The sequence below is a fragment of the Phyllostomus hastatus genome, unplaced genomic scaffold, assembly GCF_019186645.2.
Source record: "Phyllostomus hastatus isolate PE091 unplaced genomic scaffold, TTU_PhHast_1.1 phas_scaffold_78, whole genome shotgun sequence".
NCBI lineage: Eukaryota > Metazoa > Chordata > Mammalia > Chiroptera > Phyllostomidae > Phyllostomus > Phyllostomus hastatus.
In genome coordinates this window covers 109,847,591-110,424,306 of record NW_025334041.1, presented here as the reverse complement: position 1 = coordinate 110,424,306, position 576,716 = coordinate 109,847,591, and the positions used below count along the sequence as shown (strand labels likewise).

Below are 576,716 nucleotides of genomic sequence, written 5' to 3'. Positions count from 1 at the left end.
GGGTTACCTTAGGCCCCAAAAGAACTAGGTGCCACTGGGGATTCCAACCTTTCCTTCTCACCTTTCTTCCTCAGTTCCTGCCTCTCTTTTCCACCTGCAACTTGTAGGCACGCTGGAAGCGTCCAGTGTGAATTGCCTTCCCTTTGCTTCAAACTGGAATCAGGACCACCACAGAAGTCGATTCCTCACTTAATAAGTCTCTTAAATGAGCTCTTGTCACAGACATCATTCTGCTTGTCCTCCTTAGATCCCTGTGTGGTACATGGGAACTGCTGTCCTCATGCCTTTGTACATAGACAGAAACATAAAGTCCTTGAGCTCTCCAGACTTCTCCTGTTTGGCTGCGGAGCAGGAGCTGGATTAGAGGGTGCATTTGTCTTACTCAACAGTTGATTGTGTGATTTCCAGTGCTGAGTAGTGACTTCCTTGGTATATGGCCTTCCTCGCTTAGCCTTTTGCCGGCCATGCTTCCTCTAGAGGCCTCTCTGGAACCACTGGGCTGTCATGGGTGAGTATCCAGGACAAGTTATATAAGAATATTTTTTTCAAGAAAGACATATTTTAGCTTGTTTAAAATTTTATTCATGCTATCTCATAAAGCATGCCGCCCCATTAAAATTTTTAAGTATACTTGATATATAATCTTATATCAGTTATATTAGCTTCAGGTGTACAATATAGTGATTTGACATTTTGGTGCCTTGCAATGCGATCACTCCACTAGGTCTAGTAACCATCTATCGCTGTGCAAACTTATAATGGTACTACGTTCCCCTTCACCTTTCCCACTCACCCTGAAGCCCCCTTCCTTCTGGTAACCATCCCTCTGGTCTCTGCTTCTATGAGTTCTGTTTGTTTTTTGATTCCACGCATAGTGAAACCATGTATTTGTCTTTCTCTGACTTATTTTACTTAGCATAACGCCCTCTAGGTTCATCCATGTTGTCACAAATGGCAAGATTTCCTTCTTTTTTGTTGCTGTGCAATATTCCATTATGTGTGTGTATAATACATCTTCTTTATTCAATCATCTGTTGATGGGCACTTGGGCTGCTTCCATATCTTGGCCATTATAAATAATGCAGCTATGAACCAAGGGGTGCTTATATCTTTTCAAATTAGTGTTTTGGATTTTTATGGCCCAGGATATTGTCTGTCTTGATATATGTGCTGTGGGTGCTTGAAAAGAGTGTGTATTATATTGCTTTTAGGTGGAGTGTTCTATAAGTGTTTAGGTTCTATTAGGTTTTATTGGGTAATGATGTTATTCAGTTGTTCTACATCCTTGCTGAATTTTGAAGTAGTTGTTCTGTCAATGTTGAGAGGTATGTGGAAGTGTCCAAGAATATTGTGGATTGTTGCGCGTGGGTCACCAGCCAGCAGTGACCACGGAACGCTGTGGATGGCTCGCCGAAACACACGCGAGAAATAACAACACATGCACAGAGACAGACTAGTTTCTGTGGGGAAGTAGGGACAGAATGGCCACCCCCCCCTAGTGGGGAGCGCGCTGATTTACCGTCCATACCTGCTTTTATTAGGCTCATTTTGCATAATTCAGGTAAAGTACAGTACTCATTAGGGGAAGTAAGGAACTACAGAAAACAAAGAACTCTGCTGATCTATTGAGTTGGGGGTCAAAGAGCTGTAAGACTGAGGAACAAACTAACTTCTTCCTAAGACCCTTCTCATTCAACTGAGAGCATTCTAAACAAAGAAGGTTTCACAGTAATTTACATGTTCTTTCTTAGGCCTGATCACCCTGGGGAATCCGCACTTCTCAGTACCGAGCTGCACCACCCTGTCATTGTTTCAGGCTTAGGTGGAGCAAGGGAACTAAGGCAACTGAGAGATAAGGAGATTTTCTTCCAGACGCTGAGAACTCAGGCTATGTCAAAGCCGAGGAGCGAGGGTCCATCACCTGCTTTCGCTGCAGCCCCCCAAGTCCTTCTTTTGGGGGCCTCCCAAAGTGATCGTGCCTGGCTTAGGTCGTTCCCCCCGTGGGGAATCTTACCCATCTTTGGCTAACCGACCAAGCTTTTGGGGGTTCAGTCATGAATAAAGCAGCAGAAGCAGCATTCCTGCCAGGGAGATAAGCTTTTATCTCCTTGCTGGCTTACAGTTCCAAGGGCGTTCCCTTAGCTTTAGCCTAGGCGGGGGTTTCAGCCTCTGATACCAGTCAGGGCGGTTCCCAACAGTGGATATGTCTGGGAGTTTTTTCTCTCAGTCTGTCAGTTTTGGCTTAACATATTTTACAGCTCTGTTGTTAGGTGCATACATATACATCATAGCTATGTATTCTTTGTGAATTGTCTCCTTTATCATCATATAATGTCTCTTTTTGTCTCTGGAAATTGTCCTTGCCCTGAAGTTGACTTATTTGATATTAATATAGCTATTCCTGCTTCCCTTTGGTTAATAATTGTATGATATGTCCTTTTTATTTGCAATCTGCCTATTTGTCATATGAGAGTTCTGTAGATAGCATATAATAGGATCATTTTGTAGAAACCTACTCTGCCAGTTTTTTTCTCTCATGATTTTATTTTCTTTAATTCTTGTTTATCCTATTACAGTTGTCCCAATTTTCCCCCCATGCCCTCCTCTGTCCAGCCCACACCCTGCCTGTCCAAGTCTGTCTTTTTAATTGACATTTTTGGACCATAATATCTAATAATTCTTTATATATTAGGCCCTAAAAGTGCTGTTTACTTTAAGTTTTATTTTTCATTTCTCTTTTCTGTTTCCAGCCTTTTTATGGGTTACTTGAGCAACTTTTCAGACTTTTGAATCACCTATAGTGTTTTCGAGTGTCTTTCTACTCCATTCCCATCAGAGTCTTTTCACGTGTGTTTTATATGCAGTTCCCAGGGGTTTGGTCACACTTGGCAGGAGGAACAGGGAGAAGTGTGTCTGTACCGTCTTTCCAGAAGGGGAAGTACGACCCTGTTTTTACTAACAGCTTTACTGAGCTGTATTTCACATACTGCACGATCTATCCATTTAAGTGTACAGTTCAATGGTTTTTAGTGTATTCACAGAATTGTGCAATCATCACCAAAATAATTTGTAAAACATCTTTCTCACCCCAAAATGAAACCCCATTCTCCTTGGCCATTATCCTTTAGTCTCCCTCCCGCAAGCCTTAGGAAACTATTTTGTTTTTATAGATTTTCCTGTTCTAGATTCACTGTAAACAGAATCATATACTGTGTAATTCTTTACAACTGACTTCTTTCACTCAACATGTTTTCAAGGGACATTCATACTGTATAGCATGTATCAATATTTTGCATTATTGTCATTAATATTCCATTGTATGGATATGTTACCACTCAAAAACATTTTTATAATCATATTTTAACTATAATTTGATAAAACAAAAATACAAAGTTGAAAAATTGCACTTGAGAAAGTGTAAATTCTTGTTTTAGTTTACTAAGACCAAATGCTTTAAGTTAGTTACCTACAATTTCCTGTCTGTTGCCCTCTCCCTAGTAGTATCTGTGTCATATTTATCTCACACATGAATAACTGTCCAATCCAGTGGAAGGCATGCATCATAATATGAACTTCTGGGTGTGGAGAGAGAAAATAGTTTATTTACTCCCCACTTACCGAGGTTCTACTGTCCTGGGGACCGAGCTAGATAGCTGGGGAGGGGAGCAGCAGTGGTAAAGCTAGGATGTCTCCCTGCAAGTGGCTGCCAGTCCAGGTGGGCAGAGGAGCACTCAGTGTGATTTGGTCTTTGACTGGGATATGCACATGTAGCTCTGGGGATGTAGAGTAGGGACACTGAACCAGGATGGCTTTCCAGGGGATGTCATGCATGTTATTTGCAAGTGTGTGAGCTACCCAGAGGAGAAGAAAGAGGGGTTGGCAGGAGAGAATTCCAGGGAGCACATTCTGAGGCACAAAGGAAAAGAGAACACAGTGACTCTGGGGAAAGTTTTGCTGAGGTCATTAATCTTGGTTGCTCTATGTTGTCTTCCTTTTACTATTCAATAAACAGTTGAAGGAATTTACTTCCATCTCACTAGTATTAGGTACTGTATATGTCTCATCCTACACTGGACTCTGTGGATGATAGTAAACTTTGAAAGACATGGGTTGAGTCATTAAAAACTGATGCCATGTCCTTTCAGCAAGAATAGAAGGTGAAGTAATGCAGGGACATTGGGCTGTCAATAAAAGACCAGCGATCTACTTCTCTTGGCTCTTCTACATTGGGCAAGCAATGAAACTTTTCAGGATGATGTTTTGTAATCCAAGGGAGTTGGATTAGGTGCTTGCATTAGTCTCTAGCTGAGTTTCGCAGAGGAAAAGATGAGAAGTTTGTGTTGGTCTGAGAAGGCTTTATGGCAGAGGCTGGGTTTGAGTCTGGCCTTGAAAGATACACCAAGCTGACCACATCAGTGCGGTAGGCTGAGAACTCATCAGTGCTCTCTTCTCCACCCCACAGGACATCTGAAGGTAAGCAAACTCCCCAGAGGGGAGAAATACTGAGTCAAGACCAAGCTGGTAGTGCTCAGCCTGCATGTCCTGCAGGGCCTGCTACACTCACTCCAGTGCCCATGCCCTGTCCCTCCCAGAGTGGCCACTACCTCTCCTGCTGTTGCACCTTCTAAAAATTCTCTGAGACTCATTCTGAGTCCTTGTCCTCCAGAGATGACCTTCTGGACCTTTATGTTCTTAGGACTTTTATTTGTGACACTCATATTGTTCATACAACCTATATAATACTTAGCTTGTATTGCTTTGTTTGGCTTTTACTTTGTAATTATAGTTCAAGCTCCAGGAGGGCACAGGCTATGTCTTCTATCTACCAAAGCCCTAGAGGAGACTTAGAAGATCACTTAAGACAGGTGGTCCCCTAGCTGGATTATCAGTATCACTGGGGAGCTTTTAAAAGATGTAGATTCTCAGACCCCATCTTCTGTGTAATGAGTCAGATCTTGTGTTTGTGTGTGTGTGCATAAGTGTTCAGAGAGGGCAGAGTGGGTTAGAGAGATGCAAGGAGCAGCCCTTTTTTTGTTTTGGCTTTGTTCTACAACCCTTACCATCCGCAAAGACTCTACAAAACATATAGTGCCTCAGTATATTTTGCATAACACATATGATATACAGCTTACTTCCTCATTCTTCATTCAACATAGGACCCTGCCGTTTCTATCACTTCTTCATGACCCTCACTCAGATTCAGAAAAGATGGATAATTTTGTGTCCTGGGAACAGACAGAAAGCCCAGCCCAGTGCCATGTCGTTCTCCCACAGAGCTTACACTCTTTGAATTGTGCTCTTGTGGGTCTCTGGTAGCTTGCTCTGTACGTCGTGGGCTGGAGAACTGCCATCCTGAGTTTTACGTTGTTCTTTCTATATAGGAGGTTAGGAGGACCACAGTAGCCTGAAGATTCAGTGTATTATAATGCATATCCAATATATGCTTTGCTAAAAAATTTGATAAAGCATATAGTTACATTGCAAAGATAATGTACAACTAAAAATCTTCAGTTGAAGAAGGCAACTTTTCCCCCCTTGCTAAAAATTAAGGCGTAATTTCAGTATTTAGTCAGGACTTACTCAGAAAATACAAGTGAAACTTTTATAAAGAGAGATTTTTATTGCTTTGTAAGTCTAGTGGGAAATTAATCATACAAAATATTAAGGTGCCGAGAAAGCATTTGCAAGAGTGCAGATGCGTGACCATGAAACATCACAGTTTTCTGGTCAGTGCGTTTCCGGTAGAGTGGGCTCCTCCGTGACTGACGCGATCGTGACTCGGCAGTGCTGGGTGACAAGGGCTAATGTTTTCCCATGTTTTTAAGTCATTCTCTGGGACTGACTGTGGAAGCAGGAAATGCAGGGGGGAAATGCCCCCTTGCTTTGCAGTGCACATTGTACACAACTGGGACATTTGGGTGTCTGTCTCTCCAACTTGCTTCAGGGCTGTGTCTCTATAGACTGGGCTGAATAGTGAGATATTTGGTGTGCAGCATTTCTGCTGTCCTTCTAATGAAGTCAGTTGTCACATTGACTAGGATGCTTTGGTGCTACGGGAGAGGTGGAAGGAACAGAAGCTCAAAAGGCCTGGTCTACCTCAGACCCTTTAGGATAGACTCAATTTATATGGCGCCTCAATTTATACGGGGCAGGGCCAGCCATGCACAGCTCCACTGGGCACAGCTGGCATGGTGGCATTTCATTGGCTTCCCCAGGACAGTCATTGCCACTTGTCTACCCAGGAGATTTGTTCAAATGTTACCTTCTAAGACATATTGAATTTCAATATATATGGCATTTCTAATGACCACAAACTAACTCATATTCTATAGGTTCTATAGGTTCCTTTTTATTTTTAGAAATACCTCCTTTTTTTATTCCATTCAAACCTATTTTATTTTTAATAATTTCCTGAAATATTCCACTGGGATCAATTTGTAATTGGGTTCATTGCACGTTTTTATGCATACCAAATTTTACTGATCATAGCTTTTGTCACTGTGATTTTTTTTTTTAACCAGAACTTATTCCCATTATAACTGGAAGTTTGTACCCTTTGTCCTGCATCCCCCTCACCCCTACCCCTGCTACTGCTGTTTCCTCAACCCCACCCCTGGTAACTACCACTCCACTCTGTTTCTAAGAGTTTGACATTTTTATATTCCATGTATGTTCAAGGGAGACCAAATAGTATTTGTCTTTCTCTAACTTATTTCACTAGCATAATGCCCTCCAGGCCTACCCATGGTGTTGCAAATGGCAGGATTTTCTTGTTGGCTTTGATAATAGGGTCATGGTGGCCTCCTAAAATAAGTTTGGGGACATTTTCTCCTCTTTAAGTTTTTTGGGACGAGTTTGAGAATGATTGCTTTTAATTCTTCTTTAAACATTTGGTAAACTTCACCAGTGAGAAATCATCTGGTCCTGGACTTTTCTTTATTGGGAGGTTTTAAATTACTGATTTACTCCCTTTACTAATGATTGGTCTTTTCAGGTTTTCTGTTTCTTTATGATTCATTCTTGGTAAGGTCTGTGTTTTTGTATCCATTTCTTTTAGGTTGTCCAATTTGTTGGCATATAATTGGAACAGTCTCTTATGATCCTTTGTATAATATATGTATATTAACAGTTGTAAAGTCTCCCTTTTTAATTTCTAATTTTATTTGAGTCTCCTCTTTTTCTTAGTCTAAAGATTTGTCAGTTTTGTTTTTCAAGAAAGTAGCTCTTAGTTTTGTTGGTATTTTCTATTAGTTTTAGCCCTTTTCTTTTATTTCATCTCTGATCTTTATTTCCTTTAGCCTGCCAACATCCTCTTAGCTTCAGCGTCGCAGCACAAAGAAAACATTAAAAAAAAAAACTGGTAGAAAGATCCTGGAGAGGGTCCTGTTTGGCTTGGCTCCATTCAGAGACTGATCCTTGCTGCAATTATGGTACTTAGGGGAAAGGGAACTTTTGATGGGCCAGGACTGATCTCATAATCATCTTTGGAGGTGAAGATAGGGTCAGCGCCATCAGAATAGGAAAGATGCACTTTAAGGCTAGTGAAGAAGAAAGGGATTATGGGAATATCTGTACATTTGCTTTTCATTAGGCTGCTCTTTGCCTTCATTTTGGCATTGGACCAGAACATTGGGAGATTCATGAAGACCTTCCCACCGTTTTTTTTGGGGGGGGGGGGTGGAGCCTTGCTGCCCACCACACAAGTCTCTCTTTCCTGGTGTGAATACCACGGCTGTGCCTGCTAGTAGTTTTCTGTCTTGTCTTCCTTCTTTTTCCCCCTAGGAATTAGAGCTTGGGGTAGAGGTTTATGTGCTACTTCTTTATTAGGGAGTAAAATCTCAGGAAACAGGAGGGAAAGAAAATGGAAACGAGCCAGGAAAGGAAGGAAACTTGGTGTTAATTTTTCTGAACTTCTTGGGTAGGCGTATGTGGGCTCTGCAGCATCTCATCTCAATATCAACAGGAAATCTTTGGCAGGAGGCAAAAGGTATTGTACTTGGTGGAGCAATGAGGAGAGGCATTATATTTGGCTCCTAAATTACAAACAGATGTCCTCTTTGAGGGGGAGATACAAGTCTAGTCAGTCAAAGAGGCTTCTTCAAGGTCATGGTCATGTGCCCACTTCTGAGTGTTCTTAATGAAAAATTGGTCCCTTGGTCTAAGGCAATGAATGTTACATGGAATTTCATTTCAATAGAACAGACATTCTGTAAGTCCTTGGATGGTGAGACTGGGAGAGGCTCTGTAGCAGAGAAGGCAAGCCCATATCCAGAGTAGATATGGATTCTGGTTGGGATAAACTGCTATCTCCTCCAGGATGAAATAGATTTGGTATAATCCATCTGCCACTAAACAGCTGGCTGTTCCCTTCAGAATGGTGTCACAGAGGGCTCAACATTCATTAGTCTTTACTGCTGGCAGTTTGTGCATTCAGCAGCAGTAGAACTGGACTAGTCTTGTAGAGAAGGGAGTGCATGCCGTGGGGTCCTCCCACAGCCTCCCTTCCTGTCCCCATGATCACTCTGTTCATGGCCCCATTGTGTCAGCTGGAGGTGGTCGAGGAGACAGCCTGGCTGACATCCACAAGACAAGTCACTCTTAACCGCTTGGTTTGTGAGCATCTGTTCTGTGATTAGTGCCCTCCATAGGACATGACACAACGTTTGCACACTTTTTGTCATGCTCCTGTGTCCATCATTATATTTCTCACACAGACCTTTTTCTCTCAGTCGTCTAATCTGTTCCTTCTGGGACCCTGGCCAACCAACCATTTCTTTCACCATTGCCCATGATTCCTTGTACGTCGGCACTTCAGGCCACCCTTCTCTCCACTACAGAGTAAATGATCAAATGTACTGCTCACACCTCTGCCCACGAGGATTTCCTTAACCACTGCCCTTTAGGGCCCTGCCTGAGGGGACCGGAAATCCCAGGAAGCAGGGGTGAGGGAAAGGGGGAGTAAAGCAAGGGAGGCAGAAAATCTAACACAATGGTGTATTTCCAAAGTGGTATCAAGTGATATGGGTCTATAACTGACCATTGCTCAGAATAATCTGTTTGGGGAGAAAGGGAGGAGACTTTGTCCATTGGTCAGAGTTTTATTCCATATGCTAATTCTTATGTACTTCTGGATTGCATTTGTGTGGTTTCCAACTGGTTTCTATGGAGTTTCCTCTACTCTTCTACCTCAACAGGAAACCTCGATGGGGATGTGATATGGGTGTGTGGTGAGATGTGTTTGGGTTGTGCCCATGTGAAATAGGTCAGATTTCCCACCCAGTTGGTAGCCACTGAGATTGGGATAACCGGCCAAATGCTGTGCAGATAGGTGACTATGAGAGGATATGATGTGGGACATAGGGGTGCCTGGTTTGTCTGACATTCTTATAGAAAACTTACTTGCAGGGTGATGGTGCAGTTTTCAGAATACCCCATACACTATGGTTCTCCGAAACACCATGAAATAGGCAGGTACGCTACTTACTGGGCACATATAACATATCCCCAGGTGAGACTGAGGACACAGAGTTGAATTAGACTGTGCCCGATTTTTCTCTCTAGGAGTTTTTAAGTCAGTTATCCCCTCCTGTGACAGAGGAAGAAAATCACCATCTCCTTTTTCATTTTTTCCCAAGTCATTCAAGCAGAACGTGGCAAAGCTGGACCTATTAACAACATTTTATGACTCTTATTCCAAATGAACTGTACTGCCTGTACCAGTTATTGGAGTATTAAAAGCAGCAAGTGACTGGCCAGCACAGATTCATGACTCACTGTAGATCTTTAAGATCAAACAATGCCTCACACTACTACATGAGATTTGTAAGTTCTGAGATAATACCACATTGCTGAAGGTAGATCTGGGGCATTATTTTTTTAATGCTATATTTGCAGCAGGTGAGAAGACTGATAAATTTATTGTCAAAGAGTGTTTATCCTCTGATTATAGAAACAAAGTAGTCATACCAAAAAAGACAAAGAAAATAACACCTTATATAAACTTTTCAACCTTCCTATGTTGTGACTTCCTTCCTTCCAATATCATTTAATATTTTACTACGTGCCTAAGGAAAAGGGGCAGGGTGAGGAGACTCTGATTTCCCGTGTCCTGCTGGCAGGTCAGTGGGCAGTCAGGTCTTCTTGATGACCTCCTCCAGCAGCGTGTGACTCACTCTGACCAACAGCATGAAGCAAAAATGGTTCATCATTTCTGAGTGTCGGCCTCAAGAGGCTTCACACACTTCCATTTGCTGTCTCGGAACCACCGTTTGAATAATCCCAGGCTGCCTACTGGGTAATCAGACACATCACTAGATGCTCCGACACCCCAGCAGCTGTCAGGTCAACCCCCAGAAGCAGAGCAGTGCAGCCAATCTGTAGCTGAACACAAATGTGTGAGTGCATCCAGTGAGATCAGAAGAACCCATAGCCTGAATTGCTGATCCTTAGATTCTTATTTTATGATACCACATTTTGGGATAGTGTGTTACCCAACAAAAGTCAGATGAAACACTCATGATACTTTTTCAGTGGAGAAGATGCATTCATATTTGACGAAAAACGATCTTATTTGAAAAGTAGAGAGAATGCTGTTTCAATGACAAAAAGATCAAATCATTAGAAGCACAGTATTATAATTTATAAAAAGATGAAAATGAAAATATCAAGTTATAACCATGGCTCATTATTAAATGTTTATGAATCCATTTCTCTTATAAATATCCGCTGGAACTGTTAAGCAGGTAATTCTGAGAGACTGTATAGTTTAATAGAAAGGATGCTTTACTGAGAATATGACTGTATAGGGTTTATTTTAATTCTGCAACTAGAAAATCCTGTGGGTAGAGAGATGAGCTACATCTTTGTGGTCCTCATTTTTTTTTTTTTTTTACAGCTGCAAAACAAAGAACTTGTAACAACAACAGCTAAGGTTTATTGACTTTATCATATGACAGGGACTAGCCTGTAGACTTTATGAATTATCTAATTTCTTATAGTTGTGCTTCAGATTTCTCATCTATAAATGATATATAATAATACAACTTTCCTTGTTGTGAATAGGATCTTCTTTATTAAATAAAATGACCCTAGGTAATCTCTGGAGTTTAATGGTCCTAACAGTCTCATATTGATTTTTTCTTTTGTCTTTTTTAAATTGTTGTTCAAGTATGGTTGTTTCCATTTTCCCCCCACCAGTTCCCCTACTCCACCCATCCCCACCTCCCACCCTCAATCCTACCTCCCTTTGGTGTTGTCCAGGTGTCCTTTATACGTGTTCCTGGAAACCCCTCCCCATCTCCCGCACTTTATTCCCTCCCACTTCCCCTCTGGTTACTGTTAATATTTTCTTTATAAGGCAATGCAATTAAACACAGTAGTTTTTGTCTTTATTTACCAAATTTATTGCTAAGTAATATTAGTAGATATTTTTTAAAGAATTCTTTTTTCCCCTAAATTATAGAAAAAGTTTATTTAGAAAGCTACAGAGGTAGTGGAAGTGAGCCAGCTGGGCTATGTAGGCTCAGGAAACGAGTTAACAGAAGCAAAAGAAGGGCTCTTGGAGTTTAGGAAGAGAGAAAGGCAAAGGTAATGCACTGGGGGAAGAAGAGGTGAAAGGAAGAAGCACGGGCATGGGCATGTTCTTGAGAGAGAGAATGCAGGCTGGGTCCTTCGTTTTAAAGCCTGGGAGTTTACAGGAGATCTTGCGGGGAGGATCTCAATAGAATAGCTGATGTACCAAAATAAGATTTATTCCCTTGACTTCATCAGTCTTTGGGTGTGGTTGGTACAAATGGCACTAATTGGGCTGTTGTTATCTATCTCCCTGTGTAGGGTGATTTAAGCTATTTACTCCCTGATTGGGGAGAAGTGCAAGCCATTTACTCTTAAGAGTTCTTGGTTAGGGATAATGAATTCTTTGTTAAATTCATTGGGGATCTTTTTAGATTGACTTTCTTAAGCCAATGTTGATAAATCTTATACGTTTAGGAGAAGATGTAAAGATGAATAGCACATCAACAGTATGGAACTTCTCTTCATCAGCAGACACTATTTATGGAGTGATAAGGAAATTAGAGTAGGGGGAGATTTTTGAAGTACCTACAAGTACAAATATTCAGGACACATAGGAAACTCCCACATACCAATAAAAAAGATTTATAAATAGAAAAATGGGCAAAAGACTTGAATGGGCATTTATAAAAACAAATATACAAAATGCTGATAAGCATATTCAAAAGTGCTGGAAATCATCAGGCATCAGGGGAATTACATTAAATCAGAATAAATGGAATGGCTAAAATGAAAAAGACAATACTAGGTGTTTGCAAAGATGCTAGACAATTGGAATTCTCACACACTGGTGATGGGAGCGTAAATGGCACAATGCTTTTGGGAAAATTTCACATCTGCTAAAGGTGAAAGTGTGTACACCTTATTAACCAGTTATTTTACTCTTAGTTAGATACTCAGAAAATGTATATACCATGTTCACCAAGACATGCACAAGGACATTTACTGTAATACTCTTGTAACAGAGCAAAATTGGAAATCAAATGTCCATCAAAAGTAAATAAATATTGGCATGTTTATACAATAGAATATTTTGTTGTAACAAAACAGACACTGCATGCAACAGTGTGGATGAATCTCATAAAAGTCATGTGGAGTAAAAGAAGGCAGGCACAAAAGAATACATACTGTGTGATTCCATATATAAAGCTCAAAAGCAGGGAAAACTAATGTTAAAAGTCAAGAAAATCATTTCTTTGGGGAGGTGCATAATGACTGGGAGGAGCAAAATGTTTATCTTAGGGATTTTAATGACTGGGAGAGGGCATGAAGGGGCTTCTGAGATGCTGGAAATGTTTGATTTCTCCATCTGAATGGACTTTATGCAGATATGTTCATTCTGAATATTTACTGAGCTGCTTCTGACTCATATACTGAAGTATAATAAATATACAGGAAAGTACATGTGTATTTTAAAAAATGAATCCAGCTTGGGAACTGTTGAGCTTCCCATAGGACAGCCAATGGTGGTAGGTTAACAATAGCACCTGGACATAGCAAGAGTGTGCTGTTTCACAAGAAAGACCAGCATGTTGGTGCTCAGTACTAGGTCTTGGGAGCTAGTGACTCAGAAGAGACCAGACCCAGGCATTTTAGCACTGATTGGTGATGCAGCATATTGGTGAAGATACCACTGGGGAGCCTAGGGGGTTGTGGAACTACTGGGTGAAACCTTACAGGCAGGAGTTCATGCATCAGGAAACAGGTGTTAGTGCTTAGAATAGGACAGCGTGTCCCTAGGTATAGACAGTATGTAATTCTCAAGCTGTCCTTTTCCTGTTGACCCATGGGTGACAGCTGTCTTTTCTGGCTGTGAGACATTTCCTTCTTGGTGATGATAGGCCTATTTTGCTCCTCAAAGCGATGCAATGTTCACTGGGGACCTGGTTGTGGAAGCATAGGAAGAGGCTGAGAGCTCTCTGGGGAGAGCTCAGTTCTAATGGTTGTAGTGTGATTCAGGAAGGAAGGATAGTTATTTCTTATAATTCTGTTAGTGGCAAGGGAAAACCTGCTGAGTGGGTGCTGTGCAAGATAATTAGAAGCAAAACCATATAATTGGAAGATGTCCTACCTTAGCTGCTACAGCTTCTAGTATAAGAACAAACAACAGTTGGTCCTCAAATGCAAATCGTGATATGGCATGAATTCATCTCACTAAGCATGAACCAAGCATGTGGTAGGAAATGGCAAGTAAATACTAATGCTTAAATAATACCTCATTTTATGCAGCACTATTGTCTTTTCAGAGAACTTTCACAAATATAATACCATCTGAAACTCAAAACATCCTTAAGGGAGGCAGGGCTTGTATTCCTTCCCATCGAAACAGATGAGTCATCTGGGCTCCAAAGAAGAAAACGTGATGTGTTCCAGGGCCTGCAACTCAAGAGCTTAGGCACTGGTTTCCAAGTGCAATGCTTTTCTGGCTCAGCTGTGATGCATGCTGGCAATGGGATGCTAACTAACGGCAGCATGGCATATTGAGAAAAAAAAATTTAACTTAGGCAATTTCACGTGTTCCTGATGTAGGACTTAGTTGTCTAGGTGTCAGCCTTCCATTCCCTCCCTCCCTCCCTCCCTCCCTCCCTCCCTCCCTTCCTTCCCTTCCTTCCTTCCTTCCCTGTTTTCTAGGAGCAGGCAAAACCTGAGTTTCCTGGATTCCAAAGACTGGCTTATGCTTCCACTTACAAGACTTCAGAGCCCTTTGCTGGAAACTTGTTATGCAGGATAGTGCTTCTCAGACTTCCGTGTGCATAAAACCACCTGGGGTGGCAGTTGTGGTAACATGCACATTATGACTCTTTGGTTCTGACATGAGAATCCAGATCTGCATTTCTAACAAGTTCCCAGCTGATGCTGCGCGTGCCTGCACCGCACAGTAATGCGGACAAAAGGTAATGCTCTTGTGGTTATTGCAGACTGGGAGCTTCAGTGTGGAGTTTTAGAGACTAAGGCTTCTAGAAATCGGCATCTTTGTCAAGAAACTTAAAAAGGTTCCCCCATACAACTACATTTAGTCATCTTTGTGAGTCCTGGATCCACTATTAAAAAATGTTTGGAAAATGTGCTTTTGCCACCTCACCCCCTGCCATTCTATTCTGTTTCACAGGAAACAGGACTTAGAGTTCAGGTGCTTAACTCATTTGTTCCTTTTTGAGGGGCCTGCTGTGTGACAACCACAATTCTAGACTCTGGGTATAAAGCAGGGGGCACAATGGAAAATGCCCCTGCCCTCATGAAGTTTCTAGTTTAGTGGGAGTAGAAAGAAGGGGAGGGGGCAAGTCAGACAAAAAGTAGGATGATTATAAGTGACACAGAGAAAAATCTTTTTAAAAAAGCAGAAAGAGGGAGATAAGGTAGAGGGCGAGGACTTGCAGTTTTAAATAGAAAGCCCTCCTTGAGCAAGGGACCTTGGAGCAAAGAAGAGAAAGGAGGTGAAGGGGTGAGCTAGAGGGAGAACATTCCAGGCACAGGAAACCACAAGCACAAAACCCTTGAGATGGAGCTGGCCTCGCATATTTGCAGAATAGCAGAAAGCCCAGTGTCATGGATGTGGAGGGGCGGGGGACAGTGGTGAGGTGGAGACAGGGGGAAAGGAGGGCAGCTCAGACACAGCCCCCCAGGCCATTGTGGGGACTTCGGGCTTTTTCTCTGAGTACTATCAGTTGGCTTTGGGTGGTTCAGCGTAGAGGAGCGAGAGTGGCGGAATCTCATTTATGTTATAAAAGAATCATCTGGCACCTGTGCTAGAACTGTAGAGGTTAAAGGTAGAAGCCATGAGACCAGGGAGGGCAATATTAGTCACCCAGGTGAGAGACTTGGGGAGAGAGAAGATGGCTTGGGCCATGGTGATTGCTGGTCCAGTGATGAGAGGTTGTCAGATACACAGGGGTTTGGCACAAATAACGCCCCTGTTTTATGAGCTGGTAATCTATACCAAATTGTTTATTGCAAAATCATAAGCATGTAGTTCTGTAACATAACAAGACATGCAAGCGCACCATATGACATTTTAGGCAAAATGTTCAAATTGCTGTCCATCTCCTGTGAGATATTCACGCACCCTACCAACCACACTCACTGGCAGTACTTCTGCTGGACCCTGTACTTAGACATGTGATTTTCCTGTGTTTCCCCGGATCAGTGGGAAACAGGGATTGATTCATCTGGGTGCTGGAATCATGAAACTCCTAGCAGTTGGTTGACAGTTATGAGATTTTTTTTAAAAAACTATATCACTCTACTTTGTCTCTGCTGCTGGATTATTGCTTCTTTATCATTTTAAAATTATAGAATATTGAAAGAAATGTTATTTGAGGTTAACCCTCAGCATTGCAGACTTCAGAACAATTTAGCAGCTTGTATTCCATTTTTAAGTTCTGTATCACATATGGGTATCTTTCCATTAAGAAGTAAATCAGGAGTGGCAGCAATTGTCAATGTTATTTTTCTTCATGTAATTCTACCTCGAGTGTTAAAGATAGAAACTCTCCTGAGAATTCACTGTTCTGGGGATGGCAAATACGTAGCGAATATCGTCACTGCCACTTTCCCGCCAGTGGCAGACATTGCTAAGTGACCCCAGCACTCTTTCACTGAGCCCTGATGGAGCATTGGAATCTTTATCAAAACAGCCACAGATAGATTACAGTTGGCATCAGTTAAAACCTATATGCCATTCCGTGTATAATCACTCTTCCTGACAGCTTAATAGCGTTGGACAGGAAACTGTATTGCGCTGATGTGCAGCTGGAGCCAGACTTCATCTTTGTCCTGTCAGATCCTGTCTCCATCACTTGCTAGCTCTGTATCCTGGATGAAACCTCAGTCTCCCTCTCTACAAAATGGGGGAAATAATAGTACCTATCTTATAGGTAGCTAGGAGAATAAAATAATGTACATCAAGTGTTTAATACAGAGCCTCACCTGATTCATTTAAACACTTAGTGAATCTCAAACATTATTTTTTGAATTAGTTTAATTAATCCTGGCTTTGCCACCTTGTTTTGTTTTTCTTTCCCACCCCCCCCACTCCTTCTCCCTCCTCCTCCTTCCTCCTCCCCCCCATCCTCTCTCCCCCGTCCTCCTTTCTTCTCCTTATCTGTCTTCTCCTTCTCCGCCTTCATTTGCAAGTGTTCCCACACCTTCTCCATAAAGGAGACCTTCCTTGCCCACACAGATATTATTGCAGCCCTTCAAGTTGTTTTAGCCTCCTGTGGCTTTGGGTTCAGTGGGGTTTAGTGTCCAGGAGCAGGAGGGCTGGTAGATGCATGGCGTAGGGAGAGCCACGGCTGGAGAAAGGGCCTTTGGTCTTGCAGTCCTGGATCTAACATTTTATGTTGGATCTGGACATGGACATTACCTTAGGGGCAGACATGTTAGCGACGAGGTACCCAGTGATATGTGTTCTAGTTCAAGTTAACTCTGGGCAATGATTTCTGCTATGTTGATGTAAAAGCTAACCACTCTGTTATACTGTATGGGAAGATAAACCCCAGGTTCCGTAGTATTTTAGTCATAAAATCCATTTCCTTAATTTGGAGCCTGCCTTCCAAAACCAATTATAATTAGGCTGTACACTTATGCACATAAATGCTGGCCATTGTCAAGGAAAATGAAGTTAATTGGGACAGTCTGGTACCAGTTCACGTGTGTTTCACCTTCAGTCTTCACGCCATAGCAACCAGCTCCTTCGGCCGAGTGGAAGGGGGCATGACTGGGTCACAAGTACAGGGGCTCCACGCACGTGGGTGAAGATCCTTGCATCAGTGTTATCTTCAGAATTAATCGCCATTCTGCTTATTGAATACACATCTTCTCAAAGATATGTTATATGTATCTCAGCTTGATTCTTGGAACAACATCATTAGTTAAACTTAAGGTGCTTTATGCCTTCTTTCTGGCCATAGAAAGGTATTTTCTGCTGTGGGGCAGTAACATTTTCCTGGGCCTCACCATGGCCTGGATCTTGGATGGATGACATGTACGTACTGGAGCTTTGCTTGCCCATCTGCCAATGACAGATAATTAAGAGACATTTTTCCCACTGAGACTGAATAGAGATAAAACCCTTCTAAGAAGACATAGCTAGGTGATGGAGAAGGGCATACAAAATAAAACCTTTATCATCTTTGGCCTACGTTAAACTTACTTTTAAAATTCATTCCAGCAAGATTTTACTCTGGTTCCTGTTTTTTGACAGAAGTCTGCTGGCAATCTAATTGTTGCTGCTTTTTAAGGTATTTTAATGTTTTTCCTCCCTTGATTACCTGTAAGTTTCTCCTTACATTTGCAGTAAGTTTTTCTTCCTGCGTTTGTTTTCTGCAGTTTCACTGCAGTGTCCAGCTGTGGGTCCAGGGGTATTCATTCTTTTGGGGACTCGCTATGATTTCAGATGCCTTTTTTCTGTTTGAGGCCATGCTCAGCTGTTACTTCCTTGAAGTGACTTCTCACCATCTAGATGTAAATTCGAATAATTTATTTCTCTTCCATGCCTCCTAACTTTCTTTTTATATTTCCAGTGCTTTATTTCTGTTTCACTCCTTTATTTCCTCAGATGTATCTCAGTTTATTAAGCCTCTCTAAAACTGTGTTTTATTTGATACTAATCTGTCTCTTGTTGTTTAATTTCAATGCTTAGATATTTTTTACTTTGAGACATTATGTTGATTTGTTTAACTTTTTAATTGTTTTACATAGTCTCATTCTCTTCTTTGCCTTCGACTTTTTATTTCTTTAATTTGCATAATATTAGCTGAAGTGCTACTGTTGAATTTTATTGCAGCCATATTCATGGATTTTATTATCCATTATTTTTTATAGTGTCTTATTCTTTTCTTAGGAATTTGATTTTCCATTAGTGAATTTAATACTTAAATATTTTCTTTCAAATTGCCATACTAGCAGCCAAAGTTTTTAGAATACTTATGCTGTCTCCAGCTCACAGCATTTTGTTTCCTTGTGTATTATTATTTTACACCACAATCCACAGTGTGGATTTATGGATGGAAAGCTATAACTCAGGTTGTGGGCAGGCCCCTTCAGAGCAGTCTTTGCATATATTCTTGACAGGCACTGTAGGGATATCTTGAGTCTGAAATTAATTTCTGTTAGTTTGTTGATCGGAAAATTCTGGGCAACACACATTTGAATTATAAACCCAAGGAAGTTCAGGCCTGGGTTTTAAGTGCTTACAGAAAATTTTTGTTTTTATCTAGCGTCTGATGGAGAAAGATAAATTTCCCTCTCATTTCCCAGCACTGGGGGGAATTTCTTTTCTTGTCAGAATTTTCACTGAAATAGTAGCCCTTCAAAGGTGCCAACTCAGCCTCGCCCCTTCCTTCTGCGTTGGCCCAAGGCCTCATCTCCTGTTTCTGTGTGGGCCTTGGAGCCCCGCCACCTAGCTTGCTTATCGAGATTGTTACCTCCACCTCTCACCAACTCTCCTAGGGCTGGTGGGACGTAAGCAGAACCCATTTCTCTAGTTTTCAATATTGTCTTCATTTCTGATGTTTGGGAATTCCCTTTCTTGTAAGCTCAGCTCTGGATCTCAAAGAATGTTTCTTATGTTTCAGCAAGCGTTTGTAAATGTTTGTCGTGGGAGGGTTTTCGAGTTATCTTACTCTGATATCATCCCCAAATCATAAGCCCTTCCACATCATTCATTTATTGAGTGCTAGTTAATGTGAGACACAGAGGCACTTTGTACTCGGGATGCAAAAATGTGTAAGACGTAGCCCCTGCTCACGAGATAGTCATCTAGTGAGGTCAGCACCCATGTATTTTTGAATGATAGTGTAATTGGCACAAAAAGGATAGATGTGCAATCCTTCTGAAACAATCTAGGGCCACCAAAGCTATGGGTGAGGTCGGGTCAGAGAAGGCTGCCTGGAAGAACAGATCCTGATCTGTTCCTGATCCTGAAGTGTGAGCACAGCCAAGCCAGGTTAAGGTTGGGGAAGAGGGAAGAATGTGCATGGAAAATCTGAGAGGACTGCAAACATGTCAGAACTACTGGAGGATGGAGTTCAAGGAAACAACCACATCTTGCTGCTGCACTCAATAGATTTCCAATTACTGATTGAGGTCTTCTAATGGCCTTGATAACAAGACAAGCACGATGCTGTACAGACGTAACATTCTACTTATAGAAAGGGAATGGTTCCTTGGGACAGTCAAGTCCTCTGGGAAACAGATGCCAAGAAAGAGTAGAAGTAAAATAGATTTGTTGTGGGTGATGTCTATACGAGTTGAAGGAGCAAAAACAGGAGAAGGTGGGGAGAGAGTTCAGGCTGCAGTGCAGGTTTCACACTTGTGATAGGAGACGGAAACAGAAGGACCGCTGATTGGGTAGGCAGAGCCTGAGACTGTGGTGCAATTCGGAGAAATTATTTGCCAAACTCAGGGGAGCTCTAGTACAGAGTCTGCAGTGTGCAGAAATTGCCAGGCCATTGCTCTGTGCTGAGTTCAGTAATTGGCAGGGGCTGCCAGGTTTAGAGCATAGCAGTGGCTCAAATGCAGTGGTGGATCCCAGGGGTTTATGGCAAGTTCTCTCTTGAACGTCTGTGTCTATCACATGCCTGATGGAAATTTCATAAACTGGCCTTTTGGTTCATATACAAGTCTAATGTGAATTTAATTATTGTGTACCTTACTGATACAGTAAGGAGGTATTAATTTCTGAGTCTCTAGGACCTAGGCCTGTAAGAGTGAAGATAAGAGCCAGATCATGACAGAATTGTCTAGTATAATGTCCAATGAGCCTCAGGTCTCTTGGCATTTTTTCTACCTGCCCGTTTCTGGCAACAACCCCTCTGTCTCATCGTGCGTCACATGCCTGCCTTTTTCGTCCTGAATGCAGTTCTTTTCCCTGGATTGTGCCTCCTGTTCTGGTGTTTCAGACATCCTGCTCACTCTAGGTGCATTTATGGGCCTCTTTCCATCTAGACTAGAGAAGAGGGCTAAAAATCCCACTGTTAGAAAACTTTGGGAATAATTATCCATAAAGAAATTTGAGCAATTTTAGAATAAGGTACACCAATATGAAAATACTAACAGATTTCTATCCTACTCTTCCTCCTAGGAAACTTTTATTTACTGAGAACTTTCTGAACATGTCATGGAAAAATTGGTCACATAATTTGAACCTTTAAAATTATATGCTGTTTAAAAATTTTTTTGAGAGAGAATGAGAGTGGATCATTGAGAGTGAGTCTTTTATGTTCCCTTTGTACACTAACCACTTCATCAAAGTTTAAGTTCATTTACATCTGTCCTTGAAATTCTTAGGGTATAAAGGCAAGGGAATGTCTCTCTGCCTTTGCGATTTTCATTTTCTTTATTTTGGGGCACATTCAGTGGATGGGATGAACAGTGAATCTGGTCCAGTTACACACATCTCGATACTTCTATGGCCCCTGTAGAGAATGTCACCTTCTGGCATATTCTGTCCCTGGGACTATTTATTCATTTCTTACATTGCAGAACAACATTTCCTAGTGGCAAGATTTTTTCTTTCTCCCAAAGAGAATTTGTTTTATCAAACTGCATAAAATATTCTTGGTTTTCACTTGACCTCAACTGGCATATTCTTGAAAAAAAAAAAAAAACAACAGATTTTAAAGCAAGTGATTTAGGCACACGTGAATCAAAAGCACTTCTTCCTTGCGAACTGAGTCAAGCCGTCAAATAACTAAGCAATTAGGTTCAAGGAAAATATATCTATGGTTTCTGTGTGAGAGGATGGAAAAGAGGAAGGATGTGAAAGAATATTGAGAAAATAAGGTCAGAGAAATTACTCCTTCTTAAAGATTTTCTTTTACGCTAAAGAAATGGACCCAGAACTGCAAACAGAGCTTCTAAAATCACAGGACGTTTTTATTTATAGTTAAATGCTGGAGGTTTTCCTGATGACCTAATGTGCATGCAGCTGAAGGCCCATTTAGGAATTGAATCTGAGACCTTGTGCCTCCCCAGGGCACAACAGGTCTAACTCCAGACAGACTCCCCCTTGCCTTTACCTGTTGAGGTCCCAAAGTGTCCTATGCGACACCCCACCTACGTTTCCAAGGCTCCTGGACATATCTCTGAACTGAAATTAGTGTCAATGAGCATGAGTGTTGACACCTAAATGAGAAAACCGTTCTATGGCATCTAATTAAAGGAAACTAATAAAACATGCAGAAATCAAAGAAGAACATAAGGAAACAGATAGTAAAGGCCACCAGGCCTGCACCTCAGGATACATGCATATGCAGATTAGTTCTCTAACCAGGCTAAATGCTAACTGCTCTCGCTTTATAATTGTTCTGCTCCAAGTGTTTATATAATTACTCCACTCTTTTTCTTGGTGTGTTTTTGTTAGATAATTCAACTAAATGTTAAGACATCAAATGAATAAATAGAACTGCAATTGACTGGGGATGATGCCAGCAATGAATATCATTATTAAGGCTACAGGTTTTACAAAGATTGGATTAAATGCTGATTATATCTAAATACTCCAGTGGGAATGTTATTAAAAGGTCTTTGGAAGGACTTTTTTTTTGACATGTGGTATTTGTTGTTGTTGCTCTTAATGATATTGTTTCCAAGTGGCTTACTCAAAATGTGAAAGGGACATTACCATGGGTTTAAGACTTTTTTTCTGGGGGAGGTGGGTGGGAAGGAAAGTTTAAGGAAAAGAAAATATCAGCAACATAGTTTTAGAAGAACATTTATACAGCAAAATAAATGGAAGATGTTTATTCGATTAATCTTGTTGGTGTCAGCCATCCAACTGAGATGACTGGGAACATTTCAGCCCAAGGACTTTGCTGAAAATCCTAAGACTCAGGTGAAAATGTCAGTGTGTAAATGTAGATATAAGAATAAACACGGTGGGGATGAGAGTGGAAGCTGAAAGTATAAATGTTATATATTGTGACCAAGTAGGAATAAAGCAAATGAGAAGTGGGAGGGAAAGGGAGAGGGAAGAAGAAAATAGAATAAGCTTCTTGATGGTTGTATAAGCAGTAGGTGTGGATTAAAGTAGGGTAACAAAAACTGATGAACCAGACAGTCAAAGGCAAAATCCAAACAAAAAAATCTGAAATGATTAGAGGCCTTAAAAATGTACAAGTACCATGGTAATCACCAGAACAAAAATACATAACATTTCTAAATACCATTTTTTTCAATTGAGTACAGAATATATGAATTATAGAGAAAGAAACATAAATTTAACAATACATATAATTATAAATATTTTGTCACAGTTAATACCAGAGACATCAGTCATATCAATAAATGTGAGGAGGTTTAACTTATACTAAAATAAAAGATATTAAAAGAAGAAAAGATATTCAATTTAGCTCATAAAACATGAACTAACTATATAGATGCTAAATAAATAAATAAAACCAGCTAACTTGATAAAAAAGGGGGAAACCACTTATTTATAAAATAAAAATGGACAAGGGGTGAATAACCTTTGAAACAGAAGAAATTTAAAAATTATTAATACAGCAGACTTCAATGCAAATTGAGCAGATTATTAATAGAGCAGACTTCAATGCAAATAAATTTGAAAATCTAAGTAAATGGATAATTTTTAGGAATATAGATTATCAAAATGTATCCAACTAGAGTTAGAAAGTATAAACAGATTGATTTCCATAGTAGGAATAGAGAAAAGTTGTTACACTACCCCACCAAGAAAGGACCAGGCCCAGGTGGTTTCGAAGAGAAATTATAGTAAATCTTCAAAGACCAAGTAGTTTTAATGTTATAATAAATTATTCCAGAGTTTTAAAAATGAACAAAAACTCTATAACTTCCTTTATGAAGCATATATAATATTCACATTTAATTTTGGTATATTACAAATAGGATATAAATTATAGACCAATGTTATTTATGAATATCGGTATAAAAATAACAAACATAAACTCAACACTGTATTAAGAAAATAATACATTCTGACCAAGTGGAATTTATTCTACATTTGCTTAATATTAGGAAAATCCATTAATAGCACATATCATATTAATAACTCTAAGGAAAGAATCATGTGAATATTTCCATCAATGGTGATACATTGATGAAATTCAGTAATTATAATAAAATCATTCAATAAAAAATGAATCAAGGGATACTTTCTCAATGTAATAAAAGATGTCTTTGTTACAAAAGCAGTATCTTACTAATGGGGAAGCACTGGAGGAGTTTCTACTGAGACGAAGAGTGGATGGCGTGTGTCTTCTCATTCACTGAACTTCAACCTTTTGCTAAAGGTGTTAGCCAATGCATAAGAGGACAGAAGTCAAAATATAAGAATGGATAAAGGAGAAATAGAATTATTTCAATTTGACAAACTCAAGAGACTCAAAGATACAGTCCCCCAAAACCCCAGAATTTATTTATAAAAAATTGTGTATTCTTACATTTTTAAACTTCAGTCATCTTCAAAGTACTCTCCATTTGATGCAACACACTTACTAAGATGTTTTTTGCACTGCTCAAACCAGTTTTTGAACTTGTCAATTTTGATGCCTTTCAGTGCTTCTGCTGTTTTTTTTTTTTTCTAATTTCATCTCTTCCACATGAGCAAAATGTTTCCCTTTGAGGACTTTTTTCATCCAGGAAAACAAAAAAAGTTACTTATGGGCGAGATCAGGTAAACAGGGAAGGTGGAGCACAGAGGGTCATGCTATTTTTGGTCAAAAACTGCTGAACACCCACAAGGCATGGACAGGTGTACTCATATATCACCCCTCATGGTATGGGTAGACATGTTGAAAGAGTCTTTCAAAAAATTAACTGAAGCTGAATTCAGCCTTTCATAACAATGCCAACTGGTACTCCAGAACAGAAGGGTTTCTAGAACAATCATCTAGCAGGGGAAGCCTGTATTATTACAAAGGGTCTACTCTACAGAAGATAATTCCATTTTGGGGGGTCCCCCTTGGTAACTCAAACACATCATTATAAAGATGTCAGTTCTTTCTGTGAATTTCTAAATTTACCACAATACCAATAAAGTATAAATATCCTTCTTTATGGAATTTTGAAAATTGATACTGACATTCTTATAGAAAGCCAAATGTAGAATAGCTAAACACTGAAAAAGAAAAACTGTAAGTGTGGTTTAATCCTATCAGACATTAAAACATATCATACAACCTCTATAATTAAAACTATGAAGAATTGGAGCTTATATAGACAAAGAGACCAGTGAAACAAGAAAAACTCAATAATAGATCAAAATTCATATGGAAATCTGGCATATGATAAAAACTAAAGAACTTGTTAATGAGGAAAACTTAGAATACCTGGTAGCCACATGGAAAAAAAATTCATACTTCACACTACACACAATGTAGTTTAAAATGCATCAAAGATCTAAGTGTAACGACAAAACCATTTAGTGCAATAAGAAAACACGAGTGAATTTGTCTTCAATCTTGGTGTTGGAAAAGTCTAATTACACATCAAAATCTATAGGCAGTAAATGAAAAAAGTGATAACTTTGACTACATAAAGTAAAACGTTTTTAACATATAAAAAGACTAACTGAAAAATTAGAAGAAAATATTTGCAATATATATTTTTTGCGTGTAAAGAATACTTAAACATTGAGGAATGAAGGGCCAAAACCCCAAAAAGAATATAGGAAGGAGAGAATGATCAGCTAATTCAAATTAATAGGTAGAAGTAGCCCTTTAATTTTAAATGTTGATGTAAGAAATGTCAAACCTGTAGAGAATTTTTAAAAATTTTTATTGAATGTATTGGAGTGATGTTGATTAATAAAATGATATAGGTTTCATGTGTACAATTCCATGGCACATTATCTGTATACTGTATTGTGTGTTCACCACCCAAAGTCAAGTCTCCTTCCATCACCATTTATCCCCCTTTACTCTCGTCTACCTCCCTCACCCCTACCCCTCCCATAATCACCATATCGTCTTTGTTGAAGACTTGTTTTTTCCTTAATCTTTTACCTTTTTTACCCAACTCTTCAACACCCCCTCCCCTCTAACAGCTGTCAGTCTGTTTACTATATCTATATATCTGTTTCTATTTCTTTTTTTCCTTTTTTTAAAATTACATTTTATTCATTAAGCTACTACAGTTGTCCCAAAGTTTTCCCCTTTGCCCCCCTCCACCCAGTACCTGACTCCCTCAGGCAGTCAGGTCACCATTGTTCATGTTCATGGCTCATGCATATAAGTTCTTTGGTTATTCCATTTCCTATACTGTACTTGGCATCCTCATGACTATTCTGTGGCTATCTATTTGTACTTCTTTTTTAAAAAATTTTATTTTAATTGTTCAAGTACAGTTTTCATTTATTTATTTTGTTCATTAAATTACACATATAAGTGAAATCATGTGATACTTGTCTTTCTCTGGCTGGCTTAGTTCACTTAGCATGATACTCTCCAGATCCATTCATAAGATTTCCTTCTTATTTATGGTGAGTGGTAGCCCATTGTGTAAATGTATCATAGTTGTATTGTCTACTCTTGTACTCATGGGCACTTAGGCTACTTCCAAATCTTGGCTATTGCAAATAACACTGCCATTCCCAGAGGGTCACATATATATGTTCGAATTAGTGTTTCAGGTTTCTTCAGATATATCCCCAAAGTGGAATCTCTGGATCAAAAGGCAGTTCCATTTTTCGTTTTTTGAGGTAACTAAACACTGCTTTCCAGAGTGGCTACGCCAGTCTGGATTCCCATCAACAGAACATAAGGGTTCCCCTTTTTCCACATCCTCACTAACACTTGTTTGTTGATTTATTGATGATAGCCATTCTGACATGTGTGAGGTGCTATCTCATTGTGGTTTTAACTTGCTTTTCTGTTTATTAGTGATATTGAGCATCTTTTCACAAGTCTATTGGCCATCTGTATGTTCTTTTTGGAGAAGTGTCTATTCAGGTACTTTCCCCATTTTTAAATGATTGTTCTTTGATGTACAGTTTTATAAGTTCTTTATAAATTTTGGGTATTCTCCCCTTATTAGATGTATCACTGCAAATGTGTTCTCCCATTCAGTGGGTTGTCTTTTCATTTTGTTGATGGTTTACTTTGCAAAAAATTTTTTAGTTTGATGTAGTCCTATTTGCTTATATTTTCTTTAGTTTCCCTTGCCCAAGGAGACATATCAGAAAAAATATTGCTATGAGAAGTGTTCAAGATCTTATTGCCTGTTTTCTTCTAGGATTTTATGGTTTTGAGTTATTCTTGTGTATGGTGTGAGAAGGCGATCTGATTTCATTTTTTTTGCATAAATTTTCTCAAACACCATTTATTGAATAGACTCTCTTTACCCTGTTTTATGTTCTTACCTTCTTTGTCAAGTATTAATTGACTCTAAAGGTGTGGGTTTATTTCAGGTTCTCTTTTCGGTTCCATTGATTTATATCAGCAATTTTCAACCAATGTGTCATGTCAGGCATAGTGGTTTACTGCAAGGGTTTTTTAAACATGCAATACCTGACTATTTAGTCAGGGGCACTGACCTATCTTCCCTTAGATTATCCATGGAAAATGACAACAGCCAAGACAACAAGAGCCACCCAGTGTGAATGAATCAAAACTATATCAATTTTTTTGTCAGATTGGAATATTTTTTGATGTGCTCCAGAATTTTATTAATTAGCTTATAAGTGCCATGAGATGAAAAAGGTTGATAATCATACACACACACACACACACACACACACACACACACACACACACACCCCCCCTCTGTTTTATGCCAGTACTATGCTGGTTTGATTACTATGACATTATAGTATAGTTTGATATCAGGTAGCATGATTCCTCCAATTTTGCTCTCCTTTCTCAAGATTGTTGTGGCTGGCTATTCGGAGTCTTTTAGGATTCCATATACATTTTTGGAGTGTTTGTTCTAGTTTCTTCAATTAGTATCTTGGTAGGAATTGAATTGAATCTATAGATTGCTTTGGGTAGTATGGACATTTTGATTTATTCTTCCTATCCATGAACATGGCATATGCTTCCACTTATTTGTATTTTCTTCAATTTTTTTTTCAGTGTCTTACAACTTCCTGAGTATAGGCCTTATATCATTGGCTAAATTTATTCCCAGGTGTTTTTATTTTCCTAATGCAATTTTAAACAGGATTGTTTTTAGTTTCCCTTTCTGATAGTTTATTATAGGTGTATAAAAATGCACTTATTTCTGGATATTTATTTTGTACCCTGCTACTTTACTGAATTCATTTATCAGTTCTAGTAGTTTTTTGGTGACATTTTTAGCATTCTTTATATACAGTATCATGTTATCTGCAAATAATGACAGTTTTACTTCATCCTTTTCAGCTTGGATATCTTTTAGTCTCATTACTGGGACTAGGACTCCCAACACTATGTTGAATAAAAGTGATAAAAGTGGGCATTGCTGTCTTGGCCCTGATCTCAAGGGACACAGTTTTAGTTTTTGCCCATTGAGTATGATGTTGGCTGTGGGTTTGTCATATATGGCTTTTATTACATTGAGGTATGTTTCCTCTATTCCCACTTTGCTGAGAGTTTTTATAATAAATGGGTGCTGGGTTTTATCAAATGCTTTTTATGTATTTATTGGTATGATTGTAATTGTTAGCCTTCATTTTTTTAAATGTTGTGTTATGTTTATTGATTTTTATGGATATTGTACCAACCTCACATTCCCAGAACAAGGCCCACTTGATCATGGCATATAATTTTTTAATGTCTTGCTGGGTCTGGTTTGCTAATATTTTGTTGAAAATTTTAGTGTTTATGTTCATCAGGGATATTCACCTATAATTTTCTTTCTTTGTAGTATCTTTATCTGGTTTTGGAATTAGGATAATGCCTGTCTCCTCCACGGAGGGCTCCCTGTCCCCTGTTGTTCCCCCTCTAGGGAGGGTCCCCTGTCCTTCCAGTTCCCTCCCAGAGTTCCCTGTACCCCCTGCTCTGCCCCCTTTTAGAGTTTCCTTCCCTCTGACCTGCTCCTGCTATGGAGGGCCCCTTTTTCCCCCTGCTCCACCTGCTCCATGGCGGTTCTTCTGTGTCCTTTCCCTCTCCTGTCACTCACAGGCCTCTGAGGTGTGTGTGCTCTGTCTCCAGTCTGCATGTCTCCTGCCTGCAGGCCACATGTAGTGCCCACTGTGTGTTCCTGAAGCACATTTCTTACCACCTTCGTCTGTGTAGATCGTACCTGTGCTCTCTAGGCACATCTCAGCTATTTCAAAAGTCACATCACAGAGTGATCTTTAAAAAATAGAAATTAGATCATATTTTCTCGTGCCTGAAAGCCTTAGTGTTTCAGGTCGCATTTTCAATCCTCCTGAGGAAAGTGGATATGCACCTGCTCATTTGTGCAAATTACAGAAAGGTTACATCAGAAGCTAATGAGAGGGTCAATTTAAAACTGATACTACAAACCCTGGCTTAGATTTTTCCCCTTCCCCTCCCCCCACAGTTTGTATAAGTCCTTCCTGCCTTCTTTCACTCCTAGCAGTAGGAACATTTAACATGAGAGCAACCCTTTAAATGATTACCAGACACACAGCATAGATTACCAAGTCATGGGAAAGCAGAGGTGGTTCTCATTTTGTGGATAGAGCTAGAAGGTCATTGTTTTTAACTTGATGGTTTAGATAATAGCTATAAATTATGACTCTATATCCTCCAAAACTGTTTCTCAAATTGTAGGTTTCAACCCATTATTGGGTCATGGAATCAATTTAGAGTTGTCACCAGGATTTTTTTCCCCTTATAGGAACTGAACAAAATAGGATGGAATCCAATACGATTGAAAATATCCAACTGTGTCTCACATTGCAAGGCTACAACTCTTTAGTGAGAAATTTGATATTGTCTACACGCACATACATACACACTTCAGCAAAGAATCATTAGAAATGCCAGATGTGTTTCTTAAAATGGCTTGCAGTCAACATTTGAAAAACTCTCCTGTAGAGATTCAGTGATAAATTATACTCAGATCTTTATCTCTTTCTCTTACATTTCTCGTAAGCCTCACATTTTGTATTCTCAGAATGCCTACTGGACATTTTCTCTGGGTTGTTTAGCTTTTATCTAAAATGGCTAATCCAAAAACTGAACTTCACTTTCAAACCATTTTATTCTACTAAAATTTTTATTTCTATTTAGTCTTCGTCCTCCCAGTTACTCTTGGGTCGAGCCTTTAGTAACTTTCAGCTCTTGCCTCTCTCTCACCATTCTTCCCCATCTCTGATCAGTGGGGGTAAAGAGTGTGGAACTACCATTAACCGAGTGCCTGGCATTTAACAGGCATCTTGCCACACGTTTTATATGTGTGGTTTCATGTAATTCTCACAATGCCCTTATAACAAGGCTCAGAGAGATGGAGTCCCCTGCCTGACATCACCCACACTGTGTTTCTGGACAGCAGCGGCTCTTTAGCTCTGTCTGTCAGGCCCATGTGACACCAGGTACCATAGCTTCTCTTACATCCTGCCACCTTCCCAAACATGCTTTCTTTAAAATTGTTTCTTCAGGAGCTTCGAGTGCTGTTGGAACAGTTACAGCCCAGGATAATAATCACTACATGATTTGGGGCTATCAGGGCCCATATTGCTGAAAGGACTTCAGAGCTCTAAATGCTTAATTAAAAAAAAAAGATTTATTTTTGGAGAGAGGGAAAGGGAGGGAGAAAGAGAGGGACAGAAACATTGATGTGAGAGAGAAACATTGATTGGTTGCCTCTCTTACATGCCCCAACCAGAAACTGAACTTGCAGCCTAGCCATGTGCCCTGACTGAGAATTGAACCAAGACCTTTTGTGGCACAAGATGGTTGCCCAACTGAGGCACACGGGCCCGGGCAAAACTCTTATTTTACAAAAAACATAATTAAGACACAATGCCAACTGGCTTGACAGAAGCCACAGGCTAATTTGTGACAGATTCCCAGCCAGAATTCAGATCTTGATTTTAGCGTAGTGCTCTTTTCATCTTTCTTATGAGCCTCTGGAGCTAGAACAAAGGGTGAAAAGGTGAAAAAAGAGATCTATAGAGTAAAGAGTTCTTAAGCTCCCCAAGGTGTCAGTCTTTAGATGCATTTGACTCCTAATCAAATGCTTAGGTTCACAAATTCTTTGAGATATTCTTCTGAATCCTTGCAGGTCCATACACTCTAAAAGCCCTTTATTGGCCAATGCTGTGCACACTTGGAATCCTGTCATGGAAAGAGAATATACAAGTTCTATGACTGGGCCCTCTAGTGATTTATGGATTTCAAATATTGGAAAACATAGGCTCACTGAGCCTTGTGTTTTAGTCTTCCCTTCAAAAGTTCTAGCTGGTCAAGGAAGGGTAGGGTTTAAGATAGTCAAGGTCAGAATTGTAGAAACAGCAAGTGGGTTTTTAATAATTGCCCTTCATCCTCACACTTGATCTCTTGATATACTCAGTTATTGCAGCCCAGGTACCCCGACTCCTTCATTCATCTCGACTTTTGGTGGATCTGTCCTGGCCTTGAGTTTGGCTCAATTCAGGATAAAACCACCTTTACATTCTTAGAAATGTGCTTTTCATTTACTTTCTTTGTTGAGAGTTAGGAGGTTGTTCAGGCTTCTGGCAGTTTCTCATGCAGCACTTGGTTGAGGACGGCATAATGATTAAATAATCTTTTTAGTATTGGGCTCCCAGTCTTCTTGAAACAGATAGGAGTGATGTATCAAAGTGAAATCTTTATTTGAATGCATTCTTTATGACAGAAACCACTTCAAAATGTGAAGGAGTTTTGGATTATTGATGGATTTGCCTGAGTTTTTAGATTGAGGCACACCCTGTAAAGAGAAGATTTTAGCAAACACTGAGTGCGGATTAGCCTAAAGTAAGCATATAGTTCTTTGGTTCCTTGTGGTTTAAAATCATTGATCATTTCAGAAGAATAGACCATTAGATACGAGACCATGAAAAATTGTATTTGTTCAGTGAGAGACCCCATTGATATCCAGAATTCAACATTTGTTTTTCCTTAGAAGGAAAACAGCATTACCTTTCACAACAAACAGGGAAGCTAGTCCCGGCTCCACACTCTTTGCAGTGATCTTTCCACCTCCATGCTTACACCTGTGCCCGTCCCTCCCAGTTCCCATCTGAATTCCTGCCCAGCCAGCTCCTCTTCTGTCAGTTCTGTCCAGTAAGATAGCACGTTTCTTTAGATGCCAGAGTCCTCGTCAAATCCTTATGAGATGTTCTCCTGAATCATCATGAGTAATATGTCTCTAAAAGCCCTTCTTTACTGGTCAAATGTTGTTACTTGTCTGTAATTACGTTAAGAAGGGAGAATAAAACTGTCAAAATTCCAGGCTACGCTGTGAAAATTAACTACACTGCACTAGCCCACACACATAGCTTGGCATTCTCAGAACTGTTATAATTGAGTCCACACAGTTTAGTATTTAATTGTTTTCTAATTGTTTTGAATGTTATTTTTTGTATCCACATCTAGACAAAAATCTATATTTGTTAAGCATCCATTATGTAAGGCACTGCTTAGAGTTGGCATAGATTTTTTTTTTTAAGTGAAGAGACAGTGACCTGAAATTATTGACCCATCCATTCATCACATACGTGTTTATTGAACATTTTCTGTGGATAGGCCCTGCATTAGGTACTGGGGATATTACATTAATGAAAAATCACTTACCTATAATTAACAGGAGCACTGACCAATACATGCTTAAACCAGAGGTCAATAAACTTTCTGTAAAGGGACAGATAATTATTTTGTATGATTCTTATTGAAACTATTCAACTCAGCCATCGTAAGAGCAGCCAGAGATGATATATAAGTGAATAGGCATGGCTACCTTCCAATAAACCTTTATTTACTGAAATAGGAGGTGGGCCAGATTTGGCCCAAGGCCATAGTTTGCTGGTTTAAACAGATAGGACTTCATTATTTTCAGGTAATAAAATGCCCATAGTCAGCTGCTATTGGATTTGAGGTTCCATCACATTAGTGCTCCTGTCCCTGAAGTTTTCCTGATTACTGCTGTCCTCCAGCTATTATTACACCAAGATAGGAGTAACAGGGAAAGGAGAAGGGATAAGCCACTGAAGAATGCTGCTTTTTAATGGAAGTCCTCACAGCAGACTTTTCCTAATGTCTCATGAGCTGCAACTCCTAGCTGCAAGGAAGGCTAGCAACATAAGCATTTGACTTTCTAATCTCTATTGAGAAATGTGGCAAGGGAGAGGGCTCACAATGGCTTTGGAGGAAGCCATGTCTACCACAGATATCATTGTCAGGACAAGCCCTGTCTTTGGGGAGATAGTTTGTAGAATCGCAGATAATTCTATGAATGTGATGTGCAGTGGAAGGGTCCGCAGAATTAGCAGCAGGCAGAAAGGGCATAACATCACTTTGGGTGGGGGTGAGGTTTTGGGGGTTGTCGGGGTAAACCATATTTAATTTCAGTTGTCAAGAAGAGGGGGATGGCATGTAGAGAAAAGTATTGACATTAAGTAGCATAATTATGGTAGAAACAGGAGCTGTAAATATTCAGAGGGAAAAGAGCTCAGGCCGGTTCTCCTGGATAATTTTGTCATTTTACTTGACAATTGCTCAAGTCTCTCAATGGATGAGGATGAGGGAGGAAGAGTGTTTTCAGCTGGTGGGAGCATAGTGCACTGAGGTATGGAAGCGGAAAAGGAAATGTGTTAGAAAAATAGGCCTAGCACTTCCTGTGACAGCAAGAGTCAGCCTTCCATGTGGAGAGCATGGCCAGCAGTCACTAAGGGGGAGCAGCAATACACGACCGTTATTCAACATGCTGTCCCACTTGGCTATTGTAACAAAACAAAGAAATAAGCAAAATATAACCAAAGATGTTAAAATATAGAACAAACTGACAATAACCAGAGGGGCAGGGGGAATGGGGGAAAGAAGGGGAAGGGTCAAGTCAAAGAACAGGTATAAAGGACCCATGGACAGACCCAAAGGGGGCAAGGATTGAGGGTGGGAGGTGGGTGTAGGTGGGGTGGGGGGAAGTGATGGTGGGGAAATAGAGACAATTGCACTTGAACAACAATTAAAACAGACAGACAAACATGCTGTTACAGCCAGCGGTGGCTGCTGATTGGCTCCAGGTCGGGGAGACCTGTTCACAAAACATGGGTCAAGTTGCTGCATATTTGAGACACCAAGGTCTATCTATAAAGCCAAGAAATGAATTGGACAGTGAGGTGGCATGGAAAGCAGAAGTCCAAGCAAGTTTAAAGCTAAGAGCAGATACTGTACGAGGATACACATTATAGGCAGGGATAAGGGCAGATTCCCAGCTGCTCTAGTCCAGGGCCAAGGACAAGACAATGGACCATGTTAAAAAACAGATACTTTAATCTAGGGCTCCTTTCCAATTTATAGTCCCGTTATGGGATGTTAGAGAAATACTAGAAGAATATAATGAAAGCAAAAAATAAAAACCAATGATAATTTGAAGACACAAAGAACTGTTATTGTTTTTATACCCTCTTATACAACTGTATGTAGATTTTGTCTATATTTTTATCTAATGCAAGCATTTTCCTTGATATTTAAGATTCTTTATAAACACAGTTTTTAATAATTATATAATATTCCATTGGCTAAATATACTACAACTTATTTAACTGCTGGCCCCAATTGCCCAGACCTGGCAGTGGGCCTTCCTGCCCACCTGCCTGCCCCAGCCGATGTCGCATGGAGCGGAGATGAGCCGTCCCTGCAGAGCCTTGCCCACATCATTCACTTGTGAACAAAGTGTGGGTGGCTGTTGTTTTAAGCAGCTACATTTTGGAAGATTTGTTACCCAGCAATAAATAAACCACAGAACATTTCCAGTTGCCTTCTAAGAGTAGAATCCTAGAAAAGGAAAGACTGTGTAAGAGTATACATGAAAAGCTCTTGGTACATATTGCCTTGCAGACCTCTAAAAGGGTTGTATCAATTTCCATTCCTCTTATCAGTTAATGAGAGTATCCATTTTTCTGTATGCTTGCCAGCATTGGATATTATAGTAATAATCACTTTTCATTTTTCAATGTTGACTTGTGTATTTAATGTATTTTTATTTACTTTTGTGCAAACTGTTTTTCTTTTGGATTTGTATAAATCTTTTTTTATTCAAAACACATTTTGATTTGTCCTTTAATAAAGGACATTATCCTCATATATTTATGCCACATTTCCCCAGCTTACTTGCTTTTAAAACTCATATCCTTTTAGTTTTGTTCGCCAATTTTTATGTAAGTAAATTTATTATTACACAGTCAGGTTTGTTTTTATTTTCCTCCGTGGAAGAGCAAGCAGAGGAGACAGTCCACATCGAGTGCCCAGCCTGCTTCACGCTGCAGCGCGATCCGTAGCTAGCACATGCATGGGGACAGCAGCGGTGAGCACTTGCCAAAGGCAACTGCTTGTGGCTGTGAATGTGTCACCAGAGAAGGACCAGTTTCCTTGAGGACTGTCAGCAAATGAAACTGTGCCAGAAACATAAATGGAAAAAGGCACGACATTGCCCAAGTCTGTGGATTGATGAGACCTATATCACCAGATTATTGCTTCTCTAATACGCTTCTCCACATAACAGGGCGTTGTTATGGAGCAAACACTGCCTTCATATTTAGAAATTTGAATTTTAATAGACTCCTCTGATACTATAGAGAATGAGGCTTAAAAAACTCAAGCATTTATTCAAGTTTTATTTTTTAAATTATAAACTTAGAGTGTAAAGTTAACATTCTCAAAAGAGAAGCATATGATACATTTTCATCACTCCCATGTGCGGCAGACTCCGGCCACCAGTCTGCATACTGTGGCTGAAGACGAGATATGCACAGACCACAGCAGTCCTGTGGAGAAAAAGGGACGGTGTGGTGTTCTCTTAGAATGAGAGTCCTGCGGCCACTTCTCTCAAGGGGAGAGCACACTGACCCTTGCCTGGATAGGCTTTTGTTTTCCTCAGGTCTTACATTAAAGAAGGATTTATTATCCTTCTATTCCTTCTATCCAATATCCTTCTATTACATAGAATATTGTTACCTACATTTTAGGTACAATCATGGAAATGAAAATAACAAATGCAGAAGGGAAAGGTGGTGAGCTGTTTAGCTCCGTCCTTGGGAAAATTCACACAGGCTTTGGAAATTACTTTGAAGATAGACAATAAATGTCTACTGTTTCAGACCAGGGTGAGGGAGCTTTAGCAAGAGCAAGTCGTAACAGTCTGTATGCATTTTCTAGGCCTGGTTCCTACGGGAAAATTGGTTTGAGGGTCTGGCTCCTGCCCACCATTTCACTTCTGTAGGTTTTCCATACAGAGCTGAGTCACATTTGCCAGATTTAAAACAAACCGATTCCCTACACCATGTGTCACTAATTAAAATTTTGGTAAATTTGCCTTCTTTTCTAAGCATTTTGAACATTTGAATTCTTTCTTTGTAAACAAGTATGTGTCCTGCTCTTCTTCCTTAATAGTAAATAACAGCACTTGCCTTTGTTGTTCAAACTATTCATAAATATTTTAATGACTACATAATATACTATTATGTATTCAGTTATTCTTTTTGTAGCATATTTATCTTTTTCTCCATTTTTCTCACTGTTACACGTAACCCTGTGAGGAACATCTCTGTGCCTTTTCCACCCTTAGTATTCCTTAGGTTAGCCCCGAGAGGTGAATTTATGGAATCAGAGCATGTGAAGTTCATTAAGTCTCTTAATGTATGTGGGCAAATATACACATGTACTTCTTCAGAAAGAAAACTTTGCTGTTTTCCATATGTTTTATTTTGCCTGGCTGGCTCAATTTCTGGTTGAGGCTTCAGAGCTTTCGGTTGCTGTGTCATTGCTAGCTGCAGACCTTATCAGAGGAAGCAAGGAAGAGGATAAGCATGGCAGTGGCCCAGAGGTAACTGGGTTGCAGATGAGCAGTGAAGTGTAGAAAAGGGAAGTGTTTAGAGAGATTAAATGCCCTTCAAATATTTGGCTGCTCAGTGGGTGTGGAGCTGGGGGCTTAGTCATTGACCTCCCAACGCTTCCTTATTATACGAGGCAGCGATTTAGCTGGATTGTATTATTAATATATAGACTCTTCAGAAGCAATAAGCAGTCTGAGAAAGACAGACAGAAATGAGCCTGAGGCCCTTTTTTGTTTGATGAAGCAGCCTTTGCCGCATCAGGCCTGCCAGGCCGGTGCTGATGTATTGGAAGACTTGCAGCCTTCTGGGCGTCTGTGGGCAGACACACTGGATGGATGGCCAGTTGCAGATAATGCATCCACACTCACAGAGGAAAATCCTCTTCCAGGAGCAGCCAGGGAGCTGAAGAAAATTTATCTGAGGCAGAAATTTACTTTGTACATTACATTGAACATTGTGGGATTAGTACCAGAAACTGGAGTTTTTTTTTTCAAGTTTCCACTTGGTTGGGCAGTGAGCTTTCCTTTTTTTCTCATTTGTATAGCTCTTTTCAGTCTTCAGTGTGAACCAGGATCACCCACAGAGTTTACTTAACTGCGTACTCTCAAGACTTACCATTAGAGACTCTGATTCAGAAGGCAGGAGTTGGGTCCCAGGAATCTGCCCCTTTTGGGTTGTCTGACTACAGGTAGTGAAACACTGATCTAAGGGCTGTGAGGGATGGCCAGGTGCGTTGTCCAAATCCCCCTTCCAGGAACAACTGTTGCTGGGAGTGCAGGCAGTGTTCAGCTCTCAGCCCTGTTAGGGAATGCCTCAGCTAGCAAAGCCCCCCTGCCAACATCCTACATCTGATGAATTGGTGAAATACAAAGACTCAGCCACCACTCACTTCATAGCCCACCTTCCACCAGAGTGGGTCCCAAGGGTCCTTTCTAATGAATTCCTGCACATCAGATTCTATCTCAGAGTCAGCTTCCTAGAGAACCTGACTATAAACAGGTTCTCATTCAGGCTCTGCAGGTGTATGAATCCAAAGCACAGGACAGAGGAGGAGAGACCTGATTGGGACACCCTCCACTCCATTTGCAACCCCATCGACACGTCTCCTTACCCAAACCACCACCAGCTTGCCCTTTCCCGTGTTACGTATCCTCTCCATTCCTTTCTGCAAACTTCTCATTTTTTAATTACCCGAACTGTATTCTCGGTTCACTCACTTGTAGTTCAACAAAGCTTTATGAGATCAATTTTAATCAAATTTGTCCTATTTGAAAACATTACGGTCTGAAAGAAATATGGAGTACACAGGAGATTTGTTCTAAGATCCCTTCCTCTCTAGAGAGATCATGGTTTGTGTCTCTTACTCTGAATTTATGATATGAATCCCAAAGGGAACTGTTACAAGGTTTGAGTCTATTTGTTAATTTTTTTCCATTGTTCCACCTTCCACCCATCCACCCTCATCTCCCACCTCACCTACCATCCATCATCCAGGATGCAAAATAGAGCAATGATTATGAGCAGAGACTTCAGTGTCAAAATAGCCTAAAATACATAATAACTCAATAATAATTGCACTAATATTTATAGAGCATTTATTCTATACCATGTTCTGTTGATTGAATCCTTACACAATCCTATGAGGTAGATACTATTAATCCCACACTACAGACAAGGAAACTGAGGCACAGAGAGATTCTATAATGCCCGGATCCCATAGCTATTACATTAAATGGCAGAGTTGAGATTCAAATCCAATTGTCTCTAAATGTAAGCTATCAAATGAAATATCAGCAATCATTTATTAATAAAATTATGGAATCACCACAATTATTGTTATTATGTGGAAAGCAAGTACCTTTTTCTCCTATCAAACATCTCTCAGTGCCCTCAGAAACACTCCTAATTTCAAAAGTCAGTGATGGAGGTCCAATACAGCAACACCCATGAGTCACTGAGCAGTGCCCTTGGCCTATTTCCAGGAACATTGGACATGCAGTGGTGCTTCAGCAGGCTTTATTCATATTACCCAATCTATTAACGTTGTTTTGAGAAACATATGCAATTAGTTTTTTTACAAAACTGTTGCTTCAAAGCTCCATCCGTGACACAGGTTGCTTTCTGCAGACCAGCAGTAATGGTCCTCTACCCAACATCTAAACATTCCTGGAGAATTGGTGATGGGTTGGAATCCCGGAAGTGTTCATAATGAAAACAGACTTCAGAACTCCTTAGATTGCTGCTGTTGCTTTACGTTTCCATTCTCTTAATCCATGTCCTTATTTATACCAGGCCTAGGGAAAAGGGAAAAAAAGCCAAATTTTGAAGCAAAACATTGGAAATGAGAGAAATTCCAGCTGCTTCAGCAAAAGGAAGCAGCTGGATTAAAGCAATAGAAATATAAAAACTAGATTACCCTCCATTGCTGAAGACTGAAAGACCTTTAAAATGTTTGAGACAAAAATGGAATTATATGATTTTAATTTCAGTTTAGATTAAGGAATCCTCTAAAATGTAGATTACTTTAAATGTCATAGTGAAATTTATTCTGAATGTTAAATGTTAATGTTTTCCAGGCAGTGGATTGGTTATTTATATCTGTTGAAATAATTAATAGGCTATTGAGAAATAGCCATTTTGCCCTCAAAGCCAACATTTCTGGAGCACATACTCTTTCCACTCCCAAAATCCTCCCCAGAACTTTGAGCTCTTTTAACTGTTTCTGCTAATATAGAGCTTGATATTTATAAAGTGCAGATATTTTAACTTTAATTATTCTCCCACCAAACTATGATGAAATGGTCTTTTAAAAAAGTGACCTTCAAAAGTATGTGGAAAGAAGAGAAGATGAAGAAAGTCACTGGACAGTTTTTTTCTTTATATCAGAAGCGAACAAATGTTTTCATGTACCGAATTACCACACACTGGACTCGCTGTCATTATCATCATTACAATGACTGACTATCATTTATGGAAGGGAAGCTTTTTGAGAGGAGGAAGTGGGCATTGCTGCTAGGCAGGGATTTTGTTGTGTCAGGGATGCCTCATGGGAGAAGAGGAGGAGGAAATGCTGAATTGGTTTTTTGTTTTAAAGTGTATTTTATTGATTATGCTATTATAGTTCTAGTTTTTTTCCCTTTGCCCTTTCTGCCTGGTACCCCCTTCTCTCCAGCAATCCTCCCCCCTTAGTTCATGTCCCTGGGTCATGCATATAAGTTCTTTGGCTTCTTCATTTCCTGTACTGTTCCTAACATCCCCCTGTCTATTTTGTATTTACGAATTAAGCGTCTTAATCCCTGTACCTTTCCCCCATTCTCCTTCCCCCTCCTTACTGATAACCCTCCAAATGATCACCATATTTATGATTCTGTTCCTGTTCTAGCTGTTTGCTTAGTTTGTTTTTGTTCTTGTTTGAATTAGTCTCAAATGAGCAGAAGTTTTCTAATTTTTGCTCAGAGCTTGATTTTGTCCAGTAGGCCTTGAACACTACTCAGACATTTTGGGAGGTATCTGTCTAGCCCATCCCCCCACCCCCAATGGTAGGTTATGTTTGTGTGGCATGACTTCACCTCCTTGTCATTACTGATTGGACAAAGAATAAATCTCTAACTTGAGCTGTACCAATAAGATTCTCCTTTCTTTTAGGCTCTTAATAGACATAGATGCCATAATCGGGGAGTGGAGGACACCAGAGCCAAAAGATCAGGACTAAAGTAACTTCAGGAGGAAGTGGGAAACCACTCTAGATGGTGTGGTTAGGGAAGGCCTCTACGAAGAAGTGATATTTCCATTGGAATGTGCCAGATGAGAAAGAACAGGCCCTGACCAGGTAGCTCAGTTGGTTAGAGCATTGTCCCACATACCAAAATGTTGCAGGTTTGGTCCCTGGTTGGGGAACATATGAGAAGCAACAAATCTCCCCACTCATTCCATTCTCTCTCAGATTTTAAACATATCCTCAGGTGAGGATTTAAAAAAAAAAAAGAAAAAACAGGCCATCGAGTAATGAGGGCCAATGCGGTCAGGCAGGGGCAGCAGCAGGAGCACAGCTCTGAAGGCAGAGCAGCATGGACTCAGGAATGAGTGCGAGGAGGAGAGATCTAGGCCAGATGCTGCCGGGACCTGTGGGCATTCGGGATTCTAGTCAAAATACAACCAGCAGCCGTCAATGAGTTTTAGGCGGAGCATTGACACTATCTGATTTAAGTAGTACAATGATCTCGAAGTAGACATTTCTAGCATATGGTACAAGCTGGCATGGTCAAGGTATTACACTACATATGTTTGTGGACTTAAATAGGATTGAATCTGGCCCTTTTGGGGACTACACCTATTACCTAAATAGCCAGAATTCAGTGGCATAGGAAGTTAATGATAATCATAACAGTAATATTTATAGATGTCTTTTTATGTGCCAGGCTGTAAATATTTTTAAGATAACTAATTCTATTTAATCCTCATGTTTTAGGTCAACTAAGTATTAATGGATAATTGGGGGTCATCATCTTTCCCAAGTAAACAGAAGTTCTGTAATTCATCCTAGCATGCAGACAGTAGGTGGCAGAGCTCAATTCAAATTCAGCTTGGTCTGACTCTAAAGCCAGAATAGTTAACAGACTTCTATCTTGTCTCTGGTTCTACTAGAGCTGACTGGGACTTCTGAACCAAGTCAAGTCCTACACTCATATTTTAGAAGTGAAGCATAAGTGTTAAGTGGTCTGGGCAATGTCAATCAGCAGCTAATTGGTGGCATACAGCTTGTTCAAGACTCTGTACTTATCATCACAGAAAGCATTGAATAGCATATGCCCTTGTATTCTATGTTCTGGTGTTACTTACATTTTTTCATAAGATTTTGGTTTGGTGACACTGCCAGATGGCCCACTCTTGCATTAGTGACAAAATGAGATTATTTCACTGAAAAATCAGAAAGAAATAATGATTATGTGTGGGGAGGAGGCCAGATAATATGCCACGCAAAAGTAGCTGAAAATCCATCCATGCTGTCACAAAGGGTAGGAGCTCCTTCTTTCTTTCTTCTGTGTATTCCATCGTGTAAATGTACCACAGTTTTTGATCCATTCATTTACTGATGGGCACTTAGGTTGCTTCCAGCACTTGGCTATTGTAAATTGTGCTGCTATGAACATTGAGGTGCATAGGTTCTTTTGGATTGATGTTTCAGGGTTCTTAGGGTATAATCTCAGCAGTGGAATTGCCAGGTCAAAAGGCAGTTCCATATTTAGTTTCTGAGGAAATTCCATACTGTTTTCCACAGCACCTACATCAGTTTGCATTCCCACCAACAGTGCACTAAGTTTCCCTTTTCTCCACATCCTCTCTAACACTTGTTGTTTGTTGATTTGATTATGATGACCATTTTCATCGGGTCTTTTGAGTCTTTTATTCACCTTGAATTTATTTTTGTGTATGGTGTAAGTTGGTGATTGAGTTTCATTTTTTTCATCTAGCTGTCCAGATCTCCCAACACCATTTGTTGAAGGGACTATTTTTACTCCATTGTATGCATGTGCCCCCTTTTTCAAATATTAATTGACCATAGAGACAAAGGTTTATATCTGGGCTCTCTTTTCTGTTCCATTGATCTTTTAGGTGTCTGTTCTTGTGCCAACACCAGGCTGTTTTGATTACAATGGTCTTGTAGTATAGTTCTAATCAGGTATTGTGATCCCTCCAACATTATTCTTTTTCAAGATTGCTGAGGCTATTTGGGGTCATTTTTGGTTCCATATAAATTTTTGGAATATTTATTCCAGATCAGTGAAATATGCCATTGGTATTTTAATTAGGGTTGTGTTCAATCTATAGATTGCTTTGGGTAGTATGGACATTTTAATGATATCAATTCTCTTTATCTATGAACAGGGTATATGCTTCCATTTATTTGTATCTTCCTCAATTTCTTTCTTCAGTGTTCTATAGTGTTCTGAGTACAGGTCTTTTACCTCCTTGGTTAATTTATTCCCAAGTACTTTTTCTTGTTGCTGTAGTAAATAGGATTTTTTTCTTAGTTTCCCTTTCTGATAGTTCATTGATGGCATTTTTTATACTAACAATTTCTGAATATTGACTTTGTATCCCAGTGCTTTGCCAGATTTATTAGGTCAAGTACTTTTCTGGTAGAGACTATAGGGTTTTCCATGTGAACTGTCATGTCACTTGCAAAGAATGACATGATTTGCTTCTTAAAGTCCTCTAATATTTTCCTTATATATTTTGGGGGTCCTATGTTGGAGACATATATGTTAACAAAATTTATATATTTTTTGTTGGACAACTCCCTTAAGTATTAGGTCATGACTTCATTTGCCTGTTATGGCTGTTGTTTTGAAGTCTATTTTGTCTGATTATGTATTGCCCCCCAGCTTTTTTTTTCCATGTCCATTTGTTTGGAATATTTTTATCTACCGCTTCACTGTCAACCTGTGTAGATCTTTTGTTCTGAGGTGAGTCTCTTATAGATAGCATATGTGTGGGTCATGTTTTCTTATCCATTCAGCTGTCCTACGTCTTTTTGTTGAAGTATTTAGTCCCCTTACATTTAAGGTTATTACTGATAGGTTTTTATTCATTGACAGTTTTTCCCTTTGTGCCTGTGTTCCCCACTCCTGCCTCTCACTTGCTCTTTTTCTTCATCTTCTTAAAGCAGTTCTTTTAGCATCTCTTGCAATGCTGATTTGGTAGAGAAGTACTCCTTTAGCCTTTGTTTGTCTTGGAAGTTCCTTATTTTGCCTTCCATTTTAAACAAGAGCCTTGCTGGATAGAGTAGTCTTGGTTGTAGGTCTTTGCTTTTCATTACTTGGAATATTTTATGCCATTCTCTTCTGACTTGTACTGTTTCTGTGGAGAAATCAGCTAATAGCTTTATCAGAGCTCCCTTGTATATTACTAGCTATTTCTCCCTTGCTGCCATTAAGATTCTCTTTGTCTTTACATTTTTCCATTGTAATTATGATGTATCTTGGAGTGGGCCCCTTTGGATTCATCTTGATTGGAGCCTTCTGTGCTTCCTGAATTTATATAACTTTTCCCCTCACAAAGTTAGGGAAGATTTCTGTCATTTTTTCAAACAGGTTTTCTATTCCTTGCTGCTTTTCTTCTCCTGCTGGAATATCTATGATGTGAATCTTGTTATGTTTCATGCCCTGCAGCTACCTTAACCCATCTTTGTTCTTTTTGAGTCTTTTTCATGTTGTTGCTCTGACTAGGTGTTTATTTACTTGTCTTCCAACTTGCTCATTTGATCCTCTGTTTCATCTAGCCTGATATTAATTCCTTCTAGTGTATTCTTCATTTCCTCCTGGTTCTTATTCATAGTTCTATATCCTTTTTCTTGCTGATGTAGTTCCTACTAAGTTTCTTATAGTTCTCACTGAGTTCCTTTGGCATCCTTATAATTATTACTGAACTCTATGTCTGATAAATTGCTTGCCTCAATTTCATTTAACACTCTTTTAGAGATTCCTTCTTTCCTTTCAGTTGGATTTCCCCCCCATTTTAGGTGGCTCTTTTTGTTTGTTTCTGCATATTATATTGATCTGCTTTGACTCACTTCTTCATAGGGTAGCCTTCTGTGGTAGGAGTCTTGTGGGACTCAGTGGTACAGTCTCCCTGAACTCCTGAGCTGGATACTCTCGGGATGCCCTTTATGCAGTTTATGTGGGCCCTCTTATTGTAATTGGGTTTTGGTTGTTGTTGGCTCTTTCATTGGTGGATTTTACCCACTGGCTGGCTGAGTGTCACATCCTCCACCACATCTTGTATGCTGCTGTACAGGAGCTGCCTTTGCTGGCAGATGCTCATGATCTCTCAGCTGCAGCAGTTTCCAGAAGTTGGCAGAGTCCCAGCCATTAATTTCACATGACAGGCTCATCAGTACTGAGAGAATATGGGATCTTTTGATGTCATCTCTGGGTCCTGTGAGTGTGGAGAGGAGTCCAACTGGAGGCAGTGTGTCCTGCCCAGGACACACTCAGGAATGCAGGCAGGCAGAACTCACATTTTTTTTTCCTTTCTAGTAACAGAACATGGCAAAAACTTAAAAACTTAAAAATCCAATTTATGGCTCAGAGAAATACATAGTCTGTGTCATCACTTTAGACGCACAGAAATGTATGCTTGCTCAAAAATATCTGAATTTCACTGTAGCTCATTACCTGACTGAAAAGATATAACGATTCATTTTTATAGCCATATTAGTATAGCATAAAGAATATCTTATAGCCATTGATAGTATCTGGTGAATTAAGATTTTCTAATTCTCTACTTGTTTACCCCTGAAAGGTTTTAGAGAGAGGGCTTTGAGAAGGGTAGGGATGCGGAAGGCTGTTGCACTCTCCTACCTGCCAGCTCTGCCCTTCCTTTATTGGGGTAGTCCTGATTCCTCTTGCACATGGCTTTAATTCTGGAAACCCCCACAGTGTGTACAGTTTGGAACTTAGTGAGTGTTCAACAAGGCAGGTAAATAAATCTTTGTGTAAATTCACCCAGCATTTTGGTTTTGTAGGTCAAACAGTAATAGTAAGTATAAAAACAGTAATACCAGTTTGTTTTGATGCTGCCTTACATGATACTTAAAAGTGGCTGTAATCATAGTTAAATATGCATTTGAGCATTGTGCCTCCTTCCAGGGGTCTTTAGGATGTTGTTAGGTAGCTAACAGCTATGAGAGTAGATGGACATTTGACTCAGTTGTGAGCTTCTTGGCCTCTGGTCCCACTATGCCCAGATCAAGAAGGAGGGAAGGGGAGAGCAGGGGGAAATGGAGCAACTAATCTTGGAGTGGGGTAGGAGATTGAGGAATTAGCTGTCCTATCTCATGAAGACATTGAATCTCATAACATTGAGTCCAATTGCTATTTTTAGAGAGGAGTCGAACAGACAAGGGAGAGTAAGTGACCTTACTAGTCACTAGTAAGAGTTTGGATCTGACCTCAAGCCCTGTGCTCTCTCATTGGACGACACTGCCAATAACCTAGGCTGGGTGATGTCAAAATAGTGGTGAAGCCAGAACAAAATGTGGGCCAAGTGGCTTCTGTTTCTCTGCCACCTCCATTCTCTCACTGCCCCTTTGAGCACTCCCTTCTTTCACATTTTTTATTTCTTTTTTCCCTGTTGGTTATAAAACCAGTCCTCTCTTCTCCTGCTAGCTACTTCTTTGCTTCTCTTTCTTTCTCACCTTGGTTCTTCACTCTTTTTTTACATTCCTTTATCTTCCCAAAATTTTAGCTGTTAACTCATTGCTGTTCTACACTTTGAATGTTTCTCCCCTAGGTGTCAATTCCTGCAACTTCAACTGATTTGCTCATTGCTTCTTGGTTGCATGTAAGGCAGCTGCAAATGGCCATTGTCTGAGTACTGCCCAGTTTTGGGGGTGCAGTTCCCCAAAATCTCAGAATGACTAAGGCAGTCCTCTTATCCCATCCTGAACCAAAGATTTAACTTACATGTAACAAAATTAACAAACTTCTAATTGCTATGACAACTATTCTCTAAGGAGGGTGGAGCTTGCTTGTTCCTGCTGAAGAGTTGGTTGGTTTTGGTGAATGAGGGTGACCTGAAGCAGGATTTTGCTGATTTAAATTGGGAGAGCTGAATGGCTTTGTATAACTAAAGGAAAGGAATTTGAAATTCCATGAAGAAGAGGGTGAAATGCCATAGGAGGTGGACAAGAAAAATGAAGCCAGAAAGAGGGGATGCAGCTGGTTTCATAGGAGTAGGCCTGGAAACTGCCCAAAGTGAGGCAACTAAAAGAGATTTTAAGAATAAGGATGAATAAAAGTTGTGGTGTAACACCCTCTTCTGTCTCTCCTGCCCTGACTCCCTGAATCTTAAGTTCATTGAATTATAGCCATCCAAGTTTTCGGTATATGTTTAATTGATTGATTGATTGATTGTAAGTTGCTTATAAAGATAAGTTTGACCTTTGGGGAAATTCATTGCTGAGCAGAGAAAGCAAGCACATGAGAGAGAGGAGCCTGGAGCAGAGATGACCATGACCATGGGAATGAGGCTGCCCAGGAATCTGAAGGAAAGTTTGGGAGGAGGGCAGATGTGTTGGACTTGCACTGGGCATGGAACAGGGATTGAAGTTAATTTTATCCACATCTCAAGAGGCCAGGATTTCTTGGCCAACATCTGGTTTACACATATATAATTGGAACACTGATGGGTTTCCCTGGGTCCAAATTATAAGCACATTGCTCTGCTCCTCATAAATTGCTAAGAGAAAAGGTCAAAGAGGCTCTTATCCAAGGACAATGGCATGTTTACTTTTCATTTATAAAGAAGACCTTGGCAAAATCAAATGGATAAACTTGTTAATACAGCAAATGTAAAAAACCTGAGAAGAGTCTCTTCACTCAAGAGCTCATTGCCAGCTGGTGCTTTGCAGTTGCCTGAAACCTTGGAGAAGGGCTGGCTTGGGAGGAAGATTAACAACCATTTCCACTCAAAACTGAGAAGGGGTGCCAGGTAGGGAAATTGTTGACTTCCACAATGGGAAGACACTTTTCCTGTTAACATAGGATTGTTTTGTCCCTCTGGAATCAACTTAAATGGCTTTGTGCTCAATATAAACCATCATCATCCCCTCTCTGATTAGAATAAAACGAGTGTTGAGAAGAAGGTGATGTGAGCTAGGGTGCTGGCAAGCAGGACCCAGTGGTCCTCAATTCTGAGCAATGGAAGGGTTTCCAGAGAAGAGGGTATCTGTAAATAAAAATGCCTACCAATAGGGAGCATTTATGTGCCCAGCACTGTGCTCAGTAAATGCATCACTTGTATCACTTAATTCAATTTAATTCTCACCACAGATAGTAAAAATGTGTAGTTGGTAGAAGTCCTGTGGTGGCCCCACTTGAGCAAATGTTGACTTTTTAGGCCTCTGGAAGTGACTGAAAGCAATCTGTCACTACCCCTGTTGATTGATTAAATGTCAATTTAATTTTTACTGTGGTGTCCTAGTGCAAAGAAATTAAGTACATCACCTTTTATAGCTGGTGAGCTGCAAGGGTTTGCTTTTGGAAAAAAAAGATGGGCTTCTTTTTTTAGAAAACCCAGTGCTGGGGCAAAGCCAGGAAACTTGGGCTCTGTTAACTTGGATACATAATAATATTTCTTAGTCTCGGATTTCTTATCTGTAAAATAAAGGATTTGAAATCTTGTCTGGCCTCTCCAGCTGAAATACCTGTTTTGGTGTTGTAGAGCCCTGGGATCTACTGCTTTCTCTTCTACACTGATTCCTGACACGTCACTTACAAATAAGGGGTCAAGTGTGGACTGAATCATTGAACCCAGGATCAGGACACCCAAGGTTTTTGAAAGGTGCCCAGTAGTTGTGTCTTTCTGTTGCTCTCTCTTCCTAATTGGAAATAGAAACTATCTCCACTTTTTCTCAGTAACAGTAAATAGAACACCCTCAAATTTCCTCAAGTTCCATAGAACAGTCCATGTAAACAGGACATTGCAGCTAACACGGGAAGTCCTGCACATATTGTTGAAGAAAACAAGTTACAGGATATGAACAGTGTAACACCATTTATGTGACTCACAACAATTGTGTGTGTGGGTGTGTGTGTTTAGGCCTATAAATGCATAAAAATGATTAGGGGAATTTTAGGTTCACCTATATTTACATTTTTTATAAGAGAAAGGTATTTTTATTTGAATAATTAAAAGCAATAAAACTACTAGAATTTTTGTTGGTGGTGTGGTGATTTGCCATGTTTAGACGAAAACCAGGATATTAAGTCTCCAAGCATAGACCAGAAAAAATCAGTCACCTATGTGAAGAGATCTGATTGGTGTTTGTACGGTGGGAAGGTGGGTGGGTGTGGAAAGATGCTATGAGATGGGCCCAGTGATGTAGAGAAATGATGCAGGTGTGTGTTGTTGTATTTTGGAGAACTTGAGTACCAGCATCTTTTTTGGTCTGATTCTTGCTTAGTCAGCTGAACTAAATATTTTTCAATAGCTTATTGTATTCATTATTTCATTTCATCCTTAGCAAGTATCAGGGAGAGGAATCTGGGGCTCAGAGCAATGAAATGATTTGCCAAAGAGTATGCCAGCTGCACTTCTGTCTCCTCTCACCTCATCACTAGCCTGCTGATACATCCCCAGCTGAAGGCTCCCAGGGCGTGGCCCGATGGCGCAGTGGCCTGCATGGGATTGTGACAGTAAAAGGAAGAAGGATACAAATAGCGCTGAGTACCCTGCTGGTCGTGTGATTGGTCCACAAGAAACAGCAAATGGTATTGTTATGTAATGCTCCCACTATATGAATTTTCAATAACAGGGAAGGACAAGCCTCCCAACTCTAAGATGCACTAACACGGTTCTGCACTGCCCCCTCCCTCCAACCACTCCTACACCTCCTGGCTTTGCTTTAGGTACCTTGACAAGCGTGATTTACATTTCAGCACTGATCGTGGGGACAGGAGCCCATCATTCAGTTGCCCCAATAGTTCACAGTCCCTGACAAAGATTGAGGGCCTCAGCCTTGGCTGTTGCAGGAGGCAGAGGGGCACATCTGAATAAACTTGGCTTAATCACGGAGTGTCATGGTTGGAGCAGTTTATCAGTGACATAACATCAAATAAATAAATGACTCCTGGAAAACAGCTCATTCTAAAGCCAGCTGCTTTTATGGCTGAGCTTGATTTCCCTGTGATTAATGAGAATGTGCTGCCTCCTCTTTGCAGATCAGAAAAACAGCTTCTCAAGGCCACCCTCTTCCCAGCACTGTCTTGCCATCACTCTCTAGGACTCAAAATGATTCCATGTCACCCTTACTCCTTGTCTTGGGAAATGACCATCCTGTATAAATAAATAGGATGACAATAATTCGTATGTCATCCTAAGTCTCAGTGTCCTGCTGGGAGAGCGCAGCTTCAGGGTAACGCTGGCAATAATTCCCACCCAGGAGTGCCTTATGTTCGTTAGCAGTCTTCGGTGCCCTGGAAGGAATTCACTGGTATTGCAGAGAGATGTTCCTCTCAAGTAGGGGTGTAGCTTTTCTATGGAATGGAGGCCTAAATTCCACGTCCTGTGGGTTTTGCCATTGAGTGTTCCTCTGGACTCAGTCCTGTTGTATTTTCTCTTTATTATAACCCAAGTGTAATATTCTCAAATGAAAGATTCCAATAACACAGAAGCGTACGGAGGAGCTGTGGAAGTCTAGCCTCCTAGGACTCCTTTTTTTGAGAAGTCTGTATGCATCCTCCTGGCCTTCATTAATATATGACATATAGGCATAAATTCACACTTCTGTTTATTTTATAGGAATGTGTGATCATTCTGAATGTGATATTCAGCAACATACTCAATACTCAGATCTTTTAGAAATTGTGAAATATTCAGGCACCTAGAAAATACCCAAAATAAAAAAAAATATCCATATGTCTGCCACCTAAACTTTGTGAATGGTTATAGTTTGCTTTATTTGCTTCATATATTTTAGTAAAGATACACATTAGAAAGTTATATTAGTGCTTCTACTATACCTTTGGTTTGTCCTTTCCCTCCTTCAAAAGCAATCTTTTCGAAATTTGGTGCTCTTTATCCCTAATACATGCTTTTATACTTTGACTAAATTAATTGATGCATAACCTTATACAAGTTTCAGGTGTTCAATGTAGTTATTTGATATATGTATATATTTTGAAATGATCAACACAATGTTTAGTTAACATCATACATAGTTATAATATTTTTGTTGTGTTGAGAACTTTGAAGACCCACTCTCTTAGCAACTCTGAATAATACAATACAATGCCATCAACTATAGTCACCATGCTGTACATTCATCTGAATGACTTATTTATTTTATAACTGGAAGTTTGTATCTTTTGATCCCTTCACCCATTTCGCCCACTCCCTCACCCTAGCAATTGGTTATCTGTGTCTGTGAGCTTTTTTTTTCTTTTAAGTTTTCACATATGAATGAGATCATATAGTACAGTATTTCTTTGTCTGACTTCTTTCAGTTAGTATAATGTCCTCAACATCCATTCAGGTTGTTACAAAAGGCCAAATTTTATTTTTCATGGCTAAATAATATTCCATTATATGTGTGTGTGTGTATATGTACATGCATATATGCATGTACATATACACACACATAACCATACACACACACATAACCATATATATATTCACATTTTCTGTATCCATTCATCCATTGATGAGCACTTAGGTTGTTTTTATCTTGGCTACTGTAAATAATGTTGCAATAAATGCAGGAATATGTGTACACACACACACACACACACACACACATGCGCAAATGCGAGTTAAGGATCCTGGCTCCTGGGGTCCACGGCATTATAGATGAGATGAGACAAATTCACATGGACTATTGAGTCCTGTGGAGGAAAAGGGATGGCATGTCTTCTCTCTCAAGAGGAGAAAAAGCCTCAGAGCTCCTCACCACCCTCTCAAGAGGAGAGTGCCCTGACCCTTGCCTTGACAGGCTTTTATTGGATTCAATTTGCACAGGAATATGGGGTGTATACATAAAGCTCATCAATCATTGTCAGGCAGAACTGATTAAACAATAGATAACATTTAAAAAACTCTGAGGGTTTATTTGGAGTCAGGGTCAGATAGTTAAAGGGCCATAAAACGTTGGGGAACAAACTCACTTCTTGCTTGGACCCTTATCATTTAAATTGAGGATATTAGCAAAGTAGGTTTCATAGGATTTTATGCATTCTTTCTTAGGCTTGATTGCCCTAGGGAACCCGCCCTTTCCAGCACAGGACTGTACCCACTTCCAGCATTGTTTCAGGCTTAAGGCATTGTTTCAGGCTTAAGTCAGGCAGGGGAAGTAAGGCAGCCAAGAGATTAGGAGACTTCTTGCAGACAGAATGAGTACTCAGACTATGTAAAAGCTGAGGGGTGAGGGCCCATCACCCCCTTTTTCTGTAGACCCCCAAGTCCTTCCCTGAGGGCCCCTTCACAACCATGCCTGTCTTAGGTCATCCCTCTTTTGAGGACTCTTACCCATCATTGGCTAACCAGTAATCCACCCAGGGCCAAGCAGGGTGAAGAGAAAGGGAAGAGGTGGTGCCCCTACAAGGAAGATAAGCTTTGTCTCCTAAGTGGCTTATGGTCCCAAGGTCCTTTACTCAGCCTTAGCCATGGGGGATTACGGCTTCTGAAACTAGGCAGGGCAGTTCCCAACACATATATCTTTTTGAGTTAGTGTCATTTTCTTTGGATAAATAATCTAGAAGTGGAATTGTTGGGTTAAATGGTAGTGCTATTGTTATTTTTCTTGAGAAACCTCTATACTGTTTTCTGTAGTGGCTATACCAATTGGTAGTTCCACCAATAAACAGTGCACAAAGTTCTATTTTCTCTACATTCTCACCAACACTCATTTTGTTTGTTTTGTTTTTTTAAACAGCCATTCTAACCAGTGTGAGGTGACATCTCACTCTGGTTGTTACTTGAATATCCCTGATGATTAGTGTGATGATGAGTATCATTTCATGTACCTGTTGGCCATCTGTATGTCCTCTTCAGAAAAATGTCTATCTAGATCTTCTGCCCATTTTTAAATCAGATTTTTTTGTTTTTTTTCTATTGAATTATATGAATTCATTTTTTTAAAGATTTTATTTATTTATTTTTAGAGAGGAAAGGGAGGGAGATAGAGAAACGTCAATGTGCGGTTGCTGGGGGTCATGGCCTGCAACCCAGGCATGTACCCTGGCTGGGAATCAAACCTGCGACACTTTGGTTCGCAGCCTGAGCTCAATCCACTGAGCTATGCCAGCCAGGGCGGAATTATATGAATTCTTTATGTATTTTGGGTATTAACCGCTTATCATAAATATGATTTGCAAATATTTTATCCCATTTAGTAGGTTGCCTTTTCATTTCATTAATGGTTTCCTCTGCTCTGCAGAAATTTTTAGTTTGATGTAGTCTCACTTGTTTATATTGATTTTGTTGCTTTTGCTTTGGTATTAGATTAAAAAAGTCACCAAGACCAGTGTCAAGGAGCTTCCCACCCATGTTTTCTACTAGGAGTTTTAAGGTTTCAAGACTTACATTCAACTCTTTAATCTATTTTGAATTAATATTTTTATATGATGGAAGACAGTAGTCCAGTTTTGTTTCACATGTGGCTACCCAGTTTTCCCAACACCATTTATTGAAGAGACTGTCCTTTTTCCATTGTATATTCTTGTTTCCTTTGACATGAATTAATTGACCATATGTACATGGGTTTATTTCTGAGCTCTCTATTCTGTTCCATTGGTATTTGTGTCTGTTTTTATGCCAGTACCATACTGTTCTTCTTATTGTAACTTTGTATTATAATTTGAAATCAGGGAACATGATGGCTCCAGTTTTGTCCTTTTCTCTCAAGATGGCTTTGGCTATTTGGGGTCCTTTGTAGTTCCATACAAATCTTTATTGTTTGTTGTATTTCTGTGGAAAAAATGACATGAAAATTTTGTTAGAAATTTCATTGAATATGTAGATTGCTTTGGATAGTGTGGACATTTTTACAGTATCAATTCTTCTAGTCTATGAATGTAAAATATCTTTTATTTTTGCCTTCTTCAATTTCTTTGTCATTGTTTTCAGTGTAGAGGTCTTTCACTTCCTTGGTTAAATTTATTCCTAGGTATTTCATTTTTGATGCGATTATAAATAGGATTTTTTTAAAAATTTCTGTTAATTCATTATTAGTATGTAAATACAATAGATTTTTGTGTATTAGTCATACCTGCCACTTTACTGAATGTATTTATTAGTTCTGACAGTTTTTTGGTGTCTCTAGGATTTTGTATATATATAATATTATGTATGTCATCTGCAAATAGTGACAGTTTTACTTCTTCTTTCAAATTTGGATGGCTTCTATTTTGTTTTCTTGCTTAATTGCTCTGGGTAGGCCTTTCCATACTTTGTTGAATTAAAGTGGCAAGAGTGGACATCCTTGTCTTGTTCTGATCATACAGGAAAAGATTTCAGCCTTTCATCATTGAGTATGATGTTAGCTGTGGTCTTGTCATATATAGTCTTTATTATGTTGAGGTACATTCTCTCCATATCCACTTTCTTGAGGGTTTTTATCTTAAATTAATTTTATATTTTTAAAATACTTTTTCTGCATTTATTTAGATGACGATATAATTTTATACATAAAAATATGTATACCCTGGCCAGGTGGCTCAGTTGATTGGATGTGTCATCCTATACACCAAAAGGTTGCAGGTTTGATTCCTGGTCAGGGAACATACCTACGTTGTGGGTTTGATCCCTGGTTGGGGTGTATATGGGAAGCAACTGATTAATATTTCTCTTTCACATCAATGTTTCTCTCTCTCTTCCTCTCTCTTTAAAAGCAATAAACACATATACTCAGATGAGGATTAAAATACATATGTATAAATATGTTTTTACACATGTGTATAAAATATAGTTTTATTATCATTTTGAATGTAGTTAAAAGTATATAAATGGTATACTGTACATATTTTTCTACAACTTATTTTTACTCTTATGTTTATTCATGTGGCTAAATGAATAAACATAATGAATGAAATGAATTAACATAATGAATAAACATAAATGAATGAAATGTGACCATTCATTTCATTTATTCTATTACTGCGTTATGTATTCTATTGTGTTAACATATCACAAATTTAGTCATTCTCCCATTTTGGAACACTGATAGAGTCTCCAATGCTTGCTGTAACAAAGTTGAATAATTGTTGAATGATTGTGTGAATCATCTTCTGCAGGAGCTGAGGGTTTTTTAGAGTACTCACACATGAGTGGAATTTGGATTGTAGCTTATGTGCTGTTCATTTCAACCAAATATTGCCAGATGTTTTTTGAAGATGCTGAAAACGTTTTGAAGTTTTAAGAATTACTTTTTTCTTCACAATTTCCTTAGTTCATAATATTGTCAGACACTTTCATTTTTGGCTATCATTTTTTTTTCTCTAACTTGTATTTGTTGCTAGGGAGGTTGACAAAATTTTTCATGTTTGCTGGACATTAAAGTTTCCACTTCGGTGAATTGTTTACTTACATCATTTGCTAATTTTTTATTTTCATAATAACACTTAACATTTACAAAGCACTTAGTGCATGTCAGGCAAAATTGGAAGTGTTTTTAGCTTAAAACAAGAATAAGGTAAAAAAAAACAACAAAAAACCTCACCTAAGCCTGTGTCTGGCTCCAGAGTTGATGTACTTAACCACCATCCTATGGTGCCTGGTCAGACAGCGATCCTACCCTGTTCCTACTCTCCTTCTGTTTGTTTCTAATGGTTATTTTTGGCACTCTGTGTTTGCATCTGCACCTTAGGATCACATGCTTGTCAGATTCCAAGTCCTGTTGGAATTTTTAATTTCACTATGTGGAAATTATGGTTTAATTTGGGAAGACTTGGTACTTTCACACTACTGTTTCTGCCCATGAGTGGATGTATTGTATCTTTCCACATAATTATATCCTTTATTTGTCTCCTTTAATGACTTTAATGGTTTTTGAAATTTTCTCCATGAAAAGATGGCATTTCTCTTATTCTCTCTTTAATTTTTTTTTCCTGAGAAATGTATTGTTTTTGCTGTTACAGATGGCATCCTTTAACAAATTTATTTGTGTTTTTTAAAATGTCTAATGAAAATACAATTATTATACATTTACTTTTTTAGCCAGGAACTTTTTGGTATTTCTCATTTGTTTTAATAGTTTGAATATAAATATTTTAGATTTTCTAAAATCTACAACTATAATTTCAGTGAAGGGAAGGTTTTTATCTAAATCTTAAACCTTTATTTAATTTTCTTATGATTTCTTTTTTTCTCTTCTGGTCCTTGTCTAATAATGGAAGCCAGTATTTACCCGCCTCCTAAGAAGAGTTAGGAAGAATTTCTCCCCCCAAACACTCCCCCATAATATCTGGAATACTTTGTATAATATTAGGATTATCTATTCTTTGAATATTTAGTAGCACTTGTTTATAAAATTCCCTGGGCCTTTTTTTCTCTTAGTAGGTAGATTTTAAATTACTGGTTCATTTCTTAGAATTAAAAAAAATATATAGACCCAAAATTGTTATTTCTTTTTGAAAAATTACTTGTTCTTTAGAAAAGTAACCATTTGTTTTGTGTTTATATTGTATAAATTTTACTTTAAAATTTGAAACATTTTAAAGACATTGAAAAGTGTAGAAAATTATCTAGCAGTTATAAAATTTCAGCAAGTTAAATAGTTTTTAACTATTTGCCGTATTTGCTTTAGATCTTTCTCGAAGAGGTGGAAAGGGTGATAGAGGGAGAGAAGAAGGACGGAAAGAAGGGAGAAAAGAAGCAAATACAGGGTGAGGCAAAGTGGATTTGCAGTTGTTCTTATGGAAAATAATATTATGATTAATAATAATGCAAGAATAAACTCTGTGTTTCACATACTCACAATTATAAACCTACTTTTGCCTCACCCTGGATTACACATACAGCTAAAGATACCCCTTAGCATTTCATCTTTAGTTTGAGATAATCACTAACCTGAAACAATTGTATCACATTTGTTATTTTCATACCTTAACTGTGGTTCATATATATATCTTTTACTAATGCATTCTGTTGTTTTGTGTGGTAAGTTGTATTTACATAAGGAAGAGCTAGAAGTAGGTTACAGCCCTGGCTGGTGAGGCTCAGTGGATTGAGCACCAGCTTGTGAACCAAACCAATTCTATTCCCAGTCAGGACACAAGACTGGGTTGCAGGCCAGGTCCCCAGTAGGGGGTGCTCAAGAGGTAACCACACATTGATGTTTCCCTCTTTTTCTCACTCCCTTCCCCTCTGTCTAAAATAATTAAATAAAATATTTTTTAAAATAAAAAATAAATATGGTACTCTTCAGGGATTTCTTGGAACCCAAATTAATATTTTAAATATATTTTTTAATCACATGAGTGTAATCTTAATGTACTGTTTAGTTTCCTTATAATTAGGCTTTGGTATTATGCTGTGTATAGTTTTCTGCAATATGCTTTATTCACTCAACTTATATTTCTAAGAACCATATGTATTTTTTACGTAGCTGCATTCATTTTTCACTACTAAATCATATCTTTGTGTCATACTACAATTTCTCTGCTCATATATTGACAGATTTTTTTCTAGCTTTCTGCAACTATAGATAATTCTGTCTTTGAAAGATTTGATTTTTTAAAAAAAAGGAAAGAAGGAAGACAACTTATCAAATACTCATATGCCAGGCATGCTTCTAAAACCTGGGGGCATAACAGTGGACAAACCAGACAAAGATCTGTCTTTGCCCTCTAGAATCTAAGCTACAAACAGCTAACAAACAACACAAATAAGTAAAATGTATAGTGTGCTATATGATAATAAAAACTAAGGTAAAAAATATCAGAGAGAGGGCAGAAGGAAATCTTGGGAAAAAATACCGAGGAAGTATGCATTGAGAAGATGTTCTTTGACTAAAGACCCAGTAACATGAGGGAGTGAGCCATGCATGCATCCAGGGAAGGAGAATTCCAGGCAGAAGGAGCAGCAAGTTCAAAGGTCATAGGGAAGAAATGTGGCTGGTGTACTCAGGACCCTACACTGTGGCGGGGACGGCAGTGTGGCTGCAACACTGTTGGAGAACTAGGGAATGAAGGTGAGAGGAGAAGGTGCAGATCATGGAGGGCCTTATAAAACATAGATGGATATTTGGCTTTTACCGTGATAGTGAGTCCTTTCATTTCCTTTTTGGATAGGATCCCTTTAGCTGCTGTGTTGAGACAAGTCTGTAAAAGCCGGGATAGAAGAAGAGATCAGTTAGGAGGTTGTTTCAGGAACCTAAACATTAATATGATGATTCCTTAGTGAAGGGTATATGCTTTATCTCACTTATTTCTCACAACACCCCGTTGAGGTAAATATTATCACACCCATTTACCAGTGAGGAGCAGAGGCTCAGAGGAGGTCCGTCAGCTCTTTATCTAATTGTCTAACAGAACAGGATTTGAACCTGTGTCTGACTCTACTTCACTATGTGTATCCCCAGTTCACAGTTAACAGCAAAAACTACATTGCCTAATTTAAAACCTGGGTCTTACAATGGACTAGATTATTTATACCTGGAATTTTGCACAGATTGTCAGCTCTACTGGTTCAGCTCTCAGATAGTCATATCAATATAAGAAAGAGCTATTATTGAAAGGAAAATTTTAGCCCAAAGCACATGAAAGACACTATTGGAATTGTGGCAGCTGTAGTGTAGTTGTCTCCTGTCCCAGGCCTCAGAGGTGATGCTGTGATTACATGACTACAGTTAGATCCATTGAGGAGCATTTTTTTTTTCTGTTGACTACATTCCAACCTTTCAGAAGGACCATGACAACCTGTTGCCCTTTGGGTTCAATTTTTATAATTGCCTATTGAAAGTAATTGCTAGCATAACATTTAATCAATAGATTATAAACAAGATTTTGTGTTTCAGGATTTCAAAAGCTTCTACAAATCCTAGGAAGCCGTGTGTATTGATTGGACAGTGTGGTCTTCAGCTGTGCAATTCACATGCTGTCATAAAATTTCAAGCAAGACGGGGTCAGAATTACTTAGTGTACTACCTTTATTTTATAGGGGAAAAACTGAGGTGAAGAGAAGCTGTTTGTTTAAAGTGATTCATTGATCCAGAACTGAGCAAAGATGTACTCAGAGGTACTGCAGTGTCTTTTAAAGGCATCAGGCAGACATGTCTCTTTTACTTCTGGCTGTGTGACCTTGGAAGTGTGACTTAACCTTCCTAAGCCTCAGGGTTTTCTGTTTGTTGTTGTTGTTGTTGTTGTTGTTAGTTATCCAGTTTCACTAAAACAATTTTGCATAGTAGTTGGGAAAATTTACAAATGTGTCAAAGCTCCTGGGCTGTGTTTGGTATAAGATAAATGCTAGCTCTAAATTTATTTTTGTTGGGTTCAACAGTTTCTTCAAGTATAATTTTATTAAAGTACTGGTCTCCAAGTCTAAGTCCAAGTCAAATTTTAAGCCTTCTCTGTATTGACAAATAAAGCAGCTTTAACCTATCAAGATACTTATGCAGATACAAATTTCAAACTCATCATCATGAAATGATGTATTTTGTGAAGGGCCCAGGGCTCTAAGGACAAGGATAAAAGGTGGCTAGCACTACTATTACTTCAGAGTATCCAGTGAAGGAACTGTGGATGACTTTTTTCATAAAGAAATTCTGTGATTTCCCATTTTCAAGGGCCTGAAACACCACTCGTGCACCCAGCAAAGGTCTTTTGCCTCAGAGCTGCAAGTGCTTGAACTACCTTGTTCTTTCCAAATGGGTTTTCAGTGTGCTGGAGGGCATTTGATCGCAGTGAGGTAGACTAGGTGCATTTCCTTTTGGTGCTAGAATGAGAAGTGATTGAATTTGCAAGCTTGAAGTATGTTTATCCAGTCTTCACAATAAAAACGACTCCTTGTTGTTCTAACATCTTCCTTCAGAGCTACTATTTGCCAGAACAAAATATAACTGATCGTGGGGGATGCATTTGAATGATCTTTCGAGAGCGCGCAGTGCTATTGGAAGAAAATTGCAGTGTGTTAGGCACACTTTTATATTTTGTCTTTTCTGCCTTTAAAAAAATGTGCTGCTGAGTGAAGTCAGATGTAGCTCAGCTAAAGCCTCACTAGGTGTTCCTCGGTGGGGATGCTGTGACTCAAGGGCAAGTGATGGCTTTCTGCATTCCATTTCCCCAGAGTTCCTGAAGCTCTTTGATACCGACACACACTAAATAACCCCCCAAGAAAAACACGGTAGAACCGGATGTGGGTGTGTTGTTTCACTGTGGGGCGAATGCCATTCCAGCGATGGGAGCAAAGTGCTCAGTATCCAGAACATCTTCTTGATGTCATGGAATTGCCGCAGGAAATCACTGAAGGAGTCACTTTGAAATCATGGAGCCAGAACAAAGGCAAGCAAATTGTCCTGAAAAATATTATATCCACATTTTAGAGTAGCTTTATGAGTGATGAGCCATGCCTGTTGTACCATAGATAAGCTGTGGCTATTGACTGGGAAGCACCTACCAAGGGATACATTTTTAAAAATCTCTGTGCGGACCACTCAACTTCTTTAACACATTCTGCCTTCAGACGGTTTACAGGACGAATGACCCCTCCATAACTTTCATTCACTATTTCATTCACTTTCAGATTCTGCTCATCTTCATTCCCTCAGCACAGACATGCTCCATTCCCTCTTACCCTCTTTCCTTTCCCTCACACTAGGAGACAGCAAAAATGTGAACACCCCAACAGAATTTGTATATACTTGTTAAACTCACTCAGTGCAATCAAAGTGTTCTCTTTAGACTCCTGCATAACCGCAGCAATCAGCAGCCACTGGACTTCTATCCTGGAAGCTCAAGGCACAAGTTCATATTCTGGCATTGACGTTAGAAGGAGGAGAGCCTCAAATGATAAAATAATGCATTTTGTAGAACACGAACTCATATAATTTTACTGAATGGAAACTGGACACCTTATCTTGAATTTTTGGAGTTTGTGCCAAAGAATTTTAGTTCATATTAGTTCAGATTTTATTCAGTTCATGAGGAAATTATTGAAACATTAACCTTTAACATCAGCCAGAACTTATAACTGCTTTAACTCATTTTCTAAGAATTTCTTTGGTACTTGCAAACTTATTTGAATAGTTTTAAAATCAGTATATCACAAGCTTCCTAACAAATTATCTGACTGGATACAGTTTTGAGATTATGTTTTGAAATTAAATAGAATCCATAAGTATTGTATTTAATGTCTGGACATTGTAGGAAATGCTTTGTGCTGGTTTTGAAGTACAGGGGCTAGTTGGAGCTGGAGCGTACTTGACCTTCATGGGGTAGATTCATTGTTTTTACCATTAAATACAAATTTTGACCACCTCAATAGTTATTTTTAAAAACTTAATTGTTTGATTCATATATTCTAATTTTCTGATAAAGTGTTCAGTAATAATTTGGTTATTTTGGCTATACAGAGTCAATTTAAACACTATTGTAAGATTTTCATAAGTATCCATTACTTAATTTAATTATTTTCAACTCACATTCTGATATGGTAGAATATTAGTAAAAATATCATTGAGGACTTATGTTATTTGAGTTTTCTTTTTTTAGTATGTATATTATTCATCTATTTCCTTATCTACTTTTTCCAAATTTAGATTGAGTTAACACACAATTTTTAGAATTGAGAGATTTGATGGTGAACTACTGTACAATAACTTCCTTGAAGAGATGTGCCTTCTTGGGATGCTATTGTAATATTTTAATTAGTCCTTAGATGCCTATAAATACAGATTGGATTGAGTACATCCTACCCGGTCTATTTTCATGTAGGCAGAGCCTCCTTAGGTTTCTGGGCACGAAGCCCAACCCTTTGATTACACACAACCCTTTGAGTACACACACATTGGTCAGTACTCTTATGAGATTTGCTTTTGGGGTCAGAACTTAATCAGATCAGTTTTTAAGAATAAGAAGGGCTAATAGAAGGACAAGCAAGGACTCGATAGAGACTGAAAGTAGTAGGCTTCTAAGGAGAAGTGTGAATCTCTAAGCATGAAATAGAACTCTGAGAAAGGTTAGCTTGGTCAAGGGCAAGCAGGACACTCCTTCTGGCTGAGAATGACAGGAACTTTTCCAAGCCTGCAAACAGGCAGAGATGTAAGTGACCTGAAGAAGAAATGTCATCAGTAAGGCTCCAGGACTGCGTGACTTGGATGCCCAAATTTGACAGCTTGCATAGTCTATTCTCCTTAGCAGTTATATTTCTATGGTAAAGTAAAATATTGACTTTCTGACACATAAGTTTCATTTTCCTTCTGTGGCTTGGTTGAAGCAGGATTTGTGATTCCTTGAAGATTCTCAATTTGTAGCCTTGAAAGAATACCCCCGGGAACTGGCTGGCCCTCCTGTCAGCGCAGTGGCAGAGGGCTCTGACTGATTAGGGTAAGGCTCATCGATGATACGTTTAGCCTCAGCTATGGAAATGTCAAGATAATTAGTATTTGATGATGGCAAGTTTTCCCTTTTTAATAATGAGACTGAAAGCACACTAAAAAAGGATGTTAGTGATGGAAAAATGAGAAAGAACTAGGAGAGCTTACATAGAAATACAGCAGGTCAGTAATTTCGATCATTTAAACTCTGCAATTTGTGTGGTCCCAGTTGTCTTCACCATCATCAGATTCATCGGGAAATGCTCATTGTGAACTTGCTTTGAGCAAAGCATATGCTAGTCACTGGGATAGAGAGAAGTAGAACTGCAGGGGTGGGTAAAAGTAGGTTTACAGTTGTGAGTACACAAGTTTATTTCTGTTTTATTTATGTATTGTATTATTTGTCTTATTATTTTGTATGCTTATGATTTTAAAAGATTTTATTTATTTTTAGAGAGAGGGGAAGGGAGGAAGAAAGAGAAGGAGAGAAACATCCATCCGTTGCCTCTTGCACACTCCCCGACTGGGGACTGGGCCACGACCCAGGCATGTGTTGTGATTGGGAATTGCTTTGAGAGCCAAGTCCAAGCAACCAAGCTATACTGGTCAGGGCCTACTTATGATTTTAATGGCTGCTAATTTAACCTACTTTTGCATACCCCTGCCTTCTTGGGATGACACTCAGGGGGACAGGCTCTATGAGCAGTGACTGTGATGTAGTGGAACTGCATTTTGAATGACACAAGTACTCAGTCTCCTTTACATCCCTTCTCTCATGACTCTTCAAAGATGACTCCCATTTTTGTAGGATCAAGCATGAGGAATCCATTGCATCTAATTCCTTCCTACTGTAAGACACATTTCTCTGTCTTAGAGGGCTGGTGGCAGATAGAAAGGTTTAAGAGACATGGGATGGGTTAGTATCTATGAAAAGAGAAATGATATGCAAATATATGAGGAAGGAGAAGTAATCTTTTTTCAATTGTTTGAAGAGTACTCATACTAGTTTATTACAGGTGGACCCAGTAACAACCTTGGTGGGGTCTTAAAGTGATTTATTTCAGTTATTATTCATTTACCTGATTGTTCCCAAGACTACAATGGTCTAAATCAAAACAAGGGGAAAAAAATCTTGTCAGTCATCTGCTCAAAAATATTAAACTACTACTCATTGCCTACTAAGTCTGGAAAACATAATGTTGAGAGGAAAAAACGCAAGCTGTGGAAGTGATATTCACAGTAGAGTGCTATTTACATAATTAAAAAGCACAAAAAGAATACTATATATTACTTATGGATTATAGATATGTGGTAGAGTGTCATGCATGAGAATGCCAAACAGCAAATTCAAAGTAATCTTTAGCTATAGGGGTAAGGGAGGGAGGATAATGCAAATGAGAGAAGCTTCATATGTATTTATAATATTTTATTTCTCAAGTTCATTTGTGAGTGCACAGATGGCCATTATATTATTCTTAAATTTTTTTTTGATAAAATTCGTTTTTTAAAAGTTTCACTTAGAAGAGTAAGAATTAGAGATTGTGTTCTTTTTATGCATATGTTAAATCTTTGCATAAGTCAGTGTTATCTTATTTTTCTTCATCTCTCCCAGAGGTTCATGTGAGGAAATACAAGCCTAGTTTGGGTGGCTCCGAGAGTTCTCAGCTCTGGAGGGTCTGGTGGCCTCCTGTCAACCTCGGGCTGAGGACGGTTGGCCATGCACATGATACTTCTGAACATTTTCTGGACAGCAGCTCCCTGTGCACACGGTGTCTGCTCTTTTTATCTTGCATCTGCTGTCCCATGGTGAGGATTTACTTTGTTTGGCTGAGAAACTGCAGCGGGCCTCAAAAGCATTTTTTGAGAATAGAATTTTGAGCTGCTAAATCCATCCCGGGGCTTGGCAATTCTTTCCTTTGATGGCGGATCGACAGTGAGAAGGGCCTGAGCTGGTGCTTCGTAAATTGAAGAGCGTGGCTGACATCTTTTCCACTGAGACTTTTCATTTTGAGCAGTTTCTGGGAATTATTACTCATGGATACGTGACTGATCCAGGTATTGCAAACTGAGGAGCAAAAAAATGTTTTAAGTAAATTTATGGTTTTGTGTTGGGCCATATTCATAGCCATCCTGGGCCGCATGTGGCCCATTGGCCACAGGCGGACACCCCAGAGAGAACAGAAATGACTTGAAATGTACTTTCAGATCAAATGGGGAGAAATCAAATTAAATCCATCAGTTTTAATTAGTGTTTGTGTATTTAATGTGTGGCCCTAGACAACTCTTCTTCCACTGTGGTCCAGAGATGCCAAAAGGTTGGACACTCTTGCAAGTTTGCTAGTTATGAGAAGCAGGTACAGTCTTGAGATATAAGGAATTTACATCACAATAAGTTGTTGCCTGTGGATGGTATGGATGGATGTACAAAGGGAAACCCCTAAAAATAAGCCAAGAAAGGGAAGGAGTGATGAAGCAAATGCACAGGCCATAACCCATCAGATGGAGCACAGATCATCTATGTCAAGCGACTCCATCAGAATTTTCCTTAATAAAAGTGTTATATCGCCAACAGGTAAATTTTTGTCTTAACTGAGAAAAGCTTGCTTTCCTTATTAGCAAACATACAGCATACATATATATGTGTATATGTGTGTGTGTGTGTGTGTGTGTGTTTATCAGTATCTGTCATGTCTCTTTAAAACTCTAAACCAACTTGTTTTACGTGCTACAAAGATTGGAATCTAAACCAGATGAAGAACAAGTGCTACTCTGTCATTCAGAGTTTCTGCCACTGTTTCAGTGAAAAGGCTGTTCCCTCTCCTCAAGTTTTCTCAGGCAGGAAGTACTACTACTCTACTGCCCCTACATGGAAAAGAATGGGAAGAACGCTTGGCCTCTCATTAGCTCTCATTGTCTTCTCAGGGGGATGAGGGACAAATGATTGGTGAGAGGAAAAGGACAGGATTGAGCACAGAGGGCTCAGCCTTGCCCAGGTGTCTCTTGGAATGACCAGTTCTCAGCAGCTCTGCTTTGCTCATAACTGTGATGAACTTTCTAGATCAATCCTGCCTCTACAGGAGGTGGGGAAAAGTTCCACTTGGTGGGGCAACATACAACTTGGAGAGATTAGGAAGCTCATCTCTGGCCATAGATCAAGCCAGACTCTTTAGCTTAGCCTCATCAGAAATGATACTGTCATTTTCATTGTCATTTGTCCAATTCCTTTGTCTAAATGGGACCAGACTCATTACAAGGAGAAAAATGTGGTTAATGATTACCTCCCAACCCCAGTGACTCCCATGTGGTTTCTGTACATGAGAATATGTGTAGAATGAAGCAGGGAAGGGACGTGGCACTATATGTGGTTCTTTTCCTGGACCAAACATTACAAAATAGTCCTAAACACTTTACATAGGACAACCCCCTGCAACAAAGAATTATCAGGCCCAAATGTCAATAGTTCCAAGGCTGAGAAACTCTGACCTCAGCCTTTTGATCTAGAACACCTGGTAGAAATGTACTGATTGCGATGAAATGCTTGTTTGGAAAAAATTCCCTTTAAAATACAGTTGAACCTGATAAATATGTACATCAGATATCATGTTCCTCATCCTGTACCCTTTTCTTGGAATATTGTAGGACATTCTACAAATCACTCCATACAGTTTTATACAAAGTGTTATTTTCTCTCATAGTTTTTAAAACTTCTTCATGCTTTACATTCCCCCTTCCTTGAAAATAATGACTAGAATGAGTTATATATCCTTTTAGCCCACTCGCTCAATGATGTCATCAAAGTGGTATAGTCTTTCATCTCCAAAGCCTGTTCTCCATGTTGGCTTCATCCTCAACCTTGTCGCTAGATGGCTGCCTCAGGTCTAGGTGCCGCTGTTAAACACAGAAGCATCCGGAGGAAGAAAAAGTAAGCCTCTTCCCATGGCTGTGTTTTAGGAGCTGCTTAGGGGAGACTTGCTCTCACATCTCAATGGCCAGAGCTGGGTCATGTGGCCACCACTGTCCTAATTTCTGGCCAGGGTAAGAGGATTAACTTTGGATGGATCATACTCATCCCTGGAGTTGTCAGGGGGAGAGGGGTGGTCAACTTCCCCTGAAGCTCTTGACTATGGGTGAGGAGGTTAGATACATGAACAAAATTAGGGTTCTGTTAAGAAAGAAGGAGCACTGGGTGTTGGGTAGGCAGCTCACGGTGTCCACACACAAGAGTATCCCTGTCTGCCCTGAAGTAGCTCAGTGACCTTCTATTCAAGGGCAAGCTCATCCTGATAACATCATAGTAAGCTGAGTTAGTTCTGGATCATAAACTTGAGAACAGGGATAGGGATCTGTTCATAGATTTATTTATTACTTATGCCTTGACTGCTTTCAAACAGGACTTGAAGTGACTTACAATCAAAATATGTACAATAAAACTTTAAAAAAAAAATTCCATACCTGAGGATGTATTTGATTTTAGAGAGAGAGAGAAGGAGGAGGAGGGGAGAGAGAAACATTGATGTAAGAGAGAAACATCAATCAGTTGACCCCCATACCCACCCCAACCAATGACGGAACCCACATCCTAGGTAAGTGCCCTGACCAGGATGAAACCCACAACCTTTTGGTGTGTGGATGACGTTCCAACCAACTGAGCCACCTGGGCAGGGCTACAATAAAACTCTTAAAACCATGGTAACATAACTATGCTATGAAAGGATGGGAATAAGATTCATCTTTTTTTTTTTTTTTACTTCCATATCACTTATGTTAGTACTTTCACATTAAAAAGGCTTGAGAGTAAATATTTAATTAAATAAATGCCCAGCCCCACCCTTCACTGGGAGTATAAACTCTATAAAATAAGGAGAGAATCATTTCACAGTTAGCAGCCATGCTCCCTGAGGAAAGGCATCAGACAGAGCTGCTTCTCAGGCTGAGCTTGAGCAGAGTTTTCATGCTAAGGGCAGGCAGTACCAATGACGGTTGACCTTGCCATTGGCAGCCACCAAGGGATGGATTACCTCACACTGGTCTCTTCAGTGAGGCTCTCTCTGCAGCAAAGAACCATCTAGACAGCAGCATCTTCAAAACTCCATGGTCAAAAACGTATGTTTAGATTAATGTGTATACTGGTTTCTTTCTGATACCTGTATATCCAAGACACTAGAGAAAATCTTTACAACCAGCTAACCTGTAACTTAAGGCACCCAGCAATTTCATGTATGTTCTTTATCCCTCACCACACCACCCAGGAAAGGATAAATACAGGTATTTCCTTGAAAATGTAAATGAGTGACAAAACTTAATGCACTCTCTGGTTCTATGTTGGTGTTTGGATTTTAAATAGGAGCAAAGCCTACAGCCTAAGAAACTCTCCAATGGTTAGATCCAGGCACTAGAGCTCCACTTCTGGCAAATGTGAAGTGGGTCATTAGGGCCAAACTTTCCACTGGGAACAGTGGAAAAGCTGGATCGAATAGGATAGATATTTATCCTGAGGCTTAAGAAAGTAGCAGGACAGTGACAACTTATGGATGACAGGTATGGGGAAAGAGTAAAACCACATGAAGTGAAGGTGGCCTTTGGGGCTGCTCTTTCTCTTACAGCAGCAGTCCCTACCCCTTTAGGCACCAGGGACCGGTGCTGTGGAAGACAATTTTTCCATGGATGGGGCAGGTGGTTGGGCAGTTCTCTTACTCACCTGCCGCTCACCTCCTGCTGTGGAACCCGGTTCCTAGAAGGCCATGGACTTGGACTGGTTCATGGCCTGGCCTGGGGATTGGGAACCCCTGACTTACAGGCTTCTACCATTTCTGCAAGAGAATTCAAAGGCTAAGAAATTTAACCTTTGACCGATAAACACCAGAGTTAAGGGTCCACCAAGGAAAGGGCTCTGCCAAACCCCTCAGAGTCCTTAACAGTGCACTCCTTAGGAGTGAGGGTGAATTGGAAACAGACGGCTTCTGAATCATGTCAAGCCTTGATTGAACGGTGACAATCTGGAATTGCAAGTGCCCATAGCCTGGATCTAGAAGCAAATTTTAAGACTCCTGAGGAGAAAGACACCACAGTGCAGTCTGAAATTTTCTCCACATTTTTTATAATATGAGGAAACAAGAATTTGTGACCACGAGCAAAAAGAAACAAACAAAAGGAACAGACCCATCTTCTAATGGAGTTATTAGATCTGGATTTTAATATATACCTATGCTTAATATTTTGTAGAAAATAAAAGGGGAGAGTAAGAGACTGTGACAGTAACAATACTTTAAGAGATAAGGGTACAGAATTTTCCAGGACAAAAATCTTCAAGTCAGAGACACATACCCCAAGCAGGACTAAGACAAGGAAAGCAAGATAATCAAGAAGAAAATAGACCAAAACTAATAAATTCAGTAAATGTGAAGGAAGCTAAGGTGGAGGGAAGGGAAGGGGCAGAGAGGCAGAGACTGTCAGAGACAGAACAGATGGAACCAATAGAAAGTAAATGATAACATGGTAATTTAAACTCAAATACCGTAAGTAATTACATTTGAAGTAAACGTGCCAAAAATGTTGCAATTTAAAGATGAAGATTGTCAGGCTGGATTTTAAAAAAAAACCCAAAACCCAATTTTATGCTGTTTGTGAGAGATATATCTTAAATATGTATAAGGGTACAGAATTTCAGACAGTAGAGCTAAAAACAGCAGGGTTTGTGATAGGAAACACTCAGTATGCAGGAAGTAACTAACTGCAGAAAAGCTGCCTCTTCTATCTGGTGGACTGGGTCTGTGGCTAGCAAGTGATTATGAGGACACTGAGTAAGCACTGGCCGATTTCTCAAACATTTTTACCCCAGACTTGGCTATGAGTTTTAGCAGGAGTATAGATTAAGGATTTCCAAAGTTTTCATAATGAGATAGTTTTTCTGAGTTCTTTAAAGTCTTATGTCATTGGATAATATACAAGACTGGAGGTAGTGGTGGGAAGGTGGGGAAGGGCTTTTTTTCTCTTCTGTCCTTGAATCTCTTAAAGCAGTGGGTGAGCACTGAGCGTGAGCAGTTAGGTAGACTTGGAATTAGCCAGGGGAGTTGGCTGTGTCTTTTCAAGTTGCAAGAGTCAGTGAATTGCTTGGTCTTTTTTGGAGCGTGTGAGATTTTTGGGAGGGTAGATGAGGAAGTGAGAAAGTACAGGAAATCATCTTCAATAGTCAGATATTAGGGAGAAGTACCGTATTTTTCCGACTATAAGATGCACATTTCCCCGCCAAATTTGGGAGGAATAATGGTGGTTAATGCTGCTGTTCTGTTTATATTTACATTGGTGAAATGTTATGTTATCTATTAAATATTTAAATATGTTTTATGTTATTAAATATTTTACCACATTTTTTGCTTCAAAATTTTTTTTCCCATTTTCCTCCTTTAAAATCTAGGTGCGTCTTATGGTCCAAAAATACAGGTAGATCCTTTTTCAGTGCCACTTGTAGGAGTATTAAAGTGGTCACCTTATCTTTTCAGAAGTCTTTCTCCAGACTTTCAAATATGTGCCTTATTAATCCCTACCATTGAGAGAATCCCTAGCTGTTGGAGGATAGGAAAGCAATTTCAATTGCATTATGATTGCTGTTAATAATTAAAGCTAGTCTTTAAGATTTACTTCAGTAAAGTAATCATTGCTGTGATATGATCAGAAGTATCGTTTGATATAATTAATGCTTTATAATTGTTATAATAATTGCCCCTGGTATCATTATTACCATGATTATTTTTATCCTGACAGGACACTGACGTCCCCCTTGCGTACCACTGCTGGTTTTGTGTGCTTCAGGGTAGAGGGCACGAGAGGAAAGGCAGCTTTGGCTTTAATGGCGCTTCCTCTCTCTTCGGTTCCAGCTCATCTATGCTTCAACTTTAATTAAGCTCTGCTTTCATGTTAGTGAATGCCCCATCTAGTGTGTTAGAACAATAAGGTTAATTCATTTGGGGGTTCTTTTAAATTGCGGTTGCTGGTCTTGGAATCCAAGACAGCTTGGAACAAAAGGAAATCATCTTTTTGTGTCCCTGGCAAGTGAGGCAACTCACTGGTTCTACACTGACTTCCCGCACCTCCAGTATTTACCAGATCCAAGCCCTCCTTGTGAGGTTCTTGAATTGAATCCAGAGGTCAAGTATTTAAAACAAGCAGCCTTGGGACACTGTGTCACTATCATCTATGCCATCAAATCCTATCCCATATTTTTAAATGGTGCATTAATACATTAAAGGAAACCTTCAGAGAATCTTATGTAATAGGAAAAAATTATTTTAGTAATTTAATAAACCCTCCACTTCTTCCTTCAACCCATCATTTATTTACAGATTTTGGACTGACATCATAGAATCTTATAAATTGGATTTTTCTTGAAATGAGCTTAAAATGTTGCCCAAGAGACGATTCTCTCCTTCATGCCATTTATTTATTACATTTACCAGTATTTTGGCAAAAGACCACACATTTTGAAATTGGATAGAAAATGGAAGAAGGTGTATAGCTGGTCATTGTCGCATCTCAGTATCCACATGCAAGAAAGAGAAAACTACTTTTGACCAACAGTGAGGGTAAACTAGTTGACTTATGCTATCTGCACTGAACCCAGAGTGATATCCCAGTGTTACCACACTGGCCACCCACGGAGGCCCGGGAGTATCCTGTATGCATGGGTCAATGAGAAAACTTCATTTTCTCAAAGCCAGCTGTTGATCAGAATAGAGAGAAGCCACATTCAATTTAATGCTAGTCTCTCCAAGGCTACTCAGATAGTCCTTCACTTCTTCGCATTGTAGGTCAGTGCCCTCTAAGGTGCCATGGTTGGGACCAAGCAAGCACCTTGATATAATTCCCCCTGCCATCAAGTGTTTTAGGTTAATTCCTTAAGTCTTCATGAGCATCCTCTAACCTGATCTTCCTTTCTCCCTAGACTATATAATAATTAAAAAACCTGTTATATTCAATAAACATTTATAAGGTTTCTGTTGTACAAATAATTGTGCCTGGAGATGGGCAAGTACAACAAATACGTTTAAGACTGGCACTTTTCTTTATTGAACCATCAAACTTCCCATACGTGAAGACAAAAAGAAAAATTATGCTTTTAAAAGAATTCTTTAACAAAAGGATTCCAAAGCTAAGGGGAAAAATCTCATTTACTATAGCAACAAGAAAAATAAAGTACCTAAGAATAAATTTAACCAAGGATGTAAAAGACCTGTACTTGGAAAACTATGGAACACTGAAGAAAGAAATTGAGGAAGACACAAATAAATGGAAGCATATACTGTGTTCATGGATTGGAAGAAATGACATCATTAAAATGTTGAAAACTACTCAAATCAATCTATAGATTCAATGCAATTCCTATTAAAATACCAATGGTATATTTCACAAATATTCCAAAGATCTATATGGAACCAAAAAATTTCCTGAATAGCCTCAGTTGGAGGGATCACAATACCTTACAGGAAAAACTATACTATAAGTTTCATATAAGGCACCATAATCAAAACAGTCTGGTGCTAGCATAAGAATAGACACATAGATGAATGGAAGATACTGGAGAGCCCAGAAACAAACCCATGTCTCTATGTTCAATCAAGAGTTGACAAAGGGGGCACAAGCATACAATGGAGTAAAAACGGTCTCTTCAATAAGTGGTGTTAGGAGATCTGAACTAGTACATGCAAAAAAATGAAACTAGACAATCAACTTACACTGTACACCAGAATAAACTCAAAGTGGATAAAGGACTTTAAGTCATGACACCACAAAAGTCCTAGCGGAAAACAGGCAGTAAAATTTCAGACACCCACATAGCAATATTTTTGCTGATATATCTTCTAGGACAAGGGAAATAAAGGAAAAAAATAAATGAGACTACATCAAATTAAAATGTTTCTGCACAGCTAAAGAAACTATCATCAAATAAAAAGGGAACTGATTGTATGGGAGAACATATTTATCAATGATACATCAGACAAGAGTTTAATTTCCAAAATATTTAAAGAACTCATGTGACTCAACACTAGGAAGGCAAAAAAAACCAGTTAAAAAATGGGCAAAGGACCTGAATAGACACTTCTCCAAGGAGGACATTCAGATGGCCCACTGACATATAAAAAAATGTTCAGCATCACTAGCCATCAGAGATGCAAATTAAAACCACAATGAGATATCACCTCACTCCTGTCAGAATGGCTATCATTAATAAATCAAGAAACAAGTACTCATGAGAACATGGAGAAACGGGAACGCTAGTGCACTGTTGGTGGGAATGCAGACTGGTGCAGCCACTGTGGAAAACAACAGTATGGAATTTCTTCAAAAAATTAAAAATAAAACTGCCTTATGAACCAATGATTCCACTGCTGGGAATATACCCTAAGAATCCTAAAACACCAATTCAAAAGAACTTATGAACCTCTATGTCCATAGCAGCACTATTTACAGTAGCCAAGTGTTGGAAACAGCCCAAATGCCCATCAGTAGATGAGTGAATTAGAAAACTGTGGTACGTTTACACCATGGAATACTATGCAGCAGAAAGAAGGAACTCACTCCTATCTTTTGTGACAGCACGGATGGAATGGAGATTATGTGTCTTTTGCTGACCAGCTTATTTCACATAGCAGATACCATATGATCACACTTATAACTGGATCTAATGAACAAAATAAACTAATGAGCAAAGTCGAACCAGAGACATGGAACAGACTGGTAGTTGTAGGAAGGGAGGGGGGAGAGGGGAAATGATGGAAAGAAGCGGGAAGGGACTAGTCAAAGGACATGTATGAATGACCCATGGACGCGGACTACGGAGAGGGGGCTGACTGCACGAGAGGGAGGGGCTGGGTGGTAGGGGGAAAGGGGAAAAAATTGGGACAACTGTTATAGAATAAACACTAAGAATAAATAAATAAAAGGACTCCTCCTTTTATATTCTGTGGCCTCCCAGTAATAAAACAATAACATTCTCAACCTAACTTTATCCTGGAAGTCGAAGGAGGAAGGAGTTCTGCACTTTGCTGCAGGGTGTTCCCGCAGGGCTGGCTGTCACATCTGCTCTTCTGCTAGAGTAGCCAGAGCTGTTGGAACAGGCTCCATGAGAAACTAACATAACTCAGGAAGAAACTTTTATTTTTTGATAAAACAGATAAATTTAATGGACACCAGTAGGGTCAGGTGGATAGGAAAAACTGTGGTGCTATGAAATCTAAGATGGTAAACTAAAAAAAAATATATTTTTCAATTATATTGACATTCAATATTATATTAGTTTCAGGTATATAGCACAGTGGTTAGATATTTATGTAACTGCAAAGTGATCTCTAGTATGGTAAATTTTTGAGAAAACATCCACTGGAAAAAGAAGACTGCGACTCCTGAGCCAGTCTCCGGGAGGCAGTGCAGTGTTCTTGGAGCAGGATTGGGTTAGATTTCTGGCTACACTGCTTAAGATTTCGGGGAGCCTTAATCATTTCAGCTGTAAAATTGGGGTGATAATGCATACCTAAGTGGGAATAGGATGGAATAATATAGTACAGAAACATCCTGAAATAGCAATGATGATGATGAGAATGATGACTATCGGTAACGTCAGCCTGGAAACAGATGAAGAAGCTGACATCAGTACATATGACTCCATGGATTTATGCCCACTCTTTCCTGTAATTTGAATTGGACTTTCTCAGAGACACCATTTACGACTTATCACAGGTCATCTCATTCTGCTTTCCCTTCCCCAATTCCTCATGACTTATTCACACCCGCTTTGCCCATCATGATGTTGTGTTTGGAATATAACCAATTCCACAGTCTCAAAGCTTAACTGTTCATTCAATGAACAAATATTTATAGAGGCCCTGCTGTGTGCTAGGTGCTGGCAATTCAGTAATAAGTAAAAAAACATGATTTGATCTTTGGCCTCTACCAGGTCATACATGCCAAAACAGCAAAGAGGCCAATCGAAAAATCATCTAAGTCAATATAAAAATATAACCATAATACTTGCTATTAAAGGCAAGCTACATGTTGCTATGAAAGTAAATACATTCTGGGATGGGAGCAGGCATCTACTGATGGGGAAGTTATAAATTAGTGGACATTTTCAAATTGTTTGGTTGCAGTAGAATTTCTGACACCAGTTACTCTCATGTGGGAATAAACAGGAGGCAAGGTAATATACATTCACTAAATACCATTCTCTTGACATCTTTCAGTTCTTACGTAGACTTTTCTAAGTATAACCTTTAGACAGTGAGAGTTAGTCACCAGTCCGCTATCAACATATCTTTTTCTTCATTTCTGTGGAGAATCAGAGGACACATTTGCATTAGTCTTGTTTCAAGGTTCTGACACCAAGTATATGCACCATGGACCAAGCGCTGCTGCTTTCAAGTCCACATCGCCCCCATGATGCTTACTGGCTTTTAACTGAGATAGCCCGGGGAAAGTGCTAAATTAACCTTAGTTTCTTGAGCTTTGGTAAACCTATCACAAATGTTTAGCACTGGAAATTGTTTCAAAAGGCCTAGCCCTCTGACACGTTCATTTAACATTGTCGGCACATTTTTCTGGTTTAGACGAGCTTGCCTTTGTGCACCTTCTGGTTTATGAAGCTCTTTTGCCACCTCTCTGGATGTTTTCTTCCCTGGCACTTGCAATGTCTTTTTATGCACAAGTTTGCTCCTTTCAGAGTCTCCTGCTTACAAAAAAAAATCAGCAAAAGTGGAAATAAAGATGCTTTAGCTTCCTTTTAAACCCATGAAATTTTCAGACCCACAGGAGTAGAAGAGGAAAGCTCACTTGGTCAAATGTTAGCAGGCCGCCCATTTGTTCTCTCTGCTGGTGGAGAGGTTTGTTTTGTTCAGTGCTATATCACAGTACCTCGAAGAGGGCCTGTTATGTAGTGGGCACTCAATGAATATTCCAAATTTGACTTAATCTTGTGTTCTTTTGCAAGGTTCCTTTGGGGCTATAGAACTGTCTTGGCTCCATTCTATTGTCTGCTACCCATTCACTTCATATCCTTATGTGTGAATCATGTCAGACTTCCCATTGTCTTTAGTTGCTTTACCAGCTCATTCCCTATTTCCTCATTACACTCTAATTTCTCAAATTGAGCTGAATCTGGCGGCATTTCAGGCTGGCTTAACTGACCTATGAAGCCAGAGGATACTGGCTTCTAAATACCATGTTGAGAGCAAGGGTGATTGAGGCAGGAAGGTGCATAATCAGGCTGCCACTGCCTGGAGAAAGCTAGCCCGTCGGTGCCTTTGAAGACAGCTCTAGTTAAGGTTCAAGAGTGGCCACTGCTGTTAGAGTAATTACTACCAAGGAAAGTCGTAACACCCATGGTGGATGGGGCCTCGTTTCCCAGAATAGCTGAGATTCTAATTGATAACACACAGAGAACACAGCAAATCAAGATGGAAAGAAGAAGGCTGTTAATTTTAAGTATAAACTTCATTAAACAAAAACAAAGAGAAGGAAAATGAGTGTTAAGAGAGAGAAATAACTCAGTGCTCAGAATCAACATCTTTTTTGAATAATTTATTATGTTTTAGGATTGTTTTACATGCATTAATCTGTCATTTTTTACTAGTACTATGTCGTAGCATTATTATGTGTTCCTATAATTGATAAGAAAACTGAATTTTAGAAAGTAGAGATTGGTGGAACCAGGCAACCTAACTTTTTTTTTTGTTTCATAAATTACTTTATTGTTGTTCAATACCAGAGACATTGAAATTAAGAACAATCTAACCAGAGCCAGAGGGGAGGGGGGAGGGGACTGTGGGGAGTAGGATTTTCGGGAACTACTATAAAGGACACATAGACAAAACCAAGGGAAGGAGGGGAGAAAATGCAGGCAACCTAACTTTAAAAGAAATGAACTATTCTGACATTCTGAGTGCCTTATCTATGTACTGATCACAGTTTAAGTAGTACTTTCCTCTCAACTGTTTCTTGTTGTTCATTGAGTTGCCCTCGGGGTTGACCTAAAATTGGGTATTTGGTCAAAGGAAGTACAAGAGCATTTTTACTAGTTAACTTCGATTACTTCCTCTTAATAATTTTAGGTAGAGAAAATAGCACTAACTTTGGAAGAAGGAGAACTGGGTTTGAATGTAAACAAAGGCACTAAGGTATGACATATGAAAATGACCTGATTGGTGCTTGGAACATAATAAATGGGTCATCCTTAAATGTAAATACAGGAGAAAGAGATTTTAAGGGTTTTTTATTTTCTTCCACATCCATCTCTTGGAAGGAATAGAGATGGGAAATAAGAATAGAAGACGGAGACAGTGATGGGAGCAGGAGGGAGAGAACGTGTCCAGAGATGTATGACGCTGTCAGGTAGGCGTCCAGCGGCCGTCTTTGTCTCCCTTCACCTGCTGCCCTCTCCAGCTCCCATCTCAAGTCCAGTGTAAACATGAGTGAAACAGGAATCCCTGGCTTTATCTCGAAAAGATTCACAGCAAGGTCAGATTTGGAACTAAACTCCTGATGAAGGCAGGGCCTGTGAGCAGAGTTCCAGATTTGTATTTTCCATCCTTGACCGGGAGACACTCAAGAGTGAGAGGGAGAGGAGGGCTGAACTGGGGAACAGAAGTGAGGAGAAACTTTCCTGACTTTCCTTTGGCAAGATCCGTCCTAAATGAATCCTGTGCTTCGAGTGCAGTGTGGGATAATAAGCATTTTCTGGAAGTTATAAATGCCATCAAGTGCCTGAGACTTACTTCTTGGTATTTTAAAAAGGCCCTGAAAATCATGCTCACTTCTAATTGTCAAATAATCTGTTAGATCATAATGAGCTAGTTTAAATATGGAAGCAAAGATCAGACTTGAGTGTGACTCCAAAGTCAAAGCTACTGTGGACTACACTCTCCTCCACAGAGCCTCCTTCCTTGCTTTCAGGATGCCAGGCTGCAAGACTGGAGCTGCACACTCGTCGTGAGGCAGAGGGACAGTGACTTCAGGGATGAAGATGACTGAGTTTTGTGTGCTTTAGATTGCTCAGCACACGCAGGGGGACTGCTGTTAATAAAATGTCCGGGTTATCTGAGAGGTTGCCCTTAGATGAACTGCCAATGCTTGAAGAATGATACTACAATTAAACAAACTTAATTTTTCTTCGATGATAGCACTTGAGGATTGTGCAATTAGTGCTCCTATCTCTTCATTATGGGCATAAATTCTCATCATAGCAGCAAATTGTGGAAGCAATGGCTCATGGAGCACTCCTATTGAGAGAATGTCAGTGGGCCAGTATTTACTCTCTAAGGGTACTCACCAATTGTGGAGATACTGCTGGTGGCAGAGGATGTGACTATTCTGGAGGGGATGGGCCAGGGAAGCCTCCTCTAATGTGCACCACAGCATCATTGAGATGGTGCCCACTTGAACTGATTTATGAACTAATAGCATTGACGTCAGCCATCTGTGTTCCTGGAAAACAATAATATTGTAATATGTGTGGCGCCAGGTGGATGCTTGAACTATACATCAGGGCGACTGCTCTGTAAAGTACATAGTGCTTAGACAATCACGTATTGCACCTGAAACCAATACAGAATCGTATTGAATATAAACTAATTGAAAAAATTCAGCTTGATTTTTTGAATTTTCGTCAACTGACTCATTACTCTCTGAGCAGGTATTTGTATTTCTTAAGGACTTTATTTAAGTAGCATGCATAGAAAGAGATTTAGAGAATAAAGATAAAATTAAATGGCACAGAGATGGCATAGAGACTTAAGAAATGTATCTGAAAAATTAAAAAGTTTTAATTTGTCATCTAAAAAACCCCTAAAACAGAAGTATTAGTGTGAGCATATAAGTACTCCCAAGCAATTTTAATGTCCCTGTATTTTGTTTATAATTAGATTAGAGCCAATCATTCACCTAAAGTATTGGAAAATTATTTGTTGAGTTGATATGTTTACTTACTGAAGGCAGTAACCAAATGTATGAGCCTCAGTTTCTCACATTTATTGCCACTTATTTTGCATGTAGCACTGTTTTGTAAATATTTTAATCTTCTGCAACCATGATTATGTCTCCTTATCACATCTAAGCTAGCCTATTTTTTGCTTCTTTTCTCTCTCTGCTCTGACTTGTTTATTTACCAGCCCATCCTTCTGTAATCAGGCCTGTTGTGCCTTTTTCATATGAGTCTGCATAGCCGTACATCCCAGATTCATCTTGGCTTGTGCTGGTGATAAGGGGTTAGGAGGTGACGGACGAGACAGATGCTTCCAAGGGGCAGGGAGTGACCTTGGCAGTGACCTTGGTAAAGTGAAGGAGGCAAAAAGTTAGCTTTGTGTCTGTGGTGTGTGAGCGTGCACTCCGGAGGATGGGAATTCGGGCGGGTTAGTACAAAGCAGTTCGTCACTTAAGTTTATGGTGTTGGCAAAACATTAAGGTGGAAACAGACATCCTGTGGCCTTTTAGAAATGCAGAACTTGAACTTCTGAAAGAGTTTGTTCCTATATTTAGGAACTACTTTTTGAAGAGAAGTTAAAAGGGATTGAGGGTAGCACAAAAAAGATCCCTCAGTTTAAGGTATGGAGAGAATGTAGGAATTAAGTAGGAGAATAGAGAGCAGGGCCATGGTGAGAGGACACTGCTCTGAAAGTTAGGGAGGGAAAGTTCCATGCAGAGTGCGTGGTACACACTGAACTTTTCGGACTGTAAGACGCACCGGACCATAAGGGGCACCTAGGTTTTAAAGGAGGAAAATAAGAAAAAAATTTGAAGCAAAAATGTGCTAAAATATTTAATAACCTGTGACCCTATTCCACTGCCACCCCCGCCCCCCACGAGCCAGGTAAGCTACATTCAGACTATAAGATGCACCCCTGTCCTCCCAAATTTGGGGGGTGTGTCTTGTAGTCCAAAAACGACAGTAGATGCTGTGTGTCTTCACACATAGACACTAAATAATTCATTATTAAAATAAGTGGATAGAAGGGCATTCGACCCTGCTAAATGGTATGAGCTATTTAAAGAGAGTGCAGTGCAACCAGACCCTCCCTTGGCTCTATTTGATTCTTTTGTATTCACTTGTTATTTCTTGTTTGTTTGGTGTACCCCACACACCCTTAGTTCTAATTTATTTTACCTTGCTGTCTTAACTCATTTTGGAACAAAATAAGATATATATAAATAAAAGCAATTTTTCCTTCAGCAATTCTAAATTAGGAGGATATGAAAAAAAAATTGAGAAAATATTTACTACTCCAACCTCACCAGGAGATTTCTACCCCAAAGAACATTACTGTGAAGCTGAGTAAGCACATTCTCATGAGGACTCTGTCTCAGATGCATCTGGATATCCGTCATCATTATAAAAATAGATTTTCATTCATAAAATATGTCCATGTAATTTCTGTTCCTATGAATGACATAATGAAATTACATAAGGGGTTATACTTGATGCTGAAGAAAAGATGAGTGTGGATGACAAACGATATTTGTGGTAACTTCTATATATATATATAGTTATAAATTCTCCACTCAGAGCATTTCTGCAGTAATCAGGATGTGACTGCTTATTAAGAGCTTCACAGTTTTCCTTCCTAGATATTGAAGAAGTTAGGATTTAGATTTTGGCTGCTGTCACCCCAAAGCTTTCCTAACTCTCCACTCCACAAGCAGCCGCTCCTGGCTTTCCTCTGACTTCAAATCAAGGACCTGGCCTCCAACCTGCCGGGGCTGCAGGCTCAGCCATTTCCATCCCCGGCTGCACACAGGTGGCAGCGCCACCGCCAGAGGCTGTTGGCCATCTACCTCCTGCTGTCGTGCACCCTGCATTTTGCTACTTAGAAGCCAGCTTCTCTTTCTGCAGGCTTTCTGCTCCTTGGGCAGCAAGACCCGGAAGTAGAATGAATTTGGTAGTGGGCACGAAGTGAGAAGGGGTGGGAATGGAGTCTTTGGAGAAAGTTTCAGCTGTACTCACAGAACCTCTAAGCATGAGGCTATTTCCATTGACTTGGCTGTTCCCATCTATGTCTTTCATAAACAGATCAAACTGGAGAGATCAAACTAGGCAGAGCATATTCCTTTCATACTGCATCTCTGGCCACTTGATTTCCAGAATACTATTGACAGATACCAACTTAAATAAATTACTGCTTCTAATTTGACATGAGTCAATGCTAAAGCAAACAGACATGGTTGAGTAGGTTCGGGAGGTAGGCTAAAAGTAAGTCTTTTACAGGGTCTCAAGGTATGTCTCTCCAATTTTATATTTTCCCCATTTTGAGGGGGGAAGCACCCCAAATAAAAGAAACTCGATTGAATTATTGTTAGTTCCAACCTTAAATCCCTTAGGCCTTTTAAGGATCTTCCTGTGTTTCAGAATTCATTTATAGCAGACAATTTATGTACCACTCACATAATTTCATTCACATTTAATGCTGAGAAATTTTAAAATGGAAATGCAAGTAAATATTATATAACTAAATGATTTCAGCTATGAGTTCCCAGAGTTCTATAGTGGTGGGGCTTTGAATGTGGTAACTGAGCAGCCCCTGTTACTATTTAATGTACAAAAATTCCTTACCATTGGCCGGGATCTCTCTGTGGTGCCTAGGATTGTCTCATAATCCCAAATAATTTGAATTAAATATCAGCTCCTTTTGATTTTATCTTCCAGGTTTTTTGGATATTTTTTCATTGCATCTTTCTTTTCAATGACCCTGTACCACTGTTAATCCCTATAAATTTCTATGACAGAGCTGATTATCCAAGATAATCTAAATGGTTAATATTATAGAAAGAATGTATTGTGCATTAGAGTATAATTTTGTGATTAAGATTGAATTTCCGTGCCTGGATTTCTTGGAATTCTCAGTATTTCCACAGAAATAATGCTGTCACCTGTGCAGAAGAATGCTAGGAAATAGCCCAGTTCTCCTATCTCACCATTCCTCCTCGGTACAACCATTTTCTCTCGCTTGTGCTGGGAGTAGATGGCACTGTTCCCAGAAACAGTGTGCAGAACCAGTCCTAGTTCTAAGTGATCTATTGCTGCAAAGCCAGCTTAGTCCAAACTAAGCTGCTCTTCATCCACATCTGACCCATTTGATCTCTCAATTTCCTATACTTTGGTCACAGTTGCTCAAGATCCTGGTCCCAGAGGCAAGCATCAGACTGAGGTCCTGTGAGTTTCCATAGGAGGAGTCTGCAGGGAAAGGTGGATGTTGGAAATTATCTTTCCATGAGACACCATGGAACAGGGTATTCTCCAAAGAAGGATAGAGTGCTGTCGGAAGAGATACAGATAGGATGGTAGATAGCCATAAATAAGTAAAGAAGTCAATATCTGATAAATAACTGCCATATCAACTAAGAATAAAGGCAGAATTACATTCAGGAGCAAAAGTCTAGCAAAAATAATATTTGAGAAAAAATAATCTGAACTGTGCAGTGTGCACTCAGAGAGAGTTGCAGCCGGCAGCCCAGAAAAGAGCTTCCTTCTTCAGGGCTGATACACACTCGGGACTGAGCCCAAACTGCGGTCCAGAAAGGCAGAGGAGAATCTTGCCCGTTCATAACGTGCAGGATATCAAGGTTCATGTGTACCCATTTGAACGCCTGCCCCACTGCTCCTTTGTTGGACCAAGAGGCACAGGAGCCCCTCACTCCATTTCAAAGTCCCATGGCCTCTGCCGACGAACTATGTAAGGTCTGGCTTCCCACCATGCACCCATCTTGGTTCATATCACTATGTATCCAGGGCATCCTCCCAAAGACAGTCCTCTGGATTGCTGTGCTTCCTAGCAGAACCAGATTAAGGGGCATGTTAGAATTCTTAGAAATGTTGCAAATGTGAGGCTACTTAAATCAGATTTCCTTATAGAAAACACACATTTGCCCTATGTCAGCCAGGACCCCCAAGTAATAAACTTCATTTCTAAAATACATACTTTTTCATCTCTACCAGTGTCATTTCTGTGCCTACACATTATATACATCAGCCAGCTGGCACCTTGTGTCTTAGTTGGCTGGATAAACTGAACAATGTGTGGACCTGTTCCATGTACTGAAAATGAGTGATTTATTATTTAAAATCCAAATATTTTAATATTGTATTCCAAGAAATTGTCTGGTGTAAAAAATTATGAAGAAAAGCTAAAGAGAATGGTGGAGGAAGAAGAAGGAGAGGAACATAGACAAATAGGAGAATTTTTCTGAACAAAATGAGGAAGAATGAAAATTGTACTTTTTTTGAGCCCTGGGTGGATGCTCAGTTGGTTGCAGTGTCATCCCATAACTAGAAGGTTGCAGGTTTAATTCCTGCCCAGGGCACATACCTAGCATGAGGGTTCAACCCCTGATTTCTGGTCCAGGCATGTATGGGAGGCAACCAATTAATATTTTCTCTCTTACATCAATGTTTCTTCTCTCTCTCTCCACTCATTGTCCCTTCCTCTCTCTTTAAAAAGCAATGGAAAAATGTCCTTGAGTAAGGAAAAAAAGATTTTAAAAAGAAACTTGTGCTTATTTTGAATGCATCTCTCTAAAGATGACTTAGAAAATGGGAAAAAGGCCCTTGATCTTCTCTATTGTTGTCACTGTGGCATTGTCCAAACCACAGTGATTCCATGAGGGTTGGTGGTTCTTTTTCTATACATTCCCATGGGCAATGGGAATCTTTTCTAGGTCTGGGATCCCTGGTGCTGAGGTCCCACCTCCCCAAGGGCACACCTACCCACCGCTTCCTCCATATTCACAGGTGAGCAAAAGGTTTCTGGCTGACTTCAGAACACACAGACCTTTTCTTTCACTTTCCGAGCTCCAAAAACCTCCTGTAAGGCTGGAGCAAATTTCTCTAACTTCATTTTTGCCTTCAAGTACTCTTTCTCTTTAAATCTTCCAAGTCACCTAGCAAAACCTCTGCAAAGGATTTAGGCTTTTGGAAACAAAATCTGGGAAGCATGAGGTTGTGCAGCTAATGCTACTTCTTGCCCTTCAACACCTACCTCCAAGTAGGAAGCACTGAGCCTGCAAAGGGGGTATCAGACAGCCTGTAACCTGTGGCTCTCATGAGGGAAATCACCAGCATTATATTTTCAGGGTCCGTCCATGTTGTTGCAAATGGCAGTATTTCATCGTTTCTTATGGCTGAGTAGTATTGCATCGTATATATGCACCACATCTTTATTCAATCATCCATTAAAGGACACTTTGGTTGTCTCAATGTCTTGGCCACTGTTATGCAATAAACATATAGATGCATATATCTGTGAATAAATGTATCAAATTTTGGGGGTAGAGAGGTCATATGGTAATTCTATTATTAATTTTTTGAGAAACCACCATATTGTTTTCCATAGTGCCTGTACCATTCACTGCCTACCAGCACAGTGAATGAGGGTTTCTTTTTCTCCACAACTTCTCCAACACTTGTGATTATCTGTCTTGTTGATAATAGCCATTGTAACAGGTGGGAGGTGGCATCTCAGTAGTATGTAGTACTTATGTAACTTGTGGCCCTTTAAGATGCCCACGCCCTACTCCCTGGAACTTGAGAACTGCAGACGGATGAAATGGTAAATTTGTATTGTGTTAGGTCACTAAGTTTGTTATGGTAGCAGCATGGAAATAAGAAACAATCTATATTTTTTCTTCCTGAGTTTGGATCCATCTGAGAAATGAGACACAGGAGACAAAAGAATGGAGATAAAAAGTGTTAACTTTCCTACTGAGGAAGGTGATTTGAGAAAGTGGCTTTTTATTTGTGTTATCATGGACTTCCTAATACTTTACCCCTGAATTAGAAAGTCTTAATTCAGCCAGCCACTGGCAGAGCTCTGCTAACTCATTCTCCAGGACCCTGTTCCAGGGAGCTTTGCCCTAGGCAGAGAGCAGGTAATGAGAGTGTATACATCCTGAGGGTGGGAAGACCAGAGGGAGAAAACTTGGAAGTCACTAAGTCATACACAGCGACTGCTGCTATGTTCACCAAGTAGGCGTGTCACTCTCCCTTGGGAGGGGATAGTAAGGGAGCCAGAAATGCCGGAAGTGCTCTAGCAGAAGTCCCTCAGTAAGAGCAGGAAGGCAGGGGTACCTCCTCCAATACTTCCTATGTTCCTTAATTGGTGAGGAGAAGGAGAAAATATTGGGAGAAAGTTTATATCTCAAAATAAAAACCATCCTGTCACATGTTCAAGGAAAGTACTAGCTTCCCGTATTTTGAACATAAAAACATAATTTTTATCAATAGAAAATCAGATTTCCCCTTAATCTCTTTAAATAAGCATTGAACCAATATTTAAAGAAGTAGGATTGAGTCCTGACCAGTGCAGCTCGGTTGGTTGGATGTCGTACCACAAAGCAGAAGTCATTGATTTGACCCCAGCTGGAGGCTAGAGCATGTGTCTGGGTTATCGGGTCTGGTCCTCATTGGGGTTCACGGAGAGGCAATGGATTGATGTTTCTCTCACACAGCAATGTTTCTTTCCCTCTCCTTCTCCCTTCCTCCCCCCTTTCTAAATATAAATAAAATCATAAAAAAAGAAATGGGATTGAAAGGGTATAAAATCATTTATTCTCCTCCATACTGCATGTCTCAGCACGTCCCTGCTTTATAAACTCCCTTTCCTGTGTATTTTTTGCACTGCCTCTCCCCTGAAGTAATCTCCACTCTACTTTTTCTCCTTGTCTCTGTTAATCATTCAGAATTCCTGCCTAGTGATTAACAAAACCCCTTCTGTCTTCTAGCTACTGATTTAATACTCCCTACACCTCCTGGCTGTAGCAGAAACCTGGGTCTCACCTGAGGATGCTACTTACTCCCTGCTCTGAGGCTCATTCTGCTGCCTGCTGTGGTTTATCTCAGACTCCATGATTGCACAGAGAGATTTGCATTCCCTGAGGCTTCCAGATCATGATTCTGCCATCTTGCTTCTCTGAGGCTCATGAATTTTGTTTCCATCACTCCCTAATCTCTTTTTTGCTATTATCTACCGACTACCCAGTCATTCCTCATTGAACGTCCAATCCCAGTTGTGACTTGCCTCTGCTCCTGCAGTTCAATCATCATCCAGGGTGATTTTCATGCTCTGTGGACAAGCCATCCAATACTTTGGTCTCTCGGTTTCTTTCTCTCCAAGGACCCCTTCCTCCCTTCAATTTCATCCTTGTACATCAGCCCAGACTGTTCATAATTCAGACCCATTGCTCTGAGCCTGCTGACTTGGTTTTTCTCATTCCACCATATCATTGACTCCTCTGCCTCGGGCCTTTATCTCACTCCTCTCCAGCTTCCATGCAATATTCCATCACTTCAACTTCTCTCGTCTAATAACCTAACCCTTCTGTGTCTCATGTTCATTATGCCTACGTGGAGAAACCCTGAACCCTGGATGAATTCAACCACTCACTTTTTCATATGTCTGTACCTGATTTATTGGGTATTACTTGGGGAAATTACACTTTTCTATAGACTGACATGGCCATAAATTTGTGGTCATCATCCCACTCTGTGTGTGATATTATGCAGCAATCTTTAATTCACTCATTTCGAATTGCCCCGCTCTTCTCTAAGTTCCAAACCAAATGTGCCCTTGAATTAAGCTGATAAATCTGGCTTCTTCTACTAAGAAAATAGATGTCACTAGACAGAAACTTCAACTTCGTGCTACCAATTTCATAAATCTACTTTTTCAAATCATATTTTTCTCCTTATCTCCTGCTGAAAGATAAGCTCCTCTTAGAAAGTCTAAGTCCTACACTCTGTTTTGAATTTTACACCTTCCTCATTTTTCAGGAGATAATCCTTTTGTGAAATCCCTCCTAATTCCAGCTTTAATTTCTTGAAATCTATTGACTTATTCCAAACAACTTTTAAATAGTCTCAGATTTCTGCCCTTGGAGTGAGGGGAAGCAAGTCGTTGGAGTAGAGATGAAAGTGAAAAACCAGTGCAATCGACCAAATCTTCAGGGGGTGATGAGCTCTGGAAGGGTGCCTGAGGACCCTTCGCTGGGTGTCTTTCATATTGGAGCTTTTAGCTGGGCCTGCCTTGATGAGATTAAAAAAACAACTATTTATTTTGACCAGGCCCAGCTCATATCTTGGTTTCCTGCATTGCCTCACGTCCCCTCCCAGCTCTTTCATAAAGTTATCCTCACTGATCGTCTTTATTTTCCAATCTCACATTCACTCCTCCACCCACCAAAATATGAGTCTGCTTCCACCACTGCTCTGCAACTGCCTTCATCAAGGCCACCAATGAGTTTGATGTGGTTAAATCTAATGGACAGTTTTCAGTCATTAATTTACTTGGCCTCCTGAAAACATGTGTCATCACTGACCACTCCTTTTTCAGACTCCACTTATTCTGGCTTCTGTGGTTATTCCTTAGATGCCTTTAGCAACTCTTTCTCTCGGTGAGCTGTAAGCATTGGAATTTCTTAGGGCTCTATTTTTCACTTTCTGTACTCTTCCTAGTCAATTTCATATGCTTTCCTGGTTTCACTGACTAACCAAATCCATCCCTGACCCCAGCCAAGACCTAGCTGTATCTATAAAACTTCTTATTTGATTTCTCCACTTGGGTGTTTCAACACACCTTAAAATCTTTTAGATGTCCAAGACTGAATTTATCTACACCTCTCAGAAGCTTGCTTATCCCTCAGGATTTTTTTTTATTGCATTTCTATAAATAACTTAAGACAAAGACTTGGCACTCATCCTAATTTCTCAGACCTCCCTGCCTGCCGATCTTGGATATATTGTCGCATTATCACTAAATCTATGGAGGGTCACACATCTTCTGTTCCTTATGCTAGCATCCTAGTCCCTGCAGCTGTCTCATCTGGGCTGTCACTTTAATCTCCTTTTTGATGTTTCTACTATAATTTTTTTCTGCTATGTCCTGATGTCTAGAAAAGTATTAGCTGTATAATACATAATCAGTGAATGAATTTAGTTATTCCTGTGTTTGTCAAATCCAGTCTCTAGTCTACAATAAAACATTCTTCAAAACAGTCTAATTATAATTAATTACTCCTCCCATTGCTGTAGCTTAAATACCTTCAACAGCATATATTTGCTCCTAAAATTAAATCCAAAACTTACAAAGACAACCTCTCACCTCTGCTACCTTGCCAATGTTATGGTCTCCTGCTTCCCCTTGTCCCCACTGAGCATATTCCATGTCATCTGTCTCCAGACATCTCAACGTGCTCTTACCTACCACACTCTTCACCACACTCTTTCTCCTTCGCTAACTGCTATTAATTCTTCAAGTCTGGTACTGGTTGTCTCTTCCTCAGACAAGCCCGATCTGACCTCTGGGTAACTTTTCCCCTTTGATCCTTTCATAGCACTCTCTGCTGCACATTTCATAGTATTAATACTTTTCACACTTCTGAAATATGTTATATGGTGCCTGTGTTCCACATGAACATCAAAGATGGGGCTCTTCTTGTTCACCACAGCTCTCCCAGCACATGTAATAGAATGTCTTTGCTGAATGAAACAATGAATGAATGTGACAAACATTCACTAATATGAATAATTCATACCCTTCACCCCATTCATATAGTTAACTATGTAATCTTTTTGTTCTTTTTCCCTGTCTATATTTGATTTCTGAATTCTCATTTTGTCAGTTTATAGAGTAGGAGATAAGATGAGTTGAACATAGGAGATGGAGATGTTTCCCTATTACGGGCCAAGATTTCTTTGGTTCTTTGGAAGTCCTCCGCTGGGACTAACTCTTCTGACCTTGGACGTAATCAGATCTGGAAGACCCTGGAGTCTCTGCAGTCATTCCTAATGCAAAGCCCCTTCTAATCCTTTAGTTTGCCAACTGTATACAAAGGTTAGTTCTCAAGAACACTTTTGAAAAAGTCCCTTCATTTTCAAAGTAGTTTAGATTAAATCATGTCCTGAGGGTTTCACTTTTGCTGCTGGTTTCATTGGCAATTGGCAAATTTGTCCTTATCTTAAACCGTGTTAAAACAATTCTACAGGAACTGACTCAAAAGGCCATTTTAATATTTTTATGGGAAGAAATAATTGGCTACAGTAAACAAATCAACATCTCTACTTAATGTATATCTCCAGCATTATCTTTGGAACATTTTAAAGAAGAAAAACCAGAAAAATCTCTTCTGTATGTCATGCAGAGCTCCTTTTAGCCTCTGGGAAATGATAGTGAAAAAGACAAATTGGAAAGAGAAATCAGAAAGTGTGGGAAGATAAAAAGATTATTTTTTCTTTATATATTTATTAGTTTGCTAAATAGCTTAACCTGACATCCTAAATCCTCTTTCCAAATGTATGGAATATTACCAGTAGTGGGTTTTCAGGAGGAAAAAATTGCCTATCCGGGGCCTGGAGGGACTGATAAATCTTTCCCTCAGGCTTCAGGATAAACACAGACGTTTCGGGCTGTTGCCAAGGCTAGGGATCAGTTATGAGATGTGACTTCAGGGAAATCGCCTATGAGCAGATTTCCCCCCCAAAATAGCTTCATCATGAACCTATCATGGTGCCAGGAATTTTGCAATTAATTATTTATTCCTCTAAGCTTAAGGGATTGTATGCTGAAGAGTCTTCTATGAAAATGCATTGTTTTCCTGAGAGGTCTCTGACACATGCGCACATCCCCGCCCCCCACCCTCCCCCCCCCCGGCCTCCCGCAACTCCCCACTTACCAGTTATGAATCCTAATTAATCAAATACCTATCCTTATGGGAAAGAAACACAGGGAAGGACACTCTGATGTTGAGACCAGTACATGCCAGTAATGGTTCTTTGGATGTAAGCCAAATAAAGTGATCTTTATTAATAACTTACTGGAAGGACACCTGTGGTACCAGGTGTCAGAGGAAAAGGCAGCCAATCGGGCTGTTAGAAGGACAGTAACCTCTTCATGCCTCAATTTCCTTGATTTAGAGATATAGTGCGGACTTCGTGAAGTTGTTGTGAGGATCAAATGAGTTAACAGTCATGCAATGCTTGGAAGAGTGGCAAGCCAGTGGCTTGCACTTAGTAAGAACTCAGTAAAAGTTATTTCTTAGTCTGAATGCAGAAAATGCTCAGGGGCTGTCAAGGGAAAGACCCTGATTAATGGAGAGATGATGGTGGCTTGGGTCAGGGAGATAGCCAAGGAGGTGACGAGAAATAATCAGACACTGGACTTACATAGAAGCTAGAATGCCAACTGTGTTTGCCAATAGACTAAATGTGAAGTGAGAGAAAAAGAGGAATAAAGAAGGATATCATGGCTTTGGACCATAGCACATGGGAGGTCATAAGTTGCCATTCACTCAGGTGGAGAACAGTGTGACAGGTGAAGAGTCTGTTTTCAGACATTGAGTCTGAGATGCCTGTAAGACCTCCAAGGGCAGCTGCATACAAGAGTGTGGTTTCAACCAGAGAGGCCCAGCTCGAGTGGTATGTGTGAGAACAGCAAGAAGAATACATGCAGAAGCTAAAACCATTATTTTCTCTTCTGATATTATTTCTATATGCTCTTTGCCTCTAGCCAAAGCTTCAGCTGTTTGGGTTTCTTTGTTTAATGAAGTGATCTAAGGCTTTGTTCCAGAGCTTCCTGAGTCTTTGGTAGCACATCATCTGGAACCTTCCACTAACCTTTCCTGTTAGATGTGGTACGTCAAGGTGGTACCACAGGATTGCCTGGTCGGACAGGCCTTGAGGGACTAGGGGAGCCACGTGGAAGAACTTGCAGGGAGAAAGTGCTGGGGTGAGGAAAGGGCGAGGAAAAATTGAGAAGGGAATTTTGTACAGAAAGGTTTATCTGCTCTACTGGTCCTCTCTCTGCGTCTTTCTACGGGGAACGAACAGAGCTCAGACTCCACCCAGGTCATTTCCCTCCCCCAACCCCTCGCACTCAGGGAGACACAGCTGAGAGCACCTCAGGTGGACTGCTGCAGCCCTCCTCCATGTCAGCACAAAAGGTCAAAGGAGATTATCCAAAGAGTCATTAAATGAAACTCAGCCCAGCTTTTTTTCTATTCAGTTTTTATTACCACCACCTGACTAATTACTGCACACAAGCAAGCATCAATTAGCTGCAGACACATACATGACAATTACTCTGGGGAGACACGACAGGGTTGAACAACACCTCCCCCTGGAGTGCATGGTAATCTGGCAGCGACCAGAGCGCTGCGGATAAGCAACAAATGCATCTAATTGACTTCATGGGAAACGAGGTCCTCACGTCAAAACATCTGGGTACAATTTTCTGGGCATTTAAACAATTCCCTGGCTCTGGAGAGGCCTAGAGTAGGCCCTGGGCTGCATCTTGACTAGATTTAAACAACCCCCCTGTACTCTATCTATCTCCACTCCCTTCCACTCCTTGCCGCATATGCCTGCCTTTCAGCTCTTGGCCAAACCTACTTCCTGCGCTTTAAAGTGACAGCCTTTTCCACCCACATCTCGTCACCCAGTCCTCTGCCACGTGGACTTTCGGATGTTTTATGGACAGGATAGAAGGGTCAGATGAGACACTTTGCACATATTCTTTGCCTCTTGTTTTGCTGAAAAAATGTGTACTTATCATTCAACTCCTCGCCTAAGGTCACTGACTTAACGTCACTTTTACTGAGTGTCACCAAGAAGTCAGCTGCTTTGGCCCTGGCCAGGCTGCCCATTTGGTTGGAGCATCACCCTCCAGCTTCTTGGAGTTGTAAAGGGTTGTAACTTCTCTTTCCAACCAGGGCACATACCTAGATTGCGAGTTCAATGCCCAGTTGGAGTGTGTGCAGGAGGCAAGAATTGATCTTTCACTTGTCTCTCTCTCCCTGCCCCCACCAACTCCCTCCCTCTCCCTCCCTCTCCCTCTCCCTCCCTTCTAAAACATCTCTGCTGACGAAATTAAAAAAAAGAATGTTAGCTGTTTTATATTGTTTTCCCGCTTCCTACCTCTGGAATGGGACTTACCAGACTTACAAGATTACAGATTTGTACTGTAATTTAACTCCTCACCCATCTGCTGGAATTTAGGAAATGTGTGCTTCTGATTCTGTCACCCAGGATCCAAGTTCATGAGCCATTTGCTGAATTTGGTAGCCTTAATTAATTGATTTTTGCTTTGCCAATTATAATAATTAGGTTAGAAAATATGACTGAAATAAGTTTTTATTCAATAGTTGGCACAGCTTTCCTGTAGTTAATTGCCCATGAATAAGAAATACGGGTGGGTTGTATTTACTCCCCAAGCTTGAGGAGGAGTGCTGGGCAGCCCCTGTGGCATTTGACCCCCGAGTAGCGGTCAGAGAACCATCAGAATCCCTGGCAGCACTTGGTGGGCATGCGGATTCCTAAGCCCTCCTTCAGACTGTAGAGTCAGATTCTTAAAAAATTGGGACAAGGCATCTGGATGTACAAAGAGTTCCCTCAGTGAGTCTTACAGACATGTTAAGTGCGAAGGGCACTGGAGTAGAAGAAAGGGAGATAAAATGTTCCTTCAGAAACATAGCCAGGATGTACTGTGGTATGAAATAGAACCATTAGGCACAAGACAATACTGAGAAGGTGAAACTGCACTTCATTTTGTGACAGAAGAGGGATGTTCTTTCATCCTCCACCTCTTACCTACATTCGTATCTGCCTTTCATCCCCGATGCTCTGCACACGTCCCCAGGCCTCTCTAATTTATAAAATTGTTCATTGCTGCCCCTACTGAAAAATAGTCAAGTCATACTTCTGGGATTCTGGGAGAATAACCGAAAGCGGCCTACTAGCAAGAATAACACCATAAAGTTGAAGACTTTAGAGAGGTGTTATTTTATCCATACAATGGAATATGGTTCAACTTTAAAAGGGGAGGAGATCTATTACATGCGACATCTGTGATCTTGAGGACATTTTGCTATGTGAAATAAGTCTGCCACAAAAGGTCATATACCGTATGATTTCACTTACCTGAGGTGACAAATGTCAAATTCACAGAAACAGAAAGTAGAATGCTTGTTCCCAGGGACAGGAGAGGGGGAGTTGTCATTTAATGAGTGTAGTCTCAGTTTTGCAAGATTTAAAAAGTTCTGGAGATCTCTTTCCCAACAATGTGAATGTACTTAGCACTACTAAACTATACGCTTAAAATGGTTAAGATAATAAATTCTACATTGTGTTTTTTAACCGATAAAAAAGGATATGTTTGTGCGTGTGGAAATTAGGCTCAGAGAAAGAGAGCGAGTTGTTAACAGTCAGCCAGCTACGTTCACAGGAGACTGAAGGCGGAACTCAGCCGCCGGCCTGCAGAGACAATGTCCTGCGCCTTCACCTCACTCCACGAGAGTGGGCACGCTCATCACTGTGGGGTGTTTGGGCCTCTTGTGGGTTTCTACACTGAGAGAAAGGGCCCCTTCCTTGAACTTCTGTGTATTTATCCTGTTTTCTGCCTCTACTCTGATGACATCTGCTTCATTCATCTTGCCTGGGAGTGATTTTGCAGGCATTTTTAGACTTGCCGGTACATACCTTCAAGCATGTAGTCTGTTTTGTCTGATTTGGGTGACCGAGTAAGTGGGGGCGCCACCCAATGTCTCCTGAAAATGTCTGTGTTTGCCCATTTCATGCACTGGGATTCTGTGTTAGTGTTTCATTTACAAGAGACAAAAGGGTGCCGATGCCAGGATATTAATCTGTTCCAACCACCCATAGATGGGGAAACTGAGAGGGGGATGAGGGAACTAGCTAGTGAGTAGTAAAGCCAGAATGAAAATTAGGATCTCTTTCATAATTTCTACTTTACTCCGCTGCTCTCTGGGGCTCTGCTTGCTAAAGAAGTGTAGCCCTTTGCCCATGAAAGCAGTTCTATTGAATTCTTTTCATCCTGATGTGTGTGTATGTGTGTGTTACTTCCTTTCCTGGAGTATGATGTCTCTGAGAGCATCTCACTCATCTTGGTGTCTGCCGTTGTCTGTGTTAGGACACAATGCTTGCACATCCATTCATTCATTCCACATTGCAGCTGCTGGGTATATACCTGCCAGTTACATGAATAAAGTCAGCAGTTCTCTTTTTCAAACTCATGGAGTCATTAATGTTGATCTCCTGTTAATGTGCTTTTCAGGGGCAAAATGTAAGTAAGCCTTGAAGACTGGTTGCAAAGGTAGAGACTTTTCAAAGCAGTTTTATTGTTTAAAAGGTAGAGACTTTTCAAAGCAGTTTTATTGTTTAAAAGATAATAATACATTGGAATATACTCTCATGACGCTGGTCTGTATGGCTCTTGGTGAAAACGGGACCACGAGTGGCCGATGGGGCCCCTGGGAAACCAGCGGCAGGGGCTCGGAGCGGGCGAGCTGCAGCTGTGCTTCGGGCGCTCCACCTGGTGATACCTTTTCCAGTGTTTCAGGTTCAGTGGGCTCAGGATGTATTTGCAGACTGCCTTTTCCATTTGCTTCTCAACCCCCTGTGTACTTAAGTGGCAATTTGATCCATCTGCTTCAAATTCATTTATATTTAAGTCATCTGAATGTTATTTGGAGGGAAGGAAATCGGAGAACTCTTTCTTTTGGATTTAGTTAACACAGGTTGATCCTCAATTCCAGGAAGGAAAATCGTAAACTAAAAGTACCATGATGGTTTAGCCTAATTCGTAACATAGGAGTCCTCTCTTCTAGCACAACATTGTGAAAATAAGTATCTAACCTTTCAAATTCTCGTGACTTCTACATTCCCATCATTCACCTTTCTTTGCTGCCCTTCCACGTGCCCCTTGGTGCCCTGCGGTCCTGAAGTAGCCGCCCAACCTTATGGGACCTGACACAATTCCTCATATTTTTAAACTCTCGCCTTACTCACTAGCAGACTGTTTATCTGATAAAGAAATTTGTAAGATGTTTATGGAAACTATTGGGATGAAACTAGCAATCATGAAACTTTATTTTCTTTTTAAAAAATATTTATTTATTTTTAGACAGAGAGGAAGGGAAGGAGAAAGAGATGGAGAGAAACATCGATGTGCGAGAGAAACAACTGGTTGCCTCTCACACGCCCCCAACTGGGGACTTGGCCCACAGCCTAGGCATGTGCCCTGACCAGGAATTGAACCAGTGACCCTTTGGTTTGCCAGGTCAGCACTCAATCCACTGAGCCACACCAGCCTAGGGTGAAACTTTATTTTCTGAAAGTAACTAATGCTGGGGGCTGGATTAGTTCATTGTATTCTCATAACCATCCTCGAAGGGAAGTTTTGATAGTATTGTCCTCCTCATTTGAAAAATGGAACTTAGGTCTAGAGAGGTCGAATGACCTGCCCTTGGTCATACTGTGTGCACATTGTCTAGAGAGGTCGAATGACCTGCCCTTGGTCATACTGTGTGCACATTGTTTAGAAATGGAAACTCAGGCCATCTGATCCCAAGGCCTGAGTGCTCACTGCCTCCTGTTGACTAGCCACCTTGTCAATGTGTTTGCATTTAAGGGCAATTTCTAGGATACCTTAACTGTAAGGAATGACTCCGACGGATGGGAAGAGGAAAAGGCTTTGGGAGCTACAAAACAATCCCATTGGACTCTTGGACCATAAAAGCTGTTGGGTGTATGAGAGAATTATTCCACTTTCATCTGAGGCTGACTCATAACCTGTAAAATATTTCCCTTTGTGAGGGTTCAGATATAAATGTACTTGCTTCAAGAACCTGTCCTGCTACCTTCAATAGAGAGAACAAACAAACATTAATTTAAAATGCGGCAGTACAGTGGAGTACAGAGAACGCCGTATCAGGGACAAAGGATGAGAAGTGGATCTTTATTCTCTGAGCCTCAGTTTTCTTGCCTGTAGAAAGAGAATAATAATTCCTACCCTACCTCCTGAGATACTGTGAAAAGTATCTTGAATTGTGAACTTTGCCGACAGCAAACTCTATAAACCCTGCAAGAAAATCACACGGAAGTACCAAAGGCTGGTGGCAACTTAGTGAGCCCTCCCCCATCCTCAGTCCCCTCACACTCCACAGGGGTTTTTTAAGGGATATTGAGGTTTTGTACTAAAATATACCATACGGTGGGAGTATGGGTATGAATGGATGGGACAGGGGCCCTCCTTAGAGTGCAGATGTTTGCCCTGCTTCTGGACCTCTTGAGAAGCCGTGGAGAGCCAACCAAGTTGTGGGGGGCAGTGCCAGAGAGTGACATCTCCTGCATCACCGGTGTTTCCTTACCCCAGAGCGCCCTGACCCCTTCTGATGGCCTTTGCCCTGGAGATTGGACTCTATACTTGGGCAACAGTTGCTCAGGACAACTGTGACTTATCGACTGTTTCAGATTCCCATCAAATGTTTCAGACTGCCCCTGAGAGAGTAACAGTCCTGCTCTCTATTCCTCTAGGGATTTCTCTGAATTTTACTTTGCCTCTTGTGGAGAGACACCAGCCCTCACGACAAACTGCCTCTTCTGCTATAGGCCCGACCTCCTCAATGCCCTCTTTGCAGGATTTAGCTATTGCATTTTCTCCAGAGACTTAGATCCCGCTCCAAAGCCTTCAGGTACCACACAATGTCACATGGGAAATGGCATGGTTGTGCTGCTTCCTAAATTCCAGGGCTCAGATGATCAAGGCTGTCATTTCTTAGTGCCAGCTGGCTGTCCTGAGGCTAATACTTGTCCCCTCTGCTTCCAGCATTCACTTCTTCCCTATTACTGCTCCCCGCACGGTTTCCCTCCCACCTTTTCTCAGTGAGTTTTCAACATGTAAGGTGGAGCTGATACTGACTACTGACCTCTGGAGTCGTGTGTGGCAGGGGTGATGATACAGCAGGTTTTAAATAAGAGACAGAGCAGGGGAATAGCATCTGACTTTGGAATCCTGGGTTTTAATCTTAACTCTGCTACTTGGTAGCTGTGTGACTTTGGGTAAGTGACTCAAACTCTCTGATCTGAAATTCCAGGTTTTTAAGATAATAAATAGTATGTTTTATACTTAATGAAGTTATTGTGATGGTTAGGTGAGAGAATGTGATGGTTAGGTGAGAGAATGCAAAAGTAAAGCTTACATGTAAAATCATTCATGTAAGAGGTAATTTGGTGATACCTATTTAAGGTCAGCTTTGGCCACTGAAAGGTTTTCTTAGGCTCTGCCGAGGAATAAATGCTAATCAGCCACAAAGTTAGGCAATATAGAGCTTTATTGGGGTTTGTGCACCCAGGTGAGGTTTCTGGTCCACACGATGGGGCCGAGGAAGTCGCACCCAAACAGGGAACATGGCGGGGTTTTATTTTCGGTTGGCTGTCTCCGTGGGAGCTGGGGATTGGTGCCTTTTGAACGAAGCAGCAATATATTATTGGTGGTTCTCTTTGGGCTCAGGTTGCCATGTGGATATCCGTTTTGGCAAAGCCCGCCGTTTTGGCTCCCTGGGTTGACGTCAGCCGTCTTTTCTGGGTTGTAGTTCGGCCGCCACTTTGTCCTACCCTGCCCATCCTGACAGTCACAGCTGGTGCAGTCATCTCGGTTGTTCGAGTCTGGTCCTTACCTTGCTATTCACCATAGGACTGAGCATCATCACTGCTCATCATCCCTTAGCTAAGGCCCCTGTTGCCAAAAGGGATCTTATTCTTGGCCCTGCCCGAGACAAAGCAAAAGCTGAGACTGCTCTTTGGCCTGAGATGTGTCACTAACCTTCCAGTTTGTCTTTCTGAGGGTCTGCAAACAACCCACAAACCCAGAGGCTGTCCCTGGCCACGCAACCACTGCCAGTTCTAGCTGTGGACTCCTGTCTGCGAGCCTCCTCTGGGAAGGCCCAGATATCCAGGGCAACGACAAAGGCAGGGGAGGAATTTGGGTGACAAGAGGGCAGCACGGGGCCCTCTTCTCCCAGTGCTGGTTTCTAGCCATGAGGCAGTGTTAGGCTGTATGAAGCTAGCCAAAATGTAGAAGAAATGTGGCTTCTTATTACCACGACTTCTACCAGGAAGAGGCAGAAACAGCAGGTCTCTAGTATGGAGGGTCTGTCTCTCTTTTCCTAAGAGCAAGTTAACCCCTTTTTATAATCGTGGTTTGCATTGCAAATTTCTCCTGGAACTGCCTCCAAGAGGCAGTGACTCTGCCCCTCATTGCTGTTTCTTTCATTTGCATGCAGTTTTTCTCATTTAAATCCAGTTGGCCTAAGACGCATGTGCGATTGCCAGCGCAGTGTGCGCACAGTGCAGCCTACACAGCCGCAGCCCTCCTTGGTCTGATCCACGCGGCAGTCTTGGTCATCCTCGCTATTGTGGTTCGGCTGCTTTACCATTCTCCTTTTCTCTCTCCCCTTATTCTCTTCCTTTCTCAGGGTCTTCTATGCAGTTTCTTCTGCATTCACTAATAACTCAGTTTCCATTAGCTAAATTTGATTTGTTCCTCCTCCTTTGTATCACAGATTACCCTTCAGGTCAATATTTCCCTTTGATTCCAGCACGTAACTCAATTTCTTTAATCACCAGCAACTGAGGGAGGGAGCAATGAGCTTCACTTCGGGCAGCAAGGACAGCCTGGGGTTGGCTGTGGCCATCACAGTCTTAGTGGCGGTGGCGAGGGGACAGAGATGGTAGGGAATTAAGATGGCCTGGGTCATCCAAGGAATTGGAAGGCAGGGAAACCCTATTCTTTCTGCTAGAAAAACCTTTTCATTATCTTCTAAAGGCTGAAAACGAGGGCTTTTCCTAGTTATAGGGCTACATTTACTCACACACATGCATACAGATGTATGTAGTGGGGGTTGGGGGTTGTATGTTAATGGCAATGATTCGAAACCAACCTTTTGCTTTACTTGACTCATAAAGAGTGGATTTCACCAGGCTCCGCCTCCACCTGGCATCATGGTGTCTCCACCCACCTCACAGGACTACAATATAGTATGGCCAAGCCTGCCTTCGGATGGGAATAACTGGTCACCTCTAAAGGATGCCATCGCTGCTGTCTTCCTTCTTTTTCCACTTTGTCATTCATCTGGCACTTTGACACTTTGTCATTCATCTGGCACTTTGACAAATTCACAGCTGTTCTTCCTCTGCCAGGGGATGTTCGGCCCAAACAGCTCTGTCTTTAAATCTACCACGAGGAGAAATTGAGAAGGACCTGAGTGTAGTCGCCAGAATTGTAGGCTGCAGCTCCGAAGGAGCAACCGGCCCTTAGAAGCTCAAATGTGGCTGGCCAATTCTCTGTGCTACTTTTCCACCTCCAGTATATCAGCCTACCCCGTTCTTCACAAGAGACCGCGAGCAAACGAGTGTCAACAGTTACTCAAGAACAAACCGTGAACCATGTGGTACGGCAGGCCCACTCTCAGAAAATAACAAACCTCTTCTCCGTCCTCCTTCCTCCTCTAGGAACTTTTCTGAATTAAAGGTTCTGGTCTAATCTGGGAAGAGTCACAAAGGAGGGCTTTAATTCTAGCTCTTTCACTTACCACATTACGTGATAAAATGCAAGAGGAAAGTAACTTCTCTGAGACAGTTTATTTGTAAAAAACCATAAAGGTAATATTTACAGACTGGGTGGTTACAATGATGAAATAAGGTAGTGAACATAAATGCTGAGCAGGGTGCCTGGGCACCTAGAGGACACTCATGATATTGGTCAGATGACTAATATTATGCCTTTCCTAAGTGGGAGCCATGGAGGGATCTGGAGCACCTCCCATCCAGGTGCCAGTGATAACCTGGAGACCAGGAGCACTAAACATAGGGAACTCCACCCTTCTCACTCCTTGCACAGTCCCCCATCCCTGATTTCCTTTGAAGGGAGGTTCCAGTGTGAAAGAAAGAAAGAAAAAGAAAGAAAGAAAGAAAGGAAGGAAGGAAGGAAGGTAGAAAGGAAGGAAGGAAGGGAGGAAGGAAGGAAGAAAGGGAGGAAGGAAGGAAGAAGGGAGGAAGGAAGGAAGGAAGAAGGGAGGGAGGAAGGAAGGAAAGAAAAGAAAGAAGGAAATAAGGAAAGAAAGTCATGTTTAAAAGCTGCAAGTCTAAATCAGATAAAGACAAATGCCAGGTGATCTCACTTATACGTGGAAACTAAAAGACAAAATAAACAAGCAGAACAAAAACAGGCATACATATAGGGAACATTTGACAGTTGCCAGTTGGAAGAGGGCTTGGGGGAATGGGTGCAAAAGGTGAAGGGATTAATAAGTATAAATCGGCGGTTACAGAATAATCATGGGGATATAAAGTACAGCAAAGGAAATATAGTCAATAATAAGTAATAACTGTATGGTGTCAGATAGGTACTAGATTTATTGGGGTGATCACTTTGTAAGTTATATGAATGTCTAACCAGTGGGCTGCACACTTGGAACTAATACAAGATTATACATCAACTGTAATTGAAAAATTATTTTTTTAAATCATCAGTCTAAGAATAATGACCAAGTATCATTGAAGAAGGTAGAACACTCAAGGTTGTCACAAATGAAACCACTTGTGTTAGGAAATTTGACACATGACAAAGTAAAAACAAGCCACACACAGAGGGCCGCAACTGTGGCAGAAAGCACGGGGCCTCATCATTGGCAGACCCCGGTTCTGTGTCAGAACTGCTCTTCTCAGGTTGTGCATTGTGCACTATAGCTCCCACCAATTCCAGGAAGAGCTACTGGAAATCATGTCCCCAAAGGAACGTACTGTAAGAAGGAGCAAGTGCCACGTGCCAGAGAGATGAGTGTAGTCATCTGCCCACAGGGAGCTCTTTCATATTGAAGAGTCCCTTCGTGGTGGACTATCTTTTCAGGTTTCTAGATTTCCCGGGAGTGGAGAGGGCCCATCACCTACTTTTGCCTTTACTCAGCGATTACTCTGTGGCTGAAAGAAGAGAAAGAACAAATTCAGAAATGTCTGAAAGGACACAGGCTCATTATTAGATGAGAGGCAAGCAAGGGTTGTATTAGCAGGTGAGGTACTATCAATTATACTTGGACTTAAACGAGAGGATCTTAAATAAGAGCATGGACCTAAGTCCATGAAAGCAGTAGGAATAATGAGCTTTCAGAATCTCCGCCCTTTAGAAGTGAAGGTCACAACCATGGCTTATATATAACAAGGCTCATTTCATGTAATATAAGAAATAAAAATATACTTTCAGGAAATGACAGGAAACTGGGCAGAAAATGCAACTGGTTGTGTTTTGGGGACTATCTTAAAATTTTAAATGGTACTGTAAGAAGGGGAAAAAATCAAAGACTATGTAATAATAGAATTAGGAAGGGCTCTGGCTTAGGGGTGCACCTTAGTTCATTGCTGCCCAAATGTCTTGATTTAAAATCTTTTATCCACTGGTCTGTCTTTCCCTCTCCAACTCTTTTCCTGACAGATGCAGTGACCAGAGATGAGATGGCTCATTCTTGCCCAGCTGGTTAATATTAGAGTTGACATTAGAAGTAAAATCTCCTATTAAAATATATTTGGAGTATATTGTTAGTGTAAAAAAGTCTTTTATTAAATAGCATATTTTAACATGTTTAATGAGAGAGAGAGAGTGTGTGTGTGTGTGTGTGTATGTTCATTCCTGGATGAGCATAGTTGATTTCTATTCTCTTCTTTTGACCATCTGTTGTATTTTCTTGATATACCTACTGGAAGATTGGTTGGTTTGAATAAAAAAGGATATTTAGTGGCTTATTTGACTGGGAACTCTAGGGACATTACTTCAGTAACACCCAGACTGAGGGGCTCACAGCAGGGTGCTCTCCCTCACTAGAGTTCTTGACTCAGTTTCTCTCTGTGCCTTGGTGTTACGTCCATCCACCAAAGATGAGCTTCCTCTACATGGCCAGGAGACGCGGCCAATGGAAACACTAGCCTTTGCTGTTTCCACTGTGTAACCCCAGGAGGAAGAGAGTTTCTCCAGAGGACTCTAATTGGCCCCTCTTCGACCATGTGTCCCTGGTAGACTCATGAGGGCTTCAGGAGAACAGGGCACTCATGGACCTGCCCAAGTCATGTGCTTCTACTGCAGACTAGGGCATAATCCCATGGTAGACATACCTGACGGTGGAGAAAAACTAGTCCACAAAGGAAAGAAAACATAATCCACAGGTTTACCATAATATGTTACTTTTTCAGTTTAAAAAACATTATATAGAGTAGTAGGAGGGAAATGGGGACAACTGTAACTGAACAGCAATAAAAAATAGTGTAGAGTTATTTTAGGGGGCAAAAAGCCTTCTGACTTTTCTGGTCTCTTCCCATCATCCCAGAGAGCTTCTCAACTTGCTGTCCCAATAAAATCAGTGTGGGACCTATGTGGTGACCTGGGTTCTAGTCCAGCCTCTCTAGTCCAATCACTTTATGTAAGTCCTGACTCTAACACTCTCTCCTTAGGCCTCAGCCTCTGTAATTATGTGAACATGTGAGTTGGGGAGAGATTCACATGGCTGATACACAAGTCTGAGAGACTCCAACTAAAATGTCCGCCGTTTTCCCACGGGCAAGTATCCTAGGGACACACAACAAATCTGTTCACCTATAATAGGTCAACTTTTCAGGATGCAAATGAATGTCTCAATATAATTATTTTTAATGTATATAATTATACAGACATTAAATTGTGCATTTTATAGAACATTATTTAGTCATATAGTATTTTGTCCTCTCATGTTTTATAAATAATTTTTATTTAAATACATAAAGTATTCAGCATTAACATCATCATCAGTGGAGCCATTTCTGAATTATTTGACTTCCAGAGTATGTCATCTTCATTTTCATCTAAGCTTTTTAGACATGGTCCCTTTTGAATTTGTATGTGATACTCATTCAAAAAACAATAGTATGCATGATTTTCTTCCTTTTAAAAAACATTTTATTTATTTATTTTTGGATAGAGGGGAGGGAGAGGGAAAGGGAGAGAAACATTGATTGTTGCCTTTCACATGCCCCCAACACAGGACGTGGCCCCACAACCCAAGCATGTGCCCTGACCAGGAATGGAACCAGCTACCTTTCTGTTTGTGGGACACTGCCCAACCCACTGAGTCACACTAGTCAGGGCAATTTTAGTTCTTTTTAAGTGTGCGTTTATGATAGCCACAATGTAGCTTATTGTTATATTGATTTTTTAAAATGATCTTGAAAAGTCTTGTTTACAATGACATCTGGCACTCACAATTATGAGCTCATACCTCAAAAATAATGACTATATCTTTAATAGATTTCTTGTTTCCTTATTATTTACAGATTAACTCATCATGTGACCTCTGTAAACTCCCAAATTAACATTGATTATGGGCATTTTAAGCTAACATGTTTAATCCAAAAGATACTTTATTATTCCAAATAAAGTTATATTGTGCCCATGTCTTGAGACTTTTTAAGCATGTGGATAATGCGAATCCCTCTTTACTCAGGGAAAATTTGGGGGGAAACCCTCACCTTAATACTTGTGATGGAAAGGGAGGTAAGAGGAATAGATGACTAAAGCCAGCTTTTAAAATTGTGCACGTGGTAGTAGAGGGAGGCAGGGATAATGCTGGAGAAGGACTCAACCACTGTCCAGAAGTAACCTTGGGTGACTCGCCTGTGGCCCTGGTACAGAGGCAGGTGTGGGCTGTGCTGAGCCGCAGAAGCCTGGAAGGGACCACTGGCACCTGGAAGCATAGTTCTAGGCATGAGTTAAAGGACAAAGAAGAGAAGGTAATTTTTAGAAGGATCCCTATGCCTGGAGTGATAGCAGAAGGAGAAGTCACCTGTGGAACTTTAACTCACTTCAATATTAACATGTTACACGACTTCCTCAAGGGCATGTACTTACTGTTCATGGAATGTCACGTTTCCAATCTGAAAGAGTTTGGAAACTGTTGATAACCACCACTGGAGTAAAGCTGAGAGGCAGATGACTAGTGAGTATAAGGCGTGTGATGAATAATCACCTCTTCTTCTGAGAGGCTGTATGACACACTCACTGGGTGTGGGGTGAGACATGATGATCATCCTCAGATGTCTGCTGTGTTAGAAGTGAAGGCTCGGAGGTATCTAACAGAAAATGAGAGAACGATGAGCTGGGCTTGTCTCAGTTTATTTGTACAGGCAAGGAACACACTCTGTGTCATCACTGTCTGATGACATGCTGGTTGGACAAGTAAGCTAATGTTTTTGAGAACGGATTTCAGGGGTCTAAGTGAATACAATGAATGATAATAACCATGAAATGTTACATGTTTGTTGATGAAACATATTCATGAACCTGGTTTCATTTGACCACACAGACCTCTGAAGGAGGTGGGCATTGTTTTCATAAATCCTCCTGAGAGAGGAACACAAAACAGGTGTGGAGTGGTTACATGCTTAGTGAGGAGAGCCAAAGGAATGCTGGACTTTCCTAGTGACGTGTTCCTCTTATGCAGAGAGTTCTGAAATCATTATACAGCTGGCATCCAACATAAGACGACAGCAGCATTTTCCACACCTCCCTTGTTCAACAAAGTCAAGGTAATCTAGCTGCTAGGATTATATCCCTACTCTTAGGGGGAGATGCCCAGATGGTGATTCATCCAGATTCAATGGCAAGAGAGATTATTTGGTTTCAGGGTTTCTTGTTGTTGCTCCTGTTGGCTTGATAAGACCACAGATGTAGCACATTTCAAATAGTACAAAGGGTTATAGTGAGAAATATGTTTTTGTTTTATGTGCTCCTGATGCTTAATCTTTCAGTTTTCATCCCAAAAGGTTACTCTCAAACCACACTCTATGAATCCTTCCAGAGAAATTCTCTGCATATCTGAGAACATCATTGCTTATCTCTCCTGCCAATATTTTAAAACACGAATAAATGGTACATTGAAATGTTTACCTTCTGATGCACCTTGGAGATTGTTCCAAATCATTACACAAAAATTGACCTTATTCTTTACAGGGGCTACTTAGTATTCCATTGAATAGATAGGGTGATTTATTCATGGACAGGTAGGTTTTATAAATGTTGAACCAAATATGTTTTATGAGTCTGTGTTTATATGTGAACATATAGTTGCAGAAAAAAAAAGTCTAGAAGTATGAACACTGTACCAAAAAGTCTGTGCATTTAAAATCTGGAAGACCTTGCCAAGTTGCCATTCAAAGACAGTAAGTAAAGTTACACCCTACCAGTTATGAATGAGTGTATGTACCTGTTTCCCTCATCAGTGTGGCCACAATCAAAAGATTCATAATATGCCAATTTCCTGGGTGAAAACTTATAGTTTCAATTTGTAGTTTATATATTAAGATCAATATGTCTGAAGATATGTTCCACAATTATGTGAATCTATTTTAAACTACTGAACTGTACACTTAAAAATGATTGCGATGGTACAGATGATATGTTGTAGAATTGTACACCTGAAAGCTGGATAGTTTTGTTAACCACTATCTGCCCAATAAATTCAATAAAAAGGAAAATATTATTATGTAATGAGCATTATTGCATGAAAGCATGTGAGAATCAACTGAAAAATATTACAAATAGAATTTAGTACAGTGATGGGGAAATAACATGCAGAAATAAATATGTAGAAATAGGAAATTAAATAATTTTTAACATGACTCAATAGCAACAAAACAGGTTAACAAAAACCTGGGAATAAACAACAATGTACAAGATCTGTATGAACGAATTGGAAAATGCTATCCAATAACAGAAACGTTAACCAAAAAAAAAAGGGAAATATTAAAAATGGTTAAAATGGGTTTAAAAAGTATAAATTACTAAATTTTAATATATCTAAACCCTATTTGTATTGTTTGTTCCTGTCCTCAGTCCATCTTTTTCTATTGGCTTGATACTCTATTCCTTACTGGTTTTTCAGAGCTCTTTTTATATTAAGGGAAATAGCCCTTTGTCACTTGCTGTAAAAATTTTTCCCAGTTTTAAATTTTTATGAGGTTTATAGTATTTTCCCCACACATTTAAAATTTATGCATGAGCATTTTAAGGTGCTATTTATTATTTAAAGACATTTGAGCTCTCTGTCTTATAAAATATTTTTTCTTCTGTTATTATTAACAGCTTTCCTTTGTTGGTGCTTTAATTTTACTTCCATTTAAATCCTTAATTCATTCAAAATATTTTTGTAGTAGGGAGTGAGACAAGGACCTAATAGTTTTCTGAGATGAATTAATAGTTGTTGCAGTATTTTCTATTAAACAATCGGTTTGCCCCCCACTGAATTAGAATGCCACCAAATTCCCTCATGCAACTGAGTCTTTTTCTGGACTCTCAATTCTGAATTTATCATTCTTTATTTGTTTATAAAAGTCTCAGGCTATTTTTATTACTGTGATTTTATAACATATACACTTAAAATTTATTTATATTTATTTAATTTATTTGTATTTATTTAATTTATTTATATTTATTTTTGCTACCAAGTTGTTAAACATTTTACTATTGATACAGAGAAACCAAAATAAATTCCACAATTTGAGTAGCCTTCCTAAGCCAATCACCCATAGCCACATAATCACAACCTCAAGTCATGATTTTCCTGAAATGCTAACTATGACCTCGATCAGTAAAGCTTTCTTCATGTCAACATGACCTTGCAGTTTTCTAGCCAATCAGCTGCAATCAAGTGAGCTTACACAGTACTGCTACCTGCTCGCCCAAAAGGAAGTTTTTAGTAACCAATCACATGAATGAGCAAAACAACGCAGCTCCTCATTCCTGCTTTACAAACTGACCTGGGCCTGCTGAGAGCAGACCTTCTGACCACTTTCAGTTCTGAAGTCTCCCTGTTCGCTAACAGCTTGTTTCATGCTCATAAAACAAAATATTTACGTCAGGGAAAGCTCTCTAAATTTTCTTTTGACAGTATTATTTGGGAAGAACATCACTATTCTGAACTTTTTAAATATCCTGAACTATTCTATATTTTTCACATGAATTTAAATATTATCTGTTGACCCTGCCCTTAACCTAAAAAACTGTTTGTATTTGGACTGTAGTTATATTCATAGCTGTAGATTAGTTAAGAATAATTGACATTGAGTTTTCCTATGTAAGAATAGGGACTTTACATTTAAGCAAATCTTCTTTTAGATCCCTTCATAATTCTTTAATTTAAAAAAACTTTTCATTAAAATATAAAATATACCGAGAAACATAAAATGTGCATAAATTTATCAGAAAGTTAACATACCCACTTAACTATCACCAGATCAATGATACAACATTAGTAGCACCCCCCAATATTCCCATTTTATCTCTTCCCAATTACCAGTCCTGGCCTTCCTCCAAAATAAATACTGTACTGGTTCCTACCATCAAAATTCTTTCACTTGTTCTTGGACTTTATAAAAATGAAATCATGCAAAATGTATTCTTTTATGTCTGACTTCTTATATTCAACCTATGTTTCTGAGATTCATGAAATGGTTATGAATAGCTGCAGACTGTTTATTTTTACTTCTATATTGTACCCATTGAATAAATATACCCACTTTATTGAACTGTTGTATTATCACACATGTTTTCCCAGATTGGGTTATTAATTTACACTCATGAGGTTTGGCCAATATTGCACACATATCTGTTGAAGACTGAGGAGTAAAATTGCGAGGCTGTAGAATATGCATATTTGTCCATTTAATAGATGATGCTGAGTGATTTTCCAAATTGACTGGACTAATTTACCTTCCCACCAACAGTGTCTGGTCATGTTCCAATTACTCATGTCCTCACCAGCACTTTACATGGTCTCTTTAATTTTAGCTATTTTGGTGGGTGTGCAGTAGTGTAACTCTGTGGTTTTCATCTGTGTTTTCCTGATTCCTAAAGTGGGTAATGCCTTCTTATGTTTTTGTTTGTTTTTGGCAACTTGGATAGTCTATTTTGCAAGTGCTTATTCTACTCTCTTGTATATTTTGCTATTAATATCTTTTTTCATATTTATGCATAGAAATTATTAAAGTTTTTTAAAGATATAAGATTATTCCTATATGTGAAAACTGGCATTCCAAATGAGATATATTCTACTATAATATTTTCTAATTTTTTTTTGTCAGAGTACCTTTGGATTTTTCTAGGAAGAGCAAGACTCCTTGAATCTTTTTTTCTTTGACAGTTCCATTGATGTCAGAATCTACCTTTATTTTGTCACCTTCAGTTCACAAAAGGAAACTCTTTCAGGTAGTAACTGACATTTATCTTGCTCAAGTCTTGCCCTTAATGCTATTTTCATCTGGCTTGTTGCTTTGACATAAATGCTGGTCAATAGAAGTACTTTTGCGAGTTATTGATGTGAATGCTGGCTTATTCGCTGACTCTGCTGCCGTGAAATGTCAGCCTTCAGTCCAAAAGGCCAGTCACACAACTAAGGTCACTTCAGAACTCGCTTGAAATTACACATCTTATGCTCTGAGATAAACTCATTTCTTGGCAGAGAAAACACCAGGTCTCCTGGGCCCATAATTTGGTGCCAGAGGAAAGAATTTTGCCTATTTGTGCATTCTGTTCTCACCTTCTAACTGAGTTTCCACAACAGTGTTCCGACCATCCAAAACCCCAGAGTGCATCATAGCAAACAGTTTGGGCTCTGTCTTGTTCACTTAAAGTGAATTTCTGCCTTGGCTTCTGATCAGATGCCCCAATTTCTTTGAAACTGGGGATTTACTTCCACCGCCGTTAGTCTTCCCAGCTAGAGTACTGCTTCTGAACCTGTGTTCCTACTAGTGGTTGCCAAATGCTGGGATTCTTGGATGTTCTAGTTTGCTACTGTTCTGTTTTCTTGATGCCATGCTCCACCCACTTGTCTTAGCTTAGTGGAATTCACTGGTTCTCAGTACTGTATGTTAGAGTATCTGGGGAAATAAAATTATCAGATATAATAAGGACTCCTAGTTAAATTCAAATTTCAGAAAAACAGTAAATAATTTTTTTTGGCAGAAATTAACATTTAACTGAGTATCCTGTATTTGTATTTGTAGGACCTGCCAACTAGAAAAAGTTTTGAAAAATACTTTTGCTTGAGCTCTACTACCTACCCTTTCATGTAAAGATTTTGATCTAATTGGTCTAGAGTGGGTCCTCAGCCAAATTTTTTATATTAAATGCTCTCCTGGTGCCAGGGTTCAAACCACTGCTCTGATTTCTTGGAACTGAAATCTTCCCTGTAAAGTGACAGACCACCTCAGTGGTCCTATTTAATCTTCAGACCCTGATTCTTCCTGGGCTTTCTAGTCATCTATCTTCTGTATGAACAAATATGGAAATTTAGTAAAATTAACTTCCAGAAGAAGTCCACAAGGATTTCTATACTCTGTCATATGGGGGCAGGGGGACGAAAGTAAATCGTATTTTCTATGGGTTCTAAAATCTTTTAACTCATCTTTAATTCCACTTAATCAATTACATGCAGACAATAGTTTATTTCATGGTTCTAATTATAAGTAGGTTAAGAGGAAATGCCTAACCTGGCCATTGGAGATTTCTTCTTAAATTCTTAGAGACGGTCTTTGATGCAAAGTAATTACCCTTAAAGCCCTCCACCGATGAAGCACGTGTTATTCCTGAGAGATTCTCATATGCATCGTGTAAGTGATCATTTGTCATCTTGCCAGTTGGAGGAAATTAATCCCAAGCTTGGTCAGTGACCTGCTCTTTTATGCCTACCCTGAGTATAGTGCTATGATGTCATTGCCCGGGAACAAAGAGGACTTCGTGTGAGTTTCCTTGGATGATTAGTGACCCTGCCTCTCTCTCTCTTGGGGACTCTTCAAAGATTTCTGTAAAATTTCTCCCCTAAACATACTTCGTGAATTTTATGATCACAATAAAAATGTTCTTTCACCTTCTGACCTGTTGCTATAAAAATATTGAAGGAACTATGAAAGAACTCATAAGATAAAACTTTGTCAGGTATGCTCTGATGCAATGTCAACTTCAACATAATTTCCTGAAATTCTATTGTTGGTTTCCCTGTGAAAAGGATTTTTATGCATTTTAGAAAACTTTATGCATTTCAGCTTAGAAAACTTGATGTATTTCAGTCTTCTGGAATGTAATAGTTTATCAAACTTAAGTGCTTGTGGTTGTAAACCAAATTTCCCATTTTTCACATTTTTCCCCATGTGGGAAAGTTAGGATTGATTTGTGATATTATGATGTGGGGGCTTATTAAAAAATAGACTCAGATTACTATTATTCTGCCCATAGCAGAGGCCTGGTTCTGCAAATATGCAACTTTCTGAAGCAGTGCTGTTTTTTGTACAAACATACAGTAACGACAGTAATGAATCCATAAATTCACTGACTAACTCCACAAATAGCAATAAGCTCTACTCTTGGATAAACAGTATAAAAGTATTAATATAACATGGAAAAATCTGCAAGGAAGAGGACAGAAGAGAAGATCTCAGGAACAGGTTTCTTTATGGCTGTTACTGTTCCCATCCAGTTCAACATTGGGGGTTTTTCAGAGTCGAACCCCTGTCCTGACACGTGCGGGTGTGAGTGCAGCACAGCGGAGGGTGCGCGGCCCCAGGAGTCAGACCATCTTCATGCTGGCTCTGCCCTGCCTGGTCAGCCGTGTGAGCCCCAGCATCAGGGACTTCTTTTAAGTATTTTTCATTTGAGAGATTGGGATGATAATAACTGATTCATAGTGGTGGGGTGTGTGTGTGCGCGTGTAGGCTAAATGAGATACTGTATGCTAAGTGCCTAGCAGTGTCTGGTACTCAATAAATGTGAACTAACGATATTATTATGGTTTATAGCACAGTAATAAGAGTACTTCGGCCGGCAGCACTAACTCAATCAGTATTTTAATCCACCAATATTCCTTTCTTACTCCACCCCTATTTTCTTATTCTGCAGTAAAATGAGTCACTTTCATGTCCATTTTCATGTCACTACTTTCATTTTTGTATTTTTCTTTTCCCAATTGTGTCTCGGTGGCTTCTCTTCTCTGTTTCTATTTTCTTAAACATAGAGTAAGAATCAAGTCATACTTCACTATGGACAGAGACCAAACAGAGATGTCTACCTTATGGCAGTGATGATAGCATGTGATATTTACATGGAATTTGCTACAGGCCATGCACTAATTTCATCTTTTTTTTTTTAAATTTTATTTTAATTGTTGTTGCAGTACAATTTTCTATCTTTTACTCCCATCCCAACCCACCTACCCAGCCCTCCCCTCCTCCCTCCCATTTCCACCCACGCTTAGTTTTTATCCATGTGTCCTTTATACTTGTTCCTGTATCACAGCTCCATGAGATGGGGAGTATATTAGCACCTATTTCACTGATGAGGAAACTGAGGCACAGACCATGTAATAATTTGCCTGTGATCATACAGCTTCACAGAGCCAGGATTTCAAGCCACGCAGCCTGGCTCCAGAATCTGTGCTCCTCACCTTTACTCTCTAGCACCCCTCTGGACGGGTATGAGGAGTTAGGCAGCTGTGATGTAGTTCAGCCACACATAGACTCCTAACATTTACCCTATGCTGTGAGATCAGAGGCATGGTGATTTTTCAAAGGTCACAGCAGGTCAAGTACTAGGTCTCCCGTGACTACCAAACATGTTGCTCCATCTCAGCCTCCCTCTGACTCAAATAAAATGAGGTTCCCTCGGTGACTGACCTTAAACGGTCTGTCATTTGCCTGTGTTTTTTTCTATTCAACCTTCATTCGTTCTAAAAAACCTCTGGTGTTTTCTTCGTTGTTCGTGCAGCCATTGTGTGTGTTCTAATCATTTTCTGACAACTGGATTTTATTTTTGACATCCGGACTTTGCTTTAAATCATATTCAGAAAGGCACAGGTGTTCTAGTAATTCGTTTCTATTGAATTGAAAAGCCTTTGGGAAAGGGTGTTTGAGAGAAATCTCTATGCTCTGATTTGTCAACAGAAGGAGATTAGTTAGGACTTTTGAGTTAATCTTCTGCTAGGAATTTATGGAACTCCGACTTAGTGGGAATCCTCACTACTGTGTGAGCAGTGAAGCACATGGTGGCTTCAGTTACAAAATATAGATTTTCTATATGAATAACAGCAGGGACCACAATTTATGCTTCGTACTGCAGTGTCCTCAAACATGAGTGCCCTCAGGTTAATCAAGGACAAGATTTTTTTTTTCACTTGCATCTTTGGGTCGAGGCTTCTATAGGCCTGGGACTTACATACACTTGGAATTTTTTGGCTAGAATTTTAGAACAGATGGCCACATGGTTTTTTTCCTCTAGGAAACTTGCTTGTTGTTTGTCCTCTAGTTCTCATGGTAACCAAAGAAAATTGTTAACATGTTTTTTCACACAAACTGAAATCAGAACTATCAGAACAGGTGCAGCTATTTAATAAGGGTCTGAGCTTTTGTTGTATTTTCTAGTTTATGTTACTGGATTCTTACTATACTTGTACCTTCTTTTTAGTAACATATAGTAAGAAAAAGAACCCAGAATGAATCCTTGTTGTGTGTAGCCTACTTAATACTTTTTCACTGCTCTAAGAAAATAATAATTTCCCTACAACATCACACCTTCGGTAAGGAAGGCCAATGTTATCACTCAGATGAAACGATTTCCCTTTCAATAGATAGGATATGACTGGGACCATTGTAGATAACCTTCATGTGTTTGGATTCATCACCTCAGATTTTTGAAAAACTTTCATAGCATTTTGTTTTTTAGCCAACAGATGAGATAAGGAAGCAGAGGAATTTAAGAAGGTCTGGCTCAGGTGCCAACCAAAGATTGAAAGTTAACTTTTACTAGTTATATATTTTCAGTGTGTGCACCGTTATTCCTTGAAATGGGCTGATGCTCACTGCCACTGCGTGTCTAAGCACAGATCCTAGGAAGTGCTACCAATAGTTCTGCATACATAATCATGTGAAGTTGTAGGGTCCTGGGAGGCTACACTTAGACCCCAGTAACTGAGCGTGGTTAAGTGAAAAGAAAAGAGTTCACTGGCAAATCTCTGGATCTGATTATGTTGTTTTCCCCTGTCTGGGTTGACCACATGGTATGTAGTCAATGAGCAGAGAGACTAGGCACAACTGGAAAATCTGAGTTGATGAAAATATGTCTGCAATGAAGCTAGTGTTATGGATAATCTTAGAACAGAGTGGTCATGGCAATAATGGAGAAATCCAGGTGCACTGAAATCCATTCATGGATTATCTACCACAGTCACATCATTTTTGCCATTGTTTTGGATAATCTTGTAATTTTCTTTGTTCAGATGTATACAGATAAGGCAGGACAAAACAGCAAGAAGGAAATATATCTGTTCTCCGTGGTTGTCTGAAATGCTGACAGTGGTGTTGGATGAGCTGTTTCCAACGTGACTTTGATGATGCATGAAAACTTATTTAGCGGGCTTTCCATATGTCTGGGAATATTAGTTAGTCTCTTTACTGATTTGACAGCCTATATAAGCTCTTATCACAGATTATAAGATCTATGATAATGATGAGGACTGTTGCCATGGGGTTGTATTCAATACATCAAATGTGAGTGGAACTTGTTTGACTAACCTGGAGATCATGATGATTGCATAAGTTGTATATATTGGTAGACATTGCTATCATTTTATGTCATTTTGGGAGTTTGCTTAAGCCTAGTAGATGTTTTCAAGATTAATAAAGAGAGGCCCAATAAATAACACAATGGTCATAGGCTTAAGATTTGGAATCACACAAACTGGAATCCAAATTCCAGTTCTGCCACTCAGTAGCTATGTGATTTTGAGCAAGCACTTAAATTCTCTAAATGCTGAGTTATTGTATGTACAAAGTGGCAACAATTGTACTCCTTTCAAAAGGTTTTTGTGAGGATTTGAGATATAGTCCAAACAAAGTGCTTAGTATACTGCCTGACAGCAAGCACCCAATAAATGTTGCCTAAACTATTACAATGAAGAGAGTTCAAATGTAGCTCATTTGGTCTTTTCATCTTTGAGCCTGGAAGATGGTGGTGGTGTCAAAGAAAATTTGTTCAGGTTCTTGTTAAAGACAGCATGGAATACTTTATTCAAGAAGAGAACTGCTGCGATGGTCCAGAAAGACTGAGCTCAGTTCTGAATAGAATAAGGACAAGTGGGATTTATAGCCAGGGGGCTGGATCGGGGTCAGTGGATGGACACCTACTAAGAGGAAAAACATCAAGGCTAGCTGAATTTTTGCTTGGCTGACTCGGCGTGATTTTTGCTGAAAGCAAGCCAGGGTGATTAGATAGCGGGAGCTGGGGATGAGGAATTTGATTGGATTTCAAGGGTAGGGAGGTTTTTACTAAACTGACTCCAGAAGATTTTTGTGAGAACTGAATGAAGCTGACCAGGGCCAGGGCTTAAGGTTGGGGTCTGGTGGAGAAGAGGTCTCCCGAGAAGCCTGACTCGGGTTTGGTCAAGGAGAGTTTTTGTCACTGGTATAAGAGGTTTTGTCTATAAGGACTTTAGTATCAACAAATTATTGAGTGTCTTATGAGTAACAGGTACTGTGCCAGGTTCTTTTTTTTTTTAATTTTTTAAGATTTTATTTATTTATTTTTAGAGAGGAAAGGGAGGAAGAAAGAGAAAGAGAGAGAAACATCAATGTGCGGTTGCTGGGGGTCATGGCCTGCAACCCAGGCATGTGCCCGGACTGGGAATCTGGGAACCTGCAATGCTTTGGTTCGCAGCCCGCACTCAATCCACTGAGCTGTGCCAGCCAGGCCTGTGCCAGGTTCTTAATAAATGTTCATTGTTTTACTCAACCCTTAAGAGAATCCTAAAGAGTAGATGTTATGAGTCTCATTTTTATACACAAGAAAATTGAAATTTAGAATGGTGAAGGAATTTTCTCAAGATTACCTGGGTGGATTAATAGAGCTGGCATCTGAATCTAGAGTTTTCTGACTCAACAAACCAGCATTGTTCCATCTTGAGCATGTGTAGCTGTGTGGGTAGGTCTAATTTTTACCTCCAATGCTTAGCAAATATTTACAGTGAATTAATATCTGTGTGAAAGGAAAGTTATAATTTTTTATACAAGTTCAAAGGAATTACAAAGGCTACAAAAATTATTTTGTGTTACCAAAGTCAAGGTATGGACCAGTGGTCAACCTCATTACCCTGAGCACTATAATGTCCCAAACCATGAAGTTTTATGTGGTGGGAGCTATGAACCTTAGTACGAGTGCATGTGTGTGTACAAGCACTTAACAAAGGTTGTAAATAGACACTGTCCATGTAAGGAAATCTATTATTGAGGAAACAGCCTGTGTATATTCCCTTCTGTGGTGTCTATGGGAGGTCATCCTTTCACCGGCCATATTTCTCCTCTTTCACAGGATTCCTTGCTTAATTGCAGGGGTGCTGTTTTAGGGAATGTGATCTGATGCTGCATTTTATGTGTAGCAAAGAACTTTAAGATCAATGTTTTAAAACAGACACAATACATAATTTTCAAGAGGGGTTCTTTTAAGAGTTTTTTCCAGAGTTAGAGTCCAGTCTCTAAAAATGACCTCTAGTTTATTTTTAAATTTGACTTTAAGACAATATTTCTGTGAATGACAGTTGCATTTTCCTTGGCCAAACGTATTTTACTTAATCCTAGAATCTTCCTGGATAATTTCTTTCTTTCTTATAAGAAAAAAGAAAGAAAATAACTTCTTAATTCCATGGAAGTTACAGAAGAATAGTTTAGAGGGAGTTCTGAAATCCTCACTGGGAGTTATAGGTTTGTGATTACTCTGGTTCCCCAGAATTCTCCCAATATATAATTTACAGTAGATGCTTAATCAATATTTATTTGATGAGTGAATGAATTTTTGCTATAGCTGAAATGTCCCTGATCCTGGCCTGGACTATGATATGGGAAAGCTCTGATTCTCCTTTGGGTTAGTTAGTTGGATCACACTGAAGATACATACAAACCGATAAAAAATGAGTGACTAATATACAAACATTTATATTTAAGTGTTAGGAAATATGGTAAGATTAGGAAAACAGTTAAGACAATGATTTGTACAGAACTGACTAGTTCCAGCATGAACATTTCATGGATCACAGTTTAACAAGTTAAACATCACATATAACATATATGTATGACAGACAATTCTGATTTTGATATTAACATACCATCGATTATATGCATGATAATTATTGTCAGTTCAGTTGGGGCTGTGAAATATATACTTTTTTGATAAGACATTTCAAAATACAACATATCTCAGGCAGCATGCAAGAAAAGTTGTTTATTGTACATTTGTTAGGACACGCCTTGCAGTAAGCTTCCAGTTTTTGGTAGTTAGATCAAGAATACAGAGACCACTGAAATAACAGTGTGGTTGAAATCAGCAGTTGTATTTACTGACTGAAAGAGAATTTCTGGTAAAAAATAAAACTCTCAGAATTCATTCATTAGGAAAATGCACAGTGATCATAAACTCGATTCTTTAAAAATTGTTTTTCACAAGTAATTCTCATTTATTGATAACAGCAGCTGCAGGAAATCTGAATTCTGAGAGCTGGTTGTGCATAAGAGCAGGAACTTCTTCTGTGGGCTCACATGGTTACAACAAAGATGCTTACCATTTGAAATCACATATTATAACAACTTGGGTGCTATACAAACATCACAAATATTTGGTGTTTCAGAGTCTTAACAAATATTAGGCTGTTGTTATTTCACAAACAGACTAGATTAACAGGCAGTGTGAATCACATATATCTTAAGATTTTAAAAATACATTTTATACAATAGGCTTCTCATTTATTCACTAGCATTTAATTTCAGTGGGTCTGTTTGGTTTCATACTGAGAGTCCTTAAAGAAATGATGGATATCTGGCTGACGCCAAGAAAGTCGGTAAGATCTATGTTTCCCCACAGGGATATGGCTGAGTGTACAGTGAATCACGTAGTCAGTAATGCAACATCCACCTTATAACAGATTATTTTAAAAATTCAAATAAAATCTAATTATTTTAAAAGATAGTAGTTTGAACAAAACTGTAGAAATCAAAAATTTTATTTACAAAATATTTGAATATCTTTTTTAAATGGCTAGGTCTTGCTAACTGCACAATTTAAATGTCCTTGGTGTATGTAGTCTGATGACCTCCATACAACATTGTTAGACCTCTGAGCTAACTTATAGGACACGGCTCGGTGGGAAAATTACTTGAGGGTAATTTCCATCCACTCAAGGTACTGGAAAAGGAATGTTTTAATGTCTTCCATGTTAGACAAGATCTGTCAGTAACGATGGTGCCTTTAATTTGAAAAGATTAGCTGAAATTCCCAAATGTAATTTTTTGCAGTGTAAGAATTATAGGAAAGACAGGTAAATTTACCACTGGATGTTGGGATTCTAATTTCACATTATGAAACTGACCCAAGTCTTTGTACCTCTCATTTCCAAGGTGTCTGTGTATTACATTGGCTTAAAAAATATTTTCCTTGGTCCTTAGAAATACAAAATACTGAGTTTTCAAAAGACAGAGGATGATAGAGTGAGCATTTCTTGTAGTCACATTCATTATAAAAGAAGTTAATCTACATTTCACAGATCATTGAGCAAATGTCTTTGGCAGAAGACTTTATAAACAACTTCCTCCACTTCCAACATTTCATGTAGGCCATTTCTTTATGGTGAAATCAGTCGTGTGGTCACTTGTTCGCTACTATCAGTTAATAGGAAAACTCCACAGATATAAAAACATTTGAGTTTAGCACATATTCTTTTTGAAAGTTATATTCAGAGTGTATTGATTCACTAACACTAGAGAAGATACTTTACACGGGCATTTCTAACAGTGTTGCTTAAGGTCATAATTTTAACAATGTGGTCAGTGAAGAGGGTACGAATACCTTTACACCCCACAAAATGGTATCACTGAAACACACCGAAAGGATCCACTGGTATCTTTTTGATTATTTTATACGTGCTTCCCACAAAACGAGATATATATGATGCATATGCCTTTATATATGTGTGTGTTGTAGCTGTGTAAACTCAGAACGACAAGTTTTAGCGATTACATTCATCGGCATGAAAGAATAAAAACTGAAAAACTCAGGTATCCAAATGTATTACTGACACCCACTACTCAGGAATTTCGAAGTGCAGTGAAGTTATTTGTAAAGTAGCTCTAGATGTGTGACCGTCAACGAGAACATTAGAGTGGTTACTTCATTTTCAAGGTCACATCACCTTCACTCCATTTCGGCCTCTCTTCTTTCCACTGTCCCTGTCTCTGTCTCTGATGGCTATTTGGGATGGGTCCTTTAAACTGCGCACGTGGAATGTGAGCAGGCTGTTCTTTCGTGTGTGTCCTGTGCAGCAAATTCACGACCACCTCTCAGGAAGAGGCGGATTCTGGCACAGTGACCTGCCACCCTTTCTTTATGAATTGCTTGTTGCGCTGGCTCAGAATGAGTTCAGTTTACTATCCAAAGTATGCACCAAGTTTATTCAGTGGGAACAGTCGCCATCATAACAATCAAAGGTGAGAGAGGAGTTCCGAGTTTGATTTCTACCTGGACCCTTCCTTCTCGCCTGCCCCCACAGAACATGCCCAGTGGCATGGAGCAGGTTCCGTGCAGATACACAGTGTGTACAGTATGCTCGTTCCTGCTCTTGCCCTTGTCTAGGAAGCTGCAAATGTCTCCTCACTATGAGCTTTGTCCTGTCTACAAAAATTAATAGATGAAACCCAGAGAAGTCCCTGTTGTAGTAACAGTTGTGCCAACTATTATTATTATGGCTTCATAGTGTTGAATTGCACCACTGACCTATGAAAATCACCATGAATGGCACGGAAAGGTGAAGCTGTTGGGAGATCAAGACCATGACCTGTTACCTTCTAATGTCAAGGTTTTTTTAATGTACCACGTAAATAAGGGCCTTTGGAATATTTAACCTTATATTCTAAGCTTTCTGAGAGAAAGTTTAAATCCAGTTTTATTTCAAGATTTGAAGATTTGAGGCAAAAACACAAACCATGGGTTGTGCACAAAACCACAAGCCACCGTGGTGACTTTGCCTTGTGCTTAAGAGTATTAAAAAAAAACACTGTGTACCCCAAAGATCTGGAAGGGGGTCAACTTTCCAGATCTGAGTGAATCCCAGTCTGATCCAGCTGCTGGTCCTGCAAAGGAATACTTCCCATCACCAAAGCACCTTGACATTGGCGATTGTTCTATGAAGTGTCTTCTTGGGGAGGCTTTAACATTGAGTAAAAGAATATGCAAATGGAGATGGACACACGGTGGAGACAGAGGAAAGAGGAACTGAGTCCTGGCTGGAGCTATTTGGTGATCGGGTGAGTGAGAGAAAAATTGGACAATGAAGAAAGAGCAAATATGAAAATGCTCTGAGACAGGAAATGGACACCCAAACGCTCAAACTTTGACCCATAACAGGAGGGGAATACAGACTCTAGAGGAGCAGGTAGAATGCATTGTGATATAGTGATTATTCTTTTTCAGTAATTCCTAAAAAAGAACAGTCATTCCAAAATATCTAACAAGATTGGCTCCTCTAAGGGAGATGCAGAGGGATAGTTTTAGCATTTGTCTCCAGAAAAATCATTGTCGAGCTTCCATTTTAGGCCTCTTTTTGCATTCTTTGACTTGGGAAACATCAGAATATACATGGATGTTTTAAGTCCCAGTAAATATGATATGTAAATGTGATATATTCAGGTTAGATTTAAGGAAGCATGTGCATTCACACACACACACACACACAACTTACAGTCTTAAATTCCCTTTCCTGGGCCATTTTTATAAGTAAGTCACTTGCTGATTCTGCGCTGTGGTTCTGCACCAATTTGTACACACCTAGGAAGGGCTCCCAGTGGTCTTGGGATTGATGTCCCTATTGTCTGTGGTTTCCAGGTTTTATAAGCCATGTGACCTTTTGCAACTGTCTTCTAAAACCAAAAGTCACTCATAACCACAACCCAGTCAGTCCACATCCACTTTTCAAACCAGTGTCACTTAATAGAATTCAGTACCGGTACGTGATGGTTTATCATTAAGGCAAATGGGCCAGAGCAAAGCAAGAGAAAGGTGTCGAAGGTCATTGTCTGGGCCCTGGGCAGTCAGGCAAAGCAGATTAGTTGTTGATTTTTAAAAAGGACTAGGAAAGCTGATTAGAAATCTGACTGGAGAGACTGCCTTGAAGCTCAGTTATCCAGTAAGAAATATTTTGCAAGAATTAACTTTCCTTCAAATTACATTGTCAGTCCAAATGGTGGACATTTCTGCCCACTTATCAAAATGTGTTGGGGCCCTGGCCGGTGCAGCTCAGTCGGCTGTACTGTCACCCCATAGACTGAAAGGCCGTGTTTTGATTCCCGGCCAGGGCACATGCTTCGATTGTGGGTTCCGTTCCCCATTCCTCCTTGAGGACACATACCAGAAGCAAGCAACTGATGTTTCTCTCTTACATTTGTGTTTCTCTCCCTCTCTCTCCCCCTCCCTTCCCGTTTCTCTAAAAGCAATAAACATGTCCTCAAGTGAGGATAAAAAACAATGTGTCGGGCCTAGATGGAACCTTCCACTTAAGCTTCTAAGCTTTTTCCTGTAAGGAAGCAGTGTTGAACAGTGGGTGACATTAGATTTTCCTCACCACTTTGGAGCACTATTTAGTCGTTCTCAACCCTGAACACATACCGGAATCACAAGGGTTTGTTAAAACCCACATTGCTGGGCCTCCTCCCAGAATTTCTGATTCATGGGTCTGGGCTGTGGTCCCAGGTAGGACAAGAGAACTTGCTACTGCATGGTCCCTGGCAAAGCAGCATTAGCAACGACTTTGCAATTTGTTAATATGCAATCACTATCATCGGTTATTCTAAAACACATGATAGCACCCGCATCACCTTAATGGCATCCCCAGTAGAGAACTTTTCCCCCAGATGTTCCTACAGTGTAGGTGAGGGGCATATTTGGTTTGTGCTAGTTTAGTTATAGAGAATCTAGAGATTCAGAAGTTTAAGTATCACACCAGCACGTACAGCAAACCTGTAAGTGAAATGCGACAACAGCTCATGCTCTAAGCTATCACCTTCCTCTGAAGGGAACACGATTTTTCTGTATCATGAATTTGAGTCCCTAAAAGCCTATTGGTGGGAGACTCTACAGCCTCTCTTCAGGGCATTGTTTTAACAGCAGCATTAAACTTCTCTCTTACCACAGAGGCTGACAGTCTCCCTGTTGCCTCAGGATAATCAATATGATAGCAGCAGTATCTATTCAGTTTCTTCACTCAGCACAAAGGTTGGTTGACATTTTTCTAGTGAAAATCCTTTTTAAAGTATGTCAAATGCAGGAACCTCCATAGCAGTGTTAACAGGGGGCAAGAAATCCAAGGGCCACCCATGCAATTCAAATGATGAGGGATTAGGTTGACGCAGCTGTCAGCACACATCCTTATGTACAGACTGTTTGGGTGGTAGGTGGACCTAGGTCCATTCAAGAGGCTGGACTGGCACAAGGAGTCGAGGGAAGGGGAGATGAGTTTGTGCGGATGAGCAGCTGCGTGTGCCGCAGGAAGGCTCAATCTCTTCATGGGTCCCCTGCTGTACACCAAGTGCCTCCGGCTGATTGACAGCTGCCAGGAAGGCGTAAGGCAGTCATCTCCATAAAATGCTTATGGAGTAGATTTGTTGTTGTTGTTTTTAAAGAAAGATAGAAAAGAAACATGCCTTTCTGATGTAGAATTTCCTAATCAAATGTGAAATGGGGGTCAAATTCAATAGGACCAACTTACCATAATTATAAACACACTGCCGACTGCACATGAGTGGCAGCGCTATATAAGGACATTGTGAGAGAAGGGCAAGTAAATTTATCACTAGGTGGAGGTCAAACATGATGATAGTTTTCACAAAAATACTATCTATTTTAATTTTCTTAAGAGTGAGGCTCACAAGATCACCCTATTTGTTGCAATGCTGGAAATTTGTGTTTACCTTCCCCCCTGACAAATTTGGTTTTGTGCCTCCGTGCTTGTAAAACGGGAATGCATTACCGCTGTGATGTGGAAACAGTTTTGCCATTTTCGAGGACATTCTAACTGGGATTCCTTCAAGAGAAAGCTTACATGTGTTCCACTAAAGCATTCTTTGTTTATACAAGCAGAGTTCACCATGGTTGCTTGTTCTGTTTTCTTTCTCTTTGCCATGGAAACATCTACAGCCCTCCTGGTATATTTTCTCCCACTGGGTGCAATTTCAGATTGCTAATGGGGCATCTGGTTTGTGGCAAACCAGATGATTGCTAGGGGTCAGGTTTAAGTCTTTTCGTAAAATCTTTTTGAGTAGTAGTCGTCATTTTCTCCACAACGGGGGAGGTGTTTAAAAGACAGCTGAATTTGTAGCAAATGCAATTCTTTTTCCATCTTCCTTTAGAGTGCTTGTATCTTGGAATGTCTTTCTGCCCATTCAATGCACATCCTGTTTGTGTTCACATGCTTTGGTGTAAAATAAGTGCCGTCTCTTTCTCCTAAAAGGTTGTCATTAGGTACAAAGAATGGAAAATAAAAGTGGAATTGTTTACATTTTGCAGAACAGTGAGTTTAGCCTTACAAAGGTCACTGATGTGGAATCCATCCCAAGCCTGCTAAATTTGTTCTTGTAGGCATCCCCCAAAGGGAGAAACTTTTCATTCCTCTTAGGGAAGGGATTTTTTTTTTCAGCAGCACACAAAGAATTATCTCAAAATAAATCTTTAAATTCCTGCCAGACTTAGTGTGGTTTCACTGCACTGGTAATTAAGTATTGTGAGGAATGATTGGTTCACACCATAAAGCACCTTCAGCCCACACCCAGTGGTTGATAACTGGGAACCACGGAGCATGCGGGCCTTGGTGTGTCCTGGAAAACCAAGGTAAAGGTGAAGTCCCTCCATTTAACGATGAGGGAGTTCACGTCCAGAGAGAGTGAAGGATTCATAACTCTCTGAGAAATTTCAATACTGATTTTTCAAAAGAGGAAAGACCTGGGTCTCCGTTTTAATGTCAGAGTCACCAAAGAGAAGAGAACATTGTGCTCCCAGATGCCAGGGCCGAGGTCTTCTCCTCCATGTGGCCACGAAAATGAGACAGCTGGGGCTGTAGCTCAGTGAGGTACAGCCAGATGCCTCCAAGTCAGAGGAGCAGCAGGCAGAGTTAATATTAATTCATCAAGAGATTTTCTTATCATCCAATAGAAAAAACAAAGCTTCACTAATGGAGAGACAAATGATCTTTGGAACAAGTTTTTACCAACGTGGAATGTTAAATAAAAGACCGTTTGTCAGCCTCACACAGTCTCTGCCGTGTTGTAGGCTCTAGATGTGTCAGTGGGGCCGGAATCATTGATCTCATTGATTAAGGGCAGAATGTGAAGAAAATTAGTATTTCTATTTCCATTAAAAGAAAGTTACTTGATAAGCTTAAGAATGGCTCCAGTAAGCAGTCTAAAATTGATAAAATGTTGCTAGGCCAAAAAAACCCCCAACAAACCAAAAATAAAACAGATTAATTTAATTGGTGTCATAACTGGACTCTTCCTAAATTCAGGCCTAGAGTTAGTTATCTTGAAGTTACTTTTGCCTTAAATTCTTCACACCATCTTAGGGCACCTAGTTTAACACTGTACAAAATAAATGCTTGAGGTTTATGAAATTGGGTAATTAAGAAAAATAAACTCTTAGATTTAAAAATTGCTCCACTGCCTTGACTGTGTAGATGTTTTTAAAAAGTTTTAATTGAATATAAAGTGAGTCAATGATCCTGGAAGACACACTTGCTAAATTGACTAATTTTCAGTCCTCTTAGGTTTAACTTCTTTCAGGTTCTTTTTCCTCAGGTTAATTTTCCAGTTGATATTTACCTAGCTCCAGTATCCAGATCTGAATTTTAATTCACGAGCCCTGTCCAAACATTTTTGGAGTCTTGTAACTCTCCTGGATTTGTGAAGGCTGGGCAGGAAGGTAAAGTGGCTTTTAAGATCCTGGCATCAAAGCAGTTTCTGACTTTGCATTAGTAGTTGAAGATATTTATTTCCTCAAATATTTTTCCTGGGTTCCAGTCACTTAAAAAAGTGTCATTTTGTGAGTAAATTATTACTATGGAGACAATCAGAATGGTCTGCGTTTTGGTACAACACATTGACCAATGAGACACCTGTCTTTTTTTTTTTTCTCTCTTTGATATGACAAGCCCTGGAATGGCTGTGTCTCCTGAGAGAATTAGGAAATAAAAGGCTGAGCCCGGAGCTATGTCAGTCCCCTGGCTGAGTGGGTGTGGGAAGTATTCCACTGGGAACCGGGACGGATAAACACTTAGAAAGAGGAGCAGAACATCAGGAGATCCTGTCAGAAGCCCTACTCTCTATAACCCAGGAGCCTGTGCTGAACCCTTGTCATTGTTTCCAAGTGTTAGGAAACGTTTTGTCAGGTGCTTTAAAAAGACCCAACCCAGTGCTGGTCTCTTTGCAAAACAAATCAGGCCTTTGGGTAAAGCCATGCTAACACTCCCGATGGACCTCATTTTGGTATGTGGAAGCTTCAAGCTCTGAAGAGGTGTGAATTAATTCTAAGCAGTGACAAAGCAATTATTTTCATTTTATTAATGAGATCACTTTTAGGGTTGGATAGTCAGAACATTGGATAGGAAGGAAAAAATCCAAGTTCAGACTCCTCATTGCTACACCCAATCCACCTGGCTATGCTGTTTCTTTAATGTTTTTAAAAATTAGTTCCATGACAACCAGTTTGAAAAGGTGGTTTGTTCCCCACGCAGGCAATAAGCATGTGATTGTGCAGCAGGACTGTTGGCAAAGGTTCGAATAGAACAAAATAACCTGGCTCAGAGCTGAAAGGAATTGCTGTAGGTAACGGTCATATCAAGTGAAAAAAAGTATTTCCAGAATTGTTCTAATGTTCACAGACCATATCCGTCAGGAGAGTAAGGGTGGTGGTCTGGCTCAAGGACTAGGGTTCACCCATCTACTTTGCCTAGTTCTTGACCTTATCTGGTAATGGAATGAATCAGGATCTGTCTCTCTGGCCCCACTCACTGCTTGTTTGCTTCGGGATAATGTGTGAATGGAATGGTGGGAGGGCAGTGGTTGAGCACTGATGTCATTAAATCCCATGTCTCAACAATTAATGCACATTATCTTTATAGCTTCCAAAAATGCCAATTTTTTTTTGCTTCACTTTGGTATTTAAAAGCATCTCTCTTTGGCTTGCATTTAAAAGTTTAAAAATTTAACAAAATTTTAAAGGTGATAAGCAGCAGATCTAGCCCATTTTGAAAGGGAGGACAACTTTTCTCCTTTTCAGTTTCTCTCGCCATCTGCAGCTGCTTCTGAAGGTTGTGCACAGGGACTCAGAGTCAGAAGTAGGAAAAGGGGACAGAGAAGCCGAGTCATTGATGTCACCTACGGCTCCACAGCTTTGGTGGCTGCCAGACTCACTTCTCAACAATGTGAAACCCGTTGTTGGGAAAATTCCCAACCAATCTGATGAGGAAGATACTCATTTTTTAAAAAGTAAATCTATGCAGAACTTGTGAGAACAACCTGAGAATATCACAGATTAAATGTAGGCATCATCTGTCGCAAATAAGATTCAGTGTCAAATTTCCTATAGGGTTACCAATGGCAGCAAAAACCTATTCTTCTCAGAGTTTCAGGCTGAAACATCAAAGAAATACTTTCTTCCAAATTGTAACAATAATAGTTGTAGCTAATAAAAATAATTTTGTGTTTCCACAATGCTATCCTTTGCTTAGATCCAATACCACAACAATTTTGATGAAATTACAATAAAATGAAGTCCTTCCAGTTTTTCCAGTAGTAAGTGTCCCAAATAGGGTCCATTATATAACGAGGCAGTTGGTTAAATAGTCTCCAATGACTTGGCATCACCATTATGCCCCCATCTTCCCATTCCTCATCCTTCCTCTTGAAGGAATCCCATGTACCAAATGGTCGAAAGGGCTAGTTTGCCTGTTAGTAAGATCTCGGCAGGAAACTGCTTGCGACAAGACCACTATGAAAATTAAGTCGGTTCAGTGGACAACATCTAAGCTAAATTACAGATAGTGGAGTAGCTACGTGGCGCTAGATGATGAGGTATTTTGGCAGAACTGGGTGGGGCTCCCATTCCTCTTCTCCCAAAATGTTAAAATACATTTCTAGATAATGTCAGCCACCACTGAAAAATATAAAATCTCAACCTTTTAATCCCCCACAATTTGACCTAGACAAGAATATTTTTCCAACACCTTTGAAAAGGGAGAGAGGGTGATCAGAAAAATCAGAAAGGAGCCCTAACTGACCCTAAACGCTTGATCAGAAATGCTTGCTAAATGGAGGAAAGAAAATGAATTCCTTTAAAAAAATCTAGTTGTGTTTAGAAAAATACATATAATTAACAATATTCTAAGTAATTTCAAACAACTTTGAATTGCATCTTTAGCTAAAAAGGAGAAAAAACATCTCATCCCCTTCCATGTCTTCTTCCATCTCTTGCCCCCTTTTTTTATTTAAAAGAGAGATCTGATGAAAAGGAACACTGACCTGACGTGGGCTTTTCTGGCAATCCTAGACATAAAAAAATGCAATTCAAGTTATTTGCCATGCATTATCTATTTTTGTATTTCTGTGTGCATCTCTGTGCTCTAGGGAGCAGTGGGATGGAGGAGACAGTGCTGAAACCGTGTCTGATTCTCACAGAAATAGTCTTCAAACTAGCATTTCACATCTTTTTTTTGTTTGTTTCTATACTAGTTGAAATAGCCATTTTGGTAGGTAGAAGATAGAAAACAACAATTCTACTTGCTGTGCATGAAAAGGCCTGTGTTTCAGATGACTTTCACCTACAGGTATGTCTGGCTGGGCTTTATCATTTAATTGGGCTAGACGCCAGCTCAGTACCCCATCTGATACTGACTCTTTTAAATAATAAAACAGGTTTGGAAAGATAAACAACATCAAAATGGAATCAGCCATTTATCAGTGAAATAGTCAAGGTATTATGTTATGAAATTTAGGAACTTCACGGCTTAAAAAAAGAAGAGTGAAGTTATTGAAGGCATTATCGTGAGGTCCAGTGTATTTCACAAAATAACTCGATAACATGCGAAAGTGTGCCAAAAGGATCATTGTTTATTTCTTGGTTGCCAAAGCCAAAAGCTATGTATGCCCATCTTTGATTTTCTCATAAAAACTGAGAATCCAAGTTTAAGTTGTACTGTTGTTGCTGGAAACTGGTAATCCCCTTTTTAAGGGTAATGCCTTTCAAATATCTTAGACAAGGGCAGTCAGTGATGAAATAGTGACACATTTTCTTCTTGTTGATTCTCTCATTTTAAGATACATTTTGACAATCACATAAATAATTCTCACCCAAATCATTATTTTAGCTGTATTACTCAATTATATGAGCATTATGAGAATGTAAAATCTTTTAAGATTTCTTCCTTGGAGTATTTTTCAAAGTTTAATGTTAAGATGAGTATAAGAAGGTAGGAAGTTTCTGACAGAGCAATTAATTTTTCTCAAAACTAGACATGTGGGTCATATTACTTTTAAACATTTATGCAATTTAGTTTATTTTAGGTTAAATATTTTGAGAAGTGTTTATATATTTGGTTATTTCATAGGATTATTCCTTCCATTTGGAAAGACTGGGATCTTCCTGTTAGAATCTAGGCCATTACAAACCTAAAAATCACATTTTTAGGAAAAGTCTACTTAGAGAATTTTTCTATTGTCCTCCCACATGGCTTCAAGGGGTCTAATAAAATACTATTGTAATAACTATGTGTGGTGCCAGGCAGGTCCTGGAAATACCAGGGGGAACACTTTGTGAAGCATATGATTATCTAACCACTATGCTGTACCCCTGAAACTAATACAAAAGAATATTAAATGTAAACTGTAATTGAAAAAAAATAATTAAAAAATTTTAAAAATGAGAAAACAATTCTGTAAATTAACAATGATTTGTTTCAATTTGGGAATGTAGGAAAAACGTTGTTAAAAATCTCTGGGCCAGATCCTTCCAGGTAAATGAACAATTTGTAATAGAGAGGGGCTATAGATCAATGTCCCCTCCCCACGACACACTCCTGGATTTGGCTGGGTGGCTCTGTCTTTGTCATCAACGAAGTGGGACTGCTAGGCTGACACTGACCATCCACATTGACCCTGTGACATCGGAGTTAACTAATTTCTCTTCCAGTGTGTTTGCTTATTAACATGAAGTTTCCCACCATTTGCACAGAGGCAAGCACTTGGCGCACACATATTTCTTGGTGGCATGGAAGCTGTGAGGGATGCTTTCCTATGTTTACATACTTCACCTTAGCGGGTGTACGTGGGTCCTTATCCTTGACCCATACCCACGAGTATTGATAGAAAAAGCTAAAGAGATGGGCACTGAAGCAGGCAAAATGTGCTCCAAAGAGGAATAAAACCAACAATCTGCCAGAGCATGCCACTGTGACCTACAATGACTGATCTAACGACTCTTTTATAGGTGAAATTATATTTAATTTTTCCTGTGACAAATTCACTTTCAGAATAACATGTCTATGAGCCTTTCTCCCTTGCTGAGAGGCAAGAGTGAGCTGAGAGTGGAGGATGATGAATATAATGCAAGCAGCCCTGCAAGAACTACCAAGGTTAGAGATAGAGAAAAGAGATTAAGATGGCACATTCCCAAGGGGACACCTCTCTGGACCTTTGATAAAGGTCAGGGCTGCACGACTGTGAAGAGCATGGGCGGTCAGGCGTCTGTGAAGTAGAGCAGTGATTACAGACAGACCAGGCCGTCTGGGGCAGGCAAGCGTTCCTGCCAAGATGCGGGTCATAGTTTTAACTAGGAAGTCATGTTGAGTTTTGAAGTTATGAAGTGATGCTTTATTTCCTACAAATAAATACATAAAATAATAATAATTTATACGATGACCACTGATTTAAATGTCCTATAGGGGATTAAGTCAGGGGAACTCTGACAAAACTGAAAACTGGGAGAGCCTCCGAGTGCGCCATTTTCGACACTGTGGCAGGCAGGGGGGAAGTCGTGGGAAGCTAGATACTCACCATCTCCTATTGGCTGGAGACAGACACACTCACTCCCTTAAGAGACCCACATCACAGTGGTTGCCCCTCTTTTGGATAACACATCGTCTGCTTTGGGAGGTGATTAATCCTGACCTAATTAAGTACCAAAGATGAAATACACAACTTACAATTGCTTCCCCTTATGTTATCCTTGTCTATGAAATACCATCAGGACTACCCAACACTGGAAGTACAGTTGGTGGAAGACGACGAATGTGGCTAGAAGTAAGAAGGACATATGCTTAAAATGAAGAGCAGAGATGCGATCCATTACTGAAAGTTTGGCTTTCATTCTGACCTCCCTACAATGAATCCACTCATAATGGCCTCTTTCTTTCTCTGTAAGATAAATATGATTTTGTAGGTATCTTCTGCATAATGCACTCATTTATGGATTGAAATGCTAATGTTTTACCAACAGCTAGAATGCCTTGACCCAGGGGAGTGATGACTGCAACAAACGCCAAATGCCAGTTGTAGGTCAGGGTGAGATACAGTATTGTATATGGTCAATAGTGAAATGGTCAAATGTTCCTGAAGTTATGAAAGTATTCCTAAGACTTGCTCCAGCTGTAATGCCCCAGATCAAAGACAGAAAGCGAGAATCAAAAGAGATTCTCTACATCTTGAGCCAGGAAACACTGAAAAAAATCTTAAAGGGACTGATTTGAGAACATGAAGTTCCGTGGCCGTTAGAAGATGGAGGGCTTTATTTGCACCCAGAGGAAATCTGTTGTTCTTCTAATTGCTTCCACAAAGTTCTCAGATGTACACAGCGCAAGTAAGTCAGCTCACTTCATTTTGACGGGTTAGGGTCAGGGGCTTTGGTCTAGGTAATCAGCAGGGAGTCCTGAGTGGAAAAGGCAGTGTGGCCAGGGAGCTGTTGTTAGTAATGAGACCATTGGTGGAGAGGTGTTGCACTGGGTGTGACAGCCACCTAACCTACCAGAGTGTCTTCAGGGTTGCTTAAAACAACATATGTTATACATTTCTTTCCTTGAAAAGCAATGAGAAAAAACTTAGTGTGTTCGTTTATGTTGTTGACCTCAGAAACCAAAGCTCTATACAATCTCCATTTGTGGCAGGCTTAAATTAGAATCTTTGAGAGAATTTGAATTAGCTTATAAAGGCTGAGCCTCATTGGGCCACGGCAGTTTGCTGAAGGGATGTTTAACAGTCAAGGCTTCGCTGGTCATTTAATGACTCTTTTTGCCCTTTAAAAAAGTAAATGTTGGCTGCTCATCTTATGATACACCACAGGTTGGGTTCCGGGAAACATTAATTGTTGATCCAAGAAAATATTTAAATTATACCTTATTTCCTTCACATATGGAAGTGTTCCACACATGACCACATAGGAGTATAATGAGGAATTCTAAACATTTTAAAGATGGTCAGGTGAACAGAGTATCATTTGCATGCACACAGTGGACAACTAGGAAAGCCATTTGGTGATCAGTTACATTGGGATTGATTTGACGTAGTGCACCATATGCTAACATGTGATGTGTAACTGTTTTGGGGCTCACGTCCTTGGATGCAGAATAGATGTAGATAACGTAGTACTATGTGATGTAAGAAAACAATGAAATGGAGAAATGTCCAACGTTTATCTCAACACTCTCAGATAATATTCCGACCCTGGGCTCTCTTGGGACATTAAAAAGGAAAACACTGAGTAACCAAAGGATTGACATTTGCAAGAGTTGAATACTATTTCCTTTCTTTTGGATGAGGATACCAATTGCACAATAATACCTTTTGGGTTTTTATTTCTTTAAAACATGAAAACAAAAAATGAAGTGGATGACAATGAGGAGAGAGAATGTTCCATACAGAGTATACTGTATCACTAATGATTAAGTCAGAAACAATTAGAAACTTTATTTGTCTGTGTCAGTAATGTGTACCACGAATAAGGAACAGCACAGTAGTGCATTTCCCCCTACAGCTGTGCACAAGACACACAAAATAAAATAATCAAACAAAATAAAATAGTTTTACACAGCTATGATTATTAATAAACCCTGAACAACCAGAATCATATTTTCCCTATAACATAAGAATTTAAAAAGCAAACAAATCCAAAAGCTTTGAAATTGAAATTGACCAATGGCAAGAATTTCTCAAAAGTCCTTTGTAACAATTTGCTACGGGATCACCGACATTCCAAATATGGCTGAAGATGAGTACAAAAACCTTTCCAAAGTTTAAATGCATAATCCTTGACAATATTTACTTGGTGTTTCTAGGCTACCTTTCCATTTAGCAAATCTTCGAAAAGGGGGTTTAGAATGTGTCCCCAGAGGAGTCAGGCCACCAGTGTGTGGGGCCACGACAGGCCAGGAGTGCGTCTCCAGGAGGTAAGAATTGTAGAGGTGTGGGGCATAGGGAAGAATCACGGTCAAACCAAGATAAAAACTGGGGTTTATTGGGCCTCCTCCGTGAGATGCAATCCCAACAGGATGGCCTTCCTTGGTGTAAGATGAGGAGAGGTACCCGCCTGCAATACTGGCCGAGGATACCTGGGATGCTATCCCTACCTTATGCTTATACCCTCTTAATGAACAAATACATCTTAGGTATTTTAACAATTGTATTTGCACAGTTTCAATGTGTTTATTTTTAAAGTTTCATAATTGTGTTTTTCTTTGCAAGATAAATCTTGTTTCCACATGGCTGGGTTGATTTTTACTCAAGATAAGAGCAAGCACGTTAACTGTGAGCCCCCTGAGGGCAGGGACCTGGGCTGTCTGATTCATGGTTTAGACCCTGGGAGGTAGCAGAGTACCTGGCATATTGACTGGGTAACCAGCATTTAATTATTCATTCAGATGAATGTTTACTAAGTAATGAATGATCATGATCAATGAGTGGAAGAAAAAAAAATAAGTAAGAGTTTTTATTTCTTAAGTATCTTGGAATCAACACAGAGCGCTAGGGGTTGTCTCCAGCCAGGGACTCTGTAGATCATCTCAGAGAGGGGACCAGTATCCTTCCATGTTCCTCGTTAGCGGACTCACTACTTTGGAATGTGGGTTTATCCACGCTCTTTGGTATTTTTAAATAGAAAGAGCCATTTCTGTTTCAAGGTTAAAAACCTCCTAGTGCAATCCTCCTGGAAGGCAATCATCTCATTTAACTGCTGACCCTTAGTCCCAAATAGAGAAGATTCACTTTTAAAGACGCATCGGTCAGCTTGGCTTCCTTCTTACTCAGGAACTGCAGATACAACCAGAGGGGTCTGGATGGTGAAAGAAACAGGGCTCAAAATAGCCTTTCACATAAAAAAATAAAATGAACAAACCAGCACTATCTACCTTCTGTGCCAGACAGAGCAGATGTGAAAATAAATACTCCGGGGGCGGGGGGCGGGGGGTGTTGTGAGAACGGAGGCTCTCGAAGCCCAGGCGCATCTAATGCATCCACTTCTCTACACCTCTCTCCTTGGCCTTCCCGAACCAACAGGTGAGTTTTAGAGGCCTCTGGTGTGTTCCACATGGCTACTTTTCCATGAAGAGACTCTGAAGTTTACCTGTCGTCCTCTCAGTAGCTTTAGCTTCTTCCCATGTGACAGTTATTGCTTCTTAGAAATGAATGTGCAGCTCCGTAAACGATGACGCCATTTTCTCCTTTTATCCCTAGTCATAAACTCAGTAACAACACAACGGTTACAACTCAGGTGAAAAGAAAACTCACTTAGGTCTTCAATGTCCAATTAACATCGCTGAATGGGAGAACAGTATATGCTATACTCTACTATATACAGATAACGCTTTGTTTTGTTTTATTTGTTTTCTTCCATGCACTGTGTAACAGGTATCACAACAACATTCCCAAACAGGCACATGAAGAAGGAGCAAATGTTCAGTCACGACCGAAACAGGATTGTGCAAGCCATGGGTGCTTGTGAGAATGAAACCAATAGATGATCCCAGGCAACAGCGACATGGGACTGGGACACATATTGATGCAAATGGAAAAAGATGATATGCTTTTTGAATGAGGTGATTCTTTCTGTTTGCATGAGGACTGGAGGGCAGGAGGAGAGGGGTGGGGGTGGGGGACCGGGGGCGTTAGCTGGGCTGGGACACCAGAAAAGGGCCTCGCTAATCACAATCCAGAGCTAAAGAGATAAGAACTAAAGGATTCTGCATGTTCCTGGGAATCCAGGCAAGTTATTCCTGTACCTGTTGAACAAGAGTGCCAGGCATTGTATCTTTAAATATCAGACGGTGTCTAGAACTATCAGCTTTCCTGGCTCCATTCCAGCTCCCACGCTTCTTCTTGGAGACAGCTTCACCTCTGCTCACGTTCCAGAGATAAGCTTGGGTTTAGCAACATAGTGAAGACATGCTTCTTTCTTCTTCCGTGCCCATATCCTTTCTTAATCCAAAATAATTTTTAAAGTGTTTGGGGGAGGGAGAGTAGTCTTAATGACTTAAATTTTGACCAAAAATCCATTTGCATTGAGATTGGCCATCACCTCTCACGAGAGAAGCAAAAACCCCATTCTTCCCAACGAAACAAAACAAAGCAAAACTAAAATAAAAGGCAAACATCAACCACCTCCCAACCCCCATCAAAAACAAGCCAAAACAGAAAACAAATCCAAGACCTAATGACTTATGAACCTGGAGAGAACACAGCCTTCTAGGCCGAGCTGCAGAGACGGCCCTGCCTCCGCGCCTTGTTCAATGTGGCGATGCCCCTGGGAATGGGAGGTGATGGTTTCTCACTTCAGCCCTAGCAAGTATGCTCTTGAAGCTGGATTCCATCAGCAGGTAAGTGAACATGACAAATGTCAGTTTCCTCTGTTCATTGTACATAATTTTTTATGTATATATATGTATATATATATAAATTTACTACATCTGATTGTTCCTTTAGAAGCCTTTTATGTGGCAGTAGGCCTCCAGGGAGGAGAAGAAAATGTACAAGAGCCACAGGAGCACAAAGAGGCAGGATGTGAGCAGCTTGGCAGTCCGGGGCCCACCCAGCTCACCTCCAATTTCTGGCCTCCGCCGATACAGCAGCACCCCCACATTGATGAAAGCAAAAATGGTGAAGAGAGTGACAGAGAAAGCTAGTGTGCCAGGGGACACTTTGAACTGTTCCCCATTGGCCGCGTGGTAGATGGCAGCGATGGACCAGGCCACACCAATTCCCAGGAAGACATTCACCGCGTTGCTGCCAGTGACGTTACCGATGGACGCGTCCGCGTACTGGTCCTGGGTAGCTGCCACTTTGCTTGCAAATGTGTCTGTGGAGGAAGAACAAAATGAAACTTAATCAGCCTTTTAAAGATGTCTGTGGAGTGCTGTGAGCTTCAGCTGTGTACTCCAGAATCAACCCCCCGTGGAAACCCAGTGAGCACAACAGGGCTGTGACGTCCTCGGGAGTCCCAATGGTGCGGTCGGAACAACCGGATCCAGGAGTCAGGACTGGAGGACTAGGTGCTGGCTGTGTTACAGGTGATCTTGACCGAGTTCTTTACGCACAGATGCCACAGGGCAGCGTTGAACTTACAGGGCAGCATTTTTCAGAGCCATCATGGCCCATTTACATCTGAATCTGTGAGGTTCTTCTTAAGAGGGACTATTACGAGGCTCAGGAATCTGGCTTACCAACATGCCAAAAGATTCTAGGTCACTCAAGTTTAAAAACAGCTGTGGAGGGAATTACTAAAAGATGCTGAGTCATCAGATCTAGCTTATAGATGAGAAAGTTAAGGGGTCAGGAGATAGTTTCAAAGATTTAAGAGCGATTCAATAGTGGCACTGAAGCTAATTGAATTATAATAATAGCTGGCATTCGCCTACAGCCTTATGAATAGGAGAGCGGACTCACCTGTATTGCTGCATCAATTGTGATAATTCTATGGGGGGAGAAAACTTTATAGGTGAGGACACTAGGCTTAGAGATGGGAAGCAAGGGATGCAACATCTTACAGTGAGGAAGAAGCACATCAGGGCTGGAGCTTGGGCCTCCTGCCTTCAAGGCAAATGCTTGTTCACTGTGCCATCTTACCTTTCGCTGGGCTATGGGTACCAATGACCATCTTCAGTTCTTCCACTAACAGTCCTGAATGCATCGTTTTCTAAAGACAGGAAAGTCGTGGTGCATACAGGGAGTAGGGCAAAGTGACTTGTAGGCTTAATGAGTAGAGCGCAGGTTCAGAGCACCAGTGAGCCAGAGGGTCTCAAATCCTGCCTTCACAACAGAATGTGTGACCCAAGCAGATGACCTCAACTTCCTCATCTGCAAAATGGGCCTAGTGACACTCACTTCAGAGTGTCATTGTTTAGTTGAAATAATACATGTGAAATGTTTGTTTGGTACAAAAGTAAGAGGAGCCCTTTTTGTTGTTTGGAAAAGATAACATGAATAGAGCCAGCCAGATCAGTTTACTAAAAGTTGAGGTAGGATCTGAAATAGCTCCTTTAAAACCATGTAAACAAAGCTTGCAAGATACTCAACTTCTTTTCTGTGCAATTGCCTGCTTACTGATATCAAAGTCCTTTCAGCTGCCTTTACAAAATACCGTGGACAGTAGTTTATAGTAGACAGTAGTTTATAGTAGATGTTAATAACTTTCAGACTGAACTCAGATTTGCAAAGCCAGCAATGGCAGGTGTGATGTTACCACAAGGTGTCATGGCATGTGCTCTGGTCCTCTTGAGTCCGCTGGCATGCTCTGAGCATGCATGTGGTTGCATGATATCTGGACTACTTTCTCCCCTTGGTTGCTATTCTGTTGCCACCACCCTTCTTTGGTAGATCTCCAATAGGGATGACACATGGAGCATTTCAGTTTAAATCAGCCTGTGGATGCTTGTGCTTTACAATGAGTGAGAAGGTTATTTAGGCTGCTGAGTGGCTACTGAACCTGCAGTATCACATTCTCTCTGAAAGGGAACTCATTAGGCCTTAAGGGCCCATCTCGCTGACTCTGGCCTTTGTCTGTGATGGAAAGCAGGTTTTAGTTGCTATTTTATACATAAGCAAACATGCTTCCTCTGTGCTCTATTCATTTTACATGTATTGTCTCATTCAACCCTCTTAGCTCTATGGAGTAGATGTTATTATTCCTTATTTAGCAGAAGTGCCATTGGACTGGGTGTCAGTCAAAAGATAAGGATTTTAAAGCCAAATCTGTTGGATTTCAGAGCCCATTCTATGGGTCACGCCACACAGCCCCTCCAGGAAGGCTAAAGTCTTCCTTTCTTCTGGGTCCATTTCACTCAGGTTCTCGCACAAGGCTCTTCCCTTTCCTCTGCCAGTGGCGGCAAAGACTGAAGTGGCTGTAGGTAGTTTGCACCCCACCCTCCCAGGGGTGTGCTGCTTTGTGTGTTTAGATCCCACACTGCAGCCCAACCTGGACAATCACAGAGGCTGGTGAGGAAAAGCCAAGCAAGACTAATCTTAATGGTCTCCTGCACGTCATCATTAAGAGTTATTAGGAGCTGTTGCAGCAGCCTCAAAAAAAAAAAAAAAGAACTTGTTTTGCTCTTCTTTTTCAAGGACAGGCAGTTGAGCAAGGAAAGTAAAGGAACAGAGTCCTAGGCAGGAGGAAGCAGCTTATAGCTCGGCCTCTGCCGAGGGCACCTGAGATGTTCATCTGTGCTGACGTGGCTGCCACAGCAGCTGGCGGTGAACAGATGGCCACCTCAGGTGGACTGTCAGTGGGGGAGCCCCCCAACCCCCATGCTGCAGGGGCAGGTGACCTGGTGCTGTGCTGCAGCACACACCTGTTTTCTTCCCCAGGCCCGTGGTGCAGGGCATGCTGGACTTTCTAGGAGTCCTCTCCCCACACAGAAACCCTAGCTTCTGGGTGGCACCCCGCCACTGTGCCAGAAAGCAGTGAGGTATACAATCAAAGATTACTGGGTCTGAGGACCTCGAACACCTGTACCAGCCCTTTTACCAGAAATGAAGGACACACCTGGGCCCATAGGGGTTCCCACTCCCTCAAGCCATTTTTCAATAGCTTATTGTGAGCATCGCATGAGAATTCTTGTAATGGTACTTCTCCTGTTTGCAAGCGTCTTTCTCTGGATTCCTTAAAAATGGGTAGCCAAAGCAACTAGCTTATCACATAAATAAAACACATTTTGGGCCTCTTATTTATCTGGGTTATACATCAGGCCTTTTGCCTGTATACATCAGGGCTGTTGTCTGTCTTCAGTACAAAAGCCATGTAAAAGAAGTTGCAGAAATCCAAACCATTAACCTTAGCTCCAACAGACACAACTCTGTTTTCCAAATGAAGTGTGATGGAATCTCCTCGAAGTCCCTCCTTCTATGCCTTGCTGCTTAGTGCAGAGAGCCCTGCCCTGAATGCTAAGCCTGTAACCCACTGATGGCTGAACAGCGCAATAAATCATTCAAATGACACCCCCAAAGTAAAGCCCAAGAAATAACTACTGCCGTGGTCTCAGAACGGGTTGTAATCACACTCAGAACTTGGCCTCTTAAATACAAACATGTAAATCAGATTTTCAATGTGATCGGCACCAGCCAAGTCATGGGAATATATGTGTAGACATATCCCTGCAAGTATACTTCAGGCCAGATTTCTAAAAGAAATTTTTGCTTTTAACTGCCACCTTGAGGTTTAATAAATTTTAGATTAGTCGTATGGTCCTGCCTCCCTGGTAGCCATGACTGTGAGTCCGTAACAGGGAAGATGTGTCTGGGAGGCAGCGCGGCTGGAAGGAGACAGCACGCCACCGAGTCAGGTCATAGTTATTCCCCGCAGATCTGTCTTGAGTTCACTATATATAACCTTGACCAAATCATCTGGTTGGTATGCAGCAGGTCAACCCACTTCCCTTTCCTCCAGAAATTGTTTTTTATCTGAATTTCTCAGACTTTGTAGCTCCATGTAGATGTAGCCTTAAATGACTCTTTTGTGAAAAGGATAGTTCTTACGTTCCTGCAGGAGACATATTTATGTATCGTCTGGAGCACGCATTTCACCCCAGGTGATTTATCTTATTCTGACTCTTGGCATACTTTGGGGGCCAGCTGTTTACTCTCAAGCGACTTGTGCTCAGGAATCGACAGTGACAGTGACTGTAACTGAAGCCCATCTGCTGATGGAGACATGCCCGCATGCCCCCGGCATCTGTGATTACTGACAACACAGGAGACGGACGAGGGTGTGTGGAGCTTGGTGGTAGAGTAGTGGGAGAAGCCTCATCAAGGAGACTCTTGGCTTTTCTAACTCTGTGTGTGTTCTTGGGCAAGACACTTCACTTATTTAGGTTCTGGTTTCAATGTCTAGTACATAGAACCTCTCTCCAAGACTTTCCACAACTTCACTGTTTGGATGCTGCACAGGATACAAAGGGCTCAATTCACAGATATGATTTCAGTGTGATTTTTCTCTTTCGTAGGAGTTTGTACATGACCACCTTGCTTCATCTGAATTCACTGATGATAATAAAATATCCTCTCCTTTTAAAAAATAAATGACCTTCTCTGGCTGGTGTAGCTCAGTGGACTAAGCACAGGCCTACGAACCAAAGGGCCACTGGTTCAATTCCCAGTCAGGGCACATGTCTGGGTTGCAGGCCAGGTGCCCAGTAGGGGGCACATGGGAGGTAACCACACATTGATGTTTCTCTCCCTCTCTTTTTCCTTTCCTTCCCCTCTCTTTAAAAATAAATAAATAAAAATAAATAAATAAATAAATAAATAAGTAAATAACCTAAATGAAATATTTGAAGATCATAGGAAGAAAGATCTATAGATTTGAAGATATTGCCATTGATCAAATAGTGGCAATATTTATGAAATGAAACCACACAGCACAGAGTCATTTACATTTTAAAAACAGGTAAGAAGTGTTGGAAAATTATTTGTTCAAATCCTATTGGCCAGCTATCCATTTATATGAGTTAGGCCATGTAATAAATGGTAGTAGCGATGATTGCGTTTCAAACACCGTGTGTAATATCAACCAAGCTTGCAATACCACTGACATCGGAAATACTGGGAGAGTCCAGTTAAAAAATGGTAATTTGGGGCTACACCCTCAACCCACTTAATCAGACTCTCTGAGGAAAAAGACACAGGGATGTGCTTTTAACAAGTGCCTTAGTTTATTCTTTTTTGTACCAAGGTTTGAGAACCAAAGATCTGTAAGGCATGTAATAGACGCTATTGCTCCAAGTGCTCACAGTTTGGGAGCCTTGCTGGGAGGAGTAGATCCTGGAGGTTCAGGGAAGCAGCTAACTGGGGAGAGGCACGGAGAAGCTGATTTCTCTCACGGACTGCGATGCCCTCAGAGACAGTGGTCATTTGCTCATGAAACAACCTGGGTGGGCTTGGTGGAGGGGCTGGAACCGCTTAACTCTAAAGTTCTCCCACTCTCAAGTTAAGCTCTGCTTATTTTTTTAAAAACCTGTGCCAGCATGCATGCATACTATGAAAGGCCAAGGGAGGAGGAAAGTTAAATTAGTTGAATTCTGGCTCCTCCACTTGCCAGGTAAGAAGCTTACCTAATACGTCATAGGGTTTGGAAGGAAATGAGTGAACGTGAACAGCACTCGGAGTAAGGCCTGCCACTTATGAGTGCTCAGTATTATTGGCTATTTTTATTCTACGACAGCTAGACCCCAAGAGCACACACATGTAAGTAAGTGGTAAGGAATTCTGATTTGATGCAATGATCTAAACTTTTGGGGAGTTATAAACCCTTTAGAGATGTATTAACATTATGATCGTCTGCATTTAAAAATATAATAGAGCATAACATTGTTCTTAAAAATCAAAGAGGTTCTTTATTTTGAAAATCCCATATAACCCAAGTCATAAAAAGACATGAGATCTTCTGGTTTAAGGTCCTAATCTCACGAGTGGCTGTAAGGCTAGGAGTTTTGCTTAAACAATGCACGCATTCCTCTCTCTATTCTTTCCTCTCTTCCATGCACTGCTTGCCTTGCCCTTTTAGAAACGAAATGTAGGTATTATTTATTTATGTACTAATTCTGCTGTCACTGAGGAACTTAATGAGAAAAACCACACCCCCTCACTCTCATGCACACACTAGCTTCACTGGTCTATGAACAAGGGTCCTTGTTTGGCTTCCAAGCGAAGTTTAAGAGATCATGGGATTACAGATGTTTGATCGATCAATGACAAGTTAGGAGAGGGGTTATAAAAACCTGAAAAAGGGAAAAACACAATTTCTGCCCATAAAAACTGTCCCAGAAGAGAATGAAAAAGTAATGGAGACAATGACATGACTTATTTCTAGAAAAGAAGAAAACAGAAGAAAGAGCTCAAGACGACTCACGTTGGCAGGTCAGAACACCTGCTTCTACTCATTTTTGTCCTGAGTTGTTAATGAGAATCACCAGGGCAACTTTAGAAAAATACCATCTTGCTCACCTCACCCCAAGTTTGTGCTTTGTTGGTCTGGGATGGGCCTGAGCACTGGCATTTTTTAAAGCTCCCCCAACCAGACTGAGACCCTCACTAACCACTCAGAGCCCCCGTTCCATCACCTGTGTGAGGACAGCGGCACTTCCCTGGTATGGAATAGCTCTGACACATATAGATCAACATAAACAACCATTTTTGTTATCAAAACATGAATTATTTTTTATTTTCATATAACTTAAGTGTTGGCAGTTTGTTCCCTCTGGGAGTTAGTTTTTCCTATTATGAATCTGAAATCCTGATATATTTTAAATTCAAAGAAAAAGATTAATTTTAATTAAAAGAGAAAAATAATAGGGGAAAAAACAATCCCTATTATTTTTCTCTCTTAATTAAAAGAGAATGAAAACCAACAGTTCTATTTGATCTGCCTTCCAAAGTCTAATTTGATAGATGTTTTCTTTTAAAAAAATGATAACACTCCTCTCTTAAACATTCCCAGAATGGAATTGTTTTTTCAGTACGATGTTCACAGATGCTCTGAGAAGATCCAAGTTTCCCCTGCCTTGATCAAACCCCAAGCTTCATGGAGTTCGTTAAAATTTTCTAAAAATCCCTGGTTCTAAATCTTTGATGTAAAAAAAAAAACAAAACACACAACACATTTGGAGCCTTATTTGGCGCCTTTGAAAGGACTCTGAGTTTATCTGAGACTTCACTCATTCTATTCAGTTGCTTGGTCACTATTCCCCCTCCTAACCTTGGTCCGAAAAGAGCCCTAAACCACTGGCTGGGTGTGGAGCAGGGAAGCAGTGTTCTGACCTGGGTGTCTCAGGGTTAATGTGATCCTGGACTAGATCAGAATATGTATGATTGGCTCCAACATGATTGGCTAACTTTACTTTAGGAATCTAGCTTGTTTACTTCCCCGTCCTATCTCCCAAAAGGCTTATGCATATTATAGTGGTGGAAGTTCCAACGTGTACCTGATCGAGCAAGGGCTACAAGGCTGACTGACTGACTGGAGCCAAGCCTCCTGACTCTGGTCAACCTCATGAACAAGCAGCTGGGTGATGACCGTGGCCTCTGGCAGGTCCCAGTAGGTCCATGTGAATTAATGGTACTGCTGGGCATAGAGATACTTAGTAAGCTGAGGCCACTGTAAGAGGTTAATTTGGCCACCTGAGCCTGTGTTATTCTGTGGGTAACCACTATTATTACTGAAGAAAGCCAGTCCTAATTACTGTGACCTGCATACAGCATGTAGTTCTGGTAGCAAGGGGGCTAAGCGATGGAGTAGAACCCGACCCTAGTCTCCCATTCTCTATGTACTGGCTGTGTGACCTCAGGATAACTAACCTCTCTAAGCCTTTGATAGCTCATCTGTAAAAGAAAGAGAAAATATGTCCTCATTTGAGGCTCTAAAGATGATTAAAACAAGTAATGCAAAGAGGTTTAGCATGGTGTCTGAAGAGAATTAGTAGGTGCACAACAACTGTTACCTATTATCTATCAGAATTCTTTGTTCTGATGACAAAAGAACTGGTGTTATGTTGCGCGTGGGTCACCGGCCAGCAGTGACCACAGAACACTGTGGATGGCTCGACGATAAACATGCGAGAAATAACAACACATGCACAGAGACAAACTAGTTTCTGTGGGGAAGTAGGGACGAAATGGCCACCCCCCCAGTGGGGAGCGCGCTGATTTACCGTCCGTACCTGCTTTTATTAGGCTCATTTTGCATAATAATTCAGGTAAAGTACAGTACTCATTAGGGGAAGTAAGGAACTATAGAAAACAAAGAACTCTGCCGGTCTATTGAGTTGGGGTCAAAGAGCTGTAAGACTGAGGAACAAGCTAACTTCCTCCTAAGACCCTTCTCATTCAACTGAGAGCATTCTAAACAAAGAAGGTTTCACAGTAATTTACATGTTCTTTCTTAGGCCTGATCACCCCGGGAAATCCGCACTTCTCAGTACCGAGCTGCACCACCCTGTCATTGTTTTAGGCTTAGGTGGAGCAAGGGAACTAGGTAACCAAAGAGATAAGGAGATTTTCTCCCAGACGCTGAGAACTCAGGCTATGTCAAAGCCGAGGAGCGAGGGTCCATCACCCCCTTTTGCTGCAGCCCCCCAAGTCCTTCTTTTGGGGGGCCTCCCAAAGTGATCGTGCCTGGCTTAGGTCGTTCCCCCCGTGGGGAATCTTACCCGTCTTTGGCTAACTGACCAAGCTTTTGGGGGTTCAGTTATGAATAAAGCAGCAGAAGCAGCATTCCTGCCAGGAAGATAAGCTTTTGTCTCCTTGCTGGCTTACAGTTCCAAGGGCGTTCCCTTAGCTTTAGCTAGGCGGGGGTTTCAGCCTCTGATACCAGTCAGGGCGGTTCCCAACAGTGTTAGGAATATTAAATCTTTCGTTATGGTTTCCTTCAGCTAGGTTACCATAGCTGAGGGTTAATACATCTTTTGCAGGATTATGGGAGACTGTTTGTCCTTGATGTCCAGAAATGATGTTGGTGATAAGACCCCCCAGTAGAAGTGTAAAACTGCAGATAGTACCGAACTCTATATGTACTATATTTTCCCCATATATATAAACCTATGATGAAGTTTAATTTATAAATTAGGCACAGTAGAATATTAGCAACAGTAACTGATAATTAAAAAGAACCATTACAACAATACACTGTGATGAAAGTTATGTGAAAGGCTTTGGAGCCATTACTAAGTAAAATAAGGGCCACTTGAACACAAGCAGTGTGACATCATGACAGTTGATCTGATGATCTAGGTGGCTGCCAAGTGACTAATGGGTGGGGAGCATGTGCAGTGCGGAGACGGGGAATGAAGGGATGATTTGTGTCCTGGGTGAAAATGGAGCGAGAGGTGTGAGACTTCCTCATGCTACTTAGAATGGCATGCAATTTAAAACTTAAAAATTGTTTATTTCTGGAACGTTCCTTTTAATATTTTGGACTGTGATTGACCATGGGTAACTGAAACCATGGAGAACAAAACAAGATAAGGGGGACTACAGTATAAGAAATGTTCCCAAAGTTATATAGCCAGTAACAGGTGAAACTAGGATTCAGACCAAAGGAGGGTGGCCTTAGTTGAACTTTATGTTGTTAACTGCAAGTCCATGGGGTGCTGACCGTGACCTTATACATGAGACCATGTGTACAAAACAGCTGATTATTTGAAATAAAGGGAATAAATTGTTCTATATAGAAACATCAGCCTGACTCCTTTAGCAAAATATTATATTTGTATGGATCGGAAACATTAAGGAAAGGCTGTTTTTATGGAAGACCTCTCGTTCTCTCAGAAGTGTTCAAGACCATGGACTGATAAAAACATTTGTTGATTCCTTAGTTCCTGGCTTCTCCCGGCATCACATATACAGTCTCTGTGGTAAGTAAAAATAGGCTTGACTGAACCTAGTTTGAAAATAACATCAACTTCTTTATCTTTTTCATTTTGACCTGTAATTTTATTCCTTCTATAATAAACCCTTATTTTGATAATACCGAATCCATGAGAATAGAATGATTGGTAAGATTCAGTCAAGCAGCACTTTTGCTAATTTTGAAAAGGAAAAAAGGAAGGGCAGATGTGGGGCTAAAACAGCTGAATTAATTACCACCTTTCCAAGCAAGGGGGTTTGTTATTAGATACAACTGAAATTCTCTTCTTGCCTCAAAAACAGCCCAGGGCTGCCCTGCACGAAACAGTGTCCTCCAGCTCACTTCTCCTTCCTTCCCATTAGTCTAGCCCTGCTCCCATCTCTCTACCCTCCTAGTATTTGAAGCCTGGTTTGTTCTTCTCTGCTTTGTTCTACTTATGGAACATCCGTATCCTATCTGAGTTTTCTCAAATCCTCTTCCTCCTTTTCTCAAGTCCCGCATTAGAAATACCCGCAAGCCAGGTGAGAGTTAGAGATAGCTGAGAAGGACCTGATAGAAAGACTGAGAGAAAAATTCAAACAGAACCTGCCCACTCTCACCTCCAGGTCGCCTTAGTGAGCTACAAAGGACTCTAACCAAGCTATGCATGATGCTGAGACTGTGGACCCTGAAGATCCGCTGAGCGATACACTAAAGACACCCAACATGTGCCTTGGCCCTGCCCACATCTCCCCAGTTACTCATTCCACACAGACAGTCCCTTTTTGAAGGGATTGCTTTATGCAGTATAAATTCGGGTAAACAAGAGTACTATTAAAAGTGGACAAATAGAGGCAACTCAAGCCATCACTGCATACAACTTCAACCAAGCAGTAGAGGCAGCAGGTGACGGGTGAGGACAGGTAAGACCTGAGGGAGTTCTGGAAAGTTAAAATAATTCTCCCGTTTCTGCTTCCACCTTGCATTGCCTTGGAGTAAAATTTCCCCCATTTGCTCATTCCACTGGATTAATCATATGGTGCAAAAAAAGGCATATATGTCTCTCAAAAGTCTCAAAAATCCACACAATCTACGGTCCAGCAATGCTACTAAAAATCTAGAAGTAATTGAACCAGTGTGAAAGTTATGTGTGGCAATGGTAAGAGCTTTTATGTTAGAGAATAATTAGAAACAAACTGTCCATCATTTTTGGTCAAATAAATTGCAACTTCATTTAACATTGTGCAACTGGTGAAGTCATGATGCGAGGGGCACTGATGGAACAAAATATTCACAACCGTGAAATGAAAAAGCAGTCAATATAATGATGCCTAGTTGAATCCATTAAAACGTGGATACATATTATATATTCTTTGCAAGCACATTTTTGTGCAATTTATTTAAACTCCCCAGGATTTTAAAATTTGAAAGATAGATGAATGCAAGTGGGTGGTGAGCTTGCATAATTTCTTTTTCACTCTTTGCTTATTTCAAATAGAATTTTATTTACAAATAAAACATAGAGAATATATTATTTATGACTTAGGTTATTAAAGGCTACTAAACATACATTTAAAAGCAGTCTCATGTAAATGATAGGGTCTGTCTGGGAAGGGTCTGTCTGATTTTTTGCCTTTTCTGCTCTTTTCAGTAGGCACATGCAGAGTAGCTGGATCCTCAGTGGGAGACATCATGCATTCTACATACAGAGCAGGCATGTTTCAAACTGTGTGAAGGGTGGGGAAGATGAGCGATGAAGAGGACCTTCTCAGGACATTACCTGGACATCAGGGGCTGGCCTAGAGTCCAGAGTCAGGAAGGTGCCTGGGACAGGCAATATAGTGGAACAAAATCCCGAAAAACACACTTCACCAATTATAAAAGTTTGCCCAGGACTGGCTGTGAGGCAAGATGTGTGTTTGTCTGTTTCCCTCCCACCACGCCTGTCAAGCAAGGAGGGACTGCAGGGCAGAGCCAAAATCCTCTCTTCATTTTGTATTTTGTGTTACAGCAACATCAGATTTTATTTACCAACACAATGTTTTATTGACTTCAACTCACAATTGGTTTGTATGTGCACTTGTTCTGACAAATACTTTTTACAAGCTCATTAAGAGATTTGCACCCTTGAGATATCTGGGAAGGGATGTAATATCCAAGTCTTTCATCCTTGTGCTTAGGCTCTTACTGGGGATGCAATTTGTAATTCAAAGACCAGAAAATAAGGTGTAGAGTTTCATCTAAGCTGCTAAGAATATGCTATGAGGCTGAGCTTCAATGTCAAGTTTAGTCCTTGTCTCTCTCCCCCAGGCACCAAGCACAACTCTTAGTAGACAGTAAGTTTTTTGACAGGTACCTCTTATTTTTACAATAATCTCACAATTATCAGAGCAATGCCATCGATGTTATACTATTTGTTCTGCCTGACACTTGAGATGAACAGAACCCTCGGTCCCTTTTCTTCAGGAGAGAACACGGAAGCTTCCTGGGGCTCAGATGGAATTTGAGTGGGGTGGGGTAATACTCCACATTCGGTGATTTCTGACGCCCAGGTCCTTACACTGCAGGCTCCTCTCCAGGATCCTTTATCAAATCCTGCTTTTGCCAGATGTTACCCCATGCTCCGAATATGACAACATGCTGAGCTGAACTAACTCCCAGGGCTGCTGTAGATACCAAAGAGATAAATTATACAAATGCACCTTTTAAACAATGAAGCTATGCAAATGGGGTTATTGTTGAAACACTTCTTGTATTAAATGCAAGTGCTCTGCCCTTAATGAAATCATCATTAGTCACGGATGCTTTAATGTGGATCATTTGTTGAATATTCCAAAGTCATAACTAACTTGGGATATTTGCATTTGTAGAACAAGTGTTGGGGAGGAAAACCCAGGGCAGGAGAGTACTAGATGGTAAGAATTGAGGGGGCCATAGAAGCACCCCAGCTGCCAAATACATTAGGTCCTCACTTAGCATCATCAATAGGTCCTTGGGACTTTGGCAAAACAACAAATAAGGAAACCAATTTTACCACAGGCTGATTGAGATAAACAAGAGTTCAATTCCTGAGGCAACTCATCAGCATTATAATGAAAATAATTTGAATGAAAAAAACATTATTCAAGGGCTTGCTACCATTCAAAGGCATTATTGTTTGAAATGGGAGCCAGAAAAAGTAACACTTATTTTCTAAGACTGGAACTGCCTGGGTAAATTTGCGTTGGGAGAACCAGAGGTCTGAGTGATTTAGGTAATTTGCCAAAGATTAGCAGTACAAGCAGTCACGCCCCCTATTAAAACACCCCTCCAAGTAGACACACTCTGTCCCTTGATGCCATAATCCTGTTTTATTCAACAGTGTTCATCCCTGTTGCTATCTGAAATTTTGTCATATTTTTAAGTATCTGTCTTCTCCTTCTGGAGTGTGATCTTCATGGGATTAAACATAAAATATCTATCTTGTTTATCCATCCACCATGTAGAACAGGGCCTAGTACCTAGTCGGTGCTTGTAAAATGTTTGTGGAGTGACTGAATGAAAACAAGTGCAGAATGGCTCTTAAGCCTATGCCTTTCCACTGCATCCTACTGCTTCCTTTGTTTTAACTTTCAAACAATGGTGTTACTGCCCTTTTTAGTGCCTCCTGACTGGTGTAGAGGGAAGATCCGCTGAATATCTGATGATCAAAAATGCCACATTGCCTCAGGGCCTGGGTTCAGGCTTCCTAGTTGGAGGTTGGCATCGTGTGTTGGAACACAGCGTGTTTGTATTCTGAATATTACCTGACACTAATATATTGCTGTAGACTTGACCTTGGTGTAGAAGTTGTATAAGTCAGGGCTTAATCCTTCCTCTCAGAACAAGAATACTTGACACAGCAGAAGTCACTGATGTCAGGTCTGTCCCTTTTCTTCCTCAAAGTGAACCTTGAGAAGCACAGGACAAAAGGGCACAGTACCTGGAACTACTCCTGCTGTCGCCTGGCACTGAGCACTGACCCCTCCAGGGGCTGGAGCCGAGGGCCTCTAGTTTGACAAGCCAAAACCCCTAAACTAATCCGTTGTCACAGTTCAGCCGCTGGGAGCATCACCACGAAGAGAATCCTTCAGAGAAGGACATGGCTGAGACCCTTTTGCACATTTATGGTCATTTGTTATCTTACAACTCTAACTTAGGAATGAAAAGGTACAATTAGTCTTCTGCTGGGCCCATTTGAGACTGCAGTGGGGGTCATTTTAGTTCAGAACTATAGCAAGTCCTGCCTGTTGTCTCAAGCCACGATTTTTCTTACAGTGATAACCTAATAGTAGCTTCTAGTTTACGGAGGAGGACCTTGTCCGAAAGCCCCTTGGGCTCCAGAGGGCATGGGGGTGGTAAGGGGTGGGGATGGAGAAAACAAACACAGCATACAATGTTGTGATTGTAAATAAAAGAACCAAAATGAGCTACTTTCTCCTGGTGTACAAAAGACAGGATTTTCACATGTGCTGAGCTAAACAAAGCTTATCGAATACCATCACCAACAGCTTTAGCATTTCTGGGTCACATGCTAGAAAAGGTGGCTGAACAATGCGAAGGCATTTTATAGATTTAAATCCTTTTCTGGAATGAAGCAGAGTATAAACAAGTAATATATAGCTTATGTTCATTCCTGGGAAAAGGCAGGAAGTGAGGCTGTGCGCCGGGGAGTAGCGAAGGCATTCCAGCTGGCACCGAGCATAAATGCCAGGCAGCATGATTTCATATCTATAATATGCATTCTCCCCAACAGATATTAAAATTCTTTCATAGTCACATGTAAAATTTGCCTTTTAAATTGACTTAGCATTTTATTTGCCTTCTCTGCTAAAAATACCAGTGGGCCTTAAATTCATTTTGTTGCTCATGCAGTGGCCCCGACATGGCAATTAAGTGAGGCTTTTTTATAGCCCGCACTTATTCTTTTGAATTCAGTGTGTGTCATAACAAGACCGTGTCATTCTTTATTCAGGGAGACCGTGCACGTGGCCTCTGTTCAATAGGCCTTGGTCTCGGTTCTCTTCCTAATGGCTTCCATAGATTTGTATTGATCCACAGCGACACGCCGGGGTCCTGTATGAGGGTAAGAAGCTGAACTTGTGAGAGTTGCTTCCTTCACACTGTGTTATGGTCAACTGACCGAATTGACCAAGGACATTTAGCATTTATAGATCATTAAACGTGGGGTGCTACCCCAAGATTCACAGGGCTAATTCTGTGTACCACCGTACAATATTTCCCCCAGCAATTTCGATGACGTGAGCCAAGGTTACTTCTGGGGGAGGGTTGTGAGCTTGTGCACGTGTGGATCTTTATGCCTTTTAAAACAAAGCATCTGGTACAATACCAAATATACTTTATGTATACTTTTGGTTTACAAATGTCTATAGAGATTTTGTAATTAATAAACTAAAAACTATTTTAAAACCTTATAGAACCCATGGCAAAATCCTAACATTATGTGTTATTCGAGTGAGTACAAATTACAATCATGTCGAGAATCTATGACATTAGTATATTTAAAAATTGGTCTTTGAGAAAACTTGAGAAAAGACGCATGTGGAGAGTCAGAAAGTCCATCGGTGTGGACCTGGGGCTGGAGGTGGAAGAGGGGGTTTCCTGCAGCTGGCCAGGAGGGGTCTCACCGGGGTGATGGAATGTTCTAACACTGCATTAGGGTGATGGTGGCACAACATAGTGAGTTTACTAAAGAGAAATCCCTGAACTGTATTCTTCAAATGGGCGAATGTTATGGTAAGTAAATTATACAGCAATAAGGTTGTTAAAAATGCAGGCTGAGGCGTGAATTTGAAAGAAACAGAACAAATCAGTGGGCCTTGACAATTTTTCATCTTCAAATGTTTCGAATGTGAACAGGGAGAAATGAAAGTCATCATCTCAACATTTATGAGTCACTTGCTAGAGACCCACACTCTTGTTAATCCCTCTGGAGCAAAAAGGCCTAATTAGCGATCGCTGCACTCGGCGCTTGCTCTCTTTAGAATACACTTGAGACTGAAGAGAAGAGGAAATTTACATTCATACTCATCACACATTCTTAACAACAACTCTTCAAACACAACACACATACCCCCCTGTATATATGATGTTCCCGTCAAGCGCCCTTGCTCTGGCTCACCTAGAGTATGCAAGAAGGCCCAGACAAAGACTAGAATGAAATATTTTAGTGCCTCTCCTCTTGCACTGTGACTTTTGTGGGATGGAGTGAAGAAGGTAGCTGGTGTGGAATCGGGGCACTTATCCTATGACTCTGCTCTGCGGAGTTTCATGGCGCAGGCTTGGTACCCTACTCCCCCCCCACCTCCTGGTGGACTGACTTTGTTATCACCCTGGTCTCCCTCCAGCCCTGTGCTCGACGCCAGGCACCCTTGCAATGTGGCCCTTTGAGAAAGTAAGTCAAACAAAAAACCTTAAAAATACAAACTCTTCTACTGAGCAAAAAGGATGCTAATAGTTTTGGAATGAATCTTTCCCGGAATTTTACAGAATGCCCTTGGCCTGTTGCATTCAGTCTAATCCCCAGTGTTTCTTCATTTGGGCAGTTCTTGTGCCATCTGTGGAGCAAACTTGTGAAATCAGTGTCTAGCTCTTCTTCATTTCGCTCTGTCCTTATAAATGTTTGCTGTTGTGGGCTTCCTTCAATGCTGGTGACATCACATGTCCATGGGAAAGTGCGCTGCAGCGGTTCAGCTCCAGACAGTTCCTCACTGGCATGAAGTTAAGATCAGGGCCCTTGGAGCACCATCTGGGTGATTAGGCTGCCTGTGCCACTCCTATGGCCGTGTCCCCAGGTGGCTTTGCCTCTTGGCCTGACTGTAGACTAAAGGGCCTGTCTTCAGCAGCCCTGACCTCTCTCGGTGGCAAAGAAATTGAGCGCTTAGTAGAGTCTCTGGAAACAAAATATTCATGCCCTTTAGGATCTGTGGCACCACAGTCACACATTCTCTGTGAGCCCTAATTTTCTCGTGCTGAGGACACTGGTGCTCCATCTCCTGTATGCTACCAAGTGACTTTTACACAGGGCCACCACTCTATACATCCAGGGACGTGGTACTTCGTGTGTCTCCTGGGGCATCACTAAGGTTGCAGTATGCAACCTGCACAACCACTGGAGTTATTTTAGGATCCACTGAGAAATAAAGCAGCAGGACATAATAAATTGAGGTGAACTTGTTAAGTATACTCAAGAATACCTTAGTTACAGAATAATTGGAAGTCAGAAAATTAATAGATGAAAAATTCAAACCATCAGTAGCTAATGATTTTTTGTCACAAAAACTAATATATTTTCTAGTGGTAACAAACAGAAAATCTCATTTTTGAAAGAATCTAAGGAACAAAAATGTTTGGAGGAGGCAAAATAACTTCACATCACTTAATGATATAGCCTAAAGAACTTAATAGATAATGTAGAAAATAATTGTCACTAGTTACACTGAGAGCAATTCTCAAAATGTCAACAGGAATAGATAATTATTTCCTGCTTTTTCTACCAATTGTCAGTTGACAAAATGCTCTGAGATCCATATTACCAATCTTATCATCGACTCTATTTGAATGGCCCTGTATCATTATGCCTGTCTTACAGAGAAGAAAACCAAGGCTCAGAGAATCGATAAGTCAATTCCAGCCACACAGTGAATAATGGTTAGAAGTCCACTTTTCTGAATTCAGCTCCAAACCTCTTGTTACTAGACCCCCTTGGTGCACACTCATGAACGCTACACTAAGAGAAGGAAGTAAACAGCTAGTATAACTAGTCGTATACAAATTCCTTCCTATGGTATTTAGAAGTCCAGAAATGATGTAATTTAAAAATGACATGCATTTTCTCTGAAACAAAGTATTATTTTCAAAAAAGTTTCTATGTATACAGTTGGAAAAAAAACCCTAAAATCATCTATTTCTTTTCAATTCATGCCTTAAAATCTGTAGCATGAAATAATTCCTACTTGACAGAATCCAAAAGATATTCAAAACACTCCAAGCCAACCGAAGATCCGACAACGCCAGAGGCTGAGGGACAGGCTAGAACACTGAGTTTCCGGCCCCGGGAGTGCACAGGCAGTGAAGGGGAGAGGTAGGCAGCAGCAGACAAGCTTCAGCACAAGCTCAATCAAGATGTATGGACAAAGGCCAAGGACAAAGGCTTAGTGAGTCTATGAAAATATTCTCAACTCATCAGCATCTAAGAGTTTCCTGTGCAATTAAGAAAGAATTCGTACTTTGTTTTGAATCCACTAGGAGCAAGAAATAAAAGTAAAATCCATATTTGGAATCTTGTATAGAAGCCAGAGTGTCTTGACTCCATGTACCCAAGTTTTACCCAAGCAAGTAACCGTAGGCTGAAAGAAGGTGCCATTACAGGTGGTTCTTAGTATTGAAAAGGCTGGGTGCCAAATGTTCCTTCTGACATTTTCTTCCCTTGGATTTCAAAACTTATTCCACAGAAGCAATGTGATATAACGGTTATGAACCCATGCCAAGCTATTGAAAAATGCCTATTTAGCACTCCGCAGAGTATGCCTAAAGTTTTAAAAGTTCTGGGTCTTGGAAGCAGGAATTCCTGCAGAGAGAAAAATAAAGTTCCCAGTGTAGTTAAAATCATGCAAAAGGAAAAATGTTTCTGTTCTTAGTTACTGTTGCCCTGTCTTACTATAATACCTTGCTCAGATATATTCTATTCCTCAAAAATAAGACACACTATAGAAGTATCATCTCCCTCAGTTGTAACTTTAATTCTTAGCTATCTCTAGAAGGTGCTAGGAAGAAAGCAGCCTGACTGGACCAACTTATACTAATGTGTAAATGACTTACTTGAACATTCATTTATATGTACAACACACACACATGCACACACAGCTGCATTACCTCTGTGTTAGTTAGACAGCTAAGTGGCTGGATTTGTCCCTTAAAACAATGTGTAGCAGAAGCACAAAGACAGAATAATGATTCTAGCAGCCAGGGATAAAACAGAGGGGAAAAAAGGGCAGGATTTGTTTTCCCATGAAGTTTACATTTCAGTGAGGAGAGTTAGACAATAATATTTATTTGAATAAATGTATATACTGTTCAAAAATAAACCAAAAAATCCAGAAAGTAATATAGAAAATAAGGTGGTGTAATAGAGCAGAACTGGTTGACCACTTCACATTGCATGATCTCTTTGAAGTAATATTTGAGATATAATTGAGACAAAGAGCCAATCTTGTATAAAAGAAGGAAAGAGCATTTTGACAAGCTAGGACAGCCCTGAGAAAGGAATGAACTTGCTGCGAGGAGGACAGTAAAAAGGCCAATGGAGCCACAAGATAGTGGGCAAGGAGGACAACACAGTGGAAAGAGAGGCAGGGGGAATCGCATAGGTTTCTGTAAGCCAGAGCGCTGCTTCTAAAGTTTATCCCAAGTGAAATAAGCAGCCTTGAACGGTGGCTGGATTTGTCCCTTAAAACAATGTGTAGCAGAAGCATGAAGACAGATGGAAGGCTACGGCGGGTCTGAGAGTGTACTGTCCAGACCAGAGGGGCAGTGGTGGAGAGACAGCTAAGTGGGTTCGATCGAGAGATACTTTAGAGGAACAATCTGAAGAGACTGGCTGCAGGGATGAGGAAAAGGAACAAGGACACCTGGGTGGATGATAGTGCTGTTTTCCTGAGAAAGGCGAGATCTGCGACGAAATGGTTTGGTTGAAGGACAAGGCGCTTAGGCAGTGGAAATCAACAGTTCTATTTTGGACATGGTAATTTTGAGCTGCAAATTACACATCTGGCATCAGTACAGGGAAGGCAGTTGTTACATGAGTCTATAGCTCAGGGGAAAGTCGAGGCTGGGGATACACATTTAGTGATCACTGGCATATAGACAGCGTGTCAGCCACGGAGACCGATGTGACGGACCAGGGAGTGAGTTTGGACCCAGAAGAAAAGAGGGCTGGTGGCCAGGCTCTGGCTCACCTCAACTGCAACCCACATTTCATTTCACAGAAAATATTTTAGTCATATGGCTGCCACACTTTCAAGAGTTTATGAATAACAAAGATGCAGAGGTGGAAAGAGACTGTCCAGAATTCTTCTCCAGACAGACAGCTCTGTAAAAGGTGATTCAGGAAAAGCAGGCCCTTCCTCTACAAACCTGCTGGGCCTTTAGGCTCTCCTGTGTATACCTACCCAAAGGTTGAGGGGGCATGAAGGCCCTCAGAAACCTTTCTTTGCCAGTAGGTTATAATGAGCATTTGCTACCAGTTCTATGATGAAGAAGAAGCTCTCTCTCACTTAGAAAGTCCTAAGCACTTTTCCCTGTGGATTTTGAGCAATATGGTAAGAACCCTTCAAATGATCTTTAATTCTTCCTTCAGGCAGGGCACATTTCCAGTGACCTTCAGGCCATCATCAGCTAAGAATCTAAGAGTCTCCCTAGAAAGGGGCAGCGGTGTATCAGTTACCGGCCAAGAGCTCTTCTACTTTAGGGAAAGTGTCAAGACGTCAGCCTAGAGGAAAAGCTGGGCCCTGGGCCAGTGCCAGTTAATGGCAGGCTCTCAGTGAAGAGGACGAGTTTTCCTCATTCTTCTTCTGCCTGTAGCAACTGGGCTTCGGGAACATTAGCATTATTATTTTTTTTTAAGTCAGGAGATAAAATAAAGCACTGCTCGCAATTATCAGCATTGAGGAATAAGGTCAGAAATATTATGTTCATTCAGCATCTTGTTGAATTTGCACAGCTCATTTTTGAAAAAAGTTGCTATAGATAGGATTATTTGCAATTACCTATGAATATATTGTTTGGGGACCATGCTGCATAGTTAATGTTGTGTCAAATTACAGGAATTCTCCCAGTAACAGAGGAAAGAAATCTGTATCCCAACGGGAAGGATTTATGGCAGTGTAGGGGAACCATTTTGACAACAAATGATTCTGTTGTATTCTTCCCAGTAGGCTTCATTCCCTCTTGATGCCTCTCCCTGGGAACTGAGGTGGTGTTAAGTGGCAGAACAAATGAGTCCTCTGAACACTGAGGCTTACTGTAATCCACATTTTATGTTACAGAAAAATATTTTTAATCATATGACTGCAGACTGCTCAAAAGCACTAATGCAAAAGATGCAGACAGCCATTTTGCAAGATTGGTATCAGAGAAAGGAGCCGTTTTTAGATATTGAGATGAGTTTGGAAATTAAACAACAACAACACCACATTATTTTGGAACAAAGATTTGATGTAGGAAAAACATTTTAAAAATCCTTTTGAGAGCCAGAGATGCATTTGCTAGGACCAACTGCTGACTTTGAATAACTGATGAGAGGCCTAATTTCGCCTTCATTATCACAGTTTGAACATAGTCTCCTCAAGGGTTAAACCCACAGCCAATAGTAAGCTCATGTGGGCACCATTTGACACAGTGATTTAAGCCTGAGGCAAAGTGGACCCCAAAACATTTTCTTATAATAATTGCAGACAAAGCAATGGATAACCATGATGTTTAGTTCCTCTCGTTGTGTATGCGTATGTTCTCTAAACAAAGCAACTTAAAATAGGAATATTTTACATTTTTCCTCCTACTTGGTAAATTTCTGGTCATTTTTGAAAAACATTCAAAGTAAAGACAAATGTGGGACTGCTGGAGGAGAGCCGAGGTGAAGTGGGAGCCTGCTCTGCCCCGAGGACAGGCAGGCAGCCGGAGACTGCGCGTGGCCCGGCTCACTCAGGCGGGATCGAGCACGTCCCGAACCCCTGGCACCTCCATCACCAGAACCACGCCATGTGCTGTCGTCAGGACTCCCGAAGGGTCCATCTGTTGGGTGGCACCATGTAAATGGCCGACCAGAGTAAATCTGGGCCCTTCATCCCTGGTTACTCACAGATGAAGTGTCCAGATTTATACTGGTCAGGTCCCCCTAACCTATTCGACATAAATCATCACAAAAGCTACTGTTTTATCAAATTCCTTCTATATCCCAGATGCTCTACTGGGTGCAGAATTTATAGATGTTTCCTCCAGTCCTGACCACAGTTCTGCAAGTTAAGTATGGTTGTCCTGATTTTACAAATAAAGAAACTGAGGCTCTGAGAAGAGGCTCACTGAGATGGTAAGTATCTGAGTGGAAAACAACTAGAGGATTCCAGGGAAGAAGTAGACGTGATTTCAACTGCACTTGTTTTAGACTCAAAACCAAAAGCCAAGGTTGCCAACGATGGCAAATGTTAGTAGTAATCGCAGCAATTACCTAAATGCTGTGGTAAATGTGGGATGTTGAATGGTACCATCAGCGGGGCTGTATGTCCCCTTACATCCTGCCTGTCCCCCAGGTTGAGGATTGTAACACTTGACCTTGAATGCAGGTTGCTCAGAGTTAAGACTGCACATTTGTCAAGATGTCAACTAGTGCTGGGGAATAGGCCCAGAACTTCAGTGACAATAAGCTCTGATGTGTAGCAGAGTCACTTGTGAACTCAAAACACACATTTCTGGGCCCTTCCTCTAGATCTTCTGATTCTGTTGGTCAGTGGCAGGTCTCGGGCATTTGTATTTTTTTTAAAGGAGCCCAGGTGATTTTGATTACCCACCAAAATTTGAAAATTACTTCTGTCAGTGTCATGTTGGAAGGATGATGTCTTACTCAGAAGTCGGAGCAAACCATAATGAGCTGAAGTTGTAGGGTGGGAGAAAAATTCAGCTTGTAGGAATGCATGAAGGGATGTCCACGAAGTGTGTGCTTTGTGAGGTTACTTTTTCCCTCTCCTGATCAATGTCTTTCTCATTTTATTTCCTCCCACAAATATTTGGGTCAAGAGAATATCAGACCTTCAGTAAGGATTTATCTCAGTTATCCCATGAATACAGAGTTTTGTGGAAATAACCTAAAAGACAGAAGTTCTGTTCTTGGAGATGATTCTGTAATTTTGTTTTGTATTTTTGGAAGTGCTGATTGTATTGGGGAGCTCAGCTACAGATCCATCCATCACATCATCCTGTTCTGTCCTCTGGCCATGTAGTCCCTCTAGGGATGCCTTCCTGTCATCACAATGATCCTGACCAGCTTTCTAACCTTGAAAGATGCCATGATAATGTCTTGGCAGGGACATCATTCATATCTGTGGGCTCTTGTCTTTCAGAGGCCTGGTTTGTCATCACAGTCCTTTAAACTGTTAGGTAAGGTAAGGTCATAAGGCAAATGGGCTTTCGTAGAGGGGGTGGGGAGGCTCATACGTGAACGTATCCTCTACCTGGTACTGAAGTTCCAAGTGCGACGAACACCACTGCGGTCACAGAATCTTTCAGGCCAATGGTGCAGCCGAAGTGGGAAGCCAGGTCGCCAATGAAAGCGGTCAGTATGCCGATCATGAGGATGGAGACAATGAAACACGCCCAGCCATTCCAGTATTCTGTAGGGGGCACGAAGGCAAAGAGGACCTTCCAGAACACAGTCAGAAAGTGCATCACATAATCGAAACAGGAGGGCAGCTTCTCCTCCCCACACTCGTCGTCATCGTCATCTTCCCCTGGAAAGAAAGAAGTGAAGCGTTTCATTACAACTTGTGCTATTGGGGTCTCCCTCTCAACCAATCCCTCTTTCCTAGGCCTGTCACCTGTGCCCTCTGAGTGACCAGGAGACCATTAGAAGTGGGTGAAGTTTAGGGTTTTCCAAGAGTCAATCATCATGAAATAATTATTGTTCATGCTCAGTGTCATAGGTCAATGGCGAGAACTTAACTACATACTAGTTATGTGTAATGAACACACTCTCCTGTCACCTCTGGTGAGATCTGTCACTTCAGAGAAGCAACAGGGACTTCTTCCAAAAGTCTGGGAAGCCCTATGCCTGGCTCAGAAAGAAGCCTCTTTTGAAGGAAGGTAACTGTGATAGAGTTCTTCCACCAGGATTCTTTTCTTGGAACACATTTTCGTTTTCCAACTTCAGCTCTGGGCGGTCACGCTCCCGTAATCAGCTACAGGACAGTGCTCACACAGGGCCCTCCACTGTGGCTCTGGGCCCTGCCTATTTCTCCAGCATTATCCCCTGTGACTTCTTCAAACTCAAACTTCTTCCTAGCAAAACGGAATTATGATTTGCATCCTTCTACAAACCATATGTACTTTCTTCGTCTATCCTTTAGAACTAAATGTACTTGGCATATCCCAGTCCTCCCCTCTCTCTGCTTCCTGCTTGTCCTTTAAAACTCATTTCCTTTAAGAAACCTTCTCGGAACCCCCTTGCCCTCCAGCAAGAGCTGGAAACTGCTCCTCAGAGCTTCCCCAGCCCCCAGCACTTGTAACACTAGATTGGTGGATCTCACAGTGTGGTCCAGCAGCAGCAGCAGCAGCAGCAGCAGCAGCAGTGTTACCAGGGAACTCCTTAGAAACATTTCTGGCCCCACTGAATCAGAAACTAGGGCAGTGGTGGGTGGGGGATGGGAGGTGGCAACCACTTAAGCTACAGCCAATAAAATCATTTCCTTACTTTGCTTTGGTGTCTGCTCTACAAAAGTCTTTCTCCCAGTTCCTGCTGGTGGAGCACTCGAAGCATTTTTGGTTTGACCCTGCCCGATTTGAATCCACATTCACACAAATAAACTTTAAAGAATTTTAGTGAGCCTCAGTATATCTTTTAAAAACCATTTTCTACAGCATTCATGCTGTATGGTCGTTCCATATTTCTAATATTACCCTTACCTGACAGCAGAAGATGCTCGTAAATAAAAGTAATACATGTTATAGTTTGAATTATGTTCCCATCAAACTCATGCTCTAAGCCCCTAGCATCCCAGAATGTGACTGTATGGGAAGACGGGGCCTCTAAAGAGATATTTAAATTACAGTGAGGCTGTCAGGGTGGGCCCTAATCCAATCTGACGGTGGCCCTCTAAGAAGAGGAAGTTGGGACGCACAGAGACACAGACAGCACGGATGTGAGCACACAGGGAAGGCGGTGTGAGGACCCAGCCAGAAGGCGCCCTTCCCTCTCTCCCAACTCAAGGAGAAAAGCCTCAGGAGGAACCAAAGCTGCCAACACTTTCGAGCTTGGACTTCCAGCCTCCAGAAGTGTCAGAAAGTAAATTTCCATGGTCTAAGTCACCCAGTCCGTGTATTTTGTTACGGCGGCCCTAGCAAACTATCACAGTAAGTGCCCACTCGGAAGCCTTCTGCGCCCTGACCTTCATGAATGGAGAGAGTCATTCAGTGCTTCTATTGCCCACTCCCTTCTTCTGTCTTTTATCCATTTCTTCTTACTTTCTTTTGCTTTTCTTCCCATTTTCCTTTTACCCTACACATTAGCTGCAGGTAAAACTCATTGTGAAAGCTGCAATTGTCAGGGCTTATTGAAGGGAGTGAGAGAAAGAATTAATGTGGTTCTCTACTTCCTATTTTCTTCTTTCCCCACTCCCTACTCCAAAGGAGGGGGTGCTTCCCATACCCCAGGAAAGCTCCACCAAAGGACTAGACTTTCAAGTTATGTTTATTTTGTATCTGATCCTTTTAAATTTCTATATTGGTGGACATTTTATAATTTCATAGGGTATATGATCAAAACAGTTTGGAAAACACTGAATCTTAATCAGTCATCTATGAAAAACAGATTATTTTGGGTGTCTTAAGTCCATATGGTGAAGATGAGCAGGAAAACAAAAAATGAAACTTCTCAGAAGGAATGACAATTATAGAGAGTAGATATTATATTTGTCTTCAGGATGAAAATAATAACACCTTTACCAGGAGGGAGTGCAGGGGAACAATTAGATCACCTCTACAGTATTTGAGGATATTTCAAGATAATAGTTATTATGGTAGCTATTATTTTCCTATACTTTTAAAGATAGTGACTGTATTTCCCTACCATTATTTCATTGCTTGATCAATATGTTGGGTCCTAAGTTTACAGTCTAGGCCTTTAAAAAGAAAATGTAATCTAGCCCTCTGGGATTAACTTCACAATCTATAAGTGTGCAGTGCAAAATGAGGTGGGGGTGGGGGGAGAGAGAGGTTGAGATTTCCTTCTGGGGGCTTCTAGTATTACAAAGAATCTTAAATATTTGAATGCTCATGTCTGGAATGGGAGACACATCTGTTTTATTACATTTGAAAGCAGCGGTGGCTTCCCATCCTTTTTCCTGGGATCTCGCCACTCTTTACAAATTTTAATCTCCAACTCAGATGTCATGAAAATATTAAAAGTGAACACCAACTGCCATGCGTGATGCACAGTTAGCCTGCCTTGGGGAAGGACAGAGAAATATGCTCATCCATCACCATCTGGACTCGACTTAAAAGTCTGCTCCTTGCAAAGATCAGTGGAGCATCTAAAAAAACAAAATAAGCCTGGGAGCATCTTTGATGTGACAACAAAGTTGATGGTGACCTGCTGGGTGTATGTTTGCCAGCCCAGGGTTACTAGAGGCTTCGCAATTCTTCCGAGCCCCTCCCCTCCATTAGCAAGGAAACGGCAGGCTGGTGGGTTTCCTTGTATAGGATCCCAAGTCAACGATCCTCTTATCTCAGAATCCTTCTTTTCAGCTTAAGGGATTCTACAAATAGAAAGATAACACAATATATTTGATTAATCTGCCCCATGGCCTCTAAATGATTTCCTTGATACAGGTTGTTTGGGTGTCCTAAAAATATAACCACAAAAATAGCCAAATTATTAAAACCACAAAAATAGCCAAAGTATTAAAACTGCAAATAGTGGAGAGGGGATCACTTCATCTTTTGATGTAACAGCACTTGAGCTGCCGCTGCCGTGGAGCTGAGCACAGGCCCGTCATCAGGACTAGTGATCATGAAGGGCAGCCCCTGGGCTTGGCACCTGAAGATAACACAACACCTAAAGCGAACCAGAGATTGGTTTACATCCCTCTAGAGATGCTCAGGGTTTGGCCTCAGGGAGAGCTTTGAGAACCAGAAAAGGAGGCTGCTGGAGTATAGTAGTCAGGTGGGTTAGAAAACTTCAGTCAATTTGTAGTTCTGATAGCTTGTTTTGAGGGAAGGCACTTGACCTTCCTGAGCTTCAGTTCCTCATCTGTCCAATCAGTTTCCTAGCTCCCACATCACAGAGCTGTGGTGAGGACGAGAAGAAGTGTCCAAGTCCTTTGTGTTACTGTGAACCTCTTTGCAGACAGATGTACCATTTTCTATCACTGTTACTTGTCAGGGGGAAGGCAGTGAATCAGTATGACCTGAGCTTCCTGATTTCACAGCATCTATATTGTGTTTGAATGAAACATTTATTGCTCCAGCTTCTCCAAACTGCTGGATTTCAAGAAAAGAAAAGAAGGAAGAAACAGAGGGAGAGAACATGACACTAAGTGATAGGCACTGATCTAATTTTTTCTCCATGCTTCATTTCATTTGATCCTTACAATAACCACGAGAGATGGGCAGTATTAATCCCATTGCACACATGAAGAACCTAAAGTTCAGAGACTTATGCAACTTTCTACAATAATTACACAGTTGGTAAGTGGCTGAGTGGGGATTTGATCTTACAGTCTATTTACGGCACATAATGTCTTGTTGAAGCAAGTTGAGGACTGTAGCATCTGTTACATATTGATTCAAAGTTTGAATCTGAGAATCCCTCCTATGCCTAAATGCTGTAGAAATACAACATTGCTTTTTTAAGGAATTCAACAACACTGATCAGTAATGTTTGTTCTAATTTATTTTCTAGATATGATATATTTTTAGTAGTCAGCCATATGTTCTTTTCCAAGCTCTTGGGGGCCAAGTAAACACAGGAAAGACAATAAATGGAGAGCATCCCAGTTGTGATTATTTAGAAATCTGTGATTTAGAGTATGACAAGTTCTTATTTCCATAAGTCAAAAGTCAATCATCTAGTTTGGAATCAAACGTCCTGGTTTGCATCTAGCTCTTCGCCCTTGAATTTGGGAAACTGGCCTACATTATCACAAATCTGTAATGGGAAGTACTTTGGGGAATGTATGATGCTGATGTTACTCAGAGGGAGTGTCTGACTTTCTATTCCTTCCAGGTATTCATTTATATCTATAATTAGTCCATTTTTATTCTGCGAGAGAATCCTCCATTATGGACGAGTGGGAATGATCAGAACACTTTCAGGAAGTATGACAGGGTGACTTCTGTGGCCAACAACGCTGTCATCCATGTGATTTCATGAGCCTGACAAGTGTTACCGGTACTTAGCAGCCCTGTGCATTGTACAAATCAGTAGCTGTGAAGCTGGATCACTACAGTGGATTTCTACATTCTATGCACATTGTTTTGGGCATAATTTCTTTCTCAAATATTGTTCCTTTTTTTTTTCCAAGCAGGATTGAGTTCAATTTTGTGTCTCTTTAGTTTCTAAGCACCAAGATTTGTTGTCTTCAAACAAATTAACAAGGTAAGTTGGTTGAATGGGCTTTTTCCTTCACATATATCACTTTCTTTTGCAACCTGATACATATAGTAAATGACAAATCAAGTTCTACTCTTCTCTTTTACATTTCCACTTCTCTTTGTTTTCTAGAGTTCTAACAAAATCATAAAATATTTAAGATAAAAGAAACCTTAGCAACCAGCTAATTTACCCCTTCTCATTACAAGAGAAAAATCAAGAACTGTGATTTAATGGATGAATTTTTGTTCTCTTGTTTTCTTGCATCTGTGTGTGTGTGTGTGTGTTTGATATGTAAAAGCTTGAATTAAACCTCGTGGCTTTTATTGTTGTGTTCACTCAATGATCTAAAAACTTTTTTCCTTTTCCCTTTAACATGCTTGTATCTTATTTCTAGTGAGAAAATATTTATCCATCTCTTCCAACCCTTAATGATTTCTATATACCACTAAGTTTAATAACCTACAGATTCATTCCCAAACAAGAATTTAATCTCTTGCTCTGGATTTGGGAGAAGTGCTATAAACATCTCCTTATAACCCAATGGGCAGGAAGTACTTACTTATATATCCTCTGATGAAAAGTAGACATCTGCAATTTTTTGACCAATTGTATTACAAGGTAAGTCCTTAACAAGGGAGACCTCAAAACATACTTTACTCAAATTTACAGATACAGGTTGCCAAAGCAGAGAGAAAAAAAAAGGCAAGTATTTGATCCCATCAACGGAAACTTGTAGGTATTACTGTAGAAAATAACTGAACTTAAACCACTGGGAGGGTGTCAGAGCTTGCCAAGGTCAAGTCTCTATTTAACATGAATTCCTTTAAAAGCTCCACCCAATGGTCACTGTGCTGCACTTGAGTCTCAGCTACCAGGGCATTCGTGATCTCACAGTCCACGTTTCAGAAGCTCAAGCTGTCAGCTCGGGCTGTTAGGTTCCAGCAATTTACCCAGGTCCCGTCGCTCAGGCCGTGTGGCATAAATCCAGTCTGGCTCCACATGACATTCCTGCAGGCACTTGTCACCGGTCACTTGCCCATCACTCTCAACCCCCTCAGGGTGCTTTGTCAGGCTGGCCACACTCCTCTGAGCTGTCTCTCAGCTGGTCATAACCTCCCTTTGTAGAACATGGTGCTCGGAGCTGCATGTGACTCCAAGAGGCACTTAATCTGTCTGCTCTGGGGAAGGTCGTTCTCCTTTCTCCTTCTGGACACATGTACTGTCGGTAATGTACACATGGGGCTTTTGGTGGCCACATTACACATTGCCATACATACAGCTTACTTACACCTATACATTGACAACAACCCCTTTTCAATGCCATTTCTAGCTCCTGTGTTTCACTTCCCACACTAGCGTAACTGATTTTTGAGATACAACTGTAGAATCACTCATCTATCCTTATTAGGCTCTTCAAGAGCAATGATCCATTACTATTTTTTCAGTCCAAGTTAAACCTTATCATTAGGTTGACATCATTATAATGTCAAACCTGTATTTTGACATTATAAATGTTCTTTTTAAGAACTTTCCTTCTGCAAGACTTCTTCAAAATGTATTTGGACTGTGGAAAAAAGACTCTTGGTGTGGCTGGTTGTCCTTGGGGAGAATGGGAGCCCTGCTGCTGGTGTCTAGTCCTGCTGTCCTAGTCCTGTGCAGCTAAAGGCCTGAGGGCAAGGCTGGTGGTTTGCTGAAAGGTCCTTTGTCACTGGCTAGTGGGGAACAAAATGAGTGTGGGGGCTCCATGCCCAGAATCTGCTGTGCCTGGGCACTCACATCTAGGAGATCGAGTTCAAGATTGCTGTAGACTTGCAACTTGGACTGCTGGCCCGTTCTTAGAGGATACTGTATAGGTCCTATGAATCATGCCCCACACTGTGCTTCCAAGCTGGTGACAGCTATGGGTCATTCTGTCTCACAGTATCAGTGCTCGTTCTAGTCCGTACTTGGGGCATTAGGCACAGATGACATGTGACAATTCTGAGAAGGATGCAGGAAGGAACTCAGCTCTGTGAATGAATAACTTGCAACCCTGTCTCGGTGAATGGACTCCTGGGTGAAACGTGCCAAACAACAGAATGTTACCAGCTCAGGCCTCTGTCGTCCTTGTTAGGATGGTTAATACAGCACAAGAAATATCTAATGTGACAGGAATATTTCTCAGCAAATGCAGCCACTGTCAAAATGAAAAACGGATTCACTAAGGAGTTCTAGCCCCATGGAAGTTTGATTACTGGCAAAATGAATCAGTTTAAAGCTGTAAATTGACTGCTTAGCCTCTCTCTCTTTTAAAAATTCCTCTATGTGTTCTGAGCATCCCAAATGAGCCTAAGTTGACACAATTAGCCTTGTAAGTTTTTGCCCCAAGCTTTTTTTTTTTTTTCAAAATAACTCCACATCAGGCTGAGAATCTTGGAATTGTCATCCCTTACCACTTATTGATCGTAGGATTAGCAGAAATCCAAGTTTCTGTAATAGGTGCTCAAGTCTGTAGGGAATGTGCTTTTCTAAGAAATAAACCCTCAGCAAGTAGGTACCCAGCAAGAGGAGACACCTCCTGCTAGTTTAGATGGTTTGGTTACAGTGGGTATTATGTGGGCACACTGGGTTCTAAGATTGGCCTGAGGGCTCCGATAGATAACACTGTGTAAATATCAGCAGCTGTGTGGATTAGCCTCCTGCAGTGTGGGAAGTTGAGCCTTGGAGGAGCGGTTTGGGCAGCAGTAACCCTTTAGTTTTCAACAAACTGCTTAATGCTATGGTCTAGGGAAATGCTGAAATTTATATGAAGGGTTGAGTTGATGTGTATCAAAGGCTGCCCCCCATGCAGAGGAGTATAAAGACTGTCTGGATTTTAAGATGCTGCTGTGGTTGGTTAATCCAGGAGTTTGGGTTTACTCACTGAGTGCTTACCTTCATGCACGTGGGGAAACACATACATCTCACTTAATCTTCATCTTCCCAGCAAACTGCTAAAGTGGGCAGTGTTTTCTCTGTTTTTAAGGTGAAGAAACCAAGTGACGCTTGTGAGATCTAAAACCCTTTCCACTACTTCACTGCAATTACCTGACTCACTGATTCCAGTGAGGAAAATCTCTGTGGTTTGTCCAGCAAAAACCCATTCTGATAGACCAATAAACTTAGATGTTGTCTTATGAAACGTGTAATTGGGAAATAACCACCCTCCTTGAAATAACCCTCTGCATATGGTGTCATATAGAAATTACTGAATGTTTTTGGGGGTAAATGAATGGATTGTCCTACCTCCTTTCTTCTTCCTAAAGAGTCTGATTTTCCTTTCGTCTTTGTGAAAAGTTCCTCTTAGTGGTTTATATTGGCCCTGCTGGAAGTGGGATTCTCTCATTTAGATGGCAAGGATCTATCTCTCTGTGTAGCAAATGGGAAGGACTCTAGACCTTCAGCAACGGTGACTCCCCTCCTCTGTGACTGCTTTCCTGGTCTCAGGATCACTGGAAGGGACTTCGTTCTGACCATGGGGTTTGTGAGTTGGTTTGCTGGCAAAGTGGTGATAGAAGCTGAGAACCTAAGATTATAATCATGGCCTTGGTTTGCACAAAGTGATTGCAGTTACTCAGGACACCCCTCATCTGCTTGCCTGTTTTGTCCTCTCTGCCATGACTTTCAATGAGATCCTAGGAAACTGGTCCTCCTCTGAGAACAAAGGGGCTTTGATGAGTTACGTGTTCTTGGGCACCTCACAGAGATGCTCCTTGTGCTTCCGTTTCTTGTCCTGGAAACTGAGGCTACCCTTCGTTACCTCTCTCTTTTTGTTGTTAAAATGATAATTGAAATTTCTAAGGGAGCTGTGACCTTATATGTAGTGATATCAGTGTGCAGGGGGAGGAATGGCTCATTAGTGGAATTCAGATGGAACATCTCCATTCCCTCACTGCTCACGGACACTCTTTTTTGTAGAGAGTAGGCTGGCTGAGGTGGGCGTGACAATCGAGTTTGTCTGTCTGCCAGTGGCTTTTTAGTCTTTCACAAATAATAACCCTGCACCAAGCTGTTGTGATGCTTTTCTTCCACATAAACCACCCTAAAAAGATCTCTTTCTCTCTCATTGCCAGTTAAATTTTCGGCCTGTTTTCTTTACTTGGTTAAGGCATAGTCCAAGTGCCATTAAGTTGATAGGTCTGAGCTCTAAAAATATTTCAGGTCACTATTTTGTACCACAAGCCTAGGCTGAACCCCTAACCTGGGCCCATATCTGTAGGAAATCTTCAAAGGGAATGGAGAGGTTAAAAGAGGGACTTTATTTGTACCATTCATTTGTTAAGTGAATATTTATTAACTGTTTCTGTGTTGGGCATTGGAAATGTAGCCAAACAGACCCCATGGGACTTCCAAGGGTGAGAGATGGTGATCAAATAAAACAAATGATCAAACACGATGATTTCAGATCCTGATATGGGCTGTGAGGACAATGAAGTTGGGTGATACAGTCAGGCGTGACTGGGTACTGAGAAACTCTGTGGAGGTGATCTGTGAGCTGAGACCTTAGTGATGAGCAAGTCCAGATGTGGAGGGGGTGAGCCTTTCACCCAGAGAAACAGCTCATGTGCAGACTCTGAGGCAGGAGCAGAGCACCAAGAAAAGAATTAGGCCTGTTGCTTGATGGCCTTAAACTCCAGGAGGCACAATTGTGACAAGATGGAAAGGGGTCTGACCTTGGAATAAGAACCCCAGGCTGGGTTGAATCCTCACTTCTGTTTTCCCATCTTGCAAATGGGTTCATGAGTACCTACTGTACAGAGTTGTGGTGAGGCTTGTGTGAACACAAAACGAGTATTCACCAGTGGCAGAGCCACTCATCTCCATGTAATGCCTCTGAGTTTTGGGCCAGGAAAGCTTGGGTCTGTCCTTCGCCTAATGCTGAAGCATCACATCATCAAAAAGCCCAGAGGTCCTTAGGTAGTAACATCAGGGGAATAAGGGCTCAGGTACTGGTTCTACAAATGCCTGCTCTAAAAGAAAAATGAGAGTGATGCTGTACGCTCCAGCAAGAACCTCAGATTCTGAAACAGCCTCTTTGTGATCTTGGATGAAACTCTCTTGTTCTCTGGTCTCAGATTCTTGTTTACCAAAAACTGGAGAGATTGGAATGGCTGTTCTGTTAGCTCCTTTTCAGCTATGAGCTGGGATTCTGGTCAAAGATGCTCTCATGGGACCTCAGACACAACAGCCAGCCAGACATGACCAGGCACAGGCTGGGAAGTGTGTGCCGAAGCCTGTTGGTTCAGGCGAGGGGCTTTAGATTGCAGGAGTCAGAATGACAAGGTTTATAGAGAAAACAGGCTGTGAGTGGTAGGAATTAGTGCTGTAAGTCACTTTTATAGTTTTTCTCTGCCTTTGGGGCGCATATGTATGTGTGAGCGTGTGCGTGTGTATGTCTGTTGGTCATGTTTTCTCCTCTTTCTCCCTCTTAGGATTACCCTGAAATGTTTCCCTTGCTATAAACTGTGTACACAGGCTCCCTCCTGGAGGTGAAAAGCCCCCCACATCTGGTACATTGATTAGTAAGCGACAACTAAAACTATGTTCACAACGCTAACTATATTCACGTCTCAGCAGCCTCGCCAACAAAACAGCTCCTGGGTCCAATGATGGTATATTGTTTGCAGAGAGGAGCTGCTGCCTCTCAGGACAAAAGCTGCGTCACGCATGTGACTTCAGGCTTAAATGAGAAGAGTGCCGAATCATTCTGGAGCCTTCCAAAACAGTGTTTTCCTCAAGACTTTGTAATAAGCAATTTCAGAGAAAAGCAGCCCAACAAGCCAATATTCTTTTCATTAATACCGGCTAAAGCATATCCAGGGGCCAGAAAATAATTGCTTCCTTCTCCTGCCCTCTGCCCTCCCTCCCCGGTGTAGCTGGCTTGCCGCGTTGCGAAATGGGGATGGAGCTACCTGATTCAGCATTGTATTCTGCGATCACTGACATGTTTCAGCTGACGGACACCTTCGATTCGCATCATCTCCCTACCAATATGGCCCTAGTGCAGTTCCCACACGCAGTGTTCTCTCTGGAACTTCCTGTCATCCTCTTTCTTACTCATGCCCTCGGCTTTTCCTTCTTCTCAGTCAAGATCATGATTATTAGCTACATAACAGTAAAATTCCACTAGAAAATCAACAGTGCCATCTTAAGTGTAGATTTGCACTTGTCAAAATGTTTTATGTATACATGCATACATAAAACATAAATCCATGCATATGTGTCCCTGCATGTCCTGTGTATATGTATTTATTATTAATGAATTATATATCTCTGAAACTTTCTGAAACTTGGCATATGTGTGTGGGTATGTATGTATTTATATAGATTTTTTTCTTATATCAGACATTACAGTATGATATAGTGAAAAAATGCTTTTTAATACATTACATTTAGATTGAAAAGCATTGATTCACACATAAATTCATTTTTTTCAACAAATACTTATCATTGCTAAACACTGTCTTAGGTATTAGAGAAATAGTGTAAAGAGGACAGATTTGCTGTCATTTAAAAAAAAGGATTTTAATTTTAACTCTTCCTCCTTCTAAGAAGACATGAGCAGATCTGTACCTATTATAATAGAACATAAAATACTTTAGGATAAAATTAAACAAAAAAAAGTTTGAAGAAAGCAGAAATAAAGAATGCTTTCAGGCACTTGAGCTGAGTAAATTTTAAACATTTGGACAAAAAATGATTGACTAAACCTCCTGATGGCCAAGGTAAATAAGAAAACATTGAATTATATAGTTATTCTTTTCTAATTGCAAAGGTGATAAAAATTAATTTACTGGGAAAACAAAACTTTAAAGTGGAAATTTATTTTCAAAAAGTATAGTGTGCAACACCATGAATACTTACTCTAACTCCAAGGAAAGAGAGAATAATAATTCTCAACTATTATGCTTTAAAGGTAAAAATTAAAATTATAACTAAATTATAATCCAATGAGGGCAGTTTTGAAGTTGAAACTGAATGAGATATCAGAAAGCAAAGCTTTTTTAACTTCTTACCAAAGTGAGGAGGAGCAGGTACTGTATTTAGTGAATGTGACCGCTGGACGGTGTGTCCTAAGTATTAGATGTCTTAAACAAGCCTTTGCCAAATTACCCAATTTGTCTGACTTGTGCTCTGAGGCAGATATTCCATTTGATTAAAGTCAGAGCCCTACCTTTCAAATAACAGGACCAAGGAAACAAGTTGACATTTACTGCTGAAAATGCAGGGTCCATGAGAGAAGCCTTTATTAGTTCCATGTTCCGACCACAGTGGTCACCTATTTTAAACCCCTAATTTCATGGGTGAGGTTAGAAGACTTGTCCAGAGCTACACAACTGGTTGGTGGCCCTGAAAACATTTGGACTAAAATCCCCAGAGAAACCAAAGATCCCAACGTAGGAGTTCTTACATTAAATGGTTTATTTGCCATCCATATTAAACCCATCTTTGTCAGAAAAATGTGAATATTTTAGCTGCATTTTGAAAAAAGGAATGAGAACTCAGTTGGATGACAGCAGTACACTTCACATCTCCTGTTTAGAGTTTAAAATAATTGCTATTCTAATTAGTTCCAGCATGCTAGTGATTCTAAGCATGAAAACCTACCTGAATAGCTAATCAAACCAATAGGAACTAGCAGGAGCTCAGAGAAAAAAAAATGGGGGCATTGATTCTGTTTTGCTTCAGAAAACCTGACGTTTTTTCTAGCAGCAGATATAATAAATACAATTCCAAGATCAGAACAAGAATTTGGAAGTCCCTCTGGGTTTGTCACGATGGGATTAAGACTCAAATTAGAGTTGTAAGAAAGACACCTAGGGTCGTGCTGCCAGCTTACTTGGTTTGGACTCAGATGGGTTTTTATATCAACTGGCCACTTGTTAGTTGTGTGACACTAATTAACCATATTGGGCCTTAGGATTCTCAATTGAAAACTTAGGACAAAAAATACTTACAGTATTTTTTTCGGACTGTAAGATGCACTTCCTCTCCAAATTTGGGAGGAAAATGGGGGTGTGTCTCATAGTCCGAATATAGCTTGCCTGGGTCACTGTGGGCGGGGAGGCGGCGGTGGAGCAAGGTCACAGATTATAAAATATTTTACCATGTTTTTTGCTTCAGATTTTTCCCCTATTTTCCTCCTCTTAAATCTAGGTGTGTCTTATAGTCCTAAAACTATGGTACCTCATGATATAGTTGTGCAGAACAGAAATATAAAGCAGTGGCCATGCAGTAGACAGCCAATAAATGATAACATTACTTAAGCATAAAGTGAGCCATAACTTCATAAATACAGACTTTTGAAAGACTTTCTTTAAGGCAGTTGTAACTATTTTTTTTACGGAACCACATCATTTTTCATGAACCTCAGTCAGCTTATAATTTATAGACAAAGGATAAGTAATAATCATTATAGCTGCATAGGAAATGGCAAAATGAAAAGTCCCAATCTCTAACACCCCCCCTAAGTTGCTACCTTTTTATTTTGATTGTCTTATAATTAAGGAGGTTCTGTCACACCTAACACAGCAGGATTTTTTAACTGCTTAAATAGGATTTTCACATGACCCAGGGTTAACACATTAAGTGATGAGAGTGTCTCCTCAGTAATGATGCTCATTAATAGGGGAGATGCTAGAAAGATACCTGCTTGGACCAGATGGCCTGGTGATTCACTGAAACTCATTTGAGGTACTATTTTTATTATTGATTATTTAGGGCTTGTGGAATGGATCAGTCTTCAGGTTGACCATACTTTCAAGTGAATTATCATCCGGGGCACCCTAGGGTTGACAGCTTTTGCTGTTAAATAATTCAGTTTAATGGAGAGCACGTATTACTCTACATGGGATGCATGGATGAAAGACTGTTGACAGACATGCCCCCCAAACCAAACAGGTCTTCATATTTGCTTGGTAGCATGGGAGACCATGTCCTCCACTCTTATTTAGCAATAGTCCGGTCTCTGATTGGAAGCTACTGTGAAGTGCAGTGAGTGTGGACTGACCAGCCGCATCTACCAGCCTGGTCTCATGTACAGTGCCTGCTCTTCTACTGCAGAGGATTCCACAGGCACTTCTGAGCTCCAATCACAGAGCAGGGAGAAAGTGGGCACTTTCAAAGTGATCATCTCAGTTTCTTTGAGGCTACACTTAAAAAATTAAAAATATTTTTTCAATTATAGTTTCCATTCAATTTCATTTTGTATTCATTTCAGATCTATAGCATAGTGGTTACACAAGCATGTACTTTACAAAACATTCCCCCCGATATTTCCAGCCCCCACCTGGCACCACACATAGTTATTACAGTATTGACTATTTTCCCTATGCTGTACTTGGAGGCTATGCTTTGAAGAAAATCCTCTCATTTCTTTTCTTTTTGGAGAATAGATTGGACTATATGCTATAATTGTGCTGAATATTTCATTTAAGCAAGCCAGGTATGGGGCTTGCTAAATCAAGCACTTCTTTGTTGCCAAAATTACGTGGTTCATGAAGCTCAATGCCATGAAGGATACTGCAGGACTATAATGGCCTCTGACAGAGCCCCCACATTTTAATATTGAATTCTGTCGTAGGACTGGCCCAGGCCAACCCTCCCACTCTACTGGTGACAAAACTAAAGTTCAGAAAGGCTAAATACTTGGTTGAGGTCATTCATTTGGTAAGACACAGGACCAAGACTATGAAAAGGCTTTTTTTTTTTTTGCTACCTTTGAGTGTTCCTTCATTATGACAATGCCAGTAAACACCATGTCCCATGCTACCCAAAGCAATTTACAGATTCAATGCAATACCTATTAAAGTACCAATGGCATATTTCACAGACATAGAACAAACACTTCAAAAATTTATATGGAACCATAAATGACCTTGAATAGCTGCGGCAATTGTGAGAAAGAAGAGCAAAGTAGGAGGGATCACAATACCTGATACCAAACTCTATTACAAGGCCATTGTAATCAAAACAGCCTGGTATTGGCATAAAAACAGGCACATGGACCAATGGAACCGTACAGAGAGCCCAGAAATAAACCCAAGTCTCTACGGTCAATTAATATTCGACAAAGGAGGCAACAAGATAAAATGGAGTAACAATAGCCTCTTCAACAAATGGTGTTGGGAGAACTGGACAGCTACGTATAAAAAAATGGAACTCAAGTACCAACTTACACCATACACAAAAATAAATTCAAGGTGGATAAAAGATTTAAATATAAACTGTGACACCATTAAAGTCCTAGAAGAGAACGTAGGCAGGAAAATCTCAGATATTTCAGGCAGCAACATTTTTACTGATATGTCTCCTAGAGCAAGGGACATAAAGGAAAGAATAAACAAATGGGATCTCATTAAAATAAAAAGCTTCTGCATGGCTAAAGAAAACAGTATTAAAATAAAAAGAGAACCAACTTTATGGGAAAACATATTTGCCAATGATACCTCAGACAAGGGTTTAATCTCCAAAATATACAAAGAATTTACATGACTCCACTCTAAGAAGACAAGCAACCCAATGAAAAGTGAGCAAGGGACTTAAACAGACGCTTCTCCAAAGTGGACATACAGAAGATCCAGAGACACATGAAAAGATGCTCAATATTGCTAACTATCAGAGAGATGCAAATTAAAACCACAATGAGATACCACTTCACACCAGTCAGAATGGCCATCATAAACAAAGCAACAAATAACAAGTGTTGGAGAGGTTGTGGAGAAAAGGGGACCCTAGTGCACTTTTGGTGGGATTGCAGAATGGTACAACCACTATGGAAAGCAGTATGGAATTTTCTCAGAAAACTGAAAATGGATCTGCCTTTTGACCCAGCAATTCCACTGCTGGGACTATATCCTAAGAACACTGAAACACTAATCCAAAAGAACCTGTGCACCCCAATGTTCACAGCAGCGCAATTTACAATAGCCAAGTGTTGGAAGCAACCTAGGTGCCCATTAGTAAATGAATGGATCAAAAAACTATGGTACATTTACACAATGGAATTCTATGCAGCAGAAAGAAAGAAGGAGCTCTTACCCTTTGCAACAGCATGGGTGGAACTGGAAAGCATTATGCTAAGTGAAATAAGCCAGGCAGTGAAAGACAAATGCCATATGATCTCACCTTTAACAGGAACCTGATCAACAAAACAAAGGAACAAGCAAAATATAACCAAAGACACTGAAATAGAGAACAGGCTGACAGTGTTCAGAGGGGAGGGAATTTCAGAGGAATTTCAGGGGGAAAGGGGAAGGGTTTACAAGAACAAGTATAAAGAACACATGGACAAAAAGTAGGGGTGGGTGGAAATGGGAAGGAGGTGGGGAGGGCTGGGTGGGTGGGCTGGGATGGGAGTAAAAGATAGAAAATTGTACTTGAACAATAATTAAAGTTAAAAAAATACCATGTGAAAAAGAAAATAAAACAAAAAAAGAAAAAAACAATCACACCATGTCAAATATGTAAAATCTTTGTCAGGAGTAAAAAAATTTCAGAAAAATCCTCAGTCCTAAGTCTTTAAAATTGTCAGGTGACAGGACAGGGTGTTGACTTTCTGAAAGAATGTCACAAAGTTCCAGGCAGGAGGAGCCTGTGGATGCGGCCAGGCAGACAATTACTTCCTTTGTTTTTTACAGAACTGACCGCCATCCTCCCTAAGGGACTACGAACTAGGCTTTGGGAGACTTAGCAAATATTGAGGGAAAAAACCCTTCAGATTTCAAGCTGCAGCTCAATTATCCAAATCAATGAAGGCACATGCCATATAAGGTGCATGTGCACATCTATCTGTGTGCATGTTTAGTGAATATATGGGTGTGTGTATGTGCACACACTTGTGAATGTGTGTCTTTGTGTTTGCACACAAACATGCATGTCTGTGTGTGTAACAATTTTTATAGACACACAGGAAACGGGGCAAAATGAAAACTCCCAATCTCTAACAGCTTCTCCCCCAACCTTTTATTTTGATTGTCTTATAGTCACACTGAGACTCTGTCAAACCTGACTGAACAGGATTATTTTTTAATTGCTTAAGTGGGATTTCCAAATGACCCAGGGTTAACACTTTAGGTGATGAGAGTGTCTCCTCAGTAATGATGCTCTGTAATAGAGGAGATGCTAGAAAGAGACGTGCTTGGACCAGATTGCCTGACGATCCCTTGAAACTCATTTGAGGTGCTATTTTTATTATTGATTATTTAGGGCTTGTGGAGTGGATCAGTCTTCAGATTGACCATATTTTCAAGTGAATTATTGTCTACATATGCGTTCGTGGTCATGTGTGTTTGTGTGTGCGTGTTCATGCCCCAGGCACAGCGAGTGAGTGCACTGTTCATGCTGGAGTGAACCCTGGGTGGCGCTGTAGCCCTGCACTGCCATTCACCAGCTTTTCTTTCTGAGCAAGTTACATTGTTTTTCTGAATCGCCATTTTCTTATATATAAATGGTACATGTTAACACTATAAAACAAAACAAACCTGCGGTGTTTTTAGTCACTTAGACATTTTCATAATTAAACTGACTTGGCTTCATTTACACAAAATGTAGTTATAACTTATTGTAGCGTCTTCCATATGATTTGCCCCTAAGCAACCAAATGTGGTATGCAAAAGTACAGACAGCCCTTGTGGAAATATGTATGGCCTTGATGACCTTAGAGCAACTCCATGAGTGTGGAGCACTGGTCTCCAGTGTGCCTATGAGTGAACTGAGAGGTGAAGTCATCTGCCCAGAGAGTTTCTGGAAGCCTGAGACACAACCCCCATCTGCACCCCATGCCAGAGTTACAACCACTCTCTAGGTGGCCCAAGGCAGGCGTGGTGAACAGCAGTTCATCAGCAGTGGAACCGGCACTGTCATCTGGTTCTCTTGACCCAGCACTTCTCTTTGCCCTTCTCCTTGCCCTTCTCCTGGACACAGCTATTCTCCCATGTATGCCAGCCGGTACCCAGTTTCTTAAAGCCAGCCCTCCCTTCTGCCCTAGCAGAGACAGTGGAAAGAAGGAGGCATTGGGGGAAATTCAAACTGGACACACAGTGCATGCCAGCTTCATGTAGTCGTATACCGGCTGACTACTCTCAGAGCACCTGATGGCTGGCGGGTGCTGGCCTGGCCTTGTACGTTTCTGCCAGCCACTTAGCTGCGGCAGGCCACGGCTCCAGGTGTTCCGCCCAGGAAATGATAGGAGAACCGTTGGGGTGTGACTGCTTAATCCCTTCCTAGTCTCTGGAGTCTCATAAATCCTTTAACTCTTCAAATATTGAACAGTAAGAACTTGATTTACAGACACATTATGGTCATAGGAGGCCCAGCTACTGAGCTATGAAATTCAGGGTAAACAGGGGAACAGAAAGACCACTAGGGGCTACCTTGAAACTAGTTTAAATATAATCAGTGAGACACAGAAGCAAAATCCTACTTACAGAATTATTATTTTTTTGTTTAAGATCTATAGACTTAATTTTGCACAGAAAATTGCACAGGAAATAACCTCTCAGTAGGGCCATTGAAAAGCAATTTAATATTTTTAATAAGGCAAATCTTTCTGATTCCCAACTTTTTAGCCATGAAATCTTAAAATCCAATCAGAGCCTGTTTTTAATAAATGCAGCTTTACCAATTTTATTGTCCATTTCACAACCTGATGTGAATGTAAGAAAATTAACATTCTTTAGAGCTTAAATTTAATCCTAATGACAAACATTCAGCTCGCTAACTGCCCTTCAGTAATTTCATGCCTGTAAAATATGGGTATGTTTTTCTGATATTTGGTCTCAAAATTGTAAATAAGGTCGAGTTACCCAGCAGCCTGCAAATTTCTAAACAATTTTTTTCTGACTCTTTAACCATCATTTAGAAACATAAAAATGCAATATATTGCATGACAAATAAACACTCAAGAGGCTTTGCATCTCATTCATTAACAGTTCCTCAAAGGGTCCGGATGGGAGTAGGTCCCATCACAAGAGGGCTAAAAGCAGGGCACCAGGACAGGTGACAAGACGAGTGTCACCCAGTGAGAGGGGAGTGGAACAATTTTCTTACTCTGATGGTTCTCTCTCTTTGGGGCCATGGAGAGCACATTGGACTAGTCTTTAGTGGGGCAGTGCTCTGAGTTACGTAGTAAAGTGGTGTTGCCTAGCTGAGGCTCAGATTCTTCCTTAGAAGGTAAGAATAATCTTAACACATCCACTTCACAGGATTTTCAAAGGACTTAATTCAACCTAATATATAAAAATATTTGCAAACCCAAATCTTCCCGTTTGTAAAGTAAGGAAGTAGAGCATCCTTATGGCTGTTTCTCTGAGTACCTACTCTGACCAGGATCAGATGCACAACTATGGCCATGTCGGCGGCACAATCTCTCTCACTGTTTAAAACAACCCTTTTCCATTGCCATAAAACAACCCTTTTCCATTGCCATAGACTCATCATAAAATGGTTACCCTGGTCCCCGAGAGTTACAAAACATGTGTGAATGACCCAACACAAAATCACGCCAGTGCTAGAAAAGCAAATTTGGCATCGAAGCGTCTACTGACCGTGTCTCCCTGGCCATGGTCCAATGCAGCTCCTACACATGCTTCCTGTCTCTCTCCAAAGCCTGTTGTTCTCATGAGAAGCTCAACATCGTACGTACTTTCTATTTTACTTACTTGCTGTCTCTACTATTATGTAAGCTCCACTACAGCAGGGGTATTTGTTCCATTCACTGTCATATCCCTCTCACCAAGAACAATGATTGACATATAGAAAAATGAATGCATCATGCCCAGCACATGACCATTGTGCAGATGCTCACGTATCTTCAGCCAAAGGAAACCTGGGAACTATTAGGAATGGCTCCTTAAGATTCAGGTTGCTTTTAATATTTCAATTCTGATATGTCAAAGTCCATAATAAAATAATTTGGTCATCTTTCATTTTTTCTACCATTGGCCTCACCAACAGTTTCTTATTCAGGTTAGCTTCAGTCCTTTTAGTTTTTCTCTCTGTGAAGGGGGAGTATAATTCATGCCTCTTAGATTTATAGAAAACACAAGCCATAGTGAGGGAGTGCTATAAGCTGAAGCTTTGTGTCCCTCCCAAATTCGTATGTTGAAACCCAATTCCCAACATGATGGTATCTGGAGATAAAGGCTTTGCAGGATGGGATTAATGTCCTTAGAAAAGAGGTTCTAGAGCTCCCTCACCCCTTCCCCCACCTGAGGACATGTAGAGACGATAGCTGTGTGTGAACCAGAAAGAAGGGCATCATCACCAGACACCAAAACTGTCAGTGCCTTGATCTTATATTTCTTAGGCTCTAAAACTGTGAGAAATAAATTTCTGTTGCTCATAGACTGTCCAGTCTATGGTATTTTGTCGGTAGCCCAAATACTGAGAGTCTCCCCTTCCCCCATTAGAATTTACATGTGAATTTCAAATCTATTCTCCTAAGCAATGACTCACCATTTAATATTCATAAATGTCCATTGTAGACTCAATTGCAAGAAAACCAAGTATGATTATAAACAACCCTAATAATAAACAAGCACAAAAATTTTTACCACCCTCTGTTCCCACTGTGTTTGGGAGATCTGTCAAATTGTTCTGTGGCAGATTGGAAGGAGGGTGTCGTGTGAGATGTCATAGCCCAGCTGCCGGCGGTGCCATTTCCGAATTTTACAGTGTGGGAATCACTATTTAGAAAACTCTAGCTCTGTTCATTAGCTGTAACAGAAGATGAGCCTTCAGGGACCTTGAAAGAGAGAAGTCAGGGGGGATGGAGCAGAAGAACTTAAAAAAATCCTAGTACACCGTTGCTTTTGTGAATCTGCTAGAGGGGCTTTCCTCTAGCTTTCTACAATCACAGGGTGGACAAGGTTTGCCAATGCAGGAAAGGGATGCTTCTTTTCTGTATTTAATTCCCTCAGGCCTCTGGCTCCTTGAGTTTGAAAAATACTTCATTTGTAGGATTTTCCTAAATAAAACTCTGCACTTTGCTTGTACAGGAAGAAACAGAATGTGATTCTATTTCCACTTCTAGTGTGAGTACAGACACTTATTTGTCAGACGTTGTTGAAGAAAGTGTAAAATGACACAGATGGTCACGGCGGTGTCTTCAGGTCGGCCTGCCCCACCTACGAGTTTGCTGTGTCCTTTCTGACCTTCCCATGGCCACGTCTGCTTTCAGGGAATTTTCCAGACAAAGCCTCATGATTGGCTACCCATGAGAGAGAGCCACAAAAGGCTCATAAATTTATCTTGTCTATTTCCAGAGAGAAAGAAGCAATGTAGATGAGAAGAATGTCATGTTTGAGGACATCTCCTTCATCTAGAAAGCCTAAATTAGTCTCCAAAATGTGTGTATATGCTACACATACATTTATTTCTCTTTGAATTTTTATCACGGAAGTTCTTGGGTGCTTTGACATAGACAAGTCGTCACAGCAGGAAAGGTCAGCTCAGCACAGGTCATCGTAATTGATCACATGCAGAGAAAGGCACTCACCAGCACTGACGGTGATAGCTTCAATGAACTGCTCTCTCCAGCTGTTTGTCCCGACCACAAGGGCTAGGTTTGTCTTCTTAATAAGTTTGTCCACGGTACTCTGGAAAGGTTGAAAAGGGTAAGAGAAGAACTGCTGGGTTAGTTTAGGCCTTGGAAAAGCTAAGACCTTGTTGATGTCGAAACCCCAGGGTTATGTAAAGGGTAGCAGATGTTCGGCTCAGCACCACCGTATTGACATCAAACACTGTTATGATTATGCAAACAGGCATAGTCCTCACTTGGAAACATAACTGGGATGGAAACCTCTTTGTGGGAAATGCAAGCCTCCTCCACTGCCTAATGGCCAATGAAGAATGGCCTCAGTGTTCAGAATAGCAGATGCTGCAAAAGCCCACCCCTGCCCTCGAATGCCTTATGAACTTGCTTCTTGACTAGCTTTATCTATGGTATGCTGTCTGCAACTGAATTAACATGTGCTTTGCTCAGCAGTTACAAATCTGTGAATAGCCAGATGTGGAAGATAGATTATAAAACTACAAACTGTAATCATACTTTTGTTTACCAATAAATTGCAGCCAGACAGCAGAACCTCAAAACTGCTGCTATATGATCATCCATAAACGGATTTTTATCTGGCTACTGATCTTGTCAGCCTGGTGGCAGTCAGGGAATTTGCTGTCACCCTACTCCTACTGCAAACAAGAAAGTCCCAAACAAGGTATCAATCCATATAGTTTAGGGCACATTGCAATTCACCTTGCAGGAAACCTTCCCAGCCCCACCCCCACCCCCACTTTGCTAACACGGAACCTCTTCTTTTTCTTTTGACCTTTTGAAGCACTTGGTTTTTACAATGAGCACTTTCTAGTTTTCTAATTGTCACTTAATGTAACAACAGGAGCAGCCAGGCATTTGTAAGAAAACTAAGTAAGCAGATGCATCCAAAGCACAACCACACGTCACAGCCACTACAGGGAGCAGGGCATGCCCAGGGCCTGAGGCTGCTCTTCCCAGAGGAACTACCAAATTGGTTAGTCTACCACACATCCACACTTACAGAGCAGCCTCCAATTCCCACTAAGTGCAAAGAAGCAGAAAACACATATTATTTGTCTTAGGTCAAAGTCTCTATAAGTTTAATGCAGTGTATCTGAATTGACAATGGTTTAAGAGCGAGGGAGAGAGTGCACATTGTCAGCTAACTGGTACCAAAACAAAACAAAACAAAACAAAACAAAACAAAACAAAACAATCCGAGGGCCCTGTACTGAGGGCCAAGGCTAAATCAGAATGTCAAGTGTGTTAGTTCAACGAGTCTTTCGTACTGACTCGGAATGTGGAGATAACATGAGAGGGCCCATCTCCAGCTGGCCCGCTCTGTATTTCCAAAATTATTCTTTGCCAGCTTGTTTGTCCTTAAAGTGGTGACCTTTCAACTTCTACCCTGGTGTCAAGAACTGCAAGTGCTCCTGATGAGAGCTGTCACCATCACTGCTCTTGGCCACCACAACTTAAATTACATGACAAGCAACTGCCTTTTCTTTCTTGACTCAGCCACATCTCATCAAGCACTCTGAGTGTCTTGGTTGATGCCAATTCAGAATTCTGCATAGAATGTAACAAGAAATGACCTTGACTTTTCCTAAGTGTAATGAAAACTTGGGACAGGCCTCTCTCCTAAGGAGCCCTCTTTGTTCTGAAGCCCAGGCAGAGAATCCCAGGTTTATCACCTGGAGAGAAACTGTTGAACAGATAAATTGGTCTAATAGTTGAATGCAGACTTGCCTCAAGAAATATCTCTAAAGAACAAAGTTTTAAGGTAAGCCAAACTTAAAATTTATAAATATGTAATACTCAGGGTATATTATAAACTTCAGTTCATGTTAACACTGGGGAACTATGGGATAGCTTGGGTTCTTCCTAGGACTTCATTTGCATGTGTGTCCTCCTTTGACCTATGGGAGGAGGTGGAGTGAATAAGATGAATCTGAAGTTCAGACACTGGAACCTGGACATTGCCATCCATATTTACCTGGAGGTTTCCCATATGCCAGTGATCCATTCTGCATTGCCCTAGCCTTGTAAGCGACTGTTATAACCTCGCCCTTGGGGGTGGGTTTCAGGAAAGCCAAGCCCTCAGTCATGAGTAAACCAGAGTCCAGTGGGCAAAGCAGCATGGGACATTGTAAGGTGTCACCCAGATTTGGGACTTTACTGCAGTTTTGAGACCTTTAAACAAGTTCTTTAAAATACCCGTGGTCTAGAAAAAGAAGTTTCTTAAAGGAATAATATAATATCAAAATTGACACTTGAGGGCACTCCAGAAATCTGCCCCCAAGCTGCCCTTTACTGAGAGCAGTAACTGCACAGATGAACTTGGACGAGAAGGGAGGAAATAGTCTATAGAAACTGTTCTAGGAAGATTATCCAAAACAACTAGACTTATGGAAAGGGACTTTAAAGTTTTTTTTAATTCTTGCCCAAGGATATGTTTATTGATTTTAGAGAGAGAAGGGAGAGAAACAGAGAGAGAGACAGAGAGAGAGAAACATGGATGGATGTAAGAGAGAAACATCGATCAGTTGCCTCTCGTATGCAACCTGACAAAGGACTGAATCTGCAACCTAGGTATGTGCCCTGACTGGGAATGGAACCTGCAACTTTTCGGTCTATGGGAAGATGCTCAAACCAACTTAGCCACCCAGCCAGGACTTGCAGGACTTTGAAATGCTCAGATCATTTGGGTGGTTACCCGAGAGAGCTTTGGACTCCAGAGAGCATTGCTGTCTGGGAGACTGCACTGCCATACCCGACCCAACACTTCCTATAGGAAGTTACTTTGATGGCTCTTCCTAGTCACAGCCCACAGAAGGAGAGGGTTGGGGGTTGTCCTGTTAAGGGCAGAACACACAGTTCCTCACCAGAGATCTGGGAGGGGTGGGAGACAAGCTCACACAGAAATGCCGAGCCACAGAATCTCTGCTGCAGCAAGGGGCACCTGGCCCTCTAATTCCAGATGAAAAGAAGGTGTGTGAAGAGGAGTAAGGCTGGACACATCTGGACAGGCTGGTCCATAGACATGGGCAGCCTGAGATGTCTGTACTCTGGAATTACAGGGAGCTTGGGTGTGTGGAAGTTGTGTGCATGTTGTAAGCCTGGTTCCACATGGAACCACAGGTGAGCTATGTTGGTTGGGGTCTGCCTAGAAAGCACTGGTCCTGGAATTGACCCCTGCTGGCTCCTTGTTTAGGGGAATGAGTGAAAGGAAAAGTTAACAGATAGCGCTTCAGTTACCTGAAGGGGAAAGCTTAATTGCATTTTATCATTTAAAAAACCCACTTTAATTGCAAAAGCATTTTTTTTCTCTCTACCTGTCTTCTATCAGCTACCTCAATTTATGAACTAAATTTTAACAAAAAATGGGCTCAGCTCAAGAAAAAGAGGCCACAGAAAAGGAAAATCCTGATAAACTGCTGAGACTTCTAAGTTGGTGGCCTGATTCTCCTTTTTGGAATCCTCCTTCTGGTTTCCCAGACAGAAGCAGAGTGCTTTTAAAAAAATGAGTGGAGAAAATGCTGCTGTGTTCTGGATTTGTAGTCCTGGAAAGCCAGAGGAAGGACGCCCCTCTTCATGTCCTACCACAGAACGAAGTTGTGGCCGTGCTGGAGTTTTCACAGATGTTAGGGCTATGTGCATGCGACGGGATGGGAGGTGGGCTAGGGGCAGAGGGAGCAGCTACAGAATGACAGGTGTTTGTACCTCAAAGTCCTAAGCTCACCTCAAGGCCCATTTTGTTTAAATTCTGCAAAATAAGTGTCATTATCTAGAGAACTGGGAATCCAGTTTTATCAGCACAGTTATAAGCTCTTTGGCCATAGGCACTGTACCTTCAGTGTAAGGATTGTGCTAACATGTCCTGGGATCTTAAGGGGATGACTAAATATAAATGGGAGTTAGCTGATGGGATGTTCCATTGGGAGAGCTTACCATCTCCCCTTCAAAACAAAAGCCTCCTGCTTTGCTGCACCTAAGGAAAGCCACCTAAATTTCAGTGTGATTGTTTTGCTTCTAATAGATTTATTAGCTTTTTCAAATACAGCTTGCTTTCTTCCACACATAACACTCTCTTGGAATCTGCCTGTGCTTCTGCCTTGCTACCTTCTCAGACGAAGCCCTCCCGTTGGGCCACCTCTGACTCAGTGATTCATGCCACCCCCACGCCCTGGTTCTGATGCTGCTTGGTTTGTGGGAACTCTTGATTCCCTACTAACTCTCTAATTCCGACTCTGCTCTTAAGGCCTCTCCATTCATGAGCCATTTCCTGAGATTACATCTGCCTCTCTTTCCAGATGGATCTGTCACTAGGAACAGTTTTAATCCCAGGACAGCCCTGGCCTCCCGGGTGGGCAGCGTGGGTGAGCATACCTTGAATTCATAGGATTCTTCAATGATCACTTCCAGCTTGGTGTGCTCTCCCAGAATGGGGCGCCCCATTTCTGCAATGCGCCTCTCCTCCTCCTCCTTGCTGGTCAGCGGCTGCTTGTCGTCACATTCCTCTGTGAAAGGGAAGGGCAAGGAAGTGAGCAATGTGCTCCGTTTTACTTGGAAATCCCTGGATCAGGAAACCAAGAAGGAAGGAAGGCCTCATGACCTACCAAAAGTCCCTTGGTGAAATCATAAGGCTGGAGGGGAGTATTGGATAGCTCTTGGTGTGTCAGGCAGCATATCACTACGACAGCATGTGATCATATATAATGTCCCGTGTGTGCAAGTGCAGGCCAAAGCAAACAGCTTATAGGGGCACATCACCAAGAAAGACTCTGCCTGTAAGTTGCCTGCATTGTGGGGGTCATCAGCTTTCCCCTTCGATGCCGGCTCACCTAGCTGTTCGTACACATTCCTTTAGCATGTGACCAAAAGGAGACACAATTAAAGGAGTGAGAGTGACTCAATGGACAAAGGAATCTGGCCTCTTTCCCTCCATTTTCTAGAGGCAACAGAGAATGCCCCAGGGCCAAAGAGATGATGGAAGGGAAATTCTGACCTTAGCCTGTCCCTTGCCAGAAGCCCCTGTTGCAAGTTGAGAAGCAAAACATCATCATGTGCTTCAGTAAGATGCCTGCTCCAGGGCTTCCTGTCTGTGATGCGAAGCTGAAATGTGCTAGGAAGACCTTGACCATGTTAATCTTAAAGTAAACAGGGAGGGTGAAGGTGAGGCCTTTGGGGAGCGAAAACTACTCACCATGTGGGCATGATTATTTCCAGAACCACCATGTAGCTTACACTCCAGGAGGCTGAGGGGTGCTGAGAAAATGTTAATGGACTTGAGAGTCCATTAATGAGGGGAAGCTCACAGTTGGTTGCTCTCTGTGTGAAGGTCATTAGAATAAATCCCAGACTGAAAAGGCCATGCACATGTGAAGGACAAACACTACTCCTGTAATCATTTAGCCCCTTTATCCTCTGGGCCCAGGATGCTACAGCAAGACAGGCCACTTTCCCTCAGAGTCAAGTTAAATATACCTCATCTCCAAGGAGGTAGTAACGGCAGTATAGATTGACCTCAGCTCTGATACACTTGCTTTTAGAACTATCCAGGCAAACTATCCAGGCAAGCTGCCTGCAGTGAGAGTCTGTTGATGGAGGAGACAGCAGAAAGGGAGGGACTTCTGGCCCAGGTTCCTTTCCTTTGCATTTGGGCATTAGCTTCTGCAGGAGTCCACACCTCCTACTGCCTCCAAAGACACGTGGCTTTCCTCTGCTGAGGGGCCTGCTCCGGTGGCTCCATTTGATGCTCTAGCAAGTGTTGCAACAACTGGTTCCTAGGCCAGTCATTTCCCTGCTGGGGCACAGAGCAGATGGGCTAGAGGCATGGCTAGCATTTCACACATGCCATGTGTCAAAACCAACAGAAGTCCAAAGCAGAATGTGGCATATCAATGAATTCTTTAGTATGCACTCAACAGTGTCTTCCTGAAAGGGTATTTGAAAATCTGCTTTCCTATCCCCAGTGATTACAGGGTCCTTGAAGAAATGTGATAAAGACTAAAAAGAAGTGATTTTGGACTGACCAGAAACTGCTGAATGTTAGCAGATGCAAAGGAGAGGTGCAGGGGGATGAATTTTAGCTGTAAAGTGGTAATCTTTTTAAAAGTCAGCTTGGAAAGTTATGACCCAAGGGAAGGCAAAAGGTTCTGACTGGTGTCCCTAAGATTTGTCTTTGAACTTATGTGTGGGTAGTCAAGGGCGTGGGCTGAAATACGTGCTGTCCAGTTTACCCAGGGCACAGATCAGTGATGTTTTGATTACTACTGCCGTCTACTCCTTGATAAAGCTATTGTGTGAAATAACTTTAATGACTCCAGGATAAAGTTACTGGCAGTTTTCATAACAGCAGTCATATTAAGGTCCTTGTTCAAAACCTTGGCTGAACATGGATGCCTTGAAGACTTACATCAAGTTAGAATTATTTTTTTCAGAAGAAGAACTACTATAACTTAGATGTTTATTTGAATTGCAAAGCCACTGGGGTAGAATATTTATTATGCCTCCCTGCCTTTTCTATAGTTTACTTATAAATAGCAAGTTGCTTTTAATGGGATGCAAGGCAATTTTGGTAGAAAAAAACGGAGAAATTACGAAAGAAGGGTGATGTGGAGGCATTATTTAATGTCACATTTCACATAATGAAATGATTTGGAACATGGCACTGACGTGAGTACATGGACGTGGTAGGAAATGAAATTGAATCACACAGTGAGTGAAAATAATTATTCCCTTTTTAATCATCCTGCAGTCCTCCCGATCAAGAGGAAGTGCTTAGTTCGGTGCTGTGATGTCTGCACCTAGTTCCTGACATTTGGGTTTCCACCATGTAAGAAAGAGAAAACAGTTCTCAGGCAAAGAGCATTTGTCATCTTTATATACAAATACCCAGCTTGTAGTTAGAATTTAATACCTTTTTTAAATTTTAAACTTTTTAAAACCTTATTTGCCACCACTAATGATGAATAATGCTAGCTTTCCATTAGTGTTAGTGACAACATTTTCTTTCAAAAACTGATCTAGTAAAGAACAAGCATGAGGCAATTTTTAAAAATTACATTAAGTAAATTAAATAACAGTAGAGTTGTACAGCAAAAGCAAATATGATAAAGGAGGCATGAGAATGATGAAAATTTAGGAAATACTCTCTTAACAGCTTTCATACTAACCTAAAGGAAAGCCAGGCTTGTTGTTTCCATGACTTCCCACTCTTGCTCCAAATCTGACTTGAATTAATGCCAAACTTTTACCTATTGTCTACCTACCTGGAAAAGCTTCCCTATTTCCATCCAGCTACACGCAATTTATTTTTCAAAACCCCACCTCTTCTTGCATGAAATATCCCAGTTGACCTATTTAGGAACAATGGCTCTACCTTCAGATTAATTCCTTAATATCTGTGGTGTGTACTGAACACAGACCCTGCTAATATACTTCTAAAAAATTTTTAAGTCATCTTTATACACAAACATCCAGCCTGTAAACTTACCAAGGCAGAACAAGATGTCTACTGCTCTTCAAACTGTCCTCACGACCCCCAGAGCCTAGTACAATGTATAAAATGTAGTAGGCGCTCAATAAATACTTGTTGTGTGACTCTCCAACTCACTGTTAGTAAAGCCTCTTATTTGTTTTTGGTATATAAAGATGATTTGTTCATTTAACACACATCATTGCGCTCCTACAATACATCAGCACATCGAAGCCCCCTGCCCTCCCTTTTCCAGGGGCTCCTGGTCTAATGGGAAGCAAGGCATACAGATGGCACAGCTTCTAGGGCGGCCAGGTAAGGGCTGAGGACAAGGACGCAGGAGCAGCTCACTCTGCGGAGAGAATAGGGGCAAAGAGGAGATGTTTGCTCTGTGAAGAAGGTACCAGCAAGGATGGCTGGGTGGTGGTAAGGCCAGGAGGGGCAATCCAGGCAGACGGAAGTCAAAGCACAAAGGAGTAGTGTCCTGGAAGGGTCACGGCTAATTTCATTTCATAAATGTCATGAACATTTAAGAGATTATACTTATATGTAACTGAGAAAAGGCAGCTGGACAAATTCTATTAATGCTCTTGAATGATACTGATAAACTAGTATTTATGGTGCAGATTTTGGACATGCAAAGGAGAGAGCTGAGTCAATTTTTTCATGTCCTCTTTTAGATACCTTTTATTGAAAAGGGAACTAGTTTAACAGCATTTTTTGATCACCCATTACGTTTGTTTCCTTTCTACTTTGAGGGTTGGACCAAATGCAACCCATTTACTACGGTCGAGTCAGTTTCATTTCCTTACTTATGCAGAGTGATGACATACGGTGGTTTTAGTTTTGCTCCTCAGAGAAAATTAATTCTCTCTCTGTGTGTGTCTCTCTATATACATACATACTTTTCAAACTCGCCCTGTTTTATTGACAAGTTGATAATAAATCATATAACGTCATGGTCTTAACCAACCTACACAACATAAAGATCACGGGCATAACTAATAGCCACTATTAAAATCAGTATTGATAGGACATAAAACAGTCCTGTGATAACATCACCAGTATGGGAACCTCCCTTCTCCTGAGTAATTGATTTTGCAAATGATAAATAACAAAAGCTAGCAGGTGCCTGGGATCTGGACAGAGCAGGAGTGGGCCAAAGCTGCTGTTGATGATGCTTCCTGGCTCAGGCTGCATTTCAAAGCAGTGGCACCATGAGCAGCAAAGGGATGGGAGTGATCCCTGTTAGAAAACAACAGACTCCACGGGAGATCTGTGCCTGAGGAGCTACTGTGGATATTCTTTAATGTATTTGCAGTATTTAATCATAACAAACAACATCAAATTTGGAAAGGATTACCACGCTGGGGGTGGGACAGTTTGCTCCAGGTTATTGTAGTCCTTGACTCAGATCTGCACTGAACCTCTGAGAGCAGAGACCTCTTGATAGTTTTCAGCCCTAGGCTGGCCTCTCTGGTAAGAGTTTAAGGAGACCAGTAATTTTGTTTCTGTGAGGAATATTCTGAAACGACTCTGTAGTCAGGGCTGGGGGTCATGATTATTGAGTCAGGGCATGGGAAGTGGGGACGAGGAAGGCTCTACTGGGGCAGGTAGAAGCGTTTTACTGCCATGGCTGACAAGGGGCCGTGGAGATACAGAGGAGCGACTATTCATGTCCTTGTCCAGAGATGCGGTGCGGTAGATGGTTCCTGGGCCCTGAACCGAAGGAGATCTGGGATAGCTGTGGAGTTGTCTAGCCCCCCTGTCAACCTTCCCCTCTGGAGAAACCCCACAGATGTCCTATCATCTGTGCACATATGGCTATCATCCTGTTGGCTGAAGGCAGGAAAGGCAGGCTCTGGGTAGCAGTACTCCCTGCTTTCAAAGAGACTTCATTACACTTGAAAGACCCAGGCTCGAGCAGCAAGGTTTGCAGGAAATACGGTCTCTGATGGCCCATACTGCTCCCTCTACCATGCCTGCCTCCCGGCCTGTGCTGACGGGGCTGTGTGTTGTTGCTGATCTGCCATAACCCCCAGCTACAGAGAAGCCACTGCATTATTTAGCAATGTTTTAGAGGGACAAGGGCTAAACAGTGTCACTTCGCTGTCTACAGACCTAAAGAACACTTGAAGGCAGTTAACTTCAAATTAATTAAATTGGTTTTCCAGGACCACAGTGAAATGAGTACCTGCAATGGTGATTACGGTAGAGGGAATCGGATGTTCTCTAGCATGAACTTTCCTGAAGACAGGTTGGCCTAGCAAAAGGACAGGCAGAAAATGAGCAGGATAGATCGCACCGGTTTGCTAGCAGAGCGTTGTGGAATGAGCAAGCTAAATATCACACTGAGATGCACACATCACAAGCAATGTTAGGGGGTTGAGTGGTCATAGGTTACAGAAGTGAGAAGTGAGTGGGGCAAGTTCTCTATGAGCCAAACCAGATTATACGAATAAACCATACACACCAGAGTAGGGGTATAGCCAGATTGCTGCCAGTTTCTGGAATGGAATATTCATGTCCTTTAAGTTGCTACTTCCAGAAGCATCATGAAACAATGGAAAGCACTGGATGTGATGAAAGGTAGCCTGGCTTTCCTATTGGTGTCAGCAACATAGCCTAGAGCAGGCCAGTGCCCCAGTTTATTCACAATGGGAAATGGGGCCAGTAGTACCTGCTATATCTACATCACAGATTTGAGGGTCAAGTACATGACATCTGAGAACATGCTTATATATTTCCTGGGCATTCTGAGTGAGAGAATGAAGTATTCACTGGCAGGCTTTGCAAGGGTACACCATGGTCATAGCAACTGTCTGGATAACCTAGGCCTAGGGTTTTCATCAAACCCCTGGTTCAACTGAATGCCACATCCACCTGCTATTGGCTTCTACCAGGAGCTACCCAGACCTGACCTGGGAGTCAGGAGATGGGGACTTGGTGCCAACTCTGTCATAATGCTTGCTGTCCAAACTCGGCCAAAGCACTTCTCTCCTCTGAGACCCAGTTCTCACCTGTAAAATGAAGCTGAACTGGAAGGGGATTTGTTCCTCTAACTTATGTACTGGAGTGACTAAAGTGTTTTTGTTTAACTAGAAGAATTTTCAGTTTGGTTTCCTTCCATGTGCCTTGTTTACTCACATGATGAGCATAATGTGATTGGAAGAGTAACTTAAAAGAGGTATATTCGCCCTGGCCAGATAGCTCAGTTAGAGTGCCAATGCAGTATGCCAAGGTTACGAGTTCAATATCCAGTCAGAGCACATACAAGAATCAACCAATGAATGCGTAAATAACTGGAAAAAGAAATTGATATTTCTTTCTCTCTCTCTCAAATCAGTAAGTTAAAGAAAATGAAAGAGGTATATTGGCTGTTACATAGTTTTACACAATTAGGGAACTCTACAGCTGCCCATTTGGGGAAACAAACATGTCTCTCTCCTCTCCTAACTGAGCCAGGACACTTAATTGTATTAAAAATACCCAAATTAATGTGCCATAGTTTCCTCATTTTGGGGTCCCCTGGTTTCTCATTTGAGTGGCATTCACACTGATGGTATTCATGAGATAGCTGGCTTTGAATTGAAAAGGAGTAATGATGCAGGACAGAATGAAGCAGTTCAGAGAAAGGAAATAAAAGTGCTTGGATTGGAACAGTCATCACATGGCCTTGGACTTGAAGTCAGAAGGCCAGGCTCTGAGTCATGAATGGGTGATATGGGAAGATTCATCAATATCTTTACACCCTCATTTCCTCTCCTTTAAGTGAGAACAGTAACATCTTATTCCATAAGGCATAAGGTTGAGGATTAAATGATACAATAAATAAGAAATGCTTTACAAACTCTAATGAGCTATAGTGTATAGGGGGTTAATCATGTTGGATGTCTAGGGTCAAAGGGGAATGAGATCATAGGTCCAAACAAGAGCCTTTCAATGAGACAAGCTCTAGGAACAACAGGTAAAGATTTACAAATTCCAAAAGTACCTGCAGAACTTAATGGCCACCACTGATGAGATTTCTGAAATATAGGTACTGGGCTGAGGACCAAACAATTTCTTCAATCTCCATATACCCTGCTTCAATTTTAGATTTTTCACACTCAGCTGCACAAGACCACATAAGAGCTATTGGAAAAAATCCAAAGACTAGATTAATTCCTCTCCACTACCCCTGCACCTCAAAGCCTTGACTTCAGTGCCTCAAACTGACTTCAGAGAAAAGTTCTTTGGGACTTAGAACTGCTTTGGCTGTGTAGACCTGAGTTCCAGAATTTTCCTTGGTAGCATCTACAGAGAGTGGATTCCAGGCATTCCCACTACTTCAGGAGAAGAAAGGCCATGCAAAATGAGAGGGCAATGTCGAGATTCCCAGAAAGTTCTGGAACTTTCTCTCCTTCTAACAGTATCAATTTCAAGTCTTGGGAAGAGCTAACATCAACAGAAAAACTACTTTTCAGCTGAAAGTTTCCAACATAAGAAAGAACTTGATGAAGTACATGAAATGACAGAAAGCTCTAGAAGTGATTCTGTCCTCTTGGATGCAAGGTGTGTCCAGGGCAGCAAACGTTGGACATTCCCGGACAGATATCCTAGAAATTTATAGGAACCGTTTCTGGGAAAAGAACACTGGGATCCAACTACCTAGAAACTGAGAGAGATGAGGTTTCAAGTGACATGGGAGGACGGCCCTAAAAGCAAAATCCTGACATATTCAATGGTAAAGAAAATAGGAAGACATTTAAACACCTCAATGCATGTTAACAAGGCATTCTACAGCCAGAGATATTTACTTAAGGTCTCATTACCAGGCTGTTTAGGGCTGAAGTGCTGCCAGATACCATATTACTGGTACAATGGTAGACTTTTTAAAAGGAAAATACTTCGAGGAAGCCATGAAGCTCAACTTGCCAAAATTCTACTTTCCTCAAATTTCCCAGGGACAACTACCTTAGTGGGTGACAGAATCAGAACATTTCCAAGAAGACTTCAATGAGTTAAAATGATGGATGAGAGACAAAAGATTAAGAAAATTTAAAAATAAACGGAAATCCCTGCCTCTGGATTTAAAAACAGGGCAAAACGGGGCAGACTTGGCCTGGGAGAGAGCTTCAATTGAGTCCAAATGTTGAACAGTGACACGTCCTGTTCAGCATTTCTATCCTTTTCAATTTCTGCATCTCTGAGAGTCTGTGAGTCACTTTGTCATTAAACGTTTTGTCTGGAGTGAGGCAGTGGAGAGTAAGAGTCTGTGTGAAATTTCTTGTTTTCAGAACATTCCACTTTGGACAGAATCAGGTCAGAAGTACTTGATCATGTGTTTATACTAACAGCGGGTTAAGCTCACCCCAACTCCCACCCCAGCATTTTCAAAATTAGAATAGTTGGAGATATTTCCTTTTTAACTTTTGTGCTCAGCTCTCTGACTTCAGGAGAAAAAGAACTAGAATGCTGATATCTGCACGGTGTATTGGACGTGTGATGTCTATCTCCCACTCTAAATCTGCAGAGACGGGTTCGAAGGGTGAGAAAATATTAAGAGAGAACATTGTAAGGAAATACCTTCCTTCTGTTCACAAGAAAGCAGCTTCAGAGCTGTGTTGAACAATGCCATCATCCCAGGCTGAGCATGGTTCTGAATTTAAGGGCTTTAACCTTTCTGATGGGCATTTTGAGTTTTCATAGAGCATTTCGTAGTACCCTTCAAGTGGCAGAAATATTACTCATTAATCTGTAAGTGTTAATAATACTAAAGCATAAGTCCCCAAAAAGGGGTTTGTTCACATTGGCGAGGTGGGACGATGGGGAAGGACTTCTCTGTCTTCTCCCAGCAGGGTGTTATTCACTATTAGTATCCCAAATGTGGGCCACGGAGGAGCCTTGGATGTGACCTCCTATGTTTCCTGGGGGCCAGCATTTGTCTTATTTATTCTGGTACTTTCTGAAACATCTAGCAGGGTACATTGTACATCATCAGGGCTATGTGAACATTTGTAAAGTGACCAATGTCAAAAGGTGGACAATTACAGGTTCTCCATCTAAATTTGTGTATACAGAAACACAACACACACACATTGTTAATGTGCAAAACGTTAAATGTGTGAAATTAGCAAGAACACACCACGGGCTACATCTAAATGTTAACACAGGTTACATAAGATATGGGTTTGGTTGGTTTTTAAAGGTATTTGAAGAAAATAAAGGACATTAAAATATTTCTTACCATACAGGCATTTTCCTTCATTAAAAGCAAATAAAAATAAAATATTATTTTTTAAAAATGTATACAAAAGATGGTGAGAACAGACAGTAAAAAGTAAAATTTGATGTCGTTAGACTTTAAAAATTCATACCTGTTATTGTGAAGCCACCTAAAAAAGAAAAAAAAACAAATGTTATAATTTATTTAAATTGCACTCTTAATAACACACACTAGTGAGTGACATCAGACTACCTGACAACCCATGTGAGGGGCAAATATGTGCCAATTTATATTTATAATTAAGAAAAATTTAAAAGCATGGGTTCATGACATAATCATTATTTTTTTAACTATGGGATTTAATGCACAAATTTAATTCTGTGCATACCTAAGAAATCACTGATTTTTTAGAAAAGGTTATACTAAACTAAAACTGGAATATAAACTATCTGACCTTAACAAAAATGAGGCCAATGGCCCTAAATAACAATCTCGTTAGTAAATCAATAGAAATAAAAGTCAGAAAGCTATTGTATCACTTGACAGAAATGGAAATTAACCTAGAAAAATGGAAAGGAAATGCAAGAAATGAAATGCTTACCAAGCTCATTCAATAACAGGGCTGTGAAGGAAACAGACAAAGACAAACACAGAATAAGAGACCAGATGAATAATGAAAGTAAGAGGAATATCAGCAGAAAGAAATCCAGGCTGATCTGTAGACAGTGGTAGGGAACCACCGGTAAAATATTGGTGCAGCCCAGAGAATTGGGGCATTGGGAATATTTCCAAATAAATAATCCCAACACTAATTTCTGTAAATGTGCCATATATATATATATATACATGTGTGTATATATATATATATATATTTCTGTATATTATTTCTTGACATTTAATGAAAATTTCTACTATATATGTTTACACATAGTATATATACCTAGTTTACAAAATATAGTAGAAACATCTTATAGAGTTAATCCTAACTGTATCGGAGTGGGTGTTTTCATGAGATATTGCCTGGGAGTTAGTTAATTCAACATAAATGGAAGTCTTAAATCATCCAGGATCTCAGGTATTATATCTTTCATTAAAAAAAAACAGATAAAACCTCTTGTGAAATTTTATTTTGGCCACCCTTCCTGGAAGGACACTTTGGATAAGGTAAAGTTCTCTCTCTGTAGGTTCTATTGGCATGATGTTTTGGCCATCGAGGGATGATTTTTTGTGTTTTGTTTTTAATCCTCAAAACTCAAGTTCCAGGAATTAGTGCTTATTTGTCTGTCCTTATCTATGACTTCTGCACATTATAATTGGACAACCAGAATGCTTCTGTGGACACAAAGTTCCATGGAAACTGACATGGCACGGTGGTGGGGGCGGGGGTACATAATTTCTCTTTCAGGTCCTGTGCTTTGAACTCAGACTATACTGTGCACAGCACTTCATTTTGGTGAAAGCTACCTGACTGAATGTATCAAATAAAGGACCTCAGGAGTTGTAGAGAGGAATGTTACAATGACTTTCTCAGGCCCAATTTTTGCTCTAATAGTGGTGGCATTAGAGGACACTTTCTAAAACAAGTCAGTAATTTTATTTATAGTGATAAGATTCCACTTGGCTGGTGCAAAACTGGATAGTGCTATCGAGGAATTTCAATTCGCTCTTATATGAGGGCATATTTTATTAAAATGACAACTGAAAGGGCTGTATCCAAGCTGCTCTCCTTTTAGATAAAAGACAGTGCTTTGGAGGAATTCATTTAGAAGTTAAGTGCTTTTTCTTGTATGTTAATGAGGCATTGTTGATCCCATCTTTGTAAGAACTCAGCACAGTTCTCTCAAGTTCATTTTCCTTCTGCCCACGGGTCTACAGAGCATATGAAATAGGCTGAATTAGAATGGGTCCTCAGTGTTCCCTTCTCCATCATTCCGAAGGTGCCTGTTACCATTTTGAGGGTGATCAAGTCAGGAATGTAATTTCTTTTTTTCTGGTGGACTCTGAGGCCGTTGAGTTCTTATAAATGTGGGATTAGTTCAATTCCCCCAAATGCTGGGTCTGTATAGAAATTAGTCCTATATATTTGATTTTTTTACATGTAAAGGTTTAAATTTCTTCCAAAGTGGTCCATCTCATCAATTGTTTTTATGCAATTAATAAGAGCTATTAATATGTAGTATGCTCATTTTGTGCAAGTAGGATTTCTTTTAAAAGGGCCACTATATAGGATAATTATAGGAAGTCATAATAACTCAGAATAAAAAGTTTTCTTTAAAGCTGATAGAAAATTCTTACCCTTCCTTATCAAATAGTGGCCACATAGAATAGATATAGTAAAAAAAAACACAAAAAATTGTCTTCTTTATTCAAATAATTCTACAACTTTAAGTACAAATCAACCAAAAAAGCCTAGCTATTGAGGATACAGCTGCTTATTTTTTCCTTTTCATTATACATGTTAGGAATTTGTGAATTCTATAAGGAAAGAAAGATTTGGTACATAAGACTAGTTAGGCCTTAAGCAAGGACTAAATTCTAACTGAAGGACCATAGCCTTCCTAAGAAAATTGACTACAATTTCATACTTATGGTCCCTTTTAAATGTCCTATTTGATTATATAACCAATGTCGTGTCTAAATGAACACTAGAGTACTGATACCAGTACTCTTTAAGGATCTTTGTTCTTATTAAATATTTTTTTGAAACCTGGGTCCTCTGAAAATACCTAGTTATTTAATTCTTTTGAAATTTCCTACCAGTTGTCCTTGAACTCATCTCCCCCTGCTAACAGGAATGAAGTCGTCTTTATCACTGACATTTTGGGGGAGATTTAATAGTTGGAACCCAATTTGAGAATGATCCCTGAACTAGTGAGAAACTAAACGCATAAATCATTCTTTTAGATCATCATTTCTGAGTTCCAGAAATCTCTTCCAGTATTTACTAAATCTGGTTTCAATCAAGGTTAGTTGGCATTTCCTGGAGAAAATGGGCAGAGCTTGGTGCACTTGTGAGTCAGGGAAGGGCCATGAAACTGCTAAAGCTTCAGAGGAAATGAAGGATAGTACTTGGAAGCCGAGGAAGAGGAGAGAGTTAAGTGTGAGAGTAGGGAGACACGGAGAGAGAAGAGTACAATTTCTCGCTGGTATGTCTTTGTATACTCTCACACCTTTCATTCCTCTTCTTATCCATTTTGGTTCCTCAAGCACAAGGGAGAAACTGCACTCTTTCTCATATTCCTCACGGTCAAATATTCTAATGGTAATGATCTTCCTGTGGGAACACAAGACAAAGGCAAAACAAATGGTTGGAGTCACACGCTCATGCTGGGTGTTCACCAGGCCGAATGTTACTATGTGATGTTATGGAGGGAGAGCTGGCAACACATGGACCTCCCGAAGTATGTAAAAGGGCATCTGGGGTGCTCTCAGCTGGCCCCCAATAAGTTTGCTTTGCTAATTATCACATTCACAAATTCCTCCTGCTCCAATGAGCAGTCAGAAGGTAGCCCGAATTAGGAAGCGAAGTCAGAAAGGTGGCTTCATTTTGGCATAGCAAGCATCTGTCTCAACTTTCCCAGAAATGGAGGCTTGCTGGGCGGCACTGGAGATTAATAGCTCAGACCTGTAACATGCAGAGTGGCCAAAACCAGCTAATGGAGCTACAGGCCGGGCTCACGGCACCCCGGGTGAGATCTATGCCCTGTTACATAGGCGGAGGGATATGTGTGCTGAAGTCACATTGGAAGAGTGCAGGCATCCAGGGTGCCACAGGCCAGCAGAAGCTGTTGGGCTTGACCCCAGAGCAGCTCCCCCACCTTTCTTCTCACTCATCTCCACCAGGCGGGGCTCTCCAATCTCAAGGAAGAAGGTCTTGTTTTTCTCATACTCCTCATCATCAATTACCTTGACTGATATTGTTTTGCTGAAACAGAGAAGAATAGAAATTGACGAACAAGGGGAAGAGGAAAGTGAAGAGAAGGAACATAAAGAAGAGGAAAGCAAGGTTAATGAGCTGCACTTCCATACACAGAGCAACTGAGAAACTTCTGGACTGTGAGTTTTTCCTTCAAGAATGAGTATGGAATAGGTTTGAAAGATGGGAGAGGTCACCCAAGGCACAGCACCCCTGCCCAGGGCTACAGACTGATTTTAGGCAAAATACAGTACTCAGTACTAACAGGTTTATCATCATCATAAAAAGGAAGAGCAGAAGAGCAGAGACCACAGTAATAAGGAAAAAAAATTATTTATTCAGTAAATGCCGTAACCATAGGATTGTCTGGGCTGTGCCCTGGAAATCACTCTTTTACAACAAATCAATTAATCACATCAAAATATTAACAGAGTAATCTCTGGGTGTTAGGCTAATGGATTACTTGTGTCTTCATTGTGCTTTATTGTATTTTCAAATGTAATATTTTTAACATAAGATTTTATTGAAGTAATAAATGTATAAAAGCACCACAAAAGAAGATACAAAGTCCTTTATGTTACCCCACCCAATGGGCTAGAATTAAACTCTTTCCAGGTCAGATTTCCCACCTAAACCACGAAAGGAAGTTGTTCGTGCTTTGTCTTTCTAAAGGTGGAAGGACGCCTCCCAATAGCTGTCTCAAAAAGTGAGGGGTGAGGAGTTATGATGTCACAGTTATTTTCATCCCTCCCAAAGTCGAGTTTCAACTTTGACAAAATACATTTTACCCTTCTTTCAAACTCTATTGATACACTAAAGAATTTTGTTAAGAATTCTTCTTGTAACCCATCCTTTAGCACTTCCTGCCTTAGGGTCTTCTGGTTGTGAGTGACTGACAGGCAGGGGGGACAAATGCAAATATTATGCAAATCTCAACTTCCCATAAGCCTTGATGGCTCTGAAAAGAAATCTAATGTTATTTTCTAATTAATAACATCTTAATCTGTTTATGTATTGCAGCTTACTCAGAGCTCCTAAACACTCGTTTCTGGGAAAATATATACATTTTTAGTAACATTGGCCAAAAACATTTCTGACTAAAGTTTCTGAAACAATGAGTTTGTATAGACACACAGTTTTAATGGTATAGATATTATTTAGTTTTGGTGGAATTTTCTAGGTTTTCTGGAAGGAAACTGATATACACACACGTATATATACACACATATATGTATTTTAACTTTGTGAATTCAAATATGTAATCAAGTTTCATTTAGACCTATGCATGCCAAAGAGCATCCTACTATGAAGGAAGCTCTAGGCTTATAGGTAGGAGTTGCTTTCAATTTTCGAAGGTTCTCAGTCCCTGATGCTAGATGCTTTAGTCCTGCTTTCCTGGTCAGCATTGCAGGAGTGGGATCAAGTGGCTGGTTCCGGTCCTTTGGAACCCATAACCCACTCTCTGTTCCTTAGCTACAGAACATCCCTACATGATGCTCGAATCTCAGTTCTTCTCTATTACGGAGCTGGAGCTCATGACAATGCCTTTCCTTTCCCAGTTCTGTCCTCAAAGACTGAAATACCAAAGCTAGATGAGCAGCTGCAAATGACTAATGCAATAATTGTGATTTAGAGTAGTTAGATATTTACCAACAATGTGACAAAGGCAAACGTATCAGTGAACAGTTTCGGTCAGACTTTCAGAACAATTTTCTTAAATTCATCTATTTATGTGACTTATAAGAAAAATCAAGAAAAAGAACTCATGGACACAGACAACAATGTGGTGAGTACAGGGGGTGGGGAATGGGGTGGGTGGAGATAGCAGGAGGTATGGGGGGATAAAATGGTCATGGAAAAAACAATACAAACTGATGAAAAAAGAAGGATAAGAAGGATGTGGGAACTCATAGCAATTCTGAACATTAGAAGGTTTACTGTTTCTTTAGTAAATGCATAAGGAAACACGTGCATGTGCGTGTGCTCACACACACACAGACAAACCAGCCTGCTCTGACTGAACCAGGCTAATTCCTCAGTATCCCCAAACACAAAGCATTAGGGACAGGACACGAAGACGTAAGAAATAATGGGTGTGGTCTTTATTTCAGAACTGAATTTGATGTTATAAGTGAGATACAATTTACTCAAGAAAAACCTTCTAATTGTCTGCCCTCTATGTCATCAAACTTATGTATTTGAGGTATTAATTTCTATCCCATTGCCTTGTAATCATTAAACTATAGCATCAGTACGACCGTGTGTGGGAAAGTACTGGAGGGCAGTAGAAGGGCCACACTACCATTACCTGGACCTGCCAGTCCCAGACTCATTATCAAAGCACCTCATGATTGTGGACATTAAACTGAATGGCATGTTGCAGTGCTTTTGCTCACAGGAATTAAAAACATTTGATTTACCTTTCTTCATCTTGCACTCCCAACCCATCCTGCATCTCATCACGTATTTTATTAGATTGTAGAAATAAAGAAAGCACAGTGGAGATGGCTGGGGTAGTCGTGCTTAATGGGGCAAGTGTTTGTTTAGGAACAGCCGCCAGTGTCATGCTCAAGGGCAACACAACCACATTTTCACAGATAAACGAGAACAACCAAATGACATATTGTTTCTTATCCTTGATGAATTCAATCCTCCGTCACTGTAAGAGCTTGATTTTCTCTACTCTGAGTAGCTTATGAGTGTGAGAAATGCAGGGCTCTGCACAGTTTGTATAATAAAATAAGCACTTCGAATGTATCATTAGAGTATCACTATTCACGAGGGTCACGATTCTTAAACATCGTTTCGGCATGTGGTAGCTGATGCTGGAAAATCAAAGATGAGGAGGAAAAAGGAAACAGTCCCTCTGTGGGTGCTGGCAGAGTTACCTAAAATAGATAGGATTTGCATAATGGCATATCATTTCAAAATCATTAGTTATACAATCAATAGTGCCCCTGACAGAAGGAACCATTACATTTTATATTGATTTTGCTCTACTTGTGCAGTGAAGCTATTCATTGGAAACGATTATTAAAGGACACATCAATCCACTGTGAGAGGCAGGATGAAGTCAAGCCCTATGAATTGGCCCTCTGGGTCAGGAGAGGCAAACATCAAAAGGGACTGGTCTGCCTCCCTTTTGCTTCAGAGCAGAACTATTTCTCCCCTTGGCGAAGGTAGCAAAGGTAAAGCTGTCAAACAATTTTTAAAGGGATGTCTTTTGCTCACTTTCCAAGCCTCATGCACAAAAGAAACTGTTAGCACTTCTTCCACCACCAGGGATGTCGCCCAGGGTAGGGCTCATGGGGTGCAGACTCTCGCTACACTGGCCTGATGATCAGCACAAGCCCGCCTCTGCTCCTCCCAGCGCTGCAACAGAAATAGAGTCTCTCGGGCTGAGGGGCCTCACACGTCCCCTGGTTTGCCCCATCGCCACACTCCGATCCCGTGTTCACGGGGCTTCTGCACTGTCACAAGGGTCCTGCCTGCGAGCACAGGGTCACGTGTCTGTGCTTTCGTCCTGTTTGCCAATGGGAAATAACCAGATTGAGTGTCGATATTTCCGTAAACTGACAGGCTAATCAAAACAAGACTAGTTACACAGACATAGCCCTCCATCCAGTGGCAACTCCTGCACTATTATCACACTGATAAAGAACAAACAGAATTTTTCATAATTATTATGAAGAAGGTAAGGAGAATTTTTTACTTTATTTTTTTTTTTACTATCTCTCTAAAGTTGAACACTGTAGGATAAAAACTATGTTTTCTGGAAGCTAGTAAATCAGGATACATTAAATAATTTTCCCATATGGCCAACATTTTTATGGAAATACCTTTTGGTTCCATTTCTAGGGGGGCAAAAGCACTTGGTTAAGAAAGATCAATTCATTTAGTGGAAACACACAGGTTGTTCCTTTAGAGTTTTGCAGTGCCTTTTTTTTGATGACAGAAAACCAACATCTGTACTTGACGTGTCAGTCTCTCTCTCTCACCCGATGGGTCTCCAAGGACCTGAACACCCGCAGACACTCTAACAAGGAGTTCTTACACCAGGTGGTGACTAACACAGATGGTGAGAAAGGAAAGAAAGGTGGCTTTATCAGAGGGAATTAAAAAAAACTCTTCAAAGTATGTTCTAGTCTCTCATCATTAAGCCAATGTTGTATCACAGTCTTTTTTTTTTTCAGTTTCAGCTTCAATTTGTCCTTTTGCAATTTCTTTTCCCCAAGATTGCCCTGCATGTCTCCAGAAGTGAGAAAAAGATGAATTGGAGATGAGTTGGAGGATTAAGCAGGGAAGAATCTTCCTAAATCCTCATGCAAAAGATTTTAGTGAGGATTTCACATACTGAGATATGGCAATGGCTTTTTAAAATCTTACTTTATTCTAAGATTCAATTTCTCTTTAGGCATACTCAGAGGTCAGTGGACTGGTGGGCACCTTTCATGTCTTATTTCACTGGTCTTCCTAGCACCCCTAGAAACACCTTATACTACTTCAAACTGAGGGAGGACACAGCGACTCTGAGAAGTGAAGTGATTTCCAAGATGGCAAAGCCCTGTGGGTGGCTGCAAAGACCAAGACCCACGAGGTCCCGTATTTATTCAGTTGTGCAGTAGTTTTATGACCACTTTAAAGGAGCTGGATCATTATTTTAAATTAATATAGAAGTTTATTGCTCTATCTTTATGTTACCAAAGACTGCCTAGATGGACAAGGATAGATTATCAATTAATTCTCTTTTTAAAAGAAGTACAGCACATAGTAGATTTCATGATGGCTGTCTTGATGGGTCAAGTCCTCAAAGAGATAAAGGTCCTATTAGGATTAATTGAAAAGTGACATGGACATGTAGAGGCTCACCAACTCTGAGGACTTTGAGCCACCAACCAGTAGTCAGGGTTTCAAACGTAGCTTGTTAGGATTCCAGACTCCCAGGGCCCACCCCACACCCACCAAATTAGATCTGCATTTTAGAAGATCCCCAGGTGATGCCTATGCACATTAAAGTTTGAGAAGCACTGATCTGGAGAGGACAAATCTGGAGTGGCTTCTGCTATTAAGTCAGATAACGAATTAAGAGTCTGGTGATAGTGGGCTTATGTTTTGGAACTGTCTACATCTTAGAAGTATGCACAGAGCTTTGAAAACTTGAAATGCCTGGGTTGTGACCAAACTTTTGGGTTGTGGGACCCCAACATGAGTATAGTTTTTCAAAGTTTTTCAGGTGATTCTAATATGTAGCCAGGAAACTGGCTAATGGACAGCCAGAATGTATGGCTCAATGGTTAAAAGAATGCATTAAATAAAGAATAAATAGAATGTGAGGAAGTCGGAATCACAACTAAATTTTAGATCAAACTAGCAACCTAGGTTGAAACATGGGAGAAACATCTTGTGCTTCACCGATGCTCTTCTCTGGGTAACACAAAGTACCAGAAGTTGTTGTTTCCTCCTCTTAGGACATGCTGGTCTCTGCAGACAACATTAACAGTATAAGTGAGAAATCATTTTAGCATTCAGGCAATGGAGTTTACACTCATACAGAGTGATTTTCTTAACAAAGTGAAAGGAACTCTGGTTCTATTTGGAGACTGAAAGAACTAAGAGTGCCAATTGCCACAGAAGACAGTAATGCCTCATTGCCTCCAGGCCCCTGCCTCCCCACACACCCGGAGAGCCTCTGGGCCATGCCAGCAAAAGGTGATGTCCATGGGACCAGGAACTTTTCACAAGTAAGCCAGCACACCCAGACTCAAGAGAGAAGTGATTCAGGTTGGACCACATATGAAGGAAGAAGATCTGGCAACTGCTCTGAAAACAGAGTGATGTCTTTAGATAAGGCAAGTTTGAAATTTAATCTCCAGTAGCCCTGATGTTAAAAGCATCAGGATAAACTCCAATGATGCAAAAAGACAAATAAGTCAACTTAAATATGGGCAAAGAATCTGAATAGACACCTTTCCACGAAAGAGAAATAAATGGCCAGCAAGTACATGTGAAGATGCTCAACATCACTAGTCATCAGGGCCGTGCAAACCAAATCCACAAGGAGATGGGAACCCACACCCACTGGGACAGCTGCAGTCAGGAAGGGACCAGATGATGTAGAGAATGTAGACGGGGATCGGAAAGAACTTTCTCACATGGCTGGTGGGAATGTGAAATGGCGCAGCAGCTTTGAACACGTCCAGCAGTTTCTCAAAAGTTAAAAAATAGAGTACCATATGACCCAGCAATTCCGCTTCTAGGTATATACCCAAGAAATATAAAAATATGTCCTCTATATGAAATATCATGTCCAAGAAATACCAAGAAAACTTGTACATGAATATTCATAACAGCCAAAAAGGAGAAACCACCTAAATGTCCATCAACTGATGAACAGATAAGCAAAATGTGATCTATCCATATGATAGAATATTATTCCACCACAAAATGAGAAGAGATTCGGGTGCATGCTACCCCAGAATATGCCACCTCAGTACATTGACTATTTTGAACTGTAGGCACTTGAAAAACAGCAAATGCATTGAGAGGCTTTCTCTGTACTTTCCCGTATCTGTGTAAAGACTGATCCTCCAAAAGGAACTCAATTGTCATAAATCCTCTCCCGGGAGTCTAATCAGCCAGGGAAGATTGACTCTTATCACAGGAGAAAAGACTAGAAGTCAACGCCAAATCCAGACAAACTATGACACAAGCTGTCATATCTCCGGTCCATTCTTCTGCGGGCCCATTCATCTTTCTCCCAAATCATTACTCTTCCCTAAGAAGCCACACCCATGGCCCCTCTCCCTGTTAAGGCGATATTTAAGCCACCTCAGAGAATGACACATTTTTCCCAAGTATCTCTCATGTACACATGAGTTATTTTGTTTTTCTCTCGTTAACCTTTTTTAGCATATGGTCTAAACTAAGAACTGAAGGGCAGAGGGAAAATTACTTTTCCTCTCTGACACTATGACATGGATAGACCTTGAAAACATAATGGTAAGTGCAAGAAGCAAGATACAAAATTTCACATATTGCATGATTCTACCATATGAAAATCCAGAATAGGCAAATCGATAGAGACAGAAAGCAGATCATTGGCTGCCTAGAGCTGGGGGTTGGGAAGTACATGGGGGTGAGTGCCAATGGGTAATGGGGTTTCATTTGGGGCAATAAAATGTTCTAAAACTGATTGTGGTGATGGTTGCACAACTCTGGGAATACACTAAACTCCACCGGATTGCATGTTTTCAATGGGCAAATTGTATGGTATGTTGATTATATTTTTTTCCTTTTTTGTTGAATTTATTGGGGTGCCATTGGTTAATAAAATTACATAGGTTTCAGTGTACAATTCTATAATACATCATGTCTATTGTATTGCATGTTCAATTATATTTTAATAAAGCTGATAGTTAAAATAAAACAAGGATTAGGATGAAATGTAGTCTTTAGAAAGGCTGTTCTTTGGGTGAGAAAAGGTTGTTAGACTGTTCAGGGGTTTCAATAAGGAGTTTCAAATTTTGCTGGTGCTGCCGGACAGAACACTTGACATCAAAGCCAAGTGCCACCGCCGTGTCTGTCAGCTCCCACTGCCCTCAGTCCCTCCCTCCCCTCCGGTCCCCTCAGAAAGCTCCCTGCCTCCTCCAGGTCAGGGCTGCTGATGCTGGGCTTTGACACGCTAAGCATTTCTGGCAGCTGTTACTTCAGGCCTGGCTTCCTTGGCTGGTTTCTTTTCCCCAAAGTATAGAGTTTTATGGCAAATGTCAGAAACAGCATTTCCTTCACAGAATTTATGTAAAAAGGGAAGGACTGTAATTGTAAGTTGTACCTGCTGCTCTGGCTGTCACCAGCTCTCTTCCCATCACCGTGGGTATTACCCAGCACCCTTGTTGCCATGGATTTGTGTTCACCTGCGAGGTGAGATACACTTGCTACGGGTTGCCTTTGTACTACTTGGTTTAAATTCCTGGACCATTTTAAGCTCCTTCAAAAATTGATTTGGTGGGTTGCTTGGTGATTTGGAGTCAGGGGAAGAAAAGGGCAGTCAGAGAAGACCCATGCATATATGGTCGGCAGTGTCCGTAAGTAACTCGAATCAACTCCCCTGTCTAATTAACATTCCAAATAGGATAGGACAGGCTGTTATTTGTATTAATTCTAATAACATTTTCACATCATTTTTAGATTGTTGGTGAGAAACTTTGGGCATGGATTCGCTTGGGAATTTGTTCTAGGTTCCGTGCTCAGATGGCCACAGAAAAGAAAATAAATCATGACTTAGCCCTGCCGCTCCCTTTGTGGAGGTGTCAGCAGCACCAAACTGGGACACAGATGACTTGAGTTCATAACGTGGCTCTGCCACTGTCTAGCTGAGGCATTTGGGCCCATTCTGGCACCTTTCTAAACGTCGATGTTACTATCTATCAAATGGGGATAATGAACCTCATTTCACAGTGATTTTGAGGTTCACAGTGTTGATAGGATCTAATAATGGGATCTACAGGATCTAATAGGATCTAATGATGAATGATGATTCATCAGGTGTGGAAAATAAAATTTCATGGATGGTTTCAAAGATCAAGTGATATAATGCATGCAAAATAATTTTGCAAAGGACTGGAACTATAAACTGTTAGAAACAGTTATGATTAGTTGAAAAGCAGTGGCTTACACTGTAGTTCTTACTAACCTATTCACCCAGTCACTAAAAGGGGCAATTGGCAGATGGTGAAAGGGGTGGGAGGGGTCAAGATATATTTGATTGAGTAACGGGTAGTACTCTAATTCACTCATATGTGGCTTGGATCCCATCCCACATAATGCGGTATCCAAGTATAGAACCTTAAACTCAGCGAAGCAAGGGGTGTAAGACTACTGTTCAGCTTCCCAGTCCCGGCTCTGCCTGGTTCCCTTTTGCCACATTAGCTAGATACACAGAGGGGAGGGAAGCCATACTTTTCCGGGAGCTCCTGCTATGAAACAGAGCCTGACAAGCCCGGATGGTGCTATTCCGTAATTTAAATAAACTCCAAAGATGAGAGTTGCTAAAGTAGCTAAACCAAAGTAATTCTCCAGGAGGCCTTGTCATCTGTGCACTGATCTCTTTGCATTATCAAGTGGTAATTGAAATCATTGCTTCAAGCAGGGCAAGAAGCAGGAGCAGCTTACAATCCTGCTGCTCTCCAGGGAAAGCAGGGGCGTTTTGCAGAGCACTGGAGTGGGGGTTTTCCAATAAAACCTTGCCCTATTTTATTTTCCTCTGTTTACTTTTGAAACTGAGTGGCAATTAATTCATTTTTTTTCCCAATGTGAAAAAGAAGCCAATGCAATTCTTTTCTGGTCTCTCTCTTTTTAGCAATCAACTGTCAGCTTTAGTCTGATATAATATTCTATTATGGCAGGCTAATGGGAAAATCACATGAGTAAAGTTCACTAAGAGAAAATGATATGGATGTACTGAAAAGTGATTATAATTTTGTGATTTATAAAATCCATACCTTACCATTGCCTCACTCCTCTGTAGTCAATAAACTTCAGGCTTAAGGAGGGGAAAGTAATAAGGATCCTGGGTTTTGTCATCTAAAAGTGCATGCTGAGACAATGTGTTAATTTTGTGAAAAATAAAGCATTGGGCACCATGTTGAAATGCACCAAAATAGATCTTGGTCTAGATTTTTTAATTGTTTCATCATATTAGCATTGTGCAAGTTCCACAATAGCAGCCCTTTTTAGCAAAATGACAGAGAACTGTCATCATCTTAAAACTGACTCCATTGTTTGGTGGGGCTACACATTTGTCCGTAATCTGAGATCTTCACTATGCTCCTTAAAGGGAATGAAAACGGCCAAATGCTCTAGAAAAAGCTGTTTTAACACATTCTTCAGAGCTAAGGATTATGTTAAGAGCACTCTGTGGCATTGAGAATTTTTCTATGAACTGAACATATAATCATCTTGGTTCAGTTTCAGGGACTTCTGATAAATCCTCCATTTGCCACTGCCCTTTAGAAGAATTTGGAATTAAGTGAAATCAATATTGTTGAATTCCAAAGAAATTATTGGTTTTCCATCCATTTCAAGTGCTCCTTTCATCTTGAACATTTTAAACATTCTTGGGTTGTCACTAGACTCTCTGCAGAGATATCTTTGGTCTTAACAACTCTGTCAAGATTCGTGGTGCAAAGTGAAAAGTTACCCTGGAAAACAAGGAAGAGATTTCACTCCTAGAATGTTACAGGACAGCAGCTAGAAGATGCCAAAAGTATCTCTATCCGAAAGAGGCCAGCTTAAAAATAGAACACCGAGAAATAAAGCTGGCTTTCTTAAGTTTTTAATTTCATGTATCTCTCTCTGTTCCTTTCTTCCTACCTTTCTCCATAGCCACAATAGCCAATGGCAAATCAATCTCTCTGCATGCATCCATATAAAACATTCTAAAAGACAGGATGTCAGACACTTTCTTGAACATAGCTAAACAAAATCAATACCTAATGAATCGATGCTGATTTTTATCACTCACATTTCTATTCCACGCCTAATATTGAATTGTTACTATACATTAAATTGAGTAATTGATCCCCATGTTTTCATACTATATGAGGGGGGATGCAAAAGAAACCCCAGAATTTATTTATTTAAAAAATTGTGTATTTATTCTTACATGTTTAAACTTCAGTCACCTTCAAAGGACTCTCCGTTTGACACAATACACCTATCAAGACATTTTTCCTGCTGCTCAAAATAATTTTTTTTAAAAGATGTTTTTTAAAATTTATTTTTAGAGAGGGAAGGGAGGGAGATAGAGAGAGAGAGAGAAATATCAATGTGCGGTTGCTGGGGGTCATGGCTTGCAACCCAGGCATGTACCCTGACTGGGAATCAAACCTGCGACACTTTGGTTCACAGCCCGTCACGCTCAATCCACTGAGCTACACTAGCCAGGGCCTCAAAATAATTTTTGAATTCGTTGATTTTGATGTCAGACTTCCCAATTTTCATATTCAGGAAGTTAGTGAGACTAGGCTGGTGGTGGAATAAAACGGAATCCATACAAGCACAGACTGAGTCTTCAGAGCCCCAATAACGTACAGTCTTTAGGTGAAACCATCTACCCTCAACAGTCGCATGTTGACAAAGGCCAGGACATGACTAGGTGCTTCAAGTGCCTTTTCCGCCCCAGCGAGCATGGTGCCTGCAGAAGGTATTTGCTTAACAGATGTCTGTGAATGACTCAGCTATTCTCCTTGTCACAATTTGTACTTGAGTTCGTGCTGATCCATCAAGGCCTCTCAGACTTCTCAATAAAAAGCAGCCCACATAGTTTTTTAGATGAAAAGGTAGGCTTCTGAGTGTACATTTGGCCATGAGAGTGAGCAAAATAAGCAGTGTGTAGGTGATTCAAACTCATGCCTTGGGCCTCATTAGGGAGGGGCCAACGAACCTATTGGACACCCTTCAGATTCCTACAGCATGTGCTTTTGTCCAGCTATTCCACAAACCTTTACCGCGTACCAACTATGCGGCAGGCCCACGCTAGGTGTCAGGGATAAGAAGAGGAATGTGAACTCACAGCTTAGGGGTGACAGGCATGTAGACCAAAGATCACCTACCTCCACATGTGCTAAATATAAGTACGGGCTCTGTGCTGTGGGAACTCGGAGGGTGAGGAACTTTAAAAGGGCAGAATTGGGCTGGTTCCTGAAGAAAGAGTACAGTTTGCCAGGCACAAATGTACTGAAGGCTCAATGATGAAAGAAAAGGAAGGAAGGAAGGAAGGAAGGAAGGAAGGAAGGAAGGAAGGAAGGAAGGAAGGAAGGAAGAAAACAAAACACAAACTGGATCCAAATAACCGAGAAATGAAAAGGCAGGGTATATTTAAGAAATATCAAGTTCTGTCTCGCTCATGTTACGGGGAGCACGTATGTGGAGGAGGGTTAGTGGGAGGTAAGTCAAGAAAGAGAGCTTGGGGTCAGAAGAAATGTTAAATTATGTGGGCACAATTTTGTAATAAAGAGCCAATGGGCCTTTTTGAGTTTTGGGCTGCCATGATCCATTTTGACCTTTAAGAAAATCAGTCTAACTCTGAGATAAAGCTTATGTTACAGAAGAAAAAGAAGAAAGCGAAGAAGAGGGCAGGGAAGCCGCTGTGGAGAAACTGCTGTCTCCTGGACCAGTGGAGCTGCAAGTCCAGACCAGAACGTCCGGCGCGGTGCCCCTTCAGCTTTCCCGGCCCCCGGTCTAGACCTGTCAAAGCTGAAGAAATGAAAGAAACTGCTGTAATGCTCTAAATCCTTTTCTGCAACTTTAATTTCTTTCCGGCAGCTTTTCTCCTTCCTGAAAACTTGCCTGTGGGTTTGGGTTAGAGGAAACAAATTGAAATTCCATGAAACGCTCTCTCTGAGCGCCTCCTTTTGCCTGCAGCGATCAGCTTCTCATAGCAAGAAGGAGGCAGAACCTACACATTCTGCTGGAGAAACGTCATCCTTGTAAACTGACTTGATCTTCACGAACGGAAAATGTAATTATTGGCCATCAATGGAGGGCTGAGCACCTATCTCATTTTATTTTTATCAACCATGAGTGCCCTTGGCAAGGTCTATGACTGAATGATATCTAGATGTATACACTGTTTTTAAATGAAAGTATGAAAAACTGAAGTCTCAGGTTAATGAATTACGTGGACAATTGCTATCACATGACATTATCTTCTACAGTATTATACAGGAGAATTGGTGAGAGAATTACAACCAAATGATATAATGAATTGGAAATTTACATGTTGGGGTGTGGGAAAGGATAAAAAGAATATCATTCATTTTCCTGATACAGCGAGCAGTCAGTCACTAAGAAAAGTGACTCGTAGGTTACTGAGCAGGCAGCATGTGGTGGGGTGGGGTAGGGGGAGAGAGAGAGACAGAGACAGAGAGAGAATAGAAAACATCTGGGGTCTATGATGAGAAATAGTAATTTACTATGGGAGGCAAATGAGATGTAAAAAGATCAAAGACATGAATAAAATGACATCTGCTCCTTGCTCTTCTTTGTGTTAGGCAGACAGGAGCAGTGAGAGGTTGAAGGCAAAAGAGATCACAAGAGCCCAGCAGCAGCAGCTGGTGTTATGTCAGAGGGCCCGGCCTGACCCATCATGGTGGGAGGTCACAGGCTGGACGGGAACAAGACTGGGATGCAACCTCCCCACTGGACTAGAGCAGGGAGTTGGAAATGAGGGAGGCTGGAGAAGGTTGATGAGAGCCTTCCCAAAGCAGCCAAACACAGCGCTCAGGAAGTATGGAAATATGTGATCGATGGAAGCTGAGTAAACCAGTGGGTGGGATGGGCAAGACAGCATGAAGATGGATGATGTGGACTCAAGAATATAGCAACACCAGAAAGCCTAAGGACTACTATAAACAGCATCATGCAGCAGAACCCTGTTCTCACTTGAGAAAGGCACCAGTCCTCCAAGGGGCCTGATTACAGGATAGATGTGCCTTCATTTAGGATGAACTGAAGTCCTGAAATCAAGACAGGAAGGTAGATGCCAGGAAGGACATCAAACCTGACTTTGAGATAGATTGCAGAAGTCCATCAGTTCACTGTGCTGTAGGATGCACAGAGATGACATAGTGTTTGATCAATGACTGATTGGACTATTGCAGCTGGAAGAGAGGGCAGAATCTGACAGTTGACAAGCCTGTCGGGAAGGTGAGGCCCAGTCAGCTGGGCTAGTGCTTCTGAAATCCTTCCTACTTAAGGTCAGGGTGAGTGGGGCTCAGGAAGCTGGTGGGTGTCAGTCTGGGATTGTGGAGACACAGAGGAAAGGGATGAAGGTAGAAAGAATTTGAAGAAGATATTGCAGCCACCACAATGCCTTTTTCCTTGGACTCTTTCTACCTGCTCCCTTCCCAATCTCTTTCGTATGGTGATGTTTTTCTTTATGATTATCTACAATGGCTAGATATATAACTAAATGGTTTTTCCAAGGCTCTGCTACACCTGTGAGATATTTAACATAATAATATGAACGTTAAAGAATTTTATGGGGAGAAGATAATAAACACTGCTCTTGATATATTTCATGCACGCCAAGCTGGGATACGTATGGAATATGGGTTGTCAGTGAAGGTGAGAGGTCTCTATACATTTGTCATGCATATTGAAATGGAAATTGAAGCCACTCATTTGAGCTGATAGACTTTCTGCAAAGGCATGACCTTAAAAAAAATGTCAAGGCACATGGAACTTGATACTGCAACATTTCTGGTAACAGTGCAAAAAAGGAGAGGGAGGGAGGGAGGGAGAAAGAGAGACATGCACACACCAAAGCACCAGTTATGGGAAAGCTGAGGAATTGCCAGATCCTTGAAGCTTAGGGTAGCATGTCCTTTAAAAGAAAGGCTCTAACACGTCCAACCAGAAGCCCCATAACTGCAGAGAAAAAAAAGGGAATCATTTGGGCTAAGAGGTGACTGTTGGAAATAAAGCCAAAGAGCTGATTTGTGTAATGATTTGAAGGGAGGTAAGATTTTGGGGAGTAATGCTGTTGATAGCGCATTCAAAGAATTCTAACAGACAAGAGAAAGTGAATGAGATGACATACAGCAGGGGCAGTCGTAGTGAATGGTGATTTACCATGTGAAGCGACCTGAAAAAACCTATGCATTTAAGACTTAAATGAATCCCTAGTGAAAACAAGACTCGTGACATCTTGGGAAATCAGATTCTGAATCTGTGAGTCATGAGAATTATGGAAGGAACGTGATATTGTCCTGTGGGTCCTCAGAGCCAACAGGCCACCAGAATTTTCTGCAGAGCTTTAGAAACAAATATACAGGCCCTGACTGGTGTGGGTCAGTGCGTTGGGCATCATCCCACAAAGCAAGGGGTCACAGGTTTGATTCCCAGTCAGGGCACATGCCTGGATTGAGGGTTTGGTCACCGGTCAGGGCGCATACGAGAGGCAACCAATCAATGTTTCTCACCCTTTCTTCCTCCATCCTTTCCCTTCTCTCTAATAATAGATAAATAAATAAGATATTTTTAAAAATCTATAGATTTCTTGTCCTCACCATAGATTCAGAATCTCTGGATGCATAGGTGAAGGATGAGTGGGAGGAATCTCGAGTGTTAAAGAAACTCCCCTAAAATTCTACGGCAATGGCCATCAATTGGCATCAGGAAAACATTTCAGTAAACCTGCTCCTATGCTCAGGTTAAGAGGCTCAACAGCAAATATTAAGAAAGGGCACTTAAAAAAACCCCATCTTTCTTATCTGTTTAATTTTCCACATTAAACGGCTCATGAAATTTGTCCCTTTTCTGTAACACTTTTTAGATTGATGAGATATCACACCATCCATTGTTCAGGGTAAAAGAAAAGGAGGTGGTTCTTTGTGGCCTCTGTGGGCCTGTGAATTTTCCATCAAATCAACTCTCAGTGCATTGATTAGTGGTAAAAATCCATTTATTATTTAATAGAATTACTAAGTCTGTAAAGCGTTCTGCACAGGGGTTATTCTTCATGGCAGATCGATTTGTTCTTTAACCTGTATACCTCTCCATTAGAAGATCTTATAAAAATGCTCCTGGACAGACCACATACATCAGTGGCTACAAATAAGAGGGAGACTGGCATTTGTTACTGTGGCATTAAACCAGGTGTGTCCAGCACTACTCCACACACAGTTATTAGCCCCGGTTCCCATTTGGGGGCCAGAGGAAATAATTTTCAGTGCATTTCAGTAGTGATGGCCTTCCTGATAAATTCGCATTTACTGAGGGATGCACTTTCCATGCATGGGGGTACCTGTGCTATTTTCTCTGAGATTATTGGCAGGAATGATAGCTGGTGCCTCGGGATGCAGCTATAATTTTATGCTGCAGTGTCTAAGGCTGGGGATGGAACTAGTAGACCACGAATGCAAACAGCATCATAGAGAAAAATGTGCCTTAGGAAGTACTTGCCAATTTCTGAGCAATCAATTATTCCCTAACCTACACACTGACTTTTATGAATAAAACAGCCCAGGAAATGCATTTAATTAAGCAGACAGTTACAATAAAATAAGCTGTTTTCCCTCTTTAGCAAGAGATCTCTCTTTCATCCCCTCCCCTGTCCTGCACCCTTGCCCTCTAGTGGGTGTTTTCGTGGGTTCACTTCCATTTTCCAAACTCTCTTTCCTAAACAAAGACTGTCAAGCAAAATTGAGTGCCCTGAGTGAGAATGGGAGGTAACTGAATATTCAGAGTGAAGCTGGTTGCCTCCAAGACTCTTTCCAATTAGGAAATTTTCTCATCCTGCTACATCTTTTTTTTTTTTTTTCCACCTCTGTGGAGCCAGGACAGTGGTGTTGCCTGTGACGTTCAAGATTGGATCTGTTGCCACAGTTCCAGGAGAGAAGGACCTCCCAGAATGCCCCATGGGGATGGCTTTGTGGAGGAAAAGCAGGGCCTGTCTCCTGCATCCTTAGTTCTCTCAGTTGCCTATGGTACCAAACGGAACATAGGTCAGAAGGACCCCAGTGACTGCCAATCAGAAAAGGCCAGATGGAGAACAGCAGAGGACCATCAGCTCTGAATTTCTAGGAAGGCTTGCCAACTCTGGCCAGGCAGAGGGAATTATTAGATAATTAGATAATTAGGCATCTATGAGACTATTTCTCTGTAAAAATATAAAGAATTGAAAAAGTCATTGTGCATATATTAACTTCTCCAATGAATCTGTGATAGTTTAAATAAAATCTTTAGGGACAATGGAGTCATATAAACCTGGGTAAAATGCAGGGATTAAAAACAACAGGGTTAGTGCTAGGGGAGATAATGATAGCAAAAACCCTCTTCACCTGGGAAACCACTGTGTTTGACATGGTGCATTAGTCCCACACATGTGGGCTCCATGAACAGGACATTCTTTCAGGGAATGCTACTAACCTGAGATCTTACTTATATTTCCCCATCTAGAAAGAGGATATAAAAATGTCAACACTATATATTTATGCAGTATGATCTCTCAGATATCCAAAACACTTGGTGACGTATCTAACTCATATAATTTTGGCAAAATATTTCAAATGTTATTACTTTAATTTGCTATGAGAAAATTATATATTGATTTTTTAAAAAGACTACACTTAGTAAAACGGACCCAGGGTGTTAAGACAGAATGGAACTCAAAGTGAAAAATGAATCAATAGGTATGGAAAACAGGAGGAAGAAGAAGAAACCCCAAAGTCAGAGACCTTGGAATGTGACCTGCTCTCCAGGTGCGCAGACAGAATGTTTGTGAGCACAATACGGGGTAGGTTCCCCCGTTAAGGCACTAACTACCCTGAGAGTGTCTCTAAAATGTGGTCCCCAGGCCCTTATTACTACGCCAGCATGCACATCAAATCAGTCATCAGTCCTTTTCACCTTGGAGACGGGGTGCAGGGATTTCTCTGTGCCTGATGCTGTGAGCTTCCGGAGGGATCCCGCAGCCTTACAGAAAGTTAACTGAATAAAAACATATTCGTAGGAGTTAAGTTGTTCTAGGGTCCATAACTTGATTCTCCTTTGTACATTTCTAGATAGAAGGCATTATATTTTAAAATTCCTTGGTAATGCACTTAATAAATACAGAAATTGCAAATTTGCTTAATTTTATGACTCTAAAAATCAATATGATCCTATTTTAAAGTGCAGCTAGGAACGTTTGTATATTTTCAGTCATCAGATTTAGGGTATGTGATGGCGCCTACTCACAGTCCTGGAAAACAGAGGAATGGAATAATGTAATTTGCATCATATGGCCTTCCTGCAGTGCTGCACATGGAAATTACTCACGTGGGAGCCTTGACTGCGTACATGTTGGAGCACGGGCTTGCTTGGGATGGAGGTCAGAGGACAGGGGCGGTGTGCTCCCCTGGAGCAGCTCCCCTGGACCGACACATGCTACTCTTAATCCACCATCAGGCTACAGAGAATAGACCTCCGTCAGGATCACAGGTGTTGTCGGTCTGTACTATTCACAGGTGATCTGCATGCTGACAGGAACAGGGTTTATATTCTAAAGACTAGATACTACTCCAGAGCAAAGACTAAACAACAAAGGCAGGCTTTGTTGTTATGCAAAATTGTTTGAGGTACAAATCCTTCTTTGCCTTTCCCTGACCACACGAATTAGGAATCTGGGAGGAAGCAGAGCAAGTTCCCCTACACTACTGACCAATAAAGGATGTCCTCAAAATTCCTCTCCTCGTTTAGAAAAGGCACAGCTACAGAAACGCAGCCCCATCGTTTGTGCGTTTTGGCAGCGCTGCTGATTCTGCATGGTAATTGATCACTTGGAAATTGACAGGACTTACATTAGGCTCTTGTTCTTAGTTCCAGTCTTAACAGGGGAACTGGGAGAGGAATAAAGCATTACTCATCAGTGGCCGTATTTGGCAAAGGAAGGTCTCTCTCCCCCAATTACCATTCATCCTGATAGAGCTGTGACAGAGACCAGATGTCATTCCAATGTTAAAATTACATTGTTTTCATAACAAAGTCAGCTTACATCACTCTTAAATAGATCACACTAGTGTTCCTCTGTATACTGTCAAGGACGGGGTGAGCTAGATCTTTCCGGAGGACTTGCCAAGCACAAACTATAGGAGAGGTTAAGATTTTCACAGGGCACTCACTAGCTGGCTCCCAGCCTACATATCTCCGTATCTCTTTGCAGCATATTTCAAGTCACTGCAACATAAAATACCCTTTCTAGTGATTCCTGGAGGAGATTACAGGCTTGCTTTTGTGGTAGGGAGAAGGTCAAAGATCTCATTGGCTGGAGCTCTTTTCTTGACTGTTTTCTTTGCCCTTCCTTCTTGGGCCCCGGTGACCTTGAATTAATTGATGGCTTAGTGCTTAAGGGTATCCTGTGCACTATCTTTCCCATTTAACGTTTGGAACTTTGCAGATAATTCCAAATCCAGGGTCAGCATCCCTATAGACTCAGCACCTGTAAACCATAAATTTGTCCAAAGCCTGCTCAATCTATGATACAGCTACCAGGCCACCTCCTCTAAAAAGCCATCTATGAGTCATCATTCAGAACTACCTCTTTCTTTTCTGAATTTATCACCCACTTTTTTTTTGGTAAATTCACATGGCATATATCATGTTCTGATTCACATGATGATTTTGTTCCTGTCTGATCATCAACATCGGGCTGTTAACACTTCGAGAACAAATTCTTTCTCTGCTTCAATGTTGCATTTCAGAAGAGCAGGGGGAAGTAATCCTAAAATATGTATTGAATCAAAATATATATTAATGTCCATATATATTTTTCTTCTAGGCCAACACCATTCCCCTCACTCTAAACAAGCACTTGCAGAAAGCGCTGTGACCCACATGGAAGGAAAAAGGCTGCGAAGGGCACTGGGGCCCGACTGTGGACACCCACACAGGTGGGGAGAAGCTCCCTTCGTGCAGCCCACAGAGTCATGGTGCTCCAGACAGCCAACACGTTGCATCAGTAAAAACTCACTCTTCATGAATTGCAATTACCCTTGGTTGGAGGGCCTGTGTTTGCGACTAACAAATTATCTCTAGGTCCAGACAGAGTATCTTGCTGGCCTTCCTAGAAGATGTCAGTGCCAACCAGAATGCCATCCCTGTAAGCCACTTCAGACATGCTTTAAAAAGTGCCCCGTGATGAGCCCAGAAGCCGATAGGACTCAGTGACTGAACAGCAACACTGCGCTTGGAGCCCACTCAGACAGCAACAGGGGGCTGCTGCATTTTATGCCAATGGCTCACGGTCAGTAAAACAAAGGGATTACTTTAGGCAGCCTTCCCTTACTCTCACTAATTGGCTAATGTTAGCACAGCTTTGCTCAGACCCCCTTAAAGCATGTTTACTTGCAATTTCTTCCAAATGTCACTTATTAGAAACTCTGCATTCCTGATCCTGGAGGTAATAAACCTGGAGACACAGCTTTCATTAGCAAATGGAAAGAGGCTCCAAGTACCTTCAGAGATAAACAAATGAAAGGGCACGGAAGATTGGGATAGTTTAGAGCGGAGAACTTCGCTGGAATATATTCAGAGCACAGGTCTTCTGTTCCCCCATAACAATGCACTACTTTTGGCTCTTTCCATTTCCCAGGTTTGGGTTCCAGAAAAACCTAAACAGAAAATGTTCCAGGTTCATGAACTATTCCCAAAGCACAGGACTGAAAAAATCCCCTTCCATAGTAGGCCTACGGCTAAAGTTTCCATTGGCTGCCCAAGAGCTGCAAGAATAGCTCAGAGGAGTCTTGGTCAAAAATACATATGTAATTACAACATATGAGAAAACCGACAGAATAATACATGGAAAAAGATGAAGAAATTTAGTGCTGCTCATGCAGGAGTCTCCTTCAATCTAAGTTCCTAATTCTAATTTAGTGAGGGTTGAAAACAACAAATCACGTTTGAGAGGGGAAGAGAAAAAAACTGTGGAAAGATCTGTGTGTTCTTTAGATGACATTTGAAGCACACTTCCATGCTTTTAAAAGCCATTTGTTGCTGTTGCTCTTTGGGCGGTATGCTTGAATGCCTGTTCAAAAAGCATCCTAAATTTGGGATGCATTGTTCTCTTTTAAGACCACATTAGACTGCTACTTGCTACTTACTTTACAAGAACTGCAAAATTATTCCAGGTGCAATGTTTACAGAAAATTCCTATGAGCCTCTAAGGATGTTTCGAATCTATCATTTCCACCGTAATCCATGAAGAAAATCAGCTATAGATTTTCAGATTTTTTTCATCCCGACTCAGGGTAACCTCAACAACAACTCCATACCTCAGTCGTCAGCAGAAGTGACTCCACATTTTTGCCCTTAACTGAAGGAAAACAACCATATGGGCCTTGTTCTTAGCCAGCACTCCATTAGCTAATTGAATTGACAAAGCTCCACCAGTGAGAGACCATGAATTAACCCCATTTAAATGACTCCATCCCTCTGGCAGAGCTCAGGGTGCCTTGTTTCAGGGCCCACCACACGAGTCCGCCTCATTTTGAATGGGTTAGGCAGCCAGTGCAATAAAGATGCAATGCAAGCCACATACATCATGCTTTTTAAAGTAAAAAGGAAGGGAAAAATTAATTTTAATAATGTTTTCTATGCCTGATATAATAAAAATATTATCACCTTAACATACAGTTAATACGAAATTTAGTAATGAGAGGCATATTTTCTCATACTGGATCTTTGAAATCTGCTGTGTGTTTTATAGGTATGACATCCCTTAACGGGTACTAACCACATTTCAATGACTTAATAGCTCTGTGTGGCTACGGCACTGAACAGGCAGGACTGAGGGATGAGATCTCCTCTCCGTCTTCTTTCCACTGTCCACTGCTCACTCATAGCCATCGACAAGAGTTGGCTGCTTCGCTTTAAACACCTGGACATTAGCTGGACACACAGCCATTCATGACTGTGAATTACCCTAAAGATAAAAGAATAACAACTCCCTATTTTAAAAAAATCACCTCTTGCAAACCATGATCACTTTTTAGGTCTATAAAGTACTGGAGGTGGGATAAGGCCCAACCCTTTAGTAAATGATCACAGGAGACACCAAGCCTATCATTCTCCAAAATTTTGTCAACTCCCTACTTCAGTGCACGCTGTCTATGCTGGCCCACGGGCCTGGGGGTCCTGTCTTCCCACCCAGGGAAGTGAAACTTCCTACCAGAGAAGGGAAACATGATTGGACAAGGGAATGAGCTGTACTTGCATGATCTGTTGACATAAAAATTCTCACTGAGACATGGAAATAAAATGTATTCAATGAAAGATCTCATTGGAAAAATACAACTATGGAAAATTTTTTACAGGTTATTTTCAGGAACTCACTAAACGTAAGGGGAATAAAGAAAAAAGCTTCTACTTTGCAATTAGACAATGGAACCCATGAAAAGATTGAGGCTACAAAGAATGAATGAAGAACCGATTCGGTTGTGCCCTCACCTAATTTATAGAATGCCAGTGTGAATAAGCCTGTGGTATTACAGTATCAGAGTAGTGAAAAATTATTGAATTTTAGTCCTAAAATTAGGGTATGTGTCACTTTGCTCAATACCTACTTCTAGAATCAAAAGATGTCACTGTATCACCTTGGGGCATTTATTTTAATCTGTCCTGAATGTAATTATTCCATCAAGCTATTGTCACAAAATCCTATTAACTCAAAGAGTAATTGTGTTATTCACTCCTTATGCAGACCTTGATTTTGGTGCTTATTAAGCGCAACTTTCAGGCAGCCAAAATGAAGGATAAGGATTCTTATCTTTCAATTAAGCATCCTTACATCTTTTTGATTTTAGAAATTGTTTCCTACCTTACGTTATGAATATCAGTCTCAAAATAAAAATATGCTCACATTGTACTTCATCATAATGATACACACAGGCTTTAGAAATTCAGAGAAGAGTTGAAGGGTTTCATAAAAATTAGAATTAGCTAATGAATGCTGAGTAATCAAAGCATTATTGTCGTTTCTGCACCCACACCGGGAAATCGTTTGTGACCTTCAGCACCCCCTACTCTGCTGAATAGCTTCTCATTACCTCCTTCCCACTCACTTTACTTCTTGGAAAGCTTGTTGACCTTTACAACCCTCCCCCTCTCTTACCTGATCTTCGTGTACTCATAATTCTGTGCTTATTTTTTATGTGCAGTTTCTTAGAATGGACAAGTTTATAAAGCACCATTAACACCGTGAGGCCACATGCAGTTACAGACAGATGGCCAGGGCTAGCACATGCATGACAGAGTCCTCATTAGGTCTGATCGAGACCCGGACTTTCCTCTCCAGCGGCCTATCCATCTTTGGAAAAATCATGCCTTTCTGAAGCCAATCTTTTCATTGTCTCTGCAGTCTAGAAATAACTGTCAAGTTCAATAATAAAATCAATGGCTGCCTTTGACTGAGGGCCTACACTGGGGCATGGAGCTAGTGGGCATCTCTCTAATCATGTCACAACAACCACGCTAGCCTTTCCCCCTTCATTTTTTTTTACTGTGAATACTCCTTCGACCTGAAATTCATATAGATTGGCACCTCTCAAATAACTATAGTAGTTTGCTCTATTAAAGTATTTTAATGATGCTGGGACTTTTAAACTCAATTTTTTTGACATTTTGTTTGTCAAGTTGAAGCATCAGTGGATCTTAGAGTTGGGCTTTTCCATAGACAGCTAACAATGTGGGCCTGCAGTTTACATCAAAAATTGGGGGCTAAAGAGATAGATGGGAAAACCATCAATGCTGAGATGGTTTGGGTCTTATGTGTATGTTTCACAAAGGAGTGAGGTCCTTGGAGACATGAGCAGTGGCTGGTGGCGGCAGCTCGGGAGATCTTTGTATTTAAGCAGTGGGAAGAGAAAGAGACGCCATATGACGATTCATTATGGGCAATGGGAAAAGCTACCCAGCAGACTTCTGAGTGTTAGAGACGCCACAGGAAGAGCTCTTTCGGGCACCTCAAATGGTCAACACTATAGGGGTCCGCACTGCAGAACTCCTGCAGCTCTGGAACTTGGGGGGGATAATCAGTTGTCCTTAAGAGGCTGAATTCAGCAAAGTGAGGGGTTAAAAAGCCAGGTTGCAAGGGGCTGGTGACCCTGTTTTATTTACTTCATGGGAGTGGACAAAATCTTGACAAGTGGGGGAGTGTTCGTCTTGCAGGAAAAATGACTTTTCTGAAGGATTGAAGGGTGGAATGATGCACGAGTGTAACGTGAAAGGCATAAGTAGTGACATACGAATAAAACACGGAACAGTACATAATGCATGATCTATACTTAATCAAAACTCAATGCAGCAGAAATATAAGGAATTTTGAGTGAATTCATAATATATTCTCCAGTACCTTGCATCTGTCTTAGCTTTTTAAAATCTATACGTATTTAATATAATTTAAATAAGCAATAAAGAAGAGGAGAAGTAGAACAAGGAAGAACGTCAAGATGGCCCAGGGAAAGGGCAGAGGAGAGGACACAGTTCCTAGGCAACCTGAGGGAAGGCCTGCCAGCGACTGCTTTTTCTGGTGACGATCTGATGCTTATCAGCCACAGCTAGAGGGAGGGGATGCAGCATCTCGAAGGCATCACAAACACCTCAAGAAAGGAAGGATTAAGCATTAAAGAGTGAAGACATTCTGGCTCCCTTCTTTCCTCCAGGAAACATTGACATTTTTCAAGATCTTGGGCAGAGTGCCTTGAACTCAGACCTCCTCTTTAAGTGACACTGCTGACATCTTCCAGCAGCCACATGTAGACGTTGGTCGGAGAGACCCATGGATGGATCCATGTATTTGAGACAACAAGTGCATATGCGGAGGCAGAGCTGGGGGCAGGCAAAAGGCATAAGGCTAAGTCAGGGCCAGCAGCTGCCTACAGGGAACTCAACAGCACATCCGCATCTGATTTGTGGAAGTGACATCCTCGTTAGCTGAAAGCTAATACTGTGGTACGCTAGCTTTAAATCTTTATAACCTAAAGTAGATGACCAAGTTGATTCTTTCCTGCAGCTTTCCCCTCCAACTTTGACTTCAGAAAAGATGGCACATTTTCATTTCTAATTTTCAGCCTCACATTCCAGTTACTGGTGACATCAGCTTCCATACATAATTTTCTGTGAAGATCACAGAGTGACTCAGGAACCAAACCTACCATTAAAGATGTCTATTAGAATTGCATTCCTCTCCTCCCTTCTACCCTACACACAGGGTCCACAGGGAAGGGTCAGAGCCTTTCTCTGGACAGAATGTGTTTGACCAGTAGATGGAGTACGTGGTCCCCAGAACCTTGTTCCTGCTAGTTAACGCTGTAGTCTTTCAAACAGGGACAAAGCCACCATAACCACTAAATACTGAGCTTAATGTACAATGGCAGCTGGTACATGTAAAGAATGACGTGGATGGCTCTTACCAGAAGTGTTTTATAGGGATAACTGAGCAGGGGCATTCGTTAGCAGTAGGTGAGCAGTAGGACACACAGGAGTCTTAGATTCCTGAAAGTCCCTCTGCATCTTCACAGTTTTGCTTAACACCAGCCCAGCACCTGGGAAAGAATCTCAAATGCAATTTTTCCCCTTCTTAAATTTCTTTCAAAATTGATCATTTTACTCTGTGGTTTGTTAGGAGAGCGGGATGGGGGGTGGCGGAGAAGTCCACTCTGCAGCTGGTACGACAGGGAAGAGAGCTATGTCAACTCTCGCAGGCTGCCAAGCCTTTGTTTTGGCAGAAGCGCTGGGGATATTACAGTGGGGATAATTTATCACGCTTGCTTTGGGTGTTCCAAATTTGCAAGCTGTGGCTAATTTCCAGAGGCAGCAGGGCAATAAACTCCACTTTCCTAAAAGAAAAACAGTAACCACATCACCTTTCAATTAAATGGGCCATGGAAAATGAACAGCCACAGACAATCATGGATATTCAGAAGTCCCCAGGAAGCCCGAGTGTGGCTGCCAGTGGTGGGACAATACTGTGTGGTCCAAGCAGCCTGGTTTTGGTTTGATAGATATTAGGAATCAGCCTACACATCTACTCCTACATCTGTCCATCTCTGTACATGTTCATGTATGAATATGCATACACATGCACACGTGAACTCTCACATGCTCAACACCAAAACACACCAACTGTTGGAAGCTCACAGAGGAACTGAAGCCTCTTCAGCGATGACTCAGGTGAAGTTCTCCTCACAGTCCCTGAGGCTGGCTTCCTGACTCCGTCCTCACTCTCCAGGTGCCCTGACAGTGCTCTCTTGGGGCAGGGACCAAACGGCACCCCTCCACGTCAGTGAGCCCTGTCAGGTGGTGTCCTCAACCACGCCTCCCCCTTCTCCTGAAATATACCTGTTGCCTTTCATGCTGTCCAGGCCAGGTGTTCAGGAGCTGCTGGGCCTACCATCTATTTGTATATGATCTTATATAATGGATCAGTATTATATAGGGGATTTCCAGGTCACAATTCAAAGGAATAACAGATGACGGGCATTTTGAGCAGGCAATTAGTGGGGAAAAGGAGGGATATTTGGGGCTGAGAGTTTCATCCTGAGTTGCCTGTAGATGCTCTTACTAGTTTTGTGGTCCAGGATCACATCATCTATTTCTGCAGACATCCCAAGTACCTGTTCATTACAAAATCCAGACCAGGACCACACATGGTGCCTCTAACTTTACAGAAAGCAAGCTCAGCAGTTGGGATTTGCAGGAAAGAAGAACACAGAAGCCAGCTAGGAGTTCATGGTTTCCCTTCCTCTCCAGTTCCTACAGAGCAGACCACTAGCTCTGTTTCTGTGGCAGGACTTTGGTGTCCATAGATATGTTAATGGTTTTACAGGACCAATCCCTGTGGCTCAGAGAACCAGCTGGGGCCAGTCTCTACTTTCACATTCAGGAGCACTGTAAAGTCAGACACGGTCTTAGGAGTTTTGTAATGCACTAAGAATACTTTCCTATTTTTTGTGCGTGCTAATTCATATGAGAATTTCCAGTTTCCTTCCCTTGTTCTGCTAAAACATTCAGAAGAGTGTGATACACAGGAAGAACTTAACATATACCGGCTCTTATTATTTTTATCTTATAATTGCTGAAGTTACCTTTCTTGAAACCTATTCCAATCATATTCCACCATTCCCAGCCCCCAAGCCAGGGGAAGTCCCCTTTCGTCTCCCATGACCCTGTCAAACTGCCCTGCCCCGGCCTGATGCCTGACACAGGAATCCGCATGTAGGTACTAAAGGGTGACAAAGGGTTGACATTTCCCAGTGCAAGTTGTTTCTTGACCCGAACCTGCCCTTTGGGCTTCAGCCTTTATCAGGCTCTGCTCTGTCCCCCATGGATTCTCAGGGGCATCTCTTCCCTGCCCACAAAGTCGCTCTGTTTAGGAGGCTCCAGGCCATCTTTCCCAAGGCTTCCCGATGCGGCCCTGGTGTCTGGAGCTCAGAGGATGCTCAATGGGGAGTGACCTGGGATCCCAACCTCTGCCCTATATGCAGAAGCCAGAAGAAATGAACAACAAGGTAAGGCTTTGCTAAAATTATCCCACCTGTCAGTCTGTGCAATGACGAGTTTGAAGATTGTAATCACAACATTGACACACATAATGCTAATTTCATCCAGTTATATAACTGGATAAGCCCATCAAAGTTATATTTGCATGGCAACAGAACTGGGGTTAAAGAGTAAAAAAAATGTTAAGTATCACATACTTAATCTGGATTTTACCTAACAGCGAACATGTCTGTATTCTGAAATAAACAGGTGGTGAAGGGGAGGCACGAGGGCGAGTCTCCACATCCAGGTTTACAGGACCAGTGTTGGGGGCAGGTAACTGCTAATTCATCTCAGTGGTTAGTGAAGGGCACAGCTTTCAGCGTGTCATGGTAAATTTAGCTGTATCAAAACCAAATCCTATTTCCACCTGCAACCCCAAATTACAGTTAACTTGCAAATCTGGCATTAATGAAAATTTCAACAAATGACTACTTTGGATCTGAATTTCACTTTACCAGTATTTCTTCCCTCTGCTATTAGGACACCTGGACTAGTAGGCTTACTTTAGAAAATGTCCTATTTTCTGTATCTAGGTGTGTTTTGCTTTGATGAACTCATTACAAACAGTGTGTAATTACTTCATTGCGAACAAGGGCATGCCAATAAATTAGGCATAGCACTTTTGAACAAAACATGAGCAGCTAGGAAGACTATTTCTGAATGACAACATATCTGGGATGACCAAGTAGGTTGAAATTATAATACTATTATACATTTCCATTTACTGGATTGTATGTATACAGAGCCAAGGGAAACAAGAGGAAGCGCACGCTAGGCCTTCAGCCAATGTACTTTTCTGATTTTACAGATGATTCCATTTATCTTGGGTCTACAATGCTCTATAAAAGATGAAAACATTCTCCTGGGAGGAAAAATCAATTAACTTCCTGGCTTCCAGAGACTGGTAACCTTGTTTCTTCTCTTTTCGATTTCGGCAGGACACCCCCATCTTTGGACGAAAAATGCTGACCGGGTGTTCTGGGAACCTTGGCTCATCCCGAGGCTAATAAACGCGCGGTCCTGGCGGTGTGCCCAGCTTTTGTGGCAGGGAGTTACCCCCAAGTGTTTTTTTAAAAAAAACTTATACCAGAGTTTTATTTAGAAAGCAAGAGTTGCCTGTGCATTAGAGGAAACTGGTCGTCTGTAACTATCCAATTCAAATCCTCTTTCCACCTGCAACCTTGAATCAGCCTCCTCGGTCTGATATAACATCATAAAAATTTTTGTTGGGGAAGTTAAGGGGGGAAGAGTGCCTGTAAGACTCTCCTCGTTTGGAGGCACCCAGCCTATGTGCCCCTTTCACCAGGGATGCAGGGGAGGGGTGAGGTTGTGGAGATGAGTCCTGAGGGGGTGGTGCACAGAGGAGGAACAGCACAGAATGAGAAGAAAGGGCAGGAAGAAAGGGCAGGTGAAGAGCAGCTCTCACTTGACCTTGCAGGCTTCCCGTATGGAATTAAAATTCACAAACTAGCTGAGGCTAACAAGAAGTAATCATGGCAATTGCCTCATCTTGTACTGTCAGCACATGGCAAAGCTTGCTGTGGATAAGCGAGCAAGGAGTCCTTTCCAAACATTTCAAAATATTGGTAATGTGTTCTGTAATTTCTCTTCACCCCTCAGGAGATCACTGGAGACATTAGAAATTCTCAGTCCAATTTGGTGTTGCCAAAGTATTCCAAACCAGAAGAAACAGAAATGAAGTGGAAATATCTCCTTGCAGTCTCCCTCAGTGATGCCTTCTGATATATAACAAAATGTATCAACATTTTTGAAAAGGCCTTAAACACCACAATTACAATGTATTTTTTCCTCTTTCATCCTTTCAGTCTACTAAATTGTTAACCTATTTAACAGTGAAAGTCTTTTAAAGTCACTTCAGCTTCTGTTACATATCATTAAAATATATTTTTATTTTTATTTATTTATGTTTAAATCCTCACCTGAGGATATGATTATTGATTTTAGGGAGAGAGGAAGGGAGAGAGAAAGAGAGAGAGAGGAACATCAATATGAGAGAGAAACATTAATCAGTTGCCTCCTATATGCACCAACCAGGGATTGAACCCACAACCTAGATATGTGCCCTGACCAGGTATTGAACCCACAACCTTTTGGTGTACAGGATGATGCTCAAACCCAGACACTCGGCCAGGGCATGATGTTTTTATTTTTACCTTTTGTTAATAGTGATGTAGGAGTTGAATCAGTATCTTAATGAGCACGAAGTGATGTGATTACAGTCCAGTTTGGCATCCATGAGACATCATGAAAAATGTGATTTAGCCTCACTGGAGCTTCCCTACTACACACCAGTTTTATATATATATATATATATATATATATATACACATTTATGTATATATACACACACACACACATATATGTATGTATATGTATGTATGTATGTATATGTATATAACACACATATAACATACACATATGTATATATGTGTATATAACATATATATTACATACATACATATATATATATATGTCAAAGTTTGATTAGGCAGAGTATGACTGAAATTGCACCAGGTAAATAAGATTATTTTTATCTTTCTGATGGGTGGATCACTCTTTCGTTTGTTTCAATTTTTATCCCAGGTAAATGAGGCCAAAGTTGCTTGGCTCTTGTATCTTTGAAGCCATGTCCTTGTCACAGGCTAGCCTGGGGGAGACAATATTCATGGCTTGACCTAATAGGTTTTTCCTTGGAGAAAAAGAAAAAAAAACAGAAAGAGATGAATGAAGAGGAGAAAGACAAGGGAGGTAGGAGAAGGAAAATAAATAGTGAAGAAAAGAAGATGGAGAGGGAAAGGAGGTAAGAGAGAAGGGAGGCTAGCAAGGAAGAGAAAAAAATAATTGTGCTCCACGGGGCGTCCAGGGGTGCACCAACTCAGACAGCCGGACGTCTCTGACTCGGCTCCTTCGCTCCCAAGCGAGGGAGGAACAGCACCCTTTCTGCAGGAGGTCATTGGAGAGTCAGGCTTAAGCTTCATACTCCGCCATTACCTTTTAGGTGCTCATTGGGAAGGTCCAAGCCTGGCGGCCCCCTGGGCACGGGTCTTCATCCATTTGGTTTGCCACTCACTGGCCAGCTCGCCTGCAGATGGGTTTAATCTGCAGCTCCTCCTTCCTATCTTCCTGACAACGCAGTACTTCCATTAAGAAAAAAGCACTCAGCTATTAATTTCAGCTAATTCTTAACCTGGCCAATGAAATATAAGCATGTGCAATTTTGCATCTATTTTAGGGCATGGCTGTGGGGGCGGCTGAAACTCTGCTTGGCTTAGAGCTCTCTGCATTCATCTGATTTTTCCCAGTTCTGTCTCCTTTGTTCATCCTTCTCCTAACAGGCTGCCTGATGGTTACAAAAATGATGCAGAACTGAAATAGGCTCAGACTGGATGAAAGAGGGAACAGCCCCCTTTCTGCTTAACAGTTTTAAAAAATATAGCATTTTCTTAAGAGAATGTCCGAGTGCTCTTAAGTATTAGTCATTGCTATTTGAATGCTTTATTTTCCTAGGGGAAAAATTAAAACTCTCCATACCTGCTCTCTCAACCTGGGTCTTGGAAATTAATTGGGGTGGGAGGGGTTTGAGACCCAAACGCAACTAGTCTCTGGTGGCCTATTGATCACTGCGTCACAATATTTCACATATTGAATGTCGACCTCAGGAAAGCCAGCAGCAAGAAACGGGCTATCTAGACAAATGATTAAATATTTGTTTAACTCATTTCCATTAAGTAAATATTTTTATCACAAGAACATCTTTTTCCTAAATCCATTGGGTTGTCAGTATATTAGACGTGAGCATATCTTACAGTATAATAAGAGAAGCAGGGGGAAGATGAGCAAGAAGTGTGCCCTGTCTCGGAGACCATTGGGGACAAAGCAGGCACAAGCCTCGAAGAATCAGAGCAGGTCTTGCCCAGAAACTACACAGGGAGCCAAAGTGACGTGGACCTGGCATAGCTTAGCCACAAGTATGTCTCCCACAGAGATATTAAAGGGGCTGGAATTTTCACTTGCGGGGACTCAAACATGATGTTCTTTGGCAGGGAAGTGATAGCTAATTATCTAGTGAGATGGGGTTGTTCTAGCTTCTCACAGAGCACCTTACTCTTTTCACTGAACAGTGAAGGTGCAGATTAGAACGAGATCAGACTGTCTTCTCCTAGAGGCTCTTTGGGGTCCTGGGGAGGATTGAAAGGATTAAGACTGTTAATGAGATGTTTCAAAAGACAGAGTTAGAGAAGCCAAAGCTACACCTTGCCTCTCTTACAGATGTGCTGGGACTCAGGTCTCCTAAAAGCGCCAAATTCACTTCGCTATTTGGAACTGGAGGATACCAGGAACTGGAACACCACCACTTTATGAGAAAGAAAGGAGAATCCCTCCAGCTGCCAAGGAAGTCACAGCTGGAGAAGAAGAATGTGTTAGTATGTGCTTGGCACTGTGTTCGGTGGTTTGAGGTTCACATACCTCATCTAATCCAATGATTACCAGCCATGGCTGTGCATCTCAATCACCCATAGAAACGAAAAAATACAGTTACCTACATGTTCCAACCCACCACCCACCAGAGAATCGGATTCCTTTGGCTCTGGGTTAGCACCAGGAAAGTGTAGTTTTTTTTAAGATTTTATTTATTTATTTTTTAGAGAGGGGAAGGGAGAGAGAAAGAGAGGGAGAGAAACATCAATGCATGGTTGCCTCTTGCATGTGCCCCTACCGGGGACCTGGCCTGTAACCCAGGCATGTGCCCTGACTGGGGATTGAACAAGCAACCTTTTAATTTGCAGGCCGGTGCTCAACCACTGAGCCACAGCAGCCAGGGTGCAAGTGTAGTTTTTAAATCTACCTGGGTGATTCTGAGTCACTGCAGGTTTGAGAACTATTTAATCCTTACAACTCTTTGAGGCAGGAATATTACTCTATCTTCACCAAAAGATGAAAGCGAAGTTCATGTTTGACCGACCTCAGGGGAATAGAACATGGATCTATAATTTCTGGTTCCATAGTGTTTCCATTTAACACTACAGCTTCCCTGGAGGGTTGAAGTCTTAGGTTTTGAATAGGTAACTGTAAGACTTTCACCACATTCTCCTTGATCCTATAAGTGATTGTTCCGAGAGAAACTGAGGAACGTGTTTGTGGAGGTGGATATACGGAAAAGCACATCGCAGTCTGCATTGCTCTGGTTTCCACTCGGGTTAGTTGTGTGAGTGTGGGTGTGCTGCCTTGCTAACCCTCAGTTTCCTCATTTGCATGGTGGAAATGATAGACACCACCTCACATTGCATTTGGGTGTTAAATGCGAATATATATGTGTTAAGTAGTGCTCGGTGCATAGTAGTACTTAATAAGCAGCAGTTCTGTCTGCCATGTTTACAGCGACTGACAATCTTCTCTTGGCCACACAAGGGCATCTGTCCTATTCTTCTCTTCTTTCCCCTTGTCTTTAAACAAAAGACTGTGGTGCCTGGGGGAAAGGCCCTGAGGGAGGGGTCGATTCAAGGGTGATACTGGATCCTGCAGAATCTCCGTTACACCCAGTGGGGGAATACATAATGCCGCAGAGGGGGCTCAGAGTGAGAGTCAAATCGGGGACTTCACTGTATTTTGCTGTGTGTAATGCTCCCACGTTTTTGGCCCCAACTGACAAGGAAAAATAATCCTTTCTTTTAATTTAAAAAATTCCATTATTTATTTATTTATATTTAGAAACAAAACTGATTCTCATATTCCCGGGTATTATTTTGCATATGGATATCATTATTGCTTTCTAGAATTACACTTTCAATGCATAAGCATAAATAAAAGAATTAAAGACATTTATAGAGATATGGAATCAGTACTACCCATGTATAATGCACACATTTATTTTTCCCTCAAAAATTTGGGCAAAAAAGTGCATATTATACATGGCAAAACACCGTATCCTGAAGCCACATTTGCCTCTGACTACCACACCCTTTATTTTCCTCAGTGATGCTTTAGCGCAGTTGGGGCAGCTGCTGCAGACTGGCGAGGGGAGGTGAAAGCCCCTCCCAAAGATGCCTCTTGGTGAGGCTGCTCCCTAAGCATGGCACTTTACCTTGGCCTCACTTGGATAAACAGATTCATCTGGTGTAATTCTGTGAGCTGCTAGACAGAGACAAGTACGTTTAGCACTTGAATGGCGAGCTCCAGTGCTAGAATCGCTCTATTTATACTTCACTCTTCAGACAATCCTGAAATCTTTTACATAATTGCTCAGCTCCTGTAGCTTAGCAAACAAGTAAATAAGATGATAAGCAATACTCTCTTTTCCGTGCAGGTTTATGATGAATTCACAAGTCAGCTTCACTCCCCATTATTCTGGCTAACTTACCTGATGTACTTACTTTTAAAGTACATCAGAAGACAGTTGGTTTTATTGTTTTCCCTTTGGAAGCTGGACCTTGATATTATAGTTACTTTGTAAGCACAGTAGAGCCTGCTGGGTGATGGGCATGACAAAGGATGGGAAACCAGGCAGGTTCAAGTCTTGGAACACAATTATCCAGACTTAACCTTGCTGAGTCTATCTGGCTCGTCTATAATTACATAATGCTCCGAAGCTCAGGAGAGGATGGAGGTTGGGAAGCACTGTGTACCCTGTCTGTGTTCTCGTACTGCAAACTTCCACGATTCTAAGGGTCAGCTTTGTGGGCCATAGGAAACTGAAATGGCGGCTTGGAGACCCAAGCTGCACACGGGGGCCGCACACCTGCTCAGGCACACGGAAGGCCTGGAATGACCAGGTGCTTGCAAAAAATCTGGTTTCTGAACCACCTTGCTTCCAGGTGGTTCTTCCACAGATGGGTTAGCTATAGACCCGTCAGATTCTGGAAAGGGCCTGGATTCTCCTACCGCCCCCCCCCCCCACTCTGGGGGCAGAGGAGAACCAAACATGTGGGTTTTAGACTGAGTTTCATTTTGATTCATTCCCAGAAGAAGCCGTTCACACGGGAATGTCTGCAAGAGTAACAAATGAAGGCATTCCACTGTTAATGAGTGATCTAAAAGATTACATGGTAGATTTTTACTTGGTATAATCTTGAACTTAGTTGATAGAAGCGTCACTAATGAACACCTAATAATAGAAGGCAAGTGTAGGAAAACTGCTAATGCAATAAAATGTGGACAAAACAAAACTAGCACTGGTAACTTTCCTGGAAAGCATAGGGCTAGAAAGTGATTATGACTAAGAGAACTTTTAACTCTAGGGCGTCACTTGGGGAGGCTCACTACTGAGTTTTAAACAGGGTGGTGGACAGCTATACTTTGAGAATAACAGAGAATATCCTTTCTCGGTTATTCTGATTGGGTGTCAAAGCTCTGACTTTTTCCCCTGAACTCTTATTAATTATATAACGAGGACTCCATACGTTTTCATTCAGCATTTAAGTTTGCACTTCTTAGGATTCTTAGTTTTATGGGGATCAGTAGTAGTCTCCACAGCAAAACTTAGCAATAGAAAGCAGGGACCTTACATACAATACGACACCTTCCCTAACGTTCTCCTTACCAACTCCAGCTAGGGGTTGAGCGAATCTCATATTCTGTGATCTTGCAAAAGTGTTTTGTTTCTTTCCTTACACCCTAATCAGACCTTAGTGCTAAATGACCATTAATTTATCTCCTTGAGGAGGTTTCTGGAATTAGGGTTTGCGTCTTTTGTCTGATTCCCTACTCCCAGCACCAGGCTCTCTGCACAACCCCAGGGCAGTGCTGAGGATTGTGACCAAGGAGATAACTGTTGTTTTAGACTCAGTTTGTTCCTGTACCTTAGGCAACTCAGAGGACAATGAGCCGTTCTCTGCCTTCAAAGGGCTGAGAGTCTAGAAATGGTTATTACTCACATTTTATATACGTAGAATTCAGATCATGCTGGTGAATGAATACCCCCAAGAGGACATGTAATTAACATATTTATAACGGGTGCTTAAAATGACTTTTCACTTTCCAAATGTAATCATTTGATTCACCAAAACAACTTGCCTCGACCACTGGCCACAGTAAATAAGGCTGTTGACAAAGCCCTATTCCTTGTATGAAATACAGAACTTATCTAAGTTAGTCATTCGTCACATATCTCCTTCACATGATTTCACCTTAGTGTAAAGCCATGGCAATATGTATGTGATGCCGTTTTTCTTTCCTGCAGTAGATACGAGCTTTAATCCTTCTTAACAAGATCTAGATATGCCTGCATGAGAATTCGCATACATAAAGCAGCAAAGTGGAGTTAGTTTTAGCTCTCAGGAATGCGCGATGATGTGGCGAAGGCTGCGGAAAATGCTGCTGTCTCCATTGGCCTGGCGCTGGAATTACAGCCAGTTGGAGGCAGCTGCAGCTGCCCGAGAAACAGAGTTGGGGGTTTCGACAGCAGTGGCAACCGGCTGCAGCCCTGAGTCCTGGGGCATCAGAGGCCCTGGTGGGGCCTGGCATAGGCAGCAGTGGACTGGCATCACTGACTTTCGCTTAATGACAAGACCCCTAGGTCTTTATTTTAGGCCAACTTCATTACTGCCATATTCTAGTCTTCATTAGAGGTTTGGAAGGCAGAGAGATTTTTACATATGGTATCTGCTGCCATCTGTGTGGAAAGCAGAAATGTGTGGCTAGAAGCAATTTAAAACATAATTATTTTGCCCTTGCTGGGTGGCTCAGTTGGTTAGAGTGTTGTCCCATGCACCAAAACATTGTGGGTTCGATCCCTGCTCAGGGGTGTGCATGGGAAACAACCGATCCATGTTTCTCTTTCTCTTTCCCTTTCTCTCTCTCTCTCAAATCAATAAACACATCCTCAGGTGAAAATTAAAACAAACAAAGAAACAATACCTGCTTTGATGCACAAGGGGTCAGACTATCTCACCAAACCATGGGGGAGGGGTAGGCAGCAGTGGTGGAATCATGCAACACCTATGGTTACGGAGCTTATTTGCTCAATAATTTGGTTACGTGAAAGGTGCTCACTTTTCAGTTCTTGCAAATAATATATCTTGCTTGACTGCATCTCTTTTATTGACCATAAGGAAGAGAAAACAAATTGTTCTTTTCATGTATTTAAGCCATCATGGATTGAAAGGCTACTAGGTACCAGTCATGACTAATTTCAAATGTTCATATGCTAAAATGTTCACATGCTAATAAACCGTATTTATTTCATGCATAATCCAATAAGCAGAACCATAAAGCTGAACTAATTTCTACCTTCCATTGTGACTATGTTGCAAAGAGCTGTTTACCTGGCTGCTGTTCATATATAAACTGAATTCGTTCCACGTGCAATTAACAGGGATAAAACTTGAGTAGAAAAGGTGCCAATTAGAGATAGCTAATGGCCTCTGACCCCAGTACATTTGCATGAGTGTGATTTCCATAATTATAATTACAAAAACTGGAAAGTGAGAATGCTACTTCAAGAGAAATGTATTTTCTCATAGTGTTATTTGTATTTAAGAACATAAATCATGTAACTGGGAACTAATTAGATGGAGAAAATACTTCCCCCAAAGAGCCAACTGTCAGAGAAATCCCTTCTTTTCAAAACTGATAGAAGTTTTCCTTGTGTTAATCTCTCTTTTGTGTTTTCTGTGCAGCTGCAAAACTTCATCCATTTGGTCAGTCAAGAGTTGATGTTATTTGCAAGACTCTACGGACAAGTCCAAACAAACATTTACAGCTCTCCCTATTTCCACAGCACCACGCTGCCACTGTTGTCCGTGGGCCTCATCTCCACGTCCTTTCCTGGGAGGGTTCCCTGTGATCCTCTGAGCGTAACCCTGCAACGTCTTTTTCTAAAAATGCTCTGGGGATGCCTGGCCACCTTTGTGTTGTGTGTCATACATGTTATCTTTCGCCCTGTTGTATTCTGGGTTTGGTTCTTCAAGGAGCTGCTATTCATGTAAAAGTACAAGTATTAGGGAAAAGTATGTATGTTGAACCTATGAAAAATACAATCTAAGAGAGTCTAGATACTAATGACTAGGCATCGGTCCCAAGGGCTAGGTTGGTTCCTGTCTTATTTGAAAGACAGGAACTAACCAATTACAGCCTTTTGTCCTTTTGTGTTGTTTGTTGATCTGTGAAAGATCTTAGAGATCATCTACACTGAAACTTGTATTCAGATTTGGGTCTGAGGCCAAGAAGATGAATCGATTCATTACATGTTCCAGCGCTGTTCCTGGAGCTGTGGCTACAGTACATTCTAGATCTCCAGCTTGGAGCTTTTTCCCGGAGTTTTCCCGGAGCTTTTTCCCAGGCTCAGAGGCCTGGACATTGTATGATGAGAAGGCTACTGGCTTATACTGTGCTCTAGCCAGTCCAGAAACATTGCAGGTCCCTCAAAAGACTCAGTTTTTGCTAGATTTGCCTGGTCACTCCTGTTCTTCTGTACACAAATCCTCAGCTCCAGACGAAGCCTGGACATGCCTGCCTTCTTGCTGTTGGGACTTTGAGCCTTTCCCACTTCTTAGAATGCGCTGACCCTCACTGCCTCATTCTGATCCCATTAGTTCGCATCCCAGAGGGTGGCTTTCCTCCTAAGCGCTCACACATTACATCTCAGGTCAGATGAGAAGCACCATTGAGATCCACACATAAAAACAATATAAACACTCGCTCTCACCTCTTTTACACCCTTAATTCAACAAGTGAGGCAATTATAACTTTCCATCTCATCCTTCAGTGATCGCTAAAAGGACATATATATATATATATAACAGGTAGGAGCACGTTATGGATGGTTCAATGAATGGGAAATGTTTCTGTATTGTTCAATTTTCCCTTAAAATTATAATTGAGTGTTGTTTATAAGGAGTGATCCTATGTAGATATTGAATATAAAATTTAATGCAAATTTGTATGTAAGTCAAGTTCAGATCTTTACCATATTTACTTTATAGCCTACAAGAACATGAGCTAAATGTACTTTCATAAGCAACTTCAAAGAATGGCTCTGTTTGCTCTCTGTTTGGAAGAGCCCCTTAGTCTTTTTTGGAAAGCTTACCTCACATGGGAGGGGGTTGTCCACAGGCAGGTATCTGTGGCCATTGATGTGGGAAGCAGAAGTGTGAGTGTGGCTAGAAGCAGATTAAAACAAACCTGTTTTGATGCACAAGAAGTCAAATGCTCCGATGATATCAGCAAAGCAGGAGAGGGTAGCCATCAAGCTAGCCCTTTAAGGATCTGCCCCCTCTCTCAAGCCTTGCCTGTTCCTCTGACCTGGACCCCTTGCTCCTGGCTGCAATCTCTCTGTCTGAGGACACACGATAAGGAATACTCAGTATTTTCAGAAGATTGGCAAATGCCATTGATGAAAGAGCAGTACTGGTTCTAGGCACACTTTTTTTCCTGAACTGGAAAAGATAGTGTGAACAATATATAGACAAAATAGAGTTAAATTTTGATGATTCCAATACATGTATAGATATAAGAAATGAAAAACATTCATCCTTTCAGCATTAACATCTAATTTGGGTGCGTGTATTGCTGATAATATATCTATAGATCTTTACTGTTGCCCAGAATTCCAGATCTTCCCATTTTATCACGACAGGTGGGACTTTGGAGGGATGGCTGTCTAGTTGTCTATTTTGACTTCTACTTTTTTTGCCTTGATTCAAGGTCAAACCACTCGTTCTTTTCTGCCAGAACTTACTTCACATGGGTTTTCCTGTTGTGAACCCAGTGGTCTCACTATTCTTTCTAAATTAATTCTTCTGCAGAGCTGTTTACACTGATTTCCCCCTGTGAGCTCTGGGTGATTATATTCTCCCATGTCTTTCACATGAATCTTCCTTGGAAGACAAACGCATCAGGTTAAGCTGCTGTAGGGTGTGTGCATTTCTCAACCAGAGCCAGCAACACCTACACCAATAGCATCCACCTTCACCAACACCTGTAAAAGCAACTTACTTTGGAAACCAATTTTTTCCCAGCATTCTTGTTTGAATGTGAATCTGGTGCAGGACAGGGACACCGGAGCCAGGCCTGACTGTCTCTGGACTCTGGCCTGGGATGGCTATAGTGTGGGAGGCACTGGGCTACAGACCAAAGGGGATGGATGCACAGGCATAAGATAAAGTTGCTGAGAGGAAGAATCTTACCATCTAACAGATAGAGAAGGCCAGGTGAGTTTTGTAGGCAATGGGTCAGGGTCAAAGAGCAAAGCCAGGCTTGAGAGGCATGGTAGATTATTAAAGTCAAGGTAGACAAAGGGTCAGAAAGTAGTTATGAGTTTGTGGAAGTGGAAACCCCAAGGAGACCTTGGACTTGACCTGAAAGACTATTTGCACTCTGCCTTCTTTTGAATCCTCCACTCTGTGTGGGCACCTAGGTCCTAGGAATGTGCTAATGGAAAGCAGGGGAAATCAGAAGCGTATAGGCAGGTGTGTCCTCTCTCACATCGTTGCTCTGAGTACAGATAGATAATGTTGTTTTAAAAAAGACCACAAAAAAGGGCGGGGGAGAGATGGAGTATGTGAATGTGGTACAGCTTCCCACTTTTTGGTCTCCAAGTTTTTTCAAGGAATGACAAGGTTTATACACTCAGGGTGATGTGCCATTTAGACAGCACCTATCTGCCCAAAGAGTTTGGAGAGTAGGAGGTTAGGATGAAAAAATGGAAACTTAATCCTCACATTGAATGGCTCATGCAGAAGCACCCCAATAACTTTCTGTTACCTTCCAACTTTCTCTTTTCCTTCTTGCTGGCACTATCCCCCATGTTAGAGCTGTGTGGTAAGTCTTCTAAATTCCTGAAGTCTATGTATTCTATGAAGTTACATATAAGTTTCTATTATATAAAAATAACTCAGATAGTGTTCCAAGCTTAATGTGTAAGTTTTATGAATACATTTTTTATGAAATCTTTTTCTTCTGGAGGAAATTAATATATATCATTATGTACAAAACTAGTCTCCCCTAAGAGTAACAATGTAGGTACTTAGATGCTATTTGCAATAAAGTTTACCTTTGCCGTGATAATGGCGGTAACCTTTCAAGCGAACACATGCATACACCAGAACTTGCACCTGTCACTGTCACCATGGAAATGGCCCCAAAACATAACACACGAGTCTATTATTGAGGCAGTGTAGTTTCCCAAGTGAATTTTAATGAAATTGTAGCAGAAAAAAATATGGAAGCTTCTAAATTATTTAGTGAAGTTTGCAACTAAAATCTGACTAAAACCACACGGTGGTAACCTTCATTTAAAAAAGAAACAATAGTTACCAAATGCCAAGCACACAGAAGAGAACATTCAGGTTTATTTAGAGATAAATGAGGCACCCAAAGGCTAACTCTTTCATGTTTATCTTTAGCACTGACCATTTCAATCACTATTCCTGTCGTTGGTTAAGCACATTTGAGCATTAGCTGCCTGGGGGGTATATACTGAGATCACTGAGTTATCTGGGGATTTTTCCTAGTGTTGGTCATCTTTGGGCTCTCTGTTGCTATGATGTAAACAAATTTAGAATCAAAATATTTTTAATTTTTTAATTTATTGATTTAGAAAGAGAAAGAGGGAGGAAGGGGGAAGAGGGAGAGGGATGAGGAGACAGAAAGAGACCGCTTTTGTTGTTCCACTTGTTTATGCATTCATTGGTTGTTTCTTCTATGTGCCCTGACTGTGGATTGAATCTGCAACCTTGGTGTATGGGGATGATTCTCTAACCAAGTGAACTACCCAGCCATGGCTAGAGCTATAATATTTTTGATCTGAGAGACCCAAAGTGCATATATTCAAGCCCCTTATTTTACAGATGAAGGAACCAAGGTCTAAAAAGGTAAGTGATTTGTCCAAGGTACCAAAGTGGATGTGGCTGGCCTAGAAATCCGGCCCCTGACCCTCCTCACACAGAAGGGCTGGGCTGCCTTGTGAATTACAGCCCTCCTCCTGGGGTGTTCTTTCATGAAGGGAGGAGGTCAAGTTCTGCATTTGAATATCTAGACTTCATGGATCGTTTACGTCTTCAAAGGAACCAGTCCAATTTGCTAAATGAAACAAATTTTTAACTTCTTCCTTGAAGTATGTATCTCCTCCCTAAATATATTGATTGCAATGGGGATTACTACTTTGTGCCTTGGAAACTGAACTAATACCTTAATGTAGTACAAGAAGGGAAAGTTTTCTCGATTTGCCATCATTGCCTCACCTCTCTGTACTCTGAAATTGTGTGAATCAAAAATCCCCAGGCTCATAATAAAGCCAACCGTGAAACCAGCTTCACTTCCAACAGCCTGGGAAACTCATCGAGGGGGCTTAGCTCAAAGCCATCGGTGATGGTTGGGACACTGGTGTATGATTTTGAGCACACAGTTATGGCATTATACTAGGGGGAGGGAAGCCCTCTTGCTCATAAATTGTGACTGGGACGTGGGTCCTTCCGGAGACAGAGAGTCTTTATTATGTAACTCTCGTTAAGGGCCGACGGTACGGCAGGCTTGGTGTTGCGTCTCTGGCCGCGCTGAGGACTCCCCGGGCTCTCGGAGGTCCCCGAGACAGTGTGTCATACAGTGTTGATGGGTGGAAAATGCTCTCACTGATCAAGATGTGATTGCTTTGGCTTCCTCGGAGTTCAGCTTTTGGCACTTGAACTGGGCCAGTGTAACACTGTGGCTGGGAAATGACATTATTTGGGTTGGTTAAGAGGAGCCTTTGAATTGAACTCCTCTGTAGTAGTAAAGGAGGAAACGGTTCCCGCCATGTTCAGCAAGTCCCAGAGGAGCCCTCTTTCTTTCATTGCACGTGAGTGTGCATTATAAATACTTTTGTGTAAACATACAGATATATAAGATATGTGAAGTTTTTTGTGTGTGTATATATACACACACACATATATATAAAAGTAGAATAATTCATTCCATAAACATTTCTTGAGCACTTAACTAAATTGCCAGGCATACCATTCCAATATGTATGTCCACACACACACACACACACACATACACGTGTCATTTTAAAGTGGAGATGATGCATTCCTTCCTTACATGTAGTAAAAGGAACAACATGAGTAAAACACACGGGGTACAGCAGGATATCACATTTTCACCCTCTACACCCCTTCTCTGCCATCCCTCAGCTTTGAGATATGAATAACCTTCCTGCCCTTCAAATTCTGCAAACTACCCTCCACATGATGGAGAAAGAAGGTGTGGAGGTGGTCCATTGTAGGCCCAATTCAGAGCCTGTGACGGGGTGCCGAGCCCTCCACTTTTAAAGAAGGACTCCACAGACTCTGAGAAACCCTGTCACCTTTCATATCCAGCAAGGACTGGAGCTTTGGCATCATAAACATCCATAAATTTGTCCAAATCTACTGTAACTAGACAAATAGGTAGATGTAGTTTATTTTTATGATTATAAAATCAATATAGTTGTGTTGTTGAATATTTGGGATAAAAGATGTAAAGAACAAAATGGAAAGAGTAATTATATACAATTCTATAATTCCAGCAATGTTCTACTCAACAGTTTGGTCTATTTTCTGTAGCTTGCTATTGACTTTGGGGTGGACTCCCAAGAAATGAATATAATGGGATTTTGATGTCTCAACTGACTACATATATTGTTATATACAGAAGCAATGCCTTACAATTTCCTTTAACAGTGAAAAAGGGATGTATGTGTGTGTGTTTGAGGGAGAGAGGGAGGGAGGGGGGAGAGAGAGAGAGAATATACATAAGAATATTTAGAAGAAATGAGCCCACCAGGATTTCACTGCAAGCCAGAACTAAAAACATCCAAGATGTTTAAGTAGGCTTGTTTAGTTCTTTGTAAATATCATTTTAGAAAACAAACAAAAACAGAACAGTAAAAAGTTTGCATTGCATCTCATATTTGCAAATAGAGCTTATTTCATCCACAGTAAAATTGCTTGGTGTAATTTGTAATCTCATTATTGTTCCGGATTTTCCCCTTCCCCATCATGTTGCTTGTGTTTATATAGCTTCTCCCTGTGTCATGCGCTCTGAGCAGAAAAGGGCATAATTATAAGTCTCCATTCGCTAACAGAAACAATGGCTGCACCCAGCAACTCAACTCTCCCTTTGTAAAGCTCTACATAGAAAACATAATGGTGCAGATACTGTTTTGAATCTCAATAGCCTAAACATGTTAGGAAAACAGCTACCACAGGTTCTTTACATCAGGCACCTGTTTCAACACTTACTCTTGGTATCACTTATCCATCCACTCAAGAGCAAACCAACGGCCAGAGATTTTAGGATGCTGTGCCTACAATTACTCAATGATAGCAGGAGACATGGGAGATACAATCACAACTTGTAGTTCAAGACTTTCCAGGCTTCTGTAGAAGAACAAAAGACTAATTTGTGGTACTGAGAAAAGTTAGCCAGACTGTGAAGACAAACTTGAAATGCAGAGTATACCTTGCGCCATCTCCATGCTTATAGAAGCAAAGCTACTGAGGCTCTGCTCTTTATTCCATGGTTACTAAGATTATTTTCCCCAATCGGGGGTCTTTGCGAAGATCTACAGTGTCATTACAATGGATCAACCATTCCTTCCTTCCACAAACATGGACACAAGTGCCTACAGAATGTCAAGAAGGCAGGACTAGTGACACTGATGACTCATTTCACAGCCCCTAGTTTCCACATAGGGCAGCTGTGATGCTTTGACATGAAGGACGTCCCTAAATCTTTAGACTGGTAACTTAGTACTTAGTGGAGTTGTTTTCAATCTCTGCAAAGAAAGCAGAAAGATGTCTGAGCTCTAAATTCAGTATTTCAAAAGTAGTGACATCATGGATTCAAACGGAGCCTCACTCTAGGAAACCGGACAAAGGAAGGTGATATTACATCAGCACCACAGATGTTCTGAAGAGCGTTGCATTTCTCCTTTGGGATGGACTGGCCTGTGCGCTTGAAAGTGCATTCACAGAGAAAGGGGCACCGACTCTGCTGCACATTTATAGTGAAATCTATATTTTTTCCTGGAAGATAACAGATATTCAAGTGGGGAAAGAATTCCATCCGATGCCCTAGTGCCTTCCTCTGATGAGACTTAAGTTCTGGATAAACAAATACCGATTCTAAAACCTCAAGGGGACACTTGAGTCAGGAGCAATGTAAGAGGAAAGCAGGTAGAATACGGGGGCAGCCTGCAGGCAGATGGCGACATTTCTGAGTAATTGCGGAGCGCAGAGGGTTCTAGCGTCAGAGGTCCAACTCTCCATGGGCAGCTCCCCTTCTCCAATGTAAAAAATGAACACGAGAGTTATTTAATAAAAAGTGCTGTGAAAACACAGCTGCACACATTACATTCCAACGAGACTGCTTCCTCTACGCTTTCCCATGGAGAAACTTTGAAGCCTTCCAGACCTTCTCACTAGTGGGTTAGCGAGGAAGTAGAAGCTCTGGGAGTTTGGATTGAATGACGGGAGGTGAATAAGGAATGAGTCCATGCTAATGAACAAAGCCACAGGCTAACCACCTTCATTTATTGAGCACCTACTATGCGAGAGTCTTGTTCTGAGCCCCTTCATGTCTATTATCTCTTTAAATTTCCCAACCACGTTAAGGTAATGTCAGCCTTTCCTGCCAACCTATGAAGCCCAGGCTGGGAGTTGCCCAATGACTTTTCCTGTATAATCTCGCCCTCAGGGAAGACGTTACTCTGATTTTTCCACCTCATGTTTTTCCCTGGCAATTGCTGTGAGAGAATGTTGTTTTTGGAGCTGAATAGACAAGTGTTGTACATGATATGAAAAAAAATTTTTTTTTTTCCTGACAGAAAGCACTCGTCAATTTCAGTCTGTCTACGAATGATCGAGCCTTTTCCTACTGCTGGGTATTTTTAAATGAACAGATTTTACCTCAGTTTTCAGCAAACTTTTGCTCTGTGTGGAGTGCCTCCCCAGCCAGCCTTGGAAAAATTGGCAAAGAGGATCAGTCACACTGGAGCAGCCACAGGGGGCGCTGCTGCTGAAATGCAGAAGCTCAGGCCCCAAGCAGAGCTGTGGGAGTCCCAGCAGGAGCCTGTGGGTTTGTTCAACACAGGGAGGGAATGTCTGCAGGATAAGACTCTCTGCGCTCATTCTCTGGAGGATGTCTGCTGTATATATTTGCCAAGTGATAAGGATTCTAGTAAATGAAAGACCACTTGACTATTTACATAGTTCAAAGGTAGCTTCCTGGCTCTTGAGTTACATAAACGGCTATGTTAAAAACAGGAGACCAATATAACTGAGCAACCTAAAGTGGGCCATGATAGACACCATATGTGAGGATCACAAAAAATTTAAAAGACGAGGAATTCAGCATAAACTGAGAATCATCCCCACTCCAGTCAACACGAGTCTTATGCGTGTGGCACACAGAAGAGGCTGGAATCCTGCCCTCTGTGCTGCTGTCTGGACAGGCCTGTCTCCAGGGGTGACACCCATCTCTTCGGTTGGAGGGTCTATGGCTGATCCCTCTGATACTCCTTTCCAGACACACACACTACACAGTCACATTAAGTGTCTATAGATTAAAAAATATGTTCAAGGCATTTTTTTCCTCTTGTGACAAAATTGTTGGAAAAAGGCTAAGGGTCCACCTAGGAAGAACAGTGTGCAAATCTGAAGTGGATTAGTGAGCTTTTCTCAGGACAGAGAGTGTCTGAGAGGACAACTGAGCAAGCATGGAATCTGACAAGGTAAAATTTTCGCATGCTCTGACTTCATGCTGTACGCACCTCTTCGTTCCTGCCTGGAGAACAGCCTTTGGTGTACAGACTCGCTTGAGCCAGCACATTTAGCAGAAGAAGTCAAACCATAGCAGACATGTCCTTGCATTTATATTTTCATTTGATTTCATCTTTCTTACAAAGTTGACTCTAAAAATAACCACTCCTCCCCCACACTATTTGCTGCTCTTTTATTATGCACATCATGATAACTGTGTTAAGCAAGAAGCTTAACAAATAAAAACACAAACAAAAGATTTTAAAATCATGCCAAATATCCCCAGTTAGACATCATCTCTAGTTCCTAAGTTACAATATTTCACATATTATTATATAATAGGTAATATAATTATATAACTATGTGTCAGAGATATGTTGAATGTTATATATGTACATATAAAACCTTATTTTAGTCCAGAAAACCTATTTTGTGAATGAATAAATGGGTGTTTGTGGAGGTTAGGCAACTTGTTCAAGGTTACACAGTTAGTCAGCAGCTCAGCCAGCACTCATAGGGTCTGTCTCAGCAACTCATGACTTTAATCATTTGGCTATATGACCTATCTTGGACTGGTTTCTAAAACAGCTGTTTAATCTCTCTTCTTTTAAGAGTTTTAATAGATTTTAACTCTTCCTTTTCCTGGCTAGGCACTAACTTAAATTTTAAGCTGCACACACACAAGTTCCAATGAGGAAAAACAAAACAAAACAAAATGAAAAATGAAAACAAACACTCTCCATAGAGACTTCATAGCTGCACCCCTTGGCTATGGGTGGCTTCACCCACACCACAAGCACAGGATACACATCCCTCCAGACCTTGCTTTAGAAAGATGTTCTGAACAGGAGAAACCTGAAATACGCAGACCATAGCCTTGACTCTCCCTAAGAATGCCTGCTCTTATTAGGGTTACCCTGTTATCATGCAACTTTTGGCCAGAGTCAAAATAGGGAGACATCATTTTTCTCCTTGGGTCTTACTTCATGTGGTTCACTGTACATGTTTCCAATCAGTCCCCAAGACAGACTTTCTTCGCTGCAGTTCTTTCTTGAGTCTCATTCGGCCGAACCTCAGATAGCAGTGGCGTGGCCCAGGTGTTGGGCTGGCCAATCTGTGCAGGAGTCGATCCCTGCACAGCCTGCCTTTAAGATCTGCCGGTTGAGTGTGTTGTCTTTCCAACACTGCCCTTCACACAGACCTTTTATAGAGAAAGTCACTGCTCTTTGTTTGCTTCAGAAGGCGGATGGTGAACATGTAGTGCTTTGATACGCTTTCACATTAAGGCTGTTCATGGGAGGTTTGCACTCCGTTGAATAAACAGTTTTTAAAATTCTATTTGTTCACAGGCTTCTCTTAGGACATCTCAGGGGAAATTTTTAAATGTTTTTAATTTTATCACTTTAAAGGAAAGTGGGCAGAGGTGATTAGGGTTGTACAAACACAGTCTAGCTGCCAGTGCCCAGAAAAGCTGGAGCTCCAACAGGTTTCTGTTGAAGAAAAAAGTGAGCATTTTCCATTATTGCCTCAGATTCTTTCACCTTTCCCTACACTTTCTGAAATGAAACGTAATATCTGAAGGATGGGAAACAAGCATTTTAGTGTGAAAACACGCTGGAGTAGAAGGAAAGGCCTCGCATATTTCCTACAGACTGAAGCTGGAGGGGAATTTGGCCATCTTCCTGGGCAGAACTGGGGAGTTGGTACCTTAGCATTGACCCTTAACTATGTTAAGGCTTTGAGCCTTGGGGGATTTTCCAAGCACAGGGCACTGGCTTTCTGCACCCTGGAATGGAGAGGCCCAGACCCCCAGAGAGCATCAGCGGCACGGGCGAGGTGCACTGCTGAGCTGAGGCCCACCGTGTCCTGGCCTGTCAGATGCCTAACCAGGCCAAGTGCAGAGGGGCCTTGCTTCGCTTCACTTGCCACGTGATTGGAAATGCTTAATTGCAGAATATGCAAGAAGCGTGACTGAAGCAACGTTAGAACACAGCAAAGTGGTGTGTGTGTGTGTGTGTGTGTGTGTGTGTAGAGATGGGTGTAGCGTGGATTTTACTAATGTGATTATTGAAATAAACTCTCCCATATGCTAGAGCACCAGATGGTGCTACAAAAATGAGGGAGAGAAAAGGCTTAGGGCATGTATGTCACGTCAGCTGTACTGGCCACCTTACAAACGACAAACATTCTAATCATTTTGGCTTATAACTCTGTTTTAATTTTTTTGTAATGTGTTAGAGAAAATATAAATTTACACACAGAGTTCTCATAAAATGTATAAATAATTAGATTTCACAAGAGAAAAGGACCTTAGGGATTCCAGCGGTACCTTGGTACTCATTGTTAATTCGTCTCAGAACTCGTGACCAATACCAAAACTGACAAGTATCGAACAATAAAGCATTTTCTCTCGTGGGAGGGCGTAGTGACTCATACAAGTTCTAGCAAGTGCGATGAGTCCCAAACAAGCACGGAGTGCTGAAACACTTTTTTTCTCCTCAAAATGCAATGAGGACAAGGTTTAGGAGTTTTGAACTGCCGAGTACTGTGGTATGACTATATCTCCTCCAGCCCTCATTGTGCAGATGACGTCAAGAATTAAGCCAAAATACAGAGAAGTTGAATGATTTGCAAAGTCTTATAGGTAATCAAAGTCAGAACTATGATTAGAATATAGATTCCCTGTTTCCACGTTCAATGCTATTTCCACTATCTCCTGTAATGGACTGAGGCAAAAATAACTTATGTCAGTTATGCTCAATTCTCAATATTTTGTTGTTCCAACAATATTTTGTAAGTGTGTGTTCTCTGACCTCAAACTTGATTGAAGGTAGTGATTCTGAGTCCCTTAAAACAAGTGGCTTAATTTTTTATCTTAGTTCTCTATCACACCAAAAATATTTATAGCATTTTTAGAAATAGCATTCCAAGGGATAAATAAATAAAATTTTTCAAAGTTTTTAATGACATGAAAGCACATTAAGAGAACTAAATGTTCCAGACTGTGCATTATAAATAGAGTCCCAATGCTAAGGTGCACTTTTCCACACTCATTTGAAATGGATTTTAAGGTTTCCCTACTGAGGCCTTTTTGAAGGTGATAATAAATACCAGTTTTTTTATTCTAGGTTTAAAAACCTATATTCAAATTTCCTTTAGTGATACAAGTTAAGGCATAAATGAATTGGTGTTTCTAATCAAAACAAGACTAAACATGAGACTACTAGCTATTGATAGAGAAAATCTAGTTCTAATCTTTCAAATCTTAGGTCATCTCTGATTTTGAAGGGGTTGTGTTGTTTGTCTATTCATTGTAAACAAACATTTAGGCCATAAGCAATTTCAGAGAAAACAAACAAGCAAATCTACAACTAATGATGTGTTTTACTCTGATTCTACTGCACCAGAGACAAAATGGATTTTTATTTCTAGGGACATTCAGTGAGAACAGAATGACTGGCAGAGTTGATGATGTGATCATCCAGCCAATTGTCACAAGGTCCTTTGTGTCCTGCTATAATATCTTCTAGGAAACGAGCACATGATGGAAAGCCTTCCACAAAACTCTCTTGCTCCAGGGATGGAATTATGGCTCCTTCCAGTTTTCCTCATGTTGTTATAAGCAGCTGAAGTTCCTTTTTTAAAATCAAACAATGTCTGCTGAAGGGGACCAAGCTAAGGTCTGCACTATCATGCTGAAAACGTAAGCAGATCAATTAGTTGGGTGTTAAACCTCTCAGAGCTGCCATTAGCTCATTACTTATGTCTCTGTTATGACATCTGTCACATGGAGAACAGCCTCATTCACCTAGAGATGTCCGTGCATTCTAAGGGAAGATACTCTCCAAACCTGTTTAAGTAAATAGATCCCTGGTCACAAAAAATCTTAAGCACTTGGGATAACTGCTGAAAAACAATAGTAGTTTTCAAAATTCAGTCATGGTACTGTTCATTTGCATAATTCACCACGTTCCATAAATTTTCATAACTCTCTGTGCTTTTCAAATGGGGGGAGAGGCCTGGGCCTTACCCTGCCAGTCTCCAGGAAGGTGACAGGAGAGAGAGGAGGTGTCCCCCTTATTCCCACGCCTACCCTGGGAAGGGCAACTCTAGATAATTCCTCCAAAAATATTCAAGCTTTTAAAAACTTGGCTTTAATTTTTTTTTTTTTTTTACTTAAAGCCAGGGTATTACCATTGTTTTGAATAACTGTAATATATTTTTCATGTTGTAGGTATTGTAGTAAAAATCGCCAAAGAATCATTTAAATTTTGTGAGTATCGACAAATTACAATATATAAGGTGGCTCAAAACGCTTCCAGGTCTGATTATCTACCCAGACCTAACTTAAGAAAAGGGTGGTGACTTCACTGGAAATGACTCATTGATATTCAATCTGTAGATTTTAGTTGAAAAAACAAAACATGTTTTGATAAGTAGCAATGGTTGTCTCAGAGAAAGGTATTGCAGTTATATTAAGAGGTGAACAGGCAAATCTATTGATCTGCTTATCTATTCTCAAAGCCTTTGTGTTGTGAATGAGTGTGTACGATGGCACATGCATGTTCTATTTACTATGTCCGTCAAACCAAGCCATTGTTCTGTTCTTTGATTTAACAACCTAGAAACAATTCTTTAACTAAAGTTGTGAAATGGACATGTGATCAATATTAAAACACATTATGAGAATAAAAGATTTCTGGAAATATGGAGAAGTGTCCCTTAAGTATTCCTTTATTATTTGGAAGGAGGAAAAACTTAATATAGTTTAAGGAGATTAAGATTTTGGAATGAGTCTGAATTAAAATTCTTGCTTTCCCACCATGTGACAGGCAATGTTTTGTACTTAGCATCTTTAAGGTTCCGTTTCTTAATCTAGAAAATGGGAATGATATACACATTATAAAGAGATTCTTAGTACTAACTGGAGAAAACAATCTAAGACCTTGGCAAATCATAGATGCTTAACATTACCACTGCCATTTAAATCAGTGATTATTAACTGGCACTTTCCAACACAAATGATCTGGAAAAACTTTCAACATACACATGCCCTGATCCCATGATAGGAGAATCTAAGTCCAGAGTGGGACTTGTATGTTTGGAGAAAGCTCCCCAGGTAATTCTGAAGCACAACCCTGGTTAAGAATGACTGGTCTAACCCTAGCCAGGTGGCTGAGCTGGCTGGAGCACTGTACTGTACACCAAACAAAAAAAGGTTGTGGGTTCGATCCCTAGTCAGGGCACATACAGGTGGCAACCGATCAGTGTTTCTCTCTTATATCAATGTTTCTCTGTCTCTGTCTCTCTCTGTCTCTCTCTCTCTCAGAATCAACAAACATATCCTTGGGGGAGGATTAAAAAACAAAGAATGGCTGGTCCAGTTAATTTTAATTTTTTCAGTAGGTGTACTTAGGGAATATGACTTGGTTGTCACTGTAATGCTCTTCTACTGAAGAAACTCCCCCTAGTCAAAAGTACCAATATGGTTCAAATCTGTCCATGGCCCATATTTAATTTGGAACTCGGGGAGAAACAGGATGTTTCCCTAGTGTACTTCAGCACAATATAGCTGACATAACTGAAGTACATTTGCATGCAAAAGAGTGCCTATGGGCGTTCAGCAGTCCACTGACTGGATCCCAGGACTAAGGGAGGTGAGTTTGATCCTCACACCAACCTTTTAGTTTTCTCTGCCTTGTGGTCCCGGGCCTCTCAAGCCATCGGGTGAAGGTATCAAGCAGGCATGTATACAGATCTAGAGAACCTACCGAAATTGCGAGGAAGAATGAAATATTAGCAAGTTTTCATAAAGAAATGTTTTATTCATTCATCATTTTGAAGTTTATTTTTAAGAAATCCCCCCCACCCCTAAAATACTGAGTGTCTGAATAGGACATTGCTAAAATAACTAGGGTGTGAAATGATTCATTTTAAAATTACAAACAAAAATCTCACTAGAAAAAAACTCAGCGTATGAGGTGGGTAAGCTTTAGACAAAGGGAAAACCAAACCTGCTAGTCAGAGATAAAAAAAAAAAGCCTCCTTCTACTTTATGTTGCCAAGGAGACTATATAAACAGACAAACAAGGAGAAGTGGCTGGCTGGCAATAAGGCTAATGTGGAAAACCTCTTCATTGTTGTGTGGCATGCTTCTTTTCAGAGGAGCAGGAAGAGGTGGCTGGCAGACAAGGAGAGGAAAAAAGAATAGAAGAGTCTTTCTTCTAACGAGGGCCATCTGAGTCCCTGCAAGATGAACCCAGATGGCCCAGGCTGATGTTTTGGTAAATCACTTGGAAATAAAGTTTAGCAGCCCTACACGCATTGCCTCACGATTCCTTTGATACTTTACCCCTGCACTTTGATAAGCTGTATGAGAAAGAAGTCTCACAGGAAATCTCTTCATTCAGATATTCAACCTACATTGACTTTGTGCTCCCCAGGTGGGGGCAATGCCTGGAAGCTGGGGGAGAGAATGGGCAACTGAGTCTGCCTCACTGAGGTCACACTGAATAAGTAAATACACACACAAGTAAACAACTTATTACTTACATCTCCTTACTCTTTTAGTAGTATATGTAACCCAACCACGTAATGAAATGAAATGATTTCCCTTTTATTTGCTCCATTCACACAGAGCACTACAGGTAAATGCAGTGGATTTACAAGTAATTCCATTCCTCAAGATATTCATAGTGCATGGTATAAAAAATATACTCATTATAAATTTAGTAAGAACAATCTTTGTACTTTTATACTACTATACATGCAGTATGATCGATTATATAAAGGTGTAAAACCACAAAATTCTTACAAAAACTCAAGCAAACAATAAACAAACAGTGGTCATTAATGATGGATATGAAAACTATGGATTATTGGTTTTTCCTTCTTTTTATGTTTATCTCTAAATTTTCTATAATGTGCCTGTATGAATCTGGTTTCAGATGTTGAACTTTGCAGAGTTTGAAATGAGAATGATTAAGTTTGGCAAAACCAAGATATAAAACAGCTCTTTCTAGATCTGTAAGTTTGTTTCTAAGTTTCTTCTTTTTTTTTAAAGAAAATGCCTGTTTTAATGCATCTCTTCAAACCTATGACCATAAAAGTTGATCGTTTTGCATGGGGATAAAACAAAATTGCAAACCAGCTCTTATTTCATTGGAAAGTTTTCACTTAACTAGAAGGCAAATGTTAACATTGCTCATTACACACTAAAAGAAAAAAAAAGAGTTCTTTCCAATTGCTAAGTCATCAATAGATTTAAAAACAGAAATGAGATTGGGGTCTTAAGTCATTTCCCTACATTGTAAGGGTCAAAAAGAATACCACTTTGTGAAAAGGCAGCCAACACTCTGAGCTCAGAGTTGGCATGTTGCATTAACAACACCCCCTTTTTCTATCAAACTGTTCCTGATTTGAGCTGTTAAACATGTATTTTTCTTCGCAGGCTGTTGTAATGCTTCATCAAACAGAGAGCCTATTTGAAAAGGTCATTAGAGAACACGACGCTAAATGCAGCAGAGTTATTGTTTGCGACTCTCAAAAATATCACTTTCTTTAAATGGTCTAAAAATTTTACTTTTTTTTTTTTCCAAATTTCCATCCAGAAAATCATGAAGTTTTAATCTATAAGTTACAGTCTGCAAGGTCATGTCACACCAATGCCAGTCTAGTCGGTATGAATAATTGGTAAATGTATCAGCTCCACCAAATTCTCAGAAGACAATAAACTTCTGCCAGCATATTGGTTTCTGTTCATTTTCACAAGATTGACAGGCTCATTATGGTAATATTGACATCTCCACTTGTGAGCTCATACTGTGCAACTGTAATTTGGCATATGTTAATGAGGAGATAATTATATCAAAGAATGAACATTTGGACTGATGTGCAAGGCACCATTTAATTATAAGGACATTATGGGCTGGAGTCCTGTTATTGATTCTTCCCTTCCTTCCATCTTGTCTCTTTCCAACTCCTATTTCTTTCTAGATTTCCCTTCCTTGCTTTCTTTGCCCTCTTTCCTTCTTAATAAATGACAGATTTTTTTTATGCTATCTCTCTATGGCTGCACTTGAGAGAATTCTTTCCTCCTAGTTGTTGGTTAACATATGCAAATGTGACAGAATTAACATGACAAACAAGAAGGAATTCGAAATAAACTGAAATGAACTAGTGTCTCTTCTCTCTCCCACTTCCACGGTGGAAATGATGATATCCTCACCATCTGCACCCTAGCAGGCTGTGAGTGGGCAGGAAACCAGCTGGGGAGGCAGCCGCGGCAGGGCTCCAGGTCCTCAGCTTCTGGGAGGTCCCAGAGCTCATGGTGCCTCTCCCAGCTATTGGACTATATCTCCTGTCATGCCCATTCAAAGGGAGAATGGAAGCCATTTTTTCCAAGCTATTTTGTCTAGAGAGGATGTCTACTAAAAAGAGGGCTAATGTGGAGGAGGGGATAGCAATTTGGACGGGGTATCAGGGAACCTCGGTCTTTCGGGTCCTCTCATTGCAATTATGGGATCTTAGTCTGTCATGTTACCTTTCAGGAGTTTGGTTTTCTCATTTCTAAAGTGAGGGCTTCTAGTTTTAAAATTCCATGATTCCATTATGGAAAATATGTGCAGAATTAAGAAAAGAGTGAAAATAGTTGGAGGATGTCTTTTTTTTTTGCCTCAGTGTGCAAATTATGCTAACAGTAGACTGTCACTGCAATCCCAGGACATGGCTAAGAGGCAAGACTTGTGCCCTTGAGGTTTTCCCTGAGATGGTGGCCATGGCTGCATCCGGTGCCTCTGGAGGTGCCACCCTTGCGTCCAAGTGTGTATCGACTGAAATTAGGGTCGCGATGTAGTCAGCCATTTACAAACTGGAAGAACATGCAGATAGGTCCTGGGAGCTGCTCCTGGTGCTCTGCAGGAGCTCTGCAACACAGCACAGGATGGGTGACCACAGTGGGGTACTGAGTGCATCAAGAAAAATTATATACACTATACATGTGTACTATACATAGATATACTGTATATGTATGCTATAGATTACGTATATACTATATACCTCATAGGTACATATATATTCATAATTCTCAGCCTGACTCTTCCAGTCTGTTACAATCTTTTTAGCTGCATTTCAGCTAAGGACATAGTGAACTCTACTTGCAGAACCTAGCTCATTTGAAATGAACTCTACTTGCAGAACTTAGCTCACTTTAAATGAACTCTAGTGTACTATAGAGGTTTCCTGACTCACCAGCACACACCCATATATTTCAAAAAACTTCTTTAAATATACCAGAGGGGACAAGCTTTTAAACAAATTCTCAACATGCAGCTCCTAAACAGATGATGGCATTTGACTCACTATGTCCCTGTGCCACTATGGCCCCTTCACTTGCTCTCAGCTACTGGTGGAAAATCAGATGGGCCGAAATCAGAGGAAACCTGAGCAGTGATTATGAAACCCCTGTAAAACATCAGTGACAATTACTGACTTTTCTGGGACCTCTCCTCCTTTTTCTGACCCTCTTCACAGGAGCCCAGTTTATAGCCAGAACATCATCCCTAAGGTCCCTCAGAAAGGAACATGGTTACGGAGACGGCGACTCTTTCCGACAGCATATCAGACATGGCAAAGCTCATTATGTCAACACTCCCCCTGCGACAATCTAGTTTATACTTGAGTTAATTGAAGCAATTAATTCCCTTTTCAAAGCAGGGTGATTACATAAATACACAATTTTCCAACCCATACCCGTAAGGCAAGTGATTTCTTCGCACTGCCCTCCGTGTGTCAAAGAACCTTACTGAACTGAACTGTCCTTTGTTCTTACACAAGCTCTCAGAAATTCTCTAGCACCTCTGTCTGCTTCGTTCTCTGATCTGGTCAGATGGCAGAACCACATCGCCGCATGGGCGCAGGAATCCAAGGTTTATTAGGTATTTTCACACCACGACGATTGGTGATGCCTGGCCTGTGGCCCCAGGGACAGGAGTAGAGAGGAGGGCCAGAGAATGGCACGTGCACTCTGACAGTCACTGCTCAGTGCTCTGCTACGACAATTTGCCAGTGTGGGTGATGCTGACAATAATTAGGCAAACGGGATGCCAAACAATTGTAAGAAAAGCTGTCAAACATTTTGTGTTATTATCCCCTGCATAGGCCTGTGATTTATCATCACAGAAAAAGCACATTAAAAAAAATCTCTAAACAGTGACATTTTGTTCAAATTACAACCCTCGTCTTCACTGACTGCCTGCAGACTGACATCTCCAGGGTTGGGTGCGATGCTCAGCAACTTGCTCCATCATTAATCGAGTGGGTCTCTGGGGCAGGTTCCAGTCACTGTCAGGACACTGGGGTGCCAAGCGGGGAACAGTGTACCTCTCAGCACATGGGAAGCCACTTGCCTTCAGATGTCAAAGTGAAATAAAATAACTGATATCCACATTTCCTTTTCAGATTCTTAGTCACAATTGGCCCTAAAACTTGAACTAGTGGTCTTCTGCATTAAGACTTCTACCATCACATATTCACCCCTTTCCAACCAAGCCCTTATTTGCGATTTTGGCCTTGGTTAAAGTGTTTTTTAAGGGCTGTGATCTTTTCAATATAATGTCACATTTTCTGATGATGTCTCCAATGGCTGTAATTGAACCAGAAAGAAAAAGAAAGAGAAACAATACTTTTCTAATCTCTTTTTTAAGAGTCGGGCACAGTTTTATGAATAAATTCCTGTAAATTGAGGGAAGCTTTGCAAGGAGACATACGTTCAGAGATGTTGAGCCAATGAGACAGATGGAAGATGTTAATGTTACTATTTTGTACAAAGTCCATAGGCAGTCTCTAATGAAATGTCTGGGTTGCTAAGTGTTGAAATGCTCCCAAGGGGCTATAGGGTCTATATTTTGAACTTCTTAGAGAAATCCCGCCTATGATATTCCTGACTGATATTCTGGGCTGGAATGCTTCCGAGGATGAGGACGAGGCAACACTTTCATTACAAATACCTGTTCGCTGAGAGACCTAAGACTTAGATCTTCACTGTCTTCAATAGCCACCCCCTAGCTCCTGTCCAGACATCAAGATCTACTTAACAGTAGGAGCTCCCTACCTTCTAGATATTGCCTTGTTTGAAGAGCCATTTCTTTCTACCACTTGTAGAGAGCTTCTTCCCACTCCATCTTCACCCTCTTCTCAATCTTTAAACTCACAAGAGAACCTCTTCTTCTCATGATCCTCTTTTGTTAGACAGTCATTGAGTATCATTAGTATACTAAATCTTCATTGTATTTAGATAGATTTCCATTTGTAGAAACAGCCAGTAGTCGTTTTACCCAAAATATGACAAATTGTCCAGGTTAGCACACAGAGTAAATGAGCTCTAATTTACCACTGACCATGTATCTTCTGCTGGCAAACTTTGCACAAGGTATTCAAAACCTCCATGCTGACTTCTGGTCAGGGACTGTCTCACTAGATTAAGCTTGACTGGATGGCACTTAGACCTTTTCCAACCATCTTTCTTACCCAAATGCATGGGTCCTATGTCTCACACCTAAGAAAGTGGATAGTGAATTTAATGGGCTAATTTAATCTAGAGTGTTAACAGCTTATATCTGAATACTTTAATGTACTGCAACCCAACTAACACACATAAACAAACTCATTTCCTTAGGCCAAGAAAGTGAACAGAGGTTGATATTCTCTCTCATTCTCTCTCCCCTTTGTATGCAAATGTGAATTAGCCCCCACAACTTATTCATCTAATGCTGGAAGCTGTTTCTCATGGGCAAACCAAAAGGGGGGACCAGGTGAGGGATGTATGGAACTCAATGAAGACTCATCTCAGTTGCAGAATGAACAACTCAAAGACCTACAGCCTGTGAAAGCAAGTCTGTGGTGTCAACTCTGAAGATAAAGCACAGCTTTCTGACCAACCTCACCAAATCAATTTTTAAAACCTCTTTGTCTCATGGGTTTTCAACCTACTCTGATTGATTTAGGTTGATCAGAAATGAAAGCATTAGGGGTAAAGACCAAAATAAATGAACTTCCATCCTGCTGGAGTAGCTCAGTTTGTTGGGCATCCTCCTGTGAACTAAAAGGTCACCAGTTTGATTCCAGGTCTGGGCACATGCCTGGGTTGCAGGTTCAAGTCCCCTGGGGCACGTAGGGAAGGCAACCAATGAGAGTTTATCTCGCTCATATCAATGTTTCTGCCCTCTCTTTCTCCCTTCCTTCCCCTCCCTCTAAAATAAAAAATAAAATATTAAAAATATATATATTATTAAAAAAATTAATGAACTTCCTTTTAGAAGTCTTCTCCTTTGCCAAAGCTGATGACTGAATAACTTCAAAGACACTTCAGTTTATATCTGTTATACCCACACTCACTGGAGGAAAGGTAATATGAATTCATGCTTCCAGTAAAGCAGAGGCTGAGACAATAACCCCGGTTCCTTTGGATCTCAGTTGTGGTATGGTCTACTGAAATACTATTTCTCCTCTCTGAGAGAAGTTTGGTTTGTTTTTTTAAATTTATATTTAGATCTCCCACATGTATCCACAGTTTCTGAAACAAAGAGGCTCATTTTACATATCTGGACCTTTTCAGGCAAGAAAGCCAGACATACGGTTTTCTCTCCCTCATAATCAGACCCAAGAGTATGTGGCAAACATTTCAGAATTCAGTTTTTTTCAAGAACTTTTCATCTTATTTCCATTCACACTTTAAAAGGGGTGAAATTACTCAATGTAGCCACAACTGGGAATACAGTTTGGCTAAGAGTCAGGAAGGAAGAGAGATGGAAGGGTTCCTATAAATTTTTCTTTACAATCTAAATATGTTGAACACATGAAGACAGTGACAGAACCAGGTCAAAGTGGCTCTTGCTGTGCTTTGGGAAATCTTAGCTGTGCAATCTTCTGTAGTAGGAAGGCAGAGCATTCTGTCACCCTGACTGGAAGGCCAGGCTGGGGCGTGCTCACTGCCTCTGTTGAGATCAATTCCCCACAAGTCCCCAGGGAGCCTCTCTTCCATAGGAAACAGGGGAAGCCCAGCCCATCAGTATTCCGCACACACACTAACAGCTTGTGCTTGCAGAGGCAAACACTTCTCAGCTCCTTTCAGACTCTATTTGTCATTCTCCACCTTGGCCGGCAAGGTTTCTCCTTCATACTAGGCAGAGACACCAATCTAACAGAATGTATTAGTAATGGTCCTATTGGTATTTTGTTGGGGGTCTACTAGGGCTGAAATGTCCAAACTAAATGTGATGAAAGTTTTAGTATGTTTTGGGTGACTTCAAGCCCAAAGTCTCACTTGGCTGACTTGACTTCTTATGCTCGGAGGTTTAGGCAATGCTGCTTTTAAGAAAGGCGGTCTCATAGACTCTGAAATGAAGCAGCTTTTACATAGGCCATTCAATGGGGAAAAATCCTATGCTTGCCTGGATGTCAAGGTAGCATGCTTTCATTTGCGTGTAGGTATGCATGAATTTTTTAAAGAGGAAAATGTGAGCATGAGCCCTGCATAGCCATGCAGCTCAGACTTTGCACTGGGTTTTTCAGTAAGTACGTTTTCTTCTCACATCTTCCTGTTTAAGACAAAGACAGAATGATTGTGGGGTGGATGTAAAGTGAGGTGTTGGGGTAGGTAAGATTATCACTCTCATCAAAGTTTACATATGTGTCTTCTTTTGCACAGTGTTTGCTTAGTGCTTGCTCTACAAATAAATTTCCAGCTCCATGGAGACACAGAATATATCTGCCATGTTTAGTACTATATCACTGACATGTACACCACAGTGTTCAGCACACTATAAGAAAGGACAAATAAACACTGTGTCTCCTTTAAACCAATGGTTCCCATTCCTTCTCAGGTGGGAAGTTAGTATGGATCTTCCTGAGGCCCGCTGATGACCACAGCCAGTGATGGAGTGAAGAAGGTTAGCTGCTGACATGGTCTTTGATTCATCGGTGATTCCAGCAGTATCTGACTTGAAGATTAAATGAATCAAATTCTAATATTTCCTAGTACATTTTGGTACCCTGGTTTGTAAACTATTTTTAAGCTTTAAAAGAGAAACACTATCTTATTTTTAAGAGACAAAATGTAGCATCCATTGATTCACTCAAGAAATATGTTCTGAGCCCTGGCATTGTGCCAGGGGGTCATCTTGATTCCTGGGTGGACAGGGTAGACAGGTTGCTCATGGAGCCTTCCCTCTCATGGACTCCAAAACAACAGTTCTAGGCCAAATTTCTCTAAACACATGACATGGATACTATGTGAGACTTGTTCAAATTTCAATCCTATTTAGTTCTCTTGCCGCCTCTCTCACCAACTACGTGAGAGAACGAGGTGCCTGTGGAAGCACAGAATGAAGGGGACAAAGAGGTACCCAGGCATCAGTGCAGTGACACTGTTCAGAGCAAATGGTCCTTCTGTAATCCCAAGCAGGCAAGATATTTAAGCACTGAAGTGACTCCACAATACGGCCATGCCATCTCGGACGTGGTTCCACAATGTGAATATCCCTTTGGTGAATGATCTAATGTTTAAATAACCTATGGCATGGGGTCAAAACATAGGTTATGGAGTCAGTTAAATGTCATGACAAAATTATTTAACCTTTCTAAGCATTAGTTTTATCTCTAGAGTAAACACCAATAATACCTAAGGTATGGGGTTGTTGCGAATACAAAATAAAATGAAACAGGGCATTGTTAGCATGGTAATTTAAGTGACACATAACAAATGAATAAGTGTTATTATTATGTAGTAATTGTTAAAACTGTTATTCAACAGAAATAGAGCATACATTTCATTAATGACTATTATCACAATACTCAGAGAAGTATATATAATTTGCATGTAAGAAAATTGAGTATTAAAGGGATAGAACATTAATACTTTCAGTGCTTCTGAGCACAGGGGAGGATTACACCTCATCTCTGCCTTGAAGTTAGATGTGGCCACGTGATGTGCTTTGGTTAATAAAATATAAGTAAGATAGGCATGTATTACTTTTGGGTTGGATCCTTTAAAGCCATCTTCCCTCCCCTGTATCACCACAAACAACATTCCAGAAGGAGGATTGTCCAGTATCCTGTGTCCTGAAGTGAGGACAGCACAGAACAGAGCCCCCTGCTAATGATGATGGAATGCAGCATGAGCAAGAAATCTCTGTTGTTTTGTCGCTGAGATTTTTGCAGTTGTCTATTATTGCAGCAAAGCCTAGCTTATCCTAACCTACCCAAGATTGAAACTATAGGATTCAAACCTAGGCCTTACAATTACAAGGCCAAATGCTTCTTGTTCCACCTTACAGATACCCTCAGTGCTTATTAGAAACAAAACACTCAGTGGAGTTAACTTTTACAGGAGAAAAATTGACTTTCCTGTTGCTCTTATTCTTGAACTGGAAAAATACTAATTTTTTTCTACACACATACAAAGAAAATTCCCTGAGCAAAGGTCAATGAAAGGTAACTAAACAGCTGGAGAGAGGTGGGTAGAAAGTTACACTGGTTGAAATAATCCATTAGTTTTGCAGAACTCTTTATTTCCCTCAGGTTCATGACCTGAAGATTACATGGGATGAAGGGAGGGCCTTAGGAAGAGCTTGCAACTCTAGCTACAAAATCAATTTTTAAATGATTTATGTGATGTTCTTCAGAATGAAAGGCAGTAATTCATTCCCCATGTGGCACTCAGGCTGCTGCTTAGATGTTGAAAATGATTAATTTTTATTTATGGTGTGCCTGTCCTCATACATTACTGGAAACAAGATTTGAGAGCATGACATTTCTATAGCATGTGATTATTTACAGAAGGAAGACCCAGGCAAAAAGAAAAAAAAATATGTGAAAAATCAAGGATCGCAACATGCACTGAAATACTGAAAAACTTTCCAAGACCAAACTTTCCAATCTGTTCAGTTCAATCCATTTAACATAAAGGGTCCAAATCAATTCCCCAAAAGGAGCCATTCATATATCACATCATACTCTTCACTAACTTCAACAATGAGAGGGTAAAGAATTAGAATTCTTATGGTGTTTGTTCCCCCAAGGCTGAATTTGAAAAGTTTCTTGAATTCAGTGCACATAGCTTATTTCTACTTAATCTGAAATGAATGCATTAAAACAATTACTATCAATGTCCCTTCTAGGCCACCATATGCAGGTACTTCTTTTTTTCAAAACTACAGAAGAACTGTATTCCCAGGGCTCCTATTCTTCAGCATGTCAGCCTGAGCCCAGTATGTTCATCACAATCTGAGGGCCAACCCCCTCCTAGAAAAAGGTTCCCATTTTTCCTATCGACCATATATCCTAGAACTCCTGATTTAGAGCCCACAATAATTTGATAAGGGTGGGTTATTTGCATTTCCTTTGTACCTTGTATTTTTAGAGTTGGGGTAAAGACCTTGAATCACGAGGAGGAACAGTATCAACTCTGAGGCCATTGGAAAGCAGCCTGCCCATTGCTTGCAGATACTAGAAAGCTGTGAAGAGAGGTGCCTGCCATTTTATCCTCTACCATTTTCTAGGACAAAATTTCCCAAGGGAACAGTTAGGAGAGCCAGCTCGGTCAATTACCACCTCCATCCTGGAGACCATTCACAGACGTGTGCACATTTTGTACCATCTCCTTCTCCTTGGATCATTGCACACTTTCCCCTCACGGGGCTAATGATTGGTTAAGCTGCAGGTTGATGCCTAGAGACCACTATTTCCTGAGTCATTAAGCATGGCCATATCCCTCTAGTGGGTTGTAAATAAAATTAATACTCTCTTCTCTTCTCACTAACTTGAGTTGTTTAAACAGCATGACTAGCTCATCAGTAAGTGGCTAGAATGGTATGACTAAGGATAAGTATCTTGTCAATACAAGTTATTTGTTAAGTCCTCTGGAAACAAAAGATGTAAACCCAAAGAGCAGAGAGTGAGGTTTTTCCCCTCCTGTTTGTAGTTTGCTTTGTGCGAGGGAGTCATCACGTACCAGCCACCTTTGAAGGCCCAGTTCATGCAGTTTGCCGGGGAAAATGGTGGGCAAAGGCATTCATAACAGAATAGGAAAGGTCAGCATGATAACTTCGCTTTCAGGATTAAATGTGATAACATATGTAAAACACCCACCACAAACTACCAATTGTTTTTTCCTTCTGTCTCCCACCCCATTACTAGAACTTATTATGCTGATCAGTTTGTAAGGTATATAAATGTTGAATCACTATGCTGTATACCTGAAACTAATACAAGATTGTATGTCAACTATAATTAAAAATAAATAAGTAAAACCTAAAAAACTGAGTAGGAAAAGAAAAAGGCTGTTCTACCACCGTCAATACTGAAACAATTTTATTACCTGGAACACAAAACAGGAATACAAAAGAGCAAGGGCTCTGCTGACCCAGGGCAAGATCTTGGATCATTCCCTTGGAGGAGAAAGACTGCATTTGCCTGAGTCACCCAGAGAGGTCTTATGTCTCCAGACAATTTCGGCTATAACCTTTACCCTTTATAAGGAACAGAAGTAAAGGAAGGTGGGCAGGGAGAAGATAAAGATTGAGATCCTGGAAACTTAACATTTCCTCTGTAAATGGGCTTGTAACACATACAAATGACTGATTTCTTCATTAACATTTTCCTGTCATGACCCTATTCTTCCTAGTATGCTTTCCTTCTTCTTGAGTCCTGTGGTAGCCTCTAAGAATACAAGTCCTGAGAAAGATACTAAGTACCCAACACGGTAGTCTGATTGTCTGCTTGCCTAACTCAGTTGTAAGCTCAGTAAAAGCGAGAAGCATGTATGTTGACCATATCCCAGCAGCTCTTGCAGTTCCTGGTGTGCCGAAGGTATTCGGCAACTATGTGTTGGATGAATGAACAAATGAATGAATGAGAAAAATGTTAAAGTCAGTCATTTATTCAGCACCTTGGGGCAGAGATGCTAGGCATCTCACTGGTCATATTGAATTCTCATAACAACTCTACAAAGTAGATATTATTTTTCTCATATTATTAGAGAAGAAAGAGCTTCAGTGAGTTTCATGTGAGTGTCCTGGACACAGGGAATTGTTTTGCAGTGGGTCCTTCCTATGTGACAATGAGGATCCTTCCCAAATATATTCCCAAGTCTCCTGTGTCCAGTCAACAGAGTAGCATTAGGAGGGTTCCTTAATGACAGCTTGCCTTTCCTCTTGAGCACTTATAGTCAGTGGGGTGGAAGAAAGAGGGAAAACACAATCACTGAATTGTGGTGGGTGTTTTACGTATGAGTATATTTAATCTGGAAAACAGACTTACCATGCCGACATTAGCAGTCTCATAATCAAATGACTAATAAAAAGTCAGGAGAGGTACAGTGACTTTTCCCAAGCTCCAGTTCACAGTGAACATGCGAAGGTGATAAAGACGAAGGGTCCTGGGCCCTGCCCCAGATGCATTAAAGCGGGCTTCCTGAAAATGGGGCCCAGGAATCTCCATTTTTGGCAGCACACCAGATGGTTCTAAAGCAAACTACAGTTGAGAAGTGTACTATGTCCATCTGCCTCTAAATGCACTCTCTAAGTGCAAGAAATTTTTCATGCACTTGCACAATGGTCTAGAGATGGAGCAAATGTCCCTTTAACAAGCATTAGGATTGCATTTGCAGCTTGGAATATGGAGGATGCCTGGCACCCCCCATTAATGTTAATGGGAGTCATGTGGTTAATTCTCTATATTCCATGCTGGAAAGTATTCCCTTTAGAACCAGGAGAGGCTATATTTAATCAGACCATCTGGATTCCTATCCACATGTATAAGGGCAGAAAATAGGTCACAGTTGGTAAGCTACTTTCTGGAAACTATTCCATTGTATCAACAAATTCCATAGTCCTGAAAGGACTCCTGCTCTCCTGCCTCCTTCAGTGAGTGAAAGCCCCAGAGTGAAGAGGTCAGAGAAAGTCCAGTGTTTAAGGAAAAAGTTTCAACAGCAAGAAAACACATAAAGCAAATCATCCCCCAAAGATACCATGTGGAATAAACTTGTTTAAAGCTATTAACCTCCCCACAACACATTTGTATTCCAAAGTAACCTGACTTGAAGTTCAGAGAACAGTGTGAGATTAAGAAACACGCACTGAAACACACAAGAACTCCAAATGTGAGCTCACAATGTCCATGAGGCTTGGAGACATTCATGTTCCTAGAAAATCATGAGGCCTAAGCCTATGAGACCTAAGAGGGTCAGGGAACCTGGTGTAAACAGAGTAGTGAGCACTCAAAGGCTTGGAGGACAATTCAATTACTGACTGTTTCTATTATAGGAGAGAAGTTCTAGAACTGCTTGAAGAATTTTAAAGCAAGAAAAAGATTTGTCAAGCTTGGAATGGCTGTGAACCTCAGTGAAGTCTTGGAGCCAGAGCTACTGATTACAAGGGAGCAGGGGCTGGTGGGTGCTGGGATCAGCAGGAGTTATAGGTTGTTAGTCCCCATCACCAGGCTGCCAATCAGTTACATCTCATGGGCCACTTTGATTGTTGCTGCTTGTAAAGCACCAAGGAAGCAGAGGCATAGAAAAGAAGAACACTGGGCCTGTGGCATGGAAAATGAATGGCATATCTTACTCTATTTGCCTTTTGATATGTCTGAGGGTCTGAGAACTCCCTAATTAAATAAGGTATTGCAGACTCCCTAGTCTAGAGTGGACAATAGTACAAAAACCCTCATGATAAATGATCATTAGGTTCTCAGGCCAGCACCCACGTCAGCCATGCTATCCTTGAAGCACAGAGAAGGGTGTAGAGCCTCAGAGTTACTATCAGTATTTATGAGGAAAAGCAAGAACCCAATTTTTTAATGCCGGGATCTTTCTACTTTATCCTAGCATTAGGCACCTTCCAGCTCTATTCCTAGGAGTTCTAAAGGGGGCTGGCATAGGAGGTTGTATTCATTTTTTAAAAAAAAATTTATTTATTTATTTTTAGAGAGAGGGGAAAGGGGGGAGAAAGAGAGGGAAACATCAATGTGTGGTTGTCTCTTGCATGCCCCCCACTGGGGACCTGGTCTGCAATCAGGCATGTGCCCTGACTGGGAATCGAACCAGACACCACTTGGTTTGCAGGCCGGCACTCAGTCCACTGAGCCACACCAGCCAGGGCTGTATTCATTTTTATTGCTGCTGTAACAAATTCCTCAAATTTATTGGCTTAAAACAACATAAATCTCTTATAGCTCTGTGGGTCGAAAGGCCTAGGCAGGTCTCACTAAGATAAAATTAAGGGGCCGGCAGGGCTGTGCTCCTTTCTGGACGCTCTAGGGGACGATCTGTCTTGTTGCCTTTTCCATCTTCTAGAGGCCACAGCTCACGGCTCCCTCTTCCATCTTCAAAGCCAGCGACGCTGCATCTCTCTGACCAAGTCTTCCACGGCCTCTGACTCCAGAGGAAAGGTTTTCTGCTTTTCAGGTCCCAGTGTGATTAAATCAGATTCACTGGGAAATCCATAATAATTTTCCCATCTCGACGTCCTTAACTCAATCACATCTGTCAAGGCCCCTTTGCCAAGGCAGGTAACATATTCGTAGGTTCTGGGAAAGGGGATGTGGACATCTTTGTGTGTGTGTGTGTGTGTGTGTTTATTATTCTTACCTCCTGGGGCAAGAAGTACTGAGGAGGGTGGTTCCCAGGGTTCAAAGAATCGTAGCTAAGAAGCTAGAGGCTAACTTTGTGGGGATTCAGGTAGGCACTACCTTTCCAGGACCCTTTAAATAGTTGAGGCTGGTTTTCTAAAGCTACATCTTCCCCGCTTTTTACCACATTCACTGCTACCACCCTCATTCTGGCCCATCCCTTCTCACCTGGACTGTACCCCAGTCCTTCCTCACTGATCCCCTATGGACCTACATCCAAACCTGCCCTGCCCCAGGCTTATAACCCACCTAACAACCAGAATTATCCTAAAAAACGCAGTCATATTATGTTATGCCCATGTTCAAAACTCTTTAATGACTGCTCACATTTAGAATGCCCCCTGCCGTGGCCATCAAGCTCTACCTGGCCTGGCCCAGACACCTCTCTGATCTGCCCTCGTGTCCACCCTTCCGCTCACGGGGCTCCAGCTGCACTGCCTCTGCTGTTCCTCCAGCTCCCTGAGCCAGCTGCTGACGTGGCCCCTGCTGTGCCCGTTGCCCAGAAGGGTCAACCCCAGAGCTTTGTGTGGTTTGTTCCCTTTTTCCAGACCCAGATGAAATGTGTCCTCCTCAGAGAGCTTCTCTGGGTCCCCTCACTGAAGTGCCAAACCCTTCCTTCACTCTCTGGCCCCAAACCGTGTGCATGTATTTAGTTTTCACGTTCCTCACCACAACTTGCTATTACATTTCTCTGCTTGTGTTTCTCATTATTTGTCTCTGTCACTAGAATGTAGAAAATTCCAGAGGGCAGGCAACTCCTCGAGCCAAGAACAGGGCCTTACACAGTAGAGGCACTCACATATCTGTTGAAGGAACAAACTCACCACATGTGTCTTCAGCACCACTTATGTGAAACTCACCATGACGGAGCACTGACAGACAGCCACAGCCTGCTCCTTCCCCTAAGCATCCCACTAATTAACTGGTTTTCCTCTGCAGACTCAACTTTTGCTGATGACCAAACTTTATTTTTTAATTCCCATTTCCATTACAAGGCTCTGTCCTGTTCTCACTCACTGTTGTATTCATTCATCCAATGAACATTTATCAAGCCCCTAAACTAGATTCATAGTAGATCCCTATTCCTGTAATAAGAACATCAGCATTTTGGGACATGTCCCACCATTACGGTGGCCTCGATGAGAAACAGTTAGGGGTTATGATTATTTTTCTCCTCTAATCCTACATGCATCCTTTTTTGACATATGAATTTATTTGCAGACAAAGATGAAAGCATCTTAAAGCAATGACAGAGACTCCCTAGATAATGAAAAGACTTCAGTCACATAAGAGTCAAGAAACATGGTCCTCACACCAACAGTGCAGAGGCTGTGGCGTGTGGACCGAGTCAGGTCCCGGAGCCCCTGCAGACTCTGCCATGTGGGTCTAGAAGGTCACACTAGTTTACTACGGCCAAGTCAGATAAGGCCGTAGACGTAGTCAGATTCCCAACCCAGCCTAGGGAACACACACCAGGCAATGTCCTTTTAAACATTTTCCACTTTTTGTTCATGACTGTGCTTGCAATTTTGTTTTACTTTGAGAACATATGCTAAATAAATGGTTCTAAATCAGTCTGAGCTAATTTCCATCTTGGGCTGACTCCCTGCCTTTGGCCCATGAGATGGGGAGCACTGACACTGGCCCTGTATGTACTACAAGACGTAATATGCCACCCCACCTGGTATGGCTCGGTGGATTGAGCACTAGCCTGTTCACTGAAGGGTTACCGGTTTGATTCCCAGTCAGGGCACATGGCTGGGTTGTGGGCCAGGTTCCCAGTTGGGGGTGTGCAAGAGGCAACTGATTGATATTTCTTCCCCTCTTTTTTCCCCCATCTCCCTCTCTAAAAATAAATAAATAAAATCTGTAAATAAAACATTGATATGCAGAGGGAGTCTGGACTCTGTGTGGGGAAATGCACTCATTCTACATATTCTTCACTGTTAGGAAGCATAAGGAGAAGCTTCCTATGAACAGACGACCCAAGAAGAAGCTACGAAGGCATACAAATCTTAGTCCTGCTCACTGATTTTGGGCAAAAAGAATACTTGATGTCAGAAACTTTATTTAAAGGAGAAGTGCCGTGGAAAGCCCCAAAGTACTTTAAAGGGTATCCAAAATTAGATGTTACTTATTAGTTCTAATAAGGGTGAATAAGGCTCAGCATAACTCTGTCCTTTGAAAGTGAGGCTGAGCGCTGACTGGCGTGGCTCAGTAGGTTGAGCATCATTCTGCACAGTGAGGGTCGCCAGTTTGAATCCCGGTCAGGGCACATGTCTGGGTTTTGGGCCCGGTCCCCGGTTGGGGGGTGTGCGGGAGGCAGCAGATTAGTGTTTCTCTCTCTCTTTCTCCCTCCCTTTCCCTCTCTTTAAAAAATAAATAAAATCTTTTAAAAAAGAAAGTGAGGCCCATTCATCAGTATGAACTAAATATAGTTGTTAACTGACCCCACAATAGTTCTAGGTCAGCCTGAACTTTTCCTCTCTGGTTTGATGCCTCGGGATGAAGTGAAGTTCCTGTCTCCCTCTGAGGTGCACTTGCACAACAAAGAGGGGAAGGAGTAAGAAGTAGTTAACACGCCACGATCCTCCCTCCATTTCAGCTTGGCAGGACAGACAGTCTTCTGTCTTAGCCAGAGCGCAGAGAGGTGGTTCCACTTCTCTGAGGGGCTCTGTGTCTCCCAGGACAGCTGGGTGTTGGTACTCAGGCAAGGGGCTGTGCACCTGTCCATGCTCTGCCCTCCTGCCAACCTGCCTCCTTATGAAAATGCACCACACTTGCTTTTAGACCATGTAGCCTCCTTTCCTCATTTCCTTTTCTCAACCACCTGGGGTCAGAGGACCACAGGAAGAGGCGGAGCAGTCTTTCTGGATGAAATTGACCGGACACTGATGCTTTCTCAGCTGTCTGTCTCCTAGGAAGACATTCTTATAATTGTTTTCAACCAAGACACCCTGGGGTATGGCATTACATACAGGGGTGGGCAACAATAGGTTTGTAGTTGTTCTTATGGGAAAGAATACAATCTGTTGCATGTACTCACAACTGTAAACCTACTTTTGCTCACCCCTGTGGTTTTAGCCCCACTTACATATATTGATTTCTCCAACTTTGCTTGTTGTAATGTTGCCAATATACATACATAATTTCTAGGATTGAATATGAACTAGGAACAGCAGAGTTAGGTTGTCCAGCCCCATAGGGAAAGGCGATGAAAATTGTGCCCCCAGACTTGGCGCCCACAGCAGGGCTAAAGGCCAGGGAGTGGGACCGTCTCTGGAAAATGAGACTTTGTGGGGGGATTGTTCAACTCTATGGGGAAGAATGGGATCAAGACAGGTTCACATCTCTTGATCACTTGCCATAAATGCTCATTAATAGAGATTTTACAAAAGATGAGGCAATGCTACACAAGGATCAACAGGCTTCTACTTGTGCTGTAGAAAAACCAAATACAAGTTTCATCTGAAAACTAAGTTCATTACCGTCAGTAAATCAAATGCTAGATGACCACCTCAATAAAAATGAATGACTCGAGGTTACAATATCCCCATAGAAAAAGAACAACGAACACTTATAAAAGCTCAAAGTGCTCCTACACATAATCTGGTTGTTCTAAACAAAGATGAGTTTATCAGAAGGTCCCTGAGTAAATGGATTAGGGTTGGAGCTGTGCTGTGCCTCAGCCATTTGGTTTTCCCCTTTTGTTAAATTGAGGCCATATACAGACATGAAATTATAATGGCACAGGATGCCTGGTTTCCACAAGCAGCAGGCAAACTATGGAAATATAAATTCATCCCTTTCTCTACTACAAAAGTACATCCTAGTTGAAGCATTTCTATTTAAATACAAAGATTAATCAGATTAGCACTAAAAATATTTGACAAATGATCAATTTTCCCAACATTACCATATTTTAAAAGAATGGAACAGGAGCTAAATGCTTACGGTTTATAATTAGAGCAATTTAAAATTGAAACTATCCTATTATAATTTTAAAATCCTAGAACAAGCAACAGTGAAATAGATCGAAAACAAAAAACTGTAGATACCACTGCGGTTAAGTCGCTAATTCTGACCAGGAGGTGCCTGCCTATAGGACAAGGGACTCAAGTCATTGTCACCTGAAAGAATGAGAGACTTGTGGTATGTTAAGGATCCAGAGTTAGCTCCTGGCTAGAAATGTCACTCAAAGCTTCAGTAATTGTACTAGGTTTTGGAAACAAGCCACTCTACCTGTGGAGAAAATTCTTCAAGTTACCCTCCAAAAGCAACACATTCTGTGGTGCTTAGGGTAGAGCCTGCTTTCATCCAGGGCAGCAGGTTGTCTGGGAAGAGAAATGGATTTAAAGCCAGAAGGCCTGGATCTGAGGCTGCTCTCCTTCACTTGGCCTTTATGCAAGAGTGAGGAAGCCTCAGTCCTCTGTAGCCTGATTTCTCCTGGTGTTAAAAGGAAAATACAGATTCTAGCCCTGTCTACCTCAAGAGACTGTGGTGAGAATCACATGGGGTAATTATGTGGAAGGTGCTTTGTAAACTTAGAAATACTCTAACAAGGCAGGGCAAGGGCAGGCAGTCCATACTGGAGTCTGAATCTTCTGCTGGGAGGTCGGTCTCCCAGCTGATGGGTGTTGTGGGGAGGGACTCACTAATGTGTCTGCTAGAGGGTGACCTCATCCAAGGGGAGGGGCAGAATCTCCCTAAGGCCAGATCCCCGCACATACCACAGTACAGTTTGACTCTGGAAGACTCATTCTGTAAGCCACCATGAGAGCTGATGGAGCACTGAGGATGTTTACATTCTAACTGGGGAAAAGATCCATAGAGCTAGTTGTGAAAATCAAACACATGAAATCTTCTGGTCTGTTTGATGACTTTAGATTGGCAAGTTTGGCAAATATTTGGAAAGTTTGAGGATGAGGGTTAATTAAGGATGCTTTTACCTCACTTCCTGTCCTCCCACCTGCTATAAAGCCAGAGCAAGAAGAGAAGGCAGAGAGCAGCCAGACTTGCTGCCCAATCTCCGTGGCTTCCCTTTGAGACCACGTTCCTTAAACAGATGTCTTGATGGAGGAAGTCCGTTGTTTCAGTATGTGGTTCAGACAGAGAAAACAGGCACTGAGACTGGGTTCCCTTCAAAACTCTATGGCTTAAGGAGAACAATGGATGAAAATAAGAGCCTTAACAGATTTGATGCATTTTCCTCACTTTAGAGAATGTTGATTCCTCATGCATTATTCTCTAGCCAACAGAAGCTAACCAGCTCATACTTTTTTCATAGACACTACAGTTTTAAAGGACGATTAATTTCAGCTACCAAAGCTATCTAGTGGTTTCTACTCATATCAAGGCCAGTGGATAATATAAAATATTTAGGGAGGGGTGTAGGGAAGGACAGCACTTTTCTTTGTCTTATTCAATATGTTAATAGTTCCAAGAAATTACTACTTCTTTAATTTTTCAAAAAGCATTTAAAGAGGCCATTGTTTTTATTGGGCATCTTTATTTCAGACTGCAAGAATTTTTTATTTCTCATGGTTAAAGTGATCCATGTTATAGGATTTATCCTGGACATGGACAATACCCAACTTAGGCTGAATTTCTATGGATAAAACTTACCGCTTATGGCAATTTAGCTTAGAATGGCTATTTTGAGTTAAATGACTTAGTTTAGAAAGTCTAAGTAGAAAGGTTATGAGATTCTTCTATACAGCAGACTACAGTTATTCAACTAAAAATAATATCATTTGTAAATTAAAAACCAATGATAGATTCTACTGCACAAACATCACAGTATAAGATGCAAAGACAGAGGAACAGGAAGTTAATATAAAAATACATGGCGTATGCCGATAATAATAGCAACAATTGGCATATTCTGGTTCTGCCACTTGCGACCTTTGTTACTCTGATATTACCCTCTCTGTGCTTCAGTTTCCTTATCTTTAAAATAGGGATAGTCATAGTATTTCCCTTATCAAGTTGTCATAAAAATTAAATGAAATAAATAAAATAATCACTGCGAGATATTTAGCACAGAGTCTGAAATGTTGTAAACACTTAACTAACATTAGTTGTAATAAAATCAGTAACATTTATCATTTGTATACATGAGTAAGTAAAAAACAAAGCACAAGAATGAGGACAACGAACACATATATATGTTCACTATGTGCTGAGCACTGTCCTAAATACATGTATTGTGTCTATTAACATATTTAATTTTAACACCTACCTTGTAAGGTTATTACCCTCATTGTACAGACAGGAAAACCAAGGCCCAGAAAGGCAGAGTAACTTCCCTAAGGGCACATAATGGAAAGGATCTGGCCAGGCAATCTGCAGGTGTCTCAGTGTTTCCTGAAGTGATTTGACAAATTTGGGTTTTTTATAATCTTCTTTCATGACATCATTAGTTTGTGTCTTTTTAAAATACGCAATGATTATTCTACAGTATCCATTAACTCCATAATTTATTTCCCTATGTCTTTGAAAATACAGACCCCACAAAATCATGATACGGGGAAATTAAGAGTTACTTTGGGTATTATACACATGTGCAAAAGAAAAGCATCTGATGCCAAATGTGGACAAAGCAATATTCTTCAGTGTTGAGAGGCAGCTCTGGAGAGTTAGGGCGTTTGATCTCTCTTCCACTTTTGCTTATAAGGGACACACTGATGGGATGTCTAAACATGTGGTTTAGGTGGCCCTTTACCTGTTCTTTCTGCCTATCTAGCTCCTTTGCTGCAACTGATGCCTGTACAATAAAACAGAACCCCCCCACTTGACATGAGGGCTCTTAAGAATCTTGTATAATTGAATCGATACTCCTTTCTGATAAGTTTTTCCCCTACATTTTTTTTTTTGAGTTGTCTCCAAAGCCCAGATGCTTAAATTGGTTGCCCTGGATCTTGACGGTGACTCCAGAGCCATGGAATTTTAAATATGATCTCAGACTTTTAAGACGTGACAGCTTGATTATTTTACAAGGCTAAAACCCTGAATCAAGCCTGTAATTTTAAGAATCAAAACTGTTTTCCTGTTGAGGCAGACAGTTTGTAATGTGTGGTCCACAGCGATTTACAAGCGGGCTACAGCTGTTGTCTCTTTGTGCCTCGGCTCATGCAGAGTCCAGGAGCTCAACCTCCGGGACGGCTGTTAATTCCGCTCTCATTTTAGACAGCTTTCCCTTCAACTAGCAATTTTCTGGCTTCCTACACAACACTGTAGCCTCATGGCATTCTAGCATTCACAGGGCACTTGGACAATTTAGCAATGATCTAAAATATAGGTTTTTAAAACAAGTGACTTATTTAAATGCCAGTAAAACAGAAATGACTCATGAATAAAAAGAAGTGACAGAAACTGAGAAAAATTACTCAAATCGAGATTGGGATAGATAACTTCTTTAGTATAAGGAGAAGTGGATAATATATATAATGCCCATTTGGGGCATCTGTGACCTCCAAAACTCAATGGAACAATTTCCAATGCCATGGTGGAACAAAGCAAGACGCCTCAGGGCAAACTAACATCTTTCATTGCACTTGGACATGACTCGGGAGATGCTGTGCCTGATTCCACGTTTGGCAGGCCTGACACATAGCTTCCCATGTGTGCTTTGGAAATCCTACTGTCGTCCTTCTTTTAGTGAAGAAGTCCTTCTATCGGCTTTGAAAATGGGATAGAACTAAAGAACCCAGGCACACGAAGTAAAGTGTGTTAACCAGGATGGAAAATCAACGCCGCTGGTATTTTGGCTTTAACGTGCCTGCGATGGGCACACTGCACTACACAGCTCTCGCTCCTGACCCTGTTACTGTCTGCATTTATCATTCGGCCTCTGATCGTTTCTTTCCAGCCTTTCTACGTTAACATTTTATTTCTTAGTTTCTTTATCGATAAAATGGTGATTAGAATCATATCATAGGGTTGCTATAAGTGTTAAATTCATTCATGTTTGTAAAATTTTTGAATTGTGTCAGGCAAAGAGAAAACACTAAACATTTAAATAAAGAGAATGTCCCCTGCTTCTTTTCCATTCTGATGAAAAAATACCTGATTAATATCTACTGCATCTGTATGTGGAAGACCACAGAGATAGGCCATATGATATTTACAATCCTAGGATCTACTTTTTTTTGTAAGAATAAGGCATTTTGAATTGCAAGCTGTGGAGAGCACTACATGCCGTAGTGAGAAGTTAGATGAGAAAAAGAAAGAATTGAAAGTCCTGGCCGTTAGATAGTGGTTGCAGCTTTTTAGGATTATTTTTGGCCCATGTAAATTGCAAAAGCAGACACGAACACTGATGAAACAAACCTGATTAAAATGTGACTTTTAAAATAGGGACATCTGCTATTATGAAAGCATCTAATCATAATAAAACCTGAGGAAATAGACATCAGAAAATAGCAGGTTATTTTCTCTTCCTTAAAAGTCCTGAAATTTAATTTCACCATTTCTAGTCACAGGGTAAAACATCTGTTCTAATGGAAAAATAACAAAACTCCATTTTCTAAAAGCCCCACTGCAAATTTTTCACATGAGCAGATGGAAATATGTATTCCATTTTTAGATAACTACTCTTTCTTGATTTAAAAATGCCAATGGTCAAAACACACAAATGTCACATTTGCCTTCAATCACAGAACTCTGATAAGCCTAAAAGTTGCAACACCACCATGTTTCATTAACTCATTCATTTATTCCTTCTTTCTGTTTGAAAACAGAGCGACAACGGGCACTGGGAATGCTGAAATAAAAAACATAACCCCTGCCTTCTGGCATTTACACTTTAGCCAGGAAGTCAAACCCCAAACAATTAAGATAAGGTGTGATTAGCTCTGTGACAGAGATAAACACAGGATGGAATTGAGGAGAGAGGATGAATCCAGACCAGCAGTCTCAGGAACCGTGACAGACATCTGACTGGTGGTGACATCGGACTGGTGTCTTTGAAGGCTTCGTGAGAACAGCCAGGCTAAGGTTCTCTAGGCAGGAGAAATGATTTGTGCAAAAGCAGAGATGGATACAAAAGCATTTGCAATTTCTCAGACAGAATTAATCAATCTCAGATACAGCACCTCAGCATGTTGTCTGTTTTTCTGTTAGCATGAACATTACATGTCTTTTTATTGATCTACATGCACGACTTCCTTGGCAGACACGAACCTGTAAGCAGGTCTACTCATCCTTGTACTTCCCTTGCCTGCACAAGTTTGATGGAAAAAATGAATGAATCACAGTGAGATTTCACAAGAAACACCTGTGAAATATGAACTCAGCAAAACACTCATTGAACCGCTCACCAGTAAGGGGAGCCTCTTTGGTTTTTGCAAACATGATCCCATTCCCAGGGACAGGACAGGGAAAAGTCTCTTAGTCTTTTCAAAGAATGTCATCCCGCAGACATTTTTGTGGTTATGGGGAGAGGGGTCTGGGAGATGTGCTCTCACATGGCATGGCTGGAATGAGGACTGGGAACTGTTTTTCCATCTACAAGTTTTTGGAAAAGGCAATATAAGAACAAAAAAAGCATCAGTGTCAGTCAGCATCCTCAGTGTCTGAGTTGAAAGGTGCTATAAACAGGGAAAAGTTTTATAGGGTATATCCGCCCAGGCCACTTGCCAAAAATAGCTAACAGAGTGGCAAGTCAAACCAAGCCAGGGCTTGTGAGCTGTGTCTCATGGCTTTGGAGTCCCAACCAGCATTTGTGAAAATTGTTCCCCAGCACAGTGCAGGGCCCTAGCCTGGTCCAGCAGAGAAGAGGTTCATCTCAGAGCGTGGGCAGAGCTCTGTGTCCTAGAGGCAACTTACAAAGGAAAGCTTTAAGGATAGGGAGCTGGGAAGTCCTGGAGAGGGAAGGCCCATCATGTAAAACTGATTTCTTTTTAAAAGAAGTGGAGCAGAGAGCAGCAATGATTTCAACACCAGTTTTCTGGGGGAACTTCTGTATGCTGGAATCAGCCGATCATGGTTATTAAGGGTAATGTTCTCTTATCCCCAGGAAGTGACTCTTCATTCTGGTGCTTTTGAGGCTTTGTCTTCACTTGAATCTTGGGTGGAATAAGGCACTTCTGGACTCACTCTAACCTAATACTCAAAACTGGGGATTCACAGGAGTCTACATCTTCTTCTAAAGACATGTGGTAGCAGTGGATTAGCTCCTGGCTTCTACGCCCCAGCCCAGCTCCACCAATAGAAGAGCAGAGCTTCACGACTACAGCTGGGGCATCAGCTCCTGCCTTTCTCCCTCCTTTGAATGACAAAATAATAACATGCAGCAAAAGGTCACTGTTCTGTTTTTTTTTTTCTTTTTCCTTCTTCTAAGGCATTTATTTTCCTTGCCTAATTCAGAGGCATGCTGGGAAATTTAACTAAATCTGAAAAGAAAACACTTTGAAAACCCTTAAGATTGAAGTAGTAGTAGGGAGTAATTTCCGATCTGGAATAAGCTCCACGAATCAGCGTTCTCATCCCAAGTATAAAACCACCTAATTTTCCCAAATAAAACTAACTAGTATTTGGGAAAAATGAGAATGGGTGTTACAGTTACCCAGTAAAGTCTCTTTTCACACTCAACAAAGGGTAAAGACTATACCTTCTGCATCTCTTGGCCAGCCAGAACACTGAGTATCAAACTGTGAGCATGAACAATGTTTATTGAAATTCAAAGACTGTCTTGTTTTGCATTTTGCATATGAACAGTCATTTATACACTCAGACACATGTAGACTGTTGACACAGTATTACCATTATTACCCAAGATTAAAAGAATAAATGGAAACTAAAAGATTTTGCTCTCAAGAGTCCTTCCTTGCACAATGTCCAATGCTAGGTAAGCTGCATCTGTTTCATTTTCCCACATTTCTTTGCTTGGTTCAATCTAGTACCAAAAGAAAAACATGCCATCGATTTTGGGGGAACAGTGAGATCCCACCCATCCTTGCTGGAATTAGTTGCCAGGAATTTTGAAAAAGGATTGTCTTCCCTTCCTGGCCAGTCTTGCCCAGAAACAGAGGACAGCTATGAAAAGTATCCAAACACTGGTTGCAAGAGCAACTCGACCTCTGATCCAGAATAAGCCCAGCAGATGCAGACATCCTTCCCACCAGCCCTTCCACATCTCGGACCCACACGGGATGTTGAAGAACCTGGAATCTGCCTTATTCTTTTGTCCATACAATGAAGGCCTGTGCTTATGCCCAGCTGGTCCTCTCTCATTAAGGGTTCTTCCTGGAGGGATCTGACTTTCATTAGTTTTCTTTCTCATTCACTTATTCTCAAAAAAGTCTTGATTCTTTACCAACTCACTACTTTCACTTTATTAGGTTAACTATTCTACCAAGCTCTCAAGACAATTTAGGAGCTATTGCGGTTGCAACATGGTGTCAGAACTGGCCCACTCAGTGAAAACAAAACAGAATAAAATAAAATCCACAAACTTCAAACTCCTGTTCCTTTTTCCCCCATGGAAGGAGGATATGAAAGTAAAGATATAGTAAAACTCGTGTCTTCACTAATTTCATAACTTCTCATCCAGTTGTACTGATGTCATACTAAAAGCTAGATGCTATTATCTTTGATTACTGATAAACCTGAAAAAACAAGTTCAACACATGGTAAAACATGTGGTCCTTGACAGGCAATGACTCACAAAAGAGAATAACAAACAGTTATTTGGAGAGCTCAGCTACTTGGAGACTATTATGTGGTTCATCAGGGACCACTTTAAAGGTGATTGTTCAGAGCCTCCCTCTCAAAGACACTTCCACAAAGCCATCAGCTGCCAATGACACTGAAGATTCATCATACATCTTGCCAACATAACGGTTTTTGTGACAGCCCTTTCCAGAACGCAAGAGAACAAACACACACAGTGGCAAAGCACAGAGTGAAGACGGATGCTGCCTCACTTTCTCTTGCACCCAGCTCTTGAAAAGTCAAAACGGAGCTTAAGCTTCAAGTAAGTTGTCCCCCTTTCTGTCACATGCAAAACGACTCCATCTCTAGAAGAATCTGGATGCCCCTGTGTGCCCTTAACAGCCTTCCCAACAATATACAATGAAGAGTTAGGTTTTCAGTGACAAACCAGGCTCTTTGAGGATAAAGAGCTGAAGATCGGGCAGGAGAAAAATAGTTGAAGTTAGTGGTCTACCATATTTATCTACCCGCTCACCCTGACTTAAACTTTTTTTTTTCCTGAAAAGCAAAGCTGTGTGGCAGTTCAGCTGGGCTTTGGGTGGAGTCCAGGACAAGCAAACTGCTCCTGTCATTCCAGTGCCTTGAGACAAGTAGTGGTCTCGGTCAGGTTAGAGAATACCTCTGCAAAATTAACCCCCAGGAGGTTAATTTTTAAAAACAAATGTCTCATCTGTATAACATCCTGCCCATACATCTCAGTGTTTCCATTTTTCCTAAAAGATTTCATTTAAAAAATACATTTTTCCTACACTTGATTCTTTGTTGTTGTTGTTGTTGCTCAGTCTTACAATGAACCGTTAAGTGCAGTTTGCTCCCTCTCTCTTCTTTCTCATGAAGACCGGCTGGTGAATGTCGACCTCATGAACAACTGCTCCCTGATGAGAAAAGCTTCCTGGCCCAGGGGAGCAGTACAGGATGCTGCCTGTGCTTCTTTAGGGGGCAAAGGGGCTGATCCCTACAGCCCTGGGAAGGAGCGAATGGCATGTCCATTGGATGGTTGTGTGGACAGGCTCTGGGCCTTCCTCAGTCCTCACTCTCATGCATTTCAGATGCTAGTTTTATATCCAGAGAACATCAGAGTTGGGAACACAATATAAGGCTCCTAAGCTATGGAATATAACCTCTCCCAAAACATTTTCCTTTGCAAAATGGTCAACCAGACTTTAGGAACAGGGAGATGGCAGACTTTTTTTCCTTCAAAAGACATTGATTAAGCTTCTATCAACACACTTGTGAGTTGGATACCAATGTCCCTTTTTCACAGATGAAGAAATGGAATTCAAGGTGCTCGCAGCCAGCAAGAGACAAAATGAGATCCTGAACCGAGGTCTGATTCCAAACCCTTTATATTTTAACCACTGTAATATGCGTCTGGATAGACATGGTCTTTAATTTTTCCACAACTGTGGAAGGAAGGTTCTACATCACAGCCGACCCATGTTTTCAATAATGGCATCGCGGACCATGAGCCTCAGTTTGGGAAATTGGTTTCTAGGGTGGTCTCGTGTGTGCATGTGTGTTTGTGTGTGTGTGTGTGTGTGTGTGTGTGTGTGTGTGTATGTGTGTGTATGTGTGTGTGTGTGTGTGTGTGTGTGTGAGGCAGGCACCCTGCTCTTCATATTCTCTCTCTCCAATAAAATATAATTAGCAATTGGTCTAAAATTAACTGTTGTTTCATGTCACCCCTCCAAAGCTGAGTATGATTTGTCTAAACCTAGGGAGTGACTACAGGAGAGTGGCCCACTGTCACAGACAGAGAGAGGGAGACCGCAGTGTTTACACCTGAGATAAGCTCGCTTCTCCTCTGGCCCTTGGGAGCCAAGCTAAATAATCACTCTTGATTCAACAGAGTATAATTATTTTGCTCATACAAGGTAAGGGTGCTTGCAGTGCTTTTGATTTTGGCCATTTGACCCACTGACAATGTGGGTTTTACAACAAAATCAAGTTGTTAATCCAATCAATTCAGATAGAAATGAGAATCAGTCCCAGGGGTCACTGGGAATCAAGAAAAGATAGAAATTTTTACTTTCCATTTGGCTTTTCTTCATGCTGTTTAATAACAGAATGTTTTGCCTGAAGTATGTACAGTACTTTATGTGATCTTTCAGCTGGAGATTAACTGCCAGAATAATGTGTGAGATACAAGTAATATTGCAGAAAACCCTTCGGGGAAGAATGTTGGGACCAGAAGTGCTCCCTAAGAGCCAGAGTTTGGAACCCTGAGGTGGTTCCCTGTGCTGTTTGTTCATCAATGCCCAGTGCCCGGAAGGGTGTCTGGCACACAGTAGACAATAGAGGATAATTACTCTCTGTTCAATGAATAAATCGAATCCTTTACTACGCTGCATTCTGCAGCTTCCAGAAGTGGGCTCTTTGATTCCATTTTTTTACTCCATTAATCTTCAAAGAGAAGAGGCTTCATTACAGGGATAATCCCAGGTCCACAGGAGAGCACCTTCTGTTGATCTGTTTCTGATCCAAGTGTCCACACTGTAGTCTATGCTGCAAACTCAGACCAGGACACAACAGATAGGCGATACCTCCTTGAGTTTGGTATGCCTGATGCACATTTATTTTGAGAGGTAACCAAGCTGGAAGCATGCTTATGTTAAAACTACTACATGAGCTTTCTTTAAAATGCAATCATAGAGGAGGGATTGTGACTCCTTGGGGGCCAGAAGAGACAAGACCTGGCTGCACCTTAATAGCTGTCTGTAAGATGTGAAATTTAAGTTTTAAGGCAGCTGGGCTAAGGTGCCAGTCTGATGAACTTTGTTCTCTCATTTAGGTACTAACCAGGCCTGACCCTGCTTAGCTTCCAAGATCAGACAAGATCAGATGCGTTCAGGTTGCTATGGCCATAGACTGATGAACTTTGTATCGGGTGACTTAGGCTGATATCTCAGATTCACTGATGACTCTGCATAATCTTGTGCTAAGATGAACCATTATGTTCACACATAGTCCATTCAGAACCATTCTTTCTTTTAAGATTTTGTATATTTATTTTTAGAGAGAGGGGAAGGGAAGGAGAAAGAGAAGGAGAGAAACATCAATGTGTGGTTGCCTCTCGTGCATCCTTTACTGGGGACCTGGCCCACAGCCCAGGCATGTGCCCTGACTGGGAATTGAACCAGCAACCCCTGGATTGCAGGCCAGTGCTCAATCTACTGAGCTACACCAGCCAGGGCCAGAACCATTCTTAAGATAACTTTCAGTTGAAACCAAACAACAATGGCCCGACCATGTGCGACCTGGAGCAACTAATGATTCCATTGCTCTGTGGATCAGGTTGTCTTATAGGCTGGCAAGTGGGAGATGCATGCATTCAATTTGTCTAGCCACAGTTATTATTGAACCAGCTCTGCATGCACATTCTTCCTTGTACTTTCAACTTAGACATGGTGAGGTGGATGTGGCCATGGGCAGGCTGGAATCATGCCATAAGGCCATAATGAATGGCCTTATGAATGCAATTTGGAGTCAGACTTTAAAAAGTAACTTCCTAGGGTCCCTAAGTAATGTCTGCCCTCTTTCAGAGGAATAATAGATCAGCAAGTGCCCCCAACCCTTCCTAAAAGGTATTTAATACAATTTGGAGCTCAGTAAGTAATATTATACTGAGCTTCCAAATCTTGCTTGCTTGTGTGGCAGAGAGTATCTAAAAGGTTATAAGACCCACCATGTTATCAGTCTGTCAATAAATATTTATTGAACCACAGCACCTCAGGACAAAAGTATAGTAGACCTTTACTTTGCAGTATTGTGGTGTCTGGTTGAGTAGAGAACTCAAACACAAATATAATAATTATAGAGCAGTACAAGCCAGCCCAGGTGTAGAATTAAGTGCTTGGTTGAGATGTCAGTTAGTCAAGAGAATCTAAAACAGCTGTTTTGTATGTTGGCAGCAGTCTAGATATGTTCTCAGAAAAATAATGAGAGTTGGGCACTTACAAAGCTTACATTAGCCACAATGCTCCTGAGTCATAGGTTTAAGTATACAAACCCATGATGTTTTATTGTTCCAAGAAGAACAGTATCTGTGCGTGCACAGTGTGTGCACATGTAGGCAAGGACAAAGGGGCTCTTAGCTCCAACTCACTACACCAAGATGGCAGGGGCAGGAAGGCTGGAGCGAGGGCCAGGGGAGGCTGAGGAAGGGACAGGTGAGGATGAGAAGCTGACATGGAGGCTCTGCAGGGCATGATAATGAAGAGCCCTCCATCCTGGCAAGTGGGAGATGCAAGTTTGTCTCCTCTCCTCCCACCCGCTCTGCATTAGCTCCCTGTGTGATGCTAAGCCAGGCACTTGCTTCCTCCACACAGAGACAGAACAGTGTAGCAGCAAAGGGCGAACTGCTGTTTTCTTTTTGACCTCCCGGCTATCTCTAGGGGGCAGAAAGGTTGAAGGAAAACAGAACGCACTGCTCCCTTTGTTTCTCTGCTCCTCCCTGACACCACCCAGCATGGCCAAGCTGCAGGTCTGATCCTGGTCCCTGTGGGCATTCTGGAATGAGGAGGAGCACACAAGTTTAGGAAACTTTCATGGGCGGTGGTCTGAAGCAACAGCACAAGAAATAGAAGTGGATTTCAGTGTGAAAGGAGCCCCCTGGTCCTTTGGCATAGAAACCACTTCTGCTTTCCCCTTCCTCTGCCCTCCTCTGTGGCCGCCCCCAGCAGACTCTGCGAACCATACATGGTGCTTAAGGCAACGTGGTCTGTGCTGGAAATAAACCTGCATGGGGCCTGGATTCATGACAGTGTTTCTATGAATTATTTTTAAAAAAACATACACACACCAAATAAATCCACGCATGGAGAATTATTCGTAGGGCTTCACAATATGAAATGAACTTCTCATCTGCTTTGTTTTTATATTATTTAACAGAATCACATTTTAGGAAAGCTAATCATTTGTCATTAAAATACTTGACACAAATATAAGCGTTTTTTACAACTAGCTTATTATTTATTCATTTATTTATTTATTTTAATTGTTGTTCACATACAGTTTTCTGTATTTTACTCCCGTCTCAGCCCTCCCCCCGAGCCCTCCCCACCTCCCTCCCATTTCCACTCCCCACCCCTAGTTTTTGTCCATGTGTCCTTTATACTTCTTCCTGTAAACCCTCCCCCTTTTCCCCTGAAATTCCCTCCCCTCTCCCCTGTGGTCACTGTCAGCCTGTCCTCTTTTTCAGTGTCTTTGGTTATATTTTGCTTGTTTGTTTGTTTTGTTGTTTAAGTTCCTGTTAAAGGTGAGATCATATGGTATTTGTCTCACTGCCTGGCTTATTTCACTTAGCATAATGCTTTCCAGTTCCATCTATGCTGTCAATGATACCTCAGACAAGGGTTTAATCTCCAAAATATATAAAGAACTTACAAACTCTACTCTAAGAAGACAAGCAACCCAATTAAAAAATGGGCAAAGGACTTGAATAGACACTTCTCCAAGGAGGGCAAACAGAGGATCCAGAGGCACATGAAAATCGCTAGCTATTTTCAGTATCGTTAGCTATCAGAGAGATGCAAATTAAAACCACAGTGAGATACCACTTCACATCAGTCAGAATGTCTATCATAACCAAAGCAACAAACAACAAGTGTTGGAGAGGTTGTGGAGAGAAGGGGACCCTAGTGCACTGTTGGTGGAACTGCAGACTGGTACAATCACTATGGAAAACAGTATGGAATTTTTCTCAGAAAAATACAACTAACTTTTAAAGGCAATCAATGCACATTCCCCTAAAGAAAGAGAAACTACAGATGTTCCACCAGGCATTGAGAGAGGGGTGGAGGACAGACATTTCTGTAGGTGGTCAGAACTGGAAGCCTTGAGCAAGTGTTCTGCTGGGCAGGAAGAGGCCTGGAAGAGTGAATTTAGGGCAGGCTAAGGGCGCTCACAAGGAATTTGCAGAGAGGACTTTTGCCCATGATTTGGTCTCAAGTTAGTGAGCTGGACAGATGGTTCTACTAAATCAGGGCTCTGTATTTCCCTCATCACTGTGCCTTGATAGGCCTGGATGGGAGTAAAGTTCAATAAATATCTGTTTAATAAATGAAGACTGTAGTATGCATGGCTAGAATTACTGTTTTTCAATAGTTTTTCTGTGTTTTTATCTCAGTTTAGAAATAGGTGGCATAATATATTTTTGAGAAAATCCTCCTATTTAAATGTCTATATATGCCATCAATTCTCACAAAGCGTGGAGATAACATCAGATTTTAAACGTATGTTCTTTCCACGATGATTACTTCATCCCCTCCCTTAGATGACAAAGCCAAGATGATGAACTGTCAGAGAAGGCTGTGGCAGAATCGGGCCAGATTTACAATAATGGATGTCCTGGGATAAGCTGCTGTTTTCTCATCATCCAGTTTAAGTCTCCTAGGAGACTTTTTTTTTGGAGACTCAAATATAAGAGGATTGCAGGAAAGGGAAACTAGGTCTCCACAAAACAACAATGCATTTTTTTAAGGCAGAAAGTAAAGAATATTTTGGTTGTTGTTAGTAATTTTATGTTTTAATCATCAGAATTTGAAAGACCCTAAGTATCCAATTACTATGTCTAATAATGGGTAATACATTTTCCTCATTTTTCATGGATACTCTAAGTAGCCTATGTTGGTATCTTCCTGTCTTTGCCTTTGATAAATAGATGTTAAAAAAAGAAAACCAAAAATGTTTCAAGCAACTTGGTTAAACTCTAATCAACTGCCCTGGCAACTGTGGTATTTTGTCCATGGTTTGTGTCCATGACAGAAACGTATAACCACTGTTTTGTATAACTACTATTTTCCAGACATCCAAATTCAATGTAATATAAGCAGGCACAGTTGATGCCAACTAAACATCTCTGTTCTCGATTATTAGAAGTGTGTCCCCAAACAAACTTGCAAGCCTAGGATGCAAAGCCACAGGAAAAGCAAACAGAAGACCTGTGCAGTGTTCAGTCAATGGATTTAAGATTTTATGGCTCCATGGCTTTATAAGTCAGTTTCATACTACGTTCAATACAAGTTTAAAAATGAAAGCGAAGTCTACACATCAGTGACAGAGATATAAGTTTCCCAGCTGACGGTCTGCAAGGTACCTGAACCCCAAACTGAAAGTCTCTTCGTGAAACCCAGGGCACCATTGTCACGGTATGACCCACTCCCTTTGTAGATAAGTCACTGGGACATTTTTTCTTAAAGATGCAGGAAAGTGGGCTACAATGCTATAAATGGCATAATGAGAATTTGCATTTTGAAGTGGCCTTGTGGTGACTTTGCCCCCCACTCCTGTCATTTAAGGACAGTACTACTTCAGTTGCCTCTGAAAGACCCACACGACCTGGAATATTTAAAGAATAAACTCCTATGTCCCTCAAAAAGCCGTTGTTACTTGATATTAATGTACTTTTTCCCTTGGATTTGTCCACTGTTGTAAATTTTTTATCCTATTTTCATAAACCAAGCTGAAATGGACTTGCGCTCAACTTTTACTGTGAGGCTGAAGTCACACAGTCACAACCATACGTCGACTGTTGGAAAAGCACCTTCACCATGTTCACCACCCACGAGCTCGCTCCGCATTCTCACAAGTTGCAAATCGTAGAACAAACCTGTACATACATCAACATATCCCATTAGCTTCTAGCACCATGTGCTTAGCTGTATAATTATTTATGTTTAGTCTTTACATGTACCTGGTGAGTTAAATATAAACTACATAAAGAATTTTACATGTGATACAGTGGGAGGAAATCAAGAACAGAGAGAGGAAGACTACGCTACGGGGTCAATATACAGAATTTATTGTTTCTCTGACATATGTGGTCTCATCAGGGCAATGACCAAAGCACGTACAACCTTTCCAGGGCTCTTCTCCCTGTGAACATGTGCTAAAAGGGTCTTCAGATGCCTACTGCTCACAAGACAGACTATACTGATCCATCCTTGCTCTCATTTTCTTTTTTTGGGTGTCATAATGCAATGGCCTTTCGGAGGGTTCCCCAATAAAACTATGAAACAACCAGGGTATCTCACGTGGGGCTTTGGCTCATGCTGCTATGCAACAGCTGTTTCCAGAGACACACCTCTCGGGACATCCCTGGTCACTTGCCGTGACTAACACGATTATCCAATCATGGGGCTAAATCTAGCCCAGGAAAGCACGCTTCAGAATATAATGTGGTGTGAAATGAAGACCTAATAGAGAGAAGTATGCCTAGAGGAGTGATTGTGATCTTTCAGATCAATAAAATCTTGGAAACCTTCTGTAAATTGACTTCAGAAAATAACGGTTGCCTTTTAACTACACTACCGTACTTTTGGATTGGTCTTTTGTTAAGCCATTCTGATGAAAGGGCTGGACCAGAGGATTTACCTTAAATAGTGCCACCTAAGGATAAAAAGAATGCATTATTATCTTAACAAATTCAGTAATAAGAGCATCTATTCCTTCTGCTAGTGGACTTTCAGGAAGGGCGGAGAGATTAGCATTCAGAAATTCATCCTCAACTGACTCAGAGCGACCATAGAGTGTGTTAGAGGAGGGCCTGCGTAACTCTCCATCTTAATTCTGAATTAATTTCCCCCTCGTTGTGTTCCAGTGGCTTTCTTTCCCTTCTTTGAGTAGATCGTGTATATTTTTTCCTGTCACAAAATCTCTGCACAAGCTGTTCTTTGGTCTGGAATGCTTTTTCTCTGTTGTTTATTTGTCTAAATCTTACTTGTACTTCAGGTTTTTATCTAAATGCTACTTTCTGCCCTGACTGGTGTGGCTCAGTTGGTTGAGTGTTGTCCCACAAAGCAAAAGGTCTCTGGTTCGATTCCCAGTCAGGGCACATGTCTGGGTTGCGGGCCAGGTTCCTGCTTGGGTACACGTGAGAGGCAACCATTTGATATTTCTCTTGCATATCAATGTTTCTCTCCCACTCTTTCTGCCTCCTTTCTCTTCTCTCTAACAATAAATAAATAAAATCTTTAAAAGAATGGTATTTCCTTAGCAAAGAATTTGCCTAACCACCTAAACTAAATCATGTCCATCTTTTCCATCCTTTATTGAACCATTTAATTTTTAGCATTTTTTTCACCATCAGCATCGACCTTTTGCCTTATCTCCTTTCTTATTTCTGTGTCTCCTACTGGTATGAAAGCCTCTCAGAAGGAGGGAATATGTATACTAACTAAGTAAGTATTTGCCATATTAAAGAACTTAAAAACTAAGTGAATGAATGAAGTCTATGAGAACAACTGACAATTATATCGTAGGTTTAAAATCAAGTTGTACTGATGTTAGTGTTCAACTAAATAATTTTAATCAAATTGAAGTTTTAGAGTTTGTACACAAATTAGGAAAAGTTTCAGTGATTCATATTTCAAAATAACATTTTCCTCAAAGGAAGCATGTCCTCTAAGTGAACTTTAATAATAATATCTTCCTTAATATCAGTGACTTTAATGCTGAGTTTTATAGGGCTTTGTAAGTACAAGGAAAATCACTGTATTAATGTTAAGCGAAGGGTAAACAAAGCAGTTCTTTTAAGCATTTGACCTAATTTCTCTCTGGATTCTTCAAGGCAAGTGAAATTTCCAATTGGGTACAATTTGTGGGTGGCTATTCCACAGCTGTCCAATCAGAGGAATATACATGGAGTAGATTTTATAGAGTTATCAATGAATGGTGTATTCACTCATATAATTTTCTGTTATCAGAAAGAAAATGAAAGTCAAACTCTGGAGGTTGTGAATCAGTTGTAAAACAAGGTATCCATGTTACTTTAGGAACGGTATTGATTGGTACAGAGTTCAAGGCAATTTTGATTATTATATCAAAGTTTATGGGGCAGGTTTAGTAAGCTTTGAGTTTAGAAAGTGCTGGGATCAATTAAATCCATGACAACCTGTTTAGTGCTTTAAATAAAGTGCTGAAATGGTGTGAGAGAGACCAACTAGATTTTCCTGCTCATTCTCCTCAAATTGCAATAAAATATCTTCATAGTCAAAATTAGCATGGAGATTAGGTATGTATACCCTTTAAGTCAGCAATTCTACTTCAAAGAGTTTTCCTTATAGATTGTTTTACAGTCATAAAAATTATTTTTTAAACTATGTAGGTATATACATTTTATTATATTTATTGGGGTGACATTGGTTATTAAGCTTATATAGGTCTCAGGTGTACAACTCTGTAATGCATCATTTGTATATTGCATTGTATATTCACCACCCAAAGTCAAGTCTCCTTCCATCACCATGCATTTGACCCCTCTTACCCTCTTGTACCTCCCCCACCCCTGTTCACCTCTGGTAACCACTGTACTGTGGTCTTTGTCTATGAGTTTTTTGTTTGTTTATTTGTTAATTTGTTGCTTATTGTTTTATATCCCATGTATGAGTAAAATTATATGGTCATTAATGTAGTATTTTTGTTTAAAAAAAAACTTAAAACAACTTAACGTCAATCAATATGGGATTTGCCCCCCGACATACACTGTTTCTTTATCTGCCAGAAATTGTTTTCAGCATTTTTTGTAACAACAGCAATTTTCAGTTATTGCCCCTATTTTAAACATGGGGTAAAGTAGCTTGTGAGACTCCATAGACATATTAAGTGATCAATCTATGTAGGGTTTGAAACTAAGCAAGGATTTTGAAAAATGAAGTATATCTAAATTTACAGAAAAAATATCCAAGATCTATTTTTAGATTTAAAAAGAAGGCAAGTTGCATAATACAAGTATAGTTCTCATCAGTACTATATATGTATATCTGCATATGTCCACAAATGCCTAGAAAAAGTCTAGAGGTTTCTGTGCAAACCGATCAACAGTTACCTCTCATTTGTAAGCAGAGGTTTAAAGTGGACGCTCAGCCCTGACTGGTGCAGCTCAGCGGGTCGGGCACCGCCCTGCAAAGTGAGCATCATTGCTTTGATTCCTGGTTGGGGCACATGCCCGGTTGTGGGTTCCGTAGGAGAGGCAACCCACTGATGTTTCTTTCTCACATTGAAAGAGTGTTTCTCCTTCTCTTTCTCCCTCCCTTTCCCTCTCTCTAAAAACAAAAAAATAAAATACTTTAAAAAATAAAGTGGATTTTCATCTTTTATATTTTCTTAAACTTCTGGATTATTTTAATTTTATATTTTAAATGGCAAAAATTATGTATTTCTTGATTTATTAAAATAAAATTAAATGCAAATACTATTCCCACCCCTGCTGTAAATACAACTAGATACAACAAAATATACAAAATACAAGATACAAAAAGATATAATGTAAATACAGAAAAAAATAACATATAATGTTATATAATATAACATTAAATATAATGTATTTTTGAAAAATACATTACAAAAATATAACAAAATATGTAAATACAAAAAGATGTAACACCTACTGGCCATATTTTTGTTTCCTAATGATGCAAAGATGTTATTAAAGAATCCACTTTAAACCTAATAAACAAAACAAACAAGCAAGCAAGATATAACCAGAGACACTGAAATTAAGAACAAGCCGACAGTAACCAGAGGGGAGGTGGGAGGGGATAATGCAGGGAAGTGTTTTCAGAAACAACTATAAAGGACACATGGACAAAATCTAGGGGGATAGAAGCAGGGGAGGGAGGTGGTCATGGCTGGGGTGGGGGGGGGAGTCGTGGAGGGTAAATGGGGACAACTGTAATTGAACAACAATAAAATAATTTTTTAAAAAAATCCAGTTTTACATGGTCTACTCTGTATGTGGCAAATATGCAGTCCTGAACAGATGACTTCCATGGAGGAAAAAAACAAACAGAATGAAAGTTGGACTATGTTCAGTTCAGAATTATTCTCAGATTTCTTTAGACATGCAACATATAAATAAGAAAAATGATGAATAGAATACATCCATAAAAATAACAAAATTACTTAAATGATATTTAAAATGAATATACCGAATATAAAAATATAACAAAAGTTGTAATGATTTGGAGTATACTATAATCATTCTAAAAGGATTTTCATGTTTTCAAAAATACCTGTAAGCATGACTGAAGAAATGGAAATATTCTTTGTCTTACTATTCATTTTATTTTTAGTATTGTGCTGTGAAATTCTTTGTGATAAATTATAAAAGTCAAGATTAGAGTCTATCAGATTTTGATCACGAGAAAATGTGCTGCAAGAAACACCTGTGAATCATGACATTGAATTGGATACGTCCTAGATAGTGATCATGGTGATCAAAATATAATTAATCCTATAAATTAAATTTAAAACGCTCCTACTAACACAAGTACTTTTCTCTCAGTTCGCCCATACTCTCCGTTAAGAATACATTACATCTAGTGACACAGCTATCATTAAGGCTTAAAGACAAAATTCCTTTCGCCTGCGACTTCTCCCACAGCTCACTCCATGAGCAGCAGATGAGGAAAGAGAGCGTGTGCCTGGCAGGCTGCTGCTGGCAACGAGAGAACGGTTCTCCTTTCCTAGTGTCCAAGTGCCACACTGCGAATTTGAGAATTGCCCTCCTGCCTCTCGAAATCATGGCTGCTCTCAGGCTTTGGCCACATCACCTACTAGTTTTCTCTGTTTTGCAAGACATAAGGAGCAGGCCTCAAACCACTCTTCTTAATTCATTTAGTCAGATCTGATTGACATCGTACATTAGTACTCCCTCCATGGCAACTGAAGAATATTAAAAATGAATCTAGGGGGGAAATATGCCAGAAAGTGCTTCAGGTATATTTTTTTCTTAACTAGGAGAGCCCAAGGCAGAATGACTAGATCCCAAAATTTCTAGGAATAACATCATCTTGTTGAGAATGAGCTGAAATATGCAGATGCTATAGCCCGGCTCCTAAGAGGAATGTCTGCTTTTTTAATGAGAGTAAAGATACCAGCCAAGCAAAAGCAGTAAACTGATTTCTTTTGCATGAAGATGTCATGCCTCATTTAAGAGCTCTATTAAACTTCCAGTTAAAATGAGATTTTGCTACCTTCTGTGACTTTAAGAAACATTTTTCTATCTTTTCCTAGTAACTATATGGGTAAGAAAAAACTAGCTTGTGGTCTCTTCCAAATTTCCCTTAACAGAGGGACTTTTAGTGAACAAAATTCAAAATTGCAACTAAATGCTAAATTGCATGCTTTCTATACATTGTACATGCTAATGAATGGAAATACCAGAGGTAGCTTCTTCTGTACTTCAACCATCCATCAAATCTTCTGCAAACATGTTGAAAGAAAACACTGAATACAAAAGATTCATTATCTAATGTGCAAAAGGTAAGTCATGCAGAACTGGGCAAAACTGAAGTTACTGAAGCCAAAGTTTTCATTTTTTCATTGTTAATAAACTCACCTCTTAATATACATTCATGGTACAATTTGCTAAATTTTACTTTTGATTCTTTATAATTTCTATTTTTACCAAATAAAACAAAATCGAAGACAAGAATCTGCTAAAAAGGGGGAATGGAAATAAAACAGCCATGCCATTTTAATTATTGCATTTGTTGTAACGCTAGACAGCTCCACACACACACAGTGTTCGCCACCATTTTGCTGGCCCTCTAGCTGATAAAGTAGTAGTTTAATCTTTGCAGATGAGATCCAAATAAGAAACTGGAACTACTATTTACTCTATTTTGAAAGAAATTCAAAGGCTGTGGTTTCAACATTGTGGTCAACATTTATTAACTTGTAAAATGGTAAGAACATATACTCTGGGGCACCATTCTAAGGATGTGAAAGATAGCGTAGGAGAGCATGCTGAAAACTATAAAAGCCTCCATGAATGTTAAATATAGTTGTAGAGTACCATTATTGTTAGTTAAATAACATAGATGGCTGTTCATGTGGAATTTAGAAGTGTTTCTCAAGAACGCTAGCCAGTCCATACACTGACTGCCCCGGACCTTATCCCTCCTGTACCTCCCCTTCCCTCCCTGACCATGGAGTGGGAGTAAGGAGAGCAGTAATGAACCTGGATCCCCTGGGGGTGGAGGGCAAGGCTACCACTCAGAGAGTAAGAAGAAACAAAGTCCCAGACTCCTAATTCTCCAGCCAGGCAGCAATCTGGGGCACCTCACACCGAGTGACCCGGATTCGAGGTTGGCGGGCACTGCACAACCCACCGCTCCAGGCGGCACGGCCATGTGAGGTTGCTGTGTGGCACCTTCCAGCTCATGTTTCCGAGGCTCTGTGTCACAAACAATTTGTTTCTACATCCTGTGCCATCAGGATCCCGGGAAAGATGTCCATACTCATTATCCATGAAAGGAGTTGATTGCCTAAGCGATTTGCCTGCTTTCTACAGAGTGGAGAAAGCAATTACAGGCACTTGCAGCCACACGATTGCACTGTCAGCAGTCAGGCTCTCCTCCTTTCTTTTTCTTTCTTTCCCTCATTCTGCAAGAGAAACTGTAGACAAACTCATTTCTTGCTTGGATTGTTCATCTTGAACTTGAGAGCCCTGAAATGTGTGTTAATCCTGTTTTGAAACTGCATGTTATAAAAGAAGGGAAGGGAGATGCAAGGCAGTTACAAATCACTGGCTCCCTTCTTGGGAAGCGGCACTGTTGAGGTGGCGTGCAGACATTTGGACTTGGGGGGTGATGATGATCCAGGGAATTTGGGGGGTCTGGCTTTTTGCCTGCATCCTCCCTCACCTTTGATTCCATCACTACACTGCACCTGCAAGAGCTGCTCATCTGCTTCTGCCCAAACATCCTCTGAAGTGGAAATGCAGTTGGCTGGAAGAGAGTTCTAGCACTGTAAGTGAGCCCTGGGCCATTTCTATGCTCATGAGAAAAATAAACTGAGTGACTCGCCAAGGGGTAGACCTTTCTCCATATGAATCAGGTCAGGGCAATGGTGACAGAGAAGCAGCAAAATCTCTCCAAAAATCCCCTTGAGCCTTTTGAACTCCTGCCCTCGAACACATATAGATACCTCCATCACAATCCTATCCCTGGGCACAGGAAGGGAGCACATAGCACCCATATTTCCGCAGGGGAAAGGCTTTTTCACCTACTCTCTGTTTTAGTGACAAACATGGAAAGCAAGCAGGGTTTTAAATTCCCCCTGCACTAATTGTTCTCTCAGAAAAATCTAGGGCACTTTGGTCCTCTTGTAGATGCCAGGCATGTGTAAGTACTATTTCTCTTTATCCTCAGAGCAGTCCCATGCAGTCAGTATTCTTATTACACCTATTGTACCCACAAGAAAAGAAAACAGGCTTAGAGAGGTCACACAACTAACAGAAGATCATGCAACTAGTAAATTGTGGAGCCAGGATTTTCATCCTGTTTTGGATGATTCCAAAGCCTTTATGTTTTCCTGCTTCAGTGTCCGGTTCTTGAAATCTAGAATGTTCTATTCCATCGAGAAGCCATTGTACATTTCCTATTTGTTTCTTCAGATGGCTCATGATGAAGTATTGTTTCAGCTCCTCAGAATAAGGCTGAAATCAGAGTGCATAGGAGCTCAGAATCCTCCTGAGTCCCACTGTGCTTCTGGGAGCCCAGGTTTCTCTGTAGTTCAAAAATCAGACACAAGATTTCAGTTGCAGCCCCTGAATTATATACACCATAGCCTACAACTGGAGCTCAGACTCTGGGGACCAGAGAGCAGTCCTCTGAGAGGGGCTCAGGTAGAAGAACAATCGAAGGCTCCCCAGAAGCAAAGTAGGTTCAGTAGCTGAGTCAGGCAAAGGCCAAAGACAAACAGCAGCCTACTGAGAACTCATCCCAGCCACAGCAGTATTCATTCTTCATTTTGCCTTACTGAGAACCTTTTTGCTAATAATACTAAAGAGTCATATGGAAAAGTATTTAACCAAATATATAAACCAAAGAACTGAGAAGAGGTTACCAACACATGTCTCACATTGGTAGGCTAAGGCAAATTAGTTCACACTCAGGAAAAACAGATATTTAATCAGCCTTCTTGAGACAGAATTTTTCAAGGTGGAGAGAAATGGGAAAATAGGATTGGGACCCACAGCTTTGTGGGAACAGAGTGAGAAAAGAGGTCAAGGAAGTTCATGTGGCTGGAAGTCAGGTGGTCCAGCTTTGCACCCCTTACACTAAGTAGCTCTGTGACCTTGGACAATAACAAAAACAAAATAGTGATAACTTCTGTTCACTTAATTGTGTATGCCAAGAATTTGCTAAGTGCTTTATATATTTATATAAAAGTATAATTGTATACATGTCTATATACATTTACATATGTATATAAATATGTATATTTATATATATATATTATTTAATTTAGGATTCAGGACAACCCTATAAACTAAGTGTTATAAGTCACCTCTTAGAAATAAAGAAACTAAGCCTAAGTTAATATAACTTGTCCAAGGCAACAAAGCTAATTGGGTGGCTAAGCAGTAGCAGGACATAAGTATTAATGCCAAAGTCAAACTATGACCTTTAGGCCATCCTGTCTGTCAAAGTCTCAGTTTCCTTATCCACAAAATTATGAAAAGTGCCTGCCAGCCTATGTCTGGGAGTCCAGAGATATCTAAACAAATAAAAGAGGCAAAACCAACGAGGCATTTTCAAACTCTTCCTTTCTTGTATATTGTAAGCACTAAAAAAACGAACTGAAGCTGAATTCTGTGACTACACCCTGCCAGACCCTGATTTATTTTGGACAAGTGTCTGTTTCCAGAGTACAATTCTCAGCTGACTGTATGATGTTATGTTCATTCAGTTTAAAAACTTTGCACCATTCCAAGTTTTAATAACCCTCCCTCCCCAATGGTAGAAGTCTTTCCCTATGAGGGGGAAATTTTACTTTAAGGATCATTATTTAGCTGCAAACATACTCCTCATATTCAGAGTCTAATCAGTGGCCAGAGTCCCCATGGGGCTCACACTGGGTGGGTGTCAGGGTGGAAAGAGAGGCTATTGTTTGGGCACCCAGTCATACCTTTGCTATAAAATGACCTTCATAGGCAGAATACACTGGGTTCTGGAAAGTGCAGCACATGTCAAGGACAAAACACTGCACTGGCTTGACTTTGCCTTTCTTGGATCATCTCGAGTTTGGAGGATGCCCAGGTGTCTGGTTGCCCATGTTCCTGTGTACTCCTGAAGGTGTTGGAGGAAGAGAAAGCATATGGCAATAAAATGATATGCAAAGCCTAGTCATACTCGGAAATGAAGTCATGGACGCAATCCAGGAGCATAATTTTCAATAAAAACTCAGAGGAATCATTGGTGAGTTCCCAGAAGATTAAGCTACTTGTCCTCTTTGCAGTGTGAGGGATTCTGGGTTTTCCAGACCTCGTGTTGTTCAAGTCTGCAAGAAGTCTAAGACATAGATAATTGCTGAAGCTAATTTGGGATAGGGAAAGGAAGACCAGTTACTCTATGAAGGGACATGGGTCTTCATCCAACCATAGCCTGGGCAGCTGTCAACTCTCCTTCACCTTCCAGAGCAAGTAGAATGTTCCAGGCTATGGCAAGGCTGTGACAAGAGTCCTGAACAATAAGATGTCACTTACCAGGATAGTTTGATTAAGTCAACATCTCCTTTAAAAAGGGCTCCAGTGACTTTTAAAATATTTTAAAATAACAGAAGCGCAATATCAAAGTCTTCTCATATCTCTCGTAAACTTTAATAATGCCACAATGTTCAAACACAATGGCAGTATTTCAACCACAAACAAACAGAGAAAAGCTGCTGGGAAAACCTGATGAATGCTACCAGAGACACCTCCAGAAACTTCCTTCCTCTAGTTTACATTTGCCCTTTCACTCATATTTTTTAGTCCACTCGATCCCGAGTGAAGGAAATAAGGAGGATGTTGGAATAGCAGTTTTCAATATCCAGATTCCAGACATATCAGCCTGTTGCAGACAAGACTCAAACCCGAAGCATTCCTGGAATCCCCATGTTAATTACCACATTATCAAGTCCTGCGAGCTATTGTAGAAGGAGTCTGAGTAACTTGATTCCCCTAATGAACTCCAGCCACCCAGACAATGGAATGAACAGCCTGTAGCCAGTCTGGGCTGCTGCCTCTCACTCCCACAGTCTCAGAGCCTTGGCCTCTCCTGGGTTTGGCACACAGTCTGTCCTTTTCCACTGTCAGCCTCCTTGGTGCTGCTTGGCACGAGATCCTTGTCTTCGGCCCTGACTGCAGAGAGCCTTTTTCCACCCTTTCCCTGGACCCAGCCGCTGCCACTGGGGCTGCAGTATCTGCTCATTCATCACTGCCTCCGCCTTCTACAGTGTTGGTGCTGCACTGTTTCTCCGGGGTTACCAACTGTGGCTCGGAATTCTCCAACTCCAGCTGTTTTCTGGGCAGCAGCCATGCTCACCTAGAAATTGTGCTCCAGTGCTGATGAATCCACGTGGACTTCTTTTGCTCATTGCTGCTGGGTGAATTTGGACTTCTCCTTTTGAGCATCTGTAGTCTATATAGCCCACCAATTTAACATGAAAACTTGTTTGGTGAGTGCTTTTTGACTTTAATGAGCATGAGAATTAATTGAGGGTTTTGGTAAAATGCAGATTAGAATTTAGTAGGTCTGGAGTGGGGCTTGAGATTCTGTATTTCTAACAACTTCCCACTGTCAGAGCAATTCTGCGGGTCAGGATCACATTTGAGTGGCAAGGCTCCAGGAGAGAGACTGTGTCCTATGCATCTTTGTAATCCTGGCACTTCAACCTTGCTGTCACCATCACCACTTGGGGAGGCCCTTCTGTGCTTGCGGTAGTGGAGATACAAAGATAATTATGACACAGTTTCTGTCCTCACGAGCACGTAGTCTGCAGCACGGTTTCTCAACCTCAGAATTATTCACATTTAGGGCTGATAATTCTTTGTTGTGGGAGGCTGCTCTGTGGAGTTAAGGTATTTAGCCACATTCTTGGCCTCTAATCACTAGATGTCAGGTGAACCTTTAACCACTAGGTATCAGTAGCACCTCCTCAATACGACAATAAAAAAATAATATTTCCAGGCATTGCCAAATGTCCCCTGGGGGGCAAAACTGTCCCTGGTTGAGAATCACTGGTGTGGGGGTGGGGGACAGACATGGACATTAGTAACTGAAATGATGGATCAAGTTACAGAGCTGTGCATGCACTGTTCAGGAAAAAGGATTACCATCATTCCAGAGCGTGTGACAGTCATTTGGCATGTGGTGAGTGTTCAAGAAAAGTCCGTTAGATAAACAAATGAACTGCTAATGTCCTCACATTCCCTGGTAACTATAATAATTTGTGTTCCTGGCCTCATCTAGTGGAAACCATACTTGCACTTTCCAAAGATAATCACCTAACTACTTCACTGACATAATGACTTTCCATGGATATATTTATCAGGTGTATTACAATGGAAGAAAGAAAGCATGTCTTTCAGAATAATCCACATGGAGTATGCATATCTGGAAGAAAATGAGACTCCTCCAATAATAAATAACAGGTTTTTAAAACTGCTTTTTTTGGCATTATTTGCACACTCACGTTAGAAACCGACCAAAAGGGGTATGCGTACATGTAGCCCTGTAAATGGATTCAAGGAGAATGGTATATTTTGTAGCTTGGCTCACCTTAATGCATGCCCTTAAGCAGCTGTGTCCTTTCCCCTACAGGCTCCAGGAGGGTGAATGTATGTCCAAGGCACTGTCTATTCTGAGATGCTCATGTTCCTATGTGTGTGCATCTGACATCTGACGAGGAATGCCACGGTGGCAGGCCAGCAAGCAGGTAAGCTCAGGGGCCTGAGTAGGAGGGAAGCCAGGGAGAGTCCACATTTACAGAAGGGAGATGCTGAGGGGCAGAGCTACAGGCTTGTGGTCTTAGAATCAGATGGTAAAGCAAAGATAAATTACATCAGCCTTTGGACTCATATGATGGGGTCACAGCTGAAGATGTTTAGGTTATTTATTTTAATATGGAGGCAGGAAGAGAGAAGGATTTGTTTGAGGCAGAACAAAAAGTCTGCAACTAGAGAATACAGAGGCACAAGGGCATCTGAGGACAAATAAAAAGAAGAATGGAGAAGGGGGTGCTTAGCATGGAACATGTCAGTGCAAACTTTCAGACGTTACTTGGTAGATGTTCTTATTCCCTAACATTTTGTAAATGGAAGCCAGAAGTAGGCCCATGGGGAAAGTTCTTGGAAATACACACCGATTGAACTGGAATACCCAGAGTTGCCAAAGGAAAGTGTGACACTTGGTCCCGTTGCCAAAGTCAGTAAGCCTCTGCCCAAATAATGGCAAACCTTTCCTTTCAGAATGCAGTTCCTTAATTTGAGCCCCAATGTCAATTTCTGCACAGAATTGGAAATCAACAGATCTGAAGTGGAGGCCAGGCTCCCTGACTGGTTATCTTTGTGAAACAACATTTTTGCTCCAATTTTTCTATCCAGAGAATAGGGAAGCTAATACTTTCCACCCTGCTATGTTGGAGGAATATTGTGATGAGTCAGAAGACAAATCTGAGAGTACTTTTTTGTTTGTTTAATGAAGAGTGTTCCTGCATTTACTGAAGCAAAGGATGGCTGTGTTTCAGTCCATAAATTGAAAAAAATCATGATGTAAATAATTCAACCACAGAAAACCAAAACCCCTTGAATGATACTTCCTTTTGGTTTTGGTATTAGAAAATGGCTAGAGGGGTACAATCTCTGGTTAGACTTCTTAGCATGGGCAACCAAGGCTCCTGGTTACCAGAAGTGTCTGGTTAGTAACACACTTTGTTCACCTAAAGGAAACAGATCCACAAATGTCAATTTAGGACTACTGTCCCATGTCTATATAGTTTGTGCCTTTCTGTGGCATGAGATAACAACATAAGTTCTGGAACCCTCCAGAGGGGAAAATGGATAGTCCTGCAGTCTGTGTTAGGGGCCATTGGCAGCACTGGGTCATGATAATGTAGTATCTTGAGCAACCAATTCTAAAGACAGTTGCTAGGTCTATGTTATTAACTGTAAGAAAAAACTGCTAGGAGATTCAAAAAACTGAAATAATAAAACAATGCAAAACAAAATGACACTATTCAAGAGTTTTGTTCCTCAAGCCTGTGAAGCCCATTTTGTCCAATATTCCGACTGCTGGCAAACTGCTGGTCTCTACTAACACACAAAGCTACTCTTCTTTTGTGGCATCTGCCTTTTGCTAGTTTCTGGGGGGAAAAGTGCCTCTTGATTTGCTGCAGTGACATTATCTTATAATTTTTCCCTGTGGAGAAAGGAGCATGAATCTAACTGAAATGATAGGAATCTACCAGAATGGCAGCATGGCATGCTGGGAGTGGACAATCACCTAACTAGAACGCAGGTTCTGGATTCTCAATCCATCACTACTTTATGGCATCATTTTAGGCAAGTCTGTACCTCATCTTAGTCTCTTCTCCTGTAATATGGTAAGACTGAGCTAGGCAGCTTTCAGATCTGCCTGAAGGGATGAAGTGGATGAAGTGGAAGAGTCACAGGACAAACTGATGCAACATGTGATGGAAACTAACCCGTGACTCCAGTTTGAACCACTTCTGCTGAGCAGCAAATGAGAATAAGAAGCTTAGGAAGTGATGCTGTAAGGCTCTCAACCACCAGGACTTCTGGGAATCATCACTAATATCTGAGTGCTGTATACTTCACTCAGTAAGAAGAAAGAAATTCTCTGTTGGAAAAAATCAAAACAAAATAAAAACAAATCCCTAAAGGTGTGCTGGGCTCACAATTATTTCCGATAGCATTCAGTCCTTCAGGGGCGGAGGGAGCCAGGTAGACGCCATGGAGATCAGACACCTGGCTAATTAGCTCCGCTGGGAATGTAACATAGGGCAGAGCTTTGTCATCCCGTCTCTTTGAAGAAGAGTCTTCTCTGGGAGCCTTTAAAAATAGGACATGCTCTCAACAGGGAAGATGATGGGCATAAACTTATCTGCAGGAAGGGCATAGAAAAGATGGCCTTGTAAAATATTTGGGGAAGTGGGTCCTGGGAATGGTTGGGGTCCAGAACTAACTGGGGTATTGCGATTATGTTTATTCAACCTAAAATTCCAAGACATGGTGAAATATCTAGTTGAATCAATCATTTTGCAGGGAAAAAAACGCCACTAGTGAAATACAACTCATTGATGATGATGATGATGGTGATGGTGATTATTTTTACTGAGTTTAGCTGAGTTTGAGGGGACAGATATCGAGCTGGCAGTGCTTTAGGCAAAATCCCATTTCTTCCCTATTTACCTTCTTAGTCAAAGTACATTTAATGTTTTGGAAAAGTACATTTTCAGCACAGGAGTGAAGTTTGCAGATACATGTTGTGGCTCCCCTGCTGTTCTCTCTCTTCAGTGATCAAGATAAGCTCCTCCCTGGGGAGAAGTGCTTCAGGTTCTGAAAGGCATGCAGATAAAAAGCACCTGTGTTTTGAACTGTACCTACATGATCCCAATCATCTCCCTAAAAACTGGTTATTGAAATATTCCAAAATGCCTAAGCAATCCGTATTGTGTAAACAACTCCCTGAATTTTTTACAGAGTCAGCAGATATTTTTTATTGAAATGTAATTTATATCCCATAAAATCTACCCTATTAAAGTGTATAATTCAGTGGTTTTTTATCATATTCACAAGGTTGGGCAAGCATCACCACTCTCTAATTCCAGAGCAGTTTAATCACCCCAGAAAGAAGCCTTGTACCAATTACCAGTCACTCCCATTTTCCCTTTCTCCCAGTCCCTGGAAATCACTAACCTACCTTCTGTTTCTATGTTTTGGTTGAGTCTGAATATTTCATATAAATGCAATCATATAATATGTGGCCTTTTGTGGCTCACTTCCACTTAGCATAATGCTTTCAAGTTCATATTGTAGCATGCATCAACATTTATATCTTCTAAGCAATTACTATGTATAGGACAATAAGGAAGTACCAAACCTTTCTCCCCTTCTTTCCTTCCTTCCTCCCTCCCACCCTCCCTTCCTTTCTCCCTTCCTTCCTTCCTTTCTCCCTTCTTTCCTTCCTTTCTCCCTCCCTTCCTTCCTCCCTTCCTTCCTTTCTTTTTATTCAGATGTATGGAATTGGAGTAGAGCCAATGAACTAAGACCAAAAAGACTTGGGTTAACCCAAAGGAACATGGCAGATTTCACAGCACATAAGCAAGAGATGGGACTTACCTGGAGAAGGAGGAAAGCAAGCACTACAAGATAAAGAAGGTATCCAAGGAGAACAGTTAAGATCTCAGGACAAGGAGAGAACCCAAATCAGAGAAAAGGAGCAGTGAGAGGGATGAAGTCAGTGGCCAGGGGTATAGGCTAAGCAGCCAAGGAGCTAAAGTATTTGGGCTTGTAGCAACAGCCCTGACTCGGGGCAGAACCACAGAGTATTTGTATTGGAGGAACACTTAGAGCTATCTTCTCCAACTCTGTCATTTTAAAGATGAACAATCTGAGCTTCAGAGAAGCTAAAAGACCTCCCCAAGCTCATAGACCTTAGGGATTGCCTCCTTAGCTGCCTTCCTCTCAGTATGATATATTTTCCACAAATAGCTCAAAGCCACAGTTCCAAGACTTGGATTTGATCATATGTTAGTGTCAAAATGCAGCTTAGCACACTCATGCTATGCAAGAGCTAACTAAAGTTCTTAATATATTTTTACATTAGCTTAAGGAAAAACTCTGGTGTTTTTTTGACCTAATCCTTATTGGTTAATTGTCTAAACAAATGAGGCTCCTTTCTATTTTAAATAAATGCCATAAATTAGTATTAATTTATAGGTTTAGAAACTGAAAGAAATGAATGAGGTTCCCTAAGAGGTCAACCAGTGGAAAAGGCTAACTTCTGTACTGTGATTAAAACAGTGAAGCCTAGAATACGCACATAAGTATCACAAAATGATCACTAATCATCACTAATTGGTGAAGGCTTAGTATTCAACAGCATTGAAAAATTAACCGTTCAAGAGGCATGACTCTAAAAGCACTTCAACATTTGAAATTCAGAGCTGCAGCTTTTTAGTCAAGTTCTGCTAGGATCATGCTATAGAGGAAATCTGTGTTCCTTTTGAAAAAGAAAAATGAAAACTAAGACTAAACAGATCTTAGCCTTGAAATTGGTTAAAATCATTTTGGTGCATTCATGTAGTTGGACAATTGAAGGCATAAAGATGGTAGCACAGATGTGTATTTATTGACATGAAAAGTCTGAAAAGATTTGTTGACAGAATAAAGGTTACAGAAGAATATTTGAAGTTTGACATCTTTGCATACCAGATATATAAAGAAAACATCTGGAAAGACATTCATAAAATATTGAGAATGTATCCCCAAGTAGTGAAGTCATGAGAGGTTTTATTATTTTGTTTAGCATTTGTTCTCTTATTTTTATCTTCTAATTTTTCAATAATGAACATGCTCACTCACATAATTTAAAATGTTAAAAACAGACTTTATTGTGATTGCAAAATGAGCTCATTACGATTTGTTCCTATGAAACTATCCTTTAGAACCTATAACAAAAATAAAATCAAGGTGCCCTTGCCATCTTCTGAACTCAGAAACACTCAGTTCTTCCGCATCAAATATGAACCAATACAAAAGGGATCTTGTGAAAGGAAACAAATGTGTGGGGTCTTGACCTACTCCCCACCCATGCCCCCTTGCTTTTATGCCCTTGAATCTCAAAGAGGTACAGCTGCTTTCCACTCCTGTTCGTATCTTAAACTGGCATCATCTCGCTGAGTCAAACACAAAATTCATGGTTTAAGATTTATCTTCAAGCTTTAGGCTGTCTGCCTGATATCTGAAACATGCACATTTCCACTATCTTGTTGCAAAGTTTACAGAAGCATCACTTCACCTGGAACCTTTGCGGAGCTTGTTTTTACTCACCTGTACCTCATAGGAAAGTCCTCTTACTAGGACACTTTGAATCACTCCATTTGCTTATTCATGACGTTAAAGGCTACAAGAATAGATCTTGTTTATGCTACAAGGGTTCCAAACCACCAGGATCATTGTGAGGAACAACTGTGAGGGCACCATTTTCACCATAGATTATATTCATGGTTTTCTCTACAGCTGTGCAGTACACAGACTCTAACAGTGGTCCAGGAAACTGCATTCTATGTAACACACATATTCTCCTATATCTCCTGTAAATTTCACAAGTATTTCTAAGGATGGGCTTCTAATGCCAAAACCAAAAGATCACATTCATTGAAAACTACAAGATAGGACTGGATACCAAGCTCATCACATAAGAGAATCAGAAGCTCTCACTTTAAGATTTGGACTCTTGGCTTGTCAGATGTAGGTTCGACTTTATCAACTGCAGCAAATGTAGATCGGTTTTACATCTTATAATTTTTCACAATTATTCTCATGTTCTCAAGGTGTATTGCTCTGTTTTGTTTTGTTTTTAAAAAACAGCTTTATTGAGGTACTGTTAACATTCAATAAAACCAAACATTTTCAAAGTGTTCAATTTCACAAAATTTGATGTTTTGAAATCTTTATCTGTAAAGCTACTGCCACAATCAAGATAATTAACAATCCATCAATCCCAGGAGTTTCCTTGCACATCTATTTGTTCCCTCCCCAGGCAGCCACTGATCTTTCTGTCACAATTTGAAATTCTGATAGTTTTACAGAAATGGAATGATCCATTATGTACTTTTGGGGGGTGGGGCTGAGCCTGGCTTCTTTCACTCAGCAAAATTATTTTGAGAGTTACCCATATTGTTGTATGTATAAATAGTTCATTCTTTTTTTATTTCTAAATAGTATTACATACAATGTATAGTATTTGTTTACTCATTCACTTGTTAATATATATCTGGGTTATTTTCAGATATACAAGCCTTTCTATGCTTTCTTTTCTCTTGAGTAAATACCAAGAGTAGAATGGCTGAATTAAATGGTATGTATATGTTTAACTTCTTAAGAAACTGTCTCCTAAGGTGATACCATTCTACACTCCAGTCAGTGGTGTACAAAAGTTCCAGTCTCTCAATACACTGACAAATATTTCACATAGTCTTTTTAATGGGTCCTTCCATTCAGTAAATAGATTTTTATTGTGGTTATAGTTTGCAATTCCTTAGTGACTGATAAGGCTGAGCATCTTTTCAGGTGTTTGCAATCTGGATAGTTTTTTTTTTAATGAAATGTTTGTTCAAATCTTTTGTCAATGTTTATGGTGTATTTTATTAAAGGTTGAATTTTGAGCATTCTTTATATATTCTGGATAGAAGCCTTTTGTCAAATTATTCACCAATATTTCCTTTGGCATATCTTTTCATTCACTAAACAGTGTCTTTAGAAGAGTAGAAAGGTTTAAATTTTACCAATTATTTTCTCTTACAGATCATGCTTTTGGTGATGTACCACAGAAATCTTTGTTTAACCTAAAGGTCAAAGATTTTCTTCTCTGTTTTCTCCTAAAATTTTTATAGTTTAGGTTTATGACCCATTTTGAATGAATTTGTGCTATATAGCATGAGGTCTATATCACTATTTTTTCCTTGCACGTGAGTATCCACTGTTTCCAGCGACACTGGTCCCTCACTGAACTGAGTTTTCAGTTTTGTTTTTAAAGAAGTTATTCATACATGTCAGGATTTATTTCTATATTCTTCATCATGCTTGATTGGTCTACTTTTATGACACTATCACACTATCTTGATTATTGTAGCTATAAAATAAGTCTTGAACACAGGTTTTATTACCCATCCAATTTTGTTCTTCTTTTTTAAAGGTGTTGTAGCTATTCTAGATTCTTTGCATTCCTACATAAATATTAGAAAGAACTTAACAACTCCTTTTTAAAAAAGCCTACTGGGATTTTCATTTACATTATGCTGAATTTTTAGTCAATTTGGAAAAAATTCATGTCTTAAAAACATTGAGTCTTCATGAAAGGTACAGCTCTCCATTTATTTAGGTTTTCTTTAATATCTTCTCATCAAGGTGTTGTGGTTTTCATTGTACAGGCCTTGCTCATCTTTTGCCACATTTATCCTTAAGTATATTATATTTTTGATGATATTATAAATGAGACTGTTTTTCAAGTGTCAATTTACGTCCTTTGCAAGTATATACAAATGCAATTAATTTTTGCATGTTGATCTTTACCTTGCAAACTTGTTCAACTCCCTTTCTACTTTAGTAGTTTTGCTTCCGTAGATACCATCAGATTTTCAGTGTAAATCATTATGCTGCCTGTGAATCCAGTTCTACTTTTCTCTTTCCAGTCTGTATGCCTCCCTCCTGCCACCGCCACTGGCTAGAATCTCCAATATAACATGGAATAAAATCGTTGCAACCAGATATCCTTGACTTGTTCCTGATCTTAGAGGAAAAGCATTCAGCCTTCCACTGTTAAGTGTGATGTTAGTTCCAAGTTTCTCACATATGTCCTTTATTAGGTTGAAGAACTTCCCTTTTATTCCCAATTTTTTGAGAGCTTTTATTAGGAATTAATGTTGGATTTAGTCATTGTTTTTTCCATATCTATTGATATGATCAAACTTTTTTCCCTTTTTTAGTTTGTTAATATAATGATCATAATAATGACATAAGCATAATAATAATGATGATCAATAGAATAATTTATTTAGCACTTCACTATTTTTGCCACTAAGTTCCAAAACAAAGCAATTTCTGAATAAGCAAAAGATTAGTCAAGATAGCTGCCTCCAAGACATTAGGTTAGACTAGGTGAGAGAATGCTTTCCTAAGAATTCTCTTTTGAATTTTAATTGCATAAATGTGTTATTATTTATTATTGCCTTTCTGTCTGCATTTGCTAGATCCAGTTGGGTTAGTTCTGAACTAATTCAACTTTAAAAAAAGGGAAAAAGTGCAAGTGAATTTCAAAGTTGAAAAGCGACTAAAAAGTGGCCCCCAATCATGCTCTTTGCCTGAAGAATTGGTCAAAATGGATAAAGACAAGTGAGAATGGGTCACATGTCTATAATGGCACTCTCTTATCCAAAATAAACCTTCTGGAATAGTTATCTAAAATCTTTACATGATGGGAGTGTAGCAATCATCTTAGAAAACTATTTTCCAGTAACAGGGTCCCAGAGATATGAATTTATCTAAAATTTACCTTGGTTCTATATAGCCTTTGGCACATGGTTATAATACATTAAGGAACAAAAGGGGGAAAATACTCAAAAGCTTCTTGCAATGAGAACAGCTGTCACTGGGCTATATCAAGAAATGAACCTGGGCATGCAACCAAGATAAGTAATTGCACTGGCCTCAGGCCAATTTAAATTGTGTACTATAGACCTTCTATGCAGAAAAAAGTTCATAGGTTTTGTATTCAAGCATTGCATAGAAAAAAACATCATAAGAAAGTCTTTTGTTCTCCAAGCAGAACCTAAGTTTATGTTTGCAAGGAAACCTCTGTTTATGCTTGCAAGGTATCTAGAACTCCTTGACGTGGCGTACATGAGGAAAGGGAAGTGTAGGTTTGTGCCAATCATGGCCAATAAACACATATTGGGTCTACGAACCAGAATCCATTCAGGGACTAAACTAGACTTTCTCTTGCAGTTTAAGGGCATAAGGAGACCTGACGCTTAGATGTTAGGGAAAAAAGCAATTTACTAAAAGGAACACTACTGGAACAAGTTCGGATACCTCTGCAGAGCAGTGTGTTCCCTTCATTAGAAAAATCCTGGAGACGTTCAAAGGGCTTAAGGAATTAGAAGGATTTTTTTTTTATTAATTTGAGTATCATGTATGAACACAGAATTTTATTGACTATTAACAAGTAAATTTTGTATAAAAGTCTGTTTAGTGTACTATAAACTTTAAAATTAGGAGCATATTTTCTTTGTTTAACTGACAATAAATATTAGAGACAAAAATTTATCTGACATCATAAATTTTCAGAAGACATTTTTTAATTCTCAATGTTTGTTTCTTTAAATAGCTATAAGCATTAATTCAAGAACATCAACTTGTGAAGAAAATTTCTCCACTATTTTGCATGACTAAATAACATTTCTAAATTAATTTGTAATAAAAAGCCTGAAGTATTACATAAGCCATATGAGAATTACAAATAATATTAGTACTGTATGCAATACTCAGTATAAACCAAAACTTCCAGGAATACATATATCCAATGAAATATTTCCTGATAGTCAATTATTTTATAAAAATGGAACATCTATTGATTTCAGATTAAACTGTTACAGAATTATAAAGGCCAACATTCTACCCAACTGATCATTAATGCAGAAAAAGTTCTTTTTGATGAAATCACTAGTCGGACCGACATTCCCATACACTGAGTAGTGACCAGTGTTACATAGCCCACAGCTGCCAGTGAGAGATGAGAGGACACACGGACATCAGTGAAATCCACTGCAATTAATCTGTTAATAATGAAGTTATTGCAAGGGCCAAATACAATATTGGGTAGGCCAAAATGTTTGTATTATTTTTTTCTGTACGGCGGCTCTAGTAGTGCTTATTTGTCTTTAACTTCATTGGACACAATTTTATTAGATTGTATTGTGACAGCTTCATATCAGCGTGCATTTAAAAAGAACTTATCAAAATTGGTGAGTTTTTGCACAGCCATTTTAATATTGAAGATGGAAGAAAATACAAATTTTGGCATATTGTGCTTTATTATTTCAAGAAGGTAAAAATGCAAAAAAGATTTGTGCAGTGTATGAAGAAGTTGCTGTGACTAAGCAAACGTGTCAAAAGTGGTTTGTGAGGTTTCTTGGCACTATTGACATTTTGGCCAAATAATTCTTTGCTGCAGGGCTGTCTTATGCACTGGAAGATGTTTATCAGCACCCCTGGTAGCAGGAGATAGCAGACATACTCATAATGTCCAAATGAATGAAATTATTGCTGAAAATGAAAAAAATGTGTCTTTTATTTAATGGTAAAAACTAAGTGGACTTTTTGGCAGACTCATGATTCTGAAATCAATATAAAACTACAGATTAACATGAAGAGGAGATGCAGTTCATTAAGTCACCTTAGTCCACTCAATTTTGGAGGATAAAAGTATGCTTTTCTTTCTATTTGGCAAAGAGTCTTTAGAACCTGAGTATTTCCACATACCTTTCCTCAACCACTTGTGAACTTCAATGACTGAACAAAAACTCAGAGTTGAGGAAAAAGGGATGCTCCATAACTAATTTTGCATACAAAAATGTAGATTTAGAAAAGTCCTAGAGGAGAATATGGGCAGGAAAATTTCATATATTCCATGTAGCAATGTTTTCACCAATATGTCCCCTAGAGCAAGGGATATAAAGGAAAGAATAAACAAATGGAACTTTATCAAATTAAAAAGCTTCTGCACAGCTAAAGAAAACATCAGCAAAATGAAAAGGGAACCATATGGTTAATATATTTGCCAATGATATGTTGGACAAGGGTTTGATCTCCAAAATATATAAAGAACTCACATTTTGACACTAGTAACTCCACTCCAGGAAGGCGAACAATCCAATTAAAAAATGGGCAAAGGACCTGAACAGACACTTCTCCAAGGAAGACATAAGAGGGCCCATAGACACATGAAAAAAAAATGCTCAACATCACTAGCCATTAGAGAGATGTGAATTAAAAACAAAATGAGATACCACTTCACATTGGTCAGAATGGCCATCATAAACAAATCAGCAAACAACAAGTGCTGGCGAGGCTGTGGAGAGAACGGAACCCTACTGCACTGTTGGTGGGAATGCAGACTGGTGCAGCCACTGTGGAAAACAGTATGGACATACCTCAAAAAATTAAAAATGGATCTGCCTTTGACCCAGCAATTCCACTGCTTAGATTATACCCTAAGAATCCTGAAACACCAATTTAAAAGAACCTATGCAACCCTATGTTCATAGCAGCTCTATTTACAATAGCCAAGTGCTATAAGCAACCGAAGTGTCCATCAGTAAATGAATGGATCAAAAACCTGTGGTTCATTTACACGATGGAACACTATGCAGCAGGAAGATAAAAGGAGCTCCTAGCCTTCACAACAACATGGATGGGACTGGAGAGCATCATGCTAAGTGAAATAAGCCAGGGGGTGAAAGACAAATACCCTATGATCTCACCTATAAGTGGAACTTAATCAGCAAAACAAATAAGCAAGCAAAATATAACCAGAGACATGGAAATAATGAACAAACTGATGGTAACCAGAGGTGAGGGAGGAGGGCTGGTGGGGGGAGGAATGGGAAGGGTCAACTCAAGGAACATGTATAAAGGACCCATGGAGAAGGATAACAGTGGGGGGAACACTAAATGTGGGAGGTGGGAGTGGGTAGGGCAGGGGAGAGTAATGGGGGAAAATGGGGATAACTGTAATTTGAACAACAATAAATTTGTTTAATTAAAAAACATATATACATAGAGAACAGACTACCTTATCAGGATTATTAGAGAAAATAAACCTGGTTGATTTAGGCAGTATGGTCTTCTACAGACTCAATTATATTTTTCTCAGTATCATCCAAATATATTTATGAATTGGAAACATAGTTGTCTGAGTAGGTTCCTTTGTAATTCCAAGCCTGCTGATTCTTGAGGGCCTCAGGACTTCCATTTACCAGATGAGGTTTAAAAAATTACCAAATTTGACACTACTGACTTCTGATCCCATCTTGCCCCCTCACCAGTCATTATTTGGGTATTTAAATGCAGCCTTGAGAAGTATTGTAATAATATATGGGTTTGTTTTCAGGTTTTCTCACACTAATTACATGAAAAATTTGGATAACTCTGCTTAAAGATATTTCAGTGAAAAACTGAACATAAAGATAGCCAGTGTGTAAAAAGGTAAAAATAATCAGAGTGTGATAGATGATGCTTTCAACTCAGCAACAACGACAAATTCTCAGAACACCATTTGTTGGCATTTTGAGAAGTTAAATTGTTCCCATCTGCTGCACACACACGGCTTGTGAGTCAACTCACATTCCGATGAATTGCTCGCACCTTAAAATATAACCCTCAGTGAAGTGCGCCAGTGCAAAGATGTGGCAATAGCAAAGAAGAAAATACATGCCAGAGCAAGAAAGAGACAAATCAATAAACAACCCCTATGCAGCAAGGTCTCTCATTTTACAGTTCAGAGAGACACAGAAGCAGCCTAAGTGTGTGGAGTGGGATTCTCAGGGGAGAGTCAGGGGAGGACTTCACAGGGAGGGGGGCATTCAAATTATTCTAGAAAAATTATCTGCCAGGCAGATAATTCAGACAGTATTAATATTTGAGTTTAAGATATGTTATATTGTACTACCTTTCAATAATGGTGGATCTAAAATTAGAATTTGAACAGTATTACATTAGTGTGTAGTACTAGTTAAGCCAGTCTGCCTAGTTCTGTACAGCAGTGATTCCACTAAAATAGTAGTATGCTCTTGGACATGCTATTTAATTTTCCTGGACCTTAGTTTCCTCATGTATGAAATGGGGATGATAACAGTGCCTACCTTATAGTGATGCTGGGAGGATTAAATGGCATATACATGTAAAGTGCTTACTATAGTGCTTGGTGCTGGGTAGCACTCAACAATTATTAACTACCATTTATTATTATCGTGATTACCATTTTTATTATCTTCATTTTATAGGTGATAAAGTGTAGCTATAGTGCCCCCATTTCCTAACCTGTAAATTCAGTTGATAAAACAATGAACTTTTAAGTGCTGCTGTGGAATGAGGATCTGAACCTTGGCACTGCCAAGGTTGCTGTCCTAAATACCTTTCTGGCCCGTTTTGGTCTTCCCCCTTCATATATTACCTGGTAGTGGTGGTCCAACATCTCAGAACGGCCAACATCTAACTTGTGTCTCATCAGGAAAAGAGAAAACAATCAGGTTTCTGGGCCTTTGCTGTCCTGGAAACTCTACATCCCTCTTCCCCTGTCTTATGTCATTGCTCCCTGATCCATTGTTTTATTTATCTCGCCTTCCGCTCAACTGTAAACTCCATGAAGGCAGAGAATTTGTTTATTTGGTTCTCTGTCATACAGCTACTGCTCCAAAATTTTGTTAAACTGCTAATGTTCATTTTAGTAGTATGATAACACTGAAAATAACTTATCCTGGAATTGAGGTTGTAAGTTATTTAAAAGTTCAGCTTCTCTGAAGAAAGCTTTGGCTGAGATAGGCTAGTTCTCCATGACTCAGGCAGAAATACTATTTTTTAACCTCTTATTCAACTTCTCTGTGATATTTATTTCAGGCTAGGGACAGACAGAATTCATCACTTCTCAGATTGGTGCAGGGCAGTGGTAATGAAATAAGTTACCGCCTGCATCATGTAATCACATTGATTTTGCGATTCATATTTTTCTGAGTTAGATGAAATAGTTGTTTTGGTTTATGCTTGAGTAGAATTCTGACTCATCTCAGCAAACCACTGGCAAACCAGGCACTGATAGAAATAAATTAAAAAAAAAACCCTAAAAGAAATTTTAGGTGAAATAAGCTTAATTTGTAATTTGAAAATAAAATTCCTCAACCCTGTAAGTCTATTACTTTAAGTGGTCCTTACGTAAGAGAGCTATTTTTAACTAAAAATTATAGCAGCATATAAATCAGACAGAATACTATATTTCCTCAGTTTTTCAAAATTGCATTTATTTTCATTATACTGGAAATTGATGCTGGTGTTTGCCTCCCTTCTCATGTGGTGTCTGAAGCTCTCCATTGTCACTGCTGTGGATACTCAGTGTTCCACGGACAGAGCAGATTTCCGGGTGGGGTGAGGGCTGGGAAAAGCACAATAGGACCCAGAGGCCAGACCACAGGCTGTTTGGAAAGGGGTAACTAAACATGGATCCATGGTAACAAATGCTATCATGTGGAAAACTGAATTATTTTTCTTTCTTTACATCTTACACAAGCCTAGTAAACTTGCAAGAAATGGGTTAAGTTTGGAAGGGGCAAAGAAAGTCAAAATCATCAGTAAGTGATTTTAAAATTCTGGTGTGCATCAGAATTTCCTGGAGAAATGATCCAAAATATGATGATCTGAGCCTCATCTCAGACTACCAAAGCAGAGACTCTCAGGGAGGGGACAAAGCATCTGTATTTTTAAAAATCCATTTCCAGTGATTCTGAGACCCAGCACAATTTGAGAGCTAATGGCTTCGACTTCACCCTTACTATGTACCAAAGACTATACCAATCCACTTCTATGTACTACCTCAGCTAATCATCTTCACTACAACTCCATGAAGCAAGTACTGTTATTATTCTCATTTTACAGAGAAGTTCACCAAGACTTAAAAACTTTCCCAAAGTCATATGACCAATACATGAAGAAGCCAGAACCTCTGGCCCCAAATCTCATACCCTTAACCACTGTACAAAACTGCCTCCAACATATGGAACGTAATGCCCCATATAAATGTAGTCCATTGTTGTCTAAGAAAAATGTAGAGATATTGATGAATCTGTCCAAAAATAATACTACTATTTTTACCCACTGACTTTAACTGATGAAGAAAAAATATATACTTGAAATTCAGTCTGTCTTCAGGACTCTCGAAGTTACATGAGGATGGATCAGACACGAGCCTATTATCTCAGTACTTTCTGGGAAAGCACTTGGGAAGATTATTCTCCAGAAGTTGTTACTTTTCCCCCTCAACCTTTCTATGAAATATTTGAATGTAGAATTGCTGCTTGAGGAAAAGAATCCTTATGAATATTATAGTCACTAGAATTTGAGCAATCATTTTATGGATTTGTCACTCCAGTCATGAGCGACATAATGACTTTCCAGTCAGCGATGGGCTGCATACAGAAGGGTAGCATACCATGTAACCTAGGTGTGCAGCAGGCTATACCATCTAGGTTTGTCTAAGTGCTCTCTGCGACACTTGCATAATGACAAAATTGCCTAATGACGAATTTCTCAGGCCATGTCTCCATTGTTAAGTGGCACCGGACTGTATTATAAAAGGCTAATGGAAAGGTTTTAGCTTCCAGGAAACGGGATTTGGAAAGGAAGACATAAATGCCCAACTGAGTGAGTAACACAAGTCGAAGCAATGAGAATGCCTGTAATTTCTGGAATGCTCAGAACAAAGAGAAATCAAGTGAGACATTATACTACTAAATATATGTGATCACAATGAGAATTTCCATTTCCTAAGTGGCCCAATTAGCAGATGCTCATAAAGTCTTCAATAGATCATACCATTTGACATAAGACACAAATTGCTCAACATCGACTCTCTTTAATTTTGCTTTACCCTACTCTGCTCAGAGGCAGCTGAACCAAGGGAACCACCATATCCCGTTTCATGTTATTAGGCTTTTATTTCTCTGTTTGCTTCTCTGTACTATGAACCTTTACAACTGCTATTCAATTAATAACTGGAGCTCCCTTTGTTACCTGGTTGATCCAGCTTTGGCAGTATTGATCACTCTCTAGGCCATATGTTCTTTAGAGGAGTTGTTCAATACATGCTTCCTGAACAAACAATTAAATGAATGACAAAAATGTATGCCTCAGTAAGCATTCTGAGCCACAGGTCTGCTGTACCTGTCACGGAACTCCTCTGTTAGGCAGAAATCTCCTTCATTCAACCTTCCTCCATCAGCCATCACTCTGCCTCTCCAGAGCTACAGACAGTTCCTGCTTGGGGCAACTCCTTTACTATCTAAAAAAAGTTATCACAAACTCCTAAGTCTTAATTCTTCTTCCACATTCTTTTCCATCGTTTCTTTTTACAATATGACTTCTGGACAGTTCATGATTTTGATTATCTTTCTCTAGAGTTTGTCTATGTCCCTGTTAACAAGTGGCCCTAAGAACTGAAGATGGTCTTCCTGCTGTGGCCTGAACACTGCAGTTTTGTTTGCGTGAATCTTTATCTCCTCAACACTCCCATCCCATCCAAAAATAGTGTGTTTTATCAACATAGATTTCAAGAGTTTATGAGTTATTTTAGGTGAGCAATGGCTTGCAATGAACTGAAATGTCTTATTATTTTTCTTAAGCACTGAACTCTCTAAACAAGGGAAGTAAATACTATTTTTGAACTCCCACCAGTTGCAACATACTATGAGGTGCACTGAACATATGTAAAGATAAATGTCATAACAGAACAAACAAGTATAGTCTTAGGATCTAGGAAGAACTTCATTATTCATCTTCAATACATAACATTTGTGATGTTTGAGCAAATAGAAAGTATTCAGTTAGTGTTTTCCTGAATAAGGTGTTGATTTCTTTATCTGTTATGTGGGAATTTTATGGTAGCTCCCTTATAAAGTTTTCCTGAGGAAGCAGGATATAGGTACACTTCTGAGTATAGAACCGTGCATAAAGTTGGGTGCGAACATTAGAATTTGTTGTCATCATCACCATCACCATCATCCTCATATCACCTAAGTCATAGCTATATAGTTGTAGGTGTTTTTATTTTTAACTTAAGTGCCACAGAGTATATTTGTGTATATACACTTAAATATATTCAGTTTATTCTAGAAAAACATTTAAAATAATTATTCTGTTATTCAATGTAAACTTAATAAACATCCAATGTCTTCATCAAAATACTGATTCAGATACTGACCTAATGATGAAGGGTCAACGTTACATAAGTCCTCAAATCATTATGTCCTATAGCACTTCTGCACTTGGTTGTCTGGCCCGCCTGGAATCAGCTGATGGCTTTCTGAACACATAGTTAGCTTCCTTGGCATTCTGTATATAGTTCAAGTTGCTGTGGATTGCCCTAAACAAATCCACATCAAATTACAAGCTGATGTTAAAGGTGATAAAGAACTGGGGGTCTGCCCACTCTTAAGACATTTATTAAATAATAAGGAAGCCACTTTCAGTGGGGCAATGTCAGGTCTCTTTAAACTCTTTAACATTTCCTCTTTGAATCACTTTGATATGTTTCTTATTGTTAAGAAGACTGAGAAATGGCTTGATTTTAAACGGATCATGTAACGTAGGAGGCCATGCTTAAAAGGGACATTTTCCTCCATTTTCAATATTTTTTGAACTTGATCTTTTAAGTGTCTCCTCAAAAAGAGCATTTGATGAATTAATGAAAATACATTAAAATCAAATGTGGCTGACCTCTTCTCTCCTTGTGCCCATAGAACATTCTATCAGTCAGTCGCTGCTCAGAACAAAATTAGCCAATTTGGCTGTAAGTCATCAACCACTTTTATTTCTGCATTCTAACAGCTTGTACTTCTGCACTCCCCACTGTAATCATGGGAGAATGTGAGTGAGAAAGGGCCATGGAAACCAAAGGTAAAAGGCTGTGAGGTCTCTAGTTTGAGAGTTAGAAACCCTGTGTTAGATTTGGCTCCAGATGTTTTTCAAGGTCATACATCTACTTATGGTCCCACTGTCTCAATTTCCTCATATACATATTAAAAGGGACATGAAACTTGATCTTTTCCAAAGTCCCAGTATATATCTCTTTCTGTTATAAACATCTGAGAGCCAGATTTCTCCCTTTCAAATAATTATTTTAACATTGCCTAGAAAACATCTGTTAAGGAATATAATTGATTTTTCTGATATTTTCATGTATTTGGTGTATGGTTTGCACAAGTCAATTATCTAAGACATTCATAACCACTGTGACCATTTTCATCAGTTTTAAGTAGGATTCTGTTCATCGGAAAAAGAATTGAGTCTCAGAATTGATGTGCTCAGGCTGGTAGTGATCTGAACATGGACCAGAAGGCTCTTACTAAGGCATGGATGCTATGGCTTGTTATCTCCCATGTAATAAATCACCTGAGATACTGCAGAGTGTTTCCTAACTCATTTCATCAACTCACAAGCTTTTATTAAGGTCACTGTCTCCTCCGACCATGGAATCCTATCACTCATTAGTCACCTTAGGGTGTGCTGCTGAATCTCTAAGAGAATGTAAAGGACCATGATATCTGTCATTAGAGCTGATATAACATTTATTCATAAAATTCACATATGTTTAAACTGCAAATCCATTTCTTTGACTTTCTTTACTTCTGTTCTACTTCACTGAATGAGCTTAAAAAAGATTGCATCAGTAATGATTTCAGAAAGGCTGCTCTGTGGCTTTGTATAATATAAGAACAGGGTTTTGCCATGTACCCCTTGGTTTATCAGCTCAGTTTCTTGAATCACAGACAATTTGATTCATTTTTTTTTAATATCAAGGAACTATCCCATAGTCAGTATGGGTAATCCATAAATGTCTGTTGAAAAAGAAGGAAGCCATAATTTTCTCACATTTAATGTCTTCACAAGTTGCCATTAGCCAAGATTGAATGATATCAACTTAATATGAAATAATTACAAAGATGATTATAAAATTCCACTTCTGTAGTGTCTTCCATACATTGGGGGATATACATATATTTAATATTATTAACATACACATAATATGTACAGATATTATCATATTTAGAAATCTATGTACTATATATATCTATAAAATCTCACTGAATTCTTAGAACTATCTTCTATGGTAGGTTTTATAATCCATATTTAAATATAAATAAACTGAGATCCATTTAGTTTTTCTCAAGGAGTCGTCACATTCCATTCCATTAATACTAAAATTTTAGTCTAAGAGCTTTTATAGTTTAAAATTTGATTGAATGGTTAAAAATGAATGAATGTTAGGTAGATTTAAAGTTTATTGACAGAAGAGAAAATACAGAAATATTCTTAATCCTTTGTAAAGCAATAGCACATAGTCCACTATAATGCTTTCTCTCCCAGGAGCTTCTAGCATCTTTCTCAGAGACAAATTACAAAGCTGATCATTTTATTTAAATAGCTATCAAGATTGATATCCACAGCATTGTGTCTCCTTAATAAATAATCATCCTGATTTTTAATCAATATTTCCTTTTCAGGGTTTGAAATACAAACAAAAGCAATTTAAGACTTTGATTCCCATAAGAACTGCCGCCAAAGGTCTTGCAAATAGAATTGCCATTTCTGAGTCTCAAACTATTTCTTCACCTGTTCTTTTTTAATGTTAATTTGCTTAGCTCAAAAATAAATCTGAGTGCTTAATCTATTCAACATAAAACAAGTCTGGATTTCTGGCTCACTTGCCTGTTATAATCTTCTTTCCAAAATTCCCAATTTAAAATTTGATTAACACCCATTCCACAAATATTTGTATGGCAAAATTCAACTACCAGGAAACAGCATAAAGCAAAACTAACAGAGTGGCATTATGAAGGGACATATGACCAAAACAGCTGCAACTGGATGAGATGATTATTTGTCCAATTGCCCAGTTTGGGGAGGAAGGAATACAACAAAAACAAATTCTCTTACCAAGCAGCTTCTAGGGGTGTTTAACTCTAAATTCTTTGCTGAGATTTAAAAATATCCCAAATTGTTTAAATGATCTGAAATGATATCATAAATTTAGATCTCTTATCCAGGTGATTATTTCATCTTTGAATAGGTATTAGAAAATTATGAGAGAGCTGATTCTAGTTTCTGTTCTACTTCACTGAATGAAGTAGATCAGTAGGTCTGCTTTCTCCCTAAAAACTCTGTGCAGAAAAACTGCAATTAAAAACTGCAATTCTTTTATGGGGAAAATAACTTACATTTTCTGTTTTATGACCAGAAGAGGAGTTTAAGTTTTTAAAAGGTTTTTAGAATAAAAAGGCTGTAAACTATTTTGCTCATTTCCATATACGTAATACTTGACTTATAAAGAGATACCATATAATTTTTATTCCAAGCTGGACCAGTTGGTAACTAAAAGAGGCATTATTAATAATTACCATACATGTAAACCAAGATTGTCCCATGAAGAAAACTGGGACATATAGTTACTCTCTTCCTCCCTCCCTTTTTCTTTTAATTACAAGCATAAAGGTCACAAATCTGAAGTTTATTGGGAACTGTGCTATTATTGATTACTCACAAAGGCTGTATCTTGCCAAGTTCTTGGTTTAAATGCAAATGTTATAGCACTGTGCCATGTTCCGAAAGTATATCTGCAGTGTCTTCTAATGGTACAGTTGTTTTCTGGTGACAGTGTTGACACTATCTCACTTCTTGCTATGTGAGGACACATTGACTACAGAGGTGATGTGGGAAAGACGTGGTCCATAGTTTGTGCGACAATCTGACTCCCTGCTTATTTCCTTCCTATAATTCCCTCCAGATCCTGACAGTATGCTCAACACACGGCTCCTGCTACACATCAACATCCTTTCTTTATTCCCAGGAAATCCCCACCACATCCCTTCCCATTCTTTCCTCAATAAATAATGACCCAATTATTTATTTAAAGGTCTGCTTTCTCCCTAAAAACTCTGTGCAGAAAAACTGCAATTAATTCTTTTATGGGGAAAATAACTTACATTTTCTGTTTTATGACCAGAAGAAAAGCAGACAGTTTACTCATAAGACTGTAGGTTGATGTCTGGTGATTTAAGGAAAATAAAACTCTGCCCCTTCCTAGTAAGGGCAATGGAAAAACTTGACCTTTTCAGGTAGGTTAGAAAGAAGATATCTTCTGAGTGGACTGTCAGGCCTCTGGAACCAGGGAGGAGTCCTGGTCCAGCCCCTGGATGCTGCTTTTCCCTTCCAAACCAGTAGAGTAGATCAATAACTTGGTGAGTAGCACACCTGAGAAAGGCAAGGCATAATGACTACTTTCTCTGGAAATCCATTCATTAACTTATGAGCAACTCAAGTGAATAAGAAGGCTGTACCTATTTAATATTTCATCATTATGTTATAATAATATTGTATTATAAAAATGTCTTTTAAAACGTTTTCACTCAATTCCTTTGAGATCCAGTCTTAAAACCTGAATCATTCTAAAAGGTGTTTGACTTATTGTCATGGAAAATAAGTACCTTTTCACTTTGCTATCTCTTTAAATTTCACTGTCCTATATAGATTACCTAGAATGGGCAAAAAGATAAATTAATGTCTGTGCCAGGGCACCTTCCTGAGCCTGCCTCACATCAAAAAGCATGAATTGCCTTTTGCAATAGCCCAACAGGGAAGGTCCTCAACCCTGAATTGTCCGGAGCCGATTCACAGATGTACTGCACCTTTCCGCCAGCTGCTGTGCAATTTGTGTGGTGTCGGCACCGAGCATCATTTGTTCTGGCCATTTCAGGCAGCCCGAGCAGCAGAGTGAAAGAGCCCACTTGTCTGAACCAGCTTTTCAAATTCGAAGCTGACAAAGGCTACACAATGCCTGGAGAGTGCATCCCTCAGTTTCCCCATGAGCCCACCCTTGCCTTTCCCACTTCCCACTACCGGTATTCTGTTGACCCCACGATTTGGTACTTGTCTTTGCCTGTGATGCTGAACCCCTCAGTTTCTGGTATAGTACATTCCATGATTCATGACAGTAGGTCTTTTTCTTGCCAAGATCACCTCAGAATATTGATTAGAGGAAAGACCAAAAACAGTCACAGCATCTGAAAATACGGTGCTTCTGTTTGAAAGGCTCCACTGAGCAGCAGGAGAAGATTTTTAGAAAGTGAAGAAAGAGAAACATCAGAGAGAGGCAGACACACTTGTCTTGGAGTTAAAAACCTTCCTTTCTCACCCTTGGTCTTTTCTCATCTATTCCTAATTCTTTCACAGCCCACTCATTTACTACCTGCCCCTCACCCCATTTTCTGGGTTTCTCTACTCTCTTAAATTTCCTCTTCTTTATTCTCTCTCTTTAAACCTTATAACTGCCTAAAGGATAAGATGGTCCCCTTGTCCACAATTATGAGCTGAAACAAACTGGCGGTATTGATCAAAGGTGATGGTCCCACCAGGATCCTGACAGCCTAGTGATGACGAGTAGACTCAAAGAGAACACCTATCCACTTCCCGAAGGGCCTGTGCTTCATGTGTAGCCTTTACCAAAGCTGTTAGGTCTATTTGGATTAACGATGTGAGCATAAAGGTGACTATGTGGAAACAAGGGAAGGGTTCTATCTGGAGTGCACAGCTGTTGATCCTAAGACCTTGGCTCATTAATAGCTCTAATGGCCCAAGTGACCTTTCAAGCTCACTGCATAGTATTTGGTCCTCCCTAGGAAACAAATGATCACTTTCATGTAAGGTAACTTATAACAATGATATATTACTATAAACTTTAAAAAGGAAAAAGACCACGTGGGATCTATCTCTCTGTCTTAAAACATCATTTTAACCCATTCTCTTCCAATATTTTCAATATGCCCACGTTATACCTTTGAAACCATTGTGCTCAAATAATTTTGTGTCCTGCTTTTTAAATGATAATCACATTTCTAAGTTGGTAGTCTCCATAATTTTTAAAAGTTGTATGATTCTATTAAATAAAATATTTATATTTTCGCATAAGCACTCCACTACTACAATACTAGACCTTTGAACTGTCTTGATTAGAACTTTGGCAAGTATGTTTGTGCATATGACATTTTCACATTTCATATTATTTTTGTAGAATATAGTCCCAGAAGAGGTGTTACTATGTCAAAGGAGTTAACTGTTTTCTGACACCTAATACAAATGAGCAAATTTCACTTCATAGCTTTTTCCAAAAAGACAATCTTTTGAGCACGTTCTTTGTACAAAGCATTATGTTAGATGTTGAGGCAAAAATGAATGAGTTTAAAACACAATATTTGCTCTGAAACTCATATAGTCCACTTGGGGAAATATGACATACATGTGGAAAGAGAACTAATTATAGCAACTACAGGGATTCAGAAAGAACAAGACCAATACTTAGCAGGAGTGGATGAAGAGTCAGACTTTTAAAAGAGTCTTAAGACTCAATTAAGACTCCTAGGTTTGGGTGAGTTGAGATGGGAGAGTATTCTGGCTAGTAGACAGTGTGATTAAGACAGGAAATTAAGCAATCCAAGGCAATCCCTGCAACCCAAAAGCACCATGTGAGTAAATGTAACTCATTAGCCTGACGCACACAGATTGCAAACTCCCCAAGGGCAATTCCATTACTAGTAATAGTTAGTCACCCTTGTCCTTGGAACTTTCTCTTCCCTTGTTACATTTGATGTGACACTAGAGAGGTGTAGCTCCTCTGCCTCTGACTGGTCCTTCTTTCTTGCGAGTCCTCCCTCCAATGACCCCTTCCAATAAGGCATTCTTCCAAGGCCTCTTCTAGTCCTTTTCTTTCTTTATATTTTTTCTGTAGATAACATCAATTGATCTACTGGCTCTAGCCATTACTTCTTGCTGCTAATTCTCCAGTCTCTATTTCCAGTTCTCAATTCTCCTTTTCGGTGTGAGACATACATTTGCAGCTGCCACTGATAGCATTTAAAACCCAAGTCCAAAAGCGAACTGTTCTGTCTTCTTCAGATCATGTGACAGCCCCACTGACTGGAAGCATGTTGCCCTTGATGTCACTTTTGTCCTCACAGTTCACATTCAATCAAGTTTCCAAAATTCGTCCGAGCTTCACAGTGAATCCCATTTTCCTCCTATTGTAAACCAGCAAAATCCCTTACCTAGCCTATTTGATTCCTATCTGATCTGCTTCCCCCTCAGCTCATCCGTTTCAATCTGTGCTCCACACCACTAGGTACCTTCTTAAAGCATAGAGAAGGTTATGTCCCTTGTCCACTCAATAGATCTGGTCAGCTGGCAGAGTGAAAGCCAAGCACATTAATGTGTCTCTCCCAATCCTGGTCCTCTACTTCTCCTCACACTACAACAGTACACACACACACACACACACACACACACACACACACACAGTGGACTATTTGAAATTCGCTGAAAATAGACATGGGCTTTCACCCACCTGAACCTTTTCTCCTGCAGTTTCCTTTGAATAGGATACTCTCACATGCTCTGGCCTACTGAGATCTTACACAACTCTTCAGTCCAACCAAACATTACCTTTTACACTAAACCTTCCCAGATCTGTCTCCTCTGTTTGAACTCTTGAATTCTAATTTCCAGTATTCTACAGCACAAAGTAATTCACATTTCTGTCTGTATAACTAAAACATTCCCTTTCCAAAGGCTCAAGTTAAGAAATTCAATAAATTCACATGTTTAAATTTTCTAATCTCTCTGGCCAAAGGCTTAGCTTCCTCCACCAACTTGATAAATGGCCACTAGAAGATTGCCAGCTAAACGTAAAAGCCTTTAAGGAGCTGTTCAGTAGAATCCTTATGCAACAGGTGTGGAGAAGAGGAGAAGGAAGGAGAAAAGGCTGAGAACTTTTCCACGACTTTTTGCTCCAATCAGTTCTATGATATATCTTCAAAAGAGGGCCAAGAATTCTAATTGTTTGTCCCCATGGTTCTTTAGCAAGAATGTGGCATTGCCAATGTACATTCTTGTGCTGAGCTCTTGTGTCCACATTCCAGGCCCTCGCTTAGGTTACAGTGAAGGCTTTAAGTTCAGAAGACTGCCAGACGCAAACATTCCCCAATCCCATCCCATCCGTGTGATGCTGACTGGTGTCCTATTGTCACACCGTGGGGTGCCCTAGTCTCCCAATGACTCTGAAGTAGGATAGATGGAGAGAGAAGGAGGAATTTGCAACCAATGCTCCAGCTTTATTTGACACTTACCCTGGGAAAGTACTGAGCCAATAAAAAGGGAGGGGGGTGGAAATGCCAAGTTATTTAAAGACCAGGAGCTAAGACATCAGAAACATAAACTAATGTTTCTAAATAAAAAAGGGTGTGGAGCAGGAGTCTTTTTTTAAGACTTAAAGAAAACTGGATTTTAAGTGGTATTTTTGAGTGGAGCATACCGCCCTGTTTATTAGGACTCAAGGTTATTCCCAAGACCTATTGCTGACTTCCCGGGTTCATGACATTTAGGTGGCCACTGTATTTTTTCCATCTGTGTAGTGGAGGCAGGATAACGACAGTATCTGCTTTTGCCTACAGTAAGGCTGTGAAATAGGTAAAAGAAACATATGAAAGTGATGAGGATAAATGGTCATGTCTCATCAAGACCAGTTCTCCCTGTTATTCTTCAGGAGAAAATTCCCACAGAATTTAGTTTTACTTATTAAAAAACTGCACATGTTGTTGGATTCAATGTGTGAAAAGAATGAAACCACCAGTGACTAATAAAAGCAATCTCTAAAGCTGACTGCATTTGATAAACTAAAATAAAATGGAAAACTGGAAGAATATATGAGTGGCACCTAATACCTACCCTAAATGAACAAATCAGTCAGTTATTCTAAAGTGGTTACACACCAATAGACTACAATCCCATAGAGAAATGACTGTGCACAGAATGCTTCATAACCTTACTTTCTTGCTTATATTTGCAAAGGTCAATGCAGAAAGTTATAATTTCACAAATTAATAGCTCCAGATATAAAAAATAGTCCCTGTTTTGCACTGATTGCTAAGTAACTGGCTGACATGATTTAGTAAATTAGAATGTTCTGAACAAATTGCAGAATTTGCAAATTTGGAATTTAATGAATGCATTTGCTAAATATAGGCCCATAACTATAGATGATATCTGATCTATTTACTATTAAGTTACCTGAAAATTAGAGCCATATACAAAATAGAATGAATAAAAAAATTGTCTTGAGATAATAATATTTTTTTCCCCCAAGTGAAATAAAGTGCTCGTTAACAGCTTTGGAGCACTGGCTTTGAGTCCACAGACAAGGGTTCAAATTTTGGCTCTGCCTAGCACTCACCAGTGATCTCAGGAAATTACCTAACTTCTTTACACCTCAATTTCCGCTCTCATGCTCGGAAAACAAGGGCAACAATATCTCTGCTGCGGGATTGTTGTAAGAATTAATTGAGGTAATGCCATGCACAATATCATGCAAAGCTTGATGTCGGTGGACACATGACACATTCTCAATAAATGTTTTTTTATTATAATTATTAGTGAGGCTTAAAAAGTGAACAGTCTAGACAGTGTTTTTAACTTCATTTTGTACAGAACATTCATGGAACAATCTAATGCAAACACACACACACACGCACACACACACACACACCACACACAATGAAAAATACTTCCTCTACTTGCTACTTCTCTGATTCACTGCCATAACCCATTTTGATGCCTCTACAACCCTATACTAAAGAATCAGAAAATGTCACATATGTTACAGGAATTTTGTGTGAGTTAACACCATTGAATAGGATCGGCTTTGCGTAGAACCTCATCAATTATTTCCCTTTGTGATGATTTTTCTCAATAGAAATTTACTGAAGCATTTTTGTAGTGAATTGGTTACACAATAAGTATAGTATTTCTAAATCTTTTATGCCTTTCTAAAGGTCAGAGGCTGGGTCTACATAATTGGCTTTGCAGCACCAGTAGCAATTGGCTGCTTAAGTGGCTTTGAACTTTTCTACTGCAAATCCTGACTCTGGATTTACCCTTCACTTTACTACATAATTCAATTCAAACAACAAAGTGAATATCCTCTCTCTCCAATATGTGTATATGGTGGGGGCGGTCCCCTTACGCATTCTTATGTATCTTTATCAAGCCAGTCCATTTGAATGAAAGGATTCCACTTTTCTCTAAACTTCCTTTTATTCTGACCCTTTGACCCTTCTTTTAACATTATGCCTCAGCACTGCATGGTGATACGGGGGTGGGGTGGCGGGTCAGGACTCAGTGATCAAAATTGGGTTAGGAACACAATTCTCTACCATGTTGAGAAAAGAACAGAGCTGGCTTAAATCCAAAGGTCAAATATATGCAGACTTTCTTATGGGAAAGGACAGTCAAACCTGTTCAAAGTCTCTGAAGTGAGTTTAAAATCCTCGACTACCAAAATTAACCATCCAGCTGAATCACGCTGGTATTCCCAGGAATAAAGTTAGGTTGATTAGCTGTTCCAGGGTTATCTGTTATCAGATAAACAAGGAAATACATTTTACATGAATACTTTTGACCAAAATGGAATCTGACCTTCTTGGTGTAAGTTGAGTGGGTCTGTGGGAAAAAGTCAAGAAAGAAACAAAGAAATGAAGATTGGAAATCACTGCTAGTTGATACATGAATGAAGTGCTTGAGAATGAGTGAGGTGATGTTGGAGCTATATCTCAAGAAAATTAAAATTTACAAGTCAGAGAAAATGGGGCACTATATTTCCCTAAAATGTCATGCCATGGTTTTTAGCATGACATGCTAAATCTCTGCCTCCGGTTAAAGGCAAATGGCCGGAGTCTAAGATTCTCCACTCTGCTCCAATTTCAGGGATGACCTTGGCCTCCCTGGGTCCACTTTGGGTGAAACCTCAAAGACACATGAGCATTGTTAGTATAGCAATGACCACGCCATGTTACAATAACCTATTTACATGTCTCCTCCACTGGAAGGCAGGGGATATATTTATATCACACTACACCAGTGTCTGACACATTTTATATATTCAAATAACCAAACAAATCATGAATGAATGAGGATTTAACCAGGACAGCAAAAGCCTTGCAGGGGTCATTCTTGCCTGTAGTTAGTAATGACATTCACTAAGAAAACCTCAGAGCATCCTACATTATAGACAGTTCTGAGTACTCCTGTGAGACTGAAACTCATCCACAGGGCTCCTTCAAGTCCCAGGTAAATCTCTTTTAACCAAACTTCTTGAAAAATAACTTCATATCCCTTAGGGAGGTTATCTAAACTGACCCTTTCTGCTGGGACTGCTCCAGCTACTGGTCTAGGCTCCATTTGTGGAGATGCTGTCAGAGATATGGGTTGTTAGGTCCGCGCTGGTTCACCACCAAAACAGGACCTCTGTGTCCTGCCAGCACGTTCCATTTTGGGATCCCTTAGTTTTTTTATATCTACTACTTTTTTAAATGGAAAAAAAAATTTAAATGAAGTCTGTGAAATGATCATGGACTTCAGTGTCAGGGATCTGAGTTTGAATCTTGGCTCTGCCACTTTCTGTTTGACTTTGGGTGAATTAACTTCCTGATCCTCAGTTTCACGGCCTGGAAAATGGGGATAGTACAATAGCATTTACTGCATAGCAGGTAGTGAGCATCAAGTATAATGCACCTGACACAGGACACCAAATAGGTATTCGGTAAACAGTGGCCTTAAATATACCTAAGATATCAGGAACAATTTTATAATGCACAAAAGCCAACTAATTTTTTTCAGGATGTCTGGAAACACAGCATATGTTGCTTCTACTTCTTAAACCTGATAAATGTGTTAGGTACTTACTTAATGCACAGGGCATATTTACCAGTGCTGCATAATTTTAAAAATATAACTTTTTTTCTTTTTACTTTAAGAACAAGGGAAAATAAAATTAAGTCACTGTCTTTAGAATGTCATTTTGAGCTTTATACCTGAATTGCAATATTTTCTTAGAAATAACTTTCCAGGCAAGAATGCATCATCATAAATAGTAATACTGTTTTGTCAACATCACAATGTTGCTCCAGGTAGCTGATTTATACAAAATAATTTTGTTTTCTTGCCTTATGACCCTGAATTCTCTAAGCTTTAAGAAAGTGCCTGACTTTAAATAAAACAGCTTACCAAAGTCAAACCACAAACCACTCGCCTCCATTCTGGCCGTCCTCAATAACACCGCAGTAGTTAGCAAATCCAAATACTGGGCACTCAGTGATATTATTCTGTATGGATTAACCTCTTACTTTTCTCTTTCCCTAGATACTTTTGCATAGTCTCCTAGACTTTTTCCCCTTGATTTCCATTCAATTTATTTTTCTTATTGTAGTCCTGCATTCCCATTTACCATATGTCTCTAGGAAAATAAACAGTTATTATTTCTGTTCATGGAGAAATGTCCTTCTGATGATTCTAGGAAGTATTCTTATTTCAGTTATTATAACTTTTCTAAACTACTGCATAAACATTAAATTCCTTGATTCTTTTATCTGTCATTAAATCATTCTAAGTCATCTAAATTAGGTTTGTCTAACTGATTATTTGGCTCAAAAAATCACATGATTTATTATGAGGTGTAACTGTACAGAAGCCCTTGAGGTGCAGGAGGTAAAGTACCTTGAACAACATCACCCAGTTCCAAGGAACTTCAGAAATAAATACAGGGTCCAGGGGCTTGGATCTCTCTTAAACAACCTCTCTCTGTCTCTTTCTCTCTCTCTCTTTCTTCAATGAGACTAACATCCAGCCAATGGATTATCTTAGTGGGGCAGCATCTAATCACTTTTCCAAAAGACATAGACATTTGAGGTTTCACCATAGGAGAAGCATGGCCCTCCTACCTATAAGACAAATCTTAACACATATAAAAATAATGTTGGCATCTGCTAACCTGTAAAAACAAACAGACAATAGCATGAATGTGTGGGGAAACCAGCTTTTTATAAATTGAATAATGTGAAAGGAACACCGACTATTCTGAGAACATTGAGCCTGCCGACTGAAGGCTACTCTGAGGTGGAACACGAGTCAGAGCTCCTGGCCCACAGGGTGTGGACTTTGATTCAATGACAACTCTGTACACTTCCTCCTATGGCATCAGACCCTACGGAGAGCACTCAACAAGTATACATGAATGATTACTGAGAAGCAAAATGAACAAGGCTGTAGGCATGTTTTCATCAGTTAAGTCACAACAAGACAAGATTCCATCAGTACCTTGCAATAAGACAAAATTAGTGATGATTCTTACTTTGAAATTAGACGGTGAATGTCTTCAGTAATTGGATTTTCTGCTTTTTATAATTTTTTAATAGGTCTCTGTACTATGTACATTACAGGAAGTCAGTAAAATGTTGGGCTATGAAATAGCCGGGATACGAAATATCTGAAAACAACATGCTGTATGATACAAATATAAGTAAACATAAATGTAAAAGTAATTGAAATGGTAAACAGGAATTACAACTTAAATTACAAATTAACACACAATCTCCTGATAGAACTACCTTTAAGCCAGAGATGATGAACTTTTCCTGGAAAGAAAAATCTTGGCCTCTGATAATGGGCTACTCTTGTGCTCTCAAGGAAAATAAAATAAGATAGCTCACAACACAGATGATGCAAATACAGAATCTGTCCCAATTTTAAGAACTGAGATGATTTATATCAGTAAAAAAAAATGTTCACTCTTTGCCCCTAGCATCTTTTTTCGTGTGTCTTTGTTTAGTTCTTAGTAAGCATGGGGAGATTAGGTTACTCCTTCCTAAGATGTCATGATGCAATCGGGGAGGCTACATGTGCTTCATGTCAGATCAGGGTATCCTGTTTAAAGATGACCAGTGATTAGATCTAGGTAATGTGCCTTCTCTCCTTACATGTCATCTAGAGAGTGCCAGCCGTGCTGTGTGTCCCTCTAGTGATCTTTGGCAATCCAGTTACAGAGAAGTGTCAGGTTCTCTAAAGTCAAGCAAGGACAGAAGCCACTCCGTCCTTTTTACATACACTTGGTTTTAGCATTTGTTTTAGAAACATGTATTTTACCATTTTCACTATAATAGGTTATGAAAAGAAAGTAATTGAAGTCAAGGTACATGAGATATTTTTATGTACATGTATGAAAACCTGTCTGGTATATAATGTTAAAGGAATAATGTAGGTTTTGAAATAGAATGCAATCTCTAATATCAGTTTTGCCATTCTGTATATAAAACATGTTTAGTGCAGAATGGGGAAATTTTGAAAAGTACTCAGTGATTAACAATGACTTGGGGTAAGGCAGTATAAGTTCAGTATTGTGAAATTCTTGCAGTTTTTAAGGCATATATGAATGGACGGATGGATGGGTAGATGGATAAATAGATATTAGTAATTAGAAAAATCATGAACATATATCATTATGCAGAAAATAATAATCAAGATATAATCTATTTTATAAAACCTATTGTGTATCCCTTCACAAGTTCAGTTAAAATGCTAAGTAAATAAAATGGAAGAGATTTCATTACTTCATCACTTTTCAGAACTTTTCATGTGTACTGGGTTGTCTATTGAGAATACATAGTAATAGGAAGCAGAATAACAACGTTCACAGCAGAGAACAGAGCCTCGCAGTGCTCATGGCAGCCTGTACCCCTGATGAGTTTTGGCCTATTTGCTTTTAAGTCAAGACATATTAGGTACCCCCTGGATATCAGAGATGGTGGTGTAACTTTGATCAACATACACGTCTGACAGCCATAAGGAACATGTCCATTTCAAATGACTGGTCAAGCGGGTCAAGCGGGTCAAGCAGGGAGTTGGGAGACTGGGCTTGGCAAACACAGCTCACCACCCCCTCCCACAGATCCCAGGTGAAGGGTTAGGATTTTCGCTATGTAATTCTCTACCCAAAAGGAGGGCCCCACAGTCGTCAGGGTTTTCATATTTTAATCCCTAAGTCTGGCCTGGGCTAATTTATTTCTTGCTAGATTGCAAGCTCCATGTAAGAGTAAAGAAAATGCAAATTAAGCATACAAGTCACCTTACAGGTCTTTAAGGTGGGAAGCAGTCTGGAGTAGTTATTTCAGAGACAATGAGAGAGCAACACACACACTCACCACCCAACAAACATTGGAGAGCAATGCTTGAGTTTTTGTTCTCTTTGCTTAAGGCTTGGATTCCAGCATAAGTTCAAATTCCCTCGAGAAAGTCCATTTTTTAGCTATTTCCAGCTATTTCACAACCTACTATGAATTGTATTATGTGACACTTGTGGGAGAAAGTGCTTGAAGGGGCTGATGCCCAAGACTAGGAAGGTTGGAGTGGTTTAGGGGAAGAGAAGTAACTTGGCCAGTTTCCTTGTTTGGTGTAGTATTTGCCTTGTATACTCCCTGGTCTTTTGTGACTATTTTTTTTCACATATAGAAAAATGAGGTTGATAACGCATTGGGTCCCTGAAACAGGCTAAGTCATCTTTAGGACAGAGTTCAAAGAGCACTAGGAAACACCCTTCCCTGGGAAAGCTTGCTTTTCAGATGCATGTCCCAAATCTGGATGGATGGAGAGATAGGTAGATAGATTAGATAGATAGACAGATAGATAGATAGATAGATAGATAATAAGTAGACAGACAGATTGGCAGACAGACAGACAGATATATAGCCAACAAGCAAGGAAATGGTGGAGGGTAAACAGAGGGTAAACCTTCTCATCTGGTCCTGACCATCCCTCTAATTAGGATCACAGCACTCATTCAGAGTACTCTGGAGTCTGAATCAAGTAACTGCGATAGAAGCTCTGTTCACTTTTGCAGGTTACTTTATAAAATAGAGAAGAGATCCTTCCATGACTTTGCTGATTTTCACAAGGTCCTTCCTTCTCTTCCTACTATCTATGAGTTAAGGATGTTTTGTTAAAAGTAACAGAAATGTTGTAGTGTTTTCAAAATATAAAATGAATAATATTACTGTAGAGGTAATCATAGTGAAATTTGGTAGTTGATACCATAGTTTTCCAATATTCCGATAAAAGACTAGTAAAATGTGAATGGGAAGAGAGAAGGATGAATGGCTAGTGGGGAACCAAGAGTTTCTAGAAAATGTAAATAATAAATGTTAAAACTTGCTTTATCTCTGTATTTTTCCTTAGTCATCAACATGCTATTATGTGTTTTTTTTTTGTGACACATGAGTTAGGGAACTTACTAAAAAAAAGTGGCTCTTTCTCTTATAATAACTAATATAACTAATAATCTAGTTATTATAACTAATAATCTATAATAACTAATATAGATTATAATTTTACTCAATGATTCTAAATTCTCACAGAGTAAACTTTAATGTCCATTATCACCCACCTATTACTGTACCTCTCAGATGGAGACCCAGAGAGTTTAAGTAGTTTCTAAAAAGACCAATCACTGAAAATATGAATCATATTGTATATCCTCGACACTGTGCTAAATGTAGTAGTCACTTTAAGGTTTACACCTGGGTGAAATGTATCCACAGAGATTCCCACTGGGTACAGTAAGAGATGGTGAGCACGATTCCGGTCGTCTCCTGAAATTTCTGTATCAGCTTGAACTTCCAGGACCTCATTTTCTTTATGAGTTACATGAGGATACTAGGCTAACTCAATTTCCTCTTTCTCTATGAGATACTCAATACAAGGAAGGGAAGGCAAAAGATATCTGATATGATTTAGTGTAAAACTTGGGCAACGACTACTTAAAAAGAGAGGCTGAGTAACATATAATAGACCCTCTAAAGAGTTCAGCTGCAAATGACCCTTTCAAATTCTGTTTAATTATACATCTTCTCAATCTGTCTGGCCACAGGATAACCCCCTTCTGCATCACCTCTTCTTGTCTATCACCTATGAGCAAGTCTGTGAGTGTTACTTAGGAATTTAAAACTCGAGTTTTAAGTAACACTTTGGGGAATTCTGGATTAATCACCTCTGAGGTCACTTGAAATTCTAACTAGTCTAACAACTTACTTAAAATTTATATAACACTTACTACCTGCCAGGCACTGTTCTATTCACCCAACAAATACCAGCCCACCCAGGTTCGGTGAAAATGCTAGTACCTGTGATGGTCAGCCTTGTATGTACTAGGGCCCATGGGACCATATCTGTATATGCTAAATTATTCGGGTAATGATGCAGAGGTGGTAAAGGTAAAGGCATTATGAAGTACAAATTGCTAGTTTTAAGAACAGTCACAGGAATGTAAAGTAGAGCACAGGGAAGGAATATGGTCGGTAGTAGTGTAACAACTACGTATGATGTCAAATGGATACTGGACTTACCAGGGTGATCACCTCATGAGGTATATTCACTATGTTGTACACTTGAAACTAATATAATATTGTAGACCAAGTGTAAATAAAAAATAAAATTATAAATAAAGTAAAAAACAGATTATAAATGAAACACAGATATACCGTAAGTTAAAATTGTGCTTATTACTGATTAAAAATAAAGATGTTCATGACAGATTGAAGAAAAGTATGAATGGAAAATATAATTTGGACACTGCTTTGGGAAATGTTCTGTCTCATTTCCAAACCATTCTACTTATCATTTGGAATCAAAGAAAAATTCTAAGCTTCTGCTAATGATTGGATGAGTGTCCAGACTATTCTTTCCCATTTTTATTATGGAAGTGTTAGTGACTAAAATATACAAACCCATTCAATAATCAATTGAGGGTTAACAACGCACTGAGACCTGGGTCAGGTAGAGAGACAGAGGTCCCAGGAGGTTCACAGTCATACGAGGAAGACATGGTGTGTCCAATGGCCATTTTGAGCCAGGGATTCGGCAGGCAGAAGAGGGGAGGGATGGCCAAAGAGAACTCCAAGGAAACTCACTGACCCCTTTTCCTGAGACAACTCAGAGACAGGCTCTGCTGATTCTACCAACTGTCCAAGACTTTCTTGCAATATTCTTTCCAGGTGTCTAGGAGCGAGTCTGTGCCAATGTAGGTGAGGAAAAAAAATGCACTGGAAAGGAGTCAGTGCTGACCTGCAGAGAATTTCTCCCCAACCCTCCCCCTGACCCTCAATGACATGAAAGGAAAAGGACAAAAAACCAGTTCCACCCAGGTGCGCACCACAAACATGTCAGAGTGGTTTTGGCTCCAAGAAGTTCATCTTTGAGTCAAACACCCAGATCCACTATTTATTTCAATGTAAACTATTAGAGAGAAAAACATCTGGGAGAAGTGCACTCAACAAGCATCTGTGGAGAGTAAGCAATCTTATGAAGCAATATTTAAGTGCCACAAGAAAAAAAGAATCACAAAACTTCAGGTCACCTAGTGGCCTTAGTCTTGGCCAATCTAGTCCCATGTACGCACATTTACTATCTTGAGGTCGGGCCTACCGGGAAGCTCTTGTTCAGAATTGGCCTTAGGTCCTGTACCAAGCAGGGCCTGGATTCTCAGACTGATGTGATGCCGAGGACCTGAACCTAATACTCAACGCTGAGCACTGAGCACAGTCATAAGCATATGAGATCCCCGAGCCTGTACACATGCTTCCCCACCCGATCGCTCTTGCCCTGACACCCATGTGATGAACCAATTGCACAGGTCAGGATGAGCAAACTGTTGAGAGCTCTGGGAGTCGCCTTCAGTGTTTTGTTCGTCTGTTTGTTTTAAAGAGGGAGGGTAAGATGTTACAAGCCAAGGATTTTCAAATTCTACAACTGATTCCATTTGAGTAGCCCAAGCTTAGAATGCAAAGCTTTTCAATCCTGCTTGCTGCTCCAGGGTCAGGATACTCTCTTCGCTGTGCGGTGGATGCTCCTGGTTCCCAGTGATGAGAGTGAAGAGCAGAGAGATGTTGTAACACTCTGTCTCCGTTGGTCCCAGTGAATGCATAGCAAAAACCCTTATCTTCGGGTCCTACTACTGTTCTCAGATCTCTTATCTTTTACCACGTGTTCTAAAGAATAACTATACCCCCACCTTATCAATAGCAACATAGGTCCTTAAAAATAAACATGCTTGATAACCGTTAAAGCTGCTTCATAAATTATATTTCCATTTATCTGCAAAGGAAGTTGGAGTGTCATGGGGAAGAAAACATATTGCTATCTCAGCTGTGTAGAAAAGCAATCGGAAGTTCCTGTGAGCCATACTGCCCAAGGAGAATACCAGAGAAAAAATCCACACAGTTAAGTACATGGAAGATGAGTCCTTCCAACTCTGAGAAGGACAGGGCCATTGATTTATTCCTAAAGTTATTAGTCAATGAGTAAAATAAGTAAATGAAGCAATCTGTGTTTGAATATCCCGAATTTGGAGCCAATATGCTTTACAACAGCCTGAAAAAGAGGCATTTTGGAAAATCTCAAATTTCCCTGCACTTTTCAGAGCAAGAGCTGGCTGAAGACTTTGAATCAGTGCATTGCTCAGGAAGCCTGGCTACCCATCTCTGCATGCACGGCTGTTTCAGTCCCCCTGCTTTACGAGCAGTGAGATATCGATGGAGTGAGTGACAAGATAGCTGAGCCTTCTGTTTCCCACGTTGTTCTTTCGCTCGAGCTGAGGTGGGCAGCTTCTTGCCTTATCGTGAGAACTGTACTGTCCTCCATATTAAAGTGAATCAGCATCCCAGGGAACTTGTTGGAAATACAAATTCTAGGGCTCTGCCCCAAATGAATTAGAGTCTCTGGGAGCAGGGCCCAGCACTCAGTGTTGAAACAAGCCCTGCTCTGAGGTCACAGCACCATTCCTCCTGGGGCCACAGCCTGCCATCAGAGTTACCGTGACCCTTTCTGGGAAAGAGAGGAAGCTTCAGTCAACGTTTTATTTTATTTTTTTCCACCAGAGCTCTTGTGATAGTGGAAGTGACAAATCTGGCCCTCCGAGCGCAGTCCCCAACATGGAACGCAGGACACAGGAAGGCGGGGAGGGGAAGAGTCTGAGCACCGAGCAGAGAAGGATGGCCTGTGCGCCTGAACTGTTTTGTCTGCATCTTGTCTGGAGGCACCGAAATTTGCAGAGAATAAACGAAGGGAAGGGAAAAAATTCTTGGAGCTCAGTGATCTTTCAAGTTCGGAGTAATTTTAAATTGAGCAATAATCTGAGCATAGTTCAGCCAGCATCTTGTCCCACTGCAGCTTTGGTCTGGCTTTTCCTCTCCTGAGTAGTCAGCCCACACGCAAGTAGGTTAGGAGATGGAAAAACACTTATTTCATTTTCTATTTCCCACGTCTTCTTTTGTACGTACACCAAGGTACGGCCTGTGGCAGGAACACTTGTGCAGCATCAAGGTGATGAGCAGCATGTTAGGTAGAATTCGGGTAGTTTTCTGTGCCATTAACTAGCTGTTTGAAATGTGGCCACTAGCTTCCCCTCGGCAGGACGTAGTCATTCACTGACTTATTCATTCAACGAGGATGTTTGGAGTGTCTGTTATATACCAAAAATGGTTACAAATACTGTAAGGGCATAACACCCACATCACAGAGTCCTTGAGACGATTCAGTGGGAATATATGTTTCCTTTAGTGATACTAATATTTGAATTGTGAATGTAACCCAAAATTTCTCTAATGCTAAAGCCCATATATATTTTCACCTTAAAATCAACCACATCACTAATAACAAAGACAATGAAATAAAATAATGGCTCACAGTCCATACATTCTTTTTGTCTAATCCACATTCAATCTGAATTATAACTTTTTAAATGCAATCAAAAGTTTTTAAAAAATGCACTATACTTGCTCCAGTATATGCAAATTTACTGCAGGTCAGTAACTTGAAAGTTATAGAGCAGTTGGGAAAGGATGTTTTCATCTTAACTGTCACACAGGGCTGAAATGTTTTCCCCAGTTGGGAGATGGCACGGAGGTCAGAAATGATGCTGAAGGTGCGTGACATCTGCGTTCAAACTGTGTCCCCATCAACTGGGATCTGAGGAACAGGTCACTGAATGTCGCTGAAGTCACACCACTGCCTCTGTCCAAGGAGGGCTCAGCTAAACGTGCTGGCTGTTGGCAGCGCTACATTTTGATGGTCCTGGGAATTGTCAGGGGAGATTGGTCACTGTGAGTCTTAAAGGAAAGTATCAGATCTCCCATCCCATCAGAGACTCTATTTTTTGCAGACGTTTTTAACATCAAGTCAGTGCATCCAATAGAAAGTTTTTGTCCCAGGTTTGAAAACTTCTAACTTCAAAAAAAAAAATCTTCCCAAGAAACACAGAGACAGAACATCACACAGACAGAAGGCATTTCATCAGCATATGCCCCGTCCTCAGTGGACACTTTTAGCAGAGGCAATGGGCTGAGCCACGGCTGCAGTGTTCTCAGAGGCATGGGCATGGCTGAACTGCGGCTCTCTGTTTAAATGGGAAATAAAATTCATCTTATGGAGATGTTGTGATTTTAAGCATAATAGATCTTACTGTCCAAAACTGAAGGATGTTATAAATTATAAAGGCACAAAAACTAATCTTTGGATAACAACTACAAACTCTCATCTTGTGTGTATCTTTCATGAGCCAGACGCTCCAGTAGGCACTGAATATAACTTATCTCTAATTCTCATAACGTTTCTGTGAAGAAAATATTATTATTGTTGTTGTCATATCATCGGTAATGCAACTGGGGCTTCAACAGGTATGTGACCCATCACGGGGCCCGGACTGTTATGGGACACAGCTGCAAGGCACATGCAGGCCCACGTCACAGCTACCTCCTCTTCCACTATCTGGAATGCACAGGATTAAATATTCTTCAAAGTAATATTTCACATGCTAAGAAAATTCAGAGAAGCTCAGATAAAACAATATAACTGGATTTTGTCTGAAAGTGCCTCCATTGTACTTTGTATCATATTTTGTAACATTTGTATGTTAGCTATTTACATTAGAGGCCACGTCTTACCTACTTTATAAGGCAGAGACTGAATCTGAATTTTATTTCTGGACAGGGTAGACATCCAAGCTCTCAGTGAGTGAATGGGTACATATCACGGACTTGAAAAGCACTATGAAGAGGATGTAGAGATGATATATTCCCCCTGACCCTCTCATCTCTCTGGCTTCTTACCCACTTTCCAGACCCTGGTTAAGAGTCAGCACAAGTGATAGAGAATATGGAGACGTGTTTGCAATGAGGAGTTCTAAAGGAGAGAAGAATACACCAGTGACAGTGCTTCCCCTTCCACGGTGATCCCTGGGCTGCCCCTGACTTATGTTCTGAGAGGTATTCATGCCCTAACCTTCAGTTCTAGTGTCTGTTCTTAGTGATGTATCAGATCTGAGTAGACTGGCCAAATGAACAGACAACATTCAGCAAAGAGCCAGAATACCTATATGCTAGCCCAGTTTCCACCCAGGACAGACAGAGCACTCACCTGGGTGGGGAACAGCTTTCAGTATACACTAGAATCTGCCCCTTTGTCATTAAATTGAAGAAAGAGGGGCAGGGTGGGGGGAGCCTTGATGGAGACAGTGATGAGCTCTATGGATCACCTCACAGTTACTGGGTTAGCTTGCCTGAGTGTTTGAGGTTGTGAAGATTAACCAATGAAAGATCAAACCAACAAATCTGAGGGAGTCCCCAGGGACCCTAAGGTGATTTACAGCAAATACAGATGACGGGGTTTTCAGAGCAAACCTCTTCCATGACACACAAAAACAGGCATGTGTCCGTCCGTTCATAAGGGAATCAGGTCTTATTCCAAAGAAGCAAAAAGCCAACGTAGGAAAATGAGGATGATTTTTGAAATGAGCATTGCTTATATCTGCTTATCAAATAACTAATTCTTCCTAGCCATTGTGACAAGTTGTTCCTTTAGAAATATGTAGATAAGTGATTTGTATCTGCCTGGTTTGTTTTTTTTTTAATTTTCTTTCTTTTTAATGTGTTCACAAAATTTAATTTAGTCAAAAAATTCAGAGAAGAAACCAACACTTGTATTGGAGCTTGGAGCCAATGCGTCCTGTGAAGAATTCAACTTAAAAGCAAACTCAATTACGGAATGAAAGTAGCAGAAGCTAAATTTAGCCCTGAAAATTAAGATTATTATCTCTACAATAACATTCTCCAAAGCTAATAATCCATTATGTTTATTGGGGAGTGTGAGATTTCAATGACTGTCTCAGATGGTTACCTCACACTTCCCTGTGATGTTCTGTCCACTGGGGGATAGATGCCCCTGCTTTCTACCCGAAGGCTAGTGAGCTCTCTTTCTAGAATCTTTGGGAATCCGAAGATCTCATGAGCCACCAGAACTCATTATGGAAAATGAGTTCGGGATTTCATTTCCTAGAGATTATGAAGACTATTACACACTACTTTGATCTCTAAAATCTGGATGCAGCTTGGCTATGGATAAAGAGTAGCTGAAGTGACTTTTTAAGGTGAGTTTTTTGCACACATAGGGTCTAAGTCTCTAACATTTGAGCTACCCAGGCACTTCTGAAGGTATTACTTATGTGGTCACATATTACTCAGACAAAAGTGAACTTGTCATACAATTTGACTGCCTGCTTTAAGAAGTAGAGTGTTGCTTTAAATTAACTCCAGGGGATTCCAGTTTTTCCAAAGAATAGGCAATTGCGTTTATCTGGGGAATCCAGTTGCGTTAATCCCATTCTCCAGTCCAGTCTACACCAAGCAAGAGCCTTCCAAGTCTTTGTGGCTTATCTGGCCTACCTCTGAGAAACCTGGGAGGAGTTAGAGCAGACAGGGTGTGACAGAAGGGCCACACCCCACCTTATTTTTAAGTCCTTATCTTTGACTTCCTGAAGGGGTGGAGACCTCCAGGCTGTGCTTTTGTGTCCCACTGCTGACTTACTCTGGGTTCACCTAGACTTCCTATCATTAATTACAAAGTTATTGGGGGGAAAAAAGGGGTAAATCTTTTTCACTATGAAAATAAAAAATTTTTTTGATGAGAATTTTTCCAGGAAACAGTTTCCTGCCTACTCAGAGCCTTCCTCAAATACACGCTAGCTGTCATAGAGCTCCATCTCTGAGTCTCCCTGGGGGCCATCTCTTGACAGCTAAAAAAAAAAAAAAAAAAAAGCAGAGAAGGCAATCCCCCTCCCTCTTCGTGGTCCCAACCTTCTGGTCATTTAACCATGAAAACTTAGACTTATCTGTGACCCTGACTTGTTCCTCACGGGCTCTCCAAGGCCTGTTGGTTTTCATTAAGGAAAATGGCCTTTACCTATCATGAAGCAATTCCCACCCTCACCTCCCTCCTCTCCTGTGCCATTATAACATCCTTAACATACAGAGTCCAATGTGTTAATACTGTGAGTAAAAAACATTCTCTGGAGTCGTGAACAATTGCAAGGACTCCTCACTGTAGTAAATGTGGGGCAGGTTATGATTCTAGGCCTGAGAAATAAGAGAGAACCGAGGGAGTGTCGCCCAAAGATGTACCTTCTCCTTGAATGTACTTCCTTCCCCAAAGGCCCCTTCTGCTTACCTCTTTGGACTCTTTTGCCTCATTTTCATTTCCCTAGTTGGTGCCCAAGGGGGTAAATGGCACTATTATAAGTGGCAGCTGTAATAGTTAGCAAGTGGCAAGTGGCCACTCTGCTACCTGTACACGCTTCAATGGAGGTAAAGCCCTTAGAAGGCAGAGAGGCATCAGTCAAAATAGAAGCTATTTTGTCTTAGCCCCTGACCCTCTTTCTGACTCCAAAAAGGGAAAGGGAAGTAGACATTTAACAATCATCATTTTACTGACACAGCACACAGATAGTAAGTAGCTGAACAAAGACAAACAACGCCAAACTGAAAAACTTTATATGTAAGACATGTCACTCTTGTGTGGTTGTTTTTGTAGGACCGAGTCCCAGAAATGGGGTTGCTAGGTCAAAGGACAAACGCATCTCTGATTCTGTTAATTGTTTCCAGATCTCCCTCCATAAAGGGTATTCCACTTTGTGCTCCCTCTAGAAACGGGGGAGAGTACTTCTTTCCTCCTGGCTTTGCAGTGAAATGTCAAACTGCTGAATTTTTGCTAGTCTTATGAATGAGAAATAGTTTCTCAGTGAAGTTTGATTTTACTCTACTGTAAGTTTACCACTTGTTTAAGGGCCATTTGTATTCTCCCTTAAATTCTTGTATTTGGCAGAAGGCATTTTGTAATTCTAAGTGCTGCTTCTTTTCTTTTTTTAAAAGATTTTATTTATTTTATTTTTTAGAAAGAGGGGAAAGGAGGGAGAAAGAGAGGGAAAGAAACATCATCAATCGTATGCACCCCGACCTGTGATCAAACCCGCAACCCAGGCTTGTGTCCTGACCAGGAATCAAAACAGTGACCTTTTGCTTTGCAGGATGATGACCAATCAACTTAGCCACACCATTCAGGGCCAAACACTGTTACTTTATCTTCAAGTCACAACCCATGGAAGCCCACTCACCTGCTAGACATAAAGTGAATGCTGCTTACACGTGTTCTAGAACTGAGTGAGGACGGATGTGACCTACGTATCAAAAGAACAAAGAGGCTGAAAGATATTGCTCTTCTCACGGTCACTCTTTAGTCATTGGTTTGGTAGAAGCTGGATGAAGGTGTGAAGGTGACACAGTAAAGAGGGATTGCTTATTCCACAGGTTTATGTTTTATGCTATTTTGGGATCTTGCCTGGATGATTTGTCTTCTCCTTTTTCTAGAATTGAACACTCATGCTTCTGTAAGTTGTGTGAATCTTAAGAAAGAGAGAGAGACTGAGGAAAGAAAGGAGGGAGGGAAGAACTATTTTTAAAAAGCCATCTCACATTGGACCATCATTGTGGTTTATAGAACTACATTTCTAGACTAGCCTCATTCTATAATAGTGATGTTGTACTTATTTATTTTGTGCCTTTTGCTTTGCTTTTGTTGGGACATAATTGATATACAGCGCTATATTTGTTTCATATTGTAGTTTAACTTTGACAAATGTGTAGAGGACCCGGAGGGCTGCCCTCCCCTTCAGACGGTCTCAGACGTGTCCCTGGGAAATGTTAAGATTAAACAGGTACCATGGCACGGAGAAGGGCTTCCTGAAGAGTGTTACACACAATAAACTGTCAACTGTTAATAAGTGCTTTTGGAAAAAAGTGTTCTATTGTCAAATTTATATGGGAAGTGCTGCATTACATGAAGATAAGTGAGCTTTTTTTATTGCAGGACCTCTCAAAACCTTTAATATGGGGACGACTAATGTCTCCCACCATAATTTAGTTACAGGATCCTCATTCCAGGCAAACAAACAAAAAAAAACAACAATAAAACAAGGGTCTAGTATTTGTGGCAATGCTGGGAAATGGTGGTGGAGGGAAAACAGCGTCTGCCTGGGCGATCAGGTGAGTCTGATGATCGGGTGAGTTTGAATTCTGATGACTCGCTCTGTGCCCATAGTCACAGGACTTCTCAGGGCTCATCTCTAAAGTGGCTACTCTACAAAGTCACTTTAGGTTCTCACTTCCTTTGACCTATAAGGTGGGGGTGGGCACAGAAGACAGGCTGGTGACAGAAAATGGTTCCTTTCCTTCTTCCCATGGACATCATCAGAAGAGTGAGAAAGTCACCATTTCCATAATGAGAAATAGTCTAAGAAAGATCAAGGGTTTTCTGACATGATATCAGGAAACCCTGACACTAATCACTGTTTTTCTCATGTGGAGCACCTGCCCTGTTCTTACTGACTGTCATGGACTTAGCTGTCTAGGTAGCAGTTTACCCTGTGACCAAGTGACGAAGTCAGTCCGAGTCCAGCCTCGCAGTATTTTGTGGTACACGTACATGTAATACACACCTGTCCCCTGACCAGCCCGTCACTTAAATGTTAGTACAAGCTCTGCAGTGGTCCCAAGCATTCTGTTTCTTTGGCATTTGCTTTTCCTGGCATTTTATGCCATATTATTACAACAGATTCTGATCTGTCAATGTTATTGAATTATTAAAATTTTACCAAGTTCTACAAACCCACTGATGTGGAATTTCCTGGAAAAGCTTGATGCTTTTCTTGGCCCCTTCCCTCCTTCAGTCATAAACACGTCCTGAGCCTCCAATATGCCAGCCCCTCTCCTGAAAGCTAGAGGTACAAAGTCATTTGTGGGTGTGCACATGCTGGTTTGTTTTTTTTTTAATGCTCTGCCATATCTCTCACAGGTGCAGCTCAGATGCCTCTTCCTCCAGGAAGCCTTACTGAGCTTCACCTCACCTCAGTCTGAATTATGTCTGCCTTACCTGCCCCACAGTCCATAGTAACTCCTCTACAGATGTCCAACATTGCACTAATACTACTGCCTGACTGTGTCCCCTCCGAATCTCTAGCCCCTCAGCATGCGGTAGTGCCTGCCACACAAGAAGTGCTCAGAGTTATGACTGATTGAATCAAGGTATAAAGAAACAAGTCTTGTTTTCAAAGCTCACATACAATCTAATTCAACTCATTTATGGTGTCTTACATATATTGTATGAATACCTCTTAAAGTATATAACTATTTTTGAATCACAGGACTTATTTTTAAATCCCCACCCGAGGATATGTTTATTGATTTTAGAGAGAAAGGAAGGGAGAGAGGGAGTGAGGGAGGAAGGGAGAGAAAGGTAGAAGGAGAGAGAAACATCAATGTGAGAAACACCAATCAGTTGCCTTCCATACACACTCTGACCAGGGATCGAACCCACAACCTAGCTTTGCGTCCTGACTGGGAACCGAACCCACAACCTTTTGGTGTATGGGATGATGCTCCAACCGACTGAGCCACCCAGCCAGGGCATGAAGACGTTTTCAAGTTTACTTCCAAAAGCCATCTAGATAGTGTTACAATAATTGAAAGCTTGTCTCAAACTCAGCCATGGTGATGTACAGAGAAGGTAAGGCCAGGCTAAAACGCACCTGCAGAGACTTTCCTCTGTGCGAATCTGCCTACATTTTCAGGCTGTCAGCTGCCTCTGCTCCCACCACCCACACACCTTGTTAACATAGGGAGAGATTGGGGTGAGAGAACAGCAGTCAGGTTTCTGGTTTAATTACAGAAGCACAAACCTTACGTCTTCTTAATCCTTAATTATAAAAAAATGACAAAAGCTACATGTCATGTCTTCTCTGCTTTTTGTCACCAACCACCTTGCCCCACTGTAAACAAGGACACCCCACAAGTTTTCAGAGTATAATCACATCTCACCTGTCAATCTGCCTCTTCCATCTGCAGAACACTGTAATGGGAATTTTTATGAATGTAGGTATACTAGGGTATGGGGCATATAAAAGAGACAATTTCCACTATGTCCAAGCAAATGTATTTTTTACATATTTTTTATAATATCCCCATGCCCTTGAGATGACATTCTAAAAAATACTTAAGTACTTAAGAGGATTTAAAGAAAGGGTGGAGCTGGGAGAGGATAAATGGTCATGGAAAAAATAAAATAAAAATAATACAGAAAGAAAGAAAGAAAGAAAGAAAGAAAGAAAGAAAGAAAGAGAAAGAATTTAAAGAAAGGATATAGACAGCAATATTTGTATGCTCAGTGTAGAAGCAACCTCCTCACATTAATAACCAGTACCTAAAATGCCAGCTACATCCCTGAATGCTAATGAAATAGACTCAACACCCCTGCTTATGTGGTGTTCCTTTGGCATGTGTCATTTTTCTTAAGGAAACTCCAGTTGGTGGCTGCCCTCACCCCCTTCTCTCTCCCTGACTACAGGGAGATGTGAGCTGCCACAAAGACAGATCTTTGTCTCTGAGATGCACCATTCCTCTCTGTTGCCAGTTATTTCATCCCAATGTGTTTGTATAAAAGGGGATGAAAGGAAACCCATCACAAACTTATTTTCTTCTCAGTGAATGCCCCCCCAAAAATATATATGTGAAGCAAAGAAAATGAGTGCTGGTAGCAAAGTAATTGTCACCCCTATTATGAATGAGGAAACTAGGGGAAGAGGAAAAGCATTCATTCATCCACTCATCTACCCATTCATTCATTACTCATTCAAGCAAGTTCAGGAACTACTGAGGCTCTTACATAATTCTTCAAGTCTACGTATTTTTAAAAATTAAAATTTAGGCAGGGGATTCTTTTTTAATCCTCACTAGAGGACATACTTATTGCTTTTAGAGAGGGGGCAGGAAGGGAGAAAGAGAAGGAGAGAAACATTGATATGAGAAAGAAACATCAATTGGCTGCCTTTCATACAGGCCCCAGTGAGGACTGAAACTGCAACCTGGGACCAGGAATCGAACCTGTGACTTTTTGGTTTGCAAGACAACGCCCAACTGAGCAACACCAGCCAGGTGGCAGGGGATTTTTTTAAAAAGCCTATCACACGGTGCCTATATTTAAATATATCCTAAAAAATCTGGTTGCAGAAATATCTGTAGTCCCCTTAACAGGGCATTTTCATAGACATCCTGATAGCTAAAGAATAGAGCTAACATAGTTTTAGATACTTGAAAACATAAAAGCCAATGCATATATCAGAAATTTCCCAGGTTTTGGTTTTCTTCTTCATAACAACATCAAGGAAAGAATAAGGGATTTGGAATACAAAAATCCTGAGTTTGAGAACTAGCGCTATCTTATCCTACTTATTCTTTTTACTATATGGAGCTGAACTGAGGATCAAATAAATTATTTCAGGCCACAACCATTTAGTTCATGCATTTATTCATACATTCATTTATTCACTCAAGGACCCAATCAACGACCCAAGGCCTGTCCTAGGTGCTGCTAGGCATACATGGCTGAGAAAAAACAGACAAGGCTGCTGCTCCTATGGGGTTCTTAGTCTATTAGGCAGCCACATGCTGATCAACTAACCACAATAGTAAAATTTTTAATGACAAATTAAAGTGTCTGCTCTAATGGAGGGGTGTGCTTGTCCAAACTTGATTAAGAAACCAACGTAGCCCTGGCTGGTGTGGCTTCAAGAATTGAGTGCTAGCCTGCAAACCAAAAGGTCACCGGTTTGATTCCTACTCAGGGCTCATGCCTGGGTTGTGGGCCAGGTACCCAGCTATGGGCATGGGAAAGGCAACTGGTTGATATTTCTCTCCCTCTCTTTCTTCCTCCCTTTCCCTTTAAAAATAAATACATAAAATCTTAAAAAAAAAAAAAAAGAAACCAACATAGACATTGGGACAGGCTGCACTGAGAAAGATACTTTGCAACCGAGAGGTAAGTGAGAAAATACTGGGTGAACAGGTGGGGATGAATGGGGGTGAGACGGCACATGAAGGCCTCAGGACAGCAGAGAGCGCAGTGGTGAGGGGGAACTGAAAGAGGGTCAACGTGGCTGGAAGGCTGGGACTGGCCAGAAAGCAGTGAAAATGTGCAGCTCAAGGCGGGGACGGAGTGTCCAGCACACGTGTAGCGAGTCAGAAATGAAATAGGCTGTAGATGTAAAATTCACACTGGATTTTGAAGACAGCATGGAAAAGATGCAAAAATCTCAATAATTGTGCATATTACATGTTGAAACAATAACATTTTGGACATATTAGGCCAAATATAGTGTATTATTAAAATTAATTTCATATAATTTTATTTTTTTAAAGATTTTATTTATTCATTTTTAGAGAGGGGAAGGGAAGGAGAAAGAGAGGGAGAGAAACATCAATGTGTGGTTGCATCTCACACACCCCCTACTGGGGACCTGGCCTGCAACCCTAGATTGGGAATTGAACCAGTGACCCTTTGGTTCTCAGGCTGGAGCTCAGTCCACTGAGCCATGCCAACCAGGGCGATTTTCACAGATTTTTAAACTTTTTAAGGTGACTACTAGAAAAGTTAAAATTACATACACAGCACAGCTACATTATATTGTTACTGGACAGTTCTGATTTGTACATGCAGAGCTCTTTAATTCTGGACTAGAGTTTTTATCCTGAGCACACAGGGAAGCACCAGAAGGCTTTAAGGAGAGAGATGATGGGATCACACCAGCTTCTGGGTGGAGAACACATCAAAAGGCAGCTAGAGAGGAGGTGGAAAATGCGCTACGAACACACTGCAGTTGACCAGGCGAGAAACCTCTCATTCCAGCTTGGTTTAGGGTCAAAAGGTACTGAGATGAGAAGTAGAGAGGTTTGAGAGATAAGCAGGAGGAAAACATCAAGGGGACCTAATAATGAATTGGGTATTTAAAAAAACCCCACAAGTCCAGCCGGGAATACAGAGATATATGTGAAAATATAAAAATGTAACATCGTGAATCCTATAATAGAGATCTGAACTCAGTGCAGTGGGGGCACAAAGTCAAAGACGAGATGTGCTTTACACAGCAGACAACATGCTGCTGCTTTTGTTTTATAACGGGCATCGTTAGAAATCGGGCCTGACATCATGTCAGGAAATTGCATTGGAGTTCAAACATTAAATGTCTTTTAACCAGAGTTGAACTTAAACAAACAGGTACATGAGTATTGACTACATGCAGAAGACTGTGAAAGGCCTGTTTGCAGGAGAAAAATAAAAGGGAAATAACATTTATTTATGCCTTCTAGCATGTGCTGGGAGCTTTATACGTTTAACTTATTCGATCCTCCTAAGAACCATTATGACGTCATTTTATCCCATTTTAAAGATGAGTTAAATGAGGCTCAAAAATGCTTTAAAAAATTGACTTGAGATTCCATTAAAGACAGAGGCCATTTTTGCTTTCCTGTTTCCCTAATGCCCAGTATACTGCCTAACATATACTAAATGGTCAATAAATTAGAAAGAATGAGTGAGTAAAGGTTATACAGCTCTTAAGAGGTAGAGCCACACTTTAACCCTTACTGACTCAAGCAGGTGGTATCCAAGTTGATATTCAAAAAACAGAATCAGAGATTGCTCGTAGATTGTAGTTAACAGGTATTTATGTTGAGAGTTCTTCGTCTATGGAGGATGGTCATTCCACATTTGACTGAATAATAAGAATAGCCAGCATTTCCTGAAAACCTACTCTGTGCCCAACACTACTGCAAACCTTCTACTTGTATCATCTTATTTATGTTTCATTCTTAGCAACCCTACAGGTCTGGGACTATTATTTTTCTCATTTTATAGACTGGGAAACTGAGGCACAAAGAGGTTCAGTCACTTGCCCCAAGTCACACAGCTATAAAGGCATTAAACCCAAAAAGCCCACTCATAAGTCCATATCACACTGTTAACCACGAGAGGACCCTGGTCTTGACAAAGATCTCCCCAGGATTAGGGCAAAGTCTGTCTTCCTGTCATTGGTCCAGCACCTTCTCCCTGAGCCACACAATGTGATGGCTGGTCAGGGCACTCCCTGTGAATCTAAGAAATCATCAAGGCTGAACACTGAGTCAGACACTCGGAGAGTCAGAACAACACGTGGACAAAAAGAGCCCGTGCATCTTGTGTGCATCTTGCTCAATGCAAAGAGCACATCTATCATGGGTCTTGACATCTCCACTGGCAGTAAGCTATTATTTGTCTCTGATGACATCAGATAGAGCAGGGGAGAGAGGTGAAGCAACGGGCTTAGTAAGTTGGAGATTTCCCAGCAGCAGCAACCATCTCAGTTGGGAGTCAACAGTAAATTCAAGAGACCCTGGTTCACTAATGGAGCTTACTAGCTACGGTCCTTCTAAGCACACTGGGCATGAAGTGCTTGCCAACAGTTCAGATAATGAACTGGATGGTTATGACCAGCCATCCAGGCATTTCATTTGTGCCACTTACTTCAAGTGTCAAATTACAAATTGATTCTGATGTGTAAGAGGGCTGAGTGCTCTGATTTGAAAAATCTGTTGGGCAAATAATGGGCCTATAAGTGAACATTTCAGGTCTTTCAATACTTTAAAACTGTCATCACATTAGTAGAATCCCTAAAGGAATCATGTTTTGTGTGTGCACGTGTTTTTCTTTTAAAAGAAAGAGTCTTGCCATTACTGCACAAATTTTAAAACACTATTCAGTACCTGGCAATTTCATAGAAAGGGATCCCATCTGGTGCCCCATCAAGATGGTCTGAAGTGCAATCAAGACTTCATGATAAGGTGCTTTGATCCATAAGGTGCTGTGATCCACCTGCCTCACTGCGCAGAGACTGAGAGCAGCAAGATGCTTTCCTGCTCAGTGCTGTCATCTGCGGTTGCCGAAATCATGGGAGGGGACCAAATGCCCTATTGCTAAGTGACCATGCATATAGGTAGGCAGGACTGCCCCTGCAGACCCTGGGACCATGAGAAGTAACCTTGCAAAAATTCCCAACACTTATTCTGTCAGAGAACTTATCATCCCATATTATAATGGCTTGTCTAATTATTCGTCTCCTCTGCTAGACTAGTATCACCAGGAGAGCAAATCCTGCATCTCTCTTTTTTATCGCTGCATCTATAGCAACTGGCATACAGTAGGCACTCAACACATGGTGAATGAATACATAAGACTACTGGTGTATGCCACATTAAATGTTGTCAGTAAGTTAACAGTTGTAGATGACAATATGGAAATAGTGTTCTGGGACTGCATTCTTCACAATGTTCTCTGATGGCCTTTATAAATGTATTAACATTCAGACAAAAACTCTTAAGACCAGAAATGGAAAGCTGGTATAAAGGACTGGGGTGAAAGATGGAGTAGTTAATAAGAAAAGGGTACAAAGCATTTATTTGAGAACATAAGAAATAAAAAAAATTAAAAGGTATTCAAGAGTATTTGGTCAGATATAGTTCATTTGGAAAGAAAAGATTAGAAATTGATACACAGTGAGTGGGGAACTTATCAATATTTGTTCATTTGTTTTGTTTTGTTTTGTAACACACACCAAAAAGAACTTTTAAAATTTTATATTAAAATTAACCTAAGAAAAGATTCTTTGAAACACATATATCTTTTTCTTTGAAAATTGGTTCCTTCTTTTTATTTATTTATTTATTTTTAGAGAGAAGGATAGGGCAGGAGAGAGGGAGAGAAACAACAATGTGTGGTTGCCTCTTGCATGTCCCCCACTGGTGACCTGGCCGGCAACCCAGGCATGTGCCCTGACTAGGAATTGAACCAGCGACCCTTTGTTTCACAGGCTGGCACTCAATCCACTGAGCCACACCAGACAGTGATGGTTCCTTCTTTTAAACACCATAGGGCTTTTTTGTGTTGTTGTTAGCAAAAATATCCAACTTGATTTCATTCAAATTTAATGCAACAGTAAATTAAATCAGTTCTTCGAAGACAACTGGTATGCAATATACCAGATTTGGTCCTGCAAGATGGAAGGAGGTCAGGATGACGACTGATGGAAGCCTGGCCCATTCTGACATTGATCCTAGGTAACATGGCAATTGTAGACAAAACCAAGGACTTGAGCAAACACGTTCAAGTGGGAAATTTTAAAGAAAGTAAAAAATAAAAATTCTAGTAATTCATGTTTCTTAAAGGTTCATTTCTCTTAGAAGATCAGATTATTTGGAAACTTGGATTAAATCTATAATGTAGGAATGTGCTTTATGTTACTTTTAGACTTTATAAGACATCCCCACTATTTATCTGCCTACCTTTCAACTAATATGGGGGTAGGTAACACCTCTATCTGGACGACCCAATGATATCGCTAAATGGCTCACACAATAAACAGGTCCCACTGAGCTCCTCCACTGTATAATACCACCCTGTATTTTCTATCTTGATGAAAGGACATTTCCTCAGGGTGGAAACTTTGGAATTGTGTTTACTTCCAGATCTATCTTCTGCTTCTTTCTTTCCTCTGCCCATATTCTACCAGACACAGGATTTTATCAATTTTCTTTGTCATATATACTATAAATCCATGTCCACCTTGCCACTCCCATGACCACTCTGTAAAATTTAAATAATTTTCTAACAGTTGGCCCCATCTCTAAAAAGCCCTCTACATTGTTTCATAATTACATTTGTAAAATAAATGCCTGATCCTATCACTTCCCTGCTTAAAAATTTACATAGGTCGTTGTTGCTAAAGTGGAAGCCACAATTCTATACAACACTACCCAAGTTGTTCCAGATTCTTTCCAGGCTCATCTCCTCCCCATCCTGCAATTTACCTTGAAGAGGTATCTCCCAAGACACATACATCTGTAATGAAAAATAGGTCCACAGTAGCAGGAGCCAGCACTATTTCTACGGCTCTATTTCTGTCTAATCAGAAGGAATGGAAATTCCTCATAGCCAGCTCCTGGAGATCCCAAAGGGAGATTATTTCTCTCCCCAAATGAACTAGAGTCTGATTTGATAATCTTTTCATCACACTCAATACTTGTTACATATTTTCTCATGAAAATTATTACCTAGAAAAAAAATAACAATGAATGAACATTTAAAGGATTTAAAAGATTGGTTCTAAATTAGCAGCAGTTCCATAGTTTTGCTGAGAATGATGGCTATCAACCCTATGAGATCCAATTTCCCTTTATAATAAATATTTTATAACACCTTCATTATCCTGACATGTAATTCCTGGATGCTTAAATTTACCTGCGTCTCTAATTAAAGACAAATATACATGTAGAATGCTTAGATTGTAATATCAATAAAAAATTAAAAATATTAATTCATAATAAATATTATGTATTTATACATGCAATTGTTCAATAATAATTGCAATAAGGAGTCAGACAGTTATACCTTATTATAATGAATATGTTTGGATGTAAGAGACAAGATTAGAAGCCATTCAAAGGGGTAATGGAAAATGAAAAACAGAGATAAATACGTATTCGAAAAAGAGAAAAGAAAGTACAAAACCAAAAAAGTATAAAAAACAAAAAAGTACAAAACCAGAAAAGCATACTTTCTTTTTTAAAAATCAGTGTTAGGGTAAGTCATGACAGGCCAGATTTAAATGTATGTGAAAATGGGAAGAGGTAAATAATCTTCCATTAAAATGGGAATAATATGTCCAAGACAAATTACCAGCTCTCAGAGTGCAAAAAGGATTTATCATCATGCTAGCAATTACTTTTTAATATATATGGTAACAAAATACAAAATATGTTAACTGCTTTAAAATTTAACATTTACTTATGAATAATATACTATGTTAATAAAATTACATATTTGCATGTGACAGTTACAACTGCAGATCAATATAGATGTGTTGCCTTGGTGATTCAAATACTACAACTGGTGTTGCCTTGGCGATGCGATTTCCCAAAACTGAGCAATTTTGGGTAAAGTTCTCAACCAAGGAAAGTATAATCTTCCCTTGATTTACATGACAGTTGCATTCCTCAAACACTCAGTATACATTAAACCATTGCCAAAACTGCTTTGCTTTTTGTAGAAATTGGGTTCTACCCTCAGATAATTATAAACTAAATTTTTATGTATGTGGGTTTCTGAGTAGACATTCACAGTGACATAGAACTCAAGGGAATTTTTACTTGAGACTGCTGTGCAATGCAGTTTACCCGGCATCCTAGCCCTGCTCACTAAACCCATTCTGCTCACTCCTAGTCACCAGGACAAACGTAAGAGGCCCCTACAAATGGCCAAGGTCATCTCCCCCACTTCTGCCTCCAGGAGGTACTGCATTCAGGATACAGCCTTAGTACTCTTCAGTATCAATCCAGGCATCTGCCCTACGGGAATGAGAGTTGTCACTGGCGAAGTTCGGTATTAGAAGAGTGTTATCCTTTTTGTTCATGTACTTGAAACTCAAAACACAAAAAGCCTACTTTCAAGCAAAAAGCAAAAAGTCATGTACTCAGCATACTTTCTTTTTTAAATTTTAAGTTGAAGCTTATTGCCTACAAGATAAGAAATAATAGATGATAAAAAACTGACTCCTTGCCCTTTCCCTGCCCAACTTTTAGACCCACTCAAATATTGATGATGATGATGATGATGATGGCAACTAAGATTTACATAAACACTCATTTTGTGCCACCACTAAACTAGTGCTTGAGATGCATCTAAGCTATACAACAACCCTATGAACTCGTTTATGGGGTCCATGTAAAGATTAGAAGCAATCCATGAAAAACAACCTGGCCTGACATCTGACACATGGTAAACGATTCAAAAAACAAAAGCGATCACCATTAAATCCCAAACCGCTCTGAAGCAATAACTCAAAATAGCATGTCTTACTGTCATGTTAATTGTTCAGTAGTAATTTATTTAAACCACGGACAATACGTTTCTTTAAAAATTCATGGACACGAACCCATCAAAACAAGAGACTTCTTTCAGACCTGCACCTTTCTGGCAGGTAACAATACATGGGCTCAGCTGGGACTATTTGTAACGGTCGTCATTAGGGCTGCGTCTCCTGTCGCAACTGCAGCTTTGTGTTCAGGTTCTGAGTTGTAACATTCACCTCTCTAAGGCTGGTTGATTCTGGAAGGTCGAATTATTTGCCACTTCAACAGGGCACGATATTTTCCAAGGGAGATTTTTTTTTACAAGTACGGCTGTGAGTTTGGGAAGAAACAAAAACATGAGCACAATATAAAACATAACTAATTCAAATTACTCTGGATTTTTTCACATTGTTATTTCTGCACCCATAGCACTAAAGACATTTTTACTTATAAAAGCAGTTTTTATTTCCCTCTCAATAAGATAGTAAATGTGTACAAGGTCCTGACAATATCATTTGTTCTTAGTATAGTGTAATTTTCAGATTTTTAAAAAGAAAAAACAGTAAATAAAAAACTCAAAATATATCAGTTTATGTGACTTTTCTCAATAATCAATAGAGAAATTAAGCGATGGGGACATGAAGAAACAGAACAATTAAAAAATACATAGCTCTTAAACCTTCAGGTCATAGACAGTCTCAAATTTCAAACTATTTGAAATTGTCCAATCACTAAGAAGTTTAGGGTTTGTTGACTTTATTTGTGTGTTTGGGGGTAATATGTTTTACTGATTCATTGCAAATGTAAATAAAATAAGCTGGAGAACAATGCAAGTAGAACTAAAGAAGAACTAAAAAATTATTGCTTTTCCGTCTAAAAAACTCACAATCTAATAAAATTGAATGACTCTTTTTTGTTCTCCTTAAACATTATTTTGCTTCATTAACATGTATATCCACCAAATGACTTCAATTTAATTTTCCATTATCAGATGAACTCAGATTATTTTTGTTCAGCAGATAACAAATATAGCCATCGTTCCTACTGCTACCCCCATTCATTTACAAATGTAGAATGAAAAAAACGTTAACTTAAAAAATTAGAAAAGATCCAATCCCAGGCTTTCTCTTTCTCTAGCAGAAGCCCCTGCTCCCAGGAAAGGCCCTGCCCGCCAGCCTGTTTCTCGGGTTATTTTTATGGGACAATCAGGAGGAAAGAATGAGGAGATGAGGATAAGAACAGGCAACAGATGCAACTTTTTATCCTTTTTATTTATTTGTTATTGAGAGAAGAAAGGGAACAGCTTCAGGGTGTGTGTTGACAACAGATGGGAGAGAAAGAGAGATTTTAAGTTTATTGCTGGAGCACGTGTCTCTGTAATCAGGACATCAAGCAGGGGACTTGAGTTATTTTATGATATTATGGTACTACATGGAGTATATTTTTCTAGCCCTGGCACTGCTCTGAGACTGGCCCTTACTGGCCATATTCTCAATGAGTTATTTATGGTACCTTAGCATTTTCAGAGTGTATTTCAGTGCTTTACCTTATTTGAACCTCAGAACGCTACAAGGTAGGCAAGAAAGGAAATATACCCATATTTTGCCAATGATTACACCCAAAACATCAAAGTGTGACAAGAATTCCATCTTTTCACCATCCAAGTTGGCAGTCCTTCTATCAGCTATATATTGATATATCTTATTTTGATATATAATCAAATTTAATGTGAATTTGCTCCAGGGCTATGTCATTATAAATTCAAATATCTGAATAACTTGAAGAAAATAAAATCAATGACTTCTGTGTTTATAATGATCAAAAAATTGGCATTTAATGGTTAGCTGTCCATAGATATATATGGCGAAATAGCATCTTTCTACTCTTGGACGGAATTGCAGCATTCAAGCGGCCCCACAGTGGGAAGCCTCTGGGGCCCTTTCAGAAGATCCCTTCAGAAACGTTCTTTCTCACGCAGATGGCATATCTCAGGTTTCCTGACCAGGAAATGGCCTGTCCATACATGAACTTACACACACACACACATGTGTTATTCACATGCACTGAACTTGACAGTTTAAAAAATGCTGTATTATCTTTTTTAAAAATAGATTTTGGAGCCAGAGAACAAGGGCTGCATTCTTCCCCCATACATTACAAGCTCCCCCCAAACTGGTAATGAGTATGACTCCTTCATCTCCAGATTCCCCATTTTGTAAAGTGAGGATAGTAATGAGAGTGCTAGGTATTAGGCCCTAGGGCGCTGTTACATGGACTCATGGGCATGTACACTTACAGCAACTTATAGTAAGCACTTAATAAATGTTGGCTTTTAGTTTGATTATTACAGTTGCCAGTGCTTCTTAAAATAGTTCTGGCAGACTGTAGTCACAAAAAAAAAATGTTCATGGCATGCATATTAAATGAGTCCTCATTTTGCCAATGTATGACCTGAGGGAAGTAATTTCATCAGAAAAATAAGAAAATAAACCCAACAGTAACAAAAACTGCTTCATACAGGGGGGAAACAGTGATGGCTGGAGTGGGGGGGAGTGGTGGGGGGTAAAATGCAGACAACTGTACTTGAGCAACAATAAAAAAAATGTGAAAACGAAAAAAAAAGAATAAACAGAGCAACATTTCAAATAAGTTAACAAAAAGATTGTTATAAAGATGAAATGGAAAATATATGTCCAATGCTTTATAAATTATAAAGTGCAGAATAAACGATAATTGTCATGTTTATCCTCTAATTGCATCCTCACAAGCCCACTGCTCTGCAGATGTGGTCATCCTGACTTTGTAGATGAGCAACACGCTTAAAGAGGATTATGTAACTTGCTCAAGGTCATTTAGATGGCATGTAGGAATACTCAGACCAAACAAATACATCCTTAAGCCAGTCAGCGAGAGACAAATCCCACACGATCTCACTACTATGTAGCATCTAATGAACAAAATACACTAACAAACAAAATAGAAACAGAGGCGTGGATACATGGAACAGACTGACAGTCAGAGGGGAGGGGGGAGATGGGGACTGGATGAAAAACGGTGAAGGGATTAGCCAAACAAAATATATGCATGACCCATGGACACAGACAACAGTGTGGTGATGGCCAGAGGGAAAGGAGGGGGGTTGGTGAGGGCTGGGTGGACGTGGGCCAAAGGGGGGGGAATGGGGACAGCTCAAATAGTGTAAGCAATAAAAATAAAGTGAAAGAATACATCCTTTTTTGTCCCCTCCCATTCCAGTATCCTCTACACTATTTTATAACTGCTCCATACAGAGCTATGATTTCCCCATAACATTACTTCCTTGAATTAACGTATTTGTTTTTTTGTAAATGGCATTTAATGATGTTGATGAAAATATAGCTTAGCCCTGACCAGTGTGGCGCAGTTGGTGGGTGTCATTCTGCAAAGCAAAAGGTGCCCTGTTTGATTCTCGGTCAGGGCACATGCCTGGGTTGAGGGTTCCAACCCCAGTCATGGTGTGTACAAGAAGCAACTGATGGATGTTTCTCTCATGCTGATGTTTCTCTCCCTCTCTCTTTCTCTCCCTTCCCTCTAAAATATATGTATTATAATTATATTATAAATTATTATAATTATTATAATTATTATTATAAAATTAATATATAATAGTTATATTTTGGGGACATTTTGTCATCACCAAATAACTTTTTAAAAATATGTGGCAGTAATCCAATGACCGTAATTAACAAGTTAATCAAGCTAATGTCCTCTTAAAAGGACTTCATCTATCCATTTTAGGTTACATACAATTAACATTTTCAAATTCCACCTGTGGTTAGCCTTTGGCATCTGATTTTTGAGGGTCTGAAGGGGAGGGGGTGCCAAAAACAAGAAATGAATCACAATGGTTCTGGATGATTTTACAGGGATGTTTCAGAAAACCAAACTGGCAGAACTGTTAGGTCTCTGTAGAGAGCCCTGCCACTTGTCAGTGCGCTGGTCCCCAAGGACCAGTTTTGCACATGGCAAAATCTCAGACCAGCAGCTCTCGCCGAATCCAGCAGAGGGCACTGCCTGGGGTCAACAGTCCCACTATCTCACCTGTGCGGGCTGTGAGGAGCCTGCTGCTGGTCCCTGTGTCCTCCCCCTAGTCTCTGCTTCCCTTTGGTCCCTGGACATCAAATGCTGAGTCTACAGCTTAGAACCCGCTTCTGTCTATGTCTTCCAGCCCAACTGGAATTTCCTGACATTGCCTGTGGCTTCCCTTCTCTGACAAAACGCCATAACTATTCTAATATCCAACACTGACCTAGCCTGGCCCTCTGCATTCACAATACCCATGTGTCCCCTTTTCCCTTACTAACTACCTCCAAGTTATGGTTTCTTGACACCCCAGTCCAGCCCCACTTCTGCCCCTGCTCTGCTGAGGTCTGGTAAATATTGGTAATTTGCTTCTTCTATGAAAACGCAACTTACCAAACTGTGCAATAAGTCTTTTCTTTACCCTCTTGAAAATCAACCACCTGCTCTCAAGTAAGGCAAATGTGCGTGAGTTATCAGTTGTGCCATTCTGCCATAATTGTTTGCCATCTCATCTACATGCCTCTATACTGTCAAGGACATCTGAGCATGTGGGTCCAAAACGCAATCGAATACTGAAGCCGTGGTCTGCCCAGTACAAAGTCTAGGGAGACGATGGCATCGAAGGCCCTGGATACACTGCTTCTGTTCAAGTGTAGTCTAGGCTTACACTGGCTTTGTTCACAGACACGTCGCACCACCGGCTCACCTAGAGCTCGGAGGCAGCAGAAACCTCCCTGTCTTGTTCACGGGAACCGGTGCCAAGCCAGGCCTCCCACGTCCTCATTATATGCTCAGTGTTTATTTTGAACCAAAACTCATGATTTTATATTCATCCCAATTTCCTTCTATAATCTAATATCACTTAAATGGCATTTAATATAGTAATTTAATTATTAACACAATTACTATTAATATAATACAATATTAGATATTCTGACTTTGAATTTTATTAGGAAAAAGTTGACTCTGCTTCTCTTTCTCTTTTCTTAAAATTGAGAAACACTTTTCTATTATTACTGTTCTTTCCACATTGTCATCATCTAAGATGGGTTGTTTCACTGCATCTGCAACCTCCACGGTGTTCAGGGATCTGACAACTACATGACAGCCATTAGCCGAGGACATAAAAGCATTAAGGTGGGAACAGAAGCATCAGCACATAATCTCTTAATGTCTATATGCATGAGCTTCAACAGCTCCACTGAAGAAAAACTGGGCAGTTTTAGCCATGCTAATTTTAGGAATTTTGTCTTGTTTTTTCGGCCATCAGTTGTCTTGGGATGTTTCATTGTACTCCAGTCAAACCTCAGTTGTGTAAGTAATGCTTATGGTCAGGGGTTAGCCAGCCCCAAAGCCCCTGTCCTTCTATCTAGCACCAATGCCAAGTGACACACAGGAACAGAATCCCAGGAAGTCCATGTGGAGTCCCTTTAAGAGGCCTTATAAATGTCTTTCTGGTTAAACTGTCGAACCACTGGCTGGAGCCAATTAAGGGAATCATCTGTGGGTTAAGCCTGGCAGCCAATTTTGTGAGCTGAGCATCATAAGAATAAATTGGACTTCACTAGTGCTGGGGATGAAATGAAATGAGGCAAAACATTGGTTAGAAACACCCAAGTAATCATTCAAAATTTCCCCTTCAGCTTGGTATCTGTAAGGATGAAGATCTATGAAGTAAAGATTACAAAGATGGGAAGTGGAGATCACTTGAGTAAAATCGTAGGTGCTCTTAGTCCGAAGAAACATGGCATGGAGAGATATGGCGATCTGACTGCCGAACATTTATAAATTCTGGAAATAAATTCTGGGCAATGGATTTAACAGAAATATAATACATATAAAAGTTAAGGAAAAGGACTTCTTCTGTTGATGCTTGTCACTGAGTCACGGCATGGGCAGGGGTGACAACCATTTCAGAGTTTTCTCTAGAGCAGGGGCGTCAAACTCATTTTCACCGGGGGCCACATCAGCCTTGCAGTTGCCTTCAAAGGGCCAAAATAATTTTAGGACTGTATAAATATAACTACTCCTTAACTGTTAAGGAGCTGAAATTACATTTGGTCCTTTGAAGGCAACACCAGGCTGATGTGGACCCCGGTGAAAATGAGTTTGACACCCCTACTCTAGAACTATAGTATAGGTGGATGCATTCTTAACATACAGGCATTTTTCTAGAAGCTAAACAGAGGAAAGGACACAAGATCTCTAGGAAATCAATTCACATTCCCAACCTTCCCTCCAGCAAACCCTCCCCCCAACTTCTTACCTCTCAAATGCTGCCAACTATATCTCTTCTTTCTTTTCCCCTGCATCTCACCTCGAACTTATGTGCTGGCCTTACTGGCCTAGTGTTGTTTTTAAAGTGACTTTGCTTTTTCCTGTGTAATTAACAGACTAACCTATTCCCAAGTCCCAAACACAATCTCCTGGTGAAAACTGCACTTCTTAGATACTTTATTCTTATCAGACTGACTTGAGCTTCTAGCTAAAAGTGTGTTTAATTCTAATAATAAATATCTTACATTTACAAGGTATACTAAGTCAATAAATATATGATAATGAAAGCCTTTATTATATTTGTTGGTCAGTATCTCAATAAATTAATACCAACTCTAGTGTTTTACCATTTATAAAACACTCTCACACCTATATTCTTATTAATTGTGACAACTGTATTATTAACAGTATTATTAATATATTACTATTACCATCTTCATTTTACAAATAAACTGAAGGTCAGAGAAATTAATTAACTTGGGATATTATTATCATTTTATGTTTTAATTTATTTTAGAGAAAGAAGAGGGGGCAAGGAGAAAGAGAGAGAGAGAGATCAATTTGTTGTTGTATTTATTTATGCATTTATTAGTTGATTCTTGTATGTGTTCTGGCCAGGAATTGAACCCACAACTTTGGCATATCAGGATGAGATAATGCTCTAAACAACTGAACTACCTGGCCAGGTATAAGTAACTTGGGATATTCAGGAATTTAATTCCAAAGCTCATGATTATAAATTCACTGGATTTTACTTGGTTTTTGACTTGGTAATTATCTGAAATCATATCTTAGACTTCAACAGCTATAAGGCCACATAAATTTAATTTTATGACTTGGGAGACCTAAGACTCTGTAGTGGTCAGCTTTTGAAAAAAATAGAGGAATTTTCTCAAATGAAATTTCTTCCTTTTTGTCCTTTATGTAAATATCACAGGTCTAGAAACAGGATGGCATTTAGGAAGGAAAAATGAGGTTAAAAAGAGCCTGTTAGACAAAAGCCCAGGGCAGCCCCATCAACTATCAGGGACCTGCCTGAGAAAGTCACCCATGGTTTCCAACGATTCTGCACGTGGGTTTTGGTGTCTACCAAAGATTTACTTCAACTTCACCAAGTCTCAGTTTCCTGATTTCCTACAGGGAAGGTGAAAATGATATATTCTGCCTCTTAGGGATTTTGTGAAGACTGAACAAGATAATGAAAGAAAAGCACAGTGCTTAGTAACTGGCACATAATAGATGCTCAATAAATCCTAGCTCTTTCTGTTTCAAGATTTGATCTGATACTGGAGATACAACACAGACACATACATTTAAAAAGGGAACATGAAGAATTAAAGGTTTGACTATATTTCTTTGGGGATGGGGTGTGCAAAACTGTCTCTGAGCAGAGTTGAGCCTGTTCTGTGCAAACCCTGTCTCTGGCTGGCAGATTCTGAGCAGGTGACATCACCGGCTCCTCCGTTGCCCTAGCAGCAGCCCAGCAGGCACACAACACAGTTGTACAACAGAGGCAGGTCCAGAGTCTGTCTCCCCGGCAGGCACTGAGAACCAAATGCAGGGCTATATTTGTATATGCGATGCCCCACCCATTTCTTAATTTATAAGCATTGTTCTTCTCTTCAAAGCAATGTAAATGCTTTTCCAAGGCATGGCCACAAAAGCCAAGTACTTTTAAGACAGGAAAATTGTGATAAGCCCCTCTTAATGCAGGAGGGATTAGAGAGTTTGCTACCAGAAATCGAGAAATATTTACAACAATCACATAAACTCCAGACTTTCATCTATGAATCTAAACAAGAAAATTTTAATCTTACGAACTATAAGCTGATGCCATGGCTATATATGGTCACAGAACTCCTAAGGGGATGAAAAAAGGGAAAGAAGGAGAAAAAACTCAGATACCATGGCTATTATAAATGTGTGTATGCTCTACCCTGGGGATCGCTTAACCTTGGCAAAATTTACAAGTAAGATTCTAATTAATCAGCTTTACTCAAGTACACATAACACTTTCCATTTTAAGAAGCCACAAACTCCCTTCCCTTTGGGAAATCTCACTGTTTATCATACTGAAGTATTTTCTTCACAGATAAAACTGCTGTGGCAAACATCAAAGACACCAGATTCCATATTCTCTAGACTTAACTGCCCCGGAATGAGCAAGAGATACGGATTTTCCAGAGTGCTCTCTCTGCTGTTTTTTTTTCTCCCTATCTCACTACATCTTTTAGGTTACAAGTGATATTTCTTGAAAATGCTCAAATATTCTTCAAAGTGACAGCATCTGCCCCCATTCTTCCTAGGTGGAAGGCACGTCCAGAATAAGTTTGGGTTCTAAGGAATCTTGCTGAAGATACGTCCTCCCCTGCAGTTAACAAGCCACTGTTTATAGGATATTCTGTTGCTTCATTCATTTCTCTAGTGTGACAATGGAAAGTAATTATCTCTGGCTTTGACCTTAACATAGGAAGGGATAGCAAACTGCCTCACCTGCTAGTGAATGGAAGGGGAATCCCAGGAGGTTTATGGGGAGAGGTGTTGAGGGAATACAAAGAAGGAAGAATGCCAAAGGGAAAAAAAGGAATTCATACAAAATACCTACATCGGCCTTATAGTTCCCACTGAAACTTACCCAACCAAACTGGAAAAAAATTAAACTATGTCATCAACCGTAAACTGAAGAAGGAAGTCAGAAATGTCAAACTGCTTATTAGCATCAACATTATTATTCTGCTTTTTGCTTTGAAGGGTGTCTCTTTAAAAAGCTGTTAATATTAGATTTTGAGATCTTATAATATTAAGATTGAGCTTATAAAAGGATGAATGTCAACTGCAAAATTAAATTTCCCTCAGCATATTTCACTCTGTCCCTTTACTATGGTAAATATAAAGATGTCTTGAATGATTAAACCCACTTTCCACCCACAGGTCCTCTGCCTGGGTCAATCTCAGCAAAATCAGTGCTCTGTGAAAATCGGTAATCACAGTTGTGATTAACTCTCCCATGCTCTGTAATTCAGTGTCAATATGAATAATACCCTAAATAATCAACAATAAAGTCAGAGTCGCTCTCCTTCCCTCCCACTAAAATTATCTCAAGACTAATTTACAGTTTGGGAAAAGATGAAGATCTTTTGAGTATTTATTTAAAGCTGGGCATTTTGCAAATTGTTTTACACACAGTATCCTATTTGGCTAGTCCAGCCAACTTGTGGACTAGGTATTAACATATCTAATTTACAGATACAGAAATAAAAGCTCCAAGGACTTGAGTAATAATCAGAATTGCACAGTAAGATCTATAACACTGAATTCACATTTCCCCTGCATATAAACAAACATACCAACAAACATGATAAACGAAACAGAATAAGGAGCAATGGCAAGTGATGTGGGGGTATTAGATTTCATTATATATATCCTAACTCTCCATTCATCCGTATTTGCTCTCTCTTTCTGTGTCCTAACAGCATTTTATATCAGTGGGTTTAGGTATTCTCTTTCATCTACCTTCAGATGAGAATAGAGCTGACGGAGTAGACGGAAACTTGATGGATTAAATAAATTCATGTTGTCTTTCCAAGAAATCTAAGAGAGAGGCACGGTTTACAGATAGACTCCTTGCCTGACCCAGCGTGAAACACAGGGCACAATGAAGTAAAAGGGTAGACTTCTCTACTCTCAGGCACCCAGAAGTTCACCAAAGATTACAAACGACTATCAGAAATAATGTTAAGTTACAGAAAGTGCTCTCTGAAAGCTAAAACTCAGACAGATAAGGAGGAGAGGAAAGTCACTTTAGATTCAGGTAAATAGAAAAGCAGTAAAGTAAAAGTGGAATGAATGAATGAAATTTAGATACGAAAAAGGCTTAAGGCTACTCTGGGGTGTGTGTATAATTTAGAACTATAGACTGCAAATTTTGAATAAGGGAGATTAATTTGGCTATGGATAGGCTTATAGAGAGGAGAATGGTCAAGGAAACCATTTAGAAAATTATTACCCCAATCCAGCTTCCCAGAGTGGTTGTGGAGAGAACAAGGACAATCACCTTCCCGCAGAACTCACACACAGGACCCTCGTGGAGACCCATCACTCCACCACTGCGATACTGAAACAGTTTCAAATGCTTTGTGAATGACTAAAGACAACATACGAGCATGCTGAAGGGTGCACTTTGTTTTTGGAGTTGAGACACTGGGAGAACAGACTGGCCACTTTGGAGGAGCGCCTCACACTTTCATCTTTCGTATTTACCAGATGCAGCTTCATCAGTACAAGGCAGAAAGGTAGTTCCAGAGCAATAAATCTTCCCTGGGAAGCCATATACCTCTGGCTGCTTGATAATGAATTTAATCAGTAGGGAGAACAACCCTGTCATTACAGATTAATCACCAAAGACTGTTTTGGTAAGTTAATTGATGCTGTGTTTGCAGCTGATGGTGGTCACAAGACACACTTGATATTTTAAAGAAATTTAGAGATCGAAGGAATGCTCAATCAGTTAATTAACAACCAGAAAACACAACAAACAAATAAAAATGGGGAAAGGCTAACAGCATTACAGAACAGCAAATACTCAGCAATCAATCAGTACCTTTGGTTTTGATGAATTCGACACACAACTAGCTCAAAATATTGCTAATATTTCCCTTCTGGTTGCTTTATTTGGTTTCTTTTTTTTTTTCAACCCAACTAGGGAATTTTAAAACAATAAAGTCTGGAGCAGAGGGTATTTTCTACCTAACAAACTTATATCCACTTAACAAAGTGCAGTTCACTTTAAAGAGATATCTTAATCAGATAGTTTTAAAAGAATTTTATATGTTCTATTTTCAACATGGCATCAAATACTATAACATCTTCATTAACCTCAGGTGTATAATATATGACTGTAGGATCATTAGCACAGATAGAATTAAATAAATTTTGTTAAGAGTTTTCTAGTCAATCCTGACCTGTGTGGCTCAGCTGGTTGGGCATCAGACCATAAAGGGAGAGGTCACCGGTTCAATTCCCAGTCAGGGCACATATCTGGGTTGTGGGCCAGGTCCCCAGTGGGGTGGTGTGGAAGAGGCAACCACACATTGCTGTTTTTCTCCCTCTCTTTCTCCCTCCTTCCCCACTATCGAAAAATAAAATAAATTTTAAAAATCTTTAAAAAATAAATAAAATGTAAAAGAGTTTCCTAGCCAATTATTTTCTTAAAAGGTGCTAAAGATTTTAGATAAAGTTAAATCCATCCCTCAAAAACTGAAGCAACTGAAAAATTCAGCCACTATATGTATTTAGACGTTTAGGTTTACGGTTTGACCCTTTTAAGCAAGCTATTTAGGACTGAATAAAGAGGCAGACTTTCCAACTTACAAGTTTCCCAGGAGTACATTTTTTCCATCATTATCATGCTATTTTAAAGCTTCACTAATTGCTGCATAAACCTGTGACTTAACTGTTAACCTAGCCTTCTAGCACTTCTTAGCAACCTCACACTTGTGACAATTACAATGGGAACACACTGATGATTTCTTTCTTAAGTGAACTGAGCTACGCCAATTTGCTTCTCCATATTTTGGTAAATATTTATGGTCACATGAGATTAGAAGTAGAACATAGCTATGTAAGTAGCTACGTAGGTAGACCTACAATTTCCCTACCAAGTGGTCTTTTCCATGAAATCAAATATTAGACTAAATTCTATAAAACTTCAACATTTATTTATAAGCAGGCACAAAAATAGGCATTGTAAACCTATAGCTTCTGCACAACCTTTTAAAAAAATTTTATTGTTCAAGTACAGTTTTCTGCCTTTTCCCCACACCTACACCCTTAATGAAGGTCTGGTGGGGCCTATTAAATCTTCTTGCCAACCAAATATTCTGACTACTTCTAATTTCCAAAATAGGAAGTTAATTCTCTCTCATGAGAATTACCAAACTCCCTACTATGGTATGATAGACAGAAATCTGAGATGATCCCCAATGACGCATATATAATACCCTTCTCTTGAACATGAGAAGTACATGTAACTTGCTTCTAACCAATAGAATATGGCAAAGGTGTTAGGATGCCACTCCCAAGACTAGCTTACATTATGTGGCAAAGGTGAAGAGAGTGTCCAGATGTACTACAGGTTCCTAATCATTTGACTTAAAGTCAATCAAAAGAGTTTTTCTTGGGTGACTCTGATCTAATCAGATAAGCTCTTTAAAAGAGGATCCAAGCCTTCACTGAAAGATTCTCAAAGAGATTCACATGTTGGCCTTGAATACTCAAACCACCATAAAGTCTATGTGCACAGGGAAATTGATTCTGCCAGCAACAACATGAGCTTTCAAGAAGACGCCAACCATCAGATAAGACCCCCACCTTGGCTAACGCCTTGATTCCAAGCTTGTGAGACCCTGAGTAGAGACCCTGAACTCTGCATGGTCTTCTAACCAACATGGAAACAGTAAAGTATAATGTAGGTTGTTTTAAGCCACTATGTTTCTGCTAATTTGCTATGCACCAATACAAGTCTAATACTTATGAATTATGAGAAAGATATTTGAAGAGCTTTAAGCACCACCTCTGAAATGGGCACTTCAGATGCTAAATGGCCCTGGAGCAGAGCTCGAAATGAATCAGAACCAACCCCCCCCCCCAACAAACACACATTGTTTATTCTCAGGTATAGTTAAATAAATTTCTAGACAGAAAATGAGACACGCTGTTCCACGTGTCTGGTCTTTGAGCTCTAGGTGCTGCATCAGAGAGTATGAGCTGGAAGCATCACGGATGTTGTTTACTCCTCTCCCTGCCTCTTCAATCAGCTCTGCTTCTACCACCCACTCCTTATGACAAAGGAGAGTCCCAGAGAGTTTCAGTGACTTCCTCAAGGCCATTTGGCTGAAGACTAAGACTGTCTCACAGACAGCTGAAACACTCTTGATACCATCCAACCATAACCCACCTCATCATCTTAGGTTCCCAACCAAAACTCATCTTCAATTCACAGGCTTTATAGAAAATTACCCTGCATCTCTTAGCATCCATCCATTCATTCATCAAATATTTATTAAGCACCTACTATGTGTCAGGCATTGTTCTAGAAGCTGCTGATAAAATAGTGAATAGAACAGACAAAAGCCCCATAGAGTCTCATAGAGCTTAAATTCTGATGAAAGGGAAACAGGGAATTAACAAGACAATCAAAATATGTATTTGATGGTGACAAGTGCTAAGAGGGATAGTGCAGGGAAAGACATTTTCTACAGACTCAGGGAAGACCTCTTGGGGAAAGTGACATTTGAGTAAACACCTGAAGGAGAGAAGGAAGCAGGTCAAGACAATTTTTAGAAGAGAACTATTCCAGGTAGAAGGAAGAACAAACGCAAAGGCTCTGCTGGAGCAGACAGACTTGAAGTAGAAGAGGAAGGAAGAGTGAAGGGGGCATGGGTGACATAGGGGCGGGGAGAACGGGTCTGAGAGGCAGCAAGAGGCCAGGTCTGGGGAGCTATTACTGAGAATGAGGCAGGAAGCCAGGAGAGGGATTTGTCCAGGAGTGTCTGGGAAAGTCACATTCTTTACTGGGAGTTTTACATTCAAACCACATCAGAAGAAGCAGAGTCCCGTTTCCAGAGAAAGAGGAAAGGGTCAGGTATATGGAGAAAGGCTGAAGTCAGAGGCAGGGAGGGAACACAGCCTGGTGTCCCACTCCTGCCCCCATTCCTGTCGAATTCTTCTTCAGGCCCAGCTCCCTCACTGCCCTCTTTAAAATGGCTTTGCCTCCCAATGCACTGAGGCTGCACTTAAATGTCACCTCCTCCGAGAGGTCTTCTCTGATTACACTTTCTTTTTTTCTTTTACTATTTACTGAATTTATTGGGTGACAATAGTTGATAAAATTGTATAGGTGTCAAGTGTACAGTTCTATAATATATTATCTGTGTAGTGTACTGTGTATTCACCGCCCAAGTCCAGTCTCCTTCCATCATCACCTGTCCCTCCTTTACCCTCTCCTACCTCCCCCTAACTGCCCGATTACACTTTCTAAAATAACAGTCTTCCAAAGCTCTATCCCCTTATTCTGTGTTGTCACCCCATGCTTATCACCACTTTACATTACACTATTAACTTGTTTGTTTCTTTCCTGTTTGCCCCCAAACCAGAACATACACCCCTCAAGGGCAGGCTCTCTGGCTATCTCTTTCACTGCTCTGCCTCCAGATCCTAGAATAGTGGCTGGCTCATAACTTATAATACTTCTTTGAGTGAGTAAGTGAATGAACACTGATGCTTACATCCCCCATTGTTATTTACTCCAATATCAGCGGTTCCTCTCCTTAGAGGGCTTGTTAATATTATAAACATGTGTGGCTGGACCCTCTCTGCAGGGTTTCTGGTCTCCGTCCCAGGTGACGCTGATGCTGCTGTTCAAAGGGCCACACTGGGTAACTACTGTTCTGTGACTGGTTAGCTTCTGTGATGATCACCAACCTTTAGCTAATAGAGGTGACTTGATTTCTTTTTCTAAAAATGCTTATTCAGGTTGTCAGGTTAAATTTAATGTAAAACCCGTCCCACCATCCAAGCTTAACAACTCAGTCAAATATTTTGCCCATGTAACATTATTAGGAAGAATTCTAGTAGATCTCATGTTGTTTGAGATGTGACTATTAGTAAAACATGTCAGATCTGGTTTACGTAGCTCGATACCACACACCAGCACTTTGTGGCACTGTGATGGCATCATGATGTCCACTACGAGTGTCAGATAAATGTGCATATTCATGCTTTTAAGTTAGTTAGTGCTCTGCAGTTTGCAAAGCATTTTTGTTGTTCTATTTCAGTAGCAATACTAAGAGGGAAGCCAGACAAATATTCTTGTACTTATTTTCCATATAACAAAACTGAACCTTGGAGAGGTCAAGGACCCTGGAGCCATTCTGAGAGGCAGTAGGAGTGAGCCTCAAGTGTATGTCAAGGATATTATGTCCTTGCTTCCACAGTCTAGTTACAAAACACCCTTGAAAAAGAATAAATCAATGACAGGGGTTGCATAGAGTGTCAGGAAGGTAGGCACTGATGGGCGATGCACGTGTGACTTACTCGCTCTCTCTGTGGTGCTCCATAATGTTCACAAGAAGTTTCATAAGAAAAAAAAAGGATCTGTGTCAGCCTACTTTTGTTTAAAACCCAAGGGCTGTAGGTCAGATGTTTAGATAATTCTCTGATTTGTCCATGGAAGTTTGATTGAAGTCATCACTAATTATTCTGCACAAGTGGGTCTGTCAGCTGCACTTGAGCCTGCTGCACTTGAGCCTGCTGCACTTGAGCATGCTGCACCGTCTAAATGAAGGAAACAGAGTAGCTCGTGGCCAGTGAGGAACACCTCATTGATTTTATTGCTATGTTTATTAGAATTTCAATGATTATACTAAATAGAATGTTCTGTAATGAGGGTCTACACTAGATCTGAGTGGGCTTTTGACAACTTCAGGAAAACAGAAATTACTTACTAATCTGGCTATGGCCAAATTTGGTCTTTCTATGAAAATAAAGGTTACCAGGTGTCCTACTTCTTTAGGGAATGTGCTACTTTTCAACAAATCATCCTGCTTATCTGACCCAAAATAGGACAGTAAAAATGTCTCTTTTTTTCTGTGACATGCTAGATTCTTTTCCTCCCTCAGCTTTGACTCACTGAGTTTCTAGACCTTTCAGTGTCTGAGTGTAAAGTTTTTCCCCAAATAATGAAATTCAGAATCTGAGGGTCCCATAAACCTGTTTCCTGTAAGCTCGTTTCCCACTGAGCCTACTAGCTACATTGCCTAGGTTGTATAACTATGTCAGCAACCTCAGTGCTGACAGCAGAATCAGACATCAGATTCTGATGACTGCTCCAGACATCAGAATCAGGATTGGCTGTGCTCTGTAATCACAGCAGCCCTGCCTGAAATGGTTTGTTACACATGAACCTTAAATTGTCACCTCCTCCAGGAAGCCTTCCCCAATCAATCACATCCTCCCACACATACGGCTGGCTGGAGCTAACCTTTCCATTCTCTGTCTTTCCCTAACCCTCCTTTTATATATTTTTTCAAGTGATTATAAAAGGCTGCCTAGTATCCTGGAGGCCTCAGGGAGACAAACTTCTTGATTTTTTCCTCTTCTTACATCTCCATGAATCTGTGAATCCTCAACCCATATTTCTAGAATGAATTTTTCCCTCTTCAGTTTGACAACATTTTATGCACTTCCAAAATTCCAAAACATATGTCCGTTACTGTGTCCTGTTCTTCCTGTCTCCACACAGTTAGTCTAATTTTCCTTCACAATGTCAGAAACACATTGCTCTCTTGTAGTGCTTAATACTATATTGAAATTACTTCTTTACACACCTGCCTTCTTCACTAGACTGTGAATGCGTCAAGATAGGCTAAACCCAATGGCCTTCCACAGAGCCCGGCACATCATAGGTACTCAGTAGAACTTGACGATAGAAGCTCCCAATCACTCTCTACTTAATGATGGACTGCCAATGAACTTGACGGTGAATTTAATGCTCTCCATGGCACATTACCTGCACACAGTAGACTATTCCCAGGTATTCTTGGACAGTGGAAATGCATAGTTACCAAAGGTCAGTTTATTATTCCCAAACCTGTTTATGCCACTTTTGTTACTGTAGTTTTTGTTACATAATTTGATGAAATATCATATAAACTAATGAAGTATGACTGTTCGAAATGACATTATTCCTACAAAAATCAAGAAGAATGCTTCATAAATAGTCAATACTAGTTTCTGTTTTCCTAAAAAATGCCTAATTTAATGTAGGCAAGATAGTTGTAGAAGAGAGGAAAATATGAATGATGTCTGCAGTCAGATTGCCTTGCAACTATCTCCAAAGAAAGTAAAACTGAAAATTGCACATTACAGGTGTGGTTTAAGCAAGTAAGAAAACACAGAATTACAACCAGCAGATCCTTACTTAAAGAAACACTTTAGCCTATTAAAATATTAGTGAATAAAAGTACATGCATGTTTTAATTAAAATAAAACATCTACTTTAAAGGTATTTAAAATTGCTAACTGGATTAACTACCTGGCGTAGAATTAGAGGGATTCAACTCTAATTATTTTTATGTCCTTCTTGACTGATTTATTTGGATATTTGATGAATACTACACTTTATTTGCTTTTACATCAACTGAGGCACAATCTATTATCTCATAGTTATAAGCATATTACATATGAGTGTGGGATACAGCACTTGGCAAATCTGAGGCATCTACCCAATGACTGAATAATTAATGAATTAAAGAACCTGTTATTCCCCACTTCTTTTGTTCATAAAAACACATGTCCTCTCTTGATACATTCTCTTAGTTGAAATAATGGAGTTGACACCCACCGGGGTCCAGGTGGGAGGAAACGAGCCTTTCTCAAACTGGCTGAAGTGTCCAGCATTTAAATATGACTTTCCCCATTTTTGCAAATCGAACTGAAATCAGATACACAGTGTTGTAGCCAATCTACCTAAGAGGGGCCGCTCATTCCCACTTGGTTGCATCTGACCTTCACCGCTATTTCTCTGCACACAGGATTGTCCCGGAATTTATCGCTGTATTTTCCTAATACAAGAGCTGTGCTGATTATGCTGAACGAGACTATTAGAAGCAGGATATTAAGTTAGGATACTTAAGAATTAGTTAAGATTGATGGGCCATTAACTAGGGGACTCTCTCACACTAATTAATCAATTTGGCCAAATTGATGTACATGCACAGATGAAGGCACAATCCCCAGATGCGTCTCAGGTGGATATCACCAAATTGTGACCCCAAACTACATGTCCTTTTTTCAAAGAAAGTCACTGTGAAAAATGTTCCCTCTTAGGCCAGATAAATAAATGTTTGTGTTGTTGATGAGTAGAGCTACTTGAAAATCATCATAACTTGCTTTGGGGATTGCTATTAAAGACAGTAATTAGAACACTCCATATCAAACTGTAAATACATGCATAAAGACCTTAAACTTGAGTTGCTACAAAATATAGAAACTCTTTGAAAATGTTTTGTGGATCATTTTAATATGTGTGTCCCCGGTAAACATAAAATACATGTTTGTTGTTAAATAACATGCTCTGTCTGAATCCTTCATAGAAGATGACACTTATCTCAGTAGTATCTTAAGTCTCATTCCAAAGTATTGCAAAAAACTATGATGATAGACAAAATACTGCAAAACATCTTTTCCAATCTTGACTTCAAGTTTCTAAACCACAAGAAGGGTCTATTTAAAACTCTTAGGTTCATTGACTGATAAGAGTGGGAAAAACGAAATCACCCTAAGCTGCACTATGTAGTATCATGAGGAGTTCATGTCACCTCGGTTAATGTTCCTGGTAAACCTACTGTGTTCTGACAATTTCTGTTGAACATTTTCATTTTCTAAATTTCTTGTTTTATTCAGAAGCTAGGGCCAAATCAAATAACTCAAAGGGAATAAACTCATATCATATCTATCTCTATCTATATAATGCAGACTTACATTTTCTATTTTCATACATATTTTTGCTAAATTGATATGTGTGTATGTGTGTGTATATGTAAAAAATGTTTCCAATGATGGCTTGAAGTTTTACATAAAATATTCCTGTTTCATATTTCATCCTATTGATAGGCTTATTCGACAGAGACTATATTGACAATTTGTAGAGATCAATGATTGGCTGGCATAGTGAGGATTTCCCCCCTCTGTATTAAGTTGCCCAAGAGAGTGACCTTATCCCTTATCCCCAGCCCCTGGTAAGTGCCCTGTGTACTAAGAGGGCAATCTGAACATCTAATTGCTAAACCCTTTGGTGGCAATCTTAATCCATGAATTCACAATATTTCCTATTTACAACCTAACCTAAGCTACCAGGGTTTTCTCACTCTGATATATACAACAGACACTTCAAATATTTACCATTAAGTATAAGTTTTTAGCAAAAGAAATTGCTATAGTATTGCTGGAACTAAACATGGTTACAAAAGTCTCTGCATCAGTTACCAAAAATGATGAGTCTATTTCTTAAAGCACTTTGATGTCTCATCTGAAATAACTGACTGCTCCATGTCATCCAGTTGGAGCAGCCCACATTCGCCCAGTGCGGTTCTGTTCCCAAGCCTCCTGTCAGGCTGTGGGTCTCCCAACTAGGTGGAGGGGAACAAAGAAGGGGAATTCAAATTACTAGAAACTATTTTCACAGAATTTTTTCTTTTTTTTTTTAAGATTTTATTTATTTATTTTTAGAAAGGGAAGGGAGGAAGATAGAAAGAGAGAGAAACATCAATGTGCGGTTGCTGGGGGTTGTAGCCTGCAACCCAGGCATGTACCCTGGCTGGGAAACGAACCTGCGACACTACAGAAATTTTTATTATAGAAACTTTAAAAACTTGGGAAATGTAGAAGAGTGTAATGAAGAAAATTACTGTTATAGTAAGCCAGTCTCCTTAAAATCACACATAGCTGATAACCTGGTTACTTTCTTCAATTTATAGACACACACACACACACACTCACACATACACACACTTGGGCATTCTACTAGTTAACAACGTCATGAACAATTTCCCCTCCTCATTCAAAATTCCTCTTCATCATGCTTTTCAATGTCTATGTAATATTCCCTTATACGAATATAACATAATTTATTGGTGGGCACAGTAATGAAAGAAACACTTTCATGGAAGACCTGGATTACACAGCATAGTCACTGTAGTAAAGTAAGTATTCCCAGAAAGTTCAATATTTTCAGATGCCATGTAAGAGATGAATCTTCTCCTGTTTTCTTCATTGGCATTCCTTAAAGGGGAGGTTCTTTCATCTTGCGACTATCTCTTGGCTTAGCATCATAATTATTCACCACTTTTTTTTAAGATTCTAATTATGAACGTGAACAAGGTGTTATCTTAAATGGGGCTAATTCATCTCAGTTCCAAAACCTATGGCAATTTCTCACATACTTTCTGCTAATTATTCCAAATACCATATTTTGCTGTGTATAATGCTCATCCACGCTTTTGGCCCAAACTTTCAGGAAAAAAATATTTTGTTTTCATTTTTTAATTCCATTTTTTATTTATTTATAATTGGAGACTTGTTTTTTGTATTATAAAGGGATTTTAGCATTTTTTTAGCATATTATGGTACAAAAAATTTTATGTAACAAATAATTACAAAACACAAGAACAGATACAAGGTTTTTCAGATACTATCCTTCTATAATGTGCCTCCTTATTTTTCCCCCCAAAATTTGGACAAAAATGTATGCATTATACATGGCAAAGTACAGTAGTTCTAGGAGCATAATTATGAACCCAGTAGTTCTCCAAGAAAGCTCTCTGGGCCAGCAATATCAGAGTCACCTCAGAGTTTGCTAGAATGCTAATTCTTGGGGCACCACTCCAGACTGACTAAGTCATAAACTCTGGAGATCATTCAGGCTCAGCAATCAGTGTTTTAACAAACCACCCAGTGATCTAGGTATCTGCTCACTCATCATCCTTAGAGACAGCTCATGCTGTGGGGAAAAGCCATTGTCACATACACACAAGCCCACTGAGGCACCCACCAACTCTTTTAACAGTGTGATGCATCACATTCATCCAGGGACATTTTAGTCTGCATCTCTCTTAATCTGAACACTTTGGTGCAATCATTCCAAATAAGCTTCTTAAGAAAGTGAGACTTCCGACGAAGATGGAGGTGTAGGAAGACACACTGTGCCTCCTCACACAACCAAAAGAAGGACAACAACAATTTAAAAGCAAAAAACAACCAGAACTGACAGAAAATCGAACTGTATGGAAGTCCGACAACCAAGGACTTAAAGAATACATATTCATCCAGACCAGTAGGAGGGGCAGAGTCAGGCAGCTGGGCAGAGAGGACTCGAGGAGAGGTGGTGGCTGGCGGAGTGCATTCCCCTGCATTTGAGTGCAGATGAACCATGAGGAACAACTGGGGAGCGTGACAGACTGCTCAACCTGGGGTTCCAGCACAGGGAAATAAAGCCTCCAATCACTGATTGAAAACACCTGTGGGGGTTGAGGTGCCGGGAGAAACTCCCAGACTCACAGGAAAGTTGTTGGAGAGACCCACAGGGTCCTAGAATGTACACAAGCCCACCCACCTGGGAATCAGCACCAGAAGGGCCCAGTTTGCTTGGGGGAAGAGGCGGAAGGGACTGAAATCCGGCAAAGAGCAGAACAAGCACCATCGTTCCCTCTTGGACCCCTACCCCCCACAAACAGCATCACAACCCAGCGACCTGGGTTGCCCCACCCTGGTGAACACCTGAAGCTCCACCCTTCACTATGTAACAGGTGGAACAAGACAAAAAAAATGGCCCAAACAAAAGAACAGATCAAAGCTCCAGAAAAAATACAACTAAACAATGAAGAGATAGTCAGCCTGTCAGATGCACAGTTCAAAACACTGGTAATCAGGATGCTCACAGAACTGGTTGAATTTGGTCACAAATTAGATGAAAAAATGAAGGCTATGCTAAGTGAAATAAAGGAAAATGTACAGGGAACCAACGGTGATGGGAAGGAAACTGGGACTCACATCAACGGTGTGAACCAGAAGGAAGGAAAAAACATCCAACCAGAAAAAAATGAAGAAACAAGAACTCAAAAAAATGAGGAGGCTCAGGAACCTCCAGGACATCTTTCAATGTCCCAAAATCTGAATTATAGGGGTACCAGAAGGAGAAGAGGAAGAGCAACAAGTGGAAAATTTATTTAAACAAATAATAAAGAACTTCCCTAATCTGGCAAAGGAAAGAGACTTCCAGGAAGTCCAGGAAGCTCAGAGAGTCCCAAAGAAGTTGGACCCAAAGAGGAACACACCAAGGCACATCATAATTACATTAGCCAAGGTGAAAATGAAGGAGAGAATCCTAGAAGCAGCAAGATATAAGGAGACAGTAACCTACAAAGGAGTTCCCATTAGAATGTCAGCTGATTTCTCAAAAGAGGACTTGCAGGCAAGAAGGGGCTGGAAAGAAGTATTCCAAGTCATGAAAAGCAAGGACCTACATCCATGATTGCTCTATCCAGCAAAGCTTTCATTTAGAGTGGAAGAGCAGATAAAGTGCTTCTCAGATAAGGTCAAGTTAAAAGAGTTCATCATCACCAAGCCCTTATTTTATGAAATGTTAAAGGGACTTATCGAAGAAAAAGAAGATAAAAAACATGCATAGTAAAATGACAGCAAACTCACAATTATTAACAAGCACACCTAAAACAAAAACAAAAACAAACTAAGCAAACAACTAGAACAGGACCTGAACCACAGAAATGGAGATCACATGGAGGGATAGCAACAGGGGAGTGGGAGGAGGGGAGAGGGGGTAAAGGTACGGAGAATAAGTAGCATAGATGGTAGGGAGAAAATAGACAGGGGGAGGGCAAGAATAGTATGGGAAATGTAGAAGCTAAAGAACTAATGACACATGGACATGAACTAAAGGGGGGAAATGTGGGTGGGAGAGAGTGTGCAGGGTGGAGGGGAATGAAGGGGGGTAATGGGACAACTGTAATAGCATAATCAATAAAATATATTTTTAAAAAAAGGAAAGTGAGAAGTAAATTTCTTCAAAGATCCCTAATCAATATGATGGACATTTAATCTTTTCTTAGCATTTCTCTTCTCTGGCAGGGAACTGCCCGATGAGACAAACAGTAAATTTGGAAGCCGCCAAATGATGCTGTGGATTTATCTTGAGGCACGTTTAGCAAGCTATGCAACTGTTCTAGACAGATTATTGACAAGACAGACCATTTTACAAAAGCTGTTTCTACTTCCTGTTATTTTTTCTAACTTAAAAAATGTCCCTTTAGAGTGCTCCTCTACTAATGCTTCCTGTCAAGAGTCCTTAGTAGCCTTTAAAATATATGTAGATATATTATAAAATATGTTTTTAAATATAACACATATATAATATTATACTTATATAATTCCACTTTTGGGGAAAGGCTGCTTTGAGGAAAAGTGGTTTGTTTATTATTCAAAATGGGAAGGTGATGCTGGTGTGTCATTAAGGTATTCAAATAAAAAGAATATGCATCCTTTTGAAAGAAATCCTTTCTGAAAGCTCCAATTACCTATTTTAAGAAAAGCCAGTTGCTCTGTCTGATGGTTAAATCAGGAGCTTACAGACTACCTTCTCTCCCCATATTTGGTGTGTGGTAGTCCTAGATTCATTCAGAATTTGATGCTAAACTCAAAAGCTTCTACTGTGAATGTCCCGAGATTTATGAGAACATTATGTCTTTCATGTTCTTCCTTCCCCAGACTATACTCCAATGTCTTCTGGGACTAGAGGAGCCAAGCCATGCACCAGTCATCCTGCCTCCACACAGTGGCACTCTGAGTCCCAGACTCCAGAATTACCGAACTTTAGAGGTAACATAGGGAGCACTGGCACCAGTTGTCGGCTGATGAAATGAAGCCAGCTGGGCAGAAAGGTTTATCCACCCGACACAATGACAGAGCCAGGCCTCTCGTGTTCAGGCAGCGCTCGCAGCCTCCCGTCACTGGGAGGCTCCACCACTGCCAATATCATCCCAGTGACTCAATGTCCCTGCCACTGGGATGTTCTTACACGGAGCTGAACTGAATTATCCCTGATCCAGCACCATTTCTTCTCACTCCGTCCTCAAGTGGAGACAGCAAAATGCTGTTTGTCATCTCTAAAATATAAATCCATGTGTCTAAAGGTCTTTTTATCATAGAATTTCAGATTCGAGAAAATTGCAAGAGATCATCTTATCTACCCCTTGCAACTGGGTATTAACAATAAAATATCTAAATAGAATAGGTATCTAATATCTAGATACAACGAATATCTAAATAGAACAAAACAGCTAGAAACCTCACTATTAGTAAAGATTTGCAAGAAAGGAAAAGAAATGCCTTGATAAATTTAGGACATATGACTGTTTAGGCTTATTTACTGATGGACGTGGGCACAATGAAATCACCCCGTGCATCTAAAGTAACACGATGTCGTATCCTGGATACCGTGATATAACAGTCTGGCATCTGTTGTTGTAGGTAAATACTAACTGCTAAAAAGCTACAGAATTTGTTCTGTGCTTTTGCTAAAACACCTTTGAAACTTCCAAAACTTTTCAAAATTTTGTCTACCTTGTCTGCCTTCTTTACATTCATCCATATTTGTTGGTACTGAAGTGCTGATGCTCAAAATATTAGAGGAAAAGATGAAATGAGCAAGAGGACAAGAAAAGTGCCATGGCTAGGATTTATACAGCAAAGGAGGGGTTTTGCCATTAATGTTTACAAACATTGAGGCAGATTACACCATTCACCTCTGGATTCACTTATTCTTACCCTACATGCAGTTAAATACTTATTGTGTGCACCTGGTGAGAAGTCCCAAGATTAGAGTAAGCCCATAAATGCATACGCTTTGGCTGGCGTGACTCAGTAAGCAAAACAGGAGCAGAGGAAACATACGGTCAGATCAGTGCCAGTGCTGACTTGCAGCCTTTCATCTTTAGCCTGGACATATACACTCATTCAAGTTAAAAAAGATATGTACCCTGTCTAATCTTTTACATCATTTGATACTTCCTTTTCAAGAATTATAAAATGTCAAGAACAAAATCACAACATCTCAAACAGGAACCTTAGCATCACCTCTATTCTTTCTGAAAACTCAGGCAGTGCGATGATTAGAACACCATTCCACCCTCACAGTTCTGTCTTACTTAGCGGGGGAAATCCCAACTCGCTCTAAGAATATTCTGTTGTTCTCTGGGGTCAATTTTCTGAGCACGTATATTAAGAGACCTACCAGTCTTTCCTTGTGGCCACGTTGGCAGTAAAATGTAACAAAATCTCACACTTAAAATTTGTGAGAAGACATTTATGGGACCAAAGGAAGGATTTCCATGCTCCAAATGTTTTTCTGTCCTCTTTTAGCTCAGTGGTTTTCAGTCCGTAAAATCAATCTGCACTCCCCAAGACAGTAAAATATTATGATGTTATTTTCTCATTTCCGTTGTAAAGTCTTAATTCTGGGTATTACTCTAATTTATGTAAACCCTTTCCAATTACACATACACACATATAAAGATGCTCCCAGCAAAAACAATTGGGAAATAACTTTTGAACAGAAAGGGATAAAGATTTGAAATATTATCCTTGTGTTCTTTGACTTATCAAAATCTACCTTGCAACAGTTAAATACCACAGCTACAAAAATCAGTGGTTTCATTCATTTCATGGGCTGTCACCCAAGAAATGACATAAGATGAGTAGGCTGAATTCACTGATTGTTATCACCCAACGCATCCTGTCAACCAAAAGGCTGAACAGGCCCGTGTTCGCACTTACGCATCTCACCCGTGGTGTGGCAGTGGGTTACTCCAGGTACCACAAGCTCTGAGAACACAACTAGGTTATTTTAAATTAGTGGTGGTTCACCAGTGGCCATCTGCCCTCTAGGTGACATGGGTCAATGTCTATGGGCACTTCTAGTTGTCATAATTTGGGGGACACTACTGGCATCTAGTGAGTAGGGACCAGGACTGCTGTTAAATATCCCATAATGCACAAACAGCCCCACAACAAAGAACTATCTGAGCTAAAACATCCACAGTGCTCAGGCTGGGCAACCCTGCCCTAAACGTTAAGAACTAGACACCCAATGAAGATGCAACATGTTATGCAGATCCCTGCATTCTGGGGGGTGGGGGTGGGGGGAGAAAGAAGCCATGCCAGGGGCAGTAGTTCATTCCCTTTTAGGTGTTCATGCCACTAAACTAATAAGATATTTGCTTTTCTTAATGTGGATTTATCAAGGCAGTGAAATTTAACTAAGATATAAAAAGTGGGACAACTGTAATTGAACAACAATAAATAATTTTAAAAATAAATAAAATAGGACGTATACTCTGTGTTTTTTGTAGTTTTCTGCAACAGAGGTAGTCATGACAAAGCAAATGACAATTTTACCATCAAATTTCTGCTATACTCTTTGATAAGATTACATAGAGCATATCATGGATATCTAATACATATTTATGGATATGTGAAAAAAGTTTGCAAACAGATTTTTGCTCTCTTCCTTTCTAGAGAACTGTGAGAGCATTTTCCTTCTTTTTCTAACATGTATAGAGTACCTGTTGCCATAGTAATCACTGCTTTAGCACAACATGTTTTTTCCTCCTCTTTTAAAAAAAGTAGTTTCCATTCCTGCCAAGAAAAAAAAAACATATCAATCTACCCATTAGCTGGCTTTAGGGGAGTTGAAGGCCATAGAAGCTGTCATTTACACAGAGATTTCCAGAAAGAAAATTGTTAGCGTCTTTTGTGCCAAGAACTCTACCCCAGTCCCAGAGAGGAAACGGACGGTGAAAGAAGGGATTCTGGAACTGAGGAGGTGCGGCCTCTCTTCCTCTCCACAGTTTCCCAGCAGGGTATGAAACCTCCGACTCCCTGGTAGAATCTCCTGTCTGCCTGAACAAGCTAACCCTCCTACAGAGAATAGCTTTAAAAGATCACTGGGGTCTAGAACACGGGGACTAACTGGACAACGCTTTGTAGAACGACCACTCATCTACTTACCTCTGAGGAGAGAGCAACCACAACAACAATTAAAAACAACAACAAAAAAATACTTTTGAGGTGACTCATATAAGAAGTAGGAACAGGTTACTGAAGAAATCAAAATCAACTGTTCAAATCTTGGTAACACAAAAAAGTCCTGCGTGAATCTCCTGGCTGGCTGAATTCTTTCCGGTGTTAGGGAAATCAGATCTTAAATCTGATCTAGCCTTGCTATTCAAACCGCAAAATGCCTATCGACATACCGATGCAGAACTAAGTCCAGGCCTGTCTGATGACAATGGCCTATGCTAACCTAGATTTTTATAACTGACACAAACTGGAGAGGCCACATTCTTCCCAATTTCTCAAGTCAAACCCACTGGCTCCACCCCACGTGCGGTGTTTCGTAAGTCTGTCCAAGCCCTAATGGGAAATGCCACCTACGTGGGTCAGAGCGTGTGAGTCAGGGGAGCAGAGAACAGAGGTTGACTTAAGGCTCCCTACAGTTTCTGATCTATTTACTGCCCTAAGAGAAGAAAGGCTGTGAAGGGAAGCGAAACAAAAGTGAAACTGAAAATTTTTCAATTTTCCAGAAATGCCTGGTTCTTATCAGTGTGATGAGAACACAACATTAAGACACTGGAAAGATTAGAGATGTAGAATTCAAGGCTTTATCCAAAGGCTTTATAGAATTGGACCCCAGCTTACACAGGAGCCTCAGTGAGCGAAAGGCCTGTTTTAAAGGAGAGCAGATGAGGGAGGGGACTGCTCGCCTTTACTAACAGTGCTCATGAAGAACGAGCACTCGCTGCCTTTTAAACTGACCCTGATAACTGTCCGTATGGTTCTAGAAATTCAACCTATGTCCTACTGTTTTTCACTAGAAAAAAGAAAAAGACCTGGCTGTGCATTTCCCTTCCACATCATGGGAATGGGCGAGGGTTTAAATAGGAGAAAGATACTACTTCCTGAAACCTCAGATGTTTTGTTGAAAATACTCTTAAAGGAATGCATCTCTGTTAGAAAAAACAAAAACCTTAGATAAAATGTTTTCAAAGCAATTGGTTTTTGAAGGGAAAATGGGAGAAACATGTACTTGGGAGCAAATATGCATTTACCTGCACTAAGGCCCCTCTGCTTTAGATCCCCATTCACAGACAAAGCATTTGTTAATTAGGCAGCAACTTGAGAGGCATCACCTTCCAGGTCCATGTCAGTTAGCTGTTCACTCATGAATGAATGAACCTCTCTGTAAGGTCACATAAAGCTATGGATGGTCCACAAACCACTTACAGCCCAGACTTTGGTTCTATTGCCAATAATAACAACAACAACAACAACAACAACAATACCATTCTATCCTGGTAGCCCATTGCAAACGTAAGGTCATTAGAACACAATGATAGACATTTGAAAGCAATGGATTTCAAATCGAGACCACATCAAAGGATAACAGGCAATGCAACACCTTTTCAAGTACCTACACAGCCTGGAACAGATAGTCAACAATGAGAAATACCTGATGAATACATTAGCTTTTTCTGGAGCCTGATATTTCACTAAAAAGAGAAAAAAAGTTATTTGTATAAATAAGATGTTATCACTGTTAAGCACTACCCTTTCAGCCACCATCCTCTCTATACATGAAGTAAAACAGGAGGAGAGAAATAAAAGAAACGAGCCAGAAACCCTAGAGGTGGTTGTGTGGCTGACAGGCAATGAATGCTGGGAGGACGATTTGACCTCTCAGGTTCCCCCTCCTCCCCCGCTGGTCTGCAGGGACTGCCCTCTCAGGATGGTGCTGGGGAGGTGTGATTTCTCACTCAGTCTGCATAACCTTTGGCCGGTTCTAAGCAGGAAGACCAGGGTTTACATGCTGCAATTCCTATGGCCCTAACAAGGTAATGTCCTCATGTTACTTCCTCAACTGAAAAATGGAAAGGAATATTATCTCAGTACTGCATGTAGGAAATGAATCAGTGAAATTGGCTAAACAGAAACAAACTAAATTGTTGTTTTATCAATTAAGTAAAAATAAATACCAAGTGCTGAAACCAATTCCTGGTGCACAGTAGGTATCCAATCCTGTGTTTGGCTCCACCCTTTCCTTCTCTCTCTGTCTGGCTACACTTCAGTGCCCAGGGCTGGTGGTGCAAACAGGTCATGAGCTAAGGTGCCCGTTTGATGGTCTCTCGCTGATGACCATCAGGGAAGTTTCCTTCGTTGATAAAAACGAGTATTATGGACAACAGAGTTCAGGATCAGTTCCGACAAGGATTAATTGGCTTGTCTTTTTCCATGGTCAGAGGCCATCTCAAGCAAGTTTGGCATGGCTTACAATGAGGACAGGGAAGAGAATGAGCCACAGGTCTGCTCTCACTGGAGAAAAATCAACTCGAGGAGCACTGCCCCCCACTCATGGGCAGGAGCCCCATCTATGCACTTGGAACTGTTTATATTGTCATCATTATACATCTGGATACATTTGATAAGCCTGACCATTCCACACGAAACTTCTCAACACTGGTCACACATTAAAATCACCTCTGTAGCTTCATAGATATGTCAATGCTCGGGCCCCCCACTGAGAAAGTGGAACAAATTTATCTGAAATGGACCTGATTCTCACCGGGATGATTGCCCTGTGAATCGACAGAAACAGAGCTTATAGGTCAAAGAAAAACATTCTCTGTGTCCCCTGGGACTTGCATGCATTCGCACGGATCTCTGGGCTGCTGGCTACATGACCCACAGCACTTTCTTAAGTGGGACACAGTGTGCTCTGGATCCAGACCTGACGCCGAATTTACTACGGTTGGGTAGCTGCCGCCTTATGGAGGACGGCCCGTGGGACTCTGCACTTACACATGAAACAGCTGAGCCAACGGATGTTTCAACTGCCAGGGAAGTAACAGAATGGGGAGCCCCTCTGTTCATCTGACACGGGTGCCAGCTTGGCAACAGCATTTGTTCCCTGCAGTCATTGAAAGAAAACAATCTAGCAACACCTATAGCCTTGTAGCTCTCAGAATACGGAGACGCTTTTTCTTTTCTAGCTTACACTCAACACAAACCAAATTCCAGGCTCAAGAGAGAACCACAAAGTGCGCCTTGGTGCCTTTTTCTTAGGCTTAAGATGCCTTTTCAAGTCTTTGGATTGACCTGGCCTCTAACCCAGTTGGCTGGCTTTCCAGAGCAGTGCAGCAATCGGCAGGAGCGGCGGAGTGGCCTTCTGAGCTGTGTTGCTACCAGACGCATCCCACCTGCATCCTTTCTCCACTGTAGGTGTGTCACTGTCTTGTTCCTGGTTTCCTGATGGGATATTGGTTTCCCTACTATATGCTACTGTTTCAAATAATTTAGAAAACTACAGTAGCAATACAAGTTCATTATAAAATACATAAATGAATGCAAGAAGAAACTATCTGTTATAATACCACCAAACATTAACTACTGTTAACACGATTTCCAAACACTTTTCCTGTCCATGTACATATTCATTTTTTGTTTTGATAAAAAACACAATCACAGAATACTCAATATTGTACGATCTTCCTTTTTCATGAAATAAAATATATGAACATCTCTTCGTCAACAATTATTCCCTTAGAATATTATTTTTTAATGGGGGTAAAATCTTTCCTTATAATTTACATAACATCTCCATATTGATACTTATCAATATAAATAAATTGATGTTTAGCTGTTTTGAATATTCTGCTGTTATCAATAATGCTACAATGACACTTGTAGCTCCTCGACTGCTGCAACACCATCCTGATTGACTGGCGATGACTCGTCCCGAGGCCCAGCCACAGGTCCGGATGGTTATAAAGCCTGTTACTGTGACTCACCAAGAAACGGGCAGATTTGCATGACTGTCCTATCCAAATGCTTCAAAAGGAAGAGGCCTTGCTATGTTGCTATTTGTCTGTTACTGTCAGAGAGAGAAAATGGGCTAGAAGCAGCCCAGTCTTAAGTTCCTGCCCTGGTGCCATTTAAAATTACCATTTAATTTTTCAAATCACTGTTGGTGCCTAATCACTTCTTATTAATCTCCTCTGTTTCCTTCTAAGCACTGTTTTGTCACACGTGTTTATGTGTGAGCAGGTGGGTGGGATGAAAACGAGTTCGAGTGGGGCCTGTTTTTCCCCCCCTGTGGTGACATACGGTGCTGACCTGGCGCAGGCAGGTCCTTCTCACTGTGGCGTTGGAGCAGGATGACAGGAAAGCCCACTGGCAATGGGAAAACCACTGAAATGAGGAACGGGGAGGCACAAACAGCCCGGAGCCCCCGATGAGCATCTCAGAGAGGCATCAGCCAGCCTTAGTATCCGGGAAGCCCACTCCTATCTGCTGACACTCCTGTGGGTATAAAAGAGAACAGAACAGCCCAGGCTGCCAGGCATCGCTGCATTCCCTTTGTCTGGTGAGAGGGGGGGGCTCCTTTCGGTGGAAGTGCTGACAGATTTTCTGTCAGTGGCTTCCCAACAAGAAACCTGGAAGGCAAGCTGTGGTTACAAACTGCCCTGTAGAGACTGAAATGGAGACTGGTGGTTAGGACTTTGGGGGACCCTCCCTGGCCTCCCCTTCCTTACTCCCCACCCTGGGATCAAGGCCCTTTGGGGGTCAATATCAGCAAAGGTACGTGCCAGGCAGGTTGCGGCCACAGAGACCTTGCTCTGGGTCAGGCTATCCTCAGGTGTTTTCCGCAGAAGCTGTGCAGGGGAAGGTGGTTGAAAGAGTTTTACCCTCTTTGAAGGTGGGTCATTTCAGCTCTGGAATGACCCATCCTCTAGAGGTCTGGACCCCAAAAATAAAGAGACTGCAATTTTTTATCTGACTTCACCAGAATGAAAAACCATCTAAATGCTCCCTAGGGACCTTAAATTCTTATGTTTCCAAAAATGCTGCACTGTGGGAAACACTAATAGTAAGTTACCAGGGACATCTAAAAACAAAAAAAAATCACTGATGGAAAACTGGAATGCTGTTTCAGATTGCTAAGACTAACAAAATAAAAACCACTGTTTTCCTAAATTCTAAATAGCCAATTAAGGACCTGTATCACTAGTCATTATATTCAATTCCATTCAGCAAATAGACGTAAGTTTACGGAAAACAGAGTCAGAGGCTGGAAGTCGACAATGGATAACAGAGGAGAAGACTCATCTGCAGAGAAGAAGAAACGGAATCAGACGGGCTCTCTGAGCATTCACCACGGAAACCAGAACTGGTGCCAGTCAGAACATCCCTGGGGAGGCCGCAAATTCATTTGAAATGAAACCATACATTCACTGAATTCTCCTTGTCCACTCGCTTGTTTTCTCTTGGCCTCTGAGTAAGTCATTTACGAAACTTCTGAGGTCAGATGGAGAGAAACAGGGAGAGGGAGGAAATGAGAGGGTGTTCCTGTGGACACGGACACACTCGGGGTGGAGAGGGGTGGACTGGACTGTCAGCTCCAGAGGGAGAATGAGGAGGGAGGGTCGGAGCACCAGGGGAGGGAAAGGAGTCAGCCCCCCTCGCACGAAAGGGGCAGGGGAGGGCTTTCCTCAGAAAACCGGGAGAGATTTGGGTGGTGATGTCAGCCATGGAGCATCTGCCTTCTGAGGACTTTGCCAACTGGCAGAGGGGGCAGGGTCCAGGGTGCCAACTCTCTCTGTAATAAGGAGAGGCAGGAAATGGGCAGGAAGCGTTACACTCAGTGGGAAAAGCCACATTGGAAGGATCCAAGGGAGAGAAGACACAGAGAGGAACATAAAATCTTGGTACCCTGGGTGAGGAAGACATCCATATTGTATACACTTGCTTGGTGTTTTACAGTTCACAAAACACAGACGCCAGCACACGGAAGCCTCGCAGGGATCTGGGAGGCCAGCACACGATTGCTATTGTCCAGGTGAAGAAATTTCATCCAGAAACAAACAACACATCTGATCGCAAGAATTCTTCTGCAGGTCCAGCGTTCTCATGTTCTCTGTACTGCATCTGAGCAGCTTCTCGGGGGCAGGTCTGCACTAAGCGAGGTAGGTGAGAAGGGCCTTGTCAGTAGTATTGTGTTCTTAAATTGCTAGTGATCACTATTAGCATTGTTACTGGGCCAGTTCACACCTAGAAACAGCCCTTGTTCTCAGGGGTAGAAGGAAAGAAGACACAAATGCTGAGTTTAGATGGAAAAGAAGATATCTCCCCAAACACCATGACATCAAAGCCCTAACTCAGGGCTGTCAAACTCATTTCACCAGGGGCCACATCAGCCTCACGGTTACCTTCAAATGGCTGAATGTAATTTTAGGACTGTGTAAATGTCACTACTCCTTAACTAGGGGCAAGGAGCTCTACCTTCAGCCATTTGAAGGAAACCTCGAGGCTGATGTGGCTCCTGGTGCAAATGAGTTTGACACCCCTGTCCTAACTCATCCACTGGCCACCAGCAGAGCCTCCTGTGACCTCTAAGCCTGTGTCCCTTGAAGAGGACAGATCTTGACCTCTTTCTCCATCTTCTAAATCATCCTGCTTTGCTGCCTCCCTGACTGTGGCTTCCCTGGATTATCAGCCCCCTTTACGAATGCTGCAGATAAGTGACAATTGTGTAACAACAAAAAATAAAGAGGAAACAGTGTCTAATGAGGGTTTTGGTGACTCCAGATACAGTACTGATTTTGGTATGGGTTCGAATATCTGTTTCAATAAAGAAACATTTCTTTGGTTTGGGGGTCCTCATTTAATTTCAAAATGCCCCAGAGGACACTGATTTTGCTGTTGAATCAGGCCCTGGTTGAACTTCAGGTTCAGGCAGCTTTCGCTACTTGGCAGTGAGTGTAAGCAATAGGACATCACAGACAGGCTGCTGGACACCAAGGACAGAGACAAACTTCAAGTCTGCTTCAGTCTCTACCTCCTAGGAACAGGCTAGAAAATCCTAATAGCAGTTGCCTTTGAGTGCCTATTACAGGTCACATGCTTTACATATAGTAACAGGTAAGGTAGATCTAAACCTCACCGCACAGGTGAGATGCTAAAGCTCAACAAGGTTAAAGAACTTGACCAAGGCCGCTTAACCAGTACACAGGAAAGTCATCTTTCCTTGCATCTAGGCTTGTAAAACTTCCAACTTTCTCCACTACACCAAAAAAATCATTTCCCTCTTATTACTTCATAAACTTCTAGGATGATGAATGGCATCTTTTGAAGGCTGCCTTTAAAATAAGTTTGTATTTATGCAGTTCTACCCACCCACCCACTTGCCAGTCTGCTTTCTTCCCTGACACCGTGCGTCTGTGGCTGAGTCCTAGCGTCAAGTCCACGGGTGGCTCTGCAGCAGCCGGCAAGGGGAGTCCATGTTCCACCCGCTGAAGAGCCACACTTTTGTAACCACAGATTCGGATTCCTCATCACTCCAGCAGCGACCCCACTATGAACTACATACAGCCGATGCCCAATAATTATGTTTATCCCTAGTCTATGTTTCTTAGTAAAATTTAGCAACAAAAAATCTTTGTTCTTAATTGTATTCAATGCATGTAGTTGTACTTAATGCAGCATGTCAGGTTGAGATTCTTACAAATTTGAGAGTAATCACAGAATGTTTCATGTTGGCATTTTCCATTATTAAATGTGTATTTTGAATGGTGGGGGCAACCACCTCCTCGGTCCCTGGCTTTGCACTGGCTTGCCCTCCATTCCAGCGCCCCTCCCCTTAGGCGATGTGATTGACTGAATGCCCAAACATCCTTCAGGAGCTGCTTCACATCCAGTATCCTGAAACCTAAAAGCCCCCTTTTCAGCCACCGTCTCCTTCTGGCCATTCCCTATCTACCTTTTTTAATTAACTTCCAATCTGTTGCCAGGTTCTGTAGATTCTTACATCACAAAGTCTCTCAGGCATATTCTTTCTTTTCATTCTGCCTCCCTTCCCTGTTGAAATTCTTATTCATTTCTTAACCAACTCGACTAACACCTATATAAGACCTCCACCAGCCCTGGCTGGTGTGGCTCAGGGGATTGAGCACCAGCCTGCAAACCAGAGGGTCACTGGTTCAATTCCCAGTCAGGGCACATACCTGGGTTGTGGGTCAGGTAACAAATAGGGGGCAGGCAAGAGGCAACCACGTTGATGTTTCTCTCCCTCTCTCCTTCCCTTTTCCTCTCTTAATAAATAAATAAAATCTTTTTAAAAAGTTCCATCAGATTTACTTCCATAGAACATGAATGTAACTTTAACTCCTGCTCAAAGAGCTCAGCCACTTGCCCTCTGGATATTAAAAAAGTCTACTTAACTCGTATTCAAGGCCTTTGAAAAGCTGAACCAACTAACTTTTTCAGTGTCATCTTCCAAACATCATTTATTTTCAGGACCCTATACTAGAGGTCAACTGTGTTAGTGCTATTCTGTAAGAAAGCTGAAAATTTCCCCGCCTCTCTCTTTGCTCATGCTGTTTCTGCCTCCTGAGCTCCTCTGCTCAGCCTGGATGGTTAGAACGTTGCCCACATCTTTCAGGGTCTACATGGCCACTTTACCTGTTTTTCTCTTATGATATTTTCATCATGACTCTTTGTATTACGGGTATTTATATACACTTCTTCTCTCACACTAAATTTAATGTCGTATTCATTGTAATGCCTAATAAAAGCCCTTGCACAGTATAGCAACTTAGTTTTGAATGAATGGGCTAGTTAAAAACACTTGGAATGCTTAGTATGTATTTCCTTATATATTAAATAAAAAATATTCCCTGAAGCCAAAGTATAAAATACTCACACTTCATATAAGATTTCTACTAACTGAATTCTATATCCCATGTTTCTGGAGAAATACTTGTATCCATTTCTATATATTGATATAACATTTTGTGTCTGTGGTTATGGGGGCTGCATAATTCATTAAAATGAGTAGAATTTTTCAGTCTTTCTTTGTTGAGTCTATGAGTCTAGATAGAGAAGCCAGTACTCATTGAAAAATGGCACTAAAAAGACATTCAGATTGTCCTACACCTGAAACTCTATGTTTCCAGTTCCAGGCTTTTATTGGTTAAAACACAGGTGCTAAACAGAATTTCTAATTTCACTTACTTTCGTCATGAACCAGATCAGTGATCATTTTCCCTTACGCATGGCTCCAGGTTCCCAGTGCTAGAGAGGAACTGTACCGTGTCGCCCCACAGGGCTTCCAGCCCAGCTTTTCCGTCATGTGAGAGTGCAAAGAAGCTGGCTGGTACTGTCCTGGGCTCGTTGTTCAGCTGCCCTCCTTGATGAACCATCATTGCTCGCTCCTTTAACTTTGTGCTCAAGTGCATTACCTCTCTCAGATGAAAGCCTTTGCCGTTAGCTATTAACACAATTGTATCCTTTTATTTTTATTTGTGACTTATTGCTCCAGGTCTGAGTCCCATTTAACAAAATTAAAGCTATGAATTTCTCCCCTAATGAGGCATTTGCGCCTTTCATAAATGACACTCAAATGTACAAGATATAGGTTCCGTGCACAATACACACCAATAGCACCACATGAAATCATTTTGGAACTTAAATTTAAATTGGTATTTAAAGTTAATCCTCACTGAATAGGAAACATTAAAAATGAGGCAAGCTTGCAAAGTACCAAGCAATTTGGCATTATTCAGTATAGCATGCCAATTACCTTTATTCAAAAGCAAACATTTTTTTTTGCAAAGCAAAAATTTCTCCCTATAACCCAAGCATTAAGAAGAAAGTAGACTCTTAATTACTCAAGAAGGAAATGCATTTGCTCCATGGTTAGCAGTGTAAACAGCCCAAGGAGCTTTCTCAAAGGCCCTCTTCCAAAGAGCTCCAGCCAGACTCCAAGCCTTCATCCCCTCCAAGAGGCAGCAGCCAGCACCTCTGTCCCTTAGCTGGAGTTTTCCATATTAAGGGAGATGGTATTTTTCACCGAGGGAGAGCTTTGTCCTTTGCCCTCACTTTCCCTGCAGGAGTAAATTCAGTAGATCCTTTAATTCATTTGAAACAGTCACATCATGGGCCACCAAACTCCTGGGTCTTCTCAGTAACCTGGAAAACCTTTTGGTTATAATAGCCCCTCTCTGTTAATCCTCGGTTCACACAGTTAGCTTGAAATTCAACATTAGCTTCAGAATAGTAAGAGAACATTTATTGTGAGAGATTCAAAAGGTAGAGGACCCATTCATAGAAAGTACTCTGGCATCCAAAAGAAATGTGTAGCTAATAATGAGTAATAACAGCATTGTCTCTGAAGGCAAGAGCACAAAAACACAACTATCAAGTGAAAACAAACTCCCGGCAGGGCCATATGTGCCCTAAAGAAAATAAGTAGGAAGTTTTTGTTGCTTTTGTATATTAAGTGTCACTACTTCACTTGATTATTTTAAAATGTAGCTTTCTCATAAATGCAAGATTATCATGGATTTGCAGACCCACTGGCACCTAATAGGACATATTAACCTGAGACTGTCAAGATAAAGTAAATCCATGAATTTTAACATTTATATTTCTCTACAGCTCTCTCACTTGCCAATCATCAGGGGAAGAAATGCTCTCTCGATACATATCTTACAACAAATCTTTCTCCGTTGTCCTTATGCATATATGCCTGGTCACCAAACCTTGCACAGTTTTAGCCATTTTCATGGCTAAAGACCACTTCTACACTCCATCTGTAAAGCATTACTTTTGCCAATGCTTTCAGGAATATATTTTTTGCGATAGATAGGGTGATTTGAACAGGCCGCATTAAATTATATACTTTTATCCAACAGCTGTCAAACCTGTTCCACATTCCAGAGTTTGTGCAAATTGGGGAACCAAATCCAAGAATATTTAACAAATTAATAAATGATCATGTCTTTACTGGGCATGCATCCCCTAGATTCTTTAAAAGATGAAGTACAGGCTCCAAAGAGTGTAGGTCTGGTTCAGGGTGACATTTCTTGCGCTTCTATGACTGGAAAGTAGAACTAAAGCATTTAGTTCTACTAATGCCAGAGGTTTCAAGCCGGTATGAGGATATTGCTTCCGAGCTAGAAATGCATAATCAACCAGAAAGCTCTCGGTCCAACGGCTACACAGGCTGTCCAAAAATGACCCCATTGCTCTTCAAATGAGTGCTGAAAAGCAGGGTGCCATGCTGATTTGGGGCTTTAGACACAAGCTCCATCCAAGTAACTGACAAAGTCTGATTTTTTCCCTTTTTCAAAGCCAATCGAAGCTTATGGGTAACAGCAATTATCTCTGTTTGTGAATCTATAATCCCATGAAAATGCTATAATTTACTGAACCTCTGAGCAGGTCCATGCTACTCCTCCTGCCCAGCCCCATAGGATGTAACTTGTTTCACCAAAGACCTGCAGCCAACAAAGTAAATAAGGTAGTTCTCATAGGCAGAAGGGGAAAAATGCTAGGAAAACATGCTTCCTGGTTTCCATAATAAATATGCTAATTTTTGGACAGAAGAGCCACATTTCAGAGCATAAATTAATCCCATTTTTGTTGCTGAGTGAAGATGCCGGGGCAGAATTCATCATGTAGAGTTAGGATGGGCTGGCTGTATGTCTACATTTGCTAAAGCAATCACTAAAAGAAAAAAAGAAATCTGGAAAACATTGTGGATCCAAGCCAAGGAATGTCTTAAATATAGATTGCTTAAGACAAATACATGGGCGTTTCCATATCTTGTAAGTGGTAGTTTTTAAGAAGTTGTCTTTGAAGTAAAACGGATGAATCGTGGTACGGCCATTGGCCCCTTTTCCAGCACATCCTACAAAGGAGAACTCTTGGGAGACCTCAAGCCCCAGTGCATCTTCCAACTTCCGACACAGAGAAGGCACTTCACCTTTTTATACCATATTAGATGGCTTGCATAATGCTTTATGATTGGAAGAGACATGGTTTGGGCATGTTTCTCTTTTAGAAATGTTAGAATGAGAAAGATGAGATAATTCTTCAACTGTCTCAATCTTTAACAATTTTAATCAAATACAGTGTTTGTGCTTCAGCTAGCAGGTGTTTTATTTTTCCCTTGCCCACTCTTCCTTCCACCCCCTACTCAGGTCAATCCATGTAACACACTAGCTGTGAAGTATTCTGATTATATTAATAAGCTATGACCTGACATATAATTGAAATTTCCATAAATGTGCCTTGGTCCTTGATTAGCATGACTTTGAAATATCTGTTAGCTGAGTTCTCAAAAACTATCACAATCTCGACAGAATCCTTTTATGCAGTACGTCTCACACCACTGCATGCTACACACATATCATATACCTCCTTCTACAGCCCAGAGTTTCTCAATGTTTTCCACTCGGGGGGAAATGCAATTAATATTGGGTTCATCTTACCAGTCCCTCCACATAAAATACATACGAACACAAATATATACACATACAGACAGAAGTTCCAGTTTTCAAATTTTGCATTTCCTCCAAAATTCATACCAATGAACCCAAGATTATGCTAAATCCGATCTCGGAAAACACTGGAGCACGCTCCCTTGGGTGTGCAACTCACAAGTAACAGACGATGTCACTGCTCCAGAGCTCGGGGCATCCCTGGACCTTCTGATTCTCTGTGAGTGCAGTTGTTTGGGAAGATGTCAGAATGACTCCCAAGCAACCATAATATCACATTAGATATACAGGGCAGGGCAAAAGTAGGTTTATAGTTGTGAGTACACAAACACAGAATTTATTCTTGTATTGTAACTTTTAATTATCATATTATTTTCCACATGAACTGTAAGCCTCCTTTTGCCCACCCCTGTAAAAACATCAACAGCAAATTACAAACCTTCTAAATGGGCTGTAGAGCTGTCTACCCCACAGTTTTTCACTAGCAGGAAAGTGAGGGTTGGAAAGGATGTCCACACGTGAGCTGTGGTGAGGGCTGGGCGTGGGGGTTATGCTGGTAACCTGGAGGAGTGGAGCATCCTCCTGGACCGACTGACGAAATCAGCGTGGTGAAGCCTCTGCCACCCAATGTCGCTATGCATGCGGTGCTGAGGGCCTGGACACCAACACCGAGCCAGCATGGTTCTGCATTGCCACTATGCCTACACTCTAACCGTTGCCAGCTCGTCCTCTGTTAGTTCCACGCTAACCCACCTTGTGGGTCAGTTCTCTGACAACCACAGAAGGCCCTGATGTCCCACATTTACCACTCGGGGTTGAAACTCGGGTAAGTCAGCATCTGATCAGTATTCCCCGTATCTGTGTCATGTGCTGACTGCATCAACATAAAACAGGAACAAGGCAATCCCTGTGTGTGTTGCGTTCTCTCATTTCATCCCCATAATGGCCTTACTTTGTGATGGCAATGGGAAAACAGTGCACGGAAGACTAGGCTGAGCGGGTTCCAGGCCCAGTCCCGCCCCTTCCTAACTGTCTCAACTTAGTAAGTCCCTCGCCAGATTTCTCTTGGACCGTCTCCTTATCTGTAAAAGGAGATGTTTAACTAGACATGATTTATGGTACCCTTTTTAAATTTGAATGGTTTTTCCTTTCTTGGTAGCTTGCTTTCTCCCTGCCTTTTGCTGGTGTCTATTTCTCCATTTCTAAGTTTTGAATTTTTAATCCTTCACCTCAGTGGAGCCTTTTCCCCACCCCCACCCCTCAGCCCTCTGGGCTGGGAAAATCTCATCGTCTGCAGCTGCAGCTCCAACGGCCCCCAGTACATTGCTTTCCAACTGCTCTGCTATGTAGGCTGACAGCTACTTTCCACCGAGACCTTCCTATTTTATTTATTCTACCTTCCCGACTTTGTGACATTCAATAAACAACTTTCAAATAATTGACCTTCCTAAGTTTCTCTGGAGGGTCCCTTAGGCAAAGAGAACAGTGAAGAGAAGCCACACTTAGCCTTTCTGGCCAACTCTCTTCACAAAGAGCTGGTCTTGTGTTCTGTCTCTTCTGAGGTGACTTTTTAACTGTGGGTCTTCACTGGTGACTCTAACTACTGGCCAGGCTGCATTTATTCACTCACAAGTTACAAGCACGTAACTGTGTCGGGCACTAAGGAATATATTCCATAACTCACAAGGTCACAAATATGTCATCTCCATAACAACCTAATAATCTTCTCTAATACTAGATGGTGAGCGTGGCTGTGGATAGGGCCATATTCTCTTCATGTCTCTAAACTGCCTTCTCTATTTCATTCCTCCCTACCAATCAGCTCCCAACAGAGCTCGAGGCATCAAATCTTACGTAATACATCTTTCCTGAAAGTCTGTTTGTGGTTCAACTAGATCATATCCAGTCAAAATTCATACCCTCAAAAGTCTTTATTTTATGTTGTTCTCTGTAAGCTATGCCTGCACTCGGATAATCTTCGTGGCCTTAATTTGTCAACATTTTCTTTTATTATTCTTTTTGGCAGGATTATCAACAATATGTTTAATTGAGAGATAACTGACATATAACAGTGTATTAATTTCAAGTGTACAACATAATGGCTCAATATTTGTATGTATTACAAAAAGATCACCACATAAGTTTGGCAAATATCCACCACCACGTAGTCACAATTTTTTTTCTTGTGATGAGAACTTTTAAGATCTACTCTCTTAGTAACTTTCAAATATACAATACAGTATTGCTAACTATAGTACCATACTGTATATTACATCTCTAAGACTAATGTATCTTGTAAGTGGAAGTTGGTACATTTTGATCCTCTCCTCCCATTTCAGCTTTACATTTTTGTTTACACCGTGGATGTCTTTAGCACTGTGGCACACCTCTGCAGATTCACACCAACAAAGGCCAATCAGGAAATACTGAATGGTCAGATTATCTCTCATTTTACTTTCTACATTTCCCTCCCAAAACCACATGGGCTTGGGCACTTGGGACATTCCCTTTCTACAAAGGACACAATAAAACATAATTCAACTGCCTAAAACCTGGGCAAAGAGAGACAGCAATTAGGATAGCTTTGGGATATAAGGGAGTGACCAGTAGTTGGCTCAACTGGGGGAACCGCAACTACGACGATACAGTCACTAGTCAACAAACCACTGCACACTGAAGCACACCTGCACACTCCCAAAAGTGGCAAAACAGCACCAAAGGCCTGTATTTCAGAGAGGCTATAGTTAGATACTTAAAATTCATGAGCTTGACCAAGGTTTAGCAATGTAAATCACTTGTCCCTTGGCCTTGTCCAATTCTGTTATGATGAAGGATACAGCACTGGAGCACATTTTAACTGCAATACTGAATTAAAAGACACTCATACAGGAAGTGATTGACAGCCTTCAGCAGCCTTAAAAGAACTAATTTTCCTTAGTAACTTAACAGCAACTACACAGGAATGAAAAGAAATATTATAGTTACATGACATTCCTTAAATCTAGGTGTATATATATAAACATCACTTTTGAGAGTATGGAAAAACAGCAGTTCAAGACAGGCCTAAAAAATTCTTCCTATTTCTGAGACCACGAGCCAAGAATGTAAGGTACTTTCCTCAAAGAGAACAAATCTCCCTGAAATAGTCACATTGGTTCAGATTCTGGGACCCATCTGAAATTGCCTACTGGTTGAATGAAATACCACCTGTAAGTACCGAATCATGTTTTCTTAAAGAGGTGTATTCTGAATGTTTTTTCCTATTGGGAAAACAAATTTGCAGATTTCAATTTCAGAAACACACCAGGAGGCAAAAGAGAGATCAGAGTTCCTGCCTGCTTCATGGCCAAAAGATAATGGATTCTTAGGCTCTTGGTCAAGAATTCCTGCTTCAGAATTGCCCAAAGCAAGCAGCTCGCCAAAAATAAATTTGAACCCTCCAAAGATTTTTAAATTCACCATCCTTCAGAAACATGCCCAGAAAATATCACATCAGGCTTCAGTTTATCAAGTGTGTGTTTGTGGTCGTCCATTTAGAATTGTTGAGCACAACTCCTAATTCTTATGGCACAACCTCCACCTGCCACCTAGCTTGCTGAGTAGGAAAAAGTTGGAGATGATGGCAAATAATGACTCTGGACAGCGGGAGGGAATAAGAGAAATAAAATGCTCAGGTGTTGGGGAGAAATTACAATAGAAATCATCTTGCTCTGTATGCAGTGGAAATTACGCATTCTGCTGCCACCTCATCCACACGTCGCCATGAGCAGAGGTGGTAATGAGAATGTAGTCTCATGTGTATGATCCGCTTATTCCTGCCTTGCCTTCAATTTCACAGCTGTCTATCAACCAACCAATTAAACTGCTAATTTATTAATGCTGCCATTCCATATCTCCTATACCTTCGCCACCCAAAATGCAGTGCCGGGAGCTATGTAAAAAATAGCCCCGTGAATAGGAGCAACCAAAGGTCAAGAGTGAGAAGAGTAAAAAGCAGGAGAAAAAGAGCCATGAGAGAGAATAAAGGAAGAGGTGGCCTCTGGAAGCAAATACTAGAAGAAACCTATTAAATAAAAACTTTCTGGTTTAACTTGACATTAAATCATGGGGCAAGGGATAGAATGCATGCCTCTTTTCACAAAAGCTATCGGCAGTAAGTCTTAGAGATGCTTTGTTAGATTATTCCAGTGTCCCTCTGGGGTCAAAAAAATGACGTAATAAAAATCAGAATATGAGAACACTAAATTATTCCGATTTACAGAAATCACAGCAAAACCTTTCCATTTGACTTGTGATTTATGAAACCAGGATGAAGCCAATATCCAACACTAGGGATCACATTGAAAAGCTTTCTGGTGACTACTAAAAGGCCTCTATATTCTACCACTCATTTAACATCTATGAGCATTATAGAGAAAAACAAAACTTTGCAGAAACAGCAGAGAAAAAGGAAGGCTGTACATGAGATTTTCCTATGTAAATATGATCCTCATCATAATTCTGACATGCCATTTTAATACATGTCTACCACTCTTTGAACTCACCTATAAATTATCATTAATATTTGCTAATATTATCAAATACCATCTTCTCACTAAGTATTTTCACATATCTTGTCTCATGCTATTCTTCACAGCACTTAAATTAAGAACTAGTTTCACCATTTTTCAAAAAAGCAAAGTGAGCCTTAACACATAACTAAATTAGCTATTCTGTAAGGCCAGCCAATGAGATTTTTCAACCCCAGGAACAGTACCCACTCTATAATACTGCAACACATTGCAAGTTTGAAAAATGATTTTGAAAATAATAATTTTGTCTCTGACTGGATTTCACTTTGGGACCAGCCTAAAGCATTTGGCACTAAGACTTTTGAATGAAGTGAATAATCAGGCAAGATAATGCTATCAGAAGTTTTTAAAAACAGATACTATCTATGGCTCTGAAGATAATTTCTATAGAAATATTTAGAAGGGTGTTTGAACAGTAATGATATATTAGAATCCAGGCACACTTCAAAGCTAACAGATTTAAAGTATGATAATGGCTGGCAAAATATTGTGCACGAAGCAGATAGGCAATGAATACCGGCAGAAGAAGTTTACAGGGAGCACTCCCATATATAAGTACTGATAAGGTTTTCTAATAAATAGTCTCATCGGAAAATTATGCATAGACATTAGAAATGTAAATTGGTATAGATCCCTTGTGGAAGTTATTAAGAACCTTAATATACCTATGTCTATTGGTCTACGTATTCCAATTTAAGCATTTAGCCTAAAGCATTAATCTAAGATGATGACTAAGATGTTTTTAAAGTGTTTGCTATGGCATTCATTATTGATGTGTAAACATTTGTAAAAAGAAAACATCACCAAACAATATTAACACAAAAACCAATAATAGAGGCCTCACTAATATAATAGGGTATTATTCAGCTTTTAGGATTTTATTTTAAAGGATTGTATTTATTTTAGAAATACTTTAAACACAGACCTACACCACAAAAGAAGAACAAAGATTATATATACAAAAATGCAGAAATCTGTTTTCTGAGATTATTTACAATTTTTCTTTATCTTAATATGTATTAGGTACATTATTTTTATACAAACACCTAAGTTATTTTAAAGTCAGTGGCTTAACAATGATTAATATGGATTGAGTCTTTGCCATGTGTCAGGGATGGTTCCAACCTTTTTACGCATATTATCTCATTTACGTCTTATAAAAATCATTGATGTCCAGGTATTTATCCTGTTCACTGGGTGAGGAAAGCGGGGCAGAGAGACGTTGAAGAACTAGCTCAACATCACCTTCCTGGTAAAGAGCTGAGCGGGGGCCTGAACTAAATCATCCAACTACAGAACTTCTGCTGCTCAGGCCATGCCACCCTGTTCACATAACACAGGCTGCTTCCTCATGGGTCAGAATGCATTCTTGTCGTGGAGAAAGAAGGTGATCTCTTGCAACTGTGACCCTTGTCTGTGAAACTGTACAAACCCTGTTGGTGAGGGGGCTTGTAATTCTGAGGCTGTAGTAAATGTGATTAAGTTACCCTACCTATAACCAATTTTCATGAATGTGTTTCTTCTTAATCCTGACAACACATAAACTACTTAACACAGAGGAATGTTACATCTATTTATGTCCATTTGGATCCATTCATAGCATATCAGGCCCTGGAACGAAAGTCTAGGAATAATTAGCGAGTTTTTGTGCTCACTGCCGTAGTTAACAGTTCTTTTGAGGAAGCACACAATTTTAATGAAGCTATTTCCTAACCGTGGGAGACTCGGATGGCTTCCTTGCTCAAATACGCTCTTCAGACACCACTCCCTGTGTAGATCAAAGACAGCACAGGTGATTCTCATGGGTTTCAGAAACTCCTGTGAAATGCACTGGCAAGTAGAATGTCCTCAAAACCACAGGTGCTAAAATCGCAAAGGCCTAAGTCAGTCACAATAATAAAAATATACTATTATCATTAGAGTATCAACTACAAAAACACAAAATTTACTATGGATGAAAACTATTGGTGGACACTTCTGTTCCAATTTCATTTAAGTGTCCACTGAAAAGTTGAGTCTAAATTTACACTGCTTTTTTTTTCTTGCTGGTCATTATCACTGATATTTTAATTTATTTATTTTAAGAATATTTACAATCAGACCCTTCTTTTTATTAAAAAGAAAAAAGCTAGAAAGATTTCAGACGTGATTTTATACTTCATATTTGATTTATTTGTCAGCTTTTCTCCAAATACCATGTGATTCTCATACCCATGCAAGTGAAAATGCTTATGTCCTGTTGCTTGTTTGAGACTTTAGGATAAATAATATCCTTGCACAGTAGGATATAAATCAACATCCTTTAAGAAGGAACTCAAAGGCATACAAATCTGTAAAGTGTGTCAAGTTTTATCCCATCTTTCTTTGTAAATAATCTGCCTTATTTAAGGCAGATTTGTATTTGCTAATCCCTGTGTTAAGCAGGTAGGAATATAATAATGTGAGTGGAAGATGCATCACGTTCTGGGGGACTCTGAGCTCATCCACTGCAGGCACATGAAGTGGTGTCTCACTAGGTGTTGTGTGTAATAATACAGACTGATTCACCGCCTGATGGCTGCAAAGAAAATCCACTTCTCAAATACTGTATTTTATACCAACTGAAAAAGAAAATTCATGAAAATTATGCAAGGGAAATAGCCTACAGAAATGGACCCTCAACTGCATGAACAATGTAGAAACAGGCAATGAATACCTTGATTTCCCAAATGTAAAGATATTGTTCATGCCTTTCAAGGATCTTACAAAATGAAACACAAATTAAAGTGATTACAGAATTTCTAAGGAGTGAAACTGCATTCTTTGCTGCCTTTTATTTTAGGTACTGATTTTGTTGGAAAACAACATACTAGATTGAGACCAAAACTCTAGGAACCGTTGAGGTTCTAGCCACTGAGACAGCTAGGCTTTGGGGAAGCGAGTATCTGTACACATATCGGAATAGAAGGTCCCACGTTGAGATGTAGCAACCAGGTTAGTTTGAATGCTAGCTAGTTAGTTAGTATAACTTCTGTGTGCCTAGTGCACTGGGATATGACACAGTGTCACCTGTATTTTCTGCTGAGTAACTTGAGATTTGTGGTCAATTAAGTCTCAGATTTCTTTTTTACTTAAAAATATTTCCAGGTCTAATTGTTCTAATTTTATACTTACCTTCCTTGTGTTAAATTCTATATTGTTCTCACCTTGACTGATCTCTAATTACCTGGCACTTCATTAATTAAAATATTTAATTCTTCAATTATTTTTCTGTTCTATCCACAGCCTAATGTTTAAGTGCAGACTTGCTTTCATCTCTTGGAGGTTTACTCATTGTTCGTGTACTTTGCGATACCTTCCCCCCTTTTAAATGAATAAATAAGCTTAATGCATCATACATACATGATGAGACATGTATGTTATTACAGAAAGCATACAGAAACCTTGATTAGAAATGAATTGGCTTATACTGAGAGATCAATATGTTCTTCTTTCCTTTCTACACAGACATCCTGAAAAATACTTTTGGTTACACTTATAGAAGTATATGTATGTGATGTATATTTATAAGACAATGGGTTTCAATTCAAGAAAACCTTTTGGAAATGTCAACATTGGAGAAGAAGGAACACAGACAGATTTGTGTCATCTGGATACCAAAGAGCATAGACTACCTGGCTCGGCAGCTGTAGAAGGGAATGGACATGTTCTTCCAGGACAAGGCCTGAAGAGTGTCGTGCAGTGCTTGAAGAAAGCTGATGAGTTTAGTCTAACACAGCACACAGTAGCTTAGAGGCCCACCCAGCATTTCCCTAGGCTTGGACAACCAAGACTAAGAGCAAGATAAGAAATACAAGGTCACAGAGTCTCAGGAGGGTATAACACTGCTGAATAACTGCATTTTAGAGCTGGAAAAATAGTGCATGGTCTGTGTGGACCCTTTTTTAAAAAAACATAGTTGGTAACTTTTTGAATTCTGCAGAGACAACACTATTCATGCAGGGCCACAGACCTGCTCCAGCTGCAACTCTACCATTTCCCTGAAGACTAAGAAGAAAAATCACTTGTCTATACCCTGCCAATGAGGTTAGACTAGCAAATCATTGGAATCACTGGGAGTTGAGTTGTGGCGTGGGTATAATGGATTCCGTCTTCCATCGCCTCTAATTAATTCTTCATATCTGTCTCCATTCCAGCAGACGTGTTTACTAGCCAAGTTGTATTAAGAACCTTTTGAACAGCTTCATTAAAAAAAAAAAGGACAAGATGTGGGCAGGTGATGCAGACAGACAGAAACATCAATTACAAAGTCTTCTATGCCTGATGACTATCACTGCAGCGTTAACAAGCGTCTTCCACAGAAAAGCAGCCTCTACGTTTCGGAATCAGCACACACACAGAGAGTGGTTCGCATTAGGGCAACTATGCCGTGCTTAATTATTACCCCCTACATGATTATTAATACCGCCTTCTTTTACTCCAAACAGTGCTCCGATGTGGACAATAAATTACACACTCTATGCACATTGTGACAGGAATGGCAGTTCATTTAAGGCATTGAAACAAACTTAATAGGACCACTTTAATCAATTTAGTGGCCATGCATAATTTTCTTAAATCTTCTTCAAGTTTCTAGATTACACACCAAACAAGCCACAATGAAGAAGTTAATAGATTTTTGCTGAATTAATTGGTTGACCAACATATGGATGGATGGCAGAAGAAGAGGTTGAAGTTGGTGAGGGGTAAGTATAGGTTTAGACAGGAAAGACAAAAGTAATACATCCAGAATGAGGAGGTTTCATGAATGATTTGCTCATGTTCCCTGGTTGCTTTTAAGGCAGCATTAACACTGAAGGAAGGTGAAGTCACCCAACGCCATGGACCTGTTTGTTTGGGGTGAGAGTGACCCGTGACCCTGGTATTGTCACGTGAGGAATTTCTTTTCACAGCAGTTGTAATAGAAGTGGACAGCCCACCACTTCAATGCGGCCTACTGTTACTCCCATCATTTCCGTCGTAACTCTTCCCCAAACTCCAGCTCTGAGTAACTCCACGGAGCTTACAATCACCGCTCAGGCACACTGACATCATAGCTACCCCTCGGGGGCAAGGAGGTGCGGAGCCCAGGGTGTCACAATGCAATTTTTTGCCTCCTGGGACTCACAATTGAATCTAGGTGGCAAATATTTGTTAAAATATTCTTCCAAAGGATAGTTAGGGAATGGTAATGGGAAAAAATATATAATAAAGACTACACTAAAAAAAAGAAAGAAAAAAGAAATTCCATGAAAGGTTTGCAGGAACTGGGAGTGGGTATCCAGCCAGGCCACTTCTCCTGAGTCACACTTGCTGATAGCATATGAAAGAGACACAGGCCTGTCCCAGACTGACAGCTACGCTGCCTGGTGGGCTGTCATGATCACCAGCTGAGGTGTCAATAGTACCATTTCCAGTTTGGCTCTGCCACGTAAAACAATTCCTTTATTTCTCTGAATCTGAGTGTTCCCACATGTTAAAGTCTTCCTTCTTCCTTCCAGCTATCTATTAGTAGCCATCACTGCGGTGCCACCCCCGCCCTAAAATAGACGTGCTGATGCCTGAGAGGGTAGCTGTGAAGCTGGAGCAGAGGAGTGGGGACACTGTAAAGAGCACTGTGTTACGTAAAAGCAAAAGTCTCATGGCTGGCCCTTCCCATGTTTCTCCTTGTCGGCCCTCCATCTCTGGTCTCTGCATTATGTCTTCTCCCCACCCCGTCCTTTCCACCAAAATGATGGCTGCATTGATAGATCATACCCTGGGCAGCATCTTGTTATCATTTTGATTGTTTTCTGTAGTTGCCACTTTTACTAGGCTGGCAGAAGACAACTACATATGCCTCGAGTGCCCCTAAACACAAGCGAGCACACAAACAAACATACGCACACTCCACACACAGAATCAATGTTTGCTTGTGTGCTTATTTGAGAAGGAAGAGAAGACGAATGCACCCCGTGCCTAGTTCCAGTAAGCCTAGGGGAGACTTCCATCAACAGCCTTCTGGGAAGGAACCAAAGGCAATGACAAGAACTAACATTTGCTAGTTCTTACTAGAGCACTTACTAGAAGGTAGGTGCTGTCTAACTGGACTTAATCCTTTGAAAGAGGTCCTATTATCCTCAATCTATAGACGATGAAACGAAAACACAGAGAAGTCAAATATTTATGCATTTCTGCAATCTCTGAGTGACAGAGGAAGAATTTAAACCCCTGTTAGTTTGGCCCCAAAGCCTGGGCTCTCAATCATTGTCACCACAGAAGACACCTCTGGGCAGCCACAACACTGTCACAAAGCACATGCACTAAGGAGAGTGCACGTGAAGTACTTGACTTCATCAGGCTGTGACTTGGGTCCACAGTGAACACCTACCATTCATTCTTCTTCCACGTGTGGGAAGAAATACATTTCCAATGAACATAGCTAGAGTCAGGCACACTGATATCCTGACTCTAAAAAAGAAAAAAAAATGTACACTTAAATATGTATACATCACATATAATAAATCTATAAATATATACAGATATATTTAGATAGCAAATTCAAGAGCACAAAACTCAGTAGACTGGAAGACTGAAAAACTATACTGTAAAAATCCAAGACCCAGGTCCACAATGGTTATCGTTGAAGACCAAATGCAGCCAGATCAATTTTAGAGAAAATCGTTTACAGTGATTATGAAGTCATGAAACATTAGGAAAGATGTTCTTTTCCTGAAAGAATTCAGACCTAGGAATATGCTTCAGTTATTCAAACAACTAACTTTAGCAGGATCCTTTAGTCCTAGACAGTGCTGGATAAATCGGGACTTAATGTTTTATATTATTATGTTATTATATCTATTTTTATACTTATATTGAGACTTATGTTTTTATACTGACTATGTTAACACATTATATTAATATTCTTAATAGTCTACCATTGTGTCAGACCATGGGTAGGTCAGATGAATCACTTCTTGTAATACGTCTGTTTAAAGCACCCTAGCACTCAGCCATACAGAGTTCCTTTTTCCATATTAACAACAGCTCAAGCCCTGGCTGGCGTAGCTCAGTGGATTGAGCGCGGGCTGCAAACCAAAGTGTTGCAGGTTCCATTCCCAGTCAGGGTACATGCCTGGGTTGCAGGCCATGACCCCCAGCAATCGCACATTGATGTTTCTCTCTCCCTCTCTCTCTCCCTCCCTTCCTTCTCTAAAAATAAATAAATAAAATCTTAAAAAAAAGAAGTGGTTTTCTTTTATTGTGCTCTAAAATTAAACTCTATGCAAATAGGACTTAATTTCACTTTCCCACCTTTACCCTGGTAAATAGTGTGTGTGCGCGCAAGAGGAGAGGCACGGCCCCTTGCCGCCCCCTCCGGATCCCCAGTCTGCCCCTGCTCAGCCCCCGCTTCCCCCTGCTTTCTCTGCCTCCGCCCCCTCCCCTCTTCCCCTCTTTGAGTTGATACAGAAACTACCCCCCACAACACAGATACACACATTGAACTGAACGGCTCATTTAAAAACTGTGTCAAGTTAAGACTGTAACGTTTAGTGTGTGAGAATGAAAGCTGTCCTTTGGGAATTGCTTTTGTTTTATTGCACCTAAAATTAAACACTATGTAAACAGGACTCAATGTTACTTTCCCACCTTTACCTTTACCTTGGCTAGTAAATTGTGTGTGTGTGTGTGTGTGCAACAGCCAAGTTCTCTGTTGAAAGGGAATGGTTGGAGGCTTCTGTTAAAGTTATAATTACTTACATTTATAAACATATCAACAGTAAGTTTACTTTAAACAGACCAGTAATTTACTAGCAAAAGTTAAAGAAATAAAAAGAACTTTACTTAAAAAAGCAAATTAGTTACCAACACCCAAACACCGATTTTGTACAAAGTGTATCCGAATTGCCACAGGACAGCCGGTCTGATTTGGGGTCAAAGTTTCTCGTTGTTGTCATTCTCGTCTTCTACAACAACTGGAGCTCAGAAGCAAGAGCAAGTTGGAATTGGGTTTGTTTTTGTTTTTCTTTTTAACCTAAAGGTTCCATTTGCTCTAGGTAGGTTTGCATCAGATGAACTGACATATGGGTCACTTATTCTAGGAAAACCTCCCAGGCAGGAATTCTGACTGTTAATCACGCCCAGGAGCGTAGAATAGACCCTTTGAAAGAAAGCTCTCAGTAGCACTGATACAAGGTAACAAGCCTTCTGGAGCACAGGTTCTCTGCTGTCACTCATCTGCATTGTCTTTCCACATGGATAAAAAAGACAGACCAAGAAACTACCATTTTAAGTACGGAGAAAAGCTACATTCATTGTTCAGCCATATAAGGAAGTCAAAACGTTACAGGGCTAGTGCAGGCAAGGGCAGAAAGCTACTAATAAAAAGTTTCTTTTTTGACTTAGGAACAAAGGGTAATAAATACTGAGAGAGGAAATAATAGATAATAGTTGGTCAGGTCAGGTCCAGGGAGGGACTGTAGCAGCATTTTCCTTGCTTCTCAAACTCAGTTACTTGCGGCTTTCCCAGAGCGGGGGTGGGGTGCAATGTGGTTATTGCAGGTTCGAGGATCCCAGAAGAGACAACCACTGCTCTGATTTCTCCTTTCCGAGCTGCAGGAGCCATGCTGTGGTCAGGGTCCCCGCCTCACAGGCCTCCCCCAGGCCCCTGACCAGGTGGCTCCGATGTCACAGTCAGGCAGTCCTACCACTAAATTCTAGGTCCACTTCATTAGCTGTGTGGCCCAAAGAAAGTGACTTACTCTCTGAGCCTCACCTCCTTCATCTGTAAAATGAGTATAATAGCACACACTTAATAAAGTTATCATGACAAGAAATCAAATGAATATTGTAAGAAACAAAGAAGGAAGCTCCTTTCTCAATACATCTTGGACCACAACCACCTTCACCGCCATCATCACCTCCAACATCAGCAACAGGACTACCGCCACCACCGCCTCCACTGCCACCACCATACCCCAAATCACCAACTGTACCGTCCCCGCCACCACTACCATCACCACAGTTACTACCACCACTGCCTCTACCGCCATCATCCTCATCTGACAGAGAAGGTGAGCTTAATTAATTTGCTTAAAGTCACAAAGCTAGCAGGGGACAGGAGTAGAGCTCAAACTTAGATGTGGAGTCCAAATTGAGGGCTACTCCCACGTCCATCTTTATCTCAGGAAGTCTAACATGGAAAAGCGGTGGCATTTTGGTTCCGAGGGCCACCACAGGGCTCCGAGGGTACCCAGAACTCTCATATGTAAGCCTGAGAAAACCTGTATGTGGGAATATAATATCCCAGGCTGTTTCATTAATATCTGAATTACCGGGTTAAGTGAATTTCCTTGGTTGCCCTGTCATCGAATACCAGCCTGAGAGGTAAGGGACCCAAGTTCTGCTCATGCCCTTTGCCTCCACATCTTCAACTGTCACCGAAGAACACAATGCCTATTCCCACATCTGACCCTGCGGAGACCATTGTAAGAAGGAAAGAAAATGTCATCTGGAGCACCAATCCCCCGGAGAAAGGCAGGAAATGAAAAGGCATTGTTTATTCCGCCTGTGAAAAGAATGAGGCCTTGGCGGGCCCAACCTTTGGCAAATAGATGGGTATTACGTAGGTGGTATGAGGAGCCAGGAGAGGAAGAAAAGAGGAGATTTCCTTTCATTCTGCCCAAATTGTTGACTGCTTGCTTTCCCTCCCTGGACCTTCTGGACTCCCCACTGTCAGGTCAGAAAGTGCAAAGCAGTGTGGGAAGCCAGCAGCTAAGGTCCTGGGCTGCTGCAGCTGCAGCTGCATGCCTGCTCAATGAGCCAGCTCCGAGCCTGGGCTCCCCCAGGCTGGCTCACCCAAGGTGGTTATAAGGATCTTCTCTCGTGCCACAGACCCGCCTTACATTTTGGCTGTTCTCTCTTCCTTTCCTGTCACCTGGCTTAGAGCCACTTGTATTCTACTGTTGCAAAGATAACACCTGGTTATCTGGCATTTGCAATGTCCTGGGGCCTAACAGCTTTCCCATCCCAAAGAAAGAATCTCTGATGAGCAGATTTCAGTAACCGGGACAGGACGTGATGGCAAGACAGGGTGGGGCAAAAGCACATTTACGGTTGTGTATATGAAAAGTGATAGAATAATTAAAAATAATCGTATAAGAATAAACTCTGTTTCATGCACTCACAACTGCAAACCTAGGTTTGCTGCCTCCCCCCCCCCCCACCCGCCCCCGGCATTTCATATGAAAATCTCTACAGTCCCCAAGATCATGTAACCCATAGAAAATTTTCTATACCTCAGCTAACAAAGAGCAGCACAGTAACAAATAATCTTATTTTAGCTGTTATACCCTTAAGGTTGTTCCACTCAAAAGAATTAAGCATGTTTAAATCTCTTTTCCAGGGTTACCAGTGTCCTCAGGAAAGAAAATCAAAGAGAATTTCTCCCCACTTTACAAGTCGGTGTAAAACCTGCTCAGGTCTTACCACGACACTGGCAATACGCCGGGGGATGAGAAAACGGGGTGAGAGTGGGAGGCAAAACGGGTTGCAGGCTGCTCATGCAAACCTGTTCCTGGAGACCAAGGACTAATTCACGAGTGCAAAATAAAGTACCAACATTTTACCAAAAATCTAGTAAATTTTCTTTGGGAACTAACTACAAGGCACAATGGGGTACAGAAGGACAAACACATAAGCCTTTTCACTTTTCAAGTAGATCAGTTATTTATTTTTTAAAATGTTGCATTATTGAAGTAAAAACACCAAGAGATCTACCCTCTGAAGAGATTTTTAAGTGTCTGCTACAATTTTGTTAAGTACACACACAGCGCTGGATGGCGGATCGCTGGGACGCATTGGTCTCGTGTTACTGAAGTGCTCGTTTTACTGGTTACCCCGAAGCTCCCAGTTCCCCCCTGCCCTGCCCCTGACAACCACGGTTCTGCTCTCTGCCTCTATTAGGGGTTATTGTAGATACTTCATGTAAGTGGAGTCATGCAGTATTTACCTTCCATGCCTGGCTTACAGGGATATATCCTCAGGTTAATTTAAATACCCTTGTACTGATTTAAAATCCCATGAGAGAAAATAAAGGCTCACTGAGTCTTTCACTATGTTTGATAACCACCTTGTCTATTTAGTGAAATTGTCCATATTCCCAGGTTTACCAAGATAGGGCTCCATCTTGAAATGCACAGGACATTTTTTTCTCTTCAATGATGCTTTCTGTTTTTCAAAAGTAAAGTTAATATTTGTCAAAAATTTGGGCCTGTCCTACACCATGTCTTCATGATGATGTTTGTACTTACTGAGATGTGTGTTCTCACCTCCCATTTTACAATATAAGGAGTATATTTTTCTTTCCCTCATCGTGATTAGTCTAGTATTGGGCACAAATCAGAGCTCATTAAGTATGTGCAGGTTGACTGATATACGAAGTCTTCTCTAGTCTTGAACCAGTGAAGCATTTAGCCCTCTATGTAATGGCTTTGAATGATGACTCAGAAACGAGTCTATAATTTAAACAGTTCAGTGTGTCTAAACTATGAAACCTCCTCATTTGCTAAAATAAAATGTCTTTATGTGGCTGTGTTATAACCCCAAACAGTAATTAGCAATGGGAAAATTAGATCACAACACCTGGCTATCTGGTTGACATGGTAACAACCCTCATGTACATCATTCATGCAGATTCCTCCCGGCTGTAGTGGATTCAAAGTCGTAAATGTTTCTCTCTACTTTCACCCTGTCTTATTATTATAAGTGCTATGCATTCATGAGAGCACATGCATCTATAAAAACATTTCCTAGGGTTGTAATTTAGATTTGCAGATAATGCCACCTGTGGTTTGGTTCTAAGAATCAATAAATATTGCAGTCTGAAAAGATAACCCACCAAAGCTGAAGTCCATTAAAATCCCAAAATTATTCCATCCAAACTTCTCACATCAGCTTATTACCTAGGAAAATTTTATGTCAGTGCAAAATATTTATTTTTACCTATAATTAAATAGGTTAAGTTTTAATGCAACAGGTAAATTTGGTAGGTTAAATGTAGCAGATGAAATTCTTCTGCCATAAAGCAAATCTCCACTCTGCTGTAATCAAGGTAAAATGTGCTAATAGCCTTTCTTGTCTTACATTATTTTCTCTAGTATTTTTCGTCACTTCTGATTCCCCAAACACACACATAATTATTTTTCTGTTGCTTCAAGTTTACTTAATATTTTTTTTTTATATATATAGCTGTCTGCCTTCTTATATGTTTGATTTACTCTTAGAATTGAACCCCTCTCTCCTATAGCTAGGTCTTTATTCCTTTGAATTCTATAGAGCAAAAGAATACTGGTAATATAAATAGTGAAAACAAAGTGTTTATATTCCCTGGAACATAATAATAATAATGCCCTGAAATTTATATAAAAATACAGTTTTATTTTCTCTATTTCTTTTCCTCAACAAAGCAATGTAAATATTTAGTGTCAAATAGCTACATTTGTTAAGATGTCTTGCATAGTTTATTTCCTAGTTAATAAAGTTATAATTATATATGAAAATGTAACAGTTATTAAAATAAGATTAATTTTGGACAGATCTATTATTTAATAAGTTATGTTGCTCTGCAATGCCCAGTCAACTGATTTGCTAAGCAAAATATTATATAAATTTTCCAATCTACATACTTTGGTTTTTCAACACTACATTTTAAATATATAACAGTAAATGCTGGTGATCTTTTGAATTGTCTTCCAAAAATGATATTACTGCTAAGCTATACTAAGTACTATAATTAAATTTGATTTGTATCTACATTAATTAATTAACCTTAACATTTTCTGGAACAGTCAAGCAAAGCTAGAGCTTGGAAGAACAACATTTTGTAATAATTATCACTACTACACTAGCACCATTAAAGAACAACCATTAGCAGCATGCCAACTTTGTGGAGATTACCTACCAAACCACAAATCAAATTAGCATATTCTTCATTTATTTTTTATTAGCTGTTAACACTAGACAAAATTCCTTGTTGAAAGTCAAGATCAGCTGGCATGGGTTTAGTATTTGTCGTTGACTGAGTTTGTATGAACACATGGGCTGTTAATTACATCTATTTAATAGATTTTTCCATTATAATTTTAAAATGTTTTGCCAAGAATACATTTTATTAGAGACTACAAGCACCACATATCACTTAGTGGTGTTTTTCTCAAATATAGAATTTGATCTTAAAAAGTTCAGATTGAAATAATTCAACTCATTTCTGTAAAAAATATAAATGAATAGGCATAGACAGACTTATAAATTTAAATGACTTCTATACTAAAAATCAGATCAAAGATTAAGAATCTATTTTGTTCTGCAAACCAAAGATTCAGTGAAGCTGACTGCCTGTCGGTCCCCACCTTCAATCAGACTGGACCCTGTTTCTGCCTGGGTTAGTGGCTTCTAAAAAGTAGACTGCCTTGACATCCAGGCATTTCCAGGAATTTCTCTGTGATACCCTGGAAACAATCATAAATTCTGGCTCTGATTGGAGCATTAAACAAACAAACAGAAATATCTTTGAAGGATTTAATGAAGCACAGAGGTGTCAGCAGTCCCACCATGGACTGGAGGTTCTAGAGAAAGAAATCTCTCGGGATTAACTGTATAACTGGATGAGATGCAAGTTCCTTCTTAAAGATAAACTGGGTTGACTCTCCCCGTTCAGTTTCACCATGTGAGGACAACACTTCCTCATTTGGGTGTGACCGTGTGGGCCTGACACTGGAAGCAACTACCAGAGGAAACATGACCCATACCAAATATAGAATGAGGGAACTTTGATAATATTACGTGTTTCTAGAAACACTGGGTTTGAAACTTTGGTGCCTATCTTAAGGCTAAGTCGCAGTCACTCAATCAAATTTCTTTAAGCAAGAGACCTACTAAGCATCCACCACACTTTTCATCATTAGTAAAACTCTATAATGTCAAGATAAAATTTCTTTAAAATTAACATTCTAGAAAAGGAAAAAACGATAGGGCCGTAATTTCATTCAACTGATAAATAAAATGTTTTGCCATGCCTAAAATTTCATATTTCAACTGAGCAAATAAAGTCCAGAGGGAGATTTTAAAACTAGGAACTGTCAATGAGTCTAGAATAGTCCTAAGAACATGTATGCAGAGATGCCATCCTGATAATTCCAACAATCTTTACAATTTTTCACATGACGTATAACTTTCTAAAGCAGGAGTCTGGCACTGCTCCTCCTTAGCAAGAATTAAATCACTTTAATGGCTGAGGGTGTGCGTTTTAAATGGAGTTGGCAGAATAAATTATTCTATCAAATCACTTAGTCTTTTTTTTTCTGTTCTTCTACACTGTGCCCAAAAGAAGGCTATTTATTTACGGTTTGGTAAAAGTCCTGGACAGCAGAATAGACAGGAGAAGCATCTCAAATAAACAAGATCAGAGCCATTATTAAAGGAAAACAAAACCAAATTTTCCTGAGAAAATATCCTAAGTAAAATGAATAAACAAAACGAACACCAATGTGGTCATATTTAAGGGCTACCCTTGCGAGTTCACTTAATAACATCCAATACTCCTTTAATAACATGCAATATACTTTTATATGGCTCACAAGTACTACCTAATACAAGAGGGTTCAATAACTGAAATGATAGAAGATATAATGAGGAAGAATTCCTAGCAAAGGAATACAGTTTATATTCTAATGCAGGCAGGATCACATTTGATGCAAGGCCTTTGGGAAAATCCTTCCTGATATGTAGGGTATTCATTTGCTACCATATTACTATCATTTAATAAAGCACGTGTCCTAACAAAACACATCTCAGGAAGTGAAACATGAATATTATAAGAACCAACATAAAATACATAGTCATCAAAAGCTATCCCCCACACACACAGCTGAGGATGGGTATTATGATCTCTGTTTTGCTTGATTTCATTGTGGCATCACACCCAGTAATTGTTCATCTCTATAACACAAGGTCAAAGACATTGGAAGGCTGAGGAAAATCTATTCCCTCTGCCCCACCCCCACCCACCCCTGTGCTTGTTTTCTCTACACTTTCAGCAGGAGAAATTTCATCCTGGAGAGAATGTACTTGCCATTTCACATGTATATGCCATTTATACGAGTTACCCATCGGTAGAACAAACTATATTTTACATTTTTCCTGAAACCTAGGTTGGAAATGATGCACCAACATACTCATTTTATTATCTTTCATTGCACTGCAGATATCATAAATAGCTTCCTTTCTTCCTTCTTTCTAGTTTGGACATTGCTCATTGAGTCAAATTTTCTGGACAAGAGGAATATGCTCTCTGAATAGTAACCATCGATGGAAAAATCAGTGCACAGCCAGGCACTGCATGTTACAATGTTAGCAAACATCACTGTAAAGTGGCAACAGAAAGAATAAACCGTTCCCCACTTCTTTTCTCCGACCTGCACCCTGTCCACCAGGATGCTTGGACAGAATCTCACTTTTCTCCCCATCACTGTATCAGCAGGATAAAAGGGTTTGTTTAACCATGTGAAGTAAAATGAGACTGGAACTAAATAAGAGCTATATGACTTTTCCTTGTTGGCATAAAACTGAAAAAGCAGGATTGTTCATTAAGTCATAATTAAGCATTAACATTTAAGCAAAAAAAGTTATCTTATATCGTCACAAAACCCCAGTGTCAGAAAAGATCAACAGGAATTGTTTCCATCAGTCCCGATAAAAAAATTCTCTGCAGAGGTGTTCCCTCTCTAGGCTTTCCCAGTTAGTGCCCAGTAGCGAAGTTAGGGACCTGATATGATGGTGTAAATATCCCCTTTCTGTGTGTACATTATGCCATCCAAAATAGAACGCAAACTTTTCAACCCAGGATAAGTGGCTTGATAAACTGTCACAAGACTTATTTTACCATGATCTATAATGCACTTAAAATATGTAAAAGTGCCAAAGTACAAATAAAATCAAATTAAGATCTCTGTGTACAGAGCATTCCAATGGTCCGAGAGTGAGGACGGAGACTCGTGGTCTGGGAGGGTGCTCCACTCCTTGTACACCATTTAGTTTAAAAGAACATGCCCACATTCTCACACCCACAAACGCACTCAACGCCCATGTAAATAAAAAAGGAACTTACACAATTTCATCGTTCTGGAATTCGAGCTCTCCACAAGTGTCCTCGAAGTCCTCTCCTCCGCCTCGGGCCGTCCCTTCAATGGTTTTGTAGGGAACGATAACATTTCCGCGAGCTCCAGATGTTCTCAGTACTTTCACCTCCATGATGCCGATGCTCTCGCTCACATGGGTCACGGGCTCCTCGAAAGTGAAGATGCCGGCGTGGTCGTCATCAAAAATAGTCACGGTGGCCGTGGAGGGAGAGCCGAGGCAGGCGAGGGTGGAGACGTGGTTGGCCTCCAGGATGCCGTCGTCTGAAGCCTCCGAAGACACTTTGACATTGCTGAGATGCACGAGGAAATTTTCATCCTCCTCAAAGATGTCGTCATCGATGATGCCAACTCTGATTTCCTTCTGGGTCTCACCGGGCTTGAAGACCACAGTCCCTTCTGTAAACTCATAATCGGACCCAGCATTGGCCGTGCCGTCCTCGGTTCTGAAGTCGACAAACACAGTGTTGGTCAAATCCCCACCTCTGCGGATGATGGTCAGGGCTACCGTGCCACAGTTCTCCAGACACTGATAGGTCCCTTGTTCAAAGAAGATCTTACTGACGGGGTCGTTTTCAGCCACCTCAGTGTTGACCTCATGCATGCTGACCGCCTTCCTTGCTTGGTCGGCTGCGTGTCTCTTTAAAATGTTGCCAGCGCCAGTCATCAGGCGAGTGGCTTGAATGCGGTAAAATGCGCGACTTTTTTGCTGCTGACTCAGGACTTGGTAGTTAGCTAATTCTATTAATTGCTCTATTTCTTTCTCTGGATGCTTCTGCTTGAGTTCCTTCAGAATCCTAGCCATTTCTCGCCTAGCCTCTTCATCATCCTGGTCCCTCTCATCGACCTCCAGTACCAGAGCGCCATCTAAGAAATTGTCCACGTGGGAATTGACCACTTTCCCATCCATTTCAATTTCAGTCTTGGAAGATGGCCTGTCTCCTTCGTGTTCAATAATCATTCCCCTCTGCTTGCCAGCCCGGTACCTCTTATAGACATACTTGTAAAACAGAAGCCTCCTATCTGCTACCCAAGCAAACACAACGCAGATGGGAAAGAAGAAGAAAGTCAGTAAACCTTCCCAGACCTCCACGACTCCAGGAGAGATGACGGACAAAATAATGTAAAGCCAGGTATAGGCAAAGATGCTCCAGGCTGCCGTCACAAAGAACACACGCAAATGCTTAATCTTCCTTGTCTCTCCGTCTGGGACCACGTAAACACAAAGGGCGATGATGATGAACATATTGAATGCAGCACTTCCCACGATGGTGCTAGGACCCAGGTCTCCTGCAGTGAAGTTGTGGCCACACACTTCAATCACTGAGAGGAGAATCTCTGGAGCAGAAGACCCCAGGGCCATCAAGGTCAGGTTGGAAACCGTCTCATTCCAGATCCTCACAGTTGTCTTGGTGGTCTCTCCATTGGGCTTCTTTATGGTTATTTCTTTTTCTTGAGACGTGATGACTTCTATAGAGGACATGAACCGGTCGGCAATGATGGAGACTCCGAGAAACATGTAGACCATGGCCACAAAATACACAGTAGCTCTAGCAATTTTGTCCCCAAAGGAAGGGTCTTGGGGCTCCCAAATGGGTAAAATCACCCCTTTCTTACAGTAATAAGAGCCGGTACACTCGCCAGTTTCATTGCCTTCCCCTTCCATTTCTGCCTCAGCACTTATATGGTCCACGTAGGAAAATAAGACAGCCACGACGGCTAACAGATGAAATCCCAGGGAGAAGGTGGATGAGAGACTTACTCGCAGCATGTTGTACAACGGCAGACTCCCAGCTGTCCCAGCCTACTGGTAAAAATAAGACGGGGGTTGGGTGGGGGAAGAAATTGCATTGTTAGAGCCAGATCCAAGGCACGACTAACTCCTTACTTTTATTTAATTTTACCAACGACTTGTTTATACTTGACTATCACACCATGTATGGTAAATCATTATTCCAAGACTCCATCAGTGATTAAGTAAAGTTTATAACTTAATCTCACTGCTTGTGGATTTTCTAAATGTAGTCCCCATTCACTAAGCAATGCACACAGTTGACCTGCTGGAAATAAGCAGTTCAATTATAGCCTTGCCTCGCTGCATGCACATTTATGCATGTTAACAGCCAATTAAAAGGGGGAAAACATCCAAACTTTTGAAGCATTAAATCATTTTCTCCTTGTAGCTAATGCAGATTTTTCCCTAAATTTTGGTTGCTACAAATACCTTCCAGAAACTCTTTCATTGCCAAAATCACCTTATTAAGATCGATGCTTTAGTGGTGGTCCTGAGTTTCCTGGATGAGGCAATTAGGGTCAGGAATGTTACCTCCTAAGCCATCTCCTCTGTCACTAATATTATTTGACATTTTTATAGTCCTTTGTAAAGTGGGAGTAGAAGCTGCTTTGGAAGATTTTGCTAATTTTATTAACCTAAATAAATCTAAAAAAAAAGATAAAAAAAAGGATGCTTTGAAGTTCAGACTTTAAATTCCTACCAACACAGCACCTGGTGATAATCTTAAGTTCTGGAGCAACACCTTACACTAAAGTGCATGAAATCATGCCATACTCCTCCAAACTTCCTTGGAAACGCAGAGAAATCTTCACACGTGCCTGCAATCAAAGCTCAATGGTATTTGTACTTGAGGAAAAAAATTCTGCCATAATGTAATATTTCCACACATTTAGTACAGTTTTTTAAAGCATATTTGATGAGAGCACATTTCCTCCTAATTTTCAGCAAGCCCAGGTCTCCCGATGCATTAGCAGCTGGGCATCTGGTTCTTCAAGCACAGCTCTTCACATCTGTGTACAGACCTCGCTAGAGACTGCAGGCTGTCCACAAGAGGAAAGGTTGATACCCAGGCCCAAGTCTGGCTGTGTGTTAAGATTCTTGCCTGGCAGGCTGTGAAATCAGCATTACCAGCCATAAAGTGTTCCTTCTTGGTGTTGATGTCATACTTTCCATGGTCCTTCTAAAACACATCTTACTTCTATGGAGGTTAAAGTGACCAAAAAGTGCAGGAGCAATAATTCCATCTAAATTAGCTCATGTGGCAGAATGACAGTGACCACAAAGTAACATATGAGGGAGAGCTGTAGGCAATTAGGGTTATGGCAACACAGTCACTGAGCAACACAAAGCTTGGAAAGCAAAGCAAAGTGGTGCACTGAGCCACCATGGCTCCAAATTCACCCACCAGCTTAGGCAACACTCAGCTCTGGCCTGACATCCCCTCTCCCTCCAGGGATTGGTGGAATGCTAGAGCAGACCCTCCTGTGAGGGTCTCTCTAAGTCAGGGTAACTCTGGTCTGGAAGGTTAGTTATGATATCAGATAAAGTGGTGACAAGAAGGGGTCTAGAGTTGGAACACAGCCTTGTAACCCCGTAAAAAGTTTAAAGTGGAGGTGGATTAGACTCTTTCACAGTCTCAGCCATCTTCACCTACAATCTCTGGGAACTGCACCAGGGCCCAGGAGACCGCCCCCTCTACCCCGTCCCAGCCCAGCACGGTCTGGCAGACCTTCAGAGAACCCGCCACCACGAAAGCCCTTCACAGCTCATCACTGTTGGGAGATAAGCTCTGACATTTTTCACATACTAAAGAAGACACAACAGAGGGATGTGGTGGAAGAGTTCCATTCGAAGTAAAAGGCAGAGAAACAGAAGCACATTTGCAGAATACGCAGAAGTTCATGGTCACTGTGACTACTTGTTCTGTCATTATAGGGCTTGGGTGGATTGTAGGATCTCCTAAAACAAGGTAGCATTGACCAGCCCACAAGAGTAGTGGAAGGTCTAGTTCTAAGTCTCTCATGCAGCTGTTTCTTCCACAAATATTTATGTATGCCACCTAATATGTATGTCAGAATGACCTAGGCTCTCTTCTAGGTCCTGAGAATTTGTTAATAAATTTTTTAAAAAGTCTCTGTTCACAGGCCTTATATTCCAGTGGAAGGAAACAAACCAATAAACACAAGTGTCAGATGGGAAACAGTGCTGTAGTGGAGTGGGGAGAAACAGAAGGGCACGGGAGGCTATGCATGTGTCAGGGTGTGTGTGTGCCAGTGTGTGCAGACACACACAGCACATGTGATTTATACAGGATGGTTAAGAAAAGCCTTTCTGATATGGAGACATTTTAGCAAGGTCCTGAAGGAAGCAAGGGACCAAGCCTTATGGATGGATACTAGCTAGGAGAGAATTCCAGGTAAGCAGGGCCAAGGCCCTGATGAATGGGATTGTGCTTCGCATAGTGTGGGAACCACAGAGAAACCGTGTGATGAGAGGGCAATGAGCACAGGGAGCAGGGCTCAGGGATGGGAACACAGTGGTGATGGGCCACGAGGGCCACGGAGGCCACTGTCAGGCACTGACTTTGACTGAGAACGAGATGGGAGTCAGAGGGAGGCTCTGCTCACAAGGATGACATGAGCTGGTTTCCTTTTAAAAAGGACCTCTCTGCTGGTTCCATGGAGGAAGACTATAGGGGAAGGGTGGAGACAAAAAGACCAGCGTTTGACTGTTATTAAAAAATTTGTTCTATAAATGATCCCAGTGTCTGGCAGGTATGAGAATGATGCGGTGGAGATCTGAAGTTTAAAAAGGAGAAAGACACCTCTGTAGTGACCCTTGAATGATAGCTTTGAAGTGTCTTGGGAGCCCGTAAGGATCCGAAAGGGTGAGCAGCTGGCTACAGGGAGGGAGTAAACACGGAGCAGAGACGCACACCTGTGCCTGTCTCTGAGGCTGATACGATTAACCGCTGCCTTCACATCGCTGCCAGACCTCATCATGCTGTTCTTCACGTTTCAGCCAAAATGAACTTCCTGAAGTGCGGGTCTGACTCTCTCACTCCCCTAAAACTCTTCTTTGTTGCCTACTGTCCTGAAGGCAAACCCAGACCCCTCAGTAGGCTGTTCAGGTCTTTTAGGATCTAGCCTCCGAGTTCCAGAACAGGGAAAGTCTCCGCATTCCCTGAACAGGAAAACACTTTCTTACCTCCCAGTCCTTGCATATTGTGTTTCTGTGCCTCAAACTATTTTCATTCTTAGAAACAAGTTTCAAATAGCACAACAGCAAAGGACGGCCGATTGCTCAAGAGAATAACACTAGATTCCGTTCTTAAACATGATTCCTGACACCATGCTGAGCTTCTTTATGTGTATCATCATATCTAACGCTTACGATACCCAGCATTGCTGTTTTCCACAGCTGCTGCTGCCATTTCTATTACAGTAGGTGTGAACCGCACCCCCTGTGGTTGTGCAGTGCACAGTGCCCTAACAATAACCCTCTGCAGGAGGTATTATTGGCCCATTCTGGAGGTGGGAGAATTGAGGCTCAGACCTTTTAATTAAAGTCATATCTTGGTACTCCTCGGCTTCAGTATTCATCAAACCCTGGACTCGTCACATTTTGACGAGAAAAAAATGTTTCAGCATTCAGCGCTTGCTCGGGACTCATTGCACGTGCTAGAATTTGCACAAGTCACAATGCTGCCCAGCAAGAGAAAATGCTTCATCACTTGTTGCTTGACAAATGCATTCGGTACTCATCGGCTGCAGCACTCGTGACGAGTGCCGGGACAAATTAACAGCAAGTACCGAGGCACCACTGGACTTGTTAAAAGGCATATGGATAGTAAACTCCTGAACAGGGATTCAACCCTGCTCTGTGTCCGAGACTGATGTAATTAACTGCTCCATTATATCATTCCTGATAGTGTGTGAAGTAATCTTTCAGAACTATTAAACTTGGGCTTGGACTAGCCCATTGGAAAACCTCTTGGCTTTCGTGCAGGTGTAGGAGGGCGTAGGTGGCAAAAGTCCCATTGAAGGCTTCCAACAGCCTGGCTTTTATCTCAGGGCTTGGAAATTCAAACAGACAAGCATCAACAGCTGTGACGTAATGTGTGGGCTGGCACAGTCCTGGGGACAGCTGTCCTTCACTTTCCAGCCTTTTAGCAATTACCTGGCAACCTCTTCCTGCGCGCACTCTTGGGGCAATCTCTTGGTCAGCCAAGGAAAAGCCCTTCCCCAGCTCACATCTCATAATATGTTCTTAGCCAAAGGGTAGCAGATGTGTAAGGGTGGATGAAGCAATAAAAATCCACCACCATCATCAGAGATAAACAAAGGGGGCTTCTGAGGTGAACTCCAAAACATTACAAGTATATTCAGAAATGGGTAGTATTATAATTTGTGAAATCAGTGGACACAAATCACTGATATAGCTCATTGGCAATGAAGCAACTGGAAAGAACTTTCCAGACTTCAACTTCTTTCTTTACTCAGTTAACACCAAACCCAAGTGCTTGTGAAGAAGCAGGAGCGCTGTTATTTAAATGAGAGCTCCTTCTTCCTTCTTGTGTCCCCAGTCTTTCAGGGTCTTTCCTCTGCCATCAGACTCAAGCAGGTCTACTTGGCCTTCCCGCTCTCCCCTCACATAAAATGCTTCCACAGAAAATAAGCAGGAAATGGATGCTCTGGATATGTTAATCTGCTGCCTGGATTTCTTATATTTTGCTGTGATCTAATCTACTGAACTCTGTAACCAGGGGTAGGCTGGTTTTAACAGTGGCTTCAGATCAGTTATTACATCCATGGCTAGTTCTTGCTTAGGAATATCCATCACGTCATCTAAGTGAGTCTGCAGCACAGTATCAGGAATACCCAGATTGTCTTCTGCTCACTGTTTCTTTTCGGACAAATCCAACAACCCCACCACCTACAGGTTACAGAAATGGCACTGGCATTGGATGGTGAAAAGATATCCCACTGAGCAAGCCCACTAACCCATGTTGAAGGGAGAGGTCGCAGGATGGAAACAGGTATCTGTCTGAATCAAACTTCCTGTGAAACGCATGAGGAAGAGAATCCCACAGCACAGGCCTGAGGATTAGTGAGACTGCAGAGCAGAGGGCTCCGGGTGACGAGCAATAGCCGTTTTGATTACTAAGGAAAACCTGACTCAGAGAGAAGGAACACCTCTGGCACTCCCACCAGGCCAGTGCAGGAGGCCGCCTAATCTCATTCTGCTGATTGGCAGCTGGGGTTATTTCAAGGAACTCCTTGTCTCTCCTTCTTCAGGACCTGGGATTCCCTACTCTGTAATTCTTGCTGACTGAGAGCCTCAAAGCTACGCAATTAATCTGTTCTAAGGCCACATTAAAGGAACCACAAATTCTATCCTCGGCTGAGGCAAGCACTTCCAAATGCTTCTAGACAACAAGATGATGCCAAAGTATGCCTTTCCTTATCTGATCATTCATCGAGGCTGCGGATTCCAGTCCTGGCCCCCATCCTCAGGCACTCAGGCTTGACCACACTTCAGGAAGGAGCTAGGTTTCCACACTAGCTCTCTGCTATTACCTTTTTTAATTTTTTTCAATGAGACAGTTTCCTCTTTGCTGCCTGATACATTGGAACAGGTCCTCAATGGGACAGGCGGTGAGAGGTCAAGTGCCTCTGCCTGAACTGACAAGACTAGAGTCAGGACCCTGTCCTGTGTCAGAAAGCACCCACCTCCTTACCCAAAGGAAGTAACTGCGGTCCTGTCAGGCAACGTGGCCAAGGAAGGGCACGTGGGTTGAGGATTTAGGATAACGAAGAAGTTCCTGAAAAGCCATGAGAGGCACGCACCCCTGGACCCTTTCCCCTACTATGTTTTCCCATATAGAACTTATTATTTTTTATATGCTGTATAATTTACTTCATGGTTCTGTTCATTGTCTTTCTCTCTCCGACAGGGTAGGGATTTGGGTCTCTTTCGCTGACTGTAGTGTTCGGGTCCGAGAGCAGAGTCTGGGAAACAGAAGATAAGAGGCACAGGACCTGCCAACTGAAGGACACCATCACTCAGACAGGGGCATGAGCTGGTTCACTGAATCTATGGCGGTAAATCAGAGTCTGCGATCTGGGCCTGGGCATTCGCATTTCAGAACGTCCCCTCAAGTGGGCAGAGGCCAGTATCATGCTATAAAGCCAACGTCAGTGCTAGGTGGAGAAGAGGAAACGTGCTTCAGCGCCCGGGCACAGAACCTCAGGCTGGGAGAGCTGGTCTCTGGCACAGAGAGGGGGACTGGGGCCTTGACTTACCCCAGCACCTGGGGTGGGCCCTCCTCCTCCAGCCCTCACTTGCTGATTTTTTTTCTGGAATGCCAAGGCCTTCTGCTCTGTTCAGAGGGTCTTCATATTTTGGACATTCTCAACAAAGCATACTTTTTCCTACTTTCAAAACAACAAAAAGACATCCAGTCAAATGCCAACCCCAAATCAGCTCCATTAAAAGGCCCCATAACAAGGAAAGTGCATTCAGAATTTAAATTTAAATATATTAACTCTGAGATACTGACTTGGAAATAGGGGCAGGAGAAAAAAAGCAGAGAATAAAACATCTTCTAATAGTAAACAAATGGAGAGGAATTCAGAGGAAATTCAGAGAGCTCCATGTAAAGCCAGCCAGGACTGTCCTCTGATTCATTATGTCACTGCCAAAGGCTTCGTAGGGCCCCAGATGGAGTATTTAAGACAATAAGGACTCAAGCCATTGAGCACTTGTTTTGTCCCAGATGCCATACTGATGGCTTTGCATCCATTAACCATCCCTGACCTTTCTGACAATACTGCAAGAAGGTATTTCATTCCCATTTTATGAATGAGAAAAACAAATCTTTCATAAAAGTAAATAAGTTGAAGTCATGCAAACATAAGTGACAGATACTTTGGATTGTACCTGAATGTTTTGCAAAATGATAGCACCTTTTTATTTGTTCGTTTGTCTGTTTTCACTGCGTAAATTCAACTACTGTTCTGCGGTAGCAAAGAGCTCCTTACTTTGGTATTTAGTGCAGAAGAACCTTCCTCCCACATGAAGAAATCCAGAGTCTCATCAGAGCCTTTCATGTTCCCCTCCCTGTCTCCTTCCTCTCCAGCCCCTCCCCGACCCTCCATGAGGGATTTGTAAGCACTCCTGTTCATCACATAGCAAGGGAAAGATGATCCATTTAGACTCAAAGGGATGTCCCACCTTTTGGCCTCTCTGGGCCATACTGGAAGAAGAAAAGTTGTCTTGGGCCACATATTAAATACACAAACGCTAATGAAAACTGATGAGAAAAAAGAGGTTTTAAGTAAATTTACAATGTTGTGTTTAGCTGCATTCATAGCCATCCTGGGCTGCATGCCCTCGGGCTGTGGGTTGGACACCCCGATAGAGGATCATCAGGTAAAATCCCAGGTCTGCAATCACTCCAAAATCATGCAATAATCTCAAGGTTTTTCCACTTGGTCAGGAGGAAAGAAATGAAAGAACTCCTAGCAGTGAGCAAGCAAAACTAAAACGAAAGAGGGCAATGAATGGAGCTGGAGAGAATAGCACGTTTTAGCATAACAAATCAATACTTTGCTCAAATAAGAATAAATCAGTATTTCTTGAAAAATTTCAACGCAGCTCACAAATGTGCTGTCTTAGGGTCAAGACATTTAAAAGAATGTTTTAAACTGGTAAGTTATCCAAAGAAATGGGAAAACAACACATTCACGGTTTTGTCTGCCAAGCGTTTCTTAGACTCTTGAGTGTGCCAAGATACTGTGTTGCAAAGATGAGTAAGATAATATCCCCAGTGAAGCTCACGTTACAAGAGTCCAGAAGTGAGTCCTCTTTACGGAAGACAGATCTCTTCCTTTCCTAGAGAATCACAGGGGCGGGAGACTTTCCAGGCATTCGGACAGTGCAGCCACAGGTGTACCTTGATGCATTCAAAGTGGTTCCCAGGTTAATGTACCTGGCATCTTGGGTTAATGCACCCAGGGTCCTAGAAACTTAAGATTGCTCAGCCCACAGTCCGGCAACGGAGAGATTCCAAGCGCAGGGAGCTCCCTTATGTACTCCTTGAAGCTTTCAGGGGCCTTGTGATGGACAATAATAACCATTTCAGATAATAATTTGTTCACCATTCGCCCCAAAGAGAAACAGTAGCCTTTTATGATGTTTGACCTTATGTACTGAAAAATGAGGTCATATACATGCATTTTTATCTGAGTTGCCAAAAAAGGTTTCCTACCTACAGATATTTTCCACACTAGCCTGATGACATTTCAATTTAATTTTTTTTTAGTGAAGTATAGCTCTCTCTGTATTTCTAGTTCTAGAGAGTGAACCATTCACTGATCATCAAGCATTTATTGAGAGCCCTCTACATGCAAAGCACCAGACCAAACACTGTGGGCATTACAAAGATGATTAACACGTGGTCCTTGCATGAATTTACAATCTTCATGTGCCAGTTACCGAAATGACCATGAAGACTAGAAAGACAAGGTAGAATTCCATAAAAGGAGGGGGCAGAAGGGTGCTAAGAGCTGGAGAGAGTGAGGGAACATTCCAGAAAGAAGAAATGATGTGAATAAAGGCAGAAAGCAATGCTTTTTCAACTTCAGTTCACGCAAGCATCACTTGGGAGGCTCATTAAAATGCAAATAACTGGGCCAGATCCAGCGATACAGTAGTTCTAAAGAGGAACCCCAAATTTGAATTTTAACAAGCTCCCCCACCCTGGTGATTCTGATATAGGCAGTCTTGGCACTGCCCCCTGAGAGAGATTGGCATAAAGGGTTGAAAGGGCAGAAGAGGGTAGCAGTGTCCTCGAGGGCGGGGGGCATACTCAGCAAGCACAGACTGGAGAGCAAAAGAACTTAACTACACCTTGACAGGAGGTGATGCCTAAAAAATAGAAGACAGTGGTTGCTGTCATATCAGGAAGATGTTGATGTGAAACAGGATATCAGATAATTTTCCTTCCCACGAATCGGAACTCCAGGCAGCATCAAAACACAAAGTTCCCTGGTGAGTGTGAGTGGGAGTGGGAGGTCGGGGAGAAGAGATCAGGGAAGGATGAACGTTCAACACGAGATCACAGAGGACTGGGAGTAACTCACTCCCGCTTCATAATTTTGCCGAGGGTTAGTTCTGCCTTCTGGGAGTGGAAACAGGTAAGGATTGCTACGGCACCTCATTGGCATGGGACGAAGACCCAGCATACATGGAGTTTGCAGAGACCTTGTATCTAGGTTCCATACACATGCCCTGGAGAGAGGTAGAAAATAGACAGAAACACAAACCCCGGACTAGAAGCCTTGGGGCCGAGGAGAGCTGTGCGCCTTAAATCACAGGCTCTTTATGGGGCGCCATCTACTCGCCCTATGATGACCTACTCACTTCAATTTCAGAGTCCATCTTGGCAACCACTCTTTCTGCTTTCTAGTCTGCCCCTTGAGAATGGGGGTGTTTGATACAAAATTGAATTTCAAGCTATGTGACAGGAGCCCCGAGAACAACAGCTCCCCAACCCTTCTGGCCGTAGGGACTGGTTTTACAAGGGGAAGGGGTGGGGTGGGGAGGGGAAGGCAGAGATGGACAGAAGGCAGAGCTCAGGCGAGCATCCCTCCCTCCAGGCCTGGTTCCAGATAGGCACAGACCAGTCCCTGTCTGTGACCCAGGGGCTAGGGACCCCTGCATTGGAATACCTTTTAAAAAAGTCTTTAATAAGGGAAATTCTAGTTATGTGGTTATGTGAGTAAAGGCTGGTGAATCTCATCAGCTTTTTTCCTGAGTCATTAAACTGCATCTTCAAGTAGATTGCTTTTCAGGAGATGGAATCCTATCAACTTGAGGTTTGTAAATCTTTTACATTTTCCCGCACAGTCTCAAATCACAGTCCTTGAAAGAATAAGATGCTCTTGAGGACGGAAAGTAAGAAGAAGATAAGAAGTAAAAAGAAATATATAAAAAGAAACTCAACCTGACAGATTCTCACATAATGGTGACCCTTCATCAATATTCCATGTTACAATTTTCTGAAGTTCCTGACTCTTCAGAGTGACACAGCTCTAAAACCACATGTATTTATACATATGTACATTGAACAAAATAATTTATCATTATTGTAATTATTATTATTATTTTTAGAGAGAGGGGAAGGGAGGGAGAAAGAAAGGAGAAAAACATTGATGAGTCAGAGAAACATCCATCGGTTGTCCCTCGTACGCAGCCTGACCTCGTATGTGGGGAAAAACCCGCAACCAGGCATGTGCCCTGACCAGGAACTGAACCAGCGACCTTCGGCTTTGTGGGACCACATCCAACCAACTGAGCCACACAGGTCAGGGTTAGAAGGAATTAATTTTTAAAATAGAAGCAGCTTAGAAAGGAAGTAGCCAAATTTTACTACTTAGAGGAATAAATTGAGTGGCTTATAGGAAGATACAAAATGTTTACACAAATCTCTGAGCATAGTTTATTAAACATATAGTTTCTCTAAAAAATGAGGCACCTAGTACATATGCCCTTTAAGCCAAGCCTATACATTTGTAGTTGAAGAGTTGTTTAAAAATCAACTTGTGTTATGACTTTAATGTTAGTAACTATGCCAAGGCTATTATGTTACTGTCTTCTTGTGATCAGTGAAGATCCATAGGATAGGACCAATTAAAACAATGTACAGAAAAATGTTAATGGAGAAAGAAATGCTAATCATTTAATTAACCAGTGAAGACTAAGTTCTGCCTATTAAACCTCTGCTTAATCAAGGACTGTTTTCATCAGTATCAATGACTAACAAGAGAACATTTGTTCATTCATTCATTTATTCAACAAATGTATACTATGTGTCTTGCAATGTGCAGAGCAGTGGGTCTAGAACCATAACCTAAGTAGACACAATCTCTCCCCTCTTGGAATTTATTATCCAGCTGGGAAGACAGATAATAAAGATTAACTCAATTGTTACAAAAAAGAAACATAATTATTGACTCTGATAAACGCAATGAAGGAAAAATAGTGTGCTACAAGAGTAAGTAATGGAAGACCTGACCTACTAGGGTATTAGGAAAGGCTTTGCTGAAGAAATGACACGTGAGCTGAAACTGAAGATGCTCAGCGGGATGCCAGGTGCAAGGGTCTGGGAGTGCAAGGCCTTTGGTTGACAGTTTTGCAAAGACTGTTCTCCGAAATGGGGTTCTTCACAGACCTACCTTGTTTGATACACTGAGGTATGAGATCCTGTTTTTAGAGAATACTGAAAGCACCCTCTGTAATTTCCATAAGACTTTTCCCCTCTGAGGTCACAGTCATACAACTGTCATGAACCGCACTCTACCGTACTGCTGGGGGCACTGCAGTGGCTGGGAGGGCCACTGGCCTGGCAGCCGAAAGAAATGAGTGCTGGGCTTGGCTTTCCCTGACTGGTCATGTGGCCATGGACAAGTCACTTTTCCTTTTTGCAACCTGATTTGTAAAACTGGGAAATTGTGCTAACAATCCAAAACTATGGTATTTTAACCCCTCACTTTGGCATTCAAGGTCATCATCCATAACACAACACCTGTCTACCTTCCCAGGTCAACTGAGCTACCAAATAAAAGTACCCAAACCTGCACCCCGCTTTCCTTTCTCATGCTTTTCTCCCTGTCCTTGATGATCCATCTGAAAGGTCCAATTTCTCCTCATTAAACTTCTTTTATTGCTAAGAAGGCTCCTAAAAGCTACCCAACTTTGTCCATTCCCCCTGTGCATGACATGAAAACCCAGGCCATGGTAACCTGAAAGACTTTTCAAAAGCCACACATCTCAGAAATGACAGAGCCAGGTTCTCAGTCGAGGTCTCTAGGCCATCTCTCTTCCCACGATATCAGTCCAACTGTGGAGGCTGCCCAAGCCCACCATCACCACCTTGGCATCTCTCGCCGTCCACCTGCGTGACAGGCATTGGCAAACCATGACCAACGGGTCAAACCTGTCAAAGGTAGCCTGCCACCTGTCTTTGTAAGGTCGACGAAATCAAGTTTTTTATACCTTTAAATGTTTGGAAAAAAATGAATAACCAACATTTCATGGCATGTGGAAATTATATGATGCTCACATCTCAGTGTCCATAAACAATGTTTGATGGAACACAGCAGGCACATGGGTTTAAGAGTTGTCTATGGCTGCTTCCTTGCGACGATAGTGGCGAATAACTGAGACAGACCCTGTGGTCCACAAAACCAAAAGTACCATGTGGCCATTTTAAAGGACAGTTTGGTGCCCTTTGGTGTATGTCATTATGTATGTCCCTGTCTTCCTTTACTTGTCCATGGCAACCCCCCACAACTCGCATGTTCATGTAAAAGGCACACAGCAGGGACAGGGGCTCTCTCACTATTCCTCTCTTGTGTAATAAGAAACAACCATTGCCCTGGCCAGCCTGTGTGACTCCACTGTTACAGCATCGTTCCTTAAACCAAAAGGTTGCAAGTCTGAGCCCTGGTCAGGGCACCTACCTAGGTTGCAGATCCCATCCCCAGTTGGGGCACGCACAGAAGGCAACCAATCAACCAATCAACGCTCCTCTCTCACACTGATGTTTATCTCTTTCCCTTCCACTCTGTCTAAAAGCACTGAAAGAATGTACTCAGGTGAAGAGGAAGGAAGGAAGGAAGGAAGGAGGGAAGAAAGGAAGGAAGGAAGGAAGGAAGGAAGGAACCCTTATTGAGCATTCATGTTCCAGAAACTGTTCCAAATGTTTCATAAGTATTCATGTATTATTCCTTACAAAACCTCCTTGTGCCCTTTACTTCTATTATTTCTACTTAATAGATAAAGAAAATGAGGTGCACGTGTTAAATACACCATTTGCTGAATTCAAGCAAATATAATACCTATCATGATATGTCTGCGGACCTCAGAGAACGTTAGTCTGAGTACCCCAGGATCCTTCGTTTTATGAGCCAGTATCCTCAATCTAGAAGTAAAAGCCACAGTTCTCTTTCCACCCTGGGAATCGCTGTTACTCAGCCAGAGACTCTGGAGACCAGGAAACACAGGCACATTTCTGGAGCCGTCTACATTCTCTGAGACAAAAGGGAGACATGACTTTGGTGAAATGACTTCAGAGTCATTGATCTGCATTCAACCATCTCCAATTTCACTTTATAAAGTAATTTCATTTCATATGCCCTTCATATGGTTATATGCTTATTTATTAAAAAAAAAGATGATCTTGGATGTCTTTTCCAGAGCAGCTAGCTGTGATTCCAAGCAGAAGAGGACTGATAAGGAGAAGCTCTTAAAACAGGCCACTGATAGCTCATTGAATGTCCAGTAGAAGAAAGACAGCGAGGGTCCAGGATAAAAAAGAATGATCAACTTTGCCCAACACCAACTGACAAATTTCAGCTCTCAGGGGCTCACATCCGCCAGGATTTGAAAGGCAGATGATAGATTGTTTCTCGAGAGTGATTTGGAGATATCTGCTCTGTGACTGAGCACCTGTCCAAGCGCTACCCTTTGGCCCCCTCTGTTGTCACTCACTCTGGGGCTCCACCACCGTCTGTGGAGCAAGTGTAGGTTTGCATGTAGAGTAAGCAGCCCCAATCTCCAGGCCCACTGCTGGAGCTGGATGCCGTCCGTGGAGCAGAACAAGCAAAGAGAGCTCTAGGTGCTGTGCTTTAAGGGGAAGCAGAAATGAGGAGCTGGAGAAGCTCAAGGGAGAAAGCTCCAGAGCCACTCAGTGTGAAACAAAGAAAAATACATCTGTAATGACACAGAAAACATAACCATCAGATTTAAGAGAGAATTAGGCTGGCAGGTGGCACTTGCCTAACCTCTCAGACTGTTACAGCATCTCTCCCTCAAGATTGTGCTGGAAATTCATCATAAAGTGTGGTTTCACGTGCAAAATGCATTTTTGCAATGGCTTGTGCTGTCATTTGTTCCAGATCTACAGTCCCCATGGCATGGTCCTGACTGTGACAGACAGCTGATTCGAAAAGTCTGGAAATGGCGCTAACATTGCCCCAGGGTTGTCCTTGTCATAGATGAGCTGGGGCTGTTTATTTAAAAATAGCTAGAGTTTATTTATTATTAAAGTCCTCTTCACTCTCCAAGAACAAACTCAAATGCCTCCTCTTCCATGAAGCCTTTTCCAAAGTTCTGTTCTTCCCTTCCACTGCACTCCACAGCACTCTGCCCACTCGTCACAGCACTGTCTCACTCGGCCAGACATTCTGTCGTTCTAGACTGTGACACCCCTGAGAGCAGAGAACGTGGCACAAAGAATGTGGCTGTTGGACAGCCTCAAAAGATGGAACCATCACCTAGTAAGTCCTGAACAAGTTATGTAGCTGAGCCAACATCTTCACCTTTAAATCGGGGAAAGAATGCTGCCCTTGCAGGCGCTTATGAGCATTAAATGAGAAAATGTGTACCGCATGCTTACACCGGTCCCTGGAACAGAATGGGTGCTCAATGTATGTCAGAGAACTCCCCTTCATCACCTGCATTCTCTGGAAAGCCCAATGCAGTGCCTTGCATACACTGAGTGCTCAATAAATACCATGGCTGGGCTGAAATAAATTGCTGCATCACACTCTTGTCTGTTTGACTTCATCTCATATTAGATTCAACCAGGCGATTATTAATTATGCTGACTTCACATACAGTGACACCTACAAAGTGATCCTGTTTTCTGTCCTTCTTAAAAAATGAAGATGGATTCTGTTACATGTATTTTCTATGCCTATTACTTATGCAAGACACCCTTAGTCTGCATGAGTATCACACTGGCTTTCTAGGTTACTGATATGAACATTCCAAAATGATATGGTTAGAAGCCACTCAAAATACTAAGGACATCATTTCACACCAAGGAAAATATTTTGCCCATTCTCAGAAGACTTTAAAAGGGCTAAAATTTCAAGAAGGGGTGAAATTTTTGTTCCCTTTGCTGCCTCCGAAGTAAAATTTCAGTGTTGGATTTCATCTCAGCAGCCCAGTTCCCAGGCACCCGGGCCCTCACACTTACCCGGCAAAAGGGCCCTCGGAGAGCACTAACCAGGCAACAGCCTAGTTTCAACATTCTCTCACTTCCTCTGCATCATCCTGCGTTCCAGGCCCTCAGCACTTTTCTGTCTGCCAGCTGATCCGATAAACCAGTCCAAGTTCAAAAACTAAAAAGGGCATGATGCTAATGGTTTGTGAGAGTGAGTGGTACCTCCTTCCTGAGTGCTGTCATTGCATTTGATTAGGGATCTGCTGCGTAGACCTACTTATTCAAAGGAGTATCTCTGATAGTGAGAATTTCAAATCCTATGTTGGCCGATGGATAAAAGCTTTGCACCCAGAAGTATTCTGTCCTCATCGATTCACTTTAGACCTGCTACCAGTAATGTACTTGCCCTTGACCACAAACACATTTCCTTCACTTCAGGACTTTTCTCCTGAAACAGGCTAGAAAGTTTCAGGTAAAGAGAAAATATGATTCTCTTGAAACTTTGTCTCTCTTGTTACTTACTACACTCTCTTAGCTGGGCAGGCAGATCAAAGGACATTCGAAAACGCAGATATAAAACATAGGGTTCTAAACAGAGCCTACCAAAAACATTCGAGGCAGTAAGAACTGTGAGGAACTATCTCCCAAGTTCAGTCAACACACTGGAAAAAGGCACTTAACCTCCTCATTTATATTCTGAACTGCTCTTCATAAAAACATACCAAGGAGAGTGATTCACCCCAGAAGTCCCCAGTTCAGGAAATTGGCTGTTTGATTTACAAACCCTAGTAAGAACCTAACAGTCGATTAGTTTGAGTCTTCAAAATATGGATTATGTAAAATATATTTGGTGATGTGTGTGTGTGCTCCAGTGAGAGGCTGAGGAGGGAGGCAGGCAGGAAGGGAGAGAGACGGAGTGACACAGTCTCACACACACACGCACACACACACACACACACACACGTATCTTTTGGAAGAAAAAGGAAAAAAAGACTGGAAACAATCCCATTGCACTCAATGAGGCCCCAACCAGAGTAGCCCTGAGTCCAAACCAAAAGTCCAGAGTCAGACTCGGAAAGCTCACACTCCCAGAATCTAGTCCATCCCAAAGGGTCAGAAATGACATTTACTTCCACCAAATCTCAGGTGTGTCTCCAGGTCACAGACACCCCTTTGTTCAGACAGAAAATTGGAAACAGCTGGGTCAGCAACCACCGCCCCCCCACCCCGCCGCCTCACTTGGTGTGCCACAATCACTAACAGAATTAGAAACCAAGTTAGAGGCCGCTGAGGGAGTTCTAAGTGATTCTAGATGGAATTCTGGAACCTTGGGAAAGTCAGGGAGAATATTTGCCACAAGGGGGAGCAGGAGAATTTGGTCAGATGGGAGACGATTTGGTAGAGGCTCTGATGAAGGGTCTAACTATGAGGTCTGGATGATTTGGGAAAATGTTTTGACAAGAGACATTTATCCCTTAGAAGACCTAACAGCCTCCCCCCTCCCAGAAAAACAATGGCAAAAACAAAACAAAACAAAAAAAAATGATACAATCAGGAAGAAAAATCATCGCATGTGGACTTCTAAGTTCTTTACAAATGCAAAGCAACAAATTAATTTTCAGTTAAAAGCAACACACATACATACTCTGCAAAGATATAAACCAGGAAAGATAAGTGCTCTATCATCCTGTTTTAATTGTGTATTTCCTTTTCCCAATTTAATGTCTGTTTTGATCTTGTCTATTTCCATGCTAATGGAACAGATTGCTTGTTTATTACCTATTCTCCCTCCACCTGAAGGCATCATGAAGAAAGGGCTCCTCTCACTGAATTGCAAAATGAACATTAGATGTTAAAGTCCTAAAATGCACTTACTTTGGGAGAAATTCATCCGTGAGCTAAATGAATGCTTTAACTTGCTTTAAAGGGGGCAGTGCAACTTCATTGGATCTGCAGAGCTTTCCCCATCATTTATTATGTCAAAGAAATACATTAAGTACTTAGAGGGAAGGAACCATGCGTTTACTTTGCAAGATAAATAAAAGTCTATTTTTGTCTGATAAAAAACATGTTAAATATAGCTTGCTAACAGAATGCTGAAACCCTCTCGGAATTTTATTTTTCTCAAAACATAGTAAGCTTAAAGGAGCAATTAATGTAATTTTTGCAAATAGCCCTATAGATGTTACTGACTATATTTCCCCTCCCCTTTGCAATTTTATTAGGAGTTAAAGTGCTGCTACTGCTATGTATTTTATTCCCCTTCACAGTCAACAAAAGGTTATCTAGTTTTCAATCTTAATCCAAAAAGATACAGTGGAAACCATTAAGTAGGAATAGGAAAAAAGTAAATAGAAAGGCAGAAAGGTAGGTAGGTAGGTAGGTATGGAAGCAGATAAATGACAGATAATAAAGCATAGCCTGCATATTCTTTTAATTCATTACTCTACTCTCCCAGCTCTGTTAAGCTTGCAAAACAGAGTAAATGAAGTCTGATTGTCATGGCCACTGACATCCCTTGCAACATCTGCACAGCTCAACAACAAATAACAGTTTACCTTTGTCTAGTTTTTCCCCCTTAGGAATTAATCATTCCATATTTAATAAAAAAACAACAGCCATTTTAGGGGGGAAAGAAGGGATCCTTTTGCTGTGGCTAAAAGAAATCTTAGCTAAAGAGGCCTTAGATCCAAATGGAATTCTTCGAGGAGGCAGAATTTCTAACGTGAAAACCATTTAAGAAAACACATCTTGCTTCTTAAGGAAATAAGTGGGTCTTCCCCCCACCTTCTCACTCACCAGGCCCCAAAAATGGCTCTCTTCCTTCCTCCTTTCATACCCGCCTAACCTCCCAATTAAGCAAGTTTAGCAAAACTAGAGCTAAATCCAAGTAGCACAGGATTTGAAAGAGGAACCTAAGGACAATCATCCCTCTCTTGGCTTTGTTTTCTTTTCTGAAATGAATGAAACCTCTAGCTACATCTTCCTCTCTCCTTTCCTGACTTGCTGCCGAAATAGCTTTGGGAGAGAAAGAGACAGCATGTGAGGCAGCGTGTGTGTGTGTGTGTGTGTGTGTGTGTGTGTGTGTGTGTGTTGGGGACATGGGTGGGACACGCACTTTGTGAATCCCCTCCTGGGTGCTCCTGGCCTCCCTTAGGAAATCTGCACACAGAAGCTGGAGTGTGTGTGTTCCATTGCTCATATTTGGAGATACTCAAGCTCTGCCTCTCACCAGATCTAAGCACAATCTCCACCTACTCTGCCAGCTCCTCCATGATGGAGATGCCTCTACCGTCTTTACCATATCTGTCATTTTTTAAAAAGCTTCTTCCACTACACCTCCTACTGATATCCCTTCTTCTCTTTTTAGTCTTTACACCTCCAGCAGGACAAAGTTTGTATTGTTATATTCACAACCACTAGTGGCTGACTAGCAGGAGTGAGACAGAGCGCGCCAGCGAGGGAGCCAGGCTAAGGAGGGCGGGGGGTGGTTAAAACAGATTCCTAGTGCAAAGCATGACTTTCCAATGACTGCGGACACCATGCACATCGCTCTCTGCAAAAAAAAGAAATTCTTTGTTAAATTTGATCACTCCGCCGTCAGTCCAACCACTGCCACTTTGGAGAGGGAAATACGAATCACCAGCCCAAGTCATGCATCAGTCAACAGAATCCATAGAGGGAGGGGGATTTAAAAAATCAAGGATGCACACAGAAGCATCGCCTGGGCGGATTTGGTTTCTTTAGCCGACTGTCCACCCATAAGACCTCCCTCTTCTTCATTAAGGTGGAGCCAAGAAGGGTATCCTCACATCTCAGAACAGACCATTTCCCTAAAGCTCTAGAGGCAGATAATGCCGCTGCAAAGTTCCCTTCCAGTCTCTTGAGGGAAAAAGCCTGTGCGTGCAGAATCCCCAAAGCACACTCCGGCACAGTGCCTGGAAAAGGGGACCCTTCAGCCCACTCCCCGCTGCATTTTTCCCTGCTTGTCCCCGGCCCGGGCCACACCTCCCTTCGCTCCGCAGTCCGTGGCGAAGAAGCACCCAGCGCTAGACGGAAAGGAAGGGACTCGCGACTGTGCCCTTGAGGAAGACCCCAGGGATTACCAGAAGGAGGGAGGACCACGGAGCCCAGTTGGTGGGGACGCCGGGATCCCCGGCAGGGCTGCATTCCGGGTGGACTTAGATCTTCGCGCCCTCAAGGATCAGAGGCAGTGCCGCGCAGGGTGCAGCATCTCCTGGGCAGCCCTTTCTTCCTCCGGCAGCCGGCACTGGCAGGGAGGCACACTCACGCCCAGACGCACGAGCCCGAGCAAGCTCTCTCCCCGAGAAGCCCGGACACCCCAGAAAATGTGTAGGAACACACACGCAATTTAGGAGCCGGTCCTTTGTCAAAGCGGAGGGAAGTGTAGCCTTTTGAACAACAAACGGAGAACAGTTGGCGGTATCGGACCAAATCCCTCCGGCTTGCCCATCATAAGATCCTACCTGGTTTGGGGGAGTGTGGATGGATCTTTCCCCCGTTCCTCCACGCTAGTAGGAAATACAGCGCACTCCTTCCTTTTAAACAGCTCCCAATTAGGAAGAGGTCGCTCCCATCTTCAGGGGGAAGCACAAAGCCGGCGACGGCGGGCGGTCTCCTGTGCAGGGCAGGCTCCCGTGCAGAGCCGGCGCGAGCAGGAGCAGCGGCGGCGGCGGGCAGCCGGTGCGCGCGGGCGGGAGGCAGGCGCGGAGGCCCGGAGGCTGGGAGGGCCGGGGCCCGGGCGGCGCGCGCGCTCTCCCTCCCCCCGCGCACACTCGCCCGCCCGCCCGCTGCCCGCCCGCCGCCCGGGGCCTCGCACTGGCTCACACGCGCGCTCGGCCCCGGCGCTGCCGCGGCCAGCCGAGGCCCGGCGCCCCAGCCCTGTGCGCGCCCCCAACGCCAGCGCCGCTGGACACCGCCTGGGAGTAGAGCCGGCGCGTTTTTGAAGCAGCGAGCCGGTGGGGAGCCCTTCCAGCCTCCCAGCCTCTGCCGTTGAGATTTTTCCTATTTCCTCCCGGCTCTCGGCCCCGCAGTGCGTTGCGGTGGCGCGCTAGCGCTCTCTCCCGCACCCAACCCGTCGGTTACACGCACACACCCGCGCTGCAACTTTTCTTTTCAACCTTCCTCGCCTCACCCACAGACAGAACCCCGAACCCAACTCGCCTACCCGCTTCTCACCTCTGAAATTGTTAATCTTTCTTCCTTCACTCTCTGTCCCTCTGCTAAAGGGATCTGGGGATGTATCAATGATTTTCTCTTACATTCTCACTCCGTGTTTTTCCTGCACATCAGACAAGCACAGCAACACGCTGGCTAGTAGCTGCTGACGCAAGCAGATAAGGCTGGGGAAGAAAGAAGGGGGGTCGGGGGGGGGGGGAAGGTATTTCCCAGCCAAGAACTCTGAAAGATTCTCCGTGTTGGTATTTCCCTCAGACTGCAGCTCACCTGGGAATAAAGACCAAGAGGCTGTTTAATGTGAAAGCCACGCAGCTTTTCAGCTACAGACAGGAGTAAAAGCCGAGCATTAAGGTTCAGTTGGGAAAGATCTAATGCAGAAATCGACGAACCATTCATTGCCCTTTCCAAGAGAAGCATTATCATTGCCAATACATCACTTCCCCATAATTAATAAAGGAGCATTGCACCAGGCCCTTGCACTCTTGACAGCTCATTCATCCTTACAAATCCTTAATGACTTGGCAGGATGAAAGGCTAGACCTGCTGTGGAGTTCACAAACGTGGCTGTGCATCAGACACCTGGGAAAGCTTGTTCAAAATGTAGATTTCAGCGTCCCATCTGGAGACCGATATGGAGGTCTCGAGCGGGACTCCAAGCTTGTATTTTTAAAACACCAGTAGATATTCCCTGCTGCTGTGGTTTGCCAAGATGTTGGGGTGGAGGGTCAGGGGCAACTACCTGGGGAAGGTGAGAGAAGGAGAGAGCTGCAGAGCACTACTAGGTAGAAGTTAAATTTCTTAAGCAGAATTCGTCCCAGTACTTACAGTCCAGCTCTGACGCAGCCAGCCCGTGGGGGAAAGGAGAGATTCTGATTGGGGACCCCACTGTCCCACTGTTCGACTAGGAGGCAAACAATGGAAGTAGCCCTCCTCTGCCTCTCTGCCAGTGGCTCTCAATCCTCACTGCACCTCAAAATCTCCTGGGGAGCTTTTCAAAGTCCCAGTGCTTAGGCCACACCCCAGGCACATTAACTTGGAATCTTTGGGGGTGGGACCCAGGCATCAGCAATTTTTATTTTAATGTTTCTTGTTGATTCCTGTGTAACCTGGGTTGAAAGTCACTGTTTTAGGGCAAGCCTCAAACAAGGATGTGCTGCGAATAACCTGCGGAGAGTCATTTCTGAGGAAGTAGATCCGGAGCAGGCCCGGGGGCCGCACTGTTGCCTCACTGACATTCAGGCGAGGCTGCCTGACTAAGGCCCCCCCTTTCATTAACAAGCGTCTGCCGAATCCCAGCCGGTGGCTGTGGACCCTGGGCTTGGTGGGGAGCATCCCAGGCTTCTTCTTGTCTTGTATATCATTCCCAGGAATCATCCCTCTCTAAAGACATGTTTTTTCCTCGCTGTGGGTTCAATTTTCTTGGAAGCCACTCTGCGCACAAACTTTTTGTGAGACTGCACTGACCCGCGGGTGTGAACAGGAACACACTCAGGGAGACACAAGCCACCATCTCTCTGTTAGGGTGTGTCCTCAGCCAAAAATTACTTATGGTCCTGAATTTAAGGGAGTGTAAAAAGGGCAGACGTTTGGCTCACACTCAAGGAAAAGGGCTTAGAGAGCAAAGTGGCTTTTTAAGTGACACAGAGAGAAGTAAAGACCTCACCCACAGGAAGTGGGACACGGCGGACCGCAGGAGCCGAGTGAAAGAGCTAGATGGAAATGTGAATGGACTATGTATCACTGGAACAGAGTCTGTGGAAAGGATGTGGTCTACTATCGGTATTACAGACTTCTTAGTGAAAACGCCGATTTTCCTGAGAGTGCAAGAAGCATGTTTGTGACGCAGGGTAAGGAAAACCTGTCCTTAACCTCTTTATCCCAGTGGTCCACCAACTTTATTCCAAAATCCATCTTGTCAGCAGCCAAGAAAGCATGAAGGCTACACCCTGGGTCTCTGTTCCTCCTCTTTTCCAGTCTTGCTTGATATTAGATCAACTTGGATTCTTGGGAAAACACCTCCATGACATGGTCCTCTGCTGACCTAGAACCTTTAAAGGCAGCCTAGTGCCTAGTGATTTGGCACTCTTTTTGAGGTGGCTCAGTTTCTGAACCCTCTAATTTTTATTTTGCCTTTCATTTCTCATGAAAGGCATCTCTATAAGGGTTCCAGAGCCCCGAGGCAAATCGAACCTTTTGCTCCCTCCGAAATGTCAAGCATGACTGGATTTTTATTGCAAGAATTATCGACGGCTGCATCACCGGCACAAGGCTCCAGCTGAGGACATTGCGAGGCTACTGCAGGCTGTGGCTTTGGAAAGAAGAAATATTGTTTGTAGGAAGGTGGTGATTTACATTCCAATGGCAGTAGTGTTTCTTAATTGTATTCTCGAATATTAATTGCCATTCTCTCCTTTGGATTTGAGGTTCAGAGTTATGGGTGTCCACTGTCAGGTACCCAAGCACAGCCATTCTGGGGACTCCACAGGGACATCATCGAGATTTGATGTATTCTAATATCAAACACGGTTCAGATATTCACGAGCTATTTTCCTGCAACTCTTCAGGAGATTTTTGTCAACTTGTTATAAGACCAAAGATAAAACTTGTGAATCAGGTCTAATGTTTTTATCCAGTCTATGAAAAAGTTAGGCATGTGATCAATGGTGCCACAATTTTGAAAAACAAATATTATTTTACTACAACACCCAATAGTTTTTTTATGACAAGGAAAAATGACTTCATTGTAATGTAATTCCTTTCTGTTCACTTTGAATTATTTGGGTCAGAGGTACCATTACTATGTTTTTTGGTGCTTGGTGCTTCTGAAGCGTCTTCATATAGAACAAGTCCTTCCTGACCTCCTTGACTATTTTGCCCGTTGTCACCATTCACCTCTCTGCTCCTTCCTGGTCCCATCCTGATTTCTATGTAACATAAAAGGTATTACAATGCCCTCAGCCCAGCCAGCTAGTGGAGCTTAACGTTAGCCGTCTCCCCACACCTAGGGACCTCAGGTGGGTCTCTGGCCCCTTTTGTCCATGGGGTTTTCTTTGCTGCTGATGGGATCAAAGGTTTTTGCCTCAGGGGGTGGCGGGATTCTTTGTTTACTCAGTGTTCCTTTCCTTCTCTGGGGTCTCATTCCCACAATTCCATTTTACTTCTCCTTTTTGTTCTGACCAGTTGAGCACCGCAGCCGAACCCCAGCCAGTAAGTGGGCCCTGTTGCTGGGTGGGAGCAGCCGAACCCCCTCAGAGTTACCACAATTCTCCCCTGTGCCCCACAGCTGCAAGGTCACCCACTTCCTATGCACCTGTCCCGGTCTTTGGACAGCAGATGCCTGCACTTCTGCATTTGAGAAATGATAGTCTGCACTGAGCTTGTACAAAATCCCAGCACTTTTCATCTCTCATGTTTGCCTCTTATTATATTAAGGACATCTCTAGTCTGCATCCCACCAATTCACCAATGGTAAGGTAGCCAGTGAGTAGCTCAAGAGCAAAATCATTATCTAGAGCAACTAATGGGTCAGAAAAGAACAGAGACGAGTTAAGAATTAGAGCTTTGGAGTTACAATATCTGGAGTCAAAAATATCACCTGAGTGACCTCGGGGAATTTTCTTAACCCCTCTGAGTCACAATATCTGTCTGCGAAACCTGGATGGTAAGAGTCTCCTTCACGGAGCTACAGGGAGGATAAAATGTATATAATGTGCTTGACACAGCTATTCATCATAATAATTATTTATTAAATGATGTTGTTTTATAATCAGTGGTAAAGTTCCATAGAAATGATATTCACAAAGTTAAAAAAGTTTCTATATAATCAAGTTCCACATATTCGGCCTATCATTATTGATAACAATTATGCTATCATTTTTGTTATACAGAATTATGTACAACAAATAATCCAGGAGAACAAATGCCTCTACAGTATGAGGTACTTCCCCTGCCTACGATAAAAGAAGCTACTCGTGCACTCTCAGATTGTGTAAGCACAGGGTGCGGTTATGTGACTGATGAAGGGGGCACCCCATCCGGGCCAGATCACAATACTTATTTTCCTTTATGTCTGGCTGTCAACTTGGTCCTCTCTCTATTATAATCTGAGGGTCATTTTAAACTCCACTCTAATGAGGATTTGGGTTATCACATTAATTTTATTAAGAGGGGATCGTATTAAAACAGAAACTTCCTCACCAAGATTTCACAAACTTTCCTCAATATTGATTCAAGGACTCTCCACCAAGAGGGACTCAGGATGAAGCCCTGGCATGTGCTCTGTACCGGGCCATGGTTCCTTGCAATCTAGTTCCGAAGAAACATCCCTGAGAGATGTTGCACTTCAGCCTTTCCAATAAATCTCTTTTCTAAGGCATCGTCTCTGACGTATAGCTTCTTCTCCATCTTCGATGGCTGGGCACTGTTTAGAATCTTCTGCCAGTGTCTCAGTGGTTACCACAGTGCCAGAGAATAGCCCTTGAAAAGAGTCATAACAAAAATACCCAAGGGGGAAATATACTGAACTTAGGATGTCTTAATTCATGGCTGTAATGGTGCTGATTCTGCTACCAGTGGAAGTGTCCGGAAATAACAAAACTACCTGCTCTTATCTACTTAAAAATTCAGAACCTTCTATTATGTGACCTAAAGAGTCCTTGGCAATTATGGGCACAGAAATTCAGAAACTACATTTTTTTTTTGTTTTCTATTAATGTATTGTCCTGTCCTGTCTCATATACAAAAGCTTAACCATCTTTGGATATGTTTTAGAATGTTTGAGTGTAGACCGAAATAAACATGTTGTTTATGTAGATATTAAACCTATTTGCCATTTGAAACCTAAGATTTATGTGACAAATCCTTATGAACTAGTTGGATGAGCTGTGACTACTCTCATTTTAAAGACCGAATGAGAAAGTACAGAGGTTTGCCCAGTCTACACAGAAGTATCAGGTATGTTGTTTTGAAATAGTACTGAAGACCAGGCCCACTCATAGAGATTCTGTCCCTACAGATCTGAAGTGGAGTACAGACACTGGTATTTTTTAAGTACCACCTTTTCCCTAGGTGGTACTAAGGTTCAGACTGAACTGAGAACCATCAGCCTAAGATCAAATTGCTAATTAGTAGCAAAGACAAGTGAAAAAAATCCCCCCTGTATCTGCCACAGTGACATTCTATTCTGCAGCTCCTTGAACACTGATATTTAACAGAAGATAAAAACAGGGACTTTTCTTGGAAATTTAAGTGAACTGACAAATGTTTCAGGGCCTCTTTGAGTCTCCATGGGGCACACGTGGGTACTGTAATGGATCTGACAAAGACATCTAAGCTTCTTGGAAGACATGGTCAGGAAAGTGAAATCCACGACTGCAGGGCCTGCATCTGTCGTGTTGAACACTCAGTCCCCAGCATCTAGAGCAGTTTTGGGTACACGGTAGAGGAATTCATAAAGCACAGAGTGTCCCCTGCAGGGGGACTGGCCTATACGGGTAGATGGATTTGGGTCTTAGGGTAAATTCTTTGGCCTCTGTCCAGTGCAAATTGCAACTTAATAGCAATTATCTCCTTATAGCACAGTGATGGCCCTGGTTAGCAACTGACATTGTCACCTTATCCACATCCAAAGTCCTGCCTGGCCACCTGCTCTGCAATGACAGATTGTCTGTGACATTGCAGGAGGCCAGACCACACGGAGATGGCAATCTGACCGAGCCTCAGGCTTGTGCCTGTAAACTGACCCTTTGTTGGTTATCTCTGGAATTACTTATAAGCTCCCGTTTGGCCCAGTTTGTAAGCATGTCAGAGAATCTCTTATTTCCTGTTAAGAGGGGTTCTGCAGACATATGTTTTATGGGTACTATGCTTGTATTTTCATTTACTATTTTTCAAAAATCAAGAAACTTGTGAACTTCCTGCTTTGTTCAAAGTCAGAGGTGAAGCAACTCTAATTAAAGACAAGAAGCTGGGCAGAGCAGGGACAAAATTAACACAGGTGAGAATAGTCATATCATTCATTTGTTCACTCATCCCTTCATGTATTCATTCAACAAATATTTGTAAGGACCTACTCTGGGCCAGGCTTGTCCAAGACCCTGAAGATACAACAGGGAAAACATCAGTAAAAGTTCATGCCCTCCTGGGACTTACATTTCATTAGAAAAACAAGAGGCAATAAGCAACATAAATGCATTAACACATCATAGGGTGTCAGACGGAGACACTGCTGTGAAAGAAATGAAGCACAGAAAACGAGAAAGAGACTTCAGGAGCAAGTACAAATTTAGATGGTCAGTTTGCAGAGACCTGAATGAAGTTAGGATTTCTCCGGGACAATGTTCTTCCTCTCTTTCTTGAGAGTCACAAATAGATGAAATGATGGAGCACAGTGTTTTGTTGTTGGATATTTGTTTCTGTCCCGAGTTGGGGTTCTTTTAGGAATTCCTATGGCAAAGCCACTGGCCTTCATGGGGTTAGCTGCAGAGGCGCGGTCACGTGGTTTCCACCACCATACGCAGGACCACTTCATATGCGACATAAATCCCAGAGTTTTCCAGAAAGGAAAACTAGCTCCCAGAGATTGCGCATAATATGGTGGTATTTCTTCTAAGGCAGAGTTGCTGCAAGAATTCTGAGTGCCCTCTTTGGTTTTACTTAAAGAACAGCCTCTTATTAAAGCAACGAGACGGGAAACTATACCAGTGAGTTTTCATGGCTGAACCTCTTGCCAAAAAGTCAACAGCCCTAGCAATGAGGGAGGGAAATCACATATGCGTAATTTAATGATGGTTCCAGGGCTTTTTTCCACGAGTTTGTCAACCTCATTTCCCTTCTTTTTACATCCTTATCTGAGATTACACAATGCACATAGTATGCACGCACACTCATGCATACACACACAGTGCATTCGTATACATGAACTCTTATATGAACTCACACACTCATCCACATACTTGATTCTTAACTCCAGCTAAAGATCAAATTATGGGAAAATCACCATTTGCAAATGTGCAAATAATGCATGGAAATAATAGCTGACCTCTTTTTTTCCTAATTTTATTTAACAGGAATGGTTGTTTATTTTCCAGATCTTTTATATTTGGTTTCAAATCTACTCAGAGACTCACAGCCTCAAGTAGATTGTGACCCATGCACTGGTCTCTTTTGAACAGTGATAGATTTAAAGCCAAAAAAAAAACCCCACAAACTCCTAAATTATGTATCTTAAGGTTAAGATTTTTCTTCTTCCTGTTTCTTTTGCCAAAAAGCAAGCAAACAAGCAAGCAAACAAACAAACAATTCTGAATGTAGAAATTGTTCAAGGAAAGGCAGATTTGGATGCGAAGTTATTCAACACAGCAAAGTGCCCATCTCACTCACAATCAATGATCAATAAGTATGTGTTGAACAAATTAAACAAATTAATGGAACATACCTCATTATAGGGCAATCATTTAAAGGAAATTTTGCAGCAGTTTATTGGCCGAATTTTCAAATCAGGCAGCAAATAGTGAGAGACTCCTCCTTTCGGAGCCATGAGCTAAGTCCTGCGGTGATTAAAACGTGGATTAGACACCATCCATGAACTCTTGGAATTAAGTCTCATAACTGGAATTAGCCTGAAGACTTCTGAGCACTTGAATCCTATAGCCAGATATGGCTTTATGAAGAAGGTGCAGTTTTCAGAGTGAATGTGGTATGTTAAAGTGGGCACGGTCAGGAGTGAAGAAGAGACCAGTGAGAAGATGATTGCAGGTGTCTGGCAGGAGCCTGAGTAGGAGTACTCTAAACAATGACCAGAGAAGAAAGGGAAGAATATAGTTTCTCTCTGGCTCAGTTCTTGGCAGAATGCCAGTAAGCCCCTTCCCCCTCCCCACCTCAGGCCAATATTTTAAAGCATACTGAGTTTTCATTTTCAGGGGAATCATTCTGGATGGTTTCAATTGGAACACATATGCTTTCTATAAGGCTCTTAGTATTCTAGGGGAAATTTTTTCCTTTAAGAGTGGCAGACTAAGCGGGGTGGGGTGGGTGGGGTGGCGGGGGTGGGGGGGTGGGGTCGGGGCGGGTAGTCTGCTCCAGCAGGCAGGGAGCGTACCTCATCAGCGCCATGGCACGCTGCGTGATAACAAAGAGCCGATGACCTTTGGTTGGTTGTATCACTGTGTTTAAATTCTCTACAGACAAGGCAGCCACTTAGTCTTTGCACCTTAAATGGACTTCTCCCATTGTCTGTCCCCAAATGCACAGCTGCCTTTGAAATAGGTTATAGGAAATTGAGAATTTCTGATTTTTTTCCTTACGAAATAGAGTTGACTTGTACCTAGAGAGCTTGTGAAAGGTTCTTTCCACCTACACCCACCCCAGCGCTCCAGTAGCAAAGCGCCAGGCATTTAAGTCCGCTGTGTGGACTTCCACGGTGTGCGAGATCCAGCTGGGGCCAAGCGCGGGGAAGCATGGGCTTTGTGAAGAGCCTCTCACCGCCCCAGACTGCAGCTGCTTTTAATATTATTTCAGAAACAATTAGAACCAGTGAGGGAAACCTGAAAGTAATGGTAACATTTAATCAAATCTTTTTGTCTTTTGATCACATATATATTATATATATTCAGAAGAATATTTTGCTAAAAGCAGCCTTATTTGTCGGATAACAAATCGAAGGATAAAATCAACTGGTTTGATTTTTCGCATGTATTTCCAACATCTCTTGGGACACAGCCTTAATCTGACACAAACCGAAAACGGCATTCGTCATTACGAGAAATCTAGTGCTAATTTAACACTAACACTACTTGACCTCATGAGATATATTTTTAAATGGAAAGCATATCCCAGATTTTTAGATGTTTAGCCCTTTGTTTGAAGGCGAATTGTTATTTATTTTATTTAAATACATTTAAATGCATTTTATTATTAATTTATTAAAATTAAATAAGTTTAAATAAAATAAACTTTTCTTTATCTATAAATACTACTGTTAGACAAATGTCTGATGGATTTCCTGACAAGTTTGGAAACTTTTTCCCTTTATCTTTGAAATAGTATCTCGTGATTAGATCAGCTATAAGCTTGAATTTTGTGGAAATGGACTTGGATTTTGGTAGTTACCTGATAGCTATTCAATCATAGATAAAAATCACTCACTCATTCACTCATTTACTGAGTATTTTTGAGTGACTATGAAGCAAGGCACCATGTTAGACAGAAGGGAGTCATCAGTGAATACATGGACAAAGGGGGCTTTTCTCTTGGGGAAGGAAAGAAATACTAATCACATTACTTAAGTTTCTAACAGAGGAAGCCGACCTTTTTAAGGGAAGTTGCAAAGCTCAAAAAGAAGACTAAGGACTGGCTAGAAGAGGTGAGTGAACTTAGTTTAGTCTTGGACAGGAGAAGCTGCAGGTGCAAAGGCCCTGGGGTGAGAAGCAGTCAAGGGAACAAAAACAGGTCAGAGTGTGGAAAGCACAGCAAGTGAGAGAGGAGGGGTGTTAGCAGGGGTCACAGGGTAGGCAGAGCCATGCAGAACTATAGGGCTTGGCCTTGGCATCTTTTTTCAAGAGTAAGATACCTTATCTGTTTCATTCTGAAGACTTGCCTTAGTTTTCCTACGGAAAACTTCAGCCTTGCATAAAGTCTTCACTTTTCCTGCTTTCCTTGCTCACACATGGTTTATTAGAACTCTAAGTTTGGTATTAAGGGGCAGACTTACCAACTGGAAAATTGCAAACAAATTAAGCCATTCATATTTTCTAGATGTGATTTTACTATCACTGTTGCACCTTGTCAGGGGTCTCCTCTGTGATTGTCAGCAATCACCACAATGACCACAGCTCTCCACCGGTGGGCTTTTCTGATTATTATATGGTGGAATCTTGTTCTTTTTATGCTCACATATCTTCTAGACATGTCTTTCTAAATAACTCTCTTATAGATAAGAAATATTTCTAGCACAAGTGAACACCCCCCCCCCAAAAAAAAGATAAAACACTGGATAAATTCTCAAATGGAGGCAATGCATTTCATAACTTTAAAAGATTCATGCATTGCCCTTTTTATTTGAAGTTAAAATTTCTGCTTTGTGGCATGTAAACAAATCAGCCATTATACTGCATGCTACCCACTCTGTTAGGAGTTGTGGAAGGACACTACCCCACTGGTTCCTCTGCTGAGGCAAAGAGGAGAGGCCCCCAAAAGAATTGCTTTAAAGGCTGTAAGAAGGAGAGATTGGCATCTGATTTTCCAGTCAGCCTTCAGCTGACTTCTGCATCACGTACTCCTGGAGTAGGGGAAAGACCATGGAGGAGAGATGGCATGGGGTGATCTCAGAAGTGGGGTTGTGGTGGAAAAAATATGGAGGCTGCACACCTGCCAAGGACTCTATCACAGGACGTCAGGTGGATTTCGTGTAAGGTCACAGTTGGAGGTTAACCTAAATTAAGAGTCTAATCACACAGAAGTTCCCCAATGCCTAGAGGAGCTGCTGAGTGAAGGATTCCTCTCTAGCGGGGACTGTAGAGGACTTCACCCAACCACAGAGAACACATAACCAATGAGATCATTCAGCAGCAGAGAGCAATGTGAAGAAGTTGTGACCTTATCACAGGGGTGCTTCCTCCCTGCCCTCCCTGCCCTCCCTGTCAGAACGCTACCAGAGTACACTGCAAAGGGATGAGCAGAGGGTTGATAATATCCCCTTCTTCTCCAAGCCTTTCGAGCAGTGATTCTCAGCTAGAGTAGTACTGCTTCTTATTAGGGGCAACTGGAAATTCATGCAGGCTATTTCTCCACAATAATACGAGAGTTGCTATGGATATTTATTTGCCAGGGGCCAGGGATGCAATACATCTTGCCATGTGTGATATAGTCCTTCATTCCATATGACTTTCAAATGTTCTGTAGGACACTCAGGTAGGTGCCGCATTTACTTTCTGAGCCTAGAACCTCACTCTGTATTTTGTATAATAGCCAAGTTTCCTTCCTTCCTTCCTTCCTTCCTTCCTTCCTTCCTTCCTTCCTTCCTTCCTTCCTTCCTTCCTTCCTTCCTTCCTTCCCCCTCCCTCCTTCCCTCCCTCCTCTTTCTTTCTTTCCTTTTTTCTTTCTTTCTTTCTTTCTCTTCCTTTTCTTTTTTCTTTTCTTTTCTTTTCTTTTCTTCTTTCTCTTTTGCTTGCTTGCTCGCTCGTTTTAACTTTCACTGACTTTCCCAGGAATGTAAGTACTGAATATATTGAGAAAAGATCATGCTTTGTTTTATTTGGAATTTAACAAGAGCTGTTCATTATTTTGGAAAATCACTTCACTGATGGAAAATGTTGCTTGTTAACCAGCACTTGCAGCTGCTGCCCTTGAGGCGGGACAAGCATCTGACTGCTCCATCACACCTTCTAGAGTGCTCATGCCTGACTTTCAGAGAATGAACAACTTATTCATTTATTATAAAACACTGGCATTGATTCTTCTTTTGTATTATAGTCAGAACATTGTGTAGAATTTGAAGAAATATTCATGGACTACAGTATAGTACAATTGATTATTTCAGAATAATGCAGAGGTTGCCACAGAGAACATTTTGATAGTTGCTAGATGGGGGGGGGGCTCAGGGGATGGGCAGAAAAGGAGAAGGGATTACCGAAGTACAAATGGGTAATTTCAGATTTGTCATGGGACGTGAAGTACAGCATTGGAAATAGAGCAGCCAAAGAACACACATTGTATGGCCCGTGGACATGAACAACGGTGGGGGATTGCCTGCGGGAGTGGAGTGGGACAAAGAGGGGGGGAATTGGAAGAACTGTAATAGAATAATCGATAAAATATAATATAAAAAATAAAAATAATAAAGAAGGAATTCATCCTTTAAATCTAAACTTTTTTTTTTTTTAAAAAAGAGATTGCTACAGCTCTTTAAATTGGATCTGAAGAAATCGACAGCCTCTCCAAGTTCCTAACTTCTCAAGACTTGCAAATGTTCTCTGCTGTGGCAAAGGAGGGACTTAGGGGAGAAATCTGAATGGATTATGAGACCAAAATTTAACCACAAACAGAAATGAGTCAATTACAAAAATGAGACTCTTTTAATCACTTAAATTGACTGAAAAATTTCTGGACTGATATGCCCCTAGGGGAGCTTCTTCAGGAAGGGAGCTTCTCCAGACCTTCACTAAGAACTATCACTGGAAAATGACGTAAGGGCTCTCCCAGCAGCTTTTGTATCCGATTGGATGGTCAGCTGCCTGTCACATGCCTGAAGAGTGGAAAGAATGTAGAGCTTCAGTTCTGCTACTGACTAGTTGCTCGTAAACTTACCACCACTCTGAGCCTTGCTTCCTTTACAAATTGAGGATGCTTACAATTTTTCTGCTTCTTTCAATATTATCATGAGAATCACTTGGTGCCATAAGTATAAAGTCTTCTGTGATGAAAGGAAATACAATGTTGTGCCTCCCTGGGTTCCATGGTACTCAGACCCAAGCTGTGTGTACAAGAATACCTCATAGCTCACGAGGGTTGGTTGAATGTGCCCCTCTCTCCCTGCCTACAAGGAGCACAGACAGGGGGATTTTGATGTGGTCTCTTAATGCTTAATTCCTTTATTCACATGTATGATGTACTTGAAAACACCATTTATGATTACTTAACATCATTAACTCATTTATGCATGACCTGAGAGTATTAAATATAAGTGTCTACATATCCAGGCTAGTTAATTGTATATTTTATAGGAACTAGTGATCTAAAAAACAACATATGCAGAGAAAGAAAGAAGCTGGATATGTATTTTAAAAGACGAGTTAATTTGAGAGTGAAATCCCACCTGGTACACACAAGGAAAGCAGTTAATTAAATTCTTTGAAAGGAGTGGACTGGACCCCCAAGGCTGGTGGAGCTGGTTAGAACAGCAATTTTCCACCATTGTGCTGCAGGAATTTTTAAAACATGCAATACCCGACAATTTAGTCAGGGGCCCTGACCTCTTTTGCCTTAGAGTGCTGAATTAAAAGAAAATGACAACAGCTAGCACAACAATAGCTGTCTAGTATGAATGAATCAAAAGTGTACCTATTTTTTGTGGCTATATATATATATATATATGTGTGTGTGTGTGTGTGTGTGTGTGTGTGTGTGTGTGCGCGCGCGCGCCACAGAATTTTAGTGATTAGTTCATGTGTTTAAAATGCAGTGTTGACCATGTTCTGCAGGGTAACTGACTCTCAGGAGGGTAGTTCAGTTTCAGAATCTTACCCTTCCAAAGTCTTCACTGTTAACTGTGAGCTGCCCATTTTGAAAATGTTTCCCTGTGCACAGAGCTGAGAGTGTAATAGGGGGCTGATGCATGTCTAACATCCCTAGTTAAAAAAAAAACAACAACTCCGAGGGAAAGCATTTGCCCCACGATTCGCCAGCCTACAGAGGACACATTAACATTGCCCTCCTAAGCAAAGATCAGCAGGGCCATGGTCAGAGTTGCTTCTGAAGAGGGGACGACGGTCTCCTAGGTAAGGGTGGAGGGAGACCAAAAGTCTACACCGTGTCATTCACTTCTCTAAATCATCTTTGTCCTCTCAGTTAAAAACATTTATAGCTGCCATCTTTGTCTCCTTTTGTTTTTTCGACAGAATAATGCTTTGACATCTTTTGCTCCTGTTAGAGACAATTTCTTCCTTAATTAAAGGTCATTTAATGTATCTTTGCACTTGACATTCACACAAAAAACTTCAGTCCTTGTTATTCCCTTCAGAATGTTGTTCACCTTAATTAATTCCTGATTAATTTCTGCCTTTTTCCAAAGGAAAAAACAATGATTATTTTTGTGACACTTGAATTCACTAGTGTGTTCACAATCTTTACCTATTATGTTCATGACATTAAACTTTTATGGCTATCACCTTTGCAATCTTTGCAATTAATTTTTGATGACAAAATGAGAATAAAGATTTTTTCACCTATCACCATATAACTGCAAACATAAGTTTAATTACTAGTGTATGGCTATAACTTTAAGCAAATTACTTCCACTTCACTACCTGTCAAATGGGAGTGCGGAGGTGATTTCTGTCCCTTTTTCCCATTAAAACATTGATATTTCGTGATATAAAGTCTTGGTGCTTGCTTTTGGCTTCAATGCTCACTTTCCTTCATTGGGTCTACATTGCACATTATGAGAGAGGAGATATGGAATTATTAGAAGCCCCCTCCATGACGGGGAATTCTCTTTATCTTGCCTAAAATATATGGTACTCATTCCTTTTCTCTGGGGAGATAATTTTGAAAAAACACTAACTGTAGTGCCCTTTATTTTAAAATAAGTGGCATTTTGTGTATTCCCAGTGTGCGTGAATCCTTTGTATATAATAATCAATATTGCCATATTTTCTTTACTTTTTATTATAGTAAATTTTAAACATATGTAAGAGTGGAGGGAGAACCAGAATGAGTGTTGATGTGCCCGTTTCCAGCTTCACCAGTTGACAACAAATAGTCAATTTGGGGGCATGTGGAGCTCACCTCCACCTTTCTGGTCTGATTATTTGAAAGCCACTTTTGCATATCACATCATTTCATTAGTAAATACTTGCATGTATATTTCTAAAAGAGAATTCTTTGTTTTTCTTGACTGCAACAACATTATCATGCTTAAAAAAACTAATAATAATCACTTAATTTAATCAAATATGAAGTATGGAAATTTCTCTGATTCTCTCCTTAACAATGTTTGCAGCTGGTATGTGAGAATAATGATCTAAATAACATCAAAACATTACATACGTCTGAAATGTCTTCAAGACCTTCTTTATAATTCCTTCTCTCATTTAATTCTTGCAATTTAGTGTCCCTGAGAATTCAAGTCTTTTTTCTATCAAGTTTCACACATTCTACAATTTGCTGATTGCATTGCTGTGGCATCTTTATATGGATTTCTGCCCCCTCCTTTCTATATACTTAGATGCTTAGCTGACATGATTGTGTCATAGGATATATGTATGTATATATATACATGTACATGTATATATGTATGTATATGTATGTTTTGTATATATCTTCCAATTTGTTATTTTAAAAAATATTTTATTGACTAACTTTTTTATGACAGAGGGAAAAAGACAAAGAGAGTGAGGGAGGGAGGGAGGGAGAGAGAAAGAGAAAGAGAGGTCGGGGGAGAGAGAGGGAGAGAGAGAGATCAATTTGTTATTCCAATTATTTATGCATTCATTGGTTTCTTTTTGTATGTGTCCTCATGGGATATCGAACATGCAACCTTAGCATATTGGGACAATGCTCTTACCAGCTGAGCTACCTTGCCAGGTCCATTTTATCAGATTAAGAGGGAAATAATGCCTGGTTGCCCTCTTTCTGTATTGTTAAACTTACTAATGCGCTCAGGTATCCTCAACTTGATTCATTGATGTTTTTCAACTAGTGTCTTCAGCAGCAATTGATGATTGATTATTGTTCAGAATCTTCATTTCATTGGAGATTTCAAATTGGTAATATTTTGTGTATCATTACTTCATAATTTACTGATTGGAATTCATTGTTTATAATAGCAAAATTTATTGTTTGTAATAGCAAAAACTTACTGCAAACAATCTAAATATCTGAAAACAGTTGACACTAATCAGGGGCACTGACCTCTTTTCCCTTTAAATTTAGGGCAGGCACTAAAAATGGAATTATAGATCCATGTTGACAAGAACAGAATGATCTACAGATCAAAATTGAATATAAATCTATACTGACATGAACATATATTGTGTTAAAAGCAGGTTGCAAACTATAATGTATAGTTGGGTACAATGTTTATTAAAAAGGATAATTTTATATGAATAGATAAAGATATATAGATATATTCATAGAAAAATTCTGAAACTCTATCCTTTCAAATGTAACATATTTATTGATGTCTGGATGGTGGGGTTGGAGTAATTTTCTCTTTCCACTTACTTTCACTAACACATGAATATTTTTCAAAGCTAACAACAGAAAGTAAATATAATTGAAATTTTACATTTTTGTGTTTAAAGGAGTATTTTCAACCAATAATTAAAAACATGTACTTGCAAAAACCCAGTAAATCAATTTTAATTAGTAAATGAGGAAGATCCCTGTTCACTGTCATTTAATCCTAATGTACCCTTGTTTCTTCTTCCCTAAAATCTCATGGTGCAGATTACAGGTATGTGGTTTACTGTTACTATGATTGCTACCATCCAACCTAAAAAATGTTTGGCCTAGACTTGATGCTTCTTATCACGTGTGAAATTGTTGATTTTATCCTGAACCAGCTGCTGGCAAGGTTTAGATTTTCAAACAGATGCCTTTGCCACTACCAATATTCCATGGTTATTGGAGACTCTGTACACATATGCTATTTAATCTTCAGAACTGTCCTCTGATATGAATATGGATAACTTTATTTTACAGATGGGAAAAAGGTCCATATTCACAGCTAATAAACCCCTACACTGGACTTGGACCCAGCATCTTTTACTCTAAGACTCATTGTTTGCCTGCTTGACCACTGCATTTTCAGATCAGTCTCATTCGCCTTTTTTCTGCCTTGAAAGCCTTACCTGACAAGTCTTAACCACACAGAGACTGTCTCACTTAGTCCTCTGCCACTGCATTTCTGTTGGAATAGGTGACCTTATCCGTCAATGTATGAACTCTCACGGCACTAGCACAATTTCAGCTCCTGTAACCTCCCCCGCCATCACCCTATGTACTGAGATAGTAATACATTGTGAGCTAAGCACACCGATTTCCTATTACTGCCTAAAAATAATGTTTCTCCATCAGTCACATAGAGGAAGCACACCCTTCATTAAAATAAGAAGTTACTGACCTCAGGCATCTGTCTGGAAATACCCTACTCATACCCCCCCAAGGCAATAAAGTTGACAGGAAATCTGGCATGATTACTGTAATTGCAAGATGTTGAAGCCATTTTTTTTGAAATTACAAGTAGTGAAAATCTCAGATAACTTTGGCAAGATGGGGCAAGACTCATTTTTTAATCAAAACTTTTAAAGACAATACTTTAATATACACGTTCCTTTTACATGCTGGTAAATCTAAAAACAATAAGCAATCATAAAAAACTTTTATTTAGCTACAATGCATCAACTAATAGGACAGAGCATCAACTACATAGGAGAGAATGGAATGGTCTGAGATTATGAATAAACTTGACCTATATGTAAACCAGGGCATTATAAACATACAGGTGTGAAAGCAGAGGGATTGAAGTGGTATGGAAAGCCAAGTGCTTTCATGGTGACATTCTGACTTGCACATGATAAAGAGATGTTCATTTTACATGACAACCCCGCAGTAAACTTATTCTTGTATGTTGTGGTGTAAAAAACAGTAAGACCATAAAGTGGAAGATCTGGATGTGAACCTGACATCTATCAAAATAACTCTTACTCTCTGTGAACCTCATAAAATTATCCCCTTTATAAAATGGAAACGAAGCTTTCCACCCACCTACCCCACAGAGTTGGGAGATCGCAGAACACACATGAGAAAGTACTTGGTAAAACATACAGCACTGTATCAGTATAAGGCTGAGTTATTTGCCAATTACACGATCCTACCTGTTGTTACTCAACACTCTTATTGGCTGTTTCAAAGGTATACAATTGTCCAACAAATGGTTTTGAGTGCATACAATGTACCATTCCTGTTCTAGGTGCCATGGGTAGGCTAGTAAACACAATAAAACTTCCCACCCTCCTGGAGTTTATACAATCCCTGAGCAGAAGCTGAAACTGTAGACTAAGAAATCTGTGAGGGATATTAACTTTCCCAACTCAACCAATACTTGTGTGTACCTCCCATGTGCCAAGCACAATGATGGAATAGAATATACACACTATTGTAGTGGGGCTTATGACTGAGAAGGCGGACTTGAGTCTGCCAGGTTTAAGATGAATGATAATGCAGCATAATACAGCTAAGAGGAGACAAATGACTCAAATGTGGGAGTGAGAAAGTCATCCTGAGAGAAGGAAGTACCACACACACCCGAGGACAGAACACAGAATGGGGTGGCAGGTCATTATTCCCTTCTACTCTGCATTTTAGAGTACAGTGGTCCTGCCCAAGGGAGAGGCCTAAGGCACAAGGGACCTAGAAATCATACCACATGGTAATGAAAGAACTGAAGACATTTAGCCTAGAATGGTAAAGACACACATATCTACCTAATTACAAATAAGTTAAATTTACTTGATGTGATTCCAGGTAGCAAATTTTAATCAATGGACAAATATAAATCTTCCTAAAATTCTTATTCCCACTCCTTCCATTTTTTTCTGGGAATATTCTTCCTTCAATATTTAACTAACATCCCCTAACCTCTATTCCAACATTCCTTATCTGTCTTCCCTGCTTTATTTCTCTTCATAGAACACATCTCTTGATACATATATATTTTACTTACTTATTATTTATTAATCTGCCTAGTCTGAAAATAATATGTCATGTGAAGGCAGGGATTTTATATGTTTTGTTCATTGATATATTTCATGTTCCTAGAAGAATGTCTTCTAGACAATAAATATTTGTAGAATAAATGAATGAGAGTTGTCTAGAATATAAAATAGGTTGCCTCTTATAGTAGTTTACTTCTATTATAGAAGGGTAATGAGTTTGTTTATTAGAGTATTAATGTAATGGGTTAAGAGTAGAACTGAGTGGGCCTACGACTTTTTTCTGATAAAATGAAATAGATGTGTAATGCCAGGAAACTCATTCCCTCAAATAAGATGTACAGACAGTTCTGATCCTTGGTATTTTCTTTTTACATTGAATCAAATCCTACAACTCTGAAAACTCCATTTAGTAATCCTAATTCTGATATGAATTAATCTTCATTATAGATGTAGACATAAACCTATTTAGGATTGAAAACATGCCAAAAATATAACTTTCACAGTTACAGTGTTGACAAAAAAATAATTTACATTCTCTAGGACATTCCACTTAAGATTATCCCCACTGCTGTCCTTCCTCTAGTGCAAGTGATGAGACTGGATCTTCCCACAGACTGTCTCCCCCCAAGTCTGGTTTGCATTGACTCCCATTACGCTTTGTCAGGACAATTGTTCTCCAGTCACCTGATTTTAAATATGGCATCCTGGCTCAGGAAGCGATGTTATCGGAAAATGGTACACTTACAAAGCCTTTGTTTTCTTCTTTGGGGCACATATATAATGTGCACAAAATTGTCTTATCACATAGCTACTGAGGAGAGTATCAGAGAGGGAAATTTACTTCTGAACAAAATATATTTGATTTTCAGAAAAGGATTCTGTCTCAATGGTAAGATTCAATTTATCTTTCATTTTTCTAATTACATTGACATCCCAATACTTCTACAGTTTTAATGTTAGCTTCCTTTTTTCTTCCACAGTTCCTGCTAATATTTTGGTATTATTCTCAGTAATGATTATAATGGTAGCTGATATTTCTATATTAACTGTAATAGTAGCTAACATTTGTGAAGTGTCTTTAGCACTGTTCTGGATACTTTATAAGTATGAAGTTATTTAGCTTTTTTACCAACCCTTTGATTTAGGCACTGCTATTACCCACACTTTAGATTTAAAGAAACAGGAGCATATAAGCAGGGAAGTGGAGTAAATTTAGGCAGTTTGGTTTGGGAAGCCTGTGCTTGTGGCTACAATGCTAGACCTTAAACTTTGTTGGCAAAGCTTTGGTTAACTAGATATGCAAATGAGCTAAAACAATTGTGTAATTCTAAAAACCTTTGTAGAAAGAGGAAGACGTGGTGGATGCCAGAAAGAAAACCATGATTTTCATGAAGCCCTGAGAAATATATTTAACTACAGTGGTCAAATTAAAATGCATTTAACTGTGTTTTCATTGTCTTAAGTTTAAGTTAAGAAATATATATTTAAGAATTCTTTTGTCCATAGTTTAGTATCTTGGAGCAGCAGTTCTCAAACTTTGTGGATCCCATTTAACCCTCAAAAATAAGTGAGATATCAAAAGAGCTTTTGCTTATATGGGCTATATTTGTAGACATTTATTGTATTAGAAATTAAAACTAGTAACTTATTAAATATTTATTTACTCAACAAAAATAATAATATACCCATTACATGTTAACATAAATAATATATTTTATAAAAAATAGCTACATGTTTCAAAACAAAAAAATTAGTGAGAAGAATGATCTTGTTTTTCATATGTGCAAATATTTTGAATGTTTGGCTTAAGAGAAGATAGTTGGATTTTCATATCTGTTTTCCCATGTAATCTGTCACAATATCATACACTATGTAGCCTCTGGAAAACTGTAGTGTACACTTGTGAGAAAATGAGAATGCAAAAGGCAAATAACATTTCCATATTTTATGAAAGTAGCACTAACCTTATGGACCCCCTGAAAGAGCCCCTGAGATGGCCGGGGTCCCTGGGTCAGGCTTTGAGAACCGCTGTCTTAGAATGACCAACTAGGAGAGAACGACAACAAAAAAAAACCTTAGTGTGTTTTTTGGATAATTACATGTGCCATAGGTTTTCCTATTTTTAGTTCTGTTCCCATTCTCCCTCCCCTGCCAGAAAAAAACCATAACAGTCTGTGATGTTTCAGAATTTTTAAAGAGTTTGGGAGAATTTCCCCCTTTTAAGGAATTTTCTATTCAAAATACAGTCTATAACCCTAACATATCCCCTGACTTGTTTTTATCTCTAAGAGTTTCTGTATTGTTTCAAAGCATGGAAATAAATAAGTAATGAGAAAGTAAAAAGTAGAAGTATTATTTGCAAGTTCATTAAAATATTTAGAGTTTATTTGTGGAACATTTTCATTTTACATGTAAGTGTGAGGTCCTCTTTTGAGAACTATGACTGCTTCCTGTTCTCCTGTTCCTCATATCACCCAGTGTGCAACAACCCATTCTCTCTTGTCTTCATAAAGGGGACCCTATCGGGCTCTGGGCTTAATATGGAAAGCAGGGGGCTGTCTGAGTTTCCCAGGGCCACCGTGCCCTGCTGTCCAGGCTCCATTGCCTGACTGCGCTGGCAAAGAAACTGAGTTCTTGATCTCTCTGGAGCCAATGTACTCATTTAGGGAGAAAGAAATGAAATCTTACCCTTATGAAACTTGCTTTCAGCTGGGGCAGACTGAAAATAAAGATATAATCTAGTGTTAGGTAGTAATAGACTGCAGGAAAAAATTAAGCAAGTTATGGGATAGAAAATGACAAAGAAGGGGTTTTAAGGTGGTCAGGGAAAGCCTTCCGTAGCAGGTAACATTTGCCCAGAACTCTGGGAAAATAAGGGAGAAGTTTATATGTGGGGCAAGAGCAGTCCTGGTAGAGGTCATAGAAAATGCTAATTCCCTAAGGTCAGAAGAAACTTGGCTCATTTGTATTTGAGGAAACGGCAGGAGCCAGTGTGGCTGGAGCCAAATGAACAAGTGGTAGAGATATAAGAACTGAGAAGTTGTCACAATTTGTTCTAAGAGTGCCAGGAGCTACTTGGAGGTTTTGAGTAGGAGTGTCATGTTGAAAGAGGATCGCTCTGAGTACACTTCCCCAAGCCTAGGCACATGATGAAAGCAGAGAGGCCAGTGGATAGAGAGCTGCTAGTGGCTAGTGGATCACTAGGATATTAACTGTGGGAGAAGATGGTCCAGTTTGGGATCTTTGGGGAAGGTAGAGACCATAGCACTAGCTAATGGATCAAAAGTGGGATATATGAAAAAAAAAAGTAACCAAGGGTGAGTGGATTTTTCTACTGAGCAATTGGGTGAACATACATGCCCTTTACTAAGACAGGGAATCCAGGGGACAGAAATAAACTGGTTTGTTTTGAATGTATTAAGTTTGTGATGCCTACTGGATATCTGAGGAGGGATGTCGAATTCCCAGTTGAGCATACGAGTCTGAAACTTGGAGTCGTAGCCTGAGATGAAAATTTGAGCACTATTGTATGGTCATTACAATCTAGAGTGCTGGGTGGAATCAATGAGGAGTGAAAGTAGAAAGCACAGGAGATGGGATGTGAGGACTGAGCCCAGGACATGCCTATTTCTAAGACTGAGAAAAGAGGAGGGCCAGGGAAGGGAACCAGACTAAGTAGTCATTGAGTTACAAGGAGAACGTAATGTCCCGGGAGCATCTAAACACACAAGTTTAGAAAATAGGTAGGCGACACTCCCCTTGACTGCACCTGATTTTAAAAGACCACCTGAGTCCCCAGTGCCTAGTCCCATCTACATCCCTTTCTGTACAACAGGTCCTACACCTAAGGGTTCACATTAGATGTTCTGCTCTTTATTTTGTTCTTATCTGCTTCCTAGACTATCCCTATCCTGTTCCATAGCATGTTGTTGATGTCACAGACCAGGGTTCATGCCCCACATCCATTCAAAGCCCATTTTCCCTCTAGCATGACATTTCACAAAGAAATTTGCTCATAAACAAGCACCATGTTTACCAATGAGAAGTGAACCAATTTCCTGTATTCAACTAAAAACAAAAGATACAACAAGATGCACAAAAAAGCCCCTGATGTTGTTGTTCAATAGTTATTTTCTGGGCATTAAATTAACTGGTTATGAGAAAATAATTGATGCTCATAATGATATCCCTAAATTAATATATGGTCCGCAAAGACTTCTTAGTCATTAAAGAAAAATGAATTACAGCGAGTATCCTTTAGGGTGAAGCATAATACCTCATGTTTAGTTCTTCTAAAATCAGAAATTAATGTGCGCTCATATAGCTAAACTCTATTAACTAGAATAATTGATTAAGCAGAAAACTATATTTTCTCAGCACAGCTAATAGGCGAATTTACTAGGATTGAATCAATTGAAAGGAGAGACAGGGGGCATTTCTGTTCTGGACTGTCCATTGCTGGGGACAGCAATGTGGGTGAGGGTTCACATTGCAGAGACATGGAATCAGCATTGGTCTGGGCACTGCCTGTTTTAAGGCAGAAGTTGTCAGGAGCATCCATAGACAGTAGAAGAAATACAGAAGTTAGGAGGAGCTAAGGTATCCGTGGTTTGGGGAGTACATTGTGGTTCAGATTCAATTCACATGGGTCAGCCCTGAGGCCTCATGTCCTGGTAGGAAATTAATGACATAAAAGAAATGGCAACCTAAGGAATGGTTCTGATTTTCCAGTATTCAACTCAGACAGAGTAATTTTCACCCCCTGTGAATGTTTTCCAGGCGTGCCTAAAGTCGTCCTTTAGGGGTAGGCAACTATTTCTGGCAAACCAGGGAAAATGGAGAGCTCCCTAAGCAACTGGACCGTGCCTGAAATACTGCAGGTCTAGGGATTACCCAGATGCCTGGCTCCAGACACAAAGGGGAGGAAGCCGAGGAAAAGTGGATTCTTGACTTCTATGAGGATGCTGCTTTTCATTCCTTTTAAAACCCATTTGCTCAACCAACAATGACTGCAGTCCTACTCTCTGTAGAGAGAAACAGAGTGGAGAAGTGAAAATCTTTGCCTCTCAGGAATCTCAAGCTTGGTGTAGGAGAAGATGGCAAGATAGATGGACAAGCTAGCCAGTGCAGACAGAGGTGTGGCCTGGGTGTTGTTACACAGGGAGGAGACAGAGTGGCTCTGCACAGAGAGGAAGGAAATGAGGAGGAGCAAGTAGGGCTTTCCAGATAAATTGATGGCTAAACTGCATCTTCAAGGATCGCTGGAGGTTTTCTGGAAGGTGACACAGGAGGGGGCAGTGGCATGAAAAACAACAGTGGTGTGAGAGTTCAAGTTGCATCCTGGGATGTGAAAGAAGTCTGATGTGTTTAGAATACTTAAATGCATATGGGAAAGTGGTGCAAAATAAGTCCTGAGAAATAAAGGGCTGTGTAGGCAATCTAATACAAACTTGGGATATTAATTGAGGAGTCAAAAAAAAAAAATCAAAAGGCCCTGACTGGTGTGGCTCTGTGAGTTGGACACTGTGCCTCAAAGCAAAAGGACACCTGTTTGATCCCTGTTCAGGGCATATGCCCGGGCTGTGGGTCCAGTCCCAGGTTGGGGTGCTTGTGAAAAGCAACTGATCAATGTTTCTCTCCTTCTCTTCCTCTCTCTCTAAAAATAAATAAAATCTTTTTTAAAAAATCCAAAGGATTTAGGCTGTCACTAATTTTATGTGGTAATTTAGGTAGCTGGGGCTTTGGTTCTTAAATCCCTGCCGTGAATTCTGAGGTTGAACTTAGGACCTGCACTCTCAATGAAATTGTTATCAGCACACAGCACATCCAGTAGTGGCCACTCCATGAGCAGCAATAGCAACTGCCAGAGTTCAGATGTGGAATGACACCTCTTTATCATCCCTGGACTAGATGATCCAATCATTCCTGTAACAAGTTTAGTGATACTTCCTACGAACAGAGGACTTCAATGTCTTTTCTAGATCTATGAATGAAAACCTTGAAAAAGTGGGGTGGCACCTCCAATAGTAACTTCTGTCCTGATGCCAAGACTGTATGGAGAAGAGCAGAGTATCTTATGGAAAGCGTACACTTCTTTTCTCTCCAGGAAGCTAACTGGGATGGAGGACATACAAGGTTCTCTTGATCTCTGAGTATGTAGGAATAGCGCTCAAGCATTTCAGACTTCGTAATATAATTACCTTTCTGCTGTCTGTCTTATTCACTCCTTCAATTACATCACCAAACCTAATACTTACTGCATATTGGGTAAACATTAGATATCTGAAGGGATGAATGAGCCAATAAATCAAAGAATAAGTCATCAGACTATTTTCTCTGATATTTTGGGCCAAAAATATAGTTATGATTAATCAATGGGTTCATTTTACCTATAGCAAATAATGCTGGCTATGACAGTGTCAGGCATTATTTGTAATATTCGATAATTAAAAACATATAATACTATTTTCTCTGAAAACAGAAACAGAGAGCTTATTAAATAAATACGTGAATTTCTTGAGCAACATGATCTTTTAAGCTTCATTTTAGCAGGCTGGAATACCATGGATGTGAAAGAAGTGTGAGGTTTCTGTCGTCTTAAAAGATACAGGCCTTATAATATAGTCCTGGATTCAGAATTAAGTTTTGTAGCTCTCTAGTCTTAGAACCTATGAATACATGTGAGTAAATCAACTTAATCCTCCCTGTTTAGGGTCCCACATTACTGAAAACAGGATAATTTCTTTCCACTTAATATTTTATCAGTGACACTTGCACTTTTCAGGTACTACCCAAACGTGAAGGACTCTTGACCTTTTGCTGAAGGAAGAAAAAGGGTCAGTTGACATGGAAAGCTTTCCTTCCTCTGGCTGGAGATGGACCTGACTGCATTTTTCTCTACTCTGTACATTTAAGCCACATGAGTAATTTGCCTTGAGTTCAACTGCTGAATTTCGATGAAGATGTGTGCGAGAGTTTGTGCTTGTGCACGTGTGTGCCTGTATGGGTACGTGTGTGTGTGCAGGGAAAGATTTGGTCAAGGTGGGAACTGAATGCAAAGACATTGGTTAATAAAGTTTTAAGGGGCAAAGAAAGTGCTCAGTAAACATCTGTTTCTGAGTTAGAGTAGCTTGGTACACCATGGCGGGTTTCCTGATCAGTTGTGACTTCTTGGGAGATGTTTGGATTGCAGCTCAGGAAAGGCCAGAGACGATCACAGCGTAGTAAGAATCTCTCGTGGGGGAAACGCTATCTCGGTGCCCAGCATTGTTATTACTCCAGTCCGCCTCCTCCAGCCACAGATTTTGGCATCAAATTTTAAAAATCCAGTGGTACAGTTTCTAGAGAGTTTTCCTCCTTCTTTTTTCCCCTGTTGATTAACTTTCTTTGAGCATTAATTTCTTGGTTCTGTATTTTATACTCGTATTCAGCTATCCCTTGGTTGAGGATGATACAGTGGCTCCCGCACCCAGGGTTTATCGTCATTGCACACATTCTCTCTCTTACACACACACACACACACAAACTGTTACCATTTTACTGAAAAACAAAACCAGCCACCTGCTTACGGTGCTTCTGCTTGCCACAGTGGGGACAACTGTTATTTGAGCCATAACCTGCGGAGTCCTGGGCTGGACGAAGTGTCTCTCATGCCCTGTTTACATACTGCTGAGGCCAACTACACTAAGTATGACCTTTACACAGCTAACCGTTCCAGCAAATTTCAATAGGCAGTCATCTTTGTGTGTCTACATCCAAGCATTAACTTAAAACAACTGTTGCGAGCTATCAAACCAAATATACAATGCATTTGAAGTTCTGGTTTGTTTAGGAAAAAGCTGAAGCTTTTTTCATTGAAAGACTCTGTTAAATACACTATATACTTCTCTCTCCTTTTTTCAGGAATCTGTTTCTATTTAGTTCCGAAGGATCTCAGCGAGAGAAAGATTTCAATGATTTTTATACCTCAATAAACTTTCTGAGGAAATTTACATTCATTTCACTGGATGTTACATTTCGTTATTGAGAGACTCACATTAAACTTCAGGAAAACCTGTAAGCTCCATCAATGCAGACCACTAGGTCAGAACGCGTAAACATTTAGACATGCGGTTGCTGTTGAATAAACATTTAAACTATAGTTGAGTGAATTTTAGAGGTCCTTTTTGATGGGAATTCAATTCTAAATTAATACTTTTAAAAGTAAGTGTTTAAGAGATGTCAGATTTTGTGTGTTTTTGTATTTAATTTTAATTTACACATTTAGAATGACATTTTTTGGCTTCTTATGTTTAAGCATATGGTCACAATGAATTCATCATTGCACTAGAACCTGAGCCCCAAATTCTTTCTATACTATTTATCGTCTAATAATAAGTTTTCTCAAGTTGCAGGAAACCAATGTTTTTCAAACTCATAAAAACTTTTCTCTTTGTCTCCTGACTGAGTACCACTTTTTTTCCCTCAAGGTGTTCTAATACAGAGATAATAGTAGTAAATACTTCAAACATTCTAAGGATGACAAAACAGAAATTTCTCATCAGAGAAATTTGTCATCAGAGAAATTTGACTGAAGGCCCATGATAAGGCTCCCACAATGACTTGATTTTACTGAAGAATGGGAGAAAAATGGGACAAGGAAAGACCATAAAGTAAAAGCTGCATAGTTTTAGTGTTGCTTTTTTTCTAATTAGATTCAGATTTCCTTTGGTGCCTGTAAGAGGCTGTAAGCATTTATATTTAGGACTACCGCAACAAAAACACCCCTTGTGAAACAGTGAGAGAGGAAGCCAAATGTTATTCTATTCCCCAAATGAATTGTTTTTTGCCATCAAAGGTTAGGCTGCCCTAACCTTGCTTTGATGAAAGAGGTATGTTTGTATTAGTTAAAGCCTAACCAACAAGTCTTGCTGGGTGAAAGGGGCTCAGAGACATAATTTCTTCAAGTTGTGCTGGGTGCCTTGACCTCTCCAACATACACCCCTTTCCCCGGTCCCTGCCTTGTCAGAAATGAATGAACTCAGTGACATGCTGGGAGAGGGAGGCCATGATATTCTGTGGCCAGCACATTTGAAGAGACATGTGAGTGTCTATAACTGCATCGATGTTTAAACACAAATGCCTAAAAATACGGGAGATCACAACCACGACCTTTTTACAGCAATATGCTTTTCTGTGGGAGAGGAGTGTGTTCTTCGCCCTGCGACGCAGCTGTGTCAGAGACCCAGAGACCCCGAGCATCACTCAGAGCCGTTTTCTAAAGCAAGCCAGCGTTCTGTGTGTGCACGCGTTCATAGTCGCTTGAGTATTTTAGAGAACATGTGTTACCATGGGGAGGAATGGATATTAAAAAGGGCAATTAATTGGTTCTGAGACACATCCTGTCATATCTTTTCAAGGGTTTCAGCTTTGAATGTCACCTCTCATACCAGCGAATGCTGTATTTATTTGTAAGCACCATGGTGTTGGGGAAAGGAGGTGGAAAGGGCCTTGAATTCAGCCATATCTGGGTTTAAATTCCTGCCACATGTTAGCTGTGTGATTTTTTTTTTACAAAATTATATAATATGCTTGAGCTTTACTTTTATTTGTAAAAATAGGAATGCCACCTTTCTTGAAGGATTGTTGTAAAAATTCAACAAGGTAACATTTGTAGAGCACCTAGCAGTGTGTTTAGGAAGAGTGACCATCAGTGACTCTTAGCTTCCTTTCCTTTCTCCACCGAAAACCGTAGCATGATTTGAGCGAATAAAATTGCAGAGTGCAGAGAATCATCCCCGTCTTGACCACCGGGCTCACTGGTAGGAGGAGGAAGTGGAATAATTTTTTTTTATTCTTAAAAATATACCAGTGGGAAAGGAATGATTTGTCAGTCTTAACCCTTCAGACAAATTGTTTTTACATGCTGAAAAGTGGGATCCCACGTCTTCACATCTCTCCTTCTTTGGTGTCTCTCAAAATTCAGAGAATTCTTTGCCAAGGGTAAATCTTGCATGAGGGGCCAGGTGTCGGAGTCTTCCGCAGTCTTTTGACGAGTGATGTGTGAATCGGGATTGTGCAGTTTTATATTAAAATTTTCTAGTTGGAAGAGATATTACAACAGAGTGTTTCAAATTTTATGGCGCAGGAGAATCATTCGAGAAGCCTGATAAAAATAGAGATCTGCGGCATCCATCCCCAAGGATTCTCATCCTGGAGGTACGCGTTCCATGTTCCCGCATTGTTCAAAACCAGGTATCCCAAGTGTCTCTGATTCAGTTGAGCCACACCCACATGGACACCCCCGCCTTATAGGCTATTTAATTCAAGGTTGCCCAGGTGCAGGATCGTTTATGGCTTCTGGTTCAGAGCACAGCTGCCAGGGGTTGGTTTCAGGTTTTGTAGGAACTAAAGCTTATGCAGTTCGGGGGCCTGCTTTAAGAAGAAAAACAAACAAAAAAATCTTACTTTTGTAAATTTTGCCAAAGCATATGATCCCAGGAACATACGGCCAGGACTTGGCCCAGGGTTGGGGGTGGGGGAGCTGTGAATATGAGGGTTCCTGGACACGAACTTCCTTAGCTTCTCAGTACATCCACTTGAGAACAGCACGTGACAACCCAATCTTGTAACGGCCTCTATTTTTGTAACTTCCTCCACAATGGAAGAACGGAGGAACAGAGACCCTGCGTAACTTGCTATGATCACATGGCTGTAAGTGGCAGGCAGACCTGGGATCTGAAGACCAGAGATCCAGGCACTCTGTCTCTAGAGCCGCTCTTCTGTTTACCATTACAACATAAGGTCTCTTGTAGATACTTCCTGTTCTCGGAAAGTCACAGAGAGACAACGCTTCTCCTTATTTCTATTACAAGAGCCACAGTGACACTCTTACTGGATGAGATAAAGTGTTGATGATAATAAGTAAAAGATACAATGATTAGTTGAATATTTTTCCATTATTAGTGACTATGAAATTACTCTGTTAACTTAGATATTTTTACATTTTAAAATCTAAATTTAAAATACACAATTTATATATATATATATATAAAATAGATGAAGACTCTGGGTGATTAAAAGTGAAAAGAGATACATCTCTGACCTCTGAAAGCTTATAATTTAATAAGCCAAGGGTGCGTACACAGGGGGAGGGTGGGTGAGGTAGCCATAAACTTACAAGCAGCATGAAGAAGTATGTGGAAAGCTTGATGATTTAGAGAAGAGGGAAAGCATAGCCTTAACTTCCAAGAGAGAATAGCCTTAAAAAAAAAAAAAAACCAAAGAAAAAACTTACAGATGGCTAATCATCTAGTCCAATAATCCCTTACAGATCTCTCCGTTTTAACTGCTTGGAATAAGCAGTAAATTAAGTTTTACCTGATGAGATAGAAACAGAACTGTTACATGAAAATTTCCAGAAAACTTTCTTAAAAGACAGCTGGTGTGGACCCTTTGTCCCTTTCTCTTCCTCCTTCTCCTTTGTGCTGGCTCGAATGCAGACTATGAGATTTGAGCAACCTTCGTAGCCCACGAGACACAGCATACTGAGGCTGACACAGCATCAAGATAGATAGAAGTCCTAGCGACCATCAAGCCCCTACATCCACCCCGGAGCACTTATCTCCAGCTTGAGTTTATCAGAGAGAGACGGACTGCTACCTTATTTAAGAAATGTTTATTTGGGGTTTTGCCATCTGTACCTGACCTGAATCCTAAGTGATAAGAACCTTTATTGAGAATGCTGACATCAGCATCAACCATCTTCCTGTTAAGAAGATTCCGTTGTAGAAGAGGTATAACTGTAACTAACATTACATGACTAAACTTTAAAAATATATATTGTTATTATGCATTCAAATCAAATTACTCTCCACAGACTGTTCCTTTGGGAGAAAATAGTATTATTCCAATCATACTGCTGTTAGTCAAATTGGCGTGAGAGCTTGACCTTTGGAACTGCATCCAGGTGATTTTCATTGCCACCTTGTTCTAAATTAGGTTCCTGTAGTGGACACTTATTGGGTTTTTGTGCTTCTAAATATTCGGTCATCTTTTTTTGGTTTGGGAAATGCTCCACCATATGAGTGTGGGCAACTCCCTCTGCTCACTCTCCAGTCCTCTATCATGCTTCGTTTCCCCCTGCGTCCCTCATTACCTCCCACTTTCCTTTAGAATGGAAGCTCCATTATGGGGTGGAGGGAGGACTATATCTACTTGTCTTGCTCAGCCCCAGGGCCTACTGCATAATTATGCCTGGTAGATAGCAGGTGTTAAGTAATTATTATTATTCAATCAATACATGGTAAAGCAGAGCTCACTTTTCACCATAGATGCTGAAAAGTCTAAGGTTTTTCACTAGCCTCTGGGCACCTAGAATGCAGGCACAAGACCAGTCATCAGCCAGACACCTGGCTCTGCTTCTCAGTGGGGGCTAGTGGGGCAGGGAAGCAGGAGCAGTGCAGCATCCATTCTAGGCTGGTGGGGCCAGCAGCAGCATCCAGTTTCTAGGTACAGTAGTGATCATAGCGACCTTAGGAAGGAATAGCATTATCCATGGTGGATGGGGCAGTGGCGTAAGCTGGGTACCTAGGGATCTGTGGGCAGTGTTCTTACCGGACTAGCTGTGATGAAGTCTGACTGTCCCTTCTTCCCTGGTTTTTGGCCAGGCTCCAGCTCTGCTTCTCCACTTCCCGGGGATGCTGTGAACTTGCTAGTCTCCTTACAATACATTATTTTTTATGTAACTTTATCATAGAGGCTTTCTTTGATGATCCTGCATAAATGGCATGCCCTGCCTGTCCTCATCACCTAAAGCCAGTGAGAAGGGCTTGAGGGCTTGAAAGGGGTCTCCTGGAAGTTGGGAACTTCATGTCCAATGTATATTCAAAAAGGTAAAGGTGAAAGTCGGTACTGTCGCTTGAGTTAGCCAAACAGAGGGAGAGAGGGCTTCGGCCTGCATTTGGGACTTAGGTGAATAACCAGAAGCAGCATTCAAAAGCTGTGTTAAGAGTTTTTCATGGACTAAATGTGGGTCACAAACACAAGAGAGCTGATGTGCAGTCATGGTAGGTTCTGGCCATTAGGGCCGCCTGGCACGTGATGGGACCTCAGCAGAGAGATGCTGAAGATGGGACGGCAAGTCAGAGAAAAACTCGATGCGTCACTTGGATCTTGGAAACTATCATTTAATGTAGTTATTGCTAGGATCTCTTAAGAATCCAAGACAGTACCCATGAGAGCAAGTTAGACACCTGTCCGACTACAAGAAATCAAGGTTCTAAAGGATAAGAGCTTTCTGGCATTTTCTTATTTCTGCTCCCTCTTACTTTTCACTCAGTCACAGCACTCAGCTCTGATTGAGTTAGCAAGAATAGGGGAGGGGAAGTGGAAACAGGCAGCAAGGAGAGAAGAGACACCCTCCTCTCTTCATCCCTCCCCCAGCCCTCACGCTGCCAGTCATCAGCCTGCAGCCAACCTCAGCAGGGCCCAGGGAAAAGGGCTCCACGTTATATCAAATTAAACGGCTCATTACATGGGACCAGGCATTCTGCATTCTGAATTGAGACTCTGTTAATGACTTCAAATGACTGCAGTGTTTCTACTAATAATTGCCTTTTATCATTTACTGTCCAGGTTTGTACTGAGATTTAAAACAACACTGGGAGGAAAAACAATGTTGCTTTGGTGATCATTCCCTGTAAGTCCTGACTATTCAAATGATCACTTACTTTTAAGTATGAGAAAGTATTAAGCAAATGATGAGGCAAGTCATATATTCTTCTCATCTTAGTCTTTGTTCCCTCTGTTTCAGGGATCATTTTTGTCCTTTTGCTTTGATTTCTCCCATCAACTGAAAACATATAATAAACACTTTTTTAAACTGAATAATCTTAACTACATTATTAGTGGCTAAAACTGTTGCTCTCTCTCTAGAATAATTACCACATAAAAGAGATGCCCAGGAAAACAATTTAATAAAAAGTAATTCTACCAGTGCTAGAATTTCTAGTAAGAGAGAAGACATTTTATATAGAGCACCTTTCTGGCAATGCTCAAAAAATACTATATAGATTTTTTCTAGAATTTTTATGATTTCAGGTCTAAGATTTAAGTCTTTTATCTATTGGGAATTTATTCTTGTGTGTGGTGTAAGAAGATGGTCTAGTTCATTTTTCTGTACATATCTGTCCAATTTTCCCAACACCATTTATTGAATAAACCCTCTTTTGTCCATTGTATGCACTTGCTTTCTCTGTCAAATATTAATTGTCAAATATTAATTGATTATAAATGTGTGGGTTTATTTCTGAGCTCTCTATTCTGTGCCATTGATCTGTGTGTCTGTTTTTATGCCAGTGCCATGCTGGTTTGATTTCCATGGCCTTATAGTATAGTTTGATATTAGGTAGCATGATTCCTCCAACTTTGTTCCTCTTTCTCAAGATTGCTATTGCTATGTGGGGTCTTTTGTAGTCCCATATAAATTTTTGAAATATTTTCTCTAGTTCTGTGAAATACACCATTAGAATCTTGATAGGAATTGTGTTGAATCTATAGATTGCTTTGGGTAGCATGGATATTTTAATGATGTTAGAAAACATAGGCAGTAAAATTTCAGACATTGTTAATAGCAATACTTTTTTGATATATCTTCCTAGGCAAGGGAAACAAAAGGAAAAAATAATCAAGTGGGACTACATCAAACTAAAAAGTTTTGCATAACAAAGGAAACCAGCAATAAAATAACAAGGCAACCCATGGAATGGGAGAACATATTCACTGATACATCTGATAAGGGGTTAATATTAAAAATTTATAAAGAACTTACAAAATTCAACACCCCAAAAATAAACAATCCAATTAAAAACAAGCATAGGACCTGAATAGACACTTCTCCAAAGAGGACATACAGATGACCTATAGACATATGAAAAGATGCTCAAGTCACTAAGCCGCTAATCTTCAAAGAAATGCAAATTAAACCCACAAGAAAACATCACATCAGTTGGAATGGCTATCATCAATCAATCAATAAACAGTGGGTGCTGGCAAGGATGTAGAGGAAAGGGAACTCTTTTAAACTGTCCGTGGGGATGCAGACTGGTGCAGCCACTGAGCAAAGCAGTATAGAGATGCCTCAAAGAACTGAAAATGCATCTGCTTTTTGATCCAGTGATACCATTTCTGGGAACATAGTTGAAGAAACCTAAAACACTAATTCAAAAGAACATAAGCATCCCTATGTTCACTGTAGTGTTATTTACAATTACTAAGTTATAGAAGCAGCTCAAGTGTCCATCAGTAGATGAATGGATGGGACAATGTTTTATGGGACAATGGAATACTATTCAGCCATAAAAAGGAGAAAATTTTACCCTTTGCGACAGCATGGGTGGACTCGGAGAACATTGTGCGAAGTGAAATAAGCCAGTAAGTGCAAGACAAACACCATATGATTCCACTTATACATGGAATCTAATGAGCAAACTGAACTAACAAGCAAAATAGAGATAGGCATATAGACAGAGAACAGGATGACAGCTATGGGTGGAGGTTAGGGGGTAGAGGAAATAAACTAAAAAATAAAAGTTCTCATGGATACAGACAACAGCATGGTGATTGAGGGAGAAAGGTGGGTATATGAGGGTTAGGTGGTAATTTAAAATGTACAACAAAATAAAAAATATTATGGAGAAAATTCCACATATGATATGAGCATATCAGACACTCAGTATTTGATGAACAAATAAGTTGATAAATAAATTGCTCTCATATAAGTGGCATGGGTGGTGGATGTAAAGGACATGCAAACATCTGAGGTACGGGGGAAGTTGGTGAAGAATGTGAAGCAAACGACTTTTATAGGAAAAGAGGAAGTGGTTTATGAAGGAGGAGCAGATGTTTGATCACAGGAGCAAAATCAACCCATTCGTGCTTGGGAGGTCAATACAAATTATCAAAAATCAGCCACATTGTAAAATAATTATTTTGGGGGGATGAATATTAAGTAAACTAACAAAGCACTGTCTCTCAGAAAAGAGAAAATCTATTTCTTCTAAATGAATTAATTCAAGTATTAGAGAAAGAATCAATTGCTCAAGAATTATTTATAAAGTCCTGTTAAGTAATCAATACTATGGAAAATGAGATAGACTCTAAAATATGCCTCCTATATCCAATACTTGAAATTTTAATGTTCATGATTGGAAGTCAATCATTTTATGTATTTCTCTAATCAATTGTATTTTTGGTTGTCTCATACATATCATAATTTTAGGCATGGAAGGGATATTTCAGTGTTTCACTATATTGAGCCCTAATTTTGCTAAATGTAATTCTTCACCTGCTAGGCAAGTGTTTTTACTACAAGTGCCTTGTTGGATCATTTCTTTATTGGAAAAGTAGGTTATATATGATGATGACATAGTATAAATAACATATGACCTTTGTAAACTATATATATATATACACACACACATATATATTTATATTTAATGTGTCTTTCCATGGTATTACATCCTTTACTGTTGTCTATACTTATGCATTTTCACTTTGTTGGTTTAGAACTGCTATCTTCATTTTATAAGTGCTATAAAATTTAGTGGCTATTTTCTCATAACTCAGGTCAATGTCATTTCCTTAAGCAAACTTTCCCTGATCACCCAGACGAGCTCAGGCCCCTTACTTCATATATCTGTTTCTAGAAATGCACTTAGCACAACTGTAATGAGTGCAAATTATAATGAGTATAATTTCTGATAAATATCCATCTCTGCACTGTGGTGTAAGCTTATCAAGGGCAGAGAATGTTCACCCTGGTGTAGCTAGAATCTAGCATAGGACAGAGTGGGTACCCCTAGCATATTACCTGGCCCATATGAAATACTTGATAAACGACTGAATGAAGGAAGGAACTTGAAAAATAATAATTACGAATCTACTTTGTGCTTCCCTTAACTCTGCAAATGATACAAGAGCCATAGTTTGAGTTGGGACCATTTTTTTTTTGGCCAATGTAGTAGATTTTCTCACCTGAGACTGCCAGTTTCCTGCTCCAGGACCCTTAAGAATAAATCTCCTCTATTCATTCAATAAGTATTTGTTTTCACCTGTTATTTGTGAAGCTAAATTTGTCTTCAGAATTTTACATTTCTTTGTTTACTTGCAACATACCAGCTAATCAGATAATTCTAAATAATTAGAGGTAGAATTCTTTTGCAATAAAACATTCCTTCAGCCATACCTCTCACCCTTTGCCATACCTCTCAAGCTATTGCAAAGTTCTTTATGTTCTGAACTTCTCCATCCTGTAAAGTCTCCTATGGGTGCTGTTGCACTCTAAACAAAACCCTTAACTTTTGTATGATGGGCCTTTCTGCATTGGAAGAAAGCCCTTATGTCTTCTCAAATGTAAACATCTATGTTTCCTTCACCTGCTTGTCATTGAAATCTTCACAGATGTTTTGCTCTACTGGTCATTTATAGTTTATTAATGCTTTAAAAATGTGGTGTCTAAAATGAGTACAGTGTTCTCGGATGATTGATTTAATGCTTCAAACAGTAGGAGTTTTGTATTCTATGAGCTTCATAAGGATCCCAGGATTCAACATTAACTCACTGGCAGTTTGTCCTGACATCACAGGGCATGATAAAAACACAATTTGCATTAGCTAGACTTTGCCCAATGCCATAAAAAATCAATAGCACAATAATTGATGGAGGCACAGCTATGTTTCATCAATTCATTTCCTTTCATTATTGTCAATGATAATAAATGAGTCAACCATTCCTTTGACATGATAAAATTGTCTCCTTCCTCTTCTCTATGTTGACAGACTAGAGATATAAAGCAATAGAATCGTTATGCTACACATTTTTAAACAGTTATCAACAAATTTGTTCAAGGAATGTCTGCCAAGAAAATACACTACAATATAAGAGAAGTAATATAGACTGTGGAAGAGAGTATTGCTGTCTTGTATTTATGTCTGAATATCACATATATATGGTGGAATTTATTTCCACATATTCAGATCTTAGATTATGTCCTCTGAAACATAATTTCGCCATCGACAATAAGATACATCCTTGTTTCTAACGAAACAAGGATTTCATACTCCATAATGTGTTTTATATATGAACCATTTTATGTTTGATTTTTAAAATTGTTACATGTCTGGAAAACACAGATGAAGACATGCCAATGAATAAAAGTTAGAAAGAATATTAGAAAATGGGAAAATATGCCCAAGAATATTTTCCCAATTTAAAATATTTTCCCAATTAAAAATGAGGTCTTCTATTAGTATCATCCTAACCTGTTGTATGTAACATTACCTTCAGTAAAAGTTGCCTAAATAATTTTTGAGAAGAAGGTGGTATACACAAACCGAGTATTTTTGAAATATCCATTTTATTTTTTCAATTATTCAATGAAACATGTATTCTAGGTAGGAAATATCCCAGGCTATTGAGTTGCCAGTGGTGGAAAACATAGACTGTCAGGATTCCTTGAGGAGGTGGTGTTAGAGACGAACTACGTAGAAGGAGAAACCTGTACTGTTAAATACTGATTTACCACGACTCAGATCTCCTCCTTAATATCTGACAAATGTCAGCACTTTTAATCCACACCATACATGTTGCTTTTGACTTTAGTTATAGAAGATAGCTGATTGAGAGAAATAGTTCACATTTTTCTCTCTCTCTCTTTTAAATTCTCCAATAAGAGAATGTCTAGTTTCGATTTCCTTTATAAAACGATGATCTCAGAGCTCTTGATTGCCCTTTATTTTGCTGGAATAAAGCAGCATGTAAATCTTTACTATTCCTGATGTTTCGGAGAGGGTCATTGGGTGTATCAACATAGTAGACAGAGGACAAAGCTTATTCCTACTCTTCTGCTCAAAACAGAGAACCAGAAGTTCAACTGAGAGACTTCCTTAAAAATAAGCAAAACTGCCAACTCTCACTACCTTAGTGTTTACTCTGACTCCAAGGAGAGAGGAACCGGAGTGAAAGAAGCCCACAGCAGTGCCTGCTGACTTAGACTGGTTTTCCCAGCGCTGCCGAACAGGCAGGGCTGGGTTGCATAACTGAGAAAGCTTAATGGTCAGCCATGGCATTGAAACAGACACTGTGCTTAAGTCCTTTTTCATGGTCCAGTAAGTAAATTGTCAATGGGTGGATAACACCATCTTAATCTCAGATACTACTTCATGGAAAAGCAATACAACCAGTCCCAGGGAAGGAGGATTTCAAATAATAATAAGGGAGGTTAAAAAGTTCAAAGCCAGCTGACTGCATATCTGGCTTTGAGTTTAGCATTAACTTTCAGATCAGAATGAGTATTTGAATAAAAGTTTAACTTTTTAGGAGCAAAAGCTATTAAAGAGTAAATAGACAGAAAAGTAAAGGTCTTTGTAGCTGTGTAACTGAGCACAAGGTTGGATGGAATGCCAGGCTGGCCTTTGCTGTTACCACAAGGGGGACACCCTCTGTGGACAGAAATGGACTGAAAGAAAGTGAAGGCTTTTCCCCTCCATATTCCTCTTCTCTTCTCTCCCCCAAGATCACCGAGAGAGCTAGTGAAAGACTCTAAATGTCAGGGAATTGCCATGAGATAGAACTGAAGAGACCCGAGTCCATTAAAATGCTCTTAGGATTGACTCTTGCCATCTCATTTCACAGTATGTGAACATGCAGGCAAATTCTCTTGAAACATGACTCTTAAGTTTTGGGGGTTTTATTTTGAAAGCCTGTTCAGCACATGGAAGGAATGAACATGTTCCCTTTTAACTGTCAAAGGGGAAGTCTCATATGACAGTGTGCTTTTGAACAAAACCAACTGGTTGTTTTTTTTTTTTTTTAATTAAGTAACCAAAGGTTGGGGGTTGGGTGTTGGGGAGGAGGAAAAGAAAATCAAACATTTTTGTACTAAACCATTAATTTCCTCATACCTATTTTTTCCCTCCCACCCAAACATCTTCACTTTTCAAAGTTACTTAAGTTCATGGGAGTTCTTGCATCATTTTAGTATTACGTACAGTAATTGATTTCTTCACCTGGTTGAGATTTTTTCAGGACTGTGCTCATGTCTTAGAATTCTTATTATGTTCGCAGAGGGTCTGGTCATGGTAACACTTCAGACAGTGTGGAGAGAGGGTGTACACTGCTCTAGGACTGAGCCGTCCATCTGCACAAGGGGATGGCAATGCCATATGGGGCTCTGGTTCCGGGACAGCGGAGAGAATGTTGGGCTGGGAAGTAGACAACTGCCAGAATCCCACAGGATAATCACAACTGTAGCAACAGCAATACTCTGACGACAATAACTGTCATTGACTGAGGGCTCACTCTGCATCAGGCACTGCATCAAGTGCTTTGCAAACACATGTAGCTACTGCATCAGCCTCCCAGGTTATTGGAATCCTGTTTTACAGAGAGGACATGGAGCTTGGAGAACTAAGTAAACCTGTCGAAGGTAACATGTGCTTAGTAATTTGTAAGAAAAACAGAATTAGAAATCAGGTCTGTCTGCTTTACAGTTTCACCATCTGTAAAACAAGGGAATAATTTGCCTCACATTTTGCCTGGCTTAACTGGGACCCTATGAGTCTTCTAAACCAAAAATAAATAAATATGCAAAAGCATCTGCTGTGGTCAACATGACAATCGATCAGGTAGGTGCTGAGTGGGAAGTGGATCCTAGTAAGTACAAGGCAGAGGAAATAGGAGGATCTTTTCTTCCCAAGGTCACAGTTGCACACCTTTTCTCCCACCCACAAAACTTCCGTCACTTTTCTGACATTCTGCGTTTTGCCTTTAAGAGGGTTGGGCAGTTTTTGCCCCTCTGCTGGTAGGAGGACGGTGGCATATTTCTGGAAGGAGAAGTGGGGTGAAGATTCAGTTTCACTCTGGGATTAGAACACTTTGCTGGGTGAGGGAGAGAGCACAGAGGAAAGTTTGAGGGTGGAAGGACAGACAGACTCAGTCCTCTCCTTTGACAACTATGCAGAACTTAACTCTCAGGCTTTGGCTCCAACAAGAACTGTTGAATGGCTTCCTGACCGCTGTCGGTGGCGTTCGCCTTTGAGCAGGGGTTTGTCCGTGGACTTCTCCCATGGGGGCAGTCCCAAAACTTTAGCCAATGAACACTTCTCTAGATCCCCAAGGAGCCAATGTAGAGCACCTTATTACAAAGCCAGTTTTCAGATTTTACAGCCCAATGTGAAGTGAGGGAACTTAACTTCACATGCTAATGCACTTATTTTTTTTTAAAAAATATCTACCTATCTATATATCTCTCTACCTATCTATCTATCTATCATCTATCTATTAACTATCGAGGTAAAATACACATAACATAAAACTTACTATCTTACCATTTTCAACTTGCAATAACATGGATGAAACTGGAGGACTTTATGCTAAATGAAATAAGTCAGACACAGAAAAATAAATATTGCATAATCTCAGTTACATGTGGATTCTAAAAAGCAAAAACAAACAAACAAAAGAAACAATCTCCACCTTCCCCCAAAAAAAACTCACAGAAAAAGAGTTCAGACTTGTGGTTTTCAGAGTCAGAGGACAGAGGAAGGGGGAACTGGAGGAAGTTGGTCCAAGGTACACACTTTTGGTTACAGGATAAATCAGTACTTGGGGTGTAATGTATGATGTGATGACTGCAGTTAAAGCTGCTGTGTGACACATGTGTTGTTAAGAGAGTAAATCCGAAGAGCTCTCATCACTAGGAGAAAAAAGTTTTCCTTTTTTCTTTTCTTTTTATTGTATCAATATATGAAATGATGGATGTTAGTTGAATCCATTGTTGTAATCATTTCACAATATATGCAAATGAAATCATTATACTATATACCTTAAGTTTATACTGTGAAATATGTAGATTATTTCTTAATAAAACTGGAAAAAATAAACCCCACTGAATTTATTGTGACACAGAGTAGAATGGTGATTGCCAGCGACTAGGGAAAAGAATAGATTAAAAAACAGGGAAAAAAAAAAGAAAGTAGAAAGAGAGAAAAAAGCGGTTGCCAAGGGCTGAGGGAAGGGTGACATTTCTAACATTTTACAGTGTGCCATTAAATCTGTGTGAAAAACAAACACAAAAATATTTTCCCCTTGCCTTTCAAGACACATTCATAAAAACTTTGATAACATTAAATATGTATAAGTTTCTCTTCCACCAAGAAACCGGTGAAATTGTGCGGGTATTTTACTCACATCCAGGGAAAATATGCAGCACTTAAACACCATCCATCACTTGGGATGCGCAATCACATATTCATGAGGGCAGATGCAATGTGTTCGACTTTAAAATGTGTGGCTCATAGAAAAGCAGGAGAGAGAGGTTTTTGTTATGGTTTGAACCTTTGATGATTGATGCAGATTCCGAACAGAAACTTTAGTACTGAAGAAGGTAATAAGTGCAGAAAAATTTTGTCGTGACATTTTAGGATCTTCATTTATCCTTTTCATATCCCCTAATTGCTCTTCTAAGTCTTTCACTCATGTTTCTAAATCTCTCATTCATAAACTATGCTTCAGTTTATAAACACAAATATATTAACTTATTCAAGACTGATTAGAAACTCCTAGATACCTAGCTTTCCAGTAAGTGTTCAGGAAACAAAGATGAACATCTTTTAGCTACTTAATGAGTCTTCAATAAATGAAAAATTTGGTGTGTGTGCCGAAGGTGCAAAGGTGAACATAACAGGATAATATGTTGAGATGATTTGTAGGGGATAGGAAGGACTGATGGATTCACAACTAACCAGAATGTCTAAGGAGAAAACTCAAAATGGAAGACTTCTGATGTTGGTTTGGCAAAGATGTTGAACACAAGGTACTAATAACATTGGAGAAAAAAAGCAAAAATTACAAAGCACAGCAAAACTTTATGATGACTAACATCTGGTTGGAACATATGGGCAAAGATACTAATCATATTATAGAGAAACATATGTATTAAACTAGATACAGAGTAAGAATATCTACAAGTAAGAAACACGAGGGATTGGTAAGTGATATTTTTTTCAACTGTGGACTGGGAAACCCTGTCATTCCCTATACTTCCTACCAAATTAATATTACTTCAATATAAAAATGTGAAAATTAAAAGCCCAATGTTAAAATACAAGGTGAGACAAAGGTAGGTTTAAAGTTGTTCATATGTGCCCTGGCTGGCGTAGCTCAGTGGATTGAGCGTGGGCTGGGAACCAAAGTGTCCCAGGTTCGATTTCCAGCCAGGGTACATGCCTAGGTTGCAGGCCGTAACCCCCAGCAACCGCACATTGAAGTCTCTCTCTCTCTCTCTTTCTCTATCTCCCTCCCTTCCCTCTCTAAAAATAAATAAATAAAATCTTAAAAAAATTAAAGATCATTGATGTTTAAAAAAAAAGTTGTTCATATGTAAAATAGTACAATTATTAACAAATAATAATACAGAGTAAATTCTGTGTTTTGCATGCTCAACTGTACAACTCTTTTTGCCCCACCCTGGATAAAATTCATGTTTTGAAGTTAAAAGGCTCAAAGACAAACCAACACAAAATATAAAAAAGGATAAAATTTTATAAGATAATCTGTGCTGCCCTGGCTGGTGTGGCTCAGTGGATTCAGTGTTGGCCTGCAAACCAGAGGGTCACAGGTTCGATTCCCAGTCAGGGCACATGCCAGGTTGTGGGCCAGGTCCCCTGTGGGGCGAGCACAAGAGGCATCCACACACTGGTGTGTCTCTCCCTCTCTTCCTCCCTGCCCCTCTGTCTAAAAATAAACGCATAAAATCTTTTTGTAAAAAAAGATTATCTGTGCTTCTCCCATGCATAAAATTTAATGGCTGTGAGGGAACTTTCGTAATCATCTAATTCAAGCTCTTAATTTATGGTAAAAAAGCTTAGATCCAGAAAAGAAAAATAAATTTACTAAGATCACAGAACTAAGGGGTTGGAGAACCAAGCTGAGGCTCCAGTTCTCTCTCCATCAAAATACAACAGTCCTTCCCTTATTATTTATGTCAATGGATGACCAGTCGGTAGCTCTGTCCTGTCTCTGTAGTGGAGTTTTCTCATATCTCATTCTCCTTCTCAATTTTTCTAACAGTTGATATTTTTTCTTTCTTTGCAGCTTTGAGAAACTTAAGGTCAGACCCAATCCACCAAAATGTGTGTGCCTTCTCCCCTCTGCAGGCCTTTGCAATCACTACAATCAAATATTTGAGTCACTTGGCCCAAATTTGAATAAGGAAAGGATCTGACATGTCTGGCTTCCCACCGTCTTTTGGTGACTCATCCATTTAACTTCTAATTTCTTTTAGGGACCTGGACATTTTTGTCTTCAATCCAATAGCTTTTTTGAAAAATGTTTTCAGTGCAAACATTGAAAATAAGCTCCACGTTTCAAAGAAGAAACATGAGCATGAAAAATTGCTTTGGAGATTGAATAAATCATACATATAATATGTAAAGCCAAGTAGGACCTAGAGATTATTTAGTTTCATCTTCTCTTTGGCTGATGTTCAGAAAAATTCATGTCATTCATTCATGGATGTAATTTGTGTCAGTCATTGGCAGAGCTGCCTCGGCCTTCTCTCTGATGCTCTTAGTTGTGTTTTCTAAGGAAAATACAGAGGTAAATTCATGGGAAAAATAAAGAGGAATTCTTTGCCATGTGTCACGTTTATATGCTTTGTCATTCATTATTGCATTTGGTCACCCCTGAAAACCAGTGAAGTCTATGTTATTATCATTTATTTACAAAAGAAGACTTGAATCTAAAGCTGAAGTGAAAAGTCATATTGTTGGGGGCACAACTGGAAGGCTGACATTAGATTTGTCAATTTTGTATTCTGTTTACCTTTAACATATGCACTATAATAAAGTGAAGATAAAGTTGTAAAGCTAAATATCACTTGATATGCAATTTTATGATTTTTCATAGACATGATTTCTTTAGTGTCCACGATAATAAAAATTGCCAATTTAAGGATCCAAGTCAAAACATATGGTAGAAAGAGCATAGATTTTAGTGTCAAGTGGGCATACCTTCAAATTCTGGTATGTCAGCTTACAAGGCAGTAGCTCAACAAATGATAGTAGTAGTAGTAGTAATAATAATAATAATAATAATTCTCTCTATGTCTGAAAGTAAAGCATCATCTGAGGTCAACACATTTTATATTAAATGTGTAGGAGAGCAGAAAAGGGTCCACATTCAGAACAAATTCTTCAAGTGTGTTTTTATTTCTTTCCTGAGTATGCCTGCTGATTTCTGCATCAGATGACAAAGATAAGGACACCTTACGTAAAAATGGTAAACAATATCAAGAACAAAGAGTGGGTGTAGGAACAAATCACAGATGTATCAGTGAGTAAGAAATCTAACATATGCAACCAGAGCCTTCTCACAAGTCTGTTACTTCATTGTCTCGCACAACTTTTGACCACGGACTTCACAGCGAGAAGGCATTCCAGTCATTATGAAATACAACTTCCTCATCCCTCAGAGGAAACAGAGGTCTGGAGAAGATTAGTGACTTGCTAACTATTTGCTTTGTGACAGAATGGGAACTTGAAGCCAGGATTTGGGGTTTCCAGTGTGCTTGTTTGCCTTTTCATCTCTACACAGTGAAACCAGTGCCCGTTTAAAGACACACCTCCTTCGCTGATAGTGTTAGCTTTTGCCATAAAGGACTCTCAGTGATTATTCAGTTGTTAGCTGCCATAAATTATTGTTTTCTCAAATGGTATCATTTATTTTTTATGTATTCATAAAAATTTTTTAGAGGGAGAGGGGAAGGGAGGGAGACAGAGAGGGAGAAAACATTGATAAGAGACAGAAACATCGATCAGTTGCCTCCTGCATGCACCAGACTGGGGACTGAACCTATAACCCAGACATGTGTCCTGAAGGGGCATCGAAATGGCAACCTTTTGGTTTGCAGGATGTTGCCCAAACAATTGAGCCACATCAGTCAGGGCATTTTTTTTTTTTTGAAATAAAGCAGGCCCATTCAGGGGCTACATTTGAAGAGCTCTGGAGAAAACTCTTTCAGCAATTGTGAGACAACCAACCCTTTTTATTATTTATTTCTTGCTGTTAGAAAACACTTTGATTCTAATAAATGGAATAATATAAAGTTTAAGTCAAGTTTTAGAATCCATTTAAATTTTTAGATGTTATCTAAATGGCATGTCCATATTGCTCTAAATAAACATCATTTGACTATGTATACTTGGTCTATTTACTTATACACACTGTTAAACTAAGACAAGTTTCCAGATCCACATGTCCAGTGGTGTGTGGTATTGTCCAGTGGTGTATGGTATTGTGTGATTAAAATAAAATTTCTCAAAGCATTACCTAAAAGGATTTCAGAACTATCTGAAAGAGAGAAAATACTGCTCTGTGGCAAGTACTTCAAACAGTTGGATCAAGATCTGGATAATGTTGCTAAAAATGCTAATAGAAGCTTCTCACTATCACCATGTGTTGTGTTTGCCCTTTATAAGCAGATAAACCAGTGCTTGATTTTTAAAAAGTTATTCTCAGAATATTTGCGAACATTGAAAGATAAAATAATTAAAAAGAGAATATTCAACTAAAAGAGACAGATTTCAATTATCCTCTCTTCTGGGTGAAGTCCTCTCTCTTGGAGGCTGAGAGGTTGCCACCTTCTGTGATCGGTGACTTTGGATAGCCTTACAATAAATTGACTGTACATTTTGAAGTTAAACATCCAGAGCCCACACATCCTTCAACAGGGGAATGAGTAATGTTACAAAAATCTGTTTATAAGTTAGTCAGGTGGACCTTGGAATGTAAAGAACAAATAGGATTCTTAAAATCAGCTTAACAGTTTGAAGCTAAATGATGAAGGGATACATCCCCTGCTTGAGGAATGTGGGAGACAAGAGAAAAACACAACTCCTTAGAGAACATTTTCTTCTAGTTCTTCATCCAATGAGAGTTATTTTGACATGTTCATTTTGTTGTTTGATAGACATTTATCATAGTGGACTATGCCCATTGTATGGTTGGATACTGTGCCAAGCCCTTCATACATAAGGATGCGTAAGGTAAGTACATGTCCCCAAGTTGCTGACAGTCTAATGAGGAAGTGGACAAATACAAGTTGACCATACTAGATATTGTCATGGCAGGGTACAGCAGGAGCACAAAGGAGAATACAAGTCAGAATGGGATGATGGAAAGGAGAGAGTCAAAGAGAGAATGGTTTTTGTACTAAGTCTTAAAGCAACAGCAGCATTTGGTAACTGAAAAGAGAACAAAAACACTGAAGAAAGAAGGTAATAAACATGTAAGAAAAGGGAGACCAGAGTCACTCTTGACTACTGTAATAAATCACAAGTAATTTGGTAAAGCTGGGACAAAGAATGTTTATTGGGAGGTAGAAAGAGACAAGCTTAGGGACATAGACAGGGCTACAATTTCAAGAATCTTTGGCACTAACCTAAGGAGTTTGGATTTTATCTTAGAAGTTGTAGGGATTGATTAAAAGATTTCACACACGTGTATGCCTAATCAAACTTGTGTCTTAGCAAGCTCACTTTGTCAACAAAGTGGAGGAGAGATGAGGTGGCTAGGCTGCAGGAACGGCATGTTTTAGCAAGCTATTGCAATCACTCATGTAATAAATTATAAACAGCAATGGTAATGGATGTGAGTGACATTCAGGAGGTATCACTATAGGATTTAGGGACTTATTGGTTGTGGAAGAGAGATAACAAGTCAAGGGAAAAGGCCTAGGCTGCCTTTTTGGTTTAAGGTTAATCAAAGAGTTAGATAAACCAGGAAAATCAGTCAGAAGGATAGTAAAAATAAGGAGTTTCATTTTGAACATGTTAAGTTTGAGCTAGGGGATCTTCAGAAATGGGTTTAATAGACAATTAGATGTATGGATGGGAGGGTAGATAGTCAACATCAGTAATGGGAAACTAGAGTCAAATATAAAAGTGATGGTAAAACAGTACCTAGCTGTTCTAAATTTGTTCAGAAACTTTGAATAAGTAAATTACATTCTGATATATGAAAATGTCTTTAAAAAGAATGCTGAACCAACCAATAGTCTTTGAGGACCTCTGGAGACTGAAAGAGGAGCCGTAAGATTGCAAATAAGCAAATATAGTGTCAATGTTCAAAGTCAAGCCAGCCTAACCTCTAACATTAAGGGATCTTAAACTACCTGGACAGAGGAATGCTTTATGCATCAGCTATTGTTGTTACTAGTAGTTATAGGAGGCTAGAGGAGGGTAATCCAAACCCTGCTAAGGAAAGATTAGTTAAAAGAAGAGATTTAAAGAGGTATTCTTTAAGCAGTTTATTAAAATTTATGAATCATTTGTAAGCCAATGTCTAAAAGTTGGTGAAAGTTCCTAAGTGTTTTGGTTGCTGGCTCACATGCCCAACTCCCATCAGCGTGTATGGGAAGTCAGCTACCAGCAATAGCCTCTACCCCGGGACCAAGGGCAACTTTCTGCTTGAGTATCTATCTGATAAGTTTAGGTGCTTCTTCCATTTCTGATCTCATCTTTTTGCCTTCATACTTTACATACTTCAGTTTTTCGTACATGTTTCTGGCTTCTGTGTCAATAGCAATTCAGAATTTGTTTTTTGTTTGTTTGTTTACTTGTTCCTGGCCTGCTGTCCTTGACTCTGACCCCAAGTCCTTACTGGAGGAGAAGGAGAAACTACTTTTAAAAATTTCCAGACATAAACTGAAGTATGTAGAAACACAAGAACAAAGCAAATATTAGATTTTTATGGAAAACAGGAAAGGCTTCTTTGTCTCTCCAGATCAGAAGAAACTCAGCATTTTGGTAGCTACTAAATCAGAGCGACGCTCTTCCTAAATTGTGGTTTGGAATTCCCCACACCACTGAGTTATTGTTTGTACTGGATAAAATCTTGGGATTACATTCATTGCCCATTCCACTGAACCATACTTTTCATTACTCCCCATATTGAGTTCACCAGAAGGCTGGGGTCATACAATACTATCTCTTTGAAAAAATAAAATCTATGGACAAATGACTTTGAAAAATACTGTATGCCATAAACAGTGCTTAGATATTCTTAAGATAAATTAACTTAATAAAAACTCCAAGCCCTGGCTGGAGTACCTCAGTGGATTGAGTGTGGACTTCGAACCAAAGTGTCGCAGGTTCGATTCCCAGTCAGGGTACATGCCTGGGTTGCAGGCCATGACCCCCAGCAACCACACATTGATGTTTCTCTCTCTCTCTCTTTCTTCCTCCCTTCCCTCTCTAAAAATAAATAAATAAAATCTTAAAAAAAAAAACCTCCAAGAGCTCCTTCAGAAAACAATCAGTTTACCTGGGTTTAATCTAGTAGTCCCTACTTTATTTTTTCATGGAATTATTTGTAATCTATATGTTATAAGTGTAGTATTTGGTGAAAGAATTGGTAGCTGCTTTCCTTTGAACACCTACTCAATACTCATTTATTCTTGAAAGAGCCTTTTAATTAGGGCAAGCATATGTCCCAATTTGCCTGGGACATTCCCAGTTTACTTCTGTTGATCTGGTGTAATTATTAATATTTCCCCTTTTCTACACTCAAAAATATTCTGATGACTAATAATATGGATACTTGACTTATAAGATACCTATTATTATCACTTGGGGGACAATAATACCCTCAAAATATCATGGGGCATATTGAAAAAATAACTGCCCTCACGGGGAGGGACCCCATCAGCACATTTAGTTCATTGAGGTGTGTGGTAGACATCACCCTCCTCACCCAGGTGATTCTAATGTGCAGTTAGAATTGAGAACTGAGACTCATTTCAGGGGAAGAAGTCAATGGCATAGGAAAGTCTATTTTTTCCTCAGCAGCACCAAGTGCCATGACAACTTGTTCCCCTTCCATTACTTTGTATACCTTAAAACTACATCTACACAATTTCTGGCATGAAGTTTTTTCCTAATATCTCGCCGTGACACTTGAAAATATCAGGTGACTTTAAGATTAAAAAAATTGGAAGAGGTGCAGCACAGGAGATCAGTTCTGATCAGAAAACCACATGATCTGGAGTCTTGGGAAGCTTCCCTTCCCAGTGACTGACCTTAGACAAGGGTGCAGCCTCTCCGGTTTCCAAACTCCTCCGCCGTGCCATCTCCTGGTCTGCCTTCTGTCATTTTTAAAGTTCTTAAAAATCTTCAGTGGTTTGTCTGGATGTCCCAGAGTTTCTAATCACCTGAGTAAAATTTATTTTATTTACAGTTCCTAAGGTGGTTTTCTTTTGAAAAGAGTAACCAAAGCTATCATTTCCTTGAAACTTAATGACCTTTCCTATGGGCTAAACTTTCCCATGCCTCTCGAAGAGCAATCTCTACTCTGACTCTTCATATGAATTTCCCCCTATATTCAAGGATAGTGTTCAAAGCCCCTAAAAACACTTGCTCCTTATCTTGGCTGGATGGCAGCTCCATTTGTTGGAGCATCGCCCCATACACTAAAAGGTTGCGGGTTTGATTCCCGGTCGGGGTGTGTCCGAGAGGCAATGGATCAATGCTTTTCTCTTTCTCTCCCTTTCTCTCTCTCTAAAAATCAATAAGTATATCCTGTTGCTTATTGATTGAGGATTGATGGCTTATGAATAAGTGAGGTTTAAAAGTGAATAAGGTTTTAAAAAAAGAAAATAAAACACTTGCTCCTTCTGCTCATTGAGCAGGCCTGGGAGCGACCCAGTCTGGCCCTGTTATATAGACAGAAGTCTTAAATTGGTACCATGCAGTATCAGGACACGCTTTAACCTTTCTATCATTCGTGGCCACCACAAATTTGTTTCACATCTCAGCTAACTGTAGCGTATATAGAACATTCAAGTCATTTGTTTTCATATAAGACTGTCAGTACTTCGATTACCTTCTCAATATTTGATCTCTTCAAGACTTTCTCCATGTATAGTCTTAACTGAATGCTCAAGAAGTCATAACTCCAAAGGGTAAGTAGCGTGACTGTCACCTTTTTCATAGATATTGACACACCATGTATAAAAACAGCAGGAAGTCATTGTTTATTACTTATATTACACTTACTAGGATTTTTTGCTAAGAAAAATGGGAGCAGACATTGCTCATGAGGAGTACACGCTTGAAATGAACTTGTCAGTCAACAAATGAGAAAATGGTCTATGACATCATGTGTGTATTGCATCTGATCACAAATGCCAGTGACATAATTTAGAACAATCTTTTACATGTTGAAAATTGCCAAAATGCCTGCTGTGCTGTTCCTTTTGGAAAGCTGGTTGATATGTAGTATTTAATTAAGTATTTTCAAACCATCCTTTTGTGAGCCTGTTTCACTTTAGCTAGAGTTATGACAGCTTGTTGCTGTTAGTTTTTTTAAAAAGAAGGCATAGTTTAGTCTCTCTCCCTTCCATTCTCTCTCTCTCTGATGCAGAATATTTGTCTTTTTAAGTGAAGTAAAATAGCCTATTTTAGAGATGTGGAAAGAGTAAGTGTGAATGTGTTGCTAATGTAATGTGTTCTCAGTGTAAATAGGAATAATCTAATGAAAACATCCCCATTTTAGTATTATTATGGAAGTAGAACCATATTTTCTCTTTTTTTGCAACTTTTTTGGTATTATGGAACCGTTGCTACCTGAAGGAAACCACCACATAACTAAAGTCATTTCATGTATATCCCTTAAGCGAACTGCCTTAGCCAGCTTACTAATTCACCCAGTGAGCATCTCTTTGGTTAGTATTACAAACATTTTATTACTTTCTTACACTCATTTATTAATAATTTTCCATGTCATGTTTTGTCATCAGGGAAGGAAAAATCACATTCAATTTTTCTTTCTTCTTTTCCTATTATGCTCTGTCATAAGATTGAAAACTTTTAGTTAAATGAATAGTTGGCTCAAATACTACTTGAAATATAGACTCATTATTCTCAACAAGAGAAATCTTGAATTTAAATTCCATTATCTTGGCTAAAATTTCTTTTAATTAAATCTTGGAAAAACATACACATTTCACAAATACGATTTGTAATTTTTTTCCTTCAACTTTTGCATTTTCAGGAGTTTTCAGATTTTGCTAACAATTTTTAAAAAAATGTCTTTCATGAACTAATGATTATAATTTGGTAATTACCTGGAGTAGCATTTTATGTGTCATAGATATTATTTGGCTAGCTTAACCAGCATTCTAGAAAATAGACTAGAGGCATATAGAGAATGGAAATGTTCTTGTCTTCACGTTCATACTTTTTCTTTGCACCTCTGAGATATACGGCTTCTGTTATTCAGCCACAATCTGCTATTTCCAATTCATCCCTAATGACAAAACGGCGATAGCTTTTGGAAAATTTTCTTCTCAAGATCTCACGTTATTCAGTCATTAGCAAAAAAGAAAGCAAGAAAATGTGAAAGGTACTGAGATAAGTCCAGTGTCTACAGCTGGTTTCAGCAATTTCAACTTGTGCGAGACCCCGAGCTTGTGAAAGAAACCCAAGAATCTTTGAACAGGATGTAATCAAACTCCAATCTGCTGAGAAACGCTGCAAAAATGACTTCAGCTGCCAAAAATAATAATGTCGTTTACAAGCAGCTCTTCCTATGTCTAAGGAAGGACTAGCCACACAGGAGTTTACGCTGGCTTTGGAGGAACAAACTAAGGAAAGGGCAAGTCCTGCCTCCCCCACCCTAAAACACACAGTATCAGAATCCACTGGAAGCTGTGGCCCATTCCCAAGGTGCTGGCAATACCGAGGGAGAGTCATATCCACAAAAATCTGAACGGTAAGTGACCCCGGGCAAAGGGATTATATTTGGCAATGATTCTGTGCTGTCACTTTCTCTCTGTAACCAGGCTGCCCTGTCTCGTGAAGGCAGAGCTGTTAACTACCTCTTAGTCACAAACCCCAACTCAAATCTTTCCTTCTTTTTCTTTTCTCCCAAAATATTGTCTGGCAGCTTCCCTCAAGGGACAAGAGCTTGGGAGGGAATATTCACGAACGATCCCTGAGATAACTTTCATCACAAAAGCCCTGCACCTACCTCTGTGAAGCCTGGGCTGCGTGGTCCGCATGGGCTGGATGTGAAAATAGACCCGGTGTGATGGCTTCTCCAGATTTACCAGAAAGAAAGGACCTGGGATGCTTGTCCTTTAAGTGTCTCTAAACATGGTTTGCATAGCTGGATCTCCGCTTATCTGTGCCTTTCGGCTTTCGCTTCCATACATGGATCTGTTCCCAACAGTAACTCCAAGCTGTCGAAAAGAAGCTATCTGGCAGCTCCCTGCTTCATCCAACACATGGATGATAAAAATACACATATAGAGAGCCTTCCAGCCAGGCCCGTTTCTCACCCCACCATCCTGCCACTGTGCCTTTTTGCAAATACCCTTTTCAGATTGACATTTCTCCTCTACAGACCTTCAGGAAACTACCAGTTTCTGATTCCCACAGAGAGCTTTCAGAGTGTGGGTTTGCTTAGCTTTATTAAAAAAAAGATACAGTCAGAGTCCCAGGATCTTCATCCTTAAACATTGTAAGAATAAGATGCGTGGGGGGCCCAAGACACGGTTAGTGAATGAATGAATGTATAAATGAATGGCTGAGTAAATGGATGGCATTGTGTGTGCATAAATAAATACAAAATTATTTATTTAATTAGGAATAGTTGTTAACACGCCGGATTATTTGTCTTAAAGGATAAGGTAGCGGCAGAAGGTCAAAGTAATCAAAATCTCTAAAAGAGAAGGAGAGGCCAGCTTCTTATTTCAACAGCTTCTCATTTAGGATATTGCAGCAGTTCCTACTAAGTAAGTTATATATACAGAGCATATGGTTTGAGATTTAGAAAACTTTTTTAATGTTATGGATGTAAACCTAATAGAATACTGATTGCTACATTTTTTAAGTGCCAGTGATACTTTAAAAAACACATAATTGTGACCTAAAATTTAAGATAGGGGAAGGGGGTCATAAATCCTGCTCTGAGTAGTAGAGGTGAGAGGTACCCCCAGAGGGTTGCCCCAACTCTGCTTAGCTTTTCAGTTTTTAAATTTATCTCTCCTTTTGAAAATTTGTTGTTACTTTTGTGTAACAAGAGATCAAAATATGGAAAGAGAGGAGAAGAAGAGAGAGGGGTGGGGGGAGAATTTTCAAGTAACATTTTTTCCATTGGTAATTTTTTTCTCAAAACTATGTTAAAATTCTTGTAGAGTCTCTTGTTTGAAGAAGAAAAAAGACATTTGAGGCATAGGGGGGTAGTTCATTTTGGTGTACGGAAATGAAATGTTTGCTTTAAAAATTGCAGAGGAGAAAAAGGAGGGGTAGACAAAACACCTACCTACCTGCCTATAAGGGGTTCACTATGTTATCCTTTCTACTTTGTTTACACTTTAACATTCCTATGAAAGAAATAAAAGAAAAAAGAGAGAAGAGTACAAAATGGGCATACGAATGGCAAGTTTGAAGAATCCCACATTTCACCAATCTCTGTGTAAAAGCACTTAGGCCAGAACAAGAAGAGGCCAAGGTTGTAGTGTTTTATTCAATATATTCTGACAGTCTAACCTCTTCCCATTTAAATCCAATCAGATATGTATATATTTTCATATTCTATATAATAATTTACTTTATGTCATGTATTATCTAGATAATATATTATATATAATACATGCATAACATATTCTCTATATAATAATATATATCTAATGAAAAGTAAGATATGATATTTAAAAAGCTGACCAAACATAGCTCAGAGATGGACATTGTACATGATTACCTTACCCAGGAGCTATTCAATGTCCTGTCTTCCCTTGCCTTCTTTTATTTTAGAAATCCAAAAGTAAAACTCTTTTCTTATTGTTCTTGGCAGCTGGAAATAGCCGTGTAACTCAGTTTGGTCAAACAGGTGTGAACCGGAGTCCCCTGGGAGGGACTTCAGGAAAGCATCTATTTATTTGTTAAAACCTGATGGGCTCAGCTTTTGGGCCTCTTGTCCCTGTATCCCTTCCACTTATTTCCTTCCAAGACAGCAAACTTGAAGCCTCAAATTGCAGCAGTCATTTGGTGACCAGGAGGGGACGGGCAGAGGACAAAGACCTATGAAATAAGGAAGGTGGACCAAACATCATTGATTCGCTGTCACAACTCTGAATTTACCCACCTCTGAACTTCCTGTGATGAGAGAAAAATGAAACCAAAATTAATACAAAAAGCAGATTCCAGATTGTGAACTCAGGATTTGAATTAAAAAAATGTGCTCTGGCCCTGCCTCTGTTACTGACTAGCTGAATGACGTTGGTCATGTTGCGGAGTTCTATTTTCTTCTCTGCTAGTCAAGAGAACACTTGACCTTCTAACCTGAGAATTATACTATGAGTTGCTGTGTGTGGTACATCTTCATAAATTGTACGAGATTATATCAATGTAAGGTACTGTTTATTTAATATACAAGGTGGTTGACACATGGGGCCCGCAGTGACTCCATAGTTACATATAACAGGGACCAGGCGTCTGCTTTCTGTTCAAAGAAGAATTTGCAGACGCTCTGACGGGCTTAACTTAAAACCTCTTGTGAATTCTGCACCGAAGTTAGGAGCAGCTAAGGTATGAAAAAGAGGATATGTTCCAAAATCTATTGGCCTATTTTGGCCTGGCCAAACTGAGATGGCATGCTCTTAACTTGGACAGTGAGCACCCTGGGCTTGGGGGATCTTTCCCAGTTCTGGAAGAGGCTGTGGGGTGTGTGGACAGGAAAAGATATCCTGACAAAGAGGTTAAAGGCCTATCATGTTCCTTAGAAAGAGCTTAAATTGGTCTCCTTTGAACCCTGTAGATGCGAAAGTCAGGATTAATGTATGGATATATTTGCCTAACTCCATGAAGGAGGGTGTCGTACAAAGCTTGAGGGCATGCTGTTTCATGATGGGGTGCTTTGCACATGCTGTTCTTTTCAGTGAAATGTCCTGCACCTCTGCCCCAAATTATGTGCACACATACACACATTTCACCTTGGCCAGAAGAACATATTTCAGTCCTTTAACATTCAGCTCAGTGTGTCTTCCTTTCTGAAGTCTGTTCTGACTTTATAACCAGGTGTTCCAAAGAACACACAGCATATTGCTGTAGTCTGTTCCTACTGTCTGCCCTTGGCCATTGACTGTGAGCTCCAGGAGGACATGGGCCCCATGTTATTTGCCAACTCTGTATCTCCCACATTTGTTAGCGTGTCTGTCTTAGAGTAAACAAGCCTTACTTGCTTACTATATATAGTACAACAAGTTGGTTGAAGAATTACCTGCATCAGTAAATGAGTAAAAAATGAGTAAATGATAGTTAAATCTCAACTGGTGATCATTAGCTTAGCAACCCTCCCTGCTGTGTAAAGTATAAGAACTTCAAATATCCCATTGTCCATCTGGGTAGGGACTGTCAGCTCAAAGGAGATAGAAAACAGAGTGTTCAGAAATATTGACACCATTCTAATTTATCCAGGAAGATTATCTAATGTTTCAAGTTACCCAACTCAATGGGCCACCACATTAGCACAGACTGCTTAGCGCTGATAGCTGACACCAACTATTACTACTAAGGAGGGGTGAGGATTGTAAGTTTTTAAAAGATCATAGATATTATTTTTTTGTGTGATTTAAACAATAAGTTATTTTTGTGTAATGATGTGGGGGTACTCTTTTATAAGTGACTTGCTAAGTCACACAGCAAGTTTTTGAAAGAATTGAAGGAAAATACAAAATGCCCATTGCATCTTGCAAAACTAGAAATGAGGAAAAGATTAAACATGGCGCTTACCCTGGAAGAACCACCTCAAACATCTCTTCTAAGGCAATTTTTTTGACCTGTTTCCAGTACCATCATTGACATAATAATTAGTCGCAGTGGGGTTCCATTAGCACCATGTTCAGATTTCTTTATTTTAACAACTTTTTTTTCACATTCCATACAAATCACCAAGTTAATTCAATGTTTTTCAGTATATTCACGCATATGTGCAAACATCCCCACAATCAGTTTGAAAACATTTCTATCACTTCCCAGTCCCTCCACTCTCCCTTGCCCCAAGTAACCACTAATCTACTTTCTGTCTTTACAAATTTCGCTATTGTAGGACTGGAATCATATAGTATGTAGTTGTTGGTGACTGGCTTCTTTCACTTTGCAAAGTTCATCCATTGGTAGCAGGGATCAGTACTTTAGTCCTCTTAATAATTCATTATGTAGATCCACCCTATATTGTTTATCCATTTATCCATTAATGAACACTAGAATGGTTTTCATCTTTTGGTAATTATGAGCAATGTTGTTATAAATATTTCTGTACAAATGTTTGCATGAACATTTGTTTTCATTTCTTTTAGCTGTGTCCCCAGGAATGGAATTGCTGATAATGCTATGTTCAATCATGTGAGAACTGCCCAATTGCTATCTGAAGCAGTGGTACCATTTTACATTCTCACCAGCAGTGTAGGAGGGTTTAATTTTTCTACATGCTTTTTATCTGACTTTTGTGTTTTCTGACTTTTTTGCAAGTATCGTAGTGTTTGTGAAGTGGTATCTCATTGTGGTTTTGGCTTGCTTTCCCTGATGACTAATGATGTTGAACAGTTTTTCAAATGCTTATTTTTTATTAGTGTATCTTCTTTGGAGAAATACCTATTCAGATTCTTTGGCCATTTTTATTGGAAAAAACTGTGTTACTTGTCTTTTTTATTATTGAGTCATAAATGTCCTTTATACACTCCAGACACAAATCCCTTAGATATATGATTTTCAAATATTATCTTGTATTCTGTGGATTTGTTCATTTTCTTGATGGTATTTGTTCAAGCACAAAAGTTTTAAATGTTGATGAAGTTCTATAGATCTGTTGTTTTCTTTTTTTGCTCAGACTGTTGGGATCATATGCCAAATATGAGGTCATAAAAATTTGTCCCTATGCTTTCTTCTAAGAGTTTTATAGCTTTAGTGCTTACATTTAGGTCTTTCATTTATTTAGAGTTATCTTTCCTACAATATATAAAATGAACTGCATTCTTTTGTATCAGCAATCCATTTGTCCTAGAACCATTTGCTGAAAGGACTACTTATCCTCATTGCATAATCTTGGTGTGCTTTTTGAATATCAGTTGATCTTAGATGTGGAGGTTTATTTCTAGCATCTCAGATTTTTTCCTATTGATCCATATGTCTCTCCTTGTGCCAGTAACACACCATCTTCATGACATTATTTTGTAGTAGTTTTGAAATCAGAATGTGTGAGTCCTCCTACTTTGTTCTTCTTTTTCAGTATTATTTTGGCTATTCTGGGTCTCTTTTAAGTCACTATGAATGTTAGAATCAGATTGTCAATTTCTATAACAAAGTCCACTGATATTCTGGTAGAAACTATGTTGAATTTCTGGCGTATACTGCCCCAGGGTATTTCTGGGGTATACTGCTTAGGGTATACTGCCATCTTAACAATATTAAGTTTACCAGTGCATAGCATTGGATGCTTGCCATTTATTTAATTTCTTTAAACAATATTTTACAGTTTTTAGAATATAAATTTTGCATTTTTTGTTATTCTTAAGTATTTTATTCTTTTTGATGCTGTTGTAAAAGGAATTGTTTTCTTAATTTCATTTTCAGATGGAAAATACAGCCATCTTCGTTTTTTTTTAAATGGGTAGTTTTTTTGAACGATTTAAATTTCTTTACTTGTTATAGGTTTATTCGGATTGTCTATTTCTTCTTGAATCAGCTTAAGTAGTTTGTATCTTTCTAGGAATTTGTCATTTCATTGAAGTTATCAATTTGTTGGCATACAATTGTTCATAGTATCCCTTCTCACCTCTTTTTAAAATTTCTGAAACGTCAACAATAGTGTCCACTCTTTCCTTTCTAAGCCTCATAATTTGAGTCTTTTCTCTTTTGTTATTGGTCATTCTAGACAAGCATTTGCAAATTTAATTTTTATCATTGTTACAGCTTTCCAATCAATTGGCTCTTTTTTATTATAAAATGTCCCTCTTTATCTTTGGTAACACTTTTATTTTAATGTCTATTTTGTCTAAACTAGTATAGCCACTTCAGCCTTCTGCCTCTGATTTCTAAATTCTTAATTTATCACTTTCTATTCTTTAACTTTTTATCTATTTCATCTTTCAATCTAACATGTATTTTCTGTAGAAAACATGTCATTGGATTGTATTATTGTTATTTGCTTGTTTTTAATCCAGTATGATGATTTCCACCTTTTGATTAGATTTAATCAAACATTTAACTGCACATTTAATTTTATTATTGATGTAGTTGAATTTACATGTTTAATTTACTTTTTGTTTTAGATACATATGTCTCATGTATTTTTTGTTCTTTTATTCTTTCTTTACTGCTTTCTTCAGCATTAAGTGAATATATTCTAATGTAGCATGTTAATTCCTTGAGTGATTTTTAAAGTATTTTTTCTTTTATTGATTCCAAAGAGAGAGGAAAGGAGGAAGAAAGAGAGGGAGAAAAGTGTGAATGTGAGAGAGAAACATTGTTTGTTTGCCTCCTGAATGCACCCTGACTGGGGACTGAACCTGTAACTCAGGCATGTACCCTGACCAGGAATCAAACCCACAACCTTTTGCTTTGCTGGACAATGCCCAACCAACTGAGCCACACTGTCCAGGGCTTAAGTGATTTTTTTCCACTATATTTTTGAATTATTTTTTAATGGTTGTTCAAGGGTTACTATATACATCTTAACTTATCAGCTTCATATTGAAACTAGCTTAATAACAGTGATATAGAGAAATGTTCTTCCATTCTGTGGGTTGTCCTTTTATTTTGTTCTCATGATTTTCTTTGCTGTGCAAAAACTGTTTGGTGTGATGTAGTCCCATTTGTTTATTGTTTCTTTCATTTCCTTTGCTTGGGGAGATAGATCTGATAAAAAAAAATGCTACGAGCAATGTCTGAGATTTTGCTGCCTATTTTTCTTCTAGGATTTTTCTTGTTTCTGGTCTAATGTTTAAGTCTTGATCAATTTTGAATTTATTCTTGTGTGAGGTGGTTCCTCACGCAAGAAGGTGTGGTTCCTGACACAAGAAGGTGGTTTAGTTTCATTTTTCTGCATGCATCTGTCCAAGTTTCCCAACACCACTTATTGAATAAGCTATCTTTAGCCCATTGTATGTGTTTGCTTACACTGTTGAATATTAATTGACTATGAAGGTATGAGTTTATTTCTGGGCTTTCTGTTCCATTGATCTATGCATCTGTTTTTATGCTAGTACTATGCTATGCTGTTTTGATTACTATGGCCTTGTAGTATAGTTTGATATTAGGTAATATGATTCCTCCAACTTTGTTGTTCTTTCTCAGAATCACTATTGTTATGTGGGGCCTTTTGTGGTTCCATATAAATTTTTGAAATATTTGTCCTAGTTCTGTGAAATATATCAATGGAATATGGATATGAATTATGTTGAATGTATAGATTGCTTCATGTAGTACATATGTTTTAATGTTAATTCTTCCTATCCATGAATGTGGCATGTGCTTCCACTTATTTGTATCTTCTTCAATTTTTTCAGTGTCTCATAATTTCCTGGGTACAGGTCTTTCACATCTGTGGTTAGGTTTATTCCTAGGCATTTTATTCTTTTTGGAGCAATTGTGAATGAGATTGTTTCCTTAAATTTTCTTTCTGTTAGTTCATTATTGGCATAAAAAATGCAATTGATTTTTGGGTATTAATTTTGTATTCTGCTACTTTGCTAAATTCATTTATTAGTTCTAATAGTTTCTTGGTAGAATCTTTGGCATTCTCTATTTACAGTATCATGTCATTTGCAATAGTATGGATGGACCTGGAGAACATTATGCTAAGTGGAATAAGCCAGTCAGAGAAAGACAAATACCATATGATTTCATTCAAGGGTAGAATTTAATGAACAAACTCAACTAACAAGAAAAACAGAGACTGAATCATAGATGGGGAGCAGATGACAGCTGGTGGTGGGGGGTTAAGGTGTTTAGGAACTGAGCAAAAATAAAAAAGGACTCACAGACATGGACAAACCATATGGTGATTGCAGGGAGGAAGGGGGGTAAAAGGGGACTAAATGGTAATGGAAAAAATACAATAAAAATTAAATCAAAAAAGAAAAAAAGAGAAATGCTCCCCTTATATAGCTCTACTTCAGTCCCTCTTTTTGTGGTATTATTATTATATGTATTACATCTATTAATGTTACCAAACCAATAATACATTGCTATAATTACAGTAGAGCCTTGGTTCTCAAACTTAATTCATTCTGGAAGGGTGTCTGAGAAGTGATTTGTTTGAAAACACAGTAATTTTTTCCAGGTATCAGCATGAAAGTGTTGTCAGGTCAAGAATAGAAATTTTGTTTGACAACTGAACCATTTTTTCCTTGAACAACTTGGTGGAGAACCAAATTATTTGAGATGGGACATGTTTGAGAACTGAGTTTTGACTGTATTACTTTACTACCTATAGTTATTTTTTAGACCAATACAGCTTTGCTTCAACTGCCTCCTTTTTGCTTTGTATTATTAGCAAATATATAATATATATATTACATTTTATATGTTATAAGCCTAGCATTACATTATGTACATAATTTTATACAATTCATCTTTAAATCAGTTAGAGGAATAAAAAAAGAAAAATATTCATTCATAATGCCTTTCACAGTTACTTTGTTACATTTACTAGTGCTCTTTGTTTATGTGGCTTCACATTACCCTCCAGGTTTGCTTGAGTTCAGCCTGAAGAACTTTTAGTATTTCTTATAGGGCAAGTTTGCTAGCAACAAATTCTTTAAGCTTTTGTTTATCTGGAAAAGTATTTATTTTGCCTTGGTCTTTTAAAAAATAGCTTTGCTGATTATAGGATTTCTGGTTGACAGTCTTTTTTCTTTGTAAGTTTTGAGTATATTATTCCACTGCCTTCTTGCTTTTATTGCTTTTGCTGAGAAGTCAGAAAATCACCTTACTGAAGTTCTCTTGTGTCATATTGTTTTTCTTTTGCTGTTTTCAAAGTCTCTCCTTGCCTTTGATTATCACCATCTTGTGTCTATTTGTGGTGTTTAGCTGGAGTAAGCAGATATTTTCAAAATGTTCTCTGTCTTTCTAGGACAGAACTTTCTTGGCATAGAGAGAGCAGGCTTTTGTTAAAGCTTTCTTTCTTTCTTTTCTTCCTTCCTCTCTCTTTTTCTTTCTTTCTTTCTTTCTTTCTTCCTTCCTTTCTTTCTTTCTTTCTTTCTTTCTTTCTTTCTTTCTTTCTTTCTTTCTTTCTTTCTTTCTTTCTTTCTTTCTTTCTTTTCTTTTCTTTCTTTCACCAACTCCTATCTCTTACAAAGTACTTACTCATTTTCCTTCTTCCAGGTTCAGTGATGGCTAAAATCAGTTTTATTTGCCCTATGGTTGGGTAACTAAATGCCTTACTCCTTCAGTTAGCATTCAGTTTGCTAAATACTTCCAGGAAAGAAACAAACAGAAAAATATAAACAAACAAACAAAAACAGATTGCAACTTTAGAGAGATGATATATAAATTTGAGCATAATAGATGATATTTAGAAATTTAAGTTAAAATTACAAGCTTCTTACGAGCATCTACTGGTGCTGCTTGTATTTCTGGTTTTCAGCAGGAACCAGCAAGCAGTCTGGAGTCTGTCCTGCCTCCAGGTATTCTGCCTGGCCTTTCTTAAAACTGCAGTCCTACTTTGATCTTTGTATTTTTTCCTTATTGAACTGAAATTACTAACTGATGAAAAAATGTCTACCTAATACTAGGCATCATTTCTTTCTGTACCTTATCCTTTTACTTAGATTGGGCATCTTGGTTACTGATATATACATACATTCAAATTGGGACCTTATTCTATTCCTTAGTTTAGGCTGCATCAACAAAATACCACAGACTGGGTGACGTAAACAGGAAACACTGTGGAAGTTCAGGAGTTCTGGAGCTTAGAAATCTGAGATCAGGGTTCCTGCATAGTTGGATTCTTGGTGAAGGCCCTCTTCTTGGTTTACAGATGGCCACCTTCTTGCCATATCTTCATAAGACAGAGAGTGAGAGGTTTGGTTTCTTCAGCCTCTTCTAATGAAACCAGTCTCTCATGGGGGCTGCAGACCCATGATATCATTGATACTAAATTACCTCTGTAGGTAATGAAGGGCGCATCACATCCCAATATCATCATGCTGGGGATTAGGGCTACAACATATGGAGTTTCGGCAGACACAGACATTCAGCCCTCAGCAGGACTTGGTTGGTGTCACTTGTCATTCTGCAGTTCTCTTTAGTAGAAGGGCTGCCATTTGTGCCTTTTATGATTATTTTATTTTAACTGTATATATAAGGCCTGTTTTGTAAATATCTTCTGTCACCCCTTGAACTGCCTTTTTACTCTATGATATAATTCTGATTTTCCCTCAATTCTTTGAATAGCTAGCTTATATTAATCCTGTGGTCCTCTAAATCCTAAAGTCCTCTAAAGGATCTTCTTTAACCATGTTTTGTAGGATTACATCAATGAAACATTTTAAGGAGAAGTACAGTATGATCAGATATACATTCTTTAGAAGATCATTCATGTTTTGTGCAGATGATAGAGATAAGACACCAGTTAGCATATCCTTCAAACATTCTTGAAGACATCTTGGTTGATCCTAGTTAAAGACTGTGGCAGCAGAGGAGAAAGAGGTAAAGATGGAACCCAGACATATTTGACAGTGAAATCTGAGACTTGGTGGACAAAATGTAAGAGATTCGGAGAGAGGGTAATAGCATGTCTGTCTCTTACATTTCTGGCTTAAGTATTTGGGGATCATTCAAAACCAAATTCTGATTTTGCCATTCCCTGTTCAGCATTTCCGTACTCCCCAAAAGCATTCAGAATGAAATATAAATTTCTTCACTTAGTTGTCAGAAATGTTTCAAGAGCTACTTCCTATTCACATCTTAATCTTACCTCTGGCCACTCACCCACCAAGGTCCTTTCATGGAAGCTGCTACCAATGACTTGCAGTGTATGTGTGGTCTGACCACTTAGAAACTTCGGTTTTCCTCACACTCATGCTATGTCCCCTGTGCCTTTTCATTCTGCCTGGAATATCCTTCATTCTCTTCTTTATTTAGTGAATTCTCCTTGAATTTTAAGGCTTGCATCAGCTGTTCCTTCCTCTGGAAAAATGATGGCCCTTCCAGTATGATTTAGGTTTTTGAAGCACACTTTGCCCACCTCTCCCATTCCACTCTGCAGCTGGAGGGAAATTACTATGCTATTGTTTTGCCTATCAATTAGACTTCAAGTTCCATAGTCAGGAGACAGAATTTTTTTTATATACTTATATTATTAATACTTAGTATACATTGGTGTTCAATATAATATTTAACTGTATAAATAGCTAAATGGATAGTTTAATAAATTCTTCTTCATCAGAAAGACAAACTAAGATTTCATGGAATAATTGCCTGATTTTGAATTAGACTCCTCACTCCTGAAGCAGGAATAGGATTGAGAGAGACATAGATACTGGTACAGATCAAGGAACAAATATATATTGTATGTCCTGAGTTCCTGCGTGAATAAGTAAGTGAGAAGGCACTTTCCAAGGGGGAAAGAAGAGTGTGAGTAATAGCAGAGAAGCACTTTGGTTTGGCTAATTGTGAGGGGTCTACTTTGGCTGAAGGTTAGTGTAGCTGAAGGAGACAGTGGAAAACCGAAGGACCTCTGGCAGCAGGCTCATCATTTTGCTTTTGGGTTTGTTTATTGGAGGAGTTATGGCACTGTCAAAATTGAATTTTTGTAGCATTTAACTTTTTTCATGTGAAGAGATTTGATGATAAGAGAACACTAGACCAATCATAAAATCAAATATTTACAGACAAGCAAGTTGGTGGATTCTTACTTGTCACCCTCTGGGAGAAAATACTTAGTACTTCCTTTGTTCCTAAGCAGACATTTTACTTTGCAAGTTAACTATGGAATCTAATATGAAGTATATTGGAGGAGGAAGTAGAGGGGAAGGAGGAGAAGGGAACGTATGTAATCACTAGTCAGATTGAAGTGTTGAGGCTTCTGCTAGTTTAAAAACATGTGTGTTTATATGATCACTTACATTTTAAATTCTGCCCCAAACATTGCAAAGTAGAATCATTGTACTCACCATTATAGATTGTGTCCAGGAGGCCTCTTTATTCAGATAGCCCTATATAACAAGAACAGTTAATTCACCTGATGTCATTATTTTTATTTGTGTTCTATAGTCCGGTATCTGAAGTTACACAATCTGGTGCTTTGAAGCCATCACTGGAAATCTGGCTCTAACTAGACTGGTGGTGTCCAAAGAGATGATCTCACGTAAGTCTGTTTCACCTGTGCTCTCTTCACAGGGATTGATTTTGCTCTCCTTTGTCATTATAAACGACAGGTTCTCCTGCCTCCACTTCTATCCAAACTCATGTCTTATGACCTGTCAGAAATTTATGTATTTTTAAATTTGCGAGGAATTTATTCAAGCCTCTGTGTACAAGCCCCTGAAAAACAGAACGGAAAGTCCAAACTACAGCCTCCAATTCTGCCTGGGCCCCAAGGTCTCCAGCCCATCATAGCTGTCCACTGATGACCATTATATGGTCCTCCCTCCAGGAGAAAGCAAGACGAGTGGTGGTGATTCTTAGGAATTATTGAAGAATTTAGTCATGTGTCTCATTTAAAAAGCAAAGCAAACAAAATAAAGCAGTATTCAATTATCTTTGCCCTCTGTTAGGTCTCATGGTTCTCCCTTTAAAGTGGATTACAGTATTCCTGACTTCAGAACCTGAGTCTAATATGTACTTTAGAATCTGTCTGTAGTACCAAATAATGTGTTACATTTCTAAATAAATACATTTCTAAAGAAATGCCTGTGAAATGATATTTCTCTTAATCCACTCAGAAGATTATTTGTCACCAGACCCTGACTATAAAAAAAATCAATGTTTAAAAGGCTTTACTCGTTATAGTAATGTATCACTTAAAGTTTATTCTAGCTGCCTATGTACACAGCCTAGTAGAACATGATTATGTCCAAGGGTGGCTTATCTCAATAGGACAGGCAGAGGCATTATCACTAAAATGAAGTACAAGGAAGAAGTCTTCTGTTGTTGGTATTTTTGTTATAGTAGGCAGAGCTTGAACAGATGAGCTGAAATAAGCGTAAGCAATTTCAAGCTGTTTGACTATAATCATTGGACAACAGAAGAGAGAGAAAAAGTAGGAATACTGTATCCTTCTCTCCCCATTTCCTCATTGGAATCCAGGGAACATTTGGGACTGAGGATTTTTAAATGACCTGATGAATGAGGAGGCATCCTGTCAAGCTAGTTGGAAGCAGATTGAATAATGTCAGTAAGATTGGCATCATCTTGGGAGAACTGAGTGATGATGATGAAGCTGAAAAGGCAGGGGAGCATTTATCCAAACACACCTGGCCCTGGTTGGTTCCAAAGAAAAATCAAGAGACTTGGCAAAAACCACTTGTTAGTAAATGTTTCATAGAAACTAACCATGTCTGGAGATTCATAAAAGCTATCTAAGCCCATAAATTATTATATACAGCATTTAAGCCATTGATTAGCACAATAAAAATGGCACAGCAAGTGTTTAGAAAAATGTACAGACATTGCATGGAGATACGTATTTTTCCGAACAAGAGCTTATCATATTGAAGATAGCTTGGAACTATCTACAAGCTATTTTAATGAGATTGCTTTCTGAAGGAAATAAGTTCAGTACATCACTGCTTTTCTTCAGGATTTTCATCCTTCATGTAAAATTTTAACCATAATGGAGGGAGAGAATCTCTGGTTCTAAAAACTCAACAAATTTCTTATCCACAGATACAGGCAAGTGGAAACTAGAACTTTTCAATAACAATACTAATCATTGTGATTTGTTTTCAGTTTGTTACAGACTCAAATAACACTGCTAAGTGTAAGATGTCTCAAAGCATTTCTGTGCTTGTGTATTTGTTTCAGGGACCTAGAGAGACAAATCTGAAAGCAGTATGTTCTGATCCAGAAGCAGCTGGAAATGGCAGCAACCTGATATGGAGCAATCAAGAACTGAAGGTTTATTTTGAAGGAGAGGCCATGACCAACTGTGAGACTGAGTGATGGCAGCTGAGAATAAGTGCAAATACAATCAGTAGTGACCTCTGGTAGAAAGTTACTGAGGACCTTTCTTCTTTCATGTCTCTTTCTGTCGCCACATTTGTACCGCATCCATAAATTGCAATACTATCTATGGAGGAGGGAAACAAGTTCTTCAACTTAGTTTTATTCTTAATAATAGCTTCTGAGCTTCCATGATTTGAAAATACAATGATAAAATGGCTCTTTCAGCAAACAATATATTTCAAAGCCCAGTTGTATTTTGGACAGGTAAGAATGCCTCATCATTAAATGGTCTTTAATATGCATCGCCTCTCCAGTCTGCCATCTCTTTTTATTAGTTGTTCTCTCTTTTCTATAGTTGTATAGCTATGAGCAAAGCGATTTCATTGTTCCTTGTTCCTACCAATGTTATCATTTCACTAATATACAAGGGTAGACCATAGATGCTGCTCATTAAATATTGTTGAACAATCTATAATTATACTATTTTATATTTGAATATCATCTTTTAGGAGTTTGTAAAGCACTTTAACATAACTTATTTAATTAAACTTCACTGGAAAACAAATTTATTGTCCAAATCTGTGTTTCTAAGCCTCCTTATTTTATAGACTTACTTCATATATCACACATACCTGTCACATCCTGTGAATACAGACATGTGACTACGTAAGCAAGGTTTCTCAAACTCATGCTTTGTGCTTTGTTTAGCATTTCTTTATGATTATTAAAACTTTAAGAAAAATAAAAACCTTCCTCCTCTTTATGTTACAAAAAAGATCATGTAATGAGTTAGAAACCTTTCCTTTTTTCTTTTCCTTTTTGACTCCTGTAACTATGTAAGGCACTGATGGGGTGGAATACAAACATGAATACGATGCATTTTTTCACCTTGGTGGGATCAAACTTGATTTGCCACTGGCAATTTCTGTTGGAAAAAAAATGGCCACTCATTTTAGAACCTTGGGAGGCAAGTTGGACCCTAAGAGGCTTTACGGTTTGGGGAACTGTTCTGTCTATGCTCAGATGTACAACACTCCTTTTCATCTGGTTGCTTTTACACTGCAAGGGGCAGAGGCAAAGTATTCAGAACAACATCAGTGGGTCCAGAGTATTGAAACACCACTCTTAGCGGCCATGCCAAGTTACTTTATTTGTTCATGGAGCACTTGAAAAATGAGAAAGAACAGCAGGCCTTTCAGAGAGAACAGAGAGAGCTGGCTTCCAATGCTTTCATTACCAAACGAGGGTGTTCAGATGCATAGAAATGTTAAATGTCTACCAGAAAAAATATCAATGAATGACACTGCCAGTTACAGTTCACTCAACCCTGATTTAGCAATCATTCGAGATTATACCAGGGAATGGTTTTGCAGTATGAAAAACCTTTCAATTATTCCTGCTGTGTGTTAATGCATTTGAAACACTGGAAGCTGTCAAAGGAAGTAGAATATCAGTACCACCACCTACACTCCGGAACAAAAATCATATAATGTAGTTGTATGAAAGTAGGCTCAGTGGAACATGAACTTTATTAAAATGTGTGTATAATCCCGCAGGCTTGAAAAGTGTCAGATCTGACTAAGAGATGAAATAATAATACCATGTGTTGGTATTCATACAGAATGTTTTTCTTCGGAGGACCCCAAAGCAATTCATGGGTACAGCTCAACCTTTTCATGTTGCACTTTAGAATCTTAGTCAGTGCACTTTAACACATCTAGCAACCGGGAAGGTGACCAAGTCTCAGTGTGGAAACTTTCAGAGATTTAATTTCTTGTCATAAGCCTGGAAAATAGAGGATACTGGTCCCCAAACCTAGGCAGCTTGTGCACCTGGGCAGTGTCTCCATAGAGTGTTCCTACATGTGTGTAGGGACATCATGCATCGTCCCAGCCCCAGAAATGGCAAAGGATTTATTCCAAAATGAAAATCTGGTACACAGGCTACATAAGGCTTTCTAGCTTTCTACCAACATTTTATTAAAAATGGTTCTATAAAGTATTTATAGTTCACATCAAGATGGCTATTTAAAGGTTGAGATACTATCCTAAAGCACCATTAGGTCCTTATAATATTAGGATTTGTGCAAGATAAAGCCCAATGTTGCCATGGAGATCAGTAAATAATCTTGATCATAGACACTCGTTCCCACTGCCAAGACATGGGTGGGAGAGGTGGTTCCCACAGACACTGTTTTCTCTAGGCTAAAAATACAGTGTGGTTTCTATCAAAGGGCAATTTTTAAAAATTCGTGGTGACGTAGCCTAAAGGGAACATGCCCTCTCATTTTCAGAATAATTAGGCAGTGAGTGGGCTCTCCAATACTTGGAGATTATATTTGTATCCAATATTAACTATGCTCATGCTCTTTGTGTCAAAGGTGGTGTCAAAATGGCAGCTTTTCTAAGTGCTGTTTCACATGGTCTCAAAAAAGAAGTTGTTTATGGAGATGGATCCATTGCAGGCAGAAGTTACTTCCCACTGACAGTAACTCCTTACAAAAGTCATTTGGGTTTGTGAGATACTGCTTCAAAGAGTTGTGATGGATGTAAATTCTATGAAGATTGCCTTTAAGACTTCTCATCTAGAAATCCAAAGCATCACAAGTTTTTCCTCAAGTTTATTGTTAAATGGATATGTCAATGGAAATATAATCAGTCCTCAGATTTACAGGGTGCTGTGGAGTCGGCAAAGTGGTTTTGCCACCAATCATTTTGCTTGATGAACTTTCCCAATCCTGTGAGATAAGCAGTGCTGGGAATTCATTACTGTCTCCTTTCATATGATGAGACTGAGAATTAACAACAGTTCAAATGCTGCCTAAAGTTACACAGATAACAAGTGTGAGATTGAACACCAGGCCTCCACATGAAAACTATTCTCCTTGCTCTATTGTGCTAGGGAGATGACATGCTTCATCTCATGTAATTACTCTTACAAACACTGTCAATTGTCATTCGATTCTGTGACAATTAATATTAAACTGTCATCTGGATTACTGTCTAGAAAATTAGTTGAACTAAACAGCAGTTCAATAAAATTATCCATTGTCTGGGGCTGGTCATCCTCATGGTCCCATAAGGGGATTTATTTTAAGAAAATTTGACACACATTGAAAAAAACTAATTCTCAATTCATTAAAAATCCTGCCCAAATCAAGTTTTATTTTTCCACTTGGAAGGTAAGTTCCCCTCTTCTTTTTATCCATCCCCTCCGCCCCCAGGACCCCTTGTGGCTTGCCAGCCTTATTAAGTTTATCATTGCACAATTTAACCTATGTTTTTGCCTTCCTTTGATGGATGTTGTGGTAGAACAGTCAGGTTTAAAAAAATGTTATTCCCCCTGCTGTCTTTCTTTAAGGTGTGTTCTTTAAATAGAATATTCCCTGGGCTGCTTCCAGTTTCAAATTGTGCAATTTATCAGGGGATCAGCCCTAACCGCGGTACACGCCTATGGACTGACTGCTTCAGGAGTTCCGGAGCACATGCCGTCCTCTTCTCAGACAGGCTCCTTCCTCCCTGAGCATCATTTGTAAAAGCTGTCACTGACGTGATAAGGAACTCATCTTTCTCCGCTGTCCCTCAGGACAGACATCTGTTGGTTCCCACTGTGCGAGGCCCCAGAGTTAAAGGCTTCATGTGTCTATACAGCTTCCTTATCATCTTACCCTTCATTCTTATGAGTCAACCCTGTGACCTTCTGCAGTTTTTATTTTCTCCTTAAATTATAGAGTTGGCTTCCTATGTCCGCAACCAGAGAATCCTGCTTGCTACAGAAGAGTAAAAAGAAAATGTTATAATTAGGCTGTTTTCCCATTGGAGCAACACTGTAAAATAACCAAATAATTTTGTCATCAAGCATTATTTATTATGGCAGTCTCATACTTTCTGCAAATTACTACCATTTACGGAGACAGTGTACATTTTGCTTGAATCTCACAATGTTTTTCACAGGCTGTGTTTACCCCACTTTATGGGAAGATAGGTAAATGAAATTTATCTGTTTACAAAACCTCCCTACAATCTTTATATTTGGAGTAGTAGTTCCAAAACCACTCATTTCAATGGTGCACCATTGACCGAGCTCATTTAGGAGACAGAGTGGCTTTAAGTACTGGTTGTGAAGGTAATTTCTCTAGGTCAGGGACAAAAGTCATTTAGTCTTTCTCCAGCCTAGGAATCTGTTTGCTCTGCTAATTGAACTACCCCAATCAGATCAATAACAGCCCTTCTCTGCAGTGAGGCAGGCAAGAAATCCATTCTGAAGCAGCGATGAGTTGCTTTTCCCTCCTACATGCCTCCTGCTAATGTGAATCTTGGCAGAACAGACATGACTTAGCAAAAGGTAAGCATACCAAAGTAAGAACCATATTCTTGGAGAGTTCCTTTATTCCTGACATACACTTGGGTTTCCCTTCCTTAAAGATCACCACCACTGTGAACTACCTTGCTTGCTTCGACACCTTGAAGAGCAGAGACTGTGACAAAGTAGGAAGAATGGGTGACTGACCACCATTGCCCCTAAGGGTTAGAAGTTCATTCATCACTCCCGTTTCTGTGTATTTCCCCTACACAGAGTTCCCTGGAAGTCCATGCTCAGTTCAAGAACAGAAAATAAACACAAGCAAAATCATGACCACTCTTTATCAATTGTATATATTTTCCTTTCTTCTCAACATGTTGAAGGAGGGATGATGAGAATGTATGGGAAAATAATTTCGTTGAGATCTTATTTTCCCTAATCCACTCTGTCTCTCCTCTTTGTGTTCCCTGTGCCAGTCGTTACCAACCATTTGCACCATCACCCAGGTGTGGGGACAAGTCTTCGAACTCTTCTCTGTGTCTCCTGCCTGGAGCTCCTCCTATTTCTTCTCCACACTGCACCCGATATGATCTTCACTGAGCTTGAATCTGATCCCATCACTCTGCTGATCGAAATCTTTTGGTGGCTCCCCAGAGCTCTGAGGTTGCTCCCCAGTTCCCTCCTGTGGTATACAAGCGCCTGCATGATTTGCCACCCACCTGCCTCTTTTGGCTCATCTTCCATCCCTGTCCCACGGGGATGCTCTGTTCATATCAAAAGATTTGCCTCTGTCCTCAAAGATTTCACAGGTGCCATTCCCTCTACCTGAAAACTTCTTAATTTGCTTCCTCTACCCATTTAATTCTCATTGTTCACAACCCAGTTCTTGAAAAGAAACCCTTCTGATCTGTTAATGATGAAGAGGTTTTGTTTTGTTTTTTTCAGAGCGCCCTTGGCAGCTCTTTCAACACCAGTCATATGAGGTTGCCCTTGTTGGTTCAGGGATGTGTCTTCCATTCAATGTCAAAGTCTGTGAGGGGAAAGAGCACGTCACTTGCTCTTCATGCGCCCATCACCTAGAGGTGTGCATGGAATGTGGACAGCAATCCAGATTGACTTTAGAATTGAAGACAAAGTGAAATGAGTCAATAAGGCTAGTATGTAGATGATGTAACGAAATGTCTAAAGTTGGCCAGGAAGGCAGGCTTGCAAAGCGCGCTTTCCCACAAACAGCTCCTCGAGGCTGCATGTCTCCTTTTGCAAGCTCATCGCCAGTCTTTCCATCCTGATGACACACTTTTCAAGCCCAGCCTGCTGATCATCGACTCTCTCCAGGAGCGCGGCGAGGCTCATTTCCCTCTGTAATGAACATCTACTGGGCATCGTGTACTGTTGCTTAACCAAGCTATCTCATTTCCCCGAGCCAATTAACTCAACATTTCCTCCTTTTCTGATATGCTTTTTCTAGTTAATTAGAGAAGAAAGTAAATCCTCATTAGAACTCCTGTATCTAGACATGCAACTTACCAGCCAGTTCTCTAACCTCAGTCCTTTCACCAGCCAGGTTCTTGAACCTTCAGGCAGTTCCATCACTGCACTAGGCTACCGCACAGAGAGGAAGGAACAAGAGCTCCAGGATGGGAGACCTGACTCTTCCCACTTTCTCTCTGTTGTGTAGGGTGTGTTACCTTCTTTCGTAAGACTTGAGCTATTTTCCAGAACGTTGTGGATTATAATATCTTCCATGTACAGGTTTGCATTAACCTTTGCCTGATACAGAGTAAATTCTTCATAGATCAACAGTAATTATGTATGTTCACAATGTAATGTTGTAATTGATATTGGATATTAGATACATTGAGTTTCATTTAGTTTTACACTCCTAGGTCATAGAGTTTTCAATATTTTAAGCCAAACTAAGTAGAGTATATGAGACAAGGGTCTCTGTGTAGTAGATAGTAAAAAGGTATTTTATTGCAATTGTAATAAAAATATACACATAATATTGAGATTACTTGATTTCTTGATTGGAGAGGTTCTATTACTGCCCTTCAAATACAGGCATGGGCATAAATGTGAAAGACAGCAAGATTAGGCCTGAGCATTTGCCTGTATTGTCCTCCCTTTTGCCCATTTACTTCATCCTTTTTTTTTGCCATTATTTCTGTATTTCAAGGGGATTCTGCAATCCCCTCTTACAGTTTTCCATGTTTTTCTTTTTCCTTCTGTGTGATCCACATCATCATTTAGAAAACCTCATTGGACTGACTTCTCTGGTTTGCTAAGTTCACTCCCCAGGTTTATTAGTTGTGTAAACCTTTTCTTTCTGTTCTGATTGTTCTTTACTTGCCTCCCTGGATCCATTATTCCCCCTTCTGTATCCTGGTCAGAGGCCTAGAGATCAACCTCAAGAACTGAGCCACCTGGGATTGCTTCCCCTTGGCTTTCTGAGGGACTCAGTCAATGGGAGACACGGGGCAGGCGCCGAAGGCTGGGAGAAGAGGTAGGATGGCGTGTTCGTTCCTCCCGACACCAGCTCACTACCTGCCTGGCCGCGGTCCTGGCAGTGGCTGCTCTGGTGACCACAGCTTCTGTTGGACAGACACACGCCCACATCTTTATCTCTCACTAGGCTTCAGTGACACTATTCCTTACCCGTCCTTATCTTTTAATGTTTAGACGTGGTAGAGGCTTTCTGACACCAGAATTCCTAGGTGTCTCACACATTTTTATTGGTCCTTTGAGCCTGCCCCAACATCTATAAATAGCCCCTTCATGAAATCCTTTTCAATTAAACCTTTCCTATTGGAATCTGCCTGATTCTGTTTCACTATACGTTCAGTTCCAGGAAAAAGATTTGCTTGTCAGAATTTTGCTCCAAGGGCTCACAATGGGTGAGGGGGAGGGATTACTTATTAAGTGATAAAGGACATCTATAGTGGTGATTATAAATGCCCAATTATAAGTGGTTGGCCAATTCATGGTTAACTCATTCAAATACTTATTGAAACATAGAATGAGCCAGGCAGTGGAGAAGAGATCAAACATAGCCAATGTCCTTAATAATTAACATTGCTATATAGAAGTAAGATGTATAACTCAATATTTAAAATGTGGCAATAAGAGAATCAACCATGTGGGAAAACATATTTGCCAATGATACTTTGGACAAGGGTTTGATCTCCAAAATATATAAAGAACTCACAAGACTCTACTCCAGGAAGGCAAACAACCCAATTAAAAAATGAATGAAGGACTTGGACAGACACTTCTCCAAAGAGGACATACAGAGGATCCAGAGACATATGAGAAGATCAGCATCACTAGCCATCAGAGAGATGCAAATTAAAACCACAATGAGATACAACTTCACACCAGTCAGAACAGCCATTATAAACAAATCAATAAACAACAAGTGTTGGAGAGGATGTGGAGAAAAGGGAACCCTAGTGCACTGTTGGTGGGAATGCAGACTGGTGTAGCCACTGTAGAAAACAATATGGAATTCCCTAAGAAAACTAAAAATGGAACTGCCTTTTGACCTGGCAATTCCACTGCTGGGATTATCCCCTAAGAACCCTGAAACACCAATTCAAAAGAACCTATGCATCCCCAATGTTCATAGCAGCACAATTTATAATAGCCAACTGCTGGAAGCAACCTAAGTGCCCCTCAGTAAATGAATGGATCAAAAAACTATGGTACATTTACATGATGGAATACTATGCAGCAGAAAGAAAGAAGGGGCACCTACCCTTTGTGACAGAATGGATGGAAGTGGAGAGCATTATGCTACATGAAATAAGCCAGGTGGTGAAAGACAAATACTATATGATATCATTTGTAAGTGGAACCTAATCAACAAAATAAGCAAGCAAGCAAAATGGAACCAGAGACACTGAAATTAAGAACAAACAGTAACCAGAGGGGAGGTGGGAGGGGATAATGGGGGAAGAGAGGGAAGGGTTTTCAGGAACATGTATAAAGGACACATGGACAAAACCAAAGCAAGGTAGGATCAAGGGTAGGAAGTGGGGATGGCTGGGGTTGGGGGGAGCAGTGGTGGGGAAATGGAGACAATTGTGCTTGAACAACAATAAAAGAAGTTAAAAAAATAAAGTAACATAAAAATCTAAAAAACAAAAGATAAAATGTAGCAATAGTAAATGCCCAGTGCTAAGAGAACCCAGAGGAGAAAAACTTAATTTAATCTAGCCCTTGGAGCTGAAACCAAACCATGAGCTGGGGCATAAAGGTGATTATTCCAGTAGAGCGCCAAACACGTCATCCTTTACCATCTTTCCTGCTGCAGCCTTGGCGACCAGAGCTGCGTGCGTGCACCACCTACTTTCTCCTGGGCTGCTGCAAGGGCCTCCATAAAGTCGTAGAGGACCTATGCTTTCCACCCTCTAATCCATTCTCTAAGCTGTGCTCACAATAATCTTTTCAAATGCAGATCTGAGACAATTATCTGCTTAAAACTATTTAATAACTTTCAATTTTCCTCAGAATAAAGAAAAACTATGCTGGTATTCTGAGTCTATTACCAACCTTATCTGTGACTACTCACCCCTTCTCTCATTTTGTTTTAAGTGGTATAACCTTCTTTCCATTCCTTGAAACGTGTTATTCTCCTCCCATTGCAGGACTTTTGAAAATCTAGTTCCATTTTAAAGCTCCTCTGAACTTCCTGCCATTTGTCTTGGTAACTGCTATCCAAACCCCAAGCATTAGCTCAGAAATCACTTCCTCGAGGAAGCTACCTCTGAAAATTGCCAGGCCAGGCGAGACCCATTATATGCTTTCATAAAACCCAATAATTACTCATTATAGCATTTATCCCAATTCTGATAAACTAAACGTGTCCCTTTTTGTGGTTTTCACTCCCAGAGCACTGGTGTGATTTCCATCTGTTCGCCACCCTATCCCCCATGTTAGAGCCAGTGCTGTACGCATGGTAAGAACTCAATGAATAATTTTTGAATGACTATGTGGATGAATATGAAAAAGACCTAGACTCTGAGAAAGCTTTGTGCGTGAGGGGAATGTGAACGTGATTTGAGGTGATGAAAAATGAGGCAGGAGAGGACCACAAAAGCCAAATCCTGAAAGGCTTTGAATAATAAATGAATAATAAATTTGGACTTATTCTTGAGAGTGAGAGGCAATGATTAATTTTTTTTCTTTTTCAAGCTTGTTTTTCTTTTTCAGGTTTGTTGACTGGCTGAAAGATAGTTTGGTATGGCAAGGTGCTGGAGTCAAGCAGATGAATTAAGAAGCAAATGCAATTATCTGCCAGAGAGATATTAAGAGCATACAGTAAAGTAATTCCTCTCAAATTTGCTGCATACCATAATCACCTACAGCTAACGAAGCTCACAGAGGCCCAGCCTCCTTGAAGTAGAATACAGCATAAACTGATTCTACTTCAACTTTGATATTTGTATGAAGTCCCCCAGGAGATTCTGATACCCATGCACTTTCGAGCCACTGAAGTAAAGTTAAGGCAGTGAGACGCAGTCTTGATAAAGCTGAGTGATTAGAGATGGGGGGTGGCACAGTGAGGAGTCCATGTTAACTGTCAGGTCACTGAACACAAGGGCCAGTTCTACCCTTGGCAAAGATAGGGAGAGATTATTGGCTCTGCATCTTCCTTGTTGGGATGAAAGTCAATTGTATTTTTCTCATTTTGTTGGTATGTCTTGTAGAAAGTCTATCCCAGTAGGCCATTGGAAAGCTGGAGCCAGAATCCCTCCTGACATGACAGAAGAAATGATAAAAGAATGCAGATTTTCTAATGTCTAGTCTATAAAATCTCAACAATCACAACTGATAAATCAAGTGCACCCAAGAACATTTACTTTTCCCTCTAAGTATGTTGCTGCTTCATCGTCCAGTGGGTTTATTCACGAGAGAAAGCACACGACACACACTGCAGTGGTTTTTATCTTGTTAGTGTATTTGCCCATTTGTTGCCAAATCATTTGTGATTCTTAGAAGGTTAGTGTTAACACCCAAACTCTGGAAATATCAGCTGAGAATGTGTTTGTTCATCATCTGAATTTGAAGAACTGCCACCCACAGGCTAGCACAGTGCTAATATTTGCTGATTTTTAATGGTACTACGGAATTTTTTTTAAAAATGTGTGTTACAGATTTAACATTAGTTGGACATCATTTTTTTTATTACCTGCAGAATGGTAGAATTCCTGAAATTTGGACTTTAATGTTAAGTATGAGACTGGACAATAGCCAGGAGCAGGAACCAGGTGAGATCCTAAAGAGGCAATGGCCTGTTTTGTTACTATTCCCATGTCTAATTTTATCACACAGCGTGATTACCCTAAATACAGTTTTCAGTAAAATATTAAAATGTCTCTTTGTTTATCACAATTCAGAGAGAATCTAGAATAGTAGAAAAAGCTTGGGTTCTAGTCCAGATCTTCGTACCCAACTCTGGGTCTTCGGCCTAATTACTTAACCTTCTTGGGATGTCAGTTTCCTCAGCCTTAAAGTGACAGGAAGGAGTAGTCTCTGAAAAGCTCTTTTGGTTCAACAATTCTGCGATTCTTGGTTCTATCAGCTAAGCATCTCTTAAGTTTTTAATAGAAACGTGATTCCATCTGGGCACATCTGTTACCGTCTATAACATATTTTGCCAAGTCCTTGACCTTAATTTTACCATAAATGTCAGATGTTCCTTCACAGATTATACTCTATTTTACTGAAGGAATATCGATTGTGCTTGTGTCTTGAGTTGTGTCAGTCTGACTCAAAATCATGCCAGTTTGTTAACATTATCATCATATGACTTCTTAATTAAGGTTGTTAATATCACCAATGATGCAGTCCAATGCTATTGTAGCATTAGAAATTACAAGAGCATCTAATTTACATTTTTGTTTTTATACTCTTGCAAAATAAAAGCCTTTTTGTTAAAGGCAGCATACTTTTTCCAATAAACATGGATTCAGAAATAATTCTGTGGCAAGTATATTAACATATTGGTGAAATATACTGCTGTTTTCTTTCTATTAATAAATAATTGTTTCATTACTAGTTGTAACCATACTTATTATTAATCTACAAACTTCCTTCTTTCCATTGGAAATTTTACTTTTATGGTTTCCTAGCTCTAAGGAAAAGTTTAATTTGGGCTATAAATTTTCCCCTATTTTCACTTACTTGAAACAAAGGAAATAGAAATAGATTTTTTTCAATCTTTGCCTTTACAATGTGCAAAGCATATAGATTATCACAACAAAAAGAGCATACTTCTATGGCTAATTACTAAGCCAAGGCAAATCCTTGCTTTCAAGGGGAAAAAGGATAATAAGCAAAAACCCATCAACACTATGTACTTCAGTGTTTTCTGTCTTTGAGTCTCCATTTTCCAGTCTGCTGAAGAGAAATAGTAATCATCTTGTGAAGTGTACTGAAAATTATTTCAGATAAAATCCATACTGATAGTTGCTGTTAGGAAGAAATATCTACTGTTCTTCAATTAATTTAATATGCAGAATAAAGGTACATGTAAGAGGGTGCCCTGGACTCAGGCTATGTTACAGTTGCATGTTAGAAACATCTTCATTTTGTTTGAACTCCTGCTGTTTCCTTTACAGCAAGTCAGACAAATGCCAGTGAGCACACTGGACTTCCTCACACTGTCTGACTTCTTTTCTGAGACTGCGTTGTTGGTCATATTTGGTCATATATTTTCAGCATCTGGGCATCAAGTGTTGATTTTCTTTCCCAATATAATTAAGCATTTTCAAAGGAGCTTTCTGTTGTAGCATTTCTGATAAGCTTGTCCTTATTTTTTTAGAATCACTTGATCACTCCATAAAGAAAACTTAAAAGTGTCATCAAACTTGCATACTTATAAGAAATAAATATTTGCAATATTTTGCAAAGTAAATCCTAGAAAGCATAATGGAGGTACACATTACCTTCCTCTGATTCTTTTTCCCTACTTCTTCTCTGGTCCTCGTAGCCCCGGTTAACCTCCGACTTCAGCCTGCCTCAGCCACTTGGAGTCTTCTCTTTCATGGAGTTATGGCTATAAGGTTGGCGCTTAGTCCAGGTACCTCATGGAGAAGAGTAGAGCCAAGTGACAGAGAGAAGGGGAACAAAAATATACATTTGCCCTGTACTTTTCAAAAGTAGAAAATGTCTTCCTAAAAGTGTCTTTTGATGTGGTCACTCAATCACTTTGTGGTCAGGCTGGGGCAGAAAGTACTATCTTCATGGTAAAGACATTGAAACTCCTAAGGGTTACATGATCTGATCAAGGTCATTGAAGCTTGGACTCATTCCAAGTCAGTTATAGTCTGTATCTTCTGAATGCAGCTCTAGGATTCTTTCCGCTTGTTCATTTCAACATCTCTATTCTGGGACTATTATCAGCAGTGCCTGAACTTGCCTTTGGGAAATCCCGTCTTTCACTCAAGTGCTTCATGAGGAGTTCTGATGGTGAAAAAAGGAGAAACCTTAAAGCTTTGCTCTGATGATAGGTAAGAATGCTAACAGCCTTTTAAAATAAGATGTAAGAATTTAGGAAGATATGTATACCCGCACTGTATCTTCTCAAAAGCAGAGTAGTTAGTACTGCCAGAAGCTCCCCCACAGCAGAGATGAGAATAGTAATGGCAGGCAGTTCACTCTGTTTCTGATATAGGTAAGTTTTCTCCCATGAATCTGAAGGGAAGGGTAGGATTCATACAGGATCAATACTCACTGATTTTCATCCCATACAAACAACATAGTGCCAATTGTGGAGGGCAAGATACCAGAACCCTTTTGGGAAGTATGAAAGGACAGAGTTATGAGTTTGGACTTTGGATCAAGACTTAATGACTTTGGAATTCAGTCTGACTTGACCTCCTTATAAGACTGTGGCTAAAATGCAATGAAATAAGATACAAAAGTTGTACTCAGTGCTTCCTATATGTGTTAAAAATAATTGGATGAATGGTTTTTATGCTGTCAGAGGAAGATCAAAGCATTGAGAAAATGCCCTTGGGTTCAAGAAAATAAAAATTAATGGTTCATAATAGTCAAAATTTTATTTTATCAATAAATAAGCCAGCAGCACATTTTAGAAATTTTTATTTTATAAAGGTGGTCCTAAGCCTCAGATCACATTATAAGGCCTTGGTTATTTGTAAAAAAAATGTACAGGCCTACTATAGACCAAATCCATCTGACTCTCTAAGGGTGGGTTCTGTTTTTATCTATTTTTTTTTAAGCCTTCCAGGTGATTCCAACATGGCCACGGTTAATTAACACTCAACTGTGACATTAATGGTCTTGAGTAACAATTGTGGAAAGCTTCTTTTGATGATGATAGTTTATGAGTATCCATTTCAGGGTCAGTGACAGTGGCCCATTGAATCGTGCTCTCCTCTCCTTTTCATGATGGCTCTAGCTATAATCCCTGTTTTGTGGAGAGGATCTGGGGCAGTCACGTCAGCCTGCAGCGGCCCTTGCAATGGTGCAATGGTAAGTGAGGTGTAAGAAATAATGTTGGGAGCTGGCCCAGAGCCAGTCTTGCAGCTGAAGGGAGGAAACCAATGTAGAAGCTTCTTACTATTTGATTTCAAGTTGTCACGACTGTTTCTCACTCTTTCCATGTCTCCATCACCTTTCCTTTCTTTCTTTTCTCATTACCTATCTTACTTATTGCTCTGTGCTTTTCAGTTTCTTATTCACCTTTTATTTTTTTCTTTCTCTTCTCAGGAAAAAAAAGTACTTTCTTGAGGATAAAAAAGTTAAGCTAACATAAATCCATGGTAATGTCAGCTAGTCCTACCAGCTTCTCTTGGATTTTTGGGTCCATGCCCATTTTGGAGTGGCTATCATCTCCAGTGGTTATTCTAGAACTGTTTATTTCTCCCTTCAATTTTGTCAGTTATTGCTTTATATATTCGGTGACCAGTCATTAGGTGCATAAATGTTTAATTGTTATATCTTCTTGCTGTATGGGAGCTTAAAATATATAATGTCCTTGCATGTGTCTTATAGTGTTTTATGATTTGAAGTCTATTTTGCTGATATTAATATAGCTATCCCAGCTCTCTTTGGTTACGTGGAATTTGCACAGGATATCCTTTTCCTTCCTTTCACTTTCAATCCATTTGTTTCTCTGGATCTAACGTGAGTCTCTTGTACACTGCATATAGTTGGGTCATGTTATTATATCCATTTTGCTAATCTCTATCTTTTGATCGGATAGTTTGATTCATTTACATTTAAAGTAATTATTGATGAGGAAGAACTTCTGTCATTTTGATATTTGTTTTCTATATGCCTTAAAGCTTTTCTGTCTCTAGCTTCCTGCATTACTGCTTTCTTTGGCATTTAGTTGATTTTTTTTTTTTTGCAGTGAAGTGTTTAAATTCCTGTCTCATTCTCTTTTGTTTATATTTTGTAGCTATTTTCCTTGTGGTTACCATGGGGATTACATTTAACGTTCTAAAGTTATCGCACACCCTTTTGAATTTATACCAGCTTAACTTCAATAACATACAAAGTCTCCGTGACTCTCCGTCTTCATCCCTACCCCTTTGGGTTGCTGGTGTCACCAAATTGCCTTTTTATACATTGTGTGTTCAAAAACCAAGACCTAATCATTCTTTTAGTCTCACAAGTTAGTTTCACAAATTAGGTAGAAATGCATTAGTCTCACAAGTTAGGTAGAAATAAAAATGTGGAATTACAAACCAAAAATAGAGTAGTACCCACTTTTAGACTAATAATTACCTTTTAACATTCATTAGTGTCATAAACCATGTGGGAAACTAAAAGCCCATTTATAAACCCCACCGTGGTTGCTACAATAATATATAGGAGAAGGTTAACTTTGAAGTCCCTGAGGTCACTAGAGGTCACTATTAATCCAGGCCTGGTGTCTGAGAGATTATTAAAGTAATGTGGTCATACAAGATAAAGCAGAGTGTGGTTAGAATGGAAAGACAAGTCAGCCAAGGGCAAAGCTCCAGTGCAGGGGGCTCACTGCCAGGTTTTCGCCAGGTGTTATCTTTAGTGAGTGCTCCACCTTCAGAGTTTGGTAGGATTTCTGCAGTTTCGACTGAATGAATTATCTTTCGAAGCATCCTATATTAATCACATTTTACATACCTCTGAATCTCTGAAAAAACAATGGGATTAATTGGTAATATAGTACCCTTTTTACTTTCAAAAATACAATATTAAAGTATTTGAGCAGCAGTGATATATTTCTCAACAACAATAATAATAACTTTAAAATGCTTACCAGAAATGCAATGGTAGGCATTATATTTACAATCCTGTAAGATAAGAGCAATTCATATTTTTATTTACAGATGAAGAACAGGTTCCATATCTCCAGATCCCATTCTTTCCATCAATGATTTGAAAAAATAATCATAACCAAACATTACTGATGCCCGGATCCAACCCCAGAGATTTGGACTTAATTGCCTCAAGTGAAGCTCAGGCATTGATCCTGAAAGCTCTCCTGGCGATTCTAATTGCAGCTGGAGATGCAAACCACAGCTTTGAAATCTTGCTTTCCATTTGCAAGATGCCACCACATCACACAATCTCAATGGCTCCCCCTGGAGCTCAATGCAGGTAGTGCCCACAGAACTATGCGGTGAGGCAGCTATGCCTCCACAGGAATTCATTCTCTGAAAGAGCCTTCAAACCCAGGGCTTTTAATAAGTATAATTGATTAGAACTCTTTGTTTATATGAAAACAATCAGAGTCTGGAGTGTGTTTTGAATTCTTTTAGGATTACGTGATAGTTTTTAATGATTTAAGAGATCCTGTATACTTATGAAGAATTACTGCAATCAACATATTTATTGACTGGGTATAAATATAATCAATGAATAAAATCACAGATGCAGAGCTGTCTAATTTGTGAAACAGAGAGCAATGTCACGGTGTCACTATTCACCGTGACGCTGTTAGGCGAAGGAAGGAATAGTGCAGCCATCTAAGGAGGGGAGCTGGAAGTGACTGTCAATTTCAATCCCTGCAGTCACTCACTGCTCTGGAAAACGTCTAGACTCACTCACGTGAGCACTCGGAAGAGCTCCCGAGCACCTAAGAGGGGCCAGGGTCCTATTGGAAAAGAGCAATAAATTTAAGGGACAGAGTTAGGCTGAAAGTCTAGACAGAGTGGTCTGTCATGATCCTGGGAAGGTGTTGTGTCGTCCTCAGGTGCCGTCCAGGAGACGCCAAATGAGGCAGCGGGAGGAAACCAGAGCAATACAAACACTAGCTCTTATGGAGAAAGAATGGCCACTAGTGGTAGTCCAGTCTGGCCTGATACTTTACTAGCTCTGTGACCTTGGATAGAATAATTAACTCTCTGAATTTCAATATGTTCTCCTTAAAAAAAAAAGTAGTGATCCTTCTGGCACATGGTTTATGTGAGCTCCTGAGTGTGGAAGTACCTAGCTCAGAGCCTCTTCACTGGTTTTTCCTCCACTTCGACCTTAGCCAAAAGACAGTGGTAGCAAAAGCAGAAAGTGTCAGGGAATGGCAGCTGTGGTGGTGGTAAGCCAGAGAGAAGGTGACAGTCAGGGACACTGGACACAGGTGCAGCTTCAGCACTTGAAGCCTCCGTGATAGTCACAGACACCCACAATCCATTCTACTTGTTTGCAAAAAAGGAACCACCATTGTAAAGCTTTGGCCTCTCCCTTACGCCTCTGGGAATAATTCGGCTTGCCCTGCTTTCAACGGGATCATCTGGGTATTCCGCGTGGTCTCAGAAAGAGCACAGGCTACAGTCATTTCATTTTCTAATGCTACTGCCTGAGTTTCCATTTAATTAAGAAGGCTGACCTTTAGAAAGAGAGCTGATTCCCCCACCCCTTCCTTTAGCTAAGCTTACTATGATCCTAATGGAAGCTGAAAATCTGATGGTAAAGAGGGCCAAGTTTTCACTGATAAGGCTAACCCATTGTTCCTATCCTTAAAAATAAATTAATCAGGCATAATTAGAGATGCATAAGCCAAAATCCCTTTCCGATAAATCTGACCTCAAGTGGATGAGTAGCTGGGAAAAGTAGGAAATAAAAGATAAGCTCTGGAGGAATGTGTATCAAGAAGAATATCTCATCTACCAAGGAATGGAGGCCCTGAGAACACACATCCTTGTAATTAGCCTTTATCCAAAGCAAATTAAAGTCAGATTTTTACTCAGTCCTTTAAACCTCTGCATCTGGAGAAATAGCTACTCCAAGCCTTTGTTGTGTACAGCATTTGCGGCGCTCTTTGGGCAGAAAGGCCATGTGAAACAGTGAGAAAGGGGACAGTAGCCTGTTAGGGCAAATGCTGCAGGACCACAGCACTGCGTGCTCTGCGTTTGCTGATGGTTGACGACGTTGGCCCTGCAAGATGAGCAAGCACACATGGAATCTCAAGCACTGGTAGAGTCTGGCAGCCTGGCATTTGCTCTGCCCAGGACTTAGCCACAAACTCTCATGAGTCAGTCTCTGCTTAGGAGAGTTTATGAGCATCTGCCCTGAGTAGTAGTTACTGCTGCTGTGTGGGGACTCCTTTTCTTTGGTGCCTTTTTCTTTTTCTATTAAAAAATGTATTTTGTCTGATCTGTAGACCATTCACCCGGATGGAATGTAATTTTGTCACTAAAGTGGAGCTGACTCTCCATCATGTCCTGACCAATGACTAAATAAGTGCGCCATTGTCACTAAGTGTGTAACACCACACTGATGCCAGCTCACTCTGGTGATAATGGACTTAGGCTATGGGAGTTAGCAATGACCCCATTCCCAGTTTCATCCAATTGGTAAGCAGGTTTTCTTTGATCAGCCATCATAACAAGTTTCCTTTAATCAACTACCATTGGCTTATTGACAGATGACACAAAACAATATGATGTCTATTGGAACCAAGTCTTTGGTTTGGAGAAATTCTGAAGTCTGTGTCTCAGACTGGGAGTATTTATTCCTGCACTCCAATAGTGACAAGCAAGTATTAGGGACTGGGTCAGAGTGTTCAAGTCCCTTCTTTTTAAAGGTTGTAAAATATCACAAAATATGCCCCAGTTGGTGTGGCTCAGTGGATTGAGTACTGGGCTGTGAACCAAAGTGTCGCTGGTTCAATTTTCAGTCAGGGCACACGCCTGGGTTGCAGGTCAGGTCCCCAGTGGGAGACACTCGAGAGGCAACCACACATTGATGTTTCTTTCTCTCTCTCTCTTTCCTTGCCCCTCTCTCTAAAAATAAATAAATAAAAATTAAAAAAAAATAAAATATCACTAAATACAAAATGGAGCAAATAGGCAAATAAAATATGAATGGAAAATATGAATGGGATCTCTGAATATATGCTCCTTGGAATAAGTCCTATATCAGATTATTACACTCCTTCATTTTCTCTGTCACTGTTAGGATAGACAGTAAAGTAGCATTATTTTCCCAAGTATGTTTCTGCTCAGTGAAAAGAGAGAATATTTCTCATGGTGCTAATCTAATAGCCTTGCTCCAGGTGCTGGTATCACTTTAAAGAAAGAAAAGGTCAAAGAACTTTGAGACAATTAGCAATGCTGCACTTACAGCATCTCTTCCTACCTTCCCAGCAGTCTCCTGTCCTTGGATATTTTCAATCTATTATAAATGAATTCATTGGAGGTCACATAATTTCCCATGTATATAAATTAACTCAAGAAAAAAGTGCTGCAAACAAAATTGTTTTAGTGTACCTATCGGTATCTATTGCTACGTGAAAACACACACAAAAACACGCACAAGCCCTAATTCTACCCCAAAAATAAAAGTCATTTTTCAACTGTATGCTCTAGTATATGAAATGTCCTTTCATAACTCAGCTCATTTATATACATAAGAGAAATCTGAGGCCAAACAGCAGTCTTTATAGCACTCTACTCCTTGCTTCTAATGATGGTGGTATGAAGGAGTCCGGCTATTTTTTTTAATTTAAATTTGAATACAATTAAATGTATTCTCCTACATGATAATAACAATGATTGCACACTTTACCGTAGAAATAAAATCCCCCCAAAAGGAGGGTACTGGGTAGAGGGTGTGTATGTTGTTTATACAGGGCGGTGGGAAAAATCCTATAAGGCTTCAGGTTCTATATTTAATATGATGGATAGTCGCTGATAGATTTTTCTTCTTTATTTTTTACCTATCATGTGTTCAGGTATTAACAACATCTGCAATCTTTTCTCCAGCTGATGTAATGATCCATATGGCAGATTAATGTAATACCTCTGAGTTGCCTAAACCCTTCTGAGGAAAAGCAGTTTTGCATGCACCTCTTTATGTATCATCCTATGTCTTATTTCTTTTTCCAGATAACAGATCTGGGAAGCTAAACAAAGTCATCACTGCTGTCCTGATCTAGTGATACTGGACTCCTCCCCAGGGAACCAGCTGCATCTATTTAAAATACACTTTTAGGTGAATATGTGAGACATCTTTGCTAAACAGAAGGGTTCTTAGTAGGATGCAGTAGTGTCTGAAGAATAGAATATTGGCCTTGAATGTACAGGACAAAATCAAGGTTTGTGCAGTATTGTAAATGAGGGTCAGGGCGATTTAACGTGGAAATACAGTGACATTCTTTTCTCCAGCATTTTACTTTTGCCAAACTAATAATCTCGAGGGAGAGAGAGCAACTGCTAAAGAGACTGTTATTTTCTTTTCTTGGTAATGGCTGCATGTGACCTTGAGTGTACAGAGCTGCAAAACTGACTCTAAAGTACATTTCCTTTTATTAATATTTTGAATTTATAAAGATAAATATTCCACTTTCAATCTTCCTCCTTTTTCTATATTGCTTCCTGTTTTTTTTTTTTTAAAGAAACTGTGGCTTAATCTATCTTAATGTAATTATACCTGTTGTTTCTCTGGGCGGAGAAAGATAGATAGCAAGATGCGAGATAGGGTGAGTGAGAGAGAGACTCCAGTGGCAGAATGTCAGGGGTGGCATATGATACCAACATAGGTGTAGCAACAAGGAGAGAGGAAGAAAGGGCTGTGGACAAAGGGAGATGCCACTAAGGAGAATAATAGGATGGAACAGAGCAGCAAATGTTACACAGTTTTATTTTTTTCCAGCAAGTTTACATCAAATGGTTGGCAGATGCTATCTTTAATGTTGTGCTGTAAAGAACTTTAACATGCACTCATGGACCTTTCAAAAGCAAGAAGTATTTGTTGCTACAACACCCTGCTGGCACTTTGTGATACCGCTGAGCAATAATGTGCTATGCATGTTTTTTGTTGCCTATTTTCTCCAGTAGGCCACTGGAGTGAATGGTCTTGGGCTTACTCATCTTTACTTTCCCACACTCAGCACAGAGCCTGGCACAAAATAATCACCCAACTGTTTGAAATTCGGGTCAAAGTGAGTTGTTCCTCTGGAACTCCAGAGTAGGAGAGCATAGACCAAGACCCTAGGACTGAAATGCCTGGGGCTAACCCCTGAAAGTGGTCTTGCATTTGATGAGAATATTTTCTGTGTGATTGGGCAGAGGGTATGAGAAGAAATTGTACTTGTTATTCAATGTAAAGAAATAGAGACAAAGTGCTAAAGAGAAAACACACGAATTTGTGCAGACAGAGAGAGAAGAGAGGACATCTAGGAGAGCAGAAAGTCCACTTCCTGCGCAGAGGTTTGGGAAAAACCAGGTGCAAAAGAAAGATGATGATAGGGAGGGAAATCCTAGGAAACTCATCTATGATTCCTAAGTGGGAGGATAATGTGGGGTGTACAAACGAGTAGCCACTGGTTCCAGAGGCCAAAAACATTGGTTTGTATATCCATGGCCACATATGTTGTAAAACTTGCTCAAAACCTTACCTAGAAAAGTGACAGGTTGGAGGTAGATGCCTATCATTTATGTAATCTATGTTTAAATGTGCACGGGAGCAGAGTGGGTAGAGGAAGACACAAAGAGTGTATTAGGTGAGGGAAGTTGAAGTTGGACTCATGTATTTTATAATGCAGAGCCATATCTTTAACTACTTCAAATTTTCTTCCAATCTTGCAAGTGTCTATATATTTGCCTCTATGTATATTTATGGTCTTTAAGCCATTTCACTATTTTATTTTTTTGCCATATGATAAAAATAAACCTCTTTCTCTCATTCCTGAAATATGGATTTGAACTAACATAAAACTATACAAATATTTGTCTGGATTTTTCTAATATCAATATTTTTATTTGCTAATTTTAAGTTTTATTTCCATTCTTTTCAGAAGTTCTATTTTCTTCATTATATAACACTAACATCTCTTCATTACCTTTTTTAAATGACAAAATTATAAAGCTTTCACTTTGGTTCAGAAAAATCACATCTCTACTGAAAGCAGTCTGAATCATACTATCTCTTTATCACCAATTTATCTTTGTAACAATATAGACCAATGGAAGACCAAATGTCAAATAAATTCTTCCTTTTCTCAAGAGAAGGTAGTAGCTGGCACTGGTAAAATATCACTAGGGTGGTAAAAGACCACAAATATAATCTTGTAATATTGTGGACTGATTTTAGATCAGGTGCAATAAGGTTTGGGTGAAGATCAAGTAATCCATAAACATACAGTTAAGTACAACTTTGATTCTCTAAATTATTTTGACATTATCCTTCTTTAGCTCTGCCAGTTGTGTACATGGAACATCTTTCTTATAGAGTACCCTTATAATCTTACTTATGCTTATCTTACAGAGCACAGAGAGTAAAATGTGTTCTTGTCACTTTACTATCAACATGTACCAAAAGGATAAGAACATGGTTAATGAAATTTGGGCATCATCCATGAATTTGCTTGGCACTGAAGTAACCTTAGTAATCACATTCTGGATCAAATTTCAGAAAATGAGATTGCTCCTAGTTTTAAAGACTCAAATTTCTTCTTTATCTTAACCCCATTCATTCCTTCAAATTATTCATTATCAATTTGGCTCCTGAATAGAAAAGGTAGACTTGAAAAGTATTAAGTAAAAATTAATTTTTCTTCCATTAATTTGTGCTCCATTGTGTTTTAGTTTTTAGTAAATAAAAAGTTTCAAAGCTATTTCACAAGTAATTACTATTCCTTTTCAAAATAAAACAGAAAACCATTCTATTTGACTTAGAACAGATTTTTAACTTTTTAACCATGGAATTTAGCCTCAGAAGTAATATTTTAAGTGAATGAGTCTTGTTCCTAATTTTAGTAATAGGAAACATTACACATTTTAACCATTTCTTAAAAGATACAACTATATTTAGCATTTTATTTTTACATTTTTAAAATAATAATACAATTCCCTTAAGTAATGGTTCTCATTCTTTTGGTATTGTCTCATTGACAAAAATCTTTCCTTTCTTCCTTTATATTCACTTGTGAAATGATCACTATTATTGCCATTGGTATTTTTAATTCATTTCATGTGTAAGTTTCCAAAGATTCTATATGATCCATGGCCATTACATTTTGTGAACAGAAATTAATAAGTGCATTTATTCAATTCAATATTTAAAAAATTATTGAAAACATTTCCCTGATGAGCATGAATTCAGCAATGAAACCAAAGTTTCATGGTAGCTAAATCTTTGGGAATGGTTGTGTGGACACAAAGCCATTTGCCTATTCTACATTTCTAGTTTTTTAAAACAAAGTTCTGTGCTAGTGTGTCATGTCTTATTTGGACAATAATAAGGTAGGCAGAAGTGATATTTAAATTTTTTTTTAGTTCTAGATTTTAGTCTTGAGAAGCCCATGCTTCATCTAAGTATGGCATCAGAAACAACTCAAGCAAATTAGCTGTTAAATTAGAATATGAAAAAGAAAGCTGATGGAACTAAGAGCCACTGTAAATAGTTCAAATGACCAGAAAAAAAAAGTACATGAGAAGTAGTTCCTTTCTCTTTCCTCAACGAGTTTTTTGCAGTTTAGTATTTTTTTACAAAGATCTCTCATGTATTTGCCACTGTCAAACACCCAATTTGTGACTGTTATCATATCCACTCTCATATAGAGACCAAACATCACAGCCTTGCAATAGATGAATACATTCTATAATAGATAATCTGAGAAATGACTAATTAATAATGGGTTTGATTAAGAGAATAAAGAGGTACCGAGCTTTGATTATACACACAGATCCATATCAGGCATTATATACTGTACAAGGTATAGTCAATGACCTTTGTCTGGGAAAACTGTTCATTTTGAGATGAGAAAATGTATTTATATGGAATGTAACACAAGGCAATATCAAATGTAATAACAATAAGACTCCCCGGTGTTAGGTACAGAGCAGGAAATATGTTGTATCTGAAATGATGAGGCAAACAGTAGGACTTGAATTGCAAGTACAAGAAGAAATAAGCTTTGTATAAATGAGGAGTGGGGTGGAGTACATTTTAGGCTGAAAGAACAGTATGAATAAAGCAGAACCATGTGAATGTGAGTGGCAGGACTTGGGGCTGTTTACATTAGTATCCTATACATGCATGTAGAGAAAGATGGGAGTATAGTGGAATACTGTAAAGATGTGGTAAATAATTATGGAAGCCAGAAGGGTCATTTAGACCTTGAACTCTATTCTGTATAGTAATGAACCTCTAAGGATTTCTGAGCTAAATAAGCTCAGACTTACATGAGCTTGACTTACATGACACAGTTTTTTGAAATATCAATCTGACAATGTTTTTCAGATGCTTTGGAAAAGGGAGAAAAAAGAGCTCAGTAAGGAAAGTATTCACTAATCCAGGAACAATAGATAACAGACTAAAAATAGCATGGTGGAGTCAAGAAGATAAAAATTCTAAATGGTGGTTTTAGATTTTCAGTTCAAGTCAGAGTGCTATCTTATGAGATTTGTCTTCTGTGTTTAAAGATAGCTTCCCCATTTTCTTTCTACCTGTCTGTTTCTGTTCTGACCTGGTATTCTGATAGAGAATGCATTCTAAGATTGTTTGCTGTGTCTTTCAGCCTCCTTACAAAGGATGATTGTGATGTCTTTAAGCCTCTTAGCCAGTCTAAGGACAAAGAATCTAGCTTGGATGAAGAGAGATAGATCTGTCTATGTGAGTGTTGTAAAATATTCCATGTCTAGTGGTGTTTAAACCCACTTAGCCACACATACTATAATTTACTTCCAAAAGATTGTGAAGTTCAAGGGCTCTGAAGTGAGAGCATCTGTGTTCAACCCCAGATTGACCCTATTTTATGGGTGACTGAACAAGTCATTTAACCTCTAAGCTTTCTCATCTCTAAAACTACTGTGATAATATCTTATGAAAATTGAATGAAATAGTATGTATGGAGTACTTCACACAGTGCCATACACATATTAAGTACTCAGTAACTGTTACCAATTATAACTTTCAGAAAAGTTTTTTTTTGCTTTTAAGTTATTTTGCTTTTATGTAATAGCAACTATAGTTCATTATGATTATGTAATTATTGATAACCATATTCAGTTTCAGTTCCTCAATTATTTTTTAAAAAATCATTATTTCAATTACTTTGGTATCAATAACTTCTCAATATTACCTTATTTTTATGTAATGTTGACATAATATGTGCTAACATTAATTAATTTAGATTAACAGTATATGAAAGGTTTGATTCAGTTCATGAAACATTCATCAAAAACTATGCACTATGTTAAATATATATATATATATATATATGTTATGATCCCAGACCTTAAGGAATTTGTTAGCAAGTAGACACATATAAATAATAATTACATATAATTACATAAATCCACTATTAAATATAGGCTTAAAGAATAGAATTAGCATAGTTAACTATCTTGAGGAACAGAAATGGCTTTGCAGAAGAGTGACACATGAATTAAGTCTTTTAGTTATTAATCTACTGACTGTCAGAATTATATTTATTCTATCAGGTGCAATGGGGTAGAATTTGGAGATGAAGAACATGTATAAAGCATGGCTGTGCAGGCAGTGGAATGCATTTGGAATGCTCTATTTGCAAAGTGCCATAGCAAAAATCTATAGCCAGGGCATTAGAAAGAATAAAGGCTTCAGGTTGAGAGGGAAGATCTAAACTAGTGGTGTCCTACAGACATAAACTGTTAGCTACCTGTGAAACTTTAAATTGTCTAGGAGCTAGATTTAAACAGATTAAAAGAAATAAGTGAAATTTATTTTCTAATGTTTTAATTAAGCCAATAGTTCTAAAATATTATCATTTCAACTTATAATTCATATACATAACAATGAATAGCTTCACATAAATAATGATATTTTACCTTTTAAAATATTGTCTCCAAAATTGAGTGCACGTTACATTTACAGCACATCACAACTGGAACCAGCCACCTTTCAAGTGCTAAAATAGCCATGTGAGGTTAGTGTGTCCACTGTGCTGAAGAGTACAGGGCAGAGTCAGAGCATGAAGAGATTAATACCTTATTTAGGAATTTGGACAGTTGGCCATTGATAAAATGTAAAGTTTATCCATCTGATGAATGCCCTAATTATACTTTCTCTACAATGTATTGAGGATGTTGGTGGCTAGCAAGAGTATTTTTACCTAGAGATGCAGAAATATTTGTATTTTTTTGACCAGTTGCCACCTCTAGTCATGCAGTCTTTAAGGAAGGAAGACAAAATCATATGTAAGGACAAGAATTTTACTCCAGTTTCCCATGGAGGACGAAAAAACAGCTAGGCTGGACCCCATGGAGAATGCCATTATCAAGGCCAGCCATCCTGAACAAGTCTGGAGGTGAAGCAGCGTCAAAGCCAGTTCAGGTACACCAAAGCTCAAAGTTTGATCTCACTCCTCCACTGTGAGGAGATGGACAAGCTCATACACTAACAGGGAGCATGGCAGGAAAGAATCACCTCAAAGAGAGTGGAAATAGATCACAGGTTTAAATGTTAGACTCAAAACCATAAAAATCCTAGAAGAAAACACAGACAGTAAAATCTCAGATGTTGATCATAACAGTTTTTTTTTTACTGGATATATCTCCCCATGCAAGGGAAATAAAAGAAAAAATAAACAAATGGGACTGCATCAAACTAAAAAGGGTTTTATACAGCAAAGGAGACCATCAAAAAATAAAAAGATAACCCACAGAATGGGAGAACATATCTGCCAATACATCTGATAAGGTGTTAATATCCACAATTTATAAAGAACTTACAAACCTCAACACCGAAAAACCAAACAACCCAATTAAAAAATGGGCAAAGGACCTGAATAGACACTTCTCCAAAGAGGACATACACATGGCCAATACACATATGAAAAGATGCTCAACTTCATTGATCGTCAGAGGAATGCAAATTAAAACCACAATGAGATACCATCTCACACCTGTCAGAATGGCCATCATCAGTTAAATCAACAAACCATAGTGCTGCCCAGGATGTGGAGAAAGGGGAACCCTTTTGCACTGTTGGTGGGAATGCAGATTGGTGCAGCCACTGTGGAAAGCAGTATGGACATACCTCAAAAAATTAAAAATGGATCTGCCTTTCCACCCGGTTATCCCACTTTTGAGAATATATCTGAAGGAACCCAAAAGACTAATTCAAAAGAACATAAGCACCCATATGTTCATGGCAGTGTTATTTACAATTGCCAAGATATGGAAACATCCTGTGTCCATCAACAGATGAATGGGTAAAACAGCTATGGGACATTTACACAATGGACTACTACTTGGCTACAAAAAAAGAAAATTCTACCCTTTGTGATAGTATGGGTGGACCTGGAGAACATTATGCTAAGTGCAATTAGCTAGTCAGAGAAAGACAAATACCATATGAGTTTACTCATATGTGGAAACTAATGAACAAACTGAACTAACAAGGAAAATGGAGACAGACTCAGATGGAGAGCAGGATGACAGCTAGTGGGGGAGGAGGTTAGAGGATGGAGGGGTTGAGCAAAATAGAAAAAGGACTCATGGACAACAGTGTGGTGATTGCTGGGGGAAGGGAGTAGGGGACTAAATGGTAATGGGAAAACAATACAATAAAGATAAAAGTAAAAAATTTAAAAATCTATCAAAAAGAAGGGACCTCTGGGCAAATAAAAATAATAATAAAATTAAAAAGAGTTGGTATTTGTGCTATTTTCAGGTTATTGTCAGGTTCCTAGTCTTTTGGAGAGAAGACAAGTGAGAAAAATGGATATCTTAAATGACAAAGCTACTAGAGACCCCTGCCCCAGGCCACCCAACTTTTCACTCCAACTGCATGGAAGGAAAAGGAGTTTATAAACACAGCGTGTACCTGTCAACTTGTTACATGGCATGATGGCTTCCGGCACTAGCACAATGGCCAATAAACTGTCATTACTTAGACACTATAAAGGACACTGCCTTTGCCCACAGAGAAGGAATAATTGTACGCACTGCTGCAGAAGAAGTGATGACGCCTCCATGAACAAATCTAAGTCTTCAGACATGTTAGATAGTCAAAGATTTGGGTTTACGTGTTTCTTGGCTTCAAAGGGTGAGAAAAAGCATTTCATTATGTTTTAAAATTTTGTTTCACTAAATGGTATAGCATACTAGCTATAAGCAAGGAAAATCATACATTCTATTTTGTGTGTAGTGGTTCTAGTTCAGTTCCTCCACCCCAGCATCCTGTTTCATTTTGAATTCATCACATTTTAAAAAAATAGTAAGTTATCATTAGTAGTGGCATGAAAATAAGTCCGAATGAATTTACGATTCTTCAACTTTAAACTTCTAGCTTCTATCCTGGTCTCATCTAACAGTGTTGAGATGCATGTGCAGCAAACAGGGTAGAATTCTTACTTTATCAGTCATTAAATCTTACAGAAGACCAGGGATAACCCATCCCTGCTACTCCAAACATTCCCAGAATTAATCAAGCATTTCTCTTTTAAGTTTTAGCCAGCAGGTACTTGGTGATAAAATAGAGTGTGTGTTGACAGGACTAGCTTGGGTGAGGTATATCTTTCTGGTCATAGTTGATAGCGGCGAAAAGTTCTCAACTCTGCTGCCTCTGCCAGCTACCTGATGCTATAGCCAGCTGTGTGGGGGCCGGTGTGGCTGCCTCCAAGATGCACAAGGCCTCTAAGCAACCCATTAGTAGGATCAGTGGAGAATTATAGATGACTTGCATACAGAACATGTACAGAAAATAGAGGCTAAAGTAGTTCAGCCATACAGTTGATGGAGGGCAGTCTGAAATCTCTCCTTACAGCAGTTCTGTAGTGTGGTTCTACAATATTTGCTTTTCGTCTCTTTGAAAAATATCTTTAAGCAGGAATGAGCTCAAAAAATGAAAACGTGTGTAAAATAAAAACCAAGCACTACATTTGCAGTTCTCAAGAAAGCTGATGATTAATGCTAAATTGCCCAAATTATCTGTCAATATTTCCATTTCTTTGTGAGGGCTGGGGTGATGTCACTGGACATGTGAAAACAAGGAACAAATCTGTTGAAGAAGCATTTGCACCTACTTCAAAAGCTAATGAGTGTTTTAAGAAGAATTTACAAAACAATAATTTTACACATGGAGCTGCAGAAAGTTCTTTCTCATATTACTACACGTTATTTTTCATTTAGATCAAATAATTTTTCTTACATATTTCATTAATTTTTAACTTCAAGTTTTCTTATGAATGTTTGAAAAGTGTTCACATGTCAGTTCTACTAGCAGAAGAAAATGAATTCCAAAATAATTCAATTTTTAGTCAGATTCATAGGATCCAGGTAATGCTTTAGAAATTTATGTGGTAAAAAGTGATATATTTGAAAATTATCATAGATACTATTGCTAATTTTTAAAAAGAAAATATCGATTTTGGTTGCATTTGGTTTGAATTTAATTGGAAATCTTTAACTAAAGGATTCAATGAATAGAGTGTAAATAGAGTGTAAAATATTCAAGCTTTGATGAATTGTAGTTATTGGAAATAAAAGAAAACAGAACATACTTAAATGTATTTCTACAAAAACAAGGAGGAATGAAGTAAATCAAACAGAGAGCAAATGTATAAAATTAAGTATCAAAATCATATCAATGTGTTCTGGAATATCTTGATTTTGGGAAAAATCCTTGAATAGAGTTTACAGTTTTTAAAAAAAAAAATTTAAATTTATTTTTAGAGAGGGAAGGGAGGGAGAAAGAGAGAGAGAGAGAAACATCAATGTGTGGTTGCTGGGGGCCGTGGCCTGCAACCCAGGCATGTGCCCTGACTGGGAATTGAACCAGCGATGCCTTATTTCGCAGCCCACACTCAATCCACTGAGCTATGCCAGCCAGGGCGAGTTTACAGTTTTAATTGGATTCATATCTACTCTAATAAGGCCTTTAATTTTGTGGCAAGTAAATTTGGCTGAATGTTCAAATAAATCATAAATAAATAAAAATAATTTTAGGAGTTTTGATTTGTAAACAGATTTGTCAAAAAAGTACTTTGAATGGAGGTAAAATGACAGTAGTTATGAAAAATTTGAGCTAAAATATTTATGCATATTAATAAAAAGTTGAATTGAAATATTCTTATTTTCAGAGATATTGCAGATTTGGTGCCAGACCACTGTAATAAAGCAAGTATGGCAATAAAGTGAATAGTATAATCTTTTTGATCACGAAGGCTCTTGCCTTAAATTTGTAAAAATGCAACATCCATAAAGTGCAATACAATGAGGTGTGCCTGTATCTCTGAGATTAGATTACCAGGTAGGTGTGGGTTTGTTTCTGGGCTCTCCATCCTGTTCCATTGATCTGTGGGTCTGTCTCTGTGCCCGTGCCACGCTGTTTGATTTCTGTAGCTTTGCAGTATGACATAGAATCAGGGAGCGCGACACCTGCCGCTTTGTTCTTTTTCCTCAGTATCGTTTTGGCTATTTGGGGTCTTTTGTGTTTTCATACAAATTTTAGGATTTTGGGGGTTCAATTTCTGTGAAAAATGCCTTTGGAATTTCAATAGGGATTCCATTAGTTCTAACATTTTTTTCTTTTTTTTTTTTTTGGTGGAGTTTCAAAGAAAGTTTAATCCAGTATAAGAAAAGAAAGGGGAAAAAATATAAAGGCAAGGTAATGTGGCATAAGGACATGCAAGGACATGCATTCTTTCCCCTTATCCTTTTAACAGTTTCTGGATTTTACTTTGAGAAACATCTCCTCCACCTCTAGCCTGTGTGGCTCAGGCTGGTTAACCCGACTCACTTGGTGGCTGGCTCAGGCCTGGACTCGACCAGTCATGACATTGTACCCCATGGGTGACTGAGGTCAGCTCGGAGCCAGCAGTGTCACTCCTGTGGGGCCAAGGAGGTCTCTGGAAGGAGATCATGACAATTCAGGGACTACTGATACAGAAGGGGTGTTTGTTGCAAGCTCCAGGGGCCACCTTGACCACATGAGGGTAGGTGCTAGTTATTGCAGAATGAGGCCAATGAGGGGAGAAGAAGTTAGAGGTGGGGACAGCTTCCTGACCGCATTTGTGGCAGCTAGCTAATTACAGTCCTTCCCCAAGTGGTAAGCTTCATAAGAAGAAAACTCTGTTAACTTACTAAAGGGTCTATAAAAGCAGACTTAAATTCCCAATAAACTTTTTTATTTCTTAAGTGAAGTATTACAAGCAAATTCTCAAGTTGATTTAAAAAATTTGGATAAAAAATTGTCTCCACAAATTTTAAACCCACGTAATAATGAGTAATTGCCAAAGCAAACAGCAAGGCTTCAGGAATTAAAACAGTTGAAAGTCAAACATTTCATAAAAACTGGAAATGAAAAACTAAGGAGTTTCACCGATTTGATTGCATAGAATTTTAAAACTTCTGTATCGTGGAAACTACCATGTCCCAGGTAAGAAGAGAAGCAACAGAGTTGGAAGCAATATGATTTGTTTGCTACATGTAAAAACATCAACAGTAATATAGCCTCTAAAGTAGATATAAAAGTGACAAATAACTCAATAGAAAAACAGATAATTAATATAATCAGAAAATACACAGAAGGAAAAATGATACACAAAAGATGAGCTGCTCACCCTCATTAGTGATCAAAGCAATGCATAAAGAAGTAATAATGAAATGCTTTTCCTTACTGAATTATGAAAAATTAGTTGAGTGGCAGCCTCCAGTGTTGGCCAGTATACAACAGAACAGCATTGTCACGTATCGTGGATCGGGGGTCTGTCAGTTGGTACAGTGCTGTAGGAAGGCAGTTGGCAGTGTCTATCACAATTTAAAAAGTGCCTTTTTCCATGTTATATAACAGAGGTGCCCATACTGTGAGTGAACGCATAATCATTGAAGCACTGGTTACAACAGTATTTTTTAAATAATCTGAATGCACATGAGAGAAGATAGATTTAGATAAATTGAGATCCATCTCTACATGAGCTACTTTGCAGGGGTAAAAGTAATTTTCTTTGTAGTTAAAGGAAAAGTTCTGATAGGAACTGTTCAGCATAAAAGTAATTCACAAATACATGTGGAGAGGAGAGTAGTACAAAAGGAAACATTTTGCGCTTTCACCCTATGTTGCTCAGCTTTTTTTACAATGAATGCTAACATAATTTAAAACAAAGAGTTAGCACTTATTCTGCAAAAGATATGGTGAAAATGAAACATAATTGTTGGTACCACTATAAAATAGTTCTCTTTTGGAAGCCATAATTCATGCTGTAGGAACCATAAACTTATTTACAGATTGTTGCAAAAATAATTAGTTTTATAAATTCTGTTTTTACTGTAATTGCATTAAACAATCGGTATGAAAACTCAGTTTTGTCCATGAAAACAGCTTATGGCCACACATCTTCCTCAACGGGAAGTCAGGGAAGGGCAGTTAGACACAGGCGCGTCCCGCAGCGCCTCCTGGACTGGCCCCTTCCTCCGCGGCTACCGGGCGTGGCTGGGGCCCGGCTGCTGGCCGGATTTCATTGAATGGCTTCCTAGAAGACCTTTCTTTTCACGGGCTCTCCTCCTTCTCATCTCTTCTCACTGTTATTACTATTGTCTTTTTCAAACTGAAATCTTACCCCTTTTTTTATTCAAAATCCTTCCGTGATCCCCCGTATCTTCAGAAAGCATTTAAATTCCTTAACAAAACATTTATGTCTTTGTGCGATCAGTCCCTTTCATCCCCTTTATCTTTGCTCTCTGCAGTCTGAGAACTACATGGGGCTGAAGATGCAGGAGAGGTCAGCACGACCGGGGTCTTTCAGCAGCAGTTCAGAGACACAGTCACTCTCTGTTCCAGCACCGTGGGAGGCGGAGGTGGAGTCGAAGCAAGCTGACCTCGATGGCCTTTGTTCTCTCAATGCCTGTTATGCCCCCCAGGGGCGGACTCCCGCTGGAAACCAGAGGGCAAGGAGACTGGTAGAGGCCGTCGCTATTGTAGCCCAAAGGTAGTTCTGGGTCACAGGATAGCGGGGTACGGAGTACACACGTAAGGAAGATTACAGGGAGAATGAATAACCACCAAAACCAGCATATATACCCAGGTGAACTCAACCACCCATGCCTTTTGTACTTTTTCTCTGCCAGGAGTACCTTCTACAGACCCACCCCCACGTCTGATTAATTGTCTTCCAAAATGGAATTCAACCCATCTCTTAAATTATGAATGTCAGATCCAGCACTTCCATAAGAATGAGAGTTCCAGGTCTTGGTGTATTTTTCCTATAGCTTTTCACCTGGAACAAAAGGTATCCATTATGGCTCCAGAAAGACATGTAGGTACCAAATCAAAAATCTGGAATTTGTGTTTTGTAGACTATGAAACAAGAGAAACTCGTGGGGTGCTATTGCTGACCTCACAATTAAAATGAAGCTAACCAACCTTTATGTGTTGTTAAACTCTAAACTTGCAAGTAGTCTTGCAAATTGTTAAAGACAAATGAGGGATTGCTAAGGATTACATTTAAGTCCTCACATATCTCTGATACATTAAAAAAAAAAAACTGTGGAGGAAAACAGAGACGTTTTCTCAAACACGTTGTCCAAAAAGCTTGAGTATTTACATAGCTCCCGGCCTGGACTGTGTTGCTTTCCTGTGGGTTTCCCTTCTGCCGATGATACATGTGCACTTAGCAGGTTGGCAGGTTTCCCCCAGTTCTTAAGGCGGGGGCCCAGCATCCAAAAATAGACTGACTTTACTGAAGTAGCAGGTCTGGGAATAGAGTAGACACTTCAGAGTCCCTTAAGTTTTTATATATTCCATCATTTTATTTGCTAAGAATATTATAGAAACTCTGGCCATTCCCTTCAGTAAAGAGCTAATTAACAATGAATGAGTATAATCGAGATGTTGTTGGGTAAGCAAAGAGAACAATGCCAGGCTACAATGTATTTTATAGAACACACGACTCAATTAAAATTTCATGTGATACAGTGCATGCAGATTTTCTGCGATAAACAGCAATATTTTAGAAATTAAAAGCTTTATATACTGTGCTAGTAAACCCTAACACAGCAAATCAATAGAATACTCAATTAAGAAAGTTTCAGAGGACAAAGTATTAACCTTAAATGTGAATGCATTTGCATTTATTATTAGCTTAAATCAATTTGTGTCTAATCTTATAATTATATTCTAGTATTTAGAAATCATAAATACATTTTAAAAACCCTTTTATTGACATAGTAATGATCCAAATTGAATTCAGAATGGCCTTTGTAATATTCTGAGTGAGAAGATATTGACTATGAACTTGACTATACCTTGTTCAAACTGCAGGGGTAGGTATCAGTGGAAAACTACTTATACAATGTTGAGCTCCCAGGATCCACATTTTCATGCTTGGTTTTCTAAAGGCATCCCTTCCATTCCTTTGTCCTTAACTGAGATGTAATCCCCATTCCATAAGCTTTTTACTGATTTTTAGTATATCTAGAATGTTGTGCTACCGTCTTTAATTTCTAGATATTTTCACCACCCCCTAAAGGAAACCCAGACCCATGGGTGGTCACTCCCCAGTGTCCCTCTTCTCACCTCCCGGCCACCAGTAATTGGCATTCTGTCTCTATGGATTTGCCTATTTTAGACATTTTATATAGATAGAAGCATAGAATATGCGGCATTTTGTGCCTGGCTTTTTCAACTTATAATGCATTCAAGGTCATCCATGTTGTGGAACAAATCAGTACTTTATTTTTTATGGCCAAATAATAATCCATTATATAGATATATTACATCTTGCTTATGCATTCACTAGTTGATAAATATTTGGGGTTTTGTACTTTCTGGCTATTGTGAGTAGTGCTACAATGAACATACATACACGAGCTTTTGTGTGGACATATTTTTTCAGTTCTCTTGGATATATATTCTATGAATGATATTGCTCAGTCATATGGTAATTCTATGTTTAACTTAAGTGGGATTCCCAAAAAGTTTTCTAGAGCACCTTTTATGTTCTCACTAGCAAGATATGAGGATTCTAATTTCTCAACATCCTCTTCAACACTAGTTATTGTCTGTCCTTTCAAGTATATCTATCTTATTCTTCATTCTTTAATTAAAAACATTCAGCTAGTCCATTAGGATATCCTTTTTCATTATGAGCATTGACATAATGCTCATAATGAAAAAGGATTATCCTAGATACTTCTCTCAAGTATTGTTTTCATCACTTTGAGCATAGAAATGGTACAACCTTACTATATTTAGATTTGGATTATTTTATTAATTAATTTAATTAATGCATTCATTAAAAAATGGAATGATACCTAATTATGTACTACATATGAAGAACTAATGATTCTTAAGACACTGAAGGGCATGAAGCCTAGGTATTAACTTTGATTTTGCAGTTGGCTACTTAAGTTACCATGGCGATTTATATAAATTGTTCTTTGTTTCAGTTGGAGAAATGGAGAAAATGCTACACACTTGAAATAAAATTTTGGGAATTTCATGAGTATATTCATTTTCTAATGATGCTGTAACAAATTAATGCAAACTTGGTGGCTTAAACAATATAAATTTATTACTTTACAGTTGATTATTCTGACACTCAGTTCACTGGGCTAAAATCTGACGTTGGCAGAGTGGCAGTCTGTGTGTGGGCCTATCTCCTTGCCCGTTCAAGTCGCTAAAGTCTGGCCTCATTCCTTGGCTCATGGCCTCCTCTATCCATCTTCAAATCCAACAAAGAGAGATAAAGTCCTTCTCATGGGTTTATACCTCTGGCTCTTTAGCCAGCCAGAAAAGATTCTGCACTTGTAAGCAGCCAGGATTAGAATGAATCCACCAGGATAACCCAGGATAATCTCTCCATCTCAGGGTTCTTGATCTTAATCACATCTGCAAAGTCCACTTTATTAATAAATTAATATATGCACAGGTTCTGGTCATTAGGACAGGACAAGGGTATCTTTTAGGAGCATTATTTTGCTTCTCACTGTGACATAACACATGGCTCATGACAAGTATACATGAGTCACACAATGAATGTTGAATAAATATTAATTTTTTGTTGCTTAAAATAGGTAACAATTATAAAATGGCTATGGACTACACTTCAACTGTGCCAGAGAGATAGATGACCAAATCTGAGAAAGCTATATATAAAGACTTAAAATACAAACGTTGTTATTCCTACAGAATGATTCCTCTCATGGGTTATTAGTACATTCAGGGTAGCCTCCTATTTTCCGACGAGTATCATGACATTAAGCAGTCAAGTCTCCTCATCACCAGCCACAACCGTCTTATCTTTCCTCCGGCCTGGCAGCCAAGAAAGACATTTCAGTGCCAGCTGGACAGATTTCATTCCTGTGTTCCGATAGCACAGTCCTCTCCTTAAAACTGAGGAGACACCAAAGAGACATTGAGAGAAGAAAAGAATTTTGTCACTATTCTGAGAAATGGACTGTTGGCTCTCTTCTCTGTGCTAAATCGTACTTTTCCTTTCATTTATTCACAGCAATGTCTCTAACTTCTGAGCTTCTACAGCTTGACGTGTGCCTGTAGCTTTCCTTTGAAATGGAGATCGTAGACACAATAGGGTTCAGAGAGCAAAGACACCCAGATAGTTGCTATTGATACATTCCCTTTTATGAAGGATGAAGTCATTTCTAATTCCTCTTTTGCACTCTGCTGCACACACACTCACACACATATACACATAAATACTTTCTTCCAAATGCATGATACAATGGCAGAAATATCACTCTTGGACAGCTTTTGGGACTGAAAGAAGACTGCATAGTGTTAATGTAGTAATATTCACTATCTTAAATACAGCAACTACTACCACCACCGGTAAATAGATCTTTGCTAACAAAGTCTCCTGCTTCACAGGAAAATGAAATGATGCCTCATTGGTAGAGACCAGCAACAAAGCAAATCTTTTTAATAAACACTGAAATTTGTCAATTTCTACTTTAGGATTGATAATCTTTTCTCTGCTGTAGCCAGAATCACTTTTTGCCTAATGAAATTTATTCTGAAATTAGAACTGCCCATTTTGTAGTCATTTGCATTCCTTTGACAAAAAAGCAACCCAATTGTAAACATTTTGAACAAAAAATAATTCTTGATTTAAAAAAAAATATTGTATACCAATTCTGGCCCTAGATGAGCTAGGACTTTTAGTCCAATATCACCAAATTTTCATGAAATAATTGTGTTGTCAAAATAATTGCTACAAAAGAAATGATGTTTTCCCTATTTTGTGGGCATTTGCTAAACATCTCTAAAACTTTGTCAATATTTGCCAGTTTCAAAATATGTTCTGGTAGAAATTCAGCCAGTGTTATTTTAAGCCAATCCTAATTAGGGACCATTTAAATGTCAGTGATCAAAACATAGGAAGGGAAAGTTGGTATTTAATGATGACATGCACATTTATAGAACGAACACCTTTTCCTGAGATCAAAACAGGAAAGCACAAAGTCGAAGTGTCTGTTGAACAGTGAGACTCAGAGTTGGGCGCACGGATGCTTGCCCTTCTAGGCAGAGCCACGGAAGAGAGCTGTGTATTCGCCTTGCGCATCGACAGCACAAGGAACAGGCTTGTTTTATTTAGTGGGAGAAAGGGATACAGCCGGGATGAACTGACGGAAAGACTAGAGAGCCTCAGTTCAAGTATTGTTGCTTCTGAAATTGTTGTGGCTGTTGACACCTAATGTCCTTAGCTGCCAATCTGCAAATAAATTGAGGATTTATTTATAAAAAGCCAAAACTATAATGAATGCTTTGTGTAAGTTAGCAAAAGCATTTCTGACAAAGGCTGAGTTTCTGAGATATTATTGTAACAACACCTAGATCAATATAAGTAATAAAAGTTTAAATATATCTGGCAACATTATAATTTACTATAGGATTTAAGCTAAACGTATGTTGATAACAGAACTTAGAAGGCTGGTAGGTGTTTCAGTGCCCATTACTTTTGCAGTTGGTCATGTACAACATATTTTTAATATGAAATATGGGTAAAATAAGAGAGAAGGAAGCAAATAATAATGACCTATAGTCCTGAAGGAAGCAAATAATAATGACCTATAATAATGACCAAATAATAATGACCTATAAATGGTAGTTTCTGTAACACAAACTACCATTTATATTTTCTCATATTGACTTTGTTTATTTCTCTACAACTTATTTGTGATTATAAATTTTCATTTTAATGGTTTCAAGTTTACAGAATACTTTTGAGAAGAGTACAATAAATCCTCTGCTGCTTTTAATCCAGATTTAGCAACTGTTAAATTTTGCCTCATTTACTTCTCTCTTCACACGCGTGCACACATGCCCACACACTCACACAGCTCTTTATGTATAACATTTGTAACCACATGCATGTGTAAACATTTTTCTCCTAAATCCTTGAGAGCCTTTTGGAGGTATATCTTTATCCCTAAACATTTATAAAAATCAAGAACTTGAACACTGTTTACGATGCATTATTATCTCATCCACAGTACATATTTAATTTTGCCAATTGTCCCAGTACTGCATTTTATCTCCCCCCCCAATTCCATTTTTCTACATGTAGATCCTATGCTAGTACCAGGGTTCTATTTTAGTGAGCTTTGAAATTAAAAAGTATGCATTCTCCAAATTTGTTCTTTTTCAAGATTGTTCTGACTACTGTGTATTCCTTAAGATTCCACATACATTTTAGGATGAGCTTGCCAATTTCTGTAAAAATCCAGCTGAGATTATTGTAGAGACTGCACAGAATCTATAGGTCAATTAAGGGAGTATTTTCATATTAACAGTATTAAGTATTCTAAAGCATATGCACCAACACGGGATGTCTTTCTATTTATTTTGTGTTTTGTTAGTTTCAACAATGGTTTATAGTTTTCAATGTACAAGTTTTGTGCTTTTTTGTTAAAATTATTCCTAAGTATTTCATTCTTTTTGATGCTATTGTAAGTGGAACTGTTTTCTTAATTTCCTTTTCAGATTGTTCATTGCTAATGTAGAGAAATGCACTTCATTTTTGTGTAATGAACTTGTATATTGGTAGTTTACTGAAATCTTTATTAGTTCTAATAGTTCTTTTGGGGATTTCTTATCACATGATCATGTCATCTATTTATGGAGGTAGTTTTATTTCTTCCCTTCTAATAGGGATTTTTAAAATGCATTTTCTTGCCTAACTGCTATGACTAACACCTTCGGTGCACTGTTAAGTAGACAGAGTAAAAGTGTGAATCCTTATCTTTTTCCCGATCTTCCAAGAAGAAAGCTTTCATTCTTCTCCTGACAAGCATGATGTTAGCTGGAGATTTGTTTTTAGATATCTCTTAGTAGGTTGGGGAAATTACTTTTTGTTCTAAAAGATTCTCAAAAAACAAACTGTCATTTGCCTCACATCTATTACAGAAAGAAAAGTACTAACCTGAGGAGACAGTTAAAGTCTTATAAACTCAGCTTTCTGAGAGGAATAGAGTAAGAATTTAGGTAAGTAATATACAGTAGGCACCTCCAGTTATTGCAGAAAGAATGAAAGAAAAGAACAAACATAATTCATGTCCTTGAAAATGCAGAGGTTTCTTGAAGAGCACATGGATCTAGCTAGGAATCTAGCCAGGGCACCAGTCTCAGTGGCATTCCAAGCAGCTCCTATTAAGGAATCTGTTGAGAGAGTTTCCCAGTTGAAAAAAAAATATGAGGAAAAGATGCAAAACTTTTGGTGAGGGGCAGGTTTTACAAGCCGAAGTAATTCCATAGTAGATGTAGTCAGTGTGAAACAGGAATGAAAAACCTAATCGTGTACTGAAAGAAGCAAGTTCACCCATGTTGCTTGAATAGGAAAAATCATTTTGAATGGAGGCATAGGTAAGCATGCCTCGTCTCCCCACACAACTACTTTCATCATCACCAAGCCCTTATTATATGAAACGGTAAAGCCCCTTTTTTAAGAAAAAGAAGAGCAATACTATGAACATTAAAATGGTGATAATTTCACAACTACCAGTAAGTGAATCTAAAAAACAAACTAAGCAAACGAGCAGAACAGGAACAGATCATAGATATGGAGGTCATTTGGAGGGTCATCAGCTGGGAGGGGGAAGAGGGAGAAAGGGGGAAAAGATGCAGGGATTAAGAAGTACAAATTGGTAGGTACAAAATAGGTAGAGGGGTGTTAAGGACAGTATAGGAAATGATGCAGCCAAAGAACTTATATACATGATGAGCATGAAACAAGGGGGGAAGATTGCTAGAGGGAATGAGGGTATCAGGTGGAGGGTGGCAAAGAGGGAGTATACTTAAAAATCATTTTTGAAAGCAATTTAGAAATATACATTAAGATCCTTAAGCAATGCACATACTTTGGTCATATCTTAGATATTAATCTAAATAAAGCCTTTTTAATTTTTGAAAAAAATTTTATGCATAAAGATTTTTATAATATTCTTATGATAGTAAAAAATGTAAAACAACTGAACTTTTTAACTGGGATAATGGTAAAATAAAGCATAATATACAAACATGGTAGAATATAGTTATTAAACTATGTTAATTAGTTTAATATGCAGGATACATAAGCCAACATAATGACATGATGACAACAATATAAAACTAAGATTTAAAAATCTATAAAATATAGAAATATTTAGAAAGAAATAAGGCAACTTGATTATATTGGCTACCTTATACTATTTGAATATAATATTTTCCTTAAATCTCTTTAAATAATTTCAGTAGTTGTGAACTGTCATGTAATAACATGTATATTGAAAAGCTTTTTGTTTAAAAAAACTAATGTACAAATACTAGTAAATGTACAGATTTCAACATAACTGTATATCTGATTTTTTATATTGTGTTAATCCATGAGGCCTCCCAGCAAAGTAGAGTTGAACTTAAAATTTGAAGTGAAGAGAGAGTCACAGGGCTGAAAATTGTAAGAGGAGGCACTAGACATTCTGCATTCTTATTTGTTGCTTGTTTAGTACCACAGGGGCATGAGGTGGGTAGTGTGGATTGACTGGCTGTATTCCTCCATGGGACTTTTAAAAAACCAGAACCACCACTGAAGCCTAGAAATCTTTTGAGTCATAACTCTTCAGTTTCTGTTTGCCTTTGTAAAATTTTGTTTACAGCCTTTACATACATTTTTCTCTTGTTTTGTACCCTATCTATTTGGTTATTTTTTCTCTTGAGGATTAAATAAATCATCCTTTGTAGAAAGAAATAAAATAGGAAATAGAGGCATCTTGAGACACAAAGGGAGGTGGATTACATTTATAAGAATTATTTTCCTTCCATATGTGGAGAAGAGAACAATGAGTCTTAAGAGCTGCAACTTCTAAAGCATTGCCTTATGAAAATGCACTAAAAATAATACAATAGAATATTCAATATCAAACAATGAACTCTATGTTCTTACACTTCAGAGATAACCTTTACACAATATGCTAATCTTATATGATAGAGTGTGTATATATGCACATGCTATATATAATGCATCTCAATATATTTAGTTTAAAATATCGATAGCATTCTAGCACACACACTCTTCTCTAAAACACATTTTATTAAATAGTTCATATTTTTTCCATATCAAAGTATATCAGGCATCCTCATTCTTCTTAAACATTATATTTTATTCTACTGTGAGAATGAACCATAGTTTCTTTAATTTTCTATTGATGATCATTTAGATCATTTCTTAATTACAGCTTTTTATCTATTATAAACAATCTTGCAATCAGTATCCTGGTATATTGTCTTTGCTGTGATTACATTTTCAAAGCAGGCACATTAAGTGTAATTAGGAGGTAGGTATTGATTTAAGGGCTATACAAGTAAAGAATGAGCAACATATCAAATGACAGTGAAGGCAGAGCAATATAAATTATTTTCTCTTTAGACTTGCCCTTACAGGATTAGATCATAACAGAATAGTCCAATCATAGAACTAAAAAATATCTTTGTGATCATCAATCAAGAGAATAATGGTAATGATTATGATGATAACTTTTATTAAAAGCCTGTGATGTGTCAGTCAGTGAGCTAATCCGTCTTACATAATTTCTAAAAAAAAACCCAATTAGAAAAATAATTTTATTTTGTCCATTTTGCAAATGAAGAAATTAAGGTAAATTTCCTGGACCCAAGTCACATGGTGGAATCCATTTGCAGAGTAAAAGTTCAGTTTCATTATTTATATTTCCATTAACATGCACAGCAATACAAGTAGGAAGAACGTGGAGCAGAAATATTTGCACCCCCCGTCCTTCTTGATATTGGCCTCTGGCTACCGAAATGACTTTGTCACATCATAATGACTGACACTGTGTGAAATGGAAAAGCTTCAGGCATTGAGTCAGGACTACTCAGTCTTCATCTCGGCGGACACCTAATGCAAGGTATTACTTTACTGTTTAAACAAACTTAGGTATGTTCAAATGCTCTGTAGTCCATAAAATGGAGAAGTAAGGAAATGATCAGAGCTTATGATGATTATGTATGTTAATTATTATGATTTTAACTTACTTCAGTCAGAAAATCACGAATGTCCAAGAAGGTAAAGCCTAATGGCAGTTTCACTGAGCCAGCCAATTAAATCTATCAAAGTGGTCTACGTTCAAGTCCCTTACTCATCTCTGTGTACATAAGGGCTGAAATAGAAGGGAAGTGGGAGAAAACCTACCTGGTAACTGAATCACTACTCTATCTTTCTTTAATTTTGCATATACTAATAATATCCAATGACAGCTTCTTTAGACTAGGCCCAAATTATATTGGCCATATTTACAATGGACCAATACTGACTGAAGTCATTTTTTTAAAGCAAAATGCATATATTATAAACTTCCATGACAACCCCTTAGATATTGTCAAAACATTTGGTTCACTGTTGATTGTCTCTTCTCTCTTACATTTCATAGTTGTACCATTAAATGTACATGAAGTTTACATGTTTTATGTCCTCAGTACTTGTTACCCATTATTATTAAAATTATATTTATATGGATTTTATAAGGATACATCTGGTTCATGGAATCAGAAGAGGTTAGGAGAGAATTTGTTCTAGAATATGAAAATACAAAGCTCTCTTTCTCTCCTCTGTCTCTCTCCACATTCATGTATAAATAACTATGTATGAATGTATATGTGGACCTGTCTGGTTATTACTGTTTGTTAGGTTTTTTTCTGCTATAATGATAAATATGTTGTCACTTTGAACTGCAATTATTTTTGGAGCTAAGGAATAAGGGCCAACATCAGAAACACTGGTAATGGCAAAGTAAGTGATCACCCTTACTCTTTGGCTCGTTTCCCTAGTCTAAGCACAAAAAGCAAGCCCTTTAAAGGATGAGTAGTAAAAACATTACGACTAGAGGAAACTTTCCATGGACTATCTTGTTATTGGACACATTTTATCTCGTGGCTATTTATATGTCTACTCATTGCAGCAGCAGGAAGCTGCAGGTTGGAAAAATGAATGCTTTGGAAATGCATTTGGGGCTCACGCAAACTTAATTTTGCACATGGAAATGTAGACAGATTTATCAACTATGGGCAAATTAATACTGCTATGAAAATAAAATAAAAAAAAAAACCCAAATACCTCCAATGGTTAGAGTAGGCAGTTAGCTAGATAATTAACAAAAGAAAGAGGGAACGAAACAGTCACAGGACGGGGGTGGGGGGGGGGGCGGTAACCAGAATCATTTTACCCAATGGAGCCAAAAATCCTGACTAATCTTGCAGGCAGGAAATACAGCTTTTCAGCCACCTTAGTGGGTGACCTGCATCTTCTGTAGATGAACTTGCAAGGGACAAAACCTGGGGGGAATTCCTCTCACTCAGCACACGCCCAAGGTAGAAGCCAAGACAGCTCTGGGGAACGCCTTTCACTCAGCGCCTGCGCAGTAGGAGCCAACATGGTGCCCATAAGAGGGGGAGGGTGAAGCCTGGGACAATCTGGGGAAAAAAGGTCATATAGGGGAAGGGCACAGGCCCTGGAAAATCCAGGAAAGAGTTTGGATAGTTTGAAAGACAGCTTGCTCTTTCCTGAACACAAGGCAATGCATGGAAGCTTAGCACGGCCCTCGGAGCTGCTGCTCTCCTCCATCCTGCCCCCTCTTTCGCGGCTGTTGCTTAAAACTCCTCCTGCGTGAGTGCTCTGAAATTCTTTCCCACCACAACCACCACACTGCTGAAGAACCTGTTTCCCTCAGTAACAGAGCAACTGATGAAAAATATTTTCATTTTTATATGAATACAGTATTATATGAAAATACAAGTTGTGGCTGGGAATGACTCCATCCCTGGATTTTTCCTTAGTCAGATGTGAGCCTTCCAGTGTGGACCTTCTCGGAGTTGCTATGGCTACATCTGGAGTACTTGTTGAGAGAATATGCCTATGAAAGGTAGAGAATAGAATACATAAAGAGAAGAGAAAGACTAAAAAGTAGAGGAAGAAAATCTGCCTCAAACACTCAAAACTATTTTATTTAAATTGCTTTTAATGGAAAAAATTGTCATTAAAAATGGAAGTGCCTCAAATATGTGCAAGGGAAAGGAACACAGTGTGATTTTATTGTTTTTTTTTTGTTCATTTGAATTAACTGGAAAGAATTTTATGACACTTTAGGAATACCATTGATTACTTAAATGATATTTCTCTTTAGTAGTTGTACAAAACTAACATTTAAATATCCTAATTGTTCAGGTTCAGTCTATAGATCCCATTTATTTTGTATTCTTTTTTAAGCAAAAATTAACTCTTAAAGGCATCTGGTACAACTGTCTGCTTACTGTTTTATCCCCTTCCTTGCCCCAAAAGGGTATCATTTCCTTTTTCTTCTGTTCCCTCCCCACTGCCATGAGACCTTGACTGGAGTTTTAGCAGGGGCGTTCTCAGGGTTCAGAGATGCTCACACACTCCCAGCAGTGCTCTGGGGCATACCAGGCAATCTGTCACAAGATTATGCCTCATTCACCTAGGAACCGTGGGAACTTGATAAGACTGTCACTAAGAGAGTGTGGTGCAAAGTATAAGGAAGTCCAGTTCCATAAGGGAAGTAATGTGCTTTCTGATGAGGCAATACAATAAGTACATGGTCATCTTTACACTACATCTTTAATGTCTACTAGGTATCTGTTACTAGATCAAACGAGAATAGAAAATGTCTCATTCTTTTTTTTCCTTTTATTAACTTTATTGGTTAACAAAAGTACACAGATTTCAGGTACACAATTCTACAACACATCATATATACATTGGGTTGTGTTTTTACCCATGTGATTGTCAGTTGTCTTGTATATTTAATGTGAAGATAGATCTCAAAGAAGAAAAGTCGTGCCCAGCTACATAGACCTTAGTCGTAGACATTCTCGTAATTGTGCCCCCTAAAGACAAGTGGCATTTCCAGTTGGGTCATACAATTGAAAGAATTACAAATAAGGAGAACAAGAGAAATTAAGGAAGAAAATAAACTCATAGACAAAGAACTGAGAAACATGAAAAGGTGGTTTCAGATAATTACTTAATTTTTTATGGAGTAGAAATAAAAAGATGTACTGAAAGACCTTTTAAACTCATCTTATTCTTAGATTTCTGAGAATCTCACCTTCATTGACTTAGAAAAAGAGACACTAGTTAACTTTGAAGTAAAAAGAAGAAAAGCTCATTGAAAAAATAGGCCTAAAAGCTCATTGAAAAAATAGGCCTACCTACATACCTGTTAAGAACAGTGAAATCCCAGAACACCATTAATACCACATACAGGCAAAGGAGTGAAACGCCAGGGACTTTCATTTACTGCTGGTGGGAGCAGGGAATGGTACAGCCACTTTGGAAAACAGTTTGGTTGTTCCTCACAAAACTAAATACACTCTTACCATATGATCCAGCAATCACACTCCCTAGTTTTTACCCAAAAGATTTGAAAACTTATGTGCACACCAACACTTCCACATGGATTTTTGTAACAGTTTTACTTATAATCTCCAAAATTTGGAAACACCCAAATGTCTTTCAGTAGGTGAATGGATAAATAAACGATGATACAACCAGACAATGAAATATTACTCAGTGTTATACAGAAAGGAGTTATCAAGCCTTGAAAAGACATGGAGGAAGCTTAAACTCATATTACTAAATGTAAGAAGCCAATCTGAAAAGATGACATAATATATGATTCCAACCACATGGCATTATGGAAAGGGCAAAAATAACTGTGGTTGCCAGAGATTCAGTGGAGGAGAGAAGAGCAAAATAGGTGGAGTACGGAGGACTTTTAGGACAATGAAAATACTTTATTTAATATTAAAATGATGAATTTACATCATTATACATTTGTTCACACCCATATAGAATGCACAACACCAAGAGTAAACCCTACTGTAAACTATGGACTTTGGGTAATTATGCATCAGTGGAGGTTCATATTTGATAACAGTATAGCCTTCAGTGATTGGTGCTGACCATCAGGACAGGGTTTGTAAGTGGAGCTATGGGATATGTGGGAAATCCTTGTACTTTCTGCTTAATTTTGGTTTGAACTTTAAACTTCTGGAAAAGTGTTTTTAAATTTTTTAAATTATTTATTCATTTTTTAGAGAGAGAAGGGAGGGAGAGAGAGAAACATCAGTGTGCGCTTGCTGGGGGTCATGGCCTGAAACCCAGACATGTACCCTGACTGGGGATTGAACCTGCCACACTTTGGTTCGCAGCCCATGTTCAATCCACTGAGCTACGCCAGCCAGGGTTTAGAAAAGTGTTTTTTAAAATAGGCCTATATATATGCCTTTAATACAGAGTGGGTTTTTTTTTTTTTGGTGTTGTTGTTGCTATTGTTTTTTATCTGAAAATGTCATCTTTTTCAAATGTGTTACCATTTGGGAGATGAAAACTTAGGTCAGAAAAAGGGATAAGGGGAATACTTAGACAGATTGTCTGAAACTTAGAATAATTTATGTTATAAGCTTATTGCTACATTTTTTCTCTTCTATTTTCTGTATTCCCTTGTTTTCTGGAATGTGAACCCCAGATTTTGAAAGTATAAAAAAGGGAACATATCTAAGGAAATTTTTTCCCTTCCATACAAATATCTTTCATCATATCTGAGAAAGAATTAAATCTTTAAACATAAAGGAAGACCAATTTTAAAAAGGTTGCTTGGAGGAAAGTTATTAACAAATACCCTATTTCACTCATGTGTAAGAGGCATCAATTTTCCAAAACTGTAAAAAAGAAGGAAATCTTACCTATTGAGACAACATGGATGGATTGCGAGTATTATGCTAAGTAAAATAAGCCAGTCATGAAAAGACAAGTACCATATGATTTCATTTATATGTGGAATCTAATGAACAAAATAACTAACAAACAAAATAGAAACAGACTCATAGATACAGAGAACAGACTGACAGCTGTCAGAGGGGAGGAGTTTGGGGGGCTGGGTAAAAAAGGTGAAGGGATTAAGCAAAGAAAAAAAAACTCATAGACACAGGCAACAGCATGGTGATTACCAGAGGGAAAAAGTGGGTGAGGGAGATAGAAGATTATAAAGGGGGATAAATGGTGATGGATGGAGACTTGACTTGCGGGGGTGAACACATAATACAATATACAGATGATGTATTATAGAACTGTATTCATGAAACCTATATAATTTTATTAACCAATGTCACCCCAATAAATTCAATGAAATAAAAAAATTGTATTTTGGCATGCCAAAACTCCATTTGGGTATGAGCATGTAAAATAGATTCATCTAATAAATTCTAATAACCATGAAAAATTTATTAGGAAAGAAAGACTTCTTGTTTAGATGTTTTAGATAAAAATTTGTATCTTCTCTTTTTCCATTATCTCAGAACTAAGCTTTTCAAAGGATCATTTCTGTCAGTTTTATATCCTTTTTCTTTAAAAAAAATAGTAGGTTATTTAAGGCAGCAGAACAACCCTGCTGAAACAGAACCACTCACAAACAATTACAACACAACACACACTGCAGTGTATCTTTTGAAATGTGTTGTGGAAGATGAAATGAACTTCTGCAAAACAAACAGAACACAATATGTGACATGACTGAAAAAAGCAGACAGCCCGAGAAATCTCTTACAAAAGCAAACCTTCTCTCTTGTTGGGCGACAACAGAGGTACTTAGCTCCTACTGACAGGCACGAGAGTCGGATACTCAGCATGCTGTTCGGGGTCTCCAGCTCCTGTAACTTTCTGTAGGGAAAGTCCAGAACTATTCAGAGGGTACTTCTACAATGTGGGGAAGGCCAGTAGGGAAGTAAAAGAAAAAAGCAAGAAGAAATACCAGTGTGTATTTCCATTTAAGTATATATAGACCCCACTTTGAAGAAGACCAGTCTTGAACATGTGAGTTGTAAATAATGATGCAAATCTGGTTGAGGCCTTTGACCAGACAGGTTGTTTCATTTATGTATGGGGCTGAGGATGGGGCAAAAGTAGGTTTACAGTTGTTTGTATGGAAAACAATATAATAATTAATAAATAGCAATACAAGAATAAACTGTGTTTCCTGTACTCACAACTGTAAACCTATGTTTCCCCCACCCTGTATGTATCCTACTTGAACAGAGCCAGTTTTGAACCTCCTCTTGACTTCCCCTTTGTTGTTTTACAGGCAAGGCCAGCAGATGTCAGCCTGACTAATGGGAACCGCCCGCTGGACCTGCCTTTCAGGGATGGCTGCTTAGGTCCGAGTTTCAGGGCACAGCTGCACTGTGAAAGGCTTGTTATTTTATAACAGTGCCCAAGTAAACTTGTTTCTGAAGGTAGTGTCCTTGCACTGTAGAATATCATAAATTACGTTTAGAGTGTCACAGGCATTCGTTTAACTTCTAGGCATATATAATTTACAATAAGAAACATAGTAACTGCATTTTCATTCATTTAAAGGTGCCATAATTTGAAATTGTACTTTGTTCCTCAAATGTTTACAGATTTGGAGGGAAATGAATGAACTTGACAGACGCATAGCAACTTTGGGAAGCATGCAGTGGGCACTTGTTAGCAGTTACTGTCGAGGGGGCAGTGTTCACCATTTCCAGGGCTGACAAAATGCATGCTATGAGAGAAGGCATGCACTGATTTGATGGCCACATCCTGATTTTCATCCCTTTCCACCTAAGTCCTGCGATTAAGTTAGGGACCACAAATCTACATCCGTTAGTACAGGATTTTCTGATGGATGATTTGGACTTCATCAACCTAATCGTTTTTATTTCTGTGTGTGCATGTTTACCATTGATGCCACAGAGAATACGGGACCTGCTAGACCATAGCACTGCCTATTTGTTACTAAATATGTTAACGATCATAGAGATGAGAAAGAAAAGGAAAAGCCTTTGTAGTTTGAGAGTGCTGATATTTGACTTAGTTCTTTTCCGAAAACAGCAGCTTTTCCCCTAGGAGAAAACTTTACTATTTAGGAAATCACCTTTTAGAGTATGAAAAGGTCATGCCTTAGGGCATCGTGGAGAGAGGCTAAAAAAAGAAGAACGATACAACATCCCCGGCCTCACCCCCCACCACACTTTGCTCTGCAAAAGTGAAATTTTTTTTTCTGGTTTGCTGGTTTTGGCCAGTAGGCCAAAGAACTGGAGGCCTCCAAAACTGGAAATAGGAGGATTGGATGAAGGGTCTAAAAGTATAATTTTCAACCTGGTTGTCCATTAGAAATAATAATGAGGGAATCTTAATAAAATATTCATTTCCTGGTTCCACTCCCCAGAGTCTCTCATTCACCTGGTCTGGGTGGGGCCTGGACAACACAGTTTTTATAAGCCTCTCCAGCAATTCTAACTTTCATCCCAGGGAGAGAGTGGCTGGGGAGAAGTTGACCACATGCCAAGATGGAGTTAATGGGGGGTTAAGTGGCAAGAGAAAGGGAGTTTTAAAATAAGAACTGGATAATATTTAACCTTAAAATTATTTGTTGTTCTAGCTGTTTATCCTTCCCCTGTGCTAACGCCCTGGCTTTGATGGACTGTGTTATATGTAATGATCTTGTAATGATGGATTTGGGAGAAGGGGAGTGAGTGTCCAATCCTGGTTAGAACTGATACCGAAAAGAGTAATAGCTGTAAGAATTGAAACACGAGTTCTGCAGAGATCAACCATGGAACATGAGATAATCAGAATACTGTAGGGTCTTTAATATGCCTGCAGCATCTTGTTAGGGTTCTGGCTTCCCACCATATATGGCATAGGTCTTGAGGATCATTATTTGGAAATAATTATCTCAAAGGCCAGGAGGACTTGGAGCTAACCTCTTGATAGAATCAAAAGTCAATTGGAGTTTAATACATTTTTAATGCACTTGTTAGATGAGATCAGCAGCCGCCTTGACTGATCCTCATGTGAACTCAGATTTTTAATAGCTCCACAATCTTGGGCAGGTTAACTGTCCTGTTTCTTTCACGTGTAACGTGGGAATAAAGAGTGGATTTTTTAGGGTACAGCATGATGTTTGTAGGGAAATCTGGCCTAGAGTTTTCCTTTTAGAAATTTATCTTGAGCAAATAAGCACACAGATAAGCAAAGACATATGTGTAATAAAATGTTGATGCATTTTTGATAGCAATAAGTTAGAAGTATTTTAAATGGTCAACAGTAAGATGGTATGTTAAATAAATTGTTGAGCAATCACATGAGGAAATGCTCTATATTTATATAAATGACTATGCAGGTCTGTATTTACTGATAAAATTTTCAAATTGTTTTCCATGTTATTGTTACATGAAGGAAAATTTTATGACATGGCCCAATCCTGTGTGAGTGAATGCATGTACATAGAAAAATGTCTGGAAGGAAGTGTGTTTTTTGAAATGTGGTTGTCACAGATGTTGGTTTCTATGGATGGTGAAATTCTGATGGGCTTTCTGTTCTCCTGTTTTTCTACATTATCTATCTGTTAAAAAGATTTTATTTATTTATTTTTAGAGAGAGGGAAAGTGGGGAGAAAGAGAGGGAGAGAAACATCAGTGTGTGGTTGCCTCTTGTGCACCCGCTACTGGGGGCCTGGTCCAAAACCCAGGCATGTGCCCTGACTGGGAATCGAACTGGTGACCCTTTGGTTCAGAGGCTGATACTCAATCGACTGAGCCACGCTACCCAAGGCTCTATATGAGGGATGTCAAACTCATTTCCACGGGGGGGCCACATTAGCTTTGTGGTTGCCTTCAAAGAGCCGAATGTAATTTTAGGACTGTATAAATGTAACTACTCCTTAACTAGGGGCAAGGAGCTTGGCGCTGCCGCTGGGTAGAAACAAGGTGCCGAGATGGATAAAACGAGGTGGAGGGCTGGATTCAGACCTTGGGCCTTGTGTTTGCCACCTGTGCTCTATATCGTCTATTTTTAAAACAATGAACATGACTGTGTATGTTACAATAAGAAAAAAGATACATTTATTTTTATTTTGAAAAAATAAATTCAGTACCTGGCAAGCCACTAGACCACTCGATACATATCTGTTGTCTTAATACCATAGCTCACTAGTCAAGGTGAGATAAGTTGCTAGCTACCCTATGTGTACACAGAAGTGACTTAGCTAATGGAATTTAAAGGTGTGCTAGCAAACTTGCATTATCCCTATAAAATTTAAATAAATAGGTGCCACTTGAATAGTAGAAATACATACTTGAATTTCTCTTTGTCTAGGAAAATCACATAAGAACTTTACTTTCACTGCACTGACAGGTGTATAGTTAAGATATTTTCCAAAACACCTTCACAGTTTTCCCATAAATAATATGTTTTCATGATGAATCATAATGATGTAATTTTCCGAAGGCACTGTAAGGGCTGGTGTTGTGGTCACAGGGCTCTCCGTCATTCAACAATTGCAGACCCTGCAGACGTTGCCTGCAGGGCCTGCGTGCTCTTTTTAGGTTTCAGCTTCACATGTGCTCGCGGAAGAACCAGCCTAGTGATAGCAAACGGAGCCTCTTTGTGCTTATCAGGTGGTTGCCACATATTTGGAAAATGCATGAGAGAGAGAGTTTCCAGGCTTTCTGTCTCTCGTAATTGCATATAAAAGCTAAGTCAGAAGAGGCATAAATCTCAGAAAAAGGAGCCGGCTGCTCCCTCATCTAGAAAGGTTTCTCCTCTGACCACTGGATTCCAAATGGAAGCTCTGCTCTCATAGTCAACCTATTTCAAAGGCCTCTCTGGGCAGGAGGTCCACTGCTTGCTTCATCTGGCATCCATCAAAGCAGTAGGGGATCAGGAAAACAGTCAATACAGAACCTGTGTCTGAGCCCACATGCTGTTTGGGGGCTCAGAGAGCAGGCACACTTGGGCCTCTGTGTGGGAACATTTGTTCCAAAGTGGATGATGCATCGATTTTGCTTTTAAGAGGTTCTCATACTTTGAAATAAACCAATTGAAAGCTGACAGGGGTAATTTAAAGGATATCAATTAAGGATCTTCAAATCTGACTGCAAATAATAATCATATGGGCATCTTTTTAAAAACACAGATTTTAAAACTGCTGATGTTCATGGCCAGTTAAGCTTTCCTGGGGTGAAGCCCAGAACTCATTACTCTTAATAAAATATTCTGATTCTGATGTATAGTCAGGCTTGGAAATCATTTCTCAATCTATCTTAGATAAATAAATGAGGAGTCAGTAGAAGAATTGACAAGGTGCAATGAGGTAGAAGAAACAGAAAGAGAAGGTGGGAGGAGGTGAATAGGAAAAAATTATTGCTGAAAAATAAAAATGGAAAAAAGAGCGAGCGACAGAAGGAAATATTAAGCACTGTAGCAAGCAGCTGCCAACTGCGATTTGTATTGGTCTAGGAGAAAGGAACCAGGAGAACAATGTTCCCCAATCCATGGGGGACTGCAATTACTCTTGCATTCGTCATTTGTATACTAAAAGTAAATTAATTGTAATAAGACATTGTCACTGAACAAATGTCTCCTGCTTGGAAAATCAGTGCTTCCACTCTGCCCTTCTTTTTATGCCCCAGCGGGAGAGCTGAACGTTATCTTGGGACAGTTTTCTATTCTACTGATATTATCATTTAATTATATCTCCCTCACCCCCAACCTTTAAGCACTAAATGATTGATTTCCTAAAACTGCATGCCTTTAATAGGAACCCATAAAACAAAAAACCAGAAATGTTTCACATCTGTGTGATTTAACACACCATCCTTGCCCCTCCCCGCCCCCAGGTGGTAGTAGAAGTTATCATTCTGACTCCTGTTCAACAACATGCAGGTAACAATTCAGTCTGAAAATACTGGGAAATGGAAAAAGCTTACATCTCTATATCTATCTGTGTAGATACAGAGATGTATAAATGGAAGTGCTTATATAAATGGAAAAAAGGTTATATCTCTACATCTATCTATGTAGATCTATATAGGTAGATGTAGAGACATATAAATGGAAGTGCTTTCAGGGTAAATGTCAAAATGAGAAAAAAAATTAAACTAAATTAGAATTACTTTTCTGAACATGACTAGGTAACTCACATATAAGAAATATAAGGGCCCTATTTTGACTTTCAAAAGTTCTTTTCTGCTGTTGAATGTTTTCTTTTCTTTTATATCCAAACTACCGTGAGCTCCAGGACTGTCACTGCAAAGAAATCTGTTTTCGCTTCTTCCTGGAAATCAAGACCCTCCACCTTCTGGGTCTCAAGGTCTAGTGTAGACTGGCCTCATTTGTAAACTGGGCGAAATAAAAGTATCTGTCATGCAAGAACTGAATGAGTTCCTATATGGAATGATATCTGGTCCATTGTAAACACTGTGCAAATGTTTGCTGTGACTATTATAAAAGCTAAGAAAGCTTTCATGGCTTTCAAAGTTACACAAACATTTTTTCTCCATATGTTTATATTTCTTCCTGGGACATTGATTGCCTGGTAGCAACACATTTTTGACATAAAACACTACATAGCAGTATTATATTGTTCTTAATATTCCCAGGTGCATTTGTGCCAAAAATGGCAGGCAGCAATTCTGTTGCAGTCTTCAGTATTAAAGATCAGAGATAACAATGGAAAGCCAAGAGAAAGGAAAAATGAGTTAAGAGGGACATAAATAAAACATATTCCCACTGAAAGAATGGCTGCCCTCTAATGAGTCTGAGACATCCTTGAGGAAAGAGAGGGGGAGGGGCTCCTCATTTGACACCAGCCGAATCAGCCCTGTTGCCCAGAAGTACAGGTAGAGCCACCAAACCACTCTCTTCTTAGAAGCTGTAGAGTTTCTTTGAATCTTCCTCTCTCCCGCACCTGTGTTTCGTCTTCTTGTCAGTTCTCTACTGACTCCCCTCAACACCACTCTCTTCCTATTTTTAGAACTCAGACTTCTCTGTTTTTAAACTGTCGCTATATCACTGAGGCTCTGCCAGCCTCCTTTCCCTGCTTCACGCTCTCACACCAACACGCAATTAATTGAACTTGCTGTTTTGTGGCACCAGAAACATGGAATTCAATAGGTTTGCATTAACTATGGTCAGAATATCAGTGATTATGTGTCTTGATATAATGAACACCATGTTCCCTGATGACATCGTTTCCAAATAATGTATGCCTAGCTTCTTTCTGTCTTATCCTTTAAAAAATAGTTAACATCTTATTACAATTGACATTCTTCCTCCTTTGCCATGACTTCTCTCTCCTACTGACTTGTAAAATTTATTGGTTTTGTCTTTATCATTTTAAATGTCAGTTTTTTCTCAAAACAGCACCCTCTTTATTTAATGGCATCAATTAGGAGAAAGATTTAGTAATACATACACATCAGAAACATACAGACTACAAGATAGATAACATAATTTTAAAGGAGTGAATATAACTGAAGTGAAAGCTTACTGTATCTTCTTGAATAGTGCTTTAATTTCCATCAAGAAAAATAATAGTACCAATCTATAAGACTTTTATTTCAACATCAATATTTTTTCCCAAATAACAAAGTCACCACTTTAATTCTAAAACAGGGAAACTCTTTCTAGAAATTTTCTGGAAAAAAATTGAAAAGCTATATGACCTTGAGAATGGCAAAGGTGTTTTACATACAACATCAAAACCATAATGCATTAAATGAATAATTGATAAAATGGACTTCATTAAAATCATAAACATCTGCTTTGCAAAAGACAATGTTAAGAGAATTGGAAGACAAGCCACAGTTTGGGAGTTAATATTTGTAAAAGACACATCTGATAAAGTCCTGTGAATCCAAAATATACAAAGAACTATTAAAGTTCAATAATCAGAAAACCAAAAAACCTGATTAAAAAATAGACCAAAGACCTTCACAGACATACCATCAAAGAAAGTACACAGACATCGAACAACATATGAAAAGATGCTCCACATGATATGTCATCAAAGAAATGTATTTCATCCAATAACAAGATGCCTCTGCATAACTATCAGAATGCGAGATTCTGGAACACTGGCAACATCAAGTGTTGGTGAGGATGTGGAACATCAGAAATGCTCATTCACTGCCAGTGGGAATGCAAAATGGTACAGCCACTTTGGAAGACAATTTCGCAGTTTCTAACAAAACTAAACATACTCGTACCATATGATCCAGCCATCATGCTCCTTAGTATGTACCCAAAGGATAAGAAAACTGTGTCCACATGAAGCCTGCATGTGAATGTTTATAGCACTTTTATTCAGAATTATCACAACCTGGAAGCAACCAAGATGTCCTTCAGTAGGTAAATGGAAAAATAAACTGGTACATCCAGACCCTGGAATATTATCCACTGATAAAAATAAGTGAGCTATCAAGCTATGCGAACACACAAAGGGAGCTTGAATTAGTATCACTAAGTGAAAGAAGTCAGTCTGAAAAGGCTACATACTGTATGATTCCAACTATGTGACATTCTGGAAAAGGCAGAATGGTGAAGACATTAAAAAGATCAGTGAGTTATCTTTACATTCTGTTGATGATTTCCTTTGCTGAGCAAAAACATTTTAGTTTGATGTAGGCCCATTTCTTTATCTTTCCTTTTGTTTCTCTGTCCTGAGAAGATATATCAGGAAAAAATGTTTCTACAAGAAGTGTCTGTCTTACAATTGAGCCTAAAAAAAAAAAACAACAAAAAAGCTGTGCAAACAACTAGAACAGAAACAGACTCACAGAAATGGCGATCACATGGAGGGTTATCAGGCGGAGGAGGAGTGGGGAAAGCGGGGGAAATGGTACAGGGAATAAGAAGCAGAAATAGTAGGTACAAAATATACAGGGGGAGGTTAAGAATAGTATGGGAAATAGAGAAGCCAAAGAACTTATATGTATGACCCATGGGCTTGAACTAAGGGAGGGGTAATGGTGATAGGAAGTGGGGTGCAGGGCAGAGGGGAATAAAGGGGAGAAAAAAATGGGACAACCATAATAGCATGATCAATACAGCATACTTATAAAAAAGAAATAGGAAATCAAAAAGGTCTATAACTATTGAAGATTCAATCAGTTGTTAAAAACCTATTTACCAAAAATCCAAAAAGGCCTAACATTTTTACAAGAAAGTTCTATGAACAGTTCTAATCTTGTATAAACTGAATCTAGAGACTAAAACAATACATGCTTCCCAAGTCATTTTATAAGGCTTGAATAACCTTGATGTCAAAACCAGTGCAGGGAGTATGATACGGGAAAATTAAAGGCAAATTCATTTGTAAAACTTTATGCAAATATCCTAAAATAAGGAAAACTGAATGCAGTCATTTATTTAAAACATATATCATGACCAGAGAAGTTTTATACAGCCAGTTAAAGAGTGGAGTCGACATTGGAAAATATGTAGGGCCATTCCCCACATTCATAGATTAAAGGAGAAAAAAATACTATTTTCTTAATGATTTCCAAAAAGTGTTTGATAAAATACAGTATGTTGCCATAATAAAAATCCTTAGCAAATTGAAAAATAAATCTTACTGCTTATGTTTTTTTCTAGAATTTTTATGGTTTGGGGTCTAACATTTAAGTCTTTAATTCATTTGTAGTTTACTCATGTGTGGCATAAGAAGGTAGTCTAATTGCATTTTTCTGCATGTATCTGTCCAATTTTCCCAACACCATTTATTGAATAAACTATCTTTAGCCCATTGTATGGTTTTGGTTCCTTTGTCAAATGTTAATTGATTATACAGGAGCTAGTTTATTTCTTGGCTCTATATTCTGTTTTATTGAACTATACAAGGGGGGGCACCAAAAACCCAAAATTTATTTATGAAAAAAGTGTATATTTATTCTTACATGTTTAAACTTCAGTCACTTTCAAAGTATTCTCCATTTGATGCAATACACCTATTAAGGCTTTTTTCTACTGCACAAAACAGCTTTTGAACTCATCAATTTTCATTCCATTTTAGTGCTTCTGCTGTTTTTTGTTTCACCTCTTCTACATTGGCAAACTGTTTCCCTTTGAGGACTTTTTTCACGTGGGGAAACAAAAGTAAAAATTTCTTGAGGTGAGATTGGATGAATAGGGAGGGTGGGCATGGGAGTAATACTGCTTTTGGTCAAAAACTGCTGAACACTCAGCGTGGTGTGGGCAGGTGTGCTTGTAAATCACCCATCATGAAATGGGCAAATTCACTGAGTCTTCAAAAAACATTCACCAAAGCTAAATGCAACCTCTCACAACAATGCCAGCTGGCACACTGATACAGATGGGTTCCTGGAACATTCACCTAGCAGGTTAAGCCTGTATTACAAGTTGCCTGCCCTCCAGAAAATAATTCCAGTTTTTGAGGGCTTGCCCCCTGTGTGTCTGTTTTTATGCCCATACCATACTGTTTTGATTACTGTGGCCTTGTAGTATAATTTGACATTAGGTAATGTGATTCCTCCAACTTTGTTCTTCTTTTTAAAGACCACTGTTGCTATTTGGGGTCTTTTGTTATTTTATATAAATTTTTGGAATATTTTTTCTAGTTTTGTAAAAATCCCATTGATATCTTGATAGGAATTGTGTTGAATCTGTAGACTGCTTTGGGTAGTATGGACATTTTAATGATGCTAATTCTTCCTATCCATGAACATGTTATATGTGTCCACTTATTTATATGTTCTTCAATTTCTTTCTTCAGTGTCTTATATTTTTCAGAGTACAGGTCTTTTACATTTCTGGCTAAATTTATTGCTAGGTATTTTATTCTTTTTGAAGCAATTGTGAATGGCATTATTTTCTTTATTTTCCTGATAGTTCATTATTGATGTATAAAAATGCAACTGATTTCTGGATATTAATTTTGTATCCTGCTACCTTACTGAATTCACTTATCAGTTTTTTGGTGGAATCTTTAGGGTTCTCTATATACAGTATCATGCTCTCTGCAAATAATGATAGTTTTACATCTTCCTTTCCACTTTGGATAACTTCTATTTCTTCTTCTTGTCTTATTGCTGTGCCTAGGACTTCCAGTACTATGGTGAATAACAGTGGTGACTCACTGAATGGGAGAACATATTTGCTGATATATCTGATAGGGTAATATACAAATTTAAAAAAAAATTTAAAAACCCAACACCAAAAAAACCCCAAGCAACCCAATTTAACAAAAGGGGCAAAGAACCGGAGTAAACACTTTTCCAACAAGTACATACAGATGGCCAATAGACATATGAAAAGATGTTCAACATCACTAATCATCAGAGAAATGCAAATTAAAACCACAATGAGTTATCACCTCACACCTCTCAGAATGGCAATCATCAATAAATCAACAAACAACAAGTATTGGCAAGGATGTGAAGAAAAGGGAATACTCATACACTGTTGGTGGCAATGCAGACTGGTGTAGCCACTGTGGAAAACAGCATGGAGTTACCTCAAAAAATTAAAAACAAAACTGCCTTATGATTCAGCAATTCCACTTCTCTGAATTTATCCAAAGAACATGAAACACTAATTTGAAAAAAAATATATGCACTCCTATGTTCATTGCAGCATTACTTATAATAGCCATGAATTGGAGGCAGCCCAAGAATCCATCAATAGATGAGTGGATAAAGAAAGCAACAGTATATTTAAACAATGGAATACTACTCAGTCATAAAAAGGAAGATTTTACCCTTTGTGACATCATGGGTGGACCTGGAGAACATTATGCTAAGTGAAATAAACCAGTCAAGAAAGACAATTACTATATGATTTCACTCATTAGATTTCTACATCACTCATATGATGTAGAGTCAAGTAAAATAGACTCATAGATAGAGAGCTGGCTGATGATTCTGGGCAGGTGGAATCAGCAGGTAAGAGTGAAGCGACTGAGCAAAAAAGAAACAGAAGAAGAACTTATGGACATGGACGACACTATGGTGATTGCAACAGGGGAAAGGGGTTGGTAGAGGTGGAAGAGAGTATAGGGAGATGAATGGTAATGGACAAACACAATTAAAAAAAGGATCAGTTAGTGGTCAGGGTTTGGGGAGAGAAAGGGATAAATAGGTGGAGCACAGAGGATTTCGGGTGCGGTGAAATCCTTGTATGATACCATATTGATGAATTTATGTCATTATACGTTACCCCAAATGCAGAGAACACACAAGACAACATCAAGAGTGAACATAATGTAAATAGGGATTTGGGGTGATGAAGGTGTGTCAGTGAAGGCTGACCATGTGTAACAAAGGTGCCACTTTAGAAGGGGATCTTAATAATAGAAGAGGTTGTGCATGTGTAGGGCCAGGGCATATATGAGAAATCTCTGTATCTTCTGCTCAGTTTTGCTGTGAATCCAATACTGCTCTAGAAAAGTAAATTCTTAATAAAAAATACCTTTTAAAAATAAAATCAACAAATTTCTCCTCACAGAACCAAATGAAAGAAGGCCTGATCGCATGTGAAGAAGAATCAACCAAAGCCTTCTCCTTTTCACTTTGGCACCAAATGTGCTGTTTGGTAGATTCTCCTGTTTAGCCACTGTGCCCTATCCTATTTGGAGCTATTTGCATATTATTTTTCTTCCTATCTGTGTATTATTTAATACAACCAGCAGGTAAAATTTTTTTTATCTCTTTAATTCAATCAGGATTGACACTCCTTCTCCTGTTCCGTTAGTGAAAATATCAGGAAACTAATAACATGGAGCAGAGGAAAGAGAAGATCATTCCCAGTGGAAATGATAATGGACCAAGGACTGGGGCTGGCTGAAATTTAATTTTGACTGTGCAAAAATCCATTTGTGTGCACTGTTCAAACAGCCCATTAAAAGGCGTTATGCAGTCAATCACCTGATTATCTGGTTTACACATATTTAATCTTGATATTTAGGCTGTCCTATTTGTAGCATTTCATAAACCCTTGCTCTTCTGAGTATATATTTAAGGTGGGTTTATGTATAAAACTGTTAATTTAATCTCTTATATTTTATCTAAGGTTTATTGGATACAGACCACATAATTAATTATTCAAAGTAGTCATTCACACAGCCAATATTTGAGAGCCTAGATGGTGAAAAGTAGCTAACAAGAGAGGCAGGCTCCTTTTCCTAATTAATCTGACATTCTAGTAGGAAAGAAGAGCCAACAAACAAGTGAACAAAGAAATTACAGTAGTAGTAAAAGTGTTTGTCTCACTTGATGTCCTGTCAAACTTCTTTTTTTTTCACATAATGATAATTACATGGCTTATTAGATTTCCATTTTTGCTTCGGCAAATTAGAAAGCCAGAATTAAATTTAAAACTTTCTAGAGGAAGAAGAGTACACACACAGAGAGTAAAAACAGGAAATAAAAGATCCGAGTCTGACTCTCCTCAACTTTCATTTGTGAAACATTACGTGAAACTGCTGCTCTGAAACTTTGCCTTCTCACCTCAGCACGGATTAACTCACACCTGCCCCTCCTTTCTCCTTGTTTTCAGAAGCCAGTGGAACCATGTGCATGCAGGTATCACAAGTGATTTATAAATACAAGGCATTAAGAAATCATTCCGTCAAGAAAAGAAAGAAGTTAGATTTACTTTTTTCTCTTAAAGCTATGAATGATACCTTCCAGCATACATAGAAGATTTATTGTATATGTTTTGTTAAAGTTTCACTAAATCTTTTTGAAATACAACATTGAATTTTAGGATTGAAAAAATCCTTAAAGATTACCTCATCTAACTACCACTTATGTTTAAAACTTCCACTTAATATGTGAATTTAATTATTCCAAGGTTTCAATTCTTCCAGTGATAGGGGACTTGGAACTTAATGAAACAGTTCATCCTGACTGTTAAATACTATGTTAGAAATATCTTCTAATTCAGAGCTGGAATGTCCCCTGATAGCTTCTGCCAAATGTTCCTAAATTACGAAGACATTGAGGATTATGTAGGGGTTGGAGCATTGTCCTAATTGCACATATTGTGGCTTTGTCTGTTTACTATAATAGTTCTCCTGCCCAATAGAAGTAAAACAAATGAAGAAATGCCACTTTAAAATTCTTGCAAAGGTACAGTTTGAGCTGATAGCAGCCTATGCTATACTTTGTCACTTATAGTCATCCAGATAAGTGCCCGTCTTTCCTCCCATGGTGTGATGCTGTAAACCAAAATTGATTTTAGAATAATAAAGAATACAGTGTTCATATTGGAGCAAACTGGAGCTACAGCTCAGGAGACACAGATTCAGGTAGTAATCTAAATTGTGTTCCACTGAGAGAAAGGGCAGGCCGTCTTCTACAGTGAAAGTTTTTGCCCAGGTTCTCAATTAGGTCCAGTTCTTATTAATGAGGCACCCATATTGTGCCATTCTGATTGCATAGGGCAGGTCTCAGTCCATTGGTGGAAGCGAGGAAACCAGGGTTTCTCGACAGTGGTTGACTCAGACAGTGAGGCAGAGTAGCACAGTAGCACAGTGCGGGAAGCCACGAGTTCAATCTGAGGTTCCTCCTGGTATATGGGATACATGAGAAGCCCTCGTCAGCAAATGGCCTCTAGGATCTTATTATATATAACATTTGGGCCCTTGATTGACCATGGGGAGTCCATCTCATCACATAAATTCCTTCTCAGGGTTCACATCAAATGAATCTTTCTTTTCGGGGTTCATAGAAGAGAAAGGGGTTACTGGAAGTAATGTCACAAGGTAATCTGATCATAATTCCTAATGGGGCCGGTCGTGGTGGGTAGTCACTGTCCCATGATGACTTCTTTAGTAAAAGCTTGTCTTTGCCTCAGGCCGGCGGTCCACTGTGTCTGTGCATCCAGGTTAACACACCTCATAATGCCTCTTTTCAGACTTCCCCTTTTAATACCTCCGTCAAAGCACCTGGAATCCCATCCACACATGACCACTGTCCAGATTTAACTGTCCTGCTGTCCACTTCCTGCCTTGTTTCCCCCCACCTTCAGGTAATTTTCCTTGGGTTCCTTCCTTAATCTCAAATGGAAAAGAAACTGCAAATTAGTACTCTCAGAAGCATGTATCTCAGTCTGTTGAAATCTTGCTTCTACGTGTATCCACTGTTTGGCTGAAATAAGCTTTCATAAAAATTCTCTACAGGTTTGGATGTTCTTACCTGACAGTGTGTAGTAGACGACACCACGTAGGTTTGTGTAAGTGCGCGCTGTGATGTTCACACAAGTAAATTACCTAAGGACGCGTTCCTCACAAGTGTCCCATCATTACTGGCACAGGACAGTAATGCCAAGAGCCTGTAGTGTCCCTCTCTGAGAGGGACTCGGGTTTTCTGTCTGTAAATCACAGTTCACCTAGGTCAGTCATCACAGAAGTAACAACTGTCATAAACATCTAACTACTTATGGCAACATGGAATATCTTATTTTTTCCATCTTTACTGTGTGCTTATGTTGGGATTGTAACGTCCCACAATATTTTTTAAAAATTGGATATTGATGTGAAAATGTAACAATTCCTTATGAAATTTCAGACATTACCCAGATAACACATAAAGGCACTTCTTCTACCACAGTCACGGTCATGATATCTCTTACCTTACAAAAGAAGGTAAGAGACTGTTAAGAAGAAATCTGAAATATCACCTCCTGAGAGATACTCTTATCCAGTGTGTGTATATCAATAGCACTTAACATAACCTAGCTAAATTCACATTGTTATAAAAGCTATTCTGATATTAAAATGTAGCCTCTCTATGTCTTGGTTTAAAATCTCGCACACCTAGTTTTATACAGAAAATGAATATGGCTGAGCAACTAAATTTTATCTAAAGCTTATAGCATAAAGGAAACAGGGATGGGATTAGAATCAAATATGGTCATTAACAATGATTTTATTGCATTCTATTTTTAGCTAAACCAGTTCCAATTCTTATATCTCCTATGCATTAATCTCTGGATTTTTTTCCCCCTGGAGCAGGGCTTACTAATAGTAAAGCCTTTATGCACTTGTTAAATATGAAAAAAATTAATGTAATTTCCATTGCAGAAGTTAAATTAGTTTCAAAGCATATAAATTAAAAGCGCCAGTTCACTTCCTTGCCATCTAATTTCCCAGGGCCAATCACAAGCTTTTGTGTTTTGTTTATTTCTTGAGCTATTTTTTGTGCCCATAGAACTATATTTAGACTCATTAACATTTTAAAAATACAAAAGGAATCCATTCATGTATTCAACAAACACAGAGTCTACTTTTTCTGGGTGATGTTTGTTCTTGTTCCTAGGTTTAAAGCAAAAGAAAACAATCAGATAGTTATATAAGGCCAATAAAGGGAGTGAAACCGGGCAGGTGACTGTGGTGGGTGGGATGGTGTGTCATTAGACTGGTGGTCGAGGAAGACCTCTGTGAGAGGTGGCATGAGGGCAGAGCATGTCAGGACAAAAACATGTCTCATGCAAATAAGCTGAGACGAACCCAAGCTCAGCAGCTTCAAGGAGCAAAATCAAGGTTCCAAGTGGATGGGCTGGAGTAGAGGAAGCAAAGGGGAAGGAGAAATAGTGCCAGCGAAGCAGTTGGTACTGGAGACGCCTTGGAGTGTCCGGTGGTGAGCCTGGATTTAATTTTTAAGCATGATGTGAGGTCCTTGAGGGTTTTAAGGAGGTAATCTTATTTTCATTTGAAGATTTCCACTCTGGCCACATGTGAAGAGTAGACTGTAAACAAAGGCAAAATCAATTGGGAGTTTGTTATGGTAGCAGGATGGCGGTGCTGAGACAATGGATGGTGGACACGACAGAGGAGAGAGAATGGACAAAGGAGGGTCAGTCAGGAGAGGACCACGAGCATCTGGGGTGGAGTGGCAGTTGTCCGGACAGATTTGAAAAAATCTGCTGTGTTTTAGGGGAAAAGTGAGCATGTGTGGTGAAATGAGGGAATGAGTCAGCATATTTTAAGGATAAATCTTAGGATGTTGGCTTGGGCAAATGAGTAAATAGTGGTGCATTTTATGAGTGATTCCAAAGACTAGGCAAAGAGCACATTTGTCATGTAAAATTAAAGCTGTCTCTTAGAGATGCAAATGAAATGTCAAGTTGTTAGCTGGCTATAAAAAAACTGGAGTTCAGGGAAATTCAGAAAGTAGAGGCTAGAGGTATAATTTGGAGAGCCACCAAATGGTATACGGTGATGGGAGGAGACTTGATACGGTGTGGTGAACACACAATATTAAGAAGGAAGAAATATTTAAAAGGGAAAAAGAGAAAAAAGGAAACAAAATAAAAAGCAAAATATATTTAAAACATGTAAGCATAAAAAATTAAAAATGAAATCAAAGGAATGACCAAGGAACCCTTGTATGTATTTTAATTTTAGTGCAGCCTTTGCTTTTTATCTTTAGGTCTTTGGTTCTTAATTTATTTACTCTTCAACTTTTCCTTTTTTGTGAGGGTTGTAATTTTTTTTCCTTTTGGTTGAATTTATTGGGATGACACTGGTTAAAATGATACAGGTTTCTGGTGCACAATTCCACAAGACATCATCTGTACACTTTTCTTATTAATTAGCTGGTTTTGGGGAAAGTTGATTCTTATCTTTCTTTAAAATTTTTAAATTTATAAATAAAGCATATATATTTATATGTGGTAAAACAAATGTTTTTCTACAAGTACAAAGGTTTATCGAGTGAAACGTAACTCCCTCTGCTTACTGTGTTTTCTAAACACTCATTTTTCTCAGGAGAAGCAAAATGGTCTTCAGTGGTTTTACACAAAGGGGAGTTTTATTTAATATAGTCTTCTATATCTTATTTATTTCACTAGAAGTTAGGTGTTGGAAATTTCTTTATATTGTTCTATTATATGGTGTACCATAATTTATTTAACTAATCTATTGAAGAGCTTTTGGGTTCTTTTTATTCTTTTGTTATTCTCTCATATTTCCTGTATTATTATTATTACTACTATTATTATTACATCTCTACTTTCTCTTTACCTCTGGATACTTACTCCATTGTATAGTTCAGCAACTTCTTTGGAAGTGTTGGTCATAATCACTATTTTCCTTTTTTTTCCTTTTCACTGTCTTGTTACACTCAATATCTTTATTGTTCATTTCGATAATGATTTCATTGCTACCTTAATTTCTTTCCTGGTCTCTACCAGAAGTTGCCTTTTGCTTGCCATGTTCTTTTTCTCCTGTTTGCTATACATTGACTTGGTATGTAGCTCTTTTGTAATTAATTCTTTATGAACTTTCTTCAAGTGTGAATAGAGCCAATTGAATTCTTGTCTGCTCTTTATAAGCAATGGGCAGAGACAGTCAATAGCTTCCAATTGGTAGTGCTTGCTCAGACATTTTCCAAGCAGAAAGTAGATATGTTGTGTCTCCTGTCTTGGGGGCCAACATTCCTGAGTCTTTCCTCCAGAGGAAGCAGATACCATAGATGCCAGTTCAGCATGCTTCTGGCAAGTCTCACCTGGATTTCTCAGGGTGTCTTAGTATTTATGTCTGCTCAGTCACAGTGATACAAGGTGGCTTCTTCTTTCTCTTTCTACCCTGCATCATTTACAGTTGATTTCCCATGTTAGGAGTCACGGTGGAAGACAAAAATGGGGTATGCCTGTCATCACTTCTTTCTCACCTTCTGCTGTGATGCTCTGTGCTGTAGAACCAAACTCCCAAGTTACTCTTCTGACCAGCCCGCCTCTCAGGGCTTATTATTCTAAGAGGTGAATTTTGGCAGATATTCTTACCTTAGCTTGTCCCTGCTTTGTTCATTAAAGGGATTTTCAGAATTATTTTTCTTGTATTAGTGTGCTGTTTTCATGGAATAAAGAAAAATCATTTTTCTCTTCAGACTTCTGTTGGTCTTCACTAATCTAGTACTTCTTCAGTAATCTAGGTATTCTTTCTCAGCAAATGTGTTCATTTCTCACTGAGTCTAGAAAATTGTTTTTGATTGCCTGATCTCGCACCTATACAAATATCTACAGTTGTCTCTTCCGCTACAGAATCTGTGATAACATTGCATATGCATTACTCATTTAATCATTATTCCCTGTGGAGTAGGGATTATTTTATTGTTGTAAGCTGAGGAAACTGAGCCTCAGATCAATAATGTGTTCTGAAATTACACAGATAGGACTGGAGTGGTCAATTGAGCTCAGATTTGGTTCTTAAATATTATGCTGTATTCATCATAAAGATCAAATAAATAAAAACAATGATTAGATTTCATTGACATTTTACTATTCAATTAATTATACAACTTTCCACTTACTAGGACCAATCATTAGGAGGTATTCACACAACATAGTTATTAAGAAGAGTGTGGGCTTTTATACTGACTATAAAACCTTGTGTGCTTGCATGTAGAGTGATTTGAGAACTGAATAACCTAAAGCCATGGAGGTACACAGTTATGTGTTGTATAAATGAAATTGTAGTAGGTGTTCAGTAAATGCTCACTAGGCTCTCTTGTCAAAATCACCCCAAAAGTCATTGATCAAGCAAAACTTATCTATTGACTTACTCAGGATACCAATTAACACTCCTTAATTGCACGAATAGCATGGGCATCCAGCCAGTCTCCCCTGGGAGGGGGGGGAATTTAAGATTATTTGTATATTTTCAAGTCTTCTCTTTACTTTATCATATTTCTGCAGTTCAATCAAAAAGTCACCATGTCTGGAAATGGTGTCACCAATATATCCCCAAACTCATCAAGTTGTATGCATTAAATATGTACAGCTTTTAAAATGCCAACCATACCTCAATAAAGTGGTTTAGGAAAATTATGTCATGGAGACAAAAACATCCTCACAAAGATCATCACATCATGTGTGCAAGCCAGGGATCCTGTCTGAATTTGAAAAGTTAGCAGAGTGTACTAGGCATAGTGGGAATGTTGAGATTACATACATGTGGGTTGTAATTCCACATTGCCATTTTTTTAATTGTTTGGGAAAAACACTTTAGTTCTCTGAGCTCATTGTAAATTCTCATTGTAGTGAGAAACATTTAAAAAATTTACAAGATCGAATCATTTAATTAATTAAATAAATAAATTGTATAAGGTGAGGAAGTGTGCATGAAGTCGGCCTTCGACCATCTTTCATTTCTTTTAAATATTCATAATGCATCTTTTGCCATCTAAGCAAATCATTTTTTAAAATTCTGATATTCAATAAGCTGATAGAATATTGGAGATTTTTACTGCCATATAATAGGGGCTCCTAAAAGACTGGGAAATAGGACATAGGGCACAAGAAACATTTTACTCTGTAAGAAGTACACTGAAAGCTGTGCATTGTTCAAAGGCATTCTGAGAACCTTTGATAAAATTGTGACGGACCCATGCACAAGGACAACGGTGGAGGAGGGCTGAATTTTGAGGGGCGTGGGCAGGGGAGGGCGGGCGGGGGGATAGGAACAACTGTAATTGAACAACAACTAAAGTAAAAAAATAATTCTGTAGGTACACACTTAAATACTAATATATATTCACAAACATAGGTGTTAATTTAGCTGATAATTCATTGAAATTGTCCAATAAGAAATCTCTGAAAGCAGAAGAACAAAAGATAACACAGGAACACTTTTTCAGGAAAATAGAAAATTTCCTTTCAAAGGGCAAGTCTGTGAACCCTTATCAAGGAAAGCTATTTCACTGCTAAAGGATTTGTTGTAAACCCAGTCAAGAAGAAATGAAAGGAAATGTTAATGCATATGGTTTTGAAAGAAAATCTGTGAGATAAAGAGCATTTCAATTTTAATTTAATATTTAAGTGAAAGTTATGTCATGTGCATAGCCCTAACATGATGGAAATAAAACACTCAGCTAGCAAAGCATTTTGCCATGCATGGTTTTGCATTTTCATGTAGCTCAGAATAGAAATGGCCAAGTGACAGCATGTAGTTTGCAGGGTGTCCCAGTTCTCTCAGCCCCAGTCCCACATGGACATTGGAGAATGCACTCCATGGATTCTTCCCATCATTTCATTCTGTACTTGTGAAACCCCTGGTCCATAGTCTGCAGATGGAAGTTGTGTTCATGCAAAGAAAATCAACACACTGAAAACTGCTCTTCATTAAACAGAACTGTATTTCAGCATCTCAATATGAACATGGCTTGCGGGCATCTGATGTCCACAAATCCCATGATATTTGTTACCAGACTCTCTCTTGCATAATGTGTCCTCATGTCCTCTCAAGCCCTGATGCGCCGCTGGATTGCTCAGCTGCATTGGCCTCTGCTAATGTGTCTGCATAGCTTCTGGTACAACATTTCCTCCTAACTAAAGTCTCTCTCAGCCATCCAGAACCCACAAAACTTTCTCTGAGTACTTAATATTTTTGAGGTACAAAACTTTAATATCTCTATGGGATTTGGTCAGGGATTTAGAGTTAGCGATATGAAACCTGGGCTTGGACAGCACTTGCCTTTGAGACCAGACTGTGCCTCTTGTTACTATGTGACCTTGGACACAGCAGCCCCTCTGAACTTGTTTCCTTAACTGTGGAAACAGAGTGGTTATGCTTACCCTGTAGAATGCTTATTAGAACTAAGTAGGATAATGCATGTACAAGCATTGCATAGACTATAGGTTGTGATGCATGAGTCAGTTTTCAGGGCAATCATCAGTACAGGTCTTCCAGATCCCAAGCCAGTCATTGAGTATCTCGTCAAACTTATTCCATCTAGTTAAAATTCAGCCAACTCTGCACAGAGGGTATTTACTTTACTCTTCCCAGAGTAGCCAATTTGCTCTTCAGAGATTTTTTGAGCTCTCAGATGTACCAACTATTTACAGTCAAGGGGTCTGAAATTTCACTTGAGCTCTAGGATTTTGGTTATTTAATAGAAACAAGATCAAAGAACACTTTTAAATGAATAACTCTTTCTATGTCTAGGGCTGGCAAAGCATTGCAATACACCTTGAATCATGACTCTTCAGGCACTTGAATGATTACAGTTAAATCAAAAATGTTTTGGGTTGCAGTTAGATACTGCTTCCAGCCTTTCCTCACCTCCAACACACACAACTGGTAGCAACAAGACTATATGTCTTGCATTTAATTCTCCAAAATCTGAAAAGAAACAGCATTGGACCAAGCCTAGATCTGTGCTGTCGCTATGTGGGGCACCCAATTGCATCTGAATATGTAAATGCTATTTATAGAAAAAAAAACTCCTTCCCCTCTCCCTTCTTTTTCCCCTCCCCTTATAAGCCCCACATTTAGAAGTACAGGCAACCAAGCAGGCTCTTGATTTTCTTATTTTAGCAGTTACTCCAGAAAACACTTAAAACAGAGACAGAGGTTGGTATGACCTTTCTAATCTCAGCATATGGTGTCATTCCCTCCTCTTGTCCCCTAGTTCTTGGTGCTGTGGGATGACTGGCAGTTTCCTAGATTTGCTCATTGACATCTCTGGGCCTTTGTCTCTGCTCTACCTTCTTTACTAAATAGTCTTCTAGGTTTGGTCAACTCTGCAAATTCTTGTTTTGTTTTGTTTTGTTTTTTAATTTTATTTTAATCATTGTTCAAGTACAGTTTTCTCCCTTTTACTCCCATTCCAGCCCACCAACCCAACCCTCCCCACTCCCCTCCCATTACCACCCTCCCCCTAGCTTTTGTCCATGTGTCCTTTAAATTTGTTCCTGTAAACCCTTCCCATTCTCCCTTGAAATTCCCTCTCCTCTCCCCTCCGAACACTGTCAGCCTGTTCTCTATTTCAGTGTCTTTGGTTATATTTTGCTTGTTTCTTTGTTTTGTTATTTAGGTTCCTGTTAAAGGTGAGATCATATGGTATTTGTCTTTCACTGCCTGGCTTGTTTTGCTTAGCATAATGCTTTCCAGCTCCATCCAAGCTGTTGCAAAGGGCAGGAGCTCCTTCTTTCTTTCTGCTATATAGAATTCTACTGTGTACCATAGTTTTTCGATCCATTCATTTACTGATGGGCATCTAGGTGGCTTCCAGCACCTAGCTATTGTAAATTGTGCTGCTATGAACATTGGGGTGCAAAGGTTCTTTTGTATTGGTGTTTTAGTATTCTTAGGATAGAGTCCCAGCAGTGGAATTGCAGGGTCAAAAGGCAGATCCATTTTTAATTTTTCTGAGGAAGTTCCATACTGCTTTCCATAGTGGTTGTACCAGTCTGCAGTCCCACCAACAGTGCACTAGGGTCCCCTTTTCTCCAAAACCCCTCCAACACTTGTTGTTTGTTGCTTGTTTATGATGGCCGTTCTCACTGGTGTGAAGTGGTATCTCATTGTGGTTTTAATTTGCATCTCTCTGATAGCTAGCGATATTGAACATTGTTTCATGTGTCTTTGGATATGATCAAGTGGGATTCATTCCAGGGATGCAAGGATGGTACAATATTCACAAGTCAGTAAATGTAATACATCACATAAACAAAAGCAAAGACAAAAACCACATGATCATATCAATAGATGCAGAAAAAGCATTTGATAAGGCACAGCACCCATTTATGATAAAAAACACTCAGCAAAGTGGGAATAGAGGGAGCATTCCTCAACATAATAAAGGCTATATATGAGAGACCTACAGCCAACATCATTCTCAATGGGCAAAAATTAAAATCCTTTCCACTAAGATCAGGAACAAGACAAGGCTGTCCACTTTCACCACTTCTATTCAATATAGTACTGGAAGTTTTAGCCACAGCGATCAGACAAGAAAAAGAAATAAAAGGCATCCAAATCGGAAAGGAGGAAACAAAACTGTCACTGTTTGCAGATGACATTATAGTGTACACAGAAAATCCTATAGACTCCATCAAAAAACTGCTTGACCTAATAAATGAATTTGGCAAAACAGTGGGATACAAAGTCAATATCCAGAAATCAAAGGCATTTTTGTACACCAACAATGAAACAGCAGAAGCAGAAATCAAGAAAAAAATCCCTTTGAAATAGCAAAAAGAAAAATAAAATACCTAGGAATAAACCTAACCAAAGAGGTAAAAGACCTGTATTCAGAAAACTACATAACACTGAGGAAAGAAATCAAGGAAGACAAAAACAAATGGAAACATATATCGTGTTCATGGATTGGAAGAATTAATATCATCAAAATGTCCATACTACCAAAAGCAAATTCTTAATTGTACATCAAATCTGGGTCCAGCCATACTTCTGGGATGCTTTCCCCACTATTGCACTTGACTCCTGGTAGGTACACTTGGTCTTTTTCTTTTTTTTAATGCTATCATGATTTCTACTACAGATCTCCATGGACAGTCTTTACTAAATTGTACTCTGATTTATTAGCAGCTTACTGTCCCATTAGTTTTCTTTATTAAGATAGAGTGTGTGAATTTATTTATCTTTATATCCTCAGTCTTTACTACAATGCCTGGAAAGAGTGAATGTATGATAAAGCTAAGTAAAGGTACTTAATAAAGACTGGATTGTGGCTTAATAAAATTTAATTAATTAGCTTCACATTGCACACATTTGATTCTCAGTGAGTAATAAAAATTAAGGGAGTAAGGAATCAAGTCTTCAAATTAATTCATTTTTAAGACTTCTAAGAGAAAAGATATGTCTCAGAACAGACTTTACGTATTCATTGCATTCAGTTCTAGGAACCAAATGTGAAGATATATTGCTTCAAAGTCAAGCATTTGAGTACTAAAATTTAGTTTTATTGATTGGTAAAAAAGGAGAAGAAAAATAAATATTTTGAGTGTATAAAAATAATTGCATTAAAATGTTACAGCAATGTTATTTTATAAATCCCCCAAATTGCAATATTACTCTAGATAAAATTTATCAAGTCACATAAAATTAGTTACTTTTTAAGGAAAATAATTAATACTATTCTTTTAAAATCCCTGGTTAGTTATTTCTTTCCAGAATTGTTCATTTTTTTTTGGCAAAAATACTTCTATAAATATCAATAGTTTTTGTAACAGCTCCTATCAGTATTTGTTGGAAAAATTGTTCAGTTTAGTTTTTTTATCATTTTTATGTAAAGATTAGATGCATATATCTAATTTGATATATATCTCTATTGTTTTTCTTTTTCAAAAAGCACCCACTCATAGAAAACAAGCTTGCTTATTTTTAAAGGCTATATTAACACAGGTAAACTTCATAGAGCAGAGGTTATGAATGTGAGTGTGGATGCAGATAAAATCTGGGTTGAATTCCAGCTCCATTCCATGTTAGCTGGGTGACTCTGCAAGGTCAACAACAGTGTCTGGATCTCCTTTTCCTATTTCTGAAATGCGATGTTTTTACCTATTTTAGCAGAGCAATTGTGAGAACTGTCAGACAATGCATTCGTTTAACATGGTTCGTTTAACATTTAACATGGTTCTGGATCTTAGTGGACACTCAATAAATGGTGGCTGTTCTTATTGCTGTTGCTGTCTTCCTCACAATCAATATTCCAGAATCTAAGCTCAACAAGATAGAGACTATACCTGGTTTCTCACTGCTTGTATACTCAGTGAGTTTTAATATTGTCTCCCACATGGTAGGCTATCAGTACATTTCTGTTGAACAAATTAATGAGCAACTGAATCTAAATAGCATAACCATGTTCTGACAAAAATCATATACTAGGTGCATACCCTTACAATCAGAATATTTAGGAAAGATAAATATTTCATTAGGTAATCTCTGGGTAGTTGTAATCATCAATCTGGTCTACTTGGGCCATTGATAAAATTTGAAAAATTTCTGAGTAGTCTTAAAAAAATAAACTCATGGTTATATTGGGCTGGCTTAGGATGGTTTATAGAATCATATCTTTCTCCTGGACAATGGATTGCCAAGTATAGTAACAGATCAAAGTCTGGGACAGAAGAAAAAATTTACACAAAAAAAATCAGGAAAGAGCTCAGCTAGTAAATTCAAGGTATAATTTTAACTCATATTTGCTACTTCAACACTGTTTGCTTTAGTCCTATAATCATATCAATAAATGACAACTTATTAAATGAAAAGAAGATTGAATTTAAATAGGTTTTGAAGTAAATATTGTTTCGAATATCAAAACTGAAATTCAAAAGAACACAGAAACATTGCTATAAACCAAAAAGAATATTCAGACCCAGAAGTAAAGGTAGGGTCAGAGAGTTTGATTTAAAATTCTCTTCTTGATGTGGATTATTGGGAAAAGGACTTAAACTTTGAGACCAGTTTCCTTATCAGTAAGATTAATGGTTACTGTAAAATTTCAATGAGAAAACAGAAATAAAGGCTATAACTTATTGTCTAGCTAAGCATATGTGTTGGTTATAATAATTACTACTGTGATCAGGTTGCAGGCCTTTTTCCAACTTTGTGTTCTTCTTCCTACTCCTAAATTATGTTTTAATTTGGCCAAATCACCCTCTTTTACAGTCATCAAAGCTTTCATATACAAAGAGATAGGTAAAACAATGTTGGATGGATGTATACCAGAAAAGCAAAGTAGTTTCTACCAATTAGGTTTAGGATATAACTTCTGCATTAATCTCAACATTTCCAGGGAGGGTGATTTTCAAATATTAAAGGAAGAGAGGCACTTTTCAAATATATGAGCTAGACAATGATGACAATTTTAAAAAGGTATACATGAAAGATATTCTTTACTGAATTTGGTGAAACATGGCTTTCCTGAAGGCAGTGACTTAACCCACAATAAAGCCCCTATGAAAAATTAATTATGAAATTTGTACTCATTATACAATCTTTTAAATTACCTTCTTTTTATTCCTTTATAGAATCTTCTACTCTACCATGTAATAAACATCTTGATCAACTGATACAATACTTCAAGAGATAGATATGGTAGTAGAAACTATATTTATTATCCAAAACAAATTGAAACCAAGCAAAATGATGTGCTAAAAAAGTAAAAACTATTCATGTATTCTCTCCTTTATCCATCCATCCACCCATCCATCTGATCATCCATCAGGAAACCCATTTATCAAGCATTTGCTTATGTGTAATGCAATCTGATGAGCGTCTAGAGACAGAACTATGAATTAAAACACATCTTCCATGAGCAATTAGATCACAATGTTGCAGGAAATAAAGGTACATAAATCAATACCTAGGACATTAATATATAAGCATCAAGACAGAGAAGTACACAGAGCACTTTGGGAATACGTAGATTATGCATATAAGGAGCCAAGTGCTTTTACTCTTGTAGTAAAGGTAGCTGGGGTGGGATGGGTTATTAAACTGGTAGTCAGAGAGGCCTTTAACAAAGTGGGGCTGCTATGGGACTAAAAAGGAAGAAAAATTAAATAAGAAAAGGAAGTTTAGTAAATGTGTCAATCATCTTTGAAGTTGTAAGAAACTGAATTTGGCAGTATAATGCAATAAATCATACACAGAAAATATTTATAGCATATGTGTACCCTTTAAATACTAGTACTAACATAAATATGTGTACCATTACCCATATACAAAACTTGAGAAATAAAACATCACCAATTACACCTAAGCCCTCTGATTCTCCCCCGAGTTTCATCCCCTTCCCTCCCTCTTTCTCAGGGACAATTTTGCATTGTTAGCTCCTAGTTTCTCCTTATACTTTTACCAAATGTGTATCCATTCTAAAATAATGTGCTTTATCATGACACTTTTAGAGCTTGGAATATATCAAAACCATGCTGCATGGGTAGTCTATGAGTTGCTGTCTTGCTCAACTTTCAGTTTATTTGATTCATCTATGTTGACTAGGGAAGACATAGTTCATTCAGTTCTACTGCAATATACATTGTATGCATATGTATGTCATTATTCTTACAACTATCTTCTATTAATGGGCACTTGAGTTGTTTGTCATTTTTTGCTACCATAGACAATGTTACCTATGCATATATATTTTGGGAGGTGGTGTGGGAGGTGTCTGCTGAAGGACATATGTGAGAGTTTCTCTGTGTTATAAAGTATTAGTTATTATTAAAGATTATGGTATTTTTGAGGTTTTCTATTTTCTTCTTTTGTTGGTTTCATAACATAATTCTTCTTGAAATGTGTTTCTCCTAAATTATTAACATATAGTCATAAACATCAGTTTTCATTATCTTTCAATCTCTGTTGTTTCTGTGGTTACACCCCTTTTGGCACCTAAATTCTTGGTTTATTAATTTTCAGGTTTTTACCTTTTATAATTAATCCATGTTATGTAGTCTTTAAGTGTTTTTCTCTGTATAATTCTAGATGCAGGTTAGAAGTGCAGAAGGGGATAAATGGGAGGAAAAAATGAGACAACTATAATAGCATAATCAATAACATACAAAAAGAAGTGTTGAGATGTAATAATTTATTATTATTTAGTTATAAGTTATTTTGTAATTACTATTATGATTTATTCTTTAGCTTCTCAATTTTTAAAGTGTATTTAAAAATTTCCAAATGCTTTCTTTGTTTATATTTTTATTACTGATATCACACTTAACTTTATTGTTCAAAAATGATTCATATGATACTAATGTTTGAAAATGTTGATATTTATATTAAGGTTTAGAATGTACCCAATATTTATTCATTTGTCTGTATATGCTTGAAAAATAATATTTTCCAATTGTCTGGTACAAGATATTATATGTGCCTATAGGTCATATTTGCTAACCATATCGTTAAACTATTATGCATTTTCCTCATGGCTTTGTCTGCAATTACTGATAGAGGTGTAATAAAATCTCATTATGCTATTGCACTTTAAAATTTATGATTGCAATATAATAGTTTGCTGCTTTATAGTTTTAAAATTACTTTAATATAACTCATAAACCTCATATATATCAGAAAAAAATTTAGTCTGACAATTTTTTTTCTATTCAAGTATACACTACATTAATTTGTTAGGATAAAGATACTGGATTATTTTTTAGTCTTATTTTTTACTATCCTTATTCTTCTTTTTCTTCTTTTTTCTTTCTTAAATTCTTTTTTTTTTCCTGGATTTTTTGATTGGCTGTGCTTTTCATTTAACTCAACTGCTTCCATTTATTGCTTTTGAAATTCAATGCTTAATTTTTATTTTTCCAGCATTTAAGCTAGAAATTTTACATGCATATATAATAACATTTAATATTCAAAGTGGGAATTGTGCACTAGCAGAATTCTGATAAATGAACTTATTTGCTGCCTACTAACACATGTTTTCAGTATGACTCTAACATGTCACTTATCTTTTCAGGGTTGTTATTCTATTCTTTTAACAAACACTTCACATCAATGAAATCTAGCTTGTTTTACAAGCTGGTCCTCAACATATGCTCCTCAGCTGAAGATATGACTGAAAGTCTGAGCCCATATTTGATGCATTTAAAAAAAAACCTAGATGACAGGCACTACTGAACTTGGGGCCAAATAATAATGAGCTAGTGTTCAAAGCATTTTTCCAAGTAAATACTTATCGAGGATTTCAATGCAAAATAAATAAAAATGAAGCTGCTCTGTTTGAAGTAGCTCCCCTGGAGCTCGGAAGCTCCAGGCAAATTTATTTGAAAAGTCACCATGCAGAGTTCCTCCCATTAAACTGCTTAATGTAGCTACAATCTGAGCATTCTGATGTTCTGATGTACCTACCATTTCACTGATTTGCAATTGGTAAATGTTTAAAGGGAAAGTTTCAAACTTGTCACCTAAAGAGTGGCTGTTTAAACTCTTGGTTTTCTTACTGGAAAGTGAAAATTACTTATATTTTTAAAGATTTTATTTATTTTTAGAGAGAAGGAAAGGGAGAGAGAAAGAGATGGAGAGAAACATCAATGTGTGGTTGCCTCTCATGCACCCCCTACTAGGGACCTGGCCCTACGTAAAGCCAGGGCATGTGCCCTGACTGGGAATCAAACCAGTGACCCTTTGGTTCACAGGCCTGAGCTCAATCCACTGAGCTACACCAGCCAGCGTGAAAAATTACATATTTGTAATGAATAAAAATATCCTCAGAAATAATAATTCTCCATGAAGGAAAGGAAAAAAATCTGGAAGGAATAGTGATATAAGAATAGAATGTTTGATAGGAAAAAAGTTAGGGAGAACAAAAAGACTGTGTAACTAGATAGCAAATTTAACTGCCATTTGTACCTGCTGGAAAATTAACAATCTGCTTTTTTATTATTTTCAGAAAGCCACAACTAAGCTTTAAAAATCCTCTCCTGTACTGAGAGGCACATCTCCTGTATTCCTTCGGTCTCATTTCTTCAGTACAAATTATTGCTCCAATAAAGGACATCAACAATCTTTCAACACACCTTTGATCAGTTGTACTTGCACACCTGAGATGTCTCTCTCTCTCCCTCCATTCAAGTTATTCCTGCCCTTCAGGAGCTTGCCCAAGTCCCATTTTGCCATACTAATCTCTCCTTTAAATTCTTATAACACTTCCAGTTTAAATGACAAAGAGTATTTGTAATGGGCTGTCTTGTAAGGATTGCTGCATTATAAACTACAGGTAGTGTTTTACAGAAAAGGTGATTGCCAAAATTTAACTCCATATCATTCAAAAATTTTTCTGAAAAATCCAGCCTCAGTTTACTCAACTGTCAAATGAATTGTTGAAAAACAGTCTTTATTTTCTCATCCTCTGAAATTTTAAGACTGTCATCGCTAGTGCATATATTTTCCTTAGACTGTAAATCTTTGAGATACATTATTTTATTTTACTCTTAAGATTCCATCTCATTTCATTCTCCTCTTCCATTTTTAGAACAAAGCAGAGCACCTACAAATATGAAATATAACTAATTGATACTAGCATTAGATTAGCTAGAATGAAATGATTTAGTCTGTTTAATGTATTCATTTCACATAAACATACATATATAACACTTTCATTTATTAAGACAGAGTATGCTTGACTGGGTAAATGCTTTGGTTCCTTGTTAATATTTTCAAAGAGCCAGCTCTTGGATTCATTGATCTTTTGTATCTTTTTTTTAAGACTCCATTTCATTTATTTCTGCTCTCATCTTCATTATTTCCTTCCTTCCTTCTACTCATTTTGGGCTTTGTTTGTTGTTCTTTACCAAGTTCCTGTAAGTGTGAAGTTAGATTGTTTATTTGAGCTTTTTCATATTTTTGAGATAGGCCTGTAATGCTATGAATTTCCCTCTTAGGATTGCTTTCCCAGGGTCCCACAGATTTTGGATTGCCATGTCCTCATTTTCATTCATTTCAAGGTACCTTTTAATTTCTTTCTGATCTCACTGTTGACCTGTTCATTGTTTAGTAACATGTTATTTAGCTCCCATGTCTTTGCTTGTTTTCAGTGTTATTCTTGTGATAGATTTCTAGTCTCATAGCATTGTGTTCAGAGAAGATGCTTGACATGATTTCAATCTTCTTAAATTTATTGAGACTTGTTTTGTATCCTTACATGTGGTCTATCCTAGAAAACGTTCCATGTACACTTGAAAAGTATGTGTATTCTGCTGCTTTGAGGTGAAATACTCGGAAGATATCAATTAAATCCATTTGATCTAGTGTGTCGTTTAAGGCCACTATCTCCTTGATTTTCTGTTTGGAATATCTATCCATTGAAGTCAATGGGGTGTTAAAATCCCCAACTATGAGTGTATTACTGTCCATCTCTCCCTTTCTGTCCATCAAGATTGCTTCACATATTTGGGCACTCTTATGTTGGGTATATAAATGTTTACGGTTATATCCTCTTGTTGGATTGCTCCCTTTATCATTAAGTAGTGTCCTTTGTCTCTCACTATAGCCTTGGTTTTAAAGTCTATTATGTTGAATATAAGTACTCTACGCCAGATTTATTCTTCCTTTTTCCATTTGCATGAAATGTGTTTCCATCCCTTTACTTTTAGCCTGTGTGTATCTTTTGATCTGAGATGTGTCTCTTGGAAGCAGCATATATATGGGTCTTGTTTTCTCATCCATTCAGCTACCCTCTGTCTTTTGGTTGGAACATTTAATCCATTTATAGTTAATGTCATTATTGATAGATACATATTTAGTGCCATTTTATTGTTAGACTATTTTCCTCTGTTGCTGCTGCTACTTCTTCTTCTTCTTCTTTCTTCTTCTTCTTCTTCTTCCCCTGTCTTCCTCCTCTTCTTCCTCCTCCCCCTCCCCCTTTCCTTCTCCCTCTCCCTCTTCTCCTTCTCCTTCTTCTTAAAACAAGCCCATTAAAATTTGTTGCAACACTGGTTTGGTGTTAATAAACTCCTTTAGTTTTGTTGGGAAGGATCAGCTGAAGACTCACAGAGTTCCCAGAAATCTGTCTTAGTAATTAAACTAATCATTAATATAGCCTCAAGCTGCAATCTGCAGCTCCACATGGTGGGGCAGTGTAATTCCAGACTCATCAAGAAAAAAAGAGAAGGGGCCTATACATACATAGTTATATATATAAAACTAGAAATGAAAGAGGGGAAACAACAGCTGACACCAAAGAAATACAAAAGATTGTAAGAAAAGTATTATGAACAACTACATGCCAACAAACTGGACAATCTGGACAAAATCGATACATTCCTAGAAACATAACCACCTTCAAAAACTAAATCAGTAAGAATCAGAGAATATGAATAGACAGATTACACCTGGTGGAATTGAAACAGTAATGAAAAAAAAACTCTCAACAAACAAAAGCCCTGGATCAGATGGCTTCACAGGTGAATTTGACCAAACATTTTAAGAAGAACTAACACCTCTCCTTCTCAAACTATTTCATAAAATTCAAGAGGAAGGAAGGCTCCCAAACACATTTCATGAGGCCAGAATTATACTAATTCTGAAACCAGATAAAGACACTACAAAGAAAGAGAATTACAAGCTAAAAACTCTGATGAACATAGATGCTAAAATTTTCAACAAACTATCAGCAACCTAAATACAGTAATGCATTAAAAAGATCATACATTCTGATCAAGTGGAATTTATTCCATGAATGCAAGATGACACAACATTTGCAAATCAGTAAATGTGATTTATCACATAAGCAAAATGAAAGATAAAAACCACATGATCACATCATTAGATGCAGGTAAAAATTTAGATAAAATCCAGCACCCATTTATGATAAAAAACCTCAGCAAAGTGGGAATAGAGGGAACATACCTAAACATAATGAAGGCCATATATGACAAACCCACTGCCAGTATCATTCTCAAGGGGCAAAAACTACAAGCATTCCCTTTAACATTGGGAACAAGACAAGGGTGTCTACTTTCACCTTTTTATTCAACATAGTCCTGAAAGTTTTAGCCACAGCAGTCAGACAAGAAGAAGAATAAAAAGGCATCCATATTGGAAAGAAAGGAGTAAAACTGTCATTATTTGCAGATGACATGATACTATACACAGAAAACCTCAAAGATTCCCTAAGAAACTACTAGAATTGATAAATGAATTTAGTAAAGTAGCAGATACAAAATTAATATCCAGAAGTCAATTGCATTTTATATGCCAATAACAAACTAACAGATAGGGAAATTGAGAAAACAGTTTCATTCACCATTGCTTCAAAAAGAAAATACATAAGAATAAACCTAAACAAGGATGTAAAAGACCTGTACACAGAAAATTATAAGACACTGAAGAAAGAAATTGAAGAAGATACAAATAAGTAGAAGCACATACCGTGTTCATGGCTAGGAAGAATAAACATCATTAAAATGCCCATGCTACCCAAAGCAATTTATAGAGTTAATGCAATTACTATCAAGATTCCAATGATATATTTCACAGAACTAAAACAAATATTTCAAAAATTTATATGGAGCCATAAAAGGCCCCACACAGCAACAGTGATCCTAAAAAAGAACAAAGTTGGAGGAATCACACTACCTCATATTGAACTATGCTATAAGGCCATAGTAATCAAAACAGCATGGTACTGGCACAAAAACATACATTGATCAATGGAACAAAGTAGAGAGCCCATAAGTAAACCCACACCTTTATAGTAATTTAATATTCAACAGAGGAAGCAATATACAATGGGCTAAAGATAGTTCATTCAATAAATGGTGCAGGGAAAACTAGACAGATACATGTAGAAAAACGAAGCTAGACCACCTTCTTATACGTCACATAAGAATAAATTCAAAATGGATCAAAGACTTAAACGTTAGACCAAAGCCATAAAAATCCTAGAAGAAAGCATAGGCAGCAAAGTCTCGGACATTGCTCATAGCAATTTTTGTATTGGATACATCTCCCCAGGCAAGGGAAAGAAAAGAAAAAAATAAACAAATGGGACGACATTAAACTAAAAAGATTTTTCACAGCAAAGGAAATGATCTACAATACAAAAGACAACCCACAGAATGAGAGAACATATTCACCAATACAACTGAAAGGGGGTTAATATCAAAATTTATAAAGAACTTACAAATCTAAACACCAAAAAACAAACAACCCAATTTAAAAAATGGTCAAACGATCTGAATAGATGTTGCTCCAAAAAGGACATACAAATGGCCAATAGACATATGAAAAGATGCTCAGTGTCATTAATTATCAGAGCAATACAAATTATAACCACAATGAAATACCATTTCATGCCTGTCAGAATGGCTAACATCAATAAATCAACAAAAAACAAGTGTTGGCAAGGATGTGGAAAATGGGGAACCCTTTTGCACTGTTGGGAATGCAGATTGGTGCAGCCACTGTGGAGAGCAGTATGGAGATATCTCAAAAAATTAAAAATGGATCTGTCTTTAGACCCAGTTATCCCACTTCTGGGAATATATCCAAAGGAACTCAAAACACTAATTCTAAAGAACATAAGCACCCCTATGTTCATCACAGCTTTATTTACAATTGCCAAGATTTGGAAGCAACCCAGTGTCCCTCAGTAGATGAATGGATAAAACAACTATGGGATATTTACATGATGGAATACTATTCAGCCATAAAAAAGAAAAATTTACCCTCTGTTACAGTATAGATGGATCTGGAGAACATTATGCTAAGAGAAATAAGGCAGTCAGAAAAAGACAAATACCATATGATTTCACTCTTATGTGGGATCTGATGAACAAACTCAACCAACAGGCAAAACAGAGACAGACTCATAGTTGGAGAGCAGGACGACAGCTGGGGGTGGGGAGGTTAGGGTGTAGAGGGACTGAGCAAAAGGGAAAAGGACTCATGGGCATGGACAACAGTGTGGTGATTGCTGGGGGGAGGGGATATAAGGGGACTAAATGGTAATGGAAATAAAACTAATAAAGATTAGATTAAAAATGAAAATATACTTTTTAAAAAGGAAGGAAGGAAGGAAAGAAGAAAGAAAGAAAGAAAGAAAGAAAGAAAGAAAGAAAGAAAGAAAGAAAGAAAGAAAGAGAGAAAGAAAGAAAGAAAGAGACAAGGAAAGAAAGACAGAAAGGCTTCGGGTGCCAGACTTTTTAGCTAAAAATTTTCTCTACAGAAATAAGAAATACTGATTTATTATTTTTACTGAGTACTGTCACAGTCTAATTTATATTAGAAACTTTCAGTAACTCTTCAAGTA

The 576,716-nt window shown here is 39.9% G+C and overlaps 1 protein-coding gene and 1 long non-coding RNA gene across 13 annotated transcripts; one reads left to right on the top strand and one right to left on the bottom strand.

The window, feature by feature from the left end:
• Positions 1–129,318: 129,318 nt before the first annotated feature.
• Positions 129,319–480,117, bottom strand: SLC8A1 (solute carrier family 8 member A1). Of its 12 annotated transcripts, none has more exons than XM_045828237.1 (13): positions 480,034–480,113; positions 448,932–449,013; positions 435,969–436,080; positions 406,496–408,330; positions 194,795–194,901; positions 191,578–191,598; positions 191,128–191,145; positions 190,998–191,012; positions 186,963–187,031; positions 181,678–181,808; positions 177,253–177,352; positions 155,602–155,877; positions 129,319–132,826 (listed from the first exon to the last, which is right to left on the bottom strand). In XM_045828237.1, exons 4-13 carry the CDS (start codon positions 408,292–408,294, stop codon positions 132,450–132,452), a joined length of 2,913 nt encoding a protein of 970 aa, XP_045684193.1. In that variant the 5' UTR covers positions 408,295–408,330; positions 435,969–436,080; positions 448,932–449,013; positions 480,034–480,113; the 3' UTR covers positions 129,319–132,449. The 12 variants fall into 12 exon arrangements, with proteins under 12 accessions (XP_045684193.1, XP_045684192.1, XP_045684191.1 ...); XM_045828236.1 differs by lacking the exon at positions 435,969–436,080 and adding an exon at positions 477,083–477,214 and having other exon boundaries at positions 406,496–408,327; positions 480,034–480,103; XM_045828235.1 differs by lacking the exon at positions 435,969–436,080.
• On the top strand, positions 479,635–494,722 carry LOC123811772. Its single transcript, XR_006784440.1, has 3 exons — positions 479,635–479,775; positions 492,282–492,375; positions 494,034–494,722. It is a non-coding gene; the product is annotated as an uncharacterized LOC123811772 (long non-coding RNA).
• The last annotated feature ends 81,994 nt before the right edge of the window (positions 494,723–576,716 follow it).

Coding starts and splice junctions, on each gene's coding strand:
- SLC8A1 (XM_045828232.1), bottom strand. CDS start 423,421: ATGTTGAAACTAGGCTGTTGCCTGGTTAGTGCTCTCCGAGGGCCCTTT. Junction 181,809..186,962: donor TACCGTAATCACCATTGCAG/GTACTCATTTCA, acceptor TCCCTTTCACAG/AGGAATGTGACGACAAGCAG. Junction 132,827..155,601: donor ACTTGGAACTTCAGTACCAG/GTAGAGGATACG, acceptor CTTCCTCCACAG/ACACATTTGCAAGCAAAGTG.